Genomic DNA, 550,217 nt, shown 5'->3' on the forward strand with positions numbered 1-550,217 from the left:
GAACAGAGGTGGGAATCGTCCCGGAGCGTCTCATGTGACTGAGCTGAGGAAGACGGGAGAGCATTTCTTAGAATCACTCTTGTTTATAAAAAAGACAAGAAAACAGGCCGGTTTTGACTAGACGGTTTTTGACTGAAGTCTGCACAAAATGCAACCTTTTGCCTTAAAAGAAATTAATAAAGTGGTCCAGCTTAGACATTTAGCCTTAGCAATTATCGGACTTGACATGTTTTTATAGCCTAATGTAGGCTAAGAATTAACTTTAGCGTTCTCCACTTGACATTTTAATGTGTCTTAGGAACCTTTTCAGTTAAGCCCACTTGTTACAATCTAGTCTTCATGTGGAGAGAAAACAAATCATTTCATTGCTGTGGATACCTGAGTGCTGACTTGGTTCATCAGGTCTCTTAAGTCCAGCTGAATGTGCTTGATCCTCTGAGGTAAAGTGGTTCTGGCTGCCTGCACCCCCATCTGCTGGTTCTCCTCCTTCTCCAGCTGTTTTCTCTTCCACTCCAGCTTACTCCAGTAGGCTTGCATGTCCCGGAAAGCAGCGTGCAGCCTGTCCAAGTCCTGAGCAGACAGCAAGAAGCAACCACATGATTACATAACGTAAATGTTGCACAACCACCCCGTCTCGGTGCCTGAAGATCTAAAAGGGGAATTTCACACAAACTTTTGTAGCTTTTATGAGCTGCAAGATCGGATATTTTGACACTGATGTTGTCTCTATTTTTAGCTGAAATCGGGACGGGGAAACACGACAGAATTTCTCGGAGAATACAAAATGTAAATAGAAAATGAGATTCTTGTGAGAAAGACTTGTAAGACTCATACTAACCGTCAGGTTCAGCCACCTGGAGTAGTCTGTGGAAAGTGACGGCAGGTCACTCAACTGCCTGCTCCTGTCCTCAAAGTCTTTATTCCCCAACTGCTGCTCCTTCTATCAAATTAAACAGAACAAGGAAAACAGTTTTGGTACTTCAAGGAAAAATCGGAACCAGAATGTGCACAAGGACTAAGTAACACTTGCGACTCACATATTTGCTCAGCAGCTGCTGCACACGAGTTCTGGTGGACCTTGTCAGGCGAAAGGAGTTGTTGTATTTATTCCTCTGGAGGACAGGAGGCGGAGCAGAGGCCTCCATACAGCTTAGCACACTACAGCAGAGGATGAGGGCATGCAACCAAACGGCCATCTGGTGGACAGAGAACCAGCCGGTTATCGATCATCTCTTGTTTCTGGTATTGCATATGTGTCAAGGTAAGGTCACAGTTCATGCAGGCGAGACGAGAGGCCATTGATACTCTTCATTCACCACTGTCACAAATAATCCCCTCAGATACTTTCTCTCCAATAAAATGGATTCATTGGAGAAATGCAGCAGGAGTGAAATATAAAGTTTCATCATTTAACAATTTATAAGGCTGGTCAGTAAAAATCCTACGTGAATGTCCTGAAACCCAAACATGTCGCCCCAGATTACAGGATTTCCCCCAAAAGCACATCAAGTTCAGTCAATAGGTCTCCTACTTTATTCAGCATTTCTTAATTGAAAAACTGAACAATTCCTCAATTACTGGTTATTTAAATAATGACAAGTGTGTGTGTCTATGTGTGTGTGTCTGCAACAGAGTCTTCTCAATGAATCAATCTGCCTCCAATTCATTCCCAAGTTGACAGTATACCTCCTTCATTACTTAATAACAAGAATTAAACTATATATTTATAGTGATCATGGATGGTCTTACCTTGAGGCTTTGAGAGAGCTGTGACTGCCACTCCAGCAAGATACATTGATGCACTAGTGGGGCGGACAAAGAATATATATACATATTTGCTCATGAGTTCACTTTCAGTTTCAAACTAATCTGGACTTTTTTCATCTTTTCCTCTCTGTCTCTCTCTCACTTTTCTCTCTCTCTCTCTGTGTTACAGCGTTTCGGCATCTTGTGGTTAGGGTTATGATTCATGAGAAGTGAATCATATTGGCACTTATTCTCCTTAAAGAGAATATTTTTTGAACAGTTTAAAATGATCTGGTATCAGGGTGATTGCTCAGATTATGAGAGTCTACCTTTGTGGTTGTGTTATTTCCATCATATGATCCCAATTTCACAAGCATGTTTAAGCACAATGCCCCACCACCCCACTCCGCCCCAACCCACAAAAATGGTGTAAACTCTTTGTCACATATATTTGATTTATCATAAGTTAACAATAATCATGACTGATTTATCCAAAACTATTTGAAAGTATGAATGATGTCTGTAATTTCTGCCATCTTCCATGCAGCGATGACAGCAGAGATGATCACATGGAAAATTTGTGAACGCTAGTAAATCTGGAACTTCTGAAAACTCTGCCTTGGCTTTGTCTTTTCAGGGAATATTTCATGAGTCTCATGAGGCAGAGCAGGTATGACTGAAGAAGTTTCACTGAATTTCACAAAGCAAAACAAGGCTTTAGTTTTTCTTTTCAAACAAACAAACAAACAAAAAAATCATTCTGTAGCTTGCAGTGATATAAAGGATACACACTAAAATATGTTAATTTTTGAAAATTATATATATTTAATTTACAAAAAGAAACAAAACAACAAAATCCCACATATAAACAGTAATGTTTAAATTTTTTCTTTTGCAAATGATATTAAAAAGAACCTCTCCTCGACACACACACACACACACACATTTTCACTTTAAATAGGAATGTTTCAGAAGTTGACTTGATCACAAATTCATGGCTGTATTAGTTTTCATTTGATTTAAAAAAAAAAATGTTCTGGTGTATCACTGCACTTTTACTTTCTCAACAAGAACAAAGCGTGGATTTGTTATCTTTCTAACTCACTGAATTTCTTCACTTCTTATTCACGATCGTTTGTCATCCATCTTAAACACTTTGGTAAAACTAATTGAGAGTGAGATGATTAAATATATTAGTAGTATCAGTATTATTATTAGTGTACATCTTCCTTTCTATATTGCTATGCTATTCCATATCTATACATTTCGAAATGTGACCAGTAAGCAATACCTTATTTGGTAGAATTCATCAAGTTTTTGGTTTAAAGAGAAACAGCTTTCATTATTAGTTAATTGCAGAACTAGAAGCAGGGGGCTTAAAACTGGGGGTGGGGGTGGATTCCCAACAAGGGATGAATCCTTTGCATGTGGGAAGTCATCCAACACAAGGAAGTAAAACAGGGGGATGTTCTACTATCGACTTAACCTAAGTGTCAAATCAATCAAGTTTAGATCAGCTCGTTTTAGCCAGAAAAGGAAGAAAATTTAGTTTTGTACTCTGACCACAACAAGCATGTGTTTTTCTCCTTAAACTAAAGTTACTACATCTGACAGTCTGAGGTCAGAGATACAATTATACATTTTATTATCATGGTCTTTCATTTCATAACCATAGTGTATATATTAAAAGAGCTGCCCTCATTGAAATGATGTCTTGTGACTTTATGGGTCGATTGTTACTGGGACTTAGTTTTGATAAGTTTTTAATTCAGCTTTATATAAATTTGAAACACTGGTTGTAACTTTGAGATGAATGTATGAATGAAAGTCCACAATATATGACTGACATCTGAACCAAACAAGACAAACAATATATTCAACTTTTTTAAATGAATGAATAACCATAAATAAATAGATTTAATGTCATTTTTCCAGTTGCCGTTCGGATATTATCTTGAGGCTAATTTCAGTCAGACATTTACATTTAGAGCACAGCAGATAATGAATTATGGCACCTGGAAATGTTTTCTCAAGTGAAAAACCAAGTCTGAAGTCTTTTAGGACAAGTGAAAGAATCATCAAAGACAAGATGGCATAACAAGTATTTTACAGGGTTTTTTTTTTTCATACACCAAATATTCCAGATCATCATAGTTGTTTCTGAGTATCTTTATGAAATCTTTGTGATTCCTCATCATTAGAAAAAACAACCAGCTGGAGGTTTCCACCTACCTCTTTCCTGTGGCGGTTTCACTTTGGCATAGCCATGGCCGGTTCGAAACAGGTAATGAAATCGTCTCTCTATGCCACAGTACAGCATAGAGTCTATGCTACACTGTGCTGCAGCTACAGCTGACAAGCATAGGTTATGGTAACTGTAGGTATTCATGAGGGTTCAAAGTTCATTCCATCTGCTGAAGCAAGTTGTTCTGTTTCTGATTTACAGTTTATAGCTCACAGTGTTAAAGGTGCTGTAGGCAGGATTCAGCATCTCCGCCATCTTGCTTAGGGTTACCTCAGCAAGATGGCGATTTGACCCATCTAAGATGGCGATTTGAAACCCAGCACAGCCAATCCTGTCCTGTTTTCTCTGACATCACGCCCTTACGCAAGTTAAGCCCCTCCCACAAGAACGTGCGACGAACGCCCCTCGACCAATCACGGTTAGAGCCTCATGGGCTCTTCTGATTGGTCAAAGATACCTGGAGCTGTCGAGATTCCTTTTCAGCTCAGAACAGAGACAGATGGAAACGCTGCGCCCTCGCGGTAGTGCAATTATGCTACACTCCGAAAGGATTATCAATGGATACTCTAACATTTAATCCAAAGAAAACACAGAAAAATTAGCATTGACTAGCAAAATCCTGCCTACAGCACCTTTAACTCGCTGCAACCAGCAGAACAGTCCTGAATGGGCTGCTATTGGTTGTCCGGAGGAAATATGACCTTTTTCTGTATAAAGCATTTTTGCAGAAATTAAAATTTGGTAAGAATTTTATTAAGAAACAGTTAAAAATAAAGAAATAAATAAACCTCTTTATATAACATGTCTGAGCCAGAAACATTAAGCATTGTACAAATTCTCAGCTTCAACTAAGGCAATGTTTAAGAAACAAAAATATAGGTTAATATGTTGAAGATTTAGGTAAAAAATAATTACATTTTGCCTCCTCTGTGTTTGCGACTATGCCTGTGCCAGCTGCAAGAGGAAATTTTCAGTTGTTTAACAGATCAAATTCCAATACAATAAATTTTACAGTGAAAGTGTTTTCTAGTCTTACAGCGGACTTGCAGACAAGTAAGTTGGCTGTAAAATGTATGTGGCATAATGTCTGTGGGTTGAATTGCATTGATCCCATCACAGAACCCTGAGGACCATGGTTTAATTTATAAATAACAGCTGCCATGGACAAAATGTGATCCATCAGAAACTAATAAGAAATGAAAATGCAGAAAAGCTTGTTTCTATAAACCCCATCCTCCAAAAGAGTGTGTCAAGATCACTACAAACATCAAGTGAAAAGACAAAGTCAAATCTGTAAATCTGTTTGCTGTAACTGTAGATGTGAAATAAAATGGATTTTACTGAATGTTTTGTACATTGACACACAGTCACAATCAGGATACTACACTAAGCACGTGTTGAATGGGTTTGAGAGCCACATGGGACTTTTGCCTGATGTTGTTTTGGTGAAAAGCATGATCCTGCAATAAATCTCTATAAAATATAGAATTTGTGAAATACACAGTCATCTGCATGCAAGCCTCAGGAGAAATGACAAAAGGGCAAGACAATAAAAAAAGACAAATCAGGAGATTAATGAGAGTTTGTAAACAAGCTGACTTTCTTTTTTAAAGGAAAGCTGCTGATCTGTTGTTGAATCATCACAATACGGTCAGTAAAAGCAGAAGCAGGTACAGCGAGAAGGGCTTCCCTCATTTGCTTTATCTCCCTTCTCTGTATTCCCCTCAAATGGTCGAGGCAACTCATGGTAAATTTCTGCGTCATCCAGTTGTACTTTCAAGCACCCTCAAGTTTTGTTATGCATTTCCTTCCTGTTTAAAACTTTCAAAGATAACATTTTGATAAATTGCTGAACCTTGGTTCTCCAATTTGGCTTTTGCCTTATTGTAAATGAAGCATTTTTTTTTAAAACCATGTGCTCATTGTTGGGATTTTTTTTAATATTTGGCTTCAACCAGAAACAATTAATTCAACTACATTCAGCCAGAAATCACCACATGAGATTTATACTACACCAACACCTCCTGCTACTTCTACTAACAGCAGTGGAGCATTTGATGAACAGTACTTCAATAATCCAAATTCCCAAATAAATGTTTGCGAACATATTTACAAAAATAGAAAAAATATATTCCAGTTCTATCACAAGTCGTCTTGAAAGCTCCAACACAAGAAGAGCAGTTTGGTGTCTGAGACAGCTGCACAAAGCAAAGTTTGGAGAAAGGCACATTGTGGACCTGGCTGCTGCATTTGGTCTGGTTCAAACTCCCCAGGTTCTGTTTAGCTTGGATCGCTGGAATAACAGAAAGGGTAAGAGTGGATCTTGGGTAGCAGGCCAAATTCACTGCTGACCAAGACTCTTCAGTATGTTACACAACTTAAAAATGAAGATACGACTGGGTTTGGTCTTTGGTGCTTTGCAAAGGTTATGTATTTTTTTATATGTTTTTTCAAATTTTATTTTAAATATACTCACCGAATTGAAAACGGTTCACTCTTGTTAATGTATTATTACTTTGTCTTTATTCCATTAAGATGACAGATCACTGATGACCTTTTTAAACTGTAACACTGAAGCTACTTGATCCTGGTTAAGCTTTAATGTGAAACCCATTACAGTGGACCACACAAGGATAAAAACTTTAGTGTTAGAGACCAGTCTCTTTAAAATAGATTTCTGTTACCACAGTTATTTTTGGTTGTTTTCATGATGCATGAGTTGCAAAATGCATTGTTACATACCCAAGCAAATTCTACCTGCATGTGTAGAGAATAATTTATTTATTTCACATTTGTACTGTGAAATAACTGTTTGAATTACATTCTTTGAGCAAATCCCTCTTACTAGAAAGAGGAAATTGGATCAATGCAAGATGATTGAGTTACACATTCCTAAACTTACATACATTTACATAAAAATCAGGATGTGGGTATTTGGTTTGGTTCTTCTATACGACAGACTAAGAAGTGTGTAAATGTCATCTCAGTGTTGTGCAACGGTGCGTCATCGGTTGTGCTTCCTGGCGTATACATTATGTGTACATCTGTCTGACCATCCCCCGTCTTAACTGTTGCATTGTGGCAATTCAGGAAAAAAATGCCTTTTTTATATATATATATATATATATATATATATATATATATATATATATATATATATATATATATATATATATATATATATATGTATATATATATACATATATATATACATATATATATATACTGGAATGCTAAGAATATATATACATATATATATATGTATATATATTCTTAGCATTCCAGTATAACACAGGATGTTTCAATGGAAAGTGCAGCATGTCCACTTAAAAATGCAACCAAAACATGTTGAGTTGCTGAATGGACAGAAGAGAGACAACTGTGGACAATATGACTCCAATACCAAATACAATAGTCCTGAAACCACATCACTGTATTACATGTAAAACTTTTATCACAACCACATTAGGAGAGAGTTTTGCGTGCTGTTCACCTCATATGAACCACAGGATCCTCCATTGTCTGTCTTGTTTTGGACAATCTGAGGGGTCCTTCTGAGAACATCTGCGAAATCACAAAAAAATAGCCTGAAAAAGGCAAAATCAGGTCACCTCCAGCAGGGATGAAGGCGGATGTGTTTACACAGCTTGGTGTTCAAAGTATTGGGGGTTATTAACCTGGGCCTTTTTTACGCAACAACATGATTTTTATGTGCAGCAGGTCCTATAAAAGCAGCCGAAAACTCAGAGATGACTAGATGCGCTGAAGGCTGTATTTTGCCATCTCTTCCACAAGGCTGTGACTCCCTCCGGACCAGGAAAATGTATGTAGCTGTTACGCTTTTCGTCCTCATGTGCTTGACCGCCACCACCCGTGCGGATCACCATCATCATCCTTGTCGTAAGAATTTTCTACCACATTTTTTTTCAGTTCTGGGTTTGTGATTTACCGCCACACTTCCATTTTCAGTTAGTTTCCAGAATAATGACTTCATCCACATCCTCTTATGTTTCGAGTAATTCTATTAAATATGTTACCTTTCAGATGCTCCCAACATGACAGGACATTTGAGCGTGGTGAGTCTCGTTTTTATTCAAATCGACTCTGCAGATACTTCGACGGCTCTTCAGAAACCGTCTTTTTCATTCTCTGTCAACGTGCACCTTCTTATCGAACCAGATAAACCTCAAGAGTGGTGAGACACGAGCATATGGGACGTTCACTTACGAATCAACGGCCAAGAAACTCCGGTTCAGATCAAACGAGAGCCACCCCACCAACACTTCCATAGGCCTGGATGTGCTGATGTTTTTTGAAGAGGTAACTCATCTCTGATTTTTTTTTTTTTTTTTTTTTTAAATAAAAGGTCACATTAAGTTGTTGGGTGTCTGAACCCGTGTCTGCTTTTTGCAGGGGGTTTTCTATGAGATTGACAGCAAAAATCAGAGCTGTGAGAAAAAAGCCCTGCAGTGCAGCATGCATCCGATGGATATTCCCGATGACGCCAAGTTTTATGGAGCACTAAACGTTGGAAATCCTTCAATCGAAGGGGAGGGATTAAAAGTCAGTGTATGGATAGGAGGATTACTAGGCAAAACAGGTGGGGAGGTTGTCTTCAAATCTATTATGCACATTTTTCTGTGATTCATTTTAACTCACGTGTTTGTGCATTTTCTTGTTCAGGCTCCTACTCCACCTCTGTAACCGTGGGATGTGTGCCGCTCAGCACCATGTACTTCATTGACTCCTCAACGCTTCTTTTCACGTTAGTGATTATTTTAATGTTTATGTCACTCTACCCATATTCCAGTAGTTTCTGAAGTCAATTAGTTGTACATATACAGCTTACAATGAATATCTTTAAGAATAATGATTGTGAAATTTATCTCCCACAGCGCCCTGGACATTGACAATGAGATCAAGGATCCTGATCTCCTCTTGGTGCCTTCCATTTGCCAAGGACTGCCACTGGAGGAGACACCTGAAGGGACAGTACACAGCTTCTACCACGAGTTCATTTAGAGACGGCTTCGGAAGTCAGCAGAATTAAAAACCTATCCGAGCACGACCCACCACAGCGATAGACCTTCTCTCAGCTTTTTCCTTGTGACGCTGCGCTGCATCACATCTGTATCCATCTCATTTCCTACTCAACTATGAAGACATGGCTTTGAATGGATCGCACTGTATACAAACATTCCGGTGTAAAAGATGAAGGTTCAACATGGATTATAGAATTTAGTCATAATCACGAGCAGTTGGCGGCTTTTCAAGTTGGTACTGCTTACAAAACCTGTAAAATATGATTAATGGAACAATAAAATGTCAATGCTGACTAAAGGTCTGTAGTGTTTCATTTTGGCCTATGATGACATTTTTTCTTTTTTTATTTATTTATGGTAATTATAACGAGTGCTGTGTAAGGCAGCAATGACAGCACAGTTTTTAGAAACAAATGGAAGGCTGGACTTTCCACTAAGCAAGATGCAAAACAGCCACATAATAGCTCAACCACTGGCAATGTTGCTCCATATGCTTCACCAACGAGCTTTATCCAACTCAGTGAGCAGGTTCGTCACAGGGGAAACGGAGAGAACCACATGCGCTCACATTCTCATTAATGGGCATTTCAGAGTGATGAATCAATCTCAAACGTATATTTTGTGACTGTGGGTGAAAAATAGAGCTCCTGGAGAATCCCCATGCAAGCATTGGGAGAACATCAAAACTCCACACAGAACGGAGCTCAACTCAAACCAGGGACTGGGTGACAGAGTGCAAACAACTTTGAGGGATCTACATTATAGAGACCAATTTGAATGTGATGAATGGTAGAGTAAAAGTGACCATAAAACAACAAGATGGATGGATAAACTACAAAAGATTCAGCAAGTGAAAATGACAAAATACAAAATAAATGATCAACGAATTAAGTGAAATCAAAGTAACCATTTGTCTGTGAGGGTTTTTACTGACAAAACTATTTTAAAACTGCGATTTTTGTTTTCTGGGGCTGAAGAAGTTGAAGGTGAGCTTATATTTTGTCCAGAAAACACTTGTAATATGGCAATAATATTAAGAATTTGAACTCATAAGTCTGCATGCAGCCACCTTTTAATAATTCTCAATTGGTAATGTGTCGTTATTGTGTCTCCCGGATTCAAATTGGAATCAGAGGTTAGTTTTGTTTACAATTTCATCATTCAGTGTGATCACAACATTTCTACATTCATAGCATAAACTATAAAGTTTTGAGCATTTTTAAAGTTATGAATGTGACAATGTTAGCCTGCTGGGGAAAGCCTCTGAGTTAAATAAATATCCTAATATTTTGAAGTATTTTGTATTTATTTTTCATAACGTATAAACCCAAATGATCAAGAATAAAATTTGTAAAAAGTAAAATATTTCAGTTTATGTGTAATAAATGTTGAAGATATAGTTTTACCATTTCTAATAAATACAATAAAAATTTATTATTTTATTCATAAATCTCGTGGATGTGGCTGCCTCATTCAGTGTCTTGCTCAAGGAAACTTTGATATGTGGAAATCCAGTGTGTATTGTCCGGATTTAATGGCAACCACGGCCACAACTGAGCCATGGTTTCCACTGTGTTACAGTTTCTTTCAGATGGAGCTGCTAATATTGAGGTTGTGTAAATGATCTGTTTCAGCTGGATTATGTTCTCTGTGAGTCTGGTTTATTTACTGGTGTTCGATTAATCTTCTTGTGCAAATGTGCAGCACATACTGTCACAGTTAGGAAAAAAATTGTAAAGCTGAAATTTATTAGAATCCTTCATGAATGTACCTGGAAATACAATTTTAAATAGAAGTAACTCACAAACACGTCACCCAGCACTGCAACTGCACTGACGTTTCATTTGACACTTAAATACATATGTGATTGCATTTTATGACAGATTATTTCGGAAAGTCTTACTTTTCATAGTTTTTCTGAAGATTAAACTAGATTTTCTCTCATGTAGTGATGACAGGAGAGACGAGCCTGAGACAGGATATGGCCCTGTAGCTGCAGTACCCGGAGAAGCCGACAGGTGGTGTGTGTGCGCTACATGCACAACAACGAAAACACATACATTAGCCACCAAGGAGCTTCTTAACGTTAGCTGGCAAATTAAACACTATTTTTCAGGTGTTAAAAAGTGACAGCTCGTGCAGTGAGTTGACAAACGCGCGCACTTTGCAAAGTCCGCGACGTGTGGATTATTTGTTTTCAATCCGTCTTTGAATTAAAACGAGGTAAGTTGTAAAATGGCGGATAGCTAACGTTAACGTAGATACGGCTTCGAGGGGGGAGTGTGGCAACAACAGCTGGGATCGGTTTCATCTCGTGTCACAAACACGGAAGAGATACCGTATTCATTAAATGACAAAGAATGCGATTGTCATGTTTCGTTCGTTATTTCCAGCTGTTGTTACTTATGCTAGTGTGCATAGCCAGTTGCGGCTAACAGTAATGCTACTCAAGCTAGCAGCCGAGTTGATGCCGTAAATCTTTGAAGTGCGTTTCAGCTGTTACGATCGACGCTCGCTATTGATGAATATATGAACGAGTGGCCCTCACTGTTGAGAGCTTTAATGCCTCGCTGGGGTGATATGTCAGTTGGATGAGCTCGCATTAGCCAGGGAGCTGCTTGGCACGTCAGGAGATGAGAGTGGAGAAGAGTCAGCGGCGGCGGCGGCAGCTCGGAGGCATCTCCAGTCCTGTCTGTACTTCCGAAGTATACAACTGCGCCTGTCAGAGGTGTTGTCAGATCAGCTTGTTTCAGATCCGAGCTGTTTACTACCAACTGTGATCTGACGTACCTACCCACGATAATGTCACATCGCCTGTCCGGGAGAGTCATCAGCGTTACACCCTGCGCGTCCTATATAAGGCGCCTCGAAGGCAGGCCTGCTTTAGTCTGTTTACAACCGGGCTATAATCAAGCAGTATTACATATATCAAATTAAACTGTAGGAAAACTCTTACTCAGTGCACAATTTCTTAAAAAAAAAAAAAAGTACGTTTTGGATGATCGACTTGAATGAACTTCAGCCAATGAAAGGTCTTCTACTTCTTCCATGCGTCCCACCATCTCACAAGTTAAACAAGAAGAAACACATCATAAGCTTCATATCTGTGATTGAATGAGAGATCCAACTTATTTACAGTATATTGCACATAATCATAGATGGATAAAAGTCTTTATGGATGTCATTTACGCTTCAGAGGCTTGATTTACACACAAATAAAAAACTAAACTGAATGCGGGAACGTGTGCATTTAGGAAACCTGGTGAATTACAAATCGTCATGGCTTGTATAAGTGATTTAAAAAAAAATGTTCTATACATTATTAAATGTGAAGAAACAAACTATCAGTATGTGAATCTCAGGTGGTGGTCTGTGGCCGAAGGTGTAATGTTATTCAGCAGTATTGCTGTGGATAGGAATCATTTTCTCATCCTCAATGGCAACTTATGCTTTTTATTTAATCATTTATTCTCTAAATCGTCATATGTTTGTTGTTGTACTTAGCATTTTGCTTTGGTATGCTGGGTTGCACAACGCTGTAGTGTTTTCTCATCTCATTGCAGGAAAGTCCCAGTTCAAGTCTGGGTTAGGCCCTGAGGGGGCACTTTGAATGTCCCCGAGTAGATTTTCTCTGGAAAATGTGGTTACTTCCCACAGTCCCCAAAACATGCATTTTGAGGTTAAATTGTGACCATAAATTGCGATTTTGTGTAACTGTCTTGTCTCTCTGTATTTGCCCTGTGATTTGTCCAGGGTGTAACCTGCCTTCACTCACAGTAAGCTGGGATCAGTTCCAGCTCCTTATATCTCTGACGGATAAAGTGTTATAGAAGATGGATGGATAAAGTGTGCTTTTTTTTTTTCTTACCTGTACTTGAAAAGCTAATCTGCTCTCACAGCAGCTGGATCAAACAGAGTGTGAGACATGAACCCAGAACATGACTTAATCGTACACACAGTTTAGCTTCCTATATCATAAGATCTCGTGGTGAGTAAGTGCTCATTTTTATCTCTGAACAGGATCAGTCAGAGATTTATGGTTGCTTCATAAAAGCCAGATACCAGCTGGTCTGTGAGCCACTACTATTGCGTGGATACGTGTGAAACATTTACAAATTCAAAAATGCAGATCACATGTATGATGTGCTGAGGCTCTGCTGAGCAACAAGTGTCTCTGGTGCCTTCAACTGACAGTCTGCCAGTGCAACTATTGAGGAAGAGGAACATGTGAGAAGAAAAGTTTAGTTTTTTAAAGAGCAGGAAAAGGCCAATCCAGATATCCAAGAAGTGGAATCCGACAATCCCAATTACTGGCGATTACATTTCTGTTTCCTTAGTACAACTTTTCGTCATGCTGGAAAATGTGAGGTGTTACTTAAACATTTCTTCACTTTTTCAGTAAGACATGAAAGCCCACAATTCAGTAGTCATCAGTAGAAATGTTCATTAATTACATAATGTTATCAGCCTTTCCAGAAGGTTTATTGATCTGTGAAAGTTCAGCCTTTGAGCTCTGATTCAAGGTGTGAATGCAGCTGCAGAGTGACGGTGGGACCGAGCCTATGAGTTGTGTCTACTGTTTGTGGAGGGAATAAGTTACTGACTGTCATTATTTACTCAGAAACAAGACTGTAGCCAGGCAACAGCTGAGACCCACCTCTGAGTTGTTTAATAAAATATTCAAACAATTCTTGTTTTTTGAGTTTTTTAGCATAAGCATGACCTGTGGGACTCTGTTATTGTTCCAATGACTTCTTGACCTCAGTCACAGGAAATAGCAGATTTTTGTCCTAACATGTGACTTTTATGTGAATTGTCTAATTCAATCAAATTCTCATAACAGAATTGTTTTTCTTCCCTTTTTTGGGGGATGGGGGTGGTATTGGTTGTGCATAAAATCTTATTACCTAAGCATTACATTTGTCATGTCTGGCTAACCTAATAGACAATATCAACTCAGATTGAGAAATTTCTTTGCTCACCTAACACAGTTCCAATTGGCAGAGCATACTAACGCTTGATTGAAATCCAGTGTTTGTTTTTCCTTGAGAGTTCAATCAAATCCTACCCTATTGGGATGTCAGTATATTTTGCATGCTCACGCTCACATGAATGTGTGTGCGTGTGCATTTACATGCTTCTTCACAATTATTCAGATGAGGTATCTTGATAGAGTTCTCAAGCTCTGGATGGTGTGTTCAAGTACTGTGAATTTTCTGACAGCACAAACACAAATTTCCTCTCTGCCATGAAGTGGAATGTGATTTCTCAAACAGTAATGTTAAAAAAAGAGATAATTATTACACTGTTTTAATTGAGTTTTGAATAGAATGATCAGTCATAAACGATTGTCTTGTAATTGGTATGAATCTCTTTTCCTTTGTAGGCGTTGCTGAAGACATCCCTTCCTGTTTGAAGTCCAGAACAGCCGAGGCACACAACTTCCAGCCGAGCCAGAAAATGTTCCAGAAATGATAGCAGCGCAGGATTTGCACACAGAGTTTCAGTTTCCTCCGTAAGTGATGCGTGGCAGAAATCGTGTCTTCAAATCACGTCATGGTCACCCTTTGTTTTGACGGTGGCAGTGACTTTATGCGATGTCTACAGGGAGGCAGAGTCCCAGTTGTCATCAGATACTGACCTTGAGGATCCTGATGGCAAAAATGCAAAATCAGGAAAGGGCACGGTATGTTTAGTAACATTTTCTACACCTCAATTCACTGCTGCTTTACTGCCTACATGTCATTTAATTTTTCACTAAAGAGTATTTAATTCTAGCGTATTGTTTTTATTTCAGGCTTCCAATAATCCATGTGTCCTCATGTGGTAGTTGTACTAATATATTATCTTTTTCTGTCCAACAGGCCGCCAAGAAAGGGAAGAAGGCCTTCGGAGAGAGGGCCAGAGGAGGGGGGGCCGGGAGGGTCCCTGCTTCTGGCTGGGTGAACGGCCACCATCACGAGAATGGGATGGAGAACATGACTCTGTTCGAGATGATTAAAATGGGGAAGAGTGCCACACAGGTTGGTTTACCAACTTTGGTCATGCCTTGTAGTTTACTTTCATTTCCATTCTCGCAATTTCAAACTTTGACAGTATTTTCACAGTTTTGGTACGTGTGGTTCAAATATTTTTGGGTACTTTTCAATACTTGATGGGTAAAATCTGTCATTGGTTTTAGGATAATCTGATTGTTTCTGATAATATAAATTATTGATTTAAAATAAAGGGATTATTGTTTTGATTCAGAGTTTATTGTATGAGCTCATAATGCGGTTAAAGTGTGATTATTTCTTATTCTTCAGTCTGTTGTTGATGACTGGATCGAGGCGTACAAACATGACAGGGACATTGCTCTTTTGGACTTAATCAACTTCTTCATTCAGTGCTCTGGTTGTAAAGGTAAGAGCTTCACATTGTGTGAAAGTATGTGGCATTCCGGGATCCTGAAAGCAAATTGTAAGGCTGAATATTTTTACTGCTACTCCACCTCGCAGGTGCGGTGAGTGGAGAGATGTTCAGGCATATGCAGAACTCTGAAATCATCCGCAAAATGACGGAGGAGTTCGATGAGGTAATGCACACTGGGTTTTAAAATCCATAAGTCTGTGCAGTTATCACATGAAAGCATGAGTTGTTTCTATTACTCAAACCATTAATGGTTAATAATAGCACGAATGAAACGCAATCCTAATTATCTCTGCCCTCATTCCACAGGACAGTGGCGACTATCCATTAACTCTCTCAGGACCACAGTGGAAAAAATTCAGGATAAGCTTTTGCGACTTCATCGCTGTGCTGGTGCGGCAGTGCCAGTACAGCATAATTTACGATGAGTACATGATGGACACGGTCATCTCACTACTCACGGGCCTGTCGGACTCACAGGTCCGGGCATTCAGACACACAAGCACACTGGCAGGTCAGTAGCAGCGCCTCAGTGTTCCCCTCTTTGACGTTACTGTCTGGAAGCCGCTGCTCCCTCAGGCTGTGTGTTGAACTTTTGCTTTTCTCGGTCAGCCATGAAGCTGATGACCGCCTTGGTGAATGTTGCTCTCAACCTGAGCATCAATATGGACAACACACAGAGGCAGTACGAGGCGGAGAGGAACAAAGTGGCGGCAAAAAGGGCCAACGACAGGCTGGAGCTGCTGCTGCAGAAGCGGAAAGAGGTGAGAAGAAAAGTTGGTTTACCTGAGCTATTTTTGAACCGTCTGGTTCTGGGGACTTTTCCGTGGTGAGCTGTTCTCCTAGACAGTGTTTCCCCAAAACCGAAAGTTTGTATTGCCTGTTTTGGCTTTAATCGCTGTAAAAACTCTGAAATGATATTCAGAAGAAGAGCTTGAGGACATTTTGTTGAACTGAAAATAAGTTACATCGATCCAGATTCTTGAAGACATTTTTCATATTGGCTTGTAGAACCCCAGGCAAAAGGATGTTCACTTTATCAGAGTGTACAAAATACATGCTGACACAGGTGTTCATGCAAATATCATGACTCAGTTTAATTTAAACTTGGAAGAAACGAGAGCACTGTTAATTTAACAGGTACTGAAAGGGAACCCCCAACAGAAATTTGAGAACTGAAATGCTCCATGTTCCACCAAGAGGAACTCAAACTGAAGTGATAATGGTGTCCCTCAGTGTTCTCATAACAAGCTTTCAGTTATACTCTGAGTAAGGATCTCATAGCGTATTTTATTCATCGAGCATATTTTGTAAATCTCAAAATACAGTTACAATTTTTACGTTCTTTCTTGATGAAATGGAAATATCAACAAATACTACAAAATTAGTGCTTCCTAATTTCTCTCTGAAAATTACCAAGTCAGTTTTTCAATTTTCGTCCACACCCGTGTTACTTTTATGCAGCATTGGCCCTGTTTGGTGCTGGAATTGATCCCAGATGACTTGGTGCAGGCAGGGTGGCTGTATATCACAGGACAGAGAGACAAGACAGTCACACACTTCCATTCACACAGGAAAGTCATCGATGAATCTTTTTAATCATTCTATAGTTTTTTGGAATGTGGGATTAAAGCGGGGCGCCCAGAGAAAATCCCCGCATGCACTGGGAGAACATGCAGACTCCACACAGAAAGGCCCGGATTAGAATCCACAACCTTTCACGGTATTAAACAGGAGTGTTAATCACTACATTGGCTATAGGTGGCTATAGTGATCAATAATCTCTCCAAAAGTTTATTCTTATCTTATTCGCTCATATTTGGGTTCCATTGTAAAGAAATGAAATGATGGTTGATATGATAATATTTTTTGATTTTTCTTGTTTTCACAATTTAGAACATTGCATCTTTTCTTTCAGCTTCAAGAAAATCAAGATGAAATAGAAAACATGATGAATGCCATTTTCAAAGGAGTGTTCGTCCACAGATATCGGTATGTTCATCCTTCTCTGACTCTCACACTGCATGTTGAGTGGAAGATATTCCTGTCAGGCCTGTAGTCAAACTTCAGGTTTTCCTCCAGAGGCAGGGAGCCGTCAGTATCTATTCATAGCTCTTTGGCGCCCTCTAGTGGGAAGTGTCTGTCAACAACAACATGAGTCTGGGAACTCTGTAGTGAACACCTTTTGAGAAAAAACTAAGTATCTTTCTGCAATTGTAAATGAAGTTTAATGTGAGGTATACATCCAGAGCTGTAAACAATCTTAACTTTTCAGCACACAAATAAAGGGTTGTCACTGATTGTTTAGGAAAACAGCTGGAAATTTCCATTACCGTGAACTAATCAAAATACAGTTTGAATTCAGACAAACTGTATATAATGTGCAGTGACTGATCTGAGGGAATTTCACTTCTTTGGCAGGGATGCAATCGCTGAGATCCGAGCTGTTTGCATTGAGGAGATCGGCACGTGGATGAAGCTCTACAGCGACGCCTTCCTGAACGACAGCTACTTGAAGTATGTTGGCTGGACGATGCATGACAAGGTGAGCAGATACTGCGTCCAAGAGCAGCTGAAAACAAAAGGAAATGCCTCTTTCTTGTTTCTGAGTATCCATCAATGGGGTGGTCCTATTATCTTCTCTGAATCCAGCAAGGCGAGGTGCGGCTGAAGTGCTTGACTGCCCTGCAGGGCCTCTTCTACAACCGAGAGCTCAGCACTCGACTGGAGCTCTTCACGAGTCGTTTCAAGGTGAGCCAGCAGCTGCACAGATTGATTGGATTTCTATTTGCAGCTAGGAACAACAGCAATTTCACTTTTATATTATAATGAGAAATATGACCGCATGTTTAATAGGAAATGTTTCTGAATTTACTTGTGTTTATCTTCTTTTTAATACATTTTCACAACGAGAGAGTATTGTGCTTACATTTGTAATCCTCTGGAGAATATCTGACTCCCTGCTTGATTCTCACTCACAGGATCGCATTGTCTCGATGACTCTGGATAAGGAGTACGATGTTGCAGTGCAAGCCATTAAGCTTCTCACTCTTGTTTTGCAGTACGTGACACCCCTTCTTTTTAAAGTGCTCGCTCTGTGTCTGTTATAGGTGAATCGACGTGTCTTTTGTCACTTAGCCGTTCTGTTTCTGTAACAGGAGTAGTGATGAGGTGCTGACAGCGGAGGACTGTGAGAGTGTGTATCATCTGGTTTACTCGGCACACCGACCCATCGCTGTCTCAGCAGGAGAGTTTCTGTTCAAGAAGTAAGTGTCTTCTTTCATCAAGATGTGTCACTGACCTGCCGTACTTTATGGATTTAATGGTGTAGGACTGACGGCAGCCTTGCCCAGATTATTTATCATATGAACAGACTGTTTGATTCACTTGAGTCTACCTGAGGTAGAGCTGTGTCAAGTAGAGTAGAAGTGTATAATCCATAACGTGAGTGCATTGACACTTGACCTCCCTCAGCCTCAGATTCTTCACTGTTCTCAGGTTTCCATTAAATCGATACAGAAACTTGCATCATTTGGGTAATCCTGATTCTTCTGTATTTAAAAATGTTCAGCCTCAAAGTGCCCAATTTTTGTGTTTAATTGGTGCTTTGATTGATATGATGCAAGCAGTAATTCTAAAAGACTGTATTAAATCTATGTAAATGTGTGAAATTTCATCCAGTTTTATCCGGGGGTCTGCAATGTCCCCCCCCCCCCATTTTCGCCCCTTTATTTGTAATGCTCTATTCTGCTTCTTGAAGGCTGTTCAGCCATCGAGGTCCTGAGGACGAAGGACTTCCCAGGAGAGGCAGGCAGAGCCTTAATGGTAGCCTCATCAAGACTACTGTCTTCTTCTTCTTGGAGAGTGAGGTGCTCAGACTGCTGCATGATGCTGTTTCCATTTCCATTATAATACCCATCAGGACTTCACACATGTAGTTGCTAATTCAAAAACAGCAACAACAAAAAAAAAAAAAACAATCTGAAATTTGCATTAAAATCCTCAAAGATTATTTTTTGTGTCTTGCACCTTGTATTTTGCAGCTTCATGAACATGGAGCCTACCTGGTGGACAGCCTGTGGGAGTGTGGCTCCGAGCTGCTCAAAGACTGGGAGACCATGATCAGTCTGTTGCTGGACGAGCCCGTGCCAGGAGAGGAGGGTAAGGGAAGGCCGCCGAATGTAATTACCTCCTGAGAATTTTTTTTAGACCAGTCATTTTGATAAATAACTGAATTTCTGATTTTTTTTTTTTTTTTTTTTTTTTTTTTCGCTTTTTGTTTTGTTTCTTGGTTGCGTCCGTGCCAGCCCTCACTGACAGGCAGGAGACCGCTCTGGTGGAGATCATGCTCTGTGCCGTCAGGCAGGCTTGTGAATGCCACCCTCCAGTCGGCAGAGGCTCAGGAAAGAGGGTGAGTGTCAGGAAGTCATGCTCGATATCTGGAAATGAACTTCATTCCTTGAGGGATTTCATGTTGTTGTTCTTGTGCTGCATCGAAAAGGTGCTGACTGCCAAAGAGAAGAAAACTCAGCTGGATGACCGGACACGGATCACAGAGATGTTTGCTGTGGCTCTACCTCTGTTGCTGGCGAAGGTGAGTGCGACAGCTAAAGTCACAACTTTTTGAAAAGAAGCCATTTTTTATTCCTTTTAAGAGGTTTCATCCTGAACTACCCAGCCTGATTGCTTTCTCTGTTTTGTCTCAGTACTGCGTTGACATTGATAAAGTCACCAACTTGCTACAAATCCCAAAGTACTTTGATCTCGACATCTACACAACTGGACGGTTAGAGAAGGTTTGTCCCCGTTTCAGCCCATATTCACAAAACCGCAAGGATGAGGTTAACAGTGCGGTTTCCATTTAGCATTTGGATGCCTTGCTGCGACAAATCTGGGAGGTTGTGGATAAGCACACAGACACGGAGGTCCTGGAGGCCTGCTCCACCACCTACCACTATCTCTGCAACGAGGAGTTCACCATCTTCAACCGCGTGGACATCGCTCGATCCCAGCTGCTCGACGAGCTGGTGGACAAGTTCAACAGGCTCCTGGAGGACTTCCTGCAAGAGGTAGGCGCCAGAAGATTCTGCTTTAAACCATGCTCACGTGCGGCCAGGATTTAGCAAGTCTCATCTGTTTGTCCGTCAGGGTGAAGAACCAGACGAGGACGACGCTTACCAGGTTCTGTCGACACTGAAGAAGATCAGCGCTTTCCACAAGTAAAGAACTTCAGTCTGTGCTTAACATTTCAGTCACTACTTATTAAAGAAGGTTGGATAGTTCAAAGTACAGTAACTTCAAGTATTTTCTACTTGCACTATTCTGGTAATTTTTCATGTTAGCTACAATTAATAGCACTCTCATGTTTGATATACATATTTATTTTATCACCAGCAGTAAAAGCATATTAATTTATTTTGTATTTTCTGAATATTAACTAAAATCAGAAAATAGTAAAAGTGTTTTTGGAAATGAAAATGAAGACTCCAAGCAGACGGTCTGTCTTTGCCAGCATCTTTCCCTCAACAAGTGACTTAGGAAGTCACTAAAACTGATTTAGCAATATTTTCATAAATACATATATATTATTCACTTCCAATTGGTTCTGTTTTTCTGCTTCCAGTGCACACGACCTCTCCAAGTGGGATCTCTTCACCAGCAACTACAGGCTACTCAGCACGGGGCTGCAAAACGGGGATATGCCGGAACAGGTGTGCTCATGTCGGGCTTTGGGAATGGGAAAGCCTTGAGATATTTTTTTGAAGAACATTGATCCAAATATAAGACGGCCCTCCCTCAGTACTATTGAAGGACAGGCCAGATTTTCTTAATTTTTATGTGTATTTTCAGTCGCTTAGTTCACAAACCACGTAAAGAATGTCGTTGACTGAACTAATGCAAATTCCTTCTTGTCGTTTAGTCCCACAGTTTCAGTAAGCTAACCACTGCTTGATTCTCTGGCCCTCAGATTGTGATTCACGCGATGCAGTGCACTCACTATATTATCCTGTGGCATCTTGCGAAGGTTTCAGACGGCGCTTCAGTGAAGGTACTGCTCAAATTAACTAATAAGAAAATGAAATTTAATGTGATGGAAATGCCAGTTAATGTGAAAAGTGCATTTGTCAAATGAATACAATAACATTGCTTTCCAACATTGCTTTTCAGGGTGACATGGTGACTTTAAGAAAGCAAATGAGAGCTTTCTGCTTGATGTGTCAACGTTACATCAATACTGTCAACACAGCCGTCAAAGAACAGGTGGGATTAGGATATCTCTTTTATTGCTGTTCTTCATACATGATTTTTATGCAGGTTGCTTGGTATCATCAACAATGCCGATGGGTTGTGTTTGTTGCAGGCCTTCACCATACTGTGTGATCTGCTCCTCATCTTCAGTCACCAAATCATGTCGTCGGGCCGTGAGCAGCTGGAGTCTCTGGTCTACACGCCAGACTCTTCTTTACAGGCAGAGCTGCTCAACTTCATCCTGGATCAAGTTTTCATTGATCAGGATGATGACAGCAACAGCACAGGTTTAAAAATCAATTCCCAGTCTTCACAAGCACCATTCAACAAGTCTCTAATGATTTTTTTTTTTCTTAAATGCATTTTTTGGAACGTTTTGTCTTTCAGATGGACAGCAGGACGATGAAGCCAGCAAAATTGAGGCTCTGCACAAGCGGAGGAACCTTCTTGCCGCCTACTGCAAATTAATCGTATACAATGTTGTGGAAATTGACACTGGAGCAGATATATTTAAACAGTACATGCGGGTAAGTCGAAAACCTTCACCTCAGCTGTCAAATTCAATTGGAATCGCTCATTTTGGTGAAGAAACTTTTTTTGTATTTCGAAACAGTATTACAATGATTATGGAGATATCATTAAGGAAACAATGAGTAAAACAAGACAAATCGACAAAGTGCAATGTGCAAAGACCCTCATCTTGAGCCTGCAGAAGGTAAGACGCTGTTTCCAGATGGAGACTCAGACTAGACGCTGCACATTGAGTGTTTCATTATTCATTGCTTTTATTTTAGTAATTCTAGCTATTCGTACAGTCTTGCCAATCCAGAATGAGTTAGTGTGAGAATCAGATCTTTCACATTTCGTTCTAAAAGTGACATCTTTGTGATCGTCCGTTTCAGTTATTCAATGAGATGTTGTCTGAGCTCGGCCTCAGCTTCGACCGCTCGTCGTCCGCCTTCTGTGGAATCAAGGAGCTCGCTCGACGCTTCTCGCTCACCTTCGGTTTGGATCAATTGAAAACCAGGGAGGCTATAGCCATGCTTCATAAGTAAGTAACTGTCTTGAGTGGACGTTATTGATTCCATCTTCGGATGCCTAACAGTAAGTTTCCAATTTGTGGTTCGTTGTTTGTTTCAGGGATGGGATCGAGTTTGCTTTCAAAGAGCCCAGTCCCCAAGGAGAAGGCAGTCCGCCGCTTAATCTGGCATTTTTAGACATCCTGAGCGAGTTCTCGAGCAAACTGCTTCGACAGGACAAGAGGACGGTGTAAGTTTGAGCCACAGTGTGCTATAAGAGCATGGTTGTGATAAAGAATTTGAAAGCACTCTAACACTGTGATTCTTAACTTCTCCAGTCACATGTACTTGGAGCGATTCATGACATTTCAGATGGCCCTGCAGAGAGAGGACTGCTGGCTGCCCCTCATCTCGTACAGGAATTCCCTCCAGGCTGGCGGAGATGACGACACAATGTCCGTCATCAGTGGGATCAGCAGTCGAGGGTCCTCCGTCAGGAGTAAGAAGTCCAAGCCAGCTGCTGCCAGCAAAAGAAAACTGCCCGAAGGTGAGCAGGTTTCCTTCAGAATTCTTTTGTGTAAACTGAAATGCAGCACGATTTTATCAGCACCAACACAACTGCCAAGTTAGTTTTGTTTACTGATATTTGCCTATGATGCTTAACAGGCATGTTGATGTGTGTCTGTACCTCCTCTTTTAGATTAGATTAGTTATCCTAACTGCGCTCCCTTTGAGCTATCAAATATTTGCTCGACGGTTTGTGAAAGTCGCAGGTGGCTGCCATCGTCATAACAAATAAAGAGGGGCACACACATCCATCCGTGCACTCACTGAACCCCAGCCACTGTCACAAATGTGTTCCTCAAGCAGAAGAGAACAGCTGCAGCAGCAGCGATGCGGCCTGGCTGAACCGGGAGCAGAGCGCCCAGACCCCCATGATGATGCATTCGCCGCACCTCACGTCCACCGTGCTGCGGGACCCAAAGAAGATGAGGCCCGAGGACGGCTACGCAGCCGCGCAGTTCACAATGCCCGTCGAGCAGCAGCATCAGCAACCCATGACTCCCCAGCAGCAGCAGCAGCCACACCAAGAGCACCAGGCTCCCATCGATTACAAGTACATCACTGATCCGAATGCCGAGCCTCATAATAGCAACCTGAACATGTCATGTGTTCCTTTTCTTTGTTCAGTAGCGCAGATTTTGAAATAATTCTCGCACGATCTCACGTCGCAGCACCCAGGTCACTTGGATGATAACGCAGAGACAACAAGCCGAGGCTCGGCAGCAGCAGGAGCGGGTCAGCATGCACTACGCCAAGATGAGGAGCCACATGCAGCAGGCGCTGTGAGACTGTGTTTGCTGTATGATAACGAAGGCTACTCATGTCGATTTGCTGACAGACAACTGATGCGTCGCTCTTGTGTTGTGGACAGTCGCCGAGGCTCCGGGCTCATGGAGGACGATGAGGAGCCCATCATGGAGGACGTGATGATGTCGTCTGAGGACCGGCTGGAAGACATCAACGAGGGCATGGACTTCGATACAATGGACATCGATTTGGTAAATCAGGAAATATTAATATGAATTTTTTCGTCCATAAGAAGAACCCCAAAAGTCATATTTTCAGGGCCTGCAAAAGTATTTTTTTAATTGCCCCAACAATAACACTTTATGTCGAGCCGATGATTAAAATCACAGTAAATGAATGTTTTTGCACAAACTGAAGGAGTATTATTGCTCTCTAGTGGTTTCACCAATTCCAATTTTTCACATCATTACGTTCAAATGATTATATATTATCTGATGGAACGATCAGCATATTTTTTAATGCTGAATCACAACAATCACTTTTTTATGTTACTGTTTAGTGCTATTGTTCTAACCGAGCTGCTTTTGTTTTCCAGCCAGCATCAAAGAACCGCAGGGAGCGAACTGAACTAAAGCCAGACTATTTTGATCCGTCTTCTATCATGGATGATTCGGTAGGATGATTCCACTTATGACACCTGTTGTTTGTGACAAAATATGAAGCTTTATGCAGAGGGCAGAAGTGTTTGTGTCATTGATGTAACTGTTTTGAGTGAAATATCACTGTAATCTGAAAGAAGGAGAGGGAAGGCAGCTGCAAGCTGTTTTCTAGCAGTGAAAGAAAAACGTGATTTGTTTCCGAAGAAAAAACTTAATTTCAGCCTCAATTCCTTCAAAGATTACAAACATGAGCTTCAAAGGTCAATGTTGGAGAGTTTGGTGGGGAAGTGGTTTGGTTATGCACGTAGGAGAACTGTGTAGGAAAACGATGCTGAGAGGGAGAACACGAGGGTGCAGATGATAAGAGAGACACGGGAGAACAGAAGAAAATAACCTGCTGTGTCAAATCCAAAGAGGCTGAAAGACAAAGACACTGAAATTCTTACCTCTAGTCTAGTTCTCTCTTCATCTTGGGCCTTTTCAGAAATCTCACTTGTTACTCCCTGTCTAAAAGATGTAGTTTTTTCCTAATGTTCGGAGGGAAGATGTCTAATTTTATTTTTCTTCTGTTTATCACCAGGTTCTCAATGTGTCGATGTTCTAACATGATTTGGGGAAAAGGACGATGTGGCCTCCAAACCTTCTGGAGATGACGGACTGCTTCCTGTGAAATGGACACCAACGTTTGCCTCTTTAACACTTTGTTGCAACATAGAAGGAGAGCTTGAATTAAGAGTTTTATTCTGCTATTTTGGCACGCCGGACTTTTGTCATACTGCAGGGGAAAAGTTTGTTTTGCTGGATCGGAGTCAGGATCTGTTTGCAGTGGAGCATTTTTTGGGTGTGTGAAAAGTGCCAGGATGGATGTTTTGTGGCTGTTGCATGGTGATCGGACTCTCAAGTGGCAGTAATCCAAGCCAATGTTATAAACCTTTAAACTTTTATATTTAAATCAACTGAAAATGTAAATAAGTAGTGGCCAATATAGAGGAGAAGTGAACAGAACTTTAAGATCACAGGAGGATCGAATCTACAGAGCCTGACAGAAATTCAACTTTTATGAAGCTGTTTTGTTGTTCACACCACATTGGCTCTGATCTTTGTCTCAGACGTTTTAATCTTATAGCCATACTTTTACAAGTTTGTCAGTGGATCAGATCATGGCGAGGTTTCTCAAGGCCACGTACGATTGGAAAGGTGTGAGTGATGTTGCCTTCACCTGCTGTACTAAGCTGTAGATCCTGGCATGGCATGTAGCCATATATATTAAAAAAGAAAAAAAAAACGATAAACCTGTACACAGTGGAGTATAATGTGAACCGGCGTGTCAACCTGTTCAAAGGCCTTGCCACAGATGATATACAGAATTCTGAGATTTCTTTGTGATGGTATTTTTTAGAAACATGCGTTCTGCTTTTATATCTTATAGATGACTTTGATTTATAGACATTTTGTAACGACAATCAAATGTAAATGAATGGTTTCTAATAGTGTTATTTCGCATAGATACTAAAGTAATCCTTTTTAACGGGAACAGTTATGTTACTGTAGATACGGCCAGCTCCGATGTGGTGATCGGACTAATTGATCACTGCGTCTGAAATTATTTTGTAATATCGGGAGCATTCATACGATCGTTCATGAACTCTACACGTAATCTCTCTCATATATGCTGACCAGTTCTTCCCACTGTATACTATCTAATAATATCTATTAACAAAGACATGTCATTATTACTATCTTTAGAAGAAAGGTTTGAGAAAATGGTGGAGAAAGTTGTGTGTCGTTTGTTTTTGTTTTTGTTTCTTTTGGGGGGGGCATTATCGGTTTGGTTTACCACTGTTGCGTGTATAAATATTATAGAGCTATTCTAAATTACAAAGTTTTACAGTACTTTAGTCAACCACGATACTATCAGAATTGTATATTATACAATTACAAAAGTGTAATATATTGTGCATCGGTGCTTATTTTATATCTGCAGTTTCTGGTGTGGACTTTTTGGTCATGGTTAAAGAAAAAGAATGTAACTCTTTAATCCTACTAACAGGGCATATTTGGTTTAGTAATGCATTGTTGCGATATTTCTGTTTATCTATAAGCCTGGTTGGCAAATCGAGATTTTATGGAAGGTGTGTTCATACCGTAGCTAGAAATAAATCCCTCAGATCCTCTGAATGTCACTGTAAAACTAGAGAAACAGACAGCAGCACATTCATAGCTAATCGAGCTAGGCAAATAAGAACAATACATCTTCAAATTGCCTGTATATTTACATAAATCATTTCATCTGGGATCTATTCTGTTTTGCATTGAACTGCTGAAATGTGCATACATCTGTATGTTTATATACATATTTAAATATTTGCATATATTAAATTTTGTGTTTCTATCCCATTTACAAAGTGCCGATTGCATCCTTTATTGTTTGTATTTATGTCTGGAGATGTAACATGAACAGAATAAACCATCTACAACTGTGTGATGATTCCAGTGATGTTGTTAAATCATCCTTTGTGAACAATCTTCTTTAGATGAGGCTATCAACGTTTAAACGAGATGCTCCATTTGACAATAATTACCCTACAGTGTAGTGTCAGAACACTTTGTACTCACACATTATAACACATTTCCTCCACACACTGCTGGTGTTTGGGTGAACTAAAACTAGGTTGAATTTACGATGATCATGATTCCACCGATTTGATTTTAACACATTTTTATATCCCTCCTAAACTCTGTTATTATTTATGTTTTAGTCATGCTGTTTCAGAAATATTTGGTTTCACTAAGATAAAAACTGTAAAAGAATGTTGTTGTTTTTTTAATTGCAAAGTGAAAGATCAAACTGATGTACCAGCACAGTTTCAGTATGAAGACAGCTTGAGACGGAGACACTTGTCTTATCTGTCCCACGCTTAGCAGAGAGCTAGCTCCACATTTGACCCTGTGTGTGCCATGATTAACTAGACATCCGGGCTGTGTGGATGGAAGATGGCGACACTTATCCTCCCTGCTGAATGGTTCAAAAACTGGGAAAAATCAGGAAAACAAGAGTTGTGAGTGCATTTTTAATCCACCCTTATGTTGAACGTTAGGGTTATTTTTCAGCTATTCGCTCATAACGTTAAGTGTGGGGATATTAAGGGGATAATATCCAAATATCAGGCCGGTCTTTCACGAGTGGTTGCGGTAGCTAACAAGCTAGCAAGCTAAAGAAAAAAACAGTTCTAAGTGGTTGGCTAACGCGAAACAAAGGTGATTGTGAATTATATAATCGGGAATATTTCATTTTTCGTAAGACGTGTGCATTATTAAATGAAATTCACACTTGCTAGTTCGCCAGCGCTAGCAGTATATTAGCCCTGCCGTTCATTTGTAAACATAATGGCTATCAAAGCTAAGCTAGTTAGCATCCATGTAGCGCCTAACGCTTTAGCGTCACGTCGTTATAATTCGCTTTCTAAGTCCAACAAATCACATAAACGACGAGCCACCAATACATTTAAACATTCGGTTGACAAGCAGTAGTGCAGAGTAGCATTTGAAGTTAGTCGTGTGAAAAAAAACAATGCGTAGTAATCATGTGGAGGGAAACGAGTCTTGACATTTTGTTAAAGCACATTAGCCGGACCGCTAGCTGCCGCGTCGCTTGGATGTTTTCTTACCAAAGCATGGACGTAGTAAGCGTTAATTATGATCATGAGCGATGTAGACTAATGTAATGCTCTTCCTCCCCAGTAAAACATGACCATGATGGGAGCTATGGTCAATAACTTCGGTGCAACTCTCCGTTTAAGTCACTGACGCTATGTAGCGATTGTTAATTTGCGTATGAAATCGGTTGTATGCAAGTGAGATTAGCTAACAAACGGTCGGAGCTTATAGCTGGTCTGCTGTTTCCACGCGTAATTATGCATTCGTGCTAGCCAGATACCCTTGATTATGAGCATCATTTTGACCCCCAACGTTAACAATGTTCCAGCCACTGTACACCAGCACCTTAGCACATCTGCAGTTTGGTCCTGATTTTTAGTGTTGAGCTGCGACCTGAGAGGGAGAACTTGCTGAGAGTGTCTGTGGTCGTTCAGGCAGAGACACAATAGGTTCAGACTGGGTACGAGCTGTGAGGCCTTCAAATTCCGAGATCGGCCTGCAGGGAGATGCTCAAACTTCAGCTCTGTTTGCCTCTGTTAGTAGCTCAGAGCTACATTCGGTTCAGAGCTACATTCAATGTAGTCCCAAGGAGTTTGGAGTCAATTTATACACTGGAGATGGCATCATGTGCAGTGTCTATCTTTTTTATCTGTCACATTGATTGGTGTCTAACTTCGTGCTAATAAGGTCTACATTATTATTACACAACCAGTGCATTTATGTTGTCACTGATGATGTCTCATTCACATAATTTGCTTTGTAAATGAACTATTTTTACTTCAGATTGTGCTAAGTTGACCTGAAAGCCTAATTATAAGCATCCCAGTCTGATTGTATTTGATTTTAACCACTCTGTCTTCTATAATTTTCCTCCATATGTTGTCATCAGGTAATATTTCAGTCTTTGATATTCCTTCAGCCTGTGTGCCTCTGATCACAAAAGAAGGAAAATGATTCAGAATATTTTTTTTTTGTTCTGAATGGGGTATAATTTCATAGGAATGAGGTTCTTCATACCATTCATTCCAAAAAAATGGCTTTTACAGGCACAGTGTTGTTTGGAGTTACAGTACATATATTAAAATAAAGTTGCAAGACTGTAACTTCAGAATTCAGTGTGTTTGCATAGTTTTGTGCCGCTGTAGAACTGTACAAACCAGTATTTCTGATGTTTATGTGTAATGATTTTGAATATCGTCTTGTTTGTAGCGTTCAACTCTGCAAAGACCTAACAGAGAAAACAGATCATGGGAGTCAAATTCGAGGTGAGTTGAGAATGACCTTACTGTTGTCTCTGTAGGTGCAGTAAAGCCTCCAGGTTCCACAAACGCATCTTTTATTTTTTCATGTTAAATATTTGCCACATTCTGGGGGAACCCCTTGATAATTGTCAGATGTTAAGTTTCTTCACTGCTGTACCGAAGTCCTTCAGCTTTGTGCTTTAGCCTTGTGTCGATTGATTTTCAGATTTTTTTTTGTTTCACAGATTATATCGATTTTAAGTCAGATGTGCATTGTTGACTTGTCTCTGCAGAGATACAGGCTGCCTTGTACGAGCTCTGCCACCAGGTTGTGCAGGGAAACCTGAAGTTGGATCTTGTCGTCGGTGTCCTTGGGGACATGATGGTAAATGAGCTTTGTATTTCGTTTGCTTTTTCCCTCCAAATTAAACGATGGCAACTATTCCAATGCGCTTAAAACCTGACACACTTTTAATTTGTTCTACAATTTTGTCACTCCATGTGATTATTTTTGATGATATTCTTGGGTTTGAGAGCTTGCTGGGATCAGACATAGGTGCAGTTAGAAGATCAGAGCTTTAGTGGTTTTGTAGCTCTTTTTGAAATATAGGAAAGCATTGGCTCTGTAATATATGTGAGGAGGGCAGAAATATCTCTATTCAGCTACTGATAGGGAGAGAATTCAGTGTTGGGATGTTCTTCTTTAAGCAACCATTCATTTTGTTTGTCCATTTTTTGCTTCCAGGACCTCAGAGACGACATGCCATCAGTTTTAGCAGATGTGTTCAGTATACTCGGTAAGTTTCAGTGTTCTCCATAAAAATATGATATGACTGTAGCTTTTCCTGTTCATTGTCAGTCTTGTACATATTATTTGTTGCCTACAGATTTAGAGACTGGTGCACTGGAAGAAAAAAACAAGCGTGACCACTATACACAATTGGTTGGAGCTTGTTTGGTAAGAATGTTGTGGTTTTTGTTTTTTGTTTTTTCCTACTAACAAAATCCATCACTCTGGTGAACCATTTACGCTATGATACAATACAAGCTGACAAGATTTTCCACATCACAATTTAGTTTGAATTAAGCATTTGTGTTTTCCCTTCAGTTTTTTGTCCCTGAGGCCATCCTAAAGGAGAGGCTGGATCCAGAAACCCTCGAGTCCCTCGGACTCATCAAACAAGCCCACCAGTTCAATCAGAAGATTGTAAAAATCAAGACAAAACTTTTGTAAGTACAGATGTGGACATCCACTGATATATATCCATGAGTTGTGCGACCTTCTTTTTATTCGATATGTAACTTTCTCTTCAGTTACAAGCAGCAGAAGTTCAACTTGCTAAGGGAAGAAAATGAGGGCTACGCTAAACTGATCACTGAGCTGGGACAAGACCTGTCAGGCAACATCACCAGCCACATCGTCTTGGAGAGCATCAAATCCCTAATAGGTAACTCATAAGTCTTTTTTTAAAGTCTAGATTTGTCAGTTAAATATTGTATGAGGTTTCATTTTCCAGGGATCTCTAGAAAAGTTAAATGTGTGGAATGTTTTTTTACTAGTTGAATTGACTCTCGTACTTAATGTCAGTATGAGGATATTCAAAAGAGCATCTTGGTATTACATAGCAGCTGATTCCATCACATCCCACGTTTCTGTTTCACTGAAACAAATGGTTGTAATTTGACAAGTCAAAGCAGAAGCTGAGATGTTCTGTTTGTTGTCAAATAACTTTTTTTTTTCCTCAATCAACTGCTCCTTTGCATAGTGATCTCAGAAGTATTGTCACTCAAAATTATGTAAATATGTTGTTTCTTTCCAGCTTTAGTTGTGTTGAATTGATTTTATTGATTTGCTTCTTTGTTGGTCCTGATTAATCATCGGTTCTGTTTGCCAACAGGATGCTTCAACCTAGACCCTAACCGTGTCTTGGACATAATCTTGGAGGTATACGAGAGTCGATCTGACCAAGATGACTTCTTCCTGTCCCTCATCAAATCCTATATGTGTGAGCCTCTCACACTTTGCCACATTTTGGGCTTCAAGTTCAAATTTTACCAGGTAAAAATATCGATGTCTCCACAGTTTGAGCATTCATAAATAGGCTAAACCAATTGATATATTTGATAATGTTTCTTAGTGATGTACTGTGTGCTTTGTAAGTTTAATCCTAACAAATGAACATTTTTACCACCTACTTTCCGTCAGGATGTAATGAATTATTTTTCTTCATTCAGGAACCCAATGAGGAAACCCCCAAGTCACTTTACCACATTGCTGCTGCTTTGCTTCACCATAACTTGATAGAGCTGGAGGATCTCTACATACATGTAAGAAACGGGTCTCCATCATAGTTCAGAATTGGAACTGTGAATCCTTAAAGTCAAAATTACAAGATACTGTTCTCACGGTGGGAATCTTTGTTGCCTTTGTGCTGTTTCCAGCTCATGCCACTAGATGCCGCTATTGTGGAGGAACACAAAAATGAGATCTCGGAGGCCAAGCAGATTGCTCGCAAGCTGGTGATGGTCGTGCTGCCTTCTGACAAGAATGAAGACAAAGAAAAGGAGAAGGACAAGGAAGAGGAAAAGAATGACAAGGTATTGAACCGCTGGTGTGTTTGGTTGCCTTTGTGGAAGTGTGTAACCTCAGTACGCATTTTATTTGCATGGCAGGAATTTCTGCAGCCGGTTTTACATTTCTGTAAAACACAGCTGTTCAGCATGTGGTTTGTTTACGTCTCTGGATCCGATGTTAAAAATGCCAGTGTGAACTGTTTCAGACCAGAGAATCACACCACACAGGTCAACATTGCTTTCCAGGAAAATTGTAAATCTAAGCTCTGTGATCACTATACTGGCACTTTTTTTTATTCCAAAATAGCAGTTACTATGGCAATATTATCAGTCTCATTTGATATGCTAGTTTTCTCACTGAATGAATGGGGATGTTTTTTTTGTTTTTTTTTTTTTAATTGAATGGCAGCTTTGTGTATTTTTCCTCATTTGCCCTTTCAATGAGTGGTGGTGAACTTTGGCATATTTCAATAGCACACAGTCATCCGGTAATTGTTGTTGTTTTGTGCCTAAAGCCACCTGATAACCAGAAGCTCGGACTCCTGGAAGCCCTGCTTAGGATTGGAGACTGGCTCCACGCCCAGAGTATTATGGACCAGATGCCTTCTTTCTACGCTACTTCGCACAAGCCCATTGCACTGGCGCTTTGCCAGCTTGTGCACCTGACTGTGGAGCCTCTCTACAGAAGGTGCTGATTTCCATGTTTCACTGACTGCCCACAATGTGTAATTAGGCCCAAAAGCATGCTCAACTACCTTTAATTTCCCAGTTTGATGTCCTATCCATCCCAACAGTTCATGCTTCAGACGAAAAAACGAGAAGGAAGTCTGACTGTAATTTACTGTCTCTTCAGGGCTGGCGTTCCGAAAGGGGCACGGGGATGTGTAATGCATCCACTGAGAAACAAGCGAGCCCCTCAGCCTGCTGAGAACTTTGAGGACTTGCGCAGGGACATATTCAGCATGCTCGGCTACCTGGGCCCTCACCTCTCCCATGACCCCATCCTTTTCGCCAAGATTGTGCGTTTAGGCAAGGCCTTTATGAAAGAGGTCGGTGAAAACTGGACACTTCATTATGACGCCATCGCTGAAATAATTTAACCTTTGCATAATGCTTTTGTTTTTTGTTTTTTGCTTCTTAGTACCAAAGTGATGGAAACTCTGAGGTCAGAGACAAGATGGTGAGTAAAAGAGTTGCTCAGCAAATCTGTGCATCATTGCTCTAAAATTATTTGTGAAACTTGAGCTTTGTCTCGGTGGTTTAATTCCCCTCAATAACCATGCGATTGTTGTGTGTTGGTTGCAGGAAACACTGTTGAGTTGTTTCCTGAGTGTTGCAGACCAGGTGCTACTACCCTCCCTCAGTCTGATGGAGTGTAATGCTTGCATGTCTGAGGAACTGTGGGGGCTCTTCAAACTCTTTCCCTACTATCACAGGTGAGACACACACACACACACACACACACACACACACACACACACACACACACACACACACGCTCCCCGTGACGCTGTGTAATTGAGTCGTCAGTTAGTAAACCCTCAGGCATCGCTCCAGGATAGTGTTTACTTGCTGGAAAGGGAAGAGAAGCACACACAATTAAACTCAAATCTTCAAACCACACTTGGTTTTGCAGAATGAATTCTGATTTTTTTTATTTTATTTTTATTTTTTTCTCCAAGACAAACCCAAATCCCAAGTGCTACGATAGTTTTATTTTTCAAACATTTGATTGGACATTTTGGCACATGCACACTTGAGTAATGACACTCTGCTTTCCCAAGTGTTGTAACTCATTTCAATTCTGGTTGTTTTGTCATTTTGTCGCAGTTAATAATACAGTTTTCAAGGCACAGAAACAGAACATAGAAACACTTTGAAGTTTAGCTCATTTTATTCCTCAGTAAACTGTGTTGACACTGTCAAGGAAAAGATCTGATGGAAAGTGGAGTCCGCTTGGGACTGAGACTCATTAATTTGTACAGTGGGTTGCTCATTAAACCAAATCCACAGATGCAGCTTGAGATTTTTTAAGAACCATTTAAAAAGTAAGCAAAGCAAATAGGGAAGTAAGTTACGCTGGCAAACATCCACACAGGTAAAGTTTTCACAAAGCCAGACTAGAACGCAGCTGTTTGACTATTCCTGTATGGCTTCGGCTTCACACCGTGACATATTTATGCAGCTTGCTGTGAGAGTTGGGATTTCTACTAACTGTGTTTTTATTTTTTATTTTTTTCCTTTTTATTTGTTCTAACCCGCTAGATTTGCCAGTGTGTAAAAGCGGTGGAAAGACAAAGCTTCAGTTTCACTGCCGTTTCTCTCTTTGTGCTCCCAAAGGTACCGGTTATATGGGCAATGGAAAAATGAGACTTACTCCAGCCATCCGCTGTTGGTTAAAGTCAAAGCTCAGACTGTGGAAAGAGCCAAATATATTATGAAGTAAGTCACTTTGCAGAGCATAATGCAGTTTAATGGTGCAGTCATGTTTTACTGTATTCTGCTGGTTTTTCTTGCTGCTCCACCCAAACACCAAGGCAACCTTTGTGTTGTTACAAGGTCTGTGCTCCCATTGTGTCCATGTGTTCTTTTCTCTCACCGTTATTTAAATTGACAAAAGCATTTCAAGTAAATCTTTCTAATAGGACAGTTTAACATGGACATCTTGAAGATTTAAAACTGAGCTTAGTTTGTTGCAGGAATTATTTCTGCCATTGTGGCAAAAAAAATGATTCTAGACGTCTCTTTTATCTTAAGCTGACAACCATAGCTGTTGTGAAGCTTACAGAAGTGATGGTCTTTGATTACAGCAAAGATTGTGTCTTCTCACGAGTTTCATCTGCTTTTTTCTGTCTTGTGCTTTTCTGTTCTCTTCCTCTCCAGGCGGTTGACCAAAGAGAATGTGAAACAATCTGGAAGGCAGATTGGCAAACTGAGCCATAGCAATCCCACCATCCTCTTTGATTATGTAAGTTTAGTTTTCACTGTGTACTTTCTTGCCACTTGAGTTAGAAACCTTAAAGCATAAGCCAGTTGTGGATTTTATCAGAAAGGACACAGCATTCAGTTTTGTTGTACAGCACTCACTTTAAGGCTGACAAGTTAAGTTTTGGCATCAACCTCATCATCATCTGAATCCCATCTTCAGATATTGTCTGTTGGAGCTGATTTGTTAAGTCTTATTTCTGCTGTTCAGGTTTGATCAGGTTCAGGATGAAGTCAGTCGCTGGTGTTGGTGATGTTTAATGCATGCCCTGTTGTTCTGTGTGTCAGATGCTCTCCCAGATCCAGTGGTACGACAACCTCATCGTTCCAGTGGTGGACTCTTTGAAATACCTCACATCTCTCAACTACGACGTGTTGGCCTGTATCCTGCTATTCTGTTTCTCATTTCATTATGAGGCCTGTGGCCTCCAGTTGCCCCCCCCCCCAAAAAAAAAAAATCCACCTTCTGTGTGTATCTGGGTTGTTCCTCTTGACTCTATCTTCAGATTGCATCATCGAAGCACTTGCCAACCCCGAGAAGGAGAAGATGAAGCATGACGACACCACCATCTCCTCATGGCTTCAGAGTATGTGGCTTCACACTCAGACACATTCATTTGCATGCAAAAGGGGGGGGAATGGCGTTTGATGTTTTAATGAGTGTCTCATGTACACCTGTTCCTCTTATGAACTCAGGCCTGGCAAGTCTGTGTGGAGCCGTGTTCAGAAAGTACCCCATTGAGCTGGCCGGCCTCCTTCAGTATGTCACCAACCAGCTCAAAGCAGGAAAGAGGTAAATAGCTGCATAACGGCTTCAGAGAAACTAAAAGACTGACGGGTTTCCGGAGTTTGTTGTCTTTGAGCATCATTTAGGATGAGTTATCTTTATGTTCTTCTGAAGTCACGCTAATTACGGTGATCATCAACAAAAGGATCTTATGTATTCTTTTTTTTAAATAAGAACAAAATACTGCCATGGAAACGTATCACTGTGAAGACACACACAGTGTGTCAACGACATTTGAAATTATGAAAACAAATGGTGCTAGTTAGACCACATGTAAAGCATGATGTATTGTGCACTTCTTTTAGCCTGTTTTCCTTTGCATCAGAATGTGTTTCTCTTCCTTCAGCTTTGACCTGCTGATCCTGAAGGAGGTGGTGCAGAAAATGGCTGGCATTGAGATTACAGATGAGATGACCTCGGAGCAACTGGAAGCGATGACGGGAGGGGAGCAGCTCAAAGCTGAGGTCTGTGCAGTGTCCTCGACCACAATTCTCACTGTCCCATCGCTCGAGTCGCTGTCATAATGAACTGAACTCGGTTCACAGGGAGGCTACTTTGGGCAGATCAGGAACACAAAAAAGTCATCGCAGCGACTGAAGGACGCTCTGCTCGACCACGAGCTCGCATTGCCACTGTGTCTCCTCATGGCTCAGCAGCGAAACGGCGTGGTGTTCTTGGAGGGAGGAGAGAAACATCTCAAACTTGTTGGCCACCTTTATGACCAGGTAATAATTCACTCAATTTATATTATTTTATCAGGTGAATGATGCCTCTGCATCTGATTTATTTATGAATTTCAAAGTGGAAACTGTTTCATCACGGAATCAGAAAGTTATCCATGCAGAAGTAATGGTTTCCCTTCTTGCAGTGTCATGACACATTGGTGCAGTTTGGTGGCTTTCTGGCCTCCAACCTCAGCACAGAGGATTATATCAAGCGGGTCCCCTCCATCGACATCCTTTGTAACCAGTTCCACACTCCACATGATGCTGCCTTCTTTCTGTCTCGGCCAATGTATGCCCATCAGATTTTGGTAAGTGTGTTCTTCTTAATTTTTTTTCTCTTTGCTGCTTTTTAAAAGCTTTAATCCAGAATAAAGGAACGCGTTAAAGTTGCCGAACAAATTCTTATGAACGATGTGAACTGTGTTTGAGATATTATTTGTATTTGATTCTTACAGCTTTAAAATCTTATAATAATCCTGAAAAGAGTAGAATTTTCAGATAAATGATCAACTGGATGCTTTCTCTCAACAGTCCAAGTACGATGAGCTGAAGAAGGCAGAAAAAGGCAATCGGCAGCAACAGAAGGCACACAAGTATGTGGCAGCCTGTGAACAGGTGATGGCGCCAGTGCACGAGGCTGTGATATCGCTCCACCCAGCCAGGGTCTGGGATGACCTCCGCCCTCAGTTCTACGCCACCTTCTGGTCGCTAACCATGTACGATTTGGCCGTGCCGCAGTCTGCCTACGACCGTGAGGTCAATAAGCTAAAGGCCCAGATCAAAGCCATCGAGGAAAACCCCGAGATAGTGAGTAGTCGGATGATCATCACCAAACACACACACACACACTCTCTCACATGCCTCCATGTAACTGGAAGGTTTTTTTTCAACTGTACGATTCTTCTAAGTCTAAGAGTGTAAAGCAGCGAGAGAATCTGTAGAAGAATTTCTGTGAGAAGGCATGTCATCACCACAGTAATAAGTGAAATATCTCAGGTCTGTAATTGTGGCGTGCCTTGTGATTTCTGTTTATTGCAGCCATTGAATAAGAAAAAGAAGGAGAAGGAACGTTGCACGGCCCTGCAGGAGAAACTCCAAGAGGAGGAGAAGAAGCAGTTGGAGCACGTACAAAGAGTTCTGCACCGGCTCAAACTGGAGAAGGACAACTGGTTGTTGGCCAGTAAGTATCAGTGTTGCCCCAGTTAAGTGTTCATGCCGCCTTTGGCATTTCTGTTTATAGTTGAAAAAAGAATAAAAGGGCTGAAATGTTTGTGACATTTTGTTTTAATACATTTGATAAGCTGAAATGCATAGTTTGGAGATGTTTGACATCATAATATTAACAACAAATACTCTACCTCGTGGTAAAGGGAGACATCTATAGAAATCTCAAGCCAGCACTGTCTAAATGCAGATCGAACGCCCTTTGTTGTTATGCTATTGTTACTAATGGAAATTTGAATGAATCTCCACAGAGTCCACGAAGAATGAGACCATTACAAAGTTCCTGCAGCTCTGTCTGTTCCCTCGCTGCATCTTCTCGTCCATCGATGCCGTGTACTGCGCCCGCTTCGTTGAGCTGGTCCACCAGCAGAAGACACCCAACTTCTGCACCCTGCTGTGCTACGACAGAGTGAGCGTTTTACGTGTTTGCTTAGACCTCACACACGAAAAACTGAAGTGGGATGCCTTATAACTGCTGACATATTCAGATGTTTTTATAAGACTCAGTCCTACAGAACAAAAGTAAATTACGGTTTTAAATTGTGTGCGTTTATTCAACTCTTTTGTTCCTTGTGATATTTACATTACATTAGGCAGTTTAACCCTAACGCTCACTCTTGTGTTGCTCGCCAGGTGTTTTCTGCGACCATTTACACCGTGGCCAGCTGTACGGAGAACGAGTCCCACAGATACGGACGCTTCCTCTGCTGCATGTTGGAGACGGTGACCCGCTGGCACAGTGATCGCGCCATCTATGAGAAGGTGTCCAGTCCTACTTGCTCGCGTTACCCAAAATATCGATTCAGTTCTAACGACTTGTGTGAAAATTACCTGCGTATGAATCTCTCTGTTAAGGATAAGGATAAGGTGCTTTATTGGTCATTATACAGTGAATGTGCAACGAAATTTGTCCTCTGCATTTAACCCATCCATCAATGCTGTTATTGTGTGTTCACAGGAGTGTGTCAATTACCCCGGCTTCCTGACCATCTTCAGAGCCACGGGCTTTGACGGAGGAAACAAAGCAGATCAGCTAGATTATGAGAACTTCAGGCATGTGGTGCATAAATGGCACTACATGCTGACTAAAGTAAGCCGCCCCCATTGTCTTTATATTTTCTTCACAGTTCCTTTTACCTAAATACAACAAAAGCACTGGAGAGTGAGTTTTCATGTTTAATAATTTTTGATTGCTGCTCCAAACAGGCTTCGGTTCACTGCCTGGAAACGGGAGATTACACCCACATCAGGAACATTCTGATTGTGCTCACCAAGATCCTGCCGTGCTACCCGAAGGTCCTGAACCTGGGCCAAGCGCTGGAGTGCCGTGTCCACAAGATCTGCCTTGAGGAGAAGGATAAGAGACCAGATCTCTATGCCTTAGCAATGGGGTAACACAGCATTGTGTGCTGTTCAGCTCTATGAGGAGCATACAGTTAACATCTTTTCTGTGACATGTGGGATTAACATGGAAATGTGGGAACAATTTAGAAAGAATAGTATCTGTTCACACTGACATAATACTTTCCTGTTTTTTTTTTTGTTTTTTTTTTCAGGAAATAGGATTGTTATCATTACACACATTTATATCAATTTGGAAGATATTTTTAGCTGTAGTGTGAATGTGGTTATTACTTAGTTTATTGCATCATGTAACAGTATTCCAACAGTACCACCATTCACAATTTCACAATGTCTGTAAAGCCAGGTAGCCAGCCTGATAGTTTCTGTATTGGAACAAAATCAGGCATTAGTCAAACAATCGCACGAGTGTCCACACTTCTGCGCCTATCAGTCAACAGGTCGGCAGCGTAGAAAGCAAACACAGCATGTTATCAGAGCTCAGTTATGTGTTTTTCTCCCTGTGAACTCTCAGACCTTTGCACTGTGTGACACTCAGAAGTTCTTTTGAGGCTTTGCCCGTGCTTCTTTGCAAACCCTTTATGCGTCTTGCAGTTATTCAGGTCGCTTGAAAAGCCAGAAGGTTCACATGGTTCCAGAGAATGAGTTTCACCACAAGGAACAGCCAGCGCGCACCACGCCTGCCAGTCAGCAGAACGGCCCCGGCAGCACCGGCAAGCCCGCCACCAGCACCAGCAAGATGGAGGAGGGGACATCGGAGGACGGCGGTGAGTGATATTACAATATTACGAACCACCCACTGTGGATAGAGCATGTTGCTTTTATTTATTTTTTAAGCCATGGACATAAAATACAAATCGAGGCCCTAAAATGAAATCGGTGTGGTTTTTAAATCCTCCTGATTGTTGTTTATGCAGACCGGGGAAAGGATAAATCTCAGGGGACTACAAAACCAGTGAACAAAGCCAACAGTGCAGCAGCCAAAGTGACCACCAGCAACGGGAATGGTGCTCTCAACAGGTGCGTTATCCCATAATTCTAACATCTGTTAGAATTATGGTCATAAAACCACTCAAGATTTATTTTTTTTTTTTTTGATGGAGGTTTTTCTAAAAGTTGCCTGCTACTTTTCAGCACCAAAACTGTTAAAGATCGGGACGACAAAGAAAAGAGTGGGAAGGAGAAAAAAGAGAAAAAGGAGAAGACACCAGGCGGCATCTCCGATACAAAGGCAGAGAACAGACGAGAGAAGCAGAGAGATGAGAGAGCAGGGAAGGAGGAGCGAATGCCGCGTGAGGGTAAGGAGAAGACCCCAAAGGCAGATCGGGAAAAGCTGAAGTCAGAGGAGAAGAGCATCAAAGACGACAAGGCCAAAGCCGGAAACGGGGAGCCAATGGAACCGTCCAGGGAGCGTGACGCCATCAAGGAGTCCAAGAGCAAGGAGAAAGGCGACAGGAATGCTATGCCGGGGTCCCTCAAGTCACCAGGCTCGAGATCCGAGTCCGCTGAATCTGAGAGGGGTGAGTCTGAGCGCCGTACGGCTCAGTAAATGCAGCTCCAACACTGAGAACTCATTTTCCCAAACGTGGATAAGTGCAGAACATCTAAATAAGTTCCCCCACTTGTCCTTGCAGATCATAAAAGACGAAAGCTCGACAGCCACTCTTCCCCGTCCCACTCCTCATCTGTAAAGGTTAGTATGGCTTGAGGAAGGCTGTGCCCGTTTCTTCTCTATCTGCCGGAGAGTTCCCTGCCGTTGCACATTCCAGCAGCCCCGAAGATCAAGAGGAGCTGTCCTACACGCAGGCATCGGCGTCTGGAAAAGCCCAACTACCCCCACGCTAGTTGGGAGGAATTCCATGGACATCAGCATATTGTTTTGCAGAATTGGGAGAAACCTCTCAAGGACTTAGCCAAGAAAATATTGTATATATTGAGTATTTTCATATTGAAATATTTACCTATTTTCATAGTAATGGAAGCAGTCAGTGTGCCTTGAGAAGAAAGTTTTTTTTTTTTTTTTTTTTTTTTTTTCCCCCCCCCCCCTTGAGCCTTTCAGTATTCCGTGTGGAGTTTTTGATTTTTTGAGAATAATCACCTGATGTAAAGTGGCTTGCCAACTCAAGAGCTCTTCAAAGGCAAAGATTTTTTTTTTCACTTTTGATTCCTCCCCCCCCCCCTCATCGGGAGCAGTTTCACCACTTGAGGTGGTGCCCAAGATTTTTTATTCCCCCCCCCCCCCCCCCCCCAGTTTTTCAAGCGACAAATATTTTCTGTTTTGAAGCGATGGAAAAGTGTTGTGCTCCTCCCTCAACGTCCCCGGATGCAGCGCAGAGATGGATGGCATCCAGCACGCCCGTCTGCAGCCGGGGCTCTCTGCTGCATCTGAGTCATTGGCGCCTCTTCTGTCCCCACCCGTTAAATCGGCCTGCACGCAGTCTCCACGTCACGCCACGCGTGTCCAGCCAACCCTCCCGGCTCGCCGCAACGCCGTCCTCACGAGCCGCCATCAGCATCTACAGTCACACCTACCTCCTGGCAAGCGTTTTGTGGGAGACCGGCGCCCGCCAGCGTTTCCAGATCGACGGAGGAAACGAATGTTGCCGCTTCCAGTCAGCCAAAAATGCAGAGGGAAAATAAGGCCTGCCCCCACAGAGAGTGAGCGAGAGAGCGGGCGGCGCCTGGATCGTCGGGAGTGTCGCCCAGAGTGTCGGGAGCTTGTGATAGGTGTATAAGTTACCCTTCCACCAGAGAGATAGGCTCCATGTGTCTTATCCATTCCTGAACTGTAAGTGACAGCAACAGTTACGTATGTAGGGCTACAGTCAAGCACATCAGATTTGTCATAAACACACACACACACACACACACACACACACACACGCAAATGCAGCAGAGACAGCACACACATAGGCACATGCATACACATCATTTACAGCACTTGCACTTTAAACATTGAAACACCAGCTGTGCTGTAGGACTTCTCTATTCTGCTGCCTGAAATTACAGACTTGTCTTTAATATTAAGACTAGCAGTTATTTCATACGAGCTCAGGACTTTTCTATTCCAGTATTGACATTCCAGATGTTGAGCCCATGAACTCTCCTCTCTGTAATAACCTTGTCAAAGCCTCAGTCCCTGAAGGTCAGAGACGAAGGGAGAAGTGCGCTGTTGGTCCGGCCAGCCTCGACAACCCCAACCCCACCCCTTCTTCCAACTCTCTACTGCTGTCTGACAACCTCCTCCCAATTCCCCACCCCCTCCCAGCTCATCTGTCATCTCCATTCATCCCTACAGGACAATAGCATCGAACCCAAGGAGTCCACATCCAAGGTTTGAACTGATTCTGCTATTCGCTCTTTTCTCTAACGCTCTTTTCTTTGTTTACGTGAAAGAAAAAAACACATGAAATACTGACTGGAAACAGCTCGCAGTCATACTTTTACAAACTGCAGGTCATTATTTCTTCTTCTTTCGATGCCAAGTTTGTTTTTCTGATTCAGAATGACGGGTTCTGCAGGGACAGGGCAGGAAGTGTTTCATGGTTTTAGCACCACAATAAATTTCAAAAGCAACTATGAAGGCAAGTCACCAAGTCTCTTAAACATTTGTCTGGAATGAGTTGTGAGAATTTGCCCCAGGGTCTCCAACTGTAAGTTAGACACTAAAACTGTCCAGAGCCCAGTGTGTTGGAGTGTTTGCCTCCATAAAAAGCAGTGAAACCTAAATCTCCTCTTCTACCTTGTAAAATGGAAAATACCTCAAATATGATTTTTTTTTTTTTTTTTTTTTTTTTTTAAAGTAAGGAATTGAGCAACAAGGTTGCCACAGTATCATCAGAGGCAATGTGCTGGCTTTAAACCTGTCAAACTTTTGTCTATTTTAGTAAATTCAGGTCAGCCGGCCTGCTTTCATGCACACTGAAAAGCTGATCGTGCGCCAACATGATCCCTTGAATTATCTTATAAGTTCAATATTTAGATCACGGAGGTGAGGACAGTTATCTAACTTAATTCTTTTACCTCTGCACAGGCACTTCTCGGGTGAAGTGGAGAGGAATTTCCTGTTAAACGAAACGGAAACTCTCAGCAGACCCGATGCTAGGACAATAACAGGAAGGCTGTTATTCCACCACTTATGTGCTCCAAAAGATTTCCAATAATAGAATAAAACATGTACAACAGTGATTTTTTTTTTTCAGTGCATGTCAATATATAAGATCCAGTTATCACAGTTTTCTTGTTATATGTGGAGGGAATATAAACAATGTGTGTGTAAATGAGTTCAGTGTGAATTGTTGCGATAGCCCCAGCTTGTAAAGGCTTTCTGTTCAGGTTATTTTAGCGGTTTAATTTTTGTATTTCCAGTGTTAAAAAATGGGACTTGTAGTGTTTTTATAAGATCAGGTGTGAAGAGTCCAGCAAAACAACCCGCTGATGCTGGGAAATGGGTTGAGTCGTGTGAAGTTCGCAGGATGTAAAACCGAAAACATATAAAAACTGCTTATTTTTCTCTACATAACAAATTCTCGCTTGCTTGCTGTCAAGGTTATTCCAGTTAATCCGCAACACGCGGTACATTCAGTAACAAAAATCCTTCACAATAATTCAGGTACAAGCTGAAACGGTATACAAGGTTTTGCGTGAACGCCGGACGGCCGTGAGCCTCGGTGAAGTTTGATCACAGCCATCAGTCACATTTCCGTGTGAAAGTCTTTTTGTTTGTTTATTTTTTTTTTTTTTCATTTGTTTTGAAAGTTCCGGGACAGATCAAAACTGATTTACAGCGAGAACAAACGGGAAAAATGTCTTCATTAGAATTCTCCAACCTTCAAGCTGTTGCCAGTTGCAGACGCCGAATGCGTCCTCTTCGCCTGCTTGTGACACATTCAGCTAAAAGTGAAACGGTCTTATTATACAGGCCCGCGGGGAAATCCTGCCTCCATCAAAAGTGTTTGAATGTTGTTAAAACTGTTTTTCAGGAGGTGTTGACTCAACCGTATCGTCACGGTGTGTCTGATACTGTTGAGGTGAATCATCTCGATCAGTACGAGGTGCATTACGGTGGATGTGTATCCTGATTTCTAGAAGGTTCTGGATGTAATTGTATTCTGTATTTTATATAAGTCATGGTTAATCAGTATAAGAGGAGAGGAAAAAAAACACTTTTCAGCATGCTTTAGTAAGATGAGAGGAAGTTTTGTACATTATCGTTGCAGAAGCATCTTTTTAAGTGGAGTGTCTGCAACGAATGAGGCGTTTACTCCGAGTGATGCTGATTACATCCCAGGATCATCACGAGTTGAACACACTTTACTCTCTTTAGTGGAAAAGGTTGATCCTGGTTCTCCTTCTTTTCTAAAAAGACCTCTAATTTTCTCTCAAACACACTTCCCTCATTAAAGTGGATTATGGCCGCATATTTTTAATAGGCCCATTTTAGACTCTTAGAGGCATAATTTGGTGAACGATAGCCGAGTTTGTGTGTAGGCTGTGGAAATGAGGAGCAGGTGACTCAGTATTTCATCCCCTTCCCTGAGACGTAGCTCTCAAACAATAGAACCTGTAGAAATTAGTCTGAAACAGATTTAGTACGACGGTGATTTATAAGCTTTTTATCACAGTGACAATTACGTGTTCAATAGAGGTGAGATTTTCAGCAGCTTTCCTTTTTTTTTATATATATATATTTTACACATTGATGCAGGAAGACAGGTGGAAGGCGTCTTGTTTAAAACTTCATCTCATCAAACTAAATGATATTAACACTGTGAGGTAAATTTGTCCGTGGCCACTTCAGTCTGTTTGGTTCCCTTTCAGAACAACCAGCCTGAGCATCTGCTAACGGAGCTCTCAGGTCTCCGCTCTCCAGAGCGGACTGGACCTCTGTAGCCGCAAATTGAAACTAAAGAACTTTGCAGTTTTTTTTTTTTTTTTTTTTTTTTTTTTTTTTTGATTGATTGTATTTTCCCCTGACCTTTCTTCATCACCTGCTCAGACGCCTCTCTATGGTTCGCATCGACGGATCACTTCAGCTCGCGCGCCAGCTCTCAATCAACTCTGAGCCACTTCTCTCTCTTTTGTGCGGGAAACAATCAACATTTAGCAGCTCCGCTTACTTGTGAAAGCTTTCAATTTGGCCAGCGAGTTAAGAGCCACTACACAGTTGTTCCTGCATCGGTGAAGATCACTCTAATACCGTGTCTCATATTTTGTGAAGTTTGAGGCAGAGTCGAGGACACACACTGCAGATCGGTACAGTTTCGTCAATGTTTTGCGCTTTTTAGATCAGTACAGTTAAACGGTTACACACGGCAGCGATATCAACCCCTGATATAACCGTTTTGCTTGTTGTTCTCTTCATATGTAATTGTCTTTGCAGCACCACATCACCTACAATTCACTCTCGCGGTCCAAGAGCAGAGAGAGGGAGCTGGACAAGAAAGACTCAGAGATCATACAAGGCCGATCCAAAGAGAAGAAGGAAGAAAAGGATCGCAAAGAGAGGAAAAGAGTCAGTACTCTGAAAGCAAGGCACTCCTGAGAATTACAGCTGTAGGATCTGAGTCTGGACAAATTTGCATTAGTCTGAATAAAAATGTTAAAACTAAAAAGACATGCCACCAGAGTTCAAGTGTATTTTTGCAATCCAGAACACGATATGATGATGCTAAGTCATGTTATCGGCATTTCAGGAACACAACATCAATGATCGAGAGACGAGCCAAGAATCCAAACGCAGGAAGGACGAGAACGGCACCAGTAAGTCCTCCGGCCTCCAGAAATCCCAAGCACTTTCCCCAGAAGGAGAAAACAAAGCTCCAGGTTAATCTTCTCCTTCCAGATTCCTCCAAAAACAGCAAGAGCACAAGTCCTTCCAGTGACTCCCCGCTGTCGGTGGAGAAGGAGAAGAGCAAACGAAAATCATCCAGCAAGGAGAAGATGGAGTCTGTGAAAGCGGAGCGAACGTCCTCCGGGGGGAAAAAGGTGAGTTTCACTCAGCGCCGCCCCAAGTCCGGCTCTTAGCAGAAATGTGAGAAATAATGGGTTCACCTTGTATTTCAGGAGTCCAGACATGACAAAGAAAAGAAAGAGAAGAGGGACAGCAGCGGCGGGAAAGAGGAGAAAAAGCAATATCCTTACATGTAGACAGAGACTGTGTCGCTCGGCGGCAGTGGTTCGCGCTCTACGGTCTGCTCACTGAATCCCATCCAAAGCGGCGGAGGACACCTGCTCTGCGCCAATCCGTCATCCTGAGTTCACTCACTAAAATTTAGTGTCGCCACTTTGTGCCGGGTGCAGCTGCTCGCCGCTCCGAGTCTGTTTTCCATTACGGGGGAAATGACTTCCATTTCTATCCATTGTGTGTCACGAAGCGCACTGGAGATCCAATAAACGCCGCGGCGGATGTCACTCCGCAGCGAGACGCCAGCCAACGGGACCTGCTTGTAAACATAATTAGCACACTAATCCTCATGGTAGAAGTGTGGGACTTGTCTGATTCGAGCATTAAACCGTCGACTCATGTCTGTCCTGGATAAAGACCCTCCCTCTGATCCGGGGAGCCGGGCTGAGGATCCTTCCAGGACAGCTGTAATGTTCCACTTTCAGACAAGTTTTCACATTCTTGTTTTTTTCACCCCCTGGTTAAATGATGCGAGATGTCGATTCGAAGTCTGTACACCAGCTTCCGTTTAATTGATTCGTCATCAGAGTCCGACTGAAGCTGCTCCCAGATGATTTTCCACGTCCTGACAGAGCGCTGGCACGTCGGCGTCTCGCTGGGGTTAATTTTAGCATTTCCCTTAACAGGCACACTCATAAATCCTCTGACAAGCACAGATAATGTGCGTTAATCAGTGAGGGTAAGACCCGTTGGGCCTCCTCAGAACCCGCTCCTGAAAGCAGCCTCGTTCAGTGTCCGACGCGTTCTCGGTCCTCTTTGATCCTCGCGTGCCGCCGCTGCCGCTGCTGCAGAACTGGAGACGCTGTGCTTTTATCTGCGAGACATCTGCACCTCCATCTGTACTCCGTTGTTAACTCCAACTCCGATTTCTTTCTGCCTGGTGTTTTTGTTTTTGTTTTTTTCGCTGTCCTGTAAACTCCCGGCCCCGGTGTTGTAGTTCACCTCACAGACTTTCAAACCTTCACTTAAACCAGCTCGGATGTTTCGGTTCTTTTTTTTTTTTTTTCTTTTTTATTACTGACTATGGACACAATGTGCAGCCATATTCACAGTGTTATTGTTTTTACTACAGAAGAGGTCACTGTATGAAATGATCTCTTGGTAGCATCTGGTCATGGATTCAATACCCCCATGCTTGGAAAATGTGGATTTTTTTTTGTTTTGTTTTGTTTTTTGTACTTGGCCCAGCTTTGCTTTTTTTGCTCATTTTATTAGAGATAACATGCTTTCCATGCTCACTTACCTCAAATCCTTCTGAGATATTTAGATACCTTTTATTTATTTATCTCCGTCTTTTAATCCGAGTCAGACCGTAGATGTAAGTGAGGAAGCGTACAAAGGACCAGTTTGTAAATTGTGTACAATAATAAAGAGTGTAACATGAAATTCACATCATGTTATTTCTGTTTTTTTGTTTTTAAATTGATGTCCCATGCTGTTCTTTTGTGAGCTTTTTTTTTTTCGTTTTGTTTTCTGTTAATCAGGTTTTTACATAATTTATAAAAAAAAAAAAAAAAGTCAATTCAATCTTGATTCAAATGCAAAATTGTAAAGAAAAAAAAATCCTGAAACAATTCTGAGCTCAGTACTCCAAATGGAACTGCTTTGGAAAATGACATTTGGAGATTTTATCTGCTGTACTCAATGAGTGTAAGCTTTTTTTTTTTCCCTTCTTTTCATTTATTTTTTAAGACGAACCCCAATAAATAGTTTTCCTAGTGTGTCACTTTGATACAGTCTCCGACTCTTGTGTGTCTCATTCTCTTCTTGAAATGAAATAAACCATCCCGAAGATGAATATAAACCTGATTTTTATTAAGGAAATGTAATAAAATCCTTTGTACATGACCTCTCCACGGAGGCTCGTCGTGTTCATACATGCAACTCTCGGGGTTGAGGTACTGTTACAAATGAATTGGGGAAAAAAAGAAAGAAACTAAACTCAAACCGGATCACCCGTCGTAACCGAACCAGGGTCCATTTCGAGTTGCAGTTGGCTCAAACTTATCACCGAGTTCACATGCACTTTATCTGGGGAGAAAAAAAGGATGAGAGAGGCTGATAATACTAAACAAATGTAGGCGCTGTAGTTTTTTTTTTTTTTTTTTTTGTTCCGTCTTCAGTTTATAAAAAAAAAAAAAAAAGTTCACCTATACAAACAGACAAATGTTTCATTCGTTGCTCTTTCCTCAATGTAAAGCTCACGTTCTGCACGATGCATAGACACAGAAAGCTCATCACAACCGAAGAAGCTATGGTGTGTTATCGATTTACCAGAAAAGAAATGTTTTTGAATCACAGCTGCAGATACTGCACTTAACATGAGAAACGGCTTCTAAGAGTGTACAAAGTGTAAACCATAAGCTCAGTTTAAACCGCTGGTTACATAAAAAGGGGGGGGGGGGGGGTCGCTGTCCTAGACTCTAGGGTATTTATAACTCTTCTGATTTCAACAATATGGCACTAAGTGATTTAAAAAGCGGACCTCATTTCAGGAGTTCAGAAAAAAGGTTTCCAAACGGTGGCAGTTGAAACCAACGCACTCTCACATGATTGGCCGAACACAAGCGTCTCAGTAAATACAGTCAGGTGTTTGAACGATGTCCGACAGGATCTGAGGTCCACCCGGTCCGACATCCACTTGTTTCTTTTTTTCTTATCTGCCCGTTTCGTTGATGCTTGTCCTAAATATTCCGACACTGAAAATAGTCTTATAATAAAACAAGAAAATGACTTTACGTCACTAAATATAACATTTACCCAACGGAAGATTTCACCACAAAAATATGTCTGTAAAGGATTCAAATGACTTAATAAGAACTTCAAGAGTCTGACTGTAAATAATGGCTTTTTTTTTTCTTCTTCTTCTTCTTCTTCAAAATAGAAAACAACTTAAATTACATCAGTTCATCTAATTGTCGTTTGAAGCGATGTCTTTGCCGACTTTTTTTATGCTCTTTTTTCTTTTTTTTTTCAAGTGAATAAAATTTCAATTGCATTGCCGTGATGCTGAAATGCTCCATAAGGCACTACGAGAGGCAAATCCCATGTTTCCAGAAGCAAAGTGTCCTGTTGCGTCATTGCCCTCTGTTAGTGTGACGGGTTCTTGGGAACCCAGCGTGAGCACTTGTTGAACTTGGAGGCTTATTGTGTCCAAGCTGACGACAAAGGAGGCTTCTGCCTCCGCGGTGCCAACCTCGGGAGTGTCGGGGTCACACGGAGTGGCGGGTTCTATCCGGACGCAGCGGCGGGTTTCAACCCTGCGGAGACATTGGCGGGACGAGATCAGTAGCTGCGCTTGAAGTTTGAACGGGTTTCTGGACGCGCGGAGGCGTACCCACCGTCTAGATCTTAACGCTCTCCGTCCCGTACACGTTGTAGCCTTCACGGTACGTGGCAAAATTCTGGGTGTTGGCGGGAGGGGCCGGCTTAAAGTTCTGGGCATTCTTTGCCAGCTTGAGTCTTTTGGTTTCTTGCCGTGACTTATAGCAGAACTCTATCAGAGCCACGGTCATAGCCAGGCCGAGCCCCCCGACCAGAATATAGAAGACTCCTGCCACGTTGCTCAGGCTTAGAGCACTTGTCTTGTCCTGGGGGAGGTAAAGACCGCCATTAAGACTTCTTTAAAGTGGCGCTTTGAGACTGAGCTCATATACACCCTCACATGTACATCCTGCTGCACTAAAACTACTCAGTAACTAAATGTGTCTACAAAAAAAAAAAAAAAAGCTCTATTATAGTTTCCTAATTTGGCCTAAAAATGATGGATAAATGAAAAATAGAAGAGCTTAAGTGTGTCTATTTGTGATCTACGGAGCTGAGAAGGTGAATGTAGAGAGACTTGCTATCTATCCTGCCCTGCGGTCTCTTTACGAGGCCGCAGTTATGAGGAAGGCGGTCGTGGTCGTACAGGTCTACAGATCAAACCCTCCATTCGCTATCATAGTTCTGCTCAAGTTAACCTAAGAAGAAACACTGCACAATCAAAGTGGCAAGCTGTGGAAGGCGAACTGAACCATTTTGCTGCTATTAAAAGCCAAACAGTAATATTGAAATTCATTTATGTGAGTTTTACCATTTGCATCCAAACCCTGAAGTTAAAAAATGTCATTTTAAAATCTAAAATACTCTGTTGAAGGTGTATATAAACAAAGCGTCTCTTACTCTGACACTCCGTGTACGAGGCCTGACTATTAAATACTTTTTGACCACTTTGTGCTCAAATGGTATTTAAAGGTCAGGTCGGGCTTTGTCAGAATAAGGAGGCCTTCTGGGAAACACAAACAATTTGACATACAAATGAATAAGACCGCCAATAAACTAAATTTCAATAGAAGATTGGGTGAGAAATAGCAGTACAATGGTTTCAATTCAATGATTCAAAAATTTTTTTTATGATGTGTGATCATGCTGCAGTTTTGGAAATTAAAAACTCTACGTACAAAATGAGTTCATGTGATGAATCGATGGCAGACTACAGTATGTGTGAAGTTAAATCTGCTTCACTTATGTGTTGTTCGGAGGGGCAAACAAAGTATCCGGATATGCTGTGTCATGAATGTATGCCTTAAAATGTTTGCATATGAACAGTTAAGTCAAAATGCATTTTGCGGTTTAGTATAAAAAGACCTGCAGCGACTGACCTTACTTCCAGAGTCCTTGGTTCCACATTCACCCTTATCGTACCACCATTTGTTTTTCAGCTTGTCTAAGATGCCTTGTTCACTGAGTTTCAATACTGCAAGGTTTACAGGAGTTCTTCACGTGGGAAATAACATAAATAACATTGTATTATGTTATTTTATGTTATTCAACTGTTCTTTTTTTTTTTTTTTTTCTTTAAAAACTACTTCATACTGTACAAAGCGATAGAGCAGGGTCCTGGCCAACAAATCACAGATAGCAAGCAACACTACAGTATGTATATCAATATGTAAATATGTGACTTTTATGATCCATGACTACCCTAGCATGCCAGACCCCACCTATATCGCTTTGAGTAATCGGCACACACTGATCACAAGAAGAAAGAAAACATTTGAACTTGCAGAGTAAAAGCAGCTGCTGCGTAGCTTTCAAAGAATGAAATAACAAACAGGCAGTAATTGCTCAAGGCACATCATTTTCGCTTTGGGCAGCCTTTTTTTTTTTTTTTTTTTTTAATCATGTTTAGCAAGGTGGATCTAACAGGAACCCTTTCCTGACTAACAAACACAGCAGTCCAATTTCATTAGCCGCCATCAAAGCTAATGTCTCACAAAGTCCCCTCTTTAAACCCGAAGCAGGCTGCGTTTGTGTGGATCAGATAGGAAAAGCAGGTGCTTCAGAAATCATTCAAAAGATGGTGCCGTCGCCCCGATTCACTGGTTTGTCAATCAATCCCTCCCGTCTGTCGCTCTGCAGCTGCACATCAGCCAGATGAAGTTGGGATTTTGGAAAGCCCCGGAGGGCAGGGGTTTGTTTTGTAAAACATTATGCTCCATTCTCTCGACTGCCAGATTCCCAGGCTTGTTTCCTTTCAGAGAATAGATCAGTGTTTGTAATTCAACATCGTCAAATATATTGTATTCACCACTGTGTGTTTTGTATCTCAAGCAAAACACAAACATCTCTCTATCTCTCTTTTTTTTTTTAAAGTTCATCCAAAATCAGATCAGTAAAGTGATGTGAGGCGCAGGTTCTCCAGGCCCAGAATCGATTCCCAGCTCACGTCTACATCAGCGATCACGCCAGTGAGATTTAAAACGTTGTTTTTTTTTTTGCAGTTTATACTTTCCTCACCGTGCAGAGAAACTGTAAAATAAACAACAATAACTCAAGTTTTCACTCAGAAATCTTAAGGAGAGACATCAGCACAGAGGAAAAACTACTTTTAAAAAAAGTAATCTGAACAAAATTATACTTAAACATACAGAGTGATCTGAGTTAGCGTAGGTTTAAAACTGACAACTGATAAAGTGATTTTAAATTAGACAGACTGGAACCTCGATGAGCCGGTTCTGGCCCGCAGGCCTTATGTTTGACCCCGCTGATTTAGCCCCTTTAAAGACAGTCTGGCGTGGTTGATTTAGAAACTGAAGGAGGACGAAGAACAAACCAAAAAAAGGTTTCAAGTGGAGCATTTTCTTCCATTTGACTAAATATTGGCAATTTGTCATAATGAAACATTTTGACAGCATCATATTCATCATAATTAAATTCTTTGATGATTATTACTAATGAGCATTTGGCGACTCGCATCTCAGTTCACACACACACACACACACACACACACACACACACACACACACACACACACACACACACTTCATCCTGTTCAGTCCTCACATAGATAAATTACAGCAGCTTTCACCCAGAGGAAGAGCGCTCTGAAAGTGAAATAATTTCAGTTTCATGCTTCTTTTTTTTCTCCTCAGAGACTAAAAATACGTATAACTGACAAAAAACTGGCTAATTATTCATTCCACCTCCACTGGGATGACCTTTAACGGGAAGTTGTGTGAACTGTTGTGTGTTTGTTGCTGCAGAGTCTGTTGTTTTTGGCCTTCTGAACGAGCTGGTGGTCAGATTAAGACCCTCCAACACACCACCAGGTGGTGACCGTGCACTTTTAATCAAATATTCATGATGTGGGATCCAGGCATCGAGAGGGGGTGAAAATAAATCCGTGTTACCAAGACTTTGTGTTAAATTCAAGATGTAATCAGGGAAGCACAAATCGTCCGGCTGTGGAGGCGAAGCGGCTGAAATTAGTCTGTCGAAGACGTAATAATTCTCTACATTCTCCACATTGTCATTTGCTGACAGACACTGTGAACTCCCTCCTAGGTGAGAGCGTTTTCCGTCTCAGACCAAACACGGAATAAAGAGCTCTCAGACTCACATTTGAAGTGGATTTCTGCGTTTCCGCAACGAACCACTTCAAACAGAAGAATGTGCAGAATGTGTCTGCTGCTCCGTGTCTGAGCCGCAGTGAGATGTGACAGCGGGAAACCAGGCACGTCGCCGCAATTAAACTCAAGTGTTTGCATAGTTAATAAAAATAAAGCAGGGGTGTCAAATATGTGACCGGTGAGCCGAAACGGGCTCTTCAGGGCTTCAGTCTGGCTAACACGACCTTGCAAAGACTACAAAAATTTATTTGAAACAAATAAATGCAGACATATTCATGATGCGGTTAGACCACTTTGCACTAAAACAAAGCAGGATTTTTAGAGTTAAAGGTTATTATCGTATTATTTCACTGCTCCGGAACACTCAAGATCAAATGTTTCCCCTTGAAGTAAAATGAGAAAAGTAAAAAAACTAAAATCAGTTTTCTTCAGTTTGTCTTTTCCCTGTTCAGAGCCAAACTTTGACTCTGAATTCTTTGGAATGGATGAAAACATAGAGGATGGTTTACTTTACCTTGAAACAAGGTATTTAAAAAAAAAAGGTATAATGAGGCAATTTAACTTATTTAAGGAAGAATTTTAAGTTTGTTTGCTGTTTCAGAATGTGGTTCAATTACTACTCTCTTTTTCTTTTAGAACTCACAAAAAAAGCTGCTGTTTAAAACCTGACTAATGTCTGAAGTGTTTTTTTTTTCTTTTCAGTAACAGTTTAAAAGAGATTCGCTTTCTTTTAGTTCAGTGTTGAAGTACAAGATGTGGACACAACATTAAAAACGTGCACGTTCTTTCACGATCCAATACACAACAGAGAGAGCCATAAATCCTTCATCTGGGAGGCTTGATAGTTCAGAGTTCAGTGTGTGTAACATGTCAGCTTTGTGTGTGTGTGTGTGTGTGTGTGTGTGTGTGTGTGTGTGTGTGTGTGTACAAACACTTAATGAATGCTCAGTATCACATTCTAATTTATGCTAATTTTGTTAAAATCAGCTTGTTGCAAGTTTTGAGTTTGCTCTAAACTTTTGTAATTCTTTGTTTTTCTTTTGTACCTTAAGGCACTTGGAATTTCAAGTGTACCTATATGTCTTATACATAAAACATACTCTTCTCAACCGCAATTTATTATACACAATGGATTTTTTTCATATCCTTTGTTCAAATGAGAGCAATGAAACAACACTCCCAGACACATTATGTGATCTAGTTACTTTTTAAAAGCTACTAGCTTCGTAAAGAAAGTTTACGGCTGTATTGGATTGGGCAGGTTCGGTGCGGGTGTCTCTCACATTGTGTCCACTCCCATCAACTTTACCGTTCAGTCTGCAGAACAGGAAGAAAAGAGAGTCTACAAAACATTCAAGATCACAAAACAAACAGCTCATGCAAAACACTGAAAACCGCATCAAATCAGCGATTTTAAACATCGTCTTTTTTCTTTTGTTTTAGTGAGCTTTTTGATGATTAACAGTTGTAGTGATTATCTGTGATATTAATTCATCGATGAAGCCAATCAGCGGGAATATATTTAAAATACAAATGTCATCTTCTCCTCAGTGGTCATTACATACAATATATTTCTTACTTATCATTAAATTACCCACAAATGCATTTCTGAAAGTGAAATAAGGACAAAGAAATGTGGCAGTCAGATACGATACTGTCGTGCCGATCGTCCACTGTGTTTCTTAACCGAGGCCTGCGGGGATCGGGGCAAACAGCCAGCGAGGAGGAGGCGGCGGCGGCGTCTTTGTGTTATCCCCGCGGTGGCGTCCGTGTCCCGCTCAGGGACGGACGACCGCGGTCAATAACAGCAAAGCCGGTGCCCGGCCTCTTCTCTCACAATGTGCCGAGCTGACTTTGAGCCATGATGCAAGCTGAAGAGCAGAGGCAGAGATGGATCCAGAGTCGAGCTCTCATTACGCTCTGGGGTCTGCAACACAACGTCAGGGGCCTCATTCATAGATCAGCGCGTACAGCGGATTTGATTGGAAAAAAATAAATCTTCCAGTTCTTCGAAAATATGAAAAAACATCAAGAAATATTACATGTTTGAGTTTTTTTTTGTTTCAGTTTGACATATAAAGTGAAACTGTGTAACTTTGGGAAGACGACATATTCAGTGAGTTCATCAACTTTTTAAAAGACATTTTAAATAGTATATTTGTGTCTTCAGCTCAGTATTCAATATTCGGATCAGAAAATAAAACATATGAGCGTCTTGAACTTTGCAATTAAAAGCTGCATCTGTGATGCAAAAGCTGCACAGTCTCACTTCCGGGTCTCAGTCACGACTTTACACCAGAAATCCTGCCCAGTGCTTCTGCGCTTCGAATCAAATCCGCCTGTACGAATGGAGCCCCTGGTCGTATCTCACACTGCTACACCTGGGGGGGGTTTCACCGGCTCAGGGTGGCCATGGAAAGACTTTGCCTGGCCTCCAGTGAAGGCCAGCCAAAGGTTACTGTCAGTCTAAAACTCCGGACTTCGGTGAGGAGATGTTGGACAAGAGCAGTTTGGACCGTTAGTGTTTCACTGTCATTAGAATTCTCACGTTTGCCTGCGATGCTTAGTCCCCTCAAGACAACGCTGTTCCCCACGCCTGCCCTAATGACACCCAGGCGGCAGATCGGAGAGTGCTTCTGTCCTTCTAACTTCCTAGACATCCACTTCTCCCTGGCACTGATTTCAAATGCTACATTTGAATAATTGTATTTTGGCCTGTAGTGATAAAAAACGGAGTAAAGAGGTGGTCTCGGTCTTTCATAGCCACGGGCCAAAAAAACTCTACTCTGTCGCGAGATAACCGCGCTGGACCTCAAACTCCTGAGTGAGCTTTGCTTTAACCCTCATCGTTGGGCGTTTTTCCTCCTCTATTAGCCAAGTAAAGGGTTCCCAGTTGATCACAGTTTCCCGATTAAACTAAGAATTGGTAACTGGTGAGGGTGGTTAGCCCCGCGGTTACAGTGAGGACAGCCTTGCCGATTACTCTGTTCTAGGATACCCGACTTTGGTGACATTGAGGCTGACCTTAGAGTCACCTCCCCCGCTGCCGCACTCTCCCTTGTCGTACCACCATTTGTTTTTCAATTTGTCCAAGAGGCCTTGCTCATTCAGTTTTAACACTGCCAGGTTAACAGCATTTCTTGAAACGATAAAACATAACTTGTAAGAAAATGAACAGGTCCGTGAGAAATCTAATATAGAATATTAGTAAAAAATAGTGATAGAGATCAATGGTTCATCATAGGGGAGCACGGGAGGGACAAATTGGTAGAGAATTTCACTGGTGTGGAAGGGTAAGAAGCATTTTTACAGCAAAGAAAATGTTAAATATTAGAGAGGTGGCATGGAGGGTCACATTGCTCGTAACTGAAGTGTGCGGGATGGGGACATTCTGTCATCGCTGAGTTAGAAATAAGAACATCCAGCATGCAGCTTAACATTCATCACAACTGACAGACCAGCATAGGAACTAGCAAATTAATCAAAGAAATACTTCAGTGTTGAATTGGAGGCAATGCAAAAAAGAAAAAAAAAAAAAAAAAGAAAAAAGAAAAAGGGGGTGGGGGGGGGGGGGGGGGGGGCACCACAGAAACCAGGAGGGAGGAGAGGCTCAGGGGAGAGGAGACAAAACGCACAAGGTTGTGGGAGGTGACAGTGTACATCGACATTCAAACAGACACTGGATGTGACTGGTATACCAATAACCTTAAGAGAAAGCAGAAAACAACAGACACAGAGAGCAGATAGACAGGAGCAAAACAACAACAGAAAAAAGAAAAAAAAAATGGCTGAATGTGTCGATTCAATTCAGAGAACTCATAATACTGTTCACTCAGTGATGCACTTTGGAAAAGAAAAGAAGAATTAAGGAGTGAGGAAGAAGAGAGATGATAAAAAGGAAACATCAGGGTAGGTGGAATACTATAACAACATGGAGGATATTGTTATATTATCCCACCCACCTTAATGCAGAGCCTTTAGGTGTGGCCACGCCGTAGCCTTTAGAGTCGAGGTTGCCGCCCACTTTCATGGTGTCGCATGGCTTCCGCTGCTCTATGTACTCGTTCATAGTGGACTCGAGAAGAAAGGCAAACTTGCCCTTCGACTTTCGTACTCGGGAAACCCCGTCTGGTGTTGTCTTGGCAAACACTGAGGGCTCGGCCGATTTCATGTACGACCACATTTTCTCGTAAACTGCTATTTTGGAGCGCTGCATTCCGGGGAAGAGAGAGAAAGAAGAGACACAGTTGAGTTATGCACATCGAAACAGCCACAAAAAAAACATCAATGCAAAGCTGCATTAAAGGAAGAACCGTTAGATGTACATGGAAATATTCATACGGCTCCGTGCTTCGCTGTGGAGGCAGAGCCTGAAGGCTAACAGTGGAGCAACGAAGAGCTTTGAGATCAACAAGGAGCCTCAGGCTTAATTTTCTGGAAATGCAAGGTCCTTCCCACAGTTATTAGCATTTTAATGACCCGCTTCTTCACTTGCAATTAAATCTTCCTCCCATCTGTCCAAATGCTATTTTATGAAAGATGTAACTTTTTTTTTGGTACCAAGAGATGCTAAATGACCAATTTTAGCAGCCTAATGAGTTCAGACACAGATATCATCTTAAACCACTAACTCCAATATTCCCCCACTTCTCCTTGTTTTTGAGCATTTTAACGTTCTTTTGAATAATGAATGTTGCGTATATAAACCATATAAGACATTAAAATGACGGGACACTGTTTTAGCTGATTCATTTTGAGCGAAATGAGTCATTCATGTACTGTAACTTGTGATGGACGTCACCTATGTGATGCATTTCAGCCGTGTCGGCAGTTTCAACGTGCTTCAAACTGCAAGTCACATTCACCCATTCACACACACACACACCAATAGACGATCAGAGCTGAGCTCAATCGGGAGCAGAAGAGGTAACTAACAAAAGGATAAAGCATGCACATTGTAAAACACTCTTTATACGTTTTGCTTGTTGACTGACTTCATATTTTCAGAAAAAAAGAAAAACCTTTATGTCAGTATTTCAATCAAATTCCCAGCAAGAAGGCGAATAAGTATTCATTTCCCAAAATTAAATGAAAACCGCGGCGAATCACAGGGGAGATATCTCCTGCTGCTCCTAAAGGCTCCACATCAGCGTCCCAGCAGGCCGTCTGACTCACTAGCACACCTGCCGTGACCATCAGCTTGTGTAAACTCCCGCGTTTGCGCACAGCGGACACTGACGGCGCTCCCGTGGCCGTTAAAGCGCAGCGCATTTGCCCTTTAATGCAGACAGAAGTGGCGGGCTCTCTGCCAGCAGCCTGAAGTCTGACAACCTGGCAGCTCAGCAGAAGTAAACTGCAGGCCATGTTCGGTATCAATATTAATAGAGAGACATGACCTCGTCCTCCTGCACCTCGGTTCACACTCCCGCCAACAGGTCACAGCTGGCGTAATGATGACTGTGGTTCAATATTTATTTTATAATAGATATATATTTCACCGTGTCGCAGTTTGATTTGCCTCCTCTGTGTTTGTGTGGCTTTTAAATTTATCAAACAGCGCTTTCATAATGACCTGTTGTGCCGCCGCTTGAAGTGTGGAGTGCAGACAAGAGCGTCACATGACGCCAGCAGGTGAAAATGGGCTAATATATTCCACTGCAGGTTCACCTCATTAAAGTGTGAGGACCTCACACACACGCATGATCCGGGGGCCATTTATGGCAAAACTGGAGTAGATCTGGGATGGAGGTGTTTCCTCAAAGAAGATATAGAATAGCTGATGCTTAAAATTGATTTTTATTTATTATTTTAGAAAAGTAAATTCTATGATGAAAAATTTCAGCTTGCTGAAAACACAAGAAATTCACGGCACACAGCCAGAAATGAGAGCATGTTGAGCTGAGTTTAACTGGGTGAGTTTCAGTGTGGAAGTGTGAGCGCTGGCAGCGTCACTTCGCTTTCATTTTAGAAGACATTTCTGTGACGTGCTGATGGAGAAGCTCCATTTGCTGCTGTGGATGTGTGAAATAAATCTCACCCTCCATGGTTAAAAAAAAAAAAAAAGAAATATATCAGAATGTAGGCTATATAGACCAGAAGACGGTGCCTAACATGCATACAAAACGATGTGACCAAAGGGACACGTCAGTCCAAGGTGTGTCCACTAATTAGCCTCACAGGTGTCTACAATCCGGTAATCAGTCAGTGGCTCATATAGAGGGCGACAGGGAGTCACATGAAGTGCACCACACTCAACATGGACCAGAGGAAGCGAAGGAAAGAGCTGTCTCAGGAGATTAGGAAGAAAATTATAGACAAGTATGTTAAAGGTAAAGGCTGTAAGACCGTCTCTGAGCAGTTTCATGTTCCTGTGACTACAATTGCACATATTATTCAGAAATTTAAGATTCATGGGACTGTAGCCAACCTTCCTGGACGTGGCCGCAGGAGGAAAATATACCAGCAGTTTTGTCCACGTCTGTACGACATGAAAGCTCTACAGTTTTTTTGATGAAGAGGAGGTCAGTCTCCTCAGCTTCCTCGTATATAATGTAATATACTATATTTTATGCTGTTCAACATGTCCTTCAGTGGATTTTGGGTGTTTTATATCTGCATAAATCACACCTGCATGTAAGCAGATTTATGGCTGCGTCGGTCCTGGAAGCTAAAGGACACACACTTCAGCTCGTTCCCTGTCTGGTCTCATCTCTCATTTTTCTTTAACAATGAGCTCTGCACAGCTCTTGTTTTATACTGTATTTTTTTTTCTTTTTCCCGGATGACATGAATTCCCCCTAAACCAGTAAACTATTTTTATATATAAGTCATCAGGGATCAGACAAGTATTAATGACTGCGCGGCGTTTTCATCTATCTTCAGGGATTTGGATGATAATAAACAAACCACTGAGTGAAAGAGTTTGCTGGCTCGCTGGCTGTGGAGCTGCTTTTTGTTTTTTTTGCAACGGCAGTGTCTTTAACACATTTGACCTGCTTATGCTGAGACTGACGGCTTCACCTCTGTGGCCCACTCAGCTGCCAGCTGGAGCGGCTACAGACATCCACAGCGCAGCCCCGCTCTGACACTCAGTACGCTGCTAAAAATGGCCAGCAAGAGGCTGATCGCCGGCCACCGGGGAGCAGGAGTACACAGCTGTCTACAATAGAGGGGAAAAATAGAGAGGCTGCATTAAACTGGGCTAATGTGACCTTCTGTGTTCAGATCTGAGGATGGAGAGGGAACTTTGGCGTCGAAACTTTTCATGTTTGTACATGTGACGGACCGCAGACTACATGTTAAAGCTCTTTAATGTTATTGAGAAGGCGACACCATGTGTACGACTGCTGCACGGCGTTTGGAGTTTAAACTATCTGTTCTTGTGCCGCGGCGGCCATGTAAGCTGGTTTTATCCAGATTGTTTGTTCGGTAGCCGTGTGAGTCAGTGCAACATCACATCTGGTCGGTGAAAGTAAATAAAAACATCCGAGTGAACTGACAAACTATGTCAGCCCAACATTGTGCACAGCAGCCACATAAATAATTCACCAGAGATGTAATGGATTGTGGGCTGAGGCTAGTAAGTGAATCATTCTTGACATATGCACGATTTCAGTTCAGCGGAGTGTTCATGTAAACACTCTTAACATGACAATAATAGCTGATGACAGGCCTGACCGTGGTGTGAAAAGAGCCATTCTTTTTCTGGGTTACATGGAGATTCATGCTTGTCAGGAGCAAGCTGGTCATCTGTGTTGAAATCTGTGAAAACTCCTCGTGCTGTCAGACCGACACAGCCACTGACAAATCTCTTCACTGCAGCGGTCGTGGCTCAGCAGAGACACGTCCTTCTGCAAATATTTCTTAATTAATGGCTGGTGTAATGACTGCGAATGGGGATGTGACGAGCCGTTCGTGTCCTCTGGCCAGTGAGAAATGTGGGTTTGTTGCCTGTCATCCTTTCTGGAAATGAACTGGTTTTTCTTTCGGCGACCAGTTTTCTGTCAGCTGCTGACGGAGCCGAGAGTGATTCATGGCCCTGTGTGTGTGTGTGTGTGTGTGTGTCTGTCTGTCACGCTGTCATCTCAAAACAGAGACAACAGGCCAAACAAAGCTTCTGCTGTTTTATTTCTTTCTGGATTCAATATTTAGCGACGCGCCCGGGTAAGTATGTAATTATAACTCATTTACTGCATGCTCACCGTCAGTGGAAACATTAATAAAGCAGCTGAACATAAATATGGGTCGATTAGCACCATCGAAGTTATTAAAGCTAAACATGCTTTAATAAAGTCTGTGTGTACTTTTTCTTCCAATACATGTTTATTCACTTGAACATCACTGTATAAAAGATGAATTACTGAACTGAAACTGATTCAGATCTACATGTTGACAACTGCAGTCTGTGATAATCTGTGGTTTTATTGAAACTGCGTTAATATATTTCTGTTTTTTAAGGCTTGCAGTGCAGTATTAATGTTATGCTAAGCTAAGCTGACTTGCTGAACAAGATCAACACACAGACAGAGAAAGCCGTTTCATTTATCTGATACTGAAAACCAAAACGGACCTCATTCCCCCATTAAGGCCTGCAGCCATAGACAATTTCATTCTTCATAATTTTTAATTTCTAAAAGTCATAAAAATGCATGTAACCCACACAGTTATGCAATGAGCCTAAATATTTTCTTTAAAAGTCTGACTCTATATTATGCGATCTAAAAGGAGGTGACATGACCTAAATGAAGTGATGCCTCCGTCCGGATGATTTCAGTAAGATGTATTTGCGGCTTCTATTAATCATTAGAATTTAATCATCAGATTTCAATAACTGTTGCTGAGAAATGCTCCTCTGCACTGACATTTCCAGCTCGTAGGAAGAAAGACCCGATATTTATCTCTCACAATGAAGTCACTACACGTCTGTCAATTATCTCCTCAGGAGCACCTTTGATAAATCACATCCTGCCAAACACACATAGATTAGAGCGGCTGCAGAGGAGCTGCCTATGGAGCCGCTTTTAACGCGATGATTCACCAGGAAGCCACTAAAATATTCACATGAAAAAAAAAAAAAAAAAAAAAAAAGCACGCCCCGCTGCAGTGTCGGTTCGGTGTTATTGAGGGTGCCGGAGTGCCAATCAACTCCATTTTCATCTTTTCGCTCATTTTAATGTTTGAAAAAAAAAGTCTGGCAGCTCCTATTTCCCCTCTCACGGCACAGTAAACAATTCTTCTACTTGATGTAAATATGGAATTTGGGGGGGGTGAAAAAAGGAAACTTTGTCGGATCGTCCTGATTAACATCACATCTGTTGTCTTGTCCCTCCAGTCATAACAGCGCCGCTCAGACGAGCCTGGTTTGAGTTGTTACACAATGGGAGCAGAGCATCAGCCCAGAATATCTGTCAGCAGCGTGACTTCAGGAGCATCTATTCACCAGTATAAAGGAAATTCTCCCAGGAGTCCTGCCAGATGTGGGACCGAGTCTCTTCAGCTCCTTACACGTTGAATCTTTTCGCTCCCTGAACACGTTTTTCGTTAATTTATGTCATGTTTCAGAGCGCCGTAGAGCAGTGACCTCCTCAACACTGATCACACCAATTGCTCCATCTCACTGCTTTCAGACGTCGGCTCGGTTTGACGCGGCGGCTCCAACCATTCTGCTCGAACGCCTTCACAAATTGGTTGCAGAAACATTGCGCTCGGCCACTTCTTTGCGGAACCATTGCCTCTCAGAGACAAACGCTGGACCCTTTCACATTAGCCTAAACTTTCCACGTTTGTCTTTCATGTGTTTTATGATTTGATTTGACTGACTGTCCTAAGAAGAAAATCCTCTCCCGACAGCGGCAAATAACCAGACGTAACTGACTTTAACATGCGTTTGTGTTGTTGTTTTTTCGAATGGTAGAAGAGATTGTGAGATTTTATAACTCCCTGCGGTCTGACGCTGAGCCTGAAGCCAAAGCCGAAGTGCCTGCCTGATCACCCCCAAGCCTAAGAGAGAGGAGGGCTTGTATTTATCAAATGTCTCGGGCTCACTTGGGGCAATCACACACACACAAAAAAACCCCAGTAGGACTAAAAATAGAAACAGCTCAGAGCTGGACATTGGATGTGAATGACATTTCCATTTCCAAGGAACAGGGCGTTTTCTGAGAGATTGCAGTTTGGTGACACAGGCCAGAAAATTGGAATTATAATGATTTCTTCTTGTTCTTGGACTTTCAAACACACAAACAAGAAGTAGTCCGATAATCAGACAGGACTGTCGCTTCATTTCACGTCGCTCGTTTTAAATCACAGAGATTCAGAGGCTGAAGCAGAACCACGATCACACAGTCTCACACACAGTTACAGCGTTATTAAATGCACAACCCTAACACTACCAGGGCTAATTAAATGTGGAATTATTGGTGATTTTAGGCCTATAGCAATATCGGTTTTTGCTGCAGCACAAATACTTTCAACATGTGGGATTGATGAGAGTATTTGCACTCTTGCTCTGGCAGCAGTTTGGGGAAACTGGAGTTAGAGGTTAATCTGCATATTGGTACATTCACCGTCACTCACGGCTAATCAAAGAGTGCTCTATGTCTCTACTGAGGTCAGAGGTCATACTAGTCTCAGTTTCACAGTTAAATTTATTCTGCTGTCATGGAGCTAAAACAGTTAAACTTTTTAAGAGACAGAAAGGATTTGTAAACTTTTTAAAATTAGTATGTAAAACAAAGGCAAGGCATTCGACTCCTATTTCTTTCTTTTTTTTAATAAAGCACAGAGTAGCAGTTTCATAAATTCAAGCCAATTAATCAAAAATAGTATGCTTTGTCTGATCTCAGGTTTTCCAAAGTGCAATATCATGACAAAAATTTAGTTCTCTGTTTTGTAATTGATTATCTTTCAATTTATTTCTGGCAGGTAATAAATCAGCCCCCCGCAGCAAAGCTCCGGAGGCGCGCTCGGCTTTTTGGTCGGCATGCAGGAGATGTTGCTGTGCGGTGCACGGCGACAGACAGCGGAGACACTCACCCTAAAGAACTCCTTAGTGGAGCCTGAGTCTAACGTCCCATAGGCGATCTCTGTCTGCTTGGCCAGATCCTCAGCGCTCTCGATCGGAGAAACCATCCTCTCCACGGTGAGGAAAGCAGCCAGGTTGGCCGTGTAGGACGAGATGATGATGAGGGTGAAGAACCACCACACTCCTCCGACGATCCGCCCGGACAGAGACCTGCCAGGAGCACATTAAAAACAGCCAGACACCAGAGCGGCGAGCTCAGATTCACTCGTTTGGGGAAGGAAGAAGCGGAATATTCTCCATCATGTTTAATGCATTTGGCACCGCATCAGCCCCCAGGTTTAACTCGGACCTCTCTCTTCACGAAAGTGCCCAGTTAATACATTACGCGACGAGAACTGCAACATATTTCACATCTCAGGTGATCCAACCACATAGTTATCTAAATTAATGTAATGGAAGTATCATTAGGTCTATATAGCAGCCTATACAGCTGAGTAATTCTTTGAAAGCTATAATAAGCCTCATTAACCCAGTATACTGGTATCCACATTTAGTTTTGGAACTAATTCAGGTGAGCATTCATCCCAGATAGCCAAGAGCAGTGAGCTGAGCAGCAGCAGTCTAAATGTAGCAGCCTGCAGACGAATGAAGAATCCTGTTGGACTCATTACAGGCTTCTGCTGCGGTTTTATACCAGTTTAGCTCCTACGTTTCAGGAGTGTCTACACGGTTTTTTTCAACGTGAGAGACATTCAATAGATAGAACAATCTCTATCTAAAATTTCTATTTTTTGGAAGATAGGCATAGCCAGACCGTGAGGTCCACACACTGCATAATATGTTTGTGGGTTACACAATCACGCTGCCAACATGAGTTTTTAAAAAAATGCACTTGTTGCATTTGTTTATTTTATTTGTGCCAAAAACTATAAAACATTTTAAGATAGAGGGTCAAATGAAACCTGACCTCTGACCAGGACTGGGCCTGGGGCTGGACTTTTTACGTGTCTTATATAATCATTCAAAAGCTACAGAGCTGTCCTCCAGACATGCATTCAAATAGATTTTGGAACCAGATGGTTGAAAAGTCTGATCACTCGTTGTCAGAACAATGATCAGTCAGAAGGAAATATTCTGAAGGATTCTGTAACAAGAAATAAGTTACTGATTTCATGCAGGAAACGTGGCTGGTATAGTCGTGTATTTCTTGTGAGTCTGACATTCAGCTGCCGGCATGTTTCACTGTCAGGCAGACCTGTTAGTTTAAAGCTGCTGCCGGAGTGCGACGCTGGGCGCAGACACCTGTGAAGACCCGGTTCAAAATGATCCCACCGCAAAGCGAGGCCACAGAGGACATAACTCAGGAACAGCTCTGCTCCTGAAGTGAGCGTGACGAGCCAAACAGCCTCACATCCTCATCGTGCTCGCTGATCTCCAACGATTCCTCACTGATTTCTTCATTTCTGTGCCTCGCAGTCTAACCCCACAACTCATATTTTTTAAGAACGCGACTTATTCTTGCCCTGCCGCTGCTCCCTAACTTCCACGATCACACATGCACCAAAGGCGCTGCTCTCGCATGAACTCACTTTCCTCATTTCAAACGAGGATCCATTTCATTTGCACTGCATTGCGGATGTACTCATCTGGAGTTCTCTGGCTACAGTAGCAGGGAAATGTAAAGTGAAGCATTTAAATATGCTCCAGTTTTCTGCATGACTTGAGCATAAATTTGCAATCGAATTTGCATTGAAAACATAAGTAGACAAACACGCTGTTTATCCTAATACCGCACAAACGATGATCGTATTTCATGGCTTTATTAAACATGGCCGTTAAACATTCACAGCATTGCAGCGAAACTTAAGCGAACCTCAATTTAATAACTGGTCGAACCTCCTTAGGCAGCAATAACATCGACTAAGTGGTTTTAGTAGCTGCTGATCACAGCTGCACAACAATCAGATGTAATTTTGGCTCATTTTTCCATACAAGTGCTTCGTCGCTGCTTTATTACTGGGATGTTTGCTGTGAGCGGCGCTGTGAGCATCTCTGTTCGATCTCGGATGGATTCGGGTCTGGGCTCTGGATGGACTGCTCCAAAAGATGAATTTTATTATTTTTCCCAAAGTCATTTTGCGGTAGATTTATATCCATCTTTGGGGTCATTGTCCTGCTGCTAACTTCTGTTGAGATACAGCAGGAGCGCAGCGTCTCTCACTATCTCCTCTAGAATAACTTGAATAAATTTGGATGTGATTTTGTAGGTCAGGGGTCATTAAAGTGTGGGAGCATGAACCTCCCAACTTTTTTTACATTGTAAAATATTACTGATAAAGAGTGTTTGGGTCCACGGGCAATATCAAGAATTACACTTTAAATTAATTCAAATTAGATGCTTTCAATTTCAAGTATCTGGTGGTTTCATATATCTAGTGTGCAACTTCTACACTTATGGTTTTACAAATGACCGAAGTGATGCTCTTAGAGGATTTGTCTTCAAAACTGTTTGATAACACTCACTGACAGCACTCATGCACTTTTATTTAACTGAATAAAGGATCTTTGATTTGCTTTTGTTGTCTTGTTGTTCATCATGTGTGCGCATAATTAATCACTCGTCATCAATGACCTGGAAAATCAGCCTTAACCTGCTAAACAGCCACTTTTCCTGCATTCAATGTGTGATGCTTCTTCGATTTTATCTTTGAGCAGCTTTTCAACAACGCTCCAAAGTTGAGCAAGAAAAGACGCCAGAAGCAGGAATCCTTGGAGAAGAGGTCAAACACACCACGGCAGTGACGAGTGAGGACATGAATGAATGGACAGATGAATGAAAGGATGACTGGATGATCACTGAAACGGAAAAAAATGATCACGACACGAAGGCCATGAGATTTTTTTCAGCACAAAATGCATTATATGCGCCAAGTTGATGACCGTAAAATGGGACATGCAGCAAAAACGCGGTAGCCCTCCAAGAGTCATGAGGAACTTATGACGCTACTCTGAATCAAAATGTAATGACCCCGTGCATTTTACAGCCCTCAGCATGGTGGATATAAGTTATTTTGCGGATGCAAGGCATCACTTTCAGCATGCAGCTGCAGGAGAGACGGACGCAGAGAAGATGGAAGGCTTTTTCACTCAGAGCGAGAAATGAAAGGAGAGTGCAGTGAAGTCTGGCATGATGTCGGACGGACAGCAGCGCGAGCAGAGCTCAAAATAGCCTTATATGCACCAGTGCAGGATGAAAATGCATGGACGGGACTATAAAATGCAGAGAGAGGACATGGACATCTGAGAGGTGGTGGAGAATGAACGCAACAACCAACCTTGGTGAGATATCGCATCCTTGCTGCATGAAGGCGCCCAGGGAGAACCACAGGCTATTAAAAATCCCAAAGTCGTTTGGCGGGTCGGGGGGGCTCTGAGGGTCTTTGGCCTCATCGTTCTCGTCCAAATGCCACTCATAAGGACTGAAGCGGCTCACCAGGAAGAGCACCACACTCACGCCGATATAGGCGAAGACTATACACATCCAGATCTCATAGGCCAGAGGGTCCAGGAAGGAAAACACCCCGGGCTTGGACTTTTGAGGCTTCTTAATCATAATGGAGATGCCCAGGCTCATGAAGGGCTTCGAGAAGTCTATCACCTCTTCCCGTACCAGCGTTATAGTTAGCGGAGCCACGGCTATGTCAGCTCTCTGTGAAAATGGGAACAGGCACACAGAGAATTAGTTCCACATGAGAAACCATAAATAATCAGCCAAGCTGTTAAATGTTGATTCGATAAAGGAAATATTGATAAGCCCCCTCCAAACCAAACCAACTCTGCTTGAACTGCATTCATAGAGTAAATAGATCGGAGTTTACTGTATGTCGAATAGAAAAAAACCTGGTAATAAGCCAATATGAAGGAATTTTCCATTTTAAAAGCAGTCACTGAGAATTTGTGCTGGTTAAAGTCTGTGTCTCGATCAAAATCTCCTCTCCATGAATCAAGCAGAGAGGTGGAAGACACAGGTGGAGGAGCTTATGCAAGCAGTTCATGAAAAGTGAATCAGCCTGTTAAATTCACCGCGAGCATATCCTCTGCAATGGCCGACAGCCTCATCAATTACACTTTAGTGACAAACATTCACAGCTACTGGACTAAAAATATGAAATATTTAATGTATGATTCATAATTTAGAAGAAGTTCCTATAAGCACCTCATTCAACCCAGCAGCTCAACAATGGCTACACAAATTTAGAGTTAATATTTAGGAACAAGAAAGATTCCATGAAAGTTGTTCTGGTTGCTACAGAGAGTCATTTTCTCCCCGTTGGAGCTGAGCTGTTGTGAAAGCAGCTGCAGAAACTACAGGTATTCCTGCGCGGAGGCACAGGCTGCATGCAGATCCTTTTACATCCCAGTATGCTGTGCGAGATTTATAACATTATCCATTCAGCAGCCGAGGGCTCATAAAAGATGCAAATCATCTTGTTAAAGCCAGTTCAGCTGTGAGTGAAATCACAAGGCGCATGAAAAAAAACAGTCAGCCTGATTTTACAGTTGGAGAGGAGCTCTTCAAAACTCACTCACAGTCTACTTTGACCAAAGAAACACATTTCAATATCTCAACCTCTACGTCTAAATCTCGCTCCGAGAAACAGTGAATGGATCAGATAAAGTGGGCAATTTCACAACAACTATCATCAACTGTCATGAATCATCTTTACTTGAAGGCAGTGAGTTTTACAGGCTCTCTCTTTTTGAGGTGAAGTAGTACTCCAGTAATACTTACCCCGTAAACTAGTTCACCCACCATCCCGTTCCACGTCTTGGTTTCTGGATCTCTGGCTCCGTATTTCCCATCTGGCACTACCGAGAGCTTATACTTTATCCCCACATGTTTTGCAATTTCAGAAGCTAAATCGACACAGTAGCCTTCATATCTGTCATTCCCATCCATCTGCATATAGTTTTTCTTGTACATCACATACGGAGCTTCCTGTTAATTAGACAAAAATTTGAGTTCACAGAAAAAAAAAAACACAGAGCGTACATTCAACAGCGGCCGGACCCCAAACGGGCCCGGCCCCAAGGCCTTCTTCAGACTCGGGACGGCGGCGTGCACACATGCGGGGATGACAGTCAGACGTAGGGAGTAAACAAAGACCAACAGGGCACAGAGAGAGAATCGACGCCACTTGCACGTTACTGAGGGCGGGGGGCGGAGGGGGCGGGGGGGTGGAATCTGAGAGACTAAAGAAGCGGGCTGAGTGCGCCTACGGGAGAAGCGAAGCGTCTAACGTATATAAAGGAGCTGAAGCGGGACGTGGGGGACCCCCTCATGCTAAACTCATCCGATATCTGAAGCTGTGGAAATGGGCTTTAGGCGGGGCAGGGTGGGATGGGGAGGGAGGGGAGGGAGGGGAGGGGGGTTGCATGTATTTTGCATCAGCGTGGTACTGAGGTTGGGGGGCGGGGGAGGGGGAGGGGGAGGGGGAGCTGAATGGAGTACTTTTCCAGTTCATGAAGTAAACGTCGGTGACAACAGAGAGATTAAAGATGTCAAGACCACGGAGAATAATTTATTCATCTGACAAACACTAACGTCGAAGAGGAGCGTGAGCCACATCAGAAGAGTAGTTTCATGACGAAATAAAGTTTCGCACTGAGTCAATTTCCTTTGTTCCATCGCGGCATCGAATCGTTCACTCGTTTGCGTTGCTTTTATCGTCAGACTAACAGACATCACCTCTGTGGCAAAGAAAGTAGAGTTCAAAATGTAAAACATGTTTTGCCATTAAAGATTAACCAATATCACCTCGAAGGTTATTCAGCAACAGTGTTTCACTTCAACACATGGCACGTACATGTTTTTCAGCTTATTTTGTCTTCAGCAATATAAAAAAAAAATGTGATTCCTTGACGGTTTCACATCTTCAGAGGAGACTGTTGTTGTTTGCCGATGTGATGTTTGTACCGTATCCAACAGTTGAACTCCTTTGTTGTAAAAACTAGAGCTTCTCTTCCACTCTGCACTCATGTACGATGCTGCAAAAAGACAAAATGAAAGAGTCGCACCCCATAATAACAGGGCGGCCTTTCATTGTTTATGGCGTTTGCTTTAATGTAATGGAAAGCAATAAAAACATGAGGTTAATGAGATGACTGTGAAAAATAATAATCGTTGTTTTTAGTCAAAATCAAAAGCATGCCTGATAGACAGTAATGCAATGACACTACTCTTCTGTTTTCCCTCCCTCACTCTGAACACTGCTGTACCTTTCCTCAGTCTGTGACGACCATGAGACACTGAGATGACGATGTATGACTATTACATTCTGAATTTGCCTAACATGCAAACATAATAGGCAAAGTCAGAAGGAAGGAGAAGCCATGGCTTTAAATGTAAGATAAGGCGCACCTTATCTTACATTTAAAAATGGCTGATGACTGCTGACCTGCTTCCTGCAGCCCTGTCACTAACTCAAACCTGAGCTTGCCTCACCTGGAGCATGGGTCTCCCATCCTGATTCAAACTTTTGCACAAATTAGGAGTTAATTTGGAGGGTAAATGATTGTCGCTGTGGACTCTCTGTGCCAGATGTCACCGACTGGATTGCTTCATGAGAGGGAAACGTTTTTACTTACGTATGCACAGAATGTGAATAGGATGATGTTTATGTCTATATCGTTATCATTACCAAAGCCGTTATTGTGACGTCACTACTACAACAGCCCACTGTAATATAAAAAAACCAAAATGCTTTGGCACCCACACGGATACAGTTGAAACACTCTTTGTGAGTCGACTGTTTCAACATGTAGTGAGTGGATGGAAAGCAACTGAAAACAAAATAATTCTACCCTCCCAGGACAGATTGCAACAATGGACACCTTGACCTTGAGTGGCAGAAATCTTATGGTGAAACACTTAAAACCTGTTTGAGAGTGTACCATAATAGTAGTGACCACAATTGTTCGGTTTTCCGCAGAAGAGGACTCGTTGGTGACCTGCTGATCCATTATATAAACAAATTTTTCATACTCATTCCAGTAGCCGATCTGAAAACAACACAGAGATTCAGAGTTAATGCAAGAAGGAGGCAGACGTCTTTACAGAAGAGCTTCCAAGTTGGTGTGTGTTGGACGGCTCTATCTGCACAGCTGGAGACAGTGTTGGTTTTGCTATAAATATGAGATTTAATAGGAAGATTGAAGTGGTGCTTCTCATTTCACCTGGGCTACACTTGAGCAGAGTAGGAGTAATCTATTCCTGGATCAGCAAATGTCCACTTACATAACAAGAAAGCAGCAACAATACAGCACTGGAAGGCCGATAAAATTATGACCAGCGAGACAAAGCTAAACGTCTAAATATGCCATATCTATGAGTGCAGTCCTGTTTCATACAGATCTATCAATACTGCATAAAAAGGAGTCAGTTTAATTTAACACACGCATAAAACCGTGTCTGCTAAAAACCCGAGATGCTTCCAGTTAGCTGCATCATGTTTATTTTTGCCACGCTCAGATATAGCCTGCCATTTCTGGTAGCTCTAACCCACAGTACTCACTCTGTTGTCACTGCAGATTGCCTCACAGTGAGATTGGACGTGGGGGCCGCTCTGATGTATGTTGTGTCGTGAGCTGAGCTATGTGGACATTATGGGGCCGCTCCAGCTTTTGTGAGGATGTCGAGGTTCAAGGACCTACTGTAGCCCGGCCACGGCATTGTGGGTGTTTCATGTCAGTGCGTGTGTGCGTTAAGACGGCGTTGTTTTCGCCTTCGGCCGGCCCAATTATGCAAATCCGAACTCCAGTAGCACAGTGGTTGCATCACATGAAGGCTTAAGTATATGGTAATACACCAGTGCATGAACAGCCAACTTAAAACTGAAAAAAAACACCGGTTGCTTTTTATGACAGAAATCATTCCTATAATGATTTTTAAAAGCATTTAAATACCTTATAATTAACAAGACCTTCCAGCCCCGAGCTAAAGGACAGCTCAGAGTGTATGTTTGTGAACGGAGTTGCTCTGGTAACTGCAGCCTGCAGACTAATAAAGGCATAGACGCGTTTTGTCCTTGGTATTGAAGAAACGGTCCAAATCATTCAGCATCTAAACTAACAAACATTGACAAGTGCTTCTGCTGACAAGTTAACTAGCTAAATGGCTTTTCCAAGCGAGTGCACTTCCTCCCACCGGACGTTTGTTTGCTCGCTGTTTTAGCGAATCAAGGTCCGGGACGAGACGTGTCCACGCTCGTAGGCAAACTGGACGCACTGTGGCTGAATGTTAATGTGTGCGCCGCTGCAGCTCTGAGCAACCGGCTCGTTCCCCATGTTTGTCAAAGGCTTCAAACGCAGTGTGAAATAAAATGCTTTAACTGGCAATGTGACTAATGGGAATCACTTTTATTCTAAATAACTCAGAGAAAAGACATAGGACATTCAGCTTCACAAAGCCGGCCTTCATTTTAGCCAAGTATGCAAGACGAACCAACTTATTATCAACAAGTACTTCATTTCATTGGCTCTATAGTGAAAGTTATCTGTATAAAAGAGGAAAATAAAACAGATTCTCAACAGCACTCACCTGAAGTTGGTACCTATTGATGACTGGCTACAATGTTTTTAAGCCCAATGCTGAAAATTGAGCTGATATTTAAAGTCACATTCAGTTATCTAGTACAGTGGAACCTCTTCTGTCGCTTGATGTCAGTTGTTTTCAACATCAAACTTTAAAGCTGTAGCACCTGGCAGTACTATAATCACGTTTTGAGTCATGTCCTCATTTACATTCCCTAAATTTCAACTTCCATCTGCAGAACTTAGCTGAATCTCATCGGATACGCCACAGATCGGGATCTCAGGGGGAAGTTGAGCTCACATGATTTAGGTGGGATTTGAGAGAGGGGGCAGGGGGGCACCTTCTGTTCGAATCAGTATCAACTCTAATTCATGTTCCACCAACATGCCAAGAAAAAGATAAATCACCGTCACATAACTCCTTAAAACGTACTCATGTTTATATAACCGGTTCCACAACCGACATCATTAGTATCTATATCATTGTGTAATTTGGCTAAGAGCATCTAAATGCACAATAATTACATTGTGTGATGTGTTTGCAGAGCTCTGTGCTCACTTACCTTCCTCGGGCCTCCAGACTTCATCTCATACACATCGATGGTGTAATTAGATCGTCGACCAAATGTGTCAAACTGGATGTTTCCTGTCATACCTTGTACTTGAACCTGCCAGGCAAAAACCAGGGGGAAAAAAATAACATATGTTTCTAACATTGCAGCAAATGCGTGAACCCTGCTTGAAAACACGCAGCAAATGGTCTTGATACTCAGCACCAAATGTTCTTCCTATGCCCTCTGGCTTCCCAGGTGTGATTCCTGTTTTCAGAGATACTTTCAACAGAAAGATGTTTTTTTATGTTCACAGCAGGCTCGATATGTATCTAATGACCGAGGGTGTAGGGAGGAATTTCCCCCTCATAGAGCTTAAACCAAACTCTTCTGTCGAGGTCCATAGGTAGGAATAAGTAAGTCTCAAGCCAGTTAAACACATTTCACCTAAAGTCTGGTTTGTCTTTCTTTATAGTCTGCAAATGTTGTTGCACGTATGGCTCAAAGCTTGCATTATATTGTGAATTTTTCTCAATCCTCTACTTGGTTCTTAACTTTTATTCCTTCCAAAAACATTAAAATAAATAGCAATTCTGGGGAAAGATGCACTGGAGACCCTCACTGGTATAAAGGTGCAACATTACATCCAGTTATGCAATCAAGTCTCTTGCAAAAAGTTGCAAAACTTATGTATACAAAGAAAAACCAACTAGATATGACTTTCTATGCCTAGTGTAGTTTAAACATAAATGGTCTCATATTCAGTAGGTTCCTTCTACAGCTTAATATTAAATATTGACTAAAAGCAGTGGTTGGTTGATTGAAGGCGCAGCATTTGATGACAATGCGGAAGTTTCTAAAGGACTTTCGGTCCACCAATCAAACGAACGGGAACACAGTGAGAGCCCTCCGTCATACCATTTTCAGGGCTCTCTCGATGTCGATGCCTTGGCTCCAGGGCACGGCCGGGTTGGCCAGGCAGTCACCCGCGCTGCCCCTGCGAGACACGTCCACTCGCTGACGTCGAAGATACCGGAAGGCCTCCGCAATCACGAGGATGGCGTCGTGGGTCAGGGCCGACGTGTACTGAGACGCAAGAAACCCGACACAGCATCACACCGCCGCCAAGGCTATTATCTTCCAGGGGCAAAGGGTGCACACGGAGAACAGCGCTCCCAATGGAAAAATGTAAGAAAAACTATGTGATTGACATAAAAATTGCACAATTATGACGACTGGCTCTATTTGTGGCGAAGCAGGTGACAAGTTTCTGAGACGCGTGTCTCACTGAAGAAGATTCAGACCGACATATTTTCTGTGATTACCACTGAGTCAAGACTAAGAGGAGGCGGTGGTGGGAGAGGAGTCTTTGAAGATGTAAAACGCTGCAGCGGTATCGGCAGCTGGGCTTCACTGACCTTCAGCGGAGTGTTTTTGGCTTCTGGAAATTCTCTTTCATCTAGGCGCTCCCACCGCTGCAGGAACTGCTGGACGATGGGGCTGTCTGGGTTGATGATCTGGAAGCCTGTGATGTTGGCTCCACCAGAAAAAACCCTGTCCAGGCTCATGTTGGAAAAACCCTGAGAGCAAAGAGCACAACTCGGTGGTGGGGATCATTAGCAGCGAGGAAAAAAAAAAAAAAAAAAAAACACTTTTAAAAACTGCTTCAGCTTGTTCATCATGAGATTACTTCTTATTTGAGTTGCTACAGTCAGTTGTTTACTCTTTATAAAATGTACTAAGTGAGATATGTTGGACTATACTGAGATAAATCAAGTGTTTCCTCTCTTGGAGATACATTGCGTCACAGAGCAGAACAGTTCTGGGTTGTTTTTTTTTACTGTGTTGTGTTGAGTTGTTTAATCTTGCGCGCTCTCACCAGGTTGGCGAGGATATAGTGGTATCCTCTGCTGTTTTTTCCTGAGGTCACCACCTACAATTTGCAGGAGAAGACACAAAGTGAGTCATGCTCGCTTCTCACAACAGTGAGAACATTTAGAGCGCCGAGATTCAGAAATGACAAAGACCTCCAATTTCAGAACAGTTGCCAGGAAAGAAGAGAAAAAAGGAAGACATTTCAGAGTGACATTTGCAGGGGCAAGAGGGAGCGTGTGAGCGCATTTGTACTTTTTGTGTGTGTTTGTGTATGGCACACACACACACACACACAGACAGACAGGCACGCACGCACGCGCGCACACACACACAGAGTGGGGAGAAACTGTAATGACAGTGCTTGTTCCTTTCCATTAACTTCAACATGTAAAATAAGGTCAAGGCTCCAGCGAACCTCGCTCTCTCTCTGCAGCTGCCCGTGCTCTGCAGTCTGAATCCTCCTTCTCCGGCTGTCTCCGTCACACACTCGACTTAATTAAACCCAAAAATGTTGTACCGCACCTGTCGGAGCCATGAGACGCTGCAAGAGCTGTACTAACGCAAATTTCTTTGAACTTCTTTACCAGCGAAACCTATCTCTCTCTCTCTCTGACTCTATTCTGATTCTCCATTGTACAATATGAAGCTTCAAAAAAGATACTGTGGGGGTGGATACTTGTTTTTTTTTTTCTCCCATCTTTTCACTTTTTACACTCCTCCACAGTTTTGATAAGTATACTCAGCCGCTGAAATCATCTAAATGTTAAACGTCCAGAGTGATAATGATATCACACTGGAGATATTTTATAAAGGGCTCAAATACAGGAGGGAAATTTCACAACTGTACTGAAAAAAAAAAAGGATTCTGGCAGAGTATTTTTAGTCTTACTTTATTTGAGTCTTTATCAGGATTGATTTGAAAGCATAAAGTAATTGTCGAGTCTCCCATCAGTGTTTCTGCCTGCAGTCTGACGACTGAAGCTGTTTCCATCCACACCTGCGCACGTCTCTGTTTACTTAATGTCTCATAATGGTCTCTGGAGAGAAGGTGTCCTTGATGCTCCAAGGCCGGCCCTCTACAGTTCTTATGACTTTCAGCATTTTCCAACAATAAATCCAATTACATTGCTTGGAAATGCAAAATGATTTCATTGTGTTACACAACCTCCCCTCCTCCTCTGGTCCCACATCATGCATTTCCTTCATGAGCACAAATTCCTGGAAGCTGTTCTGCATATTGTCTCCCAAATTGTCCTGAATAGCTTCTCATTTCTCTCTTTATCCATGTAAGAGGGAGCCGCAGTGACCCGAACGCCGCCTAATGAAGCTGCCACGCCTGAAGTGACAGGCGACAACTCCTCTTTGCCACACACTCACAGGAGAGAACCTCACACTCTGGTGTGCATCCAGACGAGAGGCCCGGACATGAAGGGAGTTTAGGGATTCTTTCAGTTTAGTGAGGAGATGCATAGCCAGTAGCAGTACAGTCAAGTCTTAAAGTTGTAAAGAAAAACTGCATTTCATCCCGTCTATATCTCAAAGCGTTGTTGAGCAAAGCGCTGAACCCCCACGTTTCTTCCGGCGGTGCTGCAGCACCTTGAATGGCAGCTTGGCGGTGTGTGAGCGTGTGAATGAAGGGGTGTGTGTGACTGATTATGTAAAGCATGTGGAGACGGCTGAAGTGGTTAATAAAAGCATAAGTCAACTGCTGCGGCAACAAGAAGAGAAGCTGCATAATGACTTCAATTACAAGTGGAGCTTTCCATCACTTCAGTGAGCAGAACGACGGTCGTCCCTCACAGGGACTGGAGTCAGAGGGTGATCGCCCCTTCTGAACCCACCGCCGTCCTTTTTTACATCTGAGACGAGACAAAGCTTCAGTTTCCTCAGCAAATACACACATTTACCTTTTCAAAAAAACACATTACAGAATATTAATTACTGATTCAAACGATCTAAATCTGCAATATAACACTTGTCTCCATATTTTCAATATCATTAATCACCTTGATAACCTTCTACAAATAGAAAAGAAGAAGCACATGACTGATGAGTTGTTCCCAGTCATTCACTGAAAGAAACTCAGAGACTGTTTACAAATACAATGTTCCCCAGTCCTTATTTTTATATGTGGAAACATGAGAAGTAAAGACGTTCCGGTGAAGGATGAGTTCATTTGATCTGCTGTGGGATCTGCTGTCTCTTCGTTTGGCAGGGCTGCTCTAAAAAAGAAAAGCATCTGAGCATAACAAATATTTTTAGGATCCTGATGCTCCAGTTTCACGCTCCCCTGGGATAATCGCTTTTTGTGACTATGTAAAACCACCGGGAACCTGGAAGGGGTCAGGCACTACCGCTGCTGCGAGAACGGCACTTTTATTGTCACAGGACTCAAACCGTCCATTCTGTCAAAATCCATTTCTCACGAAAGAGCCTCTTCAAACAGCTTTGGGAGAAAGAAGACCTGAGGTCTAAAAGCAAGAAGGGACCTGCAGCACCGACTGAACGGCCTCTGAATTTTTAATACTCACTGAATGGAAAGGATATTCTATGTGCCATGGCCTCGCAATCTGTTTCCACACTTCATATTCTCTATTGGCAGGAGTCTAACTGACACATCTGAAACATTAAACACATCTTCAGACGATTTTTATGATGAGAAAACAGCCTGCATGACATGCTATAGAGATATATGCTGGAAATGAAGTGACATGGAGGAACGTTTGTTTCGTAACGGTGGGACAGTAATGAGCTATTAATGATAACTATTAGGATTAAAAAAAAAAAACAGATTGAACGATAACTTGATTTTAAAAGAAGGAAAATATTAAATCAAATAAACTGATTTCTTAGCAACATGTAAAACATTACAGGCAACAGACCAACTAGATCTACAGCAAAGAAATGCTGATTCAAAATACAACTTTAAAGATCATTTATTTTAATTAAAATTGTGTATTTTTCTCTTTGGACATGGTTTCTTCTTTGAGCTAAGCTAATGCCACCAGCTGCTACGTTTCCATAAAAATAAAAATATTACATTAGCTGATCAATGGTTAAAGGAGCAGTAAGACGCTGCCTTATCAGTACAATGTCTTCATGCTAATATGAGCAGTTTTAAACCCTGCAGCTTTGTCTTCCAACCACGGCGGAGCATCACAGTCAAATGAATCACACAAATAAGCCCAGCACACTGCCTTGTCTTAGATCCGCACATTAGTATTCACCTCTCAGTCGAGGACATATTCAGATATGTGGATCCGTCTCGTGGCTCTGTGGAGAAACCACACTGTGACTCCACAACACCGACCCAGGCACTGTGGTTGTTTCAGGTCTCAATTATATTTATTCTTCTCACCTCGGGGCTCCTCCCGTCCGCCTGTCTGCATGAGCAGGTTGGTGCTGTGCTGTGTGAGGCTGGCCCGAGCCGTGCAGGGCTGCACGGCCATCAGACTAAATATTCCCGGGGGAACCGACTCTAATTAAGCAGGCTGGAGCCACAGTCCTGTGCAGAGCTGGACGCCCGCCCAGGAGCCTTCAAGAGGATTTGACTCCCTTCCCACTAATGGAGGCATCTTTTTGTTAGTAATTTGTCATCTGCCTTCTCCGTAAGTAGAACAGGCATCCTGAATTTGATAAGTGTTCTTTCACACCAGTCAGTTAATTGTTGTTAAAGTACTCAAAATGTGACTAAAGTCAAAAATAGAAAATTAAAGATGCGACTGCAAACACGACAGCTCCAAAAACCTCCAGAAACGTTATTTTTTTCCCCTGGTGCACAAATAAATCCATATAGAAAAAATGCATCGTTCTTATCATGCATTAAATTACTTCTCTGCGATATAAACACCTAAAATAGCTCGACTTGGCAGCGTGCAGTTTGACGGTTTAAGCTGCTGGTTCCTGTTTGTAGTAGCCATCAGCGCCACAGTCCTAAACTTCACAGCCTTCTTACTGAATGCCAGCTTCGACAAAATGAAAAGCGCGTATGAAGTTGTAATGTTTCACTCTCCCTGTTGCAAGTTGCACACCTGCCAACTCTCCCACTTGGGCGCGTTTGATATTTTTCATTTGAATTTTGCTTTTAACTCAGACTTCTCCAGGGTCTCCTTTGGATGTCTGGGATGCGAACAGGCCTCTACAAAAACATCCTCTAGAACAGTCGGTTATTTTTCCTTTTTCAGAAGCCATGTTTTCTTTTTTTTTTCACTGTCAGTGGTGAGGAAAAGAAAATGTAGGCTTCGGCACACACGGCTAGCTTGCTCGTGAGGCTTATTTGTCGGCCAAATAGTTCAGCTGGGGCATCACACGCACACATTCACACAAATACTACGTCCACGCTGCTCTTTTGAAGTTTTAGCTTCCACAGTTCATACAGTAAATCTGATACATATCATCAATTTGTTTTAATTTACCCTTCTTACTAATTTTTTTTTATGTCTATCCTGCATCTAAAACTGATTCCCTCAAAAAATACAAGGAAGAAAGCCAAGAAATACTAATCTGCTCCTCCAATTAATTCCTGCTCTTCTTTTCAGCATCTAATCGTCCCTCTTCCAGCGGTAACTCCAAACATACCTTAAATTAATGTTCCCTCACAGATACAGTCCATGGGCAAAGTTGATGTTTTGAACCTATGATGTTCTTTCCATGGATTTGTTTAGACTTGTACCCCTGACATTTCCACACCACATTAATGACCAGTGTAGCAAGAGGCGCAGCTTTTTTCCGAAAATGAAACCAGTAGCCAAGAACATATGGAAATGCTAACGTTGCTGAATTGTTAAGGATGAAAGCAAACAATAAAGAATTAAATTATCTAAATTAAATTCTAATACTCTGTGGGATTGTAATGATAAATACTTGAATCTTGTGCTTCTCTTCATTTCCTCTTCTGTGAAGACAAAACCAGCAGATGTCAAGTCCAGAACTTTCTTGACTCTTGGTGCTCCTGTTTGAATAATCAATGACTTCCTGGTTGTAAACTGGAGGTGAATGGCTGCTTGTTTCTGGCGTCGTGATCTTGACTCAATTAGCATGTCTCCTGTTTGGGTCCATAAAGAGCTCGGGGACATTTCTGCATGGGGTTTGCATGTTCTCCCTGTATGTGAACATTTTCAGTGGTTACTCTGCTTCCCACCTAACATCCAAAAACAAGCATCTGAAGCTTAGCTGGTGTTTCCAAACCGATGCCAGGAGGGAACGTGGGTGTGTGTGTCCTGGTTTGTCTACACCCCGCTACGCCCCGGAGACCTGTCCAGGAGGCAGCACGCCTTCGCCAACAGTCTGCTGGGATCGGCTCCAGCACCCTGCGACCCGGAGCTATATGGAGCGATAAAAGATGGATGGACAGTTTGTGGAGGATACCACACAAGAGGATGTACTGTGCTTTGCACAACCACTTTGGCACACACGTTAGAAAAAGGGGGGGGCGGAGAAAAATTTCAGCTGTCTTCAGCTGCTTGAATATCACCCCAACAACTACATATACAGTCTGTATTTGAAGATTAAAACAAGTATAAAGTCATTTGATGGAGTTTGCAAAACCTGCATTGCTTTCTTCCCTTATTTGTGTATCACTAATCACAATGGCATCACCAGCTGACCCCCTGCAGCTTGCACAAATGTGAATCCTTCAGTGAGTACGCATCCCTCTGTGGCGTGACTGCCGAGAAAACTGCAATCCTCGGTATTATATAACATCCACACATGTAGTCGCTTCCAAATACAGTCTTGTTCCACTATCCTGCTCACTGGGTGTGGAATTCCAGTGCACCTCTGGGTGTTCAGCACTTCTCTTCTTTCCCTCTGTGGCACTCGATGGGAGACTCACTCTGCATGGCTCAATTCCCAAAAGCTGTCTGCCTTTCTACTTTTTCTACTCTGCCTTGCTCTCTCTCTCTCTCTCTCTCTCACTCTTTCTGTGACTCTTTCTCCGCCTGTCTGCCGTACAGGAGGAGGCTGGAGGTGATGGGCCCTCTCTGGGAGCGATAACAAATCCACTGTGCTTCTATTATTGATGAGGAGCCTTAAAGGTGTTTATCGCGCCGTCTTTTCTCGAGGGATGAGCAAGCTGATACTTTTTAAAGGTTGCAAGGGAGCTAGCGGGAGGCCTTAAACACCTCGCAGCGCATTTATCAACAAATAAAAGCCCTAACGACTGACGCCGCCGTGATGACTGGAGTCATTAGCACAAATTGAATGACAGACGTCTGCGTATAAACCCATTGATGAAGCACCCCCTAAATGTGATGGTCTGACTGCAGGTACTAAAGCATTTAATGATGATTTCCATGTTTACTGTCTCGCTGAGGGGCGGAAAAAAAAAAAAGAAAAAAAAAAAAAACATTATGTCCAGAATGCTTGCTTCCTGATGCCTGACTGATCTCAGTTGTGTTTGCTCACTCCTGCCTTTGTGAGAGATCTTCCCTCAGGCTAGGAGGGTAGGCTATTTATAGTAGGCTCATTGTTGTTGCTGTTATGGGACAGTGTGTCCTACTTACACTGGGAGCTGATATTACATTAAAGCAAGTGTTGATGTCACAGCTCGGATGAGGAGCCGCTCTCAGGAGACGCAGACGTGTCTTGCCGCTCGTGAGAATCAGGAGGGACACTTGTTTAACAGATGCTGCCTACGAGGCCACGTCTCACATCGAATCCGCAAACGAAAACCAGATTACGATTGGATTGGCCTGACGCGACACTGGGTGACCACCATTATCTTATTGGATAACTTGAATCCAATATGGAGGCAATTTGAGAACGCCAGTGGGAAAAAAAAAAAAAAAAAAAAAAAAAAAAAGCCCGCCTCTGTTTCAACGTGAAGGGCAGAGAAAAACAAGCTTCTCAGGATTAATGAAAACGTTCAGTGTTGTCACTAAAAATATTCCCCTGCATCAGCGGGAATGAAGACAGATCCGCAGCGAAGGTCAGAGTAAAAGTTGTGAGGCCGGTAATAATGAAGATCATTATGTAGAGGGCACAAGCGTTTATACAGAAATATCTCAGCGAGGAACAGAAGGTTAAGATGTTACACTGATGAATGCTTCAAATGACCACACACACACACACTAACAGTAACAGGAAACACACTCCACTTGTGGAATAAATGTTTTTGCAGCATGTTTCTCTGGTGCGAAAATGTAGCTGCAAAAACCCTCCAAAATTTGGATGGTGAATCAACTTCATTTTATCTTCAAGTTCTTTTTTGCCAGGTTTTTTTTTTTTTTTTTTTTTTTTTTGCATTCGCTGGTAACCATGGAAAATAATCAACACTGATTTTTAGGAACTCTTACCCCAACCAGCAATCCACCCCTGCAAACACTCAGAAATGCAAGCATATTTATTCACTTCTTTGAGTCTTGCATTTGATTTAAACGTGTCCAGCCGAAACGCTTAAGTCAGAGAAAGAATCAGGAAAGTAAAGGCTAAAAAGAAAGATCAGCGATCATCCATCATGATCACTCACCAAGAACCTTTAACTACACACGTTATACACCAACAATGTCTCTCTAGTGATGTTATTTTGTTCTATGTTTACTTTAAAAGAGTAAGAGCTAAAAAAAAAAATATCAAAACCTGCACGACTAAACATTTCTGATGTCTTTGTTTGAACGTCACACCGGTTGCAGGACACGCAGTTGAGTGACGTCCAAAACGCACATCATGTGCCAAAGGCCAGGGCGGTTTGATTTTCAAGAGAAACAGCCAAACAGAAAGGTGGTAAAACAGTTTATATCGCAGACAGTTCCAAGAAAACGAAAGGATAATAGAGACCGGTGGAGACAAACAAACAAAGACGACTCTGCTAATTCAAGCACTCAAGCTTATTTCAAACTTCATTTGCTCGACATAATGCGCTCGACATGTGCAAAGAAAGCCTCTGATCTTCCAAATGAACACTAATGATCCTCTGAGTAAGTAAGCAAATTCCCAGTTAACCTTCGTTTAATACATTTTTGATGATAAAACGTTCTCCACGGTGCAGCCGCAGCGAGCAGCGTGCATTAGCGAACACCGGCAATCTGAATCAAGACTCATGCGGGAAAACTGCAGCTGATGATCACCTAGGAAACAAGAGCGAGGAGGCTGTTTAATTCCTCCACGTGAATTAAAGCCCAGGTGACCTCAAACAACACACAGAAAAACAACAAATAATGAGACTTAATTGAATGTACCTGTCCCACCTGTTTTTATATCATCTCTAAATGAGAGTACTGATCCGAGGCAATCATGCTGCACTCAGAAGCTCAAGAAAAAAAAAAAAAAAAGGAGAGAGGCAAGTAGTGTGGAGCAGACAGTACGTTTCTTGCCTCCAAAACAAAGAAACATGCAGACTCATGTGGCCGGAGGATATATGTAAATGACATCAATAAATGAATATATTGCTCCCTGATATTCAAGGAAGCCAGTTTTGTCTCCAGTGAGTTATTTTTATCGAGCCAGGCCGGCTGAGACGGCAGAGTGTGTGTTTGTGTCGGCTCAGTACCTGCTCCAGTATGGAGTTGATCCTGTCCACCTCGCAGTCGATGAGGAAGCGTTTCTCCTGCCGTCGGTCCATCTCCTCGATGATGCGTCTGTACTCGGTGGGGTCCACGATGTTCCCCACCGAGCGAGCCGTCACCTGCCAGTTATTGGCTACAGCCGACTCCATGATGGCCTGGAGGATTGCAAAACCTGGGGGAGCAGACAGGGAAGAGCTCCATCAGACAACTGTCTTCCTGGATTCGAGAGCAGACAGGCAGGGAGGAATGTGCTCCTAATACAAACCGAAGAGACACAGGCGATAAGGTTTCTCTGGCTTTCTGCAATGCTTAGCAACCTGTTTACTGCCTCAAAAGGAAGAACGGTTCCCAAACTGACAGCGCACTGTTAACATGTTTGAACAATAAAATCCCCTCATAAGCACTGTTTGCTCTTCTGTAATGGCAAAATAAATGAAGGCAGAAAGCAGCAAGTAAACAATGCAGCGCGCCCAGTGTCGAGGTTTTCAAATAAAACAAGCCTCTACTTGGATATCATTCAAACAGGTCCTTAAAACATATTAATGATGAATTACTTTATCAACAGCTGTCATTATCAAATCTGAACCAACATGAAGAATAAGCACAGCTGAAATAATAAGGTTCAAGTTAAAACCTTTTCACAGCCATGTAAGGAATCTCCTTGCTGCTGCTTATTAATAAACCCAGCTGGCTCTGTATGTGCCACTGCGGTCAAGAACAATATTAATGACTCCTCTGAATTAAACCCGAGGATGGCTGCCAAACATTCACCACTGCCGTAAAAGAACAATGAGACAGACAAAGCATGTTTGCAGCTGAAGACATGAAAGAGAGCCAGAGTCCGCAGAGAGGTCCCACATAAGATTATGTCAAAGCCATGGCACTTGTAACAAAGATAAAGGGGTTACAGAGCATAATTAACTATTAACTGAGAAATGACTGAGGGTCCCACGCTGCCGAGGCTGTGCAACAAAGGAGGTCACTCCAGTTATCTCACGTCTGTCTGACCGAGGACTCCGAACCACACATCAGACAGAGATGACACACAACAATGAGACATGTAGCATGTGCGACAGCCGCCGCGGTGAAATGAACAGCTCAAGCTGCAAACCAGAAGGTGCAAAAAGGTCCAACTCGCCATTCGAATGAGTCAACTGACGAGGTATAAACAGCGATTAATGGCCAAAACGTAAAACAGCTGATGAAGGCTGCTTCAAAATTAGCTATGAAGAGACACTAGTGACTGACTGATGAGAAAAAACAGGTTATTTTGTTTGGATTTTTCCATCGTGAGTAAGAGACATAATGGACTCCAGTTAGCTGGGAGAGGATGGATGGATATATCCCCCACATATTACCAAAAAAAAAAACCGAAACAAATCTGGCCACAAGATCAAAATGATCCCTGAGAATGGCTAAAATAAAACCCATGTGGCTCAAAAAAAAAAAAACCCGCTTTAAGGTTTATTGGTTATATTTTGCTGTATAAACACATGTGAATATGAATGGAAAAAAGAGTGAAGGTCAAGCAGGAAATACATCAATAAAGCAAAACAGCACAACAACAAAAAAAAATGCCTCAGAGCCAGAAAATGACAGTTTAGAAATGGACAACAACATTTGCATATTCCCATTATCTGAAGAAGGATAAAGTACGCAGAGCGGTGGGGGGAACGTATGGCAGCAGAAACTCATTACGAGCTGTATTGGGTCATAACTAATGGATTGAGGGGGGGGGGGGGGAAAGGAGCTCTTTAGCACAGAGCCAACATACTACAGCTGACTGCAGCATCACATGCTGCGTTACTCATCTCTGCCTAAAACTGCTGAATCCATGAAATCACAGATATTATTATGGGCGATGAAAAGCCCGGTGTAAAAGGCGCTTATATAAAAGAGAAGTCTGCGACAGAGCTACTCCACTGAGTGCGGGTATTACACAGGCTAAATGAAAACTGGTTTTCATTCTCTATCACAGTCAAGTGATGCACAACCTCCCTGCAGCACAAACCAGACTGAGGAGCAGACTGCTTTACTGTCACGCCTACTTGAGCTCAGATCCCACTCCTGCATGTAGTTTCATTAGGTGGTATAGAAATGTGTTAATGTTGGCCTTCATAAATACTTTAGGCTGAGCTACACCGTCCCCCATGCATTATTTCTAAGGGCACGGGTGTAATATAGAATAAATAGTTGCTTCTCCGTGAGGTTCTTAGACTGCTGCAGATGACCTTCCAATATTAAGTTTCTCTATTTCTTGTATTATTGATGTGTTTTTGCCAATATGCCATAATTTCACAGGCGGTCTCCACTGAAGAATATGTTTTGCACATCATGCCACTTTGAGACTCGACCTTCAATTTGAATAGGAAGATAACTGTGCATCATTTGACACTGGAAGTCACATCTAACAAAGAAGCTAAAGTTTCTGTTTTCAACCAAAGTCTTTAATTATTAACATGATTTTGTGATTCAGATAATAAGAAAGCCGGTCATGGTCAATCTGTGAACTCATAAGGAAAGTCAGAGTCATCAACTAATCTGAAATTTACATTTCTGGATGGTGAAAGGATACATGACGAAATGCATCCCCTGAAAAAAAATCACCTACTAACACCTGGGACAAACATGCAAACTCCATACAGAAAGTTTTTTTATAACAAAATTCACTATTGTTCTCACAAGGTGACAGAGCTAACTACTGCACCGCTATTCTGCTCTCAATCATGAGAAGTGAAGCCAAGTAATCATGGTTGTAGTCTCATTAAAATCTCAGCAACAGATTGCTTGGAGGTATTTTCACACCATGCATGCACTAAAACTCAATCCAGTAATCCAAACGCCAGTCACTGCGGATAAATTCTGATGCATCTCATCAGACAACGTGGTGCGAGAGGACTGAACGTATCTGTATAGTGGGAAAGAAATTGTTAATCAGCCGTAGTTGTGGTTTTCAAAGAGGACAGGCATCCCCAGGGGTCTACAACCAGGCTCAGTAAAAGGAAGAAATTATTAGAAATTATTGTCAAAAGAAGATCAAACAGAATCAACTAAATGTAAGTTCTGGTGAGAGAAACGGTTCCAAGACTCAGTTTGGAGGATTTTACTCTTTTCCCTTAAGTTTCCAGAGATCAGAAACTAATGAACATGAACAGGCGCAGTCAAAAAAGATCTTCATGGCTTGTTTGAAACAAAACATTATGACGTTTTTCAGGAAAGAATTTAGATTCAGACAGTGTAGTACTTTGTTCTTTCTGTAGCATTATAGGGGAAACACATTTATTTCACGTAACATGAGGTTAGCCGACTTGACTTTATCTCATTAATTGCATGAGCTGTCCAGATGTGCTTTACATAATGTATTATAGTCGCATGTTACATATGACGCACGGACATGCAGGTGCTCACACACCAACACAGCTACCTTACAAAGTATTATTGTACCACTGGGAATGTATTGGTGTCATCAAACTCAAAACGAAGTCAGTTTTTTTTTATCATTTTAGAAAACGGTAAATTCTGTTCCATTGAACTTCAAACGTCATTGTAAAACTTGCAAAAATGTTTTATTTTTTTCATTTAGCACAATCAACTACAAACTAATTTATCAGAAAATGAATGAAACAAACTTCTTCATTTTATCATAAAAAGATTGCTTGTCCCACTGAAATCGTTCTTAAGTCATTAGAGATATCTTAAGTTATCTAATTAATAATTTGACATCAAATTAGACAATGTTGTGCTGCAACTCTAAATAATGCAAGCAAACAAACTATAAAAGATATATGAACAGACCCTCAGAGCAAAAATAATCTGTTCTCATTTGGATTTGCAATTTTGTAGAAAGTAGGGCTACAGAAAATAAAATAAAAAAAAAAAACGAGTAAAACTGGGTACATGAGAAACTTCTATTTTTTTTTAAATCCATCAGCTAAAAAGTTGTAGCAGAGGCACATTTGAGTTGATGGACTGGGCTTGATGTGGCGTGGCGTGGCGTGGCGTGGCGTGGCGTGGCGTGGCGTGGCGTGGCGTGGCGTGGCGTGGCGTGGCGTGGCGTGGCGTGGCGTGGCGTGGCGTGGCGTGGCGTGGCGTGGCGTTGCATGGTCTTTATGCTGAAGCTGAAAATTGAGCAGCCCGAACTGCAAATTCCAAAAACGAATGCACATGCGAGTTGGCATGAATCCAATAGTGCTTGTAAGTATTCAGATCACAGCAACTCAGTTGACATGTCCACCCCGTCCCCTCCCCCCCCCCCCCCCCCTCACCCCCCCCTCCCCTCCCCTCGCCTCCCCGGCTGGCGACCTTCAGAGTGAAGTGCTCAGCAGCCGGTACTCAGAGCAGGTATGGCCTTTCAAGACAAGTGGCTCTCGCTGGGCACCGGCACGTTCGCCACTCAGGAGTCTGAAAGAGCTGAAGGAGATCTGCGTTCGCATTTCTGACACTAGGAGAGGGCGAGGCTTTAAAAAGGGGTGTCACGTCCTGAGGCTTTGTGAAAAGTGTGATGATTGATAAGAAGCCGCTGATCTGACCTCAGCCCGGGCCTCGGCTCTGTCATCGTCTAGACTTTATCAGGCCAGACGTGCAGGAACATGTGCTTCTTTATCAGCGCGGAGATATCAAAACAGGCATCCAGGACATTTTATCACTGGAGGCAGGAGGGAAATGAAAAGGCAGAAGCACAGCGTCAGCCCCTCTCCCAGCATCCTGACACATGGCATTGAACACCCTAAGCTGGGATATGCATGACATTTTCAAACGTGTTAGTAGTTGCTTGAGAAATGGGATTTGGGGGATTTACAAATGATTCCCATGAGAGTTTTATATTCGTTCCTTTTTTTTTCACACGAAACTAAGCTGGATATTTCGGATTTAAACACTGGTTGATGTTAAGCCACTGAAGATACTTACAATTAAAGATATGCACAAATAGAAGATAAGTTCATAAGTCCTGAACTTAAGGACTGAACTGAATGTCACATTTAGAATCCTCTAACCCCAATTATCACAATCCAAACTGGAAATCTGAACGCCAGAGGACATGGTAGTCTCCCGGTGAGTGTTAACACTGGTATGATTTATCAGTCGACACGCGAATGATAGACAGAGTTTTGGTTGACTTTGTAAACAGATGGTACATTTTTACAACAGCCAGCAGGCAGGACAACCATCAAGGGCATTTTTACAGAGTCAATTATTCAGTACCGACCTGAAGAAGAATAATAAATATTCAAAATCAGGAGCATATTGTTGGCCAGCTATATATAGCACCGCCTGCCTATTTCGTCTCTCAAACACGTACAATTATTTTACAATGACAACCTTGATGACTTATCAGAAATAGGTATCTGATAAGTGTTATGTGGCGATGCTTAAATTTCAGCATTCAGATCTGCTGATATAAAAGATAACACTTGATGCAGTTCATTGTTCTAGGAATAGAAGAGGCAAAACAGTTTTCTGTAAACAAAACAGAGTTGGTGACGACATTGGCAGGTGAAGAAAGTCACACATCTCGTGTAAACACCAGCCAGGAATTCTCCTCGAAGAGACGATTAGAGACTAAATAGGCATTTTGTCAGATTTATTTATGAAATTAAACATTGAATAGATAAATAATCACAAGCTATGCAAGCCACGCAATTCATTTCATTATCAGGCTCTACTATATGTATCTCTTTCCAACAGATACATCTGTTGGAAAGAGATTCACTATTTCTGTGTTTGAGCTATAGGAAAAAATGTAAGTTTCCAGTCGATCACAACATTATATTACTGGCGCTTTATGACTGTGAAAAACTCCAATAAATTAATCTGCAAAACCGTGCAGGTGGCACTACTGCAGGGAGTACAAGCAGTTGTAAGTCAAAGAATTTCCGAAGGCCATAAAAACAGCATCAAGTCATTTTTACGAGCCTGCCAAGCTGCTCACAACCATATTAATATCTAAACTTGGACATTCAAAGTTGTCTGCGATCAAGACGGCAGATCTTTAAAACGTCCTCAAATCAACCCAGAAAATATCCCAAAATTCTGAGTTCAGAGGACAGGACTATACGAGTCTACACATTCTACGAAAATACCTGTCTAAGCTAGTGCTCTGCAAATTTGACTTGGACTGGACTCCCCTCGCAAATGTACCAACCCAAAAAAGTCGCACACAAGTTAATTGAAAAGTCAAACTTTGACTGGTCTCTTATTAATTAGAACGTCTTCATAATGTGAGCATAGATGTGACACACTGGCTGAGCTGTCGGCACTGCGTGGGTCAGTCTGATGACTGATTCACTTAATAAGTTCGGCTGAAGTTACATCAGTTAGTTAGAAGTCAAATGGTGGAGCTCGAGCACGTGTGCATGCACGCACACACAAATCCACACACCTTAATTTGGTCAGCTTGAATTAATTACTATCATTATTAAGACTGCTGCTCACCCATGACAACACAAAGATTACTAAATATCCACAAATGCACGTTATTGAGCAGTTTTGTTCCGACCCGAGCCACGCTGCCTCTCAACGTCTTAATAACACTACACATCTGTCCTGCCTGTCAATAGATGTTTGTCTCTGAAACACACAGGTCTCCTCCGGTTAAGCTCTCGGAGCTTCATAAATGGAGTCTGTACTTTGGGGACTTGAAATGCACTTTAACTGCTGCAATCACAGTTATTTTTACCACGTTCAAAAAGCTGTTGTTACCAGTAAAAAATAAAGAGACAAAGCCACTTATTTACAACGCAACTGACTACACAGACTTCATTTCAAGAAGCCAAAAAGTCAGCTATGAAGATTGCACAAATTTGTGCCGTAAATACAGAAAACCAAGATGTATCTGCTCATGAATGAACAAAAGGGAGGGAAACCTTGGAGTTTTTGCTGCAGCATATGTCTCCTCCGAAGGTTTCTCTTGTTCCTGCAGTCAAATGGACAGTAGCTCAAAAATGAAATCAGCTTTTAACAGGCTGCTATTCACAGATAAGGAGAGAAGGAAAGCAGTTCTCCTGAAGAGATTGCTGGTGACATAATTGAGGTCTGCAATATGGTTCAAATGCTTCAAAATAATGCAAATTAGCACATGATTTGTGATGCATGAAAAAAAAGAAAAGCATCGCCATCCGGTCAAGCAGCAGACAATCGGTTTGTGTAACACAAGGCGGCCTGATACTACTCCAAATCCTGCAAAAAGCAACACAAAAAAATGTGGTCCAAAAAAGAAGCTGTTACTAATGTCAGATCCTTTTAAGCTTCTGTGCCATATGTGCAGCACTGATACCATGTTCCATACTGTATTTATACCCAGGTCCACACACACAAACTGTTAAACACACTTTACTGTGAAGTTCATCCACAAAATGCACCCAGAAGAATCTCCTCAAAAAAGTCGACAGCAATTGTTTGAGCGAGCAGCACAAAGCAGAACCAGCCTCTATGTGGGATTCTCTTGAATATATAAGCTTAGTAGCCCACACATGCACCCAGGAGATCCGTATTTACTCCTCCGAAAAGCTGTTCTTTGTAGCTCACAGGACCGGTTATATAGAACAAAGCATGACTGGCCTCAACTGTGAACCAACAAAAGCTTCCAGTTCCTTATCGTCATGTAGTCGGCTACGCACGTGTGGATCTGAGCGTCTGATCTCCCTGTCTTGCCCTTTGACCTCTCCACGGTGTGACCTGCCCTCACCCACAGCTGACTGCAGCCCTCAATAAGAAGGAGCAGTTTAAAAGATTGATGGATGGATTCCAGTGAAGCCAAACGTTGGCAGACACACCCACTGGAAAAGAAGAAAATGTTTTATTCTGGTTTTTTCTTTGAATTATGCAAATCTAAATTTGACTGAGACTGTGCAGAGCCCTGGTCACCTCCAGTAATCAACCTCAAGTTGAGAACCACTGATGTCGAAGCAGCAATTCATGTCATTCCTTTGATTATTTTTGGCAATCAAATTAAAGATACAAAAAAAATCCCTAAGGCCTAGATTTTTTTTTAAACATCAGATGGTTTGGCAGATTTTTTGAGGGGAAATGACTAAATCTGAATAAATCTGGGAGAGAAAGATTGGTGCAAAGGGCCTTTCTGGCTCCTGGTTCTGTGTTTGTTCTTTCCCGTCTTGGGCAGCAGCTCACATGACGGCTGAGTGTGGTGTGCAGTCTCAACCGTGACTCAGTAGTCCCTCCCCCTTCTCCGGAGAAGGTGACCTCTTTTAAATTTTCTTGCAGGCATCCTAACAGTGCCATTGTGACGGGAAGCTCGAAGCTAAGCGCCACACCAAAGGGAACTCAGACAAAGCCGTTGAACCTGCTTCAGAGAAAGTCTCATAAAAATCCCGACACTTACATGCAGCTCCACAAAGAAGACTGTTTCCAGTGGGCAATACTAACAGAGCTAGGGAAATTAAAGATTTGAGCTGCCAAATGACAGTAAAAAGACACTTTTGAGTACAATTAGTTCAACAACGCCTACTCCAAATGTAGATAACAGCTCCCTGCTCCAAATGAGCTGAACTGCATAGAGGCCTGCACCCCCACACCTCCCACTCCTGCCAAATCACTGATCACAGCTAATCAAACAAACCATTTCTTATCTAATGGCAACTGCAAAGTTATTGACCGACTGTTGAGCATTGCTCCTCCTGTATCCCCTCATCTGATAACTCATCTTTCATTAAATAATCAATTGAATTTTCATATTAACATGAAAAATACCCTGATCATAGACGGCATTAAGATCAATCAGAAGTGAAATGAATAACTGGTCATCTTTTCATCATGGCACCTGAACATTTTGTGATTATAGATGATGTACTTGAAGCAAAATGTGCAAGGGACACGCTCATTTACAACCACCCCCCTCACTGATGCATGAGGGGCGTGAAGTAGAAGTAAATACTAGTTCTGATAGAAAGAGTAAAATAAACAGTGCATGACAGTCTGTGGCGTTTCCTGATGCATATAATACAAACACAATGCACATGAGGCACAAGCTATCGATGCCACATACGAATAAAAAAAAAAAAAAAAAAAAAAAAAAAACGGTGGCCCCAGTCCAACCAGAAGGACTGAAATCACTGCTGGCTTTTTTCTTATCTTATGAAAAAACACCAACCTGTCTCTGAAGCGCATAAAAATGGCGTTTTCTCTTGGGCAAACAAGGAAGCGCACATCACATCAATCTCTTTCATTATGCAAGAAGACCACTATAGTAATGGCCTTGCGTTATCCTGAAAGCAAGCGTCCTGAAATAGATGAGAGGCATTTGATCAACACAGAAGCACGAGTCGAGGCATAAACAGAACAGCGCCTATGAAAGCAGAGGGGCTCTCTGTTAGTCACCTGGTTTAATGTTTGGTCATGCTGAGTGCTCGGCTTAGAAGAGGACAGATATGACTCCCTGGATCTGACAGAAAAAGGGAGGAGGAGGCTCTAAATGTGATGAAGTACGAAAACATTGGATGCGTCTGACAGCATGTCTGACAGTGCTTGGCCCTCTGTGCCATGCACTGCTTTCTGACATGGGAAAAACACAAAGGCTTTGCTGACTCCTCTGTTCCTCCCCCTCTCTCTTCATCTCCATACAGTTTCATTTCCTTTTCCATTCAATTGGCTACGTGGCTATTTTGTTGTCTGTGAGCAGCTGAGACAACAGCACTGAGCTGCACAGAGCAGAAAATCTTCACTTAAGCCAAAATAAACTTCGTGCTCCTGAACTGCTCACCCCGTTTACTCCCTGAGCCGGCTGGAGTGAGCAGACAATGAGAGTGGGATAAGTGGAATCACATCTGGCTTCAGAGGTATTGATTTCTCATTTTTACTTAAGTAGTGGCATTATGAGTTGAGAAGCAGGGAGGGAAAAAGTGAGTGTCCACTGGATATTGTTATTAGTCACAAATGGAATCATTTAAGTCTGAGGTCAGTCTTGACAACATGCATCGAGGTCACATATCTTTAATAGCATGTTTGAACATTTCCAGATCCTTATTTTAAATATCTGACCCCCTCCGACCCCTCCCATCACACCTGTTTTGTTTCATCAGCTATAATCATTGTTGGTAGATATTCAGAGCCATGGGCGATAAAAAGCATAACTCCTCTCAGACTAGTTAAATGCTTTTAACTTCAAATATTTCATATATCCTTATGCAAAAAATCTGCAACTGGTACTACTTATCTTTTTTTTTTTGCATCAATGCTGATATTGTTAGTTTCATTTTAGCCATTAAACTCACAATACCCAGTTCTAATAATGCTTAAAAGAAGTAATTAATCATTTCATCCTTTAATGATTATTTTTCATCTTAATTTCCTCTTAAACATTAAAAGAGAAAATTATGCAGATAACTAAGACATGTCAAATAAACCTAAAATATTTGTAATTTTTATTCTAAAGGCAGTGAGGTAAGTATGAAGACCATTTGGTTTAATAGAGAAACATGTTTATGACAATAACATTTAAAGTTCCTACTTTACTGATACTTTGTTTGACCTATAACTTAACGCCTAAAGGTTTCCCAGTGAGGTTTCTGGCTCTTGTTGCATTCGCTGCTCCAATCGTCCCTCTGACACCGACTCTCTTCATCTTTACGCTTCAGCTCCTGCCTCCCTCCACTGACTCCATTATATTTATTGGAGTCACTTGAGGTTGGCATAGATCTTATTATTTGGCTCTAGCAGATGAAGCTGTACGACCACATAAGAATTCACATCGACCATTCACTTGGACTATTCTACTGTTGAAATCTAAATTTTGCTACTGTCCTTCAAACAACAGAGATTAACCATTTAATACAACTAGTCACAACTCCAATGCCCGAATAAACATTATGATATTGATTGTTAAAGAATTTATTAAATCAAATGAACATTTTAAAGAAGTTGAATTGAATTCTGAACTGTAGATTTATACTATTTGGCATGTTGGTTTGCTGTTGAATTAAAAAGATATTCAGGGCCACTTCTACAAAAGAGAGCCGTCATCGTCACTTGTCCTTTTCTAACTTTGATAAATGAAAGAAAGTGTTTCCTGTGAAATATGACAGACTGAGTGATTTATGGTGCTGTATGTGACAACTGATGTGTCACGCATTTTCACATTTAACCCTAAAAACCAACATAAAGAGAGACATTGAGAAAGAATGGATGACAAATGAATGAAAAGCACACAAATAGAGCGCACGACATGGAGAGCACACAGAGCTCAGAGGGAGCTGTCCGAGGTGCTGAAATAATGATCTCAACAGTGAGACAGGATGGGGTTTTTTTTTTTCTTTTTTTTTTTTATCCAGCCTTGTTACAGTGGAGTGCTGACTGCTCTAAGCAAATCACCTGAAATATGTGTGAGTGGACGTGGAGTGAAAAGGATCCAAAAATGGTCTTTTATCCACACTTCCATGTTCAGCCTTTCATGCTTGCAGAAAATGACTTTGTGCACATCCCATGGCAGGGGGAGCGTTTTATGCAGTAAATGCTTGCAGAAAACTACGCATAAGGAGATTGTGCACATTTAAGCAAATGACAAAGATTTATTAAGCTGTTTAAAGTAAGATAATGTTTTTCAAAAGGTTGCAACACTTGTGCATTCCCTGTCTTTGCAATGCAAGCCAAGAGATGTATCTTCATAGAAAGCAAGCATGTTTGTAGTGACAAAGTGAAAATAAAATTCAAAAGTCATCCATGCACAGAGGTGAAAGCCACAGATAGAAAGCATACAAATTTCCTTTGAAATATTTTGGCATTACTTACACGCAGTTTTATGGATATAATGGTCTCAGTGCTGCAGTGGCAAAGCAGAAAGTCTGCAGCTTACATGTTGTTTGATGTTGTTTTCAAGCGGCACTGCCTCTGCATGCGTGGATGTGCATGGATCAATTGGTGCCATTTTGGGCGTCTGGCAGAGTCAGGCTCCGTGCTTGATAACAGGGGAGGTTTTGGTTCATGCAGAAACACTCGGAGACAGCCAACGCCTCAGCTGTATCTTCTCAGTGAATGCACAGCGCCCTTTGAGGTTTTCACCAATGAGGTCACCACACACGCACACGCACGCACACACACACACACACACACACACACACACACACACACACACACACACACACACACTTCTGCAGCATCCAAATTGCCTTTTCAAACACACTCTGTCCCCAGTTGTAAATCTAAAGGCAATCTGATTCCCCACAGAGAAACTCAAATTTATTCTACACCCGAGTCAGACGATTCTCAGATGCATAAAGCCAAATAAATGCAGTCTCTCTCTTCTCTCTCTCCAAATAATAAAAAAAACAACAACAAGATGCAAAGAGACTTCTCTGTTTGTGCGAGTTTACAAAATTTGACATACTCCTGTCTAACCTTGGAGGTTGGTTTCATGAAGGGTACTCGTGCTTTCTCATCTGCAGCTCTTTGTTTTCCGAGTGTTTTGATATCTGTCTTACAGAGAAACACCTCTCAGTCACTACTCGGTTGTTCTGTTACATGTGTATCCCCTCTTTTGCCTTTAGTACATTCAGAACTAATAGAGTCCTTGAACAGGGGAAGAAAGCATCCCTCTGGTGTAAATCAGTTCGATTGATGAGTTTCCATCTCAGTCCTAATATTAGGGCCTGGGAGGAAAGCAGCATTGGCCCACAGGGGGGGGGGGCGGGTCAAGGCTGAGTGATATGTGTCCACCTCAAGAGTGAAGCTGCAGTGAGGTGTTCACAAAGTGGAACAGCTGCCTGATGTCGTTCACTCTCTCCCCCCCTCTCCCTCCCATTCTTTGTTAATGAGCCTGTGTGCCTGACTGCTGAGCGCGGCTCTTTAGCTGCGTGCAATTAATCAGATGTTTCCTTGCGGAGACGAAACCAAGCAGACATTCAGCAGTAGTGCAGTGTGATTACACATCAAATGCAAATTCTCCACCGATCCTACTGTCCCCATTCGTTAGAGCGGCGGGCAAACGCAGGAATCGCTGCATTTCAGGTTGTTTGATTGCACTCCTTCATCTCAAGGGCAGCAAGAAGAATTCAGGATCCACTTTGTATTATTGAAAGTTAATGAAACAGAAGGACTGCCATAGACAGTGACTCGATTACACAGTAGGTTATACATGTAGTCAAACACTGCATTTAAATACAGCTTTGAGAAACTTGTACTTTAATTTCAAGTTACTTTAGAGCTGTTTCTACTGCATAAAAATGGCTAGAAGTGATAACTAACAAATATACACTAGTAAGCTATAAAACACAATTGTTGGGCACTGATGCTTTTTTGTGTCTTTAAGTTTTAGATTTCAGACTTCAGCATAATTCATACTACTCAAATTTCAAAATCATATGGTGAGACTGAGTATGCCCATAAACTGAATTAAAATCCAAACCTTTTGATCTGCACTTTTGCAGCCGATAAGTTCTTTTTATTGAGAGACGTATCAAAGTGCTTTATATTTGTTTAGCATTGGAAAATTTTGCTTGAATTTATTATTTGTCTGAGAAACGTAATGTGACAAAACATTCAATGATTAACAAGTAACTGAAGCTTTGAGAAGAGTATTTTGTTTATTTTGACTATTGTTTTTATTATTTGTAAGAGTACCATAATGTCACAGTAGTTGCACTTCAGTTTCCATTTTCTGTGCTCTTTCCATTTCTTCACATTATAGTGGAATATCTTATACTTTTTGTTGACAACACTGAATGATGAGCTACAGTCTTTTGTTTTATCTACTAAAAGAAAGACGTTAAGACTACAACAGTTATGTTTTCATGCAACACTGAAAAGGGTCAGTATTTACAAATTTATTGCTTTAATTGCATTAAAGTATTATTAAAAAACACTGTTGTATTGGTCAAATATCCTAATGTGCATTGAGTAACAACACTGTTGTTATTGAACTTCTCGTCTTAGTGGAAACACCCCGAGGTCATCATACAGAAGACAAAGCCAAAGGTGCAAACTAATGAATGCACAACGTTACTAAAGGATCAAATGAAGAACAAACTGTGCTTCAGTTGATTTTATCTTCTGGGTTATTCATTTCCGCGAGGAAATGCATTGAGGTTTTTTTTCTCCTCTCGTTTCATGTTTCACAGCAGAAGTTGGGCCGTGTTTGCGTTGACATCTTTGTTTTCTTAGAGCCGTACTGTGAAGGTCATTAAGAAACTGCAGCTTCAGGCACTTGAGCAGTGATGCCACCACTGGATGTCGATGATTTCCTTCTTATTTAATATGGGAAACATTCACACACAATTCACTCGAGCTGCATTATTGTGATATCTATGTTTTGTTGATGTATTTTAAGAGAAAAATAACAACATGCATTTCGATTCTGCTAAAATACAGTAAATAAAGACGTATAACTTTTAGTCACTTTGTCTAAGAAATTGTTCTGCTGCAGTTTGGTTCTCTGGTAGTGAAAATGGCATTTTTTTGTGGCCCTCACAATGATCAAGGTTGTCTATTCCTGCTTTATGCTTTACAGACTAGGCAATAAACAGTTATGACATTTTGAGTGATGAAATAAAAAAAAAAGTTAAGACAGCAAGTTTGTGAAAAATAAAAAAGATGGGTAAGAATTTCCTCTTCGCATCTCGGCGGCAAAGCCCAGATGTCTCACATCCAAGAGGCCCTTTCTGCCGGCAGCCATTAGTCTATTTAATGAGAACATTTCATTGCATCGGGGATGCATAGGTGATGCAGCAGATAAACATGGATTTAATGGACCGTGTACGTTAAAGTGAAAATCCTGATTTCCTTTTTTGTCTTCTCCCGGGACTCTGTGGCTCCCTCAGTTTCTCCTTTTATATCACTATTGTTTATCAAGCAATCAATGCTCTGAGTGACACTCTGGCTGCGTAAAACAGCGAGCGACTGCTGTGAATAAGCGGCTGTAAGAAAACAGATTCCTCTCATTGTATAATAATTACCGTGAACGTGTCAGTTGGAATAGTTTAGGTCTGTGCATTCGCGCTGTCAGTGGAAGACATCTCAACATGAAAGGGAAGCTGGAGCCATTTGATGTCTAGAACATTTTAAATCTCGCAAAATTAAAAGTGAAGGTCATGCATGGCAACATTAAATAGTATCTTTGGGCATTTTATTTTCCATTAGAGTCAAAATCTGATTGCAGAGTTACAGTTTTGATGAGTGGTTGTGGCTTCAGGCTATGATAAAAAAAAATAATAAAAAAAAACTCTTTTGGTGTGTGATGAAAGGAAAGTCATGGTCCACTCCTCCAACAATCTGGAGACAGACAGCCGCATAATAACAGTTTTTTTTTCTTGTTTCAGTAATAAGATTCTTTTGCTTTTTGTGTTTTGATAAAAGACTTTGTGTTTTGTTAACAAATGAACATTAAACATATCATTGTAGAATGTCTCTGGCAGCGTATTTCTGTCCTATTGCAGTATAGCGGGGAAAAAAAGCATCCCTCAGGACGCCTCCACTGGTTCCTCTCAGGGCTGAAATGGAGCCCTCTTCCTATAATGAAGATCAAACTGACATTTGGATGAGTGGTAACTCCACTGCTCCAGAACCTTGATGGGGGGAGTGAGATGAGACTTCCAGCCAAAATAGGACGGCTAACTAGCCTCTCAGCAAACACAAGCTGTGCAGCATGTGGGAGTCCATCCTAAAGTACAGTGTTTACACTGTGTCACGCTGTGGAAATGGGACAAGAAATACAGATGGCGGCCCATCAGCCTCCACACAGCAGGTGAGGGGGGCCGTCGCGGTCAGACACAGCTCAAAAGGCCACATCAGGAGGCATTTCCGAGGAGGATGAGGGAGAGGTTATAGACTCTTTAATCATTTTTGTCTGTACCACACCAGACGACCATTATCAACTGCTGCAATCTGCCACCGAGATGCGGCGGCTGGATCAATAAAACTGAGGCTCCCCCTAAAGTGGCAGCAATAACTTCCTACTTGAGGTTGAACGTGGCCCTGAACATGCACATCAGGACTCCGAAAACGTGCTTTTTTTTACGAGCTCTCACAAACATGAATGAATGTGCATTTTTTTTATTTTGAATATGTATTTTTTTCTGAGGATCAGATTCGTTACCAAGCTCTGCATTAGGGCCCTGAAGTGGAGATGCATAAAGAGATCCAGAGGAAGTAAAAAAAATGAGTGCACTTGTCCTAGAAATGCCCTATGTCGGTTTAAAAATACTTGGAATGCATGCTTCTGAACAGCTTGGCACATTTAAGAGCGGCGGCGGCGGCAGCCAGAGAGCATCTCTGCACCATCTAACTTGCTCAAAACGCACGATCTAAAAACATGTTTGGCACGACACCGTACACTATATTCTTATTGCTACAGCAAATCTCCGACCAGCATGTGGTCCACTTCATACAAACAGATTGTTATGCCGTTTCTTAACACCTCCAGATGCTGACCCCCTGAGGACCAGAGCCTGTAAATAGCCGGCCCACAGGAGGGGAGCGCGAGGCCACAAAACACATGCAGAAGTTGGAGGATGATGTGCGCAGTCTTTACATAATCCAATTAGAGCTAAATGATAATCAGAGAGTGCCTGGGATTAGAGACTCAGGCGGCTGCAGCGGTGCTACGACAGCGGATCAGCAGCACCTGTGAATGACTCATTTCTCGGAAGCAAGGAAGTGTTGAGCGCCTCCGTAAGCAGGATTCAGCCGCATAGTGAAGCAATTTAGGATCATTACCGACTTAGATTAAAAAGTATCAAACCACTTAGAATAAGAATTGGGGATAATGGATTTACATATTAAAGGCTGATCATATACACTGTATAATATCAAGCCTGCACGAGCAGGGCTTGGCATGCCAATTACTTTCTCTCCAGAAATAAGCGATGTTGCTCCTCATTCGTTTTCTCCTGAATGTTAACTCGGAATGTTTCGCATGCCAGCAGACTCTCACACACACACGCGCTCTCTCACCTCGGTCGGTGTCGTAAAGGTAGACAAACTTCTCCCACTTATAGTGGTCCAGCAGACTGAGGACTGCCCCCCGCAACCCGGGCCTCATCTGGATGACAAACTGCACGTCGGCGTCGATGGGGAAGCTGGGCGTGATGAAGGAGGTGTGCAGCGCCCCGCAGAAGGAGGTCAGCGTGTTCATGGACTTCCTGTCGTAGAAGCCGAAGATGGCGTAAACTCCACGGGAGAACTGCGAGCAGACTGGAGACAGAAACAAAGAGAAGAATGAGTTCAAGTCAGTAAAGTTTTCCTTTTTTTTTTTTTTTTTTTTTTTTTTTTTTAACAAATCCACTCCCAATTTAAGTTGCATATTATAAGCTGAAACTCCAACGTTCCCCATTAACCAAAAACTTTCACTGAAGACTGAGATGAGACACAATTCATGATGTTATTAATCTTCCTTGTGAAGTGGTGGCTTCATGAATAAATGGGTGCCATGTGGGATCTCTGCCCCCCATGGCCATGGTCTGTTGCCTTGTCGCCCTTCACTTCTCCTTGCTGTAAATGCAACCGCTCGGGTAATCAACTAGAAATAATGGAGAAGTCAGTGGATTGGCCGCAGCTCTTAATGGACAAATACCCTGAAACATGAGCACGCAAATGTTCAGGCACTGGGCTGTGTGGCAGTATAAAAGATTTATGGCAGGCCCCATTGGCCTCCATCTGCACGCCCAGTGGAAATGAGCTGTATTAATAAACACTCAACAGATACTTGCTCTTACAAGGCAATGCCTATTCTATTTTATTTGTGCATAATAATTTCATTAAAAAACATCAAATGGGGGTGAACCAGAGATGCGACCCCCTGCCTGTGTGCGAGGTCGCAAATGTCGGGATGTCCTGATATTTTTGACGTAAATCACGACATTGCTCAAGGAGCACGTTGAGTCACAAATGTTAAATGAGGGTATGAGTGATTTGATTAAATGTGATGCTCTGAAATCCAGCTTGAAATCCATGTTTTCTTCAGAGAGACAGGACAAATCCCGAAGCATAAACCTCAGACGTGGACCGTGTGTTTCTTCCAAGAAAAAAATGACATGTTTTTGAAAATAGAGACTTTACACAAGAAAAGCTGTAACCGCTTGTTGGAAACTGACGGCAAGGTAAAGCTGTGAGACGTCTCTAAATATGCCGTCCTCTTCAACGGATATTGATTTTTCTTCTCAGTGAGCCTCTGTTTTTAGAGGCTAAAACACATTTCTTTGCTGAATGACCCGGTCCACAAAAACATCTTTGATAGCTGGTATACGTGTTTGTGCAGCTACTTGCTTCTCCAAACCGAGGACCGTGTTGAGAGCCACCTACTGCAATGATGACTACTTCACAGAAATACTTAGGATCATCTACCTGTCCACCTGTCATTCATCCCTACTTTATCTAACTGACGTAGGATAGATCCAGGACCGGTCGCTGGACAGGAGAAACACAGAGAGAACAACAACCACACGCACTGGAATGAGTGTAAACCAATAAAATACCAGGCAGCACCCGCACATCAAATAATTCAAACTATTCATATTGCCATTCAGGTGGTGTCAGACTGGAGGCTTCCTGCGCTGCATGCTTTCAAGATCTTGCTGCTCCAACACACCTGAACTGATTTAATGTGAATCAGCGAGCTGTACAGACGGTCTGCTGAAGCAGGGTGACATTAAAAACACGCAGGAAGGACCGTAGTCCTCCCGGACCGGGACTCACCGCTTCTGCTTTAAGGCCTCCGTCCAAATAAAACCCCCCCTCTATTGTTACTTGGCTGCTTATCTTTGCCTTTCAGCAGACTTATAACAGCCAGATTTTCACTTCTTTTCATCATTCATTACTCAAAATGTCAGCCTGGACAATGCCAACAACCCACTGAACAACCTCAGCAGCAACCTTAGCGACGAAGGTAAAAAGTGCAGATGGCTCTATGTGGGCATTCACAAACTATTTAATGCCATTTAGGCGAGGACATCCAGGCAACTTTGAATCTTGGTTTTTATGTATGCAACAGACAAAAAAAAAAAACTAGAGAAAAAAAGCGGAATATGTTCAAATAACGTCAAATTAAATCACCTTTCTTTCAAAGCACATCTTGTTTCTTTTTTAAAAATCAGTGATTTGTGGCTCCATTTGTTCATCAGAATTCACGCTACACAGTGAATCACCAATGACTCATGCATTACGCGTGGTTAAAGGGTGATGGATTTGACCTCCAATAGACCTATGGAGCAGCTTATATACGAGCCGTTTCTTTGTTTTGTGTGCCTCGTCACACAGACCGAGACGCACACGCATGGTGGTAACATGATACAGATTCCCGTCCCATAAACCCTGCGACCCCACCAGCGGTCTAAATCCAGCACTGCACACACGAGGGCGAAGAGGAAAGATGGAGAGGAGTCTCAAATGCTCAGGAAATGTTAAAAGCTTTTATTATTACCTTTTTTTTATTGCTAATATTTCCAGCTAGCATTTGAGAAGGAAATGTTTCACAAGCTGTGAATGGCTATGTTTTAGATAAAAGCACTTTAGATGTGAAGGATTTTTAAAAACGCGAGCGAACATTTCTGACACAATAATTTCACTGCTCTGAGATTTCTTCCTGTGTCATGTTGGAGCTCAGACATGAGTTTTTTTTTTCCTTCTTTTTTCAACATTTGCTTCTGTTCGACTTGACTTTTCCATTAAGGCGAGCGTTCAGTCACCCACATATTCTTGATGACTTGCTTCAGCCATCTCCCTCTCTCTGTTATTTTATCAGAGCTCCTTCCCTCAGCCTTTGACTTCGTTCAGCGCACACACGTCGCATCGGCTGGTGTGTGTCCTGAAAGGCCAGAGTGGCAGCCTCAAAGGCAAAACAAACACCAGCATCCACATAAATATCCGAATCTGTGTGAGGCGATGCTGTGGTCAAGAAAAGAAATGCTCCGGAGGCAAAAGACTGGTGTTTTATATTTAAAGTACATTTTTTTAAATAAAATTCAAGGACTTGTAAACATTTCAATCAAAAGCCCCTGTCACGAGGAGAAAAACACATAGAAAATGCTTCTTCTTGGATTTGATTCACACTTCCTCCTTTTCAGGCCAACATCGTTTAACTCAAAACAAATCCTCCTCAAACAACAGGGTGAGAAATTTCTTCTCAATATTCAGACCATGTAATCCACAGAAAATAGAAGGCCGTCATAAAATTAACACCTCTCAGCTCATCCGACATCATCCAATTCTATTTGCAAAATGGCAGCGATATTTTTTGTTTGTCAAGGTTAAATAGGCAGCCTGTTCTCCTAAAGGACTAATGAAACCATATATTTGGGCTCATGATGCAATAAAAACTAGCCGACTACAGTAAAATATCCCGATCACGGTCAGAAATGAAGACACGCATCATTTACTTTATTACGGGAGGGGATTAGATCTATTTTTCTGCTCTGTGAGTTTCTGTTCAGAATACTAACACGGGCTTTCTATGCATGATTAATATCTCACTGGGAGAGATATCACTTCTCTTCACTCTCTGCTGACTTCTATCTTATTCATCACCAACAAACACCCACTGCGACCTGCCATTGTTGGGAGATATCCTGCTCTATCCGTTTCTCCCTCGTCCTCAAATTCTTTGCTCTTCTTCAGCTCTCGCCGCCACATCCAGCTTAACAGGGAGCTTACAGTGGCTCCAGCAGCGCCCGACACTGTCAGTGTGTCTTTTCAGGGCTTTGTAACGTTGAGGGGCTCTGCTGCAGACAGCTGGAGACGGAGTCCATCAGAACAACCCGCTGATGGATGGATGGACCTGTAAACCTGTAGAGTTTGTGCACAACAGGAGCTGGGACTTCAAGCTGATTTTTTTTTTTTTTTTTTTTTTAAGCAGAATGGAGTTTAAAGTGGGCTGCTGTCCCAGACTGAAAAGTAAACAAATACAGTGAGGAAGTGGAACTTTATTTACAGTTCCAGAAGGACAGAGGACTCGGACTGGTGTGGAGAGATGAACTTGCTTTGAAGAGGAACTAGTTAAAGCACTGAAGTTTGACTTCAATGCTACATTTGCAAAAACCTTAGACAACAGTTTGAGTTTTTTGTGAGGAGAACAAATATCTTGTTTATGAGCACACAGCTGCCTGGCGGGCAGTGATTTATTTTTCTTTTTTTTCTACTGTCTAAGAGCCTGCAGCGATGTTAGAGGACAGCGGTAGCTGCGTTTGTTTTGTTTTTTTTAGAGGGAGAGGGGGCTTTGTTGGTCGTCGTCACATGGGGATACCTGTCGTGCTCCGTCACAAGGTCACATGGTGAATAAGTGAGGAAGGCCGAGGACACAGCACAGCAGGCAGCGGCAGCTTATAATGGATGAGGTCAAAGACAAACTGGAGACAACAAATAACTTTGCTCATGACAACACAAGTTGCTGAGTGGGCGAGCAGACAGTTTGGTTCAGACAGTGTTGGGCCTGTAATAAAAAATAAACTTGATTGCAAAAATCAGATGAGAAGTGATTTCAGCAGGAATTTTGCAAACGGGAGATCTGGAGAACATTCCATTCAAAATCAAACATCATGTCAACAGATATCATTGAAATATGGTTGTGGATTTAAAAAAAAAAATTAAAAATTTAAACCAGTGGTCTCATGTCAGACGGTGAGATTAGTTCATGGATGCAACCGCAGACAGTTTAAGATCATCTTCAGAAAGTCTGAGAAAATTCCCAGTTGCCACCTCACTACACCACACAACTCGTCGGAGCTGCAACTATTTATCAACAGAAACAAACGACGATGCAGTGACCACTTAATCAAAACAGTTTACAGAGGCCAAATGAAGGACCACATCCACAGTTACCTTCTACTTCCTTGTATAAAATGCTGGTTCAACGACATGATTAACATATTTGTTGTCTGAAAGCACCAGTGATGTACAAAGACGACGCACAAGATCACACAGTCTGTAGGAGACTTAACAAGTCGGTCTTGCACTCAGGCAGAGCCTACAGAGGTAGAGGGAGAACATGCAAACAGCACCCAGTAAGATGAGAGTGCTGACCACTTCACCAGGATGCCAGGTTATTTTCAATAATAAGGAATGTTTATATTAATAAAACTGACAAAAATTCTTTCATATCCATGAATTTATGTGGGTTGGGGAGATATAATCACACTAAATGGAAGCCATTAATTTTTATATTGGGTTTTATGTTAACTGTCTGGGCATCTGCATGAAGCAGGAAGAACCTCAAACTGTAAAGCAAGATGATTTATTTCCCTGCCGTGACATGCACACTGTCTCTAATGTGAGTCATTTCACCTGATTATGCTTTATTCTTGTCAAACCAACAATACAAATGTGTTTTATGATGTGTATAATGTTCAGCATTATACTGGAGCTGTGGGGAACGAGAAAAACAATTCACAAAAATGTTGAATCAAAGAAAAGGGGAAAAAAGACAACATCTCCAAAAGACTCAACATCCTCAATTTGTGTTCTAAAGGCAATACTCAACAGGGACAGAAATACAAGGGCTGCACAGACGATGCCAAAAACAGTGCAAATGTGCTGAGTGGCTGGCGAATCCAGTCTTTTCTCACTGAATCAAGTCGGATGATGAGCTGAAGTGCAAACAACCAACATCTTTCCTAAGTTAATGCAGGGGACACGTTTCTTTGCTTTCTGCCAGCAGCAGTGGGGATTTGCCGGCTGTACGGGATGGAGCAGGATTTCTCTGCCTTAGTGACACAGGAGGAAGGTGTTTTGAGCCAAAGTCAATAAAATCTGGAGTCATGTTTCAGCCAGAGTTCAGAAAGTTCATCAATAGCTGACTTTAACCCTCAGTAACCCTGTTCCTGCTTGATATGGAGTCAGTCCTGTATTTACTGAACACGTACAACGATAACACTCTTTAGGTATTTAGATTTAGGGTTTACTTACATATCAGAAGAATTTACAACAGTGCAAAACACATTTCACCTATTAATGTCCAAAGTGTAACAATGCACTGCTCGCTTAAAAGATGCACGATGAGGAAATATGTATGCAGAAAAAGAAAGAAAAGGCTCGACTGTCAGTGATCCTTTTGTCCTTGGAGCTGGTGGCAGGATGAAAGAAGTTATTAAATAGGCACAAATGCAGGCGCATCAAATATCCCTCATACTGGGGGTCATTTCAGTGTAAAACTGCAAGCCGACATCAGCACAGTGGGTCAGCGCGACAGAACTGCGCTCCTGACGACAGAACCACAGCTGTCTGCTTTCAAAGGACAAAATACAAGAGCATTTCATGAGACATCCTGATTAACCTCGATTAATTTCCCCACAAAGACATTACAGGGTTTGACCTTTAGAGATTCAGCAGATGGATATCTCAATCTTTCAACCTTTATTTGACAAAGACAGAACAGACAGCCAAGGATTTGTTCCAAAACATATTTGCAAATATGATTCCCAAATTACATTTTTAGTTTTCACGTGTATTGCACATTATTAGGTCGACACTGCTGGTTCACTGTAATAAACACTAGTTTGTAGCTTTACCTGTATGTAACAGGTTTAACTGTTTGATCCCACTGAAAAGGCTCAACACCTTCTAGATTGCCATGATTTTTTTCAATTCTGTCCTGATCACTTTAGTTACCACATAATGTTTCCTCTGGTGACATCAAGAAATCAATAATTGTTGTTTTTAGAGAGAATTTCTTGAAAAAATAAATTATTCTTTTTCACTGTGTTCTGCAATCCAGTATGTTACACTGAAGCGATAAAAGCATGCTGCAATACCCGCTGGTTCAAAGTTTGTAATATTCTGAATAACTGACATTTCTGGTAATAATAACTCTACTTTGACTACAAATCAAAAAAAGTCTGCAATGAAAATAAACTGCGATGAGGCAAGATATTCAAATTCAAATTCAAATATTTGTCATTTAATACCATGTTAACTGCTGATTAGAAACAGTCAAGGCAAAGCTAAAGTGGTAATCACTTAAAACATTTCACCTCTTAAATAGTTATCATGGGTATTTAGCATGCAGACCTGAGCAGTGAGGTCAATAACTAATAAACTGTGTGTTTTAATATTTTATATTGAACTGAATAATATAAAAAGCAACACATAATTCATAAAGAAATACCATAAAAAAGGATATGTAACTCTAAGAAACTAATTTTTAATAAGCAGTTTTTATTGCGATCAATCAAACTCAATACATTTACCGAATTTAAACAGTTAATTTTTTTGTTGTTGCAACTGCAAGCTACTTATTTGATGGGTAAGACACCAAATGTACAACAATCTGTCATGATTTGATCTAGGTGGGCGGAAGAAACAAAAAAAAAAACATTATAAATATAATAATAATAAAGCTTATTTCGAACATCAAATCAAGGATATACAAGAACAGAAAAACAAAAAAGGTTACATGTACAGTTGCAGTTGATCTAGTTGGGTGGAAGAAATAAAAAAACATTCTAAATATATGTATATATACCATAGGTTTGAGCTTTCTGACGGTGAATCTGGTGGTGTGGCGGTTAATGGGCTGCAATGTTCTGCAGACTTTAGAGAACCTGCGAGGTCAATTTGACCGTAAAATCACTGTAAAGGTTTGTTGTGAGATGAGAGTCTGACTAAAGGCAAAGAGCACACAGTTCAAATGATTTCTGTGTTATGACATTAAAGTGTTCGTATTTTTAGCCACATTACAGTGTGCATTGTTGCGCAATTCGTCTCAGTTGACCAACCACATAGAGAGCACAGGGCATATAGGGACTGAAGGCTGAGTAGGTGTTTCTCCCTGGGCATTGCTGTTGCATGTTGGCTGGAGTTCCCTCTTTCCTACAGATCACAGCCTTAAAAAAAAAAAAAAAAAAAAAAGAAAGAAAAAAAAAAAGAAAAGCACGCATTTTCTTCCAGCGGGTTACCCCCTGCAGATGCTCATTATGTACAAAGAACGGGGCAACGCTCACTGCTTCAGCCCTAATCTGAGGAGTACAACAGGATACGGCCCACATGCTTGAACACGACAGAGAGAAATCTACAGCAGCGATACACTAACATAGCCTGTGGCAACCCGAGTATTATACAGAGGAATACACTTGAATATTTCACTGTACCGCGGTAAAAGTGCTGTTAACACTCCACCTACACAATCTCTGTACATACTGAAAACACATCATCCAAGGACCACTATTACAGGCGGAGTGATACCACACATTCAGTTTGAAAAGGTTAGAATGCCGCAGAAGACACATCAAAAACTGCTTGCAAGAAGTGGAGAATTCTGATTTAATCCATAAAGTAAATCCATTGTATGGGACTCAGATGAACAATAAAACACAACTCTTCTCACTCTCTACAGTATTCCCTCCCTGTTCAGTGTTGTAGAAGTCCATGATAAAAATTTCAGACAAACATGAAGAACAAACTGATGAGTCTTGCACGGTTTTAGTGTTTTGCTTAGTTTTCAAAGCGCAGAAACACTATCTGCTTTATATCGCAGAACGGAGGCTCGTACGACTCTCAAATTTATGAGAGCGTCTCTTCTAAATTATGCACTGCCCCAGTGGCGTCTTTGGTTTCCCTTGCATTATTCTGAGGAGTTCGCAGCTTGCCGTCCTTGAACAATCTCAGGTAACGTTTAATGAATCACAGCAGAGGCTTCGACAGCGGCTACGCAGAAGGACGTTGTGTAAGACTGCAACAACCTACTGCAGCATCGCTGTAGCCTGTCAGGAGTGATCACCGTCGCTCCGTTACATTGCTGACATGTAAGCACATTCTGATGCACAAGATGAAACACTAACTGCACATCTCCAGTGGCCTGGCCCCGAAGCCATTCAGTACGATTCTGCCACTTCACAGCATCACGACCAGCCAGGGGTGAAACGACTCAATGAGAGGAAAACGTGAAATGAGATTCTTCCTTCTGATAGCACTGAGCTTGTTTGTCCGTGTGTGTGTATAGTTGCCTTTTTTTTTGTTTTACGTTGAACTGACAACGTATTTAACATCAGTACTCCTTGCTCAAAAAAAAAAAAAAATTGTAATGCATTTAAGCTGCATGATGGTCCATGAGTCATGTCTTGCCCCACAGCAATTGGACCCTAAAAGCCTTTTTTTTTTTTTTGCAAGCTAACATTCAAACCATCTCGTCATGTCAGTGAAAGTATTGCTTAAAAAAAAAAAAAAAACAGTACTGTGTTCACCTGAAATGACTTCTGAGCAGGATGAAATTATTCCAAAGACGTTACAAAAGCTCTCAACAATCCGCCATGCTTCCCAACGGAAACGCCGTGACAAATCTGGGGATAAGTACTTGTCAGCTTGTCGCAGGTCATCCAAACTGACAGGACTGCGGCTGCAGTAGCAGAAACTCAGTTATTTTTATCAGTGCATCGTGATAAAAGGACATGCTTTTGGGTGAGTGTCTCTTCCCGGTCAAGAGCTTCCAAATTGAGAGAGTCCATTTAAAGCTTTCAAATGCAAAAAAAAAAAAAAAAAAAAACCTTCAAACTATCCAGAAAAAACAGCCAGGCAAAGTTAGTGAATATGATTTTTCATGCAGAACAAGTTGTGATGAGTGAAGCCAAATGTTCATAATGTGACTGTGTCCTCAGTCTCACTGACCCTCCTGCTGGATTATAAACCAGCCTCAGTAAACATCCATTAATTCTATGTGAACACATTCATCACTCTGACTAGAGTATGGATTAAATGTTTTTAATCTATCCTAAACAATTCAGGGCAAACAATTCACCAACCTTGTCTCCAATGCTCATGCATCATTCATGACTTGAATGAGTTCTGGGAGTTATGGTGACTCCAAAGTTGTTTATGTTTTAGTCACACTTTTGTCAGATCCTCCTCTGTGTCTCAGTGAAGTTTGCGTCACACACCTGTTTGTTACTTGTATTTTTTTTTTTTTTGACTCCCCTCCCGCGTCTGTTTGTTCCAATCTATGTCAATGTGTCTCGTGTATAAATATCTTTTTCCCCATGCATCTTTCCAGATTGTTAATGTACTCCACATCTTTGAGATCCTGCATCTTTTTTATCCCTCCTGTTTCTCGGATTACTGAACTCTGCATTTGCTCTGACCGTCTTGGACTTGCCCTTTGGATTCCTCTGCTCTGGACTTTGTTTAATAAACTCTGCTCAACTCTGAATTTGTGTGAGTCTGCTTCTGGGTTCACCATGGCTCTGACAGCTTCAGTCTGGTTGTCTTTCAATTGTAAGTGCAGCAATAATTGTGTAAATAATGCCAAAAGCAAAAATTCCTTTTAAATATCCAACTATTTTAGAAAGCTGTGATGCTGTAAGGATCTAACTAGTAAAATCGGAAGTTTAAAGGATTTCTGAATTGACAAGGGGCAGATATTATAAGCTTTTGCTTCTTTCTGTACCTTTTCATTCATATCTGTGCTGAAGTATGCAGATGCAAGTATGTTGCATTCACTTTTTGTTTTATTTAAATGAATGAAATAAATAAATCAAATCAAATCAAAAAATCAAAAAAAATCTTACTTTTATAAGTGATCTTCTTTACTCTAGAAAACTACCAGCTTCAGGAATGAAGCTGTATGCAACATTATGCCTGATTTCAAAACACTATTATTAAAAAAAGAAATATTTTAACCAAATAAAATGTAGTTTATATGATGGATCTGAGTTTCCAATTTGCCTCAAAGAAATATCCATAATATATCTATATCTATTAATGTTAGCAAGCAAATCAAGAAGTCCCAGCACTCCCAGACCCCGACTATGACTTCAAATCACAATCTGATGACAGAAAAATAGGAAGAAACCGCAGTTGTTATATAAAAAGATGGGTAAGTCGTAATAATGACGGCTGAAGCTCTTTGCTTCTCGGTCTCTTAAAAATTGCAATGTTATCTTTGGTAATAGTAAAGCTATTCCCCTCAACAATGGAAGAATTGTTGATGGTGTATTTGTTGCTTTTGTTAAATATATTCATACTTGCGCTAGATTTGCATACAAACTATGCAAAATACTAAAATGGCCCTTATTTGGATACTTGCGATGAGCTTAAGTGTTCCCCTCATTGCCAACAATGTAAGAAGTAAAAGATGAGAAAGAAGAAGAAAAGTAAAAGGAGGAGGAGGAGGAGATCTGGCTTGGTGGACTGGTCTGATCTGCATCAGTGGGACAGTCCAGTGCCTACACAGTGAAGTGCTCTAACATTAGCCTCTGTCTAAGCAGCATCACACCAGTTGAGTCATAGCAGAGGGAGGATAGGTGGCTATAATAAACACTATAATAAGAAACGCTATGCAATACTGACATTTCATCAAATTAAAGGTTCCTTTAAAATCCATGATGTAGGCTTTCTTGGATTTTTTTTTTTTTTTTTTTTTTATATATAACGCACTGGCATAACTCACCTACATAAAAGGAGATCTCACAATTCACGCGGGGTTTCAAATGAACTGCTATGCATATGAATCGCTGTGAATAAGGCAAAGGCTAAACATGTTTTAGGTAATTATACATTAAATCAATGTTTGCCCGTCATTACAACCAGACGCCATGATGCTGCATGCACTTAGGTGAACTTGTCTCGCATTGTTCAACCGGGCTTTCAGCTCTGCCTCCGCTGTCACTTCCTGCCCCGACCTCAGCCTTAATGGATATAACCTTCCCACGTCTGCGTTTATGCACACAATCAGTTCTGGCCTGTGGCAAGGTGTCACATCAATACATCCTGCAGCTTTACTCCAGCCACAAATTGGTGAGATAATAAACACACAGCACGGTGGAGTCCTCTTCGTCAGAATCAATTCAATCAAGCGACAATGACAGAAAATTGCTGGTTGCAATATATCTCTAAGGGTGTGGATGAAGATTTGTGTCTGTCTGCGTTAACTTTCATGTTTGCAATGCAAGCATCAAAAGTGTGAATTCGCTGTCTCTGGCCAGAAGAAGTTAGGCGAAATCAGCCACATATTAGCAGAGAGGGACAGTGAAAGAGAAAATGAAAGCTTGGTGCGAATTGATTTTTCCATACTGGAGAACAAACTGGAGCCACGCGCGCGCGCACGCACACACACACACACAGTGCAGTTGGATTCTGGCCTTCCACCCATTGATCCACACTGTCGATAACACAGTCATTTGCCATCAGGGATTTGTAACAATCATTATATACTGACCCAGCTGGAGGAGAGCAGTGTTGTCCTGCTTTATTCCGGTCCAGATCCATACGACTGACACAGCAAATGAGCTCTAAGCAAAAAGTAATTACTCTGATCCATTTTTATTCTGTCAATTGTTTATTTTACACTAAAGAGGGAGTTATGCAGACAATCCCAAAGATCACAAGCAGTAAGCAGATTTAAAATCTCAGTCATCTCAACACTTGTTAATATTATCAAAATTGATGATGTGAGCTGCGGGAAAGCACAGCAATGACTAATCTGTGATCCTCGCCAGAATAGAAATGTGTCAAATCATAATCATCACATTCATTTGCTACATCAACACCTGCCAGGCAAGCATTATGCAATCCAGACTACTATAATAAGGATTGTGTAGTTCAGTTCCTTAGTCACAAACTGGCCTGGCAGGTCTGCGTGATGCTTCGCTCACTGGTGGAGAGCGGCGAGCTGAGCTTGCATCGGCTTATCTAACTGAAATTAATCCTCCTGATTATCGCGTTTTCCTCTTATCCTTTAAGAAAACCCTTAAGCTTCTTTCAGAAACAAAGGATTCAGCTTTAGTCCAAGTCGATTCTTGCTACGGACAAACACTTTACAGTTTGTGCTTTAGCCCTGATCTGGACCAGCCAAGCATGTAATATGCAGCTCTTCTTCGGCAGTGACTGCTTAAGTGCCCTTGAGCTGAGCACTGACCCCACAGCTGCTGTAGTGTAATTACTCAGCAGCCGACAGTGCAAGGTTGTAGCCGAGCTGGGCAGCATCAGTGTGTGAGCGTGTGAATGTGTGTAAACCTGCAGCCGCCTCAAACTTCCCCCCCAGGCTGCTACCAGCCAGTTGTTGGGCGAGCGCCGCTACACTTGCTAACAACTACATCACCTCGGCAGCTTTTAGCATTTTTCAGAGGGCTCGAGATGTGTGAGGTACAGTTGTGTTGAAGATCCATCCCCTTTTTTTAGCACTATTCTCACTTCATTAGGTTGCACAGCCTTCTCCACGGCAGCTGACAGAGTTTGGAGAGCCGCAGCTGATCCTCATGTGTAAAGTGTGAAGTGCAGTTGGTGGGAAGAAAGATAACAAATTAATTCTCCAGACAGAACTTGGTGCCCCGCATGGTAGAGGAGAGACCAGCAGACCAATTATGAAGACATCTCGCACTTCTCAGCCCTCCCTATCAAATCCATCATGTTAGGAAACATGACTGCTTGGATCCCCGGCATGTTGCAGCTGATACTGCGGGGTATTCATCCATCACATGCGCAGACAGAAGACACATTGCTGCAAGGAGAACCTCATGTAACAGTGACAATCATTGGCAGAGTGGCTGAAAATCAAACTGCTCAATTATTGTGTCATAGCAGTTCTTGAAAGTGCATATATACAAGAAGATGAGAGAGGACGACTGATGCACATTCAACCGGCAGCCAACACTGAAACACACTCCGCCAGTGACTTCAGTAACCTAAGTGACAGTGCAAACATTACCAGGAAGGAGAAGGGTGGATATGTCAATGCATATTTTGTGGGAATCTGTAAAAAATGTGTATTTCGAATATAATGCAGTCAAATGAATTCACTAGGATGAGTAAAAATGCGAGTCCCTGGCATTTTGGAAGTTGCAGGTTGTATCTGTTCTGAGTTTTTAGTTCCAAAGCAAAACTCTGTAACTGACCCCCAGATTCACTTCTAGGCAAGAGGCTGATCGTTTGCGCCCTGAGTCTGAGTCTGGAGTAAATTTCATTGTGAATGCATGAGAAGTGACTGCTCTGCATTATTTAAAGTTTAAAATACACGTGGTTAGTGGTTAGCGCTCCTGCCTCTCAGTGAGGACTTCCATGGTTCAAGTCTGGGCTTGAGGGCCTTTCTGTATGCAGTTTGCATGTCCTCCCTGTGCATGTCTACATTTTCTCTGGGTAAAACAGCTTTCTGTAGCATTCCAGTGACTCGGAGATTGCCTGGAGGTGTGAATCTGCATGTGTGTACGGTAATTGTTTGTGTGTCTCTGTATTCATCAGCTGGGATTGGCTCCAGCTCCCAGCAGCCTTAAGTTGGATCAGGTAGAATAGAAGATGGATGGATGAATTCATCTGATGTGTTTTGCTCCAGTCTGTTAGTGAAGCAGAATTGACTGCTATGAGGGGAGGAATAATTTTAACCCAGCAGAGATAACAAAATATTTCAGAAGGACATCTAGAGCAGAGGGTGGATGAGAGTAAAGCCCCTCTATTCCACCCAAGCAAATCACTCTCTGCATATGAAGTGGTGGTGACTGCCTCTGCTTTCTTATAATCTTCGTGAAAAGATAATGTTGCATCTATTGCTCAATTTGTGATTCTGTAAATTACTGATATTACCTCTGCAAACTGCAGCTAATTGACAAACAGCAGCTACTTTTTTAGGTTCTGCGTGTTATCCAAACAGGCCGACAATGCAACCAAGACAAAGAAAATATTTCCTCCCCTTGCAATTTGGAGTACTGTTATCATCTAAGTGCTGCTGATAATTTTCTCTGGAGTTAATGAATTACTCTGTTTACAAAGTCCCTGTGTTTGGTGAATTATAGGACATCAAGCTCCATCGGCCAGCTGGTGGATTTTGGAAACCATGACAGACTTCGACTGTCGGGCTCAACGCTTGGCAGGTGTCAGGGGCTTTTTAAAATCATGCATCTTATTTAAACACCAACTTCCACTCATAAACATCTGTGTAAATTTGGGATTAGGCTGCCAATGAGACTATTAAGGAGGGTAATGGTTTTACATCGTCAAGAGTGTGTCTGGGTGTTAGAGCCTATTTAGTTTTTGTTAGCTGATAACTTCAAACACCTCAGCATCACACTGGAGGGGTTTGGATCTGGAACAACTCATCAGCATCTTGAAAAAGCAGTTGATGCAGGGTGTAACTACTCACAGGCGTGCGTAACGGAGAAGCTGTTGGAGGACTCCAGGTTGTCAACGTTGTAATTGAGGTGGAACGGCTTCTCCGTCACATTCTGGTTGGTGTTGTACAGCTGGACAGCAAACCTGAAGGCGCTGTGCTCCTGCACGGTGGAGCGCATGAACAGTCCACCTACAGAGCAGAGAGCCAGACTCTAATTAGTCCATCCGCTGCATGCAGCAATTACAGTATACGACAATTTAGTGATGCACAGTGAGACATAAAGCCAGAGTTTTTAGTTCATTTCAGGAAGCAAGTCCAAAAATGTGTGGGAATTACACAAAGTGCGGCACTGCAGATACACTGGAACAAGCATTTGGACAATTTGGGATCAACTCTATTTTTTACCCAAACGCCCACAGAGAGACGCGCAACATCCCGCAACCTGCTGGGCTTCCAGGAGAACTAAGTTAGCGATAAATTATGCACACAAAAAAAAAAAAATTAAAAAATAAAAGCCGACCTGTGACCATCCGGGACTCGTGTCTTATACATACTGTGCGAACAAAGAAATGCGGTCGGAGTGTTCCGTTCAACTTACCAATGTTGATTTGGTTTGGAAAGCCTGCCAGCGACTCCCCCAAAAAATTCACCAGAGCCAGGACTGTCGCTGCCGCGCGGCGCCACATCTTCCTCCAAGAAGTGAAATCAACTCCTGGTCTGAGAGCAACAGAGGGACAGCAGGAAGAACCATGTACATGGGCTGGTACGGGAAGAAATCCACAAGATGCGGCTGGTCTCTCTCTCTCTCTCTCTCTCTCTCTCTCTCTCTCTCTCTCTCTCTCTCTCTCTCTCTCTCTCTCTCTCTCAGCACCCACGTTGAATTTGTGCCAGCGCAACTGCAGCGCCAGCTCTCTGCTGCTGCTGCTGCTGCTGCTGGAAGCCTTAAAGCCAGTGTTTTATCTCAAAGATGGTGGTGTTGGAGGAGAGAGACAGCAGATCCCCTCACTGTGGATAAACACCGCTGAAATGGGCCAGAGAAAGAGTAAAGGAGGGAGGGAGGGAGGGATGGAGAGAGAGGGAGAGGGAGAGAGAGAGAGAGAGAGAGAGAGAGAGAGAGAGAGAGAGAGAGAGAGAGAGAGGGAGAGAATGGGGGCGTTTATCAAACTTGGTCTGACGTTGAATTATAATAAGAGCAGCCTCCCGTCTTCCTCCTCACGTCACTGCAGAGTTGGTGTGTGAGGGGGTGCAGTCTCTGCTGGGCTGTGGTGTGTGTGTGTGTGTGTGTGTGTGTGTGTGTGTGTGTGTGTGTGTGTGTGTGTGTGTGTGTGTGTGTGTACTGCCTCTGCCTATGCACCACGCACCAACCAGCTGGCAGCCAGTGTGGACCATCACAGTCAGTATGTCATCTGCTGCATGTGCAATGTATATATATATATATATATATATATATATATGTATATATATATATATATATATATATATATATATATATTTATTTTCTCACTGTTCAGAGAGTAGGATAAAAAAGATTTACAAAATGATCGTCACTTCACACTTTGTGTTCAAAATCTAAGCTCAGTTGATGAAGAATGGCCTTTCTGTGTGGATTTAGCATGTTTTTCCCAATGTGTGGGATTTCTTTGGTTACTGCAGTTTCCTTCCACAGTCCAAAAATCTGTGTTTGAAGTTAATTGTTAACTATAAAATGGCTATTGTGTATAAGAGTGACCCGCTTCCTGACTTGATCCTGTAAAGCGGCGACCTGTATATTGTCCAGTAGACCTTCCTTCACCCATTGTCAGCTAGGATTGGCTTCAGCCCCCTTCGATCCTGAATTACATAAGGCGGTATCAGAAAATATTTTCAGGTTTTCTCAGATGTATGTTTGTAAATCATCCTCTGTATTGAATTTGCCAGCGAGATATAAAAATAGGGTGTTTTTCCCTACGAGCACAGCTGAAAAGACATATCAGCATATCGACAATGTGCAATTGACACATGCAACAAGGGCAGCTACTCTGATAAAAGATCTGAGCACAATAAAACATTTTTACAATTGTGCATTCAGCAGCCCCGTTGTGTGTCTGTCAGACTAAAGAACATGCTGTTACAGCTCCAAGGACTCTGACTCACAAGCTACAAAATGTGATAACATGCCGAATTTATGAAATGCTTGTATCTATACTTACATCTGCCTTTTAAACTGCCCGGGTTGCAAACACAGAGACGAAAATTAACAAGGAAAGGATGAGTAAAGACAGACCTTTAAGCTTGTAGAGACTTAGCGTATTTGTATTGTAACGGGGTCCGTCCAATTACAACACCATCAGCATGACAAAACAGTTATTCCCTGCCTCTGCGTCAGACTGCCTTGACAGGAATCAGGGATCAAGAACAAAGCAAAAGAGTGTCACAGATATAGCAGAGTAACATAAGACTCAACACAATCCCCTCACATGCTGATGGCCAGGGAATTTCTGTGACTTCAAACTCGATTAAGTTGATAAGCCCACTCTGAAACTTCCAAGCAGTTTTGCATACAGCTCTATTAAAGCAACCGAGATTGACTTGGATTGAAGTTTGTTGACTTGATGGTATCTATCGCTTGTTTTTATTCCCTCTCATTGAAAACCATACCTCCTTTCACTCGAGTCTGAATCAATACCGTGTCTTGTATGTAGCCTCTTTGCACCATCGGGTTTACGTTCAATAATTCCGACACAGAAAACATCTGAAAGGCAGCATGTTCAGCTTACAGGTGAATTTCATTTCCTTTGTGCGTTTTTTGCAACTTTACTGTTGAATGCAAATTATCTGCAGTGTTTCCTGCAGGGTCTGATTCCAACCCGAGAAATATTGTTATTGAATGCATGTTTTAGGGCAGCCTCTCTTCTGCCTGCCCTGCATTTATTTAATCATTTATCCATTTAGAAACACTAAAGTTAAATTACTTCATTCACTTCGATATTGCTTGCTCACTATCTGTGGCTCTTAGTACTTAGATTAGCTGAGCAATACAATACAAACTGCTGTGTAACCTGTTGGAACATGACAGCTTGCAAGTTATGTGTGTGTGTGTGTGTGTGTGTGTGTGTGTGTGTGTGTGTGTGTGTATTTGAGAAATCATTACAGCTTAGTATTTAGACTGCTGCAAAAACCAGCACAGCAAAACAGGCAGCAGAGTCAGTGCTTATCGATCTGGACTTGATTTAAAGCTCGGGCTATAACCGTAATCTTTCACAGGACACTCCAAGAACAACTGCACTATAATCAAGTTGAATTTCATGAGGCAAACGCTGGATGCCGTGACCTTTTCACAGACGGAAACTGTTCGTAGGCCATTTGTGGATCTGTGCTCCCTCCCACTTGAAAAATTACGCAATTACTCTCAGTCCACTGATTCACAAACTCAGTCTGATGAAATTAAACTGTTGTTTAAAAAAAATGCCTTTACCAGATGTGCTGGCACTTCACCAGCTGAAAAGTAAAAAAAAAAACACTTGTGCTCGCCACACACTGTGACTCACTGTGTGTTAATAAGACACTGCTTCAAATTAACAAAGGAGATGGACTAGTTTAAGGAATCACAGCAAACTCCATGAGGCTTGAATGTTTTAATCATTTGCAGAATGCATCGTCATTCCAACATGTAAAACTGATGTAACAATGTTGAACTGTTGGCCCCCCCATAAGCGGCGAAGTCTGTGACATTGAAGTAATCCCACTTTTGTGCACTGGGCACAAATTCGATTTGGGTTTTTGTTTTTTTTCACAGCTCAATCTGCTTTTCTCCTCCTGGACTGACGACAGACTCGATGCTGGATTTACAAGACTGGGCAAGCTGAGCTCAGCTATTTATCGAAACAAATTCAGTAAATATTCCCACAACGCATAAACATAAATACCATGGCGTCCTGAATATCGTTTTATTTGATGAGTTCAGTTTCGGTGCTTCACATCAGGAAACATACAACAACAGACGCAGTATAATAAAGACAATAAGAGAGGTCAACGAAAACAAGCGAAAACCGTTAAGGCACCGCTAAAAATAGACTGCCAACATATTTTCAAAAGCATCACAACAGAATAAAATCACAAGCTGAAAAATAATTGCAAGACAAGACTTAAAGCTCCAGTTCAGCATACAATGAATATTTGACTTAATGAAGTTCAGTACCAAACAGAATGCTCTCTGCTGGAGCTGTCCTGCAGTTCCCTTGGCGCTCGAATTAAATATTCAGTGCATATAATCTAAAAACAAGCTTTGGTATTATTTTTCTGTCACTAGAGACAGAAACCAAGGTCAGTTCAAATCAACAGGGCGGCCTGGGCAACATATTAGCTATATGATGGTATATTTCATGCCATTTGGATGTTGCAGCCGTTGCAGGTGTGCAGTGATTCTCCTGCTGTGCAGTCGATAGCAGCTTCCCCCAGAACCCCCAGAACGGCCCAGGCAAATATCTGAGTGCACTTCAATAAATTAAGCATTTAGGTGAGCTTCCCACTTATCATTGCACTGCCTCTGCAGTGCACCCTGGGCATGATTTCCACTTTCCTTCATAACGAATGAGATCTGTACAGGGAGCCTCTCACTCTCTGTCTGATACACAACCTCTTCAGCGAGATGTAATTGAGTGTAAATGTCAGCGGCTCTTTCCCAGAACTTCCTATGGAGTTTAAATAAAAATGGCATTTATGAGATGTCGGCCATATGGTCGGCGCAGTTAATGGCACGGGGTTGTTCTGGCTCTGTTCCAGAAGGTTAACAGGGGCAATGTCACACTAAACCGCACACTCCAGCTAGTTACTGAGAATCACCGCGCAGACAAACAGTTTGCAGCGGTTGGAGGTTTTGAAATACGATCAGTCAGCGCCAATTTGTCAGTTTCTCAATGTGACCATGTTTTATGTGTTTTTTATAAAGAGATTGACTTTCATAACCTTCACAACTGTGGACACAGAGTAAACTGGAGGGAACACACGGCAAGAAACAGTGACAAAAGTCTGGAAAACGGATGGGCCTGGAGGAGCATCTGACAACTAATGTGATTAATTGGCAAAAGGTCCTCTCAGATGGAATGGTGAACATCAATCACCCATCTGTGCTAAGCTGCATCTAAGAATTGTGGAGCAGTTTCTAAAAAAAATGTTCCCTCTTTGTAAATTCCCAAACAGTTTTGGAGACCTGAAACAGTTTAGAGAAATCTCTGAGCCAAAGATCAAACCTGGATGCTTGTTATCGTCAGACCTTTGAAGTCTTTCGATCCCTTTGTTTCATCAAAAAATATATTAATAAATAAATACTTGTGGCAGTGCAACCTGACCAAGGCAACACTGATGTGAATATAAGTAGTTTTCATAGTAATTTTCAGTTGAAAGATGGGGAGTGGTTTCTTTTTTTTTTTTTTTTTGTTGCAGCAGATTGTAAACAAAGTGAGAGTTTGTTCGTTCATTGGTCGTCAAAGATTAAAAGTTCGCATCTTTAATCTGTTCGCCTGCTGCTCTCTCGGACGCTTTGCTGATCAGACAGCAGCCCAAATTCGCGGGGGAGTTTTTACGAGTAACTAAACAATAAAAGTAATGCCTTTAAAATCCCTCTCAGATGAAATGATTATATTGTACTTTGTGTTATGGCACCCAAGGTCAGGACTGCAATAAGTGGTCTGAAGCTCCCTAGAAAGGTCAGGAGATAAAAAAGAGCTTGCTACGTGCTATAAAACTCTACGATTAAACCTTTCCTCCTCCTAATGCTGACTGTAAAACGTTGTAATTTATGGCTCGTCGTAGAGTTTTCGGCTCTCCTGAACCTAACAACATGGCATATCTTAAAACACAAGCTGCCATTTTACTGATTTCACTGGAGATCAGATCTCAGCGACTAAATGTGTTTTTCAGATTGTATTGGTTTAGAAAATCCAATAAATAAATAATAGTTAATAAATAATAAATGATTTTCATATAAATTCCAGTTCACTGTACTAAAGCTCCAGAGAAAATGCTTAACCATTGCAGCAGCATGTGTAACCTTTTGCGGCCATGTGTCAAGAGATCAATGCTAACATGCTTACAATAAAGTATTTTCTCTGCGTGAGTGTAGAGTACATTAACATTCCAATAAATTCCAATTTGCACCGAACACAAAATGACCTTGAAAGGAAAATCACAGCTGGAGGTATTGAAGTAACTATGCTAACAAATTGATATTTATGACCCAGTGGTGCTACAAGACGAAAAGCTTACCATCCTAACCCATTCATTATTATTCCTCCAGAAGGGGCACATAACGGTGTTTTGTAGATTCTCTGTCAATCTGTCCAATATACCAGTCTAGACATTTGACTCGGAGGTACAAAGGTGAGCTCCCGTGGTGATGATGAGAGGAAGAGCCGTGGGAGCACGGAGTCATCACAATTCATTTTTCATGGCTCTTGAAGATTCAAACTAAAGTTCACCGCAATCAAACACACGATCCTTGAAATATTACAGCCTGCGATGAGAGCAAGAGAGCAGCCGACATGGATTCAGACTAATCAATGAGGAAACAAGCTTTATGAGAAACAAATCATTCCAAATAAGATATTGGCCAATCTTTTATCACCAACCGTCCTCAACTTGTGGCTGAATCTCTCTGACAATGAGGATACAAACCGGCTTGTCCATCACTGGCCTGAGATGAAGAATCTCTCTCACACACACACAATTCAGAAAATTTGGAGTCTTAGGGCAAAATAGGGTATTGTGAGAAAGCTCACACATGCAGACTCCACACAAACACAGAAATCAAGTAAGAGATTCCCTTGCTGTGACATGAAAGTGCAGTCCACTGCACCAAACGCCCTGTTCACTGCAGTGCTTTAAATCCTGCAGCGCAACAGCAGATTTAGCGACACAAACAAATTCTAGGACACTCTTTAAAGGATTCGCGCAGGTTGCATAATTACCTAAATGGTGGACACACCATGTTAATCACAGTGTTTATGGGCCTAATGAAGAAACTAAAGTGTGTACATGCCACCTGGCAAATTTACTGCAGAGATAATTACCAATCTGTGCACAACTACTCACTCATAGTCATAAATTAAATATGGTAAATGATGTGTAGATGCCTTGCCTGATCTGTCCCTTCAGTCTGGTGGTCTGGCTGTTTTTTGTTTTTTTTTTGGTTTGTTTGTTTTTTTCCTCAGTGGCAAAAGGCAAAAAGATTCATAAACTCAGACTGAACTGTTTCCGATAAATCACTGTACACGCTGTGGTATTTAGGATGATACAGGCTGAAATCTCTATAGACTTTCAGGTAATTAAAAGGAATTTTAAAGTCAGTGTGAAATGGTAGGCGTGTGTCACAAGGTCAAAACAGGATAAATACATCAGCCTCAGGAGTCTTTTACAAGCGCCTGGTAGCAGAATTGTAGATGAAGAGGAGATGATTAAAGCACATCTGAATTATGTAAGTATGAAGTGCATCATAATAATCCTAACAAGATGTGACAACAGCATGAGTAAGAATGATTTTTTTTCCTTCTATTTTCTTTTAATAACCTGGCTAAAATAACCTTCTGTGAAAATCCAGGAGGAGATATTTATTCTCAAGTCAATCACAATAAGGATGTTTTACCAATTTGGGATAATCCATATTTGGACATATAATACCGTAATCTGTAATAGAGAATCAAAAAAAATGCACCTCTTTTTTTTTTCTTTTTAAATGAAATACATGAATACAAATGGAAACACAAAATAAATCAAATTATTGCAATGAAAAAGAGTAATGCCATGGAGACTAATGAGGTGATGATTCAAGGAGTGTCAACTAACTATGCATCACTGCTGAAAATGTAGAGTCTTTCAGATGTAAATATTAAGGATTTATGAGTCAACAGAATAGAATAGAAACTGATCCCAGAGAGAAATTCTTTGCAGCATTGCTCCAGGCAGGCCAGAAAACACAATAAATGAGCTAAAATATCAATAAGATAGCATTAGAACTAAATAAGTCATATTAAATATTAATATATACAAGGCTAAGCACTGATTGGTGGAAGCATAGAAGAATGCAAATAACAAATACTCTTAATAGGAGGAGTTATGAAGTGACTTTATTTGGTACTTTTGTTAAATTTCTTTACCTTTCAGCAGTGGCATATGGTTATGCAGTTATACTCACCTCTTCCAGCCTTATTCCATCCTGTCTCCTCCTCCTTCGCATCGCGTTTGTCCTCCTTTTCTCCATCCATGAACCTCCTCACTGGCCTTCCTCTTCTCCTTTTGCCTGGCAAGTCAATCATCGCCAACCTTTTCTCCATAAACTTGTACTACTGATTGAAAAACGTGCTTCGTGTGTAGGATTTCAAGAATTATAGTAAAACAGGCTACTGTGCACCTGTCTGACTCTAGCACTGATATTTGCTCTCAAGAAGAAAAAAAATAAATGTTGGACATTTTAAGGATTATTATCGTTATTTTTCACTCTAATTTTCTTAACTTTGTATCATCATTGCCAGAAAGTTTAATGTAATTTTTTACACCAATAAATGAAAAGTGTTTTAACAATCTGAAACTTTAATGTTTATGGATTTCAGCTTCCTTTATTACAAGGACAGAAAATTCATTCTTACTCTCCGATCCCTAGATTTTAGATAGGCTATTGATGCCATTAAATAAGTCTTTCATTATGGAAACCGAATGTTTGATTTAGTCACTAACTGACAGATTACTTTTACACACCGTTTTCACAGAAATTACGCCGACACTTTGAGACGATGACATCAGATTAGTATCAATTCCACTATAATTTTTTGGTCTTTTATAAATCGTCATTCATCAACACATCATAAAATCAAAGGTGCATGTTAAATTCTCAAAAATACTTCTATGATATGCATGATACACCTCCAGCAAGATGATCGAACAAAATCCCACAAGCCATATGGACAAATCTAGAAATGGATAATCTAATAAAGACGTCTGTCGGGCATTGCACTGGAAAAACTGTCTGGAATGGATTTATACTCCATCTTCTATGTCCTACTTCTTTATTAACAGCATGATAATTAGCATATCTCTGGAAAGGAGGGACACTGCAGGCCACTGCTTTCAGCAGAGGAATGAATCACAGTGCTTTCTAATCACTGGGCCAATTTTTCCCGGTCAAAAACGTAAAGATATTTATTGTTTGCAGATGGCAGTACGGCTTCAGTGAACTTCTAATTCTTTTCTTCTTGACACAATGAAAAATTGCGATAATTATAATTGAAAAGGGTCTATCTATTCCACTGGGGGGCGAAGTCCACTTGTCCATTACTATATTGAGTATGTAATTAAGCCGTCACTGGGCCATCCCCTCAAAGTGGCGTGGAAAGATAAAGCAGCAAGTGTATCAGAATGACATTTCGCAGAACAGATTGCTCACAAATAGAAAAAAAATAAAAAGAAGAAGTGATGAAAGGAAAGTCTGGAGATCTGGTAATTAGGCGTCCTTATTTGAACAGCATGTTGGTAACCAGAGGGAGCTAAGGTGCTGCAGCACAGATGAATATTGATGCAAATTTGATTAAACATGCCTGCGTCTTTAACAGAGTTCCCCACAGGCAAAGCTCTTACAGAACAAAACAAATTAGCCGGTTATATTTTAATTATCGATGTTCAGTTTTCTAAAACAATCTCTTGCCCTGATGGTGAAATCTCAACAATGAATGCAGTGAACTATGAACAAAACACATGAAGTTATGGATTATATGCTGGCAATTATCATTTAACAGTTGGTTTAGTTCTTATTCTGTTGTTGAACTTTACTGAAAATAAACATGGAGTTAGGATGAGGTTCCAGGTGTAATCCGACTCTTCATGTGCTCATTATCGAGAATTTCCCATTAGTTGCTTCTTAGAAGTAAAGGACAGATACTACTGAGCGTTTTTTAGTCGATTATAATTTGGCTGAATAATTAATAAATGGCTTCAACTAATGCTAACAGTGAGTAGCATAAGGAGAGACAGCAGCTCTGCAACTGTTTCTATATACAACAAAATCAACAAGAGTTTATTTCACGAAGACTGAGCATCCTGTTTTGGTTGGACATTTCCTCTTAGGAGCAGCATTGATTCTAATCTGCACACAAAATACCACAAGAGCGAGTTTTAAGAGAAACTGAAGAACAAGAACTTCTCATTTACTGTATGTACTGGTCTCAACATTTTGTCTTATAGGACTTATGCCAGTCCAAAGAATCAAATGTTATTACTGATTATCAGAGCTAGATTATGGTTCGGTATAATAAAGCATGTTGAATAACCTCTGAAAATCCTGAGAGAGAATGTTTTTGGTTATAGAGGGACAAATGCATGCATGGAGACATACTTGAAAGATATATTTGTCTTATTATTATTATTATTATCATTATTATTATTATCTGAGAGGGGACTTCCAGCACAGTTTATGCCTCTTGAGGCTGAGCCAAGTGTCAACATATGGTTCCACTTCAGTCTTTAACTTTTCATTTTTTGTGAAATATTTTTTCAGCACATATAAATCACATGAATCCCAGGAATTATTTTAGAGCCATATGCACTGAGGTATAACAAAGGCTGAACGGCGGCATTAACACTTCATTCACTGATGCACCTAGTAAACATCATTGACGTCTCACTGCTGAGCGCCAAATTGCACTGATCAGCTCAAAGGGGAAGAGCAATTACAGCTCCAAACAAGGAGGCTGATTGGCACAGGTGGAGGCTCGTCACACACAGATTACAGCATGTTGGCAATTTGTTCTCAACGAGTCGCCGTATGACAAATATCGCTTTTTCTATAAAGATCCGAATATGACAAGCTCTTTTTCCCATTGACCTGAAAGGTTAAAGAGAAAATGAAACTGAGTAATGTGAGGGCTGCACAGAGGCGTATGGTTCGCACACTTGCGTGAGTTCATGCATGAGATTTCTCCTGATGTTTGGGTCCTTTCCACTGTTAAAACATGCATTTGAAGGTAATTGGAGAGCCTGTAAATATGTGCACGTGTGTAATTGTCCCTCTGTGTTTGCACTATAATGGAGTCATCTGTCCACGATGTTCTCTGCCGTTGCCCATGCCACCATGTCCCTAATTTAGATAAATTAGTATAATGGTGAAAACATGGCCCAGTATGCATTATAGTGTGTGGACTTCAAAAAAGGTTTTTTGTCGTTGTTTTCTTCAAAAAAAAAAAAAAAAGTCAATAATGACTAGTAGATAGCAGTAGGCTTTCCTTGTTAGTCGTCTAGTATGATAATATCACCAATTTAGGTTTTTACTTGGAACCACGAGTGCAACATCGTCATGTTTTATGGTGAGTGCCTAAAAGGTCAGTTGTGCAGCCTGCAGCAAAGTAACACCAAAACAAAACTAATAAAATTCTGCCTCATGACAAAAAAAAAACAAAACACCAGCACAGAAAAACTGGTTCAAACCGCGCTGTATTACACAAACTGGACAGTTAAGTTCACTGCACCCTCAAACTATGCCCCACATCTACTGCATATAAATAGGGTTAACTTGGCTGCCTTTTTTTTTTTTTCGCGCTGCGGTGCCGTAGCTGCTGTTCTACCCTGTAGCGTGGCCTGCCACTGCGGCTCACGACCATCACCCCGGCCCTCGCGCAGCATCCAGCTCGGCTGCTCGACACCAATGACTTACTGGATCACATCAAGCTCAGACGCGGCCTCAAGTGTGTTCTGACCTCCGGCCTGCAAGATCCGAAGATATGGACAAGGCAAGTGGAAGATCCTGCGTCAGCCATACTGTTATTTATGAAAGCCTACAATGTGACCTCTATCAGGGAAATGCAGATGTGAAATTATTATCTTTGAATCTAAAAAGAGCTCGATGGAGGTTTTTGCACAAAGTCAAAGGCATCCCTGTATCACGGATATGTCATATTAGAATACTTCAGTAAGGATTCAGTGGTATCATTGACATGTTTCAGGGATTGTTGTAATATATTCCAGTCACCGGCTGCAGCGGAGTTGAATGAGGACTGTTCCCAGGAGGACGCCACTTTGAGGACATCTGGAAGTGTGACAGACTTCGCCGCAGTCTGAGAAACTTTTAGCAACACTTAAAACATGTGAAGCTCCAACTTTGGCTGTGGTCGGCCAGCAGCGCAGAAAATGCTCGCAATGGAGAACACCGAAACAAGGCCTGAAAACTGAAAGCTACTGAGCAAAGCCACAAGCTGTGCACTGTGCCCTATATCCGTGCCCCAAATATTAAATCAACATAATCTCACAGTGTGAGATAGGTTATCTGGACCCTGCATTTGCAGACATTTCTCAGCACGGTGAAATATTCCAGGCACCAGGATAAGCATTAGTTTCTGTATGTTGTGCCATTAATAATTGATCCGTTCAGCAATAATATCATTCATCATTTCTTGAAAATGAAGCTTTACGACTCCGTAAAAGGGCAGAACTTTCCCCTCGAGGAGGAAAGAACCTGCACATTTTTTTTTTTCTTTACTCAGACAAGAAGCGTGGGACTGAGCCGTGACAGACGCTTGATGACAGGCAGGGCCGATGACAACAGATGTTCTGATGAGACATAGTGCACTCTGACAGCACGGGATCTGCCTCAGAACCAGAGGGACCGCATCTGCTGCACAAGGACACAGCAGCGAGCTTCAGTCCATCAATAAAAACACACCTCCCATTAAAAACACCTCGACAACAGGTACACAGTCTGTGGCGTTGGGATCATTAAAATTATATGAGTTTGTATTTCTTTTGTTGTTGGGATTGCAACACTGCTAAATTATTCATCGGTTAAAACTTGTCTGTATGCTGGTCTGACTCTCTCCAAGATATATGTACACTCGGTCAGTCTGTTTATTGTAAAATGTATTTAGGTCACGTTTAAGAGACACAGAACAATTCTGCAGCTTTTTTGTTGTTGTTGGCAACATCTTTTAGAAATACATGCTATTTGTTGCCAAACTACATGATTCGCCTCCTTATCACGTTTACATTTCCACCTTCCATTAAAAATAAACTGAATTTGAAAGAGAGCAATAAACATACAGAGTGAAACTAAATAGAGAAGTCCTATGATTATTAACTATTATGTGTAAGATCCCGCATAGATGTGGCTGCATATGCTGCTCTTTCCTTTGACAATACCGCCCCCTGCTGGCTCTAAAGTGCAGCGCGTGTCTTCTCCATTTCCGCCTCATGTCTGCACTGTTCAATATTATACCTTCAGGATTTTTAGTCGTGCTTCGTGTTTGGGTTTTTACACATACACTGTTCTTATTAACACTAATAACACACTGATTAATGTTTTGAATCATTGTCCGACAGAGAATTTAACATGTCCCGATGGCTAATTTAGTTTTATTGAGATTGTTTCGATAAGAGTACTGGAAAAAAACCCCTCAAAGATCAAAAATAAATCTGATGCATTCCTCCTCTGTTTGCAGGATGAATCACCTCTCCAATAAGCGAGAGCTTCCCTGGAAATTATTAGCGGGAGTGAAAAAGTCAAGGCTTTATTAGTGTTTTCTCTCTGGCTCGTTCTCTGTGATGTGCTCTTACCTAGAGGCTTGCAAGTTTGTGTTGCTGCAAAATTTATTAGCACTCGTGACAACATGACAAATAGCACAATTATCTGGTTCATCATGGTTTTTTATCATCATCAATCCTATGACTGAAAAGTCATTTTAAAATAGACTTCTATAAGAAAGCTTCAGATAGAAAATATTGATTTTTGTTTCTAATATGAAATCTTATAGATCTTACAAGTTGTTCATATTACAGCAGAAACATTCAGCAATCACATTAATACATACTTAAATGTAATATTCTCAGCTCTTTGTATACATCTACCAAACTATCTACCACACAAACACACACAAAATTAATGTATAAAGACAATTTATTAGTGTTGCATCAAATAAATAAGTAAACAGTTGTTCCAAAGAAAGATGGTTGGATGGATGGAACTTTACCTGCTAACTATGCAAAAACCTGTCACCAGCACTAAGAGAACAAACTGACATATTGTAACAGATGAATTAAAAAATAAATTATAACCTTGCCCTGATATTTGTGGTAAGTGGATACATACTGTGCCTGTACCGGGAAGCTATAATTCTTGTTTTATATTTAGCAACATTTTGACCTGAAAGGATTTTCTTGTGTTTGTCTGAGTCTGATTGTTTCCAGTAGCTCTACTTGTTATTCCCCGGAAGCCTCAGTACTGCCCACCTTTTGTACAAATTAAAGATGTGTTGACAGGACTCAGTGACTCATCTGCAGGTATCAGCTGTGCAGACTGCCTGTGGCTGGTCCCACACTGTCACTCCGTCCCTCCTCCTCCGCAGAGTCCTCCGAGCTGTTTACCACTGCAGCACTGAGAGCGTGGAGCTCCTCCAAAACACACAGCAGTCTCTCTGACAGGATGCAGACGGGCCACTGGTCAGATCAGTTGTGTCTGTTTAGGGACTTGAGAAAAAGGAGTGTGACGCACGCAGAGCTGGGCCGTCTCTTACCGTCTGAAGCCTGGTGGTCTTTTGTTCCCGCGGAGCAACTCCTCTCTGGAGGTTTGCGTCGATATTTCCTGAAAGCGGCAAAGTTTTGTGGAGCTGCCGTGTGAGGTCTGGCGAAGTCTCGATGCAGCCCTCTCTGAGCACTCGTGACCTGGAACAGATTCGGGTCATCGAACGCAGAAGCCAAGGATACTTCCACAACCGTATTGCTATTGTACCTTGAGAAGTCTTACCAGCAGTGGATTTTTATCAATCTCTGTGTCCGCTGGGTATATGTTCGCCACGTCCCTCTTTGTGTTCTCTTTCATCTCATCCTGACTCCTTGCTGCCTCTCTCTCGAACTGCCGCAAAGTCCTAACTGTGGGAGACAACAGAGACGGGCCGAGGATCACAGCAAAACGCTGCTATATAATGTATAAACAATCACAGATGAGCAGATACGACTTTATTCCCTTCATGTGAAGCTGCAGTGGGCTGAGGCAACACGGTGCTAATCCTGCTACCTGCTTTGGTGTGCTCCCTCCTGGCTGTGTTGACTTGAACTTCCATCTCTCGCAGCTTCTCAGCACACTGGTCCTCAATCTCAGACACTCGTTCCTTCAGGGCTGAAAGAAAACAAATCCGTCCATCCTCAATACTATATCTCACACGGTGAGAAACACTGAGTCCAGTGTTGTATTTCTATTTACCTTAGGGCTAAACTGAATTTTATTGCACCTGTAAGCACATTTTCATAGAAAGCATCCCAAGCTGTAGATCAGCTAGGTGCAAGTAGCCTGAAGGTCACAGAGAGGGCATTTTTTTATTTCATTTTTAGATAATAGGTAGTGGCGAACATCTTTGTTCCAGAAAAGATAAAGAAATATACAGCAAAGCACTTTAAAATTAGACATTCAAAGAAAATGAAATCAAACTGTGTTGATATGGAGTGTAAATTCTTTAAAAAGTTATAATACATGAACATTAAGCCCAAGATTAAGAGACAATGTGATTAATCAGTTTTAGTTAATTCTCACTTCTCTCACTTTAGTTTGACTTTAGCCAAAGCAGACAGATAGTTGTCAGCAGGAAAAAAAAAAAAAAAAACTTTTCAAACCACAAACTGTATAATAAATGTCCAGCAGCACATGGCAGACGGGCAAATGCTGGCGACTCGTGAAAACAGCGACTCATTCAACAGTGACAGAGCCAGGTTTTCCCCCGGGACCAGGTGGACACAGCACATTTAAACAGAGGGTGAGCGTGAGTGTAACTGAACATAAACACGGCAACAAATGACAGCCAACAGCCATTTAGAATTCTGCAAACAAACGCTATTGTTGCTGTGTGGCTGCTCGGACGGAATGGGAACAAACATTTTCATGTAGACAAATCTATGTATGACCTCTTCCAGCAATTGATGATAAAAATCATCAAAAAAAAAAAAAAAAAAAATCACGGTAAATTCTACACTAATAGGAGGAAAGCTTGAGTAGTGGCAAAGGCAACTGATTTCATTTCAAGTATTTCGTACAGATTTGATGTAAAATCTAGTGTATGATCATTATGCCCGTAAATAAACAAGAGAAATAACTGAAATGGCAACATTCTGTGACCCTGAGAATAGGACATCAAGCCTTTTGAGGAAAAGTAAGGTGCTCGGCTTGAGGTACCCAGAGCCTCACCCTGCTTGCTGAGCGCCTGCTGGCTGAGCATCTCACAGCGGAGTTTCTCCAGGTTGACCTTGCTCTCCTCCAGCTGGTCTCGGATCTGCTGCAGGCTCTGCTCAGCGTCCTCTCGATCGGCTTCGGACTGCTGGAGCTCCAGCCGGCTCTGCTCCAGTTCCTGCTGCTGCTGCTTGACTTTGCTCTCGTCTGTGGCAGACGCGCAAAAAAAAAATCACCTGAAATTACTGGACGGCCTGACACACAGTAAATGACGGGCTGGAGCGTGATAGAAACCGTTAAAGCATCTCACATTGGTGCTTCAGTTCAGCCAGAGCTTTGTCAATGAGCTCTGGGGTTCTTTTGAGCTCCTGGCTGAGTCTGTCTCTCTCCTCACACACCAAGGTGTGCTCGATCTGGAGCTTTCTGAAGTTGGAAAGAAATAAATGTAGGATAGCAGAACAAATTGAGAAATAGAAACTCCAGCAGAGACTAAGAAAAGTCTCAATAAATAAACGAAGCATCCTAAATGTGAGTTTCTACATGCCTCTTGCAGAGTTGCCATAACTCAATATGGTTTTTGATGAAGCACAACAGTAAAATATCAGTACAAATATCCCAACATAGATTTTTTCCATACCCCATAGCCTTATTCCCAGCCTTCAAACGAATGTTACGTGAAAGTGAGGAATCCTCAAACACTACCTGTCAGCAGCCTCAGCCTCTTCTGTCTGTTTACAGGCCTGTTCCACTTTCTGCAGAGCTGCCCTCCTCATAACCAACGCTGTAAAACACACAAACATTGTAATGCCCATTAATTACGAGACATATGCGCCATAAAGCGCTCTCTGCTGTACCTTGGATTGTCTCCACGCGTCTCTGAGCAAAAGTCAGCCTCTGTGTAAAAGTGGAGAGCCTCGTTTTGGCTGCAGCCACTTCTGCCACCTTGTTTTCAAATGTCTGACTGAACCTGATGAAAGACACAGAAAACAAATGTGAGCATTTTGTTTGAATAAAGATTGATATGTTGACATGCAAATCATCAATTTACCTGTGTATTGCCTCAGTCAAAGTTTTACACTCAGCTTCAGCTTTTTGACTCTGTGACCTCAGCTGAGTATTTTCTTTGTCAACCTTAGCCAGGTCTTCTTTAAAAGTCTGGGAAGAAAAAAGAAGCACATTCATGTAGAAGAACATATTACAATATTCTGTTTTATGGAGCTTTTTTAGTGTAATGTTCAGTTTTCGGGCATCTTTTCCCAGCTGTTGTTCCTAAAATCTCGACGGCTGTTAGATCGTAGCAAAGATTTCATGCAGTCAGCATCATCTGCTGTGGTAAAAATGTGGGAGCGTTCATCACTTTCAACAGCAGACCCCAAGTTTATTGTGCATCATCAGAAATTTCAGACAGATGCGTAAATCACATCAGTGGCTCTGGTACAAACCTTCTTTTCGATTCTCTCCAGGTCCAGCTCAGCTATCCTGTCACGCAGACTGTGTTGAAGCACAGTCGAACGGTGCTGCTCCTGCTGGAGCTCCTGCTCTATAGATCTGACCTAAACACCAATCGATAGAAGAAATACCAACAAAGTTTAATAAACACACTGGATTTTATTGCCCTGTCGTAATAATGACTGGTGTAATACTTTTGAAAGAAGATCCTCTTTCTCTCTTCTTAGTTCGATGTCCTTGAAGCGAAGCTGGATGCATAACTTGAAGACTTTTTCTCTCCAGAGTTGAAGCACTTGACATCCTTCACATCCATTTTTCACATGTGGATCTGGTGATATCTAAGAAAATACAAACGAAATATCCAATGACACAAACATCCTTTGGGTTGTTTTTTTTTTTTTTTTGGTGGGGGGGCAATGAAACAGACATGAGAAAATGAATCAGCTGAAGTGAAAATAAATGACACAAGCATAAAAAGTGTTAATGATAACCATAGGTTTCACCAGATATATAAAAAATAAATAAATAAAAATCCTCTGCAGCAAAGTGTTGTAGACATCAGCCAGATCAATACACTAAATGAGGGAAAGGAGGAGATAAGACTCAGGCTGGTATAAAGGCACATTGTGCCTGAACACCTAAATAATTAGACTGTTTTAGGTTGTTTTTTCCCCGCTTAATCAGATAGTTTTCTGTATGCATGTAGAATTCTCCCACACATTGCTATGTAAAGAAAAAACATTCACCTTCTTCATCAGCTTCTCTTCTTGTAGGGCAAGTATTTCATTCAAAGAGTTGAGCCTGACTGTCAGAAGCTCTGTGGTCGTCAGGAGAGCTTCTTTTTCTTTGCTCAGCTTCTACAGAATTAACACAAAAAAAAAAAAATACCCAAACTACAATGAACTACTTTAATATATACATCAGTGGTTGATTTATTCATCATTTCCTGAACTCATTATTATTAGCTCAGAGAACAAACATTTAAAAGTCCAATGCAATTACCCTACAGCAGGCTCATTACAATCAATATGGTATGCATTTTCCCACCTCCACTGCTTTGTTTAATTGTTCCTTCTCCCCTTTCTCTGGGGCAAGCTGGCCGATGTAATTTCTAAGACTGTGCAGGGTGGCAGATTGTGTCTCAAAAGCTCGTCCCATTTGGCTGAAAAATAATCAACATCACCATCAAAAAAAACAAAAAAACCAATGCAGTGAATCTGACTACAAAGTGCTTTAGAAGCTGGAACCTCTTAAGTTTTAGATTGAATGTGGCACCTTAAATGTTCTTTCAGCCCATCTCTCTCTGCAGATACCTCCATCAGAGAGCTTTTTAGCTGCAGCACTTCTGAGGTTATTGATTGAAGTCTCTCCTGTAGTTCTGTGTTTGTTCTTGCTGCTGTATCCAATTCTGCACAATAGGACGCCTTCAACTGTTGCAACAGAAGGAGGGAGAATGAGGAGGATGTAAACAACTGAAACGTTTTAAACATATAAATTAAGACAAAACCTGATTATTCCCTTCAGTAACATTTCCTCCTCATATGCTTCACTTCGAAGGAAAGTCAAAGTGATTCGTCTGACCTTCTTCGGTGTCCCACTCAAGGATCCTTCAGCCTGCCTGCTGGGCTCGTGGATATAACACCATGAGCTTAAGGGAGGTCACCCAAATCTGCAGGGTTTATGTCAGTTTCATCTGCTCTTTGCCTACAACTTTCCCTTTTCAGCCTTCAAATCAATCTTCTGGGATTTATCTATGCTGTTATGACGTCTCTTCTCAGCTTTGCAATTTCATCACTAGTTAATCTCACCAGATGCCACAAACATAAGTAGTAAACAGAGAAACAGATTAAGAGATGAAATTTATCATGAAAACATTGTTACTTCTAAAAGTGACTAAAAGCCAGCATCAAGATTACAGAGTAATACAAAAAGAAAATACAGACTACACACTGCAGAAATGAGTTACAATACAGCAGCAACTCCCAAGTGACTGATGTCTACAGGAGTGTCAAAATGAAATGTTTTGTCAGTAAACATCATTACCTGTGAGCTTATTTTCTCCTTCTGCACACTGCTGAGACTCAGCTCCTCTCTGACTTGGCTGAGTTCAGTCTTAGTGTTAGACAGCTCTTCACACATTACCTCCATCTCATGGCTGTGTCTGTTGTACAAAGGTTACAACACTTTAAGATCACTGAAAATAATTTTCCTAACTTCTGAAATGCCAGGTTACAGACAGAAAATGAAAATAAAATGAATACATTAGTATGAGAATACACCCCACCTGATCAGGGCAGTGTCTTTGTCTCGTATCTCCTCCCTGCACCTCTCTACGGTCTCCTTCAGAGCTTCCACCTGCTCCTTCAACCGTCCAGCTTCAGCCTTACGCTTTTCTGCCTCCATCTGCCACTGTGATTCCAATCTCGACCACTGCTCACTTCTCTGTGTAGCTCTACAACTGGGGGACAAGAACAGCTGATCTGTTCATAATGCCACAAAAGTAACAATCACAGTATTCCAGATCATTTAAAAAAAACATTCTGGATATACCTTGACCTCAGCTCTGACAAGTGATCCGCAGAAGTAGCTCCTCCAAAGTGCTCTCCTTGTAGCATCAGGATCCTCTGATTTTCCTTCTTCAGCTCCAAGATTTCCTGTTGGGCCTGAGAGAGTGCGAGCCATGGATTGGCAGGACCACAATCTGCTGGGAGCACTGATGACACTTCAGGGTTGATCCAGGAGATGGGGGGTGGTGTCACAGGAACTTTAACACTTCTCTGTGCTTGTGTGGAGTGAACCCTCGATGTAAAATGTGAAGGGGGCACAAGGTCTTCAGGAATATTTCCTCCTGAATGAAACACAAAGAGTTATTTGCGTGCATTAGCTATGCTGCAGAACTCACAAGGAAGTCTGGTAATCGGGCACCACTCGATCCTCAATCCGATGATGTTGGAAATATGAGATAACAAGTAATATTTAGTCTAACTCTTGTGAATGAGATGCAGTTTAGATATGCAGCATTGTATTTTTAGAGACAGGGAAAGAAAGTCGTGCAACACTTGTATTCTGACAAAGACAAATGGCACCATGAATGAGTGTAGACATTTTGTTTCTGACAAAGAGAAGAATAGAAATGTGTTGTTGACAATCATGGGTTATCATTAAGGACATGTTTTAGCCATATATTTAGATTCTCAACATTTCAATATAACCACTAAAAAAAGAAAATACATGTAGTATACCACCTACAGGTGTCACATATAAACTGGACATAAACTAAAATACCAAATTAGTTAGCAATTAAAACTAAAAATTAAAGACCTTTAACTATTTTATTTGGAACTAATGTAATGTATATGAAACATGAAAGAATTAGGTGTGTTTAATACCTTTGTTTACTAATTTGTTTGAATTATGTTATCATGAAAACAACTGACATATGTCCATAATGTTCTCAATAGAAGTTACAAAAAATTAATTCCTTGCAATATTTGTCAAACATTACTGTATTTTTTTTAAGCCACTTCACAATATCGAGATCAACCGACAAATCCAGATAGAAGAATGGCGACAAGTAGGAACTTACTTGCTGCAGCAGACTGAGTGAAATCAGTGGGTACAACCAGCCTGGCTTTCCCAAAGTCACGTCTCTCCATGTTTAGCAGATGTCTTATTGTTTTCCACCAAACAGTGAACAGTTTAGAGTACTTCAGCAGCTGCAGTGCAGCTTTTATTCTCCCGCTACTCACGTCAACCCTCCGTTGGCTGAGTTTCGACTTACCGCGGTGACTTCCCGGAGAACTCAGTCTGAGCTAACTATGCTAACATTAGCCACGTTTTATCATATCGGTATAAAACTCGAAAACATACATAGCAGCAAGCCCGCTCAAATATCCAAATTTAAGGACTTGGGTCCATTAAACAGCTTGGTTCACGCAGATGACAACAGCGCGGTGCACCACGGGAGATTGAGGGGAAACCGAGAGAAACCTGTTTATTTTCCCTGAGTGTTGTCTTGCAGGTAGAACCACCCGCCTCCTCCCATTCCCTTTTCCCCTCTTCCTTCCCCTTGCGCCTGCCTTTACAACCCACATAAATCTGGACAGCGCGTTGCCATTCCTTTTACATTATCCAGAATGTTATTTAGAGAAAGATAAAGAATCTCGTACAGAAGTTCCGCTTTCCTGACAGACTAAACTCAGAGAAAAAAATCGTTTTCTAATGTATCCATCTGTTGGTAGAACTATGAAGTTGACTGATGAGGCGTTCTTGATCAGAGATGAGAGGACAGCAGTTCAGAACGGGATCAATGTGTATTTAACATCATCTTCTTTCTTCTGGCAACAGTTAATAGACTATGTGACCATTTTTCTCAATTACTAAGGCTGACAATCTAGTGCTGCAGGGGGCATACAGAATACTAAAACAAATCTGATATAATCATTTCAGACAAACTGGATGTTTGTTAAAATAACAATAAATAAACAAACATTGCTAATTGTGAACGAGGCTGCAAGGTGAACAGTGGTTAGCACTCTCACCTCACATTGTGAGGTCATAGGTTGATATGCTGGCGGAACCTTTCTGTGCGGAGTTTGTATGTTCTCCCTGCGTGTGCATGGATTTCCTCTGGGTACTCTGGGTACGTGTGATGTTAATTAGAGAACCCAAATTGCCTCTAGATAGGAATGTGAGTGTGTGTGGTTGTCTGTCTTGGTGATTGTCCTGTAATGTACCGGCGACTTGTTCAGGGAGTATCCTGCCATCGCCTATAGTTAGCTGGGATCGGCTCCAGCACCCTGCCCCCCTGCACAGGCTAAAGCGATATAGAAGATGGATGGATGAATTCAAAATTTCTGTCTTGGAAAGATTTGTTTTTACATACAGTGTTATTGTGATCAAGGTATTGAGACTTTATGACAGTGATAAAGAAAGTGGGGTTGAAAAAAGATGCACCTAATGATGTGATCATCTGAAACTACACCATCACATACTACTAGAACACTTGGGGTGTCTGACAACCGGTTTTTGCATAATATTGTTTCTCTGGCAGAAGGTCACACTGAGCCGGGTCAGGAGGACATGTTCATATGTTAATTGGTGATAATTAGGTTATGTAATAGAATTTTGGGGTTGTGTTGCATCTATAAATAGGCAACATTCAACTGTAAAACTATCTGCACATTTATAATTTTCACTGGATGTTCAGAAATGTTGACAGACTTTTCTTTGCTCCATTAGTCGTGATCTGGGCACTATATGCGTTCGTATAACCATGCATATAGCTTTAAATACATTTTTGTGGGTTTTTTCCTTTTCCTCTGGTATCTTCAGCAGCTATTTCTGTTTGCTCTTACCTGCAGTATATCCCGTTCTCTGCAGCTGCCATGACCCACTTTCCCCAGGGGTTCATTAAAGTTTTATTTAATCTATTCTATTTATGGTGTATTCAAGGCAACGAAAAGGCAATAATTTGGCCTGGTGACCATAAACACTGAGCTATAGATAGAGAGAAAACAAATATGAAAACAAACTTAAGCAATTCTAAAGGTATTTGCTGCACTACCAAATAACAGATGCATGTTGATACAAGATGATATTGATTTTGGATAAAAGGTGTTTGACGAGCACAGTGGGGGATTATTTGAACCTACTTGTATTATATTCTTACCACATTCCAGACATTGCAGTGGGTTCTGATGATCAAAGCAGAGTGTAAAGAGTGATCAAGAGTTGATACAAATCCAGTCAACAAAGATAGTATTATTTAAAAAAAAAAAAAATGCCCAGAATAAGAAGCAGCACTTTTTCTTTTGAGGATATTTAAAAGCTGATCGAGGAGAACATTCGCTACCTGCAGTGAATGTTCCATACCTGGAAGCTAACGAGACTATTTTGGGATAAGGTAGACAGGAAAGCGGAAATAGTCAATATAAAAAAAGTATAATGTGCAGCATCTCTTCATTATGCTTTGAGCCTGTCCAGGGGTCTCCTCACAGTTGGATGTGTCTGAAAGGCATCCGTATGAGATACACAAACAACCTGAAATGGTTAACTGCTATTTCAAAAAGCGGTGGCGAATGACACTTCTCAAATGTGTTCTCTTCCCAGGTGAACCCAGACATACTTAGAGAGAAGCTCCTTTTAAACACTCATAAGCGCAATGTTGTTGTTTCGACCGCTGCCCACTGCTTGTGACCAAGGACAGTGTCATGAATGAACTTAAAGCACTTTTTTCCACCACTCAACGATACCAGGTAAGCATTTCTCTGCCTCTTCAGAAAGAAACTCAAGGGCCCACCTTGCAGCTTTGTAGAGGCTCTTTGAGAACACCTAAGAGTCTTTATGGCCTCAATAAACTCCATCCAAACCTGTGTTTACCCTTATGAAAAATACTCATCTGCCAGCAAGCTCCTACAGGCATGGATAGGCATGTCTGATGGCCCATGGCCCTGCTCGACACAGGAAAATCAGATTAAAGTGAAATTGTGATGGATGCCTGGCAAACTGACATACATTTCTCTTACTTGCGATAACATAGCACTCTAATTAAAATCACTGATGTAGTTGTGTCAATTTCATACAGAAAGAAACATAATGAACAGATTCGTCTAATTTTAGCCAAAGGACATTGAATATCTTTGCACATTCATGACCACGGAAGCATTTTTTTTTTCAGTCCCAGTTCAGCTGAATCAGACATCACTTGGGGTTCACGTGGAGAAACTGTCCACGGCTGCAAATATGTGGACTGCATAGCTGCTCTTTAATTAAGATATAGTAGTTTTCTAATGAGCTTGTTGCAGTTTTCAGAGAAAATTCAGGGCAGAAATAAAAAGTATCATTGTAGAACCACATTGTACAAGTAAATTTGTATATTCATATCTCCCATTATCTACATGGAACTATATGGTCATTGGTTATATCTGCTTCATTAACCCACCATATCTATTAAATGGAATGCTTCACAAATGTGCACTAATTAGCAATAAATGCAAGCTATTTTTGTTGCTGGAAGAAGTAATTCTTGATAACCCAGCATGGAACACACATCTATGGTTTGCATCTTTCACAGAGAAGAGAAGAAACTATTCTTCAGCTGAGCATCACAGCTACGGCCACTGGGCATTATTAAAAAAGGATATGTGGGAAAGAAATCTCTGCTCTGTCAGCAGCTGCCTGGACTTTGCCTCATTCCTCTTGCAGCATGTTAGTGGTTTGTTGATGGGACAGACTTCGGTGTGACTTTAGTATTTTTACTTCAAGCTCAACTTTAGAGAATAAAGCAACAGAGGAACAAGCTGCAGTTTCTAAATATAATGTGCTTAAATACAACTCAAACACAGTAAGCTGCTGGGTAGAAGAAGTGACAGGAAATACAATAAGCACAATGTTGTTTTTTGCTGAAATGGGAAAGCGAATTTCACCTCTCTGTCCTGGACTAGTTTCCTGCCACCTGTGGTCATTTTGGCTCCCAGCAGGTCACCATTACTGGGACTGAATGGGGAGGTTTTCTACTTGGGTTCCAATGTGCTTGTTAGGCAACTAGACCTGATATTTCCAGGCTGTCTCATCAGGTCAGCGTATTCTTGTTGTAAAGAGATAACAGACATGTGTCAAAAATCTCTTTTGTTTATACTCTGCACTAAAAAACAGATAACAAGTTATGTTTGAGATGCATTACAAAGCCCATGTAGCAATATGTTAAAGGACATTCAGTATTTTGGAAAATAGTTGATGAAAAAATTAGTGCAGAACAGAATTACACAAACATAAACCAGGTAACAAACAAGCAAAAAACAGAGTAAATAGAATAGAATTTCAAATAACACCTGCATCTAACGGGTAAAGACAGGAAAACAGGTAAGCATCATCATGAGACCGTCACAGACCTGCAAACACCAACATAAACCTGCATGGCCCAGCGTCTGACTGACAGACCAAGATAATCCAGCACACAACTGCATGCATCAGAAAAGCCTAGCATCAGAGCAGCATAGACCAGCAACCAAACTGTGCTGTTTTTGCAGTGTTGGGCCACTGAACTGTTCTGTGTGCACGCACATCTTCTCTCCGTGCAGGCCTGCACGCTCCTTAAATTGCCTCACTTTTTTTTTTTTTTTTTTTTTTTAATGCGGTCAAAGGTAAACGGGATTAGCCCCTGCGCCAACTATGCATCCACGGGTGCAGTCCGAGGTTAAGATGGTCACTTAATGGGTTCTAAATTGGAATTCAGTCGGTTTTTTGGATGGTGGATTTAATGCACTGGCGTATCCTGGCGGTTGCCTAGTAACGCGCTGGCAGTGGGCGCCGTAGAGAGATCTCTATGGTGGGCGCTCCATTAAAACCGTTGGCGCTCCTGACCTTGGCGTCGTGAATGCGCAAAGCACACAGACTGTGCGAAGCAGGAGATAAGAGTAGAGATCTGTGTGCTTGATACCGAAACCGGGGGGAAAAATATTCCACACACAACGCCGTTGTCTTGTAGCGTAAGTGACGGGCATGGTATGGAGGATATCTGGAGATGAAGCGCGTTTCAGCCTCTGTAAAAGCAGGTGAGTTAACCTAATGATGCTGTTTTCTCTCTCTCTCGCTCTCTCTTTTTTTTTCCATATGCAAAGGATCTTTGTTCTGATTGATCACTTAGATACGGACCGATTTTTTTTTTGTTTGTTTTATTCAAAGCGATGGTTCGGCGATATTGCACAGTGGGGCATCTCTTTGCACGACATATTTTATTCCGTTTTGTCCAATATTGCACCGTCCTAGACCCAGATTAAACAAGCTTCCAGTCACAACGTGAGGCAGCGCACACACTACAGCAGTTTGTCGATGCTACGTGGGCTGTGGCTTGGTTTTCTCCCTGGGTCTGGATCCTTGCATTAATTTATAAAGCAGTGATCATTATGTTGAGTGCTGCCTACATGTCCTCTGGAAGATGTTTTTTTTTTTTTTTTTTTTCCCCTCACCATCAATCTCTGCTCCTCTTTACTGCACTGCTAAATTAGGAGGGGTTTGGGAGATCCTCTAAAACGGGTTTGATCCACACCAGTCAAATTACAAGGGCATTTGGTGCCCTGTCCTGTCGTCTGACATACAAGACTCCTTTTGAAATGCTTTCATGTTTAGGGCCCCCAGGCTACCAGAAACACAATCGATGGGATGTTGTCCCACAGATTTTCATTAGTGTTGAATCGGTGTTGAAATGATGTAGGTGTTGGGATTGTGATGGTGGGGGTGAAACATGATTATATAGCAATCATTCTAATAGGTCTGCTACTGGGATCAAGTCAGTCAAATGGGAATTAAAGTATTTTGGTCTCAGGAAATGTGGCAGAGCCAGATATTTTCACCCAAAACCACCACTGTGATGCATAAACATCTGGCTGGAGCAAGATCGTCTATTAGTGTAAAATATTATGGCTGTAAAGCATTCTGATTTTTGGATGTATCACTTAGTTACCGGGTTCTGGGCATTTTGCCAGCCTAAATTGCCCAATAACTTGCAGTGTATCAAACTTGACTGAGTGATGTCTCTCTTTTATTACATGGCTCATTTGGTGTAAGCTATAAAGCTTTTATCCACATCTGTCCCATCCCAGACCAGAAGAAGTTGGAAAAAAGCAGTATTCGGCTGCTTTTCAGTATGTGCAGTGATGTCAGTAAAACCAAAAATGCAGTTTTTGTTAGGTGCAGCCCTCAATGTAACCACCTTTGATTTGAAATCAATTAAAGTACAAGTATGATTTGAAGTAAAAATGCAAAAAAAAAAAAACAAAACGTACCAATCGACTGGTGTTATTACCATGCATGTGTGATTTAAAGTGATGTGCCATTCATTTTAAGAATTCATATGATTCCTTTGATCTCCAGAAGCTACAGCGTTGTCTTTTTTTCCAAACCGCCAGAACTGCTTCTCAAACAAGACGCAACTAAGCAAGACTGACTGCTGATATCCACTGTATAGCCTGTTACTGCTAATTTCATAATTTGCCATGATTTCACAGCAGACTTTTTTTTTTTTTTTGAAAAGGAAAGCTTCAAATGGCTCCAAATGATTTATTATCTGTGTCACGTTCAAACCAAAAGATGTGCTCCTGAAAAAAATCAGGTTCTTTATCTTTTCCATTTTAATGTCTCGGGAGCTGTACATCATTGTCTCATAACAGATAGGGGGAGAGAACAAGCCTTGTCCTTTTTTGGCTATGGGGAACCATTCATAACTGTTAATTAATACAGACAAAGCTGCCCTGGGGCAGAGAGCTACAATATTTTCTTTTTTTTTTTTAAAGAGCACTGATAGTGTGAGAGTTGAATCAATCTAATCTGACCCATTGCTTGGAAATAGGCAAACTGTGACGATCTCCATACTGGGTAACACACCACCCCTGCGACGGGAAGAAAAGGCTCTGTTGGTGTTTATGGTGCTGTGACTGTAAACACAATATTGCAGAGAAAGGAAAAAAAAAAAAGCCGAAGCTCCACATCTGTGCTTAATTACTTTCTCATGTTGGAAGAAATCATCCCCTGTCTTACCAGATAAGTTCATCAGATTAAAAATGGAGCTATTTAGCTGTGGTCTTTGACAAAGCTCGGAGCAGTGCTCATCAATAACTCTGATTAGGTTAACAAGCTTCTTTTTGCTTTGTTCATTGACAGGTCAGTGAGAGGCTCATGTTGAGCATATTGTGCTTACTGCCTTTTGAGACTATAAGGAGCAAGTGGGGATGCAGCTTGGATTATAAATTAATCTAAATGAGAGGAAAAAGAGAGCTGGGTTTGTTGTCTGCAGGTCTCCCTGGGTGAGCTTACATTACCGTAGCTGCATGTATGATAGGGGGACGGTGTGTTTTCCTGTTCGCCAAAGCATGCATACTGATAAACCGCTAATTGTCACCTATTGCACAGAGACTCTCGTGACCGCATATGAATTAGAAAACAGATACTGTGTATGCATAGACAATTAAAGATCTTCGCATTAGGCAGTCCACAAAAAGACCAAAACATCCAAATAGGAGGTTGTAAAGTCAGCAGGATTTAATATACGACTTGGACTGTCTCATTCATAATTAGTTGTGCTTTTTTTTTTTATTGTAAAACGTCTTGTCATATGTGAGAAAATAGATGAAAAGCCGAATCATTCCAATTCTCTTTCCATAACAAGCAATTGTTTGCTCAAAGAAGTTAAAATTGTGGTGAAAATAGACTACAACAAATTGAATTCTCAATAAGAAGTGTCAAAGGATTCTTTTTTCCCCTACCTGCAAGCCTTGCTGGAGTCGTTCGGTTTAGCTTGCAATTATGCTCTCCGTGCTCCGTGAAAAGGATTTGGAGCTGGTGGTCCCCTCAGACATGTTTGTTCTGGGGATCTTCAGTGCTTCCATTATGCACCCTCATTTCAGTAGCTGGCAGGGTCGCTTCAACGTACACTGAAAGTCATGGAAAAGAAACAAACACAATCTATCCTTCATTTAGTGTTGTTTCAATAAAAATTAAAAACTGAAATGTCACAAGTTTGAAAAGTTTATTTCCCAGTGAATATGTCATCTTAGAAATTCACTACATTTAAAGATTTCTCCTTTTTTTGCTCGTTTTGTGGCTTTACAGAAGAAAAATGGGTGCCTCGCACCTTTAATGAAGTGCTTTTGCAGCATCACTCGAACATCACAGCAGATGTGTTTTTTCAGATGTGTTATTGCTTCCTCACACTGATATATAAAGATCAGTATTCAGTGATTTGTACCTGTGCGAGCAAGGTATGCAAGCTATGCTCTTTTAAGACATTTTGTCTCAGAAAGGTTACCAGGAAGCTAATATCAAAAGCTATTTCTACCTGAGACATTCCACCCTTCCATACCTGCCGTGCTTTATTGTGAGCGGGGTTGTAGAGAGCTGGAGGCTATCACAGCTGACTGTGGGCAAAAAGCAGCGTTTACCCTCGACAGGTCATCAGTCCATTTCAGGGCTGGAGCCTGAAATGTTGATAAGAGATAATACTTTTATCTGAAGATTGTCAGTTATCAAAGTCTCTCACTGTTTCGGTTTTTTTTGGATGCTTTCTGGACTAATTTCTCAAATCTTCTTCTTTTCTTTCTTTTCAGATTGGTACACACTGCAATGAAAAGTGGAAGAGGGGGCAGTTCATACCTGGCTCAAGTGTATTTGGATTTGATAACTGTCGGATCTAGCGGCGCAGTGAGTGATGTCTGTTTGACACGGTCCTTGCAAAGGGGCTAAACAGACACTACAGTGTGCATTTGTGTTGTGCAAAGGGCACTGTCTTGCCCAGACCATGTGGCTGGCTACGTTTAGAGACCATCTGTTGCCTGCACACCTGCTGCATCAGCAAGAGACTGCAACCATCACCCACTGTGCACTTCTTTGGTGGATATTATGTTCCTGCTGGTCATTGACCAAGTCTACAAGCCAGAAATTCTACCCAACTGTGACCACTCAGTTTGGGAAACTGCGAGGGCTCCGGGTTCCCGTCCCCAGTGAGGTCCTCAGGCCCGTTGATCAGTACCTCGGGGTCCCCTACGCTGCCCCCCCTGTGGGCGAGAAGCGATTCATGCCCCCTGAGCAGCCCTCCTCTTGGTCAGGTGTCAAAAATGCTACCCACTTCATGCCTGTGTGCCCTCAAAACATCCACAACACCGTGCCAGAGATCATGATGCCCATATGGTTCACCTATAACCTGGATACAGTAGCCACATACATTCAGGATCAGAGCGAGGACTGTTTGTATCTAAACATCTACGCTCCGACAGATGATGGTGAGTTGGTGTGGTAAACAGACAGCGGTGACTGTCCGTGTCCACTGATCGTTGTTCCTGTGACCCTGGTGTTGTCTTGTGATCATCATAAGTCATGTGTGTGACCACTGCTCATGACATTGCTGGCACCAAGGGCTGATTTACCATTGAACGCAGTGTCATCGTTGTCTGATATGTTCCCATCACATTGATAAGCAGGAAATTATTCGGTAGCTATGGCAACTGAAGATGTTACCCTGATGTCACTGAAGGGATCTTTTCTATGGGTACACTTGTAAAGGCATGAGGTGTGTGCCTGTGTTCCCACTTAACAGAAATTCAGTGAAATATTGCTGATAGGTGTTTTTAAAAGTCCACCTAAACCAAGCAGTCCACTGTAGCTTCAAAACGGATGAACCAAGCATATTTTTCTGTCACCATTGACCATCAGGGATAATTGCGAAGATTACTCCAAAGGTGTAGTCGAGCTACAATTGCCAGATTTTCATGTTTTTGCCATGTTTATATATTTTATATTCCTGAATCACTGCTTTGTTCAGACAGAATGTCTGTTGGGGGCCAATTAGTGAGGTACAGGAGTCAACTGCCGACCGCATACTGAATCCTTTCCTATTTTTCTAACTAATAGAACTGTGAAATGAACCAGCAAGGGAACATTTTATGAGCCTTCTGTGAATTTGTAGATTAGCGAAACAATTTAATTTCATAGTAATACTGCATGTTTTATAGATCTAGTATAGACAGACAGATTTCTTTCATTCAGATCGCTTCAAAACACCAATTAAACCTGATTCCATTGAATGTATTGCCTTTTTTCACAAGCATTTGGCATAATACAAAACATTCAGCATTCAAAGTTAAATTGTGTTCGGCTGTGTATGGAGCATACCGCTCTTTGACTTGCTCCTCTTTGGTAGCATAGCAACAACAGATAAACAGCCTGCTTGAGAGGTAGCTGTCCAAAATGGTGCAGCCCACATTTTATAAAGCCCCTCGGCCGAGTGAGGCATGCCTATAGGGCTCCTCACCTGGCACACAAACAGGTAAATTAAATTTTACATTTACATTTTTATTTCAGAGCAAAAGGTACTCCCCTTTTCTTCCATACAGTTTATTTCTGAAGACCCTGTCATTGCTTTTTTAATAAGCACCTCAGGCAGTCTGTGACTTTATTGTTTGTTTCGTTGATGCAGAACTTGTACTTGCTCGTAACACTGGGCAGGTTTTTTCTTAAATCAAAATCTCTGTTTTTTTTTTTATACCGTTTAATTTTCGCGGTTTAGTTTCCCAGTGAAAGCAGAGGCGCTTGTTTTGTTTTTGTTTGTTTTTTTCAACTCATTTAGTAATAAATCATGTTCATTTGCATAATAATTTTAAAAAGTGCCCTTCAGCAGTTCACCTGGAGATATGATGTGATGGCTCTAGAAACAAATAAAATTAGCAAAGTCAGTTTTACTAAAGCCTTCAAATTTAATGGCGTGTGTATTTGGAAATGAGTGGACATCTACTTTATTATTATCTCTTACGAATACCTAACAAGAAACAACAGTCTTCATTTCATCAAAAGAGAAATGATTTACACTTATTATTTTGGAATTTGTCATATTACAATTACATCCTCTATCCCCAAAGATTTTACTGAATGTCATTGACTTTTTCTTGGTTTTTCTCCCTTCCGTTTATACCATCATAACTCAGTAAGACATTAAACCAATCATGCTATTTTGAATTCTGTACTTCTTTTTTTTTTTTTTTTCTTATGTGAATCCCAGGGAGCCAACACAGGAAAAAGGGGGCGGCTTTCTCACATGCTGAGACTCATATATCCGAAGGTATTTTCAAGAGCTCGAAGTCTTGATGCATGGACTCTTTCAGTTTCAACATGTTGCTTTCCCAAAGAACTGCCGGGGTTCTTTCTTTTGAGTGGAATGCGGAAAAAGAAATGCTGTTATCTGATTTGTGATTGCGTGCGTTTGCTGTTACTGAATCTCATGTCTTGAAATGAGCTCCGTTGCAGTCCTTTTCAGTAAGTGCTACATCTCTATTGCCATGCACATTGATCCACAGATTGCCTTATCTACTTATCTGTCATACAGTCCCTCCTAAAGAGAGTCATTAGTCAATATAATAAATTGGCCGCAAAACATGAAATATAGATTGTCTATTTCCAAAAAAAAAAAAAAAAAGCATAAAACCGTCATGTTTTTAGCTAGAAGCGACACAAAGCGAGTGAGAGCTCAGTGTTGTGTGTTATATCACTGTGCAAATCTCCACAGTCGAATCAATACATTTTTATGCTTTCCATCTAATCCAGAAAATTTTATATGTTGCGGTACGCTTGATCAAACATATAACTGTTTATTGTATTATTATCCATACACCCTTGTCAGAATGTAATTACCATGCATTTTTTTGATTGTCATTGCAGCTTTCAGACTTCAGGCCTATCACCCCAGCTTGCTTCCAAGCACATTTTCTAAGCAGTCTTTTCCCATACCTCATACTGAACAGTTGGGACATAAAGTTTTAGTAACAGTGCATCGTTAATTCTCAATTTTGTCACAGTTACCCATACAGTTGTTTGCTCAGCATGTGTGTGTGTGTGTGTGTGTGTTGATGTTGCAGATATAAGAGACTCTGAAGCGCGACCCGTGATGGTCTACATCCACGGAGGCTCCTACATGGAGGGCACTGGGAACATGATGGACGGCAGCGTTTTGGCCAGTTACGGAAATGTTGTTGTCGTTACACTCAACTACAGAATTGGCATACTAGGTGATGACACCATCTTTGTGTCGTAACTCTGAATAGGGTATTTAGCCCTGTTACACTTGAGTAAATAAACTGTCTTAATGGTCATTAATTTCCACTTGTACAGCTGGTGTAAGCCTATAAAAGCTGTAGGAACTTCAAAAAATGTGGCAATCAACACTTAAAAACTGTAGCAAAGTGAGGCCATAGTATTCTCACAAAGCTCGATTTGCACGTACGTTTCATCACTAGATAAAAAGTGACATTAATTCTAAGCATGTCTTGTCCTTTTTATGTAAGATCTGTTTTATATCTTGTCCGAAAATGCAAATGATCCTCCCTTAGATGAATTTATCTAATCTGTACACGATTGTCATCCTCTGGTTTCCTTGAAAGTAAAATTATTTAGATACACAAAGGCATTCGGCATTCACAAGGTCAGGAACAGCGAGGTGTTTAGATGAGAGGAGACAAGGCAATAACTAATCGGATCAATTGTGAGAGAGCCGAGGACCTCGGTGTGGGTCTATAAAATCTGTTTAAAGTGGGAGGTTTGTTTATTTATGCATGTTAAATGTTATCAAGCCTCACTGTTGTCAGGGGTACTTTCAGACTTGATGAGCAGGAGCCTGGATCACTTCCTGAGGGGCTCTGATTCTTGGCGACTGTTGCAAGGAGATGACTAAAAAAAAGTGAAGCGCCGTGCGAGAGAGCAAAAGCATATTTACACCTGAGGGGGAACAATGTCAGTTCATTGAGATGCCCTGCTGGGCTACAGCTTTAGATCAAAGCTGGGACATATACCGTAGAGCTCTACTTCAGCACTGGCTCTGTTGTCTCTCTGTATATATCAGGCTTTCTCAGTACTGGGGACCAGGCAGCAAAAGGAAACTATGGGCTCCTGGACCAGATTCAAGCTCTCCGCTGGATAAGTAAAAACATTGGTTACTTTGGAGGAGATCCGGGCCGAATCACAGTTTTTGGATCTGGAATCGGTGCTTCCTGTGTCAGCCTGCTAACTCTGTCCCATCACTCTGAGGGTAAGAACCTGCGAGTCACTATTTTAAAGTTATCCTTGACTTTTACTGGCCTGCATTTAGAAAACTGTGTTGTTACCCAAAGTTCAAGTAGCAATTGATGTAATAATGCATATCTAGTGTCAGTAAGCATGGGGACCAGATATGAGGTTTGATCTTCTCAAGTAAATTAATTTGATCTTTTCAAACAGTATTTTTCAATCATTTTTGAATTTGCTTCATTGTTTCAAGTGTATATCCAAATGGTCTGGCAGGGAGATGAAGTGTTATGATATGAGAGTAGGGTAAAGGGGGTATTTGTTAAGTAAGTGATTGCTTTTGTTCCCCTCTACTCAATCTAATCAGACTAAAAGCTCTGCCTCTTAAAACGTGAGGCTCTTAAATAAGCCTACTGGCATTATAAAGTTTTCATCATGTCTTCAGATTCACCTGTGAACACTAGTTTTTACCATTCCTACTGATTTATATTTCAGTCGCTCAGCGTCAGATTTGTTTTCCTTGTTTACCTGCCTGCAGTGTCCAGAAAATATCTAAAAAAAAAAAAATACCTGTGATCGAGATGCATTTGTCTACTGTCATTGTGAAACCTTGAGGAAAAACAGTTTGGCAAAGACATGGCTGGCATGGGGATGAATCAGAACCTGAAAGCAGTTTGAATTCTTTTCTGTGAAAATTGATGTTTTTCCACAGATACGAAGGCTCTGCTGTAATTGGAAATGACATGTTTCAGATTAAATTCCTTCACAAATTAGCACTATTTACTGATCACAATATTAAAGTCCATTTAGTATCGCTCAATGTAAATTCCATTTAAATCATTTAAAGTTATCTAAAAGAGTGCGGTATCTGATACCAGCTCAAAATCAAATTAGACAAAAGTAAAACACATGTTTTCCTCAGCAAAAATGAAAGATGATGGAACTATTCTTTTGACCGTTTTACTGCCCTGGTTCGTCCGTTGCAGCCAGACAAACCCCAGCAGGGGCAGAAATTGTGAGTTTTCATCAATGCCAGCGAGGCTGCGGCAGCTGTCCTTTGTGAGATTTGTGTTGGATGTCCTATAGCTCGGCTGCAGCAAATGCACAAAGACCTCCGGCTGTCTTTGAAGTAGACTAGCTTGCTGCTGCCCTAAAAAAAAATGAAATAAATGACAGCAAAGGAGGGAGAAAGTGACACTGTCCCTGCACTCTTTTCCCAGTGACTGTTATGCCTTAACTTTGCCAGAATATTTTCTGAGTTGATCCATATCACTTGTCATTTTTAGGTGGTAGATACGAAATCCTTAGAGGCAGAGGTGATGCACTGCATATAAACAATTCAACAGAGCAGTGTGTTTACTGTATCAACATTGAGGGATCAGGGTTACTGCATATTCAGCTCTCTGCACACACCCTCCGCCGCACAGTTGGCATCAGCAGTCTATATGTGTAAGCTACACAGCTTGTTAGACACACAGTATTAACGATTCCACAATTACTGTACGTCCGTGAATAGCTGGTGCAGGGAAAAGCAGACACCTCCTCGCTGAAACAGTGCTGCAAATTGATCATTAGTTTGACGTGCACTCACTGTCATCTGCATAGGGAAACAAGTATGAGGATCAGCAGAGAAAACAAGGAACTTGGGGCATTTTTTTTTTTTTTTTTTTTGTCAGTGTTTTAAATGCAAAAGAAGCCAACTTCCTATTAGCAGTTCATTTCTTCTGCCAGCTGCTTCAATTATTAACCTCTCACCAGCTCAACGAACTGACCTGATCAGTCTTCCTGCTGTTTTGTCTCTATAACTGGCGATCGCAGAACATCGCATGTGGCCTTGCCCTCTTTTATCAACCTGAATTTTGTGTGGCAACAGGCTTTGGATTTAATTATGTACAGCAATTAACTTAAAGTGAATCACATATTTGCTTCGGGTTGCTATAAATAACAACAATGATCCCGAGGGGTTACGCACTATTCTCTGAGCCTTTGTCCTGTCTCTTTTTGTTCTGAAATTGTGTCCGAAGGTCTGTTCCACAGAGCCATCATCCAAAGTGGCTCAGCGCTATCCAGCTGGGCTGTCAACTACCAACCAGTCAAGTACACTCGCATGCTTGCTGAGAGGGTCGGCTGTAACGTGCTGGACACGGTGGACATGGTTTCCTGCCTGCAGAAGAAGAGCGCTAAAGAGCTGGTCGAGCAAGACATCCAGGCAGCTCGATACCGCGTGGCTTTTGGCCCCGTCATCGACGGAGACGTCATCCCGGACGACCCTGAGATATTGATGGAGCAGGGCGAGTTTCTTAACTACGATATAATGCTCGGCGTTAACCAGGGGGAGGGGCTGCGCTTCGTGGAGAACGTCATGGACCTGGAGGACGGCGTGTCCGGCAGCGATTTTGACTTTGCTGTGTCAGACTTTGTGGACAGTTTGTATGGCTACCCAGAAGGGAAGGACACGTTGAGGGAGACGATTAAATTCATGTACACGGACTGGGCCGACAAGGACAACCCGGAGACCAGGAGGAAGACCTTGGTGGCCCTCTTCACCGACCACCAATGGGTGGAGCCCTCGGTGGTGACGGCTGACCTGCACGCCCGCTACGGCTCGCCAACCTACTTCTACGCCTTCTACCACCACTGCCAGAGCCTGATGAAGCCGGTGTGGTCGGACTCGGCGCACGGAGACGAGGTGCCTTACGTGTTTGGCATCCCCATGGTGGGCCCCACAGATCTGTTCCCCTGCAACTTCTCCAGGAACGACATCATGCTCAGCGCGGTGGTCATGACCTACTGGACCAACTTTGCAAAAAGCGGGTGAGTAACAAATTTATGTATGATTTATGGTCATACTTTGGAGTTGCTAAGTTGAACTCAATTACAGGAAAAATGACTTCAAAAAATTATTTTATTTTATTTTTTTTAAGAAAGGATAGTTTCTCAAATAATTAATTCTTTAAATTATATTTATTTTATATCCTAAAAATCTAATCATGTCTAAGATTTGCTTCATATCTCTGTAAGTTATAGCTGGTTCAAAAAAAATTGGGCATTGTTGCATCCAAACATGAACTTGGTTGCTTCTTTCACTCCATACACGATGCCAAATGCTTGAAAACACGACAAATTTCTCATGTGGTTTTCATGCTTCGGTAAAATCACATTTTATGCACATACCAATGTTTCAGCACTCTGGGCAGATTTCCTAAAGGCGAAAAACTGCAAAGTTTCCAGCTCAAATCCCATAAAAGTTTGATAGAAACCATCACTGCATGAGGTTCTGAAGAAGAGAACATGTGATGTGAAGAGGTGGTTAAGAGATGCTCTATGACCCGAATCCACCTTTGCTTGCGAGTTATGATTTCAGGTGGGAGTGACACAGATTTCCAGTACAGAAATACGTGGAGTACACACTGTGCTCACGTTGTGCTGATCAGCAGGGTTTGTGTATAGACTGGTTAGAACTGTTTCTGGTTGCCGGTTTAATTTTTGAGCTTAAGGCTTTTCGTATGTGTGGTTTACATACGTGTTCTCCCTGGTTTCCTTCACAATTCAAAAACGTGCACGTCATCTTGACTGGTGGCTCTGTTGGTGTGTATGTAAGCTCAATAGAAAATGGCTGAATGGATGCACTGATTAGCAGATTAGCAGTGAATGTAAAACTGCCGCTCCTTCTGTCAGCTTAGTATTCCTTTCAGATTTACAGGAGAGAGTGAAAAAATAATTTATCTTCTGTGTATCTATCCCGAGATTCCCTGTGGGCACGTGTGATGTATGTATCTTCAACGACAGAAGACTTTTTCATCTTAATAAAGTTTTTTGCAGTTTTGAGCAGGAGAGTTTATTATCCAAGACAGGCTCCAGTCTGATGTTGACCTGAAATTACACTGAGACTGACTCAGCAGTGGAAAACCCTGCTGTTGAAAGTGCAACAGAGTGAAGCTCCGCAGCTCCTCTTCTGACAGCGTGTTTTGCAATTTGTCAAACAGAGGCAAAGATTTTCTGGGTGTTTTTGAAGATAGGAGACACCTAAGAGAGTTCTGTCGAGGATGTGTAATCTGTTGTTACATCGCTGCACTGTTGAATCCAGTGAATCTTGGTAGATGATGACCCTGGCAGTAGCCACAGGTCACTGTAGGCTGCTGTGTTACTGTGTAGGAATGAGGGAATGCTGAGCCCTTGAGGAAACTTGGTGATATTACATTGTTGCATTTCAAGCTCGTCGTGGTGTGGCAAATGAGAGTGGATTCACCTAAATATAACAAATACTCAAAGCTTTGAATGGTGTTTTCCATTGTGTACATCCTGGAAAAATTGACAACAGATGTGTTTTGTCATTCCGCTCGCTGTTTCTGGGTCATTCATTTGTCTGACGAAACGCGTTCATCAATAAATAAAATTGCATCATTGCAGCAGGATTGTACAGAGAGTTAAGATGTATTGAGTTGAATTGAATTAACTCCACTGCTGGCAGTGTGTGTTATGACTTGAATATTCCTTCTTTTTTTTCATAGGGATCCTAACAAACCGGTGCCACAGGACACCAAGTTCATCCACACCAAGGCCAACCGCTTCGAGGAGGTCGCCTGGTCCAAGTACGACCCTTACGACCAGCTGTACCTGCACATCGGCCTGAAGCCTCGCATCCGTGACCACTACCGCGCCACCAAGGTGGCTTTCTGGAAACACCTGGTGCCCCACCTCTATAACCTCAACGACATGTTCCACTATTCCTCCACCACCACCAAGGTCACGCCACTGGACCCCACCCAGTCCAACGGCAAGCGATCCGGCAGCACCGGCCGTCCTCCCATATCCACCGCCCACATTGACGGGGAGGGAGGCAGAGAGATGGGCCCTCTGATCATGCCTAATCCCAGAGATTACTCCACAGAGCTCAGCGTCACCATCGCCGTCGGGGCGTCGCTGCTCTTCCTCAACGTCCTGGCCTTCGCCGCTTTGTACTACCGCAAGGATAAGCGCAGTCGCCAGGACACGTCGCAGCAGCCCAGCCCCCAGCGCGAGAGCAAAGGCAACAACGCCAGCCACGCCACCACAGTGGACGAGACCCTGTCGTCCCAGCAAAGGAACCCGTGCGAGGCCCTCCACAATCCCCTTCACGTCTCACCGAGCCTGGACTACACGCTCAGCCAGCGCCGCTCCCCGGACGACATCCCTCTGATGACCCCCAATAACATCACTATGATCCCCAACTCGCTCATGGGCCTCTCCAACATGAGCCCATACAGCACCTTTCCTGCCGGCTACAGCTCTGCGGGCCTGCCCAGCACCCACTCCACCACGCGGGTATAGTCCGCCAAGTGACGCAGCTCAGAAGTGTGACGTGCTTAAAACATGGAAATGTAAAGCTGTATTTAGGATGTGTAGGTAAAATAGGATTGAATATGTTCGTTCTGTCGTTTCCAAAGGTGTACAACCACCAACATCCTGCCTTTGCTCTCTCATAATAGAAAGTCTAACTGCAGAGTCATTTTATAATAATCATTTTCAAAGGCAGACCAAAAGAAAAAGTGCATTTCATTTTCCACTTTGGCTTTTTTGGAACTTTACCTAGCAAGAACTTAGTATAATGTTTATACAGTTGGATTTGTATGGGAAGCTTTTTCTTACTCTGTGATATCTATTTTGATCTCGTGGAACTAAGTGACATTACAACTCGTGGTGGACAGAGATGAGATCTGGAAGAGCAGAAAAGCAGTATTATTATTACTCTTATCAAGCTATTTTATACATATTTCTCATGGTGCATTGCTTATTATGAAAATGTATTTTTACTGTAATTACTTTCAAATGCCTTGTACATCGCTTACATAAGGAATTACTGTGGAATCATAACTACAATGGAGCAGAACTTTACTCAGATACTGATCACACGTGGTAAACGTGTTAGTGCAAAATATAGCACCAGTGTGTGCGTGGGTCTGTGTGGGTGTGTGAGCGTGTGGTTGGGTGAAAACTGCAGTACAAAAGTGTAAATTAGGCATTGTTTGAAATTAACCATTCAGTTTTGCATATGTAGTGTTGTTGTAATTTATTGTAGTCTATTTGAGTATCCTTGCTATACTTTTGTTTAATGTGCTCCTGATTTCTTTTTCTTTCTTTTCTTCTTCTTTTTTTTTTATTTGCTTAGTACATTGCAGGGATATAACTTCTGCTTCACTATAAAAAGAGAAATGCTTAAGATGTGTTTTCCTACTCTAACCAACTCATAGTTCTTTTGGCTTGGCTTGTTTGTACAGAATAAACTTAGATCAACATTTTATTTGTTGTTTGTTTATGAATACTGTAAGGTCTTCAGAAAGACGACTGTAATTACATTGTAGTTGTATGTATACCAACTCAAATATTCACATTTTAAAAGGCGTTTGAAGAACCTTACAGAGTACTGCTCCTACCCCAAGTGGTCTGGACCCCATGCATACCGCGTTATAACCGGGGGTCGCGCTTTACTGAATGGACATGATGGACATGAGGCTCTGAGGTTTGATTCCTTCAAAGCGATCATAACATTGTTTAATCTACATGAGCCAACTATTAAAAAGATTTTTGGACCTAAAACTAAGTCTTGTGGGAAATCTTGATTTCTTCACACTGGATGAATAACAAAACAATGACAGATCAATAATTAAAAATCACACAAGCGTGAATCAAGTTTGCTGTGCATGTATCAAGTGTCCACTTTGTGTTCATGTTGGGTTCATGTGAACAGACAATAGGTTCGTGCAATTTGTCCCAAAAGTAAGAAAGAATATGTCACAATATGTTACTATAATGCATAGTTTAGTACCATTTATCACTGATATCACTGCCATTAATTTTGTACAAAATGCTAATATTTAAGTAGAAAACTGAGTTCATGGAAAGGAAAACTATTCTTGTTTATTCTTCATCTCAGTACCATATATCGTTGTGCTCGTGGTGAGTTATATTTCTGTGTCTGTGATGATCATGACTGTGAGCTCCTGCATGTGAGGGGAATTATAATTGGAACATCAGGGAAAAAATATGTTTATCTAATATCAGTTCCCACCATGTAAACTAGTATGTTCATAAAGAATTGATCCAAGAGCATACAGACATGCGATCACCAGTCCTTGTGTTGACTTGACATGAGGAGAAAGTAGTTTCATATAATCCAGTTTAAAGGTGTCGGCTCACCAGGAGAAACTGAAGATATGGACTTTGGACTGGGGAACAGCAACAGCAGGTCGCTGTAGATTCTGAATAACAAACCACGGTCCATAATGTCCCCAGGCCTGTCACAGCAATCTGTAGCTGTGGTGGTTGTCACCTCTTTTAATTACATTCTTAATTTTTATTTAATTTGAAGTAGCAAATACATAGTACCAACACAACAAACCCGTCCGAAACAAGTTCATTTCAATAAAATTAACTTAATGAAATGTAGATATAACCCGACTGTTTCAAGAGCTCAAAAATTGTTTAACCAGTTAGAATTTTGGTTTATGAAAATATTGGTCCGTCCCAGTGATTTACTTCCCTCAAGTGAAGTTTCAATCAGAACAAAAATGCTGACAATGGAGTGATATTTTACAAACTTATGCTGAGTATTTTTTGGAGGATTGGTAATTTTTTTTCCCTTGTAAATCATTCGCAATATTTACAAAAAGGATAACTCTCATAGTTGTTTCCACCTTTCACACCATGTAAAAACATGTAGAATTCTGTCAAGTCTGTCTCTATTGACTAAATAAACTGACATATTTAATCTGTAAATTGATAAGACTGATTACAAACAGAAGGAAAGCTTTGGAACCAAAGCTGTCCTGAGGTAGGAGTCCTAACAGCTACACCACCTTCACCCTGAGGCCTGATTTATTCTGGGATCTACTTTGCTTGGAGACGTGTTTAGCTGTTTTACATGTGTTATCGGGGACCTTAGCGAAGCAGCAAACGTCATGCCACAAATGAGTATTGATCGCCTGCCTCCAAGACTCCCCTCCCACAACAGAGACAGTCCTCTGAAAGTACACTGCATAGAATCTACTTAAATGTGTATATTAGAAAATATTTATGTTTTTTTTTTTTTTATTATTTGTTTAACAGAGCTTCATGGTACCAGGACAAAATAGAAATTCCACCACTTTTCCTGCTTTTCCTTCAGTACATCATAGTGAGAATGAGGATTTTAATCACTGTTTTTATTTTCACTTTCTAAATTCTAAGTTGTTTCAACATCTGTTTTGTAAAAAACCTGCCAGTAAAGAAAAGACTGAGGGATTCTGCGGGTAGGAAGCCAGAAGCCGTGATCTCCTGAAGACCAAGTCTCCTCGCATTCAGGTACTACTTTTAAATAGTATGTTTTAGTCTGTAGTCTGGGGTAATGGAGCTACTTTGAAGAAAAGACATGATTTGGTTGTCACACATATAAAATTTATTGGAAGGTTTAGTCTCCGGATTTTGCCAATACCTACGATTTTCTTCTTTGTCCTTCCATATTCCATTTTATCTAGTTCAATCACAGCCAGCAGGGTACACTGGTCCATCAAAGGGAAAACACAAGAGGACACAACCACACACACTCACACCCACAAGCAATTTAAAGTCATTAATCACATGCCTGTGTGCGGACTGTGTAAAGAAGCTGGAGTACCTGGAGAGAATATGCAAAGACCAGACAGAAAGGCCCAGTCTGGATTCAAAGCCACCATGTTCTTGAGGTGAGAGAGCTGACCAGTCAGTATTCCACCATGCAGCATTTCTCCGTCGTTTCAATAAAACAATAAATACAAATTTGTTGTTAAAGAGGAAGGTGCTCTTTGGGCGGATGTATTTCTCCCGGCGTTTGTTCTTGACTGTTACATTAAATGTTATAAACTTCCAACACAAAGAAATTTTCTTGCCATCTTCCTCTTTCCTTGATATTCACCCTGCTGTTGCCTCTCCACAGTTTATGGGTTCATCTCAACACTAAAATGCATCTGCTGCTTACTGATCCCACAGGTTTCCAGAGACAAAACCGGTGCAGTCCAATACAATCAAGAAAAAGAAAATCAAAGGAGGAAGTAAAAACAACAGGGAGAAAAAAAAAAAACAGTTGGAAAAAATCTTTATGGTGAAGTGAAACAAATAAATGAAGACTTTTACCACTGGAAGTCATTGATATTAAATGTACCTCTGTCTGAGTCTGTCCAATGTGGTTTTTCGCCCTCCAAAGTGCTTGTTTGTTCGTTCGATGGGTGTTTGTTTGCTGTGTTGCACGATAACATGGCCCACATTACGATAACAGAGGATAAGAGATGGCGCAAATATTGTTACAGGGAGTCCTCCTTCCCTGCACAAACATATGCATACGATCATGTTCGGTGCGTAAATATTGACGAGTGTATCCATCACACTGCAAACAACGGATCGTGGTGCTGTATCACATATACAAACTGCATACACAATCACTTACAATGCATTGATATACAATGCAGCAGACATGCATGGTCGCTGTCCATGGTACTGATGTAGGTAGTATTTTCCATTTGATTATGCAAAATATAGGATGATGTATGCTGCTTAACGGCATCTGCACCTCAGTTGAAAGCTTGGAGAGTTATGTATTTGCTTAAAATCAGTTCATGCAGTAACAACTGACTGTTATGGAGTCTTATTAAGTGCCAATAATTTATGATCTAAGCTACTCACATCCTGGGCTCACTATCAGCAACAGCTTTTGTGCAATGCAGTTTATTCATAAATTTCCCTTTTCATGTCACCCAAGCCAGCACGCTTGTAAAACTTGTCCTCCTACCTAATCCCTACGGTTGATTGTCGACATTATTGCTTATTTACGTCCCACCGGTAGAGCAGACAACCATTCTGCACCCTGCTTTACAGTGCACAGGTTAATTAATCCTCTCGCCTGTCACTCCTCTCTCTCTCTCTCTCTCTGTTGCACGGCTTTCGGAGTGATTTCAAAGACGTCATTCCTCTGCACGGTGTAACAAAGCCAGTGTCATTGCTCCTTTCTACATACTAATTACTACATCTGTAATTGCTCTGGGTTTAAGGAGATATAAGGCTGCAGAACAGAAACTTTAACTCAATAATTTCAGGCTCAAACAGGATTGTATTTAAGTGAAATGTTTAAGCTTTCAGGGAGATCTGTTAATTTACTGAAACTGTGCTTTTTGTGTGTTTTAAGTAACAACGGTGATTCATTTCATAGGTCTCAATAATAAAATAATTCACTGCCAGTTTGTGTTTTTGATGGCTTTAAAATGTCCAAACGTAAAAAGAGGATTCTGACTTTCTCCCAGAAAGCGGGATAGCGTGGTGTTTTCTCCAGCTCCACACTGGCTCCTTTGTAGTGAACCCAGCTTTGACATCAACTGGGTCAAACATGAGGGAGGGAGGGAAGGAGGGCAGCAGCTGGACCCGACCGTCAATATCACCCTTGTTAGTCAACTTCATCAATGTCAGTCGCTGGTGTCTCGATGTATATTTCCCTTCTTGTCTGTGCATACCACTTATCGCCGTGTGTTCCTCGACATACTGTTTGGGAGACGCTCCGGTCCACGAGCTGTGTGGGGCTGTTGTCTGACATGTGTGTGCAGACAGGCAACACATGCATGCTGACGAATAACAGATAAGCTATTGACAGCAAGTGAATGCACTTCACAAGCATATATATATGCACATACATTAAAGAATTCTTCGGAATCACAGGACACTTTAGTGAGTTATTTTTGGATGGATCATTGCTCCAGGATAACATTAGATGTTGAAGGTGTGATAGAATTAGGGTAATACTTTTTTTGTGGACTTTATAAGGTGCATATATTTGTTATTTCTTCATTTCAAATAATCTGTTTGCAAAAACTGAGACGTTCTTAATGTATCCCTATGACTGATGGTATTGCCCCAAAATTGAAAAAAACGTATTTTTCATACAGTGAAAATATCTAAAATATCTGAAATATTTGTATAGTGATGTGGGGTCCACTCTCTGTCCCCAGTCCTGAACCCTGGGCTCTATAAATAATGACTGGCAGCTGAAATGGGACTTTGTGACTTTAAGATGTGACTCGGGGAGATGTGGTCTATCTATTGTTGATGAGACAAAAGCGCGAGTCAGATTCATATAGGAGTGGCGGGGAATAACTTCTCATATCCTCATATCACAGTCACAAAGCCACCCAGCAAAACTTCAATAACCTCCCACTTCTTTCTGGACATGGGTGAGTGCAAAGGATCTTTAATAACTCTTATCATTTGTTATTAATGCGACCTTAAAAAATGTGACCTTTAATAACTTACTAATTTCACATTTATTATGTCTTCTTAGCTCTCATGTTGCCTTCATGTGCTGTTGGACAAATTTGCAGCAAATCAATTCTTCTGAGGGCTTTAAATAATTAAAAGCACTTTGCATTGACAGCTCAACTATTATTTTTTGGCACTGATTCACTGTCTGCCTTTGCTTTGGATGAATGATGCAGATTAACATGTGAGAAGGATTTCAGAAGACTGAAGTCACATGGACTCCACCAGGGTTGCTTACTCTCTTCTAACCTCATTTAACCACAATCTGGACAGGAATAGGATTGGCTGAGAGAGATGGGCAGCGATTCTCATCATGCCAGGGCTATGCCAGGTCACTCATGTGAAAGAGGTCAGATACTCCCACATGTGTCTCGGGTTGAATATTAGCAAATATTTGAAGAATTGGTGCAACGAATAATTTCGAGTGACTATTTTTCTCACTAACAAACAACTTGTGTGCAGTTTTTTACACGTTTTCTTTGTGCAATGCTGATTAATTATTTGACATTTCCTGAAAAATGCGTTAATGCTTCTTGCACTGAATAGAAAAGCGAGGCAGAGATAACACATCTCTCTATCACTATAACCACTGCAGCAGCAGCAGGGCACAGCTGAAGTGTGGGCGTCTGCAGGCACTATCATTTTTGGGATTAACAGTCTTCCTGCTGTTGCTATTTATACTTTTGTAGCAGTTTGTTTAACTCACAGCCTCTGTTCCCTGTATCTAAAAAACCTCATTGTATGCGAAAAGCTCTCAAAACAAGATGTTGCTCACATGGAAAGTTCAAGCTCCCAATAATTGCACAACACATATAGGCAAAACAGATTTTCAGTGGGGTTGCTGTTGTTGTTGTGAAGATATTCAAATTTCCTCCCCTCGCCATTATGCTGCCACCCACTCTTTGAACAGTTTGAACCCAGCCCCCATCAGCATTGACACTCAGTGCCATGGTACTAGTCTCAGCCAGCTGTGAATGGAGGATGGCCTGAGGAGTGACATTGCCAGCGGTGTTGACACCGTCCTGGTAACCCCTCCGCCACCACATACTACGTTATGTGTGTGTATTGTGTCGCTAAAGTCTTTGTTTGCTTGACCCTCGCTGCCCTTTGTTCCTCCCTGATCACGGGTAACACAATGGATATTGTATCTGCGGCCACAAAGAGATGCTCTTTCCTCGGGGCCCTGGAGCCAATGTTTCACCACCATCCCTCAGTCGCCCGGTGACGCCTGTGACCGCCGGAGAAAGAGGGTTGGACCAGATTTAGTAAGAGCTGTGCTGTGAGGTGTTGGTACAAGCAGAAGGGTTTTCACATACGGATGAAGTCAGCGCGGAGAGGCTTACTTTACAGTAGCAATACCTTGTAGGCAGCGCCGTACATTACTGCTTGGCACTGGGATCCTTCTTGTTGTGGAGTAAATTCTCAGAAGCAGCAAATGTTTCCAGTCAGGCAGCCTTGGCTTTGCAAAGCCTTAGGTGCTTTCCTCTATCCCAATTCTGGCAATGCATTTATTAACACTTTGGATATTTGCTACCCGCTTCAACAGCGCAGCTTACACTGGAAGAAGTGCATGAGATTGTTGTGAAGTCAGTGGCGGCTGCTTTTCTTTTGGACGCTTTACTGGGAATCGCTGCTTGAACTCTTGTTTTTCTGCTCACTGTTGTTTTTTTTTTGTTGTTTTTATTTTTTTTTTCCGTTGCTTTCTTGCCTGTTTGTGGGATTTTGGTGTATGCGTATGGATTTGCAAGGCCTTTTTCATAGTTCCCCCAGAGGGTGAAAGGATCCCCCACTGTGGCATAGATGTGCTGTGTGGTTATATGTGCGGTGTGTGCCGCCTGTTTGCTCATTTATTATGCCCCCTCAGGTTGTTATGATTGCTGTATCCGGTGCCTTGGGGCAGTGCCCTACCCGTCCCTGGTGGCCACCTTGCTGTGCTATGCTGGCATGGCATTATTTTGTGGCTGTGGGCATGAAGCACTGGCCCAGACCGAAGTCCTCGTCGAGACTTACTTTGCCCGCAACGTTCAGGACTATGTGGTCATGGCCTCTTTGTGAGTGACGCTCCTTTAAATTCTCTTTTGTGTTTGTGTGTGTGTGTATGTGTGCGCATGTGTGTGTTTGCTTAAGATACCACTCAGTAATTGCTTTTTATTGCTGTTTGACTGACTTCTCTCTGTGATTTTCCCAGTATCAAATACTTCCAGTACGTGATCTATGGCCTGGCATCGTTTTTCTTCCTCTATGGTATCCTGCTGCTGGCCGAGGGTTTCTACACCACAAGTGCTGTCAAGCAGACCTTCGGCGAATTCAGGAGTACCCAGTGCGGCCGCTGCCTGAGCCTGACGGTGAGAACAGGGGGAGGAGGGGGACGAGAGAGGGAGGGTGGGAGCAGAGGAAAAGGAGGGGAAATTTGACATCAGGCACCATTGTTTCGACGGTGAATGCTGGTTTGTTTCATCGCCCGATATCTGCATAAACTGCTCTTTGTTTGAGTCGTGTTTGACCAAAATCATGTATTAAAAGCTGATCTTGTAAGCACAGCGTTCGCCGAGCTGAGTGCCTATGCTACGCCTGCATGGTTTCTCAAACCAATGTTTTTTTTTCCCTTCAACAGTTCATCGTAGTGACATACATCTTGGCCTTCATCTGGCTGATTGTGTTCGCCTTCACCGCCATCCCCGTCTTCTTCCTGTTCAACATGGAGCAGACCTGCCACACCATCAACATTCTGGCTGAAACCACCCCCAGCATTAATCAGCATGGCTGGATTTGCATGGATGCCAGACAGTATGGTGTGTTGTTCTTATAATGACTGACCACGCGTCCCTCCTGATGAGAATGTTAATGTGCCCTTGAAAGTGATGAATTAATCACCGGGGAGTGGCTGTGAGGCCAATAGTTGAATTAGTTATGTAATAATAAAGATAATTACATCTTCATCTTCATTTCTTCATTGCCGTTTCGGTGATATGCTGCGTGCATGGAAGAATGTAAATGTTTCATAATGGATCATGATTCAGCAACGGTAAAATATCTGACTTACGTCATGTCTTCGTTTAAGGCCTCCTTCCCTGGAATGCAATGCCAGGCAAGTCCTGTGGAATGACCTTGGCATCGATTTGCAAAACCAGCGAAGTGAGTAGATTCATCAAATATTCCTTTTTGCACAGTTCAGTCTTAACAATCATCATAAAATGCGCTCTGAATTATTAACGGCGGTACGTGGTCATGCATGTGTGAGTGAAATCAGCATTTTTTTGTGACAGAGCGGCACCAACATATCAACGATTGATCGTTGTCCTGGAACATAACTTGTGTTTGTTGTGGTTTTTTTTACAGTTTTACGTCACCTATGACTTGTACATTGCTGCATTTGCTGGCGCTGGAGTTACTCTGCTGGCACTGGTGAGGAGCTACTCTGCCTTTTATACATTCAAGCTCAATTTAAAAAAAAAGAAAAATCAAATGAAAAGATCCAGGAACCCAGAAGCATATATTGTGTTTTTTAAGCATACGAACTATTTTAATTGGCTGGTAGAACAATTGATCTTTTGCAAAATGTTGTTAGGCTGATCAAAGTCATATTTCAACCTTTTGTAGTTGAAAAAAAAAAGGTTCTGCTGTCCCCCTTTAATATTCCCTATGCATTATTGTGTACCACTGTTGGAGCAAAGTGTTTTTCATTATTTTTATTGATGCATAATCAAGTGCACTAAATGATTATTAGATACTTAAGTTAAATCAAATCAGACAAATGATGTGTTCATGCTATTAGAAGAATAATGCTTTTCTCAATAATCAGCACAATTTTTTCTTATATTTTCGTATTTTATCCAATTCATCAGTGTTACATCTAAAGAAAACATAAAGAAGTGTACAATTCTCTTGACATGGTCACATTTGATTGACAACGCATAAAATATCTAGCTGTTAAAAAGTAACTAATAAAGTAGTCTTTCTTACTTTTATTTGAAATGATTGTAATGTTGCTCCATGTATGAATGAAAATTCAGTGCCTGCCCACCCAAGCACATGCAGCATCAGCATATCATGCATGTGCAAATTAATTTTTCACATTTTTCTTCTCTATTCTTCCATGTCTATATCATCGTCTTCCTTTGTAGTTTCTGTACATGGTTGCCACCACCTACAACTATGCAGTCCTGCGGTTCCTGGGCAGGAAAGGCATCCGCTAATTGCAGCACCTCAGCGAACCTCTGTCGTCCTGCTATGAGATGGACAGTCTTCCTGTACAACACCAGTTTCTAGTTCATCCTCTGGGAAACGGCAACTTCCACACCTGGATCACCTGCTATTATTTAGACGTGTGGAATAACAGACAAATGTTCCTCTTCACTGTTTTGCATGAACAACAGACAGAGAGATGAAGATAATTTACACCCGGCAATGAGCTCTGATCTGCCCTTCAAATCCCCCTCTCAGATGATTCTCTTAGCTTTGTTGTTCATTTTCCTTTTGCAGGTTGAGTCTCTCATTTTATCTTTCTCTGTGAGGCTTCATTGGTGCTGATTGTGATGTATGATGTTTCATGAATAATTAAGAACAATGACAGCTTGCTTTGCAAGCCATAACTGCATGCAGAGCATTCAGTGTGTCCTGATGTGCGTATTGGCTCTGAATATGATTTCTGCTGCTGCTCTTTTGCTCCCAATTGTATCAACATTTTGTGAACTAAAGCAAGAGAGGCTGAATGTACCAAAGTTTCGCTTCAAGCTTTCAACTGCATAAAATGTAGTTTGCACTGATGCTCAAGGCATTTTCTTATTAGGTTAAATATGTGGAGCAGGTGCAAACATCGGTATTTGCGTTGGCGTTTCGACTGTACAGAATAACCTGTTTTATGTCACAGAGGATGCTTTGAGATCCACTTTCCAGGTGACTTAAGTTTGCTGTGCAGGTTTGCTACTTGACCCCGTGTGTGCTTTTTGGGAATTAAAGCTAAATAAACCACTTACATCTGAGTTATTTAATTGTGGTTTTATTTTAGGCATATACAGGATGTTGCAAAGAAACCATTTATGCTGATTACAAATTAATACATGTATCTCAAATACTTATTGTTAGTAATTATGTGCTGCAAAATCTTTTCATTACACAGTTTTTAATGCTGATGATATTTTATGTGCAGCATCTCAGGAGTAGGAAACATAAAAAAAAAAAGAAAGAAAGAAAAAAGGAGTACATTTACAGCAACCGCACCAAGCCTCTGGATTAAGATTGCACATTAATCACAGTATGCTTTAGGTGTCCTTTGACAACATGTTAGGCTTCAGATCTTCAGAGGTCCTGCAGCACAGCTGCCACACTGGATCACTTGGCCACGCAAGAACATGGGTTTTAGCAGATCTCCAAGGGCCAGAGCACAAACACCACACTGCAAAAACATATTCGACTTTCAATAAGTATGCAGAGTCAAAGGCAAGTGTTGTATTTCCTAAAGAAGAAGACGCAACAAACCTTCAGACACTCGGGGTGGCATTCCACGAGGGGATCGCTGAGTGAAATCTTCACGTTTCCATCAATTTTTTGGTCACAGAATGAACAAATACCTTTGGCATATCTAAGAGAGAGAGTTTTTTTTTTTTAAATAAAAAGTTAATCTTCTTGCATTTTATGTTGACATTGTACAGTCTTCATTATAATAATAATGTCAAAATACAAAGCACATGGTGTTTAAACTAACCTGTACGTGATCTGTGTGGTTGTCGAGTTTAGTTCCTCTGCAAGTTTTTGAACCTCTTCAGATCTACAAACATTTTTTTTTTTTTTTTATTGTTATTGTTATTGTTTTATTGTTATTAATAATAATAATTCCTTGTTGCAGAAGCGTACTCACATGTTGGTTCCGTTGCTCTGCTGACTCGGTTGTGACTCTTCTGAGAGGGCCGGTTTTTGATCTTCCACTGGTTCAGGAACAGCTTGAGGTTCAGGAATTTCCACATCCAATGCATCTGTCAGTTTAATGGTTTGGTCGACTCCGTTCTCTTGAAGAGCTTCAGCATCTGAGGCATCTGCTGGTTCAAGGGAATCTTTGATGTCCAACTCCACCGCTGCTGGGCTCTCAGGTGTTGGATCAATACTTTGTTCCACAGCTGTGTTCGCAACAGACTGGACTTCACCCTCAACCACTTCAGTCGTGGCCTTTAAAACGGGTTCTGCCGGTGCGACAGACTCCACTTCACACTCTACAGACTCGACATCAGCTGCAGCATCGGGTGGAGCAGGTGGTTCGGCCGCAGCGTTGCATGGAGCAGCCTCTTCCTCTTGAGTCGAGTTAATTACAGCAACGGTTGCCGGTGATGACTCTAACACAACCTCAGCGGCAGCTTCAACAGTTCTCTCTGTAACTGGCTCTGCATGGTGTGTGTCACTGCTGTCCTCTGCAGCAGTTTCAGCATCAGGCGGAGCAGATGGTTCAGATAGTATATCAGGGACTGTTTGCACAGCATTATGTGGAGCAGCCTCTTCTTCTTGTGTAGTTTCACTTACAGCAGGCAGTGGCTCTACCGCGACTTCAGCTGCGGCAATTTCTTCTGTACCTTCTGCTTCTGTTTGACTACAGCCATCCTCTGCAGTTATTTCACTGGCAGGCTGTGAAGGTGATTCAGACACAGATTCCACGATGTCCGGCACTGACTCCACACTGGTTACCACAGAAATCTGTTCTTCTGATGGCGCACTTTTCACATCAATGGCCTCAGTTGATGGTTCCACGATAACCTCAGGTGAAGCAGCAACAATTTCTTCTATGGCCTGTTCTGCGGGAGACTCGTCACAACTTTCCCCTTCACGTTGTGCTGATGTTTCTCCTCCTACGTCCCCTAAATCTGTTTTGCTGAGAGATTCCTCTTGGGACGTGGGTGCAGCGTTGATTTCAGTGACTGCGTTGCCCTCCACTGTGCCATCCACATTTGAGATTTCTCCTGAAGGGTCATCCACATTTGCGACTGCTGTGACGTCGACCTCGCTGTGACCTGCGTTTGATGGGTCAGCTGGTGAATCAGCGTGTTCTTCAGAAGTTGCTCTGGCAAGTAGTTGCTCCGGGGACTCCGCGGGAGGCACCGCTTCTGTATTCCCCTCCACTGAAGAAACCATTTGGATAGAATCTTCCCTAGGAACATCTGCAGGGGCTTCGGCGCCCCCGTCACTGTGCTCCACAGATGACTCGTCACCTGCTGCTTCACCATTTTCTCCCCTGATTTCTACATTTCTTTCTGGATGTGCATCACCATTCAGAGTAGGCTCTTCTGTGGTTTCCTGTGGCCTGTAACAGAGTGTTACTTATTCCCAATGATGCAAAAAAAAAAAAAAAATAGCTTCACAAAAAAATGCACACACTCAGCATGATTAAATTTTAAACCTGAAGAAATAGTCGGTAAAGCGATGTTCTCATGTACTAACTTTATATCAGTCGCAGTCTCCACGGTCGACCCCTCAGGCTCAGACGCTTTGTGAGCAGGAATAATTTCACCATTTGAATGACTGGTTGAGTCACTGAAACAAAGAACCACAGACAACAATGACAATATTTATATTCACACAAAGTGATTTTTAATTATAAACATCTACATCCTAACAAGCAAAACATGATATTGATGATCCTCCCTGAGATTAATAATGTAAACCTTGAGACATGAGGATTTGCATAAAAGTAGTGAGATGCTTCTCCGGCTTGGCAGTTTATTTGGAATTAGAATTCAGCACATACATACCCTTCAGATGGAGCGACCTCTGTCTTTTGATGAGGAGGACTCACTGAAGAATCAATTGATCTGCAGGATAGAAAATTTAAAAAAAAAAAAAACACACACAGTTAGAATCTAACCTTGGCTTTTATGACCTTGCTTCTAATTGCTTCTTAAGTACAAATGAACAGTTTCGTCAGCTTTAACATACTTCATCTTCAAAATAAAATTGAAGCTTGATATTCCATATCAGAATGGTTACCCGTTTTATTTTGCAGGTTATGATGTAAGTGCACATCATAACAACACCTTCCAGCAAGATTGAAACACATATTCCTTTCTATAATGAACTGGCTGTCTATTCACATCATGCACAGAGAATATTGCACAAAAAGCCTGTCGTGCATTATAGGATGAGTTTCATGAGTCAGTGAGTTCAGTGACTGTTGGAGAAAAGCTGACAAATAAAACCTTTGAATGCCAACACCATGTTATCGACACTCTTAATTAATATCAGCGCCCCTATGAAACCTATGAAAACCTAAACCTAAAACTATGAAATATACATGACAGCAACTGACATGTAATAAATTTTGTTGTTGTTTTAGTTTTCTTTTGTATTCTGGTCATATTCTTATCTTATCTGAAACAGAAAAAAATTGCACACTGTCCGCGGGGACAACATATGTATTTGTTCCAATCTTATTTGACTCTTTTAATCGTTAACAAGGTTAAAGATCTCAAATAAAAAGGGGGAAAAAAATCTAGGAAGAAATTTTTATTTCAAGTAAATTAAGCCTATTTGGACAATTTCCCCTGTGCAAGATGTTATATTTAGTGAAATTAGTTTCATTACGCTTTAAATATTTTCATATGGAGACTGTTTTGCTTCCAAGAAAATTCAGATTTAAAAATTTATGTTGTGAAAGTTGGTATTTATTTGGACATAAAAATTTTATGAGCTTGTTGATACTGTATTTTTTTTTTTTACTTAAAGAGTTGCAAATTTGAAAAGAACATAGCTTATGTTTTTGTGCTTTATACCGTTATCCTGAATCCTGCCTCTTTGAAAGTTTAATAACTTATGACGAGCAAGTATGCACAATTATGATTAATAGCAATAATTTAGCAACAATTTACACTAACGGTGAACACTTTCAGAATGTTTTTTTTTTCAGCATTTTAGCATTTTTAGCATTTTTTAATCTGTATTCATGAGACAATGTGCTGTGGTGTTACATATCTAGCCCAGCTGAAATAAAACAGCCGTGGATATGACCCTGCAACCCAAATTAGTCGGACACCTCGATTTGCCCACTTTTATTTTGAACTCTTTTCTCAGTTTTTTTTTTTTTTCTAAATGTCCCAGAGGGTAAAAAAAAAAAAAAAAGACTACATCAGCTGGCATTCCCATTTTTAGCACCAATGCTCTGGAACAGTCTATAACAGGCCTGCGTTGTTGAACCACCATCTTATCTTACATTACATACTTCCATCTCCCATACTACTTTATCCTTTTCAGGATTGTGAGACAGTGGAGCCAATCCCAGCTGATGTGGGTCAAGACAGGGTACACCCTGGACACTTTCTCCGTCAATCACGTAGAGAAACAGACAACTACACACTCCCATTCACACCTCCGATTAACTTGACGTCATCAGTTAACCTCATGGGCTGCACAGTGGTGCAGTATTTAGTGCTCTCGCCTCACAGCGAGATTCAAATGTCAGCTAGATCTTTCTGTGTGGAGTTTTTGTGTTTAATCTGGCTGCTCTGATTCCCTTCAAAAAACATATTCCTAAAGCATGTATGTGAGGTTAACTAGCTCCTAGTGAATGTGTGAATGTGAGTGTGTGTGACTGTTTGCCATGTGATGGATCAACCTCTGACCTCACCCATAGTCTGCAGGGAATGACTCAAGTACCCTGCAGCCCTAAAAGGGCAAAAACTGCATAGAAGATGGCTGGAATTAGCCTTGCAATGCATTTTTTTAAACTATGGGAGGAAAAGTCCATGCATAATTGCTCACACTGAAAAAAAAAAACACAACCTCTTTATGGGGAAACCCCTGCAACCTCGTTTCAATTTGATGTGCTTTTTCATTAATACAGGATGTATAGCGCTTTAAAAAAAATAAAAGTATTATTTATTTATTTTTAATTGGCGCTTCAACTCTCTTATTATGAAAATACCGTCGGGTTATGAAGTATTTCCGGTTCCGGTCTCGGTGAGGAAGCGTTTTCCTGCTAGCCGCAGTCAAGCTTAAAAGTATCTTTAACTTTAAACTCTGAAATATAAAGGCTTCGTGGAGGTTATAGGACAAATACAGTGAGTTTGTTGTCGTGTTGTTGTTTCCACGGGCGGCAGCATGGACTGCGGTTCATGAACGGAAACGTTCTTATCGTGCGAGGATCTTCAGATACCTGTAAGTCTGTCAATGTATTTTATCAGTTTCAGCGATTTTACTATCAAGAGCTAAATCAAAGGTTGTCCTAATCATGAATCGTGAGTATTTCCTGAAGTAATATCAAAACTGATGATGATTTTGTCTTAGGTAAAACAGTAACTATAGCTCACTCGTAAAACCACAACTGACACATGAAGCTTAATACAAGTTGGTCAATGGGAAGCTGCAGACTTCAGCGCTGTTACAAGTGTAAACATGTTTAAATCTTTCGACTGCATAAAATGTTATCTGAACTCTGCTTGATGACCTGAAACCTGCCTAAACACTCCCCAAACGAGTCCAAATCTCAGCTGAATATTCCTCTACACACTGGACAGTCATGTTCATGTGATTGTTCCTGTGCAGTCACAGTGTCAGTCGTTCCCTTAAAACTTCATATAAACTATAAAATGATGATTATGTACAAATCCCCTGATAACGGTTTATTTCTTCTTTTTAATAAAATGATGTTAACTTGTGAGTGCGCTTAGATTTGTAACTTGTCATTTCAATCATGTGTTTAACAAAAATATGAAGACTTGCATGTTATTTTGTGTGACTATATGAACATTGGGAATGCACAACGATGTAGTGGTCAGTACTCCCCTCATCCGCAAGGATGTTTAAGGTTTGGGTTGGACTAAATTGCCCTTAACTGTGAATGTGTGCTGTTGTCTGTCTTTCTGTGTATTTGCTGTGATGGACTGGCGCCTCTGCAGGTTGTACCCTGCCCTAAGGCCACAGTTAATTGGGAGTGGAACCAAACCCAGCTCACAAGGTGAAGGCAGGACACATTGTGGAGAGGTGCCCAGTTTACCACAGAGCACTTGCAGATGGAGAATAAAACACTTCCATTAGCCAAAACAGGTCTTTAGAATGTGGGAGAAAGTGCGTGTTGTCAGGGAAAACCTGCCGTGAGGTAACTGCAATGATTGGGTTGTTTTCGGTGTATTTTGGAAGGTGGATGTTCATTAGATTGAGGTGTGTTGCAGCTGGAAAACATCTAAAACATACAGGACAATGAATCTCCAGTGCACTGCTGACCAAACCTGTTGCACGTCAATGAATTTTCAGGTTGACACAGGTTTGTTTGAGGATAATGAGCCACAGGCCTCTGCAAACAGACCATATGTATATTTTATTAACATCCATAAAAATAGTGAATGAGTTACACTTCAAGTGTGAACACTGCTTTCAGTTCATTATATCCTGTCAGTTGTGGATGATAAATACCGCAAAATTGACTATTTTCTTGTAATATACTTAAAAAAAAAACCATGAAGCTTGGTTAATAAATTCTGCGGTGCAGGTGTGTCACATCTGCATATTGACTTATTGTTACCGTATGTGGTCAGGATGGAGGTAAGGCTCATTTAAATTTAATTTAAATTCCCCTTTGAAAATCAAATGAGGACCCAGCCTCAGCCTTTCATATCAGTCCGCAGCGATAATGAATGCCGGGGCATTGGTTCAGAGAGCACACAGGGCAGAGTGGTTAGCGCCCATCGTGGGTCATTTGTAATAAGATAAAAGTGTGTGTGTTACTTTATTCATTATTTTTGTAGCGTGTATTATCTGCTATATCTGGTTCTGTGTTTTCTTGTGATGCTTAAATGTTTTTAATGTATAATTCGTGCCTGCATTTCTTTTCCAATCCCAGGAAACATGCCGTCAAGAAGTCATCTTGACAAATTTGGGAGGAAGAAGAAGAAAAAATGGACCGACGAGGCCATGGAGCGTGCACTAATAGAGGTGAAGTCAGGAAGATGCACAGTCCGACAGGCTGCTAAAGAGTTTGGAGTCCCGAAATCCTCGCTTGGAGACAGAGTCAGCGGACGGGTGGCTCCGGGGAGCCGCAGCGGCCCCGCTCAACTTATACCGTCAGCCGACGAGGAGCTGTTGGTCGAGTTCTCCCTATACATGTCCAAGCATGGTTTCCCACTCACTAAGCAGCAGCTGGTGTCCTTTGCATCATCGATTTACAAGCGTCAGCACCGCAGGGTGGCATTTTCCAAACTGGGCCAGACCTGGTGGCTCAATTTCAGGAAACGGCAAGAAAAGAATATTACCATTCAGCCGGCGGACAACGTTGTTCGTGGGAGGACAGTATGTGTAAGGAAGGAAGCAGTGGATCAGTTTTTTCACCTGCTGAGCACCATCTTGGACGGGCACGGGCTCAGAGACAAGCCTCGACAAATCTTCAACTGCAATGAGTTGGGCTTTCAGCTGGGCAGGAAGAGGGTGAGCCTCCCAAAATCTGCCAGTCTGGGCTACAAGCCAGCGCCGGGCTCCAGAGACCACATCTCCGTCCTCGCTTGCTTTAACGCAGCCGGAGAAGACATTCCCCCATTTATTATCTACTCAAACGCCTATCCAGGGGGAGTTTGCTACAAGACTCAAGGACCTCCGAGCGCCCTCTATGGGTGGTCAGACTCAGGTTGGATCAACTCGGACCTGTTCAGGAAATGGTTCCTCAAGCACTTCCTCGTGCACGCGCCGAAGGAGCGCCCGCTGCTGCTGATTTTCGACGGCCACAAATCGCCCGTGAACCTGGAGGTGGTGGAATCGGCTCGTAAGGAGGACGTCATCCTTCTCTGCCTCCCCCCTCAGTGCTCACACATCCTGCAGCCGCTGGACGTCGGCCTTTTCGTCGTCCTGAAGCAGCGCTTCGCTTCGCTCATAGGGGAGGGCTGCGCCTCCGACACGCACTTCGCGGTCAGCAAGAAGGAGTTCTCTGGGGTATTTAAAAGCACATATCAGATCGCGCAGGAGGAGGAAGGCGTCCAAATTGTGAAAGACGGCTTTAGGAAATGCGGCATCTACCCGGTGAACCACTTCACCATCAGTGAGACTCATCTGATGCCACTGCACAGCATCAGCGCCGCAGCTGGACCCGCCATGTCCACAGCGGCACCGGGGGGCCACATGGTGGGAGAGCTCACAGCTGCCGGCCCCTCCTCCTGACTCATCACCTGCCCAGGTGTCAGCACCTGTGAGGAGACACTGATTGACTGCATAATTCATGCAAGACCTGAATGAACTCACGCCAGCCCCGCCATGCGATGTAGTAAATGTGTTCACGCTGTTTGACTGCGGTGAGCTCAGTTTGTCTTCGCTCCGGAGGAAAGCATGTGCTCTCCTTAATTAATTGTCGACACTTCGCTCACATTTAGTGAACTGAGTATTATTAAAAGGCTGCACAAAAGATGGAGCTAAAAGACAGATGTTTTATTCTTCCTTGGTGTCCTTGGTTCGTTTCTTGCACGACAGCGCACGTTCAACTGTTTTGACTCGGCTCCAGAAGCACTTGTTGCCGCTGCTCAAGCACAAAGCGTTTCGAGCCATCGAGCAACCAATCCATCTTCAGCGCCGTCTTTTGTTCTTGTTTGACGCCGACTGATGCCTGTTCAGCTCCAGTTTAGTGAATCCCCTTCAGCTAGACATACAGCACAATGGTAAACACTGTGAGCTGCGCTGACACTTCATACCAGTGTGTTTATTTGAAGAAAAGGGTTGAAATTCATGCTGTTTTGGCAAAATTGCAGGAGCTCAATTTCAAGATATGGTGAGGATTGTTTTGGTTCGATCTATGATTTGTGATTTCTCATAAATAAGTTGAAGCCAGAAGTTAAAGACTCTGAGAACAAAGAGTAAATTTATATAAAACTGGCTTTTTCTTTTAAAAAATGTTGTTTGGATCATATCATTTTGCTACAAAATGAGTGTTTTTCTTGGAAAGGGTGAACCTTACTGTGTTATCTCAGGGAGAAATCTAGTATGAATCGAGTATTCAAATAACATTAACATCACAAATGTGTCTTTAGGTTGAATAATTCACATTGTGAGCTGTGACTCGGGCTGCTTTTTGTCGCGGACGTGATAAAGTCAAGTGATGTAACATCGATGCAAGAGGTACGTTGGATAACAATAGCCAGGCGATTGAGAGTAATTACAATAACCATACATTCATCAGAACATCTCCACGGTCTTTATTATGAATAAAACGTGTAATTATTTTTTTAATTGAAAAGCCACTGAGTGCTGTTGTACAGACAACTACAGAAGTGTTCCTGCCTGGATTTCTGTTTGCTCACATGAACGAGATCAGTATTTACCACAGCGTTATCAAGATCACTGGAATTTTCAAACTAGTAAAATATTTACATATACAACGCCGACTATTCATATTTTATAATGTTCATTAGCAAGTTCTTGCTCTAGTTTTTAAGGGCAAATATGCAGGTGTACCCTAAGGGTGGGAAAACTCCAGTAAGTATTCCCATTAAAGCTTGATCAAGCAGCTGAAGTCCCGGTCAGGCTGCACTGTACTGCGGGTCTTTATGAATGCAGCAGCTCTGCCCTGGGCTAAGTTAATGTTTATGTATGTTATTACCACAGATGGTAATTTGTGCCTGAAGCCTGGAATAAATTTTGTTATTATTCACTGACACAACAGTGTCAAAGGACAATTTCGGTTTGAATTGCAGAGCTGCTGCCGCCGCCGCTGCCACCTCCTTCCTCTGATCCGACTGGAATTCAGAAACCCGCAGTCAAACATCACACTTTGATAATCATGGCTAGTATGTGACATATTTTTCTTAATTATAAAAGAGCGTTTTACTCTTGGCTGTCCTCTCGTGATAATCAGTGGAGGAAGATTACAGCCCACCTCAGACGCTGGTTCTCTGAGAAATGAGTTTTTCTTGCACTCTGTTGCTCCTCTGGGGATTGCTGCTTTGTTTGGTGTCTCTTTTTGAGTTGTTACAGCACTTTGGTCAACTATATTAGTTTTTATGGCTGTACCCTCCAACAGTAGCTGGAAGCTGAAGGCAGTTTTTAAGTTCATCCTCACTTGGACTCATCTGTCACACCCTTGTAAACACAATCACCACAATGTCTCCCAGGACGGAGGTATAAAGACTTCATCACTGTACTGATGTATCTGGACTGAACTCCACTCATTTTTCTAAAGATGTTTTCTGTAACAAACACATCTACAATTTTTTACTCCTAATATTCTGAACTTGTACAGATGATGGATTGTCTGTAGAGACATCATAACACGGGGAAGGAGAGTCAGGAAACACATTTATTCAAACTATGTGAAGACCTCAAGGTTTTTACTGCAGCTTTAAAGTAGCTGAACATTTCAGGCTTTTTTATTGACAGCATAGGTAATTTATGATTCCTCGCATGTCTCAGATATTTTAGATCATTGTCTATCTTCCATAAATTTCAGTTGCAGAATTCAACTTAGCTTCATGTCCCTTAAAAGAGGCATCCTGTAGTAAGAAACAACTTTTTCCTTACTTGGTGAAGTGAGGTGGTTTAGTGTCTGCACTTCTTCCTAATGATGCCAAAAATGATTCTAATGAATTCTATTCACTATATGCACTGCATCAGTCTGGGCTGACATTAGAAGAAACTGTGACTTTGCTGTGTAGTTAGAGCTTCATTTGGATGTTAGGAACACTCACCCAAATCTCCGGGCAGCCGACAGGACGTATGATTTCTGTCGATATGGACTGCGTTTCTCCGTGTGGTCCGTCCTGCAAGAAAGACAGATGCTGCTGTGAATGTGCTGCATGTTCGTCAAACCAATCCCCTCTCAAAAAGCCATTAATTATAAGGTTGGACCTCATCTTTTTTTTTTTTTCTTTTGGTGAAGTTTGAAGAGATGCAGCAGTGTTGTAATGCCCTGCACTGTCACGCATTACCAGCACGCATGACAGCTTTAATTACTGGTTTACACAAAAAAAAAAGTTAAAAAAAAAAACTCTCCAGTTTTGAAGTTTCAGCTGAAGTGCAGTGAGTACCCTGCTTTGTCTTGTCCTTCCTCCTCATCGTTTGATTTGAGGATCCAGCTGGCATCGTTCTTCAGTGCAGTCCGCACTCTGGTGGTTCGAAACACCTGATGCCTGTCAACTTCTATACACACACACACACACACACACTCAAAATCATCCCCAAAGTATTTTCCTCACCATTTTTTTTTAATGAAAGAATGAAAACATTGTGTGACTCGCCTTTTGACATGATGCTGCTGTTTTTGCAGATGTTACACCTGTTAGAAAAAATAATAATCACATGACAAGTTAAAATGTGTTTTGTGTCTTTTCTCGCTGTCTCTCTACATTCTTGCCTGTGACTTCAGAGACCTGTTTGTAGGTCCATCATCACAACCTGTAAAACTGCATTCTGCACAGAAAAACAACCCACTTAAAATGTAAAAGTGACATTTAAAGTGTGGTAGATTCGCTGAATACGCCCACCCCGCCTCCCCACATGCTTCCCGTCGAAGCGTTGCAGGGTGTGTTCACATCGGATGTGATCGCTCTGTCAGATGCATTGATCAGATGTTCCAGTTTCAAACTGTTTGAGTGTGTGACGGATGAGCACAGCACAAACTAAATATGTCTAAAATGACCAAATGTTACAAGTATCTCAACCACCATGGCTTCTTTATTCCTGCCAGGGATTTGACTCCCACGTTTCAGAAGGGCTTTGTGACATTCAAATAAATCTCGCAGCTTGGTTAATTCGGCACACAGCCTTGTTATACAGGTGCAGCTAAAAAAAAATTAAATATCTTATGATCTCATGAGAAGCTGTGTTTTTTTTAACTCTCACTCACAAAATGAAGCTACAAATTGAAATTTAAAGGCCTTAAAATATTTCAGTTTATATTTAATCTGCACTCTATAGCTGTTTAACGAACTCAAACTTTTTCAGAAAATTAGCTTTTCTATTGCATTCTAAAACACTGGATGTTCCCATTGAAATTCAGTCACACTCAATTCTGCCTTTTGTTGACTTGTTTCAATGCAATGCTAAAAATGTACACAAACTAAGCTACCAATTTAAAATGCATTCTTTTTTTTACTGCTTTGTTTTGGTCCAAGGAAGCTTGACAAACTGCAAGTTTGAGCAGAAGCGATCCTCCTGGGAAGCAAAAAAGACCCCAACAAAGCATTTTTCTCTCAAGCTGAAGATTGGTTTCTCTGTTTTAGACGACTATAGTAGCTTCTAAGAAGGGTCCCCACTTTTTAGGAAAACTCTGAAACTTTTCCTTGTTAAATGTGATCAGCACACTCAAGATGTTCCATTTCTCCTGGTTAAAGAAAATTGGAGACACTGACTCAGACTTTTCATTATTTATTGTGTTATTAATCAGTCTGGACCAAAATTACTCTGATGAATTTGAAATCTCCGGCACTGATCTGAAGTCTCCAGCCGATGCACTCCTAAAGGATCGCCACATTTTCTTCTAAATTTAAACCTTTATGAAAATTTCATGAGTGTTATGTAATCTTGTTGTCCTACATGCAGTCCACATTCAATATCTGCTCTGCCTCTGCACATTTAAAGCCAATCTGTGTTTACAGTGTTATGTCATCTGACAATGCAAACCTCCTCTGTATTCTCTTCGAGCTCCCATTAACATCTTGACCTGCTCTTAATGCTCTAATCTCTCATGATGAATCTATCTGGAGACGTGCCAGCTCCAATTAACCAGGTCAAATTCATTATGCATAGAAAATTAAGGCAATCCTGACTTTGTAATGAGCCCGCTGACGGTGCACAGTCAGCGGGCATGAAAGCAGAAGCAGTGTGGAGTCCCGTCCTTGTGCCAGATTGTGCTCTCACCTGTTCCAGCTGTGTGTTGTTGGTGCTGTCGGGGCAGAGCGGTGTCAAGCCTCCTCCAGGTCTCTCTTCTCTCACAGGCAGGCAGGTAGTGACACTTTAACCTGAGCCCCCACCCTCTGCCGGGGCAGGTCCCACCCCCTGTGAGCCTGAAGAGCCACACCTGGATGCTGCTACACAGGCTGATCAGGTGTGTGAATGGGTTGCTTTTCATGGCAGATGAGCAGTGGATATGCAGGCACTTTTTTTTTTCTTTCTTTAAAAGGTGTTTCCTCTTTCTGCCAGTGTGATATGTCACATCCCACAAATGTTTCAGTTGGACAGTTTTACAAATAAATGCTCTTTCATGAAAACCAAATGGAATTAAAGAAAAAAAACCTCTTAGAGCTTTTGTTCTTCTTGCTTTTCTGCTCTTTGTGACATTTCAACTTTTTGTTTTATGAAAGTTCAATCACACGTTTTGTTTTTGGCCTGTTTGGCTGAAATTGTCAGCATGAAAGGCTATATTTTCAACTGCATGTGCACCGGCACCAGAAGGAACAATTCCATAAACACACGACGGCAAAAAGAGGAATTAACAAACTGATCTAAAAGGCACATTTGCAGAAAAGCACGAACTGTTGATCAAACTCCATTCATTTCATCCGAAGGTTAGAAGCTAATCTTATAATTGTAATATATTCTTATTTTACATTCTTATCAAATTATTTTCTTCCTTCCTTTTCCTTATTAGTATTGCACAGTTATTACTGCTACATATCGGATGTTATGTAAGTTTGTGTGTTCATTGAACTACCTGTGCTGCCGCAACACAACTATTTCCCACACAGGATCAATAAAGTATATCTGTCTGTCAAAAGTTGTGGGGTCACAGTTACTTTCTGTTTCCAACACAGTCGAGTATAAATATGCCTGAATTGAAACATCTCTTCCACTGAAGACGTTTATCCTTTGCGATCTGTTGGTTTTGACCCAGTTTTTGACTCATAAGAAAAACATTTCTCTGCACTCATTGTTCCAGCTCGTGGGATGTGAAGAATCAAGAGAGACCTGCTCTTAAACTGCTTGGAATTTAATCTACCACCACATCACATATTTTCCATGCGCTTTACTTTATGCTATACACTCTCACACACAGGCCTAAAACTCATGAAATTAAAAGCTAAACTTACCATTTCACTCCTGTTTTTTTTTTTTTTTTTGTCATTTTTTGTCGGTCTAGAAATATAGGAAATTTGTACTTCAGTACAATAATATGTAAATAAAAAGTACTGTTGAAAATACTCAAGTGAATGAAATAAATTAGCTTTCTCAAAAACTGCTCTTTAAGTGTTAGTCACTTTTAATGCACATATGATTGCAAAATCAATAACAGCTGGTTCACTTGTGACGGATATTAAGTTGTGTAAAATCACAATGGCCTGTTTTTCCCTTTAAGAACAAATAATGAATTATTTTGGATGTTAAAAGAATGAACTTACTAGCAACTAAAATCCAAATAAAAGTATCTGAATAGTCATTTGAATTGTGGACCAAAGAAAAAAATATTAATAAAAAAAAGGAAGATTCTGTGGTTTGAACTGTAGTGTAATTGAAATGTATACACATGTAAAAGAATTGCAGACAATAACAGATTATCTCACTGAAACATGACAACATCCTCATTCTGTGAATAGTTTAGTTATCAGGCAGACATTCAGGGTTTTATCATGTCGGCAGATCATTTGTACCTGACAGAGTTGAAATACGGCCCTTTTGAGAGGAATCCGGCAGAACCTCCTCTGTTGGTTTGGAACTTTGAACCACAGCCAATGTGTTCAGTAAGAATTCCTCATATTCCTGCAGCACAGTATCAAAACATGACAACAGGCATTAAAGTGATGAGTGACATGCGCACATAAAATGTAGACAGCCGGTACATTCTGAACTTAACTGTGTTTTTGTAACACATAAATGTGTGTCATGCACATTGAAACTGGTTCGGTGAAAAGGTATGCATAATATATGCATATTTTAATATCGAATCTGACTGTCCTGTAGCTAGTGCAGAGCTGAAAGAAAAATAGGGAAAACATGAATATGGTAATGATTGTGTTTTAATGTATTTTATGTTAGCATAACTTATGTGTGTGCGTGTGCTGTTGGGTAAATTCTGGAATACTGAACAAGTTATTCTCCACTTGAACTTATTTTCATATCACTTGAGAAAGCTGGTCATGGAAAATTGATATCGGGAGACCTCATTTTGAGATGTTTACACACTACGCTCAAACATATCATGCATCAAAAACAGGTATTTACTTTATTTGCCCTAGGCCTTTCTCATTTCTTGTGTGTGATACTCCTGCATCTGCATTACATATCCTCCACACTGTGGAGAAACACACTACACATCGTTGAACATCTGTCAGTCGGGGTTACAATCCAGCCACATGATTTATGACTTCAAATGCAACCTCTCTCTGCTCACTATCACATTGAAATGGCTCCATGGCATGCTCATATAAAAAAGCCCTGGGGGAAGGAGAGAGTCTCTCTCACAGAGAGGTCAAGACAAACTGGTACTGAAAGTACCTGCTGGAACAGTGATCTGGGAAACAGCAGAGGTTGAGCTATGTTGCACCAGCTGATACTTTGTGCCCCCTACCTTCTCCAATACAACACTGCATTCTAACAAAGAACGCGTCACGTTCGTCTTCTCCTCTGATGGATGCATTGGTCGTCTGACAAAACGGGTGAAGTTATATTTAAAAACAAAAAGCTCCAGTTACAGCTATGCAGTATTTTTTTATATATAAATATCTAAATTTCTTCTATTCAATGTTTGCGGTGGATTTTTTTTCTCCGAGTGTCATTGAACGCCTCTTTTCCACAGGCAGATTGATCCCGGATGTGACGTCAGCTGTGGACGGGCCCGTTGTGTGCTAGCTGCTCGGTAAGTGTTCACGGTTGAAAACGTGTTTATAAATTTATATGTTGTTCCGTTACTTTTTTTATCACTTTAATGTGGCTCCTCATAACACGCTGCACCGAATCTCGGTGGTGGAGAATCTGTCTTGGGATGTTTTTTCAACATTACGTCGTTGTTTGACCATGTTAGCTGCTAGCTAAATTAGCCAACAGCCTCGAGTGTGGAGCTGTTTTATGATACAGGATAATTCTAACTTCGTGTCAACATTACATCAAATACTTGATAATAAATAATCAGACGTATGTAGTGTTTATATTTGTTCTGAATTAAACTTGTTTTAAACTGCACAGTAGCATGGCTCGCTATCATCCGTGTTGTGTTACTATGCGGAAAGAAATATACAAAAAATATCTAAACTTATTTTAAGAGTGAAATGAATTTTGAGTCTTTAAGCTTTTAAAGTGCATTAATGATTTTATTACTGACTTACCAATATTGCTAAAATTGCTATTGGTACACGGCGCCACATCTCTCTCCAGGTTGCAGGTAGTTGACGGAGGACGGTAATTTCATTTTTATCCTAATGGCAATGCTCACTCACACATATGTCAGCAATTTCGCCTGATATTGAGCCAAGTCCACAGCTTGCTTCCATTTTCTAAACCATGTTGATGAAGACTTGATATTCACACCTAGTACTTATGCAAGAATTCACTGCCAGCCTTGTCACAGTGCTCTCAGTTTCTCCTACACATGTACTGGATCTTGTGCTTCAGCACACAGTTTTTCAGGGTAAATGTTTTCAAACATTGTGGCCCAGCTGAGGAGGTCTTGTCTTTCTGCACCACAGTTTCCCTCCCAGTTCTTACACAACTCTGCCATCTTCCATCGCAGCCACTCTCAGCTCTTACCCACTTAGTTTTTCTATAGCATTTACCAGCAAGTAAAAATAGGCTCAGACTCAAAATGGAGTTTCACTTATGATTGTATTGTGAACAGGGCTCAACACAGTTCATCAGGAGTTCACCTGTTTGTGGCTCCACTTTGTCCACTCTGCATGATTAAGCTTTAAGAGAATTGCTTTTTGAGTGCTGGCCAGCTGGAACTTATATTTTCCCTTCCCGTGTCTCAGCAAGGCCATCAAAGATGACTACAGCTGCAAGGCCAACGTTTGAGCCGGCAAGAGGAGGAAGGGGTAAAGGAGAAGGTGATCTGAGTGCCCTCTCCAAGCAGTACTCCAGTCGAGATCTTCCAGGTCACACAAAGATCAAGTACAGGTCAGAAGATCATATATTTGCTGAATCGATCCTACTGCATCTCCTGGGCGCTCACTTGGAAAGTGGACTCTTTCAAATGGTCATGTCTTTTTTTCATCTGCAGGCAGCCTACCCAGGATGCCCCCGAGGAGGTGCGTGCCCGTGACTTCCGCAGGGAGTTGGAGGAAAGGGAGCGTGTGGCGGCACGTGACAAGACCAGAGAGAGAGGACCAAGAGGTTGTTCTAGCTGCAGATGTCTTCTGGTCTTTGTTTCTCACCATGTTTCAAAATTTTCTTCAGGTAACACTTGTGAATGACTTTAATTTTCCAGAGCACACCACATCATCATCATCATCTTCATCATCATCTTCAAAAAGACCCAGACTGGATCAGATCCCAGCAGCCAACCTTGATGCTGATGACCCTCTCACTGATGTAAGTGCTCACACTGTGAAATATGCTGGACAATAAGTGGTGATTAACACTGATTAAGCTCTCCTGCTGATGAAGGATTTCATTTTGTTTATAGGATGATGAGGACGAGGACTCGGAAGAGGACAGCGATGACGACGACACTGCGGCTCTTCTGGCAGAACTGGAGAAGATCAAGAAAGAGCGAGCTGAAGAGCAAGAACGCAAGGTAAAGGTTTTAAAATGAGGTGCTCGCATTTCCAGGAACTGACCATCAGAAACACAAAAGCTGTAGGTTCATCTTTGAAGGAAGGCAAGCGTTACATCTGTGATTCATGTTTTTTGTTTAATTTCCAATTTCAGGAGCGCGAGCAAAAGGCAGAGGAGGAGCGAATTCGAATGGAAAACATCTTAAGTGGCAATCCACTGATTAATTTGGCTGGACAGCAGCAACAGATGGCCCAGACTCAGACTACATTCAGGGTCAAAAGAAGGTATTCTACACACAAACACTCAGAAATGTGAACACTGTTTTTATTCTTTGGGGAATATAGCTTGTTTTCACCGCTTTAATCAATTCTAATCCTTCTAGGTGGGATGATGATGTTGTGTTCAAGAACTGCGCCAAAGGCGTAGATGAGGCGCGGAAGGAGAAGCGATTCGTCAACGACACACTACGCTCAGAGTTCCACAAGAAATTTATGGAGAAATATGTAAAATAAATGGCTTCATTATCATTTTATAGGTTGTTTTTTTTTTTTTTTTATCCGATGCTTTTGGCTTCCAGGCTTTTCCCTCTGTCCCTTTCAGTGTTGTACATACAAGTTTGGTGAATTGCATTCTTTGAGTAAAGGCTGTCAAAAATGAATGGCAATATTCAATTGTTCAACATTTCTTTTTGTTTTTCAATAAACTGAATTGCTTCACATGAACTCCCCTTATTCATGCATAAATTGATTTTTATATGAACAGATTATTCCGGCCAAATAATCTGGATTTAAGTGAGCATTACAATATAATTCAACTTTATTCAGAATGAAGCTTTATTCATGTCTCGAAATAAGAAATGAAAATTGTTATCTATCTGATTCAGAGTCTTGGTTAATCCACTGCCATAGATAGCTGTTTCTGTGTATTGGAGAGCTTTTCTTTTCCTGGTAGCAGAACCTGTGACTGAGTAATCCAGAGGTCCTGAAAGTATGGTAGGATGTGCCTCCTGTCAGCCTCACAGCCTAACTGTTGAAATCCTTGTTTTCTTTATTCCATCTCATGATTGCGTTTCGTGATCTAAAATATTCTCAAACTACAGCCAAAAACAACATATCAGGAGACATGAAATGTTTTTCTCTAAAATATGATTAAAAACTGGAAATGCATTTTAGATTCATTGTGTGCAAATTGTAATATTTGAAGCTTTTTTTTTGGTTTTGATTCTGATAATCATTTATTACTTTGATAATATATTATTAATATATAGTAAGATCAGTCTGAAAAGAAAAAGAATTATCCAAAGTTGTGTCCAAAGTTTTTCTATGGATCAAATTATCATTAATCATTATGGCACTGCCATAAAGTGATTAGCAAAGTCACTGCACAGCAGGGATCGGGTTATCCATCCATTTTCTGCCGCTTTATCCCTTTCGGGGTCGCGGGTGGCTGGAGCCGATCCCAGCTGTTGTGGGCGAAGGCAGGGTACACCCTGGACAGTTCGCCAGTCTGTCGCAGGGCTGACATATATAGACAAACAACCATTCACTCACACATTCATACCTAGGGGCAATTTAGGGTGATCAGTTAACCTACCATGCATGTTTTTGGATCGTGGGAGGAAGCCGGAGTACCCGGAGAGAACCCACGCACACATGGGGAGAACATGCAAACTCCACACAGAAAGGCCCCAAGCCCCAGCCGGTATTTGAACCCAGGACCTTCTTGCTGTGAGGCAAGAGCGCTAACCACTGCGCCAGGGATCAGGTTAGTTGAGTTATATTCCTGGTTAGCTAGCATGCTTGAGAGACTTCCTGTGTAGTGCTTGCATGTGAGGTTTGCAGGATTTCTTCTGTTACTCCCTCACGATGTACAAATGTGGTTGTCAGTCTTCTTGTGTCTGACCTCTGATGGAATGATGACCTCTCCAGGGAGTAACCTGCCCTCACCTTCTGTCAAAGGGAAAGACAGATGACGACCAGTCACAATACAATTACAGCAATGTTCTACAAACTATACTGGTATTTAGCCTATAGCCTATACATAGTAAATAAACACACTGTGTATGTTTTTATGCACGTTCAAGCTGTGATTCTAACGTGGTGGGCCAGAGTTTTGTATTCTCCCCATGTGCACATGGGTTTTGTCCCACAGTCCAAAAATATGCGTGCAAGGTCAATTGGCCTTAGCTGTGATCGTGAGTGTGTGTGATTGTCCGTCTCTGAGTTTTCCCTGGGATGGACTGGCTACCTGTCCAGAGTGTATCCTGCCTATTTAGCTGGGATCGGTTCCAGGCAGCACCCTGTGACCCTGCTCAGGATTAAGCAGCGTTCAAGTTGGATGAAAGACAAAAATGTTAGTGTGCTTTGTGCTGTGAATGAAGCACACCAAAACACTCAGTGGAGATCAACTTCACTTCATGTTTGTGCATAAGAACATAGCTGAGTCTGTTATAATGATAATGCAGCTAATTCAGTATGCAGTAGTGTGTCTGCATCCTCATTTGCTCTCGTCAGTTGTTGCTTCTATCCTGCTTCAAATAAAAGTCCTACAAAATCGTTGGGCCCTGAACGCACCGCAGGAACAGCGGTGTCTCGGCACAGCCGCCAGGGGGCGCCCTCTCAACAATCCCCTCCTTGTGACGGGGATCTGGGAGGCTTCTGGGAAAAGATGGCAGCTTCCTTTTGTTTGTGGGGATTTGCGGTAGTCTGAGGGGGGATTTAGAGGCGTTCCTCCGCTGATACTCGGGTCTCCGTCTCGCAGTCGGGGTTGTCCGAGCAGTTGAGCCGGGAGAAGATGGAGAAGAGCGGCAGCGTCGACAGTCTGGGCTCGAAGCGCTCCTCGTCCCGACAGCCGAGTGTTGATTCATTGTCCAGGTAGAGAAACAAACACTCTGATCCACCAGTGTCAAAGCTACACTCTGCTACTAACATAATGTGTACCAGTATTGTTATTTAAATATTTCAGTATCAGTCCATAAGACTCTTAGTTGGATTTGTTTGGCCATGTTATTTCTACAGCAATCTACTATCTATAAGCTAAAATAACTAAAAACCTCTCATTACTGTTGTTCTTTTATGTTATTATTGCATTAAATCATTGCTCAGTGTGTTATTTATGTTCAACAATACCATAGAATATGTCCTATTTAACCACACAAATTAGTTATTAAAAAAAACTGGTTAATATTATTATATGACTCGTTAATGGACTTCTTTACAAACATATATTTTGTATCACAATGCAACAGATTTAGTAGTTCTTCAAGAACTAATTGTTGGATAATAATACAAAAATAACAGTTATGATAAAGCAGTCCATAATAATAATAATGATAAAGCGCGCACACAATGTGCAAGAGAAGAAAAGTTAACTTTTCAAAACTTAATGTCAGTGGGTTGGTTCGTGCTGTGTTTCTGATTTCCCACCTGGCTTTCATAGAAGAAAATCCGTTCACGTCACAAAAATCTGAAGAAAAAAACAAAAGACATTGTCAGTTCTTCATAAGACAAGTCGCAGATAAAACAAAGCTTGTGAAGGTATTATCAACAGATTCTGCTTCTCCACACTGTTTTTGTGGCATGCAAACTATGTACCGTAGGCTAGGAGTAGTAGGAAGTGAGGTGTGCTTATCATAAGCTCTAGTGAAGAGTTAAAATGCTGTCACATTCACTGATGTCACATGTAGAAAAGTAGTTTCCCACTTAGACGTTGTTCAGTTAATGTTTTCTCCTCCTGTTATGTGGAATCTTTTCTATCTTCCAGTTACCCATGAACCCTACATGATTAGGTCTAACGTTGAGGTTGTCACCTGTTTGATAGATTAAGCCGTTGGTATTGACAAGGACAAGGGGAAGTGGCAGTGAGATAGCCCTTATTTATGATCACTGTAAGTCTCATCATAAATCTATCTGTTATTTGGACTGAAATCAAACTGGAGCCTACAGCGATTCACTTCTGCTTTCTAAACTTTCACAGACTGTACTGTTTAATATGGTAATTCAAATGATTCTAAAGTGAAATAATTTCGTCGTCCCCTCCTCTTCATTTTCTCTGTTCTTTGTTGTATGTTTCATCAGTACCTCCACCTCTCGCTCTGACCGCTCTGCCCAGGCCAAACCCACGTCTGCCATGTCCTCTGACTCCATGTCCACCTCTGCAGAGTTTTCTCCTGAGCTCAGGGTTTGTAACCAGCTCACACTTCACTATTACAATAACTCATGATAATAAATTGATCGTTACCCTTTTGACTTTCGGCATCATTCAGGTCAAGCCCAAAGCTCCTGCAAAGGTATGCTGTGTCATGAATTTACATATTCACAAATATGCATGTTTGAAAAATACCTCTGGCTGAGACACTGCACTGCATTTTAAAGTTAATATGTTTGTGATGTTTCCAGAAGATACTCAGAGATTCAGACAAGGAGGAGCCACAACTGCTCCCAAATGAAACCGTGCAGGACAAAGGTATGAGTTTTCTTGACTTCAACTTCTCCTCCAGTCGAAACACTTGGTTAGATGTTGGTCGTCGGAGTGAAACAACGTTGTGTTCTTGTCTCTTTCAGCTGAAGACGTCACCTACTTCTGTCCTTTCACTGGAGCTCTGCGGGGAACAGTGACAGTTACCAACTACAGGCTTTTCTTCAAATGCATGGACAGGGTGTGTTCATGGGACTTTTCTGAAGGCGCTGAATGTACTTTGAGGAATCCATTTGTTTTTTCTGATGTGTCGTTGGTTTCCAGGAGCCCGTGTTTGTGCTGGACCTGCCCCTCGGGGTGGTGAGCCGAGTAGAGAAGATTGGAAGTGCCTCAAGCCGTGGCGACGTGTCATATGGACTTGTTTGCAAAGTGAGCAAGCTATAGAATAACTAACTACTTGTTTGATATTTCCAGGAAATTGGTGTTATATGATGCTTACTGTTAATACAGAGCAGTAAAAGACTCGAAATAATGCAAAGATAACAGATGCTGACCTCTTAAGTCTGACCGTGACCTGCCTCCCTGCAGGATATGCGTAATCTACGCTTTGCACACAAACTCATGGAGGACACACTGAGGAAGTCCATTTTCGAAGTGCTGATGAAATTTGCTTTTCCTGTTTCCAACGGGCTGGTGAGTACTTTTCAGCCTGACGCTGCCGCAATGAGCGGACAGCCAACCGATAACATTCCCTCCCTTTGTCCACAGCAAATCTTTGCCTTTGATTACGGCCAAGTGTTCCCTGAAAATGGATGGAAGGTGTACGACGCTGTCTCCGAGTACAAGAGACAGGTATTTCAGAGGGGACGCACTCCAGATGCTAAATGATAAAGAAAATGTGTTGGAGTGTTGACCGGTGTGCCTTTTGAAGGGAATACCAAATGAAAGCTGGAGGATCACAAAAGTCAACGATCATTTCGAGTTGTGTGACACCTACCCTTCAACGCTGGCGGTGCCTGTCAACATACCGGACGAGGAGCTGAAGAGGGTAGCTGCCTTCAGAGCGAAGGGGAGGATACCTGTGAGTGACAGCGCCTCAGCACGAGTACAGATGTTTTCACAGGACACTTGGTGTTGATGTTTTATGTTTTCCGCTGAGGACAGGTGCTGTCCTGGATCCACCCAGAGAGCCAGGCGACGGTGACTCGCTGCAGTCAGCCTATGGTCGGCGTGAACGGGAAACGCAGCAAAGAGGACGAGAAATACCTGCAGGCCATCATGGACGCCAACGCTCAGTCACACAAGCTTTTTATCTTTGATGCTCGGCCCAGTGTCAACGCCGCTGCCAACAAGGTCTGTTCTCTAAGACAGATTTCAAAAGAAATATACCAAAAAAAAAAAAATACAAACACCAATGAAATATATTTTAAAAGAGTCATAGGATCACATAAAGTCACATAAATTAATATCTCCAGTGGATGTAAACAAGTTATCTTTCACAGATGAAAGGTGGTGGATATGAGAGCGAGGATGCGTATCAAAATGCCGAGCTGGTGTTCTTGGATATTCACAACATCCACGTGATGAGGGAGTCGCTCCGCAAGCTGAAGGACGTGGTCTACCCAAACATCGAGGATTCCCACTGGCTCTCCAACCTGGAGTCCACTCATTGGCTTGAGCATATTAAGGTGAAAACAATGGGACGAGAATGAAACACTCACAGTTCAGCACAATCCCATCTGTGATCTGACGTCCTTGATCTCCTTGGCCTGGTGTTTGCAGCTGATCCTGGCCGGGGCGCTGAGGATCGCAGACAAGGTGGAGTCTGGGAAAACGTCAGTGGTGGTGCACTGCAGCGATGGCTGGGACCGCACGGCTCAGCTCACCTCTCTGTCCATGCTCATGCTGGACGGTTACTACCGCACCATTCGGGGCTTCGAGGTGCTGCTCGAGAAAGAGTGGCTGAGTTTTGGGCATCGCTTCCAGCTGGTAAATAAATTATTTATCATCTTTTATGTATTGCTTAAATCCCAGCAAAAAAATAAAAAATTGATAAGTTTTTCATTTCTGTATCTCCCTCTTTCTTCTGTTTCTGACAGCGTATCGGTCATGGCGATAAAAACCACACCGACGCGGACCGCTCACCTGTCTTCATCCAGTTCGTTGACTGTGTGTGGCAGCTGACTCGACAGGTGAGTGTCCACGGTCGTGAAATGTGAACGTTATGAAATTCTTTCGAGAACATTAATAGAATTGTTTTTCACCGCAGTTTCCCGCCGCCTTCGAGTTCAACGAGTACTTCCTGGTAACCATCCTGGATCACCTGTACAGCTGCCTGTTTGGGACTTTCTTGTGTAACAGTGAGCAGCAGAGGTTGAAAGAAGTGAGGCCATTTTTTTTTTTTTTTTATTTTAAGATTGTGGGGATTTTTTTCAGCGCTTTAATTGAACTCCATGATTGTTACGATCACTATACAGAATTGGAATCAAACCAACAATTTCAGCTCAAGTCTACTGTTTGACCCTACAGGAGATTCCCAAGAGGACAGTGTCACTGTGGTCCTACATTAACAGCCAGCTGGAGGACTTCACCAACCCTCTCTATGTCAACTACTCCAACCACGTGCTGTTCCCCGTAGTCAGCTTGCGCCACCTGGAGCTCTGGGTTGGCTACTACATCCGCTGGAACCCCCGCATGAGGCCTCAGGTATGTCACAAAGCCTGTCTTGTGGTTGTTGCTCCTCCATAGCAGTTGAACCTCATGCAGCTTCTCTCTCTCTCTCTCTCAACAGGAACCTGTTCACCAGCGCTACAAGGAGCTCTTAGCCAAGCGTGCCGAGCTGCAGAAAAGAGTGGACGACTTGCAGCGAGAGGTGACCAACCGCTCGGCCTCCTCCTCCTCCGAGCGCGCGGGCTCACCGACGCGCTCCATCACCCCGGTGCAGACCTTCGTCTGATGCCGCCTGACCCTCGCTGTGGTCACAGAGGCTGAATCTTGTTGGCGATAAAGGTGCCGTTGCAGGACCTGCGTGCCAAACCGCATCTGTTTTTTCCCACAACACTCAATGCTAATGTACTACCGCCAAAAGTCTGAAGGAAAGCTTGCCGTGTTGATCCCGAACAGGTCCGACAGAGTGTGATGACTACAGAAGAGTGTGTCTCTGACTATAGCCATATTGTACACTTTCTCCATGGGGGAGGATCTGTAACCAGAACAGCAAGAGCAGTTCAGCATATCAACCTGCCTGCAATCAGTGTTTTTCCAAGTATACAAAATGTCACTCGGGGTCAATGTTTATGCCTTAAGCTCTTCATAGGAACACTCCCTTCATTCCTTCATCTGAAAACACCACAGCTGAAGTTATTGTGCCGCAACAGCTTAGAGCTTCAGAAAACAAGCACTAAAACCGACTAAATGCTTTAGGATTTGGTAATTTTTGATATTAAAATGTAGCCAAAGGGCTTTAATGTTAGCTTCTTTTGTTTGTACACACGATTGTTCTAGAATTCATTAACAGAGTTTTGGTGTTCTTCACAGACCAATCTTTTTAGGTTTTCATGACCAAATATCTTTTTAAGAACATGTCATGTTACGGCATTCCTTTCACTGAGTGATTTGAGTTTTGTAAGTTTCATTTTTCTAACTAGTTTATTTATTGCCTTTTTTTAGTGTAGATTTGTATTTATAGCTCATGTCAGTTTAGAAATCTCTCCATTCGATATCAATAAGCCACAAAGAATATGCAACACTTCTCACCCAGTAGTTGTTAACTCTAAAAGTTTGCGAGCGTAAGCACTTTTTGCTGATTGTCTTTCAGTCGGCGGCAGAATGTGTGACACCACTGATGATTCGCTCTCTGGGTTTTATGAATCTGTGCCTTGTTCCGAGTGCTTGGGAGAATGACATAAAGATGAGCGTGAACAGTCTGTAATTGTTAACGGTAAATAGACTATTAGTCGTTAGCCTCTTTTTTTCAAAGCTTTGATGAATGCTTGCAATAAACGTGCGAGTCAGCCCGAAGGATTCAGTGTAGCTCATAAAGATGGCGAGATGTGAATGCAGCACCCTTAAGTTCGTCTCTCCAGCTCAGCTATTAGTGTTGCTAAATATAGCTGAACCCTAATGACACTAGCATTAATTGTCTCCGATTATGAGCTTGCCATTAAATGTAAGATAAAAAAAGTGCCTTTTATTAAAAATGAGCAATGTTAAAGGCATGGATTTAAAGTGCGATTGTGGAACAATCTAACTCTGTGAGGGCTCTGAGACATTAGTGCAGCCATAGTATGTCTCTTTCATGTTTAAACTGTAGCTTTAAGATGTCCTTTATTAAATGATTTGGCTTATTACTTCCACCACTTTTGTATTCAATTCATGCATATACCAGTTATATTGAAATATCCTCCCTTTAAAATAGACAGTGTAGAAAGCCACTTGGTTCAAATTAGGTTTGATGCCGTTGTTTGTCACTTATTTAAAACTTGAATTTTGAGAAGCATTTACTGCACGCTACAGTGATGTCAACTGTATTAAAAGATTTAATAAACTGAAACTGCAGTTCACCATTGAGCTTTTCAGTGTATTTTTTCAAAGAAACAAACAATGACTGTGTAGTCATGATTGATTTTAACTGTGACAACACTGGGATGTCGACTGCCATGCATCAACAAGCAGTTAACTTTAAGGACTTGCATAAACTCACAAAGAAGATACAAGAGGAAGAAAGTGATGCTATAGCCACCAGGCTTACCGAAGACAGTTTGATTCAGAGGACAGGAAATGTTTCAGGAAAAGATAAGAGGGGCGAAGCCAGGAGCCCAAAAAGACACATCGGAATCTGGGAAGACTAAAAAGCCGACTGAGGCTGATCTATATATAAATTCAGGATACACACTGGGAAGGAACACATAACTGTATAGTTTTTACAAATTCATCCGGACAGAAAATGGGGCAAATAATGATACAATGGTGTGAAACAAACACAGGAATGATTGTATAAACAATTTTTCCTATTAGATCCCGAAGGGGCTGGTTATAAAACAACAACCAGCTCCATTATTCAAAAGTTGTGAAGCGTGACACTCTCACTTTGCAACTTTAACAAGCATGCAACAGTGCTGTGCTGTTTCTTTTCGACTTCATTTAGAGGAGCTGCAACTGAAGATTTCCAAATCGCAAGAGTTTGATGGTCAGTGACTCTCAGTGTACAATGGTTTCAAGTAGCATTGAATAAAATATAAATCTTAGATGTTCTTCTCCTCCTCCTTTTGTGCTTTGAGAGGCAATCACTTTCACACCCGTCAAATCACTAATTGCTCAAGTCCTCAAATATGTGCTTTGAGGAGAAACTGGAGCCGATACATCAAAAGCCCACACAGAGGAAGAACATGCAAATTCTACACAGAAACACCCTGGGCTTGAATTAGGCACATTCGCACTAGTAAAAACAGTAACCACCCTTTTTGTTGTACAGTTTTCAGTTACCGCTTAATGTACCTGCTCTGATAAATACTGTGATTAATTGCTTTCATGATTATTATTCAAGTACGTCAAAGTACACTCTAAGTATATGTAATCTACAATTTCAGATAAATTTAAAAAATGTATAAATTTACTGAGAAAATGTCATGTTTGATGTTGTTACGAAAAGCAATAAAACAGCTTTTTCCCAAGAGTATTTGCAACAGTGGATGTAATAGTTTGATATGATTTATCAGGTGAGCAGGATTGCTTTTTAGCGTATTTATCAAATAATCCAGCCAACAATAATATATACAGAGAAATAACATTCCAAATAGAAGCAGGATTTTTAAAGATTTTTTTAAAATCCAATTAATCTTCAATGTAATATTTAATTAGTGAAAAACCCAGAAAGTTGATCCAATTTCCCTAAGAGTTCATCATGACTGACTTCTTCAAGTAATGAGTCTAATTTTTCAGTAGAGATTTAAAGAGAATTTCATCAATCATGTTAAGAGACTTATCATCAGGATGCAGAGCTAAAGCTGCACAGATAAAGTCGTGAGATTCCCTCTGAACCAGTGAAAGTTAAAGCGGCACAGGGTGAAGAGGAGCGTGCAGCAGTCATCCGGACACGTGATTGGCTCGTCGGATTTCAAACTCGTGCTCGCGCGGACGGACGTTGTGTCGCGATAGGTTTCCTTTCTTCCTCGGGAGCCGTCGGCCGCTTCCGGTTACATGACGACGGCGTTGATACGAACAGAGAAGGAAAACACAAGGAAAATACCTTTCTTGGCGACAACAGCGGAAACTTCCGAAAAAATAGCCAGATTGTTGTACGCGTAGCGCTCATGTGGCTCAATAACTAACGATTAGCCTCTAGCTAGCGTGGCTGGGTATCGCGTGAGCGGCGAGAGATCAGAGATATTTGGAGTTTATTGTTCTTAGCCTGCTCCCCTCCAGCTAAGCTATTTCTGTGTTGCCCTGCGCTACGTAGCCGAGCCAGCTAACGCTAGCTACCGCTGGATGCCAACGCGGTGTGTGTTCTCAGGGCTCAATTAGCAAGCGGCTAGAAAAAGGACGGACCCGTTAATCCGTTCGGTTTGCAGCTGGACTCCGTTATCCACCTCTAGCTCGGTGACTTTTGAGTTGGGCGAGAATGGCAACGTCGGCTCTGTACGCCTGTACGAAGTGTAACCAGCGGTACCCCTTCGAGGAGCTGTCACAGGGCCAGCAGCTGTGCAAGGTTTGGGAGTGTGTGTGTGTGTGTGTGTGTGAGAGATCGAGGATGAATGTAAACAAGACATCAGACATTCCTGAGATTAAAGAGTGAAAAAGTGCGCTGCTTGTTATTGCCGCCTGGGTGTGATGGTGCGACAACAAGCAGCAGGTTAGACAGGCTCAGATTATGTAACAAGTTGGAATATGACGGTATTAGCGAAATCATGTTTAGATCAGTCCCCCATCACAGTACTGTTTATCAAAATGCTATCTCCACCATACCACCTCGGGTTTACCTTTATAAATTTCCTTGTAATTACATTGATACGAACTGTCAACATTTCCCATACTGCAGCAACGTGTTGCTCCTGTGTACATCTGTAAATGTACTCAGTGTACAGATGGGGAGCAGAGGCAGATGTCACAATATAATCTTTTCTGACATGTCCCAATACGTTACACTTCCCTTATGATCTAGGTTCTTTCAGAATGTTTTAAGTTTCTTTAAAATATTTCAGTTTACATTAGAGAGTTTCTGCAAGATTCACACTGAAGTCCAATACAACCCTACACAGATTTCACTATGTTTAATTATTGGACTAAGCCATCTGAAATAATAATAATAATAATAATAATAATAATAATAATAAAAACACCCACACAACCGAATGAAGGCATAGTAGCTGATTCTGCTTGTACACTAAATAGTGAAGTCTTTGTCTTTCCACAGATGTTGCAATAAAGACATGTTGCAAAAGTTGTGCTGACTCCGATTAAGCCAGAAATCAAGTCTCTGACATGCCCGATCATAAAAACAGCTACATCTTTGCCAAATATTCCCTGCAGACTCTTGTGACCATGCTGACATTTTTTTGTTGTTTTGTTTGGTACGACAGGAGTGTCGCATTGCACACCCAATAGTAAAGTGCACATACTGCCGATCAGAGTTCCAGCAGGAAAGGTATGTTATACATGTCCTCGTTGAGGATTATCCTTTTTTTTTTTTTTTTTTAGTATTTAAATCACTAAAACTTCCGATTGTCTTTTACAGTAAAACTAATACAATCTGCAAGAAATGTGCCCAGAATGTCAAACAGTTTGGAACAGTGAGTACCAGCTTTGTTTATATCCTGAAGCCTTTTAGCTGCAGGTGTATTTGCTCCAGCTTATTTTTTGTGTGTTCTTCAGAGGTTGTTTTGTCTGTTTTTATAGCCCAAACCCTGCCAGTACTGTAACATTATTGCAGCGTTCATCGGGACAAAGTGCCAGCGCTGTACAAACTCAGAGAAGAAATATGGACCTCCACAGACCTGTGAACAGTGCAAACAACAGTGCGCCTTTGACCGCAAGGAAGAGGGGAGGAGGAAGGTAAAAACCTGCTTATGCACGCTGTTTAGATATACAACAAATGTGTAACAGCAAGGCGTTGAGTTGCCGTCTCTCGCCTGCGTCACAGGTGGATGGGAAACTGCTCTGCTGGCTGTGCACGCTGTCTTACCGCCGGGTCCTACAGAAGACGAAGGAGCAGAGGAAGGGCTTCGGTTCTTCCAACTCCTCATCCCTGAATGAAAAAGACCACCACTCCAGATCACACCATCATCATCATCACCACCACCACCAACACAGGCACAGCAGTTCACACCACAAGTATGTTGTGTTGGCTCTTTCTTCTTCGGGCCAGTCAGACTGTTGATTTTATGTGAATTTTAAGCATCTAATAGTGAAAAGTTCTTTTTTTTTTTTTAATGGGGCTGAGATTCATCTTAACTTGCTTGTTTTTCACAGACTAAGTGGGAGTTTGAGTCCTGAGCAGGAGCAGGGACTGTGGAAACAGAGGTAAGAACGTTATTATTTATGCTGCATGTTGCGCCTATGGGAGCATTGTTTTGGCCGAGCTCAAGGTTTAACTATTGCTTCTGTTCCATGCAGCCATAAATCATCCTCAATTCAGAAGGAGACTCCAAAGAAGAAACCAAAACTGGAGATGAAGCCATCTAACGGGGACAGGTACGCTCCATAAGTGGAGAAAATTACTTTTCATTTAGATCACATGGTAAAAGTGATTCCTTTAGCCAGCAATCTACATGCATTTTCTTGTTCATTGATTACCCTACTGAGCACGAGCACAACCTCAATCTCAACCTTTCACCCCATCAGTAGTTCCATTACCCAGTCCATGGACTCTGGAGGAACAGACAACTTTATTCTCATCAGCCAGCTGAAAGAGGAAGTGATGTCACTCAAGAGACTGCTGCAGCAGAGGGATCAGACCATTCTTGAGAAGGACCGAAAGGTAAGTTGAGCAGCTGCTGCCCGAACATCCCTCTTGCTTGTGTTGGACATATCGATTGAGTGATGGATTTCGTGTACAGCTCACAGAGCTCAAAGCAGACTTCCAGTATCAGGAATCCAACATGAGAGTGAAGATGAACCAAATGGAAAAGTCGCATAAAGAGGCTATGGAGCAACAACAGGTGAGATTTACACGTGTGCATGTTATGACTCTCAGAGACACATTACCCAGTGACATACAAATTCTCCATCACATCTACTAAATCCAATAATCTGCATTTTCCAATTGTGTAAGTGCTCAGTTAATCAATTAAATTAGACCGGCAAGAATTAATTGAATGTGTCACACATACACATTAAAAAGCATTGTATTTAATATCAACATCTGTCAGTGGTTCCTCACGATAACAGCAAAACTATTGAAATTATATTGTTAAAAAAAAATACTGGATTTTGTTTGCTAATGGATCAAGAAGAAGCTCCAGAAATTCCACTGTCGTCAATTTGGACACAGGCTTTAAATATGAAATTGTGTATCCGTAGAAATAGAAGAAGTAAAACTTAACATGGAAAAACACAGACTTTTTGTGATCTTGAATATGAAAAAATTAAACTTCACAAACTTTGTATATTTTCATATATTCTGCATCACATATGTGACTGTATGACACATGGATGACTCACTTGTTAGGGATCTATTTGCTCTCTGTTGCTATGGATACAGCTAAGCTGTGTCCTGTGTTAGAGATATTTTTCATTATCAACTTTTTTTATTTAATGAAATTAATTTTAAGCTTGACTCTGTGACTAATGGTCTCTGTATATTTGATGCATGAAGTATTTTTTCATCAGTGAATGGAGACTCATTTCTTTAATATAAATGGTGATCTTGCTGTAGTTCATATTACAGCGAGATTTAAAGTGACTTTCTGAATAAGAGAAAACATTCTTTGACTAAGATTTTACAGATTGCAAATAGTTAAATCAAAATAACCTCAGTTAAGGATTTTAAAGAATTAACTAACCTTCACATATCATGGGAGCCCCTCTTCATACCTAATGTGACTGTGCTATTTGGTCAATATTTTTCTAATTTTGTTCCCATTTTTAGTTTATTTATAGCCTTTGTTATTTATAAGGTTTGAAATGAATCAACTCATCTGATTGCTAACACAGTTTCTCCGTTGTTTCCACAGTCCAAGAACCGGGAGCTGATGAAACAAGTGGCAGCCCTGTCAAAGGGGAAAAAGTTTGACCGGACAGGAAGCTCGCTGCTGCTGCCCTAACAATAGGCCGGCAAGCGGGTAGCAACACAGAGCGGTTTCATTTTGTTAACACTGTGAAAGTCTCCCTCCTGTGTTTCCTCATTGCCATCGACTTTAACTCCTTCCTAATTGGTGAAGCCAGAGACCATGTCGTACATGGAGATCTATAGTCAAAACAAAGAAAAACCTTTTTTTCACTAAATGTCAGCATATTTTACATATTTTATGGCGACTTTTTCCACTGGATCATAGGACGCGGCTTTTGGATGGAGCCCTCATTTTTAACACTGCCGGGCCAAAACAAAAAGCATGGTGTGCATATGTGGACAGCATTTTGTTGACTCAGTGTATCCACCTAATTTTTATGGATGTCATAAATTTTATTTATTCAACTGTATTTCTTAGCCTTTTTTTATTTCCTCACAACATACTGAGAATATCCCTTATTTTTGGGGGGGTTTTCTTCAATAGCAATTAGTTATATTTTTCTAAATGGATGCGATTGTGGAAGACTAGTTCTCCTTAATGGAGACCATGTGCAACTTTACAATGTATGCAAACGTGGGGAGGGTGAGCACTGAGCTGCTGCTCAACAGTAAAGAACTCTCTCAGAAACAATTCATGAACCAACCAATGAACACTTTGTAAGGCTGTCTGACATGAAAGACGCCTCTTGGCTGCCCTCTTTCTCACTGTGTGACAGCTGTAGTGCTTTGCTGTTTCTCTTTAGTGGAACGATTGTAATACTGCATGATTTTACTGCCAGATACCGGATGGCGTTGTGGTCAAACTCCTTTTTTTTCCCCCCTTCCCCATTTTAATTAGGTCTTTTTTTCTTTTCTTTTTTTTTTTTAAGGATCACGTGTAAATGTATTACTGGGGTCAGGCATTGTATTTAAAATATTGCTTGTATCTGTTTTAGTGAGTACAGTATGTGTATGGTAAGGCCAGTTGAAATTAACATGTCTGTAGAAGATGCTTTTTAAAGGAACGCACCTATCACCCTACATTACTGGACTGGTTTCATACTGTGGTGTCCAGGATCACTTTTGTACTTTTTTCCAATCCAAGTGTTTTGAAAATATTAAAAACAAACAAAAAAACTGGCTAAACTGTTATTATATATTTGCTTTTTGACCTCTTATTTTATTTTTTTTAAGGTTTTTTCAGATATTTTAAGAAGCTTATAAGCTGAAATGGTTCTCACTTATTTAAATTTAATTATTTCTAAAATCTTACAATATTACATAAGTTCAGATGTTTTTTTTCCTCCAATTTTTTTTTAACTGCCCATGAATATCTACATTTAATATTTGGAGGAAAGCTTAAAAATTTATACAGTATGTTACTGCTGGAAATTACTGTCAATAAAATTGCATTGATTTATATAATTCCTTCTATACTTTGCTTTTGGTGATACCCATCATATTTAACATCATAGGTGAAATTTTCACTTTTAATGGTAGAATTTCAAAAACAGTTAATTTTGAAGAAAGTAAGTGATTCAAGTCATATTAGCATTTCTCCAAGGACCATTCCAAAGCAACATGTTAGGTTTTCTTTCTCGACTCTTCATAAGAGTGAAGAAAATGTTATTTTTGTTGCAGTGGTTGAAATCAGACTGAATGTACATGCACTCTATTCTCAGTGATATAAAAGTGGGAAATGTAGCACATGTCTACATGTGAGGGTGCTTTTAGCAAGTTCATTCAGTACTTTCATTCATTCATCTTCTATACTGCTTCAAGGTTGCAGCATACTACATGGGGAACTCACTGTTCTATAACAGGATAGACAGAGACAGACTGTCATATGCATTCACATAAACAAGCAATTTTGACTTGCCAAATAACTTAAAGCAGAATTTATTTTTTAATCTGGGAGGAAATCTAGGCAGGTAAATGCTGTTCAAAACAGAGATTTTCTGACTTGAATACCTGAAGTAATTTAACAGTGAGAGCTGAAATTGTTGCCTTCTGGTGATTTCACAAGTTACTTGCAAGACTTCTGAATGGAAGACAAGAAATACCCATTGGAACATGTGTTTGGAGTTCTGTAGTGGTTAGGCTGCCTTTCCTCAAAAACAAGAATGTGCCTGACAACAATCTGGACTGAATTTAAGAATCCTGTAAAACTGTGTTTTGAACAGTATTTTGTGGATAAATAACCATACCAAAATAATTCTTTCACATGGTTAAACCATTTACCTCACCGTGAGAACTGCCCTGGTTTAAATCCACTGGGAGTCATGTTCTCATTGTGCATATGAGGATTATTCTCCACAGATTTCAGTTTTTTTCATACAGATCAAAAACATGCATTAAAGATTGCATTGTGTTGATGTGAATGTGAGTGATTGGTGACCCTGTCTCTGTGTGTTTGCTCTGTGACTGATTGGTGACCTGTCCTGTCCACACTGCTGATAAGGTTATCTTCACCCATCAGCTCCTGCTCCCATCAATTTAGACAAAATAGATGAGAATGCATGAAAATGCATGACTGGACAAGATGTTTGAACAAAATATCATTGGTGCATATGAGTATTCATTACAATGATAGAACGATAACGAAAGAAAAAAATCAATATCAGCAAGGTTAACTACTCCGTTATAGCTACACAGACACAGTAGTACAATTTACCACTTTCCGCAGAGCGCCTGAACGCATCATGATGTCCTTCCGGGTCACTCGAAGCGCCTTCTCGCTTTGACTTAACATTTTCTCTGCGCGAAACAAAACAAAACAGAAAAGTAACGGAATAAACGTGGCTGGTCAGACACTACACTACGCGCAGTGTATGTTAATCTTCAATTGCACGAAGCCAATGTAGATGTAGATGTAGATATCCTCGAAGAATGTTAAACTACGTCCATTTTTAGTCACTTTGATGAGCTAGCATTAGCTAGCTTACCCGTGTTAGCATTGTGCGGTTTATCAAGCTGGCGGAAAAACAGGACAAAATCTGAAGAGGTTTCACGCAAGGTGAGTGACAGCTACCTTAAAAAATATAGGTAGTGTGTGTAGCTTGTGTGGTTGCCAATCACATTTGCTGCCTTCTTATCGTATTGCTGCTAACTTGGCTTCGTCGTTTTCTGCTGTCAAGCGGGCTACACCGACTTCTGTGCAAAATGTAAACAAAAGATGACTTATGTTGATTCAGTGGTCAGAAATAAGGGTCTGAAGTGTGGGAATATATTATCTTGTGAGGGAAGAAGCTAGAAAACAGCAGCTACAAAGTCATAACACAACTGCAGGGCACATATTCAAATACATGTTAATCTTGTTCAAGCTTGTTAAGTACCCAGCTTATTGAGCTTGTTCAGAACATAGTTCAAGTTTTCTGGATGAGCTCATACAACGTGACTATTCATTCATATGATAAATAATCAACTGTAAACCTCTTTTCAGGATGTCAGACTCAGACAGTGATGAGGACCAGGATCGCCCCTTCTCCATTGCCGGCTTCCTCTTTGGAAACATCAATGAGGATGGACAATTGGAAGATGATAGCGTTCTGGACAATGTGAGTGCTTGAAGGAATTTAAAATGGACTTGACTTTAAGGTGTGAAGTTCAAAGTTGACACGATTGTACTTTCTTTTTTAATGGTCTCATCTCTTCTGAAACTTGCCACCCTACCAGGAGTCCAAAAAGCACCTGGCTGGTTTGGGCACTCTGGGCCTGGGGTCACTCATCACAGAGATTACTTCCAATGAGGATGAAGAAAAGGAAGAAAGCAGAGATACGGCTAGTGTGGATGCTGAAGGTGAGGAAGGTTGAAGAAAGGCACTAGGCATGAATGCAACCAGGTGGAAAATGGAGTAACGTTGTGTATGTTGTCAAATACAGGTTGGGTGAAAAGCACAGACGATGCAGTTGATTACTCTGACATCAGTGAGGTGGCTGAGGATGAGACTAAAAAGTACCGCCAGGCCATGGGGAGTTTGCAGCCCAGCAGGAAAACAGGTAATATTTTTATGAATGTCTGCTGTTATATTGAATGTTTGATTGTTGAAATATTTTAGGTAAAGTGCTACTCTACAAAGTTGTAAATTGTCATAACAAGGTTATCTGTAAATAATTTCTTGGCAGTAATAATTCCTGTCCTGGCAAAGAACCCCAAAATGTTGTTTTCAAAAAGAATTTTGTTCATAGTAATTGATATTTTTAACCTGTTTATTCCTAGATGACGAGGATGATTATGATGCCGACTGTGAAGATATTGACTCAAAACTCATGCCTCCTCCACCACCTCCGAGTCTGTCTGCATCTGGCAAAAAAGATGAGCCCTCAACACAGAACACAAATGGTAGGAACATGAATGTATGAAGGGTGTGATTGTTTAAAAAAAATGATGAGTATGAAGAGATTTTTGTAAAAGCTCAGGCTACAAAAATCCGCAAATTCAAATGCACACTTTAACTGTGAGTACTGCTGCTCTGACCTGTCACTGTTCCCTCCGACAGCCGGTGAAGATGGCGATGGCATCATCCTTCCTTCAATTATTGCGCCGTCTTCAACGGCTGACAAGGTTGATTTTAGCAGCTCCTCAGATTCTGAGTCTGAGACGGACCGTCCGTGCCAAGGCTCAGGATCTGGAGGCCCCCCTGATAGGCTCAACCTCCCACTTGCCGGCATCATGCAGAAAGATGCCGCCAAAGCACTGCCAAGTGTCACAGAACTCTTCCCAGAGTTTCGGCCTGGAAAGGTAACACTTTCAATTCAGAAGTTCAATTTATCACCATATCCCAAGTTCATTAAACTTCAAGTTCATCAACTTTTTTTTTTTTTTTTTCTGTTGAAAACTTCTTGCTTTTAGGTTTTAAGATTTTTACGGCTGTTTGGTCCTGGAAAGAACATGCCATCAGTTTGGAGAAGCGCACGCAGGAAGAAGAAGCGGAAACACAGAGACCCTCAGCCTGGGACGCCTCCTCCAGAAGGAGAACCTTCAGAGCAAACTCCGGAGAAGAAGTCTGGGTGGATTTATGAGTATGCACCAGCTCCACCTCCAGAGCAATGTCTCTCTGATGACGAGGTAAATCTCCTAGTGTTATTGATATTATAATATAATATAATGATAACATCAGCTTGCAGTTAGCTGGTGATGAATCCTCATTTAACCTCTATTTTCCATGCTTTTTTCATTCAATCCAGATAACAATGATGGCCCCAGTAGAATCAAAGTTTTCACAGACTTGTGGCGATGGAGACAAGGAGGCAGAGGCTCGGCCTAAAGTAGCAGAGTGGAGATACGGACCAGCACAGCTCTGGTACGACATGCTGGGCGTCCCTGAGGATGGACGTGGTTTCAACTACGGGTTCAAACTCAAGGAAACACCATCCGACGAGCCTCAGAAAGAGGATACACCGAAAGAAACAACACAGACCAGTCAAGAGGTAATATTCTACAGATACCTTGAGTGATGATAGTTTAATAATAGAAGTGATGTTAATGTCATTCTGAATAATATGTGTGCAGGTTCAGGAGGTTGATGACGATGATAACAACAACGAAAGCATCAACAATAAAGATGACAGCGATGCAGACACAGACGGGAGGAATCTAGAGAACGAGGTCTTCTTGATGGTCACCCAGCTGCAGTGGGAGGATGATATCATTTGGAACGGAGAGGATGTAAAACACAAAGGCACCAAAACCCAGCGAGCCAGCCTTGCAGGGTGGCTGCCCTCGAGCATGACTCGCAATGCCAACGCGTACAATGCACAGCAGGGTAAGACGAGAAGGTCCAAATCGCTTTCGACAACTTCCAAAAATTGCAAATGTAGACTGATAATTTAGATATCTTAAATAAATCTAAAGATGTCTTAAATTATACAGGTTTGACAAGAAGCAATTCCCAGCTGGTGCCACCTACACCTCCACCCATGCCCAAAGTTTCTTCAATCTCTGGCTCTAAGCGGGAAAAGACTGGCCATGACAATCACTGTGAGTTTATCCTTTGGAGACAAATAGATGACAGATTCCCCAGATCTTTATGTCCTAAGCACTCTTTCTTTTCTGTGTTTCCTGTGTTTTGCTCCTTTGCAGCATCTCATGAGGATGACTGTCTTTGGTACTCCATTTTCCCCATTGACAATGAAGAGTTGGTGTACGGACGCTGGGAAGATAACATCATCTGGGATGACCAAGAGATGGATCACTTGCTCGCACCGCCAGTTCTCACGCTGGATCCAAATGATGAGAATATTATCCTAGGTATACCCGCAACTCTTTTCTCATTGAGTCGTGCGTTCACGTCTCTTCTGCTGGGTTGTTTTTTTGTTTTTGTTTTTGGAGGCTGGGTGTTTATTGCGTTGAACTGCTGTCTCTTGTAGAAATCCCAGATGAAAAGGAGGAGACGACCTCCCACTCTCCATCAAAAGAGAATAAAAAGGAAACTGCAATCAAGAAGAGTCGCATCCTGCTGGGAAAGACTGGCGTGATAAAAGATGAGCCACAGCAGGTCTGTTGTCTCATTAGTGCAAAAAGAAGCGCTTTTGGTTGTGAAATAACAGTTTATAAAAGATGCTTTCCCAGTGATTTATGCCTCCGAAAAGTAAGATCAAGTATACTGTGTACTGAACCTGACAGGCTGCTCATCTCAAATTCAGCAGCATTCTTATCATTTTGTGCCAGCATTGAATGTAACATTTTACTTTTCATTTAGAATTGAAAAAAAAATAAATAAATCACTTGTACTGACTCTTTTTCTCTTGCCTCAGAACATGTCCCAACCCGAAGTGAAGGACCCTTGGAACCTTTCCAATGACGAGTTCTACTATCCCAAGCAGCAAGGCCTGAGGGGAACCTTTGGTGGCAACATTATTCAGGTGACTTATTAAGATGAAGCTCGCGCCATCAACATGGGATTACTGTGAAATATATCTTCAGTAAACATATCACTGATGGCGAATCTGTTTATTTATTACCCTTTAACAGCACTCCATCCCGGCACTGGAGCTGAGGCAGCCATTCTTCCCCACTCACATGGGCCCCATGAAGCTTCGCCAGTTCCATCGACCGGCCCTGAAGAAGTATTCATTCGGCGCTTTGGCTCAGCCGGGCCCTCACGCCGTCCAGCCGCTGCTCAAACACATAAAGAAGAAGGCAAAGGTGAAGCACTATTCAAACTTCTAACTCCAGGAGACCCACAAAGAAATGCGTTGTGTTTTTCTAAGTTTTTTTTTTTTTTCGAACTTTAAAAGTAATGAATGCTTTATTATTTGTTGTGACAGATGAGAGAGCAGGAGCGCCAGGCGGCAGGAGGAGGAGACATGTTCTTCATGCGAACCCCGCAGGACTTGACAGGCAAAGATGGAGATCTGATCCTGGCAGAGTACAGTGAGGAATACCCTCCCCTGGTCATGCAGGTCGGCATGGCCACCAAGATCAAGAACTACTACAAAAGGGTGAGTTTAATATTAGATGTTTTAACTTGAATATAACACTTCTAATGATCAATTAATCTTTTTTTTTTTTTTTTTATCTCGAAAAGTCAACTGCAGACATAAACACTTAATCTCACATTCCCTCTGGGTTTTGTTTGACCCATTGTTTTGCAATTAATACCATGTTTCACAATTTGTTTTTCTGTGTTTCTCTAACAAAAGACAATTTGTTCTGATGTTGTTTTTTTTTTTCTCCCAAATGAATCTCATAAATGAGCCCACATGCTGTTCTTGAATATTTGTGACAGGGTTACTAGGCAGTATGTCTTTATTTGTTAGGTCATATTTGACTATGGCTCAGTCCTTAAGCCCTCTTAAAAAGCCTCTGGCTGTCTGCGCCAAAGGACAACTGCAACACGTGGAACATTTTATAGGTTTAAAACATCAGCAGATGTCAGTATTTTCAATTTTGCCTGCCTTTATTCTGTGGTTCCATCAACATTTGCCATAAAGTTAAAATAATATAGCCCTTGAACTTATAGTTACATAATAATGATATATCAGAATGGTTTCTTATCTCTCAGTATTTGGTGTGAAATTAACAAGAATTTATACACGTGTGCCAATGAGTGTTGTAGTGCAAATTTAAGCTCACTATCTAATGCACCACATGCCCTCATGTTCTTGATTGCTGGATATTATGCCTGAATTATTGCGGTTTAGAAACCTGGAAAAGATCCTGGAGCGCCCGACTGTAAATACGGAGAGACAGTTTACTGCCACACGTCGCCGTTCCTGGGTTCTCTGCATCCTGGACAGCTTCTTCAGGTCTTTACCTTCGTCAGCCAGATGCCACTTTCAGATCGTGATGATCTTTGAAACATAATACGAAAGGACTGATGTGTGCTTTTCTTGCAGGCGTTTGAAAACAACCTCTTCCGCGCCCCCATCTACCTGCACAAGATGCCCGAGACAGATTTCCTGGTTCTGCGAACGCGTCACGGCTACTACATCAGAGAGCTTGTGGACATTGTTGTTGTCGGTCAGGAGTGCCCGCTGTTTGAAGTTCCAGGGCCAAACTCTAAACGAGCCAACACCCATATCAGAGACTTCCTACAGGTCTGTCAACTTGTCTAATCCCTTCCGTATATTGGAGGTACTGCAATAAATACTGAAATGCCACATATGTATTCTGTAGGTCTTCATCTACCGCTTGTTCTGGAAGAGCAAAGACCGTCCCCGCAGAATCCGCATGGAGGATATCAAGAAAGCTTTTCCCTCCCACTCCGAGAGCAGCATCAGGAAGAGGCTTAAACTATGTGCCGACTTCAAACGCACAGGTAGAATTCTGCACTTGGCTTTGGGTCCACTGTCCAGCAGCCATTATCGAGGATTTGAGTCTGACAGCTGAGTTGTAAAAGGGAAATGTTGAGTTTAAAAAGAAAGTATGTGCTGTTTGAAACTGTGAGCTCAGTGGTGTGTGCCTCAATTGACAGACAGGAATATAAGCAGGAAAAGAGCTTTGTACACCTACGGATTTTACCCTGAAGGTAAGCTGTACTCTAAGGAAAGCACAAGGAGACAGGTTATGATTATTGAATATCACACAGTTCTGTTTATGAACAATGTTTTAAACATGGATAGAAATAGATACATTTTAATAGTATGGTTGTTCTTCACTCTGCATCCTGTGTTTAGAGAAAACATTGCTGGTGAAAAGGTTCCTAAAGTAGCTTCTTTGTGCCAGGAATGGACTCGAACTGGTGGGTGTTGAAGCCCGATTTCAGGCTGCCGACTGAAGAAGAGATCCGAGCCATGGTGTCTCCAGAGCAGTGCTGTTCCTACTACAGCATGCTGGTGGCAGAACAAAGGCTCAAGGTACTGGCTTTATCCTCTTCAAACAAATTTTAGCTACTTTACTGCCGTTTCACCTCGCGTTATTTGACCCCGTTTAGGATGCTGGGTATGGAGAGAAATCCTTCTTTGCGCCAGAGGAGGAGAATGAAGAAGACTTTCAAATGAAGATTGATGATGAGGTATTGACCCAAATGCCCACCTGTGATGCAGTTGCTGATCAGACTCGAGGCGATACGAAAACCTCTGATTCACATCGTGTTGATTTTGTGCCGTAGGTGCGGACCGCTCCGTGGAACACAACACGAGCTTTCATTTCTGCCATGAAAGGGAAGTGCCTGCTGGAGGTGACAGGTGTGGCTGATCCTACTGGCTGTGGAGAGGGATTCTCCTACGTGAAAGTTCCCAACAAGCCCACTCAGACCAAGGTCCGACTTCTTGAAGTCAAATTCTTTCACCTGAACCATATTTTTAGCAGTGGATGAAACCTTTATGTCCGCCCGGTTTTACAGGATGACAAAGAGCCTCAGCCAGTGAAGAAGACAGTGACGGGGACAGACGCTGATCTGAGAAGGCTCTCACTGAAGAATGCAAAACAGCTGCTGCGCAAGTTCGGTGTTCCTGAGGAAGAGGTAAGACCTGAGTGATGTTCTCAGCATGATTCAGGACAGAAGCAAGTTAATGGAGATGTATCTTCAAGAAAAACATTCTTTTTTTTTTTGTGTTTCACATCACAGTTGAATGCTTAAATCTTCAGTCAGGATTGATTTGCTAATGGTGACAAAATAATGTACGTTCCTTTTTTTGCCACGTCTTTCATATTAAGGCGGCTATATGTTTGTCTCTGCGGTAGATCAAGAAGCTCTCCCGTTGGGAGGTCATTGACGTGGTGAGAACCATGTCCACAGAGCAGGCGCGCTCAGGCGAGGGGCCCATGAGCAAGTTTGCCAGAGGCTCTCGCTTCTCTGTCGCTGAGCACCAGGAGCGCTACAAGGAGGAATGCCAGAGGATCTTTGATCTGCAGAACAAGTGAGGCCCTCATTCACTGTCATATATATCATTCTGAAGGTATCGCTCTCTGAGCTCTGTGAGACATTTCTTTGTGTTTTTTTTCCCCCAACACAGAGTGCTGGAATCCACCGAGGTGCTGTCCACAGACACAGACAGCAGCTCAGCAGAGGACAGTGACTTTGAGGAGATGGGGAAGAACATCGAGAACATGCTCCAGAACAAGAAGACCAGCTCCCAGTTGTCCCGAGAGAGGGAGGAGCAGGAGCGGAAGGAGCTGCAGAGGATGCTGATGGGTGAGGAGAGCGATCGGGACAACAAAGGACGCAAGGAGCGGCGCAAAGGCTTGTGTAAGTCTGACTTAATCAGGAAAATGGCTTCAATTGGAACCAGATGGTGTTTTTGAAATGTCACGAACTCTGATCTTTGCTACTTTGCTTTCACCCCTCTTGCAGCAAGTTCCCTGTCCACGGGCTCCCACAAAGACGACGACACGTCCTCCGTCACCAGCCTGAACTCCTCAGCCACCGGGCGGCGACTCAAGATCTATCGCACCTTCAGGGATGAGGACGGGAAGGAATATGTTCGCTGTGAAACGGTGCGGAAAGCATCCGTCATCGACGCCTACACCAGGATCAGAACAACCAAGGATGATGAATTCATGTGAGTTTCTGTGATTAGTCCATTTTTTATTTATTCTGCATTGATTGGACTGTTTGTTCCTCAGAATTCATAGTTTTGTGACCCCACTGTCTTCTCATTTGTTTCTTAAAAGTAAAACATCATCCCAAATGAATCTGTGGATTTAAAATTACCTCTCTTTGTGGTTGCAGCCGAAAGTTCGCCCTCTTCGATGAGCAGCACAGGGAGGAGATGAGGAAGGAGCGCCGGCGTATTCAAGAGCAGCTGAGGAGACTGAAGAGAAACCAAGAGAAGGACAAGATCAAGGGACCCCCAGAGAAGAAGGCCAAGAAGGTCAAAGAGAGACCAGACCTCAAGGTAAAAGTAAGCTTGCCCGATTTAGTACTTTTTTTTTCATTTTTTTTTCCCAAATCAGCTTTATAGTGCCCAGCTAAATGCAAAACCATCCTCCAACTTGTTTGCATTTAGTTATTGGCGTGTTCCTTAATGTTTGCCTCTTTTCCAAAGCTGAAGTGCGGCGCTTGTGGTGCCATCGGACACATGAGGACCAACAAGTTCTGCCCGCTGTACTACCAAACCAACGCACCCCCCTCCAACCCGGTGGCCATGACAGAAGAGCAGGAGGAGGAGCTGGAGAAAACCGTCATCCACAACGACAACGAGGAGCTCATCAAGGTGGAGGGCACCAAGATCGTGCTGGGAAAACAACTCATCGAAAGGTAACTTGTCTCTGCATCAAAATCTGCTGATTCTGAGAAAGGTTCAGTGAGTAGAAGGTGTTTAGAGTCATACCAACTTTCCTGCTGCAGTGCCGATGAGGTGAGAAGAAAGTCTTTGGTGCTCAAGTTCCCCAAACAGCAGCTGCCACCAAAGAAGAAGAGACGCGTCGGCAGCGCCGTCCACTGTGACTACCTGAATGTGAGAACTCTTCTACAGCTTCTTGTATCATATTGCAAAGCGAGAATCTCCCCACACGATGTTTTACACCATTTTTGTTTTAATCATGACAGAAACCACACAAGGCCATTCATCGCAGACGCACAGACCCCATGGTGACCCTGTCCTCCGTGCTGGAAAGCATCATCAATGACATGCGAGATCACCCCAATGTAAGACCCCTCAGTCACACACTCTGCCGCTGCAAATGTCTGTCTTTCCTTCTTTCCTGTGTTCCAGGCTCAATTCAACACTGTTTTATCCCCTTCTATGCAGACATACCCGTTTCACACACCGGTCAACGCCAAGGTCGTGAAGGACTACTACAAGATCATCTCCCGCCCCATGGACCTGCAGACGCTTCGGGAAAATGTCCGAAAGAGGATGTACCCATCGAGGGAGGAGTTCCGTGAAGCAGTGGAGCTGATAGTCAAAAACAGCGCCACCTACAATGGTATAACTGTCAGTTTGTTTGAGAGACCAGCAGAACTCGCGCAAGTCCTGATTCCAGGATTTGATTAACATTTCAGTCTCAACCCGCCTGCCTCTGTTTATATGTTACCAGGTGCAAAACATCCAATAACACAAGTTGCCCAGTCCATGCTGGACCTGTGTGATACTAAACTCAAAGAGGTCAGTTTTTGTCTCTTTTGATGCTTTTGTACGCTTTATTTGTTCGAATGATAAATCACAGAACGAGCTTTTCTGTCGTTGGAGCCATTAAATCTGTGTGCCTGCTTGAGCAGAAGGAGGACAGGCTGGTGAGGCTGGAGAAAGCCATAAACCCCCTGCTGGATGACGACGATCAGGTGGCGTTCTCCTTCATCCTGGACAACATTGTGACCCAGAAGATGATGATCGTTCCTGAGGTGAGTAACTCACTTATGTCGGTGAGAAAATGATCAGTGAGGACTCTGGTGTTGATCCGCTCCACATCACTCTGTCTGCTTATCCGTAGTCGTGGCCGTTTCACCATCCTGTCAACAAAAAGTTTGTGCCGGATTATTATAAGGTCATCGTGAACCCCATGGACCTGGAGACCATTCGCTCGGTGAGAAGCTGATGATAAGCTCTGGTCATGGCAATTCAATCATTCAGTTTAGCAGCATTACTAAGAAACCCGTCAAACTGGATGTGCCTTTCAACAGAACATCTCCAAACATAAATACCAGAACCGAGAGACCTTCCTGGCAGATGTCAGTGTCATCCATGCCAACAGCATCAAGTACAACGGTAAACTTTTTTTCAGTTTTTGTTCTTGTTTTTGGCTCGGTGTTACTGTGACATCTGCATTTAATGAATAAACATCCAAATCCAGAAATGTGTGATATGAACTTGCGTGTCTTTAACAGGGATAGACAGTCCTTACACCAAGACGGCCATGGAGATCATCAATGTGTGCAAGCAGACTTTAGCAGAGGTGAGCGCCATGTGGTTTTTAGCTGTCAGTTTTAAGTATTATGTGTTTATTCATCATCGTATGCAGCAGGTTTTCATTAATTATTATCCAATTAAAAAGCTTAAAATAAAGTGACATTTATTTTATAATATTTCAGTTTTGTCAAATGAAAGTTTATCGTTCCTTTTATGGACACAGTGTTTGAGTTGCGTTGGAATAGTGCAATTTCTTAAAATTGATGTAAGATGAAATAAACCAAAAAAGTTGGCAGTAATACATATTCTGGTAAAATCCATCTTCAAAGTTAGGAATTAGAAGTTTTACAGAATACTTTGACTTGTAAAGATTGATCCTGCATGCATTGTATTTGTCATTCTACAGATTCCTTTAGGTTGTATTGATTTATATCCAACATAATCATCTGATATTCTGCCTTCAAAGCAAAATTTTGATGAGCCGAGGTATTAGGTTGTTTTTCATCTTGTTTGCGTGTTTCCAGTACGACGAGCACTTGACTCAGTTGGAGAAGGACATCTCGACTGCTAAAGAAGCGGCTCTGGATGCGGCGGACCTGGAGAGTCTTGACCCAATGACACCCGGGCCTTACACACCCCAGGTAAAGAGCATCCGGGACCCCAGCATGGCCAGTTGTCCTGGAAGCCGTAGCTACCTCCTTAAATGCTTCCTCTTCATATCTCCTAGTGCCCTTTTTGGCCTTTCGTAGTTCGTCTGTTGTTCTTTGTGCTAAGCCTTCCCTTCCTGACCTTTACATTTTATCTGTCTAGTATCTTCAGTGTAGTGTCTTTTCCTTTCCAACCTGTTTCTCTCCTGCCGTCTTGTCCCGTCCGTCGCTCTGTCGGTCCAGCCTGCTGATCTGTTTGACAGCGGGCCTTCAGGGAGTCTGCCCAGAGAGCCCAGCGGCCTTTTCTCTGAGGGACCTCTAGTGGTTGCTCCAGAGAAGAGAGGGGGGCAGGTATGGAGAGAGACTGAAATGAGGCTTTCACCCACATGCCACCTCTCCTCAAACTATCCCCAGCCCATCCTGCTTCATCAGACACTCCTGTTTATAGTTAATCCCGTCAAGTTGTCTGTTGCACGAAAACACGCTTTGTTATCTTTTTACAAGTCTGATATTTTCCTCTGTTAATCAGGGACGCCACGGTCGGAGACCCGGAGAAGAGGAGTCGGATGTGGACATCGAAGGCTTTGAGGAGGAAGACGATGGCAAACCCAAGACTCCTGCTCCTGTAAGATAATCTGATTGTGTGAATATATAGGTCTGTGCTTTGCCCGCTCAGTGTGTCTTCTGTATTTATCTCCTGTTAGGAGTTCATATATCGATCATTGGGAATGATTTATTATCATTATTATTGACTCACCCCTCTCATGACCTTTTTTTTTTTCACTTCCTTTGTAATATGCTCACAGGCAGAGGATGCAGAAGATCTGGAGGACGATGATGACGAAGAGGACATGTTGCTGCCCCCTCGGAGGCGCCTGCACGAGCACGAGGAGGAGGAAGAGGATGAAGAGGAGGAGGGAGACGACGGGAGATCCAGCCGTCCAGCTCAGGCCAGCGTTCTGTATCAGGACCTGCTCATGTCCGACGGGGAGGACGATGCCAGCGAGGAGGAGGGGGACAACCCTTTCTCCTGTAAGTCTCGAAGGAGCATTTCCTGCCCGTTTTGTGTTTTTCATCACCGTCTCTTCATTTGCTGCTCTCTGTAAAATGATCATGACCCCTGCTGCGTCCCGTCCAGCCATCCAGCTGTCAGAGAGCGGCAGTGACTCTGACAGAGACATCGACGTGCGACCGCCGCCTCCACGGAGAACTCAGGAGACGGCCCGCATGGGCATGGAGCAGGACGAGAGCATGATGTCGTACGAAGGTGACGGGCCCGATGAGGTGCACATGGAGGACAGCAACGTCAGGTACAGCAAGTTTTTTTCATATTCAATAAATATTGTCTTAAGTTTTTGGATTCTTGTCTGAATTGATGTTTCCGTACTTGAAAATCGGATCGTGAACCTGTGAACTCCTGTCCCGTCTCAGCTACGGCAGCTACGAGGAGACGGAAAGCCGGAGCCAGATGCAGCCTTCCAACATGGGAAACGGGGAGGAGTACGGCATCAGCGAAGAGGAGGAGGAGGACGAAGAAGATGAAGCTCGGAGGAGAGGCCCGGCTGTGCTCTCCCAAGTTCAGCTCAGTGAAGACGAGGAGAGCGAAGAGTTCAGGTCCATCGGGGGAGACAGTGACATGGACTCCGACAATTAAATCCCTTTTTTTATTTTGAGTTTGATTCTTATTTCCTCGAGCGATCCCGCGAAAACACTGTTTTTAATCCAAGTTTTAAAACTGAGAAAAATGTGACTTTTTCCTCAGGTGAATATGTACTGTCCTCATTTTGTAAATGAACCTTAATGTTTATAGTTTTCTCTTAAAGCTCTGTTGTATGTCAGAGATAAAAAAAAGACAGCATGTTGTATATTTACATTTGCTTTTTACATGTCAAATAAATATTGATTTCCATCATGCAGCTTAACGTGGCAGTGTGTGTCTGCTTGTTTTGTAGTCCCACATTTAATTCGGGTCACAATTGCTTGAGCAGATGTATTTCTACCTACTGTCAGCTTTAAAATAAACAGTGACGTGGAACACCTTTTCTAGAAGAATGTAGTTTCAATTCTCTTTGCGTGTGTGTTTATGGTGTATGATGGAGCGACAACTGTAATTATTAATGCCTGCTCCGGTTAGGTTAAGGTATAAATCATGATAGAGAGGAGAGCATAACCTGTTGGCTTCTCAGCAAAAGCAGTGATCTGTAAGAGGTGGAGCGAGTGATTGGCCACTAAAAATAGTTTATCTTAGAACAAGTGTAAATAAATTGTGCTGGCTTAGTTATTCAGTTCATTGTGTTAATTGATATAATGACGTTTCACAGTATTTCTTTTCTGTGTAGTGTAAACTCTGCTGCTGCTGCTGTCAATAAGTGGACTCAAGATCAACCACATTAAAGCATGTGAACCGGCTGAGATCACTGTAGCTAAGTATAGTCTTCTGACAACACTTGAACGCATTTCACTGAATCTTTTTCCTCATACATGAGTATTGAACTGTGACTGCTCTATAAATGTGTTGTGGTTCATGTCACTGATCTTATTCAGATGCAGAAGGAACACAAGATCAAACAAAACAACCAAGCAACTTGTTGGTTGAATTCCACAGCCAGCAGTGTAAACTGCATTACGCCTCGTGACTGATTGCACAAGTACTGGAGATGGTTTTTGAGGGCGAATTTAGATTGTTTTTACTGCTTTGTTTAACTTTAATGAAATGGTGATGACTCAGTGGAAGGAAATAACACTTAAATGAAGCAGCAACTGCAAACATCAAACTCTGGTACCGATGGTTTCGACGTTTCCGATTGAAGTCACCAGTGCACGATGGCAAGCGAAGACTTCCTGTTATGACAATTCTGCAGGAAACTGCTGATACTGTGGAGATACAGACACCTGCACTAAAGTGAAGTTTGACGGTAGTTCCACATTTATATCAGCTGTGAAATCTTTGTGAATAAAGGCATTGTTGTGTATTAGATGACTCATGTTGAGAGCTTGGGTCATACAACTATATTGCACTGTTGAGAAGTCCAATAATGGTGGAACCTGATGGTTTGGAGATTATTATCAACAGCAAATTTGTGCAGTTGCATGAATTTGACAATGAATTTGTACCACAGCATGCATTTCAAACAGGTGAATGGGCTCTCTTGTGGTTCTGTTAGATTTCACTTACAGCACTGAAAGCCTCATTGTGTTTTTCGCCCACAAGTTACATAATTGGGAGATGACCCAGATCTCAGCATAATTAACACAAAGAACTCATACAATGCGCTAACTCGGAGAAATGTAAAGATTTTACTGCAGACACTAAAGTTAAAGCATCTTTGAACAGTTACACAGGTGCATAAACCCTATATATATATTGTTTTGATTTATTTCATCAATATCTATGTTGTGTCTCAACTTTTACTTTGCAGAATAATGAGGAAGTCTTTCATCGGTGAACAGACGGCAAATTTCGAGGCCAAGCAGCGGTGGTCACCCTCTCTGGTGAGGCGAAAACACGCCCGGGAGCAGGCAGGTACCCCTTCGCAGTGTGAGGGATCCTGCAGGGGCTGAGCGACTGAGACCTCTGCAGCCTCTTTATGGCTGCTGCACGGAGTGACGAGTCCTTCTTCAAACGCTGTGAGTTGCTGGAGATCACAGGTGGGGAAGGGATTGGCGCAGCCCAGCCATCGGAGCCCATTCTGGTAGAAGACGCACCTAGAAAACAGTGTTTTAAGTTAACTGATCTGATGCGTTTAAAGATTAACCTTGATCTTAAAAAAACACAAGAAATGCACTCAAACCTGAGGATGGAGATGTGAAGTGGGTGGCAGGGAAGCAGTCATCATTGTTGTCTAAACTTCGGCTGTTCCTGACAGCCTGCAGGGACCTGAGGCTGGTCCGCAGAGGCGATTTCCTCTCTGATGATGCTCCTGTAAAATCAGTGGCATCAGGTCAGAATACTTTGTTTCTATGTAGGATATATTCATTTAATTTAAATAGAATGTGTTTAAAAGCTTTGAACTTCTATTTCGGAGTAACAAACATGTAAGATAATCTAAAACTTGTAAAGAATATACCTGAAACTAGAGTTTTTAGAAAAAGAAAGGTATTTTTTCTATGAGACAAAGACATTCACTGAAGAAAATCTCAATATGGTTGTGGTGAAACTAAAGCAGTTTAATTTATACCCCACCCCTTGTGTACTTCATTATTTCCATACCAGTCATCAATCATAATCCTTCATTCAACATGCTGAGTGCTCTGAAGTAGGAAAAGTCAGACAATGACTGAGAACACACCTTGATTCTGGGCAAGTTTAAGCAGCTTGAATTGGGTAACTTGCTGCCGAAGTCTGGCCAGTCTGGGACTCTGACAGCCCTGTTTCAGTGGTAATGTTGGTGACTGACATGGAGAGGAGCTCAGTGATTTTAGACCGGGCTGAAAGCCAAGGGAAGAGGAAGCCCTCATTTTGTTTGCGGTGATGAAATCATCTGAATTTTCAGCTCCATTGTTAAAACAGGATGAAAACGTTGATGGGGACTCTGGCCTTCTTGTAGATGAAGCAGTGGGAGGCAAGGGAGCGTAGTCCTGTCTCAAACCTGAAAAAAATAAAGCCCAAAATGATTTCAATCCAAGTTTCAACCGTTATGAACTGAAAATGCTCTTCTGGACCTACTGGCTTCCTGTATTCGAGCCATGATGTGCACATCAGTGATGTCCTTCAGTCTGTAGCTTGTTGAATCATGGGAGCTATTCAGCTCATCGCCATCTGTAGTGAATGAAACAAGACATGTTAAGATAGAACAAGCCTTTGGAAATGTGAGTGGACTACAGTGTGTGTTTCTATTCACAATCATCATGTGAGAGCTCCTCTGATCTGAAATCAGTGTGATTCAAAGCTTTTCAAGAACCATTCAGTAGCAGAGATAACAGAGACTCCTCACTATTATATTGCTCCTGTTATTTTTTTACTCACACTGACCTGAAAGCTATCTAAAATAAATGAATAAACCAGCAGGACTGCAAAGGTTGCCTTGACATTAATTTGCTCCTAAAGTTTAGTTTTCCACATGATGAATAATGATTATGTTTGTTTAATAAAGTGCGAGAGTCGTCACCTGAGAGCCATTTCCATAAAACTATGCTCCTGAGTCTGTTATGAAGACATTACCTAAACGGCCAGAGGTGGGGTGTGTGGAGTTGTCCGACATGTCCGAAGAGGAGCCCAGGGGGACATCGGCAGCCTGGTGATAAACTGCAGGTTGTCTGTAGACGTGACGTCTTGATTCTGGAGAGAACAGAGTATGAATGAAGTAAAAACATAATTTAATAACTTCTAATCTATTTTTTTCCCTGGCAGCCTTTTCATATTGCCTCCAGACTCTCACTGTGTGATGTGCAATTTCGAGTCTGCTCAAACATACTTTCTGACACCTCCCAAGGTTGTAAATCTTTGCTAATCTTCGTGAGAATATTCTCTCTTATCCAAAATGTTTGCAGAGCACCGAGCGAGTTGGAGCTGCTTGCTTACTTTGATCCAGCGTATTCAGAAGTGCATGACGTGCAGCCTCCACCTCCGGGCTGGGGTTATCCAGGACGTGTCGGCACCATTTCAGAGCAGACTCCTTCTCCTCTACAGACTTCCTGGGAAGCTCATAGAGCCTGCAGAGAATAATAGGAAAACAGTTCTCCTGCTTTACCTTCAGTAGGCTTTGTTTACATTTACCTTTCTCCTGTAAAACAATTAGACCAAAATCTAATCTGACACATTTAAATACTGGTCTGACTTAGTCTAAGTGATTCAAATAGACTATATTTCTGAAGGTTTAAATAGGCACAATCGATAAAAAGAATCAAACACATCTGCATAACATTCTGTAGGCCTTCAGACCATACCAGCTCTCCTCATCATGCACGTCATCCTCTACATCCAGGATATCCACCATGTCCAGAGCAGACTCCTCACTGTCCCAGAGGTCTTTCTCACTGTCGTAGTTGAACAACATCCTTTTTGTGCCGCAGCGCGGTGAAGATGGATTACACCCAGACTTCAGGTTATCCAGTCTTATACGGGCTTCCATTGCAAATGAGTGACCGCTACAGGTCGGAACCCTTGCAGGTTCTGCATCTGTCCAGATGTTGCAGTATGGCTCTGAATCGTCCTCCGGCCTCATGTAGCTGCCGTTCAGCTCACTGCAATGATCAAACTCCGTCGCTGGCTGACAGTATGGACTCCAGTCACTCTTCATTTGGTCTCTGAGTTCCATTTTCTCACATCTTCAGCTGTCCGCTCTTGAATTGGCTTTCATGCCTCCATGATGAGAATATTAGCTGCTGCCTGACCAGATTCTAACAAACCAACGCTGAATCTCAGTTCTTGATGAATCCAGTTCTTCAAACGGTGCAACAGCGGTTATTCCTATGTCTTCACGGAGCAACCTGTACCTTCCATTGACCCAGATCCACTGAGTGGGTATGTTAAGTGCAGACACGCAACAGATTGGATGGATTTAGAGAAGCATCATGAGCTTATGTGGATTAAAGAGTCCACAAGTTGCTGCTAAAAGAAAAAGGACACACTCGGTGTCTTGCCACTGAGACTAACTGTTTGCTCAGTATGCTTTGTTGTTTTCAAACTTTTCACATCAGATTATGGTTTGTCTGTTAGTAAGAGTTGATCATTTGAGAAAACATGCAGTCACCCCTATGTGGCCACTACTGTTGGACTAAACCAGTTTAGGTCAAGTTAAGTCATGTCATGACATCGAGAGCTGTTGTGTATGGAGTTACGGGTTTTCTTCGGCTCTCATAACACTGCTAAATGTCTCAGATATGACTGACTCAAAGTGAGACGTGCAGAGCACAGTGAGCAGATACTCTATCTCTTTCCGTTCTGCATGCAGAGGCAGATTAACGCCGTCATTTAGAGCTTCCCTTTCAGCCATGTGACACCTGAAATCCTCCTTCCATTTCCCTCCACACCCCCGAGAATAAATTCAACAATTGTTTTTTTCTTAGGCAGTTTATAACGAATTTACATTATGCAGGATTTTTTAAACTTTCTTTTAGAAGCCGTCACATTCCTAGAATCTCATTATATTTGACAAAATTGAAGAAGATAGTGTTTTCTGGGCCTTTAGTCTTTTAAAACAGTTCATTTTGCATTCTTGAGAATTTCAAGAAAAATGCTTTGCTCCGAAAAATTTAAGAAACTGTTTCTTTTTTGAAAAAAGAAGAAATGTTGCATTGCACCATCAGAGTTGCAAATGATGGTTCATAAATTGAATTTGGGCAGATCAAGTTTAGTGGGATCCCCTTTCTTTCAAGCTCACTGTTGTGAATCAACTGTCGAATTGTTTTTGTCCCAAAATGTTTATCATCCTGCTGTACACATCTAAAGTCAGGAGGTTTATTCAGCAAATATTAGATGTTAATACTGCACCGCAAGAGTGTAAACGAACTCAAATATAGCAAATTAATTAAAAAACGCTTATTCTTTTCTTTTTTAATATAGGGTAAATAGTAAAGAGACCAACAGAAAAATAAACTTTACATAATATAATGTAATGTATAGTTACGTTTAGGCCTTTAAAGTATTTACAAGGGAGAAAAGAATCATGCTTTGCGGTAAGATGAGCCTCACTCAGTTTGACCCAAATTATGAAGCTACAACCTGACATTGTCCTGAAGTTACATACCCGTGGATTAGTGCTGTGCGTCATAGTTAGAAAGTTTATTCAGGGACTTTAAATCAATTTAGTTCACACTCCAGCTCAAAATAAACTGTTCTGACTATGTTCACATTTGTGGAGTTTGTAAGGTGCCAATTATAGTTACTTAGTGATTTATGTATGCTTCAATTAAGTTTAGTGCAGGAATTAAAAAGACTGATAAGTGATGTGAGTCATTGTGAGTTTTTACATAAACACATGGAAGTGTTCTCTCTTGTTATTGGTAAATGGATAAAGCTTTACTGGGGCACGTGCAGCTTCTGAGTCAGTGTTTTGGTGGTTAATGGAGGAAAGGAGGAGGAGGAGGAGGAGGAGGAGTGCTGTCCTGGAGCTCGGCGCTGCACCTGCGCCCTGCCTCCTCCCTTCCCTCCTGCGTCCTGCGTCCTCCACCTCGCCGCCCACCGGCGCTGCTTCCTCCTCGATGTCTCCCCGCCGCTGACTCCTCCTCGGTGCGCCTCCGAGCACCGACGCCGCGCTGCGATGCGGAGCAGCGGCCGTGGGAACGAGCAGTGAGCTTCCACCTGCGTCTTTTTTTTATTTCTTTCTGGGGGGGAAATGCAGGACCGAGGCGGCAAAGCGGCCCCGGGGAGCCCCGCCGGAGCCGGAGAAGCGGCGGCGGCCGCCGGAGCGCAGGTAGGAGCGGAGCTTTGTTATGTTCCTCCTCGGTCTAACCCTCCTCTGTGCGGCTCTAAAAAAAAAAAAAGAAAACACACTAAAACCACTTTTACCGACTGTTTAACGGCACATGTCGGCGTACAGGAAAGTTTGGAGGGGACAGTCAGACCTGTTTGTCCGCATTGCTCCGAGGCTTTTCTGAAGATAAACCCTGGCGCTCGTTCCACAGTCCTGTTTACACTAACTTTTCCTCGACTTTCTACCTCCCAGGTAAAGATAAATATGTAGATAGAGACTCAGGTGGAGCCTGTTTTCTCAGCAACGGGATGAAGGAGGTGGAAACAAAGGAGCAGAGTGATCCTGATCTCCTGCAGGTGGACTGAGTAATGTCTACTTGACACAAAATAACTTCCTGAGTGATCAGGGCTGTGTTGTTTGGTTTTATTCAGTGGCTGTAAATCGCCCATAGTTGTGGACAGCTCTGTCACCTCACACTGAAAGGATCCCCTGTTCGAGGTGCATCCCTCCTTCAGCTGGGACCCTGCAGCCCTGAGCTCCTGGATGAATTCTGAGTTCATGTATGGAAAGATGCAGATTTATTTAGTACTGTATTCATGTAACCATCCTGTGAAAGGTCAGACCTTCAGTTTAGTTTTGTTGTCAGAAATCACATGAGCGATTCTATTAGTATGATTACACCTTAAAGTTTTACTTAATAAATAAGTAATCATAACAAAATCAAGCCTAAATCTCCTCTCACCCCATCCTATCATGACTTCACACTGTCTGTCCCAATAAAGATCAAATAGACCATTTACAAACTTATATGTATGCGTCTTTCAGCTGACTGATATTCAGAAAATGCTATTTTATTTGACATGTTTCTATATTCTACCTTTTTCGGCTGTCATTTTTTCCTCCTAAGTGTTTTTAGTCCCAAAGAGTGTTGTTCACCCTAATTGTTGGAATTCTGGAATTCCTCAGCACTGTGCTTGAGTATTTTTGTTTTGTATAAAATCATTTACTTCATCACCTCATAATGAAAAATAATAATGTTTGGTTGGCGAATCGAGACTTTCTGAGACACTACGTTGGTTAAAATGGTTATATAGATATAGAATTTGCTGTGACAGGGTGCTGGTGCCATTCCCTGCAGACTATGGGTGGAGGCAGGATACACCCTGTGCAGGTCGCAAACACTGAGAGACAGTCTCACACACACACTCTTCTCTGCAGGTAATGCAGAGTTATTAGCCTCAGGAGCATTTTTAAGACTGTGGGAGGAAACCATAGTGCATAAAGTCCTCACATACAATAAATGCAAACTCACAAACACCCTTAAGCGCTTCCACACTGGGAAGCCAAATGGAGACATTAATTCATCCTGTGAGGCCAACATGCTCACCTCTACAACAGCGCGTTACAGTGTGCTGCTCTTAGCCTTTGACTCGAAACACAATATTGATTTTATTGATCAAAAACATCATCCTTCGAATGTTTTTTGGGAAAAATTATCTGGATAATTTATTGAATCTGTAGTAGTGATGATGATGATGATGATGAGCTTTCATCCTTTAATCGGTTCTTGCTCTCGTCAGACTCAGTTACTCCATAATTCTCATAGTGATACACTTCAATTGTGACACAAACCATTTTGTCTCTGTGCCACCTCATATTTACATGTTGACATTTAGTGTGTTCTCTACATGCAAACTGCAAAAACACCCGGACAGGGCGTCTTCAAGACGGTAAATAGACTTATACTTAAAAATTATAGTTCTATTAAAACTATCAATCCATCCATCCATCTTCCTGTGCACGTTCACAGGAGTGTATTCACTACATGTGTAATAGTGATACATAATGATGACTTCAACGCTTAAAGCAGAAGTCATGTTATCTTCCTCAAACTTCCTCGACCTGACATTAAAAGCAGTTCCCTTCTTGTTAAGCAGTAGATGACCTGCAGCGTTGAAGAGGAACATGCAGTCTGGAGTCTCCTCATGCAAAACGTGTTTATTTGAACTGCACTGAGCTGCAGCCAGGGAAATACGTTTTGAGCATAACAGATAAAATGTCACATTTCTAATGATCGCTGTGTTAAAGATTCTTTGTCATTTCTGTTTCCTTTATTTTTTTTAGAATTCAGTACATATGAATGGGCATACTGTCACTCAGAATGGCCACGCCCCAACAACAGCAGCAACAACAACCACTTCACCGACACAGCAGATCGATTCCCGAGCTCCGAATCCTGGAACTGCTTCGACCGCTGTCCCACGGGAGCAGTGGGGCGGAAAGTATGAGTTCCTTCTCTCCTGCATAGGATACTGCGTGGGACTGGGCAACGTGTGGCGGTTCCCCTACCTTTGTTACCGCAACGGTGGAGGTGAGCAGCGCACGAGCCCGTTCCACTGTCGCATCAAATGCTTTTAACGCCTGTGTGTGCCTCTGTAATGATTTGTTCCAGTCGTTTATGCGGGAGGCACTCTGTGCCCTGCCCTGGGGCGTGAGCTGTCCTCCTGATCATGCCGACTTATTTGATGCACTCGGTCCAGAGCTCTGCACAGCAACCATGAACTACAACACAAAGCGTGTCCTGATCCTCTAAGAGTAGATGTGTTTACCCTTGATCACACACCAGACATGTGGTCTGCCTTTGTAATCCAGCCTTTCTGTACATTACATCCTCTATGTGAAATCAGACGTGTTGGAGCTTGACGGGGCCGCCACCTCCTGTAAATAGCAGCTGCAGTAGTGGAGGCTCGCCTGCCTCTACAGGCCGTGTTCACGCATACAGCAAGTCATTGCAATTATTGCCCCAGCAGCTTATCCCTCTTTTGAACTGGCATGTTTGTGATCGACACAGGCGTCTTTCTCATCCCATACTTCATCATGCTCCTCGTGACGGGGGTCCCTCTCTTCCTCATGGAGCTGAGTCTGGGGCAGTACGGCGCGGCCGGTCCCATCACTGTGTGGAAATGCTGCCCTCTGCTAAAAGGTGATGACCTCCACTGAATCATTAGATGTTTCACTGCAGTTCTGTATTATCAGTGAAATTCAAATAGTTTCACTCCACACGTGTCTCATGCACTCGTCTGTTTGCTTTCTGTAGGTATTGGGATTGGGATGCTCTGTGTTTCCATGTTGGTGTGCCTCTACTACAATGTCATCATTGCGTGGACATTTTACTACCTGGGCAGCTCGTTGCAGAGCCCTCTGCCCTGGTCATGTGACCATGTGGCCAACGCAGCTATCTGCGGCAACGGCACCTCTGGAAATAGCTCCGCTGGTAAACCTCTCAGCCCCACAGAAATCTTCTGGAAGTAAGTACTGAGCTTGCACGGGACATTTTAAATGCTGATTTATCAAGACCATTTGAAAAACAAAAAAATACATATTTTTTTGCTATTACTAAAATACAATTACTATTATATCGTGAGGAGTCTGGAGAGTGAAATTGGACTGTTTGGAAACATTTGCATTTCAACTTGGAGTACCTTCCTTTGTATTTCTTTGATGACAGGTTTATTAGATTGCTAAACAAGGCGTGTACACATTCAACTTTCAAACACTTGCCCTTCACAATGAATGTTCACTTATAGATTCTTGGCTGTGCCTTCAGAGATGAACTAAAATGCACCAGAGTGTGTAACCCTCTCGTCATGCAGCATCAGTCTGTCAAGCCTGTCGGGATGTTTCACAGCAGCTAAACAATGATGTGACTGATCATTAAAATCAATTGAACACACCTGTTCGACTGGTAGAGAGCAGCGCTTGTTATTCATGAGCTTTATAACCTTTTTAGCCAAATAATTTTGGGAGGCGTGAAGGCTTTTGACTGGTAATACTTTTTGAAATAACATTATATTGCACATTATGACATGTTATACATTCTGTAAAATTTAAAAAAATGCTTTAATATAGGTCATTTAAGGCCAGTGATTGTTCGAGTTCTATTGTATTGGAGCACTTTGATTAGGGAACTATGGCCTGTCAGAGAGTGAGTGCTATCACATCACAAACCCGACAGCCGTGCCCTGTTTGACTGCATTAAAGGCGTGTTCAGGTATGTAATCCAGGTGTGACTTGTCACCCTCTCAGCGAGCGTGTGCTGGGTGTAGTGCACAGCGAGGGTCTGCACGACCCGGGTCCCGTCCGGTGGTCCTTGGCCCTGTGCCTCCTGGTCGCCTGGGTCATCATTTTCCTGTGCATGCTCAAGGGCATCCGCAGTTCTGGCAAGGTGAGTCTGCACACTGTCCATTTTGTCTGCTTCCCAGAAAGAAAAAAACAAAAAACAAAAAAAGGCATACACACTCACGTGCATATACAGTCCCTTCCCTGCTGTATTCTGTTGACCGACCGTGTGGCTGTGTGTTTTCAGGTGGTTTATGTAACGGCGACCTTCCCGTACTTTGTGCTCATCGTATTGATCATCAGGGGTGCCACACTGGAGGGCTCGCTTCAGGGCGTTGCTTTCTACCTCACACCAGACTGGGGCCGGTTAGCTAATGCGCAGGTACTTCTGAAGAAAGACGAGTCTGCAAATGTGGTGCCTTTTAAAAATAACCGCAAGCACTTTAAAGTATGTCCCCGTCTGGAACAATGCAGGTGTGGAACGACGCGGCCTCGCAGATCTTCTACTCGCTGGGTATTGGAGTTGGAGGGCTGCTCTCTATGGCCTCTTACAATAAGTTTGATAACAATGTCATCAGGTGAGCGGAGGCTCTCTTGCTCTGTTTGATCAGTTTTCACCATTTGAAGCGCTCCGCTGTCCTGAATACGGCTCCTTTGATTCCAGAGACACTCTGGTCATCACCACAGGAAACTGTTGCACCAGCTTCTTTGCGGGATTTGCTATATTCTCAATCCTGGGTCACATGGCGTGGCGGAAAGGAGTGCCTGTTGGGGAGGTGGCAGACACAGGTACTGCTTTAATGAGTAATGCTGCAGATCATAAAGACTCGGTAAAACAATGTGATGTTTGATTTCGGCATAATTAGTAAACACTTGAAAGCAGAGTGGTGTGTGTGGTGTGTAGAATTTATCAACATTTTATTCACCACATTGTACCAAGCGTAACAGAGCCTTATCGTGTCGATATCCAAAGCTGTTAGTCCAGAGAAGTAATTCTTTCTTTTATGACATTTACACAGCTGGATGCTGGGAAAATCCCATTTCCAAGTTTACAATGTTAACATGATCAGAAGAAATAAGGAACCGTTCCTCCTCCAGCAGTGCTGCTTTTTTATTGCTTTCAAGGTGTATAAAAAGGAACAAACAAGCTGAGTATCACTTAATTAAACCAGTTGGGAAGTTACAATTGATTTTTCAAATTATATTTATGCACATTCGCGTTTCATTTTTATTTTGTGCTATTTAGATTATTAAAAATCAGTGTCACTGTCGCTATAAAGATGCAAGTGGTCACAGGGAATGTCATTTAAGCCCCATAGGCTTAATAATATGAAAATATATAATGATTTCTCCATCTTCTCTGCCACTTATATCGTATAATCTAAATAATAATCATAATATCAAATTGTATTTGTGCCAAAAGCAAGCCCCTTTCTTCACTTTCACCAAAACGGCCACCCTGTTGAGTGAAATCTGACCTGCTGCTACAAGAAGCTTTTCAAAACCTCACACTTTCGTGATTGGACGCTCTTAGTTTGACTGGATTTCAGATACATTTTCTGCACATACACACAAATTACCTAACAGCACACAATAAGCCCAGAGGTACAAGATTCAGCACTGTGGAAAGAATTCTTCTTTTTAACAAGGACAATTGTCATTATTGCTGTCATTTTATTTATTAGTTTTTTTTCTTTTACTTATATTTATTTGCTTCCAGGTCCTGGATTGGCTTTTGTCGCTTACCCAGAAGCACTTGCTCTGCTGCCAGGCTCGGTGTTCTGGTCCATTATGTTCTTCGTCATGCTTTTTATGCTTGGTGTGGATACACTGGTACGACCACCGTCCAGACAAACATATGAACACAAACTGGGAGCTCTGAGTTGACCTTTGAACATCTTGTCCTTTTTTTTTTTTTTTTTTTGTCTCCCAGTTCGGGAACATGGAGGGCATCACTACGGCCGTGCTGGACGAGTTTCCACATCTCAGAGCCAACACGCTGCACAAGTCCATGTTTCTGGGAGCTCTGTGTTTTGGTTTCTACCTGATGGGCCTCCTGTTGGTGACCGATGTAAGTGCGTTGGAGCTGAGTGAGGAGGCTCTGTGTGCTTGTTCTCTGTGCTCACGCTCATCCATCCCATCCCGTCTGCCTTTTTTGTAGGGGGGAATTTACTGGTTCACTCTCATTGACTCCTTCAGCACTAGTTTTGGCCTCATCATCATCACCCTCTTCATGTGCCTTGGCATCTCCTTCTTCTATGGTATCCCATCTCACTCCCTTTGATTTACTCTCCCATAATCACATCATTTGTTGTGCAGTTACAATCCTCAAGACCCAGAATGATTCTTCCACTTTCAATAATGACTGAATGTTTTCATACTATTGTGATTTATGTATCAGTAATGCATTTTTGATTCATGTTCCTATTTGAATTACTGATATTTTTCAGTAACAGGGTTTTTTAATCAGCTTTTTTGTCTTCATGTAACTGTCCATATCAGGAGTGAACCAGTTTTGTCAGGACATTATTGACATGATCAGCCACTGCCCTCGCTGGTGCACCAAAGTGCTGCTTTACTTCAAAGCATGCTGGGTTTTCTTCACTCCCTTTCTTTTGTTGGTGAGTATCACAATGCCCTGTGCAAACAAGGAATATTTACCTCAGGAGAAGTGTTTCTTTCTCTTGATATTATCATAAAAAGGTTTCCACAATCTGTGTTGAATTTTCCTCTTAACTCAAGTTAATTTTCAACACTTTAGCGACTGTGATTTTCTTTTTTATAAAATCTAAGAAAAGTCTGGGAGTTTTCTGCTTGGGTATTTTGGGCTCTTAATGTGTTTGCATGTTATCACTGAGCATACATCGGTTTTCTCTGGGTACACCAATCTAATCCTAAACTCCTAAAATTGTGTTTGAGGGTTTTTGGTCATTCCAAATGTATTATAGATATGAGAATGTGTGTGATTCCTTGTCTCTCTGCCTTCACTCATAGTTCGCTCGAACTTCTTGCAACATTGAGTTGGAGTTAAGTCACAGCAGACTCGCAGCATTTCTACTGTTTATTACTTACATGATCCACATTATTTCACTATCTCTGTTATGTCTGTTTGCAATTCTTGTTAATTGCTTGAAGTGTTGGGATGAAACATCGCGCTGTCCTTGTTAAAAATACACTTTTATATTTCACAAAAAAAAAAAAAACTACCAAAGAAACAAAAATAACTTCACTCATGCGATATCTGCTGTGACTAACTGTGCGGCGGTATTGACCCTGCCAGTTGAATAATTAAAAAGCAGGAACTGTCATTCAATCTGAGTTGCTCCTGTGGCGTTTCTATGCTGCCCTTCTCATTGTCTCCTCTTCTGTCGCCATTGGACTTGAAATCAGCATCGGCTCACTGTGTGCTTCTCCTTTTGTGCCCGCAGTTCATCCTGTCCTATATCTTCATTGAGATGTACAACACGTCACTCCATTACGGCTCCTATGTGTATCCTCGATGGGGGAAGGCGTTGGGTGTGTGTATGGGCGCGACCTGCTGCCTACAAATCCTCATCTGGGCCATTGTAGCCATCAGCAAAGAAACCGGAACACTGAAAGACGTCAGTATCACCGCCGTGTCGGTCTGTCACTGTGCGCTCGGGTTACGCCTCTGCAGTGGTCACACTGACAGCGCGGCTCACACTCAGTCAGTAGATGAAATGAAATCACCTCTGCGGAGATGTGACCGTCTCTAGCTTTTTTTTTTTCCCCCTCTTTTTTTTCTTTCAGCGTTTCCAGAAAGCAATCCGACCCCTGAATTCCTGGAGGGCAAATACCTCAAACTCCAGCAGGAGGGTAGAGGAGCACATGGAGCCAGAGAGAGTGGAGGGCCCGTTCACGGTCACGCTCACTGATATGGACTACAACGCCATGACATGGGAGGAGGGCAGCCAGGCGTAACGGCACGTGGAGCTGAGAGGATCGCACAACAACGAGCGAGCCTCAGTGGCAAGAAACAGAAGAATTTATTTTGTTATCCGCCCCCAGCGAGGCTCTGGTGGCTGTCCTGCAGGGCAGTGTGGTTTTGTTAATGACTTTATTTATACTATTATAGGTCATTTTTTTTAAAAAAAAAAAGATATATTTTGTAGAATACAAAGTTACAGAAGTAAAGATTGGACTGTGTCCATTTTTACGTTGATGCCTATTTATTGACATTGTATCATGGTACAATGAAAGTTCACTGACAGTGGCCAACAGCACCCAAACAACTTTCTCAACCTTATGGTCAAACAAGATGGAGAAAGCCGGATGTTTTTGCTCCACTGCCCTCAATATCATGTGGTGAAGGTGACGCAGCTCCACTGCGTCAGGAAGACTTTTATTTCTTCTTGAAAAGTGAATCATTGCTAATTTTTAATTCTAGAATAAATGCATTAAAGAATTGAAGTTGCCAAACAAGCTGTTTTTAAGTATTTTGTGTAAGAGTACACCCAAATACCTTGTTGGATTTTAAATGAGGCACGCCACAGAAATTTAGCAATACTATTGTGAACATGCTTTTAATGTTGAACATATGAAAATATTCAGACTACCATGCAAGCACAATATAAGATATGAGAGACAACTTAAGTCTCTGACAGCAAAAGACAAACGTTATTTAGATAAAAGAAGTCAGTTCACACGCTTTGCTGGAAGCTGGAGTTGATAGTTCCTCAGCAGATAAGGTCATCATTGTATTTTTTGTACGGAAATGAAGATGGCATAATGGTTTTTACCGTAACATTTACCTGTTTTTCTTTTCAGTGTTACCTATTTGGAAAATTTAGATGTTTACATCAGTGTGATTTTACCAGTGATGAGAAACTTTAAACATGTATGAAAGTATAAAATGAAGCATTAAAAATAGGAATGCATTACGTATAGACACACCAGGGGTCTGGGTGTAATCTGGTTGGTGATAATTTAGATTTTGCCTTTTCCAAAACCACGTAAGTGTTTACAGGACCTGTGACTGGCTTCTTTCCTCTTTTTTTTTTTTTTTTTTTTTTTTTTTAGTTCAACTTCATCTGAAGGATCCAACCTAATATTACTTACATATATTAGATTGGGGCCACAAATTGTCAAATTCATACGATCTGCAAAACTTTTTCTGTCCAAAATGATGCATAGAGCCGTGCAGAAGGACTGACTGAGTGAGATACCTTTGTAATCTAACCAGAGATGGCACCAAATGCCTTGTGAGGCGAACATGTAATATCATGGGAACAGCAACAAGAATATGGTTGACACTTATTGGTGGGCACACCTGTGTCGTCCAAGCCGCTCAAATAAGACACTGGTTCAGTTTGGATCACTCCATGATCTATTTCACCTTCCCCATGTCTGTTTTTGTGGAGATGATATACTGGCCAAGTCAGGGAAAAACCCCAGGCTTGTGTAAAAATACTCTTATCTATTGTACAACAAGGTAGCTGGTGCCAAGCGGAGGTACCTGAGTCCTGTGAATCACAGCATTATGTGAGAGTCCGTGCACAATGTCTGTTTATTCCAAAGAAAGATTCTGTAATATATTCTGTATTTGCTGCTCCTGTCATCTGGCACAAACAGTTTGATTTTCCCATCTTGTTGATTTGTCCCTCGTAGTTGTATCTTTTTGCATGATGAGGAGGAGCCTGTCAGGCACAGAGGATATCATGAACGAGGATCCTGAACAACTTGTTCTGCTCTATTGTTCACTGCTTCTCCATTTAACTGGAGTGGATGTTATAAAGTAATCCCCAAAATATGCTATTCGCTACTAAAGAATGATTTTTTTTCTAGTAATCCACAGTACTCAAAAGTTAGGCCAGTGGAACTTGTATAGCTCTAGCATCATTACAATGTAGCAGAGGCAAGAATGACCTTTGCCCCCTGGAAGACTGGTACACCTTGAGTCAAACTACTCATCACCTCTACATATAATTATTCTCAGACATCAGTCCATTGCCAGATTAGCCTCTCTCCTTTGGTAGAGTTGCTCGTTATTTGATTTCAGTACCCCCCTCTAAAAACTTCTGCTCTTTCCAATTTCTTTCACAAGCGTTTTCTTACTCCTGTTTTTCTTGTCTTTTAGTTCAGAGCCTTTTCCAAGTGTTAAGCCGTCTTTTTTTTTTGCTTGAACCACATTTCTAGTATTCTAACCACCATGTATCGATTCATCCATCTTTGTTTTATCCAAAAGGGGTTGTGGGGATGCATAGTCTGAGTCTTTACAGTACATCAAATTATTTACATTTATAAAACGATTAGAGTTTAGATTTATGGTGATCACATTGATCTTTGATTTGGCAACTTGCCTCTAAACATCTAAGATGTTTAGCATTCACAGAAACGTATTTTAATAGAGTTCTTGTAATCATATGTTTGACTGACGTTTGAAAACAAAACATGTTATACATACATTATGCCTCTAGAGGGCAATAGTTACACATAGAAGAGTAGACAGAGTAGAGTAGAGTCACCATTTTATGGTAATAAACCAACCCAGTGCGTGATCAGAATGACAGCGTGAATGGTAATGGTTTAAGGGATTACCAGTTACCGGGTGTATACAAGTAGAAAAACATGTATTACCGTTGAGAATATTTTATCTTTGCATGAAACAGCATGTGTAAAAGCACCAATGCAAATCAAACACAGGCACGCTGAAAAAAAAAACAAATTGAATGACCAAAGGTACGTTTTTCGTTACCGCCTGTGTGTAATTTCAGAAGAACCCGCAGAAAGGCTAAATTTGAGCTCCGAACTCCTCACATTTTGGCGGCATAAATGCAAATGAACGGATGTTACGTAGCTCCTTTCCCGCGTTTTCCACTCAGGATTTTGGGTTCGTTCGTTTTTCTTGTCGCGTGATTTGTCATCCCGTTATCGGTATACTGCAACAATGGGTTAGCGACGTAGAAGAGGTTATCTAGCAGATATCCAATGCAAACGTCCGCAATTTTTGTCTGAAACAGATATATGTGAGCATTAGGAACCCAGCGGCCACGCTCGTATCGACTGGGTTGCGGTACAAAACGTGTCGGAACCGCGTCACCCGCACGCCGCCGCGCCCTTCAGGAATAGAAAACGAGCATCCACTGCAGCCCGGTTGAGGAAGTCGGTGGGATTCTGTTGTATTGTTGTCTCAGCACTCGTGCAGTGGGATTTAAACTCCGAAAACATATTTTTTAAATCGTTCGAGACTCCGCTTCGTTTTTATTGATTTAACTAGGCTGCTGGGCGACGGGACACCAAGATGCCACCTAAAAAACGCCACTCTGGGACGAGCCAGAGCAAAGAGCCGAAGCCCGGTGCTGAAAGTGTGTCTGCAGACAAGAAGGACAGTCCAGAGTTATCTGTGAAAAAGTAAGAAAAGTCGTGTTGCCTCTCCCGAACCGAAGTCACTTATCAGCGTGATGCAAACCCGATTTTTACTGACTTACATTTAACATCGTAGCCTCACATTTAACCTGTTTGTCGACCCATGTTATTCCTGCTAACTAGCATCTGTGGCCGTAGGGCGAAATAATCACTGAGGCCTGAATTTAGAGCTTTAAATTCACGATTTCTGTTTGTGTTATCTCTCACCAGGGTGTAACAGTCAAGTCTTGGTCGTAACATGAACTGTAACACCGTTATAATGTCAGATAGACACCCTGTCCGGTCACCGGCCCCGTTAAGCTAACTGTTGTCATCCACCCAGCATGCAGTCTGTTGTGCTTCATGGCTGTTGCTGTTTTGCCGTGCAGACACAGAGATAAGGATGCGGCGTTCGTGGCTCTCTGCAAGAGCCTTCGTGTGACGGATCCGGTGTGTGATCGAGCCTGGACGCTGTGGAAAGCTGTGCAGGAGTCTATGGATGATGTGACTGTATGTATTTAAATGACTTTACACGTGTATTGTTTTTCGCCCTCTCTACTGGACACTGTTGGAGGTATTTGTCATGAACACTGCTCAGCGTTGTGTTCATAAACATGTCCTTACATCTTTATGTTGGTGCTTTTTGTAGTTTTATTGAAATGACATGATAAAAGATACATCCAAATCATATCTAACAGTATTATCCACATAGGCTTGTAGCAATACTTACAACATTTACATGCTTTAACTCATTTAAATACTTGGGCAGTAAACATTTCCATCCCATTTAGAATATTTAAATTCTAATCCCAGAGACGACCAGGACACACGCCATTTCCTTTTTGTATTCTGTGACTATTATGAACAAGATCAGATGTGTGAGTTCCCAAACGTGGTTACCTTCAAACGTGAGCTGTGTGCCGTTGGAGTCGGATTTTAGCTGAAAATTAGTGACAAAGCTGTTAAGTAAAATCTCTCTAATGTTTTTGGTTTCAGGACAGTCAGAAAAGGCTGTGGGGCGCCTGTCTGTTTGTGTCTGTGATCGACATGGACGTTTCCTGCTTCACCCTGACTCAAGTCCTGAAAGCCGTCAGTCTGGAGTAAGTACTGTTACTGAACTCAGTTCATTATAGCCGCCATCTTGGTGATATGTTACCGATATAGCTGGTGCAAGTGCTGAGATGCAGCTGTGGTGGCTTTCCTTAGAAGTAGAAAACTGTTTTGCAATGTGGGTTTTCTATTAGGAGTGTTTGTCATAATGTTTAAAATTAAAATCCAGCTGTATGTGTCACTTGTGTGACAGAAATCAGGAAACCAAACAACTGTTTACTGGAATCGATGACGCTGATTGACAGTTTTGTTCCTGTTTTTCTTGCTGATAGAGAAATAATATTTCTCTTTGCAGTGTGACACAGTTCATGAGCGTGGTGAGGAAGTTGGACGTGAACCTAGATACTATTAGCACCAAGGTGACCTCAGCTCTGACGCGACTTGAGAAGAAGTATGAGGTGATGCTCGCTCTGTACCAGAGGTTTGAAAAGTGAGTCAACACAGTCTATCAACAGAATGTGAGATTTGTAAAACTGCTAATGGCAAAGTTGTAATTGATTATTTCAATTGTTTTATTTTAGGATGTGCAAGAACATCTTTGTTTTGACTTCTGATGGCAAGTAAGTTTGAGATTGATCTGTGAGGGAGGTGTGTTTGTCTTTTGATTGGTAATGATTGAAAGATGTGCTGGTGTATTTATCATGTTTCACTCTCTCGTGTTTAAGGGAAAGGGAAACTTTGCGGACATGCTGGACGATGTTCCTCTTGGCTAAAGGTAGGTTTAAGTGTACGAACAACGTCAGAACAGGCAGGATGGAGCTGATAACACGCTTCGTGAAAACACATTTCAGTTGTTCCGTCGTCCTCTTTTCATTTTTCCTTTCTCCGTTGTGCGCCGCTGTAACGATCGGATTTATCGGAAAATGTTTCTGGTTACAGTTCTGTTGTTTGTCATGTGGCGTCTGTAGGAAGGGCCCTGCAGATGGAGGATGACCTGGTCATATCGTTCCAGTTGTTGCTTTGCACGCTGGAGTTGTTCATCAAGCGCTGCTCTCCAGAACTTTTGCAGCCTCTTTACAGTAAGCTTATTGTCTTTTAGAGACTTTTAAATCAAAGATTCTCTTCTGGTAGTAACAATGATCATGTTAGAAATGGTAAAGTGTATTAAAAGCAAATCTCAATGGTTCACAGAGATTTTGATTTGCATTCTTTCAGAATCGGCCATCAGCAAAGTTCAGAGTCCCCCCACACGGATATCTCGTCGTAACCAGAGCAAAGCCAAACCCCGAGCTCCGGACCCCGAGGTGGACGTGCAGCTCCTCGAAACCCTCTGCAAAGAGAACGAATGCAACGCTGAGGAGGTCTGCCTGGTCTTCTTATGGTCCTCATACACACACAAGCTCCCTCGGCTTCTTTGCGTCTCATGTAATCTCCTTCAATTTCATTTCCAGGTGAAGAACGTTTATCACACCAGCTTCACGGCGTTTCTCGACTCCATGGATCTCTCAAGATCCTGGGATTTTCCTCAGGTAGGCCCGATCGTCACGTCATCTGCCGCATTGTTTGATCACTGTTTCCACTGGTTATCTCTTCCTGCTTTGCTTCTGCCTCATGTTTGTTTTCACGTACACAGTGTCAGGAAACTGTGTATTCAAGCCACAGATCCTTTGTAGTGTGTGGCGGTGATCTATTGGAGGGGCAGGTATTAAAACAATGGAGACCAGGTGCTGCTGTTTGCTGAGGCTGACACTGTGAATTGCGCTGGGCACGTTTATCTTATTGTGGACAGATGGTGTGCGTTATTCATCTAACTGACTTATGTAAATAATTTGCAAGTCTCACCTTATTGGTTTTAAATTGAGGGTCTGCATCATGTGGAAAAAGTCATAAATCAGTGAAGGGCTCAGACCATTAAAAGAGAACAGCTTCTCAGTCCTGGACTGTGAGATATCAGGCACAATTTTAGGAATTTTACAATATATTGTGCAGCCTGACCTCTGAATCTTTCACAAATGATGGATGTGTTAAATGGCATAAGTGCAAATATAATGTCACATTTTAAAATATGAATACATTTATGTTTTTCTTCCGTGCCGCTGCTGTAGATCTGAGCAGACAGGCGATGCCAGTGAACTTCAAATGAAATCTTGTGTTCAGACCTGTACGTCAGATGGAGCCGGCCTCTGATTAGACTCTGCCTGTGATGTTTCACCGCAGGTGAACGTCGCAGACCAGCAGTACGAAGAGCACTACCTCAAGAGCAGAGACATCGACGGACGGCTGTTTTTCGATGGAGACGAAACCGTCTTTGCTCCAAAAGTCCAGATGTAATTAGTCTCCTTCGTCGTTCAGCATTCTGGTGTCAATTCATTGAAATGCTTTTCAGGAGGAGTGCTGAATAATCCCTCCTGCGTTCAGATCCCAGGTGGAGAGAACGCCGAAGAAGAACCCGTCGGACGAAGAGGGTTCGCTCGTCCCTCCTCAGACGCCCATCAGGTCAGCAGCAGCCTGTCGCACGTCGTTTTTCATCAAGTTAATCCAGAGACTGAGACTGGAACCCCGTTTAGCTGTGTTTCTACAGCCTAGAAGATCCTGTTGAAGTTTGAGTGAATTTACACATTTCACATCCAGTTTGGAAAAATGCCATGTCTGCACCGTGACGTTTAAATGTCTGGTGTGGTTCGGCGTGAGAGGTGTTGTCTGAAAGTGTGTCAGGATTCGGGGGTGAATGTGGTTGAGATACGTGTAAACCTGTATCTTGTCAGAGAGACTCAGAAAGTGATAAGAACAGTGTTGAAATTTTAGTCATTTTGTAAACACATACGCATAAATCAATAGATGCGAAGAAATCATGAAATGCAGCACATGAAATAAATGAAAGAGTCTGGAGCAATCAGAGGTGGGGTTCGGCTTAAACATTTATCAGACAGACCCTTATTCAGTTATCCAAAGAATAAAGAAGCAAAACAAACAAAGAATGAAATAATTTTGCAAACAAGTACATGAAAGATCTGAAGAGTTTAACCGTTGTCGTTCTGGTCATATAAGAACATTTCAGTCATAACCAAAAGATGCACCAGATTACAAACTGACGTAATTTAAAGAGAAGGTCCTACATCAGGATGTTGTTTTAATTCAGAGTATAGCTGCTGGATTTCACCCCAGCTTTTGCAGCTAAAACACTCCAGTTTTTTTTCATTATTCAATATGCCAGACACAAAGTGTTATTAAATGAATGAATAAATAAACGTCTTCATATTGGAGTTTGGAGTTGTTCAGTTAAATTCTGTTTTAAAAAAACAACTTTTTTTTTTTTTGTGCCCAAGTGGCAAATTTAAGGCACATTAAGGAGACAGTCTTCTTATTGACGGACTTGTTTCCTCTAAATCTCCTCAGAGCTGCCATGACCTCCATCCAGATGCTGAGAGGCGACCTCACGTCTACCGGCGACCAGCCGTCCACCACCCTGGCAACATATTTCAAAGTGAGTCTCCAGAAAAGCCAGCGGGGGTTTCCCACCGACGCTCAGATCAACCTAACATGATATATTCCTGCTGCTTCTCTCCTCCCGTCTTCAGCAATGCACCGTGGACCCGACGCAGGACGTGCGGAAGCGCTTGGAGGCGCACGGTCAGGCTTTCAGCCAAAGATTCGGTCAGGCGGTCGGCCCGCACTGTGTGGTGTACGGCCGGGAGGTGAGAGCTCCGCGTTCCAGAACTGAAGCAGGATCAGTGGCGGCAAGATTTCATTTATGAACAAGGTTGATATATTTTTTCTTTTCCATCTTTCAGAGATTTTCCCTCGGTGTCAGAAAGTATTACCAAGTAATGGAGGCCATGCTTAAATCGGTACAGTTATTCACTCCTCTTGCTTTCTTCTTTTAATTTATTTTTCTAAAGTAGTTTTAAAAGTCATCTCTCCTGATATTCACTCTTTTTTTTTTCCTATCTAATAGGAGGAGAAGCGACTGTCGGTGCAAAATTTCAGGTATTTTTATTTTCCAATTCCACAGAGATGAGTCCTTTCCCTCAGTTGAACATTGGAAGTTCACTCATGCTTTCTTTATTGTTAACATGCTCTGAATCATGTGGTTTCCCCTCCAGTAAACTCCTCAATGACTCCACATTCCACACGTCGCTGTTGGCCTGCGCTCTGGAGGTGGTCATGGCGGCATATGGAGGTAAACCCCACAAACACTGTGAGAAATGTTATAATGTGACGGGTTGTAATGAGGTTTGCTCCGTGCGGACAGTGAGCAGTTTCAAAAACGGAGGCTACAACCCCGGAGGGGGCGAAGCAGCCGACAGGGACGTGTGTTTCCCCTGGATCCTCGACGTGTTCGACCTCGCCGCTTTCGACTTCTACAAGGTCATCGAGAGCTTCATCAAGGCCGACCCCACTCTGAGCAAAAACATCATCAAGCACCTGGAGACCTGCGAGAACCTCATCATGGAGAGGATCGCGTGGAGGACGGTCAGTTTGCCTGCAATTCCCACATAAACTGACATGCAGAATATAATCCAAATATTTTTACAAGTCCAGAAGAAGAAAAACAGACATTTACACTTAAATTAAGGCGACTTTACATATTGTTACATGCATACTCATCTCACTTTTTTCTTTATTTCACAAACACAATTAGCATATGTTGAAAAACATATTTCAACAATCTCAGCTTTTCTTTTTTATTTGGTGATCGTCTGAGCGCAGATCTTATTCCCATGGTTGCAATTAGTTGTATTAATTAATCAAACCCGTCTGGGATCCTCTTGAAGAGCCAGGTGCTCTGGCACCTTTGATTCACTGCTGTTACGCAGCGGGGAGGAAGGAGTTTCTCTCGAGGAACTGAGGAAGTCTCACAGTGACAGCCACCGCTGTGAGGACGGCTGCGAAGGCTTAAAGAGAAATCTGTGAAGTCTGATATGAAAGAGAGCAAATTGCAGCTGAGGCTTTTTATTACGCCGATTTTCAAGCCTAACAGTCACTGGCGAACAAATGACTGCAGGTATATTTGCTAATTTGCAGATTTCTGGTCTACTGAAGGGATTTTTAGTTCTTTTTTGGTCCTCCTGTGATCAGTGTGAGTCACTGGCTGCCGCTGCCTCCGCCGCTGGGCGTCTCCCTGTGCACCAGGCTGCTGGAGAAGTAGTAGACGAGCGGGTTGAGGCAGCAGTTGAAGCTGGCCAGGGAGAGCACGACGGGGTGCGCGGCCTTGGTGAGCCTGGCCAGGCCGCAGTGGGGCAGCAGCTCCACGTGCGTGAGCGTGTACCCCAGCAGGTTGACGTGGTAGGGCAGGAAGCACAGCAAGAAGACGGCCAGCACCCAGTAGATGACCGTCAGCGTGCGCCGGCGGCCGCGGCGGCAGCGGCGGCGCCTCGGCCGGCGCAGCACCCGCAGCACCCTGCAGTAGCTGTAGAGCAGCAGCAGCGCCGGCAGCAGGAACGCCGCCAGCACCAGGCCCAGCACGGCCAGGATGACGGCGCGGTGGCGGCGCTCGGACGGGTCCAGCAGGCACGGCTCGCTCGGACGGGCGGCCGCCGAGCGCAGCAGAGGCAGGCCCACGCCGAGCCCCAGCACCACGCACCAGATCCCGCCGCTCACCGCCCGGGCCACGCGCAGCCGGCGCGCCGCCGACGCCAGCGGTCGCACCACCGCACAGTAGCGGTCCACCGCGATGCACACCAGGAAGAAGATGCCCCCGTACAGACTGATGTATTTGACGACGAAGGTGACCTGGCAGTACGCCGCGCCGGGGGTCCAGCCGGACGCCCGGGCCCTCTGGTGGTAGTAGTAGATCCTCAGAGGCAGAGAGATCACGAAGAACAAGTCGACGGCCGACAGGCTGGCCATGTAAACCGCCGTGCTGTTCATGGCGCCGGGGGAGACGCACAGCCGGCGCACGGCCAGGCCATTGGTGGCCAGCCCCAGCAGGAAGATGACGCTGTAGGACACCTGGTAGAAGGTGAAGCGGTAGCTCGTGTCCACGGTGCAGTTGGACAGAAGCGAAACTGGTTTGGCGGTCAGATCCGTCACGTTCAGCAGCTCCATGTCTCTAAAACTACTCCCACAACTTTCACTGTGAGGCTCGCATATCTGCAGAAAGGAAGCACGTGATGAAAGAAAGTTTCATGACTTGAGTTTCAGTATTCCTCACAACGTTACACTTTCCCTCAGTACATTTGAACACAAATATCTGGAGTTTTCTCCTCATTACTTTGTACAAATTGGCTCTTAACTCCCGTTTAATCTGAAGCTGTTTCAAATCAGAAGTTACCAATACTGAAACTGCAGAAACCAGAACTTTAGGACTCATTGAGTAACAATACTTCACAAACAAAATAAAATACAAATGAATAAAAGTTATTCATTCTGATAATCAGTATTAAAAAAAAAACAATACTTCTAATTGGGAAATAGGTAAAAAGTAAAGATAATGTGCATCAACAGAGTTCATAATTTTTTTTTTTTTATTGGATGAATCTATACTTTTACTTTCGACCAAGCCTTTTCAGAGGCGTCGTGTTCTCGCGCTGACGTAAATAGTGTGAGTACTCATAGTATTTGTCACGTCAGAACATGACCGGGAGCAAATTGGATTTCAATCAGAGCTTCCTGTTCTCATAAAGAATGCAAACATTACGTTTCATTACAAGGTAAAGCTAAAGAAACACCCCACAATATCATTTTATTAACATTTCGAATCCACCTTTACTGCAGCTCATAAACAGGAGTTTTGTTTAATTTCACCAAGATGTTAATTTACCAAAGTTTATTGCTTATAAAAAGTAAATATCCTGTCAAATATGCTTCAGTCACTTTTGAGGTGGAACTTAATCTAAATGTGCGTAATTATAGTTTGATAGATTCATTGTCCTGACTGGGATTTTCCCTTCTGTTGACACAAAACACTCATATATCACTGTAAATTAAAAAAAAAAGTAGCTGAGCTCCCGCTGTTGCTCGCGATTATATTTTAGTGCTAATCCTCAATTCCCTGTATATCAATGGTTCTTTCATAATGCAGCCATAAATGTGTGAAATTAATCTCAAAAATAAGCTTTAACTGTATTTGCTTACTGTGTAGTCAGTGACTTATTCATTTGCATTCATTAAATTCCTTGAGAGCAAATATCTAATTCAAACAGTGCTATTATTCCAATGTTATTGCTCCAATTTTTATCAATTTTTTTTAATTTTTTTTTTATCAAGCCTGTCGTAATCTATTACGTAACGACTGCTTAAAACACAGCATGTGTAATCACAGTATCACTATGGATAAAACTTGACTCACCTTTTATCAGGATCAGTATAACGCCCGTCTGAAGGTACCGATAGTCAGGATCCATTGATGGCGCACACAGGTCACGGCCACGCTCCCTCGCCGTCTCCCGCCCCGTCCACCCTCCTCCTCTCCTTATCCTGCCCCGCACGCTGTCGCTGCCCATTTTAAATGGGGTTTTATGTTTAGGGAGCGTTAAAAATTCAGATGTCACGGTTAGTTTGAGGACCGGCGGATGTTGACCAGCTTTTCTTTCACCTCGGGCCCATTAAAGCCGCCCGGGATTGTTTCATTACCTGGACGGCGGGAGTCGCGTTTACGACTTCTTGTTGAAAACGAGCAGCGGTGATTGGGGTTGATCATTAACGACGCGCCCGGGCCGACGGACAGAGCCATCGCGGTGCATTGCAGGAATGGATTTTATCATGCCGTTGATGTTGTAACTTTATATTCAGGCTTGGGACGCGAGCCCTCAGGAGAAGAAAAGTTAACCTGCAGTAGATTTCCGCCCATGATAACGTTTTCATTCCTCAGTCAAAAATCAAGCTGCGCTTTTTTAATATGCATGCACACTTTACACAAATACGATTCACCTCACATCAGATTATTGAATGCACACCGCTGTGACAGTTCAGCTTTGGGCGGCCGCTTTTGTTTTTCATCACCGAACAAAGTTACAACACAGCGTGTGACGAAAAAGCGATGTGCAGTTTATTTATGATCCGCAGAATCCGGCTCAGGTAAGTTTTTCGGAGGAAGAACTGGTCAAATGCCAAAATACTTTCCAGCCTCTGTGCTCGATTTTGTCAACGTTCTTCTCCAGCTGGAGGCGTGTTGTTGCTCGCCTGCTTTGCTTTTGAACAGCCCGTCTCACCGTCGCGGCTGTGGCTGTGGCGGCGGCGGCGGCGGCGGTGATGAGTCCTCCCCTGTCAGGGCAGACCCTCAGGCAAACCTCTTCAGAGGAATGCAGCAGTGCTCCGTCTTGCAGCCGCGGCTTCCACGAGAAGAATTTTATCTTGCGTTCGCTGAGCAAAGGCTTTCAGCTTTTTTCAGCCTTGCAGAGATTCTCAGTACAGAATGTTTTCGTCTGCAACTTTCAATGAAGCTAATGTCTGCTTCCCGACTTACTCAGGAGTTATCAGTTTATTGTTAAAATGGCAGCATGCGCCCTCTCAAACTTCAGTTTTGTTTTCAGCTGTGTATTTTGAGAACACCATGTCTGTTCCAGTCTACATTAGCAGGACCAGATCAACCTTCAGTTGCATGAGTTGGATGTTTGTTTCACAGTCGCTTTAGGGTTCATGAATATTTGGACGTTGATAAAGTTTTAGTATTTTGACTCTGTCATAAAGTTTTACATTTTTTGCTATGGTCTGAGGGTGTTTGCATACAAATCTGGTGAAATGTGTTACAAGACATTGCATAAGTACCAGCTACACTTTGTTTTTAGATGCAAAAAAAATATTAGAAAATGACTCAGCTGACCCACGACCATGTTTGTTTAATTACCCAATTGTTTCCCTTACAATAAATAAGGTCAATAAAAATAATAGTAATTATGCTTTATTAGTTTCTGTAATTAGTTCTGGTCCCATTAAAAAGATTTAAGGCACATATAAACAGTTTTGGTAATTTGTTTACCTAGTCTGGATGTAAATATCCACAGGTCAAAGCTGAAAGTTTTCACATGAAACACATTAGAATTGTTTGTCTTCAAACCCAAAGTGACGTGTCCAGAGCGTCAGCGTTTTTTAGTTCCGGTGCAGGGATGGACATGCTTTCATGTTTTCCACCTATTCAGACTCGTCTGATGAAAGACTTTTGTCAGCAACAGTGCAGCACTGCTTTTTTTTATTCACCACGCCTGTAGTTCATACATTTGTATAAAAAGCAAACAAAAAAAGGAAACTCAATCGCCGTTCATTTAACCAAGCATAGTGCCTGCTTCTGTATTGTTTGTGCTTGTATGACTAATTGGTCTATACAAATAATTTGGGTACACCCAATTAAAAAAAAAAAGGCTCATTTTAAACTAGCACCCTGTCTGAACCAAAGACTTCACAACAAATCGAACAGGCAGTGAAATTCTTATTCAAATGTTTAATTCTCTCGAGAAATACAGGTAATGCGTTCTTATAAAATGTTTCTATGGAGACAAAAATCACGAATCAGTTTGGAAAAGCACATCAAAGTACATGAAACGGCTGTAATACTGGTTCAGGCTGGTGACAGTAACACACACACGCAGCACCGCCTGTCTTTTCACGAGGAAGAGTAAGTTCTACCTTGCGTTGCCACCCCGATGAAGGGGTTTTTATGCCGCCACACACCAGCGTCGGAACGCTTCCTCTTAAGTCTTGGCGTGTCCAGCAGCTGGGAGTGACTCCTTAGCAACCGCTTTGTTTGTGTTGGTTCTCGGCCACTCTGCCTCCGCCTGTGATTCAGATCGAGTTCCGGGCCGGGACTCGCCGATTTATCCAGCGTTCAGACGGTGGACTCGCTGTCAAACACCTTCTCTCGCAGAGTCCTCAGGGTCCTGAGCGTCGAGGACGGGCTGCTCTGCGAGCTGTCCCCTTGCAGTCTGTCCAGCAGCTTGGCGCCGTTGTACCACACTTTGGACTTCCGCTTGACGGAGCTCTGAATGGTCTCCGACGTGAAGTAGTAGATGACCGGGTCGAAGCAGCAGTTGGTCACCGCGATGCACAGGGCGATCGGGTAGATGGTCCTGACCACGTCCTCTGCGTAGCAGCCCTTCAGGACTTTGGAGCGCACCATGGCGTAGAACATCAGGTTGACGTTGTAGGGGATGAAACAGAAGCAGAAGATGATCAGGTGCACCAGGATCATCCGCAGAATCTTCTTTTTATTGAGGCTCCCGCCGCGGGTGAGCGTCTGGGGTTTCCTCAGGGTCCGCAGCACCATGATGGAGCAGAAGACGTTGACCATCAGCGGGATGATAAAGCCCACCGTCTCGATGAACACCACCACTTTGGACAGCTCTGACTTCCACTGCTTCTTTGAGTAGTTCTCAAAGCAGAAGTGTGTGGAGGAGTTAGTGTTGTTGGGCGACGTGGTGTCCAGGAGAAACCCCGTGGGAATGCTTCCAGACAGAACCATCACCCACACCATGCAGCAGGCCACCTTGGCGTTCCTCTTAGTGCGGATCGTCTGGGAGCGGAACGGGTGCACGATGGCCAGGAAGCGGTCGACGCTGATGCAGGTGAGGAAGAGGATGCTGCCGTACATGTTGGTGTAGAAGAGCGCCACGGAGATCTTGCAGAGCACGCTCCCGAACAGCCAGTCGCGCCGGACAAAGTACACGATCCGGAACGGCAGGCTGAGGACGAAGAGGGAGTCCGAGACGACCAGGTTGATCATGTAGGTCGTGGTCTCGTTCCTCATCTTCAGCGTGCAGCTGAAGATGTACACCGCCACCATGTTGAAGATGAAGCCCACCACAAACACCAGGCTGAACACCGCGCTGTACAGAGGGTACTTGAAGTCATCGCTCTTATCGCACGGGTACTGGGCAGTGCTGTTAGACATCTTGAGACGAGGCAGTAGAGACGTTCATGCGGAAAACGTCCACAGTTGTGAGTTCAGCTTGTTAATTCCACCAGCAGGGCTGAAGTCTCACCAGCTACATACTGCTGGGAATGAAAGCAACTTAAAACAGCTCAGAAAACGGCTTTGTCAGCATATAAAATCCTTCACGTGCGTTGCCTTGGTTGAATTCTGTCCAGCTCATCCTGCCATCCTCATTTACGTGAAGTTCTCAGCGGCTCCAGCTTCGCTCGGCAGAAGAAGAGTCTTTCTCCTGAGAGGAAGGCGTCACGTGGTTCCTCCGCTCCTGTTGTTCTCCTCCAGCTGCCGATCGTTACTCTGCTCCCGCTCGCCGGCAAACCTGAAGCCTCGCAGCAGCCTGGAAGTCTGACGCCCCGACTCAAAGAATTCACTGGACTGTTGAGAGCCGGGGGAGGAGCCTCGGCCGGGGCCAAAGTCCTCCCACTGCCACTCCGGATTTGAATATTGAGACATCACATTTTAATATTCACCTCTGTGCTTTCATGTCTGCCAGAGTCGATTCAGATTTGAGAGTATCTCACCCCTTCAAGATTTATTAATCAACCATTTTCTGTATGGTTTGTCATCAGTATTTCACTGTTTTCGTTTCACGTCACCAGATGTTATTGAAGCGACCGCAGGACAAGTACACTTTTGAAACGTGTCGGTTGCGTCAGCGGGGTGTGACAAGTGTGTCATGAGGAATGTGCTGAAGGCTTGTTTATACCTGCACACACTGCTGAGTGGGAAACCACACCTCCACACACACACACGCGCACACACACACACACACACACACACACACACACACACACACACACACACACACACACACACACACACACTCATCCGGTGAGCTCGCCTCTGGGTTCAGTCTAAACCTATGTGTTGATAATCACGTGCACCCTCAGCGGCTTGTTTGTGCAAAATTAAAAAAAGAAATTAACTCTGAGCGTCTCCACCGATTAAAAGAGTTGTAAAAAAAATTTGTGAAGGTTATTATTTTATGTGCGGCGTGTGTTTTAAAGGTTTTCTCATCCTGTAAGGACTGTAAGTCCTTCACTTGTTGGTCAGAAAGGCATTTCAAACATAAGAAGATACAAATTTAAAAAAATTAAACTGATAAACTAGGAATAGAAAAACAAAAAACAAATGAAAGCCTCATAATGCAGCGATAGGTTAGTTGATTGTTTATTAACACCCCAAAACAACGTCAGCTTGCTTATTTACTGGACCTCCTTTTGGCTTCCTCTCTAGAAGAAAAGGCTGAGGATCGATTACAGTACTGATCAGCAGCCAGATGGAGGCAGTGCTGGTAATTTTCTTTGATTTAAAAAGCTAATTTGAAAAAAAAGAAAAAAGAAAAGGGCATTGTTGTTTGTTTTACAGTTTTAAGAAAAGTGACAGATTCATAAACAATCCATTCATAAAGTAGGATCTTTTATCTGTAATTTCTCACCTCGGCTGCCAATAAATGGTATCTCTCCTGCACTGATGTGTATCTCGGTGTGAAGATACTGTCGAGATTTACACGTGTCACGTGTGAGAGCATGCTTGAGATACTGAGTCCTGCATATGTTTAGATTTTCATATAAATTAGCACAATGTGTTCTCGTTTTCATTTCTAAGTTATTGTGTTTCATCTGTAATTCCTGACGGCGGGGAGGATTCTCTCGTTGTGACATAAACACTGAGCGCCGGTGTTTCCGTGTCTGCAGGGCTCGCCGCTGTTCGAGCTGCTGAAGCAGGAGCACGAGGGCGGGGCGGCGGAGCAGGTGGAGACCCCGGCCAGTTTCAGCCAGCCGCTGCAGCACAACCACACGGCGGCCGACCTGTAAGTCCGTCTGTCCGCCACTCTCCAGTAAAATCCGCTGATTTCTAGACCCCGTCACGCTTCTCTACGTGGTTGTGAAATAACCTGAGTCATCGAACGTAATCTGATTGGTACTTTCCAGGACTTCCACTCCTCACTGGTCCTTCCACGTTATGGAAATTTTAAGGCATGGTATTGATGGCGTAATACACTCGTCCTTCTGCCTTCGCAGATATCTGTCCCCCATGCACCCGGGCGTCCGCGCGTCGCCTCCGGAGTCTCCGGCCACGCCGGCCACGCCGGCCACGCCCAGCTCCCAGGCTTCCTTCCAGGCTTCCTCCCAGGCTTCCTCCCAGGCTTCCTCTCAGGCTGCCAGCCTCACTCCACGACTCCCCAAGTCCAACTCCCTCAGCCTCTTCTATAAAAAACGTGAGCTGTTTTTCGAGTGGATGCGGTCTTGAGATGAGTGATCAAACAAAAGCTTTTCTCTGACGTCTCGACTGTAAAGTGAAAGAAAAGTCAAACTTTGTTGGTTTCATTTTAAGTCAGTTGCATAATATTGAATCTGACTCATTTATTTCCAGGAAATCAATCCTGAATACATAATTACTACAATAGAAACAAATATAACAGTTGTTGGTGCCCTCTTGAGCCTTTTGGTTATGATGATTTTAAGTTTCATAGGTTTAAAGAAGAGGAAAGAAATGAGGTTACATATATTTCTTTGCATTGTGCTGCAGTCCTTCGTATTTCCCGCTGTTCATCCTGCTTTCGCTTTATCGCTCTGGGTTTTTTTTTTTTCCCCTCACTGCAGTGTACCGCCTGGCCTACACCCGGCTGAAGACCCTCTGCTCCTACCTGCTGTCCCCCCATCCTGAACTGGAGCCCATAATCTGGACCCTGTTCCAGCACACCCTGCAGCACGAGTACGAGCTGATGAGAGACCGTCACCTCGACCAGGTAACTTCAGCCTGAACCGTCTTCATCCTTTACTCCTGTTTCCATGCTTCGTTTTTTTTTTCTTTTTCTTTTTCTGTTTTTAACCAAACTCTTCGCTCCCACAGCTGATGATGTCGGCCATGTACGCCATCTGCAAAGTGAAGAGTGTTGACCTGCGCTTCAAGACCATCGTCACGTCTTATAAGAACATGTCCAACACCAGCCAGGAGGTGGCGCCGCCTTTTCAAAGAGTCCTCATATTTTATGCCGTTGTGTATAAACTCCACGTTTAATTGTGCCTCCGTGACTCTTCTTCGCAGACCTTCAAGCATGTGTTGATCACCGACGGCCACTATGACTCCATCATTGTTTTCTACAACCAAGTGTTCATGCAGAAGCTGAAAACCAACATCCTGCAATATGCGTCCACCAGAGTGAGACCCGGCTTCGGTTTAATCTTACGCCATCAGAGAAATGTGCACAATCCGTCTAACTGTTGTTGTTTTCCCAGCCGCCGACACTCTCTCCGATTCCACAAATACCGCGCAGCCCCTACAAGTTCCCCAACTCCCCTCTGCGCGTGCCGGGGAGCAACAACGTGTACATCTCCCCGATGAAAAGCCCCCGCATGTCTCCGGGCATCATGACCCCGCGCTCCAGGTCAGCCCGCCGTCTTCATGCTCGGCTGAAGTTTTCCCTTTCAGCCGGCCTGCGAACCGGCCCCCTTCATCAATATATTTTTGGGATTTTGGAAATAATTCAGATTATTGCTTGCTGGATTTTCGTTGTGAGTCCCTCCCTTGTTAAACGACAAACCTCAAACTGATTTTGGCCCTTTGCAGAATGCTGGTGTCGATCGGCGAATCCTTCGGGGTGAGTTCCTCTATGATCAGCTCCGTTTCAGCCGTTTCCATCTGCGGCGTCTGTTGTGTTTTTCTCATTCAGAGTATTTTTTTTCCTTCTCGTGCAGCAGTCCAACCGCTTTGAGAGGATCAACCAGATGGTCAACAGCAGCGAGCGCTCCTTCAAGAGGACCCTGGATCTCGGCTCCACTCCAAAACCCCTCAAGAGGTTACGCTTTGATGTGGACGGGCAAGACGAAGCCGACGGCAGGTTGGTTACAGCTCCCGCCTGGAACTGCAGCACTGCAGCTGCTGACTCAAGTGTTGTGTATCAAAAAACATATCCTTAAATGTTAGAATTAGGGAATAGGGATTTAACAGGTGCTTTTCTCAGAGGCAAAACTCTAACATCGTTTCTTATTTCAAAAATATTGTAACAGAACATTACAATATAAATACAATAGAAATATTGAACCATAAGTAACACACAGGTTCAAAGGATAAGTTTTTTTTTTTTTTGTATTCACATATTTAAGCCACACTGACTGTACACATTTACCACACCATCATTGGATCACATGTGGAGTCATTTGGGCCTATATGACCAGGATGAACAGTTAAAGAGATTGTAAATGTTCATTCACAGCATGCACGGCACCCCCTAGTGGTGTGGCATGAAAACTCCATATTTTTCAACATGCTGTTGAAACACTGTTGCACATTGTAGTGTAAACAGGGCCGAATTTGTTATAAATGAACCTTTTTCCTTTTTCTTGATCGTCTTGTTATAAACGGCAAAATATAATTCTGATGCAGCAACAAAGCTCATGAGTACATGGAAGCAGCACCTTGACTGAGTAGCCAGCTTTCTCTTCACGTGATCGCTTTTTATTCAGTCGCTTTTGCTGCATTACATGCTTTGGAAAAAATAAAACGGTGCAATAATAAAATAAAGAGCACAACTTCAATAAAAAGTTCACCTTATATTTTCTGTCCTGCAGTAAATCTGGAGGAGACTCCACACTCATTCAGAAGCTTGCAGAGATGAGTAAGTGACCACAGATCGATGCGTTTCGTCTCGGCCTCTCGGTGGTTTTGCCCCCAGCCGGGTGGATTTTGGATGCAGCTCCTCATTCCAGATCTGTGTTCTGTGTTCGTCTCCCCCTCGCAGGCTCCACCCGGAGTCGCATGCAGGAGCAGAAGATGAAGGAGGACGCCGAATCAAAGAAGGATGAACTCTAAAACCTGCTGAACTGACCTGCACTGTTTGCTTTTGTTTTCTTAAAGGTCACACACAAAGTGAAGCCGAGCTTTTCTGTACATTTAGCCTGATTTTAGTTTGTATTTAACTTTGAGGATTTATATGTGAATAGAGAGGACATCCTCCTCTTTTTTTTGTTTTTTTGAGACTTTATCTGGGTGTTTTTACTAAATGATTGACATTTCATTTGGATTTAATTAGGGAGAAGATGTTTGCTTTTAAGAATGTTCATTTAAATCGCATAAGAAATAATAGTTTGTTTATTTTTGCAGAAAGAACTGCAAACACACAGCTGGTCCTTGCGTTCTATAACTGACAGAAGTTTTGCTGCCATCAGGAATTTTTTTTTAAACTGTCGCTACAGATTTTTGACATTTCAAATGTCTCCATCATGATGCAACATTTTAAATGTTAAATCATGATTACACCCTGCGAACGGGAGTAAATGTCATTTGCGGAGATGGGCTCTCCATGAGGAACAGTAACGCTTTTTTATGCTTTTTTTTTTTTTAAGCAACATCTTCTGAAAGTTTCGTTCATGCGAGAAAAACTTGAACTGTTGAACGTTGCTCAGAGGAAAGTCGTGTGCATGATTTCTACACATCCAAAGTATGTGCAGTTTACAGGAAGTGCTGAGCTTGAATCATGAGTCAATAAGGTCAGTTTTGGTGTGATCCTAAATTAGTGCAAAGCTTCTTCTCATGTCGCAAAACTTAATTAATATTTTGATACACTCGCTCACGTTATCGGGGGATTTTTGGAAGCAGGAACAATGTTTTGAAGAAAAAAAATAAGTAAATGAACAGGAAATTTCTACTTTAACTTCACTTCAGTGTAAAATATCACTTAAAGAGTTTTGAAAGTAATGCACATATTTCCTAAGAACATTTTTTTTTTGTACTTTATTGTGTAAAGTTTACCACACGTAGGTTTTTCGACGGTCATGACTCCAGTGGCGGGTTTCTTTTGGTGCGCAGTAGCCAAAGCGAGCGTTCAGTTATCGCCCACCGATCAAAGGTAAAGAAGAGGTTCAGTGTGTTTTCTGGCTTTGTTACAGGTTTGTTTTTATCTCACCGCCCAGTGTGTGGCGTCACAGAGCTGTCATTACTGTAGATCTGCTGGTTTGATAGACTTGGATTTTCACCCGGAGAAAAATAGTTTGTGGTTGTTTTAGGCCGTTTATATTGTTCCCTCTAACTGATGAAGAGGCTGTCTTACTTTAAAAAGAAAATCACTCATTGACTGAAATAAATGACACTTGACACCATTTTCTTTTTCTCCCTTTTTTTCATTAGGACATTTTTCAACTTTGAATAAGATTTAGCACTGGGAAACTTGTTTTGATGGCATGCTCATATGACGGACGAGGTGTTCGTCACACTGCAGTGTTAAATGTTTGTGCTCATTTGTGCTGCACTTCCTGTTTCCAGCAGGCGACGCCGCGGCCCACGGTGGTTGTCGTCATGCGGCCGTGACGAGAACCCGACTCTGACGCAGCGTGCAAAAGTTTGAGGTCGATATTTACTCTGCCCTTCCTTCCTCATGGCCAACATCAAACTTTTCAAGTGCGTTTAGGACCTCAGACGTGTTTGCTTTTTCATTTTTTTCTGTGCAATTTTTCTGCAATTCTAAAGATGACAACAGAAGGAGAAAGCCAGTCTCCTCAGCAGAGCAAACCCGTTGATAATAGAGGCAAACTTGGTTTTTCTTTAAAATAAACTTAAAAGAAATCTCCAGCCTTTGTAATTTGAAATGACATTTACATCGTTTTACTTTAAAGCAAAGACTGAGCGCATCTGAAAATGTCACAATAAAAACAGATTCACTCTATTGCATAATCCGTACTTAACAGTCCTATTGCAAACTTTTCAAATAAGTTCACCAAAGATTTTTTTTTTTTTATCTCTCTCATCTTGCCAAACATGGTTAAAAACGTGTATTTTTCCTCCAAATGGATTAGAGTCGCCACATGTTGGCAAAGAAGCATAATAAAACGAATGTTTCCTAATAGAAGAGAGAGAGTAAAGAAAGAATAGCTGCAGCTGAGACACTGTCAGGAGAACGAAGTGTTCAAAGCAAGATGAAAATAAACCTCGCAAACAGTTTTAGGATAAAAATAAAACTGTGTACCTATTTATAACTTGGCAAAAAAAAAAAAAAAATGGATTTCCACAAAAAGGACGGCATGGACAGAGAGAAGAGGGAAATAATGAGTGAATGAGTAAATCCTTCACTTGCTGCTCCTTGTTTTTCCCCCACTGCTGTGAATTCCTTCCAGCTCCTCCGGGGGGAAACGATGACAGCTGCTGCCTGTTCACTAACAGCTACCTTAATTGTACCGTGGTGCTGTTTCCAATGGAGAGACCAGAATTAATTCCTGTTTGAAGGCAGAAACAGTTTGGCCCGGGCCCAGCCGAGCGTGAAACACTTTTGAGCCGGTTACATTTTAATTGGCCTCTCCCCCTTGAGGCGTTCAAGTGTGTTATTGAGTGTGTGGATGCTGATCTGTCCATGTAGTCATCCGGTAGCACATGATCGCAGGACACCAGAGCGCTCGGCTCGTCTCTCTCCGAGGCCGATTGTGCGAGTCTGCTGGTATCGCTTGTGTTCATCTCCGAAGCTCAAAGTAGCAGGAAGAAAAAAAAAAAATCAATTTCATGCTTCCCAAGAATGTGATTGTGCCTTCACTTTAGGATCTCTGCTGAAAGTTGCGTTCGTCATCTTCTAGGATGGAAAACCTCACGGTGAGTCGACTTCTGGGATTTGTCAAACCACCTGTGCTTTTAGCTGCTGTATCTGTGAAATGATCTGATTTATCTGTAATGTCACAGTAAATGTGTGCAGTTATACTGATTTCGATTACTTTGATCCTTTCACCGCTTTCTTAGTTCTTACAATTGCCGAAGCTTATATTTTCCCTCTGTGAGTTTCTTTTTTCATACATCCGATTGTAGTTTTGATGAAAATCAGTAAGCAGGCTGACGTTCCGTCCCGTCTCTCAGCCTGAACAGTGGCGCGAGATCATGAACAAGAAGATGCGTTTCCCCCCGGAGCTCATCAACGCCATCCGCGAGGGGAAACTGGAGCTTATGTGCGGGCTGCTGAAGACCGGGGACGGCATCGTCCGCCAGCTGGACGAATCGGAGGACCGCCAGTGGAGGGAGGCCCTCAACCTCTCCATCCGCCTGGGCAACGAGGACGCCATGGACGCCCTCCTGCAGGGCGTCAAGTTTGACTTCCGGCAGATTCACGAGGCGCTGCTCGTCGCCGTGGACACCAACCGGCTGCTGGTGGTGAAGCTCCTGATGGACCGCCTGGATCAGGAGAAGGTCAGCAAGATGGACGTGCGGTCCTTCTCTCAGGCCATGTTTGACCGCTCCATTGACAATTCTCAGTTCGCCCCCGGGGTGACCCCGCTGACCTTAGCCTGCCAGAAAGACCTGTACGACATCGTCACCATGTTCATCCAAAAAGGCCACAACATCCCGTGGCCGCACAAGATCTCCTGCGCCTGCCTGGACTGCCGCAACAGCCGGCAGTACGACCTCCTCAAGTTCTCCTTGTCTCGCATCAACACCTACCGCGGCATCGCCAGCCGGGCGTACCTCTCCATCACCTCCGACGACGCCATGTTCAGGGCTTTCTGTCTCAGCAGAGAGCTCCACAAGCTGTCCGAGAAGGAGCCGGAGTTCAAGGTCTGACGAGATTCGGCCACGTCCCGAGCCGCTCGTTCTGCTGCGCCGTGGCTTCTCCTCTCAGCTGCAGTGTCTCTGTCCTCCAGCCGCAGTACCTGAGCCTGGAGCTGCTCTGTCAGGAGTTTGCCGTTGAGCTGCTGGGGATGTGCCGCAACCAGAGCGAGGTGACCACCATCCTCAACAGCTACGGGGACGAGAGTCAGGACGCCCTGGACGAGCAGGCCTTTGAGGAGGGGATCCCAAACCTGTCACGTCTGAGGCTCGCTGTCAACTTCAAGCAGAAGCAGGTAGCCGGGCGCGGAGAATACTGTATAAGATATATAAGTACGACTACTAATGTGTATTTCTCTTTCTATTTTTTTTTTCTGTGTTTGCTTTAGTTTGTTGCGCACCCAATCTGCCAGCAGGTTTTATCCTCAATCTGGTGTGGGAACCTGGCAGGCTGGAGAGACAGCAGGAAAACCTGGAAGGTGTTTGTCTCCGTGGGAATCTTTCTCACCATGCCGCTTCTCTGCCTCGTCTACTGGATCGCACCAAAGTCAAAGGTCACAGCTCAATCTTCTCCTATTGATCAGGACTAATAACTGACTTGTAAAAGCTAAACGGGGCTGTCACTGACTGAATGTAAGTTAGCTGTGACAAGGCTTTTTATTTCCAGGTGGGGAAGCTGGTGAAGACCCCGGTGATCAAGTTCCTGCTTCACTCTGCATCCTATCTGTGGTTTCTCATCACGCTTCTTGGAGAATCGATCGCCATGGAGGTGTATCGAGATGAATTTGCATCCCGTAACCAGAACATCCTGCACAGCTCCTTCCACATGGTGTGGGTGGTTGGTAAATTCCGTTTAATTGTTTGGGGTTTTTTTGTAATTCAGAAAGAGAAAACACTGCGTTTCATGGAGGAGCAGTGGTTTACACTGACACCTCACAGCAAGAATATTCTTTCTTGAAATATACAGGTGGGTGTGGTGATTGAAACATCATGTTTCTTCTAAAGAGCTATAAATGAATTAAAAGTACCGTAGAAGTGCTTTGTGCTCTTGTTTTTTTTTTCCAGGTGCTAGATAAAATTCACTGTCATGGAGCATTATTCATGAAAAAATGTACATGTACTCAAATAGCTTTTTGAAAAATATTTATTGAGCCAATAATCTCATGGATATTCAGATAAATTTATCAGATTATGAAAAGACTGTAATCTGGTTTCATACTCTGCTTCCGCTCTCAGGATTCTTCTGGTATGAGTGTAAGGAGGTGTGGATCGAGGGGCTGAGGAGTTATTTCCGGGACAAGTGGAACTGCTTGGATATGATGGTGCTCAGCATGTACCTGGCGTCCTTCACATTGCGAGTGCTCATCATGCTTAAAGGTTACATCCTCTGCCACGATCAGGACGTCACCGAGGAGTGCATCTACTTCACTCAGACTGGTGAGAAAATGACGGCTGATCACTGCAGTTAAATCTCTGATATTCACCCAGTCTCTGATTATATGAAACTGCTCCCGCAGTGCGTGAGGACTGGCATCAGGAGGACCCTCAGCTGATCGCAGAGCTGCTGTTTGCAGTGACCAGCATGCTGAGCTTCACGAGGCTGGCGTACATCCTGCCGGCACACGAGACGATGGGAACTCTGCAAATCTCCATAGGAAAGATGATTAACGATATGGTGAGGTAATAGCTCATCCGCGTCTGCAGCCTTCAGCATCGATCCCTGCCTTGGGGGCAATGCCAGGCACGGTGCCACACCAGGCGAACGACAATCTCTTTGTTTCCTTTTTTAGATTCATGTTCATCCTGATGATCATCGGCACTGCCTTCCTCTGTGGCATCAACAACGTCTACGCTCCTTATGTCATCTCTCCGCATCTTGGCAGGTAAGAATGTGGGGACTTTAAAATAGTCATGCAAATGTGGAGACCATAAGAGTTGCTGCTTTAAGGCTCCTCCACCAGCTGCTCTGGATCAACTGCTTATATAATCCCCCAAAACTGTTGGTCCTCCAAAAATCAAACTGGGTACAAGTAGAATGAAGATGTAAATGGGAGTTAATATGTCCTGGGAGAAGTTGGTGTTAAAATACATGATAATTGGTCTTGGCTGATTAAATGTTTAGGCGTCCTGTTCCGCACAAAAGTCTTTACAAACATCTAACTTATCTAACCTTTAAATACACAGTGCATGAATGTATTTAAAGCCTCCTTTTGAGTAACACCGTCTGCCACTCGACTGCAGGTTTAACGAGACCTTCAACTTCCTCTTTTGGACCATGTTCGGCGTGGCCAACCAGGACTACGTTGACATGCCCCAGTTCATGCTGGCGGAGCTGGTTGGGAGGATCCTGTACGGCATCTTCACTCTGGTCATCGTCATTGTGCTCCTCAACATGCTCATTGCTATGATCACCAACTCCTTCCAGAAAATCCAGGTAAGGCGTCGCCTTTGTGTCGGACGTGCGAGAACAGCAGGAACGTCTGGGTGACGTGCGCTGAGCTGTGATTGTGACTTCAGGACGACGCGGACGTGGAGTGGAAATTTGCCCGGTCCAAACTGTACCTGAGTTACTTCAGAGAGGGCCTCACCATGCCTGTGCCGTTCAACATCATTCCTTCACCAAAGGCCATCTTTTATATCTTGAGGTGAGCTGCAAACCATCATTTTCAGGCTCTGAAAGAAATACAGTGATGGATATTGATTCATTTCAAATGTCTTCTTAGGGGTATCTTCAGGCGACTCTGCTGCTGCTGCACGTGTCCGTCTGAGCAAAAATATCCTCCTATAGCCTCGATGGTAAGAGTGTGTTCAGTGCTTAAGTTTTATTACATAATGAGAAGAGTTCAACTCCAGCAAAATGTGTTTTCTGTCATCTGCATGTGGATAAAGCCCCAGGATAAGGGATCTGAGGACAACCAGATCCCGTACCGGCAGCAGGTGATCAAAGCGCTGGTGCAGCGCTACATCGAGTCCGCTCGCAGGGAGTTTGAGGAGACCAGGAGGAAAGGTAAGCTCAAAAGAACTCCATCATTACTGCACTCCCGCTGCACAGTAATACACTGAAAAGCACTTAAGCACAAAATAACTTTTCCCAAAATGTCACATTTCCTTACATATCAGGCTTTCCAGAGTGTCTGACTCCCTCTCCAGCATGAAGTCTTTGATAAAATTCTTTAACGCTGTGAAGTAACCGGCGTGTTTTCCTCCCCCAGACATCGGCAATCGGGTCACTGAGCTGAGCAAAGCGGTCGGCAGGATGCACAGCGAGATGAAGGTCGTCCAGCAGCTTCTGATGGACAAGGGACACACGTCAAACGACGCGCTGACCAAAGATGGCTCCTCCGTACTGGGGAAATACATCATTGGCGCCAAGAACAACTTCAGAGGTTTTGCCAGCAGAGGAGATGACAGGAATGCATCGCTTCAAGTGACAGTGCACCAAGGCCAGGAGGAGGTGAAAGAAGAAAAGGCCGATTCAGATGAACAGCAGGAGACAGACGCACAACAGAATCAGGGGGGCGAGTGTGGAGCGGAGGGGCCAAAGGAGGACAAAGACTGTGAGGTGGTGAAAATGGAGGAAGGCAGAGCTGGAGCTGAGTCAGAGCAAAAGAAGGAAACTGATCAGAAAGAGCAGGCGGAAGAAGATAGAAATCAAAATGGTGACAATATAGTAAAAGAAAAACTGACACAAGCAACTATTATCGGTAATGTGGATAAAGAGGAGACAGCTGTGGCTGGACAGGATGAAGCAGGAAAAAGAAATGAAAAGAAGATGAAGAAAGGGGCTGCAGAAATCACCGAACAGCAAGACTGCAACAAAGTCAGCTCTGAAAAGATAGACGCAAAGAAAATAGTGAAGAAACTCAATAACATAGAGTCAGGAGAAAAAGAAGCGGAGCCGAGATGGATGAAGGGTAGAAAGTTTGAGAAAAACGTAGCAGAGAAGTGTCAGATTAAGGAAGAAACCAAAAAAACAGGAAACAAGAAGACGATTCCCTCCCCGACAGGAAGTAGCACCTCCCAGGACACCGGCTTCGGCTCCCAAGAGGGCGACGGATCGATTGACGGTGTGCAAGTGAGGCCTTAACCCTCATTAAAGGACAGCACTCCGTCCCTTAATTAAATGAGGAAACAGCACTTATAGCCTACTTACACTGAGATACTGGCTTGTCTTTGGCCCTTGAACATCTCGCAGTTAAAGATCATGCAGGGGGGCAGCGAGGACAAGTGAAGTTTGTAAGCAGGATTTGCTCTGAGTGAACATTTCTACTCATAGCTCAGTTGATTACACTAATCTATGAGTTTCCTGAAGTTATATTGTGACGTTAAATCCAAAATAACAGCTTGTGTGGGATGTGGACGATGATTTTAGGCTTTAAACATGCAACAAATTGGAAACTAAAGGTTCACATTTTGCTAAGTGAGTTCTTGTTTTGTAAATTAGGTAAAGGTAATTTTAGCACTACAAAATTTTCACTTGCCAAATGTAATAACTGGAAATATTGTCAATACTGGACGTAACCACACAAGCTGTTCATCCATTTCTAGTCCCATAGCATCACAGGGAAGCATCACATGTCCATCTTTATTATTGAAATCGTCACAGAGTTTATTTTGACTTTCTTTGCTGTATCCCTGTACAAACATCTCAAACTATTTACAATAAGGGATTTTTTTTGTCTTCTCTTGGCATTAACGAGTAATTTCTTGGCCTCCAGCTGACAATTTACCTTATAAGATAAACCAGCCACCCAGTGGAAGGGAGGATATACTACAGAAAAGCAACCTGTTGATCACAGGGCCAAAACAAAGAGACAAGTAATAACCCTCCAACACACAATTTTCAGTCAGAAGTTACTCTGACAAGCTGGTGTTTCAAACCAATGCTCACACCAGTGTTCCGGTCAATCAGCAAGTGACAAAACTTAACTGTCAAATAGGTTTTGCACGTCAGTGAAAACTAGAAGACGCTTTCTAGAAGGTAGGACAACCAAAACTACATGTTTGTTTGTTTTTTATTATTATTGTGAATACATCTGCTTTTGTATGTTAGGGAGAGAGAGTGTGTCAGCAAGTGTTTGGCTTCTAGCAAGTCAGAGATCTGAGAATCTGCAGACCTTGTTGAAGAAAACCTCAGGGAGCTCCAGTGGAGAAATGATGGACACGATGGATTTAAAGTACTCCGTAAAAGTCAGTGTCTCTGCTGAATTCAGGAAATCAGTAAGGTTCCTTTATCAGTTGATTACAGTTAATGAGTTACACAGTAGATTCTGCGTTCAATACCAGCTTTCCATGTATGAAAAAAACACACCTTGAGTTCACTTCAAGTTCGAAAATACAACATAATAAAAAAATGAAATTGCACTTGTTTCCGTCTTTGAGTAGCATGGATAGAAGTTGTTATGAACTCACTGAGGTTGGGAGTGTTTGATTCCATCTCTGAGGCGGCTGATGTGTGTCTGTTGCTACAGTGTCACAGTGCAGGTCTCAGCTTGCTTCACACACATCGTTCTCCCGAGGCTTCATGCATGAGCAAAGCACTTCATTAATTCAACACCTGCACTTTTCCCACAGGCGCACTACATCCACACTCCTCTGCAAGTTTTCTTTAAAAACAAGCCTCACCAGTCTCATTCCTACAATATATGTCTCATTTTAACTTAATGCTGAGGTGTTCTGAGTCCTTATCTGGTGGCGCCTGCTCAGTAAGTTTATTCACAGGCAAAATGAGCTGTTTTATTGGGAGTCAGCCAGTCATCTCTAAATATATCCCAAGTGACAAAACAGCCTGTTTGTTTCCTCATAGCACATAATAAGATGCCCATTGTCACTTTATCTGGTTATTTCAACTTATACTCGTAATACAAATATTCATCCTTTGAGAGGCGAATAGAAATATATCTCAAAGTGGGTGATTAATTAATTTAGGATTTTTTTCCCTTTCTATAATGCTGAACAGTTGTAGCTACCCTGTTCTTTGTTTTGTCTGATTACGTTGAATCCAAACAGAATAACATATATATACGACTCAAGAATCACAAGACTTATTTAAGACCATCGTGCAACATTTTTAATGTTCTGCAGGAAATTCATTGTGACACACATTCAAAAAAGCAATTCATTGAAACCCATTCAAGCTATACAAAACTGTGTATGTAAACACTCCCTGATGAAAATAGTTAAAAAATAATGCTGCAACAAACAATTGTGATTGAGCTTAAAAAAAATGCAATACAATCCCTCATGATCCTATACAAATAAAAAAGCACCTTGTTTCCAAAACCTTTTTTTTTATTTTCTTTTTTAAAATAGGAGCTGGCGATAGTGGAGGTATGACTCAGGAGCCGCACATCAAACAGTCGTCTCTGTTAGCTAAGGAACACACCATGGCTGCCGTGTTCCGCTCTTTGGTTTCATCCTCCTCGGCGCTCTTGGCCGACTGAGCCTCCTTTAATTTCTCCTTGTTCAGGGTGAACTGAATGGGGTTGGCAGCGGGCTTCGTCCGCAGGTAGTACATGCCAGTTTTCAGGCCCTGCGGGAGAAAACTGGGTTGATTATCTTTCTCTGGACACGTGTTCCTCCTGCTTCAACCCCGGATGCCTCAAACCTACCAGCTTCCAGCCGTAGAAGTGCATGCTTGTCAGTTTGCCGTAGTTTGGCTCGGCGATGTGAATGTTTAGGGACTGGCTCTGGTCGATGTAGGCGCCGCGGTCTGCTGCCATTTTCAGCACCGTTTTCTGGGAGATTTCCCACACGGTTTTGTACAGCTGCTTTACCTCATTGGGGATCCCTTTAATGTCCTGAGGAGACAGCGTGCATGTGTTTGACATGTTTACATAAAAGAATAAAACCCAGGAATATTCATCGTAGCAGTACTGCATAAATAAATCAGCCCTGATTTTATTGGGACTCTGTACCTGGATAGACCCGTTGTGTGCAATCAGCTGGTTCTTCATTTCCTCGTTCCACAGCCCTTTCTCTGTGAGGTCCTTCAGGAGGTGAGGATTCACAATCTGTAGCAAAAAGAGCGAAAACCTCAATAGAAAACCTTCCTCGATAGACGGATGACGTCAGACACACAAAACGGTGTTCAGTGCCGACCTGGAACTCTCCCGAGAGCACCCTGCGGGTGTAGATGTTGCTGGTGTATGCCTCAATGGACTCGTTGTTGCCCAGGATCTGGGCCGTGGAAGCAGTGGGCATGGGGGCCAGAAGCAGACTGTTCCTCACGCCATGCCTGAGGACACGGGCGACACACAACAGGAGCTGAATCAGGAAAGAACAGCCGCTTCTGCATACAATGAACGTGACGTGAGATGACAACAATGAGGAAGACGTTCAGGTGGAAATTACTTGGCAATTTTTGCCTTCAGTGCGCTCCAGTCCCACAGATCTGTCGGGGTTTTTTCCCACATGTCGTACTGAAGGATCTGAAAAACACAACACATCCGTTAACATCTGAGCCCAAGCAGCTGAACTGAACTGTACCTCCGGGTGGCGTTAAGATGTAAAAGCTACTCACCCCCTTGCTGACGGGGGAGCCGGCGTAGGTTTCATAAGCGCCCAGCTCAGCTGCCAGCTCGCAACTGGCCTCCAGCGCCGCAAAGTAGATGGTCTCAAAGATCTGAATGTTGAGTAACTGGGCCTCTGGGCTTTCAAACGGATAACGCATGAGGATAAAGGCATCAGCCAGACCCTGGACTCCGATCCCAATGGGCCTGTGACGCTTGTTAGACCTCTCAGCCTGTTGAGCAGAACAGAGGATTAGTGAACAGAGACGTCTTACCGCCAGTTGTCTGGTCAACATAGACAAGAAGTGAGAGCTCATACCTCCACCACTGGGTAGTAATTAATGTCAATGATCTTGTTCAAGTTTCTGACAATGACTTTGGTGACGGATGCCAGCTTTTTGAAGTCGAAGGTCTTTTCTGGAGTAACGTACATGTTGAGGGCAATGGATGCCAGATTACACACGGCAACCTGCAGAAAGAATCGGCAAAAATAGGAATTAAGCACAGACCAATAAAAGTAAATAGTAACGGAGATAAAATATCCTGGGCTCACCTCATCTTTGCTCGTGTACTCCACAATCTCGGTGCACAGATTGCTGGACTTGATGGTGCCCAGATTTTGCTGGTTGCTCTTCTTGTTGCAGGCGTCCTTGTAGAGGATGTACGGTGTGCCGGTCTCCGTCTGTGACTCGATGATGGCGTACCACAGCTGCTGGGCCTTCACCACACGCCGGGATCGGCCCTCTTTCTCATATCTGAACATCAGCAAGTCCAAGGAAGATAGTTAGCACCAAGAAACAAGTCTTTGCTTTAAGAATAACGGTTTGGAGTCGTGAGCTTACTGCGTGTAGAGTTTCTCAAACTCCTCCCCCCAACAGTCCTCTAACCCAGGACATTCACTGGGACACATCAGAGACCACTCCTGCAGCAACGAGAGAGGATGGCGTTCACGGTAAGTGTATCTGAAGTCAACTGCGAAACTTAAAGGGGATGGCATGTTGCGACATTGCCGTTAATTTTCACCTGATTGCTTTCCACTCGTTTCATGAAGAGGTCTGGGATCCACATGGCGAAGAACAGGTCTCTGGCCCTCTGCTCTTCTTTACCCGTGTTCTTCTTCAGCTCCAAAAAGTCAAACACATCAGCATGCCATGGCTCCAGGTACACAGCGAAGGCCCCAGGTCTCTGTAAAAGCCAATGCAGAGAGCAAAGTGAGCAATGACAGTAATGAAGCACATGTATCCTGTAATTACAAACCTGAATCCTTTCAGACTTCATCTCATCTTTACCTTGTTGCCACCCTGGTCAACGTAACGTGCTGTGTTGTTGTACACTCGAAGCATAGGAACGAGCCCATTGGATCTGCCATTAGTCTGAAAAACACGATGAGTGAGACCAAAAAGCATTAAAAAAAACATGCAAAATAAAGGATGCATGTCTCTGCTTTATCATTATTTTTTAGTTTAATGTGAATTTTTCTCACCCCAGCAATATAACTTCCTGTAGCTCGGATGCAACTAACAGCAAGTCCAATACCACCAGCTGATTTGGAGATGAGTGCACAGTGCTTCAGAGTGTCATAAATGCCCTCGATGCTGTCGTCCTTCATGGTAAGCAAGAAACAGCTGAAAAAAAAAAAAAAAAAAATCACAACAGATGGTATGAAGAAGATCAAGACTCACAAGTGACCGGACCAGATTATAGTTTATACCCAGTTTAATAGTCCTCACCTGGACAGCTGGGGTCTGTTGGTGCCAGCGTTGAAAAGCGTTGGTGAGGCGTGGGTGAACCACTTCTCTGACAGCAAATTGTAAGTCTCAATGGCGGCGTCAATGTCTCGTTTATGAATCCCCACTGCCACTCTCATGAGCATGTGCTGAGGCCGCTCAGCAACTGCAGATGTTAAAAAAAAAAACAAAAAAAAACATGAACTAAAACCAGTCTGACAGAGTCTGCCTTAATTCAAAGCATGCTTCTCAGGGTAGTTATAGGAGATATTACTCTCACCTTTGCCATTAATCTTCAGCAAATATGAGCGCTCAAGAGTCTGTTAGAGCAAAACGACACATTAGATGAGAAATCCTTGAATCTGTGAGATATCAAAAATTAAACTAAAAAGACAATTACCTTAAAGCCGAAGAAGTTATAAGAGAAGTCTCTGTCGTAAATGATGGCTGAATTGAGACGCTGCAACAATAAAGGATATGTTATATGAAGTGTATATAAAATTACAATCAACTCAAAACAGACAGAAATCATATTTAAATGCAACTCACAGCCTTGTTTTCGAGGACAATGTCCAGCGTCTCTCTGGAAATCATCGGAGAGTGTTGTTTGTTTAACGGGTTGATGTAGCTGTACAAGTCTTCCATCACATCTGCACACGCAAAAATGAGAAGAAGCTCAATATCAGCACAGACGACTGAACATATCGACAACACTAAATCAATGATTGTTACATGGTTGTCAGACTTGTACTCACCACTGAATACTTTCTTGGTCTCCTTGTGCAGATTGGACACAGCGATCCGTGCTGCCAGGATTGCATAGTCGGGATGCTTAGTGGTGAGCGTGGCTGCAGTCTCTGCAGCGAGGACGTCCAGCTCCACGGTGGTGACTCCACTGTACAGACCCTGGATCACTTTCATGGTAATCTGAGCCTATAGAAACAGAGATAAATGGTGACACGTGTCAGATTATCACTGGAGTGGCATCTGCAAACAGCATCACATAACCACCTGGTGCTTCTTGGTTCCTGTCTTTCTCTTGGCGGTTTGAACTTACCGGGTCCACAAAGTCAGAATTGAGTCCATAGCAAAGCTTCTGGATTCGTGATGTGATCTTATCAAAGGTAACGGCCTCCTGACGTCCGTCTGGAAAGACAAACGTGATCAGCCATCAACTCTTTCAATTGTCTTATAACTTCATTTTCATGGGCAATAATCTGATTCATAATTAATGCCTACATTTTTGTGTTTAAAATAATTCTGCAAAGCCTGAAACACGATAATAAAATCTATTGTACTGTGTTCTATAATACATCTAAAAGCATAACTGTTCGGGACACATCATCAATACAGTAATAAAAGCACTGAAGCAGTTATTGCATCATAAAAAAATAAGAGCACCCTCTTTCTTTGTGCCATTTTTGCAGATGGAAAATCATTTGTCAAACAAAATCCTTTCTTTGTAGATAATTTATACATGGAAATTATTTTAATTATATTTGCAAAGCACAGAAAGAAGTGCCAGAGAGATAAAAAAAAAAGATAAAATAAAAAAGATTAAATTCTGAACTTCAAGACTTGGTTGAGAAAATTACATTTTATGTTGTTTTAGACATTGCAGACAAAACATTGCAATGAAGTCTGACCTCTCATCCTTTGTCTTGTCATGTCTTTGTTTGGTGTCTCAATAGAAACAATCCACACAAAGACACAAAAAGAACTTAATAGCATTATAAACAGACGAACTTTTAAAAAAAAAAGTCAATGATAACCGTTCATAGCGCTAGCCCTTATCACACTTTTTAATCCTTTCTCAGTTTTCTATGGTTGCACACATCCAGAGTCGTATCTGCATCCTCCAGCAGTGACTTCTGTGACAACAAAGATCATAAAGTCGGAGAACATACCTCGTTTAATCACGTGCATGTTGATGAAAAACAGCGGGTTTCTTCTCACGGCAGCTTGTGGAGATGTCTTCTCAGCTGGACACTGGAAGCAAGGATGTCGTTACAGAAGATTGCTACCCCGAGGAAAACACAGAACCGCAGTTGAATCTCGAACTGAGCGCGCCAACAAGTCACAAACCAGTTACACTGCAGCGTGTCAGCGGAACAGCCAATCAGAGGAGACTCTGAGACCTCTCAGCCAATCACGGCCCGGCCCTCTTCCCCACCTGTCAATATCCGCTCCTCTTTTCCGAGTTGAAACTGGCGGGAGGTTTGAAACTTGTTGTAACATGTCTTTGTTGTTTCAGATGCAGAACTGGTTTATCTTGGATTATTATCTACACACATACATTTTGCTAATGTTATGAATACGGGGTCACACGTACACATACATAACACATACAATTTTATTAAAGGTGACCAAACAGCTCATCTGAGTATGTCAGATCTAAGGTCTATGGACCAAAACTGGCTTGCAGAGGGGTCTAATATAGCCACTGGATTGATGTAGGAAAAGAGGGTGGGAAAAAACTACAACTTTATTCATAAAAAGTCATTTGGCATTGCAGTGTTGCAAGATTAAATGTTATAATGCAACACAGTCTCAGAGCTGAACAGCAGATTGTAATAACACAGCAGATATGTAGACAATGAGGTAATGACAGGTAACTATTGTAACAATTTAAAGGTTATCATGGCAGCATTTTATAAGTCTGGCCTAAGTAAAATCAAATTAGGCTGTTTGTGGCCCCTAAAAAAGTTTGACTCCCACGTCTTTCCTGCAGCCTGAAGTTCTGAGGAGGAATGTTGTTTGTGCATGTGTGGTAAATGGTAGATCGGAGTATTTTAAAAAAGTTGATTTATGGATATACTTTATTCACACATTTGGGGTACCAGATGGACGGATACAATACAGAAGAGACTCCTCCCTGCACAGCACATCTGACAAGGCCACAGTTTGACAGTTTGACCTACATTTCCCGGGGTTTTATGTTGAAAGAGCTGCTGTGGCGTGAACCGGAAGTGAGCGTCCCAGCTCCGTCTCTCCTCCAGCTAATGCTAATGGCCCCGGAACGGTAATAAAGCTGCACTCCGAAGATGGCCGGGGTGTTTGAGGTGGAGGTTGATGGTGTGGACCACGACCACGGACTGGAGCACCACGATGAAGCGAACCAGGTGAGGCTGCTGGGCCGCAGGGCGGCGACGTGACGGATTAGGACAGGTGGACGTGGTTATCCGCGGAGGTGTTAGCTGTCAGCAGAGCTGCTACACACCGACTTTAGCCTGTCGTCAGCAGCTAGCAACCGGGCACCATATGGTTCCTCTGAGAAGTGTGTTTATAAAGTGTATTTATTTTACAAACGGAACATTTGAACTCAATTTTTAACTGGGAGTTTAAGCTGAAAGTGACCTGAGAGTCTGAACCGTCATCTAGCAATGCTACACTGGCTAGCTTGAGTTGAATTCATCCAGCTAAGTTGCTAACGTTTTAGTTTGTGACACTAAATGTGCATTTGGCAGCTCTCTTCCCACCCTAACATTTGTGCTGCAACATAAGTATGTTTGATATATTGTAACTTCAGCTCAAAAAATACAGATGATGTGGCTGTTAGGGTCAAAGGGCTTGGTACCAGCGCAGAGGATGCAGTTGAAGTGCTTCCTCTGAGATTTCAAAGCTGTGCTCCACTCTGACACACACACACACACACACACACACACACACACACACACACACACACACACACACACACACACACTGCTCAAACACCACAGGCTTCTCTGTGATTTCATCTGTGATCACTCCTATGCAGCTTACAATGAATAAATACACTTAACAATGCTGAATCAACTTATTGAGTCTGCGTCTGTAATTCTCATAATTGTAACTACTACTTATGAGATCTGAAAAAGCTATCTGAGCTATAGAGTTTTGTGCCCATGCACCAGCTATTATTGTGGCAACTAGGACTTCAGTATGGCTGTCCAATCGCAGATAAGATTTACCAGACTGTGACGTATGTATAACATACACAACCAAAGGCGCTCAGTAATATTTATTATCTGATGGATCTTGAAAGTTGAAGTTATGTCAGAAACAAGAGCAGAAGGTCTCACTCATTTGATGTTTCTGATAACTACAGACAGGCAATTAAAGAAAAAAAGTGTGCAAGTTACTTAGATATTTAACAGATATAGTGATATCACTTAAAGTGTATACTGTGATTGTGTCCTGGTTGTTCTCATCTTTCTTTCTTAATAATGAGAAGGAACGTGTCTTAACTTCCATAACAGAGATGTTGCAACAGGACCACTTTCCAGCATAGGGCAACCAAAAGGACATACATTGGTTAGCAAGAAACATTTAGCATAAATGTGAATTGTAAGAGACAGAGAATCACAAACTGCCTTCACACAATGTTCCTGCACCTGGCTGCTGCTGCTGCTTTATCTTTCGGCTGCTCCCTTTGCCCCAGCTGATCATCTTTCCTCATCTCATCCTCCTCCCATCATGCCTCCTGCTCTCTCACAAACTGTCTCCGTGTCCTTTTCCTTCCTAAGCTGTTTGGAAAGTAAAGCCTAATTATGGAGTTAGGTGGGATTGGGTTCTTTTAGGTAATTACATAGAAACGAGAGAAGAGCCTCATCTGATCGTCAGTCTGGGTTAAAGATTTTTTTTTTTTTTTTTTTTTTGGTTTGTTTATGCATTCACATAAGTATTACAGGTGGCAGTGGTATTTGTTTTGGTTGTGTAAAAAGGCATTAATTTAATTGTTTTACTTTACAGTTTGACGTGTCCAAGCTTTCACCAGAAGAAAAGTGGAGGTGAGTGAATTAATTTTTTATTCTAAATGCTTATGCTCTGGTTAATGTCTGTATTTATTAATCAAACTGTTACACCTTACTTGCAAGTTGATACAAGGAGGCAGCATCCACAGTCACACACTGCATTGAATTTCAACTTACATTCCACCCAATATGCATGTCTCTGGACTGGAAGAAAACCCACACTTCCACATGAAAATATTCCACAAGCCCAGAATTATACTGTGTTTGGCAGAGCTACTGCACCGTGCAGAACCATGCAGCTTGTGGTACACAGTCACACTGCTTTAATATGCACCAACACAAAGTGTGTCTCTGCACTACTTCCTCCTAGCTGTTTATATACAACTGTTCTTTCCACAGGGTGGAGCATGCAAGGATGCACGCCAAACACAAAGGCCACGAGGCCATGCACGCAGAGATGGTGCTGATCCTCATTGTCACCCTGGTCGTCGCCCAGCTCGTCCTGGTGCAGTGGAAGCAGAGACATGCAAAGTCATACAATGTAAGAAACGGCGGTTCTGCATGGAAACTTTGAAAACCCACATATTTAAGAAAGAAGGCTTGCTTTGATCGTGAACATGTGGTCTCGACTGATCCAAAATATAAAATAGTGATCTGAATATGCATAGTGTAGCTTTTGAGTTTCCTGAGTGGTGACGTCCGATCTCAAGTTTCCTGCTGGCTGCTAACATGTGTCCTCTGCTGTCTTGTAGCTGGTGACTCTGTTCCAGATGTGGGTAGTTCCTCTCTACTTTACCACCAAACTTCACTGGTGGAGGTTCCTGACCACATGGTTTATCTTCTCTGTCGTCACAGCCTACATCTCCTACCGTGCCACTCGCAAGCCACTGGCCTGCACCACGCCAAGGTGAAGCCGCCGTGCGCTCATGAATGAGTCTTGCGGGGGAAGATTTGATCTAGTTTGATTCTGATCAATTCTCACTCATTTGTATTTCTACAGATTGGTGTATAAGTGGTTCCTTCTTCTGTACAAGATAAGCTATGCCACGGGAATCGTTGGCTACACTGTTGTCATGTTTACACTTTTTGGTATTAACCTAATATTCAGGTACGTATCGAGACGTTAAAGTAGTTGACTGGTCAATTACCAGGTATTTCATGCAGGGCCTTCTCCGTCCAGGATAAAGCCGGAGGATGCCATGGACTTTGGCGTGTCACTGCTGTTTTACGGGCTTTATTACGGGGTCCTGGGAAGGGACTTCGCAGAGATGTGTGCAGATTTTATGGCTTCAACTGTTGGGGTATGCAGTCTACACACTCTCGGTCTCTTTGCACAGACTAAAGCTGTAAAATCTGACCAACTGGTCTTTCTTCCTCCCCAGTATTACAGTGCATCCGGCATGCCCACCAAGCACCTCTCTGACAACATCTGTGCTGTGTGCGGCCAGCCCATCCTTGTAGATGTCAGCGAGGAAGGCATTATTGAGAACACGTACAGGTTATCATGCAACCATGTGTATCCTTCTCATTACACCAGCAAATGAAACTTTATCAGTAAAAGAGAAGTTCAGGCTCATTATTGCACAGTCGTGGGTTTGTTTCGGAACTACAGGGAGTATTTGGTCAGCGGTCCAAAGAGGAAATGACAGCAGACTTGACCTTTGTCAGATTAATTTCTCTTCTTTGAATTCCTGTTAGTTCCCTGATGGCGATGACCTTCAGCCAATGTGGGCTGCCTCTGTTGTTTCTTTGGGTGAACATTGTTTAAACTGTTGTTCACAGTATGTCAGTCGACGTGCAAAATCTGCACACTAAATTTGCTGTATTTGCCATTATTTTCACTTTGGATAATGATCAGATTGCAGCCTTCCAACCAAAAGCAGTCACATCTCACACAGTGTATCAAATGTATCAACAAACATCTGCACATTTATTATTAATGTATGACATTAGTCCCAAAGATCTAATATTGGGAGGGTTTTATTGATTATGTTTTAAGCACACAAATATAGATTTAACATTTAACGCAAGTGCCTCACTGAAAAGTTCAATGCATATCGACATTTTTTTTTTTAGTTTCTTGGCTTCTGAATAAATTACACTGAATGGTGAATTATTGATTGACGTACAAGCTCAGGAAGTTTTAATGTTTTAGCAATAATGTGCCTCCTCAGATGTATTTTGGAGCCTTAACTCCACATCCAGGTTCCACGAGTTCTGCATAAGAGGCTGGTGCATCGTGGGGAAGAAGCAGATGTGCCCGTACTGCAGAGAGAAGGTGGACCTGAAGAGGATGTTCAGCAACCCGTATCCTTTATTCGGTCATTTTTAAAGTGTCTGTCTTTGATTTCTGGAACCATTGAGGAAAAAATGCTCAACTTCTGCAAAAATACATCTCTCTCTCTCTTTCTCTCTCTGAAGAAGAGATGATCATAATGTTATGACTGAACAGTGAGAAGGATAATGAAGTGTCTGGATGACAGTTTGGGAATGTACCCAGAGTGAGCTCTAAAAGCACAATCTAGAAACTCATACCTGCGGAATCCCAGAAGTCTGACATTTTTCTGGTAACAGCGGTCACGTAAGCAGCAAGATTGCGGGAAAATGCTTAAGGCACCTCATTCTGTACTATTTAAAAGAGGAGATGAAACAGTGTTATCTTATGAACCATGTTCCTCTTCCTTTTTTGTGGTTTTGGAAGCCATACGTCTGACCGCTGGGGTATCTCCATGTCTAAAAAAAGAAGAACCACCTGATTTCATTATCAATCTGATGTGTTATACAGCTCATGTATCCATATATTAAAATGCTTTTCCTTAACTAACTATTCCTCAGCTGGGAAAGGCCGCATGTCATGTACGGACAACTTTTAGACTGGCTTCGGTACTTGGTGGCCTGGCAGCCCGTAATTATTGGATTTGTGCAAGGCATCAACTACGTGCTGGGTTTGGAGTGACGCACAACCGTATGTCTGAACTGGGCATGCACGCCATGCAGAGAAGATATGCACTGGCTCAAGAGACTGAGGGCCTAATATTAAAACTAAAATCGTCAATAAAAAAAAAAAAAAGTGTCTATACTTTTTGTACATATTTATAGGCACATATCTGTATTTACAGTTTCTCTGAACTTTATTAGTAATCAGAAATTCGGATGTCAGCTTTCCAGGATTTGCTTCACACCAACCGTCATGATCGGATTGTGCATCTTACGGCCTAGTGAAACGGTTCTCAAAACGTTTAGCGAGAGGTACTTTTTACCAACGTCGATAAGTGTTTGCTAATACTCGGGTGAAAGGATCATGCTGGAGTTCGAGCAGTGGGGACGAACACTGATGTTTGCTCGCTGTGCCTCCTAAATCGTAAGAGCTCTACTTCCTCTGGAGCCATTTTTCAACTGATATATTTTGTATTATTGCTTTTCTGTTCGACAATAGGTTTTTTTTTTTTTTTCTTTCTCCAGTGTCATGAGTTTTGCAAGGGCTTACAGTCATGGTCACAATCATCCTGATTATTTAAATTAAGAAAGGAAAAAAATTAGGAGAGGATACCTTCTGCAGTGTTTTAGCAGTTTGGCTGTTAAAATAGCGGAATGTCTCCAAAGAAACACCCTCATAAAGTAATTTATCTAAAACCAGATAAAAGTATCCCAGAATGATCCTTTAACTCTGTGTGAGTGCTGATGGTGCCAGGCTTGTTTTCGTGTGATCTGGTGTCTGTTCTTTTGTTGTTTCGGGTGGTGGGGGGGGGATTCTAGGCCAGAAGTTGCTGCAGAGCGATGGTTGGTTGTATTTTGCAGGTCTTGGTTGCAGCGAATGCAAAACAAAGACACTTCTAACGACAGTTTCTTGTCCTTTTCACCTCTACCAGCTCAAGCAGTTAAGAAACTGTACAACAAGGTTAACATTTTATTTTCTTGTCAAGGTTTTGATGGATATCATTGAATAAATGTCACCTGATTCATATTGTGTGCTTCGTCTGTGCGTCTCCACCTTGTTTGATCTAAAAATGACATTTAACGCAACTGGAACGAGAACTGTGCGACTGAAATTATGCAACATTAATTGTTCACAAGTGTCTTCTTTTCTGGAGCACACAAGGTAAACAGTTTCGGAGGAAATCCCCGTGTGTCGAGTAAGCAAAGGGGGAAGTGGATTACGTGTATATAGTAACGTGAGCCGGCTCGGCGGCAGAGATCTCTTGCAGGAGGAATCATGAGGCTGCAGGCTGTTGTCAATGGTAAGAACACATCTCGATGCCAGTGTTGTTCTGCTGCGTTAATATGTGGAAAATTAAAGCATTTGGTTTCTGTCACAGCTTTGGGTTCTCTGTGTCTGCTGCTTGCAGATGGATTTCCAGGTAAAGAATAGTTAATTTTCATGTAATCTTTGTGTGTGTGTGTGTGTGTTTGTGTTTGTGCTAACACAAGTTGGTTCTTCAGTCGAGGAGGATTTTCCAGAAATCATCGGGTCAAAACGCGTCCAGATCAAAGTCCGTCCAGGTGAGACAGCTCACAGGGTGATTTTTACTCCAGGTGACGGCGCAAGAAAACTTTTGCAATAAACCATTTTAAATTGGTCTTGCAGTGAGTGTGTGTCTGGCCGTGTTTTCCCTCACAGGTGAGGAGTTGATGCTTCACTGTGACGCATTCACAAACTGTGCTGAAGACGAGGCTGTGATCTACTGGCTCGTCAATGACTCGTTCCCCGAAGACGCGCCAAGCGCCGACAGAATAATAGAATCCAAAGAGTGAGTTTCTCTTTTCTTTTTGTGGGCTATTTTCTGCATCCTTTGATTTGTGCTCATTATTTCTGTCTGGGTTCAGACATGCGAGTGGTTGAGCTGTGGATGATTGTCTGCTTTAGACGCACCTTTGAGGACGGTGCAATCGTTCAGAGGAGTTTGCTGCTGAAGAACGTCACAGCGGAGGACCTCAAATCCACCTTCAAATGTGTTGTGACAAATGCTGTGGGGACGGCCCAGAAGAAAATAACGCTACACGCAACCACTCGGAATTGTGCTAGCGGCTGACAGAAATCATTAAGTTGTATTTGTGTTTCAAGCAAAGTATTTTTATGTTAGATGTGAATGTATTATATGCTGTACTGATGACTGATCAGTGGAAGGATCAAAACTAATCTTTTTAATCAACTTTTACATGAATCTTAAATGTAATATTGTATTAACAGTGAGTTCTTTACATTCTTGCCATTAAATACCAGATATGTGAAAAATGTCGTTTCAGTAAATGATTGCAATTTACGGTTTATTTTTCAACTGCACTGAAATATATCACCATGAGATAACAATAATTTGATCACTTCTTACACAAACTCAAGCTTGAAGAATAAAAAAAAAAGCTATAAATTAAAATGGTTGATTCCGACACTTATCAGACATTCAGAAAGAAACAATTTGTCACTGCTTGTAAATGATGGAAGATGAACTACAAAAAAAACCTAATATGTTTACATGTATCAAAAATAATCCCAGCATCCCATCTAATTATTCTTTGATTACAAATGCAAAATAGTGTGTTTTGTTTATTCTGAAATCAAGATTTGCAGGACTAGTGTAAATTCACTTGTGGAGGAAGCAATATCGCAACAAAATCTCAAAACAGAATTGTTCAGAAACTTTTTTTTTCTTGTAGTCCATCACTTCAAATCACGTCGTCGTGTTTTGTTGGTTGTTTGGTTCTCTTCATCTTGGTTTACCGTTAGATGTTTCAGCAGATGGGTCGCACACGCCCAGCTCCTCCAGACAGTGCTCCAAGTTTCTCATCCTGTCTGGATGCTGACCGTCCCTCATCCTCTTCCTGATGAGCGCTGCGGCGTCGCTGGTGGCGGATGCACACTGTGACGTGTTGCAGATGGGAGCCAGGAGCTCCAGGTTCTCTCTGGCCGACATCCCAAACAGGAATCTCAGGAAAAAGTCCATTTTGGCATCCTCGCACTTAAGGTTCCTTTCCAAGGCGCTCTTGTACAGTTCCATTATCTTTGATCCCTTGAAGATGCCTTTCAATGTGCTTTTGAGTTGACGCTCAAAAATCATCTTGCCCTGGTTGGTGAAGGAGAGGAACACATACAGAGCAGCTATGTACTCCTGCATGGTGGGGTGGATGAAGCTGAAGGCTTTCTCTCGGTACAGGATCATCGGCTTTATGTAGAACTCGGTTCCGAAGCCACTGTAATCCACTACCTCCCTGTCACTGACCCCGTGCTGCTCCCACTCGTAGCTCTTGTCGAGGAGGAAGGCGCCCTTCTCCAGCATGGTGAAGGCCATTTTCCCAGTGTCCATGAGAAAGTCCCTTTCTTCGTCTGCAGTGCGACCTGGAGCTCTGAAGGAGCGAAGCTGTCGCATAAGCAGCAGCATCAGCTTGGTGTACATGTTGGTGAGGCTCTTGGGCAGCTCGGCCTGGCTCCCCTGCTCCGTGAATGCGCGCTGGCACTCGTCGGCGATGAGCGAGCAGAACAAGGGCAGGTGGCACATGATGTGGAAAGTCTTCAAAGATTTCACGTGTGAAATGACTCGGGCGGCCTGTGCCTCGTCCTTGAACCTTTTAGTGAAGTACTCGTCCTTCTGTGGCTCGCTGAAACCTTGCAGCTGTACCTCCCAGCAGTGCACGTCGTACGGGATGGTGCGCTTCACCTGCGACCGGGTCGTGACCAGAATCAGGCCGTGGAAGAGAATCCTCCCTCTCAGCAGGTTGACCACGATCACATTCAGCGATGTGGGGTCTGGGTAGGCTCCATATAATTCGGTGTTAAAAAAGTCAATCTTGCCACTGAATTCATCCAAACCATCAAATACCCACATTACTTTGCAGTCCTCCTTTGAAATATCCTCAAATTTGAGTTTTGTGGTTGGTGGGTACAGCTCATTAATGATGCTCAGCAGAGAGACTTTCCCCTCTGCGAATTTTTTGAGTTCTCTGAATGTAAGCGGAAACAAGAAAGTCACGTGTTGGTGAGATCGTCCGTGGCTCCAGTCGAGGATTAATCTTTGCACCAGCATAGACTTTCCCGATCCGGCCATACCGGTGACTAACACAAACTGCAGATCGTAACGGTCCACATTTTCAGGGGCGTGAATGTCGTTCAGCGTGATCAGCTTGGGCTCTGATTTGTTGGTGCTCAGCTTTGGGATAGTCGCGACCTCGTGTTCAATATTAGGACCAAAGTCAGTTTTGCTATAAATGCGGGGGTCAGTGTAGATTTCATCGAAGGGCCTCTTCTCTCCTCCGACGTCGGCCTCGGCATATTTTTCCTTCAGAATTTCACGCAACTCATAACGCACTTGATCTGACGGGAAAAAAAGAAAAGAAATAAACACACGTGAACAAATATAAATTAGGATGTATAATCGATGAGGTTATATTTGCAATAACGCAGCTGGAAGGCACGCTGTGGAGTACTCACTTCTGACGCACTCCAACCAGAGGCTGTCGACTGCCGCAGTCAGTTTCAACTCGGCCAGAACGGTTTTGGTGATCTGGAGAGATGCCTCGAGGCTGTAACACTCGAGCAGCCGGTCGACGAGGTTCACCAGGTCCACGTGTTCAGGCGAAGCGTAGAACAACTCTGGGAAATGCCCCCACAGCTTTGTCTTGAAGTCCCTCAGCTCCCAGCGGGCCAGCTTCTTCAGGGTGTCAGAAATTAACTGATGCCAAAAGACAGAACAAAGTCAGTGCTGAACTTTCTGTGTGCGCTACGACCTGAAGAAATTTTATTTGCACACAAACAAACAAAAGATGAACTGACTTTGAAAGTGAATTCCACATTCAAGGATGGATGAGCAAACTCATTCCCTTTGAGCATGTCACTTATGTCTGTAGTCTGTGATTCATCCTCTTTAACCTTGTCTGCATCCTCCTCCTGCACTTTGGTCCTGTTGAGGCACATGTAGATGTTACAGTGTGTTTTAATCACTGATCAGTTATTGAGTCGCACAGCAGCATGCTTGCAGCAGCTTGAAACTGTATTTCTTACTTGGGAGTTCGCTTTTCACAGTCATCACTGTCAAAGGAGTAGCAGCTCGAGTATGAATCGGTTCTGGTCAGCTGGACCCTGAGAAAACAAAACGGGAAAGTTTCACCTACGGAGGCGAGATTTCATGTTTGCGTCCAGCTCCTGGTTTACGCTTCTCTGAGCAGCGGTGTCTCCACTGTACCCGGTGTAGGATTTGTTGTCATCGTCCATTGTGTTTGTGCCGTCACTCGCCATTGACTTGTAGCTCTGAGCTGGAGTCAGGGCCTGCTCCACGTGATGCCTGGGAGGAAGAAAACAAGGATGCGTTGCTCAGAGGACAAAAAACAATCAGGTGTGATAAAACTGCTGATGCTAAAATTCTTTTTTGACTCAACAGAGTGAGAAAGGGAGATGCAGGATGAAAACGAGAAAGATGTCCCAGTACCAGTTGCTGGTATCCATTGGACCTGGCCCGAGGTCAAGAGAAGGTCTTCTTTCAGGGATGTAGTAGAGGTCCTCATCCTCATTAGCCAGAATCGGGCCTCGGCCGGAAACGGCTTCTCCGGGGGAGGAGCCACTTAATGACACGCTCATTGCTTCTTCGGGGTCGTCCATTGTTTCACAGAGAGGGTTTGTCAATGATGGAGACACTGAAGAGGGTTACTTTTCATCGTCAGTTTATAGTCTCAACATAGCGACGCCTCTGGTCCTTTAGAGTAACAGAAAATAAGACATTTGTTCCATTTGTAGACAAAGATGATCAAATTTAAGGTAAAAAAAAAAAAGGCTGTTAAATATAAAATTGTAAATTTTATACCTTGAGGAATGTTTTAAAAGTAAATACTATACATGTAAACTCAAATATCTGCAACTGACAATGCAACTGAATACATTAAAAAGCTGATATTAATAATTAGGACTTCATGACAGCCGCTAAACATACAATATGCAATAACACTGTGACAATGATATGACCTGTAATACATACAAAAAATGTGGAGCAGTTTGTTAAATCTGTCATTAATAACACATTTTTTTGTGAATACATGTTAAAAGTCAGTGATTCTGAATTGCATAGTGGATTTAAACATTTTATTGGAGTTCAGTCAGACCTTTGTTATATTTACACTGTGCATGCTGATATCGCAACAACTAGCCATCTGTGATATAATGTGCAGCCTTAATACTATCCCTTTTTTCAATATTAATTTTAATATTAACTATTTACAAATCATAAGAGTGAAAGTAGTTCTACTCAAGTTCAATCTTATTTTTTACTTTTTCCACCCAAGTAAAACTGTTCAGGCTTGCTGTATTTCCTGTGTTTCCATGAGGTAAAAATTAATTTGATGGACTTAAAAGACTGAAATAAATGTTCTCTACTTAACTGATTAACCTCAGAGACAGTTGCACACATCTATAGAACATTCTTTTGAACAGATTTAAGCAATATTGCACCTGTAAAATCTTGATCCATGACTGCTTGACTGATACTGGATATACTTTTAAGGCCCAAATCAAGATGATGGCAGTCTGTGTTGCAAGATTTGCAAATGAACTCATCTTTGCTGCTTTGTTATTAAATATGAGCTCAAACTTAATTTAAAATATCCTGTTGAAGTATGAAGATTTTAAATAATAAATATGAGAAAGGAGTAAAAAAAAAAAAAAAAAAGCTTTCATTGAGTTAAACATGTGTCAAATCCCTCATTTACATTTATTCATCCCCCTTACTATCAATTTGCTTTGATGGTGTCATGATCTTGCTCCTGAATAGCCGTATAGTATTTTAATACGTGTTCTATGAACGTGCTTTTTCTTACGTTCCTTATCATCTTGATGACATAATGAACACTTTAACACTGTTTCAAACAGGCTATAATAGAATAATAACTAGGGTAGAGAAAAATGCAACGGTTTGACCAAAATTAAAATTATTGCTAACTTAGGCTCTACTGGTTTTAATTTCCCAGAATGCTCGATGAAATGAGGAATATTTATTCCCGTGTTTGAACCTGAAGTGTTCTGGACGCCATGATGACGACATATGATAAGATGTGAGAAATGTGACTAAATGGCACCAATGATGTGGCAAAACTTGGGAAATAACTGCTTTGAGTAGCATTTGTAATATTCTAAACAAGGATTCTTAAAGTTTTAAAACAATTTTGAAGATTTTAGGATAACTTTGGGTGGCCTTTGGAGTCTCAGAAGTACAGATGGGTTGTGCAGCGTCGAGAAGTCTCCGATCAGGAAAAACCGCCAGTTTAAGTTATTAAAAATATCCAGTACGCTCTCCTGGTAATATGAAATTATATGTATATACACTGGTTCCTGTTTGAAGACATATGCTTGAAGTGGTCTGTGACTTACCGACAGCTCTGGATCCAGGAAGTATTTTCTTCTTCTTCTTCACTTGTTCCTCACAATGTGAGACGCACAAATCATCTCTGAGGCGGAGCTGCCCCCTACAGGCCAGAGCAGAGAACAACATGCAGTCTGTTTAGTGCTGCTGCTGTTCTGCTGACAGGGGAGGATGAGCAACAATGGAACAGGAAGGACTATCATTATTTATCCTGCATATAATCACATTCCCAGCGGATGAATTTCAGAGCTGTTGGCCTTTAATTTTAGAATAGAAATGTATCAAGTCGATTTAGTACATCCATCCTTCTCTATCCTGTGCAGAGGCCTGGGTCACCTTGGGCAGGTTACCTGTCCATCACAGGACAACTAGACAATTTGGTACATGATGATTTACCCACACAAACACGTTTTTATTTATTTATTTTTTTTATTTTTTTTTTTTTGCTGTAAAACAACATCGTCATCTAAGCCAATAAAGATCCCCTCAGGGTTGTTCAGGCCCCACAAATGTAGAGTATTTCTTGTTTTCAGGCTCCACAGAAAAAGAAAAAAAAATCCACTTGCACACAGACACAATGTCTATGACTTACTTTTACTACCGATACTTCTACAGTTTAAAATCAATTATAGTGACAACTTGCCTCACCCTCCCCTGAACTGAGCATAATTTACTTTGACATAGTGCAGCTAATGCAGCAATCATACAGGGTTTGTTTTAATTAGACCGTGTTTGACAAGTGTGAACAGAACTTTAATTAGATATTAAAACAATATGTTTCCAAAAAAATTGTAATGGGGATTAGCTTTGGCTCTCAAAGGAGGCTAGATCTTCAGGAATTCACTAAGTGAACAGATTGATAAATTACCTTGCAGCACACATTTCCACACATATTTGAGACACATGCAGATACAGAGAGGGAACATACTCTGCACAAACTGACCAAGACAATTCAACCATGCCTTGCTGAAAGGCCACAATACTAGTCACTACACCACTGTGCCATGCAGCATCATTGCGCAATAGGTGAAATATTACATAAAATCAAGTCATCGGCAGCAATTTTTCCGCATAAATATCACACAGCCACACTTGACAATGCACAGCTATAAGCCTTTTTCTTGGATGACATTTTGAAATGTCAGCGAGAAGCTCTGGCGTTAATAATAAAGCTAACAATGAAGGCTGAATTCCATTTAGCTGCTTTTGGCTTTTCATCCTTGTACTGGGCTTACTGGATCACTGCTGCTCTGCTTTCGTAGTGTCATCTTTACTGTTTCTGAAGGGGCCCTTTCTATGTTTTTTTTTTTTTTTTTTTTTTTTTTAAATCTGGATTCTTCTCAAACACATCTGACTGAAATGGACCAGTCAATATCAGGCTTTGAAGAGATTTCATTTGAAACGCGCTTGAACCAGTGTCCCCACAGGCTCAGAAATGCAGCTCTACAGGCATGCACTATGCTTAAAAAGCCATCATTTATTCATTGCATGCTTCAGTACTGTGTAGAGATATAGTATTTAAAAGCAACAGTATGGCATGAAACTTCAAATTGAACCAAAAAAATAATAATATGGGACATTACTTGTGGAAAAACCAGTGAAAAAATTGGTCTAGATAAGGCAAATCAATGACCAAAAGTCTAATGCTAAAAAGAGGTTGCCCAACTATAGACTGATTCAACTAATAATACAATTATTCAAATGATCTTATTGCGACTGGAGAATCAGTGTTTTTAATTCCATTTCTTTCCAAGCTTTTTTTGTCCCAACCTCCACGGTCTCCGATGCAACAAGACTATCAGCAGCTTATTGGAGACTTGCCTGCTACGCAGCAAACATAACCTTGTGCGGCGAGTCCAAAATCTCTTTCTGATGAGAATCGAGCTGCAGAAGTCTGCTAAGTAAACTAATTTCTTCCTAACTTTACACACCAGATTTTAAAACTTAGTGCGGTTAATTGTTGAAGTTAGACTGTTCAATGAAAGTGTCGTGGATTGAACCCAACGGACATGTAGGAGATTTCTGTTCTCTGAGATCAGTAATCAAACATTGACATACAAGATTTCTAAACTTCTTCTTCAGTTTGTGTGCAAGTAATGAAGATTTGATTAAAGTCTTTACTCTTTTTTTTTTTTTTTTAGTAAAATTGAATAAACAGCATTATGAGACAAAACAGAGAACCTGCAGCACACTGACTGTGTATTGCCGCCAATGAATCTGACTGAATCAATTTTAAAGGTGATGATCCAATCACAGACCACAAACACCTGGTGGGTGAAACTTCTATTCATAACTAATTTATGGCATCCCCAAACAATACACAATACACCATGCTCTTATATAAGGTTGGTGCTGAATCTGTGCACGAACTGCAATCCCCTTCTGGCAAAGTATGATTCATAAAAGTGAAAAAAAAAAGCAGTGCAGCAAATATAAGCTGTTAGCAGTCTGGTTATTAGGCTTCACATCCATCTCTGTATTTATTTATGATTATTGATCATGCTGAATGTCAGTGCTTACCCGGTTGGGGTTTAATCTGCTGCTGTACCCCCAGTCATCTTACTGACAGGCAAGAATGTTTTTCCCATGAATATTTGTAAGAACTGTTATTCTTTCACTTTTTAATTTTGTTTTAACTAGACCCACTGAGATCAATATTCCTTGAGCATCACACAGTGTTGTACTGATTAGCACTCTTGCCTCATGGTGAGAATTTGACACTAGATAATTGTTTGGAGTCTTCTTTTTTTGGCAACTTCTCTTCATGCCCGCCTGGATTTTTATGAATACTCTGGTTTTCATTCAGTCCAAATAGATGCATTTGCAGCTAATGGTGACTTCAAATTGCCTACGTGTTTCTTGAAAACTGGAAGTTAAGTGATTTTTTTTTAAATGATAAGAGGGATTAAAAGAATAAGACTAGTGTTGATAAACCTGCAAATTTAATAGCATGCCCTTAGTCTTAAATACATTTTTTTTTTTTTATTCAGTCTGTGATGTGAATGTCCTCTCAGTGTATGTTGACTCACACCCTGAAGCTGTTTACAGCCTGGCACATGTCAGCATCCTGTCTGCTTGTTGAGTCGTTTCCACTACACTGAGCTTTGTGTGATGGAGGCGTGAGCAGCGACAAAGACCGCGGCTGTATGAGGGCTGACTAGTGCCCCAAGGGCTGAGGGAGCACAGGAGGAGGACTCATTGTTGGAAAATCCATTGTGTTGAACAGGTTTATTATTTATTGGCTTGCGTTGTTGTCACAATATTGCTGCATTCAGAAGAATAAATGTGTCTTTTTTTTTGGAAGCAGCAGACGGTATCTGCCATCCGTGCTGCCTGACGTGTGTGAAAACATATTTGAGATTCATGCGTGTGCTTGTGCCCTGTGGGTGAAATCATTCACAAAAGAAATTGACAAAAGCCTGCCATTGCTCTGAGCACCGCTGCATGTTAAATCCACACTGTGGGAGGAGAGCAAGTGAAGGGCTGTGTTTCAATTGTAGTCCTTCACAGGGTGAATCAGTTAGGCGAATAATATGGATGAAAAACAAACAATTAAAGTAACAGCTGGTGCACAGGTATTAACTACATTGCAAGACTCTGCTGTGGGTCCTTTTCCGCTTGCTTCTAGGTAATTACTTGCACAATATCATCACTGGACAGCGAGGTTCAGTGATAAAAGACAGAGTTGACAGTGTTATTGTCTGTACTGTGCAAGCTATACTGAAAATTTGTACTTAATTAGTTCTATGAAAATGACAGGTGCTATTATTTTCAGTAAAACCAATACTAATTTCACCAGTATGGACTAAAACTTTTGTGTAACAGAAAGGGACCATACAGCATGTTATTTTAAGCAATGTCTCTGAAATGACATTAAGACACTGCCTCCTCTTTCTTATTCCTCATAATCCATAAGAAGTATTTCCAGAGGCAATAAAGCTCCACATATGACTGTTCTTGTGATTTGCAATCACATGCATGCATCTCAGCATCCCAGCAGCTCATGATGAAGCTGCATGAGTTATTTATACAGTATAAAGTTTGTACATTAACATGCAGGAGAAGAAGTAGGACTCAGAAACAGAGAGCTGGTCCAGTACATATCATCTGTTTTGAAATGCATGTGTTCACTTAAAATCAATGATGATATGTGATTTTGCATATTTGCATATTTCCGGCAAATGTCTGTAAAGTATTCCAGAGATGTGTCTCCATTCAGGAAGGCAAATAATGAAAAACAGGCAAGCAAATCGCCATACAAGAAATGGCAAAAAGAAAACTGCAGTACAAAACAACAAGTATCTGACAAACTCAGAGATCATTCATATACACAGCAGGAGCCAACTAGACAGCTGTTAACAATGGGGCTCTTCAGCCCAGGTGAGAAGCACGCACTAATGTACCTGGTTTGGTTCAATACCTTGACTATAACTAGACAGTAAACTAAAGGCAGGATTACGTGAAACATCTCAGACTCCATTTACACAGCAGTGGTCTTCAAGTTGAAACAGAAAACCATTGTTGCATTTTAAGGTTTACAGTTACCCATAATAGCAATCCAACATCACTGCATGACCATTCCAATGTCTGTGTACTTAACATTTTTTTTATTTTTGGGTGTATTATTGTCTGCCTCTGTGTGTGTGCAGTCCATTATAAAAATAAACAACAGCACCCATTAGTGGCTCTACAATACTTATCAGTTTTCAGCATTCACTGTATAAAACCATCCTTTTCAACACATTGCAGTATAAAAGTGAAACGTTTGCAGAACGAAAATGCAAAAATTATGCGTTTCCACTTGAGACCTTGTGTAAGCGAGGCCTGATGCTTCTAAACATGCATTTCTTCTAAACACGTAATAATCTGGACACGTACAGTTTGAAAAAAGACATGGATTTTATGTGGAAAAAAGTAAAAAAAAATAGAAAAAAAAAACCGTCAGATAACTCAACAACAAACCGATAATTAAAGGTTTAAAAAAAAAAGAAGAAGAAGAAGCTCCCGCTCCCCTGGGCTGCTCCTCCGTGGCACGGATCGCCCCTCATACATGCTCGCTCTGAGGACAAGTGACTCCATGTCTGAGAGAGAGGGAGGATGCTCGGCTCGGCTCGGCTCGGCTCGGCTCGGATCGGCTCGGCTCGGCTCCGAGCGGAGCCACTGAGCCAGCCTCAGCCTCAGCCTCAGCCTTCAGCCTGCTCACTCTCCAGCATGCAGTGACAGTCCGCGCCTTCTGCTCCCCTCTGCAAGGTGCTGGGATGTATTTCGGAAGAAGGGTCGGCCAGCAGCGACCCTCCAGCACCGCGTCCGCTGAATAACAATTAAAAAAAAAAAAACAGGCGCTCGCTGAAGCAGAGCTGAGGAATGTGTTCCAGTGTGCAGGTGTCACACTTCACCCAGCGACATTTTGGACCTCTCGGACCTACGTCGGTTTGTTAGTAAACACCCAAACGCAGCACAGGAGATTCCCGTTGTTGTTTTTTTTTTTCTTCCTTTCTTTTAATTTGACACCTTGTTTCCTTCCCCTCCTACATTTCGCGCGGGGAGTTGTCTTGTTGGGAGTGTTTTTCTTTTGTCAAGCGTCAAGACAAACTTCTGCCATGGCTCTGGTGATGGAGCCTGTGAGCAAGTGGAGCTCCGCTCAAGTGGTGGACTGGATGAAAGGTAGGCTCCGGGCACTGTGCATGTCCGATCCGATTTAGAGGGAAAAAAAACCCTGCCGTGTTTCGATGATTTAAACGCTGCTTTCCTCGTGCATTTCAACACACGCTGCCTGGAGATGCCAGAGGAGAACAAAACACCTGCTGAGCCTCGGCTCTCCCTCTGGCTTCTCCAGCCTTTTTTTTTTTTCTTTTTCTTTTCCCATTTGCCGCCCTAAATCGTCTGATCGATAACCTCCAGCAGTTTGTGTGGAGACGACCTGCCCTTTCACAGACAGTCGTGATCTGCAGGAGCACGACACATGCAAATCCTCCAGAAACGGGTTCAAACCCTCTTTTGTGTCCTGCGATGGTCATTGTTAACGCAGGAGGATGGAGGAGAGACGAGATCCGGCAGTTACACTCCGATGATCACCCCTACTGGATCTCAGATCAGAATGAGAAACTGTTTAAATTGTCGACCACATAATATACATATACATATATATATTTATATATGAAAAGATCCATCATGGCTGTACAGTGTAAGGGGCTGTGCAGCCATCTGTGAGATGCTGATCCAGATGCTCCAAGTCAATAAGAAGTCACGGCTGACTTACAGAAAAAAACACTGTATCAGACTGGATCCAGTTTAAAAACCTCATAATATGCAGAAACCTGAAGAACATTACAGAGAGATTCAGTTCATTAACATTTATACAAGTGCACCTTATGTGAATCAGTGCTTCCCATTAATTTCTAGGAAACCTCTTGCAAAATAATGAACTTCACAGCTCATTTCCTTAAAATAAATAGATAAATAAATATAAAAGGATATTTCCCCTGAACTGTTGTGGTTTACACTCTTTCCTTATGGGCAAGAATATCCTGGGTTTGATTTGAGGATTGTGGAGTTTGTATTCTTCCTGTGTGTGGGTTTTTCTCCAACTACTCCAATTTCCTCCCACAATCTGTCTAAAGGCATCAAGTGAATTAGAGTCTCAAATGGATGTTTGGAATAAATGAAAAACTGCAAGGAGATGGAAATATAGAGGCACAGTCTATAAACAAGACTGAATACCTCAACACATTCTCTCTCATCAGGATACTGTGTCTGTAAAATGTGAGAATACAATTTGACCCAAAAAAAATTGTGGATTCAGTAAAAAAAAAAAACAAAATATCATTCAGAAGATTTAGTGTTTAAGTTGTTCCTTCAAGACATTTGTGTGCTTATTCGGTCTCCAAACATCTCTGAATGCCCTCAAACAGCTGTGCAGGATTTGCACAATCCTTTCAAGGCAGAGATTCCTCATTAGCTAAGCAGCTTTCTGTTTGCGTTACAAAGTTTTTACCCCAAGCGACGGGGAAATGTCGAACTGGGTAGGAGGGTGTTATCCTGGTCTGCCTATTTGTCTTTTAGCGCTGGACTTGTCTCAGTCAGTGATGTGTGTTGTTTTGCTGAGCCACGTGCTCACGTGTCAGGCCCCGGCCCCTCGGATGAAACATCACCATCCATACATCTTTACCGCCTCAACACACACACACGCACACACACGCACACACACACTGAAATAATTCCCAGCCTTTAGGTCTTTTTTCTGCTGGCTCAGATATATTGTGATCAGGAGGATCAAACCTCCCTTAATGTCTGCTGTGTAATACAAATCTTTCTTATCAGATCTTATCTGATGCTGCCGCTGCCGCCGCCTCAGACGGGGCGTTTCGGTGACTCTGCAGCCTCAGTAAATACACAAAGTAGCTTTTGTTGGAGATCTCAGCGAACAAATGTCACAGACGGACGGTGAGATGCTGAGACGGTCAGAGACAGAATGACCACAGCAGTTTGAGTAACGTCTCGGGCGATCTGTGAATAAGCCGGGAGCACAAGTACAAAACGAGAGCGCGAGAAGAAGAGGCTGGATGTGAGCGAGGACTCCTCAGTGTCCCACATCTGACAAGTGGGGCAGGGATGGTTCTTGCGCCCAGAGCCCAGTAATGATTATTTAAAGTGAGGGACAGAGTGGTACTGGGAGACACAGAGGCAGAGGAGACGGTTGAGCAGCAGGAGGAGGAGGAAGAGGAGGAGGAGGGGTGGTCTCGTTCTTGTCTCCCTTCCATTCTCAGGGCCCGAGGACTGGCAGCGTTTTGTCGTTCGCATTCACAGGTTCCATTATTAGCATACCGCTCGGCGGTGTCACTGGAGGCCAAACAGGGGCACCCCGTGACCTTCCCACAGTCCCGCTCTCCACCCCCTCCAGTGAGCTGTGTGAGCCACAGGCTCCATTCCCAGCTGTGTCAAAGCCGCTTCCAAGAAGAGGTCCTCATCACAAAGGAGGAGAGATTTCGGGCTTTGACTGAAGATTTTGTTCATGACGTAACAAGTGAATGTTGTCTCCACGAACACATAACACACGTGCATCTCGCTGCTGGATTGTTTTCGTGATTCGCCCAGGTCTACAGAGCCTCGGACCGAATGTAGGCTTAGGATAATCTCTCTTCTCCCCCCTGACAACATGCATTAGCATAATTCTTGTTTTGTGAGGTATATCAGTTTTTGATGCTCTCAGTCACTTTCTCCTTGTCTGACACACAGGAACAGCCAGTGACATGGCAGATCGATGCTATACTGTATACCAGCGCTGACAGCTTCAAATAACTCCCTTTACTGACATTACCAGAAGATTATCTGAAATAGAAATCAGTACGTGACAGGGCTGTGCTTTTAATTTCTCCTGTGTGGATGATAATCTGGCCCCCAACATGAAATAGACGGGGAAATTGATGTAGCGGAGATTAGTCCGTGCAATCAGTGAATTATGCTCCATGCAGAAAATGATTTCTGTCATACCCAGCTCCTTTCTTAATAGAGAAGGAGAAAAAAAAGCAGAATTGTTCAAAGAGCTAACACATTTCAGCTTATTAGCCTTGTTTTTTGTGACGCAAACTTTTAATTACACCAATAAACTTAGAAGAAAATGCTACCTTATGGTTCCTTATGTCAACTCATTATTTTAATTCTCATACCATCAAAGTCAGCAGATTGCCAAATAAGAGCGATGAGGAGCATCACAGCCTCCCCTCACTTATTTCTTTACTTTATCCTTCGGTCAAGGAGAAATCCCTGCCAAAAACCCGCTTCGTGGTTCCTATGGCAACACGGGGAATACTTCATTGACATAATGAGTCTCAATTAACTTGGTAAAGAGGCTGATTAGTTAAGCTCCTAAATGTTATGCAAAACCGCGAAACTCCCTATGTTTCTCCTCCAGCGTGGCGCTGCCAGCTGAACCCGATGTGAATGCCTGATCAGGTTTAGGTTCGGCTCTGAGTCACATGTATATGATTGGCCCGCGGCGATGAAAAGACAAGACGAGGAAGGGGCTGTGTGTGAGAGAGAGAGAGAAAAATAAGGACATAGAGAACGGAAACAGGCTCTGTGTATAGAAAACGCCACACAAAAGCAATCCTCCTTGTGGAAGCCGCTAAAGGGATAGCCTGTTAGCATGCCGAGCACTCTGTGTCGTCGATCGGCTGTGATCTATGGATGTAAACAGAGGTATTAGGTTTTCTGCTAGTTAATGTGTTTGCTTGGTGCGAAAGTGAATTAAACTGAGGGTAATAAGATTTTTGAGTCTGAAGAGGCTGATGCAGAAATACCCTTCAATTCATCATTTATTTACTGAGCAAAGTTTGTTTCTTGTCTATAGTTCCGATCGTCTAATCTGCAGCAAAGTTCATGTCACAAGGGATGAGTTCAGCACTCCAGTAAAGGAATTAAATTTCAATTTAAAATACTTGATTTTATGTGTCAAAGAGTTTTAAGTTTTGTCTGAATGGTTGCAGTGCTGTGTTCAGATTGAATTCTTGATTTAATGCTCATGCCATCAGCATGACACTATGACCTGATATTTAATGGCAGAACAGCCCATGGATTCAACCAGACTCATTTAAATGCTGTAACGTACAAGGTGGGGGCTCCGCATCCCCGCGTGCATCATAAAGCGTTGGCCACCCATGACCCCGTAGCTGGTTCACTTCTTTTTTCCTTCCTCGGATCATTGAAGTGTAAAACGCTTATTATCTTTTTATCGTGGCAGCTGTTAGTGGGTGGGATATATTAGACAGCAAGTGAACATTGTGTCCTCAGTTGATTTATTAAAATCAGGAAAAACTGAGATGGAGGACTTGTGATGGCGAAATGACTGGATGAGAGCGTCTTCGTAACTTGAGCTCTTTGAGGTGCGCCCATCCGCAGAGGTCACGATCCAAAGGTTCAAAGGTTCGACGAAGAAAAATAAAGTAGTGAAGCAGCTGACTGGCTGCGGCTCATTGCATATGGATCTGCTAAAGGAGTCTTCATCACTTCTGGTTTATTTTAAAAGGTACAAGAGTAATTACTACCTTGATAGTGTCCTATTAGAAATCCCTTTTAAATGTTGTTCCAGACAGGAAGTGCAGAATCAGTAGGTTAGTTTCAGTCTGCTGCTCCTCATTAACTGTTTCTCCAAAAGGCTTCCCACCTGCTACAGCGGTGAATTATCTAAAACAAGCGGAGCAGCTGAGCTGCGTTGCCGTTTTTCTTTCGCTGAAGGCTTTTTTTTTTCTCCTTTGAAGCTGAAAATGCTCCTCTGCTCTGCTGATGATTGGGGGATGTGTCAATTTTTTTTTTTTTTTTTTTTTTTTGTCTGACAGGCTGTTTCACACCTAAACACAGCAACATGCAACCTGTGCTCACACTTTGGAGCTTTACAGCACATATTCTGGCAAGGAAAAAAAAAAATCAAGCCCTTTATGCAAATGAAAGCTTTGCAAGCTGGTGAAAAAAAAATGCAATGCTGCCTCCAAAATGAATTTTTTTTAACTTGTCAGGCCGTACTGAACGTTTATCTTGTTGTTCTGTGTGGTTCCCTCAGGCCTGGACGACTGCCTGCAGCAGTACATCAAGACCTTTGAGAAGGAGAAAGTCGGAGGCGACCAGCTTCTGCGCATCACCCACCAGGAGCTGGAGGATTTGGGAGTGTCCAGAATTGGCCACCAGGAGCTGATCCTGGAGGCTGTGGACCTGCTCTGCGCTCTGGTGAGTCCGCGCATCCCACGTCGTCTTCCCACCGCTCTGCATCACCTCAAAGACTCACATCGAACTCCTGTGTTTTGTCAGAGCAGCGCATGCCGTGGGACTCAACTTTAAAACAACTTAGCAAGTCTTTGCAGAGTTACTAATCTGGCCAGACTGTCCTCCACAGGCAAATCTCACCACCATCATTAGTGCCGTCATGGATTACAGCCTCAGCTTCAACTGATTTCTGCTCCCAGCCTCAGAGATCCAAGTTTTGTGTGTGTCAGCACGGTTTGACTGCTGTTCTGCTGATGTGGCTGATGTGCCGCTGTAGCATATTTATTCGGTTAGCAACACTCATTTGCTCTGACCTGTGTTACCTGGATATTTACAACATGACAGTGCAAAAATTGACGACGGTCAGTTGGTGCCGGGAGCCTCTGCACCCAGTGGCTCCTCATGGCAGCTGTGGAGCAGACAGATTCTGGCTTTATCGGCTTCATAAGACGTTTTCACTCATGAGAATGTTAAGAACTGGATTCAGAACTAAATACGCGAATTTGTAAAAAATACACTCCCTTTTTTCATAAATGAGACTTTCCAGGTACTGTCTTTCTTTGCAAGGTTTAACTGTGTAGATCGCTGCATCTAAAAAATGTGAAAACTCTGAAAATTTTCTGTTTTTAATGTATTTATTAAATTGACTTTGAGGTCATAAAATTCAAAAACACAGTGTCTGAAGATATGAGAATATTTAATGACATTGAATATGTCCCGTAACTGTATTAAGGAATTAGTGTGTGTGTTCTGTGTGGGAGGTAACTGTCAAAACAATGAACTTTTTCATTGAGCTTCCTTTTTTCAGTCTGTGTCCTGTACAGTGAGAAGAAATAACTCTGAAAAATGAGTTTTTCTTGTGAATTTTAACCGTTTTTCCTTTTGTTTTTGCTGGTGTTGCCCCGTTGTTTCTGATCACTGTCAGCTCATTTATACATCATTCGATTTAAGGAAGTTCAAAGTTCATGCAATTCAATCTGGAAAGGCATTTAGCTATTCATTTTATGGTTTCATCTTTAGACTGCTTTGCACGATATGTTCCATGATTAGTTTTGTTCTTAAACTTGAAAAATGTTTGTTAAAGATGGCCTGTTCCACCTAAATTAAGGCAATATTTAGAAATACTTTTATTGTTTCATCTGTAACTGCACTGGCTATGCTGTCAATTTGATGTTTTTCAACTCTTAAATTTATTATTGATTAAGAAGTAACAACTTTCTTTGTATTCTGGGGTTTGCGTGTTCACCTGTAGAACACAATCCAACCATTCTTGTATTTATAGATGGGGCTCTTGAAGCAAAATCAGTTAAATTGAAAGAATATTGATGGAAAACATGGTAAAATATGCAGTGGAAATTAAGTCGGAACAGTGTGAAAGCGAGCTGAAAATGAGCGTGTGTTCGCCCCAGAGTGCTATAGAGAAACGAGATGGAGATTTAGTCCACCGAGGTCACAGATGCAATCTGAATCTAAAGTCCTCTCATCGTGCGCAGCGGCGCAGGGGGGCTTGCTCCAGCCCCAAAGCTCCTTACGTAACTGGGATTTAGTTTTAAGTCTCTCAGGCACTGCTGTATTAAATATGATTAGTGGCCCTCCTGCTGCGATCTCCCCTCCCAAGAAATTCTGATGTGAGAAACGCCCACAGGGCCGGCACGTGCGCTTCAGCGTACAGGCTGGGGACGAAGCCTTCTGCCGTCCCCACACATGCAGGGCGACAGCTGGTTCCTCGCATGTTCGTCATATGTGCAGCGTGTCTGTTGTGCGGCGAGGTGCTCCGGCCTCTCCTGCCGAGACAGCAGCGGCGGCGGCGGCAGCTCCGTGCCGCCGGAATTCTTGGAGAGCGTCGCGATCAGAGCAAACACTGACAAACTGGTCAAACATGGTGAATTTGCTTTTCCTCTCTCCCGACTAGAATTATGGGCTGGAGACGGAGAATCTGAAGACGCTCTCGCATAAGCTCAGCGCGTCTGCCAAGAACTTGCAGAACTTCATCACGGGGCGGCGGCGCAGCGGCCATTACGACGGGCGAGCCACGCGCAAGCTCCCCAACGACTTTCTCACTTCTGTGGTGGACCTGATCGCTGCTGCCAAGAGCCTGCTGGCATGGCTGGACAGGTGAGACCTGCAAAGAGGTGCACCTGTAAGAAGCACTGGAAAACAATAACAGCTGCATTTTAAAGTGCACAAACATTGATATATTGATAGAGTTTTTAATTAAAATACAGAGTTTACTTAAAAAAAAACACAAGATTTCCACTATAGAAAGAGATTTTTATATTCTTGCATTCATCAAAAATAACTTGGAATTGAACGAACGCATAAAAACGGAATTAGTCTCGTTCATCCGGCACAATGCAAAGGATCATGTATTATGTTTAAAGGCTTCGAGTATTTCTTTTTGCCAGAAACGACCAGATTTGTGGTTTTGTATAGAATCCATGACCAATCAGCTGACAAGAAAAGATGAGTAAAGGCCTTATATAAGTCGATTTTGACAGGGTGGCCAAAAAGACGCTGTAAGTCTATTTATATGTCTCTTTATCCTTTGCTTCTCTGAAGGAGTGTGTGTGTGTGTGTGTGTGTGTGTGTGTGTGTGTGTGTGTGTGTGTGTGTGTGTGCGCGCCTGCTGCCTGGATCTGTTTGATGAATCTGGAAGTTCAAAGCAGACAACATTCAACAGAAATAAGAAAGTGATTATCTTTCTCTGTTTCCCATGTGACTCACTTTTTGTTTCCACAGCTTCTATTCTAATTCAGATTTATTCCCCTGTTTTTCATGTCCTTTTAAAATGCATTATTATTGATTAAATAAAACAAAATATCTGTGTCTGACTGACAATTATAAAAAGCAACAAACAGAACAAACACACAGATCTGATCTAACTCTGACAGCACAGCCACATACCGGTGGTCTGAATGGAGATGTATTTTAATGTTTGTGTGTTGAAGTTTTAGGGACATTTCTGGCAGAAGATTTACTTTAGAGTCTTCTAAAGTGAAATAAAAATGTCCATCACATATGGAAATATAAATAAATCCTGTTTTTGCAGAGGAGTAAAAATAGGAAAAGTCGTCGCATCGTTGAAGTTGTAGGTCAGTGTAAATTTCATGGCTCAAATTATGTTCAAATTGTTAGTGGACAAGACACAGTGGTGCAAATTTACGTATTTGAAAAGTGTCCGTGTGTATGCGTACGTGCGTGCATGTGCTTGCACACTGCGCCACATGACTGTGTGAGATTGAAAATAATCCCACAAATTGACCAGTGATTCAGTCTCAAATGAAGAATGACCTAATGGTTCATTCCAGGTGCTCCTTTTTTTTCAGGTCTCCCTTCGCCGCGGTGGCAGATTACTCCGTCACACGAAACAACGTGATCCAGCTGTGTCTGGAGCTCACGACTATTGTACAACAGGTAAAAACAAATGGCATGATGATGCGGGATGTAACTCAAGTCCAGCAAAAGATTAGATTATTTAGATGCCAGTGTGTGGCAGGCATCAGCATTCCCTTCACTTAGTTACTGCACTGATTTAGAAAACTACCAGTGCGGGCTGAACTGAAGACCTCATGACTTGGTTTTACCTTTGCAATTATTCTTCATTGCAAAGATAAAACTGTATGTAATCAAAGCTTGAATGCATATGTAGATACTTAGAAAGCTGAGGACGCATCGCACTGAATCAAACGCATAAAGCTTTTCTCGTATTTGATTTTGCTGTCGGGATATTTGTCCTTGTACGCGGGCTTGGTAATGGTGACAAGTCTGTCCTGTGTGACTCTGAAAGATCACGAAATAACGAGAGAAGTGATGCTTAATAGCTTTTAGTCTCTGTGGAGGATCATGTTTATATGAAGGTGAGAGAAAATTTAAAGTGGGAAAAAAAAAAAGAGAGGTGGGAGTGAAACAGGGTGAAAGGCAAAGAGTTGAAGGCTGAGAGAGAAGAAGACTGGCAGCACTAAAGACAGAAAGAGAGAGAGAGAGAGAGAGAGAGAGACATGCCTCCGCAGTGGTGATTCATTTGTTTTGTGTTTGTGCATGCCTGTGTGGGAGTGTTGGGGGTTATAGGTGCCAAGCTGCTCGTTTTTTTTTGTTTTTTTTTCTTATATCCACCTACAGCAGAAATGCCAATAATAACTCCATTTTTGACAAATTCTCTGGAGGTAACAGTGCTCTCTGAATCTTTCCCAGGACTGCTCTGTGTACGAAACAGAAAACAAGATCCTGCATGTGGTGAGCTCCTGACTCGATTCCTTAAAAGTGAAAACAACATTAAGCCCAGTGTGCGCAGTTGAAGCTTGTTTTCACCCATAATGTTCCCTCTGTAGTGTAAAACGCTGTCTGGCGTGTGCGACCACATTATCAATCTGTCTTCGGATCCCATGGTGTCCCAGTCTGCACACTTGGAGGTGGTGCAGCTCGCCAACATCAAATCCACTGAAGGCTTGGTAAGACAGTCCCACAGTGATATAAACATCATGAACATTTGAAATCAAAGGCAGAAAAGCAGTGAACTGATACGGAGCACCAAGCACAAATTGCTGGAAGTGATTTATCTGTTGCAAACATCGCAGTGCCAGAGACCACGGCACACATCCAGAGTGGAGTCATGAATTAAGGGGTCAGATATGTTCGGGCACAGTATTAGGGATGTGGTCATAATATGACTTATTGATGTATTTATTTATTTATATAAATATTTAAAGTAATTAAGGCAAAATCTGTTTAAGAACTCATCATGATTGGATTGTAACAAATGACTGGTAATGATGGAGACGACAGAGGAATGAGAAAATCGTCTACGGTGGTCTGAGTCAGCCGTAACCCTGAGCTTTAAGAATTAGGAAGGTTTTAAACCTGATCTTAAAGGGAGACAGTGTTCGTGTCCACAACTGAATCTTAGAGCTTCAATTCAACCAAACCACTGCAACGGTACATGACAGATTTGTAATTTTCTTTAATCTTGAAAATGGCTTCATCCAATATAAAATATGAGGATGTTAAACTGTTTTCCAGGTTTGATGAAATGAACACAGGATAAAGCCCCCCCCCCAAAAAAAAGAAAGTAAAGTACGATTTCTAATACCATTCCATGATGGTGAAAACTACTAATTACCAAATTATAACAGCATGAGCCATGGCAGCATATTTCCTCTGACTCAGATCGGCATGTGTGAATTATACTGCAGCATGCCTCATTCACTGCTCCATATACGTTTCTTTTTTTCATTGAATTCACACAGTACTAACTTTGCCTGATCTGTTTTTTTTCCGATGGTGCTGAAAGCTTTTAGAAAAAAACAATTTTTATACTTCAAACTCACCTCTGCATGAGTTTTTTGAAAAACACACACAAGTGAAATATTACAAAAATAGAAATTTGCTTATTCAGCTTGAAAATAATTGTTGTTTTACTGCCGACTCCTGACATTTCAGACTTAACCCCACAGCATGGAGTAGATAAATTGAATTTCTTTCAAGGATCTCCAGGCGATCGAGAATCTCAGCATAAATCAGCAGAAGCTTCACTCTGCAGCGGCGATGTATCTGTTTCTTGGGGCCAATTCCTTCATTGTCCGAAGAATCAAGTACATTGTGTAATTTTTAAAAAGGCACTTCGAACCTCAGTTTTGGCCTGAATTCATATTTTCTAACAAAAAGCATCTTTCGGTAGATCATAAAGCTCCAAACTGAGCTCAGCGTCGCTTTCCCAAAAGTGGGTTTTGCTGAGCTGGTGGGCATGTGAGTCAGCTGACGAAATGCAACATGAAAAGTAAATATTTGTCATGCTGGGATAAATGAACAAAAGAAAAACCTGTTTAAAATGTGCAAAATGTATATGCGGGTTTATTTGTAGGACAAGTGCAGATAATGTTGGAGTAGCACAAAATAATTTTCTGCTTTTGACTGGGCACCCATTAGGAGTTTGCTGGACTCCATCTTTGCGGTGACCTACACTCAGACACAAGCGCCCTGCTGGGGGCCACAATAAGAGCCCCACCCCCCACACAAACGCCAGCAATGAGCAATGGAAGTTCTCTCATCCGTTCAGTAAAACCTGAGCACAACAGTGGGCCAAGTGGCCTAAAAATAAACCTCTTCCTCTCATCTTGAAGACTGGCATGCTGCTTCTGTGTGTGTGTGTGTGTGTGTGTGTGTGTGTGTGGGTGCGGGTGTGTGTGAGAGAGACACAGTATTCTGGGAGTACTCATGCATATCAGTGTGTGAGTATCTGTTTGTTTTCTGCTTTTACCACTCCAACCCCTGAGTTGTGTTTTGAGTGGAGTAATCCTCCATGTTTGATTCATTCTGCTCGGAGCAGACTTGTCTGGGACTCGTTTCGTAAGATGAATTCAGACTTTGTCACCGCCACGCTCATGTGGTAATTTATGGCTCCCCTCTGCTCTATTAAAATTTGTCCTTGACGAAACCGAGAAGAGTTGAGATAAATCCAGATTTCCAGTCAGTTAGCACTGCAAGCAGATTAAATCTAGATGTTTTTGCATTTGTTCGCGATTGGCAACAAATGTAGACAAAATGGCTTCGATCTGTCCTGTGAATGACTGGGTGACTGAGCCGAGATGCTGTGAGTTTGTGCTGTGTAACTAATATGAAAATGTCCTTTAATTGCAATAATTGATTTTTTTTTTTTTTTCCCCATTGTGCTCCCTCAGGGCATGTATATCAAATCAACGTACGATGGCCTGCATGTAATCACTGGAACCACCGAAGGGGTAAGTACACGAGCCTCCTTGAGTTCGCTCTTCATTCCCTCGCAGTGCCATTTGTCAGCCGGGCTGTGCCACTTCCAGACACTATATCACAGTAATCTCCATCTCTCATCAGTCTCTGGCTGACCGCTGTAAGAAGATCCATGCCGGAGATGAAGTCATTCAGGTTAATCATCAGACGGTGGTAAGGCCATGTTTTTTTCACCTCTTTAGTTTTTTTTTTTTTTGCGTGTGTGTGTTTTTTGTGTTTACTGTCTCAATTTGCATATTTATGATTTCTATGTGCATTTCATTTGCATTTTCAGATTGTTTATGCAAATGTCTGTTCAAATCCTTCATACTTGTTTCGTACACAAAGAAACCCCCTGCCACAGAATGTGTGTATTGTGTGAATGTATATGCATTCATGTATATGCACATCTGTAGTTCAGCGCATCCGCAGCGAGCTCGTCTAAGTAGCTGACTGTAGCCGTCTCATGCAGGCAGTATTTGAGGACTTGGAAATGCGACTGTGGACGGATTTGTTGCTTTGCCTATTAGTCGAACGGCCTGTTGAAAGCAGATCAAGTGGTGGCTTCTGGAATCGGCTGGATTTCTGTCTTAGTTTCGACATCATTTGCAGATCGCGTCTTATTTATTCTTAGTCGACAGCTGAAAGCAGAGGAAGGAGGCATTATAAAGGACAAGTCATTAAGTTTCTTTATCCGGGCTCCTGGGAATGCGGCGATTCGTTATTCTCATATTAATATAGGTGTCTATCTGAAGACCTCTCATCATTATCAGCTGTGTTTGGCTTCAGCCTGGACACTAACCAGCCAAAATAATTGTCCCTCCACTGTTTTTCCTTCGTCAGACATAACTACTCCAAGTGCCTGTTGCAGAGGTGTGCATAGCATGGTATAAATTCAACAGAAATGAAAGGGAAAAATCTTCCCATGGTGCAGCATTTAAATATAGCTCCCATTGTTTAAAATAATTGCTACTTGTGCGTGCAACAGCAAGACGTATGATAATTACACAGTTCCAGTCAGGTTCATTTCAGTCAGTCAGCTCACCCACTGAATGCAGCCATTTTTATGGAGAACCAGTTGAAGTGCACAGTTGATTTGGGTGTCAGGGCTCTTTTATTTCACCGAGGCATTCTCGGTTTTAAAGGCTGCCAAGCCGAGAGCACGGAGGTGTCAGTGCGAGCTGCTCATGGGGAACCAAGAGAAACACACCGGATCCAAACAGACCTGCTCAGGGCAGATACTTCAGCCTGTCACGGCGGTCTAATTAATGATCCTAATGAGGGTTCAGCGGGCGCTGTGCATGCACAACACTGAGAAGTCTGAATGGAATTTACAGTTTGATTCACTTCCGCTCCTCAGAGTTTGTGATCAGGTTTAAGAAAACTAAAGGTTTTAGTTGCGCTGCGTGCGCAGGGAAACATGCAAACTCCAGGAAGAAAGGCCCCTGGGCCTGCAGTCAGACGAGGATCTTTTTGGTCTGAAACACGAGCGCTTTACCATCGCACAGCTCGCTCTCCGAATTTAATTTGGACGAACATGGAGGGGAATTAGTTAAAATGTTCCAAGCACAGGATGTTGCTTCTTTGATACATAATGTTCACGTGTGGTAAGGAAGTGGGACACAGGTGTTCTCGGACGGATGCAGAGGATGTAGCTGTGAAAGAGAGATGTCCTGCTGTGGCTCTCGCTGAGTGAACAGCAGCTGAGTGAGTTTGACAGCTTAAGTAGGCGACGGCAATATGTAAACACAGTTGACGTGTCCGCCGATCCAAAACTGCACTGTCACTCATAAAGAGTGGCATGACAAGCTTGAGAGCTGCTGTTAATAAATTTAATTTACTGTGGCTCTCGGTGTACTGCAAAGCCGTGATGGTCAGTTGTTTATGAGCGTCCCTTCGGGGGATCTGAGGAACCTTCGGAGAGACCGCATTGAACTGGATGTGTCTGTCGCGGCCCAGATTAGCAGCGACATCCCCTTTCACGGGGATATGAGACGACCCAACACAAAGGGAAGCTCTGAACGGTCGAGGAAGGAATAAATGAGCTCAGTAGGACCTCAAGGTTTGAAGAACATGACCAGGGGAAAAAAAACCAAAAAAAAACCGACATGCTTGAAACGATTCAGGGATTTATAATTGAGGCAGCTGGGAGTCGTCCTCCACGGAGACACAGACCAAAGTTCAGTGGCTTTGAGCATCTCTCGCCTTGTGAAAGAGACGGGAATGACTACAGGGGCAAACAAGTTAAGAAAAGGCTGGAGTGGAGAGAGAGCTACAGTGAGACAGGCTCTGAAAACATCCATAAACACAATAGCAAAGAGCACATTCAGAGATGGTTTTTGTGTTGTTGAACTCTGGGGTATGGTGCCAGGCTAAATTGGTCGTGCAGGAAAGACCAATAATTGGTGAAGACTTTAAAAACATAAGAAACTTTAGAGGAATGTTAACATAGTGGACTTTACCAGAGTCCTTGAAGGCAGATGAAACAAAAAGGAGGAACTGCAGAACTGATGCTTTTTAGGAAACATTTGCAAGAACACTTAATTGCTAAGGCTTATTTATACCTTCAAAAAAAAAAAGAAAAGCTGAAGATTGGGGTTCTGTTCTTACATCCACACTTGTTTTATGGCCAGATACAGCAAAACATTTCTTTTAATTCATACAATAAAGCAAGCAGCCTTAGAATGCTTCAGCCTGTCTGTTTAATGGGTTTTCTCTTTGAGAGAGATTTCTGCGTCGTGTCTGTCAAGGTGAAAAATTGCTTGGGAAGGAGCAAAGTGATTGCCAGGTCAGAGCCTGAAAAAATGCGCCTGATCTCAGATTGCCTGGGAAACTGCCGACGCACTGTATGTGCTGAAATCCATTGCAATCAGCCAGGCTCGAGAGGAGTTTTCTCCCACAAACTGGACCTGGCATATCTGGTGCAGCAGCGGACAGTGTTTCTCTGGGAGGGATGGGTTTTTTTTTTTTTTTTTTTTTTTTCCACCAAATGTCATTGAAACTGGGTTAAAGAGTATTTACAAGGCATGCAGCTGTTCACAACATACAACATCAGGCCTCCCCGCCACACGACAGGAGGTGTAGGAGATACCCCGGGGCATCCATCTTCGCATTTAACATTCTCATCAGCATTAATCTGAGAGACGGCAGGCTGTGCAACCCTCGTCGAACATGAGAAAAAAAAACCCCACACGTAGTCGAATCAAGCGAAGCGAAATTGAGCCCTGGCCTCTGAATGTGTTTTTGGTCTGAAAGTCTCAGCTTATTGTTTTGTGCAGTCATGCAGATGCCTGTGTGTGTTCAGGAAACCCTTATCGTGCTATTCTCGTTTGCAAGGTGGGCTGGCAGCTGAAGAACCTGGTGAATTTGTTGCGTGGGGACCCCGCAGGTGTCACCCTGACACTTAAGAAACGCCCACAGAGCACGCTCACATCAACCCCTGCTCTGCTCAAAAACATGAGATGGAAACCATTAGCTCTGCAAGTATGATGACTGCTTTCATGCTCCATAGACATGTTGATTCATCCCTGTTTCTGTGTAATTATATGTGTTATTTGTATGTGCCTATCTCTGTACCCTTGCCCTGAATTGCACGTTAAATGAAACTACTACAAATTTTCAGTAAGTTTAAAATCCACCTTTTAAATGCTAAATTCTTCCGTGTTGCCCTTGCACCCAGTTGCTCTGAAGGTTCGACTATCATTCATTCAAACGCTAACGTTTTAGCCCTAAGTGGCATCTGTTGTCCTACTTCAGCCAAACCAATTACATGACTCGGATCGTGTGCACGAGCCAGCATGGGTGGAAATGAGAGGCATGTGTGTTAAAGTAGTTCAGCCTTTCTTTGAGTCCCATTCCAGAGAAAATGTTTTCTCCCCCCCGAGGCCCAGAAGCGCAGTCCCGCTCAGCCTCCTCTCCCATCACGTCCTCTCGCTCTTCTCTTTCACCTAAATCGAATCTGCTCTCCTGCTGTCGTTTTTAGAAATAGATGAGAGAGAGCGGCAGAACGTAGAAAGCGTAATGTTTTCTCTTCTAATATGTGAGTAAAAATTAAGAGTGTCTCGACGGGCTCTCGAGTTACTGTAGAGGACATTGTGCTGTTGAGGCGGAGCAGAAACTCGCAGTGTTAGGATGCAGCACACTGAGCACTCGCTAATAAGTCTCTGACGCTGGTTTGCTGTGAGTTACGCATCATATTAGCAGACTTTAAGCAATGACTAAACAGTTGGAAAAAAAAGTTGCTTTGGAAATTCTGGTCATTCCAGTTGAGTTATTGACCTTAGAGTTCCTTCTTTAAACACAATAAATGTAAGTAAATGATTGTGTTCTTAGCACAGCTATATTAAGTGTGTGTTTTGTGTTTGAACTATCCCCGTACGGTGGGTTAAATACGCAATATCAGCTGTGAAAAGATTTCCTTGAACTCAGTGAGGGGGATTATTAGTCCCACACTGCAACCTGTCCTCCCAGAACTGGAGCGTCAGAAGCGTGCAGCACGCTGCTCATTTCACGGTCGAGACGGATGAGCGGTCCCCGACTGGCTAAACTGCTGTGAACTTCCCAATTTCCGTTGTGTCAAACCCTGTAACTGTTTCTCTCTCTCCCTCTCCTCCTCTCTGTCTGCCTGTCTCTCTGCCTTTCGCACACGCTCACACATCCACATGCACTCGCTTACACACAGCCCATCTTCCCTCAGAGCCCCAGCAGCAGCGTCGCGACGCCCACCAGCACTCTGAGCACTCCGTCCAGGCGGAGTAGCTGCGCCCTGCAGGACCTCTTCATCCCCCCTCCTCCAGCGGAGCCCTACACCCCCAGGTGAAAACACACAAAGGTCACACGTAGTCCCTCATTTACCAAATATAAGAGGTATCCTGTTCAGTTTTTGACCACTGGTGGCACCATAGAGCAATATTTTTAGATGTGAGGTTTTCCACTTTTTTCCTCTCATCAGCATTCACATGGAGACATGAGGGGTTTGAAAAATGCAATAAAACTGCATCAAACTTATGTAAAGCACAAACAGCTTCTTTGTTGATCCTTTATTTTAGATCCATAAAATATTTTGTTATTGTAGGGTACTTGTTAAAAATGCAGAAATGTATGTCAGGCTGAGGAAGGAAACATAATGGGAGTTGGTTCTGCTGACAACAAATCTGTTGTTTAATCTTAAAGCTAAGCAATATTTTCAAAATAGGATGCTATAAGAGAACATGGAGGTCCAAGGAGAGAAATTTACAACCTTTGTAAATAGGTTATCAAAAGCATTTTTTATCCTCACTTATGTAGTTTACAGTATATAACTTAAAGAACTTTCAAAATGAAAATAACACAATTGTGTTTTGCTGTATTTACCAAAACTGCGGTTGATTTTGTATTCTTGAAATTTAACAGCTATAATTAAAAACCTGTCAGTGCTTTATTAGTGTTTTTAGCTGTTTTAGTCATTAAGCTCTTTCAACATGACTCTCGTTTGCTAATTTATCTTCACCTATCAGACAGACAGGTAAAAACAGCACCTCTGGCAGGTTAAGTAAATGAGTCAGTCCACTTCGAAAGAAGATCTTTTTTTTTCTGAATTTTTTTTTATTTTTGTTTTATTTCAGTTGTTTGTTACTGAGGAAATTTACTCACTATCTGTTTAAAGCTGATTACAGTGGTTAGTAAGATTGGCTGAGATACTCACAAAGACAGTTTCCCTCCTGTTTTTGGCAGTTAGCAGGTGTTAGGCTGAGCCCTGGATTTATTCATGGGGAACTTACCGAGCAGCGGTGCTGGAAACTCAGTGTTTAATTGACAAACTATTTAGCTCTTCTTCTATTGAAGTGTCACATTTGTCACCTTAAACTGAAAGATGGAAGTGCTAAGACTGTGCCACGAAATTAAAGATGATTAAAAGAAATATGCACATAATTTAGAAAATTACAATCGAGATGCTGAAGAGACAACAGCCCCAGTAGTACTGCACTAGATTACAGATATACATGAGAGTTTTGTGTAAATATAGGTTAAAAATTGAATAATGATATATAATTGCATAAGTGATTTGTTAATTTAATAAACTACATTTTATTGTCATTATTTCTATCTACGGTTCAGTTTTAATTAACCTTAAAATTGAAATTTTTTTAAACATATCACATAATTAGACAATAATTAGTTTGAAACTATTGTAGTGATGGATTTTAAACATGTTTCATATTCCAAAGCTGTGATTAATGGTCATTTTTTTCTTCTACTAAACGTGTCCTCACTTGTCTGCTTGCCTCCCCCAGAGGAATCAGAGAATGTAAACGGTTGGAAAAGAGATTAAGAAGCAAATCGCTGCTCCTTCACGTGTTTTCGTTGCTTTGTCATTTCCGTTAAGCCCAAACCTTCACTGACATTAAAATGATTCTCCGTTACCAAAGAGACGACAAGGGGAACCTGCCAGAGGACGATCCTCAGTCGGAGGCGCATGTCGCCGAAGGATCCGAGTCTCCAAACTCGTACCTCGACCAGGAGTGTCGGAGGCGATTTCCTCTGGTGGAGGAGGATTCTATACTCTACTGCTACGAGTACGACCAGAACCAGGAGGTGTCGTCGGTTCGCCGAGGGAGCACTCCCACCTATGGTAAGGCTTCGGCTCGGTCTGAAGACGCGCTGCTGTAACGGCGAGACCTGAGGACTCAGAGCCGGCGTGACGTCTTAAACGTCTGTACGTTTAAGACATCTGCAGCCGTTTTGATGTAACCGAGCGTGTGTGGGCAGCGGTGCGATATTGACGATCCCCGCGCCTCCTTCCTCCAGGCAGGCTCAGGCCCATCTCCATGCCAGTGGAATACAACTGGGTGGGAGACAACGAAGACCTGGCCAAGCTGAAGAGAGAGAGCCGGCGAGGTGAGTGGGAAGTAGTGATAAAGACAGGGAGGCAGCCCTGGTGAGTGGGCGGATTCCTTATAATATCCTCACCCTCTCGGATCTTAGAGCCATGAAGTACAAGGATGAGCTGGCCTGTCAAAACTGATAACATGCTCGATATCAGCCCCTGCTTCTATCTCCTCCATATGTTCATAATCTACCAACTGCTCCTTTCTTCTTCTTTTTTTTTTTTCCCTCCTTCATCCCTGTTTCCAGGTTTCTCCCTCCCTCGCTCTCGGCTCTGCCGCTTCTCCATGTTTGGTTATAAAAAGTACACCGTTGCCAGAGCAACGGTGTACTTTTGACAACACTAGCAACACAGTGCAACGGTGACCTGAGATTTTCACATTTTGTTGGTGGCTGCTGAGCTAGGTGGTAAAAGGAGTGGGAGGAGACTGAGTCTCTGTATTTCAATCTCAAAGAAAGACTTGCGAGTGATGTGTTTGTTTCCTCTGGGGATGTTACTGATGTGCTGCTCCCTTTGGGCTTTTCAGAAAAAAAAAAGTTGACGGTGCTATATTTATCTACAGGAGACGGTGTTTCGGAGGGTTTGAGGGCTTCCTGCCTGACAACCATTTCTTCTGTAGATGTTATAATACCTTTTTGCAGTAGGAGTCTTTTGAAATGTCATCTTCGGCTGATCACAGACAGATAACACCGATAAGACTCGATTCATGTTTTTTTTTTTTAATATGAGATTAAAGGTTTAGATGGTAAAAGCAGCTTTAGGTCGCTAACAGGATATCAACTGCTCTGCATGTTTTTCAAGTCAATGTATACAAATAATTCTACGTCACGTGCTTTCCGTCGCTGCTGCTGTGTCCATGCAGAGAATTCACTGCTGCGCTTTGCGAGCGAGGACAAGCCCGGCGGGGAGGACTTCCTGCTGGGCCGCAGCCTGAGTCAGAACAGGAGGAAGGCCGACCGAGGAGGCAGCCCCACCCACTACACGCTCGTCCCCGCCCTGCAGATGGAAGTGTCCCTGTCCACGTCCAGCTCCGACTCGGCATCTCTGTATCATGTCAGTCTCGCAAGCAACAGATTTATTTAAAGTTTTCAGTGTCCCTGTAACGCTTTGTTTTTTCTAGCAGGTGTTTGAGCGATCTTCACTATTGTCGAGGTCTAAAAAGAAGAGCAAAGGTGGGATCATTTATTTTGAAAGTTCTACTTTAAGTACTTGCATACACTGGAATGCAAGCAGGTGCTTCTGGGGTTTTTTGACCTCCCCTCTATTGCTCCGGTCTGCAGGTGGAAGCCCTCTGTCTTCAATCAGCAAGCGGCGGATTTCCTGCCGAGACCTGGGTCAGGGGGACTGTCAGGGCTGGCTGTGGAAGAAGAAGGATGCTAAAACCTATTTTTCACAGAAGTGGAAGAAGTATTGGTTCATCCTGAAAGACACGTGCCTGTACTGGTACATGAATGAAGAGGTGAACATGGGGACCTCAGTAAAATGAGAAAGGTTTTTATGTTTTGACTTTTGATTTGACTCTGCTTTTTGCTCCCCTCCAGGATGAAAAGGCAGAGGGTTTTGTCAGCCTCCCAGAGTTCAAGATAGATCGTGCCACTGAATGCAGAAGGAAGTTGTAAGTTTTGATGTTGTGTTTTGAATACCCCAGCTGATGATGAGTGAAGGGACAGTCTAGTCTGGACAGATCACACACACTCATATTCATATCCACAGGCAACTTAGAGACACAAAGTCACGTAACACACATGTTTTTGTAGAGTGGGACAAAACTGGATAAATTAGACACTCGGGGAGAACTTGCAAAGATATGCTTTCGAACCTGGACTCAAACTGGGGATATTGCTGTGAGATGAATACAGAAATTATAAAACACAACAGAACATCTTGGAATTGTGTTCATTCTCAGAATCAGACCAACTTCACTAAATACACTCAAAATATAAAGCTGTGTTGATGACTCATGCTGTGAGATTTACTTCTAAAAGAAAACTTTTTTGGGCTATTTGGGGTCATGATTTAGTGAAAATCAACAAAATTTGCTGAGATGTTTTGTTTACGACTGTATGTTGAGCAGTTTAGGAGAATAATAAGAGCCTGTTACTGCCTGTCAAATGATACGCACTTTAAAACCAGCAGGATTTTGGTATTCTGACAATGAAACAAACAGGACGGTTTTCTCAAAAATAACACTTGAAACCCGAAATCATTAGAATAAAAAAGCTGAAGCCACAGCAGGTGTGCAAATAAATAAATACAGAAAAACTGATGTGTCACCAAGTGCAATATTGTCAGGAAATAAATCTCTTAAACCGTCAATAAACCAATATTATAACAAAAGAGAGTGTTTACATAATATTTTATCTGTAATATGTTAATTAATTCTCAGACCACTGTGTTGTTGTTGTTTTTGTCCCTGGGGCGGTTTCTGGAGAGAGGGTTGTAACTCTGCTGCGATAAGCCGGGAGGATTTAACACACTCGATAAGTGGGACGCTGAGCAAAGGCACCATTTAAAGGAATTGGTTTAAAGATAAAAATGTGCAGGAAAACATGACACATCATAATGTTTGTGGAGAACTAGACAATTAGGAGTTTCACGTTTTCCGGCTTAAACACCGAACAGCAGTTTAGCACAAATTATTAGACGATACAGTGAAGGAATGGCGCGAAAACAGGATGATTACCTTCTGTTGCTGCACCACGGTGGATTGAAAGCCAATGAATGTTTGTTTTCTTGACAGAATTTGCTTCTTTTTTTTTTTTTTTAATTAAGTTAATCTGGTTGAAGATTGATATGAATTTAAATTAACATTTAAATTGGCATTGTGATGGATTGACAACCTGTCCGGGGTTGTTACGCACAATCCTGGACTGTATAAAGCTGAACGCAGGGTGAACCAATGGGTGGTTTAAATTCTGAAGAAAAAAAAAAATCATCCTTTTGTCATATCACAACAGTCTTGGTATTTTAAAACGTTTAACATAAAGATCCTGGGCTATTGCGAACTCACAGAGGACAACTGAGTATAAAAAATTTTGAGTTTTTCATTGTGCTTTAGAATTGTGACTTACCTGCAATTACCTATATGGATAATGTCCCTGGTTTTTTTTGTGTTGAGGACTGTGATTACAGATTGATGGACTCACGTTTGACAAAGCCTATAATTTGCAGAAGAAGAGCAGCGCACCTTGCAGGGCAAACAGTTTTTGTGTCAGAGTTGCCGTATTTATAATCGAGTGTCAGTTCATCTTGACCGTCCGCCGCATTCATATGTTAATCCGCGCCGTACGTCCCCATTCTTGCGCTAACATATGATTAAATTGGTTTTCTTTTCAGCGCTTTCAAGGCTTGCCACCCGAAGATAAAGACCTTCTACTTTGCTGCAGAAAATGTAGACGACATGTCCCGGTGAGTTAATGCGGCTTTGATAGCCTCGCTGCAAACTCCCCCAGTCCCACGTTTAAACCCCCCCACAGTCCAGAGATTGAACCCCCCCCCGCCGCCTCCCTAACTCCCTCGCTGGACTGCCCACTCACTAAACAGAGTAGTTTTGTAAGGTGATTGGTCAAAATGTGACACACATACACGCGGACAGTTGCGCAAAGTGTTTTACTGGATGTGGAACTGCTGTGCGTCACGGCTGCTACTCTCCCCCGCAGGTGGCTGAGTCGTCTTAGTATGGCGGTGGCAGGCTACTCGGAGCAGGAGAAAATGCGCCAGGACCAAGGTGAGATTAGTCACAATCTGTTAGCGGTGGTAAAAAGAAAAAGCAAATCCGCATCTGCTACTGGTCCACAGTTACATACGAGGAGTTATGCAAGCCGAGGGACGTCATGCTGTTACTTTCAGACTCGACATCTTCAGTTTCCTCTTATACGTGTTGCTCACAGGCAGCTCGATGCTGCAGGTTTGTTGGTTTAAACCCCGAAACCTTCAGATGAGATCGACCCATCAGCATGATGAGTGGTTTAATACGTGTTCTGTCTCTTCGATCAACTCTTCTGTTTGCTGCTTTTTGCTCCTCTGAAGTGAGACGTGACCTGAAGGCAGAATATGAATGCTGCAGAGGATGGAGGGATCTCCCCTCTGGTCACAATATTCCAATTTTAATGAAGGTAGAGATAATAATAAAAAAAAAAGCTCTTTCTCACAGCAATTAAAGCTACTTCACCAGCAGGCTTTTAGAAACACTTCAAATAAATGTGCTTTAAAATCAAAGTTAAAAAACGCTGCATCCTCTTTTTCCCACAACTTTTCTCAACTCCCAAAATTTGTTTATCATTACTTTTGGCAATTTTTTATATATTAAAATTATATTGCACAAAATTAACTGCAACCAACTCGCAGTTAAATAATAAATCTGTATGTTTTGAATAGAAATAAAATCTATTTTAGGTGGTGTTTTTTGAAGATTAAAAATCGAGTGCATCCTTGGAAATTGGTTACATTTGTAGTTCTGTCCAATAGCTTATTTAATCAATTTAAATTTGTCTTGTTTGGGTTACAAGTGTGGATTCCTGGGAAACGTATCCAATGAAACATCTTCCTTTCTGAATTTTTTTCTGTCCTACACTGTTGGAATAACCTCTCATAATGAAATCTGCCAAAATATTTGCTGGAGAAATCATAGAATATTCCTGTTTAAAAGGCAAAGCACACAAATGTTGAAAATATATAACTGATGGATGGATGCAAACGTTGCCTCGGGCGTTATCGCCTCAACATCAGTTCAGGTGTGTACTGGTAAATTCTTTATTTGCTGCTGAAGTTAATCTGCTTTATGTCTTCTCGGTACTGTTGACTTTTCACTTCCACATCTTCAGAGTCGACCGCTGGTTGTTCGTTAAACCCGTTAGAGTCAGAGCATCTGTAGGAAAGTAAACCGGGGATCGAACAGCTTGAGCATGGTTCCACTGGATGACACTGTGTGGGGTGAAGTAGGAAGTGATGTGCACACTTCAGCGAGAAGATCTTATTCCTCCATCAGAGGCAGAGGCGCCACTTCCATCTCACATCACTTTTAACTCTCCCTGCTAATTTTAGGGTTGTAATTGCGTGCCGATTTTCATCTTTTTTGGGTTTTCTTTAGCGTCTTACTTCCAGGAAATGATGCAGCTCCTCCTTTTAGCTTTAAAGGGAGCTTACGTATGAAGCTCGCCGAGGTGGGCGGGTGAGAGAACGGCTCGTCGCTGTTTAACAAGAGCGAGGGGCTTCTTCTTTTAGAGATGAGCTGCAATATTCCATCTGTAACACCTTCAGTAAGCCTCACAGGAAGTTCCTCTCGATTATGGCATCAACACACTCGTCCTTAGCGGAATCTTATCAAAGTTGGCCCTTTAACGTCACTCCTCCACCTCAGCGGCGCCGCTGCCGTCGTCCCTCCTTCAGAACACTTCCTCCTCCCTTCACAAGCATTACGACGTATTTTCTCATTGCAGATTACTGGAGTGAGAGCGATCACGAGGAGATGGAGATGGCCTCCATGCCGAAGCAGGACAGCCCGCCCCCGCCTTATGACACCTACCCCAGAGCAGCCTCAGTGAGTCCGCCAGCCCGCCGTGCAGCTCTCCTCCCATGATGCAGGGAAACATTCATACATGAAACCTTCCCTACTGCCTGCTGGGCTTAATTACTGTCAGGAAGTTCTATATTTTAATAAAAGGCGAATTGTTTGTGCTAGCAATCTCAGTTGGGCTTGTCCATGTCACACATATCGTTATTGAACCTGTTAGCAGGGTTGATGACGGACCACATGCTGCTCTTGTTTCAGGTGAGCCCTTACCTGGAGCCAAAACGCGGCCACCTCTCCTCTTCGGACACGTTCCAGTCCCGCTCCTCTCACGAGGACTTCCACTCCGAGCCTCAGGAAAGCAGCGGCAACAACGGCGTCTCCTCCGGGCAGAAGACGAGCGGCCACCGAAACTCGTGGCACGACCAGATGGAGGGCAACTCCAGGATGCACTACCTGCAGACGTTCCCCGTGGAGGACTCCCTGCTGACGGAGGACCGAGACCAGCTGGCCATGGAGTACCGCAGGCAGTCCACCCTGCCGGCGCAGCGCAGCCTGCTGCAGGAGCAGTACCGGGCCCTGCCGCTGCCGCTCCGGGCCAGCATCGACTCGGAGGCGGGGGGGAAACCCCGCAGCTTCACTCTCCCCCGGGACAGCGGGCTGCACGCCATCCTGGCCGCCACCGCCGCCGCCGCCGACCAGAGGGAGCCGCAGCACTACCAGCTGGACCGGCCCAGAGACACAGGTCACACTCTGAACTTTCACCAAGCAAAAAACAAAAAAATACACTCCAGGAAAAAGATAAAAACTCCTCTGTTTCATCACATTTTAACGTTCAGAATTCTTAAAATCAGCCCAGCATGGAAAAAAAAAAGTGATTTCTGAGAAAAGTGTGCAAACAGATCAGGATGTGATGGATGTTTGTGTAAAATATTCTCCAGGCAATATCTGGTTACACAAAACAAATTATTGGTGTCTTTTAAAAACAATTTCTTGAATCGTTGACTTGTGAAATTGGTCTATTTAAATCAGTACATGTTTTAAGAGTTCATTAAAACTATTGCGGCTTGTTTCTAGTCATTTTAACTTCATCTTAGTTTTAGTACTTCATTAAGATAAAAACACATTTCTTTTTGAGAACTTTTCGACCTTTCATTCCATTTAACCAGTGATATGAATCATTTTATCTTCTTGAAAAACCTTTGAGGCGGTTCACACGCACTACAAGCAAACAAGTGCTTTATTTTAACCAAGTCTAAAAGGATTTTGGTGCCAGAAGGTGTGCAGTTGATCAACATTTACAGATCTCACAATGTTCTGCTTCTTCTTATTAATCAAATCTGTTGTTAAAGGTGCATTAAACAGTTTTTCAACTTTAAAAATACTTATTTTCCACCATAAATATGTTACACATTTTTAATGATGTGTACAATGTGCCCTGACATATTCATTACAAGTACCTCTAACAGCGCTAAATTGTCACTTGAACGTTGCAGTGCCGGTCCGGCACCGGCATTTTTTGGGGGAGAATTTGAGAGGAATGACGTAATGCGCGCTCCGGCTGGCCTGATTTAGTTAGGTTTCCGCCATTACTCCGCCAGATGCTTAGTGAGCAACAACTGAGCAGGATCTTCCAGAAAGTAAGAAAAGACTGGCTTCCAGCACTGCCACAGCTCCAGCACAGACTCCACCAGGTAAAAGAAACTTACATTTTACTCGAGCGCTGCTCAAAGAGCAAGGAAGGAGTTCCCCTCTTCTGTGCACGCCAGCCACAGGCACGAGTGTTTCACTAAGCTGCAAGGCCTGCAGGGGGCGCTGTTTCGCATAAAACGTGCAAACTCCTTAATGCACCTTTAATGTGCGTTATGATCTGTTAATGTGTGCTATGGTGTGTTATGGTGTACTTTGTCACCCTCACTAACTGCTGCAGGTCCTTCCTGTTTTAATCTGTACAGTACAAGTAAAGCAAGGATCTTCATTTCTAAAAAAAAAAAAACAAAAAAAAACATACTAGTTATGTGGCATCTTTAAATAGGGAATGTTCTCTAATGCACGGTTTCTTACCCCTGGTCCTCGAGGCCCAGTGTCCTGCATGTTATGCCTCTCTCCCAGCTGGAACACACCTGATTGCATTGAGAGCTAATTACTGGGCTGCTTGTAAAGAAGCCCAGTAATTAGCTCGCATTGCAATCAGGTGTGTTCCAACTGGAAGAGAGGTAAAACATGCAGGACACTTTGTCTCGAGGACCAGGGTTAAGAAACCCTGTGAGTCTAATGTGTTTAGAAACAAAATGTTGACATTTGATATAAACTCCGTTTACACAGCACAAAAACCTGAGTCACAATGATGCATTTGGAAATAGTATGTGTCTAATAGACAAGAACATTGATATTTTGACCATAAATGCGTCCGAAATTACCATGTATTGCGCCCAAAAATACTTTGGACTCTATCTATTCGTTTTCAGTCGTTTTAAATATGATCGAGATGGATTGTAGATCAGATTAACACATCTTGAACATGACAGGTGGAGCTGCTCCGGCTAATCTGATGGAATCGTCGGCGGCGCACAAAAAAAGCTGCGGGAGGCTTTCAAAGAAGATCAAAGACTCTCCCATTAACGGCGTTCTGAAATCCCACAGCCGTGTGCGGACCTCTCCGCCTCAGTCGGCTGCATCCGCGTCAGTTTTTGCTTTTGTTTTGTTGTTTTTATTCCGCGAGGGGCTGAACCGGCGCGTTCGTTTGTCATCGGTTATTTAATTTAAGCTGCTAACAGGCAGTTAGAGCCAGCAAATGTCAGAGGTTGAATACTCGCTATTATTGCATTATTGGACGGGAATTGAAGCCGGCCCATTTTCCGTCCCTCTCTCGGGCCTCCCGGGCAGTTGTCTGAGTGAGATGAAATTTAGTGTCTTATTTGATACTGATTTATGTTGGCAGTTCACTCCCTTCCTCTCTCTCTCTCTCACACGTTCTTTCTCCCTCTTTTTCTGTCTCTCTCGATCGAGATGTCGTGGCGCCTCTGGGCGGTGTTTGGAAGGTGAAGCGAGGAGGAATCCTTTCAGTCCATGTTAATGTTGAATTCTGAACAGGATAAAGAAGCCAGCCCGAGGGTCCTTTCTTCCTGTCCTCATTTATCCATTGCTCTCCGCCGTTTGTTCTCTTCACCACTTCCTGTAAAGATGAGAGAGAGAGAGAGAGAGAGAGAGAGAGACGCAGAACAAGCGGACAAACAAAGCGTGATACATTTCAGAGCAGAGCCCCAAAGCTGTAGACATGCTGTCCAAAATACAAAATAGACAACTGACAGAATGACGGCTCCGGCGTAGTGTCAGTGGTGTCCCAACAGAGGGCAGTGCATGAAAACAAGACATGAGGCATGATGGGAGTTCATTAGACTATTCAATGATTTTACAAAAAAAACAACAACAAAAAAAAAAAATTCAGGATATGTAGCACAAAGTATTATACATTTAATAAAAGTTCATCATAGCATGCTGTGAAGAAGACCAAACATATATATTAATGAGAAAGCAGAGATACAGCCAGCCAATAAATGACCATGCAAATACAATTTGCTGTAACTGATAAAAAAATTAATCATTTTAAATTAGGAATTAAATTAGGAATAGGAAAAATTGACAGAACAATAAAGGTTTTCATGTCTTCAAAGTGATCATTTGAAGATTTATTTATCTTAGATAAAATTAAAAGTCTTTTTAATTTTCACCAGGATTTTTGCTTTGTTCTTACTGTTTGAATTTGGAAACTTGTCCGTCCATTCATCTTTTTTTACGTACTGTGTTTACCGTACTTTCCAGCTCATAGCTGGGGACAGGACTGAGCCAACTGTGTATTTAACATGCTGCTTTGTCTTAACAAATTAAGCGATTATATGACTTTCTAATTGTGGCTTTTTTCCATCAGTCATCAATGTTTGTTTTTCTTTATTCCCTCATTATATCTTTAGCAGTGGGATGAAATCCTCTCTTGGTTTCCAGTTTCAGAGCAGGTTCTTTCAAGTAAAAAAAAAAAAAAACCTTACCGCTCGTTATTTGAAGTTATTCTCACAGTCAAATGAATGTGTGAGATTCGATACAGGCTTGGGAATATACTTTTTTCCTCACTTTTTGAGTCTCAAAACAACAAATGTTTATGGGCTGAAACCGATTCACATCCATTAATTCGCTAAACGCAAACATGGAAACTTTTTTTTTAAAAATCAAAGTAACTAACTCAGCAGCCACGCTCTTTCCAGAAAAATGTCCCCAGTACTTGATACGATCAACCGGCCACACTCAGTCCTTCGACCAGCCACTTGTGTTTGTTCGCCAGCCATCTTGTTCTGGGCAGGTAGCGCTTCTATTACTGGGTGTGTGGGCGGCAGGAGGCTGCCTACACGTTCACACGGTGGCGTGTCCAGAGATTCACAGCTAAAACTGTTTTCCTGAAGCTTGTCTCTCTGAACTGCGTTACTGCAGCTGAAAAAGAAAAGCACATAGACTCTAGAGCACGTCTCTATTTTCTTGTTATTCACTTCCATTTTTTGAGAAATCTGGGATCTATAAGACGATAGAAAGCATTTTCTTCTTCATTTAGTCTTGGATCTGCCATAACGGATGCATTTAGTAAATCATTTCAAATCATTGTTTTACGTTTTTAGTTAATCTCTCCACATGCTGAAGATAAAACCAGTTCTAAAAAGCTTTGCTATAATAATGCAATACATTGTTTGACAATCTACTTTTATTTTTCTATCAAAAATTATGGAAATAAGCATTTTATTTTCTTTATTTACTCATTTCTAGATTTCTCCAGAGCAGATCGCACAGCAATAATTAATCATCATCAATATTTTTTTCTTTTGGAAGTGTGTATCCATACCAGACACAACAAACGCATGCTGCACTGGTGCGACTAGAGCCCTGCAGACACGCATCTGCGAACATCCACCAGCCAACCGTGAGGAGAGACAGGACATAATTAACATGCCCGACACGCCTGTCCCACACTGGAATAACTGCTGGCTCGGGGTTTATTTTAATGTAAAGTGTTGTTTTCCTTGTTTTCAGGTCACGGACGAGACTGCAGGATGCAGACGGACTCTCTGGTGGATTTGTACCGGGCTCTGGAGCAGACTAACCTGTCCACCTCTGCCGAGCACAGATCAGCCAGCCGCCTTGAGTACAAGCGCTCGTTCGTCCGCAGGGTCAACGATCCCCTGCTGAACGACAAGCTTCACCGCCTGCGGGTGCTGCACAGCTCGCTCAAGGTACGCCGCCACGTTTGACCCTTTGTTTTGTCCCCCGGATGCGCTGCGGCCTGCTAACCGACACTCCGGTCACTTACAGAACGTCCCTCTTCAAGACACCAACCGGTCGCTGGGATTTTTGGGGTAGGATCGGTTTTGATGACGTCTCGAACGCGTCGCCTCTGCCTGTGCCTCACGCCGCCGGCAGGCCCCCCGCCCCCCCCCCCACTGCAGGAGACAAAAGGCACCAAAAATCTCTTCTTACCTACTCCTTTAAGCACTCCTCCATCTCCCCTCACCGTGCAGGAGCACAAAGACGTGACGTCCCTCTTTGCCCCGTCTCTCGTGGGCTGCAGGCAGGAACAACGCCTGGCTCGATAAAATAACCTACAGGCTCACAGGGTGTAGAGAGAAGGAAAAAAAAATAAAGCACTTTGTTTTTCCGTGTCAAAGATTTGTCGAAGAGCTTTTTAAAAGCGCCGCTCACATGCATGGCCACCTTTCCTCGCTTCTGTTGAATCGTTTTTTTGAACATTATGCTGGAGTTGTGTACAGCCGCTTATCGGAGGCGTTTTGAATGTACACAACATTTTGTTATGCATGTAAGACTCCTGGGTACGTTTGGTCTCAGAGTGTACAGGGTGTTAAGCATATATTTACATATATATATTTAATATTACATCGCGGCAACAGTGACTACACAATGTTTTTGGGGTACTTATACAAATTGTAAATCAAGTGCTGTGCCTCAGTGATAGTGAATGTACATTGTACTTTTTCAAGACAGATGAAGAGAAGATATAGAAAGCAAGCTACTCCTCAAAGCAGAGGCACACAAATATAAAGGCTTGGCAATAATGAACTAGTATTGTAAATTACAAAGGAAAGATGAGAATAGTTGTCTATTTTTGTATGCATGCTGTCTCCCTGATTGTTTGTAAAACCGTTTTGTATTTTTCAGTGCGTTTTCGCTCCGGAGAAAACTCGGCGTCATATTCTGCTCCCTCTCCCCCCCCCCCCACCCCACCCCCCCCCCCACCCCTAAACACACATGCAAACAAACCACGATAGTGTATTTTTAATTCTTCTTATAGAAACTGCCCAACAAAATTACGTGACTTTTTTTTTTTTTTGAAGTGTTCACCATAAAAAAGAGAAATAGCTGTATTTATTAAGTGTTTAATGTGCAAGCATGCTTTGACTAATAACACATTACCATGCCATTTGAATTTGACTCACATTGCACACCTGTGCCATATTGTAGCTCCATTACTTTTTTTTTTTTTTTTTAAATTAAATAAAGTCTGGTATGGGCACATGGAAGAGCCACTGTTATGTTCTTTTGTCATGATACACGCTTTGCAATCCTATCATAAACATCACTACATGCATATATACATATTATATATATATAATGTACATAATAAGAGGGGAAGATTATTATAACCATCTCTCAGTATAACGTAGTCCAGTTCAATAGCAATCCAATTGGGGTTATAAATAACACATTCAAATCAACAACTGATAAAAACAGTTATTTTTCAGTTAAAAAAAAAGGCACTCGGAAATGAAAGCTTTGAATTTATTGCCATATGTCATCTGGGATTTCACTGAACAATGGATACATGAAGGTTCTCTTCCTGATAGTTACATGAGGAGTTTGCAGCTGCCCGTCACACATTGTCTGTTCCATCCTGTGACGGCTGCACCACTTTTCTCTTCAAACTCAGTTACATCCTATACTTAACTTGAGCTTTGTTTCCATCTTGCTCAATAAACTAAAGACAAACCAGATTTTAAATTAGAGGGCGCAAAGCTTTTTGAATTTCCAGTTATTCACATTTGCAAATATTACAAAAAAAAGCAAAGCTGCAAGTCAGTTAAAATAAAGCAATAAAGGAACAAACTTTTGAATCCAGTATTATCGTGGTTTTACCACACAGCAGTATCAAAGTGTACATATTACTGACAGTATATTACAAAGTTCAGATAAATAAACAGTCATGAGGTCAAAAGGCCAAAAAGAACAGCAGGTAACTGAGTCACAGCACTAGAATATGGATTATTGTTAGATAACTGTTAAAAAATGTCCATCGTTGATGTTGTCACTTGCATTTGAAACTTGCATGAATACAATACAGAGAAAACATGTTTTTTCTGCTGAAACTTATCTATACTTCAGATTTATAGCACATTAACTGAAATAGTTCCATTATTTGCTTTATTCTTCATAATCACAGCTTAAAGAAGGGCATTGTTATTATAATCAATCAGTTTTTTTATCCTTTGTCAATCAATAAAACAAGAACAGAGAGAGAAAAATGAGAAGTTAATGCCATTCCTCTAATATGATGTTGTGTTAAGTGAGGAAAAAAGTGACTGAGTCTCATGATGAATACAGCTGGTCGGGGTTCAGTTTGAATAATGTGAGCAGGAGAAACGGCCTCATGCACTTAACAACATCATGAACATGAAATGCAGAATTATTTCACATTTCTCGCCTACTTTGTTTGCACTTGCCTGCTTTTTCTGCTGAAAAGCCTGAGGAGCCGCAGCCGGATGAGCTCGATGCCTAAACCATAGATGATGGGATTGAGCAGCGGCGGGAATATTAAGAAGTAAAGAGACATGAACAGCTTGGTCTGGTAAGACATGTGACTGCTGTCGAATCGGCCCTGCGCTATTTCAAAGAAGCATCCGAAAGAGTAGTTGACTATTGACAGCAGGTGCGGGGTGCAGGTCCGAAGGGCTTTGAATTTGGATTCACTGAACGACGTGATGCATATCCTCAAGATGTGGCCGTACGAGTAAAAAATCATGATGAGCTGCGGCCCTGTGTACAGGACCACAGACACCAGCCCCACTGTGTTGGCGATCGTGGTGTCCGCGCACGCCAGCCTCACCAGCAGGTAGTTGAGGCAGTACAGTTTCTCTACGGTTCTCCTGCAGTACGGCAGCTGCACAGTGACGCCGAAAACAATGAGAAAAGCCAGCAAAGGGTAAAACCACATCAAAACGACAAGCTTAACAAGCCTCTCCGTCATGATTCTGTGATAAGACAGTGGATGGCAAATGGCCACGTAGCGGTCGTAGCTCATCGCCGCCAGGATGGTGAACTCAATGATGGCGTAAGTGTGTATGGCATAGACCTGCACCTGGCAGAACGGCACAGATATTTTGTGTGAGTGCGACAGCATGCTGGCCAGCACGCCGGGCAGCAGGGCCGTGCCGCCGTACACGCCGTTCAAAGCCAGGTTACACAGCAGCCCGTACATCGGCTCATGCAGGGTTTTTTCACGATAAATCACCCCGATCAAAACGACGTTCTCCACGACGATGCTCATGTATATGAAGAAGAAGACGCAGAAGTACAGTGACTTCAGGTCCTCCATTCCAGAGAATTCAGACAGGTAGAAAGAGTTCCCTTTAGTCAAGTTTTTCATGTTGACACGGGGTCAGTCCAGAGAGAGAAGTGCAGTCCCCCCTCATCGGACTCGGACTCCACTGCAGCGGCGCTCGTGTTACACTTTTACATTTACTCCTCTGTGGACGGAGTCATGTGATACACTCCAGTGAACTCACGAGGGGCCAGAACATATATGTTATCAGAAAGATCTAATTATAATTTCTCATTTTTCATTTGTTATGTTCATTTTTCACTGAATATTTCTGAAGACGATATATCATCTGCACAAAACATGAAGACACAAAAGATGGAGCACATTTGGAGTACATTTTCTAAAAAGTGTCATGAAAAGTAGCACATTATCCTGTCTGTTGAAGTCCAATGATGAACTGGCATTAAAAGCTGCTGCAATGTGGATCGTCGTGAGTTCATAAAGTATTTTATTATTCATATTGGCATAAAAACTGATCTTTAAAGATTATACAGAATTTTATTCTGGTAGTTTTTGCTTCACTTTCCATTAAAGTTCCATTCCAGTTCAACATGCCAACATGTTTTAATTCAGGCCATGAAGTTATTTCAGTTTTAACATTTGGAAGGAAAAAAAATTGATTTCTTTGCACTTACATTTAAAATTTGAGGTGAAAACCTTATTTTTCTTTGATTATTAATAATCTTATATGAGGACTTGTTCATGCAAGTTGACCTCAGTGTATTTCTTCATCCTGAAGCGTCTTATCTGTTGGATTTCAGTTAGATTTTGGCAGGGATCGACTCCAGCTCTCCACCAGCTTAGTCTGGATTAGGCCTGTAAAGGAGATGGATGGATATAGTCGTTTATAATCTGAGCAGTCAGTGGGATTAATTCAGAACAGTCTCTCTGATTGTTCGCTGTCACAGTACACTCAGGACTTTTTCCTGAAAAAAATATTAAAAAATCTGAATTTCCTGAGTCCCATTGCTGTGGCTACGTTTATTTTAGCCCTTGTTAACAGAATAGTTGCCAGATTTAAACTGAATATTGTCAGAATTAAATAAAGATTTAAACTTGTGTAATTATTTTGTCAAATAATTTCTGAAAACATTGTAGATGTGCTGGTAAACATGGTTTCCTGTGTTTACACTGCTTTAAACTCCGAGGGTCATTTATTCTCCAGGTACTATTGGCAGGTTTGCTATGGTCTCATTATGTGGCTGGAAATAATTACTTCCAATGGGATGGAAAGTAATGACCACTAATGAGTGTTTGTCCGCTGAGCTCATGTTATTTCTCATAAACTCTAAAATGAATACAAGACATAAAACAGTTTTGATTCAATGTGATACTGCAAACTTGCAATATTTATTTAAAGGTACAACAATGTACATTTTTTCAGTTTTCTTCTTGAATTGACTCTAAAATTTTCATAATTACCTCAACTGTGTCTCAACTACAGTGCAACTTTCCTTCCCCCAATAATACCCAAACTAATACATTATTTAATTGGAACTTTTGTCTTATGATTGTTCTTGAAATGCAAAACAATTAAAGTGCTGCTTACAGTAAAAGGATAAATTCTGGATTAAAGAACAGCTCCTTTGGCCTCAGAAACCTCAAATGTGTCTAGTAGCTGCTGATCCGGCCCGCGCGACCTTCAGGAGTATTTATCCATTTTTCTTTCCATGTCTGCGTCAGCTCAGCCGGACTCATAAGATGTTATCAACTCTGAGCTTATTCTCAACTTCTCTGTCGGATTCAGGTCTGTGCTCTGACTGCACTGATGATCACCTTTACCTTCACCTTCACCTTTGTTCTGTCAAAATTATATACATGTACCCATCTCACAGTGTCAAAACTCATTCTTATAAGCTTCAACAAAGCTCCAGCTATATTAACATTCATTTACAGGATCCAATACAGGATGTATTGGAGCTGATTCCATCATACTTTCACATTCACAAGTACATACACAAGTTTATTTTGCTCGAATTCGTTACTTTGTCATGACTGCTTATACGTCGACTCATTCACACTGCAGCGCCATTAATGTCTCCATTCATGTTTCGTCTCATTCACTTCTTCATAACCTGAGAAATTAACGTGCCACAGAAAGGTCGACTAAACCGTCCTGAAGAGTTTATCCACATTTCCAATCTGAATATTTTTTACCCACTTCACACATTCCGGTCCAACTCGACTTTTTATCTGATGAAAAGCAGCAAAAATGGAAAGAAATGAGGCATTTTTCACTGTTGTTTTTTTTTTTTTCTTTTTACATTTTGGCAGCATCTACTTTGGTATGATCCCAAAGTAAAATAAATCATTTAATCTTCTCTGAGTCCTCCAGAGCTGGAAGCTCCTGATTTATCCTCTTAATGCAGCATTACAGGAGCCAGATGATTTAATGAAGCTGCATGACTCAACCAGACCCTCTTCACATACTGACGGTATGTGCTGGAGTTTTTTTTCTTCCCCTTTGCATTGCTCTCTTTCAGCCTTTTATAGGACACTCAGTACAATATTTGAAAGTGAAACTGATACATTTTAGCCAAGACTTTTTAAAGTCTCAGTAGTACAACAAATAACACCAACAGATTTCATATAATTCGTGTGTTTATCTTTCCTTCCTTGAGTTTTAATTTTTTTTTCTTATAATAAATATCATTGTAGAGTTTGTTTGATCAAAAAAGGTGAGAATTTGTACTGTTCAGAATATTTATTTTCAAACCCCACCTCACTAAATAATGACAACTGAATCATCAGGAAAAAATGTTTTCAATGCACCGGATGTTTCTGACCAAGCAGAATTCGATATACAGATATAAAGCAAAGCCAGGATTTCACCTGGTGAGTATCATCTGTAGTCGTCCTGTTGAAATGACGACAAAAAGATTCAAAACAACCGTTCGCACTGAACAGGTCTTTATTGCATTTTCTTAAACATTGGATACATGATGTTTGTATCTTGCAGTGAAAAAAAGACATTTAATTTCCAAATGAAAGTAGCAACATATTTTTATGAATAAAAAATGACAGCCTTATACTTAAATGATGGCAAGACAGAGTGGCTAATGTTGAATAAACAGGTGGCCTTGTGGGATTAACCGCTGTTTAATACAATTTGAAAAGAGAACAAGAGAGGTTGTCTTCCTCACTTTCCTACAACAGTACCTAAACTGCCAACTCTTTTGGGCAGAATCGTGTATTTGAAGAACAGTTTCAGGATATAAACTCTTACTAACTGAATGCCAAGTCCATACATCACTGGATTAGAAATGGCCGGCATGATGACAAAGTACAAGGACAGAAAGCTCCGCGTCTCAACAGATACATGAGTCATGTTAAGCCTTGTCTGGACAATTTCAAAACAAGAGCCGATGGAATAATTCAGCAAAGAAAATAAGTGAGGGATGCAAGTTTTAAGTGCTTTGATTTGAGCTTCTTTTGTCAACTTACTGCACACTTTAGCAATTTTCGCATAAGATAAAATAATCATCACCAGCTGGGGGACGACAAAAAGAGGAAGAATGGAAAGTCCCGCTATGCTTATGTACGATGCAGTAGAGCATGCGTTTTTGACCAGTTCCATATTCACACAGTATAATTTAGGTATCACTTTTCCACAGAAGCGCAGCTGTAAGGTCAACGAGTAAAAACATCCAAACACAATGAGTGAGTACAGACCTGCCAGTGCAATAAGCTTGCATATTTTGGATTTTGACATGTTGGTGTGGTAATGAAGAGGGTAACAGATGGCAACATATCGGTCATATCCCATAAGAGCCAAAATACAGAACTCCCCACCTGCATATGTGTGCAGGAAATAGACCTGAGCAGAGCACCACTTCGCACTGACTTCATGCGTTTCGGATATCAGCAGAGCCATAATGGCGGGCAGCAGAGCGGTGCTGCCGTACATTTCATTGACGGATAACATGCAAGCAAACACATTCATGGGGTGATGCAGCTCTGGGTTCATGTGTACGACAGAAATGAGCAATGAATTCAAAACGACAGCGGCCAGATACAGCAGAAAGAAGACGCAAAACATGCCGTGCTTGTACTTGTCCATGGACTCATACGCAGTCAGTTTGAATGCCGTCACTGATGTCGTGTTGTCCATATTTCACATTTACACTGTGGAAGAGAAAAGAAGGCATTTCAGAACAATTTCACACAATGAATGCTTTGTTTTGTTTTTTTCTAAATATAATACACATAGAAAGGAAAAGTAATAGAACCATACCAATGGAAAATATCTTTTTTAAACTTTTATGTATGTTTTATCACAGGGTTACTTTTTGAATCAGGGTCAATGGTGCAATAAAGCATTTAAATCTCAGTTGAAGACAGCTTACTGACATATCTCATGCATGGAAAAACTGTTGTACCTGAACGTCCTCCGTTCTTTGCAGCAAAATGTGCTGCAGAAGTTTGTGCAGCCTTTTAACATAGCTCTGGGTGGGCTAGTGTTGTGCTGATGTCCCTTGTTTCCATGACTACCAAACCACCTCGCGTCTCCGAGTCCGTGCATTCAGTCCCCCGCTTTTACTGATATTGTTAAAGACGAACATCATTGTAGAAAGCAGGTGCTAAGTGACTGAAGGCCTCCAGACCAAACAGCGTGATGCTCATGCTGTTCGGTTTAAGCTCATGCTGCTCTCAACCTGAACTGGTTTCACCAGATGTTTGTGTGCTGGATCGGGTTTAGGCCTCAGGCTCATGCAGGGGACGCAGAGGTACACATGAGGGCACCGCAGTAACCATGAACATTTCAACACGACATGTTTCTGATGTGCATGTGCATTCTGGGTGTCTGATACAAGTTAGAGCGAGGACATTATATGAATACTGAAACTGTGACTCCAAGATACAGAGACGAGACGACTTCAAGAAAAAGCATTTTATCACTCAGTGGCCTCGTTATTATGGATCTAATGCAGTCTCGCCTCATAACTTAGCAAATTAATACCTTTAAATGGCCTCATGCCAAACTGAACAACGTGATCTCTGCAAGCAGAATTAATGGATGAGTTGTTTCATCCAGTCAGACTGAATCGTCTAAGAGTACTTCATGAAGTGGCTAAGGCGTGGCTGCTGCATCTTGTTGCACATGTATTAAGGACAAAGGTTCCCCAACAGTTGAGGAATGATGTTTTGCATGTTTTGCAAAGATTCTATTATCATTAATATTATTATTTTATTTTTCTGGAATAGAAGCCATTCGACCATATTAAGCCAATGGTCCATCATGAGGGGAAATGACCTGGTTCCCAAATCCACAGTACAAAACCAACATGCTCTGTTGTTAAGAAAAGGCAGAGCAATTAAAGTTCTAATAAACTGGATTCAATGATTTGTTATAATTCCCAGAGAGCAGTGCATCGTAGTTCAAAATACACATTTTTCTGTAATTTTACTCTCATTTAGAAGTCAGACTTTTGTGTCTAACATCTTCAAGTTTGTGTTATAGCATTTCTGCTGTCCAGATCTCCAGCTATTCGGAAAAAAAAAATACTTACACACAAAAAAAAGATAGGCACATTAGTGGTCATTAGTCCATTTTGTTTTTCCCTTTCCTCTAGAAAGCAATTAGATGCAGCCGTCTCCCTCCAGGTGAAGCCTCTTCGGACAGCACCTGGAGAATAAACTCCACTGCTGAGAGGGAAACAATAATGACTTCCCTTTGGAAAACACTGATGCAACACTGTGTCAACATGTTGCATCTGAACGGGTCATGACCTTTAAAGATAGCGCAACACATAGATGCAACTTGTTATCAGTTTCTTCATCTCATCTCTGAGTTTTGTCAATATGCACATTTCCATTGACAGCAAAATGGTTAAGAGCATTTAATAAGAAGTGAATAAAAATAAAAGTAAAAACCCATCAATTAATTTCCCAGAGAGATGGGAAGGTTGGCCATATATTCTCTTAACTTTCATGACAAAAACCAGAGCTGCCTGAAACATAACATTGAAAAATATGTGACCATTTGTTTAAAACCATCAAAGAAATCCAATTCAACTTTTTACTATAAAAAAATAGCATTTTATTTAATGTGTTACTTGGTGTTTGTTCTTTTGACTGTTGCATTGGATTCACAGTCTGACACATCGAGATAAGATCGCCTCGAATAGTAAAACTTAACCTGGTCAAACTTTAAATGCATCAGAGAAGAGTTTGCCTGAGTTTAGTTTCCCTGAGACACAGAGTGAGTCACATTAAATCGCAGTGTAAGACGCTGCAGGACAGACCGGGACTGGCTTTGTCATTCAGTTTATGAGCAAACACAGATTATTCTAACTGTTGAATCAGACAAATTAATAAGTGAACTAATACACCAAGAAGAAATAACATCATGTAAGTCCATTGATTATGCTTCATATGCCTTTTTCTTTTTCTTTTTTTTTTACGCTGCCAAGTTAAGCTTTAAAAACCTTCTAAGAAATATTTGAGAGTAAAATTTTAGATTGCTCCACATATTCTTTCTTAGAAACTTCTCTTTGATGTGCTGGTGGAAAGAAAAAAGAATTTAGTGCTAAGTTAAATCCTGTGATCTTTAATTTTTACAGTGATGGACTCGGATAAGGGAGTGCACGGGAAAACTCTCTCTCTCTCTCAGAAAGTCAATCCTATAGGAATGTGCATGTGTTTTAAATCAGACAGGAAAAAAGAGGCGCTTTTCTTGGCAGTGATTGTCTCTTTTCTCAAGTTTGGTCATGAGTTGGGCGCCATGATGTGATTTTCTTAAATGAAATTAAGAAAGCCATGCTCTCCTAAAGATGCTGATAATTCTATAATTTCGAACGCAATGACCTGAATGCTGCTGCAAATTATCCTCACTCCACCCTCCTGGCTAAAAACACACAGACCTGTCTCTAAGCTTCAGTTTTGGAGCAACACCACCAGAAGCAAGAATGTTTTGCTGTCGTTTGGCTGTTTTGACCCTTTTGGTTGTCTTACTTTTTAACGGTAAGTCTTGAGATTCTTTAACTTTTTGCGGGATTACAAGCCTTGTTTTTAACTCTTTCAGACGTGGTGAATGGTTGTGGTTAAATGTGTCGTCCATCTGTTGCAGTAGTTGAAAATGAGGCTGCGTCCTTCCCCTGGTCTTGTCCCAGTCTGAATGGAGTGTGTAGAAAGGTTTGCCTCCCAACAGAACTCTTCTTCGGACCTCTGGGTTGTGGCAAAGGTTTCCTGTGAGTGTTAATGTCTGTTTTCAGTATGTGAATGCCCTTACTCATCCACTATTTTAAACTTATGTGCATACACATCTATCTTTTGTGCATCCTTAGGTGCTGCGTGTCTCATTTCCTCTGAGGAATGCTCAGTTGATCTCCCACTGCATCCCAACAGACATGATGGACGACTCGCAATGCAACAGGAGATGAAGCACATCAGAAACACTGACGCGGGAGATCTTATCTGCAATGTTACATGCTCTAACTCGAGCATGTAACATTGCAGACCTTCTCTTTTAAAATGGACTGCTTGTTGTTTTTGGTTGAACCTAATACATTTCAAACTTTGGAATTCTCAAAGAGTGCCTGTTTTTTTTCCTTGTGTGAATCATCAGTATGAAGCTCATTCATCTACATGTCTCCACGATGACTACTTACGAGTTTTGTTCATTTAATAAAACTAAATTCTAGAAATGTCTTTCTGTGGGTAAATAATTTTGATGCATCTCATGTTGGAAACAAAGAAGCTGCTTGAAGTGCAAGATGCACAGGCCGCATGCCTAATAAATTGTCATAAAGCAAAAGTATGCTTTCTTTATCTATATTGATCACGTTTGAAAATAAATTCCTAAAATATTTGCGGTCAATTATTTCCAGCCTTTTGCTTACTCAGATTCCACTTGAATATGCAGCTCTATTTGTTTGGTTGCTCTTTTCCAACAAATGGAATGTTTTCTGAAGGGGGTGAACACAAAGTCACTGTGTTGGAATTTCAACAATGAAAGAAATAAACAAAACTCTCTATTTTCAAGAATGCCAGACTCTGCAGAGTGTGGGAATCTTTTAGGACTGGTCTGTAAACTTCTGCTGGATACTTATAAGCCTGAAGTGGCTTCCAATGACATCCGACAAATAGGAGGGATAAATGTGAAAAAAGGAATTTCCTCAAGGGGGATTAATAAAGCATGGTTAGCTAGTTTTGGTTCATTTCAATTGCATCCTTTTTGAATTAACATGAACCAGAACCACTGCCTACTGTTACAGTGTAACTCTCAGAAGATAAATTTGAACTCCCAAAGGTAAGCACATCCATCCCATCTGTGTTTTCGATGTAGGTTTTTATCCAAGTCAAGATCACGGGCCGGTACTATCAGGACTAACAATGTGTGGAAAGCAGAGTTCACTCTGCACAGGCCAACAGATAATGGTGCAGCCATTTCAGAGAAAGAGAGAGAATTTCACTCACTTTCACACCTACGGTTAATTTGGAGACACCAATTAACCTAACAAGCGTATCTTTGGATTGTGGGAAACCAGTGTCCCTATAAAGCAGCAGTGCTAACCTCTAATTACCGTATCATGCACTGCAAGGTCAGGAATGTCGAAACAAATCAGACAATAAGAACACATCCATTCACAGCCATTGAGGTGGCTTGAAGTTTAGGTATTTTGCACCACAGCACTCAGTTCCCTTTCAAGATCTATGAGGGTTTTGATTTATATATTTCATTTATCTTAAACAGAATCCGCAGGTTGTGTGTTTAGATGATTATATTACACCCCTGAAATGTTGTGATAGCAAATTTTCAACACACAACTCTTAGTTTCAATATTTATGATTTCAATTGGAATTACAGAGCAATGCTTATTGTTACCATCAAACACAAGCATACAGTATATATGCAGTTTATCAATAGTACACAGACACATTTGCTGCTCGTTTTTTTCTGCCATGTTACTTTTTCCCAAGCTCTGATGACATTCTGATGATGTTCTCAAAAAGACAAGAGCCTGCTTCTGCGAGATTATTGAAATTGCTATGGGATAAGAAAATATAGTTGTTTCTAAATGTATCCTGTGGGGGTCATGTTTTTTTTAAAATGAGAGTAGATCTAAAACTGAAAGGTACATGACAATATTGCTTGTTGCAGAGAAATCATTGATGCAACAGTGAAAGCTTCCTAATTGCTGGTGAAATTTAAGTCAAACATGTTGTGAGTTTTTTGAGGGGGATTTTGGGGGGTTTTGTTTTTTTTTTTTTTGTTTTTTTTGGAAGGGGGTCTAACCCAGATGATATCACTTGAACTTTTTGTTGTGGCTTAAATAAAAAAAGTTTGACTCCCTTGGTCAGGGATGACACACACAGCCAACATAGACCTCATAACAGAGTCACCACAGGAGCGGGCGTCTCAGATTATTTCAGTAGGGATTAATAGTTCTGACATTTGGTGGAAGAGGGTTTACTCCACAGGCTCCATGACTCCAATTACAAGAGAGGAATCAGTGTGAGGTAGCATCACAGCCATTTCTCAGAAATGCTACTGCCTTTCAAGATCGTTTTATGTGGCAACCTGCTGAAATAGATCAAAACTGAAACTTTATTATTGTTCTAAAATATTCTTTGAAAAATTTACTAGAGAGAGCTACATTTTCTTAAATATTTTATCCAGCAGCGGTCTGCCATCTGAAGCAGCATCGTTTTGGTCAGCCGACTGAAATTACTAGTAACTTTCACTATACACACTTAAATGTAAGTCTCTGAGAAAAACACTATATGATTTTAAGAAACAGAACTTCAAATTGCAATCTTGCAAGTACTTATATCTTTGCATAAGCCTATTAAAACTTCTCCAAATATGGGTATAATAACGTTCCTTCACTAACACTTGAAAAATTGAAGTGGTCGTGTATGCCACAGCGACAGGGAGTATAGATGTGGCATATTTCAAACATATTCTGCCTCGAACCTTGTACTGGAGCATGCGGAATTAAAGAAAATCATAATTCCACAGTGGATTACCAGTGTGAAAGGCCGTATTGTGTGGTCTAACAGTGCACTATATATTTCAACCACTTGAGGGCAGTCGTTAAAAGGAGATGGCATAATAACCAAGGGCCAGCGAGTTCTCTGTCTGTTTGATATGTTGGACTGTGATGGATGGTGTGGCACTAAAGCTCTGGCTGCCTGCCCTGCACTCTTTCTGAGATTGTATTTAATGTTAATTCCCTCGTCCTCACTGGATTTGACAACAGGGCGTTTTCCCCATGCTGCTGTGCATACTGGCTGATTGGAATCATGCCATGGGAATGTGGTGAAACTGGTCTTTCATCTTTATGAGACAGTCTTCATGTGACCTCTTTACTTTAAACTGGCTTTATGTACACATAGTAACTGGTTGTTACCTGAAATTTCCACTGAAACCTTAGATTTTGTGTGTGTGTGTGTGTGTGTGTGTGTGTGTGTGTGTGTGTGTGTGTGTGTGTGTGTGTGTGTGTGTGTGTGTGTGTGTGTGTGAGAATTAAAACATGCACTGCGGTGTTCCCCTCTCTGCTGTTTGCCCTTCTGGCCGCTGGTGGCGCTGTGACGCCGACCTGCCACTGAGTCCATTTGCAGAGGTGGATACGAAGAAGAGGCTGGTCACAGAACCAATAACAACAACATTAGCAGGAGCAAGCTAACGGAACTCGGGGAGAACTTGGCGTTTTTGCGATCGTGTTTTCTTCTCGTAGGACATTAGTTTTTAATCTCTGGCTGCCAGTTTGTTGTAAAACGGTATATTGGACGACATGAACGATACATAGCGATCTGTCACCAAGACATTGTGGTCTGTTATCTAACATCTGCTAACACTAGCTAAACGACAGCTAACGTCAAGTTAATCCTTCCCGTCTTTGACGCTTTTTTAGTTCAGTTGTTTAAATGTTGAGGAATTAACTTAAGGGAAGAGAAGTGAAAAGAGAAGGGAAGTATTGTCAGACGGTGCATGTGAGAAAAAAAAACCCTAGCGGGGGGAACTACTGGAATTATCAGACCTTCGCGGATATTAAGGTATGTCCACCATGATAACACTGGCGACTGACACAGTTTCATGCACGTTTTTTACCCAGTTAAATTGATATGAAATCGTTCGCAGACTAGTGGCTCAATCCACCTTGATCTTGTAAATCTTGGGGGCTGAAATTAAGTTACTGTGTGGTGATGAGGAAACAGAGTTGCGACACAAGCAACACAATAGCAGATTGTTTTTTGTTTGTCGGAACAGCCACAACAATTTCTCCAACAGTATTTTTTACTGCGCGTCAATCAAAAGTGGGATAGGGGATCGAGTTAATAGTTAACTGTAATCTCACATACTGAACTTGTCGACAGGCCTTGTGTCAATATCTGACTGTTTAATTGTTAAACGTTTCTTTATGATGTAGTTAGTACACCTGGTTGTAGATTTTTTTTTAGGTCACTGATCACAGCACACTGACCTCTAGTGTGAGTTTAATCACACTTTGAGCCAAACCTAAAAAGAAACTTATGAAAAACAGGGAAGTGATAGATGCATATCCAGATATGAGCAATGCAAGTTCCAGTTTACCAGTTCAATTTTTTTAGTCTTTGTTTAGTCCGTTTTGAAAAGGAGAAGAAAAAAAATGCTTAGGCAGTAAAACTTGCACATTTTACTCAACTCATCTCAGTCACATGCAGGGATTTTTATTGTATTTAAAATAATTTTTGCAACTTGAAAAGCTTTGTTTTTTGAACCAGTTTTTAAATGATGTCAAATTTACTGTAGCAAAAAGGTTGATATTAAGGTTGATAAAAGATAATTTATAGATTTAACGTATGTAGCGATGTTGAACATGTTATATATAATAGTATTGAATATGAATGTGAAATTTATTTCACTGAGCCTATGGAGTCAAAGTTTTAAATGCTATCGATTTGGAAATCTATCCATAAAGATCTGAGGCATACAGGGAAATCTTAGTCATCTACAAGTAATTTTCTTCCTGGAGCTGTGCTGTTTGTTAAATGAATGACTAGCGACAAGCCAATACTGTAAACTTATCGCACAGTACACTGAATGTCTTTGTTATTGTTTTGCAAAGTGTTGAGACTTTTAGCTTTTCTGTCACCATATATTCAGTGGTTATTCATATTCAGTGAGTCTCAGTTAACACTTGGGTGTAATCAAACTGCAGCAGAAGTTTCAGTTGAAAACTCAAAACGTTTTTCACTGTGATTGTGTCTTCATAACTCTTGATCATGATGTGTTGTCGTCTATTTTTTGTCAGTGCATCTGTCATCGACCAAGGATGGCACATCCGGATGTGTGGTGGGTAGGAGCTCGGCTGAGTGTCCTTACACTGGTTCTCTGCAGTGTATTTGTCCCCTCACCCACAGATGCTTATATATATGCTGTAAGTAAGACTGGATGTGATAAATCTAAGTACTTTTTCGTCTATAACTGTGACCCCCTAACTGTTTCTTGACCTCAGTCGTTCTTACAGTTTTCACATATTGTTTAACAGCATTACAGCAATATGACTTCCATGCTATTTGAGGACCTACCAGCTTTGTTTGGATCTCCAGTTCCCAAGGACGGATTAATGGTGAGAGTAGAGCAATGAGTGCCAACAGTGGAAAATCATCTATCATATTTCTCATAAATAATTCTTTTCATTGCAAAAGGGAGTGTTGGTGGTGTCCCGTCCTCAAAATGCCTGCACACCCATCGACCCTCCTCCCCCACTGCCGCCATCCTTTGATGCGAACACCACCAAATTTATTGCTCTCATCAGACGCTTTGACTGCAATTTTGATATCAAGGTCGGTGGTGTTTGACACAGAATATTTGCTACAGTTTCTGATTCAGTCTCCACTCACGTGAAGAACTGCTTTCAGATTTTGCACGCACAACAAGCTGGATTTGATGCTGCAATCGTTCACAACATGTATTCGGACACTCTGCTTAATATGAACTACAGCAACGGTAATTCTTTATTAAATAAGTACAGATTCAAGATCAGTCTCAGTACTTCAAAATTAATCCATCACTCACATTATTTTTTTTTTCTCAGACACCATAGCAGAGGAGATTGAGATCCCTTCTGTATTTACAAGCTTCCATGCTGCACAAGTTCTTCGAAGATTCCTAATTCCTGAAAAAGGGTAAGAGGAGGGGGAAAAAAAATCATCTGTTTAGGATTACATATGTATTGAAATGAAATCTAACCTTTATCAGTCAGCATCACATTTATACAAATGAACTCATGCTGACTTATTTTTTTTCAACTCTATCCATTACTTCTCCTTTTTGACCCACAGGGCTTATGTCATCCTCAAGCCGGAGTTTGCTTTTCCATTGTCATACTACCTTATTCCTTTTACTGGAGTAGTTGGCATGATTATTCTTGTGATGTGTATCATCTTGGTAAGTGTGTGTGTTCATTAAATAATAAAATTTCAGTTAACAGTTGACCTATATTTATTCACAAAATATTGTATCCTTATCTTGGTATTTTCTGAATGTCACTCAGGTTTTCTGTCATCAGTAACATTTTTTTGGGTTGCACAGATAATTCGATGTGTACAGTATCGAAAAAGGCTGAGGAAGAATCGTTTGTCCAAGGAACAACTCAAGAAGATTCCTACACACAGGTTCACCAAAGGTGAGGAGATATTAGTGTTTTGTTGTAATGAATATGTGAGTGATACTTCCCCCCCCTGTTGACACAAATCCCAGCTGCAACATTAGGGACAACCAGATCTGAAACACGCACTCTGGTTTATGTTGCAACAATGATTAGTTGTGATGATGGCTGTAAAGAAAGAGAAGAAACAAATTGACACTTCTTACTTTGATATATGGGGGAAAAGAACCAGCTTCAATGCTTGAATGTACTTTACAGAACTAATGCTTTTTGACCTTGTGAAGCCTTTCTTTGTTTTTTTCTATTTCATTCGAAAATGTCAATGACTTATTTTCTGATCCCTTGTTCTTTGTCTCTCAGGTGATGATTATGACGTCTGCGCCATCTGTCTGGATGAGTATGAGGAAGGAGACAAACTCCGAGTTTTGCCTTGTTCTCATGGTAAATATGTTTGATGCTGTAATATAAGGCGATCCATAATGTTCAGTCATTATATATACTGAATATCAGTCAAATGTTATTGCTCATCAGGTGCGACCTGCAAATCATCAAAGGCTGCAAATACAAACATAATTTGTAACTATTTTCTATATGATGTTTGGCATGACTGAGCCACACTGCTGTCGTTTTCTGCAATAATTCCTTTTACCTTTGAAAACATGTCCGTTCACTCTGGTCTTGTGTGAGTTTCAGCAAAGCGTGCCCCGGCCCTGAATTGTCTTGTCCGATAATTGAAATTCTTTTTGCATTCCAGCTTACCACTGCAAATGTGTCGACCCGTGGCTCACGCAGACCAAGAAGACGTGCCCCGTGTGCAAGCAGCGCGTCACCCGCAACAACCCCGAGCACTCCGAGTCCGAGTCCGAGGAGGAGACCGGCGGGCGCGAAGAGGAGGAAGGAACCGAGGGCGACGCAGACTCGGAGCGCACGCCCCTGCTTCGGCCCTCCAACCCGGGGTCCCCGCTGGGGAGCCCCACGGCATATTCGGCCACCACCACCACCGCCCAGTGCCTCGCCTCCCCCGCCCACTGCGACTCGCCCATCATCGGCTACGAAGGCTACTACTCCCCGCAGGAGACGGACTCAGATAGCGACGACGACACAGGGGAGGACAGGCACGACACCGAGGATGACACCGCTCAGCTCATCGGGCGGGATCGAGTAGAGATCTGATGGCTGGCATCACAGCCACAATGAGATTACCTAGTTTTAACTAAAAAATAAAAATAAAAAGGGTCTTTCTCTCATCGGGTGTGCCGCACAATGTTACTTTGAAATGCTTTCAGATTTGTGGTTAGCAAGGCATGTAGGAAACCTGCCACGTTTGTTGATTGTAACAGAATCTTTTCGCAGCCAACCAGATGAGATGTACTTTTAAGTGTCAAACCACTGCAGCACTCGCAGTGATGAGTTTAACCAAAATCAGTCCACTTCAACACACTCACCTTACTCCACTACCCTTGTCTGCAGACTCAGTTTTTTGCATGTTGTAATTTTTAGTTCGATCATGCCACCTAACGATCATGTCGTCCAAAAGGAAATGTCTTTGAAGAAAGAGTGTGACGTCTGTAGATGAAACCTGTGTAGCCAAATCCATCATCCTTAACATGGATTGCCAGCGTTTGCTGCATGTAGTGCAGATTGAATGCTTTATGTTGTCTTAAAAGTTATTTTCAGCAAGTTGAAGGATTTTTTTCATTTTTGATCACTTTAGTTCTCTTTGACTAAGTTTTACCTTTCTTTTAAAAAACATTTTTTTCCAACCTAAACAGTGACTTTCACTAGTAGAATATCACAATTAACTCTCTGCTGCTTTTACAGTGTCACTGGTAAGAACAATATTTGTAGCTTTATCCAGTTTGTCAAATTGAGCAGACTCAGGTCATAGCAAACAAAAAAAAAGAAAAATTAAAAGATAAACAAAATAACTGATCAGTTGAGATGTAAATGAATAATTTAGTGAGGAAATAATTGATTATTGTCTTGTCTCTTCTTTTGCTTCTTTTCCCAAATCTGTAAAATGTAGTTTTGTTCAACATTCAACTGATTTTGTTTAGATTTTTTTTTGTTTTGTTCTGTTGATTTGTATATGTTAATCATTGATAAGAATATGATGAAATGTGGGACCTTGGTTGTGGATTTCGGATAAAGGAGCATTGCCTTACATTGGCTCTCAAGTACATGTCTGTGTTAAATGTTTGGAATTCGAAGGGACGAGACTGACACTCCTCTCCCCCCGTCTTGTTGAGCTGAATTTGAACGATCAGTGTGCAGGATTGAGGGGGATCTACTGGCATCGGTGGAGTCTCTTATGTCAAAATATGGTTGTGTTTATTATATGTTCATCTGAAAAAACTTTGTGTTTTTGTTGCCTTAGGTCTTCTTCCATGGGGCCTGGTGTTTTGCAATGCCATTTTTTTCCCCCTTTCGTTATTAGACTTGATTTGTTGTAGCACCTTTTGCACAGTATTAGTGCAGTTTAGAGGGCAGTTGTCCAAAATAGAAGAATCAGACATGAACTTTTAAAGTCAACCTTTCATGTTTATGTGAGTTTTTGCAGATGGTTGAGTTTCTGTTGTAAATGAGGAAGCAGCGAGTGAGGAGGGTGGCGTTTTGCCCAGGAGGAGAGGGCCTCACATCCTGCACACTGGTCCTCTTAATGCTGAGAGTGAGTAAACTTTTATCCTGTTCCCTGTTCTCATGCTTTGCTCTGTAAAAGCAAGTAACCAGTCCCGTGTTCGTGCAGTTTTGCGTATCGTCACTGATTGCCAGTGTAGTTATTCTCGATTTGCACCTAAAAATGTTGGACAAGCTTAGAGAGAAGCTTACAGTTTGTTCCTCCACAACTAAAACCGATCTGCGTGGGCTGAGCAGTGCGTAACTGTTTGAGTTGCTTGCCCCGAATAAATGCACACTTTTATCTACACTAACTTTTGCTTGTGGAAGGACAAATCCGTCTTTATTCGCTGCTCACCTACATGGGGTCATACAGATGCCGCCAGTGTTTCCTCTGTAGTCTCTTTGCAGTCCACCGCCACAGTCTGCACTATTGACATCAGAATGAGAAGTTCTGTTTTCTGCTGTACATCCTCAGCCTCAGCTTTAAGTTTATCTGCACAGTGCTTGTGATGACAGAGGAAACACTGCATGCTATATATATATAAACTTCTGTCCAATGTTTTATTTTTTTTGTTTTTTGTGATGAAATGCATTTTTAACATTGGAGAGTCAACAGGGCTGTAAAATTCTCACATTCCACCTTTATATTTTACTGCTGATTGACTGAAAAAGCTCCACACTGTTAAGATTCGATTGGGACTTGTCGGCAATAATCTGTATTGTAAAATAGAACAACAGTTTTCCTATTTACAATATGCTATCTTTTGTACTGTACCTTTTTCCTGCTTCCTATGTCTCACTTTCAGAGACTGTTGACAAAAGCAAATGAGAAAAATATAATCCCAGATTTTTTTTTTTCTTTTTTCGACTTTCGTTTAGACTGTGCCTAGATTATCACACTTAAATATTAAATGTACCGTGTCAAGTGTAATTTTCATGTTTAAAGCAGAATTGAGAATCGGTAGGGCGTGTAAACAAGTCTTTCGAAAGATGCATTTAATGTAAGATCTGTGGAAAAATAAATGACTTTGAAAACTTGATGAGTCACAGTTTGATTACAGGTTCAATTCATTGTTTTTGGAAAACATGCAAACTCCAGACGTTTTTCTCTGAAGCCAAGAATCAAACCAGAGATATTCTTGTCGAGAGTGTCAACCACTAAATCACTGTCAAGCTGTTTTTAATAGAAGTCCGCTACATTTAATGCTTCGTAACACATTGACTAAAACCCTACGGAGTGCTTTAACACCCATAAAAGAATAAGTAACACACAGTTGAAACCAGTGTAAAAGGTTTATGTGAAAGTTCATAAGAGGAAACGTATATTGACATTCAAGCTGCAGACAATTTGAAGAAAATGCTGAATGAAAAACATATTGATATAGAAATCAATGAAAGGATTCAATGCAGAAAATACACATGAAGTAAATGCATAGACTCCAAACTCTTTTGGCAAATAGATTAAAAACGATAAGTAAATCACAGGGAAAAAGTAGAGGCAATTATTTGCAGTTCTCACAAATGACTAATTAAATTGAAAACATAGAAAGCGTTCGTGTCATATAACCCTTTGTGAGCTTCAATTAATACATCTTATTTTCGAGCAGGGTTCTCCATTTGTTTTTGCTCAAATCTCTCCATGACAAAAAATTGAGTTGCAGCTTTAGGTATTCATGGTTCTGTCTGTTTATAGTTATTAAATCTATTTGCTTCTATCATGTCTTTGATAACTTTTCATGAAGCACTTTACAATATACTTCAAGAATGAATGGTGCTTTTTATAAGAAGTCATCCGTCCATCCATCCCTCCAGCCATTTTTTACACCCCACAGTTCACATGCCCAGGAGGAACATGGAAACTCAACATGTGAACGCAGGATATTGTATTCTATTTGCTATTCTCATGGCTGCGAGCTACAAAACAGATTTTGATAATCTAATTCGATAATGACTTCTTTATTTCTGTCCATATCAAGAACTTATTTATACTTGTGGACCTCACTTCATCTCAGAAAATGTTCTTTTATTTGCATTGATGGTTGCGGATGCTATTGACGTACTGAGTGCGTGGACGCCCTGCTGAATTGAATAACCACTATGTCGATTATGACTCACACTGTATGTCTTCGTATGTGTCGGACAGTGCATCAGATGTGTGTGCTCGGTTTGCTTGTGTTCACATGCTTGACACATCTGCATCATGACCTGACAGTCAAATGTGAAGCTGAGTGTCTACTTTAATTAAACTTAGTTTGATATATTGGTCTAGATGGAGCAGGATGCTATTAATATTTACAGAGCGATATGCATAACCCCTGCTCTTATGCATAAAGGTCATTCATTAAGACTTCTCATATTCAATGAATTCAGTTCTTTAATCCTTTTCAGTTTGACCATTTCATGCACCTTTAATGATGTCACCTGCTGTTTTGAAGAAAAGACCAGTCAAATGTGAGATGAATAAACCTTTCAATACGGCAAACACAGGTAGCTATGCATAGGTTAGCCTCTGGCTGTATTATATCATGTGTGAGACTAAAGGCTTGTGTGTTCCTTTGACACTGGTCCTTATGCGCTTCACGGCACAGCAAACCAACGTCAGTCATAAAGATCTAATCATTGCAAGAGTTATCAGACTTGTATTTAGTGTCCTGCAATCAGGAAGCACACATTTAGGAACTTTCTGTGGATTTCAGCCATAACAAAAGATGCCTTCATACTCTTTTTTTCTGAGATCCTCTGTCTTTCTGTACTTGACTGTAAATGTATGTGTGCTGCTGGATTCCAGAATGATTGTCCAAGATCACCGCGAGGTAAAGTGCATTCTTCTTCATTTGATCGATGTTGTTATTGTTGCTGTTATTAAAATCACAGAAACATTTTATTGTCATTTTCATACAGAATTCATCCCTTAAATGTGATTTGGCATTCTTTTTTTTAATTTTTATTTTTATTTTTTGGTAAATCTATTAAAAAAGGCATTTCTAAGTATATATATATATATATATATATATATATATATATATATATATATATATATATATATATATATATATATATATATGATGAATGTAGGATATCTGAAACAGATTGATCGTCAACAGTTTGGCTCTGCATGTAAAATAATGTATTGCTCCTTCCCCTTCTCTGGAAATCAGATTCAGTTCATTCTTTGTTGTGAAGCCATAAATCAAAACAATAAATAAATGACTCATTATATGTGAGGAAATCCAAAAGTGAAGCATGCTCAGTCCCTGCAATAAAACATATGTGAATTTTGCTTTTGATCAGTTCACTATTGAAGTAGTGATGCCTGCCTGAGGGCATCCACATTCATCCACATTCATGCATGACACATAAAAGTCTCCTTTTTCAGTGAATGTGACTATAAATAGTGTATTTTTCTGCACACTGACTCTCTTATTTTATTCCAACTGTCTATCATGTACTGCAATTTGACAGCCCTGAATTTATTAATGACATCATTATGATGAATGGAGAACAGAAGTAACAGTGTTTTCCTGTGTCGGTTCATGAATCTCCAGGGTTTTGTGGATCGTCTTCACCCTGACATCTCCTCCACTCCTATGGAAACTCATAGTGGACCTAGAGAAGCTTTTGATGACCAGCGTGACTTGCTACAAATGGAATCTGCACTTTTTCCAGTGAATGGAGAGCAAGATATCCATGTGTGGCCGCGTACCGTTGTGGATTACATGAGGCACCAGTTAAAGTTCAGAGCAAGGACAAAGAAAAGCATGAAAAAAGCATATATTCGCCGGTTTACTGTTCAATAACAGTGTACAAAAAAAGTAATTATGAAATATTCTATATTAAACTATCGCTTGAGTATGAAATATTTTTTGATCTGACTGTTATTCTTTTCATTTGCTTGTGAAAACCATTTACCAGCTGTAGTTAGAGGAAATCATTAGGGTATCAATAAGTTAATGTATCAGCAGTCCTCAGGTGTTCAGGAAGTTTGTTATACAAGTGATGAGCATTGGAAATAAATACTGCTACACCTTATTTGCTTTTGAGACTGGGAACATTTAGTAAACCCAGTTCCTGAGAACCTCAGGGGTCTTAATGTTTCATAATCTACAAGTAAATCTGAGATGTATTTAGACTCAAAACCACTCACATTATAGGCAAGAATAAGTCTGATTTTGAAGTCTATCCTTTGACAAACAGACAGCCAGTGCAAAGATTACTTTGATTAATAAGTAATCAGATGACAGACTGCAGAATCATTACAACAGGTTAAAAAAAAAAAGACAGAAAAAACGTAATGTGCAGAAAATGATGCATCAGACTTCTGGAATATTTCAATCCAAACATTTAACATTGTTATTTTAAAATAATAGTGGTACATTTAATTTGAATATTATTCGCTATTATCCATTAGAGCAGACAATAAACTGACAAACAGAATTGTTTCTTGTACTCTGACAGTGAGGCTCCGTAGGAAACCTGCAGGGGGAATTTGTTGCTGACACTCCTCACCAAAAGGTGGCGGTAGTGCTGCCATTCGTTTCGTCATGTGACTGCTCAGAATCGTCCAGAAGAAGAAGATCACGGGGAAAGCGAGCAAACGAGCGCGAGTATTGTTCTTCTGAGTACTTTACAAGGTAGTTTATGTTATTTTTGAAGTCTAGAGGTTGAGTTTATACTGATGTGACTTTATTTACTCTGGGATTTTGAACAACACTGCTTGGTGGCCCTGAATTAGCTGAAATGTTGTCTTTCGGTTAACGTAGCTCATGTAGCTAGCATGTAAGCTAACGTTAGCTTCTTGACAATGACATCGTTAAATGATTTCCATCATTTGTTTAAAGTCGCAGAATCATTTCCTCGTTCATTTATAATGTAAAATTCTTTGATTTGGAAGCACAAGGTTATACGCTTTCTTTCACGCTTGTGCTCACAAAGACCAAACTCGTGGCAATTTGCGCCTGCCAGTGAGACCTTCAAGTCATTATCCGTAACTCTTTTCCTCCGTAATGAATGAAGCACGACGGAAAATCTCATAACCGATCGTTTATGATCCCCTTGTCGTTATAATAACGCTATGACACCAGTGTTCTTCACTATGAGTTCACAGCCAGGTTTATCCATCCAGTTCATATATATTACCGTCTCTCGTTCTCTCTTTGAAGATGGGAGACAGCGATGATGAGTACGACCGCAGGAGAAGAGACAAATTCAGACGAGAGAGAAGTGATTATGACCGTTCAAGAGAAAGAGAGGATCGACGCAGAGATGACTGGAACGACCGGTGAGAAACAGTGATCTGTCTCATCTGATGCAACTGTCGACAACCAACTGGCTAAATGCAGAAAACCCTCAATCTGATTTATCGTTTGGTAAATATTTTTCTTGTCTTTTCCATAACCCAGGGAGTGGGACAGGGGCAGAGACCGCCGCAGTAGAGGAGAGTACCGGGATTATGACCGAGGACGAAGGGAGAGGTTCACTCCACCCAGACATGACATGAGTCCTCAGCAGAAACGCATGAGAAGAGACTGGTAAGAGAAACTGCTACAGTTTCACAGTATTTACTGATTGTATCTTTGTTAGTTGAAGAGCTTTAACACTTTTTTTTCCATTTAACTTCATAAGGGATGACCATGGTGGAGACCCATACCGTGGTGGATATGACCTGGGATATGGTGGTGGTGGTGGAGGTCCCAGCTATGGTCCACCGCAGCACTGGGGTCATCCTGACCTGCACCTCATGCAGCCTCATCATGGAATACCAATTCAAGCCAGGTGAATCATTAAGCTCCAGTTTTAAAGATACATTTAGTTTTTCATGTCTGAAAGAATTGTAACTGTGGATTATATATATATGGTAGTAGTCTCCGTGACTACCATCAAAAATTAAATTGTTACAAGCCGATGTGTTTTGGATTCACACCACAGAAAATTGTCTCTTAACACCAAACAAAATTGGTATGTTGAAGTGATTCCTGAAAATCTATATACAATCCAGTATGTAAAATATACAAGAACAAGCATAATGCTTGAACATAGTTGTACATTTTTTATGATCAAAATGTCAAATTCTTCCAGCTGGATTTGCAAACTAGGTTACCGTAACAATCATGGACACACAGGATGAACTGTTTTACTAGTAGAAACAAACTGGTAGATAATTGATGGAGTTAATGGGTTCGCATTTCTGAATTTCTGTTGTCTTTGATGATAGTTACTTTCACTCACTGGTTTTCAACATGAGACGTTGATCTGATTGGATCTTTTTTCTTGTTCTGTTGTTCAGTCTTACCACCTACAATCTCATGACATATTTTCAAAATGTTTTCTAGTCCATACAGATCGTTATGCACATTTTATCTTATTTTTAGGCTTGGCAACATCCATGACATGGATCTAGGTCCTCCTCCTCCAATCATGAAGAGCTTTAAGGAGTTTCTGCTGTCCCTGGACGATTCTGTGGATGAGACTGAAGCTGTCAAACGCTACAATGAGTACAAGATTGACTTCCGCCGACAACAGATGCAGGACTTCTTTTTGGCTCATAAAGATGAAGAGTGGTACGACCTCCGTTGACTTTTTTACCTGAGCTGTAATCAATAGTAGTTATAGTTTCTCCGTATGAAGTAGTATTTGTTTTCTTTTATCCTCTTTATCTCAGATTTTTAGCTCAAAATTTGTCCTAGTTTGTTTAACATTTCATGATGCTGCTTTTAAAAGTAACTGATAATATGAATCTGTTACACTAAACCTGGTCCTACAGTGGGTTTTTTTCTTAACAGTCATAATACATTCAAATGGTACATTGGCACCAAATGTATATGTTTTTACAAACGTGATAAAATAAGATTAAGACTTTTCTATACCTCAAAGTGCTTGACCTAAAAGAAAAAAAAAAGCAGAATAATTTGAAAACATGAAAACCAGTGAAGTATATTAAGGTAATTCCACCCACAAACTAGGACCAGGAACTTAAATGATAGCTTTTGTTACAGTGAATAAATAAGAACATCAACCCTCTGTTGAAAAACTTGACAAAGCTCTAAAAACTCTGCAGCACCATATTTGCTGACTTGCTGAATTTAAGTAAATGTTTTTTCTTGCTTGGACTGAAAACTGTTTGGGGGGGTGGATTTTCTTATTTGACATTGCACAAGATTCACAGTTGTGTTGTGTTTGTTAATGCTTATTGCACTTATTTCACAGGTGTCATGCAAAATTGTTATGATTTGAAATAACCCATTTTTCCTCCCTTGATTTTCACTACCACGACGACGATTTTTTTCAGGACGTGAAAAAGTGGAGCTCATCCGCAGGAATCGGTCTTAGATAGCAAGGGCATGCACTGCGCACAATGCAGTTGCTCTTAGACACTCAGTACCAGGAATTTTAGATAGACAGCCAACTAGTCTTCCACACGTGGAGTTTTTTTTTTCCTTCTTTTTTTACGGTTTTATTTTTATGTTTGGATCAAACCGAATTTGTGTGCATACAGACACACCATTGGGGTTGAAGTGGAGCGCATTTTCACAGAAGAAATCCCCCTTCTCTGTATTTATTTGTTATTAAACTGGCTGAAGAAAAGGTAACTGTAGTCCACTCAATGACAAACATCTTTTATGACATTCTGAATATGTGAATGCTTAATTTGAAGACCTCTGTTGTGTTTTCTCTTTAGTTTGGTGAGGTACTCTCAAACTTCCTAATTTTGTGCAACAGTTAGTTACTGTGACCACAGTCCTGACACGCATACAACACATGAAGGCTAGGCTTCACAGAGCACACAATTCAGTCTGCACTCAGTCAGTTACACTCATTTAATTTGACATGTTCAACATTGAGCATAGATTCAAAAAAATGAAAAAAAGATTCCAATCTATCAAATTTGTCTTTGCAACTGTTAAGACTTGAAATGTGAAATGGATATATAATACGTTCTCTAACTTTTGCAACCCGTTCATCCCAACCCCCTTCATTCCCTCCCCACTCTTTTGTGGACCCCTCAACTCTGGACGCAGGTTCAGATCCAAGTACCACCCCGACGAGGCCAGCCGGCTCAAAGCAGAGGCCCAGAGTGCCCTGCACAATCGCCTGAATGTCTTTACGTTCCTGATGGAGAACAGCTGGTTCGATAATGTCTCTCTGGACATTGAACAGACCCCGGCCATCATCAAGGTTCTCGATGCAGGTACGATCTGGGAAGTTGGACAAATACTTGTGTTCCTTTCACCATTCTAGTCATTAAGCAGTAGTTGCCTGAACCACGCATCCTCTTTGTTTACTTGGTAGCTGTGATCAAAATGGAAGGTGGTACGGATCACGATCTCCGCATATTGGACATGCCGTCCGAAGAGGAGGAAGAGAAGGAGAAGTCCGCTGCTCTTTCAGGGGTCGGCGAACCTCCCAAGAGGGAAGACCTCAAAGCCTCTGGTGGCGACCGCAAGCCCTCCGTTGAGAAAGACAAAAACGAGAAGGTACGCTTGGTTTTGTTAAGCGCCGTTTGAATCTTGTGGTGCGTGACGCTGAGGTCGGTGAACTGTGCCACAGGAGGACGGCGACTCGACCAGCACAGAAAAGGCTGCGACCGCAGAGGGCGAAGACGTGAAAGAGGAGGCAGAGAAAGAAGCTGTCAAAGAAGAAATGCCTGAGCCTAAAAAAGTTGGTGCTACTTCTGTGATTGAAATGATTTGCTAACAAGTGATGCATATTCACCAACAGCCTTGATTGTTCTTTTTTCTTTTTTTTTTCTTCATCTTCTCTCATTAGCCAAGAAGAAAAAGGAAGCGTAGTGGAGACAGTGATGATGAAGCCAGCGCCTCAGAGAGCGACTCTGACTCAGATTCTGACTCCAACTGCTCCGACAAACCTGCGAAAAAGGAAGAGGTGGAAGACAAGGATGAGGATGAAGATGAGGGAGAAGGTGAGAACTCTTATTCATGACAAACTGTTTTCATTTTAAGAATGATTCTAACTGGCGTGCATGTCCCCAGAAATCCTTATCTGCAGACGTTGTTGTCACACCACATTTTTGTTCTCTGATGTCGCAGAGGAGAAACCAAAGGAGAACTCTGAGGAGGAGAAGAAAGAAGAAAAGAAACCAAAGGACGATTCTCCGAGACCACGGCCTCTCCACAGGACTTGCTCTCTGTTCATGCGGAGTATTGCTCCCACGATTTCCAAGGCCGAAATCATTGCAGTGAGTGGAACTCTCAAGGAGTTGTCCTTAAATCTGTTGTCTGCACAGACTGAAGTCCTCATATGTTTTTGTCTTCTTCTTTTTTTCTCTCAGTTGTGTCGTCGATACCCTGGATTTTTGCGAGTTTGTTTATCTGACCCTCATCCAGAGCGCAGGTTGGCTGAATTCACTAATATTTTTGAATCTGCCACTCTGACCAAACACACGATTTCATGATGAAACTTGTGCTTGATCAGGTTTTTCAGACGTTGCTGGGTGACATTTGACCGAAGCACCAACATCAAAGAGGTTTGCTGGAACCTTCAAAACATTCGAGTGAGTGTCGACACTGTTAAATCTCTATTTTCAGTTTTTTTTTTTTTTTGTTTTGTTTCATTTAATATTTATAATTTAGGCAACAGGATATTTGTTATTTAATATTCCGTAGATAAAAATCACTCACAACAAAAATTGTAGCCTGTTCGCAATAAACTCTTTATTGTTAGACTGTTGCTGAATCCTGGCTGTGCTGAGAAGTGTTGGTGTGGGAGCATCAGACGGGCCTTTTCTTTTTACTATTTCTGTAATCTCCTAAATCGTAGCAGAGGCCATTACCAGCGTGTTTTACTCTCAACTCTCCACAGCTACGAGACTGTGAACTGGCACCGGGGGTGAACAGAGACCTGGCTCGCCGGGTGCGTAACGTTAATGGTATCACTCAGCACAAGCAGGTGCTCCGCAACGACATCAAGCTGGCTGCCAAGCTCATTCATGCCCTGGATGAAAAAGGCGACCTGTGGAGCATCAAGTCGCAGGAAGATGGGCAGAACACCGAGGTATTTTTTACTCGCTTATGTGCGCGTCCACAGTTTGACTGGTTGTCATCGATTGATTTCCTCAACCCTGATGTTCTCATTTATGTGTGTTTTATTCTCCCCGAAGTTGCCGGCTCAGAACCCCATCCTGAAGAATATCACGGATTACCTGATTGAGGAGGTGAGTGCAGAGGAGGAGGAGCTGCTTGGCTCTGGGAGTGGAATAGACCCCGAGGAGAGCGTCAAGGAGGGACACCCCACTGAGACGACAGTGGAGAGGGATGACAAACTAGCCAAGGTCAGAAGTGCTCTCAGTTTTCTGCTGGAATATATTCACATTCCCCTTGGCACTGACTCTCATTTAAAGAAAACATTTTGCATTTTCAAACTTTGTTGTGTTTTTAACTTGGGCTCCACGTTTCTCTGTTGGTTTCAGGTTTTGGACCGTCTGGTCTTGTACCTGCGTATCGTGCACTCCATTGACTACTACAACACTTGCGAATATCCAAGTGAGGATGAAATGCCCAACCGCTGTGGCATGATCCACGTGCGTGGACCCATTCCTCCGAACCGCATCACACACGGAGAAGGTCAGCTCAAATCGTCGATTCGTGTTCCCTCGTGTCTTTACATACTGGATTTAAAAAGCATCAAAAATGTTTTGTAGTTTGTCGCTCCTGTTTTAAATCATCCTTTCTTTTCTTTGTTAAAACAGTTCAGCAATGGCAGAAGATGATGGAGGAGAAGTTGTTGCCTTTGTTTAGTTTAAAGGAAGTCCTTTCTGAGGACGAGGCGGGGAAGATGGGCCGCAAGGATCCAGAAGAGGAGGTTGAGAAGTTTGTGTCCGCCAACACTCAAGAGCTGGGAAAGGACAAATGGCTCTGCCCTTTGAGCGGCAAGAAATTTAAGGTGAGCACATGCCGACAGCGTTGTAATGGTTTTGTTCTTTGGATGAACATCATCTATAATCTATATTTCAAATGGGTTTCAAGGGACCAGAATTCGTTCGAAAGCACATCCTGAACAAACATGGCGACAAGATTGAAGAGGTGAAAAAGGAGGTGGCGTTTTTTAACAATTTCCTCATGGATGCGAAGAGACCGTCACTGCCAGAGATGAAAATCCCTCCACTCACTGGACCCGGTCAAGGTCAGGACCTTCCTGTCTCATCAACAACAGATAAAGTGACGACAGAATGATTAGATTATGTGCTGCAATGATTAACAGGGGAAATAGTGAAGTGATATTCGTTTGTGTGGTTTGATTTGTCCTCTAGGTTTGCTTTCTCCTACCATGCCTTTTCCCCCTCAAGTTCCCCAGGGTCCAATGGGCTTTGGCCAACCACGCCCTCCACTGATGGGCTACGGTGGTATGTTCTGATACTCAGAGAAGCTTTGTATTCATAATGGGGGGAAAAAAAAAAATCTTAACACTTCTCTTCGTATCTCCGATCTTTTAATCTCAACCTGTCTTGGTCAGCTGGGCCTTCTTATCCCCCCAACCAATACGGAGGAGGCCGAGGAAACTACGACAGCTTCCGGGGACAAGGTGGCTATCTGGGAAAGCCACGCAACATCAGGTGAGACCACTGTACGTGTAGTTCTTACTTTGCCATTGGTATTCTCTGTTTTCTGTTGCTGTAGAAAGTCAAAGCTCAATTTTAAAGAACTTCTTTGTCTTTGTTTCTCCTCTGACCTTTGACCTTGCCAGAATGTCACGAGGGGATCCACGCAACATCATTGAATATCGCGACTTGGATGCTCCGGATGATATGGACTTCTTTTAGCTTCACTTCATCCTTATTCTCTCGACCAGTATTGTGTTTCACTTGCTTTTTCTGAGTAGCTATATTGTTTCTTCTCATCAAGTATTGGGATTTGTTGTAATCGTTGTGAAACTAGGACAAAATTTGCGTACTGCTGTAAACTGGGTCCTCAAAGTTGTAATGAAATTACATTGATGTAATAAATGAACTATTCAATTAATAGTTGTGTGTGTGACTTCAGACCAGGCGGCTCGGTCAAATGATACCGAGGCGATCGGAATTAAAGAGCAAGACAGTGAAGAGGAAATCTACTCAGGAAGCTCATCAGATGGCGTGAGCTTCTTGGGTTTCATGGGTTTCTCCAGCCACAGTCCAAAAGCATCCATTTCAGTTTAATAAGTCTCTAAATGACCTGTAGGTGTAAATAGGCTGCATGTCATTGTCTTAGATTTCTCTGTGATGGACTGCCCTGTCCAGAGTGTGTTCTGCTTTTTACCCGCAGCTGAGAATAGTTCAATAAAAAAGATGGATGAATGAACATACAGATTAAAAGTGGCCAGTAAAGTTTATACATTATAATTTATTCAAGACTTCAACAAGCAAATGCAGAATAAACATGTTGATAGTTTCAGTTCTCTAAATCTCTTGCTAATACTGGAGATTCAAACGAATGTTTAGCTGTAAATTAACACTGAGAGGCATTTGTTATCAGAACTCCCACATAATACTTAAACTCATGCTAATCATACAATACTGTTAAAGCTTATAGCTGGAGCAGAGAAACCGATAACATTAATGTACAGTTGGGGATCAGGCACCTCACATGAAGCCAGCATGATGAGTCTTGTTTTAAAGTCTAAATGATCTCAAGCCTGTGACTTTCAGAAAGTCCACAGCTGACTTTTTGTTCTTGGAATAAATTGGAAAGACCCTCCATATAAAGTCCGTGATAGTGGTCCACCTCCTCCTCGGTAGGCGTGATACGCAGAGGAACTGCAATCGGATTTCCCACTGTGAACAGTTGACAGTGCAATGAAAGTGAGTTAACTCCATTTAATTAGCACCACTGTTCATTGAAGGGACTCATAAAGTACCTACCAACAATAGTGACTGGATGCCTGTAGGGCATGATTAAAAAGTGCTCTCCAACAAACACACATGGGCTGAAACCCATGATCTTTTTGATCAAGTCCTGCAACTTGCGGCCAAAACTGCCCTCGGAGAAAGTCACCTGCTGAAAGAGATCATTCTCTCCGAATGAGTAAACAGGAACAAGATCAGCCCTGTGGATTATCATAAAGAGACTGTTTTAGTCCATCTAGCAGTGAGTACAGGAGCCTTCACTGATCCGTTGTTTCACATGGTCTCTGTTTTCTCACCCGTACTGAAGCGCCAGTCTCACAAATCCTTTTCTGTTCCTCACCACCACCGTGTTGACCCCAGGTGAGGATGCCAGAGACTCTGCTGCTCCCCCAACCACAATCACCACCGCATTTCCTTTGCCGCTCTTGGAGAGAAGGTGTTCGAGGCTTGCTTTGCTGACTGGAAGAAGACCTTATCAGACAGCAAAGAGAGGGTTTGTCGAAAGGCAAGAACCAAACAAACAGTAAATTTAAATATGCATTTTTAGTTGAATGAAGGTATCCTCACATGGACCGCAGCTGGGTCAATGATCTTAAAAGGTTTTAAATCAAATTTGTTCTGATGCTAGTTATGAAAATGCATGTTTGACATAATCATGACTGCTGCCCCAAGTGGTTTCTTACCATCTTCCATTTCCAGTCTAACAAAGAAAAATTGCCTTTTCAACTCTTTTTTTTTTAAATCCCTGACACTCAAACTCTCAAAGGTTTGAATGGTAGATAATGGCTTCTGCAGTGTCATCAATAATCTGCTGGTTCTGAGCCAGAAGAGGCCTTCAATCAATGATAACCTAATGTAAAAGGCTTATCAGACTAAAAGAGAGAATAGTTCAGTGATGTTGTTGAACATGCTGTAAATACCTGCACCCATTATGTATTCCCTCATGAGCGGGATCCTGAAAAGTCCTGCCAGGATAGCCAGGCGGCATCGCAGCCCAGGAAACAGCTCGGCAAAGCCGCAGCTCTTGGTGCTGAAGGCGCTGAAGGCTCCACAGCTCATGATGCCGTGTGGATGACAGCCAAGGACGTAGTTTTTGTTTGGGTTCAGCTCGGCTGTCTTCACCAACTGGGCAGAGAAAAGTGACACAAGAGGATTAACATAATTGATCGCTGTCGGTCGCAGCTGTTAATCATAAAACCAAACCCTGTTGCTTTGTAATTTGTCTGATTGAGTGAAAGATTAACAGGAGATATTTATGTTAGCTGCTTCTTGCATTTATCTGACATGAAGAGTTGTTCAAAGTGCTCTGATTAAAGGCCTTCAAACCAATATGCTAATTACAGAGTCTTTCATCTACCAGATGCATGGCCTTGTCTGTCTCACAAAAAAACATCTCAATAGGTTATATCAGGATGAATCCATTTTTGACACAGTTTAATTTATGTACCTTTTGGTAAAAGTGAGACTGAAGCATTCTGAAGAGTTTGGAAATAATTAATTGTAAACTAAACATTTTGTTTCTTATTTATTGGAACAAATGAGGCCTTGTTCTGTCTCTTTATCAGCCCGATCAAAAACCGATCACAAGTAGTGTTAATGTATTACAGACATTATTTAACCAAGACCAGAGTATTGGATGGATGTGAAATGCAAGGAAAGAGGAATGTTAGGAAAATGTGAAAGTTTAACTCACTTTGACAGGAAAATAGTCCCTGAAGTGATCCCATGTCTTCCAGTTCCTCACAATATGTATTTTTCTGCCCCCTGATGGACACAACAAACTTCTCAAAAACACATGGTGGAAATTCTTTGTTGATGTTAGGATGAACAATAAATAGAAAAAAAAATATGAAGATTGGTCCACAAATGACAAATTATGCTTGTGTTTGCAATCCAGAAGTGTCAGACACGATTCTCAGGATTTTGTGAATGATGTGTTGTGCCTCACCTCTTTCAGGGGTGTCCCAGTCCAGCACCAGCCAAACGAAGTACAGTGCAGACAGCGGCCACAGAGAGGTAAACATGAGATACACCATCAGGATACTGCAAGTGAGCCCTGCGGTTGGACATTAACAGCACCGTGTTAAACTACAGAGTTCGCATGTTAAATAATCTTTTGTCTGAGCTCAGAGAGGGATGGTACAAGTGTGGTGGGATCTTACCGAAGAAGAGAAAAGTTAGCACCCAATGCAGAACACTTAGTGTCTCCAGAAAATGCTTCCTCTGGGTTTTTTCTTTTGTCATTTTGTTTTCAATCTGGAGGCCACACCAGCAGTTTACATTAGTTGTCAGTGAAGCTCATGGAAATATAGATAATACATTACATGAATGCAGAGATGACAGAGACTGTTAAAGACAACAATGGATGGTCTGATAGATGAATTTGCCATACAGAACTGATTGCTGTGCTGATCAGCTCCTCTGCTTGTACTTCTTAATCTTCCTTCAGGGAAGGAAGCGACTTGAAAGCATGCAAGGCATGCAGCTGCCTGATCAAATGACTTACTTATGAATGAGCTCACAGGCAAACGCACAAAGACCGTTAATTTGCACACAAAGACAGCTCTTGTCAGTCAAAGCCGGACAACCACAAAACCAACATTGTCTGTGAATGATTAAGAACATAAAACAACCACTTTATGGTCAAACACATAAGCATAAAATATAATACATTACCTTCGAAGTTTATTCTGACGTGAGCGTGAATGGATGCAGGATCTCAGGTTATTCACAGTTCAGCGTGACGCACTTTGGCCAGATCACGTAAAGCCACTGATAACAAATCCACTCCCCTGATACTTTGACACACACGTTTTGTCAGAGATAAACAAAGCACCATTCTATAGCTGGAAACTCTGTATTCTGACGGTTGGCGTACAACGTCTGCATGATGACTCACTGTATGTATGTACTGTATAGTGTGAGTTGTTGGACAGGATGTATGAATCACTACGGTTTCGTTGATTTTATCTGATGTCGGATGTTTGTTATGTAAAGAAGAAAATGAATATTTATTTTTCTCAGTATTTCTTGAAAATATTTTACTATACAGAAGTTTCAGGAGGTGAAGGGGTTCTATCTGAAGAGCCATTGGAAATCATTGATTATATGATAGTTTGGTTTTGATGTGCTTGTCGTCCTCCCAAAAAGTTTGCATAACTCTGTCATTTATTAGAAGGACCTTGCTCTCCAGTAATATAATGTTTTAAAATCCAAAGATGAAAGATGTCATTATTATATGGCTCCATCTATACACAGCATTACAAAATATAACTCCAGGTGCTGGTAAAGACCTTTTTCTTCTTCCGTAGTTTTCAAAACTCCCGTCTTGGAATTACTAAGCTGTACAGCAGCCAGAGGATTTTTCCCCTCTGTGGGGAAGTGAGGAAAGTCCCCCTCGAACAGCAGTTGGATCACATGAGCCAGTCTTACAGTTGATCATTAATTTTGTGAAACAGCATTTGTTTGGGCTCAAACAGCTGCTGGTGTGGATCAGCACTAAGGTCATACAGGATGTGCTCTAATTGACTTTGGCCAACATTAAACTGAAATGTGAACTTCGGATTCATCGGGCTGCAGAGCTCCGCTTGTGGTCGTGGCAGTGAGTCCAAAGATTCAATATGATTAGAGAGCTGTGTTTCTCTGAAGACAGCCCTCCATGTGGACTCACCTGCTATGTCTTCCCCTGTAGACTTTAGGGGGCGTGTCAGCCTCACAGAGGCCATGTGTAGGTACTTGATCACGTGACACCTCACATATTTTTACCCATCTTATCAGGAAAATGGATGAAATTCTGATTATTATAACTGTGGGACGTATAATCCCGCATTTAATATTTTCTCCAAGGCTTTAATTGGTATGATTTTGCCGTTTGTTCACCATTCATACAAACTGCCATACATTTGAAGGCTTAGCCTACTTTATGGCGCTGAGCAGCGGGTTTATGAACAGCTTATTTTATTCTTAATAGTGTTTTATCCTCATTACATCACGGTGACGCTTCCATATACCACTACTTTGTGTATTTATTTATTTATTTTTTTGTGAGATAAACACAGTCAAGGCTCACTGTGGATTTTTGGGAAAATAACATTTCCTACTTTGAGGAGAGTCCAGGATATTTAATGAGTGCGCTGCTTTAACATGAGCAGAATCTGTGGACTGATTCATAACAGCCTCCCATCGCAGTTGGACTCAACGACACCTCAGATGTCTTTTTGTTTTTTTTATTTTTATTTTTTTTTATTTCCCTTGAAAAACAACCAGTGGTCTGCTCTCAGGAAGTACTGTATGAATATTAATATGGATGCAAATGCACGGTGAGGATGCCCAGCGCCTGAACCGCCACCGCGCGCGCTCCGATCTGCGCATTCTTGTTTTGACGTCTCTGTTTTTTTTTTTTCCTCCCTTCCTCCTCTCGCCTGAGCCGAAAGCATGTTTATCTTGCGGAGGTCGTCTCGGAGGCTGTTTTTTGAAACGCACAAGGATGATGCTGGTGTTTTTTTTTCTTCCTTTCTTTCTTTTTCTTTTTGCAGATGAACGTTTTGTAACGTCGCATTGAATTGCATCATGGTTTTCAATCAGATCTCACGCCGGCCAGTCCTCAGCCAGCCTCGGTAGTACAGTGCGCTGTTTATCATAAAAATGGAAGACCTTTCACGTCAAGCAAAGGCGTCAGTCCGGTGATATGCGTTTGAATATTTGATCCTGCGGTACCACGTCAATTGACACATCTGGGAAAGGATTTTTTTCCCCCCCTCCTCAGCCCCTTCCTGTCTACCAAGACAGCTGTGTCATCAACAACCGGCGTGGTTTTGTTGTTGTCTGATTTTTACGAGGTCTGGGCAACTGGAGCGGGCTGTCGGCGTAGTCTGCATCTGCGCCAGCCACCGGCTACACACTCACCAAGGTAGGCATTGCACCTTGCTTCAATATTGTGTGTTTTTTTTTCTTCTTCTTTCAGCTCCATAAATCGGCGCGTCAGACGCGTGCACGACGGCGAGCAGCTGTCACGGTCAAAACGCACCGTCCGTGTTAATTAGCGGAGGAAAACATGGTGCTGTATTGCGCAGGGACGTCGGGCCTAATGGCATTTTTTTTTTTACGCCTCGTTTTTTAGAGGAATGTTGAGGGTGACAGCGAGCCGCCGTGTGTTCAGCAGCCAAATTATTCAACCTTGAAGGCTCGCAGCCCGCGTCTGTGCGCGCGAGGCCCCGCGTTAAAGCCCCAAAACACAAAAGCGAGGTAAACACGACGAGGTCGCCGCGCGGCGTCCCCCACAAGCCCGCGTTTAAGTTCAGTCGTGACGAGCCCCTATAAATATTTCACTGAAAAACAAGCCCCCCCATCAGCTGACTGCTGATGCCGGAGCATGCACGGCGTTATTCATCACACATGCACGGCAACAGCCGGGGACCGGCGGGATGTCAGCGCTAATCTGCATGGCCATGATGGAAAACATCTGCATCTTTACGATTAATAAGTGTCCGTCAATACAGCGGGGTGGTGTATGTGTTTATATATGTATGTGTGTGTGAATGGGAGGTATTACTCTGATTGTGAATCTACGGGTGACGTGCGGTGTGTGTGTGTGCTGGTGTGTGTTTGCGCATCCAGGTGAGGATGTGTTGGCGCGTCTTTGAGGTGCGGGAGAGGCAGGCGTCTGGATGAAGGGAGCCACATCCTCACATCTTTCATTTGTTCTTTTTTTTTGGTTTTTTTCTTTAAAAGTGCTCCGGTGCGATTCATACCAGACGAGTTGCTCGTGCTTTATTTATTTATTATTTTTCTGAGGCGATTGGAAAGCGTCGAGGAGTCGTGAAGTAAACGTGGATTTAAGGCTAGTCAGCACTGTTTCCCCCCCTTTTTTTCCGGGCGTGACAGCCACTCCAAATGAGCATCACTCCCACTGAGAGATCTCCAGTTCACACCCCACTATATAGAAAAAGAAGAGGAAAAAAAAACAGTGAAATAACATTTAATATCCTTATTGGAGCTGTGCTTTCTGTGTGGATTCATTTTGTTTTTGTACATTTCCTGAGAAAATCATCTTTTTTTTTAATAAACTGAATTTTCAGAAAAATATATCTGTGGGCTATATGTCACTAAATTCTCACTATACGTGTTTAAAATGACACTGCAGTGAGGACAATACTACAAGCCTCCATAATGAGTGTGGAGAGAATATGATGTGTCTGTAACGATGCCTCCACAGCATGCTGGATGCTTTTCCTCCCATTCCACATCGCGATGGACACTAATTACCTGACAGTCTCAGTTGACCTTGGGGTTGAATATAGCAATAATGTTTATAGGTTTAATCTGAAAAATCACGCTTTCGTCTAATGGCTGAGCGGGATCTGATGTGTGAACGTCGCCGTCGCTGTTTGGGCTTAACCGCTCCTGGGTGTGGAGGAGAGCAGGGATGGGAGAGAGCAGCTGTGACTTTGGGGTCATTGAGTGCATCCTGTTAGCTACACACATACTGTGCGGTGTGTCTTGAATGCAGAAGGAAATAGGGCTCACGCCACCTGTCACAGGCTCTGGTGGTGTCCTGGTGATCCCCAGATTCAGTCCAGAAATGTGATCAAATCATGAAGCAGCAGGTTTCTGCTGCAGCTCGGTCAGTGTGTGCGGCGCCGTGTGAAAGTAGGAAGTGACATGGAATAAATGGAGGATGTTTCATTCAGACTCTCCAGCTTTAAACAGCTTATCCCACTGAATCAAAATGAGATTTAAAATGCTAAATATTGAGTTATTGAGCACAGCTTTTTTAATTGACATTGACTAATCAAACAAATAGAATGAAGTTGATGGTGCTTTCAAATAAAAGACATGGTTCAATGGCTTTTGACGGTGAATCAGATGATTTAGTTGCTGATTATGAGGGGGAAAAAAACCTATATGCAAGACTGCACGCTCCACATATGGAGGGTGATGGGGGTCCACACACGGCCAGAGAGGAGGTCACTGATGGATGTGAGATAGACTTGGCAGACGCTGACATTTTAAGCCCATTTCTCTCGTCAAGTGGATACCCTTGTCTGGATGAGCACTAATGGACTTTTTTCTTTTTTCTTTTTTCTGTGGATGTCCTGGAACACCCAAACAGATTGTTACCCTGGAGTTTGAGCAGCGGCAGGTCAATAGGTTAGTAAAAATAGTACAAACGTCTACTACTATTACTGGCCTGGAGGTTTTCTGCAATAAGCATAGAGGCCGTGGTGATCAGCTGAGTCCTCCATGAGTCGGGGAGAGCACTGTTTTTTTTTTTTCCTTCATCTGTGGGCTCACCATCTTGATTCTCTCAGCTCTGTCAGAGAGATGTGGCATCAGAAATGACAAAGGCAGGGTGTTTCTGCTGCAGCGTGTGACCAATGTGAATCGCTGCAGTCGGTCAAAGGAAAAAAACAAAACAGACGCTCAAACTGTCCTCATGGCTTTGATAACAGCCTGTTTTCACCTCAGCTTTAGATTTCAGTTGAATATGTTCACCATTTCATCCTCCTTTACTTTTTCTTCACTTCTTTTCTACTGAAAATATATAAAATAACTATTATATTTGAGTGGATTACTTTATTTGTTGATTAGTAAATTGACAAAGAAAAATTATAGTTCCACTAATTTTGTTAATGGTTTCTTTTTCCTCTCATTATTGAAGTTTCAGGAGTGAAATACTGAGATAGATTTTCATGTTCCAGCTTCTTGATTGGGAGACTGCTGCTGTTCATCCCGCTGAACCACCAAGTGAAATGTTTTTCATGATTTTTCAGACAAACAATCAGCATAATACCAGCTGCAACAAATATCAGTCAAGCATTTTTGTACTCGGTTCGGTGCAGTGTATGCAGTTGTTTCAGTTCACCTCTCTTTGTCAAGATGACTGGTTTACGTTTCACAGTCTATTGGTACCAGAGTATATCTGTGTTTGTCCTTGACACGACAGGGAATGCTGGTTATCACATTCTGAATACATGAATTTAAACTATGTGATGCTCTTTTCTTGCTTAGTATATAAATCCCTGATTCACAGGTTGTGTTATAGATAAATTGATTGAATACAGTCTTTCTTTTTTTAAAATATTATAAGGACAAGACTTAAACTGCTGCACATTTCAGTTTATAAAAAGTACTACAATCGAAATAGCCTTAGTAAAGTTGATATTTGGTTTTTGATTCATGGAATTGATAATATTTCATTGTAGTGGCTCATAGCATTTAATCTCTCAGATTAAATAAAAAAGAACATTTGAGACTGGGATCATTCAAGGCTATAAAATCCTCTTTTTTAGTCTCTTAGATTACTGACGGAACATCCCATGCTTTGTGTGCCTTTTGCAAGGAATTTGTAGTTTGAGAGAACAGAACGTTGCAAAAAGATTTACTGTTTTTCACCAACTTTACATCCCTCTGTCAGTATCCACAGGAGATAATTCTGTTGTTTTATACAACCAAGACACTGCTGATTTCAACTATGAAAGATCAAATTTGAGTAAGTCAAGTAAAGAGGCTGTTATATGTTACTTGTACTTATGTTAATTATATGTGTTTTGACATTATCCTCAGCTACCTTTACTCCATATCACATGTGTGTGTGTGTGTGTATATATTTATATATATATAAAACCTCATGTTTTTGTTGACCAGGCTCATTTTGAACACACTGGAGTCAGTCACAGTGTAGAGTTATAAATAGGTTGATGAAAGGTAAGGGCTCTCTCTGGTGGCTTCTTGATTAAAGGGCATGCCATTTACTAGAGATGTCCTGGTTACAAATACAGCTCGGACATTGTTAGATGCCTCCCTCCTTTGTCTACTGTTCAGTAATAGAAAAGGGGGGAAAAAGCTAAATTGAATCTCATTAGAGTTCATGTTCCTCTCTTCTTTGGAAAAAGATTTCATTAGGCCAGACAGACTTTCCCTTTCTTATGTATGTGTGTATATATATATATATATATATATATATATATATATATATATATATATATATATATATATATATATATATATATATATAAAAGCAGTAAATGCAGGCTCTGAAGGGGGGAAAAAAAAGTAAAAATGGGCAAACATCCCCTCATCCCCTCTGTACCCACTAAGAGCCGGCGAGGAGGAGGGATTACTCTGCTCTACAAATGACCACTGACTCCTCGGAGCTCCCTCTGCAGCCGCGTTTTAGGAGGTTGTTGCTCCCTGAGTGCTCCTCACATTAAAAGCTCATACGCGTCTGTTCCTCGCCTGACCAGACGATGGCTCGGATGCATGTGTTCAAATTAGCTAATGAAATTTTAAATTAAATGCTCCTTTTAAAAGCTTTCTTTCTGGATTGTAAGTATCTTACAGCAGCCCATTCTCACTGCAGTGTGTAGTCAAGAGTAATGATGTGTGGTAATGATTTCCTTGAGGCAACTCATCTTTGTTCATTTCCCCTCTGTTTTCTTCTCATTAAACCTTTCAAAGTCATTTGCATGGTACTATGCAAAATAAATAAAGTTGAGATCCAACAGTTACTCCTCTCTTGTTGGCTCTGAGGTCTCAGTCTCAAACTATGTTAACCACCTTCTAATTAAGTACCTCACACTCCAATAATCCGCCAGTCCATAGATTAGATTAAACATTTTTGAAATTTGTGATGTTTATATGTTTGTTTTGATGTTCCACGAGGTCATTTCACTGTCATCATGTGAGAACAGTGACTGTCACGATCTGAAATTGTAGTAGAGGAACATTGTTGTTTTCTGCCCGCCCCATAAATTATACATGTTTAGGCATGCATAAATGGACCAAAGTGATCCAGATTGTTGAGTTAATGTCCCTGCTCTCATTAATGTGCCACGTTTATGCTGAGACCTTCAAAAGACCTTGAATAATGTTTACTAAATCACCGAGAAGGAGTCCCATGTTAATCATAGCCATGGTGTGTTGCAAACAACGAAAAGAAGAGTCGCAAATGTTCCACAAACACCGTTGCCCCATCTTGTCCTTGTGTTGTGTAAATACATTGGACTGAATTTGATGGGGAAACATAATAGTCGTCGAAGTATCTCGCAGTGATAATTTATTGTCTGCGACATTGCTAAAGGTCACGGTAAACCAGCCAAAAAAAAAAAAAAAAAAAACCTCAGAGAACAGCAACAGTGTGTGAAATAGGTGATTGTACACAGCGACTTCAGAAATGCAAATCTGAAGTGCAGTATGACTTAAGTATGCTCGGTAAATGTCAGAGCAATCTTCCTTTGTGCTGAAAAGGCTGCTTGGTTAGCTGGCAGAGGAAGGAGCTCCAGCTCACTGATTTAACACAAACACACTGAAGGGCTGAAAAGCTCCAAGTGCGTTGTAGACCAAGATGATTTCAAAGATACAAAGGTACATATGAAATAATGAAAATCATATTTTAAATGTAGCTTCAATGTATTTTTGATTTTTCACACATAAAATGAAATATTCCGTAATGTTCAGTTTACTTTATAATACTTTTAAGTCACTAAAATAAAAAAAAACACAGCTGATCAAAACATTTATTTAGAACTTTTTTTTAAAGCAAAAGTTAACATTTTCACAATGTAACAGAAATATTTTAAGCTTTTTAATTAATTTATCATCATAGGTATTAAGTTTTGTTTGAGTTGAATGTACAGATATGCTTTTCAACTGTTCATTTATTGTCTGCAGTTATTGGCCGTTCACCCGTGCAGTTTGAAAACATCGCCCCCGAGAACAACACTTTATCGTCGTCGACAGCAATTGTGCTGTGACACCTGATATTGCAGAGGCCAGGATGCACAAATGCTGCGTTCTACTTTCTGGATGCATCTGTCTCATAGTCGTTTTGTAAAAATCAGTGTTAGTTTCCCCCTTTGGGGCTTTTTTGGCCACGTTTTCAACCCAACCACAGGAGTACTGTGTAAGAAAACACTGGCTGGAGCAGGCACCCTGCAGTGTGTAATCTGCCATCACCTGCCATTTGCCCCAGTTAGTGCCTTTTCATTTCATTACTGTCAGTGCGCTGAATAGCAGCATGGACGAGAATGGGAATTGCTCAAGTGAGACCCCAAGCTGAAAAACCTGCCACTCAAAGTGTATGTCCAATAAAGCTGTACATTTTATTGCTTCTCTTGCTTCCCGGCTCTCAGGGCAGACCATTAAAATGCTCTTAGATGTGTTTGACTTGATTAGCTGCAACTTTTTTGAAGTATCGGATGTGATTTTCCGTATGTTCACCGGGGAATCCGAGGAGAGCGGGCGGGGTGGTCCGCACGCTTCACAGCTTTTAACTTTTCCGTGTCAAGTCTTTTTATATTTGCGAAACTTACATTTGTATGCTAAACTCTGAGTGTCTGGGGGGAAAAAAAAGAAAAAGAAAATCCCTTCTGCACGGTCATGTTGGAGAACACTGTGGGGTGCAAATAAACGGGCCATAAGAGACATGATCAGTATGTAATGAGATGAATGAGTGGGAGAGCTGTGTGTGTGTGTGTGTGTGTGTGTGTGTGTGGGCATGTGTGTGAAGCCTACGCCATGACTCGCTTATCGGCTGATTGTGAGCAAGAGGTGTAGGCTGATTCGAATGTTGGACCACCACTTGTTGTCTACCTGGCTCTGCTAATCACACCAACGCTGCTGCTGCTGCTTCGTCTTTCAATCAACAGAAAAGCAGCACGGCGAAGTGACGGTTGTTCAAACATGATCAGTATTTAGGACATGGAGAACTTTTTTTTTGCATGTATGTGGTTTTTGAATGCGTTAGTTTATCTGACTTCTGCCCTGCGACCGAGCCTTTCTGAGGCGGATTCAGTCTGCATGCAGCAGCTCTGGGACGGTGTGAGTGACGCTCACTCTGAACTGCTGTGAGGCAAATCATATGTCTGGCTTACAGTGATGTTCAGCTGATCCCCGCTTCGCTTTGGGCTATTGGACTTCGCTAATTGTTGCTGAATAGTTTATGAGGTTTTTCATGTTGGGGTAGGGACAGTCGACGGCGCTGCAGGCTATTCTGCTTTGGTCTGTTTTTGTAGGTGAACCAAACAAATGTACAGGCTGTTCTGTAAACGCGGATCTCCGTTTAATGGGGCAGCGTGGCATCAGCAGTTTTATCAGCCTCAATCTTTCTCATGCTCGTTTAAAAGAATTTGTACAGACATATAAAACATGACTTTAAACAGAATAAACAGTCGGGCGGGCAATAAAATGCAGGGTAATCCACATCTAAAATAAGTCAGATCTTGGTTAGGAAGGATGCTGGCTCAGTGAAGCGTGTGCAGCTGCAGAGTGGAGCTCTTCCCCTCGCGCTCAAGCGCCAGCATTAAGGAGTTTTTCAATTCTTCCTCATCTCCCTGCAGTGCTATACCTCACAGTCTGGGGTTTCAGCAGCCAGATGAAAAGAACAAACAAAACAGAGACTGTATCGCTCTATATGATTTGATCCCTCCGCAAACTCGACAAAAAACGAGTCTGTAGTCTGTCTCGGAGGCACCCCGGCGATTTTGCGCTCTTTCGTCGTGCTACGTTCAGTGACAGCGCTCATGCTGCTCACATTCTGAGCATCCCAACGCATGGCTTTCTTCCAATTTCACTGTTCAGCCTTCGTTTCCTCGTCTTGTTTTTGCTCCACGTGCCGTTCCCGAGGCAAAGTCTACCCTGAATGCATCTTTTCTTCTGCAATCCGATGCAGCGCTTCCATATGATTATGAGCGTTTTCTCTGAAGAACACACACCAAATGAAAATCTGTTTAGCGCCACAGAAGGGCTCGTGAATCCATAAGCTGTTAAGTGTTCATGTATGCTAAGCGCAGTGGGTCACCTTGGTTACTGCAGATTCAAGCAGAAGATGATGAAGGCAAGGACAAGCCGGGGTAGTGAGTGGAGATGGGGAGGTCATCGACTTTGTGGCTCTTTTTTTGACCAGAGAAAGACTTACTAGAAAATTTGTTTTTGCTTTTTTTTTTTTTTTTTTTTTTTTTAAATTATCTTTATTATTTATTTAGTTACAGGTTGGAGATAACTGCTGCTGTTTATATTTTAATTTATTCATGATCCTGGCACTGTAGGGATGTTGCGTTAACGCATGCACACGCTGAAAATAATGCACTCATTTGCCGGCAGGAAAGGTGTAGAGCCGAGACGCACGAGCACAGTTGAAAGTTTGTTGTGGCTCAAGGCTGTGTCCTGGTATCGCAGGGCACGGAGGATCAGGGAAAGCTTTTTGTAAGATATTTTTGGTAGCAGTCCATGAAAGATTTAGTGGTAGCTCAATTTGTACGACGCTGAAGAGGAGAATCCGAAGTGTGCGAAGCATGCAGTGTATGTGCGTTTAGGTGAGTGGCTTTGGGCCTTTTCCTGTTATCTTGTTTTTGTGTTTTAAACATGTTTCATTGTTTGTGTTTTTCCCTCTGTTACTTCAAGTGCAAAACATAAGAAAGAGGTCACAAAAATTCCTCTGCGCCTCTCATGTGCCTTCCATCCCTTGCTTGGAACGATGCATCTTCCTCCGCCTCTTCCTCCTCCTCCTCCTCCTCCTCTTGTCCATTCTCATCAGCCACAGGCATCTCACTGCACAATGCAATATTGTAGAGAATTCGGTGCACAACAGCAGTGCATGGAGGGAGGCTGAGGCATGCTCAAGAGCCTTGCATAACCCTGAGGTGAAAACTGTGACTTCTGCTTTAGCGATGCACAATGAGAGGAATTGTTGGAATCATCTTCATTTCCTTCATCTGCAGACACAGGATATGCCTGAATTCTGTATTCACACTTTGAGGCTGGTCAGCTGATCAGAATGTCACGTCAACTGATTCCAGCAGATCTAGGCCTTAGGAAATTAGCAGGGTGAGTAAAACTACAGAAAGCATTAGTCTGATTTCTTGGATGGTCGAGCACACTGCAGTGTGAGGAGCCTCGCCGAGGCGGTATTTACCTAAGGTGATGGTTTTTTTTGTTTGTTTTTAAAGGAGGGTTAGATTGGTTTTTCCTGCGCTCCAGCCATTGAGTTAAAGTCCATAAAGCAAGAGGTGCTCCCGAAAATGTTGTCTGGCCCTCAGGTCAGCCTGGAACAGTGGAGGAATTACATTTTGGAAGGAAGAAATGCCCCTGAATGGGAGAAAGCAGACATCTGGCTGCACACATTGCACATGTAAAACTTTTATTGACGGAACCTTAAGAAACAGAGCCACCCATTTAATAATAAATCCATGCACGCAATGCTTATTGAATGAATATGATTGATATTTTATAAAGGTCAGCTCAGAGCTTTAAGCGGAGGAGAGCTGCTCAAGGCTCGGAACAGATACACTGAGCTCTAAAATGTTTGACTGTGACATTGTTTTCCGGTTCAGATGTGTTGAAGGTGGCCACATCAGAGCAGCTCCGCTGAAGTTGACTGGGTGTGATGGAGCATAAATTATCTCGCCAACCAAATGTTTAGAACAGCGTTTCCCTTTGTAAGTCGTGCTTCTGTAAACAAAACGTGTGAGGAATCTGGCCATTAATATTTTGTGAGCTTCTCTGTCCGTGTAAAGATAATGTTAATTTTGGGAAAATGATCTAGTCTTTGTCACTTTGTCGAGCACCATTTCCTCAGTTTGTTTAATGGTGGTTTTGCTCGAATAAAACTTAATTCATGACATTGTGTGCAGTCTTGAAAGTGTAGTCTTCTTCCTCTTTAGTGGGAATCAACATTGAAATTAATTGAAATTAATTTCTTTTAATGAAATAATTTTTTCCAAGAGGTGAGTGAAATGTGAATGTAGTGCTAATATAGTAAAAAAAAAAACTATAGTGGATAATATTAACAGCAATAAGGACAAATGGCATAACTATCAGGCGTATATTATTATTGGCATGAGGTGATCTTTCAGAGTTCTTTAACTTGAATACTTCTAATGTTTTTTCTTGTCTACATCCCGGCAATTTATCAATAACAAAAACGTTTGGTGTGAAATCCTTAAAGTACGACATCAACCAAAAATTTGCCGCTCAGTGTGAGGCTCCATGTGCAGTGTGTGATCTTGATGTTTACAGCGCGAGTTTCACTCTCGATGTGTGAGATTTGGCAGGCCCGCTTCACTTGGAGTCTAAAGTACATTTATTTGATGTGTTTTTTCTGTATTTGTCTGCCGTTGGAGTAGCTTCAGTCGCTGTTAGAGGGAGAAGCATTTGACGGACCCACAGATTAATTTTCATTCAGGGGAAGAGGAGATGCCCTGACCAGAAGGGGGCATAGATCCCCCACCCCTCCTTCAAATCACACTGCACTCACAGTGTCACCCAGAGCTTTACTCCAGATGTGATACAGTAATGTATGTGTCTGAAAGAAAACCGAAGGAAATGTTAGGGTTTCATTGAGTTTATGGAAAATGGGATTATGGGTACCGTATATATGGTTCCGATACATTTCTTAGTCCTGACTCTTGATAATCAGGAGCAAAAAATCAAATCCTCGTTGCTGTATGCCAGCAGTACTCGGTCTAACATCGTCAGTTTACACTCATTTCTCCCAATCAAATTTAAGTCACAGTGACATCCCGTATTGACATGATTTGAGCTGAAAGGAGTAATAAGCCTGTTTGCTTGAGAAAAGCCAGATGTGGTTTCTTGTAGTTTCTGTTTTGTCTCCATTCTGAGTGTAAACGGCAGGTGAAATTTTTCTCCTAATTTACATTGGTGATAGCCGCCGTGATGAGAACTGTAGCCATGTGCATGCGAGTTTGATTCTCCACAAATGGCCTGCTTGCTTCTCATAATCAGACTTGCAGCCGAGGCGCGAGCAGACTTTTAAGTGACAGAAAAAATAATTCTAATCTGCTTAGAAATATTCAGGAGCATTTATAAAAAGAGTGTCGTGTTATTCCTCTGAGTATATTAGTCAGATTTCTTTGCATGGCTGAGTAGCAGCCCTGCAGAGGCCGTGCGGCTCAGCGGATGAGGGGTTGCAAATGGATACAGATGCCGCACACCGTATATACGACACGTATGATGCGCTGATAACGGAGGGCCAGGTACAAATGAAGCTGCGGCGAAGTTTAACCCCGGGATCATCACCTATGATGAGGCTGACGTTCTGCTTTGTGCATATTCAGTGCTTAAGGAAGAGATGCATGCTGACAGTGTTGCTAGGAGACCACACACAGCGACTAGTGTGCGAGGCTTGATTTCGCCTCCCTCCCCCATTCTTGTAGTCTGGCTGCCTTTCACTGTTTCTCTATCCTCGCTCCCTCGCACTTGCCTCCATTTGCTTATTCCCTCCACTCTCATATTCCCGGTCTCCATCAGTCTGTCTTTCCGCCCAATCACATCTATCTTCTTCCCAGGTTGATCTCTCAGTGGCTCTTTATTCATTGGCCTCCATCATTTTTCACCTTGCCCCCCCCCCCCCCCACCCACACCCACCCAGCCATCTCTTTCCCCCGCTGCCTTGGTCTCTCCTCCTCTCGGCCCGTGTGCATTTCAAGCTGCTCATTCTTCTCCCGAACGCTTCGCTGTGCCCCCGTTCACCGCCTCCTCTCTCTCTCTCTCTCTCTCTCTCTCTCTCTCTCTCTCTCTCTCTCTCTCTCTCTCTCTCTCTCTCTCTCTCTCTCTCTCCCTCTCCCTGTTTGTGTCTCTGGCGGAGCTGCAGCGCTGTGTCTGGCTCCAGCGCTGTGACTGTGGGGTCAGCATACTGTACGGTGGACAGAAATCACTGTGCTATTCAGGGTAAACCAAATCAGCTGGAGCATGAGCACACTGGAGTGTGTTTTCACAACATGCACACCAAATCGATTATGAAAACGTGCCGTGTGGATCTGTTAGCCGGGAAAATCCAGTTTTTTCTTTTACTTATTGTCACATACTGCTTTACAGTGATGGGAATATCTACATCTTTCAACATAACAGTGAGATAAAAGATAATTACTTGACTACATGACATTATGTCTGTTTAGACACCCACAAAATGCAAATAAATAAATGTACTGTAAGATTATTGAATGCATATTTTGAGTCTGCTTAGGAGAAACGTTGCCCTTTTGGCCAGTGCTCTGAGGTGTCCCTCCACTCTGCAGTGTTTGTGCCTCACTCACAGCAAGGTGCATCCACACTAGCGGACCACTTGCTGAGGTGGAGGCTGGAGGGCAGAGGGCTGCAGCACGAAGCCTTCCAGAAGTGTTAAATTCACTGGCCGCAATCGAGGAGAGACATTTCTAACAATATTGAAAACGTATCGTCCAATCAAATTTTTGGGCTTTGCGGTTTTTCACTCACCAGTTTTGAAGCTCAATACTCATTTTTCCAGTCAACATTAATGATTCTTCCTCCATAAATTCCTTCAGTATCCCACTTTCAGATTTGCTGCTGAGGATTTGCAATTACCGCTTCACATCCTGTGTGTATGTGTGCTCCGCATGTGTGTGCGCGTGCGTGCGTGCGTGTGTGTGTGTGCGTGCATGTGATGTGTTTGCTTATGTGCATGAATGAGTAGTTTGCAGTGTTGCATGCAGATCGAGTCATGAATCATGGCTCCATCTGCCTCCTGGTTCTAATGAGGAATTCAAGCAACCTCTGACCCTCCAGATGCTTCCAAAGCAACTCGCTAAATACTTTCAATTTATTTGAGCTTTAAAGCAACTGAGGGGTTGATCACGGCCACCACGTCTCTTGCAAATAATGTTTGTGCCAAAGTTCCTTCAGACAAACCGTGCCTGCAGATGTAATATTTGTTTCTTTATATGTTTTCCTTGTTTTTGTCTCGGCTAATTGTATACCACTGATCGTAATAAGGAAATTGCAGGGCCGCCTGCTCAGCTGCCAGATCCTCGAAACCAAACCTACAGCTCCATTTAAACAAAAGCCCAAGCTACAGTTGCAGCTCCCTAACCTAATTAACATTGAGTCAGCAAGCATGGCAGCAGCAGTGGTCGAGGTTGTGGTCAGGGTTGTGGGATACAGGAATAGCAGGAGCCACGCTGACACAGTGGATGACACACTGGGCCATGACAAAAGAATCACACGCAGTTACACAGATCATCACGCCGTCCGGCCCAGGTGGCAGCGCCTGCTGCTCCCACTGTGCGGTTTTTGTCTACGTAGTAAGATGCAGTTGAGATTTTGAGCTAACGGTGAGGATTATGCACGGCTGGTGGTAAATGTGCTTTAAGTCGTCATGAATATCTACAGAATTAGGAGAGCTAGTTCGCTGCTAGAGAATGTAAATGTGATGTATTTTTTATGTCCTTTTTCATGCTGCTCGCATACTTAGTCAAAAGAGCACAAAAGCATAATTTAGAGCTCATTAAACTGGATTCCTGTGTAATTTCATGGTTGCATGTTGTGACAGCACAACCGTGATTTTGAAAAATACGGAAGTAGAAACACAATTCCTTCCATTGTATTTTCTTTCTACAATTACTTTCTGCATTTGCAGTATATGAATCAAGAACATTACTAACAGCAGCATTTGCAAGTACATCTAATGCATGGCCAGTAAAGCTCATGATTTCACCGACAGCGTTGTTCGGTCGAACAGACTGATGCCAGCAGCACCGAGTGGAACCCTTCAGCATCCGCCACCAAAACACACAGCGAATCTGTTTATGATGGAAAAACACTAGCATCATGCATCAGCTGACAGCTGCGCTTGTCTTAGCCAATTGCACTGCACATTCTGCAACATGAAAACACTGCTGGACTCTGGGATATCTGCCCCACAACAAGCCTGACTTCTCATGGGGTGAGCGTGAGTCGGAAGCTGTGCATGCGCTACATATGACAAACCGCATTACTGTCTGGTTCGCAGACAGGCTTAGATAGGCCATCGCAGGGCCTCCAGCCAAAGATGCTCCGCAGCTGAGTTACCATGCTTACTCAAATATTCATAACTGGATAATGAAAGTATAAATAGTTTTCATGTGATACTCTGGAGGTTGGGGTAAACAAAGCTGCGGCGTCCCTCGCCGTGCGTCCCTGCGTCGGGAGCGACGGCTGCCATTTGGAGCAGTGGGCAGGACTGTTTGTTGTGACACAATGAGCATAAAAGAGACGGCTTCCTTAAAGTTTTGTCTTCCAAATTGGATTTAATTATTTGAATTTCACAGTGCACTGCACATCACAAAGCAATCATTGTCAATCCTGTCAGCGGCACGCGGGCCGGGAAGTTGTTGGAACATGTTTTTAAATGATTAATGCGCTCAAACATTGCTCTTGTTTCTTTTTATTTAGAGGAGGCCCGCCTGTGACACACGTCCCCCTCATCCCGGGTGTTCTTCTATACCATGAGCTCTGGCTCTGCCCAGGATGTGGCAGTCGAGCATTTCCTGCGTGACATAGAGAGGAGAAGCAAGCGGCTACACTGCGCTGTGATAGGCTGCGAGGAGGAGCGACCCCGCAGCGACATGAACCTGCTGTATCGTAAGAGCCGTTTGGACTGGAGGCAGAAAGACCAAGAGGGAAGTAAAAAGAGGTGAGTGGATCCGCAAACCGGAGCTCTGCAATATGTGGGATTATCACGGGGTTCAGTTCAGGCAGGAAAATAAACCTCTTAGCCAGTGTGAACGAGTTTAATTTTAAAATCTTAATTCCGAGCACAGTTCATGGAGTCACAGGGGCTTGCCTGAAAAACCTCTGACAAATTTGCATCGCAGCACAGCATAATGAAGTTAATGTGTACTGTAGATGAGGCAAGCTCCTGTAATGTCAGCTTAAGTTACAGAGCGAGATGGCCCAAAACACCTGAAAACTGTGTTTCCGCTGCAGTTTTGCATAATATGCAATGATTTAGTCTGTTTCCACTTTTCAGGTGAAATAAAACCACTTTTTGCATTTTGAGCCAAGTATCCTTAAGCAATACCAGAATGACTTTACCATGAAAAACAGTTCTGAGATACAGTCACTTAATATATACAGATATACCTCACAAACACGCCTTCATGTCATTCAGATCAGAACCTGTAGCTCCTTAGCTTTAATGCAGTATGTATAAACAGTGGGAAGTGTAGATTTTGCAGATCTGAGGTTCTTATCTCCTTTTTTTTTTTTTTTTTTTTTTTTTTTGCAACCTTCATACTTTTTCTTAGCTATCAAATCTGAATGTTTCTTCTGCTGCTTCCTGCCAGCGCCGTCTCAGTAGGATTGAGGGGTTGTTGCTAAACGCAGTATGTGTTCAGGGCTCTAATTTCTCCACCGCTACAACACAGCTAACTGCTGATGCATCAGGTCCGGCTCCTGGGCTTTGGACGTCTTCCAGCAGAAGTGAAAAGTAATCACAATAAATCACAACACAGGGCCCGTGTGCCGGTCTTGTAAATAATATTAATAGTGATAATGCTAATGATCATTAGGCCTTGTGTAAACATTTCTGCTGCTTCAACATGCAATACATTAAGATTTATTTCATTGGCTCAACTATTATAAAAGACAAATGGATTCAAGTACTTATGGAGGAGGGGCAAAACAGGTGCCATCAACACAAGGCTGACACCACATTCTCGCGACAGTGATGGTTTTAAAAGCATGCGCATCGCAGTAAGTGACTAATGTGTGTGTGTGTGTGTGTGTGTGTGTACCGCTCCAATGTGACTCAACTATAATTCACAAAAGTCCACACTGTGTTTGAGGCTACTTTCGGTGCAGAGAAGAGGGATAGATAATGATTCAGTTTGTTTAGAAGTGTCGTCCAGTGCTTTATGAGTCACGGCAATAATTGGAGGCCCTCGTGTTGGCAGCGAAGATCAACGTCGTGGCGGCATCAAGCCGCTGTAGGTGTGGGGCAGCAAGTGGGACAGCGGAACAAGATGAGCGATGGAAGCCAGAAACGAGCGGGGCCAGAGCAGCAGAGGTGGGAAGCAGGACGTGACCAGCCCGTGATTACGAACAAAGCGGGGTAAAGTCAGGGATAAGACCGCTCTGGGATTAAAAAGGGTGAAAAGAACAAATGGACTTCGAGGCGGGATGACACACAAGGGTTCTGCAGAGCCGGTGGCGATGAGAAAAAAAAAACAGGAAATGTGGAGGGACAAAGGAGGCAGTATGAAGGGCGCTGGTGGACACGTTAAGATCTTGAGCCCTCAGGAGAGACATTTATAAACCAGACACGGATGTGGTGAAATGGTGAGTGACTAACAGTAAATAGGTGCGTCTCAATACAAGTTTTAAAATTAGAAACAGATTCTTGTGGCACCGTCGTAAAATAAGAGACATTTCCTAGAGGTGATGACTAGAGAAGGAAAACGTTTTCACATAAGGTTTTTCTTTAGTCTCGAACCAAACTATGATGCCGGTGTGAATGAGCTGTCAGTAGGTGCAGCCCGGCGCCTTTCATGTTAATGCAGATGGATGAGGGGCTGTAAAAGTCTGGTAATTGCCTTAAAACTTAAGTAACAACTTGGTTAATGAGATGAATACAAGGCAAATATGTAGAAGAAAATGCTTCAAGCTTAAAGAGGATATAATCCATGTGGTTAGAGACTATTTAATGAAAGGATAACTTATTTGACAGTTGTTGCTTCAAGAGTCATCTTGAAGTGTGTCACATGCCAGCAGCCAGTACTTTACTAAACATACTGGAATCAGTAAACAAAGTGTTTCATTGCTTTGAGTTTAACCAAGAGGCTGCTTCACTCCTTGCAGAATTTTCCTCCAGTACCAAAAGAATCAGATCACAGCGTATAACCATGCTGGAGACAACCCATAACTTAAGGCAATCAATTAAAGTGTCGTGCATTGTGTCAGATATGTCAGTGAGGTCCAACAGAATGAGGACAGCTACACGCTCAATGTCAGCGTTCAACCTTAACCCAGCTGAAACTCCACCGGAGACTCCTGCCCGCTCTGATTCGCCCTCCAGCAGGTTGGGTGGCTTCATGTATTTACCGATTTCTTTTTTGACTCATTCAGCTGTTTAAACGTAACCCAGTCTTAAACTTTGCCCCAAAAAAAGGTAAATTAAAAATGGGATTATAGCTGCTCGAGGCAGAATTATCTAAACTGGTTTTCTTGAGTGAAAGCTTTATCGCCACAGTCTTAAAAGCTTGTGGGAATATCTGGCACTCTGAGGATAAAGTGTTGTTCAAGAGTCTGACCAAAGATAAACCCACGAAAGGTGCTGTGCAAAAGGCTGCAGAGGAGCAGCACATCTCTGCACATGCTTTGATTGGTACAGGCAAGCAGCTCTCCTTTTTCCTCTTTTTGCTGCTTTCCATATTTAATATTTATCTGGGAGTGATGCTAAAAGCAAAAAAAATAAAAAAATAAAAATCACTTTAGTTTTTTTTCACATCCTGTGACATTTGATAGATGTGATCTGGAGCTTCTTCAAATTTATACTGACAAATACAGTTCACTACTTTGGATTGATCAGACTCCTGTTAGATCACTGTAGTAGTTACCAGGAGAATTCATGTTCCTGAATCTAAAAGGTTTCATTGAACTCATATGTATTTGCATATCAGATCCAGCAGCATCACGAGACCTCGAGCTGGATGTAGCAGAAGAGATGGTAGATGGATGGAGATTTGCATATTGTCAGACTTAGAAGAGCTGTAGGACAGATGTTTTTTTTTTTCTTCTTCTTTTATGTCATTTAGAGCAAAAGTGGGCTAGAAGTTCTGATTGCGTTGAGTTTTAATAGAAATCTAAATCTGTGGGTCCCAGCCTGTTCTCTGTGGTCAACTTGGGGAATGCGAAAGATCACAGGGTTATGGATGGGGCTGTCAGCTCTGAGCTCATCTGAAAATTATTGTTACACATATAAAAAACAACAACATCATAATATAGCAATTCCTAGACTGCAGACCTGGGAAACTGATCATTGCTTTTATTCTGCTGCTTTTGCTTGTTGTGAGAGTGGGTGCGTCCGTCAGCTCTGATCTAAACCGAGCAGCTCCCGGCTATAGCGTCATGTTTACCCAGCATATATGAGCGTGGTATTGATATTCTCATTTAACCCCTCTTTCGCTGATGGGCTCAGTGCGAAGAGGTGGGAGTCCTGCTCCTTCTTGAACGGCAAAGTCTTTGGTCTTGTTTGAAGCTGTTGGGAGCTTCTAAGAGATAAGAAGCAAACAGCAATTTAAGCGGCTACGAGGAGCAGTTCAGCCTCTGTTCTGGGCTAAATATGGCCCTGCAGTATCTATGTCAATTGTGAGGAGTCACTGGTACATCTCCACAGGCTTCCAAGGGCACAAACATTATTGTACAGATGCAAGCATGCTGTGTCTCTACACCATACCCATAAACACACATGCGTAGGCAGGTTTGCACACACACACATGCACACACGCGCGTGCGCGCATGCACACACGGGCTCACACATGTGTAAATGGGAGCTTCTGTGTTGGCTATGATGAGCGGCCTCAGTGCTCCTTCTGCTGCTCGCTACAGTGAATACAAATTGTAAGCTCCAGTTGACTTCTTCTGTGCTTCGCTGCCTCACTGGGGTTGCCACTGATCTAAAAGCACCGCGTGACCCATCGTCATATGTCGCCCATATGTGGAAGGATGAATCATTTATGCACAGAGCAATTGTGCAATTTACCTCTTTTAATCATTGAAACAATTTCTTGCTATCTAAAACGCTACAGATAAAAATATGACTATACAGATCTCCCGTTTTTTTTCTTCTCATATAGCAAAAACACAAAATGTTCATGGTATATTTAACACTAGTGTTTGTTTTCTTGCCATTCAGTGCAACAGCTTCACTGTAGTCCTGGTAATAATGAAAAATCTGTAGTTGAGGAAAGTAAATGTGGTTCTCAGTGCAGGTAGGCTGGAAGGCCAGGGTCTTATCTCATGCTGCTGTAAGACCCCCTTGAGAGGAAGCCACAGAATTGCTGTACATGTCTCTGAGAAACAAGCCAAAGGACATCACAAGCCATTTTAAAGACATTTACGGACCTGAGCAGGATGTAAAAACAGTTTTTGTCGATAATTTTACCTTTCCATCTTATTTAAGGTTTTGTGATATTCATGTCATGCCTTTCTTTCTTTTTCTTCTTTTTTTTTTTTTTTCTGGCAGGCCAGGATCTTATTTTCATTTAGTTAAATTCAATTCTCATATGCAAAAATCCACTGCATCTGATCTGTGTGAAATAAGATGTATGTAATGTTTTTACACGCAGACCAAATACGGCGTACAAAAGAGCCCGTGCAGCTGGAGCGGCTGCTCGGTGTGATAAAACGCTGCAGTGTTTTGTGGGATTTTTCTCTTTGTCAGTTTTATTTATTGTTGTGGGAGCTTGTGTCATTGATGATTTCAAAGCAGAAACTATCAAAAAACCAGAAAAATCACAACTGTTCCCATGGTAACAGATGAAATGCTTCTGGCAGTCCTGAGAGCGGCGTACAGATGTGGGCTGAGGATACAAACGTGAAAAATAAGGGAATTCCAGCAACGCGCTGTACACCACTACTTTGCTCTTGACAAGGGAATTGATTTCCTAATTGAATGTGTTTGAGGCCGAAGCAGATGTGGAGTAATTCAGATGGAAAGATATGCGTATGCGAAAGATGGAGGAGCCTCCAGGGCTTTCCCTTTGCAGCAAAAGCCCTGCAGGCATTTCTTTTTCTTTTTTTTTTTTTTTTCATTTTTGCAAAGATGTTTGAAGACCAAAGAGAGCACGAGGAAAGGGGGAGGTCAATATAAATGGTAGTACATGAATGTTTTCTTGCTTGTCTATGATTATTTCATGCCTCAATATTTAGTTTCACACCTTCCTGACTCCATTCCTAATTTGCAGCTCCACTCAGAACGACCCGTCAGCTACCGTCGGCAAAGTCAGAGACTTGGCTTCTTTCCGACGGCATTTCCGGATGGGCTTCATGACCATGCCTGCCTCCCAGGACCTGTCCCCTCACTCCTGTGCCTCTGCCATGGCGCCGCGCTCGCAGTCCTGCCACGCTGTCGGCGCCGGTGACACAAGTCTGGAGAATGGAGATTACTCCGACACCCAGTCCCAGCACTGCGGCCGCTGCCCCCCGGCCAAACCCAAGCGCCACCCCAGCACTCGCCTCAGCTCCTCATCCGCAGACAGCAGAGGACCCCCAGAGACGCCGCCTCCCCCTCCGCCCGGTCACTCGCAGTCCAAACACTCAGAGAAGAAAAACGGTAAGAAACGTGAACTCTGACCTTTGTGTGTCCATCACATCGTTGCTAACATAACGGCCTAATACGATCCAGAGAGAATTTCTCCAGGATGAAGTGATTACATTTTAGTGGTCATATTTCGAGATCACGGTGACCTCATGTATTTCTGAGAGCAAAACTCTGAGAACAGACTTGGGGGAAGTTGTTTGAATTCTGGCTCATGTTTCCTTAAGTAAAAGACAGAAGGACTAAATTTTAAAAACCAAAAGTCAAGGTCACAACGGCCTCGTGATTTTTCCTGAATATTATCCAAACACTGTGTTAATGTCTCCTCAGATTCAACACAGCCTCACTGCTTCGTGACAAAAGTCACTGTGACCTCTCATGTGCTCCGTTTTAGTGAAAGCAAAAAGGCGGAAAGCAGCAGCCAATGAGTTTCTTCACCAGTGTTCCCATGAATCTGATGGTGCTCCACAAACACAATCTCTCCATGACCTGATGGATGAATATTATTGTCTGCTGCAACTTCATACTTAAAAGACGATCTGTATTCCAGTCCCTGATGGTTTTTATTTAATTCAGAACAACAAATGAAGACAAATCTCACGACTTTTTTTGCCATTTGTGTCGCTTTGTCAACAAATTTCTTTCTGTGTTTTTCACCATATTTTCATTGTTTCTTTGATACTTCATTTTTGGATATTAAGCCTTTCTTGTACATTTTTTTTTATTTTAAAAGAAAGGGAGTCTAAGGGTATATTTTGGCAAATCTTTTTGCTCCATTTTCACCCATATTGTAACTCTGTCCTTAGTCATCTGTAATATAAGTGCTCAAAATTGTGGTTCCTCATTAACAGTTCATGAAGTCAATTCAACCCCCCACTTTGTTTTTGGTAGAAATGCATGTTCTGTATTTGATTCTTGCTTTTTTCGCTATATAAATGTTGAAATGTTTTTGAGCAGTCTGAAGGTGGACAACTTTTCTGTTCCGTCCTACAGCCATGAAGAAGTCTGACTCTGGAGACATTGGCTCGAAGAAGGTGCCTCCTCTGAAACCCAAGAGAAGTCCCAGCACCCAGCTTTCCCTGGACCCTCTTCCTTCACGTGTGCCTCCATCTGCCACATCGCTGCCATTTCAGGCTGCAGACTCTCAGATTCAGACGGGAGACGGGGACGACGAGCCGGTCTATATCGAAATGGTGGGCCAGGTGTTCACCAGGGATAGCCAGACGGCCACGCCCCATCCGGTCACGCCTGTGGCCACGACGCCAGACTCTGATTCAGACCAGAGCGAGGCGATCTACGAAGAGATGAAATACCCACAGCAGGAGGACCGAGAGTCCCATCGACACCTCCCTGCCAAACACGAGAAAATGAAATCCTCTAAACACTTCCATGTCACCCCCTCCTCGTCCAGCAGCTCTTCCTCGCTCCCGCGCCCCTCCTCCTCCTCCCCGTCCTACTCCAAACCAAAAGCAACTGTGTCAATCTCTCATTCATCTCCGCTGCCGTCCTCTGCCTCCTCCACCCCGGTTCCCCAAGCCCTCTCTGCCAGTCCGCACACACCGCGAGCTCCCACTCCTTATCTGCTGCAAGGGAATAAATCTGAGCCCGAGTCCAACACCAAGATCCCCGCCCCTTTCCCAAACCTTCTACAGCACCGGCCGCCGCTGCTCGCCTTTCCTCAGCCTGCGGCAGCCTCCAGCGGGGTCGGGGTGCAGAACAAGGCATCGGCTTCATCTAAAATGGGAACTCAGACAGCGAGCGTGACGACTCAAGCTAGCAGCTCCTCCTCGGCTTCTTCTAACCTCGTTGCGGCGCTGACGGGCTCCAAGGAGTCATCGGGGGGAAGCGGAACGCAGCAGGACAAACACAGCAGGGATTCCCAGCTGGGTCCTGCCCCTGGACTGAGAGCCAGGAGTCACTCCACGCCGCTGCCTCCCTCGTCAAAATCCACCTCGCCGTTCTCCCATCACCATCACCACCCCCACCACCGCCCCTCGCACTACCATCACTACCGCAAGCCGGAAAGAGGGGACTCCCCCGCTCCGACCAAGAGCGGCTCGCAGACGTCAAACCAGGCCACAGTCCAGACGCAGACCTCCAGTTCAGGCAAGGAAGGAAAGTCTGTCAGCTTCCTGTTGAAATCTGACAAAGCCGACAGGGATAAGGACAGGGAAAAGGACAGGGAAAAGGACCGAGATAGAGACAGAGATAGGGGCAGGGACAGAGACAGAGAGCGAGACCGAGACAAGGACAAAGACAAGGACAGTCATCGAGAAAGGGATCGAGATAGAGATAAGGAAAGGGACAGAGACAGAGACAGAGACAGAGAAAGGGATCGGGACAGGGATGGAGGGCCACACTCCTTGCAGATGGAAATCACGACTTCAAGCAGCCAAACACCTCAAAGCAGCACCAGCTCCACTCCTACACCGTCATCCTCATCCCAGCGTCCTCATTCTCGCCCCCATCTCCGCTCTCACACCCCGCACGGCCTGCCAGCCTATAAGCCTCCCTCGTCGGACAGCCCCCTGCTGTGGACCTACCCCTCCGGCGGCTTTCGGAGGCCGCCGGCTTACGAGAGCTTGAGAGGCGGCTCTCAGACTCCATCTCTGCAGCAGCCCTCAAGTCTGACCGGCGTCGGCGAGGGGGCCTCCAAAAGCAACGGAGGGTCTGCGTCCGTCCAGTCGAAAGTTGGCTTCATGCCTTGGGACAGCAGTGCCAGCTTAGCCGCAGATGACGGGTCTTACTGGCCTATGCAGAGGAAATTATCCTTTAGCCATGGGAGCAGAGAGACAGAAAGTAAGTCGGCGACCTTTTTTTTTTTTTTCTTTCTTTTTACAAATACCCACAAAACAGCACTAAATCTGTTTAAATTCTTAAACCGTTCGTTCTGTTCCTTGCTCTTGTGCTTCAGAGGATGAGGGGCGGGCGTGGAACGGCAGTGCCGATGCCCTGTTAAGGATGGATAAAGAGGACTTTGGGATGGGGTCACGAGGAGGCCACTCAGGCATTCCAGTCCACTTCAGTGGTGCCACCAGCAGGGCTCTCGGTCACAGCGAGTCTTTGGCCGGAGTTGATAGCAGCTCAGGATTCAGAGCTCTGCCCAGAGTGGGGATGCCTCTTCCCTGCCAGACTTTTCCTGCCTGTCGCAATGGAGGTAGGCAAACATGCGGCGGCCATAATCTGTTTGTCTGCTGCTAACCACAACATCCTATTTAAAAAGAAACTATGGCAATGGATTTTCATGGGGATTCTTCTGCTGGCTCTTTGTGGCGTTGCTTCTTAACTCAAACCGCTTACTTGTTTTTGTCCTTGTAGAACATCAAATAAGTCTTTAACCCTCCCAAGAATTGAAGAAAAGATAAGCTCTGATCACAGTTCTGTTTGATGGGAGGAGAGGGAGCCCTTCTCCTCTTCGCTGATCGTCACAGATCGAGCCAACAAAAGAGGAGGTCCATAAACGGACTCAGAAAAACAATCATGTGTTCTGGCATAAAGAAGTTTTTCTAATTTAAAGTGTGAAAAGCCTGGTTTGAAACACTGAGTTATAGAGCATAAAATAAAGGATAAGCGCAGCCTATGTCACTAGTAAGCCTTTCATTCGGGTCGTTTCACAGGCAGCAGTCAGAAAGATCAGCTCCATCCAGTTCTGAAAGTCTGATCTGTCTTCTTCTGTTCATCCTTTTCTCATTTTATTGTCGACATTTTTAAAAATGAATATCCATCATTCTGTTATTTTGGTCAAGTACAGATAAACAATGTTCGTAAAAGAAATCCAAAAAGATTCATCATCTTTTGTTACATATACCAGTAATTCATATTGGCTTAGCAGCTTTAAATATAATCAGCACACAATGTGCAGACACACCGTCTCAACTCTCAAGTGAAGCGAGACAGTCTGCACAGTCTGCTAAAATGAAGTTTCCTTTCGCTGTTCTCATTAGCAGACAGCCAGTGTAATGTTTGTTTCCTTACAGAAGTGGGGCGGCTGGGCCGCTCCTCCTCTGCTGCTGGAGTGAGACAGGTGGGTGGAGGAGACGTCCAGAGACAGAGCAGTCTACCAGCACGAGAAGCCCTGAATCAGGTGAGTATCGAAAACCCAGCCTCATCATCATCAGCCGACTCCATTAACTTTGTACATGGCGGATTTGCAAGTAGACATTAATATTGTTCTTATTATTACCCTCCATTCTGCTGGAGACAGGCTCCTGCAGGTCTATTTTTAGCCGGTGATTTGCCCACTGAGCAGAATAAGGTCCTACGCTGTTGCTCTAGAAAAAAGGTATTTGACGTAGGTTAACGTACAGTGTGGAAATGACAAACAATTTTGGATTAAAGAACATTCTGTTCTGTTCAGAAGTGATCTGCAGTCTTCTAGCAGAACATTTGCCCAGTTTCTGGCTCCATGGCAAGTGCTGACGCAGTTTGACTATGCTGCAGAGACTGTCTGCAAGCGTCTGGTTGACCCTCCCTCCAAGAGTAATAGATGCAGCACCGCTGCAGCCTGGTGGCTGTCCGTGGGAACTGCAGCGTTTTTTCAACACGTGCCAGAGTTGACATTCATTGCTTCTCGTGCTCCAGTGATCATGCAAAGTTTGACATTTCATTCCTGTTGTATTATAAAAGACTACAAAGGTTCACTAACTTGACTCTCCCCTGTGTGTTCAGCTGCACGGTCTGGCCCAGCCTCAAGCGTCCTGCAGTCCCAGCGTGTCTCGGCAGCAGCAGCAGCTCCAGCTCCACCAGCAGCAGCTGCAGCTGAAGCAGCAGCTCCAGCAGCTTCAACAGCAGCACCACCTACAGCTGCAGTTCCAGCAGCTCGCCCAGCTGGCGCAGGGACAGCCTCCTGTCAGCGGGGGCAATACGGCGTCCACAATGCAGACCCAGAGAGACGGCAAGCTGCTGGAAGTCATTGAGCGTAAACGCTGCCTGTGCAAAGAGATCAAGGCCCACAGGCGCCCCGACAAAAGCCTGTGCAAGCAGGACAGCATGCCCATCCTCCCTAGCTGGAGACGGACACCTGAGCCTCGTAAGACTGGCACGCCACCCTGCCAGAGGCCGCAGGCTGTCGTGTGGGACACTGCTATCTGAGAGGGTAAGACAGGCCAGTGAGCAAAGCACCTGAAGAGAGACAAAATAACGCAGATGAGTTGGAGAGGGCTGAATAATTAAAATAATTAAAAATGGATGAGGTAACTTGAAAAATCCTGAATATGATTGTGGTGACATAATAGCCACAGAGAGACGGTGGACAAAGACAGAAACAGTCACTTGCGCTCTCGTTGTGTGAAGAATGGACCTATGGACAGTAATGACGGTTACTGGAGACTTTCAACTTTTTGGTATCAAAAGCTTATAAAGAAGTAAAAAAAAAAAAAAAAAAGAAGTATTACAATCACACTAAATGAATTTCTTATCCGATTTATTTGTATCTGCTCTGTGCTATGTGCTACACTGACGCGTTCCAATTGCCAATGATTTTTGCCACAAAACACCAGTATTACAGCTACAAAAAGAAGACACCGACGAAATAATGACGGAATGGGTCGTTTTCTGAGATTGGTGTTGCCAAATTTCTTCCTGACTACTTGAGACATAAAGGAATCATGTATTTTCTCCCACACAGTTATCCAGCATTCATAGAAACTACTCTGTGGATGAGAAAAGGCTCATAGATAAGTTATTGAAGTGTTTTTTGAAAATCGTGAATGTATATGAGATGTCTTGGTATCAATAGATTGTCATTGTGGATGCAAATAATCATCACCGAGGAGTAAAAGCTACCTACTGTATCCGTTTGCATATTTGTAATGTAAATCTATTTACTTTCTCAAAGTCTCTGCAATTTTATAGCAATATGCTCCCGAAGCTGGAGCAACATAATTAAAAACTTGTGTCAACTAGCCTAACATACATATCTAAGACTTGAATAAGTCATATTTACTGTGTCATTCTCTGCATGTCATGATAGACATACAGTATTGTAAAAAAAAAGGAAAAAAAAGAAAGATATATGTGTAGAGATGATCATGTCAGACTTTTACATACAGCAGATCTCCACTATGATAACATGTCGTACAAAAAGAAGAGTATGTTTTTTTTTTGAGGGGGGGTGTAGGGAGGGATGGGAGGGAAGGTCTAATAACAAGAAGCGGTGCAACAGTTGGCACATACTGTGCAGTCCAGCCAAATATCGATACAGATCAATGGTACAAAACCTTCATCACTCATGCTTATCCACAGTTGCACATTAGTGATTGTTGCACCACAAAGAAAAAAAACAACAAAAAAAAAAAACAAGCACTGACACCCATCAACACAGACTGTGCAATACGGTGCAACTGATGAGACTGTGAGTATTGATCACCTCAAACAGAATGCTGGAACAATCTGCACAAAGCATTGCTTAGGAGAAATTTAAACCCTTATGTACTGTAAATAAATATGTACAACTGTATTGAAAATGTAGCAATTATTTCCATTTTCATACTTGTAATCAATACATATTATGTAGCATATACTGTATAAACATAACTTTGTTCACTTGTTTTTTCTAGAAGAATTAAGTACTTTATCTGCTGCAGCCAGTCCATGCATTACTCATAGTTCTACTAATAAATAGTCAGCCCTCTAAAGAAAGGCACAGTCCAACAGTCATTTATTTAAATTTATGCAAGACTCCCTTTAAGCTGTGTTCTTGTTTTATTTATGCCCTTTTTCTACATTAATTTTTATTTGTGTACAGATTTCAATGGCTCGTTGTCTTGACATTTTTGAATACTTTGCTGCTATCTTGAACTACTGGTGTTGTTCATTCAACTCCATGGTGTTAACCATGAGAAACATTATTAATATAGTGGTTATTGTTACATATTTGTTTTCTTTTCTGAAAGCCACGTGAAATGGAGTTTGTACCTTGAAGAGTAAGCCCTTCTGTGATAGTATTGAGGCGCTTGAATGTCTTTTGGTTGTTGTTGTTTTACAATAGTTAGCACCAAATTGTACAGTACTGTACACCCAGTGAAAAGAAGACCTATTTAAATATCTGCGAGTCACAGCTTGGCCTTTATTTATTAATTAATTTATTTTTTGTTTGTTTGTTCATTTATTTCTTTATTTCCACCTGCTCGTGTTTGAGGGTCACGGTTGTTCCGAGCTTAGAGTCCATTTTCGAACAGGTCAGGTTGGAGGAAGTGGGCAAGTGCAATGCATGCAGAGATTCCTTACACTGAATTACCCCAATGATACTATTGTGCCCAGTTTAATTTCCCCAAGTAATCAAGTTTCCACAGACTGATATGGACCCCTAGGTATCATTTCCAAAATAGTTTACAGAAGCTGTTGGTTTTGTGTGTCTTCTAAAACAGTGGCCATTATATGAGTGCCATACTATATTGATATGGTAAGATACGGTGTACCTTGGAAATCACTGTAGTGCTATATTTGCATTGATATTGTCATTGAAAATAAATTTTATATAATGAACTTTACACAACAAACACGATTGTTGAACGTTTTTTTTTATGCCACGTGTTGTTTTAAAGGGGGAGCCGGTGAGGAAGTGGACACCATGTTCCCACTGCACTCCTGCAGAAGCGGCTGCAGTACTTTTTTTTCTCCGGGTGAGGGCGCTGCTCTCACCACACCGTCGGATGTTGCTCTGACAGGAGCAGCACAGTCATCACTTTAATGTTAGCACAAACGTATAAAGTGGCATCAGAGTAACTTATTATAGACTTTATTTATAATACAAGAAAGGCTCCGAATTTCAAACTGGATGTTTTAAATTGTTGGAGCAATTAATGCAATCAGTGCTGTTCATAGGTGTAAAATAATATATTTTTTTCTGAGATGCATTCCACACCAATCAAACATGTGAATGCATGCAGTCAAAATGTATTTATTTGTTGTGATAAAATACAGGATATAATCTTCGTGCAGCAGTCTGTAAATATCATGATATTTGCAAGAAAAATTCTATCACGCATCCCCAAGTGGCCAATAAATCCACCTCTGAGTAAGACGGACAGTTTAGGGTCCGTGAGGGAATATCAGATGGGTATTTTGTTGATTTTTCTTGGGATACATGACGTTTTGTAGCCAATAAAGGAACGGCCCTGTTCCTCCAGCTGATTGGCTCTGAGGCCTGTCAGTCACGCGCCGGCACCGGGATCCGTGCATCTGATTGGACAGGCGAGAGGGGGGGGGGGTTATAGTGGCGGGGGGCAGCAGGCGGCAGCTCTGCCGGGGATGGAGCATCGGGTCGGGGAGGGCTGCGCGGAAGGCGTTCCTGTGTGTGTATGTGTGGAGGGAGGCGGGGGGAGTGCTTTACCGCAGTATCACTACATTTCTGCACCACTCATCAAAACTCTGCGGCATGCAGACAAGAGCTGGGGGGGAGGGCACTTACTAGGTCTGTTCTGAGCGCAGGACCGCTTCCTCTCCTGGTAGCCTATCAGTTCTTCTTCAACAGACAGGCTGGAACAGTGTATTTTTTTTTCTTAATTAATTTCTATTCATTGGTGCAGTTTCAGTAGTTAATTTGTCGGTCTCCTCCCACCAGAGCTCTCTCCACCTCTCTCTCTCTCCCTCTCTCTCTCGCTCTCTTTGCCTGTCCCTGCTGTCTGGGGGATTGTCTTTTAGCCGGCTCTCATTGCAGCACTTATCTGAGGTTTGGCTGTCCCAACTTTTATGAGAAAATGGCCAAGGATGGAGAAAAAGGCGAGTGGAAGGAGTATATATGGAACCCGAGGACGCGGGAGTTTCTGGGCAGAACGGCGAGCAGCTGGGGTAAGTGTGCCGTCCAGCTTACAGCAATGCAGCAAACACTGTAACAGGTCTCTGTCGGAGTGACTGAAGGCTGCCCTGGAGCCGCACTGCTCTCAAATGAAGTGTGTGACAGGAATTATGTGGAGTTTCTGTGTCTGAAGTTGCTGGAGTTGCTGTGTTTCCCCCCGCCAGGTAATGAGATAATCAGTCGCTGTCCACCAGGCTGGTGCTGAAATCTGACTGCGGCACCGCTCCCGTGCAAGCCGGCACATTTTCCCTCTCACACCCTCCTGTCTACTTCCTTTATTTATTAATTTACGGCAATGCTTTCCCTGCGCATTGCGCTCAGCATCAGGGTGGAGGCATATGGTCCTCTCTTACGTTTGAATCAGCCGGATTACAGCAGCACTGCTGAAACAGGTTTCCCTCTGTTGCAAAGTGCACATCCTCTCTGCTGAGGAGTGCTGCACTGAGCATGATTTCTGCTGCAGAAGGGACTTTTTTTTTTTTTTCCAGGAAAGTGGCTTGCAGAAGTTATGCAGGGATGCCTGTAGCTTTGTCAGAGGTGCATGCAACATGATGTCATTCAATTTCAGAGCTTCCTTCCCATCGGTTCTGTGTAGAAACATCCGGACACTGCCTATATTCAACGCTGTGTACTGCCTCCCCTCATTTTCTTCCTCTTATTTTCTGTGCCACTCAAAGACCCTGCAACTATTTCAAAGATTCATGAATCGACAGGGCACATATGGCTCCGTTCTAATGACATTGGAGCATTTTAATCTGGGTAAAGCCGAGAGCCAAATGCTATTTGTATCACCTCCAACCCGGCCCCTCCTAGTGTGTGTAAATCAGTGGGGGATTTAATCCTAATGACTTCATTGGCTAGTGAGGGAGGTATCAATTGAGTGCATTCTAGCAAAGTGAATTACTTCCAGGAACTTAGGTAATTTTTAATTCTTCACATCTGAGGATGTGAGCGCAGGATGAGCTCTCAGTGTTGGTGGTGAGCTGAAAGTGACTCTGCTTCTAGTAGCATTTCGGTGACAATGTTTCATCAATGGGTGCAGAACCAGCCATTCGTGCCAAGTTGGGAATCATTGACTGTAGCTTCCTTTGCTTGAATCCTTCCACCGTGTACAGCTTAATCCAGCTCAGGGTGCTCCAGGTGCCTTAAGGTCTGGTGGCCTTTTTAAGCCGTGCTCTCTAAGGCTTGTTAATTAGGCTATTTTTGTAGCCAGCCACTACATGTAGGTCTGCTAAACTTGGCATTTCAACGCAACTCTTCCACTCCTTCCAACGCTGAACATATCGTGCCTCCACTTTCACTTATTTGCAACATGGCTGCATTTCCTACCATCTAATCCACTTTCCTACATTTGATGCTCTCTTCCGAAGAAGAGGCGTGTTTAGGTTTTCCATCCTTTTAAAAGGCAAATTGGCTGTTCACACTCTTGATCATGGTGCATTATGTCTGTTCAGAGCATTAGATCAAAGGCCTCTCTGAGGATGAAACACAGAGCACGTTTTAGTGTGTTCCGCTTTGTTTAAAGAGCTGTAATGATATGGAAATAGCCTTGATAAAATGGAGCAGTCCTGCAATTTTGATGTTACATTGCCACCAGCTGACACCAACAGAACATGCTCAAACCACTACCTCTACTTAAAATAGGACTAATTAGGTGTTATGAACCTCCTACTTCCAAAAACAACAAAAGGACATTACTGCAACATGGGAAAATATCCAGGAAGGGCTGATAAGGAGCAAACTCATGATGCTTCTATGCTTTCATTTGATGTTAATGAAAGGTTCAAAAGAAAAGATCTACAGCTCAAACTCATTCATTCTTTCTCCAGACTGTTTCATTCTGTGGTTCAGAGATATGCTTGATCGTCACCAATCTACAAAGCAATTAAATAACATGTCTTCTCATTTAAATTGTGAAAGGAAAAAGCAACTCCTGCTCTTATTGCTGAAGAAAAGACAGTATAATGAAACTTCCCTGACTGGTCTTTTTATCCTTTGCTATCAACTCGCTGTCTGCGCACAAAACTGGAGTGAAAGAGAGATGCCTCGCTGTCCATCATCAGCGTGGCCTGAGAGGGCAGACTGTGAACCTAACACCCACTTTGCCAGGGGGAAAGCCACCCTGACTGCACACTCCATCCTCTTGTGTGTGCACATGTGCACTCCCGTCGTCTCCCCTGGGTGGTGTCATATTTGTGCTTCACACAACATCTCCCCGGATGACTCTTCAACACTCTGTTTTGTCACAGCCTGTCTCTCATGTCTCTCGCTCTGCAGCGCCTGCAGCCTCGTCCACGGCCCGAAGCCCGACTCTCTGTATATTTAATAACTCAGCTTGTGACTTTTCCATGCCGCAGACACGGTCGTCTCAGTCATCTCGCTCACTCATTCATTTATTTGAGTTCGAGATCCCAATAGTTCTGGCAGCAACTTTCTAATTGCCCCCTGTGTAGCAGTTTCCTGTTGACATTTTGTGATTGATTCCTGTGTGGGGAGGCAGATGTAACCCTGAGCCCGCTGACAGAGGGAATGAGCTCCTCGCTGGGGGCCATCCAGCAGAGGCGCAGGGTCAGGACACTCAGCTGCTACTCAGCGGCTGGCCTCAGGTGTTGATGCTTAAAATGAGGGAATGTGTCAGGGAAGACACCCTTTGTGTGTGTCCTGTTATAGATGGGGGGAAAGTTTCTAAGAGGGACGGATCCAAACAGCTGCCAGTTGCAATACAGAAGCATCACATAATCTGACTTTGGTTTTATACCTTTAGAAAGGAAAGATGTTGGGCTCTGTCCAGTTACTCTGTAATCTCCTGACTCTGTGGCTCAGTCTCCTGGGGGGCTTCATCTGCCATCTCACTATGTGCTCCTCTATCATCTACCCCTCTGTTAAAAGGGAATCTCTATGATGAAGTTAGTCCCTCTTTTATCTAATCCTGGTTCAATTCACCCTGTTTCAAGTTTGCAGACACCCCACGGCACTTCTGTGCGCGGTGAATGTGAGCAAATGAAGAATTTACATGCAGTTAATGTGTTCAAAATTAAATGATAAAGCATTTTCAGATGGCTGCGTGATGGACGCTGTTCAAAGCTTCAAAAGGGTGGCAGTTCACGCGATTTCAGAAAAGAGAGGCAGATGTTGCAGATGGGCTGAACCTCTGGTTTAATGAGGATTAACTGAATTCCTGTGAGCACGTTAGGCCACAAAGTGACACAACGCAACATTAGCAAGATTAATTGACACTGAAGCATTGTCATTTCACATGATTCACCTGTTTAAAATTTGCCTCAGTGTTCAAAACATGCACAAAGGTAATTAGAAAATGGACTAATTGAAGTTGCACATGTCACTCTAATGTAGTCCTCATACATTATTCAGAGCACTTTGCTTTGCACGGATCGCTAGTTCAACAAGTGAGACAAAGAGCCCTGAATCATTGTTTTTTTTTTTTTTGTGATACACTATAAAAATTTGAAAGCTTGGTCTGCACTCAGTACCTGCCAAGACATATAAAAGGACAGATTATTAGGTTATAGGCAGGCATGGCGCAAAAGACAGAACCACAGAGTTAATTTGTGTACATATTGCTGACCTTTCTCTACGTTCTGCTGCATTGGCTGACTAAATTTGATCATGGAAGGAGCTCTGCTCACATGGCTCTGTCCAGTAATACATGTTCTTTTTCATATCAGATATTCTGTTTGAAATATCATCTTACTTTTTTGCATTCACATAGCTTATGGTCATTTATACTCAAAGCAGAAACAAAATATTATATAATGAGTGGGCGTGTAGCGGTTTATTAATCACATGAAGGCATTTATAACAGAATATTTTTAATAATTTGTTGTAAAACAGATAATGATTTTGGGGGTTTGTGTTGGCTTTTTACGGTTGGGCCAAGTCTTTGAAATGTGAAGCAATCAGAATTTACGCCACAGTACTTTTTCTATCATATTTTTCCCCTTAAAAATAAATTTGAAAGTTTGAATGTGCAATGTGGAGTGACATGGTAAACTTGATTTAATGATGATTATTTTGGAGGAATTAAACTTCAAGCATGTGAAATCTGTCACAAAGCATAAAGTGTGAAAATAACTGAGAAAGTACTGCATTAGACTTAATGTTAGTTTGTTCAACCAAAACCCTAAAAATCATGTTTTATCACAATAATGATGTTCTGTAATTCATGCATTATTCACAAATCATGTGTTTCTAATGTGATATATTACCTGTGCATTCTCAAATTTATTGCATACAGTCGTTGAACTCCTCTCTTCTCTTTCTCCACAGGCCTGATCCTCCTCTTTTATTTAATTTTCTACATCTTCCTGGCCGGATTGTTTGCTCTCACCATGTATGTCATGCTGCAGACTCTCGATGACCACAAACCCACCTGGCAGGACAGGCTCTCCATACCAGGTACGGTCACGGTGAAAGTACGTCACACAGGTCACGGCGGTGTGTGTGCGCAGTGTCACGAGCCGGGCCTCTTTGTTCCTCACAGGCATGGTGATTAAACCCAACGCAGACGAAGCCTTTGAGATTGTCTATAATACCCAGGACACCGAGAGCTGGGACATGTTCGCTCAGGCTCTGGACAAGTTCCTGTCACGTAAGTCTGGCTCCGTTCTCCCCTTGTACAGTGACTCCAGAAGCTTACTGCTGTGGATTACCCAACTGTCCAGAATGAATTGTTTCTACCTAATAAAGAGATAATTCCTTTACAGTGAGCGGATAGGAGATTGAATTGCATCAGGGGGTTTTAGTTGAGTCATAAACCCGTACAAATAAAATAACCCCCCGCCCGCCCCCCTCCTCCTCTCTGCCCCTCCCCCGCAGCGTACAACGACTCCGTCCAGGCCCAGAAGAACTACGAGTGCACCCCCGACCAGTACTTCGAGCAGGAGGACAGTGGCGACGTGAAGAACAACCCCAAGCGCTCATGCCAGTTCAACCGCACCGTACTCGAGGACTGCTCCGGGATCCATGACCGTTACTATGGATACCGGGACGGCAAGCCATGCATCATCATCAAGCTGAATCGGGTATGAAAGAGAAAAGAGGAAAGGGAAAAGGATGGTGTTGCTAGGAGACATGGAGTGACTGATATGATGAAACTGTTTGGGAATGAGGAAAAGATCTCAATAAAACGACACAACAATGATGCCGCCGGCTAATAAATCCATCACTGACTTTCTTTTTTTTTCAAATATCCTCTAAATGTTTAAAAGGTTTTTGCAGAACACCGTGTGTTTTAAATCGATATTGAGACGTGTGCCTCTCTCTCTCTCTCTCCGCAGGTGATTGGGATGCTGCCAGGAAAAGATGGGCAGCCTCCGTTTGTCACCTGCGGTCCAAAGGTAATCCCTTTTTGTCTTTCACAATGACAGGCTTAACGCAGCCCTTTCATAGCTTTTGTTCCTCACTCTCATCTGCAATATGCCGCCTATCGCTCACCTCCTTTCTCCGCTAATGCATGTCTTTGTATTGACTCAGTCATCACATCTGTGTTGCGTTCTGCCCTGCCTCTCCCACCAACTATTCATACTGCTGTACTCTTCTTTTGTCCCCTATTGTGTTGCATTAATTTGTCCACTCTCAGAGGTACAAAGTTGGCAAAGATCAATGGGTAAGAGCAGGAAGGAGCCTGCGTGTTGTAGTGTAGCTTAGTCTGAACTGAATGTGCGTGAACAGTAGTGAAACCAGTGGTTACCCAGTATAGATTTGAAATCGGGTTGAAAGTTTGAATTAGATAGAGTGCCAACACAAACAGCAGCGATGTAGCCAGAGCTGTAGATTAACGAGAAAAACCCCTTCCTCACTCACCTGTATGAAGTGATCATTTGTGCTTTCTGCCCTTTTCAGAAAGAAGACACTGATAAAATTGGGGAGTTGGCCTACTTCCCTCCCAACGGCACGTTCAACCTCATGTACTACCCATACTATGGCAAGAAAGCTCAGGTAAGGCTGTGTTTTTAACCTTATTGTAAACTGAAGAACATAAATATCAATATTTTGTCAATTATTCAACAAATACTATTAGTTAATGACCAAGGACACATTATTGCCTCCTGGGTTGAGACCTTCCTCTGGGCCTGTTTGCAGGTGAACTACTCTCAACCTTTGGTTGCCGTCAAGTTCCTTAACATAACTGCCAATCAGGACGTCAACATCGAGTGCAAGATCAACGCCAACAACATTCCCGCCGGAAACGAAAGAGACAAGTTTGCTGGGCGAGTGTCTTTCAAGCTGAGGATCAACACTAAAAACTAGGTTGACCTTTTCACCTCCCCCCTCTGAAAACTACATTCTTCATTCTCTGCAACATTGCACATACACAGAAAGCAAATCGCAGTATTCGCACCCTTTGTAGGATTTGTTTACAACACCTCCGCATTTCGGGGAGGCATTGCTTGTCCAGATGAAGAGTTGAAGCGATGAGGCGAGAATTGAGGGGTGGTAATCCTGTCATTATTTCTGTCTGTGAGCAGTCAGACAAATTATTTTCTGTAAATTAGTTTGAGGTGACGTCTATTTATACATGCATGACAAACTAGGGGATATAAAGGATGTGAACATGTGTTTCCAGAAGTTTGCAAGGATCAGCAACATTACCACTGTACTGCTGCTCCCCTCCTGCTGCCTCCCTAAAGAGTATCCCTCTATCTATGAATATACACAAATTACATTGCAAAATGTGTATATCTTCAGTATTTATACGGTACCATAACCTTATATCAGTACGTCTATTTTGTTGCACTTATAAAAGAAATTATCCGACAAACGTATATCTTGATGGATGGATGCAGAGATGAAGCCATTTGCATGTGTGTATCGTCCTTAATGTGCTTCGAGGGCAGGAGGATCCCTCGAGTCCCCCCCCCACACACCCCCACCCCAACCCAACCCCCCACCCCAACCCTGCTCAGTTCGAAATAAGGTTATGTTAAAAAGACTGACCACCAGGAGGGACCACACTCCAATCTTTATTCGACACACACTGCTGGTGTGTTTTTTAAAACCAAGATACAGTAAGAAAAAAAAAAAAAAAGGAAAATAAAAAGTGAGGTAGACAGTAGAGGTTGCGAGGAGCGAGGCGTGCAGGAGTGTGTGTGTGTGTGTGTGAGTTTGTGTGTGTGTGCCTGTGTTCCATTTTCAGGGTCCCATTTCATATTGTAGGTCGGGAAGTTGCATGCAATGTGCAATATTCATTAAGTGGCATAGATGATCACTTCTAGCATCCATTCATCGGTTGACCTTTATTAGATATCGATTATTTTTGCATCGTTTGATATTCACAGAGGTTGTTTGACCTCAGACGGTACATTTTTGGGTGCTGGGAGCAGTCATATCAACACTGCTGATTCTAAATGAAACATGAAAACAAACATCATATGAGGTTAGTAAAAATAACAAAAGTCTTGTTTAAACCTCTAAATCTTTAATACCAGCAGAAGGATGAAAAAGTGAATGGTGTTGGCTTCAAACGAGAGGTATTTACCCAACCGACCCTCTGAATATCATATGAAACCACAGTCCCTGTCCGAGTGTATTAATTTATTCCTAACTTTAAAGCAAGAGCTCTTGTGTTTCAGATTTTGAATAACTTAAACATACATATTTAGAGAGTTTTTTTGAGAATTTCTTGAGTGTGTTACATCTATTTCATTTGTAATGGGAATAGATGTCATTGTCATATTTTATATTGTTTTGCACTCAAAGTGTGCTTTTCCATTTTTTTTTTTTTGAGCTAAGTTGATTTAAATAATGTATATAAAGTTTTGAAAGAGGAGGAGGAAGACGCTTAAAGTTTGTTTTTGTTCCCTTTGTTGATGTCATTATGATCTCATTGTCATCTTCTTAAGTATTCATCCAGGGTATGAAAAAAGTATATAGTTTACATCTTTTAGACACAGCACAGTTTTGATGTATGCGCCAGTAAGAAATGGAGAAAGTGGAAATTTAGAAAAGATGTGTATGAAATATTTCCTGATTTTGTTGTTGTCAGTCAGAAGGAAAGGCCATCATGCCAACTACACAACCAATATGAAGCTCTACATCATGTCTGAGTTTGGCGCGGGAGTTTGTAGACCGAACCTGAAATCACTGGGATGCAAAGTCACGCGTACCGTATCTGAAAGAGACGACTGCAGACACTGGCCGGATGAATCTGTGGAGTCACACTGTCTAACTCAGGCACTTTGCATTGGCACGGCCGCAGACCTGTGCAGCAGTTTGGATGCTGCTGTGTCACTGCAGCAAATGTGGAACACGAGCATCTGTTCACTCACATTAACGTCTGACTCGACTTCGCCGCTCAACTTTTCCTCAGTGCTTTGAGTTTCTCGGCATGCCTGCAGATCTCTCACGGCAGACTAAATAGGGTATCATTATTTTATTCACACTTGAAAATGAAAAGAAAGGGATGATTTGGTTTAAGTGATTACTAAATCTGCATCTGAGAGGGCATTTCTAATTGAAAGGTGTGCTTAAACACTCATCTTTCTTTTCACGTTTTTGTTCGCTCCCTGTGTTTCTCCTCTAGCATTCCTGCAACACTTACTTAATTTCACTGTAATCTCTTAATCTGTTCAACTAATCCAGAGCAGGCACGCTGAACTTCTTTACCCCGACTTTGCTGCTCCTCCTCCTTGAGTCAAACGGGAGGTTTGCGTCTCCAAAAGCTGATGGGAAAAGAAAAGGGTTCTCTCATTCCTTTTATTTGCATTAAAATTGGGCTCGGATAAAATGTTCAGATTTCATCAATTAATCACCGTTTCACCTTTGTGCATGTGAAAAAAAAAAAAAACCTCTTCAACCAAAGATGTCCATGACAGGTTAAATTGTATTTACTTGCGCTGCACTGACACATCTTCAGCTGCAGATCTGAGTAAGGATCTTACGCAGAGACACTGTGGGATCCAGCAGGAGAGCTTAAGAGCCTGTGTTACTCAAAGGCCTCCTCTTATATAATAGTAATACGCACAAAAGGAACGTTTCACTACAACAGAACAGTGCCTCCTGGTGGACAGACAGTGTTGTTCCCCAGTGTCACAGAATGTTATTCCTATTATCTCCATTTATCCGTTTTTGCTGTGATAATTTGGAGATTTCCTCAAGAAGCAATATATTTTTTTTCGTGTGTGGCTGTAAGATTATGCATTGGAAAGGCTGTAACAAAATCAGAGCAACATGTATGATGATATGACAAAAGAAAGATAAGGAACCGGCTGGGCTCTTGAGCAAGTGTGTACTATTATGAATGGAAAAAAAAAAAAGAATGGCTTTGTTTATAAAAAGAGTATTTTGTTGTATTGAGGAGATAATGTATAAGCTTGGATTGTATCATGGGATGTTCCTGGATTGTTTCCTTTAATTTATCAAATGGAAAATGTCGACGGTTTTTTTTTTTTGTTTTAAAGTTTTTGTCAACATTTCAGTCTGTTAAAAATGAGCTTGTGAAGCTTAAACCTATTCTTCCAACAGGATTTTAGCTCCAAAAAAAACTTAAAAATGTGACTATAAGGAGACCCAGTGCAAATATTCTGCTGGTTGGGTTTTAGATAAATGATGAAATAAACAAATGTCAGCCCATTTAATGTAAACTATGCTATTGCAAGGTGGAAGGAAAGTTAGACAGAAAGAAAATCCTGAAATCCATTCAACTACCGGTACTTCCCCCCCCCCCCAAATGGATAAATACTCTGGATCTTTATTTTTTGCTCTTAATGTATGTATATTTTTGCTCATGTTTACTGCAAACCAAGATAGAGAAATGAATAAATGTCATTTAAGGGAACTCAAACTCCATTTTGCCTCTGATTCTCAGTCATGACTCCTTCAGTGGTGCGTTGATGGATTAGAAAGATGTTCGTAACTCGTGAGGCGAGTTCAGCGGCCCATGAAGCAAGTGTGGACCTTTTCCACCGCGAACCAGACGGCGACCAAATATGGTGCAACCTTTGTCTGTAACGAAGGAGGAAGTGGTGGTGGTGTCAAAAGTGGCGTCAGGTGGTTATAATCTTATGTAATCTCATTCCCCATAATCCTCACAACACACAGCCCTCTCAGTGGACGCCAGTCTTTACAGACATGCGTGACAAGTGAAGCGAGTAAAGAAACCCACAAAACGAAGGAGATTTCTGTGCGAAACAGGAAATTTGTTCAAATATCTGCTTTTATTTTTGGACAGTTTAAAAATAGTCATGACAGATGGACATTATGGAATTTTCATCCACCCACACATCACAGGTTGAAATGGCCTAACTTAGGTTTCATAGTTAACACAGAGTGACAACTCATACATTTTTAAGCCACGATATAACAAAAAAAAAAAAACCCTTGTGATTATTATTCCTATTTATTTATTTGACGTCAGTCCGGTCTGCCACTAACAGCCTCACAAGATTACAAATGAAGTGTACTTCCGCTTGCTGACCTTCACCCTACTCCTGTCTCCTACGCACTCCTTGTCGTCATGCTCTATCCTTATCTCTCTTTCCTTCACCCTCTCCCCCTCACAAAGGGGGAGTGCAGAGTAGGAAAAGTGAGAGCCGGGATTACGCAGCATTACAGGCTTTTGTGGGTTTAAAATAGTTTGATCGAAAGCAGCACAGGTGACTGATACTCGCCTGAGCTATCGTCTCCGTTACACACAAGCGCTTCGGGACTGCAGAGTGAAAATCCAACAGTGCGGCTCTTTATTTATGGGCTATAAAGTTATCAGCGGGACTAAAAATTGATGTGAGACATGTCTATGCTGTATATCAATCAGGGGGGGATAACAGTATTTTTACACAGAAGTACTAAATGTTATCATCACCTGATGTGCTTTGGGACTTTAAAAAAAAACGACAAAACAAAACAACCAAAATCCCAGATGTAGTCTTACAACCAAAGAAACTTAAGCATGGGAGGAATCATTCACTGTAAGAAATCCAATCCCACTTTGTGTGCAGGTCCCAGGGAGCAGAATAAATCCACCACAAAGTCAGTGAAGGAAAGATTAGTCTGCAGCGGTGAGCTGCAGCCTCTGCTGGTTGGCTGGTGGCATTACATCCACACAGGAATCCAACCATCTTTTAGTGTTGCAGGGAGATGGAGCAGACTCCAACAAACATTGGCCAGAAATCGGGCTGCACCCTGGACACATCGAGTCTGTCACGGGGACAAACTCTGTCAGAGACACATTCACACCTACAGTCAGTTTAGACACACTAATTCATGTCTTTGGACATAATGCTCACCGCTCGACCACTGCGAGACCCACGAGTGTCAAGTGGACTTTAAAAAAATACAGCTGTCTCAGGTTTGGACAAAACATTTTCCATACGTCTTTGTCCATTTCAGTCCTACAGATGGAGGCATCATACAACCTGGAGAGGTCATCAGTCCATCACAGGACAAACACTGAGAGACAGATAGTCACACACACTCACATTAACACCAACAGGCAGATTAGGCTCACCAGTCAGCCTCACGTGTGTGTTTTTGGCCTGTGGGAGGAAACCAGAGCACCTGGAGGAAACGACCCCCCACCACACACACACACACACACACACACATACACCGAGGGAACATGCACACACAACTTCCCAGCAGCTTTTATAAGTGTTACAGTTGTCTCAGTTTTGGACCAGAAAGTGTGAAACATGATGAACCTATTTTTTTTCTCTTTTACAACATATATTTAATGAATCTGAGCAATAAATAAAACTTTCCATTATCAGAAAAATTCACAAGTTGACACTTTACTAAAACATTTTTGAAAACTGAACATTTTTCTTCAGTTAGCACCTTTTGATTTTTTTTTGTTGTTGTTGTTGTTGTTGAAAAAATTCAATACTTAGAATAGATTGGTCCCATGGAGATTTCAGGGCTACAAGGAAGCTCGACCTAACTGGTTAATGAGGTAACGAATTAAATCTCCAAGCATTAACTACTCTTTAAAAAAGCTGTTAAGTTCAATATATAAAATAAAATAAAAAATTACATATTGTTGGGACCCAATGCAAAAAAAAAAAAAAAAAAAAAAAAAAGGAAAAAAAAAAAGAAAAAAAAGAAACATTTGACGTATACAAAATTGCTACCCCGGTGCCGTGCACTCCAAGGGAGGTGATTGTATTCATGCTCCTTCATCCACCTGATTAAGATATTCATATTCACAGCTTAAATACATTATCAGCTGCCTTGCTACACCTCGAGCTTTATCTCAGAAGCTCTCGTGAGGAATGTCTGAGGTAAAACACTAACTTTTTTGTGATGGCTGATTGTTACCGCGGCACTTTGGTGAGAGGGGGAAACATGGCGACCTGTAAGCTTTGATAGAAAAATATGAGTCTACTCCAGTTTCCTTGAAAAGGTTACACTTTTGTAGAAGGACGCGACAGTCGAACACGTGACGTCGAGGATAAAGTAAGTGCAAAACAAAGAAATGCCAACAGAGGCTGGATGTTTGACTCCATTTTCTTAAGGCAAGTCCAGCATGCCGTGTTCTTCCAGGGCTTGCTCCGTCCTGTTGTAAACCACCCCGATGGCCTGAACCACCCTGCCCAGCACCAGGCTCAGCTCATCCTGGTTCTGCACGCACACCAGCCTGAAGAAGAAGCCCCTCTCCGGCATGGCGATGAAGGCCAGCTCGGCGGCTCTGCGCACCAGCCAGGAGTGGTGGTGGGCCAGCGTGGCCTGGTAAGCTTCCCGGCACAGCTCGGAGGGGCTCCTCAGGCGGCCGGCCACTGGGACCTCCGCCAGCTTCTGCAGGAAGAGCTTGAGCCACAGCAGAGCGCGGTGCAGACGCAGGAGAGTGCGGCATCCGGAATCTGTCTGGTGATGGAAGTCCACCAGGCCGCTGTTCAGCTCCGCCCTTATCATGGAGCGCACAGAGTGGTAAGCATCGGTGTGCTGCGACGCCTCGAGATCATTCTTTGCGTCCGCCTCTTTGCTCACAGAGTTTATTGAGTTTACATCTGGGCCCAGCACTGCTTCAAGGTTCTCCCCTGCCAACTGTGCCAGCTGGCGGATAATAGTGGTCTTACTTTCGATTTCTTGGGATATCAGTCTCACCACTGAGCCCAGGGAGTCCATGAACCTGCGGGAGTACCATAAAACATGAATCATCTTTCAGGAGTTCAATCTCAACGGTAAACTCATAAATGACGTCATTCTGTCTCGGTCTTACTTCACGAGCTCGTCCCAGCTGGACAGATAAGGCTGCAGCAGCACGTCCGAGGTGGAGTACTGCGCCGCCAGCAGGTGGGAGAGCAGCAGCGACGCCTGGAAGTTCTGACCGTGACACACCCCCGGGACGTACGGCCCCTTGGAGCCATCGGCCACGCTGCTGTTGGACAGCTGGTGGAACTGAAGGCGGAGGGGGTGGTGGGGGGGGATGGGGAGTGCGTGAATGAGGGCAATCAACACCAGGGCACAAAAGGAGGAGAGAAAAGCAAATGAGATTCATTCAATTTGCCCATCTGCTTTTCAGAATCATCCCCTGAACGTGTGCCGGAGATGTAACTGTTTTTCCACAGTGCTTGTGCTCTTACCCTATTTATCTGGTTATACCCCTTTAAACAGGAATCCCAGTGGTAATCCAAACCTCCTTCTGCAAAAAGAAAAAAAAAAGAAAAAAAAAAAGCCAACAGTTAGTTTGTGTATAGATTTATTTATATGTTTTGCTCTATTTTAGATCTCTATTAAGGCTGGATGGAAATATTCTAAGCTGCTGAATGCTTCACTGCGTATACGAAATCAATGTGCAGAAGTACAGAAGATTATTTTAGCATCAACTGACTGAGATCACAAAGGTGTGAGTTTTAAATCTGAACCTCAACTAAATCAGTCAGTCTTTAATTGTAAAGAAATTTTCAGTTCAACGTAATTCACAGGGCATTAAAGGATTGTCAGACAACTGAAAAAGAAAGTATACACACACACACACACACACACACACACACACACACACACACACACATACACACACACACACACGCACACAAATAAATCATATAACACTTTGGTAATATAAGTTTAGATGATAACTCTCCTCATAGAGTGACTCTGATTTGAAACCATAAAAAAAAAATAAACACGTCACAATAGCCGCTCAAACCTAACTGACAGCAGTCGCAGCGTGATTCATCAGGAAGCTCAGTCATCTGACAGCTCGGCTCCATGCAGCTGATTATGAAGGGGCTGACTCCTTATTTCCTAATTAGGGCACGTTTCAGGGTCAGGTTTATAGCCTTGTATCAATAAAAGCCATCTGGATTCAGCAAATAGCTTTCTCCTGACAACTAATTAAGCACAATGTTGCTTTTTAATCCGTTTCAAGCTTATTCCAGCTTGTGACACAGCGAACCCAGTGATCCTAATTGACGTCCTCGGCACACGTCATGTGCACATGCCTCAGTACAAAACATTCATACAGACACACATTCTGTTAACAGGATCCATCACAGTTTTAAATCATCAATTTTTCTAAATATAAATGATCTCCCAGCAGATCTTTCAGTAAACAGAACCATACTGGGAGATATCTTGTTCAGCCGTGTTACGCCTGACAGGCGTCAAACTTTTTGAGACCTCGTGGCGTTTCTTCAGACGTCTCTGTGGGGTCTCCAGTCCCCCGAGTGAAACTATCACGCAAACACATGTTACAAGTCACCCTGCTGAGACCCAGGAACAGTCGGCTCACACAGCGTGGCTGGTGAACCACCAGACTTCACGTTTGAATTCCACACTGTACACGCTGTCCAGCAGCTGGCAGAAATGTAACTCCAACTTGAAGCTGACCTGCTGGAGATGAAGCCAAATTTGTCTAGATGGATGTGAAGTCTCTGAGAGCCAAAGTTAAATTTAGGTTTCTTAGCAGAGTTAGAATGAAGATGTAGAGGCGGTCGTTCATGCTTCCATCTGGCTGCTCGCACCAGCAATTTAATCCAAAGCAGAGAACAAGATCACATGTTCCGAGGCTCAACTGTTCGAGAAATTATTACTTTAAAGAACGTTTAAGCATGTGGTAACAATTACCAGCCTTCTTGATGACTTCCAGGAATTTGTTTCTGTTCTGTTTAGTGGAAAAAAGAAGAGGCGGCTTTCCTTTAAAAGCCAAAAAGTGTTGGGAGGCATGAAGTCTAAGTTTTCACATGACTTTATTTGACCCCGAGACGCACAAAAGAAATCTGTGCTTTGAGAGTTTACGTGAGGACAACCGATCCTCTGATGTGACCGACAGGTGAAAATGAACCCTGACAGCATCGTCGAACTCCCCAAAAGAAGTATATCAGCGATGTTACTCCAAAGCTTTAAAACTAAACAGAAAGTGGCGCGACCACCATGCTGGATTCTGCGCCATGTGACACATTCCTGATCTGGAGCGAAAGCATTCCTAACAAGGGAGGGATTGTATAGATTAATAGCAGAACACAGAAACCACATACACACGAGGGAAATACTCACGTAGCCAGAGTGAGCCGAGGAACAGCAGCAGGACTAAGATAGCTGCTGCAGCCTTGCTCTTTACACCCATACTGAAGTCCAGTTTGGGGTCTGCCGGTCCACCTTCGCTCCTTCTCTCAGTCTTTTATCTTTTAATTCCTCTGTGTCTCACATGAGTCCTTGTCCCCTTGCACTGGCTGTCACCACGATTACTCCCGACCAGACCCCAGCCTGTGACCCCCTCCTGTCCTTTCAAATCCTTCATACTCCTCCCTACAACCTCAAATGAAAAGTTCTCTCCACCATTGTACCTCTGTCAATGTTTAACGCTGTCTGCGAGCAGCTGGTTTCCCTCGTCACGCAGTCCAACCCTGCTGCTGCTCTCAGTTTTTCTCTGGGAGTCTTGTACTCGCGTCTTGCCTCTATCTTCCTTTGTTTCTCACTGATTTTGGAGCTGCCCTGTTTCTTATTGTGTTGCTCAATCTGAGAGTCCAGAGATCAGCTGAGCGCTGCCTCGAGCTGATAAAGCAGAGCCAATCCAGCCTGCGCGCCAACAACCTCCTCCCTCAAGATTCATCTTCTACATATGCGCTATATTCCCGGTCAGCTCGAGTAAACACTTGCTCCCTCGCCTCACCCACCACCTCCCTGCCTGTCTGCCTCCTCCCTCCTCTCGCTCTCTCTCTCGCTCTCTCTCTCTCTCATTCACTCAGTGCTGAGAGCGCGGCACATGGCGCACTGCCTACTCACAAAACCCAAAAAAACGTGTCGGTTTATGAGAGGTTAACAAGGAAATGTAATTGCTGTGTTAAGGTCATGACAGCTCAGGGTAAACATCTGGATAGACCAACAAAATCTCCCTGTGGAGGCTGAGCTGATACAGATGTGATACCAAATCTGTGTTTGTCAATGAATAACAAAGCCTCACCGGGCTCATGCTCGATAGCAAAAAAAAAAAAAGTCTATTCAAGCTAATCTTTTTCAAGATATGACTAAGATTACTGACTACCTGGGGAAGCGAAAAAATAGTTTTGAGGAACAAAAAACCTTGATTATTATACCTTAAAAAGACCACATTCTTATACCTTTTCCTGCATGTAAAAACCCATCGCTCATCAATGGAAATATAATAATAACAATAATCAAAATTTCAGTTTTAAGGCATAAAAAGGAAAAAAAAAAAAAAAAAAGGGGGGGTGGCTGTTGCTCATGAAGGGTGTTCCCGTGATTATCACCACTGATAATTTGGTTTCTATCAGTAGATTTGCAGCGGCTGCTCTGGGGGGTGGGCGGTGGAGGTGGGGCTGGGGGTGAATGGACATTGAACTCCACACTCAAGCCAAACCACATGTGTCCTTGTGAAGAGGAATTCAACAATAGTATTAATTCTGCAGAGGAGCAGGGGAGAGAAAAGGGGGGGGTGGGGGGAGCAGGCGCATTCATTACTGGGAGGGGGCTGGTCGGTCAAGGGGCTTTCATTCTGTGTAACCAATGGATGATCCCACGTGAAACAGGCAGCGCCTGACGACAGGAGTCTGAGCGTCTGGGAGAAAGCAGACCAGAAAACCTGAACTGTTTGACTCTGCATGCTGATGTGCTCCGATTTAACGTTATAAAGCGTTAACGCACAGTAACAATTACCACAATACAGTCCACCGCTGCGTGCTACAAGATAATGCACGGCTTGAACGCACAGTATGTCAGTGCAATGAGCGCATGGATGCATGGAGGTTGTGTAAAACAGAAAGAAGGCATTTTTTTTTTCCTGTAGATAACCACATTGACGCTTCAAAAAAAAAAACAACAAAAAAACAAAAAAAACACTGCATGTGGGAAGTCAAACATTTAACCACAGCAGCAGGACAAATGACAGCGCAGGGAGTTCGGTTAGGTTTTCATGAAGGAAAATGCCTCTGGCATGAAGTACAAAGTTAAACAGAGCAGACATTTGTTGAGCTGGCTGATTGAACAGTGCCTTCTATTCAAAAGAAAAACAAGAGAAAAAAGCATCAGGATTAGGGATTTTTGTGAGTTTAGCACTTAATGGCTTATGAGCTGATGTTTAACAGAAGTTAAGAATTATTATTATCACTATTATTATTATTATTATTATTATTATTATTATTATTATTATTATTACATTTATTTGGTTGGTTGGTTGCTGTTGTTGTCAAGTCAGAAAGAAAATGGCATTTCTAGATCCAGTTTTTCTCAGTCACTTTGGTACATTTCTCACATCACTATAAACATTCACGCAACAGTTTTCGTTCACCCTTTACAACATTTCGTTTTTCATTCCTTCCAACAAACTGCAAATGCTGTTTGGACATGCGTCAACTGCTTTGATACCGCTCGCTGCTGTTTTCTAACATTATCATTTGCTCATGTCGTATCAGTCCAAATGAACTCTACTTGTGATTGCAAAATTGTCATTCTCTATAAAACTGATAGTCTTCGTTTCATTGCCTGAGTCAGGACACACAAAAATGTTGAAATAGTTAAATAAATAGTCAAAATCTGCCAAGCAGAGTCCTGCAGGGGGTGGATTCACCAGTCCAGGAGAAACTGTTCTCGCTGCATTGCAAGAGTTGACATCTGCTGTGATGCAGGTGAAAATATGTGTCCAGACAGACGGAACGTCTGGATGTACATGACTGATTTACAGTTTGTTGTAGGCTCAATTCTATTATTTACTGCAAAATTGTTTACGACTGTGCACAGCTCTACGCAAAGGGAGTTTATGTTTGCTGTAAATAAGGGTGTTTTTTTTTCTTTTGCATGTTGCTGTGAACAAATTAGAATTGCAAAGAGCATAAAGATGTGAAACATACATATTCAATATCATTGTCTCAGTTACCTCACTATATACAATAATAATGTGTCATTTTACCATAGTTTTCAAATGGCTGTGTAAATAGAAAGTGTTGCTGTTATTAAGATTTTCACGTCTTACCAAGATGTGACTTTTTTTTGGCATTTACACCAAGAGTAAACTGTCATAATGAAAACATGATGGAGCCGTTTGACAATGTTTGTGTCAGGACTTTTCATTTTAATGACACTGACATTTCATTAACATGGAAACTTGCTTTTGAGGAATGGACTTTCAATTTTGAGCAAGTGACACACTTTTGCAGACTGTAAGGTTTAGCGGTTTGCACCAATTGTTTTGAGAAATGCAAGAACTGGTGTGCAAATGTAAAGACTGATGTGAGGAATGAACCGAAGCCATTGAGAAAAACTGTAAAGAGGTACCAAGTGGCGTTAAACACATAATCATACAGGTATGCTGCTAAATACAATGTGCAGTCTGAGATGCATACTGACTTCAGCTGGGAGGCACAGTACACAGCACTTATCAAGAATATTGTCACTGCATGTTGCAGTCGCACAAACTCTACAAAGGATTAAATTCCTGATTTGCTGAATGTAGATATAGTGATAGCACTGACTGCCAGATGAATGGGACACTGATGATTTTGTGTTCGTTTGTTTTAGTTTGTGTAGTTTTCAAAAGAGCTTCCAGGCCCATGCAGCAGGGGGTCGCCTTTTTCTAGCATCTTTTATACCTTTTTTCTTTTGAAAGAAATCATGATCAATGGAAATAATAAGAGGATGAAAGCCACAAGATTTACAAAATTGTTCCTATTTAATGCATTTGCAAAGTGATTCAAGCTCTATCTTACCTGGCCTGCTCAGTTGCAGTAATCTCTGGCATCCTAAAGTATGCAAACAAAATATACCTCCCATAAGTTCATCACTGTAAGTTAGCAGTAATTGTTGCTTGTGGGCAGAGGGACATTCTTAGATTTTGAGCTGGATGCTTCAGTCCTTCTTGTATCTCAGAGCCTTGAGTGTGAGACACATAATCCTGCTTCAGGAGGCTCCAGTTACCTTAAAGAAGCTCATCTCTCTTTCCCTCTATATATATTTAGAAGTACATCACATACTGCGCAACTCACATGGCACATTCCAAAAATCAGTCTGTTGCCCTTGTCACGGCAGAGAGACACGACTGATAATACTCTCAGCACTGTTTATAAAAACAAAGTGAGTCTCTGAATTGAAGCTCGGTTAGTAAATCATCCTGACAGAAGCTGAAAAAAAAAAAAAATTGTCTGACTTATCTTGAAGCAGATCCGAATCCCTGTGTCCGTCTATGTAATAGTTTTATGAGCACTGTCTGCCTCCAGCCCTCTAACCCCTGTGAGTCTCGGCTGAAGCTCTGGAGTTGAAATACTGTATGTCTGCACTATATATTACTCTGGACACATAGCAGAGGGACAACAGGCCTGCGCAGTTCGTCATCCGTTCACCTCCCTGCACCCACAGCGAGTTCCTTCTGCAGTAAACGCGCTGTTAAAATCATTCTATATTGTAGGGATGTCCGTGTTTGAAAACACAGGTTTTAACTCCTACATACACTATCACGGTAAACTCTTAAGACATATCCATCATAACAGTATTGTCCTTGTTTGCTACCTAATGTTATATCCACTGTCTAATGATCCTGATGATTATTGTGGCTGACTGAAGTGTGACTTGAAGTTCTGGTTTAGTGCTTCCAGCTGCCGTGTAATCTGAGCCACGGACAGCGACAGCCGGAGTGGGCAACAGCCAGGGTGCTTGCAAAGGGGGATTTAGGGCTCTTCCTCTCTGTCTTTACTCTCGCCGTCTTTCTCTCTCTTTCCCAGACTTTATATTTAAAAATAGTGCAGTGCAGTTCAGTGGAGAGGTCCGGGAACATGTCGGCTCCGCGCAGTTCTCAGATACTTTTTGGAATAATTGTTCTTGGGACTTTAACGAGTCTGGGTGAGTGGCGCAGTTGGAAACTTCTGACACATCCTCACTTACTGGGACCTTCTTATCTGTCAAAATGATTTCTGAATTGCTTGTGCCGGTCATGCAGAGGAGCAACGTTCAAAGAAAACAGATCTAAGATCTAATGACAACATACTAAAACCTGTGCACTCATCTGATGAATGTCTTTTTTGGATGATTTACTTTTTTTTTCCTGTGAATTACTTGTCTGCAAAAAAGTCTAAAATATATATGGATCATTATTACTTATTGATAATTACTAGTGACAGTGCCTGCTGCATGTTGGAGGGTTTTCTTTGACCAAAATGCACAAGTATACATTCCAAACATAATGAGTGTTCTGCTGTAACATTTTGACAATATTTAATGCAACTATATGAACACTAAGTCAGTCATCATCAGAAAAGCGGTGAGTCTTTTGTTGACAGCAACAGAACCACAGTCAGTAAAATTTCTTGGCTTGACACAGATGGCATTTTGCCATGAGAGGGTAACAGTAAACTGTAAAGTTGCAGAGGAAGCAGTGAAGGCCTGCACATGCTGGATGTTTGATATGATTACAGTTTACCTCCACCTTTGTGTGTCAATGTCACAGATACATAAATCTATATCTGGACAAAGTACATCATCTATAAAACCAGGTTGCCTCATTGAAATCACTACAATTCATTTGATATCATCAAATAGGGTGAAACAATCATTTTGTTTACATGTAGTCAAAAACAAAGCGGTCGGTCTGGTTGTGACTGGTTCTGTTTGATTACACTATGTTAGTTCTGGATGTCAAAACAAAGTCTCAAAATGAAGCACGCGTTGTCCAGGCAGCTGATGGTGGTATGGGTGGAAAGGCCGCCAGTCTGGCACCCAGTTCTGATAGAAACCAGACTGTAGTTATCTGCAAGGTTGTATTGACACGATATTTTGTCCTGAGCGTCACGTGTAGTCAACAGTCTCGTCAGGTGCTCTTGGAGTTTGTGTTCTTTCAAAAAGAAACTATAATTGTTTTATAGTCACATAATTTGCATATTTGTGTCACATGTTCTCAATGAAAACAACGTTCATTAGATGACAATCAGTTAATGTTTAGGTAATGGTGAATCCAGGAGTGATATTATCTCATGTCTTCATGTTTCCAGATTGGGCAGCAGGAAAGCTGTCAAAACATCATGCTAGAGACTGAAAAAAAGAGCACAGAAATACAAAACTGGAATAATTTGAAATATTAGCTTACATTGACCAGATGTGACTGGTAGCTTGTAGTTTTATAGACACTCTGAAATGATCTTCTAGAGATGTGTGCACTGGAGATACGGTCAGTTGGGGTGAGCTTGGCTTGCTTTTTCCTCAGTAATCAAAAGGGATGTTGTAATGTTTATCTTGATGGTCATGTTGACCATGATACTGCTTGTTTTATGGTCACCCCGTAAAGGGTCAGTTAGTCAAAGTGCAAAAAAAAAAAACCACGACTGAAACTAATCACGAACTGAAGAAGAAACATTTATTCCTGTGCATTTTAATGATTTAACATAGCTGCGTGCTCATCTGGAGGCTCTGCCTTTGGTTTTTCATTATCAAGGTCCTCTGTCTGAGGAGGCTTAAGTGTCCTCTGCAGGAAGTGATGAGGTCAGAACACTAATACCAACATTAAGTGTACTTTGTACCCACACACCAATGCAACTGAACCATGTGAGCTGACCGAACTGCATTTACAAGTACAACGAAACCAACGCAACCCACCTAACTCTCTCTAAATGTCAGCATCAGTCATATCAATGTGGTAAAAATCCCATAAAATACATACAAGGAAGCCACAAAGACAATACATGCTGCCCCAACTGTAGTAAAGTACAAAGTTTAGTGTATACTTTCTGAACAATTGGCACACTTGAAAGGTCAGGTTTATAATTGCTGTTTGCTCCAGCTCATTAGATCAATCCTAATAATTAAAAACTGACAAAGCACTGAGACATGTCAGCACTGTCACTCCAGTGCCAACTACGCAAACTGTCCCATGGGTGAATTACAGCTCTGAGCTATGTGACATATTTGTGCCTGATTGGACCAGCCAGGCAAAGGAATGAGTCTCACCCGAGGGACGACATCTTTACTGCTTCATAGTATACGGTACTGTCACCATTTTCGCAGAACGGTGATATTGATGATTATTGTAGATGACCTGAGAGTGACTTGAAGTCCTTGTTTAGAGTTTCCCAGCTGCTGTGTAATCTGAGCTATGGCTAAAGACAGCTGGGGGGGGGGGGAAGAGGCAAGGGGTCTGAAATAACCTCTGTCTTGCTCTCTTTAGTTCCTCTTGAATTTTACTCAGAATATGTGGTGCAGTTAAGGACTACAATGCTTTGTTATGGAAGGGATTTAATACACTTTGAAATTCTGGTGATGGGTTATTTTCCTCAACTTCTGATGGACCTGGAAGAGTTAGAAAATACTTTTCGTTAAGTTTGTAGCTCTCCAGCATTTCAATATCCCCCTCCTCCAGTTCATGATATTGATCAGATTATCATTTTCTCTATGCCCCCCTCCATCTCTCCTCTTTTTCTCCAAACAGTCGAAAGCAATGAAGAATCGATCCTCATCAGAGACTTGTTCAAAAGCTACAACAAGAATATTCGCCCAGTGGTTCACCCTGAAGACAAAGTGACGGTTCACATCATGCTGACCCTCACCAACCTGATCTCACTGGTGAGCTCTTCTTCTTCCTCCCCATTAGATTACCGATTACCGATCAGCACAGTTCAAATTCTTACCTCAGTAATTCACATATCCCACAGAATGAAAAGGAGGAGACTCTTACCACCAATGTATGGCTTGAGATTGTGAGTTTTTCGCTCTGCGCGTGCACGCGACGGTATTTTATTCAGACAGCTTTGAGTAGAATTATCATTTCTCACTCGGGGAATCCACATGTAAAGCTCATGTTTTTAATGCCACTGCTGGCCTTTCTCATCAAATATCACCTACAGCAATGGTCTGACCCCCGCCTTGCCTGGAACACAAGTGACTACTTTGGCATTGATATAATCCGTGTCCCATGCACCACTGTTTGGCTCCCTGACATAGTTCTTGAAAACAAGTAAGGTTCAAACAAGCAAAAGAGTCACAACCTGACTCAAATGTGGCGGTAACTTTGCGTTGTTTTCTCTGTCTGCAGCATTGATGGCAAGTTTGATGTGGCCTACTATGCCAACGTGCTGATCACATACGATGGTTGGATGTACTGGCTTCCTCCTGCTATCTATCGCAGTACTTGTGCCATCGAAATCACCTATTTCCCATTTGATTATCAAAACTGCACGCTAGTGTTCAGGTGTAGTATAATTCATCCATTTTTTTTAAAATAAATTATAGCTTTCATTCTAAATTCATTTACTTATCTCTACAACTGCAATCCCAGATCGCAGACGTACAGTGCAAATGAAGTGGATCTCATCTTGAATGCGGACGAAGGCCAGACAATTGAGTGGGTGTACATCGACCCTGCGGCTTTTACTGGTATTTTTTTTGGCATCCGTGTGCAATTCTAACTTTCTAAAGACTTAATTCCCATCTGATTTATTATGTCTTCACTCTTCAGAGAATGGTGAGTGGGCCATTGTTCACCGTCCTGGCAGGAAAATGATCAACAAAAAGTATTCCCCAGATGACCTCGAGTATCAGGAGATCGTATACAACCTGATCATCCAAAGAAAGCCCCTCTTTTACGTCATTAACATTGTACTGCCTTGCTCCCTCATCTCTTCGCTGGTTGTATTGGCCTACTTCCTGCCTGCACAAGGTTAGAGGAGAAGAATGTTTGTATTTCTTTAGCTGTTATTACAGAAATGTTCAGATCTGCTGTCTCTAAGACTCTTGTATTCTCACAGCTGGAGGACAGAAATTGACAGTGTCCATCTCTGTCTTGCTGGCCCAGACTGTCTTCCTCTTTCTTATTGCTCAGAAGGTTCCTGAGACCTCTCTGTCTGTCCCTCTTATTGGCAAGTGAGTCAATGTGTCCTCTCTGAAGACGTCTGCTCTGTGATCTTTTCCTCCGTCCTGTCCAGTGCTAATCTCTAATATCTTCCTCAGGTATCTAATCTTTGTTATGAGTGTCACCACACTTATTGCGACAAATCAGATTGTGGTGCTGAACTTCTCGCTGCGCAGTCCCAGCACTCACACCATGTCCAATACTATTAAACACGTAAGTCCACCTCTATGCCTCTGACTTAGGCATATCAGAAGAGTTCAGTCTTTGTGAACTAACTTTTGTGATTTCTTTCTTCTCGTAGTTGTTTCTCGAAATGATACCTCGCTTCTTAGGCATGTCCCCGCTGGTGGATGACAGCGAGGAGACGACAGAGGTCAACGGGGTGAGGGAGCGGCGGCGAAGCTCCTTCGGCCTCATGCAGAGAGCCGAGGAATATGTGCTGAAACAACCTCGCAGTGAAATGCTGTTCGACAAACAGAGAGAGAGGCACGGCCTCACGCGTTCTATTGGTGAGTCATGCCTTGTAAAAACTTTGGCACGGCATTGCACTTGTCATGGATCCTTAAATTGTGTATTAAAATTGTAAGCTATACTTGTCAAATACTAACTGTGTCTCCTTTCCCTTAGTGGACAGTATTGATGTCAGCAGCACAGCCAACCTGTATAAGAGTTTAGCTCAAGCTGCACCCGAGATCAAGCAATGTGTGGATGCCTGCAACTTCATCGCTGAGAGTACGAGACAACAAAATGACATTGGATCAGTGAGTGTTGCTTCATGTCTCTTTTTTGCTTGGATGACTATAATTGTCACATTTACTTGACTGTTAAAGATGTTAACAGCGTATTTCCTTTCCGTCCACATCAAGGAAATTGAAAGCTGGGTACTGATCGGGAAGATGATTGACAAGGTGTGTTTCTGGGCTGCCATTCTTCTCTTCATCATTGGAACAGTATGGATCTTCCTCACAGGACACTTTAACAGAGCTCCAGAATTTCCATTTCCTGGACAGAATAAAAAGTATTCTCCGAGTTAAACAAAAGAGAATACTTGTTGAAACATTTCCAAGGTTCTTCACTGTGCCTCATGCTGTCTATAATAGTGAGCAGTGTAGCTCAGTCATTCCCAGGCTTAAAGTCAGGGCTGAGTTGAGTCTTTGTAGCAGCAGGGCTTTAATGACAACAAATCTCTTTGTGTTCATTATAATGCCCGGACTTGTGATCAGCACTTGCCAGGCATTTGAAGGTTTTTCAGTCATACTTGCAACTTGGTTTAAGGTTTGCCAGCTTGGTATAAATTAATTGTACTTATTAGACCAGATGATGTTTTAAATAATCTTTAGAACAAATGCTGTCATAATTCTCATAACAACAAAACATTGTTGTTGTTGTTGTTTTGTTTTGTTTTTTATTTCATGGTTTAAAAAACGGTGAGTTTAGGCGATTCCAGTTTTAAGATCAAGGTTAAAAATAATGAATGAATTCTCTACCATAGAGTACAGATTGCTGTGCAAAGAATTTCAAATCAAAACTAGCAATTACACCTTTAAAAATACTCATAATCTGAAAAAAGCATTTATTTACATGTTATGTGTTGAGGTTTACCACCTGTCATGGACTTGTGAGACTCTGTGTATTTCACTGGACGGCAGTTCCTGCTCAAGTCTGTGTATATGCCTCCCTGCATGTTCTATGTCTTACGTTAAACAAACCAACTTAACATGAGCCAGCCATGTTTCGATCAAAGCCTAGTCTTCTTACTATGACTTTTTTATTGGGGAGTCGTGTTTGCGATAGATTGTGTGGTAGGATATTGCCTTGGTATCATTATGCCATTTCTTTATTTTCAATAAACACTTGATTTTGTTCAGCATGACTTCTTTAGTCATTTCAGAGAGTGAGCTCTGTCAAATTTCATACACGTCAATGCAGCCTGTTTGCAATGTGAGTATCAAACACGTGTCATGAGTCAAACTGGGAAACAGATATCTCCAAAAACAAAATAGGTTAAATATAACAGTGCCCATGTTCTTTAAGCAGGAAAAGAAACAATATGTAGTTGGGATAAAATGTATGTCCTTGTACTTAACAAACTGATTATATTTTCAAGGTTTTCATTTTCTTCAAAGTTATTCAAATAGGTATAATATGAAATATTGTCAACCCCTTGTCACACCATTGAAGTGGCTGGGATTTAGCTCCTCCATGTGGGGAAAAGCTCCGCTACACTGACTTGAGCTAAATAAAACAATCCCATGTGATTCACTGCAGTATGTACAATAAATCATGTCCACGTAGTGTTAGTAAGAGGAAGGCAAAACAAATCACTAGTAAAGGAAAAACAAGCTCAAACATATGGCGTCTTTTTTTAAGGATAACCCTCTCTAATTAAAACAATAAATCACTCTCCATCTATGGCACATGACTCAACATGCATATACTCACCTTAATGCAGGCAATCGTTTCCATATCAGTTATGAGTAGTTTTCTATTCATTACTTTCAGTTTACCACAACAATTCAAGCGCCACTCCAACATGAAATGATGAAACACTATCGCCCTGTTCAACTCAGTCCTCACTACCTGTCTTTTCCTTTCCTGTGACTCCCCCCAATGTTCAAACACAGAACTGCACCAACAAGAAATATATATATATATATATATATATATATATATATATATATATATATATATATATATATATATATATATATATATATATATATATATATATATTATTGCCCCGATAAGTAATTATTGTCCCGTGTGAATAAAGTTTCAAATTATCTTTTTTTTATTATTATATTGGCATACTGAGGAATAAGATCAGTAGACACACGAGATGTTAAATACTGTAAATGTTGTAGAAATGTTGTACAAATACACACACATATAATTACACATCAAAGCGGTGCAGTGATTAGTACTATTGCCTCACAGCAAGAATGTTATAGGTTCAAGTACCGGCCACGTATGTGGGGTTTGCATGTTCTCCCCATATATGTGTGAGTTTCCTCCGAGAACTGACTTTCTCCCATGGTCCAAAAAACATGCATGACAGGTTAATTGGCAATCATAAATTGCACCAAGGTGTGCTGTGAATGTGAGTGTGCATTGTGTCTGGCCCTGTGACAGACAAGGTGAACTGTTCAGGGTGTGCTCTGCCCTTGCCCAAAGCAGCTGGGATTGACTCTTGCCCCCCAAGAACAAGTGGTAGGAGTGTAAAGTGCTTTGGTGACCGCTCAAACAGTGTAAAATCGCAATATAAGTGAAATCCATCTACCCTCTGGACTTCATGAGATTTTTTGTTTGTTAAAAAGCAAAACAACAAAAATAAGTCAATTGTCACCATGCAAGGCACTTTAATCACCACATTTGAAATAGGAAGTTGCTGAGTACATCCACAACTTGAATTAATTTAGGCTTACCTGCATTTTTATAATCAGACTGTTCCACCAGTGACATCCTTGAAGTAGTCCCATGCCATACAATGTCCACCTTGTTTTGCCATCTGGAAAAAAATAAGAAATCATATGCATTAGTTAAAAATAACATTATAAAACCGTTTTGATATGTAGGCCATTTGGAAACTTACTGGGACGTTAAGCATTAAAGTTGTTTAAAGAACAACTAAAGTAAATTGTACTGTAGAACAAGCATGTCTTTTACACCCCTGCATTGAGTGATGATTAATTTTTGAAAACACTTGACCTTTAAAAGGGATACTTTAAGTGAAATAAAAGTGTAAGGCTTGAGTTATGTGTGAATCACTGTAAAAATCCCAGAACAAATGTGCAGCTGATACACTGTAGTTGTATTTTCTATCAGAGTGTGAAAACGCAGCTAAGACTGAGCTTGACGTTCACGGTGTGAGAACTCCTGCTGGAGCGTGGGGGTAAATGTGAAGTGACGGGTGTGGTTTTAAAGTGTTTTTACTGTCGCCGAATCACTGGCACGCTAACAATCACACTGAGTTCAATCGTACGCTGGACAGACAGCTATTGTGCATCCGTCGACTGTATGTAGCGGCAGTCTGAGTATATCAGACATGCTGTACTATTTTTCAGTGATTACTCTTCGGGCTGTTTAAACTTCAAACTTAGAGTTTGAAGGCTTTTGTTAGCGGAAGTGAGCGACGCATGTACTTCCGGCACGTACATTCTTCAAAGATAAATATTTTTTCCGCTTTATAGTCTATAAAGAGGACTATTAAAGTCCACACGTTTACGTTTTAAAAAAAAAACAGTTTTGTTTCTGGATACATACAGCAAGTGTGACTTTATTTACAATCGTCTAAGGATCCACATTTCCAAAAAAGTACCTGTAATTTGAAATATCCGACCGGAAGTGGTGTGTTATCTCACGTCGCTCACGTTATGGTTAAAAATGATCCCCGTGTCTGTTCAGACTTCAGCCCGAACTCTCCTTTGCATCTATCAACATTCCAGTGTGTTTTCCCAGCTGACGTCCAGTCCGGACTTGTCCTGCCTGTGTTTATGCTTTGGTTCATTTCCATCCTATGAATTCCTCAAACCCTTTTTTCCCCTGCATATATAAATAAAGTGACTGGTTTATGCACAAGCGCCAATGCAGTTTTCTTATTTTAAGCGATCGAAACACATGCCAGGCTTTTCTCTCCCGAGGCACACATAAAGAGCTGCAGATATCCTTTCCACATGTTCGGCTTCCTCTGTGTCGCCAGTGGGAGGGACTAGAGCGTGCATCACCTACAGGGAACAGGCTTGAACTCTCCTCTGAAACACTGACGGGAATATGATGAAACTGAACTTTTAGCCGGTGTTATTTCTCCTTTTTGGATGTCCTGTGTGTGGAATAGCTGTGCGGGTGCCGAGCCGAGGCTGTAACCGGACACACGGTGAGTATCTCCGTCTTGTTTTCGGGCCCAGGTTGGGTTGTTTTCTCTTTGCTGTCGCAGTGTTGCCGGCTGAAGTGTGTCCAGATGCAGACTTCACCCCACCGAGCCGCGACAGTACTAATAAATACCCCGCACGACGTCCGTATGATGTCCGTGTGCCGGCGTCGCTGTCATTTTTCGCGTGTTATTTTTAAACAGATGTCTCGTTTGCGTGAGGAATGTGGCGCTCTAGGAAAGCAGGGAATGGGTGGAGACGACAAAACTTAGCCTTCAGCATTTTTTTTAAGTCTGCACAGCGATGGAAACGGAGTGATCCGGAGTGTTAACGCTGTGTGTCACACACTCCCATCACAGCACAGATCAAGAGGCAACTCCTGCTTCCCACAAAGCTTCTGATTCATGGCTGCAGTGTCCTCAGAAGAGGCAGAAGCAGGCAGAAGTTTTTAGTGACCCCTGTCAAGTTCCTGTTGGACGACTTGACTCAGCACTGCTGTTTCAGTCTTAGTGGGGAATTTATGACAAATACTTATTTCTGTCATTTACACTCACCTTCAACGCCTATTGTCTTTTTGCTGTATTGGTGTGTAAAAGTATATGAAAGCAGTCTCGTGAATGATGCAAAATATGTCAGGAACCCATGTGGAGAACATGCAAACTCCATACAAACTCCAAATATTTGAACCCATGGCTTCTCACTTTGAGGGGAGCAAACTGACCTCTGCATCTGTTACTCCCAATAAAGGCAGTGTGCTTCACCTGACAACACATAAAACACAATATGTCTTTTTTCAATGATCTACAGAAACCATCTGTCCATTCATCTTCCATACCTCCTGTGTTCTCTTTACAGTCAGTGGAAGCTGGAGCCAGTCTAAGCTGGCATTGGGTGAAAGTCATGGCGGATGTCTCGTCAGTCGTTCACAGGGCAACATGCACACAGACAATGGCTCTCTCACATACGGTGAATTTAGAGAGACACTGATTCAACTATTGTGCATGACTTTAGATTGTGGAAGGAAACTGTCATGCGTGGAGAAAACTGCTTATTGCAGAGGTTTTATCAAAGCCACAGGGTAAAGTCTGGGTGGCTGTCCTCAAGCCGAAACACTGAAATATACTTGATTCCTTTATTGAGGAAAGGGATGAAATATTTCTACTGTTTAAGAGGTATTGGGTTCAGCATCTTGCATTCGTTTTTACTTTTCACTTAGATCTAGATCAGATCAAACAAGGAGCATTTAATAAAAAAAAACAAAACAAGGGTTCACAAAGCTTGTTTTGTCAGTGTAATGATTTAATCAAACTTAACATAACTTTAAAGAAATATCACTTGCCATCCTCAGAAATAACCTACCGGTATAACCTTCTTTATGTCTTAGAGTGATAATATGCTTAATGTAGAATCATGAAGGAAATGATGTTGGCTAGAGGTTGCTTTGGGAAAAAAATGAGAAAATAATCCTTTACCCAACATGCTAACAAGCCACTGTAATCCTCCTTGTAACAGAACTGCCTTTAACAAGCTGAACAGCTTTACTAATCTGTTGCCAGTTGAATTTTGAAGTTGTGCATTGTCCCAGGAGCTCTGTCGCTACTAACCACACCCAGTTATGGTGACAGCATATATATCATCATTCTCGGACCTGAAACTCAAATGAGCGTGGGTCAGCAGTGAAAACAAGGCTCTCAGTATGCGGAAAGTTTTGCTTTGAAGCGCTGATGTGTTTCGCTTTTTTGTGATTAAGTGATACCTTTCAATAACTCAGCTGGCGTAAGTTGTTATTTGTATAAACATGAGATTCTCCCCTTGAAAACTGGTCTTGCCTGTGCGTTTCCTATTGCCCCTATGTGTCTGGATGTTTTGAGCTTTCTTTGCATCGTATCAGCCAGGTATTGATTTTCTGATATAATCAGTAGGAGACCCAAATTTAGAAAACTACCAGTCTAATAAACTTGATAAAGGATTACATCTCTAATGGCTGTAGGGACTAAGAATCACTGAGCCAGTTGTGCTTTTGAGAGATTGAAACAAATTCAACATTCAGAAACTGTGAAAATCAGTTGCCACTGATACGAGGATTTCTGGTCATGTGATTGCTTGTTGTGGAAAACTGCGGTGGGCTGGCTTTCAGTATCACTCTTTCCTTTCAGCCATTCTGGCTCAACTTGTAGATGATCTGAAGTCGGTGCTGTGTTGCACAAACGTAACCCGAGTAAATCAAGTCAATAAAGTTTCACTCCCAACTTGGAAAAATAGAGAAAATCCTGTTAACTTGACGACTTCCTAAACAGACATTATCACTCTTCCTGTGTTTATGTGAACAGTGATTCAGGTTTGGTTTTCTTGCACTCTGCCGAGCGACAAGTATGAGCAAGCTTTTCATCTGGCAGGAAATGCTGAACCGTGGAGAGAAAAAAAAGTTACTCCCAGTCTTTGCAATGTGCAAACGGAAGAGTATTACATGTATGTTTTTAGCAAACAGCTGGAAGTCACTTTAAAGAACAGGAAATACTAGTGTTAAATTATGTAGCCAAATCTATAGTTATTACAAGAAACAAAAAAGCTTCTAGAAAAAATGTGGACAGGCTCTACTTCAAAAGTTATTTTCATTCTCTGGCATAGCAGCGGCCTGAGAAAAATATGGGGAATGCAGAAGAGACATCTGGAGTTAAAGTGCTCCTCCACTGGAGTGTTTTAGCACTGAGGTGGAGGGGAGACCTGGGGTGTGTGGTCACCTTCGGTGCGTTGTAGAAATAGAGGAGAGGTGTTTCATTACCGCTGCCGTCTCTCAGTTGCCCTTCAAATGTTCAGATGCTGCCAATAGCCTGTGGCTCAAACAGTCCAGGTGAAGTTCCCACCCTGGGCTCAGTGTCACTGCTCTCTTTTACGACTTTTTACTTGTCGGGCTTTTGTGTAGCTTCCATGACATAAACCAAGAAGAGAGGAAACTCTAGTCAACTGAAAGATTTTTTTCTTGTCGCATCTATACCATATGGTTAGAGATATGGTTAGCCTCAACTGCATTTCATACACTCTGACGCCCGCTCTTGCGCACACACACACACCGCCTCCCCTTCCTTGTTTCCAGGGAAACATTAAACCATTCGTAAATATCTACTCACGCAGTACAAAAGACTTTGTACACACCTATTTTCCGCCACACAAGTGTCGTCCTAAATTTCTCATATTGCAGTATTGGTGACCTGATAGTAAACGAGTCGTCTTGTCATTCTTCTTTTTATTTGTTTGCTGGCAAGCAGTAAAATAGTTCAGTGAATGGAACTGTTGCTGCTACTGCTACACATTCTCCATGAAGTCATTCAGCTCAAAGTGCCTGTACATAGTCCGACAATAACTCTGTAATGTGGTTTACTCGTGCATGCTCATGCGCACCAGTGAGAATGTGGTGCATCTGAAACTCTTTTCTTTTTTGCCTTTGCAGGTGGTTAGGTTACACTTGCTCAGGACAGCACGATGGCCTCTGCAGAAATCACGATTGAGCCAATTATTGAGAGTTCAGCGGCTCACAACGTGGACAGGAGGCGCTTCATGCACGATATCCACGACCTGGGTTCAGATGAGCTGGACGGGCTGATGTCGAACAGTGGTAAGAAATAATCTACCGCACAATTTGCAAGATTTCCATAATCGGTGTCAAATATTTGTCATTAAAATGCTGTAACCCTGTGAACTGCAGAAGGCCGGCCTTTCCTTGTCGTGCATCATCTTCCTGAAATCAAAGAGTTCGGCGTCCCCTACCTCATGCCCAGCACACCTATCACATGCAGAGTGGACAACACAGAGAAATACACTACTCGATCAAAGGTACATTTAATGAGATTTTTTTTTTTTGAATTTACAAATTATTGTTTAAAGTTTTTTTTTTAAATAGTTTTTCTTGACAGTCTCCTTAAAGACAGAAATACCCACTTATGAACAGTTCCCAGCACTTCCTCTCTCCTTGATATCAGTCATCCTTTTGAAGCTACAGCAAAGTACTCCTTGACATTATACCTGAATACTCATCCATTGTAAAAACAACAAAACAATTGGAGACACGAAGCTGATGTTTCGCATCCTAACAGCCTGAAGTAGGTGCTGCTGTGGTGACTCACTGCTGCGTTTGAGCCCACAGGCTTGGATGTTTTATATACAGGTACAGAGGCAGACCGCCAGCGACACTGTGTCAGTTGTTAACTCTTGTGTTAAAGCAGCGTTAGATCAAGAGCGCAGAATCCTCTGGAGAAATCTGTGATCTTACTGAACACTTTGTTTCAATTATCTGGAGCAAACAGTCACAATCTTATAGTTCTGGGCTTCCTTCTTTTTTTCTATGTTTGCACCACACGTAAACAAATTCCTCGTATAGGCTACTATACTTGGCAATAAACCTATTTCTGATTCTGATGTGGATTATAAAGGGAAAGCTCATGTGTAGCTGTGTAGAAACAGTTTAGAAACGGAGACGCACCACTTTTATTGTGCAAAGTGACTCACTTAAAAAAGGCACAGACTGGAGTGAAACAGCAGAGGTGTGTTTGACTCACTGGGTTTGCATGCTATTTCCATATTTCAGTCTCCAGATGCTTTGATTTGTTTGGAAATGAAAGCAAAGAGAGTTGGAAACTGGAAATTGTTTTAGTGTGATTATGTTTAAAATTCACATCGAGGAGGTACTGAGTTAGTTTCAGCCTTGATCTCCAGCGAATGGGTTTATAACAGAACAAAAAGAAAAATCAAAAGTATGAATGAAAATAATATCTAGGGTCAGAAATGTCACATTAACTTTGAAACAGCAATTAAATGAAACCTATAATATTACCAAGTCAAATTTAAGTTAATAAAGACTGAATGTATACATTTCTTTCATGAGATTAAATACATCAGCTTTGTGTTTCCGGATGTAAATCATCTCACTTGAGTACATCGTCCCTCCAGGTCCGTGTGGGAACCCTTTACACCGTGCAGCTCACACATGGCCACTTCCACTGGACAGTGAAGAGAAAGTACAAACACTTTCAGGAGCTTCACCGAGACCTTTACAAGCATAAGATGATGATTCACCTGCTGCCTCTGGGAAGGTCGGTGTGTTTATCATAATCATCTCGGAGTGAGACGCCGCTCCGCTCTCTGCTCGGGCCCGCTTTGAATTTCTCTGGTCGGGCGTCGTGAGTGAAGGTTTTGAATATCCAAATGTCTCTTCAAAGATTTGCAAAGGACAGGCATATGCTGAGAAACATGTCGGAGGAGATGCCCAGCCTGCACGGGACCGAGCGCACCAGAAGGACCTCCAGCAAAATGGTACCGGACAGCTCACACGGTTTCATGCAGATGCTGGATTTCCCACAAACGGTTCTTCACGTTCACAGCCGGGGACACATTTAGAATCACCAATGTGATTATGTTGTCTTCTAATTTAGAAATACCTTGAGGAGTACCTGAATGGTCTGCTGGAGAACACGTTCTGTCGAAATGACCACGCCATGGTAAAAAGCTTCAAAACAAACACACACACGTGCAGATACAAAGTTAATGTCATGCAGGATGAAAACATTCTGCTATTTTATGTTTTCCAGCTGGAGTTCCTCTCAGTCGGCGCTCTCTCCTTCATCACTGATCTCGGACCAAAGGGCCTGTAAGCAAAACTTTTATGTTGAGAGAAATATACCTGTCGGATGAAAGCTCACTGTATTCTATGTGTGGCTTTGCCTCAGGGAGGGGCCCATCATCAAGAGGTCGGGGGGTCACCGGATCCAGGGCTTGAACTGCATCGGGCATCATCAGGTCTGTTTCCGCTGGTCGCGGCGGTGGCTGGTCGTCAAAGACTCCTTCCTGATGTACATGAACCGGGACAACGGCAACATCAACTTCGTGCTGCTGTTCGACCCGGAGTTCAAAGTGAAGGTGGGCCGTGCCTACACGGACACCACTCATGGAGTCTGCATCGAGAACTTCACCCGGTAAGCTGCTTTCGTGTCAACGTATGTGCTGATTTATCTCTGAGGATTTGTGCTTGTGACATTTCCCTGGCCTGTTTTTGCTTTTCATTAGGAGTCTGATCATCAAGTGCAGCAGCTATCGACAGACTCACTGGTGGAGTCATGAAATCAACCGGCTGGCGGACTCCTGCGACTTTCTCAAAGTGCAGCGCTTCAATGGATTCGCTCCACCGCGGGAGAACACGCTCACCAAGTGGTGGGTTGTTGAGTCTGTGTGATATTCCCACGAGCCTCGGATGTGAGCCCTCTTTTAACCTGTGTTATTACTGATCTGGTCTACAGGTATGTGAACGGACGTGGCTATTTTGCAGACCTGGCTGATGCTCTTGAACAGGCCAAGGAGGAAATATTCATCACAGACTGGTGGTGAGTGTCAAATTAGGTTTTAATTTCGGGATTAGCTAAACAACAAGATGAAATATAAATAGATTGGTTTTCTCTTAGGCTGAGCCCGGAGGTTCACCTAAAAAGACCAGCGACTAATAACTACTGGCGTCTGGATGAGATCCTCCATCGCAAAGCTGTAAGTATTTAACCTGTTTTGTTGTTTGATTTTAGAAAGGAGATAGGTGACTTTATGAAAGCATGCACAATCTATAAATTCAAACTTTTCTCCAGAAACAAGGAGTCAAAGTGTGCATCCTCCTGTACAAAGAGGTGGAGTTGGCCCTGGGCATCAATAGTGACCACAGCAAGAGGACGCTCATGAACATGCACCCAAACATCAAGGTCTGTTCCTTCTTGAGCTGCGGCACAATTACTGCTGTTGTAAGAGGCTTCGTCCCACATCTTCACTTCGCCCTCTGATCCATCAGGTCATGCGGCATCCGGACCACGTGTCGTCGGTGGTGTTCCTGTGGGCTCACCATGAAAAGATGGTGGCCATTGACCAAACGGTGGCCTTCGTGGGAGGGATTGACCTGGCCTTTGGAAGATGGGACGACAACAAGTACCGCTTAACTGATCTGGGGACGGACAAGCCTGACGAGCCGCCGGAGGATCTGAAAAAAGAGGAAATAGATGTACGAATATGTTGTGTCTAGTTTGATGATTTCTCGCGACTGAGGATGAATAGACTTGGCGTGAGCCAGATCAGATCCTAATGAATGACTCTGATCAACAGGGAAATGGTGTTGCTGATGGCTTGAAACATTCTGAGCCAGATGAGGAAGCAGAGCAAGCGGAGCAGGACCCAAAAGACCTGAAGAGTAACACTAAGCTGTGGCTCGGCAAAGATTACAGCAACTTTATCAGGAAGGACTGGGTCCAACTGGACAAACCGTTTGAGGGTGGGTTATCTAAATCTCTTTTGGTATCCCACTGAGTCTGGAAACAGTGAGATGAGAAGGTGTTTTTTTTTTTTCTCTCTCTTTTTAAATCGTTTTCAGATAACATCGATCGCACTCAAGTTCCTCGCATGCCGTGGCGTGATCTGTCTGCAGCTATGCATGGCAAAGCTGCCAGAGATGTGGCCCGCCACTTCATCCAGCGCTGGAACTTCACCAAGGTCAGACACGAGCAGAAGCGTCCTCAAAGCTAATCAGAGTAGGAAAGTTTAAATAAAGTCTGAGACTCGGATTGCCTTGGCTCAATTGTGTACTGTAAAATCTCCTGATGACTGTATGTCTCACCTTTATAAATTAATAAAATTTCAGAGGAGAGCTTGATACAAAAATGCCTTTTCTTCTTCAGATCTTCAAAGTCAAGTACAAGGATGACTTCTACCCTTACCTTCTTCCCAAGTCTCACTCCACTGCCGACTCACTGCCAGTCATCGTGCCTGGGTCCAAGAAGGCAAAAGTGCAGGTATTTATTCACAGAGTAAAAAGATGCATCACAAAAACATTTCCCGATCAATCTCCTCATGAAACTGTGAAATATGCAGATAAGTACATATAAAGTAAAACGCTTAATGCTTTTTTATTTTAGTTATTTATAGTTTTGCATATGAATCATGAAAATCAAAATATATCATCTAGTAAAAAAATGTAAATATTTCTCCCATTTTTTTAAATCAAAGGTAAAATGCACAAAAAAAAAATGCTGGACACTTTTTGGTTGCATTTGAGTTTGAGTGCAGAAATACCTCACAAAACTATGTGCCCTCATTAATATTTTCATTTTTGTGCTGCACAACACTGTAACATAATATAGTAAATAGGCTTTGAATGCTTTTACTGTAATTTCACTAATATATTCTTAATAGATAATCTTCAAAACTCGCTTCTGTACATGTAAACTGAGACTGGCAGATTTTGTTGTCTCTATACTGTTTAGGTATTTGGATGTTCATTTTTTTCTGTCTTTCTTTGGTTTTTTTATCTTTGTTTTTTACATGTTTAAAATAAAGTTTCCACTTTTTGTAATATTTAAACAAGAAAACAAACTGGGACTAAAATCTCCTCTTTCAGTGGATCACACATTGAACTCACAAGACTTGCCAGCTGCAGTTCTCCAGCTAACACAGAGCTTTTCAGCCTTGTGACATACATTAAGCATTCTATACAAAGACTCCATTAAAAGCTCCACTGGGTTTTTTTTTTTTTCTTTATTCAAATGCACATTCAGCAGAGCAGCAAACCTCCCATTTGTCAAGCAGGAAATTAAAGCACATAGTCAGAAAGCTCATTAGGTGTATAAGTTTTCCATTTAAAAAGCCAATTCACAACCACCTCCATATTAACTCAGAAAAGCAGTTTTAATCATTGTCATGGTTGGGAACTAACAGGATCGGTGCCAAGAAGTTTGCCGGGCCCTGCTAACTCCTCTGCTGAATCTCGCATTGTGTGCCGCCAGGTCAGATCCAACAGGAAATCAGATGAATGTCTTTACAACAAAGAGACCCTGTTCTGGCTTTGGAAATGCAAGCCACTGTGTGTGTGTGTGTGTGTGTGTGTGTGTGTGTGTGCGTGTGTGTGTATTTATTTATTTTTTTTTTAGGGGTTTTTTGCTACGGCAGATGGCAGAACAAAAGTGAATCCCGTAGAACCAAATTACTTCCAACATATTTATCCTCTTCAGTAAAGCCAGAGAAAACAAATGCATCGCCAAGGATGAAGCCAGATTACAAGTGGAAGCATCTTATTTGCAACAGGCTTTAAGGACGGCGAGCCCCAGATTAGGAGACTCACATTAACAGCAAAAGTGGCATATTGAACTACGCTGTGCTGTCCCGACTCTCTCGCTAAAAGCAAAAGGCATGTCTCATCTATTGCTAGTTAGATTAAAGAACGTCTCATTCGCTTCTGCTGTAGGTTTATTCCATTTGTAACATTAACCTTTCCCCTTCGTCGTGCGGCGGCGCTCTGATCGGGCTGCGTCGGCGCTTTATTCAGGTTTCAGGCTCAGAGACTCGGTTTACTCATTGTGTATTGAAGGTTTGACAGGTGCGCTCGCTCTCTACATGTCAGCGATGCTCCCAAACAAAGCATCTAATTACACTGAATAAAAAAGCAGGATGATTTATTTATTAGGTAGGAGTTCCAGTAAAAGCAAAAGAAACCTGTCTTGATTTTAGCTCTCATATTTGGGAAATATAGTTACAGTCTTGATTGCTCTGAAAAGTGATGGAAAAACATAAGCTGTGTATTGATTGAGTGAAATGATTGTTTTGTTTTGTTTTGTTTTTCTCTCAGGTGTTGCGCTCTGCTGATCGATGGTCAACTGGCAGCTGCGAGAACTCCATCCTGAATGCCTACATCAACACCATTGAGAACAGCGAGCATTACATCTACATTGAGGTAAAACATAGACGTATTTTGCAGACAGTGGTTCACCTCATGGCAAATTCTAACATTCTTGTCTAAAATATTCATATTTAACAATCAACGTCCTTGTTAAATTATTAAAAGTATATTTTTTTGCATAACTGAAATATATTAACTATTTTTTTGTTGCATTTGTGTGAAAGCATTGTCATTTCCTTTAATTGAATTCTGCCTTCTTGGAGCCGGTGCTATTCAACATTCATTTCACCTTGCTGAGAGAGTCTATTGCCAACAGTCTGATCATTCATGAGTCTGAATGCAGTTTAATCCCCTTTTGCCAGCTTCCTACCTGCTTAGGTCCTCGCCTCACACTGTGCTGCCATCTGCCTTCTCTCTGCCCTCAGAACCAGTTCTTTATCAGCTGCTCCGATGCGAAGACCGTCCATAATGGGATCGGCGATGCCATTGTGAATCGAATCCTGCGGGCGCACAGGTCTGCCTCGACAGGCCTGCCTTTTCTGTCGACCGTGACTCATGCTTGAGTCCTCGTGTGAAGCACCGTTACATGATATTTGTATACAAAAATGGGATCTATTCGAACAGGGGATATCAAGGACGTATTGGTTTAGCTGTGACACACAATTAACAGAAATGAGAGCTTGTGCGTCCATGTAGGCTCAGAGACGACGTTTGACGTTTACACTGTGTCGTATCGCAGAGAGCAGAAGAAGTACAGGGTGTTTGTGGTGATTCCCCTGCTCCCTGGATTTGAGGGAGACATCAGCGCAGGCGGTGGGACTGCCATCCAGGCCATTCTGCACTTCACTTACAGGTGAAAGCCTTTTCTTTCAATTTTGCACTCAGGGCCACAGACTAGAGCGAGCACTTTATTACTTAGCAGCAGCCACGGGAATAACATCTCCACTTTGTTTGGCATCCAGTCATGTTTCAAGTTATGAAGACTTATAGCTGAATTTTGGATTTTACACAATCTGTCAGCTTATACTTGGATATACATCCTTAATTATGTTTCTTCAAGTATTTTGATAGCTAGTCAATTTTTCAGATCCCCAGTACAGATTGTAAATGTAGTCCTAATGGATCCTTAGATTTATGCTTGAGGTTTGACTCTCAACCATCCTCCAGATGGATCAAGTCTGTAAGCTTTCATTGTGACAGAAGTGGTTTTTTTTTTTCATCTATAGATGGCTTGTAGCAATAAACATAATAGCAAAATTATCAAAAAAAAACAACAACTGAGTTTTGAAGTGCTTTTCTGACACTGAGGTGTACAGAATATAGAATATTATCTTTTCTGAATTCATCATGTGAATAATTTTAGAATCGTGATGTGATGCTGCTGTAAAACAGAAACAGAACAGCTTATTTAATGCCAGGACACACACACACACACACACACACTGCTAGTTCATTATTTGGAAGATTTATTATTTCATTGCTGCCATGTGCTGTGTAAAATGCCTGAATTTATTTTTTTCTTCAATGTACTAGAACCATGTGCCGCGGAGAGCACTCCATCCTGTCACGGCTTCATGAAGGTAGAGAGTTTTATTTTTTTTCCTCCTCCCTGCCTTCTAAAAATCCACCCGAGAGCACAGCGTACTATCAATTTCCTCTTTAACACTTTCAGCCTTGACTTCTTTTCACATTCATATTGAGAGTCTTTATTGAAATTGGTTTATATTTGTATTAGAAAGTCTTCCTCTTCCGTTTCTCGTGATCTGCCCTGCAGTGAAGGACCAGTGGACGGAGTACATCACCTTCTGCGGCCTGAGAACTCATTCCCAGCTCTGCGAGTCGCTGGTCTCGGAGCTCATCTACGTGCACAGCAAGACCCTGATCGCCGATGACCGCTGCTATATCATTGGTGGGTCGTTCAAAGATACTGATATGATATATAGCCGTTTCCAGCTGATTATGGATGAAGTCAGGATACACTCGATGCTTTTGTTTGAGCTTTTTTTTTTTTTTTTTTGCAACTATACCTTGATTTTTGGAAGATTTATAGTTTGCATACTCATTGAGCTGAATAGCATTATATTTGGCATGGTTGTTCATATTTTCCAGGTTTAACATATTGATGCAACAGGCAAATATAACTTTTTTTTTTTTTTTTCTAATCCAGAGTGCATGGGCCCACACTTATTTTATGGATTTGCAGAATATGAACTCTTTCACAATGTAAAATCCATGTTAAGCTACTTTATTCTGTTTAGTATGCTTTTTAGAGTAAAACTTTTGTAAACTAATTAGATAGAAAGAGGCAGGAGAAAAACTAAAAAGCAGCAGTCATTCTAAATATAACCAATATCGCACTTTGTTTTTTTTCTTCTTTTTCGTAGTGATTTAATGTGTCGAGTCCTGATTTGATGAGAATCGTGCCTTTGAAAGCCCAGATTGTAAACGCTTTTACTCTCTGCTTGTGTTCCAGGCTCCGCCAACATCAATGACCGCAGCATGCTGGGCAGCCGAGATAGTGAGTTGGCCGTGTTTGTAGAGGATGAAGAGCGCGTCCCATCCGTCATGGGAGGGGAGGAATACGAGGCGGGGCCGCTCACACTCGCTCTACGCAAAGAGTGTTTCAGGTCAGGGAAAAAAATTTTAAAAAAGAAACTTACGCTTGAATGATTATTAGACATATTGGAGGTTTAAAAGTGTGAGTCCAACTGCTTTTTCTGATATAACATTAAGAGTATTGGAGATTTCTATTTAAGGAGTTTTGGCTGCCTATAAATATATTTCTGGTTTTAACAGTTTAATTCTAGATAAATGTGACTGAAGCTTTTTATTGCAAGAAATCTGTTGTGTTAAAGAGTTATTTAATTATTTTCCCTGCTCTATCAGTGTTCTCGTTGGAGCTGCCTCAGACCCCAGCATCAATGTTGACGATCCGATCAGTGATGAGTTCTTCTTCCTTACCTGGAACGAAGCGGCGAAACAGAACGCCAAAATTTATGATAAGGTATCGCTCAGTTCATTATCGACTTGTGTCAGGAGCCAGCTACCTTTCTCTTCTGTTTTCTGATTGGTTCCTCTGCTGTGCGTTCAGGTGTTCAAATGCCTTCCCTACAACGGCGCCCACAACATGCGAGAGGTGAAGGAGTACAGCGGCGCGGCTCGCCTGTGCAACACAGACCCCGACCAGGCGAAAGAGGAGCTGAAGTCCATCCGGGGGCTGCTGGTCCACTTCCCCCTGAAGTTCCTGTGTGAGGAGAACCTGCTGCCTCCGCTCAACACTAAAGAAGGCATGGCCCCTGTAGGGCTGTGGACATAAGCACACTGCGTCAGACCGCTACACACATTCCTCCTTGTAGTTTTAGTTCAGATGAAGTTCAGCACAGTACACTAAAACGCTAGAGCGGTTCCAGCACCAGCACTTGAGAGATGACGAAGGCATCGCCTTACGCATTTTACTAGTGAGAAGATAGCTGATAATTTTTAGATTTCATTGTCGATTAACTGTGGGCCAGTGAGAGCACAACCACTAAAATGCAAACTGTATGCCACCCGTGACTGTAAGCGCTTCATAACTTTTTCAGTGCAATCCGAACTTCCGGCCTGTCAGTGATGCAAAGCACACGCCAATGAATGTATGACTCAAGAATGGATCGCAAGATTGCACTGGAAATCAAGCATCTCACATGATCTGGGAACATAGTGTACATTTATTACAGCAAGATTTTTAGGTGGGTGGGTTAATCTCTCGCTCTCTCTCTGTCTCTCTCTTTCTCTCTCTCTCTCACACACTCTCCCTCCGAGGCTTCACCTCTCACTGCAGTGCCGGAAAATCTGTCAGAACATTTGTGGTTGTTATGGTGACGGATATAAAGAGATGACTGGATTGTGGCTGAAATAAAAACTGGGATAGGGCAGAAAAGGAGAGGGCTGATGAGAGGGATACCGTACTAAATCAGGCCTGTGTACCGGAAATTAGACGGTAATATGTTGATGGGCGGATCGGCGGATTCTGTGGGGGCAGAGTCATTTCGCCATGTTCGGGATGAATGATCAGGTGGAGGAGTGGGAGAGGGAGAAAGCAAACGATGACGAGATAATTGAAGAGCGCTAGGTTGAGTTACTGTTAATTGTTGCAGTTTTTAAAATAACCATGACAGCAGAGTGAATTATTGTGTCTCCGTGCTGTCACCGCTTCCAGAACAGAATATTCCACTTCAACATTGCACTTCTCGGTTTCCATGTTATGTCCAGGTGCCCTGATGTGCATCTTGCATGTCGAGCCTATATTTTGTTGTAGCCGTCTGTTTAGGCTCGATACATTGAGCCCTTACACTCCAGAGCTTTGACGTCATGTGTCCTTTACGTCCTCCACTGACTTCTGAGATTTCCATTCTGGGATTCCATCAGGCTACAGTTAGAATTCAACTTAAAAGAAAGACATGATGTGAGTCGTTTTTTTGGAAATGCTCATTCCTTTTACTGAGCCATGAGTAGTTACTACTGTTGAGCAACACGGACGTGTCTTGCACTGGACATGATGGTGAATATAGGCAGATAAGCTCTCTGTTTCGACAACGTCTTAAATCATTCATTAAGTATCTGTTGGCCTTTTTTTTTTTTTTTTTTTTTTGTAAAGAGAAACAGGACTTGGGCTGCATGGGTGGAGAATAACTTTCACAGTCTGAGGCAAAACAATGCAATCTGTTGTAACACCTGTGTGATAAAGAAGACGGATGGATGGGCATGTGTGAAAGCTGCACCTGTATCTCAGGGTTTTAGAGAGCAGGCAACATGTACAGTGTATGAACGAGACCTTTGTGTTCTTAGCCCTGCAGTGGTGTGTTTACCACACTTTGTAATACATGTAAAACCGCTGTCCAATGTTTTCTTTTCAAACACCCAGTGAACAGTTGACCCAGAATGCTGAAATCTACTTAACATGACCGTAAACAACCTGCTAATCCAAAACAGAGGAAATTTGTAGAGCCTATAGAGTTATGAAATAGCGTGGACTTTAGAGTAAGCGTTTAACCCCCAGCACAGACCAACAGCACTATCGATGTGGTCTCAGTGCAAATGTGACCTTTTTCCCATGAAGCACTTCTCATAGATGAGACGCAAAGAACCTGTGTGGAGCAGCGGTGCTTTGCTGGCCTTGACAGCTGTTCAGATTTTCTTTTAAAATACAATAAGAGCCACTATTTACATTGGAAACTGGGTGTCTGCAAGTATCTCTCCTAGAGTACAAAATTGCCTTAAGTGGTATTCTTTGTTGTAATGTAGATTCTGCAAAAATGTGTACTAAGAAGTGACCTTATACTGTTTGTATCGTTAATATTTTTGGACTAATAGCCAGCATTACCAATATATTTTCTATGTATTGCCAGTGGAACATTTTGTACTTATTCCTAACAGTCAACATGTGAAACCCTTGTGTATGCAGATTTGTAGATCTAGATTTCTAAAAAGACTTACTTGTTTATGGGCTACTAACAGAAATATACAAATATTCTAACTTAATGATATGTTACTTTTCTAATTTCTTCAATAAAGTTGTTTTTATATGAAACTGAAGTGAAAATCTACTAAAAAAAATGTTTGTCATGTTTTTAAATGGATCAAAAACTTATAACACTAAGAAATAAATATCATCTATACATTCAAATGAAATATTGCCTGTCTGTTGATATACAGTATTTATTAAATCATTTGGTTGATGTGCTGTGAAGAGATTTCAGTCATATCCATTGATGTCGGTCTATTTTTTTGAATGTTATGCAAACAAAAAAAAACCTCCATGTGGATAATACTGTCTCTGAGGAATCACCATCAGAATGCAGAGTGCAAGGTGATTTCCATACAGCCAAGAGTTTTTTTTTTACCTCCGTCTTTGCAAATACTTGTTAAACTTTTCGGAAAGTGAATCATACATTATTTACAATTATTCAACAGTTGAAGGTAAGTAAGTTAACAGGAATATGACTGGCAATGGCAAAAATAAAGCTGTCTGATGGCATCCCAGCAAAGCCAAGAAGAGAAAAATAAGTGAGCTTCAGTTGCCTTGGTAAGCTCTCCAACTTCATGAGACAATCATCTCCGGGAGATCATGATGGCAAATCTGTCTAAAAACTTTTATTATTGCGTTTTCATCAGAAATTAAGCTTCTAATTCTCTTCTATGTGTCCTCAGAATTGATTTTCTGATGGATTTGGTTTGTAAACAACTTCTGTTTATGAAAAAGAAAATCTGAAGTATTTTTTCATGTCGATTTTATAGACCTGATCTGACCTGTAGATGTCGATTTTGTAGACCTGCTTCATTTAACTTAGGATCGTGGGAAGCAGATAACAGCTGCAGGGCAAACAGAAACACAGTCACACATACACTTACACTCATGGACAATCCAGAGTTACCTATTAACCAAACAAGAGGGTCTGAATTCTGCACAGCAATGGATTTTAAAGTGTGCAACAGTCCTCACTGGGATTTAGAGATTTCATGAGGAAAAAAATGAGTGGATGTAGGGCAGATGTGAATTTATTGTAAATATGATGAAGACCAACCAAAATAATAAATCACTTTTTGTGCTTTTGTACAGTATGTGCATTTTTTGGTGTGGCTGTAGCTGCAACGCCCAGATATTCTATAGCACATGTGCAAGTGATAATTAACATGCCTTCAAAAAGAGCAAACAAAATATCACAAGTGTTTATGAAAGGTAACTTCTGTTTCTGATTTTGTAAGAGTAGCAGCTTTCTCTGTTATTCGATCAAATGAACTACTTAATTTGTTAATTCATTAGATCTTCAGCTGCCCAGAAACATGCGACATGATCCTTGAAAGCCAAACTTCAGACTGAAATCCCAAATGGCCTCATTGGGGTTGACATTATTTCTGTCCCTATTGACAAAACTCTCCCCCAAAGTCACCAGGTATGTGAGATATACAACTAGAAGACCTGGGATCTGTGGACTGATGGACTGAGGGTTATTATTCTGCTCTGTATTGCTGCTTTCAAGAGGCTGACTGATATTCACTCCGTCTGCATGGAGCAACATAATGCATGAATGTAGAACATGCAAATCACACCCAGAAAGGTGCCAAGCACTCCAGACCATGCAGCCTAATCATTGTTCTCCCTGAACTGTAGAATGATGTGTTTTTTCACTGAGTATTAAAGGTTCTGTGAGGCTGCAGGGCTCTGGGGCCACTGCAGGACAGAGATGTGAGGGTGACCTCAGCTGCTCACAGCAGACAGCCAGCTGTGTAGGTGGAAGTCCACTGTAATTTCAGAGGTAATTTGTCCCTGCCGAAGCTCCGTAAGCCACCGAGAAGCAGAAAACACTTGAGGAGTGTGTCTGTCTGTGGATGTGTGTGTTGTGTAGCCAGTACGGCCCCGCAAGACTACATGAAGGCAGGCTGGGAGTGGGAGGGAGGACTCGAGAAGCAAAACATGGCGAAATAACAAGTTTGGCCGTGATCCGCAGTTAGAAAGTGCACCGTGCCTTGCAGCGTTCGGACTACGTTTTACAAGTTTCGTCAGATTTGGACGCCGGAATAACGAAAAGCGACGCTTAACTTTGAAGCGTCGAGTGCTCCGGTTTACAAGTATTACGGCGGCGTCGGCGAAAGCGTAGTGCCCGTCTGTCTGCCCGCCCGAGCCCGTGTTTTCCCCCGGAAGGTTGGCGGTGCTGGGCGCGACTGTCAACTCAGGAAAATGGATGAAGAAGGAAAGTTTATTCAGGAAAAGATTGTTTAGCCCGCTAGCCTAGCCGCGTTAGCTCCGCCGTTGACGCGAGACGGACCGCGCGCGCACCTGACGCGGTGTTCGGAGGGCTGCTCGCTCCGCCGCAAATTGAGGGATATTTAAGTCGTATTAACAAGTTTGGCAACTGCGGCGCCACTGCAAGGCGTATTTTAAAAGAGGTATCCGTTTAATTCTCCCCTCGGTGCTGTTCGCTGGGGATATTCCGGGCTCGGCATGACAGCCTGACAGTCGGTTCTTCGGTTCTGGTGCGGTGCGGACGGACCCGGACGCCATCACACCAGACGTTGCGTTCTCCTTAAAAAAAACAAACGCTGAGACACTCGTGATTTTTTTTAATATACTTTGTCAGCGGAGCTGCTAGTGTTACAGCAGCACGTCAAACATTTTTTCTCAGTTTTTCCTCCTTCCTGCGACGTGCTTTATTAAATCAGAGACAATTAGCTGGGATGTTGTTGAGCAGCGGAGACGCGGCGTCTTGTCAAAATGAAAGCAGCAAGGTGTTCAACAACAGTGGAGGTGCGCCGCAGCTAAAACCTGCCAGTTGTTAGATTTCTCCCGATGGCTGGCTGACGACGACGTTCGCAGTTTGATGAAATCTCCTGTATTAGGCTGAGAGACTGCGGCCGATATTTCTGTAAAAACAACTGCGGAGAACATTGTGGCTGTCGGCCGGAGTTGAGGCGAGCTAGCTGGGTGCGTCTGTAGCTCAATCTGCGATGTATCTGCTCCTCTGAGTCTTGCAACAGCTTCGCTGGACTCGACCACCACCTTGCTGCATTTTTTTTCCCGGATCGATTGCCAAAGGGGGGCACTTTATTCTTCCCCTTTCTAAAAGTACTTCTTGTTAAATAAGTGGCTAACTTGTTAGCTTCTAAGTTTGGCCAGCTATGTCTGAAAACGCCCCCACACGAAGCCTGGACGACATAGACCTCGCCGCTCTCAGGGTGAGTATTGGTATTATTATTATTACAAAATATGCAGCTGCATGTAATTTATGCAGATTTGTGCCAGACGGACTCATTAGATGCTATAACAGCTCGTCTCTGACACGAGCACCACCGTTTAACACCCACGCAACAAAGTTGAGGTGAGAGAAACACTCCTTGGCCTTGTGTGTTTACAGTTTCACATGTCCATCAGACACACAAAGGACCAAGATGTCAGCATTTTGTCTTGAATCTGATGGTTAAAAACCCCTTCCGCTTTTGTTTCCTGAGCTGTCACTTGATTTCACATCTTTTTGTTTTAATATTCCACACAGAAAGATCATGTTCACTATCTTGGTCCATTTAATAATATATTGTTTTTGATACTGTACATGCAGCTGTCATTTATAGCCTGGTTATTATTATTATTATTATATATATATATATATATATATATATATATATATATATATATATATATATATAAAACTGATCAAGTTCAATGGCATCTCCTAATACCCTGCTTATTGGGGTTTTGGCTTTATCCAGTCAACATCCAGGTGTTGTCACTGAGAAGATGCTAGAAGTGCTTCAGCAAGGAATTTAAACCCTCTCCTCTTATGTAGAGTTTATGGTTAGTTATGAGGTTTCTCTTTTCTTTTAGTTATAATGGAGGTGAGCCAACAGGTGTGTATTGCAGTGTACCAATGACACACCCATTTCAGCAATCCAAACAAGACCTTATTAATGCTTGAGATGAATCACAGCTTCCTCTTCCATGCCAAGCCATGGATTTTAAATATGGGTCTTGTTTTTATTTCATATTAGGTCAACTCTTGTGTTGTGTTGACGGAATGAAAAATTTACTGAATGTCACTGCTCCAACACAGGGAAGTCCTGATTCGGGTCTATCAGGGGTGATTTATTGCTGCATGAATGAAATCAATGCATTATCAAAGTGAAGTTGCTGAGGTAATCACTGGTGTGTGAAATTAGGTGTTAATTAAAACTAAGGATGTTTTTTTGCTATTTTATCTTGTATAAATTTGCAGGTGCTTCTGAATCAAAAAAATGTGAAAATCTATTGTTTTGTCAATTATTAGCGCATTGGCGTAAACAAACAATTTTACCATTGAAAAAGTAGTTATTATGCCCCCGATGAAGAACTGAAATATTGTCACATTTTAAGTTACAGTATTTTACTTAAAACTAAAAAAATAATGGTTTGTTTGATTAAAATTGAGAAATAATGGAAACCAATTAGCTTCACCTTACATTGTTTTCTAGATAGCAGGAATCTGAAGTGTAAATAAGTTCACTTTAGCTCTGTTTCAATGAAAATCTGCTCAGCGATAACTACCCTGCTAATCCATGAAGTATTAAAACAGTGTGAATTGTAAGCTAAGAAAAGTAATCATTACAATTGCTTTAAGTCACACACATACTGTGTTTATCCTTAAGCTATTACAAATGTGTTAAATGTATTTTCTTTATTTGTTTTGAGTATTTTCAATTTAGTGTTGTTTACTAGCTAGCATTATTTTCTTCGTTGTCGCATTGCAGCACAATTAAAGTGTGAAACTATTGGCAAAACATCACCCACGTGTGTTTGCAGTTTGTGCTGGAGAAAACTACTCTATGAAAGCAAAACATGGAGTTTTCAAAGTTCTCCTGTTAAAAAAATAATTGAAAAAAATCAGCGGGTCACATACAGCATTTGTGAGAAATGCGACTTGGTGAAGAAGTTGCCTAACGTTATGTAACAACAGTTTGATGTCTCATCAACACTGGATTTTGCTGCCAATCTGAGTACAGGGAAAAGTCAAGCCACAGCCAAAACGATGTTGATTACAGGTGACATAATTTCCATATCGACGCCTTCTGAGTTAAGGCCAAAGTCAGTGATTCTCAAACTTTTCGGTGTTCGTGTTAGTGCACACCACCTGAGACAATATGGAGCGCTCAAAATAAAACCATTACAGCTGACCTGAGCATGTCGGTATGTATTACTTTTGTACTTAATGTGAATTTCATATGCTGCAGTTTTTTTCATTCTGTTTTGATAATTCTATGAATTTTCTTCAAAAAATGGGAAGTTCGAACTATTTAGTTTAGGTTTTGTTATTTTACCCTCATAGTGTAATGTTGTGTCAGGCTGACAATTTCAGCAATTTCCTTTAGGATAATTCACAGCGTAGTGTTATTTTTAAGTTTGGTTAAGTTCTTTGATTTCATACACTGAATGCTGCTGAACAACAGCTTTCTGAAAATAAAGCCCACTAAGTTTAGTTGCATTAGAATAGTCTCAACTTTCTCTGCATGTGTGAGAAACACTTGCTCTAACGTCTACAAATGGTTTGGGTTTTAATAGGTTATGGCGAACGAACGCCACTCCCAAACTGACGGAACTAAACTTGAATGGAAATGGTGAACCGAATTTGTCTTGTCACGTTATTGTTACTTCAGATTGTAATTATTACTTCACATACCTTCCAGTCTAAAAGTGCTTCCCCACAAAATTGCTGTGGGCAGATTTTCGGGGTGTCTCAGTTGCGAATTTTGACGATCATAGCTGCTGTGTAACCTCAGATGGGGTCACTCATTTTTTTTTTTTCTTTTTTTTTGGAAGCTTATCACAGCTTGGCATTTTGGTTAGTTGATTGCATCTCTTTCAGAGTTCCCAATCATTATATCAAGCTTTCTTATTACTATGCTATCATTATATTCGCATAAAGTATCAGAGTTGTATTTCTATGCTTTAAGCAGGGATAGTTCTTCTAGAATGTCCTTATGGTTTCACTACTGTTTTGACTTTTTTTTTTTTTTTTGCAGTCTTTGCAGACAGTTTGTTCGTCTCTGTGTGCTCCTGTTCATACTTAACTGTACATTTCCCCTTCTATTGCCTCATTCCTCTCATCCCACTCCGTGCTGGATGTGGGTGAAGCTACCACCTCTGCCTTGCCACCCACGCTGTCATTACATTATTCCCTTCCATACCATTTTTCTATGGCTTCCTCTTTTACGTCATGGCTCCTTGTCTTTTTTTTATTCCTGTGCATAACATGCTTCAAAACCTTCATGGTGTATTTATGCCATTTCATGAGCTGTGTGCATTTACATCCGATATGTGGTCAGTTTTACAGCCGCAGCTTTCCTAAGTATATATATTTGCTGTTTTCCACTTAAATTCTTTGTCCTAGAGGAAAATATTTTCCTCCTTGTTGAATGCAGAAAAGCCATCATTGGAAATGGATGAAAGCAGGATAGGTCATGGTGTACACTCTAAACCCAAAGCAGCAGTCTCACCACCCACACATCTTCTTAAAGCCATATTGAAATTGCATGAAAGTGGAGCTGCTTGTCATTTTCCCTTGTCTCTTGGGGGAGGGGGTTGCATAATTGAGTCGACGCAACCTACTCCTCATTATTAGTGTCAACGAAATACGTGTTCGTGGCACAGAAATACTAAATGAACAAATCAAGAAAAGGCTGGAGTTGTGTCCATGCTGTCAGAATTCGTGTGTGTAACCTAATATCAATATCAAGAGAATCTGTGTGTCTGCTTCTTCCATGTGAAGTTTTGTGGGTGGTTTTGAGTGGGCAGTGAGGAAGATTGGGCTTAACTGTTCAGCATGGAAATGTAATGCTGGATTTAAATTGGCTTTAGTGGTTCTGATGAATGATTTCAGAGCCGTGTGTGTGTGTGTGTGTGTGTGTGTGTGTATATGACAGTACTCCTGATGGAGCTCACAGATCTGCGACTTTACTCACTGAAAAGTTGAACAATCTGAAATTCTGACTGAACATCACCTTAAATAATCTCGGCCTGCCGAGTGCTGCAGCAGTGTTTGTTTTCAGACTTGTTCTGTTTTAGCTTTTGTGCAAATATAACTGCAGGCTCACCGCAGCAGCTACTAGAACAGGTGCGGTTTGTAGTATTTTGGTATATAAAGGTGAGACTTCACCGAAGAAACATGAGTGTTACAGCATGAAATATAACCTCCATGTAGGGTCGGCATTGAAGTGTAAATGTGGAGGCTCCACCGAAGAACAAAGTGAGCGTCACCCACTGAAAAACCAAAATAAATACGGTGTGCTGTCATTGTAATTATGCATATTCACCAGTCGGAAGGAACCCTAACTGAATTGGTGATGAGTTTATTGAACGTCTTTTTCATTATGGAGATTTCTTCTACATTAAAGGTTGAATTAATGCAGCTAGCCCTGGCACAAATGATGAGTGTCCTGTTTTGACTGACTCTGAACCGTCCACATGTTGCATAACAAATGAACCTGCTGCTGTCTCCCATAGGATCCAGCAGGGATCTTTGAGCTGGTCGAGGTTGTCGGCAATGGGACATACGGACAGGTGTACAAGGTGAGCCGTGACACCGATCAGTTCTGAGGAAAAACTGTTTTCTTCTGATTAGTGCAGCATCTTATATTCTAAATTATGACACTGCTAAGTCAGATTCTTTGGTAAATGTTCTGTAGCGATGTTAATTTATTAGATTCTAGTCGATTTAGCATATTGCTATGTCAGTAAAAAATTTCTGCTGTCAGGCTGATAACTATGAAGTGTATTGACAAAGGAGATAAGAGTCTCAAGTGGAGGAAAATGTAAAATGAGAAGAGCAAAGTGATGCGAAAAAGCAATTAGTCTCAGTTTAATGAGTGAAAATGAAAGCGTTCCGGAAACATCCGGGTTTGTGGATATTTTTAAACTTTGCTGGTAGCTGGAGTGACGAGCCTGCTTGTCCCTAAATCAGGGCCGTCACGTGAAGACTGGCCAGCTGGCTGCCATCAAGGTGATGGATGTTACAGAGGAGGAAGAGGAAGAGATCAAAGCAGAGATTAACATGCTGAAAAAATACAGCCACCATCGCAACATCGCCACGTACTACGGTGCCTTTGTCAAGAAGAGTCCACCAGGACATGACGACCAGCTTTGGGTCAGTCTACCTTCCGTTCCTGCTCTCAAGACTTTACGAGAGAATGCAGCTCATTGATGTGGCTAAGAAGTTTGTGTTTTATCGTGCGTAGTTGGTGATGGAGTTCTGCGGGGCAGGATCGGTGACAGACCTGGTGAAAAACACAAAAGGCAGCTCTCTGAAGGAGGACTGGATTGCTTACATCTGCAGAGAGATCCTGAGGGTGAGAAGTCATTACAGCACCAGAGAAAACAGGCTTGCAACTATCTGTTGACCAATGTCGACTGTTTTTTTTTTTTTTTGTGGACAGGGTCTTTCTCACCTCCATGCTCACAAAGTAATCCACAGAGACATTAAGGGCCAGAATGTGCTGCTAACAGAGAATGCAGAAGTTAAACTTGGTAAGTCAAATCTTTGAAAAATTGCATGCCTAAAATAAATCCACTGTATTGTATGCTTTATGCTTCATACCCCTTCTGGTTCACTTTTTTTTTTCTACAGTTGATTTTGGGGTGAGTGCCCAGCTGGACAGGACTGTCGGTCGTAGAAACACTTTCATCGGCACGCCCTACTGGATGGCGCCAGAGGTTATTGCCTGTGACGAGAACCCCGACTCCACCTATGATTACAGGGTAACAGAATCAGCACTTTATGTGCATGAATAGTGCAGTGGGAACATGAATAGTACACTGACTACCCCCCCGGTGTATTTCACAGAGTGATATCTGGTCTTTGGGGATCACAGCCATTGAGATGGCGGAGGGAGCTCCTCGTAAGTATCTGCACTTTACGTACCTGTTCCACCGGTTTGCCGTTGACTCATGCACTTTCGTGCGCTCGGTATCGGGTCGTTTCTCACCGTTCCGCAGCCCATTCTGAAAGACCTCATGAATGAGTCCGTCTTGCATGTGCGCCATGCCTGTCTGTGCCTTCAGATGGACAGCTGACTCACTGTAATCAAGGTAGTGTAGTCGTGAGCTGGCAGTTGGCCTGTGGAGGCTGTTTGTGCAGATCTCTGTGGTGTGGTTTGCAGGAAGATCTGTCTGCCTGCAGATTTGGTGTGAAACCAAAGAAAATTACACAAGTGCTAAAACGTTTGGTAAATAATGTCTGAACCGGGAGCTTATCGGGCTTTATCTGCGTTTGACCAGTCGCTCATTTGCACCACAGAAAGTGATGCACATGCAGTTTGAGACTAGAATATAGTTTTCTTGCCGTTGAATCTTTAAGGCTTTTTTTGTAATCATGATTAAGTGACATTGAACTCCCATGACATGATAATGAAGACAGTCCTAGAAGTCCAAATCAACATTCAGTCTGTACAGCAGCTAGAATACTGTAAGTTTAACTCTAATTTGACATATTTATAGGAAGCTAATTGAAGACTTTTGCATTGAAAATTGCATGTTCGACCCAATTTACACAACTCTCAGACAAATAAAGGACATTCAGATTTTGGATATTTCAGTATGAACTGAATTCATCCTGATTTCATCTTCATGGTGGACAAACATCTGGTTTGTTGAGATTGCAGCTTCTACTACTCTGTATCACAGAACCTCAATGACGTGAGGGTGCTGTGTCTCAACAGACAATAAATCAATCTCTAAATGACATGAGGTGTTGTTGTCAAGCTATAATTGATGCTCAAGGCAAGTTCTTGAAACATCGACATTCTTTGTTGTGGTATATCCATCACTGTTGTTGGCTTTTGTTTCAATATATTGAGATGGAGAAAGTCCCGTTCCATCTTTTTACTTAAATATCCTACTTTCATAATCAGGCATCACTGTGAAATAAACATTTTACGTTTTCCATGAGTGTCACCCGAAAGCCAAATATCCCAAACTTTTTGTGAGTTGTGTGTTTCTCCAAACAAGGTATCGTACCTTTAATTCTCATATGGGAGCTTTTTCTTTCCATGGTCGCTCATGTTTGCTCATGTGGATCTGTTGGTTTTTCTCAGTGAAAGTGTCTAGAAATGACTATTTTATAGAAATAAAGCTGAATTGAATTGAATATGACTGGAGAGCATCGTTAAACATTACAGTGTGGAGTACACTTTACCATTGAAACTAAATTTCCACTACTGCCACACATAAAAACCTCCTGAAATCCTTTTTTTCCTTCTTCCTCCACATCGCCAATGGCAACTGCATGAAGCTCCTACAGACTCAGTTGCTGCTGCTGTGAATGACATAAGGGATGCAGGCCAACTGTCGAGCTGGTGTTGATGTACCGTTATAAATTATGCAGTGTGTGCTTACTCACTCCCTCAGTCTGATTACTGAAATATGTTTTCTACTTTAAAAACTTGCAATATTCCTTCGGATGAGACTGTGGCACCGATGTTTTAACCATTTGTCAGTGGACTTATTTGTTGATGAAAAGAAAGCATGAATGAATATGAAGTGAAAGGTTTCTTAATGTTTCAGGGTTTTGTAATTGCATTACATTAAGATTTTCTGAACTTCATGAGGTCACATAACAGATGTTTATGTGCAGTATTGATAAAAAGTTTGCTTATTTAATAAACACATTCCTTTTAATTTGTGGTGGAACATGCAAGTTGTTAAATTTAAAGATGTTTCTACTTACTACTAAAAGTACGAGTTGTCTGTACAGAGACTGAAAGGTAATCATTTGTCACAGCCTTTTTGAACAGTCTGTACAGTTTATTAGTTGAGAGCCTAAAGAAACTAAAGTTCACTCCGCGTACCTGATAAATAATTTAACGAGACCGCGGTATAACTCCGTGAACTAAATCCTGTAATCCAACAGGTTATTTATGGAACTGGCAATAACCTATCAGTGGGTGATCCATTCCTTTTCTTAAATGGATGCATGTTATACGAGGCACACGTGTGTATAACCGATTCCCTCAATGGCTAATGTGGCACTTAAAATGCCGCGCAGAAAATTACCCTCTCGCCTTTGGCAGTCTCAGTCACGTTGCATATGTCCAAAAGACTGTGTTACAAAAGCCTATTTACTGTGAGACTCTGAAGCTAACCAGTCAGGTTTAGCTACCTACCTACGCTGGGAACACAATGACTCACAGTCCTTGCTCTTACATTCAGTGTAACAATAAGCCCGAGGCACCAGGAAAGATTGGATAACAGCAGCTCTAACCATGTTTCAGGATACAAGAAACATGTAATGGTGGCTGGTATTGTTATAAACCACCCTGTGTGGAATACGTTTTCACTGATGTGCAGTTTTGGTCCTGTGGCTCTCTGCATCTGATTATCATCATGTCCTTTATTTCTGCAGCCTTGTGTGACATGCATCCAATGAGGGCCCTGTTTCTGATTCCCAGGAATCCTCCTCCAAAACTTAAGTCTAAAAAATGGTAAGTCAACACCTGCACTGTTTCCACTTCCTGCAGTGCTGTAAGCCACTTTCCCTGTTGACTTTCTTTATTATTCGTTTTTAATTGTAACACATTATTTGTCATTATGAAATCTATAAACTTATGGACATATTTGTAGTGTGAGTTAACAGTAGTGGTAAGAAGCTGCCTCACTAGACAATAGTCACAACCAGATGACTCCTTTACATGAAGTGTAGTTTACCCAGCTGTATACGATAGTGTTAGAATCAGCAAGACAGACTGCAAAAATAATAATGAAGCGCACAATTAGATAAGATATGCTTCAGGGACATGTGAGGTGGAACTGTGATTTAATGAAAGAAAGTTTGAAATGTCACTGAATTATAATGTGAAAACAGGTTAAGAACTTTAAAGGTAATATCAGATTGACTTTCTGCTCTCGTCTTTTCCTTACTACCTACTATGACTGCTTTTTGTGGAGTCCCACAACATCAGGCAGCGTCTGTGCTTCTACTTTACAATTGTAATATAATTTCTGCAAGTCAATGTGCTAATCATGCAAACGAATAAAGCCACACTTAAAGCGTTGCTCCTCTTCATAAAGGATCAGGTGAATAGGAATTGAAGATGATTAGCACTCCAACTTCTTGAACCCGAGCAACATTATTGACCTCATGCCAATGGTATTTACTGCACTATTGTAATGCATCGACATGTACTTCAGAGCCGGCATGTTCTGCTCACATTGAGTTTACTAAGATCAGAAGTATTTCCTCAGTCTCCTTATATACCATTGTTTACTCGTTTGTAGCGTCTCGTAGCTTCTCTGCCAGTTGACTCATTTTTGCCAGTAGAGCTAAATGGGTCAGTACAGAAACTAGTTTTTTTGAAATTGTCACAGAAAACAGACTATGAACTAAAGGCTTTAATTATTCTTCTTCACACTTGTATAACATATCTTGTTGTTTGAAGAAGAAAAAAACAGAAAAAGTGTGAAAGTTGCTAAGATACACTTTGTTCCACTTGAATCCGTGCTTTTATATCAACAGTTTGGACTATAATGGCCCTGTTGTTCAGTGTGCCGTGCCTCCATGCCCTCCTGCCTTCTCTGTTTGTCTCTCTACCTCTCTCTCCCTCTCTCTCTATATTGAACTTTCTCATGCTGGAACATACCCTTCTTCCCAGGTCCAAGAAATTTATTGACTTTATCGAAGGCTGCCTTGTGAAGACGTATCCCAGCCGGCCATCCACGGAGCAGCTGCTCAAACACTCCTTCATCAGGGACCAGCCCACCGAGCGGCAGGTCCGAATTCAGCTCAAAGATCACATTGATCGGACACGCAAGAAGAGGGGGGAGAAAGGTAAGTGAGATGCATTGAGCTCTGAAGAGTGCAGCACATTTTTAAAGTGGACCGCAAGTCGGTGGAGCACAATATTCAACAACAATGTTTTGACTTCTCTTCTTTTCCGATTTTCCTTGTAGAAGAGACGGAGTACGAATACAGCGGCAGCGATGAAGAGGATGAAAATCGTGGCGATGACAGAGAGTCAAGGTACTTGCTAGTTGTCAGATTCATACAAATTGGGAGAAGTTGACTCGAAGGAAGTGTGTAATTTGTCCTTTCTCATCTTTTGTTTTTGTTTAATTTTGGGTTTTAGTTCAATACTTAACGTTCCCGGCGAGTCCACCCTGAGACGTGACTTCCAGCGTCTGCAGCAGGAGAACAAAGAGCGCTCTGAGGCTCACAAGAGGCAGCAGGCCCAGTTGGCGGCTCAGCGCCGAGACCCCGAGGAACACAAGAGACAACTGTTGCATGACCGACAGAAACGCATTGAAGAGCAGAAGGAACAGCGGCGCAGACTTGAAGAGGTGAGAGATGCTTTTTCAAGGAAAGTTTGGTAATGTTGTAAATGTTTTTTAAAGAAAGTTAGATTTCATTCTAGTCATACATGTTACCCAGAAATAGCTTTTCTACAGTGCAAAAGTACTGAATTTAGAAAATGCTGGATTTCCATTCTTGATCCACTCCTTGAGAAAGTCGACCGACGTCTTGATTTCCTAAGACTGCTGGATTCATCCTTTCCTACCGCACTTTGTCCTTCCAATGAACTTTCCATGAATCTGTTTGGATCCAGCTCTCTGAACATCCCGTCATTTCAGCAATGTTCTCCTGTGGTTTATCCTCCTTGTAAAGGATGTCACACATCTGTCGACTCAGCAGTTCTTCTTGTTTTTCCTGTAGTGTGTGATGAATGTGACTAAGAGTCTCAGCAGTGAGACTGTGCAAATAGTGATTTATGTTAAATTTAAAAATGAAGGACTTGCAACAGCTGTTTTGAAAGCGTTGCCACTTTCCTTGCTTATTTCTGTTATTGCTATTGAGATCAGTCCTAGTCTTTGATATTCTTATTGGTTCAATATTTTATCTCCATACCTATCACGTGTTCTTTTCACATATTCTGACTTTGTTTTATTTTCTCTTTCAACCAAATCACATCCTCAGACTTTCAGAAATTTAAATGGCCCAAAAAAAGAAATTGGTAAAAAACCAAAGAAAGCAACCAGCAAATAAATTAACAGGTCAATAAACGGCGTGTGAAAAGAAGAAACACTTCATGCTCATTCCATACTGCCTGGTAAACACCGTTAGTTTGACCGCTGAATGAACTGCTTCATGGCCTGAGCTCCCTGTCAGATCTGTTCCACAGTCTGACTCCACATATTAAAAACAAAATGTTTTTAAAGTTGTGTGTGTACACAGATGTTTGAAATTTAGCTCTTTCCTTGATCCCGCTCTATTTTAAACAAACAGTTTTTGGATGTTCTCTGCAATAAATTATTCGATGCTTTGAAATGATTTTTGCAGTTTCAAAATAAACCAAATCAGTGAATTTTAATGTTTTTTTTCCAGTGAGAATCGTGGATTATTGTGATGTCTGTAACCGGGTTTGCGAACCATGCCTATGGCCCTTTTTCTCGGTGTGCTTCATGTTTTGTTTTTATCTCATTCCAATTGATCCTGACATCAGGAACAAAACATACTTTGTACTTTCTGATTTCAGAATTGACCTTACCTTTGTGTTGTAATTGCAAAGCTGTGATATAAATGTATTTTTAACCCAGAGAAACTCAAAAACAAAAGTATGTTTTCTAAAATTGCTTTTTCCCTCAAGCCACTTAAACTACTTCATGTTGCTCTATTGATCCAGTACTTTTATTAGTGTTCTGTTCTTTGTTATAAGTGCGCAGCTTTTGTGCTTGGCTATTTGTTGTTTTCCTCATATTACTCAATATATATTAGTAAACAAGCTGTTTTGTTTTCAGGAAGTTTGTGAAATGCCAGGGTAACTTGGGTTGCAGTCTAGTCTTGGAGGAATATGAATATAGAAATGACAGAATTGTTCGAGCGACGTGAGATACTTAAGATCTGTTTTGTTTCACAGCAAAATTTCTTACTTGTCTTCATGATCACTTTAACCGAGCCCTTAAAATTGTATACGTTAACTAACTTATCTGTAACTTATGAGAACCAGTACATTATATTTGTGTCTATCCACCAGTTATAAAGTAGCTCACCAAGAAATCAGATATAATTAACGATAGCATGTAGAAACCCAGGACAATGATTACATGCTGATGACGGCAAATTTAGATTTCCCTTTCCTTCACCATTTAAACTTATGTTTCTTTCAGCAAAATTTCTGCTGGTACTTTGTCTGTACCGCATACCAGAGCACATATTGTTTAAATACTCTGGCAGCTGATGTAAGATTTTGCAGTATAAGTCCCATGTGTACGGATTACACATATCTACATGTCATCTTCTTTTCCCAGCATCTGAACTTGCTCTGATGTTGACATATTGTACAGAGTTTATGTCATGGAGCGTGAGGCATTGTGTGTGTGAGTGTGAAAAGGCTGCATCTGTTGCTAATGTCTCTGGCAGACATACCTGCATAATCTGGCTAAATGATGGGCTGCTGCTCACTAAGTGTCGGCTCCTCTGGAATCTATGAGGAGTTATGTGGGATTGCAATGAGCCACAGATAATTGCACTCCTATTGCTTTTGTTGCTGTTGTGCAGTACTGGTGAAGTCATTGACTGCAGTAACGTTGCACCACCCTAATCTTTCTCCACCTACTAGTCTGCCTTATTTAGCACTTTGGTCCGACAACATTAGAATGGACAGGATGATTTTGTCTCACTGCAAAATCTGCTTTAGGCGGCCAGTAATAAAGTTAAAAGGAAAAAAAAAACAGGAACAAGCAAACAGTGTCTTTGTATCTAAATCAGGGCAACTCATTGATTGGGATGCAATAGGTTTGTGTTTATTTTTCAGAATGACTCACAGCCTTTATTCTGTGCCCCGCACTACTGCTCCTTTTCTTTTCTTTTTTCTTTTTTTTTTTGCATTTGTTTAGCACTTTTGAAAGGAGACTTGCCGTATAAGCGGCCTGATTCCTCTGTGCCGCTACAGCCTCTGTGCTCATTTCTCTTTTCCCTGTCACCCTTCTCTCCCAGCAACAGAGAAAAGAGCGAGAGATGGTGAGGCAGCAAGAAAAAGGTCCCCATCGGAGACTTGACGATATGAGACGGGAGGAAGATAGAAGGCTGGCAGAGAGGGAGCAGGTAACCAACCACGGGAGACGTGGCGTCGCACTCACCCAATCAGTGTGGAGTGTGGGTGTGTCCTTCAGCAACACTGTGCAAGTTGCGCTGGTGGTGAAATTCCATGAGTGGGTTGCCATAGCAGCAAGAGTCTAAATTAGTGTATTTACTCAGAGATGAGTTTTCTGTGGGTGAGCTCTCTTCGTCTCTTATGCTGCGTTTCCAGTCTACCTTCAGTAATGCAGGAGTCTGGCATAGAGCTCGGTCACCTTGTAGCGCTAACCGTGGGTTTAATGTCAGTCTGGTACCTTACAAGAGGATCTGTGCTCTGCAAAAATTGCTATTACTTAGCAATTCATCACAGTATCGGTGCAATGCTTAAAATAATAATGTGACAAGTTGATTGTTCTCCCATTGACCTCCATGCTGATTAATTATAAACAAAAGTAAAAATTTTTGCATATTAAAATTTAGAATAATGGATTTTGATTTACACAACATGCATTTCCTCAGGCTGAAAAGATGTTGCATAACCGTTTATCTGCTCCTGCCATCTCTGCATCCTCTCCATCAGCTTTCCTTCTCTCCTGTATCACCTCTTTGCTGATCCTCTATTTTTCTCTTTACTTTCCTCAGGAGTTTATCAGGCACAAGTTAGAAGAAGAGCAGCGACAGCTAGAAATCCTTCAGCAGCAGTTGCTTCAGGAGCAGGCGCTTCTTATGGTATCTAGATGTTCCTACTCCTTCATCATGCCATGTTTTCACTGCACAGGTTTTCACGTCCACCTCTTGGTTATTAAACCAGTAACACAAGACAGGAATCAAACAGCAGTGACCCAGATTTGTGCGCCAGTTTTAGACAGTTTTCAGCAAATAAGTGTATCTTGCTCGTATTGATGGGTAGAATTGCCACACTCCTGGCATCTTTGTTTTAGCTTTGTCCTGCGGAGCGTAGGAGTTGCTGTCATCAGGATTGAACTCTTTGTTCCTGTTTTGTAGAGGGAGAGCTAACCCAGTTCTATCTGCAAGACACAGTTGATCTTTTTTCACCATATCAGCACACATAATTTCTCTGTGCATGCATATTGCATGCCTCTTGTGCCCATACCACAGTTTTAAAGGTTCGGGGTATAGTTGGCACAAATGATTTGTGCTACAAAGGATCAGGAGCAGCGCTGTGTGCCTGCAGGGGGAAATAACTGTGCTTCGACATCAGCCTTATTTGCAGCACTCTCTTGGAGCTTGGAACTGGTTTCTCCAAAAGCATCCATGTTTTTGATGATCCATATTTGGCCATTTCTTTTTGAATTCTGAAGTTGTAATCTCAATAACAGATGTAAAGGAAAAGTGTAAATTGGGAAGATTTTGGCTCTTCACATTTTCAATCTGCTATGATCTTCTTGGCATTATGTTTGCCGATTGTCTCAAATAAACTAGGATCTGGTGAGCTTACGAAAAGTCAACATTGATACTTGTCAGACGTATTTAGGAAAGAGCTGAGCTGCTGTTCTACAAGACTTTACATGTGTGTTTAATATTGTGGGACTATGTATGTAGATTATAGATGGTATTGTAAAACAAAGCACGTTTTCTGAATAGCATTTGTCTATGTTTTATTATAAAGCAATGACAACTACCTTAGAAATGATAAAGGTAAAGATCACGTTCCTCTTGCCAGTGTAACTTTAATGTCATCGTCGTTCACTGTTGTGAGTATAGTCTTTAAATCAACCTGGATTCTGTTTGAGACAGATGGTTAATTATGACGCGACTTTATGGCTGAGTGGCTTCGTAGCTTTGAAAAATCAATACAAAATGTGCTGAAGAGGAGTGAATGATTAGCATCATAAATGCAGAGACCAGCTGGTAATATATCAGTGTGAAGGTATGAAGATTTGCATTGTGATGAGTCAGGTTTGAAAATCTTATCTCAACATCCCCAAACCTTGATTCCTCTTGTTTTCATGTGAATATAAAGGCATCTAAAGCCTCAGACCCATTCCTCCAACCCACAGTGAAAAGCCAATAAGTCAACTGACTCAGTTTTCCACTGTTTGATATACAGCACAAAAAGGTTTAGTACAGACATGATCGATATCCGTCTTCATGTGGGCTGATAATTGACTGCCATCCCATAATAAGAGTGCAAAAATGTGATAAAGCTCACAGCATTTATTATCTTAGTGGTTGACAGCAGCACTGGGCAGCTGATAAAACACCTGCCCGGCCGTCCAAGTGAAAACAAACTTTGTGTTTACTGTTGGTTTAGTTATTACCTGCCTGAACTGTGTGTTGAATCCAGCCTGATGCAAGCACAATCTTGACTGCGTTGTTTTTCTTTACTTAGGAGTATAAGCGCAAACAGCTTGAGGAGCAGCGGCAGTCGGAGCGCTTGCAGAGACAGCTGCAGCAGGAGCATGCCTACCTGGTTTCTCTGCAGCAGCAGCAGCAGCAGGATAAGAAGCCCCAGCATTATCATTACAACAAAAATCTGGAACCCAACAACAAGCCGACTTGGGCCCGTGAGGTAACAGCGTAGCCATCTTTTGAAGCATCACAAGACAAACTTTAGTTTCTGTGTGTGATACAGTGAATGTGTCCCCCTCCGTTTACTCCAGGTGGAGGAGCGAAGTAAGATGAACAGACAAGGCTCGCCCAAAATCTGCACCACCGTCTCCGATACTGCCATCCAGTCTCGCTCGGACTCGATCAGCCAGTCTGGAGTGGTCCAGTCTGCACAGACCCCACCAATGCAAAGACCAGTTGAACCCCAAGGGGGCCAGGGCAAGGTTCGTGTTTCCTGAGCTTTAAAGATGTTTTTGTTAACGTTGTGCAAAAACGGCAGAAAATACAGCTGCCAAAGCCTTTCTGTCGCTAATTCTTCAGCTGCTTTACTCTCAGTTCCTCGCTTTACTTTATTTATGCCTTCTTCCTCTTCTTTTGTCTCCTTCCTCATTCCATCCATTTATTGTCATGTTGTTAACAAAACTAAATTGAAATGCAAACAATCTTGCGTCCTTCCCGCCTTGGGTCTGCTTCTGGGCTACCTTGCGCACCCCTCCTTCCTCTCGGCTGCTCCTCCTGCCTCCTGGCGTGCTGCCGCTGTCCCCTGCAGTTCCAGATGGCTCACTTGGTTCCACTGAAGCCTTACGCCGCTCCCGTCCCTCGCTCTCAGTCCCTGTGTGACCAGCCCACTAAGAACATGTCCGCCTTCCCCACCCAGGACCCCTCCCTCACACCCACACCCCGCCCCATCCACTCTAGAGAGCTGGTGCGGCAAAATTCAGACCCAACTTCTGAAACGCCGGGACCGCAGGGCCTCCAGATGCGAGAGGACCGCGGGCCCTGGATCCGCTTGCCAGATGTTGAACTCCCACCCAAGGTAAAGTCCAGTGGCCGGCTTTGACTCAGCAGCGTGTGAAGCACTTTTAGTGGTTCTAACACTGGGGGAGTTCATCCAGCTGCTGGAATTCAAATGCATTTTGAACTACCTGATCCTTGATCTGAAGGTCTTTGTTGTACTTTTCGCTCCACATTAGTATCTTTACAAACTGTTGCTGTACAGAAGAACATCATTTACCTTTTTCCAGATTCCCCAGAGGACAGCTTCTATTGCCACAGCTCTCAACACCAACCTGACCTCTGGTATCCGGCATCCAGTGAGAGCCAGGTACTAAAGAGAGCCAAACACTTCGATGAGATGCGTCCTTACATTACTGCCTTGGAGAAAAAAATAGTGGTAAATAGTAATGACAGCTTGAGGATAACAGACTTGTTTCCATATGGCAGTAATCCAGATCTGAGCCGCAATGATCGCTGGGAGAGAGGAGACAGCATGAGCGTCATATCCAATCTGCCCCAGACGGGTTCTCTAGAGAGACACCGCATCCTGAGTGAGTGGCTTGCCTTCCTCATGGTGTTTCTCAGCACACTGTCTTTGCAGTAAGCCATCACTACTACTTTACAACATGCCCATTTTTCAGGTTCCTCCAAAATGGATTCGCCTATGTTGTCTCAAGATAGTCGACATAAACCAGGGGAGTCTCGAACTTCCTCCCGCCCTGGTCGCCCTGCTGTAAGTGGTTTTCGTGGCCTTTCTCCCTCTCTTCAACACTAAATACAACATTACTGAAGTGGTGTTTGCCACAGTTAAAATTTAAGCACTGATGTGGCTTTACGTATTTGTTGGTTCATTATAGATGCATTTCTTTTGTAAATGATCTTAAAATGTAAGGATCTACACACGTTAATGTGACACTTCAGGCATTTCTGCTATTCCTCCTCATGTTTCTCTCCTTCTCAAATCCCTGTGCTTGACTTAACCTCAAAATGTGCAGAGTTACAAGAGAGCTATAGGGGAGGTTAGTATCACTGTGTCTTCCTGTGTTGTGCCGAGCTTGATGTTAATGCATGGGTTTGCATTTGATGTCCGTGTAGTGATATTTAGTCAATAGCATGCTTTACACTCTTTGCTTGTCAAGCAAATCATGTTTTGTCACTGAGCAAAGTGTCATTTTTAATTACCGAGCCATATGCTTGCTGTTCTTGAGTTCCGTCATGGTTCCTCAATGTCACATTTAGGAAATCCAGCTGTGTTTGAATATTTTAAAGTGTGTTGTTCTGTGTGTGTGTGCAGGACCATGGCCTCTATGCTAAGGAGCGTGCTGAGGAGCCACCGAGGCCCCCGGTAAAGGCCAACGATTACTCCTCCTCTTCAGAGAGCAGCGAGAGCAGCGAAGAAAGTGAGAGCGGCGAGGGGCCCGAGGAGGAAGAAAGCCCCACAGACCGGTATAACAGACATCATTACTGATAAGTCAACAAACACAAAGCGACTTTCTCCTCGGTATTTTCCATGATTAAACTTGCGGTGCTGTCTCATCTTGCCCCCACCCCTCCCCTTTTGGTTTCAGTCACAGGGACGCAGACACTGATTCAGTCAACACCATGGTGGTACATGAAGATGAGGGCGAGGGAGGAGAGGGAGAACAAGCTGGAGGCTATGGGGATCAGACCATGCTGGTGCAGAGAGTGAGTCATCTGTATATGTAATTTTGTTCAAAATGCATCGTGGTTTCCAAAAGGAATCGGCACAAAACATGACACAGAATATTATGAAGCCGAGGGACGAGGGCTCTTTGTGTGTGTGGTGCATGTGTGTTTATGTGTAATCAGCAAATAAAGGAGACATTGTGTTATCGGAACTGTTTTTTTCCTGCGGAAGGAGTAAATATCTCTAATGGCATACACATGTGAGATAGCTAAAAACATCAGTAATGACAGATTCAACAAACACTCATTTAACGCCAAAAAACCTTTTATTGTCGATGCGACACTCTCACTCTCACCGGTGTCCATTAGGCACTCGGACAGAAATGAATCAGCAGCGGCGCAGATGCGATAATGTCTAAAATTTTCTCTCGCCGAACTGCGGCAACCTGTTTAATGTGTTTCATATCATTAAATTTAGTTTGCTTAATTACTTGTATATGACTTGAGCAGTGATGTTGCTATTGTGACCAGAGCTTGTTTGAAAGGAGATTTTTTTTTACCATCATCCATCTTTTTTCCTGCATGCTCTATATGGGGTCATGGTCGCAATATGGAGAGCCAATATCCTAGACTTCACTGTCCTCCTCAAATTCTTCCAGCTTCTGGGGGACCTCCTTCAGACCACCCGAGAGATTTTATCTCTCCAGCGGGTCCTGAGCCGACCCCGGGCCTCCTCCCACTTGGCTGTGCCTGGTTGATTTCTAATAGGAGGTGACCAGAGGGCGTCCTAATCAGATGCCTGAACCACCTCAGCTGGCTCCACTCAGTGCAGTCCGGCCTCGAGTGTTTCCTGTGTGGTCGAGAACAGAGAGGCCCGCCACTCTGCCGAGGCCGTCTTTATCTGTGATCAGATTGTTTTCAGTCATAAGTGAGGGTGGATCTGTAGATTGACTGGTAAACGGAGAGCTTTGCCTTTCCAGCTCGGCTCGATCTCGACCACAGCAGTCCATTACAGCCAGCGCATTACTGTGGCCGCTTGCCTGAACCAATGGGACTTACCTGGTTAAAAAAAGAGAGAACTGCAACATTTGCAGCTATTTCTGTTATGTGCTGCATGCTTATCATCACAAGTGGCGACATGACTCATTGTTAGGAAGCAGTAATTAAGACAAACAGGTTTTTTTCCCCCCCGACATGCCATTTTTGTTGCTCAGTATGATTTCCTGCAAAATAACTGCATAAAAACATTTTTTAGAGAAACTTAGTCGCAATATTTGCAGAAAAACTAGGACTAATAAAGAACTAATAAAACAACTGCATCGAGTCTGATACAATACCTACCGATTCCCTTGCTGTTATTAAGACAAGATTAAGTTTTTAAAGTTTTATATATTTTTTTTTAGGTTTTGCTCTTAGCAAGAGATTTATGCTGCAAATTAACCTGAATCTAAATATAACCCACCGTTATGTAATACGATCGTCTGTGTTTTTGTTTCACCTGAAAGACCCCAGAGAAGCGGAGCCACAATGGATACACAAATTTGCCAGATGTGGTGCAGCCCTCCCACTCCCCCACCGACTCAGCCACTCACTCGTCTCCCGGGAAGGACTCCGTTTATGACGTAAGTTTCACTGATGCTAAGTATATCAGTCCTGAATTTCTGGTTTATTTATATATGTTCCATATATGCCACCATGTCAACAGTCAGTGCATCACTGTAATTAGTTGAGTCTGAAGGCCTGTTTTTTTGTCCTGATAGATTTAGAAAATATAATTTTTGACCTCTTGGTCGATTTAAAGCATGTCGATTGTCAAATTCATGCATCTTCTCCGCTTTTCTAGTATCAATCCCGAGGTTTGGTCAAAGCATCCGGCAAGTCTTCCTTTACCACTTTTGTGGATCTGGGCATGTACCAGTCACCAGGAAGTACAGGAGACAACATGTCTCTCAGCGGTGAGTCGGAGGTCCTCAACATTTACATTTTGAAGCTTTTCAATGTTTTATTATTTGACATTATTTCTCATTTTGTTAAAATATTGGGGATTTGATCCAGGCAACAATAACTTAAAGGAAGGCTGTTTGCTAAAAGCCCGTTACTGTCCCTACACAGGCTCCAGGTTTGAGCAGCTGAAGATGGAGGTGAGGAAAGGCTCCATGGTGAATGTCAATCCCACCAACACACGCCCCCCCACTGACACGCCCGAGATCCGCAAGTACAAGAAGAGGTTCAACTCCGAGATCCTGTGCGCCGCGCTTTGGGGTGAGAACAGACCCAGGACTTGACCCCTCCATGAAGTAATTGTGGTGCATCTTGTGGGAAAAGGCTTGTGTTGGAGCCATTAGAGAGAAATCCTTCAAAACAAAGGATTTGACTTGAATGGAAAATCATAAGGAAAGAGGAAAAACACCTTACTTTGAAATTTGGAGATCATTGAGATTTAGTGTTCCTTGTATTTTTGTTGTCATAGTGTGGCATTGATAAATTTCCATGGGGGAATAGATGTGTCTACTTCAATCATCAAAGCAGTAAGATAAAAAAAAAAAAAAAAGATCAATGAACATCTTGATTTGCCAAAAGGATCGCTGGGATCTAGAACTGCACTGTTGTGTTTGCTGTGAAAAGATTTTTTTCGTCTTTTCAAAAAAAAAAGAAAAAAGATTTAGGTGGTAGCTTTTTCTCACAAGATACAAAGTTGAACAGACACAGGTTTATCAGAAATGTATTTTTGGAGGTCAGACGGTATCTCTTGTGACTTACAAAAACCCGTGTGTGTCTCCAGGTGTGAACCTGTTGGTTGGCACCGAGAACGGCTTGAAGCTGCTGGACCGCAGCGGCCAGGGCAAAGTTTACCCCCTCATCAACTCCCGCCGATTCCAACAGATGGACGTCCTGGAGGGGCTCAACCTGCTCATCACCATATCAGGTGATAACCGTGGCTCGCCGCTGACTGGCTCCTCGCTACACGCGGTTAAAGCTCTTTGAGCTATTTGTGCTTTTGGCACAAGACCACTCTTTTTAATTGCGGTCCAAACCCCGGCTGCCAAATTGTGCTGATATTTTCATAGTAATAATTTTGCCTGCACTCTGACTCTGCACGAGGAACATGCAGCACCTCTCTCAGGTCCCTTTGTCCCCTTCTCTGCATATCTAAGTGTTTTGTTTTGGCAGGACTCGCTACACAAGTTTGTTTGTGATTTATATATAATGATGGGTAACAGACCTGTGAGCAAGGCAGTGTGTTTCATTTTTCTTAAATTACTTTTCAAGGGATTTCTGAACACTGCATTGACAATTTTTGTGTTGTTCTTTTGTTATGTTATTAGTAAACTCAGTAACCTATTTTATTTTATGCTGTGTGCACGTTTTGAACATGTTTTAATCTCACGTGAATCCTTTATTGTAGAGTAATCTGTAATAATTAACCTCTGTTTGTCCTCTAGGCAAGAAAAACAAGGTGCGGGTGTACTACCTGGCATGGCTGAGGAATAAGATCCTCCACAATGACCCCGAGGTGGAGAAGAAGCAGGGCTGGACCACCGTGGGGGAGATGGAGGGGTGCGTGCACTACAAAGTGGGTGAGTGACAGACGAGAGCTTTTTTTATTACCTCCGTCTATTCCCCTCCAGATAAATTCAGACAAAGGCATTTGGCCGAGTAAATAATTAATTTCAAGTGTCTAATGTCAGACGGCCTTGTGGTTGTTCTGCCCAGTGAAATATGAGAGGATTAAGTTCCTGGTGATTGCTCTGAAGAATGCAGTGGAAGTGTACGCCTGGGCACCCAAGCCTTATCACAAATTCATGGCCTTCAAGGTAAGTGTCCCGCTCGCCGCGAGATCCATAGAGCCAGATGAGCGTTCTTAGACGATGATATTCTCACGCTCGCTTTCCGCTTCCAAACCCCCTTCGATCTCTGTCACACCAGTCGTTTGCAGACCTGCCGCACAGGCCTGTGCTGGTTGACCTGACGGTGGAGGAAGGGCAGAGGTTGAAAGTCATCTACGGCTCATGCGCAGGCTTCCACGCCATCGACGTGGACTCCGGGAACAACTACGACATTTACATCCCCGTCCATGTAAATATTCCAGCCGTCAAACTGCAGCTGTTTCTTTTCTTTTTTTGATCCGTCTAAAGCCTCCGAGTGTTTTCTTTTTATCTCCGACAGATCCAGAGCCACGTCACCCCGCATGCAATCGTGTTCCTGCCCAGTTCAGACGGCATGGAGATGCTGCTGTGCTATGAGGACGAGGGCGTTTACGTCAACACTTACGGCCGCATCATCAAGGACGTGGTCCTGCAGTGGGGCGAGATGCCCACATCCGTCGGTACGGGTCAAATCGAACAGCGTGGACGTGCATTTCATCCAGCGTACGACCCAGACTTTTGCTGACGTGACACTTTGCTCTGCAGCTCACATCTGCTCCAATCAGATCATGGGCTGGGGAGAAAAGGCCATCGAGATCCGCTCGGTAGAGACGGGCCACTTGGACGGTGTGTTCATGCACAAAAGAGCCCAGCGACTGAAGTTCCTTTGTGAGAGAAACGACAAGGTAAGAATAAAAACGCCTGCGTATTTACAATGATGTCGCAGAGGTTCATGACACAAGCGTTCTTGTTTAGAGTTGGAAAAAATAAAACTGAACTCTCTTATGTTGTTGTGGAATATGAAGCTGGTCCCAGCAGCTGGTTTTCTCAGCAAAGCCAAAGTTTTTCAAGTTGTACCAGTTAACATGGGAAGTATGTGTTGGACTGCTGTGTCAGTGTGACAGCGCCTCCACTTCTTTATAACTTAACTGGCATTATTATTAAAGGCATCATTTGGAGGAGATGGTTTCAGTGCAGGGCATTTCGAAGCTCAGCTGATCAGCTTTTAGGAGTAGAGAGTGTTTCTTTTCTGGCCCCGTAGGATCACGAGTCAGGAGTGATCTGTAGTATTATTTGTTTAAAAGTAACAAACACGCGTGTTTCTGTGCTTGTGCCGTCCCTCAGGTGTTCTTCGCGTCCGTGCGGTCTGGAGGCAGCAGCCAGGTGTACTTCATGACCTTGAACAGAAACTGCATCATGAACTGGTGAAGGAACAGCTGCTCCGGTCAGTGTGAGGAACCCAGCAGGGTTCCGCGGAGGAGCCGCAGCCCAGATATTATCGCGCTTTCGCATGCACACAAATGTGAACATCACTCTCTCTCTCTCTCTCCAGCTCACACACACGCAAACACTCATGCTCTGTAAACAACACACACACACACACAATCACACACACACACACACACACACACACACACACACACACACTCCAACCTACACTCCTTAAGATGCAGTTTCGGTCGAGGCCCCCTGGTTACACTCTCTTCTTGGAATCATTATGAAAAGTTGATGAAGAGCTTCAAATGTTAATACCATCTATGGATTTGTACTGTATATACTCCGGGCTTGATTTCCTTTATTCGGTGGACTTGTGTTCAGTCGTAACTGTTTAGTTCCTAATCGTGAAGTACGTTAACATTCCTTGATGGTTCTTCAGTACATTTCGGAGAAGGCGTTATTTACCAATACTGTGTGTCCAGATGAAGCTGTAAATAGATAGCTCCTCAGTTCAGAATCATTTCCATTCCTCCTCTACAGTCGCTGCTCGAAGGCGACGTCAAGACAATAAAATGCTGGAGCACGTGTGCGCATCGACGCTCGTGAGCCCCAATTGTTCAGGGGCTCCTAAGGTTTCAGAGAGGCTCGAAGAAGGCTTTAGTACTTCAACATTACAAAGGTACATCAAGGGCAAAGTAGCTATTTTTAAATAGTTTTCAACATTTAGAGTAGACATACCAGAAGACTTCCTTTTTGTATTTTTTTCTTCTTTTTTTTTTTTTGCCTGAGTGACTTTTCACATTGCAACTCCTAATCATAGCAAGCAAGCCTCAAAAACCTGGAAGCAAAATACATTTTTGGTTTTTTTAATATCAAAAGAAAACGTCGGATCAATCTACAGTGATCGACATGATTGAAATCTCTTGCTTTGCTTTTTTTTTTTTTTTTTTTTTTTTTTTTTAATAGTTAAGGTGAAACCATTATTTTTGTCTCATCAGGCTTGTATCTAAACTTTGTTTTCATGGATTTACAAAATACACAAATTTGATATTTATCTGTAGTGACTCTGTATTGGTATTAGCCTATTGGTATTCTTAATTTTACTGTAATTATATTGCCATTATATTTCAATATACACTAATCTTGTGGAGTCTTTAATGAAGGGAGTGTGTGTCTCTGGTCGGTCGTGTCGGGGAGCGGAGAGAGTGGGTGTGAGATCTGTCGGCGAAGCAGGATGTTGGAAATCGTGTGGGGGGGGGGGAGGGTGTGCTGCCCTTATTTTACAGTAAACTACTCCGCTGTATTATATTTTAGTCCTTCAGAACATTTTGCTAGCGTGGATCTTTCTGTGAGAAGCACTCGTCCAGGAAATTGCGGTCGAAGAGCTCCCTGTGTGGTGGAGTTCGCGTCTGTCTCGGGCCAGTGGGACTTGGATTTAATATGTGGGGTCTCCGCATCGCCGCGGGAGTCTCCTTCACATCAGGCACTTTGGAGAACACGGCTGGAACTCACGAGACTTAATATATTTTATATCTTTGCATTCTGCCAAAGTTCACCGTATATTTTGCAAACAGGGGTTTTGAACGAGGCCAAAGGGAGAGCAGATAATCTACAGACGTTTAAGAGGAGACCGGATCGCTGCAGATTCCGGCAGATCACTAACCAGGGTTTTCCTTTGAAATCCAAAACCTCAGCTGACTCACTCAACTGCCAAAATATGGCAGAACTTATTCTCTCTTGCATGGACTTGTTGGGGGGGGAAAAAAACTAAACAAAACATCCTTTTGACCCAACAAATGTCCTTATAAATACATGGTTAAAATAGAGCGTCTCGACTTTTTTGTTTGTTTGGCTGCCAGCGTGAAGAAGTTTGGGAAAATATGAAAGGAATCCTGGTTGGTGATCTTTGCCAGAGTCTGCGAGCGATTGCCCTTTAAACTTAGAAGATATATTTTCTACAGTCGAAGAGAAAGCTATCAGAAATGTAGTTTATGTTCAGGGCAGAAAGCATTTAATCAAAAAGCTATATATATAGAGAGAACGCTACTTTTATGAGACAATTATAAAAACAAAATAGAAAAGGGTATAGAGAGCACTTTCACAGAAGAAAACATTTGCAAATGTGTGAAGTGTGAAGCATATAAGCCATTGAAACAGAAGACAGTTGTTTGTACTGAAATATCTGTTATGTGCCATGACCTACACTTCAAAGTACTCGATTACAATCCGCCGGGAGCTTTGGCACACATGCTTTTTATGGTCAAATCCTTATTTTGTATCAATCTACCATGTTTACAGTTTTTAGCAGTGCCTTGGAGTCGGGAAGGTGAGAGTTTTGAGGAAGGGTTGTAATCCCCCGTGCGCCCCCACCCCCGCCACCCCCCCCCACTATGTGTGTCTCTTACTTGAAATCCCAGGAAGAAGAAGAAGAGGCACAACCATATCTGCTCCCTTAATTTTCCTTGTGCCAGTTAAGTGCACTTAAGTCGAATCAAGAAAATCCCTCCGAAGGACTTGAAATGCTTTCTTGGCACCACTTGTAAACAATAACCTGAACTGACCGGGAGACGATCATTCGCTCAGATAGTTGCAATAACCGACGAGTTAATACGTGTCCAAGTAATCCGGTGTAACGTGTGTAAAGATATCCTCGCAGTGGGAGCCAGCATAGAGAAAAGCCATGTGTATGAAGCATGTTTGTAGAGACAACTTAGTTATTGTGCACATGTCCAATGAAAGTGTGCGTCCGTGTGTGTGTGTGTGTGTGTGCGTGGGTGCGTATGTGAGTGTATGTGTGTCCAGACAAATGTAGGTTGATGCTGCGATGATGAGATCAGTGCTTATTCTTTAATGATGTTGATTGTGTAATCTCGTCGTGGGGAACGTAGCTTGACGTATTCTGAGAAGCCTGTTTTATAAAATATGTAAATTAATCTATATTGAGAAATAAAAGTGAATGTACATCTACATGAAAGAATTGTATTTATATAAAAGTGTGTATCACTCTATTAATCGAAGCACAATGCATTTTAAGGCAGAGCTATAATCACAAGTGACGGAGAGGCGGATTACTTTCTTCTCTCTCACTTTGATCGGTCGTCCGGCTCGTCGGCGCGAAACCGGTCCGAGTAGTCGTTGGGTTGAGCGGGTAGTCGGCCGAGGCGGCTGTGTGCGCGCGTGTCGAATACAGCAGCGTCTCCGTTGTGTGTCTCAGTACATATTGGAACCTTAGCAAAGAGCCGCGGCTGTGTTTGGCCTCCGGTGTGAATCGGCCGTAGTTTGATTTCCTCAGGTGACGACGGCGATCGTCATGAAGGCGGACGTGTGCGGATATCCGGAGCCTCGCGGTCGTAGTCAAGAGTTGTAAGCAAATCAAATTGTTAAATCTATAGAAGAAGTCAAGCACGTATTTGAAAGCTTTAGATTTCTGTGTATGAAGTACAAAGAGGGAATCCAGACGACGATTCCACTGATTTTACACATCAGAAGTGTGAAGTCTCGGGGCGGAGGGGGTTTTGCGTTCTCTGAAGCTGCTGCTGCAGACTTTCTGCTTTAGATGGCACTACACATCATTTATTTGAACATTACCAAGTAAACATCCTACAAACAACTCAATACTTATCACTTCTACATCTCTGAGGATGTGAAATCAGGCCACTGCGAAACGAAATGTGTTGGAAATACCCGTCAGTGGTCTGTTTTCCACTTCGGTGTATGAATTCAGTGGAGTGCTCCTGTGAAATCTGACATCTGGCTGTGCTTTACAAGCTTACTTCATACGCAGATAAAAGATATGTAAACCCAAAGCACACTAGAGGTACTTATATCATAGAAATATGCAAAGATTATATTTAGGCTGTTGCATGTAAAAAAGCAAAGCTGCCATCTTAATTATAGTTTTTTTTTTTTTATTATCTATAAAGGTCCTGTGTGCAGATTGGAGAGTGATTAGTAGAAGTCATTTTAAAAAATTTGAGCCTCAATTAAATTCCACGTACTCTGTAATCACACTAATAAATCAAAGTGGAATTAAAATGTTAATGAAATTAAGAGACGTATTTGTAGTATATCCTTGTAATTAGATTGATTTTTCATATTTTAGCCCTCTGAGGAGTAAGGATGAAGTTTTTGTGGCCCTCAAAATGATCAAAAGTCATGATTGGTGTATTAAAAACTCAATCGGTATGACCAGAGATGGATTTGACTGCAATATGAACCTTCACCGCTAGATGGCTCCAAATCTCACTCACTGGACCTTTTCAAATTCTTTTTTTTTTAAACTTGATTCAGGAAACCTTTGCAAGTTACAATAGATAACCAGATTCAACCAAGCTGCCAGACAGTTGGACTAAAAACAATCTTGAAAGAATCACTTGCAGATAATTACCTTCTAGTTGGCAGAAATGTGTCTAATGACCGGAGGTTTGAATGAACAAGAGAGTCAGAGTGGTTGATTTTTTTCCCCTTAAAGCATCTTAAAATGTCAAAGTGCTTCTTCCGTTTTGTGCCAGTGGGCATAAAGAGAGCTGGACTCCCCAGCTCCTCCACCTTCAGGACGATTCGGCGGGCCTGATGAGGTGCAGGTCCTCGTCCTGACAGGGCGGGGCGTTTCTCCTTTCTAAGCAATACAAGCAGTTGAACAAATCAAACCCCCTGACGGCGGTCGTCCTCGGCGTGACTCGCAGGTAGAGACGCTTCAGTGGCCTTCGGCGGGTTGAACGTCAGCCGGTTCGTGCGGGACAGAAATCCTCTGTACTCAGAAGAAATGAGCGCGTCTTTCGATCCGTTTGACTCGATCACCTGCTTTGATGCCTTTATGAACGCTTACATACCGATGAATGGAGGCTTGGCTATTCTCTAATGGGGGGGGGGGAGGGCTCCTCTGTCTTAGCTTCTATTTCTAATCAATATCGTCTGAACGGATCAGCAGCTGTAGCGGGAAGTGAGGCACATGAAGCTTTGGGGACGTTTGGACGGAGCTACAATATCTGTTGCTCTTTTTCAATAACTTTTTTTTTTTTAATTTTCAAGACATCTCTGCAATGTTTTAGTGTGCGCGCGTGTCTGTGTTACTTGTGAGAGGTTAACTTCAGATTGTATTTCATAGACAGATAAAACTTTAAACTTTCAAAAAGATTGTGTTGAATGATTTCATGTCTTAATACAGATTGTTTGAAAAATAAAATAACTTGATCTCATGCCACTCTGGGTTGATTGTCTTTCTTTGAACGTGTGCATTGAAAAAGCAGCTACTGGATGAGCTGCAGCGCCCCCTGGTGGATGATGAAGGTGAAACACTGCAGTCTAGGGTACACAACATCCTCTGACATCTGGATTCCACATGAAGCAGGGCCTAAATCATGAATTTATCTTGAATGCCACTGAAAAGTTACTAAATGATCACTGATCTCACTGCTGCCACCTAATGCGCACATGTGGGATTACATAACATTTGACTTTACAAGACTGACCTAACTTTGCTTATTTTTTCCTTTGAAGGGAAAATGAATTCGTCCACATGGATGGGTTTATATATTTTCACTGCTTGAACTGACTAATTGGAAATGACTAAACCACATAACGGCTTGTAACACAAGAGGTTTATATTTCTGGTTAGAAAACTTAAAATGTCAGTGCAAACTCTGCTCCGCTCACAAATACCAAGCTTTCTGACCGTTTTTTTTTTTTTACCGACCACTGTGGACTTTGAGCCTGTCAACTTTTCATCCCCCCACTTGACTACTGGACCCTAAACGGGCAATGATTGACCACGAACCTTTAAACAAAGCAGCATAACTGAGGGAATCCACATTTGTGCTTAAATGTTCCTCAGTAGTTAAAAAACCGAACGGTTTCTCTCAGCAAATGGGTAAAAATGTCGACGTGAGGAACCACACTTCAAAAACACCACAATAGCTGGCAGGAGAGGCTATTATTTATTAATATTATATACAATTATACCACAGTATTGTCCAGTTAATACAGTGACAGAGTCAAAGTATGAATTCTGGCTCCTGCCTCTTAACAAGTGTCTTATAATGCTTCTTATCTTCCCGTCTTCTTAATCTCGGATCTTTTGGAGTTCATTTAACTGTATCAGGATTCTCTGTTAATAAGTGTATCTGAGGCACACAGGGAGAACATGAATAAAATAAGAGCCAAAGAGCAAAAAAAAAAAAAAAAAAAAAAAAAGCAAAATAAAGGCTTAGAACAAACGTACTGAATGTGGGGATACATCTCTATAAAAAACAGTGACTACATGACATAATGAACCACATGTCAGTGAGGGTGTAGGTTTGTTTTTTGTGTGTGTGTTGTTTTTTTTTTCTTCTTCTCAGTGTTAATGGACTCACATGATTCTTCCTTCACATTACCGTAGCAGAGATAAGTATGGTACTGGGACAAAAATAGAGAAAAAAAAAAAAGTCTGAAGTGCGTTTTGGACTTCATTGTAAACAAAGACAGAATTGTCCAATAATGTCCTCTCCTCGGCTTAACTTGAGGAGCAGTGTCTCTTAGGAAAAGCGGTGTGTGTGTGAATGAGCATGTCAGATGTGTTAAAAGGCTTCAGGTAACAGTGGTATTTATGTGTGGGGCTGTTTTTTTCTTCTTCTTTTTTTCTTTAAGCAGCTGGAGATTCAACTGTATTTGGTCACATTGTACAGTATGTGTGTGTGTGTGTGTGTGTGTGTGTGTGTAGCCTTGCTGCTGTGCACCTAAATGAGCAGTAGGTAGTGTGGGTGCATGTAGCGTGTGTGTGTGTGTGTGTAAAAACTCATACCTAAGTCATATATATTATGTACAGTGCGATGCTGCGTTGTGTGTGTTGACTCGTACATACAGTGTGAATACAGGGTGCAAACCGTGGGAGCGGCGTCTGTCTTCTGGATGTGTGTGTGTGTGTGTGTGTGTGTGTGTGTGTGTGTGTTTCATGTGCATGGCTCAGTTCCAGATCTTCAGGAAGCTGTCCCAGGACCCGGTGCACACCGCCATGCCGTCGTCCGTCACGCCCAGACAGCTCACACGATTGTCATGGCCGGCCAGGACTCCTACAGGAGCGAGAGGCAGAAACAAAAGACGGCTTGTTGGTGTGGAATGTTTCCGCCTGCAGCCAGCGCTGGAACTCGGCGAGAGCCAGACCGCAAGAGACTCTCTGCTGGGATTAGTGTGCTACACAAGTATACATGTTTTATTTATCTTTAGAGAGAAAAATAAAAGAATCTGTTTCCTTGCAGAACTTGTGATTGTCACCGATTCTGCATATTTTCAGCCATGTGGATCGTTTGGCGTTCTAAGACTCGGAGCGACGCGCGCGTTCCTCCACCTGCTCTGTCTCCCTTCATGGCGTCCCAGATGTTGCAGTTGAAGTCGTCGTAGCCGGCCAGCAGCAGGCGGCCCGAGCGCGAGAACGCCACCGACGTGATGCCGCAGATGATGTTGTCATGGCAATAGATGCTGAGCTCCTGGTCCGCGCGCAGGTCGAACAGCCTGCAGGTGGCGTCGTCGGAGCCCGTGGCGAAGGCGCTGCCGTTGGGAAAGAACTGAAAAGGAATCGCGGGGAAGGCGGATGAGTACCGAACAGTTTGGGTGGTTTTCTGTTGTCCGGGGCGAATAAGAAACTCACGCAGATGGCGTTGATGTCCGACTCGTGCCCCGTGAAGGTCTGCCGGCACATGCTGTCCCTGATGTCCCACAGTTTGACCGACGCGTCGCACGCCCCCGACACGAAGGTGCGCAGGTCGGGCGACAGGGACAGGCTCATGACGTCGCCGGAGTGGCCCGAGAACACGGTGGTCTGCTGACTCGTCTCGATGTCCCACAGTGCACTGGGGCGGAGGAGTGGAGGGAGAGTTATCCTGGAGACCATCAGCCGTGCGGACGGGCGTGTTTCGCTTTGCGTGACTCACCATGTGGTGTCTCCTGAACTGGTGATGATTTGATTGTCATCAATGAAACGGCAACATGACAGGTAACCTGAGCGAGAAGCGAAGACAGGTTCCCACTTAGAATTTCGATTAATTTAAAGCTAAATGAAGAAATCTGCTCACGGTATTGACAAACTAAAAGTATTAATTATGTAAGATCTGATAAGCGGCGGCAGCAGAGCCACTGCAGCGTCACAAATCCGAGTCTCACAGATGGGCGCTGATGTCTCGGCTCATTACGACTGTGTTACCCCGCGATTAATTAACCACGTAAATGAAATCCTCATTGTTTAGAGGTTTGGGAGCGGCGTGCTCTCCCAGGAGGCGGGCGGCCGGCGCGTCTGGAATGCCTCATCAGTCGGCAGCGCCAACGGAGAGCGCGACGTCGCCTCACCTGTGTGGCCAGGTAGCTCCCTGCTGACCCGGACGTTGCCCTCGCGCGTCTTCAAGCAGTAGATGGAGCAGATGTTGTCGAGGCCGCCGCAGGCCACGTAGTTCCCAGAGGGGGCGTACGCGCACGTCATGACCCAGGAGGAGCGCAGGGGGATGGCGTGTATCTGAGAAGGGGAAGGTTTTCGGAGTGAACAGCAGAGTCAATTAAAGGCAACGGAGCAGAAAAACAGGTCAGTGTGAGCACTAAAATCTGATGCCTGAGTAAATTTAATAAAAAAAAAAAAAATCACTGCAAATGTTATAAATGTTACTGTCAAACATCTGGGAGAGGACCAATGTCTACTTTCAGTCCCAGTTGTGACGGGATGTTTTTATTCTGGCTGAATTTACCTTGTTAGTGGTGTAGCTGTCCCAGATGATCAGCTTCCCATCTTGAGAGGCGCTCACCAAAAGTCTACTGACGTGTAAAAAAAAAAAACAAAGAAAATACCATCAAAGCACCCTGACCGAGAATAAACGCTCAGACGTAATATTTCTGAGCACTTCCACATTTTAACTGTTAGTGATTGATGCTGAAAGTCCTGCTGAGTGAATGACAACTGCTCCACATAATAAAAACACACAAGTATGCATTTTCAGAACATCTCTGGGGTGTTTCGTCCCTCCTTGCTCTCACTTCCAGGAGAAGATCTGAAGCATGTCTTAGTCAAAAAGGTCCTCCAGTGTGGACAGCGATGGCACGCTTTGAGAAAACACTCTTGTTATAGACCTACCTGGAGTCCGAGCCCCAGTGCATGGCGTAGATCTTGGCGAGGTGACCGCGGAGCGTACGTCTCGTTCGCATCTGAATACGACCCACGGGATCCAACCCCGCAGTTATCTGAGCAAATGTAACCAAAAAAAATGTAATTCTGATCCTGATTAAGTTACTTGAGAAACAATCTGGCAGCGATCAGATAGTGTGGACATCATTAGTGACGGTGGAACAGATTTACTGTCACATGTTTTATATTTTACCACTTGACCTCTCACCTGTGTCAGGGTTGAATCTCCACATGCTTTCCTGGCATCCTAATCAAATCAAATGAGGGACAGGAGAAAAAAAAAAAAACCCATGACACAACAAGTATGAATTATTTTTGGGTTCAAGTTTGCAACTGTACATTAATTGCTTTCCACTCACTCTGATCTGGTTCCTCAGCTGCTCGGCCTCCTGACGAAGCTGCTCCAGCTCGCTCATTTTGAACTGATCCGGGCCGTCACCTGTTGGTCGGAGCACAGTTTTAACTGTCCGATTTACACAGATCATCTGAAATGTAGTAAAATGCTTTGCGATGTACATTATGAAACCTTGCTGAGATCACTTGTTCATAATCCAGTAATCCAGGGTCAGCTTTCATCAAAAATGGATCAATTAGGCAAAATTATTTACTTAGAACACAGTTTGACCCTGATTTATCAGGATAAATAATAAATTATAAGCACCAATTTTAATCCGGAAGGTTTACTGAACGCACCGTGAGGAAAAGACCTTGTAATCTGGTCGTCGCTGTGCAACACGGCCGGTTTAACTGAGGATAATAATCTGTAATAACTAAGCTGCTATGGAGCAGCCGGTGGATATTGACTTAACGCCGCCTTTAAAGCTGCGGACACAGGTTGGTCAAACTTCACACTGATGCTCCTGGTCTTCATTTGCGTTCGTGAGGAGATTTAGACCTCTTCACGGCGAGCACGCATACAGTACGCATGGCAAAGGAAGCGCAATTAGCTACAGTAGGCCAGCGCTCCCTGGAGGGACCTGCGACCAGATGGATCACACGGCACTAATGGAAGCCAAAAGGGCTGCGGCGTGGGCCTTATTCTCCTGGCACAGCTGCTCATTTAGCCAATGAGGAGAAGAAAAGCTGAGGGTGGGAGGGGTGTGGATGGGTCCAGCCAGATGCTCTGGGTGCACGTGAGCGTCAAGCCGAAAGACAAGTGAGCGGCGTTCACGTTGAAATCATGTCAGCTTCTGCCGAAGAGAAAAGGGAGGCCCGTTTCACTCAGACTCCACCTGCAGCTTCTCTGTGGCCTGACAGCAAAGGAGAGGCTCCATCACTCCTGAGATAAAAAGAATAATTCACTCACACTCGGTCCAAATTGAAAGCAAAGACTATACAGCCCGACAAGAGGGAACCTCCCATCCCGTTCAAGGCAGAAAACACTTGCGTTACAGACGGATCCTGACAGATGAGAACCAAAACTGAGCCTGGCTTGACAAAAGTGTGATTAACCATCTGGCAAAGGAAATAAAGAGTAACGCAGGAAGCAAAACCATCCATCCAGTCGTCAGTTAACCGAACATTCAGGTGACTGTGGGAGGAATCCAAGCACATGGAGAACATGCACCTCCACACCTAAAATCTTGCCCTGTATTTGAAACCCATACGTTTCTCACTGTGAGAGCTAACCACTGCTCCACAGCGGATCACCAGCTCAGTGACTATCATCAGCTCTTGTGTTTGCAACTAAAGTAAGTTCGATTCACCAATCAACCTCAGGCACATGTTTCTGGACTGTAGGAGGAAGCTGTAACATGGCTCAGTGCTCTCAGAGGAAGAACATGCAAATTGAGCACAGAAAGGCGCAGCTCAGACTGAAATCCGGGTGTGAACCACTACAGAGATGGGAGAGAAAACATGACAGTTACAGCTCCTTCAATTCACACACCGAACATGTTGAGAATGCACAAACTGGAACACGCATGCGCGAATCTAAACACAATTTGAGATACGCACATACAAATGTGAGTATGCACAATTCCAAGAGAAAACATAAATCCAATTACGCACGCCCACAGCATGCTGCTACTATATAACACACACTCGCCAGCCAGTGAGTCCACGGTTTATAATACAGGGAGGGGGGGGGGGGGGCAGAGATTTGAGTGGGTGGCCCCACCCCTTCGGATGCACATCTGATGTGGACCTACACCGCGGCATGGCTCCATCTGCGCCCCGACCGGAGCGGAGCGCACAGCCCGCTGCGTGTGCGCCTGCAGGAGGAAACCTTCATGTCAGAGGATGTGCAGCGGCTGTGTGCATGTGTAGGCCTGAAATAACATCCGCAGCACAAAAAAAAAAAAAAAAAAAAAAAAAAAAAAACGCGTGGACGAGATAACTCGAGCGCACTACACAAGAGGTTTTCTTTTATTCCACCGGCTGCCGCATATTTATTTCTATTTTTTTAAGAAAAAAATCCAGCTCTGAATGATAAGAGGGGGCTGGCCCCGCTAATGCGAGCTACATCACATATTGATCAGCACAGTCATGAAGGCCTTGACCACATCTCGTCTCCCACACTGCGCTCCCGGAACGCGCCTCGCAGCCGCAGTGAATGTGGCGAAACCTGGAGAAAAGGCGGCACGGCATCAGCCCGGCCTGCCGCTGCTGCCGGGGAGAGAAAGGGTGGCTACCTGTTAATTCTCACGACGATCTGGATGGTTTTTTTCCCCCCTGACGTTCAAAAAAAAAAAAAAAGAAAAAAAAAGAAAAGAAAAAAAAAACTGAACTGAAAGCAAACGGTCCACAGAAATCCCGTGGAGGGTTTCACTAAATGTCCTTTTCGCGCATTCAAATGGAAGTTGGGAGGAAATCCACTCAAAGTTCTGTGTGTCACGACCAGGCTCAAATCCGTCAGTAAACAGGCAAAAGGTGGAGGAGGAGGAGGGCTACACACATTTCCATTTCTCTGCTGTACTGGAGCCTCCTGGAAAAGGATGAAATCAGCCCGCTGCTGCGCTCTCGCTGTCCTCTACCTCTCCCAAAACGCGTCTCCTCGCTTTTTCACGCCCGGCAAGTTAACAGAACCATCTTTGTCCGGCAGACACGGCTCGGCCCCAGCAGCTCCGTCCCCGGCCCGCATCAAGGATCGTCCATTAAACACCGTTCAGCCCGTTTTACTCCGAGTCTTCGTGACGTGATCCTCGTTTCCTTCCTCTCGGTGGTTTCCTCCTCCTCCTCCTCCTCCTCCTCCTCCTCCTCCTCCTCCTCCGACACTTCATCAGGACGGCCGCCTCCGAGCGGCCGACAAATCACTCAGTAAAATCTGCAAAGTGCACCATGCAGAAGGAGAGTGGCATGATGGAAATACAGCTTTCATGGAGGATTCCCCTCTGGTGTAACAACAGCAGGCCCTCTTGAGCAGTTTCACACTGTTCCTGTTCTGTTTTTGGTTTTTTTTTTTCTTTATTCAGAGAGAGTGTGTGTGCAGGGGATCACGCGCTGTGCGCTCGCAGGAGGATCCTCAAATCCGAGTATGAACCATGCTTCACCGCACCCATCTCTTAAATACCAGTAAATCTAGGTTTCGCAGAATCTCTCTCTTTAGGAAATTTAGCCACATTCACGGACCAACAACGAACACCTACAAAGAGCACTAAATTCCACTCACTCTATATATCACCACTCAGTGAGCATCCAGGGAGTGAGAATCAAGAAGCAAAAAGGTGAAATATGATATCCCACTGTCAGTAAAAAGTGAAAGTGTTAAAGTGTTTGCTGCGACCTCACAGCAAAATACAGCTGGGTTATTTCTGTGAGACGTTTGCATGTTCTCCTTCTGCATGCCTCAAATCACTAGTCTCCAATGCAGAACATCTTTGTCAGATTAACTGGAGACACTGAATGGTATAAATGTATGTTGCTGGAAGGATTCTGGGTTGGATTATACGAGGGGCTGCCCTGTCCTTGACCCGGTGTCAGCTGGGATTAATTCAAGATAAGATTTAACCTAACCTTGATAAAACAGCTAAGTCTACCCCCTTCGTTTTGTCATTGAGGGCCACAGGCAGTCATTTCAATTTATGATTTTAAACTTGAGTTTTTATGATTTCTATAACATTTCTACAGGATTTTGAACCTAAGTCCAGTAAACTAACAGTTTTAAGATTTCAACAAAGCAGTCATTTGGGAGGATTATTTTTAGTGTGTGGATGATTAGCTGCGGTGAATATCCCTGGTTCAAGTCTGGATGTCGGTGCACCTCTGTATGGAGGTTGCATGTACATTCGTGCATGTATGCGTGTGTATGTCTGTGCATGTGTGTGGGCTCTTAGGGCACAGAAAGAAGCAACCCGGGGAGGCTGACCATCTCAATGAGAATACGATGGAATCCATTTATCTACAGGCCACTCTGTGTCACTTTGTGCCAGTGGTTCTGAAGAATTATAGTAAAGTATCTCTAAAAAGTATAAAAAGTCTACTTTTCCTGACATCATTTCCACCTTCAGAAATGGCATGAACATAACTGTAAAATGCTTGTGGATCTGGACCTTTATTCTGGTTGACACTTTTGAACTTCAAAAGTGACAAGAAGAGGAACTCATTTCACCACTGTGATCTTTGAAGGTCCTCAAACAGGGAAGACATGGGAATGACGATGGCTCAAGAAGAGGTCCACAAGCATCTGTGATGTTTGCCTCTGGTAGCCTGTCCAGAGCACCCTGCCCTCACACACTGTCAGCCTGTGATGCTGACTTTGATATACACCCATAAACATCTTCCCATTTACATATCAATCCTGGTATTATTGTAATCTCTGTTTCCCTGGAAGAGAGTGAATGTAAACTGCAAATGGTGAGCCCTGCTGCACTGTAGTTAACATATTTTAATATTTTTCTTCTCTTCAGTTTGAAGCCCTGCACCTTTCAGACTGAAAGCTCTGCCATGCTGATCCTGTCAGTGTTTATTGAAGTTATCTTTGTCCCACAGCGACCCCTGCAGGACGGAAACTGAAATCCACCTCACGACTACAGTCAGTTGAAGTTTACATCTGGATGTGCACACAGCTCGTGCACGCGCTGGTTCTTGTGATGCATGCATGGCTTAATCTGCAACACTTGTGTACTTAGGTGGAGTTTACCCGTAAACGCACCCACGCGTCACGTTTAACTGGTTTGCACGTTGGGGGCGTGGCTACTTTTTTGACAAGCGGTACCTTTGCTCATTGCTCATATATTTGCGGCGTTTCGGCCCTCCTCCTCGCCGGTCACATGGGCCGCCCGCCCGCCTCTGCTCTCCCGTGACACTTTTGAACAAATAACAGTAACCGGGGGAGCGAGGCGTGCCATGGCTGAGGTGTTGTTGTCCGGCAGGACGTCTCCCACGGCAGCATCCACGTCTCGGGGCAGTCCAGCCCAGCTGTCCGCCGCCCCCGCGCCGGCCCGCTGCAGCGGGACTCTTTAAAGCGAGCCCCGGCTGGTAGCAGGAAGTGGAGGAACCGAGGAGAGGTAAGCTCAGCTCGGCTCGGCTCAGCTCAGATGCGGCGGTGCTCGGCGCTCCAAACCCCGGGGGAGAGCAGGCGTGAGAGGGCGGGCGCGTCCCGGCGCCAACATCCTGGATGTTGCACTTGGGAGTGTTTTTACGGCTCGGTCCGGGGTGGAGAAACACGCCTAAACGCACCTCGTTCACACCGAGACATGTTTTATTTACACGCGCTGTCAGACTTCAAACACGCCGAAGTTTTGGTGACGCAGCCGCGTCACCCTCACGCGACGTATATGTGACGGAAGCGGTGATTTATTTTAAAGTCCGTGTTTGCAAAGGGAGGTCTGCGGACCCAAAGAGGGACTTCGGAAGAGCATCCCAGCGAGTGTCAGCGTGAAGAACAATACAGGAACTGAGCCTCTGCTGAACTGATACAGATCAGTGTGTTCTGAACTTCCCTGTTAAAAGTCATGAGAAAGTCCACTGACTGGAGGGTTTGATGATTTATCCGACATCTACTAAATACTTGAACAATTAACAATTATTCAGTGAGATCATGCCTTCAGATTCATGACTAATCAATTAAGAGGGACCGAGCTGCAAACACAGTGAAAATCTTAAGTTGGGGACACAATGTGAAATCCTGTGAGTGGACATGAAACTGATAAATATTGATCATGTGTACTATACAGTGCTTAGGTCTTAAGCTGGTGTGTGGGAATAGTTTTATTCGTAAATTGTAAAGAGAAAGCGGGGGGAAAACCAGTATTTGTTGTCAGGATGGATACTTTTTAAATTCTATTCCTACAATCAAATTCTTATTTGCTTATACAATTTGTCAAGGTCATGTGTGTTTTACTCTCAAGTGTAAAATCCCATATCATCATCCCTCTTCTAAGTGATCCATATAATGGTCAGATCTATTTCCTCCTTGTCATTTTTGTCAATAAAAACTTGCATTTCTTCTTTACAGTGAATGTTGCTCTTAATAGACACTGTGTGTCTGTTTGGAGTTGTTTTCCCCTGCTGCTATGACAGGATGGACAACAGTCCAGAATTTAAAGAGCTCTCATTAAATGTTTTTAAAAGACACATTTAATGTTATTTGCTCAAACAAATTTGTCAAGGGTTCATAAATCTCTGTGTCATTTGTTGGCTAATCTGCTGATTGGTTTCCAGTTTTTAATTTTAATAATGCAACTTTTAAAACAACAGTGTCACATCTGAGCACAGCGTCCTATGGTTTCTATTTTTGCATCAGAAATGAAAGCTGATGTCAAGATGCTTGATGACTGATTGCTTGAGGTCTGACAGTCGGATGAGTGGCAAAATCTACATAGAAAATAATCAGTGAGTGGCTGTAACCTGAAAACAACTCGGAGGTTGTGCTCCATGTTTAAACTTGTTCTGTTAAGTAAAACCTTTCGTCGTGCGACTATTGTAGCTGACCAAACAGGTCATGTAGAAAGTTTCATTTGTGCCTGTGATGAAAACTGTTCTTGAAGAAAAAACAATCTATAAAGGCAATCACTCAACAATGGAGGCCGCTGGAGAGGCATGCTGCTCAGCTGAGACGTTTGCTCTCTAGTTTGAGTTCCGTGCAAAAACAGACAAGCAACTGTGAATCAGCTGACTGCAAATACCAACCTGGGGTGTGATCATGACCTTTAATTAAAAAAAGAAGCGGGTCAAACACAGACAGAAGCTGGAAATCGTGTCTGTCAATCACTGTCTGGTGTAATATCTCAATTTTTTTTTTTTTAATGAATTGTCTTATGTAATGTAATGTAATGGCTTTAGAGCCAGATAATTTCAGTGGCTAAAAAGTCGTACAACTGTTTCAAGTAAATAAATTATGAGACTTCAAGTCCTCATAAGAGAGTGCAGAACATGTGCCGCTGTGCACGTGATGTCCCTGTTTTCAGGAAGCACTAGAATTGGTGATAGCAATATCACTGTGGTTTTAGAAACTGGGGTTTCGCCACGTATGCGCACTTTTTTAGACGTTACTTTTAAATTGACGTCTTGGTTGCCACTTTTGCTGCGCTGCCCAGTTCATCCCACCCACTCACTGCTGAACTGATGAAACTTAATCCATATCGTTCATTTCACTGGTCATAATGTTATGGCTGATGCGTACGTCTCTCTTTCACAGTGCTAACAAAAGAATCCGAGGCTCCCCTCAGCAGCCATGTCGAACGAACGCACCCCTCTGATCACCTCGGGGGTGTGCGGTCTGACTGTGACCGCCGTGGCGTGCGGCGCGGCAGCAGACCACACCCCGGAGCCCCCCCCCGACTCGGCAAGCCCAGCCCCGCCCCGGAAGCTGAACACCTTCTTCGGAGTGATGGTGCCGACCGTCCTCTCCATGTTCAGCATCGTGCTGTTTCTGAGAACAGGTCTGTGTGCGAGAGCTGCTGCTCCGGAGTGTGAACTCTCTCTCTCTCTCTCTCTCTTTCTCTGACATAAACTGAGTCATTGTGCTGTGGTGACTAACAGCCATGTGATGTCTCTTTGCAGGGTTCGTGGTTGGTCATGCAGGGCTCGTGCAGGGTCTCTTGATGGTGATCGTAGCGTACACCATCATATCTCTGACAATACTGTCCATCTGTGCCATTTCCACCAACGGGGCCATACAGGGCGGAGGCGCCTACTGTATCCTTGCAGACTGAACCAGTAGTTTTGAAAATGTGTGATCTGTGTGAAGGCTGAGTAATCCCTCCAGAAGTTTCAAGTGGGTTCATTCAAACATCAGCCCCTAACCAGGTTTAACCAGACATGATAAGTCGATCTTTGGGTCCCGAGTTTGGAGGAAGCATTGGTTTGATGTTCTTCCTGGCCAAAGTGTGTGCGTGTGGAGAGTACGTTCTCGGTCTGGTGGAGGCCATACTTGATGTTTTTGGGTCAGATCCTGGTAGGTTTAGCTCTTCTTTTTTTTTTTTTTAATTCTCTTGCTTTCTCGTGATCTGTTGAGCCACCTCGTGATCACATGTCTCATCCATGACTCTTTTCCCTCTGTTTTAGAGTCTTCTGTGTCTGAGGGCGTGCACGTGCTTCCTCAGGGTTACTGGTACACGGTGCTGTACTCCTCGGTGATCCTTCTGCTGTGTCTGCTCGTGTGTTTGGTGGGCTCGCACATCTACTCCCGCACCGCCTTCGCCATCCTGCTGGTGGTCACCGTGTCCCTGCTGTCCGTCGTCATCAGCACGGTGGCCGTCAAGCCTCTGGACTTCGTCATCACCCACCAGGGGCCTGGCAACCAGACGCTGCGCTACAACGCCAGCTACACGGGTTTCAATGCAACCACACTGAGGAACAATTTGGGCTGTGAGTGTCGAGAAAATGCAGAATGGATACCAGGAAGGACGTACATTTCTATTTACAACCAAAGCTACTCAACTCTTGTATATGTCAAAGTGCTCACTGTTCTTTTTTTCTCTCCAGCTGGTTACTCTCTGGACTACAGCACCAACTCGGTCATGTCCTTTGCCACGGTGTTTGCCGTCATGTTCACCAGCTGCACTGGGATCATGGCCGGAGCCAACATGTCAGGTTAGAGCTCTCACGTTTCACCTCTCGAGGCACTGCAGATGCCGTGGCAGAGCTATCTTTATATTAATAATTTTGTAGTATTGCTTACTATTTCCTCTTTCTGTACTACTTAAAGGGGAAGTTTCAAAGTTTTTTTTTTCTTTTTTACTTTTCAGTTCCTTGTGTTGAGAGTTCATTCAAAATGTTAAAAAGGTTTTGTGCATTTTTTCTTTTACACCACCACACCTCTTGATATTTGTTTTTTTTTTTTTTTCTCCTCTCTCAAGGGGAGCTGCAGACTCCCAGTATTTCCATTCCTAAAGGCACCATCGTAGCCGTCTTTTACACCTTCACCGTCTACGTCCTTCTTTTCATCTTGGTCAGCGCCACCTGTGAACGGTCAGCACAGAAACGTATTCTTGATATGAACATCTGTTTTAAATTTTGGGTGAAATAACACTCATCAGTAAAGCTGTTAATCCTGACATGTAGCATCAAAGATTAAAATATTTTAGATCCGGTGTTTCTTTCACTGTTCGCAGATATTATTGATAGCGCTTTGTGTTTCTTGCAGGACTCTGCTGATTCAGGATTATGGCTTCTTCCAGCGGATCAACATCTGGCCGCCGTTCGTCACCATTGGGATCTGCTGTGCCTCGCTGTCCGCTGCCATGTGCGCCATGATCGGCGCTTCCCGCATCCTCCACGCCCTGGCAGTGGATCACCTCTTTGGTAGGGCTCAGTTGTTTTCACCGGGCCTTCTCTGGACGCAGGATAACAGACGTCTTGTTTTCCCCGCAGGTTTGCCGCTTGCGCCCGCCGCCGTCACGTCCAAGTCGGGGAATCCGTGGGTGTCGGTGTTGTACACCTGGGGTCTGGCGCAGGTGAGCCCCTGCAGCAGGTTGCAGTGATGCGTCCGTTTGGTCTGCAGCTGGTCTCCTGACCTGTGCTCTGCGGTGTGTTCGTGTGTGCGTTTCAGTGTGTGGTGTTTGCCGGGCAGCTGAACTCCGTAGCGAGTCTGGTGACCGTTTTCTACCTGCTTGCCTACGCCGCCGTGGACCTGGCCTGTTTGGCCCTGGAGTGGGCGTCGGCGCCAAATTTCAGGTGATAAAAGAAGAACGACGATGATGGAAATAAAATCAGCCATCGGTGTAGATTTTCTGAGCTCTGTCAGCAGTAATGAAAGGTTTTTCAAAGGAAATGGAGTGAAAGTGAGATGAAAAATAGTTATTTTAAACTGGATGTGAGCAGAATGACTGATAATATTTGGTTTTCAAATATGACACTGGGCTGCTTCCTTACATTTTATATTTTTTAAGTTAAGATACTGTTTAAACTCGTTTGGACAAAAGGAGTTCAGTTTTTTTTCCAAATGTCATTACTTTAGTTCTTCAGTGATAAAATACAATTGGCTGCCCAGTCAGTCTTGAAACAAATGTTACTGCAGGGTCGGTAATTTCAGGGTTTAATTTATGACCCTTAACATTCCCGGATGTCTTTATTCCTCTGTTGTTGACTTTCAGTGGCAAAGTGAAAGGATGTGACCAGGAAGCAGGGAAAACTCAAGATAAAATAAAGGAAACACTGCTCAGGGTCTCTCAGTTCATGAACTATGTGATAGTAGTGTAGTTTATTGGTTTGTCAGTATTTTTATTCTGATATTTTCCAACTCTTTTGACTCAATTTGCCAATACTGATATTTATATCTGGATTTGATTTCATTGAGGGGTAAAGACACTTAAGTTCGAATGGTCCACTGAAAACTGCACAAGTAAAATTCTTCTAATTGCACAATGTCACAAGGCAAATCAACCTCAGATTTGTTTAAAATAACCGTGTTGTTTATTTTTTGTCAAACAACTGCAGGATTCATCATATCCAAAGAAGCTTTATTCGCTTCTTGTCAATTATCAGTCAAGTCAGCCAGTGGTTTGGGTCTGGTGTGGCAAATTTGCCAGAAAGCATCGAGTATATTAAAGTGTGTCATGCAGTTAAGATATTTATTTTAAGCTCATTACATTATTTAATTTAATTGCAGATCACTGGTCCATATTGTTCTGTATTTTCTGGGTAACAGTGTTACTCGTGGCCGTTCTCGGGTTTTTCTCGTCTCCAGCAGCCTCACTGCTTTGTCTCTCTGTGCTTTTCCCCAGGCCGACCTTCCAGCTCTTCTCCTGGCACACCTGCCTGCTGGGGATCCTCAGCTGCCTGGTCATGATGTTCGTCATTAACCCCGTGTACTCCTCGGGCAGCATCGTCCTCCTGCTGCTGCTGCTGCTCTTCCTCCACTACCGATCGCCCACCAGCAGCTGGGGCTACATCAGCCAGGCGCTCATTTTCCACCAGGTATCGAGACGCAGTCCACAGACAAGCCCAGCGAACGTAACGTCCGTCAGCAGTGCCGTTTTCTTCTGTCCGCAGGTGCGCAAGTACCTGCTGATGCTGGACGTGAGGAAAGACCACGTCAAGTTCTGGCGGCCGCAGGTGCTGCTGATGGTGGCCAACCCGCGCTCGTCCTGCCAGCTCATCCTGTTTGTGAACCAGCTGAAGAAGGGCGGACTGTATGTGCTGGGTCACGTGCAGCTAGGAGATCTGGGTAATTCTCACAGGGTGGTCTGCTGTGGCCATCTGCAGCTAATGGGATTAATCTTATCTTTAGATCATTTTCCATCGAGGCCTGAAACTAGACTCTCTTCAAAATGACCCCGTTAAGGTCCCACCTCCATCTACTGCGGGCAATATGAAGTTATGAAACATAGCAAAGACTCAAATTAAAAAGGGTCAACACCTCCTCCCAGAGCATTAAGTTCAAATATGTAATCATCTGACTGCAACTGTTTGGCTGGATTGTAGCTGTTATGAATCTACATGTCGACATGATGATCTTTCAGTCGTGGACCAAACAGTAATCATTATTATTGCATCCCAGCTCTGACGGTTCAGTTTCCAGGCCGCTCCTTCAGTACCACCATGTGAAGTTTGGCCCTGGTGGCTTTCACTTTCCATCTGCTGCTGCCTGTGCATTATTGATAGGAGACTTTGTTTTTATCCTCAGACACAGAGAAGGTTATCCAGTCATCTGTAAGTAATATCAGACACATCTAGCCTGGTTTAGAGAGCATATTCTCTCCCAACTGTAAGGCTATACTTTAGGCTGGTTGGTGTGATGAACCGTAATGATCCTTAAAGATACACAAACATGATCTGGTGCTCTTTCAACGCTGAGGCAGTCTCCCTCTTGTGGTCAGTTCGATGTATTGCAGTTGAGGTGACAACATGCGTTTACTGTAGCAGCAGAACTGTGACTGGGAAAGCTTTGACTCACCTCTACTGGAATAATTTCAGCTCATGTTGCATGCCGTTTTACCCTTATAGCTAATTACACTTAAGAAGGAGAAGTTTGGACTACTTTTACATGAGCTGACAGATGTTGTGGCTATTTTCTGCCACACAGATGTTCAACGTTCTCACAAACACAAAGTACAATTCTTTAAATGATTGACCCTGCTGCTCAACAGCTCCACTCAAAAAGCTTTTTTTTTTTTTTAATTTTTTCCTCCCTCACTAAAATTATTCCCACCATCTGCCATGTGTTCCTCCTATTTCAGAGATGACTTGAAACTATTAAATTTTTCATCCAGTTTTATTCAGAGCCACCTCATTCCTCCGTACATTTAAATCAAGCACAGAGGAGAAAAAAAAACAATTCAACCCAAGTGGACATAAATTAAATGAGGATAAATATATTAATCGTACCTTTTATCTGAATGACAATACTCTTTTTCTGCCATGTGGTTCACCTGAAGTGCTCCAGTTTCCCAGCGTTGCTGCAGTGGACTGCGCCGTCCTGTGGTATCAGTATTTGTGTCCCTGTGCTGCAGACTCCCTGCCGTCGGACCCGGTCCAGCAGCAGTATAACTTCTGGCTGAGCCTGGTGGATAAGCTGGGGGTGAAGGCCTTCGTGGACCTGACGCTGTCTCCCTCAGTCAGGCAGGGAACACAGCATCTGCTGCGGATCACGGGCCTCGGTGAGCGCTTCGCTTTCTCACATTTTGCATTAATTCGATATATATATTGTTATTATATTCTTATATATGCACATGATGGAGCTTGTCTTTTTTTTTTTTTTTTGTCTCTCACCACCAGGTGGCATGAAGCCCAACACACTGATCTTAGGATTTTATGACAGCTGCACTCCTGAGGACTTCTTCCTGCAGGACACGGCGTTCTGTGACTCATCGTTAAAAAAAGCCAGCGAGGATGAATATAACTTTGGGGTGGATCTGCCCTCTTTGCAGGCCCACTTCCCCCCCGTCCGACACGTGGAGAGTCCCCGCTGGCTCACGCCGGAGGAGTACGTGGGGATCATCTCTGACGCCATTAAAATGAACAAGAACGTGTGCCTGGGAAGATACTTCTTCCAGCTGCAGGGGGAAGACAAAGTCAGCGCGGTGGACGGGTCGGAGCGGACGATCGACGTGTGGCCTCTCAACCTGCTGCAGCCGGGCAGCCGCGACTACGAGGACGTGTGCAGCCTCTTCCTGCTGCAGATGGCCTGCGTGCTCAACATGTCCAGCAAGTGGCGCCACGCCAAGATGAGAATCTTCCTCAACGTGGAGACGGAGTCCAGCGACCAGGGCTGGGTGGTGAACGAGGAGACGTTCCGAGAGCTGCTGAAGAAGCTGCGGATCCGGGCCTCCATCAAGATCGTGCCGTGGGACTCGGTGGTGGAGCACCACGACGCGACCCGGCCGGCGGAGGGGGACGCCGCCGGGGCGGCGCCGGCTCTGTCCGAGGACTTCCTGTCCGCGGTGAACTGCATGCTGACGGAGAACAGCTCCCAGGCGGCCGTCCGCTTCCTGTATCTGCCCCGGCCTCCGGCCCTCCACAGCCAGGCGCAGCAGTACCTGGCCCAGCTGGAGGCCGTGACCAGCGGCTTGGGGCCGACGCTCCTGATTCACGGCGTCACCCCGGTCACATGCACCGACCTCTGAGCGTATGCCGTCAGCCGCTCCCTCCACCTTGTGTCATCTGATGCTACGCAAGCACCACAATTATCTTTTGTGTTTATGTAGAATCAAATGAATGCTGAGGTACAGTATTTTTTTGATTTCTCTTGCTGCAGTTTTTTTTTGTTTGTTTTTTGCTCTTTTACTGACACCGTTCTGTGCCACTTTGAGTTTTGTGCAGTTGAACAGGATACTTGAACTTACTTGGTGTTTAAGCTAAGAAGTGCTTCAACAGATTAGAGTCGGACTTTACGCCAGCGTTACCTCTTTTTGTGCTGCATCTTTTGGTTAACCTTTCACCTCAGTGGAAATGGGTCAAGCAACTGCACAGCTTAGGGCATTGAGCACAAAGATGTAAAAACGTCTACCTGTGGTTTCGGGGTTTGGGGTGATGTGCACCAAAGAAAAGTGAATTTTCTCCTTCGTGTTCTAGTGTCATAATTGTTCTTTTTCATGTGTTGGTATGCTTCACTGCTTGCTCTTCTTTTTTTTTTTTCTTCTCTCACATTTGTGCTGGTTGCTGGACCAAGACAAGAGACTTTATGTTTATGACCTGATTTGAGTACAAATATTTCATTGTTGTGCACTTACACAAACATTTGTTTGTTTTTTTTGCTGTTAACTGCGTCTTTCAGTTCTACATAAAGGGAGCTGTTTTGCAGATTTGAGCTCAGTGATGAGCATCCTGCACTGCAGTAGCTTGTGTTAATTAAAAGAGAACTACACTGAGGTTTTTTTTTTTATGTTTGTTATGTAACACAGACTGTGTAGATGCACCAGACAAGTTAATGTAGCAAACCCAGAGGTACCAGATATATTACTGTGAGCATGCAGAATCTGTTTCAGAGAATGTCGGAACTAACACAGGAACACCAGTCTCATTTTGGATTGTGTTTTCGATTATGCACCTCCTGCGTACCGCAACCCCAATCTAGATCCAGAAAATATACAGTTATGGATGAACTGATGTATGACGACAATATCACTGCGCTGTTCTGTTTTCTTTGTCGTTTTTGAATAATGTTGTTGAAAACACATGAAGGCCTATAAGGCAACACTTGGATCCCTTTCAGACCAGTTGAAAGGTGCGGGGTTTGACATGATCCCCACTATTTACAAGCTTTGTTCAGGTAATCGGGATGTATTTGATTGATTTTGGGTCCTGAAAATAATGGCTAAATGGATTTTATGGAGCATTACAGGATGCAAATGTCACTGCAGGTCACGTTCGCACTCCACAGCTGCTTGTTAGAGGGTTCAATATACTGAATGCCACATGTCCTGTTATTATCTCTAAAGCTGTTACACTCTTACAATCCTGTATTAAAAAAAAAGGACATCACATTAATAAAACGATTGTGCTGATTCATCTGTCAACTGTTGATAACAAACACCAAAAAGAGAAATTAATGTCAACTGTCGAGGTCACTTTTGTTAATCTGAACTGGAATAAAAACCAATATATGACGATTCACTTTTTTTTTTTTCTTAAGTTTAATGTTAAAAGCATGCGTGTACACAAATGTTCACATTCAAGAGTTTTTGCATGATTCACAAACAGCTCCAACAAACATTGTATCGATAATGTCGGCAAAAATCTTCTCAAGTCGCAAAATCCCCAGTTTTCGGTGTGCGTGTTGTCAAAATGTCACTCTCACAGTCTGGATTTTTTTTGCTGGCACTTAAACTACAACTACACAGTTACTTTTGTTGTTTCATCTGATGGAACAAACTGACGCCGCCCATCTGATAAAGACAAACATTCATGTCATTCATACTTAAAGTAGGCTGAGCATGTTTCCTGACAGCCCCTCCTTTTCCACTGACGCTTCTCCTCTCTTTATTTCAGCTGTTCTACAAACTTCGAGTTTATCTGTTTCTTGACAAAGTAAGTCGACAAGCGAAGCCAGTCCGGCAGGAACAATGCGAGAGCCACGTTCTGCAGGGAGAGTTGGGAAAAGGGAGACGTTAGAATATCTCAGAGGAGGGTTTTTGCTCAGATCATCGTCTGCCACGTCTTCTGACCTGCAGCGCGTGTGACAGGCAGCCGTTGGTGTAGCTGGACTGACCCACGGTGTTCAGGGCCTCGCGGGCGAAGGCTGAGGCGCTCTTCACACAGCAGTTGACCTTTATGTTGTGGGTCATGTTGGTGGACACCAAGGAGGGGGCCACGCACTGTGGAAACATCAGCTGAGGTTAAACAGCTGGGGCTGCAGCGGGTTGTTTTTGTTCAACAAATGTACATTTCGTGAAAAATCTGCCCGATGCAAGCCCATACAGGTATGTGTCAGTTACATAAGATAAAAGGTCAAACGCTCTGTTGAAGTAAATATGACCTTTAAGTCTTTAGGTGGCTAGTCCTTTAGTAAACTTTGGTAAGCTCTGAACACTGTGTGGGTCAGTTGTTGTAATAATTTGACGTTAGAGGAAGATGCTCCGTGACTTTGATGATCTGGATGTTCATGTTTCTTGAAATAACAAACTAAGTTGGATGAAATATGGAAAATGTCTAATTAAATTTCATGTGTTTTTTTTGTTTTTTTTACCTCTTATTGGTTTTTTTCAACCAAACTTGACTTGTGACCACTGACACTGATTCAGATTAAAAAAAAAAATCCTGTAATTTATTTACAATTACTTCAATTTTTAAAGCTTATAATTCAAGTATTTGGATTCATAGTTACATTTTCTAAATCAAAACCAGGGTTGTCAGAGAGCGCAGAAAATCCCTCCAATAATAACAGAGGAGCATGAATTGACGCTCAGAAACCAATAATGTAATTACAGACAATAAATAATGATTTTATCCATTTCAATGTAATAAAGTCAATAACTTAATAACTTCACAAGATAATCAACAGTGTCAACGTCAATAGCGTTGATGTTAAGGAATTTTTAAATGTCACTTCAATACTGTGAAAACATCAATAATTACAAATACTAATTAATTACATTGTGGCGTTCCTCAAGGCTCCATCCTTGGACCTCTTTCATTTTTCATCTACACGCTGCCTCTGGTTCAGATCATGGAACGTTACAGCATCTATCATATTTATGCAGACGATACGCAGCGCTATATGTTAGTTTCAGTGAATGGCCACGGCCCTTTCTACCTGCTGAGTGAATGCATAAATTAATGACTGGATGTGTTAGAATCTTCTACAACTTAACCGGGAGGAAAAAAAACAAACATATTTATGTTTATGTTATTGTAATGGAATGTTTCTGTGTCTCCTGTCTGTTTGTCTTGGTTATCACTTCCACGTTTACACTTCTCCGAGCGTCAGAGTGCTTTATACTCTACCTGAATAGTGACTCCTTTTGACTTGTACTCAGCTTGCAGACACCGAGAGAAAAATATCACAAAGGCCTGAAATGAAGACAAAGAAGCTCACATCACAAAAGACGCATGGGCCGTCGGCCTGACAGACGGTGAGCATCGGGAGGTCGTGTGTCGGGCTGTGAATGTGCGAGAGTGATCTGAAACGTAGAAAGTACCTTCGTGGCGGAATAAAGACTCAGCAAAGGCTGTGGGCGCACACCAGTTATAGATGAGAGATTAATGATCAACCCTGTTTTTCTGGGGATCAAAACAGAGACAGATATCTACATTTATCATATGGTTTCTTTCTCTTATCGCCACTTTGAAAGTTGCTGCATGTGCCATGTGTACCTTGCAACCATGTCTGGAAGAACCAGTCTGGTCATCTGAGGTAAACAGAGAGAAGAGATTATCCACCACTTTCTTTAAACAAAGTGTAAAAAAACAGCAAATATATATTCTTTAGTTCAAACTATTAAAACTAGTCTAACCTGGGTGACAGACATCATGTTGCAGTTCAAAACCTGAGTGATTCTCTGTTTGGGACACAGAGGAGAAAAAAAAAAAAAACATGATGAGAGATCAGAGACAAACATGACCTAAAATGACCTGAACCAGTAACAATACATCAACCGTTAAGTTGATAAGACAACAATCACCTTTGCTGCATCTGGTCCACAATCCAGAAAATAGGCAAAGTGCTCGTTGTACATCATTCCCACGTTGTTGACTTCATCATGGAGACACAAAACAGGAAGAAATGTCAAAAAGCTAATTTTGTGGGTTCACATATGACTCTGTTACTGAAAAGTATTTTTGTTCAGCTACAGTCAGCCTTTTGATGAGATAATTTAGCAGTTGAATTCTCTGGAAAAGTGTCATAAAACTGTCTGTACATAACAAAAATAACACATGAATCGATTTTCAAACCCTGTCATCCCTAAAGTCATTTCAGTCATCCGTAACTTATTACGTTTCAACCAAACTCATGCTTATACAACAAAAACTGAGGAAGAATATGTTCTGATTAGCTTTGTGAGGTGGTGCCGCACCCTCTGCTCTTTGAAAACATCGGAATTAACTCTTAAACATGTAGATGTACCAAAAGAAGGAGCTATATTGTTTTAGGCCAAATGCCAACTTCGAGGAATTGTGCAATATTCCCGACAGTGAGACTGAATCACCTCCTCCACACAGCTCCTCTGGTCTTTTGATTCTCACATCAAAGATAATGAAACACACACGGTCCTTTGTATATGTTCTAAAACACATTGTCCCATTACCCAGAATTCCAATCTCCAGGTCTCGCAGTGCATCCGCTATGGCAGGGTAGATGCTGTCCCCTTCTGCGAAGTCCGCTTGGATGATACGAGTCTTTCGTCCAAACTTATTCTCTAATAAGAGACAAAGAATAGTGTGAGTTCCGCTGAAACACGGCGGCTGAACACCTTCACGGCTTCTTCACTCGACTCACCGATCTCTTTGGCCACTCTCTGAAGCTTGAGATCGGATCTGCTTACCAAAACAACATCCAGACCTCTCCGTGCCAGCTGGAAGGAGACATGTTGACAAACAGGTTTTGTGACAGCCACAATCAAAGTTTATTCTGCGCGGGGCGAAATCTGACACTCTCGGCCTGAAACAGGTCAAATCTGGACATGGAGTACTCAGAGGTCTCGCTGTCGGGGGATGTACTCGCCTCTTCAGCGTACGCTTTACCGATACCAGATGTGGCGCCGGTGACAACTGCAGGAAAAAAACCAACACACACAGATTATAGATGAAACAAGTTACGGTCAGAGATGAAAACATCTCCACACTTGATCCATCATCGGGGGACGGCAGGAGAACCTTTCATGCAATGAACACTTTATAGAGTAAAGAACCAGATGTGGTCCTATCCAGCTGTTTCTTGTTTCCTGAAAACTTGCCATTACAAGTTGTTAACGGTAACGGGGCACATCGCATTTCTGATTGAAAACTATTTTTCGCTTCTGGTAACATTTAGTGATCAGGATGGAACAACAGGAATGCGAAAGCTTTTCTAAGAATCCCAGAGAGAGATTTAAAGGCCTATAAAAGTGTTAACGATGCTTCGCCCTGTAAAAGCACAATACAAGCATACCGCTCCTCCGGAAGATTTTGATCCGGTTATTGAGGGCTTTAATTAATTTAAGCCGGTTACAGAAATGATGCCAAAACTTGTATTTTCTTCTCCCGAATGAAAAATCAGCCCCTAGTTTTGTGTTTTGTGATTTCGGATCAGCAGCACTGTGCGAGTTATTTAAAACCATTAAAAGAAAAGCCACTAATTACTTTGCTACCTGACCAGTTGACAAATCATTAATGCAGCTGCAGTGTTGGAACTGTATGTGCCAGTTTGATGAGGTGAGCCGCCCAATAAATTCAGCTGACGTTACATCAGTTGGTTATGTAAACCGAGTTACTTTTTAAAAAGTCCGGTATGCAGTCAGAGAAAGAGACACAATTTTGGGTACTGATGCAAAAACTTGGCTTAACCGTTTCTCTTGTAATGAATGAATGAATGAATGAATAACGACAGCAAAAGCTTAAAGTACAGCAGACAGAGCTTAGAAATACAAGCCAACATTTTTTAGGACTCAAACACATCACAGCTTTGGCTGAATATAACATTGCGCAACAAGCGAGACAGCAGCTTCACAACAGTTTTCATGAATGGCAGAAGTAACGCGCTCATAAAAATTTGCTGTATTGTATTGACATCATTCATTTAATATCAGTTGCTAAAGCATCACTGCCAGAGTTTATAATAATGTTGTTCCCAAAACTGCTAATCACTTACATTTTTACAGTTTTAACACAGTGACCACATGCTGTATATGTTGATTCGTTGAAACTGTCCACTTTGCAGGAAATCTTCAAAAGTAATAATAAGAATTTTCAAATCGACTGATTTATAAATGCAAACAAGGTCAGAGATAATTGTGAAATGTGTCTTTTTGGAGATGAACTCCGCTCCTCTCTGTAGATCTACAGAAAGGAGTGGTGTGCAGCTCCACACAGAAGTTATTAGTAAAGCAAACAGTCAGAGGGAAAAAGACACACACACACACACACACACACACACACAAAGTTAACACAAATAAGAGAACAGGATTTTAGAGAACATCATGCTGCTCCTCACTCTACCTGCCCATTTTCCATAGGTCCTCAGATCCACCTGCCAGTGCTCTGATAGAATGAACTCGCTGTACAAACACCAACATTTCCATAAGAGTCTCAGCAGGCAGAAAGAGACAGTGAAGCCCCCAACAGTGGCCAGCAGATCATGAAGTGACATCTCGCTGCAGGGCTTCTGGCTAGAGAGGGTTTCCTCGTCGCAGCACACACAGAAATATGCCAAAGGTGTTCACCCAACATTTTATACTACAGGAACTCAAAAAACCCTTTCAGGCACTAAGCTCCTCCCACGTTGCTCCACCCCTGACTGTGTGCTGCTGTTGTGAGGGTGACAGGCAATAAACATTGCTCAGTACAAAGAGATTTATGAGAATCTGCTCAAAAGCCACAGAATGGAAAGGTAAACGGTGTAAATTAAAGCTGCCGATGCAGGCATAAAGACACGCTTAAAAATCTTGCTCTGAATCTTGTTCAGTCGAGTCCCTCCTGTTGGATAAACTTCCTTTTCTTCAACTGTGTGCAGACCTGTCCAGACAAGAAACTCAAGATGAATTCCTGCTTCAGTCCAGTGACGAGTCACCAGAGGTCACGCAGTGAAATAACCTGTCCTAATTCTGAGGGGAGCTCCCTCATCTAATCTCGAAAGCCCAAAACAAAGCTTTGAGTCATCGAGCGGCTGCACCAAAGATAAGGAGCAGTGCTGCAGGCGTGCATGTGTGACAAGTGATAAGTTTCTGATGCAGTCACAATCTGGACAGTTCTCGTGTCAGCAGAAACAGTCCTGCCCATCTGTGTTAAAATTCCTCATCTGGACACTGATAAAGAGCAGAAACCGTCGATTGAATATCAGAGCGATAGTCCACAAGTGGCACACACACACACGTGATCCAAGTGATGAGACGGAGCTGCTTATCATGGGGAGGATAGAGATTTTTCTGTTTATCCGATAAGTCACTGTGTTTTTAGAGCTGAATCAATGAGCTCAGCTGCTCTCTTGTTGTGAAACAATCATGATCTTTCATTTCATTTCCTTATTCTGAACACTACAATGAATCAGTGAGGAATAGAAATCAACATTCTTCTTACGATGCTGCTTAAAATAATGCCAATATTTGTGTCATTGTAACTTGCATCATGGGGTTTTTCTGGTTTTTTAGGCCAGATAACCATCCTGACGCAATCGTCATTCCAACTCAGAGCTCCTCAAACTAAAGGTCAACACTTAACCTGATGTCGTTATTCATTACTTTGTATTACCATCTGTATTTTATTATTTGTTTTGTTATTATTTCACTGGTCTGATGCAATTAAGAGCTGCTAATGGGCAGCTTGTTTCAATGAATAAAAAAAATAACTAATGGTGTTGAACATTAATATATTCATATGAAAATATATCAGGAGGCAACAAATGAACCAGAGATTTTTTTTTTTTTTTTTTTGGTGTTTGAGAGAATCTGCAAATACTCGAAAGACATTCCAAAGAAATGATGTGTAATGCCAAAGCAAACCAGCCTGAAGAGCAATTATTTACTGGCACCGAGTCTGCAACAGGATCTTGGAGCCTCCCATTTCCAACGATGGCGGAAGGCAGGAACCAAGAACAAAAGGAGCATGATCCTGGAGGAAGTAGGGAAGCTGCAAAAAGAAGGACGAAGATCAAAGAAGATCTATGGAGATTACGGTCTTTCCGTATCTCCTTCCTATTGCAGTCCGTGTATGACACATCTCCAGCTCCAGAAAAGCCTACACAAATGGGTCGTGAGAGAGGAGAGGGGGTAGAGGGGCGGTGTGACGCATATCCTGTCAGGGTGTAAAATAGCACTCGCCATACGGGGGGTACAGGTGACGCCATGGCGAGAGGCGCCCGGGACACTGACACTCTGGAGAGATGCATGAAATGTGATCGGAAGAAAAACGACAAATCTCTCACAGCGCTGCAGGCTGGAGAGGATGGAAAGCACGGCTGACCCCAGAGGAGGTCAGCTGTAGGGGGTTCCCTCCCCCAGAATCAGGGAAGCAGAGAAAGAGCCTCTTGTTGGTTTTGGAACAGGAGAGAGGAGCTAAGCTGGAAGCCAGGAGATTTGGACCTGATGATCAGCGGATACCGCCTGACAGCATCTTTTGTAATGCTATGTGACAAGCAGTGCTTATGTATGGGTTTTGCATTGTAAAGTGGCTCTGGGTTTAAAAACAGTGTGATTTCACTTGTGATGGAAATTTTGGGTGTAGCTGTCCTTGTATTGTAATGCGACTTTAAGTAGACCTAAAGTCCTTGGCAGATGGCCCCCCTGGCCTTCTGACACTAAGCAGACCCACAGGGGGGGGGTTCTTTCTTGTTTGTCCTGTTATATGTTAAACAGATGTGCCTGCCCCTGACCGGGTGTAATCTCCAGAAGGTATCTGTGGTTTGTGTGCTATTCTTCTAAGATGCATCGCCAGCCACAGGGGGCTGAAGTGGGCTGGGGTGTTGGGGTTTCTGTTCCTTTATCCCTTCATATGTTAAATATATGTCTCCTCCTGACTGAGTGCAGCCTCTAAGTTTTTCCCCATTGGTTTGGCTCATTTCTTCAGACCGAAATTACTTTTTCAAAACTCCAATTATCATTTGGCAAAACGGTCTTTCAGCTCAGCTCAACACCACAGTTCACTTGCAAAAGCTCATATCTCTCCCAAAACTGTTCACTCGTGTTTCAAAGTGACATGTCATTCAGTCAGTGCCACCGAAATGCAAAGATCCTTCTCTCTCTCTCTCTCTCTTTTGGCTCCTTTCTCAAGACACACCGGAATCTCAATTCTCTTGGTTTCCTTGTCAAAAGCAACCTGGACGGTTCAGCAAAACCACATGGTCCACCTGTCAGAGATCAGATGTCTTCCAAAACAGTTCAGTCAGGTGGCAAAACATTTCTTTCTCAAACAAATGGTCAATGCCCTCAAAATGCTTTGTCCTTTTGACACTGTGTGAGCACTACAAGTCGAAATGTTTAGAAGTTTTGACATTAAGGGCAGAGGAATATTGAAACATCCCTCATCTACCTTTCTGTCTGCATCCAATCCTTCATTCACAATGGTTCCTGTGATAGTTTTTTTCTTCATTTTTTTGGGTTGTTTAGCTAACAGAATACATATTGTATAAGAAAATGAAGAAAAAAAAAAGCATTTTACAGTAAGAAGAACCTTCAAGGAAGCTGTTAGAATTTTTAGTCGCACACAAAGTAACTTCCATCCATCGGAGTTCAATATACTGTAAAATAAACACAAAGAAACAAAAATTAAAGGGAAATTGTATGTAGCCCACAGTGCTGTAAATGAAGCTGGGGTTTCACAGCTCACTTCTTCACTGGCCCCCTCCTCACCCCCCTCACCCCCCTCACCCCCCTCACTGTCCTCCTCACTCTCATGCAAACAGACTCATGTCTGGTATTCGCGTATTGAAGTGTGTTATCGGCTATTTTTGACAGTTGAGCAGATGATTTTGCAGGTGGTGACTGACACAATGAAATGATGCCGATATGTTTTGGAGAGAACAACCACTGCACATCCATATAATATAACCTTTTTTACTTCTACATCCAAAACTCTTCAAAGAAATGTAATGAGTTGAAGCAACACAGTGGTGAACATTCACCTGTTACCTATTTGAATACATTCTTCAGTCTTACATCCACCCACATTTCTTGAACAGCCAATAAGCGGGTAGAGAGAGGAGAAATGTTATGTAAGAAGACAAGGATGATCAATAGATAAGCTTTTCCACAGGAGATAGGAGAAGTATTTGGATGATTTTACATGTTGGAGCAGGGGTCAAACATGTGGCCGATAGGCCACAACTGACCTGCAAGATGGTGTAGCGAAGTGTAAAAGTAACAAAGACCGTAATTAAATACGTTTTAATAACAGCAGCTGTTTGTCTCTTGTTGGTTCACAGATTAGTGAGAATATCAGACATCATCTGAACTCAGAACTGAACAGGAAAGGGCTTCGCATTAAAGAAGGAAAAATGACAGGACTGAACTGGTGATTTAAAGGGCTTTTTGTTGTAATTTTACTGGTCTGGTGCAAGTGACGGCCTATAGCATGCACCACCAGGGGGCGCTCCATCACACCGACTGGACAGCTGGATGTGGCTGTTGGGCAGAGAATCCCTGACTCCATGTGGAAACCTGCTCTGCTGCAGCTGCTCCATAACTAGTGGTAAAATGAACACGTTCGTTATTGTGTCATTTATGTCTACAGTTCATAATGTTGCATGTTGTGAAAGTAAAATAATATATATAAAGGTTTTTTTTAAATTTTTTTGTTCTGTTATAAGTTGTTATACGCTTTAATTTCTCCTCTATATGCAGATTGCTACCAGGAACACGCAGCTTCATGCTGACTCCAGAGTTTACAGCAGAGATGGAGAGGCCTCCTGTTGACTCACAGATTTTAAATAACAACCACTCAGACACCTTTCAGGGACGTTTCCCAGCTCTGCTCTTCAGCTCGGACTCCGAGGTCCTGGAAAAGCCGGGTGATGTCAGTGTGGGAGGCTGCCAGATGAATTCACCTGCTCGATTAAGTCGGGTCACACAGGAGGCAAATGTCTAAGCTTTTTCGTTGCTCCTCCCTCAGTCCTTTCCGAGTATTTACTTAAGGGAGTACATTTAATTCCAAGACCGACGTCCTTATAAACTGTCAAACAGCAGATTTGCCAGCCATGTGACTGAGTACATGCCAGTGTCACGGCGCCAGGTTTACCCAGACCTTTAAGGCATTTTCACTGGCAGGCTGACTTTACTGACGAAGTAACTCAGATGTCTTAATTACAGAACTGCCGATATGTGTATGAGAGGATTTGTGTTTGAGGGTACAAACTCTCACCCCAAAGCTTTTCTTTTGAACTTCAGGTGTAGTGTTAGCCGGCGCATTAGGAGATGCTGATGCCCTCCTGTCAGCGCTGTGATGTGCTGCGGCCTGTGCAGTAGGCCAAGCTGATTCCTCCCTCGACTGGCCCTGCTGTGTGTCTGACCTTGCTTCAGAGTGATCTCTGTCAGTGCCGTTAGCCATGTCACTAAGAGGCTTGCAGGCACCGGATCAGTTTAGCACAGCCTCACCTGACTAATCTGATTACTTCAGCGAGGACGCTATCAATGTGCAGGGAAGGATGAAGAAGAACAAACATATCCTGACACTTTTATATGTATGAGAAAACCTTGATATCCGTTGAGTCAGAAATGTGATTTGAGGGCATCTTTGTTTTTAACCTTTTTTTTTTTCTTTTCTTTTGATGTCGTTTCTTAAAAGCCTCATCTCTCTTCTCGCAGAGGCTTAATTTCCAGCTGTAGTACTGCGGTGAACTGTGCATGCTGCCAGGTCAAAAGAGCAACAGCAGACTTCCAGTGGCTTACCACAGATAACAGACAAGATATTTTCGGCCCTCTGCACAGCTCACACAGATCTTTTGGATGTATTAGCATCGCTCCGACATCTGTGTTAGGTGATTGGTTGACTCTTGACCTGTGATTACTGTCGGGGGGGGGGGGGGGGGGGGGGGGGGGCAGGAAGCCTCAAATAATGCAAACAGGAGAAAAGTAGCCTTCACGGCGATTGTTAATTGAAATGGTTAAATGGCAGCAGGAAGCAGTAGTTTCACTGGTATGAGGACAGATTTGTTTGTTTTGCTTCGCTGCATTCCATGTAAGAAGCCTGGAGAGCCGCAGAGCCGTGAGTGGAGGTCTCTGAGGGATTTTGAGATGCAGCAGCAGGGTTATATGAGGCTGCAGGCACAAAGGCCTTTCCTTTAGCACTGCACTGGAGATGGAGGCGATCACATGCATAAGTTAGATTATCCATCAGTGATAAATGTGGTATGGTGGTGTACGCTTTACTTCTGAGACACACACACACACACACACGCACACACATTTATTTGGTTTGTTAGTAAGTTAGTTGCTTCGTCAGTTGTTTGACCTTTATTTTTGCAGACAGTTGCTTAAGATCAAATGATCTCAGTTACGAGGAAGGCCTGGCCAAAATGGCAGGAGGACAAACAAAGGATGATGGACGAACAAAAAAAAGAGAAGCTCCCAGAGAGAGGATGGGGGGATGGAGAGGGCAGGATGGAGCAGAGAAGGAGGTAACAGGGGATCCCAGGGAAGGAAATAAAGACAAGACCACAACACACTATCTATATGTCTGTCTGTCTGTCTGTCTGTCTATCTGTCTGTCTGTCTATCTGTCTGTCTGTCTGTCTGTCTGTCTGCCTGTCTGTCTGTCTGTATGGATGGATAGATGGGTGTCTGCCATATAAGTGCAGACCCTTCTATCCCATTATTCCAGCTAAGCTCATGAAAGCTTAGTTTTCTCACACAGGTGATCTCCCCTCTGCATGCAAAAAAGATGCAGAGAATGTGTTTCTACTTTCACCTTCGTTGTCAGCTCCCGCAGCCCTCCCTCCTCCTGCACACACTCTTTCCACACTAGTATGGATTAAAAGCTAAAGAGGGTTGAGAAGTCAAAGCTTGCCAGTCCTTCCCACTCTCCCCTACCTGATGCCTCTCCCCTGCTCTCTGCCAATCTATTTTTTACCAATCCAAACTCCAGATCAGGCTTGTGTCCTGTTGCTCGGTGGTTTGGGGTGGGTCCCAGTCCAAAACGGCGACAGTAGGAACTGAAGAAGACAAACCTGCTGGAAATGTAGAGGGGTTTTCATTTTGGATGGGGTCTTTTGGGAACTGGAATGTGAAAGGAGATGTTTTCATTTTTTATCTTCTAAGCTTCGAATGACATTTGGATTACTTATGGTATTTTTTCACAAAAAGAACCCTTCGGGAGCGGATCCTCTGACGTTCTTCAGTATTCTTAATCCACTTGGGAGTCTGGATGGTGCTACTCAGCGACAAGCTTCAACCCTGACATGGCTCCTATGTAGACTAACAACTCCAGGTCAGAATGTCTTTTTTTCCTATTTCATGTTTTCTATTTGTTTAAATGGTGTTTTCTCTCATGAGGGATCTTATTTTCGTAGCTCAGATAATTGTGTTGCTTGCACTGTTCATGTATATTTGCAGGAGGTTCTACTGATGAGACTACTGGAACATCAAGGATTGTCTGTCTTAGATTCACCACAGAAGCTACTTATTGTTCAATTTTATAACTTTTAAACAGAGTTGAATGGAACATTTGACCCATTTTTAGAGGCATATTACAGGAGGGATAGTCCGGGGTTCCTCTTAACCTATTAGCACCTGATAAGCCACTGTCAGTGTAAGTCACTTTAGGAAGCTTGTAACTTGCTGCTCACCTGATTTTCTTTCAGCTCACAGGACAAGCCGGGAAAACCTTTTCTATTTTACTTTGACCTGTTCAAATGCAATTTTTGAAACGCTGAAAGTTGCAGGAACTTATATCTGAGTCTTCATCCACACAGGCCCGTCAAATTCAGTCCATGAAAAAACTCTGCCTGTCTTGAAATGTCTTTTTCAGTTCTGAAGTTTCGATGATAATCGCAGATTCTTGCACACTTTTTTCAGTCATATTCACTTGATGGCAGGAGACACTTTCAGCATTTCTGCCATGGACAAAAGTTTCTTTATTAACCCTTGAAAACTGGCTTTTTTGTTGTTCTTATTGTCAGTGCTATTCATACAAACACAATAGTAGAATCATTTTTTTCAATAATTTGTCTGCAATTTATCAGCTGACCAGCATGACATCGAAAACTCTTCAGCAAATTTCCTCTCAAAATCACAATCGAATAGGAAAAACGGAAAAATGACTCAGTGACTGTGATCTCTGTGAAACTGTTAAAAGCTCAGACCTGGATAGGCCTCTGAGTCATGCTGCCATGCGTGGAACCACCTGCCTTTCTTTCAAGAAAATTTAACGCAGCTTATGCACTCGAATAAATGGGTTACACTGTCTTAACTGATCATTATTAATATTTGTGGGGTTTTTTTGTCCATCTTAGGTCACTGTTCATTTGCAATATTGTGACTTCTTAGCTTCAGCTGCTAGCTTTCATTCCTCCTCTGCAGGCAGGTGTTCAAGCCTCTTCTGTCTGTGCTGATACCTCTTAGGAGGGAGGTTGCTTTTTGAAAAAGTACACCTGAGGACAGACTTAACAGAGAAGCATCTGTCTGGTACAAACAAGGTTTTAAAAGATTTGAAGTGTTTGCCACAAAAGACCACAGATTGTGAATTCCCCAGGTTAGGTCACAACGTAAACGTCTTCTCAAAATTTATGAAAGCTGTTGTTTCAGTTTTATTGTATTCAGTCCATATTCCATTTACAATTTAAAATTCAAAAAAGTTCTCTGTCTTTTTCAAGGATCCTACTTCAGCAAATCCATGAAACTGTCCACTATCGTACAAGAAACCCTTTTTAATACGGAGACATTTCCAGCCGTTGATGCAAATTTAGAATTAGGATGATGGGGTTTGGCCAGGATACCAGGAATGACCGACAGAGAAGATCTCCAGAGATTGGCGTTAGAAAGTAGATACTAAGTCCAGATAGAGACATCAGGCCAGATTTAGCTCCACGTTACCTGGCATTCGATATAAACGCCATGGCCTTGGCTAATCAGCTTGTTACTCACACGTTATTAATTCTCTGAGGAAAAGCACAGCGAGTCTGGGCGCCCTGTCCTTGACAGGACAGATGGATGCTGATGAGATTCAACATCACACACTGTTCAGCAAAACAGCTCACTGAGATGTGAGTTCAGGTCAAGAACCATGTTTGTTTCTTCAGTTGGACCACATCACCGAAGAAATAAGCACAGTTCACATTAAAACCTTTTTCTCCAAATTGTCTAATTCATTGTTCTTGTTTTCTGGATGCAGTGATGGCTTGGGGTCACGTTGTTGACTGTCCAGCTTCCGACTAGAGGCCTGAAGAGTGCCAAAGGAGACAGTCCCTTTGAAGAAGACTCTGTCAATCCCATACAAATCACCATAAACTCTCCACTTGCCTTGCGCTTCTGAAGCTGCAGAATAGCTGTGTGAAAGAAATGGCAAGTCACAGAGACCCTCGTCTGCACAACCTCTCCTACCACCCGCGATGGGAGCACAGCTCGATAAAAGTGAAGAGAAAAAGACATATACGGACAGTAGCCAGAAGCAGTTTCAAAGGAAGTAGTCATTTTGAGTCATTATCAGCATCACCGTCGTCACGATTATTATCATCAAAACCACAGCTGCCATCATTACCTGTAAAACACACCAGGAGCTGGTGTAGGAGCTGGTTTCTTCTGCCCTTACTCATACTCTCACTATTTCCCTGTCATACCTGGGCAACCACTTTCAAGGTGGCCCTTGTTGGACCATGGACCTGTGACCTCTTATACTCCAAAGCCCTCCCTGACTTGGCTGCACGACTCGCCACCACTCGCATAAACAAGGATCCCTACCTCAACAAAGGCTACTGGTACGACTACACACTCATCAGCGAGGACTGCAAGGCATCTCGCGCCCTTGCTCGCTTTGCTGAGCTGGAGGGTTATGGTGCTGCTTTCCTCGGCCCAGCCAACCCGGGCTACTGCTCCTCAGCGGCTTTGTACACAAAAGAGTGGGATGCTGGGATTCTCTCCTGGGGCTGCCTCAAGCCTGACATCAAGAAAGGGGGGATGTACCCCACTTTCCTGAGACCGCTTCCACTGTCCTCCCATGTGCTTTTCACGGTGCTGAGATACTTTCGGTGGGCTCATGTGGCCATAATCTCAGAGGAGACGGACCTGTGGGAGGCCACGGGACAGGAGTTGGCCTCCTCACTGCGGGCCCTGGGCTTGCCTGTCACCCCTGTTGTCACAATGGAGACAAACAAGGACGGACCTCGCAGAGCTCTGACGAGAGTAAGAGAAACGGATCGGGTCAGAGGTGAGTCTCACTTGTGTAAGACCAAAAAAAAAAGGATTGGATAAAATAACAACTCTTCATTTCATCTGAATCTTTCATCTTGTTTTTCTACAGTGATCATCATGTGCATGCCGTCCGTCCTGATTGGTGGACAAGCACAGTACCAGCTTCTGACTACAGCCTTGGCCATGCGCATGATCGACCGCGGCTATGTCTTCATTCCCTACGACACACTTCTGTACTCACTACCCTACAAGGACGCCCCGTATTACATGCTGGGCAATGACACAAAGCTGCGCAAAGCCTACGACGGGGTCCTCACCATCACCATGGACTCTGGAGAACGCAACTTTTACGAGGCCTTCAAAGATGCTCAGGACAGCTATGAAATACGCAGCAGCACTCCACCAGAGCAGGTGAGGCTTTGATTAAGATGACAAACCAAACAAGAGTAAGAAAGCATGAATTTGAAAGCATTTTTGCTGTCTCCTCCATTAGGTCTCTCCGTTCTTTGGCACCATCTACAACATGCTGTACTACACAGCCATGGCAGCCGAGCAGGCCCGAGCGAACGGAGGCCGCTGGGTAACGGGTCAGATCCTGGGCAGCAGCGAGGGTGGCTTCGATTTTGAAGGATTCAATCAGCACCTGAGGGCTGGAAAGAACGGGGAAGGGATGCAGGCGAACTACGTGGTCCTGGACTACAGCGGCATGGGTCATTATCTCTACTCCACCCATGTTCTTCAGGCTACCCATACAGATGGAAAGACAGGGGGCCTGAAATATCTGGGCCGCTCGGTCCATTTTGCAGGCAGCACTCCTTACAAAGACTCCAGCTGCTGGTTTAGCCCCTACTTTGCCTGTACTGCAGGTGAGCAGGCTGCTGTGAGGGAAATTCATCTGTGTTGATGTAATGTATACTGCTTTTGTCAAACTCCTTTTGTCTTTGTGCTTTTCTCTTCTCTTCTCAAAGGCCTGGATTCAGTTACAACATTCTTTCTCTTCCTTGTGTTCATTTCTTTGACTGGATGCGGAGTGAACATCCTGATGCGTTTCAAGTAAGAAAAACAAAACGCTGAAAGGAAAAAAGATATGTTTGTGTAATATTCAGGTCATTATATGAATGTTTCTGATCCTCTATCTGTTCAGGAAAGGTGGAAGAGTAGGCCTTGGCTTCGGAGGCAGTGGTTCCAATGGTGGGTCTTCAAAAGTAGTCCTGACCCTGGATGACCTGGTCTTCATCAATACTCAAGTCAGCAAACGGGTCAGTTCTGAGTTGACTCTATAACCGGAGCTTGATGTTGTAGTTTTTTGTTTCTGCCTCCACCTCACAGTAAATTTGTGATATACCGAGGTCGTGTACATGTCTGCTGTAAGCTGACCTATCTTCTTTGTACTCTGTGTGTGTGAGCAGAAGCTAAATGATGAAAGTATGATGAAAAGCCAGGTGGATGTGAAGACGCCGCACCACTCCGTGTCTGGTCGCAGCTACTTGGCTTCCACACCGGACAGCTCCAATGTTGCTGTGTTTGAGGTGAGGTCAATCTGACACAAAACGTCCAATAACATTCTGTTGTTTGACGTTACTGTTGATTTCACAGATAGTTTCTGTGTTGTTTTCACTCTAGGGCGACTGGGTTTGGTTGAAGAAAAGTCCCAGTGGAAGTGTATCTGGTATCAACAGCAGCACAGAGTGCATCTTCGTCAAGGTGAATAAAATCCTACAGAAATGAGAGAAGAATATTTTTCATTTTATTTTCTCTTAGACTTTTTTTTTTCCTGAGTGGAAACTGATTACTGACAATGGAAACAAATTAATATTCACTGAGCCAAAATCAAAAGAACTGGCTCCATTAGAGCTGATTAGATAACTGTATCAAGCTGAGAGATTTTCCTGACGCAGCTTCAATGTTTCCAATGTCTTTTCTTCAGCTCAGAGACATGAGGCATGAGAATCTCAACCTCTTCCTGGGGATGTTCTTCGACTCCGGCATCTTTGGCATTGTGACCGAGCATTGCTCTCGAGGTAGCTTGGAGGATTTGCTCAACAATGAAGATGTACGTCTTGACTGGATGTTTAAGTCTTCCTTGTTAATGGATCTGATTCGGGTAAGGAAGATAAAATTTTGGGAATGTTTGTTTGATTTTTCCTACTTTCTATGTCGTTCTAATCACACAAACTTTTTTATAACAATCCATCATCAGGGGATGAAGTATCTGCATCATCGCGAAATCATCCACGGACGACTCAAGTCCCGTAACTGTGTGGTCGACGGGCGCTTTGTGCTGAAAGTGACAGACTATGGATTCAATGAAATAATGATTTCACAAAACATTGACTCTGACGAGGAGAAGCCCGAAGGTGAGTCCAAGTGTGAATTTGTTTGTGAGTTTGTCTTATTTCTAGAGTCATATTGACACAGTTTTTCCTATCTGAAGACTTGCTCTGGACGGCTCCTGAGATGCTGCGAAGCTCATCTCTGAGGAGGAGGGGCACGTTCCCCGGTGATGTCTACAGCTTTGCGATCGTCACGCAGGAGGTCATCTCTCGCTCTGCGCCTTTCTGCATGCTGGACATGCCTCCGAAGGGTGAGCGACACGGCACCTGTAGCCGTAAAAGATGACGACCACGAAACACTGCAAAGTATTCACATTGCACCGAAGTGAAACAATATTAGACATCATGCCTAAAACCTTCTGCCTCTTTTGACAGAGATTGTCGGCAAAATCAAAGAGCCTCCCCCCTTGTGTCGGCCCGTCGTATCTGTGGACCAGGCTCCGCTGGATGTGATACAGGTCATGAAGCAGGCATGGAGTGAAGAGCCAGACAAAAGGCCAACCTTTGAGGAAATATTCAAACAGGTAAAAACACTCATTATCATTACGCATCAAATTGTAGGTGGTTATGCAACGATCCCCGCTCACCTCCTTGTGTTTGATAGTTTAAGAGCATCACTAAAGGGAAAAAGACCAACATCATCGACTCCATGCTGCGGATGTTGGAGCAGTACTCCTCCAACCTGGAGGATCTGATCAGGGAGAGGACGGAGGAGCTGGAAGTGGAAAGACAGAAGACGGATGCCCTCGTGGCCCAGATGTTGCCCAAGTGAGTGTCTGATGAGGATGGTGAGCAGTGGAAGTCCTGTGTGTGTGTGTGTGTGTGTGTGTGTGTGTGTGTGTGTGTGTGTGTGTGTGTGTCTGCCTGCAAGCACAAACACAACTTCTGTCCCACATTAGACTGAAAATATTGTCTTTTGATCTCATGGAGGTCAAAAGTTCAGCATTTGTCTGCTCCCTAAAGTTCAGCAGCTGTGGAAATGTTTCATACTCAAGCAACAAGATGCATGTGCACACACAAAAAATTCTTTTAATTTTTTTTGCTTATTTCAAAGATTCACTTTTTTTTCCCTTACGTAACTCCATGTAACGAAATCTGAAATAGAAAAAAACCCAGCTACATGAAATTAATCAGCACTGCTTGACTGGATTTTCATCCCTGTAATTTATAACTTTCTGTTTATTCTGGAGGGCAAGGCCACTGAAACTGTAACTGATGTATAGGTATCTCTGAAAATGTCAGTAGATGTGACGGGTTCGCTGCTTGTCTTTGCTCATGAAACATGGTGTGACTTCTCAGACTACTTTAGCTGGATAGACGTCATAATCAGAACTTTTCTTCTACTAATCAAACATTGTTTGAGCAATCTATGCTCTAAATGTCACTGGGATCATTTCTTATCTCAGTACGAGGCAATGCAGTCATAAATGAGCTGAGGGCTTTAGAAAACTCAGTCACTTTTTTTTTCTTAAAACTAATTGGAGAAAAGAGTCACTTCTTCATGGCCTAAATCGGTTGCAGATGTTGCTTTCAGTTACTTGAGTTGTTGTAGTGGCCAGTTTTTTTTTTGTATTTTTTTTTTGTCATCATCTCAAAGTGTCATTGTGTTTGTCTTTCAGGTCCGTGGCTCAGGCGCTGAAGACCGGCAAGCCCGTGAAACCAGAGCATTTCAGCGAGGTCACGCTTTACTTTAGCGATATTGTGGGTTTCACCACTATTTCAGCTCTGAGTGAGCCCATCGAGGTGGTCGACCTGCTCAATGACCTCTACACACTCTTTGATGCTATCATTGGGCTGCACGATGTCTACAAGGTGAGTGTCGGCACATTTTAGACCTATCAACTCAGAAAAGCTTCATCAAATGCCCTTCATCTGCTTGTTGCTTTGTTTTTGACCTTACTGTTAGGATTAACATTTTTTTCAACATCTCAAGTCCGTTATAGCCTATTTATTATTTATTATGTTTTTTTTCAAACCATGAACAATGTTTCCACATATCAACATTAATCAAAATTTAGAGGGAAGAACTCTAAATAACTGTAAAACTATAATGTTTTTTAAAATACTGAAAGTTTTGCTGAATCCTGGAACCCGGTTATAATCGTCTCTCTGTTACTTTGTAATTGTAAATGTTTCTTCTGAATTCTCAGTGTGTCTAATACAGGCATATTCATTCATTTATGTGCAAGTTGTGACAGTTATTCATCATGTAAAGGATTTTCTGTTATATTCTTATTACATTTCCATACCACACTTGTTAGCTGAGCGTGAATCAGCTGCTGTGACAGTTCTATAACTACGGTCATGCAGAATGCACAGATCTCTGTTTCTTTGGTACTCAGGTGGAGACCATTGGAGACGCCTACATGGTCGCCTCGGGAGTCCCCACCAGAAACGGCTGCCGCCACGCCGCGGAGATGGCCAACATGTCTCTGGACATTCTCCACTGCATCGGCACCTTCAAGATGAGGCACATGCCTGAGCTCAAAGTTAGGATTCGCATTGGCCTGCACTCTGGTGAGTAAGACGTGCACCGTTTCTTTGCTGTTGATGGCGAATGTTGAATTTTCACTGTAATGAACACAAAAGTGTAAAGGACATCCGAAGTTTATTTCACAGTTGATAAAAGTTAATTTGTTGTAGAGGGGAGAAAAAGGAGTACAGGAGACCAAGCTGATGAAGCAAGGATGTATTTTTACCTCCCTTATCCTTGTCTGGAACTTATTCCTGGAATGGTGAAACACTATCCACTTAGAGCGCCGTCATCCAATTAACTCACGTCATACTTTGGATTCCCAGAGAACACTTTTCTGTGAACTTCGTTGTGCGTGATTGAAGGATTCCGACCGTTTGATGATATGTGCAGAGATTAGGTTGCCCCCCTGGAAAGAGGGTCATCAAAAAGTGACCACAAAGCCTTTCAGTTTTCATGATTTTTGTACAGACGGGTGAAAATTTCATACGGAATGATTTACAAGCCATGACTGACAGAAACAACCTGTGTGTGTGTGGTTTGTGTGTGTGTGTGTGTGTTTTACAGGCCCAGTTGTAGCAGGAGTAGTGGGCCTCACGATGCCTAGGTACTGCCTGTTTGGAGACACTGTAAACACAGCATCTCGAATGGAGTCCACAGGGTTGCGTGAGTATCTCATCAGTCGTCGCATGAAACAAGAAGAGTTTTTCTTTTTTCCTTCTTCTTCCTCTTCTTCCTGTCCGTCTTCCTCTTTTTTTTTAATTGGCACGGCTGGATGGACAGGTGTATGGCAGTTTGTGTGCATGCTGCTTGAGGCTAAACAGGGCTTTAAAGAGAGCAGTCCTCACTAATCCTTTAAGAGTCTCAGCAGAATTAGAGGGCAATTTGAAGTTACAGAATATATTCCGTCAATTACTAGCCTCAGTTACCCTCTGCACGATGCATGCATTTAAAACCGCTGAAAATCACAGTGCACTGCAGTATGGTAGAATCTTGTGATTAAAAATAAATATCTTCCACATGTTTAAGCTCCTCTGATGGTCTCACCGTAATAAAGGCAAAAAAAAAATAACTGTTCAATGCTCTTTGTTTAGTCAGATGCGCCACATCTAAAACAGCTACTGTGCACTCAGGCATGATTACTTTGCATTTTCATTATAAAAAAGGCAAAGCAGTGAGGTGTAATCTACTGCCACCATGTGGCTGAACAGCAAAGTGACAGGCTTAGCTCTGAGTGGTCTCTCGGGTGCACTAGGTTCAGGGATCAGGACAGAAGCTGCTTTTATGAACCAAAGGTGACACTTTCCCTGTGTCTGCACAGCTTACAGAATCCATGTCAACCAAAGCACAGTTGATGTCCTCAACGATATGAAGTTAGGATACAAAATTCAAGTCAGAGGCATGACAGAGTTGAAGGTAAGTCTTTTCTCTTTTTTTTCAGATAAATTCCAACCAAAACCTGCATACTATACACACATGAGATGTACTGTCCCACCTGGTTATCAACACCTTAAATTAATTCTTTTTTTTTTTTTTTTTTTTTTGTAATTTAAGGGTAAAGGAATTGAGAACACTTACTGGTTGGTGGGTAGAGATGATTTCAACAAGCCTCTGCCAATTCCTCCAGACCTTCAAGGGTAAGAGAATTACTCAGGTTTAGTTTTAGATTATTGGAGTTGAACTCAGTTTCTTCAAATCACCCAAACCAAACAGCTGTATTGTTGGGGTCTGGTCTGGTCCAATGTAAATGAAAACCTGCATTCTTTCCAACAGGGGAAGCAATCATGGCATCGCCTTAGAGGAGATCCCTGTTGATAGAAGACAAAAATTCCTGGATCGGCAGAAGAAGATGGGCTAGATGTGATCTGCCACGATGAAATTCATTCACGGGTGATATATTACACGCAGGGAACATGTGTGAATGAAGGGCTGAACATGCAACATCCAACAGCAACTATAATTGGAGCGACGCTCAAAATGAAATCCTCCACCAGTGACATGGGAATTCACACCTCTAAGATTTGTCAAAATGGTTTCTATACATCCCCCCCCCCCCCCCCCCCCCCCCCCCCCCACATATTAGAATTCTCTTTGTTTATTGTCTTAGCACTTCAGTGTTGCAGTAAAGCCGACCCATGGACGCTAATATGAGCCAAGCACAGACAAATGCATTTACTCAAGAATGGACAAAAACTGCTGCAAAAAATGTGTTGTTGCAGAAAACAGCCAGAAACTGTGGGTTTTGATAAAAGTGTCAATGAAATTGACTGGCATCATGAGAGATGCAGGTGTGCTTCATGTACTGTATGTAATAGTTCTGAATTTTGTTCATCTTAGAGCAATTGGTGAGATTTTATCAGGAGCGGAAGCTGTGACTGATCGAATATTCATTCCAGGAGAGACAACGTGAGACTCATTTTAGACTTCTTCTCTTTAATATCAGCAATAATTTTTTTCATTTTTACAGTCATTTCAGCTGGAGAGCACTGGATAGGTCAGGCAGATCGAGATCGCTAGTGAGGGATTTTGTTTTAGTAGTAATACTATTATGCATTCATAATGGATCAAGGTATGTCATACAAACACTCCAAATATGTCAACCAAAGAGTCTGACCAGTTTTGTTTTATACTTGTTTAATTTTTAAAAGTTTAGTTTTAAATCAAGCACATTTTCTTTTTGACTGCTGTGTCTTTGAACCCTTATTACATTACTGCAAAACATCTGTTTGAGTCCATCGGACTGAAACACCTGCTTTCCTTCTCATTTACCATTTCAGTGAAGAGCGAATTTAGCTTAGATTTTGTTTTATACCACTTCTATTTTTAAAGTACAGATTATAAAGTAAATAGGGGCCAAAATATCTGCAAAACTGGAAAAAAAAAATTTCAATGATCCCAATATTTACACATCATTCTTTCAAAGTGGTTTGACTGAATGGATGTTGCTCTTCAGAAGGCTGACTTGTGGTGAGCATCAGCAGTGTGATTCACCCCCTAATGATGTTACGATTTTACATATGCATTTTAATGACGCGTGCATTTCTTTGAAGATGTACGCCACATGCAAAAGACCCAAAGAATTCCAACAATGCACGTTCAGTATCGTCTCATTCGCAGTACATGTGGCCCATTACTGCAAACATGCGGCATGCATGAATGACTGTACTGTGTGTTGAGGAGGGTCCTAACGGGACGGCAGCAGGGAGACCTTATTTAATACAGTATGTATGTTCTGCTCTGATGCACAGACTCGTCGAGTCAATTGACTGAAATGATCATCTCCAATAATGTGCTTCAGCTGATTGAGCCTTTTTACGTGTATCGCCATCTTCAAGGGGAAAACGTTTGTCTGAGTTTTTCAGCCATTATCTTCTGTCTGGGCTCTCGAGGGCTGAAACAGCAGCAGCAGCTGAAGGTCCTCTGAGAATAAATGTTCACCTCCTATGCCCACCCTCACCCCCAAGGGATGCGAGTAATTTTGAAGCACATATGGGGGAAGCGTATGTCAAAAAAAAAAAAAAAGAAAAAAAAGAAAAAAGGGAGAATGAAGTCTTTTGAGTCACTCCTTTTTGGCTTGGGGATGTGTACAGATTGTAAATGTGTACATAGTTAGTTTGTCTGTGTGTCCTACAGGGTTAGGGATTTTTTTTTTCTGTGGGTTTTTGTGTGTGTGCTTGCGTTCCCTAAACCCCTGGCACAAAAGGAGATATCAACAAAACACAAGGGTTTAATCACAGTGCATTGTCAAAGCGAGCAACCACATTGTTCCTCACTCTCTGCTGGTTTGCTAATTGTCTGCTCGAGCACAGATACTGAAGCAGCAATAGGCAGACCGTTTCTGGGTGTGATTTTCCTCTGGAAAGTCCTTGGTCCTGCTGACCACTTCTAAACTTACACTAAATCGGTGTATGCACCTAAAAAAAGCAAAAACAAAAAAGAAAAAGAAAAAAAAAACAGCTTTGCATCTGATGTCTTGATTACTAGGTTGCTTGTGGTGTGCGCTCTCACACCATTAAATGTTTAGCAGCAGCGCTGGCTTTTCAAGCACGACTAACACACTGACGGGAGAGGACACGCAGGGTGCTGAATCAAGATGAACAACGTGGAATAGCGGTCTGAATGCTTCTTTTTTTGATGGGTATCTAAGAACAAAATGAGTAATTTCACTGTACGGGTAGGACCTACTGTTCATAGAGTTTTAATCAATTGCCAAATAGATAGATCTCATCAAAATTGAATGGACTGCATTGTTCATTTTGAAAGTGATCTCAATGTGTTTCTGTAAATAAATGATGGTTATAGTGAAAAAAAAAACCGTGTCTTTGTGTATTTGTCACACTCTCTATCCAGGAAAAAAAAAAAAAATCTCTGGGGACTCAGAGTGCACATCAGGGAATTTGTGGGTTCAGTTAAGGCCAAGAAAACTCATTGTAAATCACAAGTCAGCTGTTTAAATTAAATTCCATCCATCCACCGTTGATGCTGCTGTGTCCAAATTAGGGTCGTGTTCGGCTGCAGCTTATTTCAACTCTGAGTGTGTGAAAGGATTTATACTATGAACGGGAAGCACACCATGTTTAGGTTGGGACATTTTCATAAATAGATTCGATTGAGAAGGGATCTAAACAGAGGGAAGAGTGAGCTGAACATGAAGGTATTTTATAGTATCAGAAGAAGAAGAAACTGGGTGGAAGTCTTCGCTCGGTTCTTCATCGTAAGGCTCTGAGTCAAAGATGCTAACAAGCTTTGAGTTGGTTTTATGTACTTGGGCTGGTGTGACTCTGCTTTATTCTGTAGTGGAACAATCCAATGAAAATGTAAGGATGGCTTTACATAATGCAACTTCTGTGAAACACCATCACACATCCTAAACATACTGAAGTATTTATTTATATATTTATGGTGTTTAAGCGCTGATTTTGCTGAAATCCACCAAGATGGCGTTTTTAAGGTGACATTGCGAAATGATTAAAATGTTTTCGCATCCAAATCAGAACACAGGCACATCGTGCCTGCACTGCTACAGCAGGAATCATCCCTGAGGACAATGTCAGCTCAAATGCAGTTCTTCTCTCTGCCACTAACAGGGGTTGCCATGAGGACAATCTGATCACTTTGACAGGTTGCTATGCCAAACCTTTTTTGGCACTTTGGTGGTGCAATCACACCCCTCTGATTTAACCACAGACTGCATCATAGACACTGTGACAGACTCTTCTTTTCAGCATGCTTCATTGTGCATGATGATAAATGGGGTTGATATGAGATCTTCTTAAGTGGATATTCTCTGTGTGTGTGTTTCATAATGTCAGCAACTATAAAATCATAAAAAAGCATTTCAGTCCTTATTAAAAGACTGATCATTAGCACATTGTGTGCTCCAGACAATGCAGGTCTCATCCACAGGGTTTGTTGCTACAGACAGGTAGTCCTGTGAAACAACACGGCATTTCATTTAACATGCTGCAGGATATAGTCTTCCTCTAAGTGTATTTGAATTGTTCATGAAATGAATTACATTTACTAAATGGTATCACAACGCCAGCCCCGGATTTCTTGCCCCTGGATTTGGCAGAAAACAATTTGTTCACTACTAAATTACGTGACACAGTTTTTCTCCCCCCCTCAGACAAGTACTGCATGTTCCTGAATCCCCCAAAAAAAGCTTGCTCTGATCACCACGTGCTCAGTTTGCACGCATGGCTATTGTGCATTATTTCAAGTATGCATGCACTTAAAAACTGCATCCAGACGAACTGTAGTATCCCCATGATGTGGTGAGATACAGCTGCATAAACCTCTCAGACAGCATGTTCTGCAGTTGTTTTCCTCCTCTCTTTGTACAGTCAGCGCGCGCTGAAATCCTCCAGATTAAAAAAACAGCTCAATAAGAGAATGCAAAGTGTCCGATCGCCTGCATGATCACGAACCAAGTGTTCCCGAACTGAACACTGTGTTCCACCGCGCACCTCATCAGCCCTGAAGCCCCCCTGGCATTTGACTGGCACCTCCAAGCCGGTGCCAGTCTCCCAGAAGCCCCGTCAAGCGAGCCAGCGCGAGGCCGGAGGAGACCGGAAGCTCAGCACGCCGCCTTTCACAATAAGACAGGGTTTGTGACCTTGATGTGTGGACACTGCTGAGGTCAGGACAACATAACTGTTACTCAGGATGGGCTTTGGAAGGGAAATTCAATTTTAATAATTTGATTGGTTGTCATATTGTGTCAGAATGCAAGAAATGATGGGATATTCTCAGGTTTTTCCTATCCTATTTTTTTTTTTTTTTACATTTGTTTGATACATTGAAAATAAATAAATAAACAAAAAAGGTTGATATCTTACTATTTCAGAGCACTTGAACTGGCTTTCTTGAATCTCTGCATGACGTCTATTTCAAGATGCACAGTGTTGGAATATTAAACACTGCACACAGTGAAAATACCCACCGATTCATTCATCTTCTATGCCGCTCATATCCTGTCCTGATCCCAGCTGACAATGAGCATGAGCAGGATACACCCTGGACAAGGCACCAGTCCATTAAAGGGCAAAGACAGCCACACACACTCACACTCACACTTAAAGGAAATGTAGGCTCACCAGTTAATCTCAGAAAACTGGAGCGCTGGAGGAAACCCACACAGACACAGGGAGGACATGCAAACTCCACAAACAAATCCCAGGCTGGTATTTAAACCAATGACCTTCTTGTTGTACGGTGAGAATATATCATGTTCAATTCCAGGCCTTTCAGTCCAAGGTTGTTATTTTTTAATTTTATTATTTCTTTCCCAGGACCAGGGCTTCATTAAAAATATTAGCTTTACAATAGAAAACAACTATACAAATGTGTGAAATGTGGATGGTTATGAATATTTGAAAGAAACACTCTATAATCCGACAGAATGACATTAACTTATGAGAATCACATTGAGAGCGAGCGTCCTTCTTTTATTTTGGAGGTCCCCACCGGAAGCCGCGCTGTCCTCGCGTGCAGCCTGACAGCGGAGCCTCAGACGGGCTGTGGGCACCCTCAGACAGGTGGAGGAAACGTCCTCGAGCAGCTGAACCGCACCGCGCTCGGACCGGAGGACTGGGCTGGGCTGCGCGGCGGCGGAGGCTGTGCACGCTCCGTGCGCGGCGGACCCCCCCCCCCCCACCCCCCTCCCCCTGCAGCTGCAGCAGCTGGATTCACAACATGAGACCACATCCAAAACATGCCGCGGCCGCCGCTTTCCCCATCCTGAGCCGTCGCACACACGCTGGACACTTGAATGTGGACGCGGGGAGGAAGACGAGGGATGTAGCCGCAATGGATAAATGAGGAGCCGCACATGGACTTGAGCTTTTCCCTCTGTAGATTCCGGTGTGAGAAGATTCGCCCTCCCTGTTCTTGGCCATGGAGAACCAGGCAGTCGAGCCGCAGAACTATGAAGATGTACAGAAGAGCGGCTATCTCCGCAAGCATAAATCAATGCACCGGCGCTTCTTCGTGCTGAGGGCGGCCTCGGAGCACGGTCCCGCTCGGCTGGAGTATTACGAGAACGAGAAGAAATTCCGCAGTAAATCACCTGTGCCCAAGAAAGTCCTGAACCTGGAGACTTGCTTCAACATCAACAAGCGCGCAGATTCCAAGAACAAGCACATGATCGTCCTCTACACCCGCAGCGAGAGCTTTGCCATCGCAGCAGACAGCGAGGAGATCCAGAACGAGTGGTACCAAGCCATGTTGGACCTCCAGTGCAACTGTAAGACACGAGGAGTGGGATGCAGTTCCCGCTGTCTGTCTCCGCATCGGGCCCATCCTGCCCGAGGCTGTTTGTTCTCCACACACTATTTGGCTCAGCCATTTCTGATTGTTCACTGCATATCACTGTCTCCTAATTGTTGTAACATTTTTTTTCATGCGCGTCTGTTTTGGGGCATTTTATTTTATTTTTTTTGAATATAGCGACGCTATTTAGATTGTGCGTGTTTTTTTTTTAAATGTTATTTTTTTTAACCCAGGAGGCAGGTGGATCCGACTGATCGGGGTAGACCAGCACGCTATGGGCGGCATGTGCTGTTTGTGCAGCACATTTCCAATAAGCGCTGCTTTATTACAGTTATAAACCAGCGGATCATTTTCTGCAGGGAGGAAAAAAAAATGTTTTTTTTTTTTTTTGTGTGTGTGTGTGTGTGCAGTTTATGGCTCATACATGTGATCGTATGTGTTAATTGCATCTTGTGGCTGAAATGCAGGCAGCGTGATACGGCAGGGTGTTTTTGCATGGCGCAGTGGGCATATAGCAACCATCCTCGGGATGCATCATATAGTAGTAGCCTATCGCGGTGCACTCCGCTGGAGCCCGTGTTTTTGTTTTTCTGCACAGCTCTGCCTGCCGCTCGCCTAACCTACATTCGCGTTGCACGGTGCTGCTGCTGCTGCTGCTGCTGGGAGGAGATGGCATCGTCAGTGCGCTCTCGCTGGAAATTGTGTTTCTGTTGGTTATCCTCGTGTTTACGTTGTTATCCTTATGCTGGAGCCCAGCACCCCCACCGACCCACCCTCCTCCTCCTCCTCCTCCTCCTCATCCTCATCCTCACCCTCCTCCTCCCTGTTATCCTTTGCATTTCAGTGATGGGCTTGCCCAGCTCCGGCGTGTTGTTGTGGAACCCTGAGCAGATTCACATGAGAGTACGGACCCCCATTTTGTTCAGAGTACACTGCTCAGGGATAAAATACTGTCCTCAGTCTACCGCCATGTAATTTTAATGTTTGCCGCTTCACAATGTGGCCTGCTAATAGAGCTTGAAGCGCATTAGTGCATTATAATGATTGGTGTGGTGGCCATTGCTAATATATTAGATGTGTTTAAACGGATGCAAAGCAGTGAAATAGCAAGTAATTAAGTAAAGATAAACATGACAAGTGTAAGGAGGGAAAAAATGCAATTTGCACAAAAGTGATTTATAAAGCATGCTGCTTTTCAGTGGATGCATTTATATCTGTTTGGATTTAAATAATTATGAGCAATAGATTTAACCCTTCATTGACACAGTTACCATATTTATTTTGAAACTTATTATTGCACATTTATGACAATCATATAAATGCATAATTAAATTTGCATTGCTGCTGTTATAGCCCTGTTTCTCGAGCAAAGCATCCTTTTTCATTTTGCCAGGTCACCTGATTGAGTGATTTGAACTGGAAATATTAATAATCTATGAAAAGCATGAGAAAGCATGGGATACATAAAACTAGTTTCCATAAATATGTCAGTGCTTTCAGTTGGTCATATTTAGGGTATTAAGTGCAATTGATGCAATAGAACAGTGTTACGTACTATTGTGTTAAATAAAGTTTAACAGGGGTCCAGTGAAAAATGTATTAAATTTACAAACTTTGAACATATATATGGTGATTGTGTTGATTTTTGGTCAGTTTGGTTCTTTCAAACATGTTTTATCACGTTTAAATGGATTACAATAATGTTTCACGTTTCACATTGAAGTGAAAACATTGAAATAGTCCAAGTCAACTCTTTGGACTGTGTTATTTTGATTAATACCATATAGGGTTAAAGGGATTTTGATGAGCTGAATGCAGCAGGTCTGTTTGGCACAGTTCGGTGTCCTGCTTGTAGTTATGACAAGAGACACCAAATATCAGCTGTCAGTGCATGCCGTCTTCCTTTAGTTTCGAATAGTGTTTCATCACTTTCATAAACTGATCTCCAAGAGACTCTTTTTTTCAAAAAACTGAACCAAACATGAATATTTGATATTTGTAAGTTAGGCTTAATAATATGCCCAGTCACACTTTTGACAGATGTTGTTATGCTGCTATAGGAGTAAAACATTATGGTATAACTACTGTTTGATCTAAAGATATAAACTGTTTTACCAGAAGTGGCCAGTATTATCAGGAACTGACCGGGATTAAAAAAAAAAAACAACCTTTTAGTCAAAAAGTGAGAATTACTTTAGAAGGGTGTTGATTTTAGGTAACCTCCAGAGGGGGGTCATGTTTATATTATTATTCTGTGTGTTTAATAATTTTGCATCTTCATTTTTTCTTCTCTGTTTTTGCTTTCCAGGCAAAACCCCGGAGGACTACGGCAGTAGTGGAGAGTGTAGCTCTCCGTCTCCTGTTCCGACCTTCAAGGAAGTGTGGCAGGTCAAGGTGTGGCCCAAAGGCCTCGGACATGCCAGGAACTTGGTGGGCATCTACCGGCTGTGCCTAACTGACAAGACCGTCAACTTTGTCAAACTCAACTCCGATGTGGCTGCTGTGGTGCTGCAGCTGATGAATGTCCGCAGGTGCGGACACTCAGAGAACTTTTTCTTCATCGAGGTGGGCCGCTCAGCAATAACGGGCCCCGGAGAGTTCTGGATGCAGGTGGACGACTCGGTGGTGGCCCAGAACATGCACGAGACCCTGCTGGAGGCCATGAAGGCCCTGAGCGAGGAGTTTCGTCAGCGCAGTAAGTCTCAGTCCGTTGGAACGTCGTGCGGAGGCGGCACCGCTTCAAACCCCATCAGTGTCCCGAGCCGTCGCCATCACCCAAACCTGCCACCGAGTCAAGTGGGCTTCTCCAGGCGAGCGCGTACCGAGACCCCGGGAGGTAGCAGCACGAGCACTTCACCCACGTCACGCCACGGGTTCCCGAGGGCGCGCACGGCCAGCATCGGAGCCAGGTCGGAGGAGGGCGGAGCCAGTGCCAAAGGGACGTGGGCGAGCTCCAGTCCGAGTCTCAACGGATCCTGTTCCACCACACCAACGTTGAGGCCCAAGCCCACCAGGGCCCCAACCCCTGCCAAGATTACCCTCAGCCTTGCACGTTACACACCAAACCCTGCTCCCTCTCCCGCACCAAGTCTGTCCTCCAGCTCTGGTCATGGATCGGAGTGTGGCCTGGTGGGGGCAGCAGTGGGCAGCATGACAATCTGCTCCTACCCCCGTGTTTCTCAGAGAGTCTCCGTTTCTGGTTCGCCGAGCGACTACGGATCTTCGGACGAGTACGGCTCCAGTCCCGGCGAACACTCTCTGCTCATACCCAGTCTGTCTGGTCATCACGCACACGGGGATGGCTCCTCGAGCTACATAGTCATGGGACAGCGAGAGGGCCTCCTCGGTTCTCATCACCGCTCCAAAGGCAGACGGATTCTCCGTCGCTCATCCAGTCGAGAGTCTGAAGCAGAGCGTAGACTTTTAAGCAAGAGGGCTTCACTACCTTTGGCGTCCCAAGAACGACTGATCCCACATAGAAAAGATGAAAACGATGAGGACGATGAAGAATATGCCATCATGTCACAGACTGCTAGCAGAGACAGAGCTGACTTGCACCACGGCTCGGTTGGGGGCGGGCAGCTTGATGCAGAGAAAAGGAAGAGGGCTGAAAAAAGCAGAGGAGAAGTGAACACGGGAGCGGCTGTGGATAGCGGCTATATGTCAATGTTGCCTGGAGTGACATCCCCTCCTGTTTCTCTCTCTCTTTCGATCGGTATCTCTGACACCGGCGCCAAACCCGGGGCAGATGACGAGTATATGGCCATGACTCCCAGCAACAGCGTGTCCCCTCCTCAGCACATCCGTCAGCCCAGCTCGGAGGGCTACATGGTCATGTCTCCCAACAGCAGCAGCGCCACGGACCTGCACGGACTGGGCATGTGGGAGAGCCGGGCCGGCATGGAGAGCAGGGCGGCCAGCGACTACATGAACATCTCGCCCGTCAGCAGCCGCTCCGCCTGCAGCACGCCGCCGTCCCACCCTGAGCAGCATCAACTACAACCAAAAATGTTCAATTCTTACTTCTCCCTACCCCGAGCTTATCAACATACTCTGTACACTCGCTTTGAGGAGGACTTGAATAAAGGGGAGGGAAAAAAAGACGGCAGCGGGCATGACAGCGCCGGGAGGGGAGGGGGAGTGGGATACAGCAAGAGGAATAAAATTGCAGTGGGCCCGGCAGGAGGCTGCCAGCTCTCCATGTCTTCCTCTTCTTTCTCCTCCAGCTCAGCAAGCAGCGAAAGCCTGGAAGACAAGTCCATATCAGCTGGGAGAGGGTTAAGTTTACTGAGAGCTGGAGCAGAACACAAGAGTGCAGGGACTTGTACGAAAGATGGCCGTCACCACCAAAAACGTGCGTCCAGCAGTAAAAGTCCAAAGCAGCAGAGGAGAGGACGCCCCCTCAGTGTGTCGTCGGACATCGCCAAGGCAAACACCCTGCCCAGGGTGAAGGAGAATCTGCCACCGTCGCAGAATGTCGGCGAGTACGTCAGCATCGTTTTCAAGGATGACAATAAATACGAGGGCGGCCGCGGCGCGCGGTCTGAACGTGGACAATCCGTGATCCATGGAACACTTCGACCCTTGAATCAGCCACTCATCTGCCATGATAATCCCGCCAACCTTCCCCGCAGCTTCTCCGCGCCATTGTCCACCTCGTCGGAGTACGTCAGCATGGATTTAGGGAAATCCTCGACACCCCTGACTCATGTCAGAAGCACATTCAACACCCCGCAGGGCTCACCAGCTGTTGTCCCCAAAAACCGACAAGAACACGGCTCGTCGTCTCCGCTGGCGGCAGAGAGAATCTCCGGGTACAGAAGTAAAGGAAAGATGGCGGCAATGGCAACAGATGTCCCGACACCATTTGCAGACAGCAGCGGTTCAGACCCCAGCATTTCAGCACGACCTGCCATCCGCTCCGGGCAGCAGATAACCATGGAGTCAGAGAGCGCTTTGAGTTTTTCCCCAGTGAAGTCCTTCCAATCTCCCGATCGCAGCGGCAGACTGGTCCGAGGTGACCAGGCGGGACGCCTGGGCCATCGCTCAGAGACATTCAGCTCACCCCCGTCTCTACCACGCCACGCATCCTCTTCTACCTCCCTCTTCCCAGAGGGCAGCCAGGCAGCAAGCCATCGGCATGGGTTGGACTGCTCACTGTGGGAGAGCGGGCAGGCAGCTAGTTTGTCAGCCACACCTCCACCACAAGCCTCCACCTCATCTGCTGAACAAGGCCTTAACTATATTGACCTTGACTTGGCCATTAAGGAGAGTCCTCAAGCTGGAGTGGAGCATACCTCTCCAGCCTACAACATTGGAGGGAGCGCTATGGGTAGCAGTGCTGGCTCCAGCCTCAACACTTATGCCAGTATTGATTTCTATAAGTCCGAAGAACTGAGAGCACACCAGAACAGTAGAAAAGACGGTCAAGGTAAGCCTTTTGAAAATCTCACCTTCAATATCGAACAAAGAAACGAATAGTGGCGCATTTTGTGTCTGGAATATTTCAAAGTGTTCTTGTGGAATGGGAAACACATGTTTGTGAGGATTATTGCTGTCAGTATGCCACAGATATCAGGTTATTTGTGTCCGTTCTGGCCTGAAACAAGGACATAGTGTATTTGACGGCACACTAAAGAAGAACAATGTCAGCATATAAGTGACTGACACAGCAGTTGCAATGCAGTCAATTGCTTTGCCCCCCAAATAAGATTCCATTAGGAAATAAACCCTGTCTGTTGACAGCCAGATTTCTCTTCTGTCACTCTTAAAAGACTTGATATTTCTAATTATTCATTTTGAACAATTGGAAAAAAAAAAACAGTGAAATGTAACTAAACAGATGATCTAACTCTCGGTAATAATCGTCTACCTGGTTGTAAACTTGCGATGTGATCTGCATAATCCACAGACAAACCTCACGTCTGGGTCTTAGTCATTCCTTCTCCTTCATCCTTCACCGATGTGTGTACCTTGGCTTCAAGCTGGTGGGCAGCACTATGTTTCCAGTCTGTGGGCTGTCTGTAGAGTCTCTTATTATCACAAGTGGGTGTTGAGAGAGCAGAGCCAATTGATTTGTCTGCTGGTAATGAGCCATTTCACATAAACGGAGGTAGAGGGGACAGAGCACAGGCCAGGTGTTTGTGTTTGTGTGTGGGTGTGTTGTTGGCTCAAGGTTTTCACATGGCGGCTTTGAGGTTTCCCTTACACTGCACAGATGACTATTATTGATTGGTTAACGTTTGTGGCTGAGGTTCGCTTCTGAAGGAGCCACATTAGAGTGCAGAGGAGAGCCTTTTATTTCTGCATGTTGATAAATAAAAGCAGTGGGTAACGCTGCCTATACACGTTTCATTCTTCAAAGCAGCGCTGCATTGGCATTTTTAATGCATTTAATTCAGTTTATGAATGTTCACACAGAATCACATTAACTGCCTCCTTGTTTGTCTTAAGGATGGTTTATTTACGTATTTAACGCGCATAGCAAGGGGGGAAAACAGAGGGTTATCATTGTGTAAATTACTCTTCGGTGCTATTTTTCAGCCTGTGATTCATGATTGAATATACCGATTCTCCCTTGCTACAGACCCACTCCCTGCTTTAATTAATTGTAGCCATTTTGTAATAATTAAGCTCAATTCATGAAGGCTGTATAGGAAGGGCGGAGGCTGCATCGCAACCTCAAACAAATAGGCTTGGCTTTCAAATAGTCCAATCAGCGCGCAAATTTTTTATTTTTTTTTCCGATATCACATTACTCCACCTGTGCGAAATTACTTTTTAATTAGATTTTCAAATTAAATGTTTATCATGATTTTGTAATAAGATTAAGATGATATTTGCGCTGTGTGATTGTGTTTTAATTGCTGCGTTGCCACAGTGGCAACATTAGCAAATGTAAGCGTATGCGATCGCAGCCGAAGACACTTTAACTTGAAGAACGCCCAAAGTGAACCAGTTTATCGTCTGAGCAAGACGCGCTTTAATTCTGCTGCATTAATTAAAGGAATTTGTTTGTGTTAGGTTTGCAAATTGCTTAAATGAGTTACAAAAATTCTTTATTAGCAGACATCACTCTAGTTAGGCCTTTCTAGTCACTTTTATTCCGAGTGCAGTAAAAAAAAAAAAAAAAAAAAAAAAAAAAAACCACTGTAAACACAGACAAAGTGTCGAGGAGGCAGACGATCATTTGACTCCCTCAGTGGATGGGCCAAGCAGCTAGACTGACTCACTGTGATTTATCACCAGTCTGCTCCCAGCAGCCCACGATAAGGTATTAGCGATCTGTCCAGTGGATTATTCTTTATTTAGTGAGACAACTCTCTGTAAGAGAATGAAAATCCATATGTTTGTGTGTTGCTGCCTCTGACTTTATTTTCACTGATGAAAAGCAGAGGTAGTTTCACAGGGACTTTGCGCTTGAAGTGTTTGTGTGCCTTTAAAAGCCCAAACTAGATGAAGAAAAGACCTGTCTGAAATGTATGAGCTTCATTCCTGCTTACTGTTGCTTCTCTCGTTCCCAGACTGTTGATCTCCGTCTTCGTCTTGGATCCGAGCGCGGCGCCGGCGCGACAGCTCCACGCTCAGCCGGCCAGGGGACGGTTGGCAGCCCGATCCGTTGCCACGACAGACGACAGAACTGGACACCGGAATCCGAACAACACTGAAACACTGGAAAACTCATCCCCATTGCGTCTGCTGTTTTCTGTCGACCAAACGTGTGCCAAACACACACACACACACACACACACACACACACATACACACACGCGCACACACAAAGACACAGGGTAAGGAAAAGGTTTGGTGTATGTTTTGGTATGGTGTCATTTTAAACACAAATGACGTTTGATGGTGGGTTCACCTCACGTGGATGAAGGCTGACGGTCTGATCTGTGAACATGTGACTCCGCAGGAGGTCACGATGCTGAACTGCCTGCTCTTTCTATGTATATTATTCCAACATTATTATCACGACACTCATATTTTAATAAAAGTTTCAGGGAATCACACACATGGCAAATGTTCCATGTGTGTGCATCTTAATTTTAAGAGACATTTGTGATTGGTGCATGAGCCACACTACTAAAGTCTTGTAACTCAAGGCTGGAAATGGCAGCTGCAGCTACTGACACGTTTTCTCTGCTGAATTTGAGGTGTTAATTATCGAGTCCCGTGGTTTCCGTTTTTGTATGATAATTTATGCCAAATCGTCCTTTGTCCATGTGAGTTAAACGATCATCAGATGTCATTTCGACTCAATCTGGGAAGGGATCTACAGTCTGGCAGAGGTTTTCATACACAAGCACACCCTGCCCCTAAACACATGTTTGATTTCTTCAAGACAGTTGACCAAAAATGTGTTCACACTGACTGACCGCAGTTCTCAAGCTACCAAAGAGCTTCAAAATGCACTTAATTATTTTGTTATGATGGGGTTAAAATTGATCAAATTGGCAATCAAAGTGTGTTAGGTGAGTGAGATAGCGATGAAGCTACGCTTTAGTTTTTCAGAAAGGGAGAATTTTATTATTGTGACTATCCAACAGATCCTATGCAAACATTGTGGGATTCATAAGAGGCTAAAAATATCCTGAAAATTCTCTTAATATCCAGCTTAGGTATTATACATGCAACCATTTCAATCCAGTTAAGAGTGACAGGGACTGGAGGTGACCCCAGAAAGCCAGAACACACTTCTCCAGTCCATCACAGACAATCACCCACACATGCACACTTTAGAGATACTACCTAGCATAAAATGCATGTTGCTATATTGTAGAGGAAAGTTGGCGTACCCCAAAAAAACATACATCCGCAAAGGGGGAACATGCAAACTCCACACAGACAGGCAAGAACAGCATTACCTCAACATGTCCCGCCATGGCAAGCATTTCTTTCACCAAAGATGCAGTTAAAAGTCAGTAGTGTGTAGAGTAGCTGCTGGACTCATAATTTCATTATAATGCGTCAAATATTTTTGGCATCCAAAACCTAAGAGACTATCGGTTACACAAACGCTCCTGGAAAACAATAAAAACAGATCTGCATCAGTTTTGGGACATAAATACTAAAAATCCAGAGATTTCAAGCAGTCGTTCCGTGAAAGTGATTGATGCCACGGAGATGCTGCAGAGAACCATCCACCCTGATACACAACAAAGCGTTTATTAACCAGTCACAGTATGAGGCGTCACTTTAAAATGGTCCAATTAACAAAAAAAAAAAAATTCCCTGCTATGCATGTAAACAACCCAATGAAATTAGAGTCAGACATGCATAAGCACGATAAATCGTGTGTGTGTTTTAATGTCCTCAGCATGTTGTGCTGTAGGGACCTGATAAGAGAAGAAGTCTATAGAGTCCATATGCACTGCATGATTTGTTTGCAGTAACCTATAATAATGAGCAAACATTGAGAAAGATTTTCTTTGGTAGCCTTACTTTATGTATTTACAGAGCAGTTCCTGAGTACTGCAATCTGTCCCCCGTGCAACCCCGCATTTCCATTTAATGACAATATATGAGCCGAGGCTGACACATGACTGTCAAATCAATTTCATGATGCCTGAGTCACACAGCCAGGCCTGTTGCGAGGCGGTGGAAACAAGCCGAAGAACAGCAAAGACCAGAGAGAAAAGGAACATTTGATCAAAATTAAATCAGTCCGACGAAAAAAAATAAATAAATAAAGCTTAAAAATCCTCCAGACTGTTGCATTTTATAAATAATAGTGTCTTTTTAGCAGTTTGGATTAAAAAACACCCAAAAAGGAATTCACATTAGTGCATTTTGAATCAGTTTGTGGCACAAACTCATCAAAAAAAAGGGTCAATGTGTAAATACTTCTTGGCAACTGTGCTTTACTCTTATATCTGTATATTATGCTACAGTATGTACTATAGTGCTCAAGTAGTCTTTTAGGAACTGTAGTACATACTGTAGTTCGTTTTCCTCATTTGCATCACAATTCACAATTCTAATATAAAGTGACACATTACAATGGTATATGAAATATACAGTATACATATAATGATTAATACTATATAGCCTAGATATCTATATACTCTTTTATAAAGTGCCTCATTTTTGATTGTAGCTGTTTTTACACAGGTAATCTTAAAATGGGTTTGAAAATGGAAAAAAAAAAAGGTGTTGTTTCTCTCCTGAGTCTAAATTGTGCATCATGTTGATCTGCAGAAGACCAACCGGACACTTGTAACTCGCTGTCATCCAGCCGTGATCAAATTGCCTTACTGTGTTTATCAGACAACGTGGAAATGATCTCATATGATTTTGTTGCAGTGCCTAACACTTCAGCCACAATGTAAGCACACACACACACACACACACACACACACACACACACACACACACACACACACACGCAAACACACACAAACAAACACACACACACACAAACAAACCCGCCATCACTCCTCTATGGCTTTGTCAAGCTGCAGTTTGGCCCAAAAAGAACGAAAAACAAAATAACAAACCAAATCTTTGAAGAAAAAAAAAAAAAAAAAAAGAAAACCTATCTCTTCATCTCTCTTTTTTTTTTTTTGGTAGTTCCTGGTTTCACACCCTGGGAAGGGTCCATACCGGCCCCCCGTTGCAGATCAGCCAAATGAAAACAACTAAAGAAGTATTTCACATCAGGAATCATGATCTCTTACAGTGGTCAGAGTGTATAAACCTTTGAGCCAAACATGATTTTTGATTATTGGCTTTAGTTTACTTACAGCTTTCAGAAAAAAAAGAAAATGTGAAGTTATCATAAGAAAGATGGAATTGATAACACTTTTTGAGTTGTGTGGCAGTGGAGCATCACTGTAGTGTAAGTCTTCCCTCAGTCCCGGTTTCAGCTTCAGTTGAGCGTGACGAAAACCATCTGACCGACTTTGCATTTGTTTACTGTGCTTTATTCCTCTGGTTATTGTTTCTTTTTTTCTGTTTAGCGACACAATACACCCCACAGTGTGAGCGGACCGAGTTCCCGGTTGGTGTGAGCAGGACTACTTCTCTTTCATCTCTCTGTTCTTCGGCATTAGATTTGGTCTGAACTCTGAGGCGGCGCTCATCACCTTCTCAGTCACTACATTAACAACACTCTGCTGCTGTCAAACACATCGCCAAAAATATGACGTCTGAGAACAATTCAAAGATCTGATTAAAAAAAAAACACACTTTTTTTCACATGACAGTCACTGGGCAAAAAAAAAAAAGTTTTCAGATTTATTTTTTATTGTTTTATAGTTTTTTTTTTTTTTTTAAAAAAGCAGTGTTTTTCTGGCTATAATGTGACTTGGCGTTTATGACTGGTTGCGTACCGTATCCAGAGCCACTGATGGCAGGTTTGGCCAATGTTGTGACATTTGTGATACTGTACATTGAATCAGGGCGAACTGGTAGCAAACCTGAAAAAAAAAAAAAAAAAAAAAAAAAAAAGTGTCCACTGCTTAAGGTGTTTGCTTCCGGGCTCTGGCTGTCTGTATACAGGGTACAAGCGAAGAAGGCTTTCTTGGTGTATTTTGACTCTGGTAGCTTTTCCCACATTTAGAGTGATTTTTTTTTTAAATCTTTTTTTTTTACTTTTCACAAGGCCTGTGCTCATCGGCCAAAAACAATTGTGACGATCTGCTGCTTAACTGCACTTGCACGCTTGTTTCCATAGACAAAACAAATGTGTGACCTTTTTAGTGTGCGCGTATTTTTACCAACAAGACACTCCTCACTGACTGACCCAGCACCTCAACCCACATCTGGAAGGACACAAGTGCCTGGCTGTGATCACTAGTGTCTGCTCATCTTAAGTTTTCTCCACACATACGCAGAGAGTCGAGTCTTCCACACTTTTCTTTAGCGCTCACTCAGAGCTGCGGGCGACACGCGGCTGACATTTCTTCTGTGAAGTCTCCGGTGCCAAAGTTTTACGTGTGAATGGTGATTTCTGAGCATCCCAGCTGAGATCTGTAACCCCACGAAGGGGTGAGCGACCTCTGTCACCACGCCAACATAGTGTTCAACTTTAAAACAGTCTGTTTTTACAATCCTATACGGCACTTATCGGCCCGTTTTTAAGCCTGTGCGTTTAAAAAAAAAAAAAAAGGTTAAAAATGTGTAACGAGTAAGCACTTATTCATCTTCTTCTACCAGTGAGAACTTTAATGAATCCATACAAATGGTTCCATTTTTATAAATTGTGTTACTCTTTTTGCTGAATCGATCTTTTCTAATCTCCTTGTTATTCCTTATTCTAATTGGGGGATTACGGAGATTCTCTGACTGCACCTCATAATCTGGAGTCCAGGCAGATGTAACAGTTGGTAGCAAAGCCCCTCGGAGAGTCTGAGAACGGTTTCAGGAGAACACATCAACATTGCACATCCAAAACGACGCCGGTCGGCGTTTCCATTCTTATCACAAGCGGCGGTGTTGCGAAAGCGCTTCGATCGGCGATCAGAGTGATGGAAGACTTGTGTGGTTGGATCCGTTTTAACCGCACGCTGTTGAAAAATGGGCCACGCAAAGTGCTCAAGAGAATCTAGGTGTGGGAAATGATACTGTATGTACAATCAGGATAGCAATTATAATTACAATGAAAAGAGCATTGTATGTATTTTAAAGTTATTGATACTACTTTGATAATGATGTAAAATGTAAAAAGGCTGAACAGGAACTAGAGGTATGTAAAGTTATACTGTGTATAGAGGAGTTTGCTCCGGGGGAGGGGCGGGCATGGGGAGGACATCCTGTTCATGGCAAAATTGTTTAAAACAGAATATTGATGATTCTTGTCTGTGATGTAGACAACGTCAATGTTTTTCTTTTGTTTTTGATAAAAGGCAAAGTGATATGAAAAAAAAAAAAACCCCTGTGTTTTCTTTTGATTTGATTGTGATAAAAGTCAGAACAGACCTCATCGTACAGCGAAGTGAGTCTAGACTGCTGTAAGCCATCAGAAGTCTGAGTTTTAGAGGATAAGCCCGCTGACAGGGGGTATGTTTATTTAATCCCAGCCTACTCTGCTGAAACAGATGGTATTTTGGCAGCATTTAAGTTCAGAGGTAAATAACAACTATCATATTTTACCAGCAAAATTCCACGTGAAATCACCAATATATGAGGGTGAAGACCAGGAAATTATTAGAAATACTACAAAGAGAACAATAACACTCCCATCACAGCTTCAACCATACAACAACCCCCAGTTTTCAAGAATCAAATGCTCGCGAAGCATTTCTTAGAAATCTTAACCTTCAAAATTCGATTTGAAAAAAAGTTATTTGAAGCTGCTAAGGCATTGTTTTTTTTCTAGTTTGTTTGAACCATGATCAAAAGACAGAACCCAGACCCACCCTTTGATAACCACTTATCAAAAAAAACAAAACAAAAGGATAGATGTAGTTAACTGATACATTCTCAAATTCAGCAGCTTGAAAATGTCATCATGGAGAATCTAATGTATTAAATGTGAAGGGACAAAGACCATTTAATCTTTGCTGGCCACTTTATTTTAGAGGATCCATGACCCTGTTGGAACCAGTGCAATAACTGTAATCAAATATATTTGACCTGATATTTAAATTGATCTGAAAGGACCTTGTATTAATAAAAGTTGCTGCAGGCAATTTTAAGAAAATCAAACCTTAACATTTTAGAAATGTTTGGAATATGTTTGATGCATCTTTGAAAAATATATTTTGTAAGTGTCTACTTCCATGATCAGATCACACAGTATCTTATGTGATAAGATATTTAAGCCTTGATCCAAAGTTAAACTCAACCTTTAACCTGTTCAAGCCAATCTTAAGTTAGGTCAATATTAACACTGGTCTTCACAGGAAAATAGTAAAATCATTAACTATCATTAATGGAATCAACCCTGGAATAACACAAATAATCACCTCTACTCTTATCTTCCCTTTTCTTCAGGGGCCTTCCTGTGCAGACTTTGCATGTTACTCAACATGTTGCATGTTACGTCTTGGTAATCAGTCACTGTTGGTGCAACTTGATCACTATTGCTTTCCTCACCTTCTGCAGGTTCATTATGAACACATGTTGCCATCAGGTTCTCAGGTCCTTTCACTGTAACTCACTGTAAATCTGTGAAGCTGAAATACATGCTTGCATGGAAATATTCCAGTATCAGAGCAGCTCCACACTGGACGAGCGCGCAAAGCAAAAAAAAAAAAAAAAAAAAAAAAAAATAGAAAGAAAGAAAGAAAGACGACAATAAGAATTTGAAATGATAAAACCCCACAACACGACTTATCTTTAAGATACTGACTAAGCAATATTGGAAATTGTAAATATTTACTGTGTTTATAGTGTCTATCTAGGTCTGGACCAGTGGTGGTTAGGAGGTAACGGAGTTCAAATTCTTCATCATTTGCGACTTGTGTGAAACAAATTGTGCAATGAAAAAGCAGAACACTAGAGGGGGCTAGTGTCTCTCTTCACTCGGATGAGAGTTCATTCTCTGAGGCACAGAAGAAACTGAACCGGATGCTGTCCTGTTGCCATGCGGCTGCTGCTTCCTCACACAGCTCGTTAAACAAGAAGAGCACTCACACCCTAACATATGTGTACGACTGTACTTCAGTGCTGTCACGTGTCGCTGTGTGCCCCAAGCACTCCGCCTTTGACTCAAAATAGTCACATTGAGCGCGCGTTGCGCGAGGGCCACAGAATCCAGGTCGGAGTGGTACCTCTGTATCTCCTCCTCTGTCGCGGCTTCTCCTCCGGACCGTGGTTTTCCCTGATGGCTGATGGATTCACAGATCAATGAGTCCAGAGAGCTGTCGCTGCCGCTGCCGCTGACCAGATAGCATCGAGATAAACCCTGCATGTGTGCTCCGCTGCCGTGAGGCTAACATGCTGTCCGGACCATGCTAGCTGCCGCGAGCGCTCCTCCGGGTTGTTTCTGTGCGGAGGCCCGTTGTCTCGTGAAGGTTCGTACCGGGTTGTTTACGGTGTGTTTACCTCACGAGGTCAGCTTGTTGCGACATTGTTGGATAGCTGTGACTTTGAGTGTCACCTCCGAAAACTAAACACGCTTTTATTTCTGATAATTTTCTACTGTCATATTTTTTTAAAGAAAGAGAAAGATGCTATTATCAAAGAGCAACACTTTGTTTTCTGACGTTAACCTTAAAACAACATTCAGCAGGACGGTTAAGCTGGGAGTGTCCTCTGGGGGGCGCCAGACAGCTGCAGCTGATGTAAAAACAGAAAGCTGTTGCACATTTTAGCAAAAGAAAGACTATTAAATAAGCTTTTAATTCAAAATTACAAGTGAGACAGCTGACAGTGACAGACTATAAAGACATACAGCTCTGTGTCTTTAAAAAACACCTACATGGAAGCATATCTGCAGTGAAGAGTCACTCCAGTATCTGAGTGAAGAAATCCTGCTCTTTATGGTTCAGCAGTGGGAGAAACAATTGTGCAATATTGAGATAAGTGTAAAAAAGCCATTACCTTTTAGTCTAGAGATCAGAAATCACAATGCTACTTATCACAAATACTTTGCTATCCTTTTGCACACTTGACATTTGTGTTGTCTGACAGTTATGATTTTCAGTTTCTTATCCCCTTGCTTTGTAGTAAACATCAGTAAATTTGCCCCAAACCCTGAGCTTAAGCTTTAAATAACAGCTGTCACATATAAGGACAGGCTTGATTGTTTTGACCTTTATATCCCAGCTGCTTCTTCCATTTCTCTTTCTATAGTAAATTACAGACTTGTCAGTGTAAAACTCACTAATGATGGATTATATATTTTATGTATTTACAGTAAAAACAATCCCTTAATAAGACATGCAGTTTATTTGTTTGCATAACCAGGTTGCTGAGTGAAGGACAACTTTGTTCTGTTGAGCATGGCTCCACACCCGGTGGTTCAGGCCATCATCGATCTCTCCGCTGGAGCAGTCGGTAATTACAATGTCTATTAAAATCTTCAAACATACAGAACGGCTTCATTTCTGTTGAGCGTTCAGGGCGGTTTCTGCTCCGCCGGTCAGCTCACCGTGTGTGTCTGACAGGGCAGGATTTTGTGATGACTCTCGTGTTTTTCCAACTCATTTCTTTGTGCTTCTGTTTATATTGCTCGTTGAGGCGCAATCACTTGCAAAGCTCTCAATGATTTTTATCTGTTTTAACAGCTTGTAGCTTTGCTCTGAGCAATGTTTGATGTTCCTGGTGTGTGTGTTTGTGTTCGATCCTTCCTGCCGCTGACGGTTGTGCCGCTGTCGTCCTCCCAGGAGGAGCCGCCTGCGTCTTCAGCGGGCAGCCGCTGGACACGGCCAAGGTCAAGATGCAGACCTTCCCCAAGATGTACCGAGGTTTCATCCACTGCGTCGTGTCCACGTACCGGCAGGTGGGCCTGCGCGGGCTCTACCAGGGCACCACGCCGGCTCTGATGGCCAACATCGCGGAGAACTCGGTGCTCTTCATGAGCTACGGCTTCTGCCAGCAGGTCATCCGCATCTCGGCCGGCCTGCACAGCGAGGCCGTGCTCAGGTACGGCGGGGGAGACGCGAGCCCGGCCGCTCCCCCTGTTGACACAAAGCCAATACTGAGGATGCACAAGCTGCCTGATTGACCTTCCCTTTCCTGTTAGTGACATGCAGAAGGCCTGCGCCGGCTCGGTGGCGTCCATCTTCTCCTCGCTGGTTCTCTGTCCCACTGAGCTCGTCAAGTGTCGACTGCAAGCCATGTATGAAATGGAGGCGTCGGGAAAGATCGCAAAGAGCCACAAGTGAGTCAGGTTTGATACAATATATAATTTCACTTAACAACAAATATAGCAGCTGAATGCTGCACGGATTGAATGTGATGTGAACTATCTCACCTGCATTAAGCTAAAGATGTTTGCATTATTTTATTTTGTTTCTATCATGTGGTGTTCGAACCGCTCGGTCCCTTCTCTGTCCGAAGCACCGTTTGGTCGGTGGTGAAGTCCATCATGAGGAACGAGGGTCCGCAGGGCTTCTTCCAGGGCCTGACCACCACCATCGCCAGAGAAGTGCCTGGTTACTTCTGCTTCTTCGGTGCCTACGAGCTCTGCCGCACGGCGTTCTCAGATTACATGAAATGTGACAAGGATGACATCGGTACGGGAAAATATTCCACACACTCCCCTGACGGTGTAGTAGTCATACAAAGGGGAATCGAACGCAGTGGTGTTTGATTAATTGTGATCTTTTCCACGTGTGCTGAAGGCGTTGCTGCGATCGTGTTCAGCGGCGGCTTCGGGGGCGCCTGCTTGTGGCTGGTGGTCTATCCCATGGATTGCGTCAAATCTCGGATCCAGGTCATGTCTATGACGGGCAGACAGGCGGGGTTTTTCAAAACCTTCATGACCATCGCTCGTACTGAAGGTAGGAAAGAAGGGTGGTGGGCGGGGCTACAGAGGGGTGCTTTTTCTTTTTGCACTTCAATCGCAATCATTAAAAAAATGAAAAAGCCATGAAATACTACATGCGTTTTTGATTTTCTTGATTTGGAACCTAAAATAATAAAGAATAAAACAGATGTATGTTTTCTTTTTCCTTTTGTGTTTTGTGTTTAGGCACTCGGGCACTTTATTCGGGACTCACCCCCACCATGGTCCGCACTTTCCCTGCTAACGGAGCGCTCTTCCTGGGTTACGAAGTCAGCCGGAAGCTCATGATGAAGCAGTTTGATGATTAAGCTATTTTTCACACACAACACGAACGGAAGGCACAGTAAAATGAGAGTAGTGTTACAGCCGTATAACCTCATACGTAGGATTTGGCCTCGCCAACTCCTGCCTTGTTTAAAAACTCGACTGAAACTGCCACAAACATTGCTTTTTGTTTTTTTTGGGATTCTGTTTTTTGTTTCAACACTCCCAAAAAAATGTCTTGCCTGGAACCCGTAACGTGAGGAAAAGATATTGGTATCGCAGCGTTTAGAAAAAGACTCCAAGGCGCCGTGACACAACAACGGTTTCAAGTGAAAATGGGAAACTTCCATTGCGTTGTGGGCGTCAGTGTTTGCAGCGTACTTTTCGCTGCATGCATACATACCATCGGTGGTTTCTATTAAATAAAAACATCACACTATAGTGACCTCGCATGAAAACCGCACCAAAAACGTAAAAATGATGCATTTTCACTTGAAACGTGGTGTGTGTGTACGCAGCCTTAGACATGTGGGTCAATTTTATTTTAGAGGCCAAAATACAGCCGAATTTATCTGAAAGGAATCAATCTAGTGATACGACTGAATAATAACATTTACATTTAATAACACTCAGTGTTTAGTGTGAAGAAGTGAATTCTAATAAATGCCAGCATTAATTCTAATATGTCTTTACAAGGCCTGAACAACTAACTTTTTTCATTATTATTTTAATAATATAAGTACTATCCAGCATTATGGTTAACAGTTTACTGTTATTGGAAAACTGAAGTTTTCAGCCAGCAGGCCTCAGCGGACCTCAGGCTGGCCCACAAGCCACGTGTTTGACACTCCTGCTCTAAATGAGGAACTGTAAAGACAATTTCACATCTTGTCTACCTCATAAAAGTTTTATCCTCACACGTTTCTTTTCCGCAGCCAGTCGTGAGGGTTTTTGATGGCCCACTGAAGTTATTTTGGGAAATCATTGACACTGCATAAAGTGATGCCTTGTGTTGTAATTACTGCACCTTGGTTCTGGGTCATGTGTTTGTTATACAATAACAAAACCCGTATTTCTGCCAAAAAACGGGCTTAAGCATTTGCTGTTTTATCACCTCGAACAGCTTTAGTTTTCAAAAGGCTGAAGTCTTTGTAGTATTTAAAGGAAATGTCAGACTCGACCAGCGAGTCTTTTTTGATTTGAGACACTCTGTTTTTTTTTTCTCTCATTATACAGACGTGTTTTTATTTCCATTTTATATTCCACTCCTGCTGTGCTCTTCTCTCTCGGCCCAGCATTTGCCTTTTAAATCACTGAGTTTTTTTGCCACTTTTGTTATTTTCAATGAGCAAATGTCAACCGCCATTTGCATAATTCCACGTGCCCGTGATTTTTGATCATCTAGAACTACGATCATGTTCTTTTTTCTCAGACAAACGCTAACAATTTATATAGATATCGATCCCGTAGTGATATTATCAGGAATAAAAATGTTGATCAATGACAGCTTGAGTCTGGACTTTATTTTTTTACAGACGCAGTGACATTGACTAAAACACAAAAAAAAAATATTACAATTATACAAAGTACAAATCCAGCTGCTGTGTTTAAAACTGAAAATCTACTTGGCAACAGTTATAAAATAATCTGTCTTTCTAGAGCTTTTGTGATTACTGTGATGGTAAAAAAAAAAAAAGGTATAAAAATGTTTGGTAAATTTAAAGTGGACAGAAACAGTATCCTCAGTCTTCCAGCAGGGAGCGCTGTATACCTCAGAAACTCACAGGACCTGAAAGGGAAAAACACCCAAAACAAACAAAGGTGAGGTCAGGACACTGAGCTGAGACGCATGTTCAGGCTGGAATGAATGACGAGAAATGATGCCTACAAATCAGATATGAAAGATGTTAAAGGATTAAATGTAAAGTTAATGTCATAAAATCAAAATAATAAACTGAGGGTGTGACTGCTGCAGACCTCTGAACCTCTATAAGCTGCTTTTGTTTCGTCTCACCTCCTTCTTGTTGCACGTCCCGCACAGACATCCAAAGAGGCCGTTGATCATCTGAGTGGCGCACAGGATGACCTGCAGGCCGCTGACGGCCAGCAGGGTGGCGAACAGCCCGATGTGGAACTCCACGATGTTGTTGGGCGCCGTGCACGTCGGCCACCACGTTTTGTCGTTCAGGTAGCTGCTGTCTCTGTACGCACGGAGGGGGTGTGTTTGTTGAATAACCAGGAGTTTTCACCTCATGGGTGCACTGGCTTCCTTTGCCTCACCTGTCTTTGAAAGGCGTGGTCCACACCAGCAGCACTTTGCACAGGGGGCCGTTTTTCAAGGCCACTGCTGCCACGATCAGGCTGTACAGAGCGCCGGCCACACCCACTGCAGCAAACAGAATGGACAGCAGCATCTGCAGGGGATAATCGAACAGAGATTAGCCATTTATCTTCCTGCTGATAAAGAGGTGGTGCGATCGATGTTTTATGCGATGTCCAAATAAGGATTTTAATAGTTCATTTCCCCTTATCGCTCTTTGCTGCACTGTACTTCAGCAGGCTGAGCCGAACGATACGGAAGAAATGTTGCTTACCGTTTTAAATTAAATGAGGATTGGAAAGTGTGGGACTGTTTTATGTCATTTTCAACACACAAACAAGATTAGAAATAATTCCGTTAGTCACTCTCGTTGTTCTAGAAATGGTTTGAAGTCGGGGCGTCTTCTTCCCCTGGTTTTACTGAGCCGTTGTTGTCTAATTTCGATGCAGTTGGTAGGTCAAGTCACCAAACTGTGAGGTTGAAAGTTCAATCATCCATCTCACACTGTCAATCTGCCAAAGTTCCGCGGAACAAGACAATGGACCCCAAATAGCTTCCAGTGAAGTGTGTGTGGGAGGCTTGGAGTGACTCACAGTGTAAAGAGCTCTGAGACGACTGAAGGGAAGTCCAATTACAGACTAATTCTATTAGTATTACAGTGTCAACAGCTGCAGGTTACATGCAAATAAGAACAGTTTTACTTTCTATTTTCTATGGATGCCCTCTTGCACTTAAAAAAAACCCTGCTAAAAGGATTATATCTATAATCGTACTGTTATTGAATTAATAAATGACTCATTTACCAGCAGGGGTGAGAGTTCACTCATAATCAGCTGAATGCTTGTGTCTGAAGCGCCTGATTGGCCTTCATGAATGAAGAATGTTCCTCTTTTCTGAAGCGAATGACGCATCTGAGCGTCAGAAACTCCTTCTCTGAGTTCTCATTCGTCTTATCTATGTGAATTGTTGGCGTGCACTGGACGAGGTTTACAGATGCATGCAGGGTATTTATCTTTAACAATTGCAGTAGTTGGGGCAAAAATGTTCCTGTGTTGGTTCGTTGTGTCCCGTCGCCATAAACATTGACATTTTTTACAAGGTGAGCAGATAGTCTTCGCTGTTGATCATTGACTCTGAACCCCGTCCTTCTCTCCGATCGACCGGCGGAAGCGTTTTGTTGCGCTCACCCCACAGCGGTTTCCACAGCATCCCTGCTTTCCTGTCAGGTGGATGTACAGGGCCGGCAGCAGAACCTACGGCAGAACGCACAACCACGTCATTCTAAACAAAATATAGAAAGTTTGGGTAACACTGCAGAAATCAAATGAAGAGAGAATGAGCCAAACACATGGGAGGGCTGCTTCAGTGAGCTGTAGGTATGTCTCTCATATGAGTGACATACAAGAACAAAACAAACGCTTAATGCAGGTGAAGTGGAACTTTTATGTTGGTTAAACAACCAAAGCTTTTGTGTTCAGATAGTGAGTGTTTTCCCAAAGCTTTACGGAGGTTTTCAGGCTGGTATTTACAGCTTCTCTTAGTCCAGAGACCCACCCTTCAAGATCAGAGAGGAGAAAACTCACCAGTATGCCTCCCCCGACCAGGCCGCCCATGTATTTCACCTCCTCCGTGATGTGTCCATCCTGGGCATACTTGACGTCCCCATCAGGGAAGAAGAGCACAATGTTACAGATGATGGATATAACCGCCAGCGGGTATAAAGTGGAGGCGATGCAGCTCGAGCATTTCCCAGTACACATGTTGCCGGAGAGAGAGAGAGAGAGAGAGAGAGAGAACACTAGGAAGTGTCTGCCAAAGCCGGGGCTCAGCGAAGTTCACCACACCGCCGTTTTTTCTGTTCTGAAAGGGAGGCTGCACTTCCTACTAAACCAAAGAGAGGGTTTTTTTTTTTTTTTTTTTTTTGCTATGGGAACGAAAACTAAACAGTCAGAGATTTCATGTGGGAGGAGTGATGACGAGCCGATAACATAAGCAAACAGAGGTCGGGATAGGCTGCAGAGGCTGAGGTAGACGTGCCTCATTCTTCTCATTCTTGGAAAGACAACACTCGTTCTGTTGAGTTAATTGGAGGCAATGTGGAGATGCACATGCTTTTCGCTTAAAGACGCGATTTAATTTAGGCTGTCTGAGTTGGACACTCTGCTGTTAGACTAGTCAAGACTTTCCACTAATGCTCACTTCTTGCCTCTTGATGTGGTGTATTGTATCAGTTGTTTTTGTGTTGCTTTATAACATTAGGTTCTCCCTCACGGTGCTGAGTGGGAGACAGGGTGTGTGTCTGTGACTCACAGTATCCCGGCGATACAGTGTGACCACTCGATCGCCTGACCACTGGACTTTGGACCGCCAGCAGAGCTCGAAACGCAGAGAGAGAACAGTGTGTCACTGACATTTCATCCAAAACACTGACGCCTGGTCCCCTCGCGGGCCTGCGACACAGACCAATCCCCCAGCATTCCTCTGTTCCTCTGGTGAGCCATTCAATGCAGAGGCCGTTCCATCCCGTCAGTGTGGAAAATACTTTTTTGTGCAGCAAAATGCAAAAAAAGTCAGAAAAGGATGTGATTCCCAGACCATGGCACGTCTCTAAGGAACGCCGAGGGCGCGGCAGAGTGACTCATCGTGGGAACGGTTCTGACGAGGAACCTGTTTCCTCCCTCACCTGATGTGAGGTTCATGGAAAGTCAAGGATTACATCTGTTTACTTAGGACTACTTTTTGTTTTCTCTGCTTAGTAAATTCAGATGTGTAATTGAATTTGTGCTGAATTGTGTTTTGGGGGAAGAGACAACCTCACTTTCAATCTGCTAGTGAAGTCCTGTGCATTTTCAGTAAATCTCCCAGCGGTTTTGTAAGTTAAAAAGTTAATAATTAAAACTAATATCTGACAGTTGGAAGAAAAGTCAAAGTTCTGAAGAAATTCAAGTCTTTTTTTCTGTCTGTGGTGCAGCTGGTAGAGCAGGTTGTCTTCCAGATGTTGACAACTCGACTCCCCTTCTGAGTGTCTTTGGGCAAGACACAGCGGGACCCGAATTCTTGTTGCGCAGGTCCCTCCCATGGCAGCCGTTGCTACTGAAACGAATATGATTATTCATGTCGACGGTTCTCCTTCAGGCTTCTTTGGATCGTTATCGTGTTAGAAATATGCGTCTTTTCCCCCCCGAGCTCTGGAGAGTCTGGAAGTCGCAGCGTCCAGCAGCATTTCGGTGGAGCCACAGGCATGTGTGGTGTAAAGACCAACTCATGCAGTTTCATGTAATTACACACCCTCATGCTGGTGGCATTTGCTGTGGCCGGCCTGGTCGAGTCTGCAGCACTTTCCAATCTGTTTTTCAGAGCTGATTTTTCCAGGAAACTCCAGCTTCACTTTTCCCTGGTAAACGCTCACTGGGCTCTCACAATCACATTTCCGTCTGGTATTTGTTCGTAACAAGGTGAAAACACAATCAAACAAACTGAGAACACTGGGATCATTCTAAAACGATGTTAATTTAATTGAATTAATTGAAGAAGGAGAAGATGTGAAGATTTAAAGTGTCACCAGATAAGCGAAACAGTATTAAACTGACATACAGTCATTTTCAGAAGCATAACATTCCAGTGGATTTATGTTGTTCAGTTGCTTGAAGAGTGTTGAAAATCAAACCCAATAACAGTTCTTTTTTACGTGAGTTTATTTCACATCAAATTTTTAGCATGCATTTATTCAAATATTGTTTGTGCAGTGAGGAAAAATACTGGAGCAGTTTATGCATTCATGTTTTCAGCTTCTCAGCTCAACATCAGGAGTTTGAAAGCACTTTTTATGCAGAAAGCAGGAGAGAATCAGAAGGCTTCTCATGACCGAGAACTTATGTCTCCTGAAAAACAAAACAAAAAAGTGATGTTGAGATATTTTCAGACTGCAAAGTGCAGACTTCATTTCACCTTTTCGTTGCTGCAGACACCACACAAGCATCCGGCGAGGCCGTTGATCATCTGAATGGCGCAGAGCGCCCCCTGCAGGCTGCTGGCTGCAAGCAGCGTCAGGAAGAGCCCGGTGTTGAACTGCACCACCCTGCTGGGCTCTGTGCAGGCAGCCCACGAGGTGTGGTTGGTCAGGTAGGTGGAGTTGTAACTGCACGATGGAGGAGGAATCGTGAGTGATAAGAACGTTTTACTGCTTCTGTTAACGAGTATAATCATCAGGAGAGAGCTGCTCCTGCATGGCACCTGTTCAGGAAAGGCCTCGTCCATCCGTCCTCATCGGTTTTGCATAGGGGCCCGTTAGTCAAGCCAAGGATGGCCACGACGAAACTGTAGCCGGCCCCCAACACACCCACCGCGGCAGCGGCGATGGAAAAGAACATCTGGCAAAGTGAAATGACATTTAAAGGTCAAACAATTCTGATTGCACTTTCAGATATGAAGCACATCATGATATCAGGCTCTATTTTATTTTTCTATCAGCGACAACAATCTCCAAAGAGATCTGTGAAGTTATAGATGAATCATTCACACCTAAGGCTCACATTTTATGATTGTAAGTGACAGTCCAGTCTGTTTTCAGTGGAATTGTTTTAAGTATTATGGCCTGAGTCAGGAGTTTCACTTGGTGCCGGTGCAGGTGTAGCAGGTAATACTGCACCGTCAGGTGTGAGGAGGAGAGTGCACAGTTTTTACTGCACATGTCCAAACACTGCTAACAGGCTGTGAGGCTAGTACAGACAGTGATGTAAGGGTAAATTGAAATAAATCGAAATTGCTTTTTTGTGTCTGACATGATATAATTGGTTTTGAAGACATTAAGACATTGCAATAAGTCTTCTGCTCTCATCCTGACCAATAGGAGAACTGTGGCACTCCAGATGACTTTGTGATATCTTATCTCAGAGGCACCCGGACGCTGTTGCAGCACGGTTCTCTTTTTTAAGTTGTGTGACTCTTGAACGGACTCTTTACCAATAAGCAGTTTATTTGGTTTAGTAGTTGTTGAACTGTGTCCTGAGGATCTGAATTCACTCTTGAGCGACTCACCCCAAAGCGATTTCCGCAGCATTGTCCTTCTCCAGTCAAGTGGATGTAAAGTGCTGGGATCAGTACCTGTGAGGAATGACAATATAAAATGTGATCCAAACTGTTTGACATTGCAGGAGTCAGCGTTTAAGAAACTTTGTTTTTAAGTTTCAACCCAGCTTCAGCAAGAGTTTGCAGAAGCAGCTTTGGGACCAACAGAAGAAGCGTCTCACCAGAAACCCCCCGCCGAAGAGTCCCCCCATGTAGGTCACCTCCGCGGTGAGGTGATGCTCTCTGGCGTACTTGACGTCCCAGCCGGGAAAGAACAGGACGATGTTGCAGATGATGGAGAGAAGCACCAGCGGGTACAGAGAGACGGCGACGCAGCGGGAGCATTTTCCTGTACACATGTCTTCAGGCCGAGGATCAACAAACTGCTGCAGTCTCGCTTCTTTGGAGACGTTTAGCTCAGAGTCTTCCTGTTTTCAGAGAAGAAGTTCCACCTAAACCCGACCAGAAATGACTAATGCATTTTGCTCTGGCGGCAGAGTGTCTGTCACGTCTGTATCTATACATGCTCTCTAAGTCTAAACTTGTATTAATTCTATAATGTATATCACTGAATATGGCAAAAATAGGTATTAGTGTTTCTTATTATGAAAAATATGAAGTAGATATTATTTCCATTTACCCATCTCAGTGTCCAGCACAACTTTAATGAACTGATATTTTGAATTTAAAAGGAAAAAAGACAGAAATTATCAAATATGGTCAACTGCAATTTAAATGTTTCAACATGGTACTTCAATCAGTCCATTAGCTTTTTATTTTCTTCTCTCACATCTACAAAATATAAAGCCTGCAGGCCGCACAGATTATACTCACTGTCAAGTCTGTTGACAGACCTGCTGATTATCTACTGCGATACCAGAAACATTGTTCAACTTTTCCCTCTGACCCTGAACCCACAGACTTCTCACTCTCTCTCTTTGTTCACTTTCACACTTTCATAAAGGAAGGATGAGATGTGTGACCAAGGTGTTCAAGCTTTATTTTTAACATTGTGCAACTGTTGTAATAATCAAATTACTTCATTTATGAACGTGATCATTCTATTGTTATTCAGAGTATGAATATTGACAAATTTCCAGTTCCTTTGTTTTCTCTCGCTGCATCTTTCTGAAACTGGAAGCATGTCCCACTTCCTGTCCACACGCCATTTGATGCCATCACTGTAACTGTATATTGATCTATGATCTACTGATCATGAGGGCCGGACTGTGATCACACATGTAATCTACATGGAAATTGATCTGCAGAGTGAGAAGGTCAAACCATAATGAAAGAGAGAGAGACTATTAATTATTTTAGATTAAAAAAGAATCCAGATTATCTGAATGTATTGTTTACCGAGTGTGATGAGAACAATGTTAGGCTGTAAAATTGAGGTAACAACTAAAACTGCAACTAACTGACTTAAATGTTTTATTTTTCCTGGACGGATCCAAATAATATTATCATTCAATCAAGAATTACTACTATTATCATTTACTCAGACTGTTTAAGTTCATGAACTTTTTGGATAGATTATAATCAATACCTGTAATAATGGCTTCTTTAAATAATTAACAGAAAGAGTATTTGGTTTAATTTAGGCCTGAGACTCTTATCTCAAAGGTTCGACGTTCAGCTCGACTGTAAACATTTGGGGGAGTTTGAGCCTCCTCCCACTGTTCCTGCCCACAGTCCACAGTGCCCACTCCTCCTGCTCCGCTTGTTCCTGCCTGCAGGTTGACCCCTCCTCCCTGTTCCTGCCTGCAGGTTGACCCCTCCTCCCTGTTCCTGCCTGCAGCTGACCCACCATGGCCGCGTCTCAGGTCAGAGACTTCCTCGTTACCTATTTAATGCCGGAAAAATGCTACGACGAGATCTTCGTCCGCTTCCACTTCCACGGTGAGGAAGCAGCTCCTCTGTGCACACATCTGGAAACACTTCCAGATGTGCAAACATGGAGGGGGGCGGGGGCAACGTGTTTTCAACCCCTTCACCAAAAGCAAACTGTGATCTCTTGGAAAACTTTTGCTTAAAGCTTGGCTTGTTTTGTTTTCATGCGGTCTCCTCTTTTCTCTTTCTCCTGTGGTTTTGGTGTCTGTGATGTTTTACAGTGCCTTGTCTAAAGTTTGCACTGAACAGAATTGTCAGCTTTTGGATCATTTTGGACACATTCCTGGGTAAGACTGAAAAAAAAAAAAAAATACTTGATTTAGTCAGCAAACGCTGTAAAACAAAACCCCGAAACATGCTTCTTCTTTATGAAAGGGGTCTTTGTATTTTATCACTTCCCTCCCTGACAACCCTGAAACCTCTCCTCGTCTCCTCTTCTGTCTCTGCAGCTCAGCTGCCTCAGCTGCTGAAGATATTATGGAGAGGAAGTGCAGAAGGCATCAGCCTCTTCTCAGTGCTGCTACAGCTTTATGCGTTCTCATGTCCTGTTGTTTACGCCGTGGCCCACAATTTCCCGCTCTTGTAAGTGATTAATGTATTTATAATCAGCAGAGTGGATCGGCTCTAAAGCATCAGTGTGATCAACACGTCGACCTTTACCCTCTGATAAGATACTCAAACATCATGCGAGCATTGTTGATTCACACTCTTAATGTTGCTTATGACACTGTTGTTTTATAACCTATAGCCTGGGAGAAACGGATTCAGTTTAACGGGTTAGGGTTCAGTTTTAAGGGCCATTCCTGCATGTACCAGTAGAGGAAGCCCCACAGTCAAGATTCAATGACCTATTAAATCAAGATTTGTGTGTATACATTCTGACATCTGCATGCTGAAAAAAATAAACATTTCTGTGAAAATGTTCAACTTCTCAACATGTTAATCCACCCAGGGGTTTTTAACGGAGAGTATGCACATCAAGCTCTGTTCAACTTAAAGAAAACAATTCCAACTTCATCCAAATGCTGCAGTTAAAGCAGCTACTGCATGAATTTTAAACGGAACTCTATTTAATACGTTTTATTTTTTCATGAGAAAAAAACTAGAGAAATGTATTTAATTATCTTTAAGTCAGAATGAATACATTTTATATATTTTCCTGGAACGCTCGCTTACAATTTGGCCCACAGGTAGAAAAACATACTTTAAGCAGACCAGAGTTTCCACTCTTGCTGTGGAATGCTGGTATTTCTTCTTGTCATACGTGTGGGCCTCTGTGTGTTTCACTCCCAACAGTGCATGGGCGGAACGAGTCCTCATGTTGGTTCAGACTGCTGCGATAGTCCTCCTCATCCTGTACCATCGTGGTGAAACCCTCAAAGGTCAACACCTGAGTATCCTCACATTTCAGCAATGCACACTGCAAGTCGTGTTTACTCTTTCAAGCTGATACTGGTATAATGTTTTCCTGCATTATACAGTAAAATCTAATGAGAAAAATACAGAGACAACTCCTCACTTTATGCTCGACCTCTACCAATGAGGTCTTGTGGTTATTGATGTCAGCCATGTTTCCTGCCAGGCCTAATTTAACATAACATCACACATGCTCACACACACTGAAAACCCACACACATCCTGAGAGACTTAAGGTCAAAGTGTTCCTGCAGCGCCACCTTGTGGTGATTATTCTTAAAGTTTGAAGTGATAAATGCAAATATTCTATATTCTGATCCTGTAAAACACCATGAGGAATATTTTCATGCTTCTAATGTTTTATGCTCATGTTGTTTTTTCTACGTCTTGCAGGGTTGCTGCTCCTGGTAGGTTTTGGCGGCGTGATGTTCCTCCTCAGCTCTTATGCACCTGCAGCCATCGTCTCTGCCATGCATGACTCCAGCTTGGCAGCATTAATCGCAAGCAAGGTGGCAACTCCCAGGATCACAAGCCGTTTCGCCTCCTAACATGTGAGAAGGGTGAAAATCTGACTCTGACTTGTTGTTTCCAGGCTCTTCAGGCTCTAACGAACCACCGTAACGGCCACACCGGTCAGCTTTCCACCGTGTCGGTGTTCCTGTCGTGTGCAGGGTCTCTGGGAGTCGCCTTCGTTTCTCTGCAGGTAAACTGACACTAACCACACACAAAATAAAACCTGAGCAATGCACAATAACAAATCATCTTGAATACATTTATCAACTCGTTCTTTTCTCTTCCAGGACTCTATTTACTCCGTCACCAGCCTGTCACTCACACTGTCTGCCTCTCTCAGCTGTGTGCTCCTGGCTCAGGTCATCTGCAGCAGCAGCAGCTTCGCCACAGATGCAAAGAAGAAAGAGTAGAGGTCGATCAGGAAGCCATCATGTTACATGAAAATGAGCTGGAACCTGTCAAAATACCCAGCGATATTAAAACTTTTAACATGTTTACATACTATTAAATAACAAGCGAATGTTTGAATGAGTTTTCAAAATCACTGCGTTTGTAAATACTACTTTAATATCCATTTATTCTGTCAATGTAAAACTAAGCAGTAAAGAGACCTTTGATGCTCTATAGTAGAGATGTAGGTCAGGAGTACTTCAGTCCAGGGAGAAGTGGTTTCATTCTCAGGTTTGATTGTTCTGTTAATATTGATCCAGCTGTGTCAGTCTGAACGCTATGAATGAGATCTAACTCACTGAGTAAACTTTAAAGCCATCGAGGCCTGAAAATGGCTCTGAATGAGGTCAAGGAGCAGGTAGGAGCTGGACGTTATCCCCTCCTCCGCTGGTGGATTTGTTTGTGACGCATCAGTGTCGGGTCGGATCGGGTCAACCGTTTCCACAGCTGATTGTGGATTTTGTTCATAATGATACTTTGATTTCTTTTAGTTACAGGATAACTGGGACATTCATGTGTGTGTATGTGTGCGGATTCACCGGTGTGTGTGTGTGAGGTGTCACGCGTTTGCTTTCTAAAAAAGATTCTCACAAGTTCACGGTTCACGGATTTTTCCAGCAACAGCTTGTTTCCTGTAAACATTTACAGCTGGAAGCTGAAGAGTGTTCACACAATTCACATCAGCTCCAAATATTTCCAGTAAGCACGAACACAGTGTCCAGTGTTACGCATTAACACCTTAACCTGTCGCGTTCAAGTGGATTCTCTATTCATATCTTCGAGGTTTCTTTTTGGATCTGCAGCGCATCGTCTTTCTGATGTTAATTATTTGAATACACTGGCGCGTGTGTGTGTATTCTGCGTCGTGACTCGGTTTAATTCAGTTCACTGCTAGTTGTTTTGATCGTGAGGCGAACACGCCTGAGGCTCGGTCATCATGGCTCAGCTAGCATTACACACACACACACACACCAAACTGTGACCACAGCTAACCCATCTCAGCCTCTGTATGAATTTTTTTTTTTGTGTGTGTGTGTGTGTGTGAAAACAAACATAAAATATTGAAACCTAAATTCTTGCTCTGGTGTGAAAATTCATCACCTATTTTCAAAGGTTTTCTGGTCAGACATTAACCTGCTCAGCCGCAGAAAAAAAGAAAAGGCGAGTGAGAAACACAATGACCTTCAGTAACACGTTTTAATCGTTTCTTTTCCCTTCATGTCCACGGCACACGTGTTCAGAACAAATGACAGGAAGTGCACGCTCAAACACATTCAGGAAATATATTGTTCTGCACGTAACATTCATCATTACTGCTTCACACACAGAAGGGCCGTGAGGCTGGGAGGGAAACAACTGCAAACGAAGCAAGCGAGTTCTCCTCTTTTCACTAAAGTCAGGTTCAGTAAGAACTGGGCAGGGGCGTCAGTCCAAACCCGTTTGATCAGGTTTCACATGGGTGTGTGGTGAAAAGGCAGCCGTTAAGAGCAGTTTCAAGATAAATTTTGGCACAAAGTGTTTAGAAGTCACTTCAAACGCCATCTGGAGGACTTTCACAGCCTCGTACGTAAAAGGGAGGATTATTCCACGACATGTCTACCACAGTTCGAAACTTACAGTAATCTCATCCACTTTGACCAAATTTACTCAATGTAATCCAAACTAAGTTCACTTTGATGATACAGATCCTTTGAGAAATCAATCACAGTGTTTCTAGTAACAACGGAGACAATTACAACAGAAAAAAACGATTTCATTACAAACATTAAAAATGACTACCTGATTGTGTTGGAATATTCTATTTATAAAGGAAATTAAAACTATTTTTCTTCTTCTTTGGGCACTTTTGGTTCAGAGTTTCCCCAGAGGATCGTCTTCTTCCAACACTCTCCTCCTCTATGTCTTCATGTAACACTGTTTTTTTTTCTTTTTCTGCATCCTGAACCTCCTCGCTGGCCGGGATGCCAGAGGCCCAAACTTTAGAGGAAATAAACTCAAGTAACATTCTTCTTCTTGGGAGTGTTGTGGGAGTGAAATGGAGCAGTATACAGTACATTTATCATGTCTGAAGACAAAAGCAGTGTGCTGTCACATAGAGAGTTCATGACCTCTTATTTAATCCTGCACTTCATCAAGGAGGCACCAACACGAGAAAGAAATTTTACATTAGAGTCCAAAAGATTTCATTTTTAATGAGCGGACTGTTTTAGCTGCACGATTGGAATCAGAAAGCAAACTTTGTTTGTTGCCTTTTATGGGCTTAATATGATAAAACAGTAATGTCTGTTCGAATGCTTCCTCTTTACGTCCAATTCGTTACAACTTTAAGTCATAAACTTGGCTCGACAGAATTTGATTTATTACATTCTCATTTTGGATCACAGGGCTCGATGTGCTAAAATACCTTTTTCTGTGTGGAATAATGGAAAAAAAATTCTTTTCACAATGCAAAAGGCAAAGCTTTGCATGTTGTGGCCACCGATGAATGACGGTGTGAAGATGTCGTGACCCTGAGTAAAGGTCAGCCGGAGAGCACATTGTGTTTCGAAACAGCTGAGTAGTCAGAGGCAGGCGGAAGCAGTGGCGCCGCCAGAGTACAGGACGCCTCCAGACAGCCGAGAGTCACGTTTACAGTCACAGGCCTCAACACTGAGGTTAAACTTCCAGTGAATTCACACTAGTTTCACATTAGTTTTTGACAAATGCTGTTTTTATACAAACACCTTTTACTTCTTTAATGCTTTCTGCTACAGGATGAATTACTAGTGCGGCTATAAAAGGACAAATTTTCACTCAACAATAAAATACTATGTTAACACTTTCACTTCAATGGAGAGAGATACTTAGTTAAAAATCAGTACAGCCTTTTTCTTGATCTCTCCTGAAAGATTTGAAACCAGAAAGCATGACAGTGAAGAGAAACAGAACTAACAGACAGAGTGAAAGAAGTGGGGCAGTTTCCCTCATCCCTGTCAAACTCCCACATTCTGTTTAGGCGGTTTCTCTGATAACGTTTTGCTTTGAACATGAGGCCCACAAAAAGTCTCAGAAACACAGTTCTTCCTCTGCTGCAAACATTAAAGTAGAAACTTAACTAGCATTGTAGTTTATAACTGCTGTTTGGCTTGTTTATACCTATACAAGTATGTCCATGGTAAAAAAAAAAAAACCCTATATTTATCTGATTCGTTTTACACACGCATCTATCAGGTATCTTAGGAAATGTTCAGCTCATCGCTGTTGAATTTTTCCTCACTGCTGACCTGTGATCTGTTAAAAATTATTCAGTTCGAGCTTCCAAACGAAAAATCACATGTGATTTCTTCAAAAACTAGAAAAAAACTGATCATTTTAAATGACACGGAATGGCAGAAACAAAGAGTGCGGGTGCTCTAAAAGAGGATGTTTGATGTTTTGATGTGACAGCACACTGTACGCCTCGAGACAAATTCAAGTGCACGAACGGTGAATCCTCTGAATGGAGCTCTGACTGCCACGCGTTTCCTTCCTGGAGTGTAAAATGCTGCTTCGCCTCTTTCCCCGTCAGTATCAGAGGAGTTCGGTGTCTTCTTCAGCTCATTAAATGAGGACTAATTTAACCCATGCGCTCAAAAGGTAATGACGTACCCTCGTCCCTGGTGTTATCTGACCTGCCGGTACAATTTGCGCAGTTCGTCCCAGAAGAACAAGGACAGGATGGTATGTGGACCGAGTCGGAAATAAGAGGCTCCCAAGCCTTTGTAGAGTCCCGCCAGGCTCTCCTTCTTCAGAGTCTGAGAAAAGCAGTCAGTGAAGCCTTTGTAAAGTTGCCCCTAAGAGATAAAAGATTGCTTTTTAGTTTCTTACTGAGCTGAACAGATATGTAACTTTGAACCTTTGTTTTAAAATATGACTATTTGATGTGTTTTGTCCAGTGGTTGATGTAATTTTAATCACAGAAACAAGGAGATGAAGTTGGTGAGAGAAGACAGTAGATTTCACCAATGTGGAATGTTGATGTGCTGTGAGTTTCCTCACCTTGCCCAGATGATCCACCGGTTGGTTGTAGAGCCGCGTGCTCACCACGTCGAAGGGCGTCATGCAAAGCACCACGACCACGCTGCTGATCATGCCGGCGGTCAGAGCCACCAGCCAGCTGTCCCGCGGGAACACCTGGGAAAAAAAAAACCAAACCATGTTCACAACCAAGCGGAGAAAAACTCCTGTGTGCAGGACGAGCCATCAGATAATTAATGCTCTAATAACAGAAGAGAAATGGAAGGAATTTGGTGTAAAAATATGCTGGCATTTCGTTGAGTTATTTGGCAATGATCAAGTAAAACAATGAACAAAACAATTTGACAGGGAGGAAAACCGAGGAAACTCTTGAACAGGAATACAAACCGTCAGAAATCTGAACACTGTGACAACAGTATCAGGTGTTCGAAGTTTACTTAGCTTTGGTCTAAATGAACCCGTTTTACACTAGAGCTTCATCAGCAACATACAGCCTGGAAGCTAAATCCAAGAGTTATGTAAGCGTCATGGCTTCAGCCAGGGGGCCACAAAAAGGTGTCAAGTTTCTATTCCAGAGGCGAGCGATGCAGACTGCTTTGTCAGGACCACAATGACGCTTTTGGAAAGCGTAAACTGCTACTGACTACAAATTATCTCTACCCAAGACTGTTTTCAGGAGTTTAGAGCGGTGACAGAGTACTCATTCCCCCGATCCTGCAGATTATAAGGTTAAGATTGTATCTTTATAGTGTTTTTTTTTTTTTAATGGACTTTTATTTTGTGACAACAGTTTTGATGGTTATCCTGCCTGTCATTCATTAGCAAATGAACTGCAAATATTTTTGTCCCACTTTGACTTTGTGAAGATGTTTAATATGCTGCTGCTGCTGAATTAATTATTAACATCACATAAAAAATATCCTAGGAAGGCACTTAGTGTTTTATCTTATGCTTACTATAAGGAAACTGAAGCTGATTCAGTTCCTGGCGCTCAGCGCAGCACAGCGGCTCTGCGAGAGGATAGGCAGACCCTCCAAACAGGAATGTTTATTCCTGAACAGTGCAGTCATGCGGAAAACATGTACACACACAGGAAGGACTCAAACTCCCACTAAGGGCCTTCTCCCAACACATCGCACTGGATTTACATAACTCTGGCGTCAACGCCAAACCTGCAGGTCAATGACGAGCTCCTTGGAGGAGGAGAAGGTGGAGAGCTGAGTGGCCGACCCCACGCTGACCCTGGGCACGGCAGCACTGGAGCCCCTCCACAGTCCCAGAATGCCGTGCTCCATGTAGATGGCTCTCAGAGCATGAACCATCCCCTGTCAGGAAGAGGAGGAGGAGGAGGAGCAGGGATTAGAAAACTGCTGATGCTCTCCACTCACATCCACTGCACACAGTGAAGGGGGGTCATCGTGTCACCTGGTGTTTGTACTGATGCCCAACAGCAATAGTGGAGGTAGACTGACTCTGCAGATGAGTCTTCACCTGTCAACACAGACAAGCTGTCAATGACACTCATCTGGTCAAAAGAAAACACGACCCGGGATGAAATGAACCCAGGCACTGACCAGATACACCGGGCTTCCCATCACAGCTCCCACCACTCCAGCCACGGCCCCTGCCACGGTGGTTTTGACCGCGCTGACCCTTCCGTCGGTGTGGATGTAGCCAGAGGTCTCGATGATGGCGTACGAGCCCAGCCGGACTCCATTCATACAGAACTGGTAGCACAAGCCGGGCACGAGTCCCTTCTGCAGCCCCGCCAGTCCGTCCACTTTAGCGATGGTGTAGAAGGCGTGGAAGACGTTCCGGTAGTAGACCTGGTAGGAGCCTCGGCTCTTCAGCTCTCCCTGCAGCTGCATCCGCGTCTTGACGACCTCCAGCGGGTTGGTGAACAGACACGCTCCGCACGCCGCGACGCCGCTCAGCACGAAGTCCATCTCGACCCGCGCGGCTGCCGGAGGACAGATGTCAGACCCGCCGCCGGCCCTCCAGACCCTTCATGCCCGGAGGATTTTAGCCCTGCCACGTTTCCCCCGAACACTGAAGTATTGTACTGTCACACACGCCGCGGTTTTGGCAAAGAGGTGCGCGGACATGTGAGCATTTCACGGGCTCCTCGTAAACTCGGAATTTCGACACACAACATGGTAAATAAGACTTGCTTACATCCTTTTATTTTCTCTATGACCACAGAAACATTTGAGGACAAACTTTGAGTTGCTTGTGTGCTTGTCCGTTTTATTTTTTTCGTGTGCCACATTTATCTGCATTGTCAATTTTATACGAAAAAAAAGAACATTTTTTTCTGAAAAGGCGAAATATTTTCTAAATATTTCCGGAAAAAACAGAGTTAAATTGTACATAGAGAATGCAAACATTATACTCAGATCATATAGAACAAGTTTTACAATTACCTTTACTTCTTTTAAGGACTATTTATTTTTAAACGTATATTGTGCATGTACCCTGAACGTCTCACGACAGGGGCTGGACCACAGCGTACGTGCTGACGTTTGACGTTCGTCTTCTCAGCCAATGAGAATCCTTCTTCGTGTGTGTGCGTGTTAGTGCGCGCGCGCGTGAGATCATGTTGAGGATGATTTTTCTGAACATTTCGTAGTTGGAGAGAAATAGGTGGATTCATTTTAACGACAACACAATCAGCATTTGAAAGTGAAAGACAACAATTAACTGTTCAACCACCTCTCACATAATAGCAGAACATCCAGTATATATTTTCACACAATGCTAAACTCTCAAATCGAATTGTTTGGCTCTTTTAGTGCAGTTACACAGTAAATACACATTCATTACACTTTACTACAAAGGTTAAATGTCTGCACTTAACAGCTAAACTTGTTGCTCTGATTAGGGGATTTGTCAATTGAAGCTATGAGTCCACACGATGAGTAAAACCTATTTTCTTGTGCCATTTAATTGATTTAAGATGTTGGCAAACAGCCAGTAAATCATAATTAAAGGCTGTGAAACTCAGATGTGTTTAACTGTAATTAAATCCACCTTAAGTATAAACAGTGAACGTGATCACAGGCATTTCAAAATCTCAAACTTGAGAGCAAATTTCACTGAAGGTTTTTATTTTTTATTTACAATCAACTAAACAGGAAATAAAAAAAAACATGAAGTAATGTAATGGGAGCACGATGGAATTGTAGTAATAAAATGGTATACAGGTTAAAACAAACCTGGTAAATACAGGATACAGATGTTTTTGCAGAGGATTAAAAGTGGATTCATACTATCTGCAGCTCTGAATTGACGTCACATGTGAGAGCTCATTGGTTGTGTTCATGCAGGTATTTTTTTTTCTCTCCCATCTTGTCTTGGTGGGTGGGTTTGTTCTTTGTCACTGAGCTGGATTAGACTTGAAAGTAAAATCTGTTTCACCTCTACCCCTTTTTTAAATTGGATTGGTGCTCAGGGTCTTTAAAACGGCTTCAGCATGATGCAAAGACAGGAAATGGGCTTGAACAGGCTTAAATGAGATATCATTTTTTTTTATTTGGTGCAGCCTCTTTTAAATCTGTTTCTCTAAAATTCCTTAGTTCTTTCAAAGAATAATTTAATATAAAACTCAATGTACAAAAATGCATTCACCGGAGCTTATCATTCAGTGCATTGATCATTGTATATTTTAACCTTAACATCATTACTTAAAAAGCTTTTATTGCATTGGGAGCTGAAAGGTAAAGGTAATAATCTACTTTTTGATGACTGTCAAAGAGTGTTGTGTCTGTCGTAGTTTTCTGTGTCACATTATCAGATTCAGAGATATGAAGTATGAGTTCAAAGTTTGGGATAAAACGTAATAGAAACAACTAATATTATTTTCAGTGTGTTTTGACAGTAGCAAGACTATTTTCTTCCATACTTGATCATCAATGTGATTTCATTTTTGGCTACTTGAATGATGCATATTGAGTTGGTTACCTGCTCACTAGTAATCACTGCTGCTGCTGAGTTACACTAATAGCTTCTGCCAAGTTGCTCAGTCCAGTAAAGTCAGGGTCTAATCCTCCCCAGCTAATGAACTGGCAAGTAGGATTTCAGGTATGAAGAGAACCCTGACCTGAACCCACAACACACCACGTCATCGGACGAGAAGTGAGGAGCCAGCCTGTCCAAGGCGCTCACTGGACTCGGGTGCCTGGTTGATGGAAGAAACATTTGTAAATAAGAGGGAAAGTGGTAGGGCTGGTGCTGTCCTGTGGGAATTCATTTATTTACTTCAGCTCTTGATTTGACTCTCTGCAACAGAAGGAAAGTTTGGTAAGTACTGCTTTATGTCTAGTCTTTTTAAAGAAATCTTGAGAAATATATTTATATATAATAATGATCCTAAAAATTCTGTTAAGTTTTACCATACATTTTACACAGTACCTCTCTTTCAACAGGTGCTAAATTCTTTTCATATTCCAGAAGTATTTCATCAAAGACATCATGCAACAAAATGTCAACGTCTACCAGTGCTACTTTCCCTTTTGCATCTATTTTATAATATTTACTGTTTCTTAGACAACTGTCTTACAGATAGGTAACTTGCTTGGCTTCGGTGCTCCATTTGTTTAAGTACATTTAGTTTGAGATATAGGTTAATTAACAAGGAGGTCAATTATCTGCATGTTAAGCTCTGGTGTCAACAGTCAGTGTTAATTGGATTGAGGAAAGTCAGGGCAGCCTGCAGCCAGCAGTGTACCGCATGTGCCAGGTCAGCACAAAGTAGCTTTTATACATGAAATATATACACACAAGTCCAGTGGTCACTTCAGTTTACTTGTCTGAAATTGTAGTATTTTCTGCATCAGGGCTTAACGTGCGGTGTTTCACTCCCTGTGATAAAATATACTTTGATAATCATCTTCAACAAGTACAGAATGTGATAGCCTGCAGTCATAATGCAGTCAGTCCAAAGTAAATCATGGATTTTTTTTTCCTGCAGTTTGTTGTAACTCACAAGGCTGAGGAAGTGAACAAGCCTGAATGGCCAAATTGGAGCTAATACTCTGTTTCCTGGTGCAGCATCGTCCCAAATCCCCATCCCAATCCTCCCTGCATGAAGTGTGTGCACATGCAAGCCTCATTTGAAGCACCTGAAATGAAAATGAAAAAAAAAAAAGGCCTTTTCATAAATATTTTGAACAGCAGGGTGCAGCATATTCCAACATTATTCTTACTCACCAGCTGAGTGTCTGTCCTGAAGGAGTTCAAGCTTTAGTTTCAGTATAAGGACAGATTAAGTGGATACTGTGAACCACATGTGTTTGTTTGTCATCCTAAATTACTGCAGCCGTATTAAACTGTAAGAACAGACCGCATCAGCTGGCTTTGTTGAAGATATTGTGAAGCCAAATGCAAGTAGAAAAAAGAGAAAGCCAACAATTCCTCTAACTGTGTGTGAATGAAACAGTCAGCAGCTGATCAGGAGAAAAAGGAACAAAGACAGAGAACATAAAAAATGTTAAAAGCGTGACGATAAAGTCAGCTGGTTTACATCTTGAACAAGGAATCTCCTCTTCATATGTTTGCCACTTGTGAATAACCCAGTTACAACAGTTTAAAAAACTTTAGTCTCTAAAAATAAACTTCAATGGAGATGGTGACTAAATAATGGACTGAAAACACTTTGGTTCAACCCTGCAAATAAACTCAAACGGCTGCAGTAGATTAAACCTGCGAAACCTTTGGTGGGAACATTTCTGACAATTTTCCTCAGAGAAATGCTTCAACCTCATCATTTGATCCGGATCTAATGTTTTAACTCATATCTGGATATTTATTTAGTATTTCCTCTGCATAGTTAATGTACAACTAAGGTTTTATGTATGTATTCTTTATCAGTAGCTCCTTCTTCACTACGTTTTATGGTGATCTCACAACTCTCTTGAATTGCATATTGTAAAGCGTCAAACTGAGATGTTAACCAGCTTTCGTGATCCTTTAAGCCGCTGCGGTCACTCCAGGCTTTGTTTTCTTTAGCTCACTGAGTATTGTGCAGGGTGCCCTTGGAGTGGGATTTGTGAGTTATTGGCTAAAATGAATAATTCATGATAGAGCCTCCATATTGCAAAGACAGACCTAAACTCAGAAAACAAAAGGTTTATATACTTTTCTCGTCAATGAGACAAATGACCTGTTTGATTAAACTGAGTATCCTGCAAAAAGACAAAAAATGTGACCAAAAGTTAAAAAAAAAAAAAAAAAAAAACTGTCATGAGTCAGATCAGAGGAAAGTTGGAAGACAGAAACAGTCTGAGAATATGTGTGAGAGACAGGAGGCACAGGATTCCTTGTCTAGAATAAATAAGACAAGCGGTAATTTATTGTAGAAAGTAATTGTATAAAGTAAGTCACCATATGACTGAGTGTGATCTAATGCAAGTGCAGTCATATTATTTTAGATTATAAGTCAAACATTTAGATTTACTTTAATGATCAATTTATCTTCATAAAAGAATACACATTTTATGTTGTGCATTAAAAACATCTGTTAGATACGGCCTAATCAATAGTTACCATGATACAATTCTTTCAAATGTAATAAATTTTCATTTGAGTTGGTTACTTGTTTATCTGACAGGGACAGACCTCATCAATGAACTGAAGAAAGCAAAAATAAGCCACAACCTAAACTTATTCTGAAATTAACTGAGAAATTACAATTTAATAGACTGATTCAACACACACCAAACAAAAACCCAAACATGCATCACAGAAATGGAAAGAAATAAACAAAGTATCAACTCAATACATAAAACACAAGTCACCAATCCAGAACCATCACTGCTTGAGATGGTTCTGGACTGAAGTCAAAGTGTATCTGAATAGAATATGGATAAATTCTATGAATGTGCTAAACGAAAAACATTTCTCAGCAGTCTGATAGGTGTTTTTGTGTGTGTGTGCCAGGTAAAGGCGGCGAGATGGACATCGGTGGCTTGGAGACCGTTGTGGCGAACTCTGCCTATGTGTCTGCCCGTGGCAGCGTGGATGGGTCTGCAGCGGCCGCCATGCGCGACAAGAAGATGCGCGCCCGGCTGAAACTCCCACACATCAGAGACTGTGAGCACATGAAGACCACGGTGGACTCGGCCTTTGACAGCATGTGCGTCAAGCAGCCGATCGGCAAGCGCCTCTTCCGCCAGTATCTGGGAAGCGACGCCAACCATAAAAACGCCGGCGAGCTGTGGAAGGACATTGGCGACTACAACACATGTCAAGAGAAGGACAGAGTGCAGAAGGCCCAGAAAATGGTCAATAAGTACTATGAGTCCGCTTCAAAGGATTTTTGCAAATTCCTTGACGAGAAAGCCGTCAGTCGAGTGAAAGAAGACTTCAAGAACGTCCGCGGTGATGTGTTTAAAGAGAGCGAACAGCTGCTGCTCCAACACCTGGAGAAGACAGCCTTGGAAGGCTTCAAGAACAGCATGTACTTCCTGCGCTACGTTCAGTTCAAATGGCTGGAGAGCCAGCCTGTGGACGAGGAGTGGTTCATGGACTTCAGGGTCCTGGGGAAAGGAGGCTTCGGGGAAGTGTTTGCTTGTCAAGCAAAAGCAACGGGCAAAATGTACGCCAACAAGAAGCTGGACAAGAAGAGGCTGAAGAAACGCAAAGGCTACGAGGTAAAGCACTGACGGGTTATCTGATTCCATCCATGAGCATTCGTATTGTCAACCAAGTCAGTCAGGTGGACTGAAAATGAGCATCAGCAGGAAACAACAAAGCAAGACTGAGAGAGGAGTTCCCGACATGTGCAGGGGTTTAGCTCTAACAACAGCTCAATGCAAAGAAGCTTGAGACCCTATTAAAGACCTCACAAAGAAGCTCAGAGTCCCATACAGAAACAGTGCGCTCAACTAAAGCCCATTGCTTCTAAAAGCGTCGGTGGATAATGAACTTTAGTTCTGCTGGGAGCAGCACTACAATGCAAGTCAGAAGGCTGAAGATCGCACAGGCTAACGACCGTCCGCAGTGATTTCTAAATAGTTCTCTGATCTATCCTAAAAAAAAATAAAAGCCAGACAGCAAGACCTGAAATGACCAAATCTCTCACTAATCGAGTTCTTACTTGTCTTTAGGGAGCAATTGTGGAGAAGCGCATCCTCGCCAAAGTTCACAGTCGCTTCATCGTGACGCTGGCTTATGCCTTCCAGACCAAGACCGACCTCTGCCTGGTCATGACCATCATGAATGGAGGAGACCTCAGGTGCTCTCAAACACCAGCCATACAGAACAATCCAGACTGAATGTGTTGCAAAGACGTGTCAGTTACTAGTTTCTGGCATTAAAATCATCAAATGCAGAATAACATCCTTTCCTCCTCACCCACAGGTAATCCAATAACATGCTCCCTTTTCTCACAGGTTTCACCTGTACAATGTGGATGAAAAGAATCCTGGCTTTAGTGAGGTGCGAGCGTGTTTCTATACAGCTCAGATTGTGTGCGGCCTGGAGCACCTTCACCAGCACAGGATCATCTATCGAGATCTGAAGCCCGAGAACGTGCTGCTCGATGACGCAGGTGAGACGCATGATCTGACTGAATCAAATGATATTTCGTCTCTAGATGCTTGGATCGGCGGGTTTTTAAAACTTGAAGCTTCATTGAGTCTGATGCAGCAACAAAGTAATCTGGGAGGGAGAGGGAAAGGGGGGTGCCTTTTCCAAGATTGCCATGAGGAAACCTGGACAAAATGGTCATTTTTGGTTCAATATCCAGATGCAACTGTTGTAATCGAAGCTGTTTTCACTCAGGTCACGTCCGTCTGTCTGATTTGGGTCTGGCTGTCGAACTTCCACCAGGAAAAGACAAAACAAAAGGATATGCTGGTACTCCCGGTAAGTGATCGAGTTAAAAAATAAATACATCAACAGGCAAATAAACCATATAAGAGTTAAAACTGACAAGGAGGGGATCTCATGAACAAAGAACACCTTCTTTCCAGGTGAACATCAATGTATAAAACTTCCGTACACTCTTGTCAAGTATGTCTTGTCTGTGATTCTTCTGTCCATGAACACAGGTTTCATGGCTCCAGAGTTGCTCCAGAAAAAGGAGTATGACTACTCAGTGGATTACTTCACTCTGGGAGTCACCCTGTTCGAAATGGTCGGTGCCAAAGGGCCCTTCAGAGTACGAGGAGAGAAGGTACAGTACACATAACCTTACTTCACCTGTTTGCCTTTGTTGAGTGTCATTTCTCAGTTGCCACATCGCAACAATATATCACGGTCGTTCACCAGGTGGAGAACAGCGAAGTGACGCGCAGGATCTTAAACGACGCGGTGGCTTACACGCCGGCCTTCAGCAACGACTGCAAAGACATTTGTGAAGGCCTGATGATGAAGGAGCCGGAGAAGCGTCTGGGATTCAAAAATAACGAGTGCGCAGAGCTCAAGAATCAGCCCTTCTTCAAAGACATCAACTGGGGCCGTCTGGAAGCAGGTGATGCACAAATGTACTCACAAAAAAATCACTTCAACTTAAACACACAAATATGACAAAAAAAAATGACAGGAAAAAAAAAAACTTGTAGGCCTTAATATTCCATAATTGCCACTCATACTTGTGTACATTGGGAGGCGACTCTCCATCTGTGCTGCAGTCAGATACTTTGTTGATTTACATACAAATTGAATGTCCAGAAAATATTAAAAAGGCTCAGTTAAATTGCTGGTGGCAACAGGTTCTAGTTATAAAGAATGAATGAAAGTCTCAACAGCAGTTGTACATTTAACATGAGCAAAAAAGATTGCATTATGGCTGCAGGGAGAGCATCCGATGATCACAGAACAAAGTACACTTCAACATATAAAACAACCTTAGATTTTCAGCAGCAATAAAAGGCAAATAAACTGCTGAAGCCATCACTCGAGCCCCTTGTTTTACTTTCTCACTGTTAGGTAAGGATTTTATTGGAGTTGGACTGAAGCTAGCAAATCTGTCTTCAGGCGAACAGAAGAATATTTAAATTAAACAGGTCAAATAAGGACCAGAGCAAAAGCACCCGTCAGGGCATTTGGTTGCTTTTACCAATCCATTTTTGGACATTTCACTGTGCTTTGCACCAGAAGGTATCATTAAAATTGATTTTATGTTGAGATTGTAGTCATTTTATGTATAGATATTTTCATCACGCATCTCTGCGCCATCACAGTCCCTCGATAACCCTCCAATATTGTCACTGCAAAAGGACAGCCACATTCTTTCAGAAGAAAACATCACACAATTTGTTTTTGAAATAGAGGACAAGACGTACTTGTCTTGCTGACATTTCTTTGGTGACCTCCTTCCTGTGTGCTTCTTCCAAAGGTATGCTGCCTCCGCCGTTTGTCCCTGATCCTAAAATGGTCTACGCCAAAGACATCGATGATGTGGGAGCCTTCAGCACGATCAAAGGCGTTGTCATAGACAACACAGACACAGCGTTCTACAATGACTTTGCATCCGGCAACGTCCCGATCCCCTGGCAGGAGGAGATGGTTGAGACAGGAGTGTTTGGAGAGATGAACCTCTGGGGAGAAAACGGAAAGCTTCCCAATGATCTCGACCCAAACTATGTGGAAGCCAAAAGTGGAGGATGTGTTCTGCTCTGAATTAAAGTTGGAGACAGGTCGGCAGAAGAAATGATACTATATTAGCACACTTAGACTTGGTGAGTGTTAATTTGGTGCCGCTCACTCCTAATCAGTTGTATATTCACAAAATTACAATGTATTTTATGCACCTATAATATGATATCTGAAGCAAATTTATTGTAACTATACAGCTTAATAAATACAAGCAATTTGATGGAACTAAAGTGTAAAAATTACCACACTGATGCTGTCTGTTGTAATCCTAATGCAGGTCTGCATGTTTTGTTTAGTGATGAATGAGAAAGTACTGAAACAGTTTTTGTAAATAAATCATATGCAAAATTTCCGAACCAAAGAAAAGCCACTGCATTGACAGTACAATGTTATGTAATTACTTTCTTTCATTTTATGTGAATTTTATTCTCTAATATCAGCATGTATGATTTAACAGTAGCATTAAAGGAAAAATGTATCTGTATAGTTCAAAGCAATTAATAAAATCTTGCAAACCTGAAATATGTCCAAATCCTTTTTTTCAAAATTTATGGTTTGTTTGAGGTTTCATGCTTAAAATGTGCTATATATGACACATATCCATTCATCCATTTTAAAATGCCTATCAGGGAACAGGCCGTAGGAGATGCGCAGACATCCCTGTCCCTTGACACTTCCTCTTCTGGGAGGATTCCGAGGCACTCAAAGGTCAGCCAAGATACATAGTCCCTGTCCTAAGTCTTCTTCAGAGTCTCTTTCAGAGTGTCTGCAGACAGAGCAGCTATTCCCAACGTTGATATTTTCTGTACTAGGGCAAGATGGCGGCGCGCACTGGTGCAGCGGCTTGGAGCTCCCGACTACTTAGCAGCTTTTTTGTTTTTGTGTATGTTTCAAACTTAATCGCGCAAGCACACAGTGAACGTTTATATTATGGTCGGGCGGAGTTGCTCAAAATCCGAAACAATCATCAGAGCCTCACTCTAGAGGACCTCAACTCCATTCCACCGGAGCTACAGCGTCCCGAACCCAGCGGGATAGATATCTTTGATATCCTGAGACGGCGGAGGGAAAGAAAACAAAAACAGCGCATGAGAGCCGGCGTACAAGCTAGGCTACGTGCTAACCCCGACAGACCAGCCTTACCGAGCCTCTTCCTTTCCAATGCCTTGTCAACAAACTGGACGAGAATTGACTGAGGACAACGTCCCGCGGCATGGAAAGCTGTGTGATGATAATAACAGAGACCTGGCTGGGCAACACCGTTCCCGACACAGCCATCGAGCTAGTAGGCCGCTCCGTCTATCAAGCCGACAGGACCGCTGACTCCGGCAAACTCAGAGGTGGGGGAGTGTGCAATTACATTAATAACTCCTGGTGCACATCTGCGGACATAATTAAGACGCACTGCTGTCCTGATATTGAGTATCTGGCTTTGAAATGTAGGCCTTTCTATCTCCCAAGAGAGATTTATGCCATTTTAATTGTGGCTGTTTACATCGCACCACGGGCTAATGCTAAGCTAGCACTGGAGCAGCTACATGATGTCATCAGTAGCCAGCTGAATGCACATCCAGAGGAGGCTGTGATCGTGGCAGGAGACTTTAATCACGTTGAACTGAAGACTGTGCTGCCTAAATTACATACCAATGTGCATTTTCCAACCAGCGAGGACAACATTCTTGATCAGGTTTATACCAACATCCCTGGAGCATACAGGGGTGCTCCATCTCCACACTTGGGACTATCTGATCATATTTCTCTGCATATGATTCCAGCCTACAGACCCCTGAACTGTAGAACAAAACCAGCTGTCAAAACTATCCAAGTCTGGAATGATGAATCAACTTCAAAGCTACAGGACTGTTTTGAAAGCACGGACTGGGAGTTGTTCAATCAGGATACAGACTTGGAGGAATACACCACCTCCGTTCTAGCCTACATAGCCTTCTGCACAGATAATGTGTTAACCACCAAAACCATCAGAGTATTCCCCAACCAGAAGCCATGGCTGAATAATGATGTGAGGGCTCTGCTCCGGGCACGGGACGCTGCCTTTAAATCAGGAGATAGGTTGGCCTACAGTCATTCCCGCAGAGAGCTGAAGAGGGGCATCAGAGGCCAAGTGCAAATACCAGCAGGCCATTGAGGGCCACTTTAAGACCATTGACTCACACAGCATGTGGAGAGGTATTAAAGCCATAACTGACTATAAGGGCAGCACACCACCGACCAGCAGTGACGCCACGCTCCCAGATGCCCTGAATGCATTATTTGCACGTTTTGACACTTCCTCCACAGGTGTACCAGCCTCACCCATAACACCAATCAACCAGATGTCCACCCAAGTCCTGCAACAACATGAGGTCAGGTCAACAATGAAGAACATCAACATCACCAAGGCAGCAGGACTAGATGGGGTGCCGGGCCGAGCCCTGAAGGCATGTGCAGACCAGCCTGTCTGAAGTCCACTATCATAGTGCCCGTGCCGAAGAAACAGGCAGTGAACTGTCTGAATGACTACCGTCCCTGTTGCCCTGACTCCAATAATAATGACGTGCTTCGAGAGGCTGGTCCTGCGTTACATCAAGGACATCATTCCTGCTGATCTGGACAGCCACCAGTTTGCTTACAGAGCAAACAGATCAACAGAGGACGCCATCTCAATAGCACTGCACACGGCTCTGACCCACCTGGAGGGTCCCAACACCTACATCAGAATGCTATTTGTTGACTTTACATCAGCATTAAACACCATCTCCCCCAATAAACTGATAACCAAGCTTGGCCATCTGGGACTGGACACCACACTCTGTTCCTGGATCCACAGCTTCCTGACCGGCAGACCACAGAGTGTCAGAGTTGGAGAGGTGATATTACATCACCAGTGATCTCACATAGACCGTCAACACCTCCCACCTGGTGAAGAAGGCTCAACAGAGACTCTTCTTTCTGCGGAGACTGAGAAAGGCCATGCTCCCCTCGCAGCTTCTCATCAACTTCTATAGGAGCACGGTTGAGAGCATCCTGTGCTACTGCAGCACGGTGTGGTTTTCCAGCTGCTCCGCTGGAAACAGAAGGGACCTGGCTCGGGTGGTAAAAACTGCACAGCGGATCGTGGGTGCACAGCTTCCCACTCTGGACTCTATCTATGTTAGCCAGCTGAGGAAAAAGGCCAGCAGCATCGCCAGAGATCCCACACATCCTGGTCATTGACTATTCGCCCCTCTCCCATCAGGGAAAAGGTTCCGGACATTAAAAACAAAAACCAGCAGACTGAAGAACAGCTTTTTCCCAAGAGCTGTGGCCGCCATCACACCCCACACCCATCACCCCACCACTCAGACATCCCCCCCTTCCGACTCATCTGTGCAATAAGAATCTTACTAAACACGGGACTACTTTAGCAGGACTGACCACTTTATTATGTTTGTATATAGTACTTTGATGCTTCTTTATTACTGTGATATATTTTTGTGAGAATACTTCTTATTTATTTTTATTCTAATCTGCACTGCTGCAAATTGTCGAGTTTTCCAGACAAGTTTTGTTGTACACTGACACAATGACAATAAAGTCTCTTATCTTATCTTGTCTTATCTTATCTCTTATCTTTCCAACGAGACATGCCCGCAATACCTCTCCAGGAAGACATCCAGAAGGCATCCTAAACAGATGCCTGAGCCGCCTCAGCTGGCCCCTCTTGATGTGGAGGAGTAGCGGCTCTACTCCAAGCTCCTTCCTGCTGACTGAGCCCCTCACTCTATCTCTAAGGGAGCGCCCAGCCACCCTATGGAGGAAGCTGATTTCATCCGCTTGTCAATCTAACGCTCCATCCTTCCCCAACTCAAGAACAAAACCCCAAGATACTTACAACTCCTCTACTTGAGCCAGGGTCTCTCTGCCAACCTGGAGAGGGCAGACCACCTTCTTCTGGTCGAGCACCATGGCCTTGAATTTGGAGGTGCTGATACTCATCCCCACAGTCAGCTATAAACCGCCCCAGTGCTTGCTGTAGGTCCAGGTTCGATGAAGCCAACAGGACAACATCATCTGCAAAATGCAGAGACAAAATCCTGTGGTCCCCGAACCGGACCGCCTCCGGGCCCTGGCTGCACTTCAATCCCTAAAAATTCTGAACAGAACCGGCCACAGGGCACCTCGAGGGACGCAGTTGAACATCCTCTCCAAATCCATAAAACACATGTTGGGCGAGCTCCAACAAACCTTCGACCACCCTATGGAGGGTATAGAGCTGGTCCAGCGTTCCATGACCTGGACAAAAACTGCATTGTTCTTCCTGAATCCAAGATACGACTAGGGGTCAAATCATCCTCTACACTAGCCTGGAATAAACTTTCTCTGGGAGGCTGAGGAGTGTGATCCTCCAGTAGTTGGAGCACACCACCCCGGTGTGCCAATCCACAGGCACTGTCCCCGACTGTCTCAGACAATACCTGCACATCCAAAGACTTAAGGTACTCAGGGCGAATCTCAAGCTTACCAACCACCTCGGTGAGTTTGGCTTAGGTGATGGATGAGTCCACCTCTGAGACCCCAGCCTCTGCTTGCTCCACAGAGGACGTGGCGACGGGATTGAGGAGGTCCTCAAAGTATAACATCCCAAGTCAAGGTCAGGAGCTCCCCACTTCGACCGTTAACAGGGTTGGTGGAGACCTGCACTCCCCTCCTGAGGCGCAGGACGGTTTGCCAGAACTTCTCCAAGCCCGACGGATAGTCTGTCTCCAGAGACTCTGCAAACTCCTCCCAGACACTCGGGCTGCAGTTTGCTTGCCCTGCTGGTACCCGTCAGTTGCTTTGGGAGTCCCGCTAGCCAGCGAGACTTGATAGGACTCCTTCTTCAGCTTGACGGTTTCCCTTACTTCCGGTGTCCACCACCAGGTTTGGGGTTTGCCGCCATGGCAGGCACCACAGACCTTATGACCACAGTTCTAAGCAGCTGCTTCAACAATAGAGGTTGAGAACACGGTCCACTCGGACTCAAAGTTCGACTACATATAATATGACATGACTTAAATGTCATTTCAGAATAAATAGTATAATAGTCCTCAATCATTACTAAAACCAATATCACAACTGTGTAATTGCTTGAGTGTCAGCTGAGCAAACCAGCACACATTTCAGATTTAACATATTTAAATATAGTAAATAATACAAAAGATCAACCTTTGAAACTGCAGTGATTCTTTTTTGATATTTATCTTGTGTACAAAGAAAGTCTGTCACATGAAGCACACAGCAGGACAACAGAAAGTCTTCCTCAAGTTACAGAAAGAACCGTCCAAAGACAGAGAATGTTAAGATGGGAGTCATACACAGATAATGCTCCAAGGCTGGGCTCAGAAATGGAGAGCCCCCCCCCCCCCCCCCCCCCCCCCGATTAAGGAGGCAGCAGTACCAGGTACGACTCCCTATAGGATTAAATAGACACATGTGAGGAGACAGATAAAGAAAGCAGTTTCCAACAGTAAACTCGAAATACAAAAGGTTAGTTA

At 42.5% G+C, this 550,217-nt stretch overlaps 46 protein-coding genes and 1 long non-coding RNA gene across 85 annotated transcripts; 30 read left to right on the plus strand and 17 right to left on the minus strand.

Moving 5' to 3' along the window:
* Positions 1–7,797: 7,797 nt before the first annotated feature.
* epd (ependymin) lies at positions 7,798–9,326 on the plus strand. Its single transcript, XM_030100309.1, has 6 exons — positions 7,798–7,891; positions 8,036–8,076; positions 8,183–8,311; positions 8,405–8,591; positions 8,675–8,756; positions 8,887–9,326. Exons 1-6 carry the CDS (start codon positions 7,813–7,815, stop codon positions 9,011–9,013), a joined length of 645 nt encoding a protein of 214 aa, XP_029956169.1. The 5' UTR covers positions 7,798–7,812; the 3' UTR covers positions 9,014–9,326.
* Positions 9,327–11,066: 1,740 nt separating this feature from the next.
* Positions 11,067–27,161, plus strand: LOC115394964 (cohesin subunit SA-2-like). Of its 2 annotated transcripts, none has more exons than XM_030100301.1 (34): positions 11,067–11,256; positions 14,420–14,548; positions 14,641–14,719; positions 14,898–15,056; positions 15,339–15,435; positions 15,531–15,607; positions 15,751–15,955; positions 16,054–16,205; positions 17,360–17,433; positions 17,863–17,986; positions 18,094–18,192; positions 18,423–18,502; positions 18,600–18,707; positions 19,202–19,310; positions 19,485–19,602; positions 19,749–19,852; positions 19,943–20,035; positions 20,148–20,237; positions 20,307–20,510; positions 20,590–20,660; positions 21,065–21,152; positions 21,410–21,490; positions 21,610–21,702; positions 21,803–21,977; positions 22,078–22,217; positions 22,304–22,405; positions 22,593–22,741; positions 22,831–22,959; positions 23,048–23,256; positions 23,577–23,826; positions 23,945–24,055; positions 24,145–24,271; positions 24,616–24,693; positions 25,260–27,161. In XM_030100301.1, the coding sequence occupies exons 2-34, from the start codon at positions 14,505–14,507 to the stop codon at positions 25,281–25,283; spliced, it is 3,843 nt and encodes a 1,280-aa protein (XP_029956161.1). In that variant the 5' UTR covers positions 11,067–11,256; positions 14,420–14,504; the 3' UTR covers positions 25,284–27,161. The 2 variants fall into 2 exon arrangements, with proteins under 2 accessions (XP_029956161.1, XP_029956162.1); XM_030100302.1 differs by having other exon boundaries at positions 23,580–23,826.
* Positions 27,162–27,613: 452 nt separating this feature from the next.
* On the plus strand, positions 27,614–48,152 carry thoc2 (THO complex 2). Its single transcript, XM_030100300.1, has 37 exons — positions 27,614–27,738; positions 29,546–29,601; positions 29,871–29,962; positions 30,323–30,374; positions 30,465–30,535; positions 30,686–30,807; positions 30,892–31,025; positions 31,476–31,636; positions 31,813–31,905; positions 32,020–32,175; positions 32,667–32,839; positions 33,005–33,200; positions 33,293–33,331; positions 33,457–33,587; positions 34,492–34,593; positions 35,035–35,119; positions 35,425–35,518; positions 35,643–35,723; positions 35,833–35,929; positions 36,270–36,387; positions 36,469–36,648; positions 36,792–36,956; positions 37,180–37,455; positions 37,687–37,828; positions 38,124–38,281; positions 38,506–38,634; positions 38,831–38,962; positions 39,079–39,263; positions 39,829–40,001; positions 40,152–40,254; positions 40,369–40,754; positions 40,869–40,927; positions 42,533–42,568; positions 45,617–45,748; positions 45,930–45,996; positions 46,079–46,221; positions 46,300–48,152. The coding sequence occupies exons 1-37, from the start codon at positions 27,674–27,676 to the stop codon at positions 46,381–46,383; spliced, it is 4,668 nt and encodes a 1,555-aa protein (XP_029956160.1). The 5' UTR covers positions 27,614–27,673; the 3' UTR covers positions 46,384–48,152.
* Positions 43,232–116,760, minus strand: LOC115394967 (glutamate receptor 3). Of its 7 annotated transcripts, XM_030100308.1 has the most exons (17): positions 116,680–116,746; positions 116,411–116,645; positions 115,843–116,001; positions 100,752–100,991; positions 83,843–84,030; positions 75,359–75,412; positions 74,898–75,059; positions 74,398–74,565; positions 73,492–73,596; positions 71,291–71,398; positions 69,129–69,335; positions 67,672–68,045; positions 64,348–64,546; positions 57,276–57,523; positions 51,064–51,178; positions 49,762–50,010; positions 49,289–49,680 (listed from the first exon to the last, which is right to left on the minus strand). In XM_030100308.1, exons 2-16 carry the CDS (start codon positions 116,496–116,498, stop codon positions 49,765–49,767), a joined length of 2,661 nt encoding a protein of 886 aa, XP_029956168.1. In that variant the 5' UTR covers positions 116,499–116,645; positions 116,680–116,746; the 3' UTR covers positions 49,289–49,680; positions 49,762–49,764. The 7 variants fall into 7 exon arrangements, 5 of the variants coding, with proteins under 5 accessions (XP_029956168.1, XP_029956166.1, XP_029956167.1 ...); XR_003932211.1 differs by lacking the exons at positions 49,289–49,680; positions 49,762–50,010; positions 51,064–51,178; positions 116,680–116,746 and adding exons at positions 43,232–43,243; positions 52,364–52,369; positions 56,231–56,452 and having other exon boundaries at positions 116,411–116,604; XM_030100306.1 differs by having other exon boundaries at positions 116,411–116,760.
* Positions 116,761–129,502: 12,742 nt separating this feature from the next.
* cchcr1 (coiled-coil alpha-helical rod protein 1) lies at positions 129,503–144,785 on the minus strand. 3 transcript variants are annotated; one of them, XM_030100461.1, is made up of 18 exons: positions 144,685–144,785; positions 135,974–136,271; positions 135,708–135,881; positions 135,467–135,584; positions 134,699–134,853; positions 134,471–134,585; positions 134,170–134,280; positions 133,618–133,761; positions 133,417–133,527; positions 133,023–133,129; positions 132,829–132,941; positions 132,677–132,755; positions 132,285–132,397; positions 131,993–132,181; positions 130,832–130,933; positions 130,562–130,686; positions 130,332–130,479; positions 129,503–130,232 (listed from the first exon to the last, which is right to left on the minus strand). In XM_030100461.1, exons 2-18 carry the CDS (start codon positions 136,036–136,038, stop codon positions 130,102–130,104), a joined length of 2,100 nt encoding a protein of 699 aa, XP_029956321.1. In that variant the 5' UTR covers positions 136,039–136,271; positions 144,685–144,785; the 3' UTR covers positions 129,503–130,101. The 3 variants fall into 3 exon arrangements, with proteins under 3 accessions (XP_029956321.1, XP_029956319.1, XP_029956320.1); XM_030100459.1 differs by lacking the exon at positions 144,685–144,785 and adding an exon at positions 137,010–137,364; XM_030100460.1 differs by lacking the exon at positions 144,685–144,785 and adding an exon at positions 137,010–137,364 and having other exon boundaries at positions 129,503–130,254.
* Positions 141,720–155,479, plus strand: nlgn3b (neuroligin 3b). Of its 2 annotated transcripts, XM_030100457.1 has the most exons (7): positions 141,720–141,978; positions 145,525–146,196; positions 147,969–148,028; positions 148,822–148,971; positions 149,802–149,987; positions 151,987–152,776; positions 154,474–155,479. In XM_030100457.1, exons 2-7 carry the CDS (start codon positions 145,716–145,718, stop codon positions 155,270–155,272), a joined length of 2,466 nt encoding a protein of 821 aa, XP_029956317.1. In that variant the 5' UTR covers positions 141,720–141,978; positions 145,525–145,715; the 3' UTR covers positions 155,273–155,479. The 2 variants fall into 2 exon arrangements, with proteins under 2 accessions (XP_029956317.1, XP_029956318.1); XM_030100458.1 differs by lacking the exon at positions 147,969–148,028.
* A 5,583-nt stretch (positions 155,480–161,062) lies between these two features.
* On the plus strand, positions 161,063–166,020 carry plp1b (proteolipid protein 1b). Of its 2 annotated transcripts, none has more exons than XM_030101777.1 (7): positions 161,063–161,169; positions 163,119–163,305; positions 163,443–163,599; positions 163,869–164,046; positions 164,316–164,389; positions 164,594–164,659; positions 165,379–166,020. In XM_030101777.1, exons 1-7 carry the CDS (start codon positions 161,166–161,168, stop codon positions 165,448–165,450), a joined length of 738 nt encoding a protein of 245 aa, XP_029957637.1. In that variant the 5' UTR covers positions 161,063–161,165; the 3' UTR covers positions 165,451–166,020. The 2 variants fall into 2 exon arrangements, with proteins under 2 accessions (XP_029957637.1, XP_029957636.1); XM_030101776.1 differs by lacking the exon at positions 161,063–161,169 and adding an exon at positions 162,546–162,729.
* Positions 166,021–166,107: 87 nt separating this feature from the next.
* On the minus strand, positions 166,108–179,164 carry LOC115396030 (zinc finger protein 185). Its single transcript, XM_030101770.1, has 10 exons — positions 179,054–179,164; positions 177,433–177,470; positions 177,223–177,334; positions 176,884–176,955; positions 168,988–169,047; positions 168,677–168,769; positions 167,112–168,539; positions 166,959–167,021; positions 166,733–166,835; positions 166,108–166,649 (listed from the first exon to the last, which is right to left on the minus strand). The coding sequence occupies exons 2-10, from the start codon at positions 177,440–177,442 to the stop codon at positions 166,545–166,547; spliced, it is 2,046 nt and encodes a 681-aa protein (XP_029957630.1). The 5' UTR covers positions 177,443–177,470; positions 179,054–179,164; the 3' UTR covers positions 166,108–166,544.
* On the plus strand, positions 171,233–177,228 carry LOC115396032 (tigger transposable element-derived protein 6-like). The gene is made up of 2 exons (XM_030101773.1): positions 171,233–171,385; positions 173,067–177,228. Exon 2 carries the CDS (start codon positions 173,072–173,074, stop codon positions 174,368–174,370), a length of 1,299 nt encoding a protein of 432 aa, XP_029957633.1. The 5' UTR covers positions 171,233–171,385; positions 173,067–173,071; the 3' UTR covers positions 174,371–177,228.
* A 2,761-nt stretch (positions 179,165–181,925) lies between the features above and the next one.
* cwc15 (CWC15 spliceosome associated protein) lies at positions 181,926–184,912 on the plus strand. The gene is made up of 7 exons (XM_030101778.1): positions 181,926–181,985; positions 183,094–183,238; positions 183,342–183,454; positions 183,549–183,652; positions 183,747–183,857; positions 183,992–184,122; positions 184,221–184,912. The coding sequence occupies exons 2-7, from the start codon at positions 183,108–183,110 to the stop codon at positions 184,348–184,350; spliced, it is 720 nt and encodes a 239-aa protein (XP_029957638.1). The 5' UTR covers positions 181,926–181,985; positions 183,094–183,107; the 3' UTR covers positions 184,351–184,912.
* Positions 184,913–186,473: 1,561 nt separating this feature from the next.
* Positions 186,474–192,832, plus strand: mtmr2 (myotubularin related protein 2). Of its 2 annotated transcripts, none has more exons than XM_030101771.1 (16): positions 186,474–186,711; positions 187,915–188,017; positions 188,103–188,126; positions 188,236–188,302; positions 188,401–188,495; positions 188,579–188,683; positions 188,843–188,947; positions 189,023–189,106; positions 189,186–189,335; positions 189,419–189,607; positions 189,757–189,942; positions 190,037–190,243; positions 190,354–190,446; positions 190,524–190,637; positions 190,784–190,960; positions 191,046–192,832. In XM_030101771.1, the coding sequence occupies exons 1-16, from the start codon at positions 186,632–186,634 to the stop codon at positions 191,208–191,210; spliced, it is 1,944 nt and encodes a 647-aa protein (XP_029957631.1). In that variant the 5' UTR covers positions 186,474–186,631; the 3' UTR covers positions 191,211–192,832. The 2 variants fall into 2 exon arrangements, with proteins under 2 accessions (XP_029957631.1, XP_029957632.1); XM_030101772.1 differs by having other exon boundaries at positions 188,239–188,302.
* Positions 192,833–194,428: 1,596 nt separating this feature from the next.
* fam76b (family with sequence similarity 76 member B) lies at positions 194,429–199,610 on the plus strand. 2 transcript variants are annotated; one of them, XM_030101775.1, is made up of 10 exons: positions 194,432–194,960; positions 195,832–195,896; positions 195,987–196,041; positions 196,148–196,303; positions 196,392–196,582; positions 196,721–196,771; positions 196,865–196,942; positions 197,093–197,228; positions 197,308–197,409; positions 198,424–199,610. In XM_030101775.1, the coding sequence occupies exons 1-10, from the start codon at positions 194,874–194,876 to the stop codon at positions 198,511–198,513; spliced, it is 1,011 nt and encodes a 336-aa protein (XP_029957635.1). In that variant the 5' UTR covers positions 194,432–194,873; the 3' UTR covers positions 198,514–199,610. The 2 variants fall into 2 exon arrangements, with proteins under 2 accessions (XP_029957634.1, XP_029957635.1); XM_030101774.1 differs by having other exon boundaries at positions 194,429–194,960; positions 195,832–196,041.
* A 1,569-nt stretch (positions 199,611–201,179) lies between these two features.
* taf1 (TAF1 RNA polymerase II, TATA box binding protein (TBP)-associated factor) lies at positions 201,180–214,225 on the plus strand. Of its 4 annotated transcripts, none has more exons than XM_030100712.1 (41): positions 201,180–201,474; positions 201,901–202,015; positions 202,134–202,257; positions 202,341–202,457; positions 202,678–202,800; positions 202,958–203,199; positions 203,311–203,526; positions 203,646–203,888; positions 203,971–204,223; positions 204,331–204,438; positions 204,541–204,708; positions 204,828–204,955; positions 205,215–205,322; positions 205,432–205,605; positions 205,728–205,901; positions 206,604–206,708; positions 206,799–206,999; positions 207,079–207,220; positions 207,628–207,758; positions 207,836–207,916; positions 208,013–208,162; positions 208,247–208,366; positions 208,588–208,763; positions 208,860–209,092; positions 209,198–209,405; positions 209,576–209,747; positions 209,892–210,103; positions 210,194–210,302; positions 210,395–210,493; positions 210,597–210,774; positions 210,886–210,953; positions 211,067–211,189; positions 211,279–211,371; positions 211,469–211,553; positions 211,673–211,740; positions 212,219–212,335; positions 212,585–212,692; positions 212,871–212,966; positions 213,148–213,373; positions 213,480–213,651; positions 213,773–214,225. In XM_030100712.1, the coding sequence occupies exons 2-41, from the start codon at positions 201,902–201,904 to the stop codon at positions 213,993–213,995; spliced, it is 5,988 nt and encodes a 1,995-aa protein (XP_029956572.1). In that variant the 5' UTR covers positions 201,180–201,474; position 201,901; the 3' UTR covers positions 213,996–214,225. The 4 variants fall into 4 exon arrangements, with proteins under 4 accessions (XP_029956572.1, XP_029956573.1, XP_029956574.1 ...); XM_030100713.1 differs by having other exon boundaries at positions 209,576–209,741; XM_030100714.1 differs by lacking the exon at positions 212,585–212,692.
* Positions 214,226–217,470: 3,245 nt separating this feature from the next.
* LOC115395685 (SLAIN motif-containing protein 2-like) lies at positions 217,471–218,598 on the minus strand. Its single transcript, XM_030101318.1, has 3 exons — positions 218,228–218,598; positions 217,863–217,993; positions 217,471–217,619 (listed from the first exon to the last, which is right to left on the minus strand). Exons 1-3 carry the CDS (start codon positions 218,596–218,598, stop codon positions 217,471–217,473), a joined length of 651 nt encoding a protein of 216 aa, XP_029957178.1.
* Positions 218,599–220,445: 1,847 nt separating this feature from the next.
* Positions 220,446–229,714, plus strand: slc6a7 (solute carrier family 6 member 7). The gene is made up of 14 exons (XM_030101697.1): positions 220,446–220,695; positions 222,820–223,066; positions 223,547–223,678; positions 223,793–224,003; positions 224,782–224,920; positions 225,062–225,196; positions 225,289–225,392; positions 225,479–225,603; positions 226,535–226,647; positions 226,748–226,885; positions 226,976–227,075; positions 227,317–227,435; positions 228,243–228,416; positions 228,586–229,714. Exons 1-14 carry the CDS (start codon positions 220,618–220,620, stop codon positions 228,754–228,756), a joined length of 1,986 nt encoding a protein of 661 aa, XP_029957557.1. The 5' UTR covers positions 220,446–220,617; the 3' UTR covers positions 228,757–229,714.
* A 2,223-nt stretch (positions 229,715–231,937) lies between these two features.
* rb1 (retinoblastoma 1) lies at positions 231,938–250,184 on the plus strand. Of its 2 annotated transcripts, none has more exons than XM_030101160.1 (27): positions 231,938–232,185; positions 232,569–232,689; positions 233,176–233,279; positions 233,585–233,719; positions 233,811–233,849; positions 233,955–234,004; positions 234,198–234,308; positions 234,445–234,590; positions 234,681–234,758; positions 235,447–235,556; positions 235,648–235,725; positions 236,626–236,713; positions 236,808–236,924; positions 237,021–237,077; positions 237,185–237,216; positions 237,333–237,409; positions 237,482–237,702; positions 245,791–245,906; positions 246,118–246,314; positions 246,700–246,845; positions 246,950–247,054; positions 247,145–247,258; positions 247,336–247,484; positions 247,667–247,697; positions 247,795–247,937; positions 248,668–248,714; positions 248,838–250,184. In XM_030101160.1, the coding sequence occupies exons 1-27, from the start codon at positions 232,076–232,078 to the stop codon at positions 248,906–248,908; spliced, it is 2,793 nt and encodes a 930-aa protein (XP_029957020.1). In that variant the 5' UTR covers positions 231,938–232,075; the 3' UTR covers positions 248,909–250,184. The 2 variants fall into 2 exon arrangements, with proteins under 2 accessions (XP_029957020.1, XP_029957021.1); XM_030101161.1 differs by having other exon boundaries at positions 247,798–247,937.
* Positions 237,926–239,299, minus strand: LOC115395571 (lysophosphatidic acid receptor 6). The gene has a single exon (XM_030101163.1). It carries the CDS (start codon positions 239,275–239,277, stop codon positions 238,315–238,317), a length of 963 nt encoding a protein of 320 aa, XP_029957023.1. The 5' UTR covers positions 239,278–239,299; the 3' UTR covers positions 237,926–238,314.
* lpar6b (lysophosphatidic acid receptor 6b) lies at positions 242,561–244,458 on the minus strand. Its single transcript, XM_030101162.1, has one exon. The coding sequence runs from the start codon at positions 244,052–244,054 to the stop codon at positions 242,993–242,995; it is 1,062 nt and encodes a 353-aa protein (XP_029957022.1). The 5' UTR covers positions 244,055–244,458; the 3' UTR covers positions 242,561–242,992.
* A 1,472-nt stretch (positions 250,185–251,656) lies between the features above and the next one.
* LOC115395597 (short transient receptor potential channel 2-like) lies at positions 251,657–256,700 on the plus strand. The gene is made up of 13 exons (XM_030101208.1): positions 251,657–251,671; positions 251,930–252,622; positions 252,709–252,909; positions 253,003–253,167; positions 253,281–253,455; positions 253,850–254,050; positions 254,131–254,293; positions 254,404–254,496; positions 254,855–255,047; positions 255,131–255,258; positions 255,337–255,409; positions 255,503–255,620; positions 255,826–256,700. Exons 1-13 carry the CDS (start codon positions 251,657–251,659, stop codon positions 256,698–256,700), a joined length of 3,093 nt encoding a protein of 1,030 aa, XP_029957068.1.
* Positions 256,701–258,678: 1,978 nt separating this feature from the next.
* Positions 258,679–263,892, minus strand: LOC115395274 (ribonucleoside-diphosphate reductase large subunit-like). Its single transcript, XM_030100739.1, has 19 exons — positions 263,759–263,892; positions 262,909–262,997; positions 262,607–262,784; positions 262,401–262,501; positions 262,252–262,311; positions 262,132–262,171; positions 261,855–262,017; positions 261,608–261,749; positions 261,414–261,497; positions 261,148–261,309; positions 260,967–261,046; positions 260,678–260,879; positions 260,444–260,593; positions 260,136–260,357; positions 259,967–260,043; positions 259,715–259,850; positions 259,531–259,626; positions 259,225–259,413; positions 258,679–259,145 (listed from the first exon to the last, which is right to left on the minus strand). The coding sequence occupies exons 1-19, from the start codon at positions 263,775–263,777 to the stop codon at positions 258,951–258,953; spliced, it is 2,385 nt and encodes a 794-aa protein (XP_029956599.1). The 5' UTR covers positions 263,778–263,892; the 3' UTR covers positions 258,679–258,950.
* A 923-nt stretch (positions 263,893–264,815) lies between these two features.
* rnf121 (ring finger protein 121) lies at positions 264,816–269,682 on the plus strand. The gene is made up of 9 exons (XM_030101136.1): positions 264,816–264,973; positions 266,583–266,620; positions 266,984–267,125; positions 267,337–267,491; positions 267,585–267,692; positions 267,765–267,885; positions 267,967–268,100; positions 268,790–268,891; positions 269,420–269,682. Exons 1-9 carry the CDS (start codon positions 264,896–264,898, stop codon positions 269,538–269,540), a joined length of 999 nt encoding a protein of 332 aa, XP_029956996.1. The 5' UTR covers positions 264,816–264,895; the 3' UTR covers positions 269,541–269,682.
* Positions 269,683–270,677: 995 nt separating this feature from the next.
* LOC115395556 (interleukin-1 receptor accessory protein-like) lies at positions 270,678–271,817 on the plus strand. 2 transcript variants are annotated; one of them, XM_030101138.1, is made up of 5 exons: positions 270,678–270,822; positions 270,901–270,942; positions 271,025–271,084; positions 271,203–271,332; positions 271,449–271,817. In XM_030101138.1, exons 1-5 carry the CDS (start codon positions 270,798–270,800, stop codon positions 271,612–271,614), a joined length of 423 nt encoding a protein of 140 aa, XP_029956998.1. In that variant the 5' UTR covers positions 270,678–270,797; the 3' UTR covers positions 271,615–271,817. The 2 variants fall into 2 exon arrangements, with proteins under 2 accessions (XP_029956998.1, XP_029956997.1); XM_030101137.1 differs by having other exon boundaries at positions 270,678–270,942.
* On the minus strand, positions 271,781–276,976 carry nlrc3l1 (NLR family, CARD domain containing 3-like 1). Its single transcript, XM_030101135.1, has 7 exons — positions 276,927–276,976; positions 274,999–275,262; positions 274,756–274,854; positions 274,575–274,652; positions 274,347–274,473; positions 274,005–274,245; positions 271,781–273,887 (listed from the first exon to the last, which is right to left on the minus strand). Exons 2-7 carry the CDS (start codon positions 275,166–275,168, stop codon positions 272,287–272,289), a joined length of 2,316 nt encoding a protein of 771 aa, XP_029956995.1. The 5' UTR covers positions 275,169–275,262; positions 276,927–276,976; the 3' UTR covers positions 271,781–272,286.
* A 5,456-nt stretch (positions 276,977–282,432) lies between these two features.
* LOC115395165 (connector enhancer of kinase suppressor of ras 2-like) lies at positions 282,433–312,288 on the plus strand. Of its 7 annotated transcripts, none has more exons than XM_030100575.1 (22): positions 282,433–282,582; positions 287,474–287,637; positions 289,586–289,788; positions 290,982–291,087; positions 291,865–291,906; positions 292,002–292,121; positions 294,348–294,407; positions 294,520–294,588; positions 297,751–297,897; positions 299,096–299,229; positions 300,822–301,024; positions 301,201–301,290; positions 302,142–302,332; positions 302,403–302,451; positions 302,560–302,738; positions 302,821–302,894; positions 304,616–304,687; positions 304,939–305,006; positions 306,718–306,818; positions 307,050–307,533; positions 311,862–312,061; positions 312,141–312,288. In XM_030100575.1, the coding sequence occupies exons 1-22, from the start codon at positions 282,519–282,521 to the stop codon at positions 312,186–312,188; spliced, it is 2,868 nt and encodes a 955-aa protein (XP_029956435.1). In that variant the 5' UTR covers positions 282,433–282,518; the 3' UTR covers positions 312,189–312,288. The 7 variants fall into 7 exon arrangements, with proteins under 7 accessions (XP_029956435.1, XP_029956436.1, XP_029956437.1 ...); XM_030100576.1 differs by having other exon boundaries at positions 299,111–299,229; XM_030100577.1 differs by having other exon boundaries at positions 291,000–291,087.
* Positions 312,289–314,541: 2,253 nt separating this feature from the next.
* LOC115395686 (olfactory receptor 52L1-like) lies at positions 314,542–315,483 on the minus strand. The gene has a single exon (XM_030101319.1). It carries the CDS (start codon positions 315,481–315,483, stop codon positions 314,542–314,544), a length of 942 nt encoding a protein of 313 aa, XP_029957179.1.
* Positions 315,484–318,577: 3,094 nt separating this feature from the next.
* On the minus strand, positions 318,578–319,565 carry LOC115395688 (olfactory receptor 52K1-like). Its single transcript, XM_030101320.1, has one exon. The coding sequence runs from the start codon at positions 319,547–319,549 to the stop codon at positions 318,578–318,580; it is 972 nt and encodes a 323-aa protein (XP_029957180.1). The 5' UTR covers positions 319,550–319,565.
* Positions 319,566–326,020: 6,455 nt separating this feature from the next.
* On the plus strand, positions 326,021–330,928 carry rnf167 (ring finger protein 167). Its single transcript, XM_030101180.1, has 10 exons — positions 326,021–326,439; positions 327,678–327,803; positions 327,915–327,995; positions 328,075–328,212; positions 328,288–328,375; positions 328,464–328,554; positions 328,711–328,816; positions 328,961–329,054; positions 329,397–329,477; positions 329,791–330,928. Exons 2-10 carry the CDS (start codon positions 327,699–327,701, stop codon positions 330,207–330,209), a joined length of 1,203 nt encoding a protein of 400 aa, XP_029957040.1. The 5' UTR covers positions 326,021–326,439; positions 327,678–327,698; the 3' UTR covers positions 330,210–330,928.
* A 5,269-nt stretch (positions 330,929–336,197) lies between these two features.
* On the plus strand, positions 336,198–343,627 carry srrt (serrate RNA effector molecule homolog (Arabidopsis)). 2 transcript variants are annotated; one of them, XM_030100491.1, is made up of 20 exons: positions 336,198–336,286; positions 336,815–336,933; positions 337,055–337,183; positions 337,278–337,427; positions 338,024–338,212; positions 339,671–339,840; positions 339,942–340,126; positions 340,200–340,310; positions 340,419–340,572; positions 340,700–340,848; positions 340,942–341,003; positions 341,085–341,163; positions 341,472–341,663; positions 341,770–341,940; positions 342,079–342,232; positions 342,358–342,551; positions 342,635–342,791; positions 342,919–343,011; positions 343,122–343,232; positions 343,353–343,627. In XM_030100491.1, the coding sequence occupies exons 2-19, from the start codon at positions 336,815–336,817 to the stop codon at positions 343,223–343,225; spliced, it is 2,562 nt and encodes an 853-aa protein (XP_029956351.1). In that variant the 5' UTR covers positions 336,198–336,286; the 3' UTR covers positions 343,226–343,232; positions 343,353–343,627. The 2 variants fall into 2 exon arrangements, with proteins under 2 accessions (XP_029956351.1, XP_029956350.1); XM_030100490.1 differs by having other exon boundaries at positions 343,122–343,221.
* Positions 343,628–344,263: 636 nt separating this feature from the next.
* On the minus strand, positions 344,264–346,734 carry mogat3b (monoacylglycerol O-acyltransferase 3b). Its single transcript, XM_030100495.1, has 7 exons — positions 346,653–346,734; positions 346,439–346,546; positions 346,184–346,254; positions 345,411–345,615; positions 344,787–344,961; positions 344,506–344,690; positions 344,264–344,418 (listed from the first exon to the last, which is right to left on the minus strand). The coding sequence occupies exons 1-7, from the start codon at positions 346,732–346,734 to the stop codon at positions 344,264–344,266; spliced, it is 981 nt and encodes a 326-aa protein (XP_029956355.1).
* Positions 346,735–349,246: 2,512 nt separating this feature from the next.
* On the plus strand, positions 349,247–375,535 carry nyap1 (neuronal tyrosine phosphorylated phosphoinositide-3-kinase adaptor 1). Of its 3 annotated transcripts, none has more exons than XM_030100486.1 (8): positions 349,247–349,399; positions 363,678–363,916; positions 369,189–369,556; positions 370,535–371,787; positions 371,842–372,340; positions 372,456–372,698; positions 373,519–373,625; positions 374,210–375,535. In XM_030100486.1, the coding sequence occupies exons 2-8, from the start codon at positions 363,729–363,731 to the stop codon at positions 374,630–374,632; spliced, it is 3,081 nt and encodes a 1,026-aa protein (XP_029956346.1). In that variant the 5' UTR covers positions 349,247–349,399; positions 363,678–363,728; the 3' UTR covers positions 374,633–375,535. The 3 variants fall into 3 exon arrangements, with proteins under 3 accessions (XP_029956346.1, XP_029956347.1, XP_029956345.1); XM_030100487.1 differs by having other exon boundaries at positions 370,535–371,772; positions 371,845–372,340; XM_030100485.1 differs by having other exon boundaries at positions 363,676–363,916; positions 370,535–372,340.
* A 2,632-nt stretch (positions 375,536–378,167) lies between these two features.
* atp1b2b (ATPase Na+/K+ transporting subunit beta 2b) lies at positions 378,168–385,139 on the plus strand. Of its 2 annotated transcripts, XM_030100493.1 has the most exons (8): positions 378,168–378,331; positions 382,626–382,754; positions 382,840–382,947; positions 383,175–383,380; positions 383,636–383,695; positions 383,938–383,964; positions 384,201–384,296; positions 384,441–385,139. In XM_030100493.1, exons 1-8 carry the CDS (start codon positions 378,241–378,243, stop codon positions 384,606–384,608), a joined length of 885 nt encoding a protein of 294 aa, XP_029956353.1. In that variant the 5' UTR covers positions 378,168–378,240; the 3' UTR covers positions 384,609–385,139. The 2 variants fall into 2 exon arrangements, with proteins under 2 accessions (XP_029956353.1, XP_029956354.1); XM_030100494.1 differs by lacking the exon at positions 383,938–383,964.
* A 5,256-nt stretch (positions 385,140–390,395) lies between these two features.
* On the minus strand, positions 390,396–394,366 carry gltpd2b (glycolipid transfer protein domain containing 2b). The gene is made up of 4 exons (XM_030100492.1): positions 393,792–394,366; positions 391,877–391,935; positions 391,513–391,691; positions 390,396–391,422 (listed from the first exon to the last, which is right to left on the minus strand). The coding sequence occupies exons 1-4, from the start codon at positions 393,859–393,861 to the stop codon at positions 390,804–390,806; spliced, it is 927 nt and encodes a 308-aa protein (XP_029956352.1). The 5' UTR covers positions 393,862–394,366; the 3' UTR covers positions 390,396–390,803.
* A 6,236-nt stretch (positions 394,367–400,602) lies between these two features.
* chrne (cholinergic receptor, nicotinic, epsilon) lies at positions 400,603–404,418 on the plus strand. Its single transcript, XM_030101321.1, has 12 exons — positions 400,603–400,606; positions 401,158–401,291; positions 401,381–401,425; positions 401,573–401,682; positions 401,761–401,916; positions 402,004–402,101; positions 402,184–402,384; positions 402,473–402,587; positions 402,675–402,789; positions 402,878–403,085; positions 403,204–403,337; positions 403,443–404,418. The coding sequence occupies exons 1-12, from the start codon at positions 400,603–400,605 to the stop codon at positions 403,608–403,610; spliced, it is 1,488 nt and encodes a 495-aa protein (XP_029957181.1). The 3' UTR covers positions 403,611–404,418.
* A 2,787-nt stretch (positions 404,419–407,205) lies between these two features.
* pld2 (phospholipase D2) lies at positions 407,206–422,604 on the plus strand. 2 transcript variants are annotated; one of them, XM_030100488.1, is made up of 24 exons: positions 407,206–407,449; positions 410,893–411,057; positions 411,148–411,275; positions 412,389–412,531; positions 412,658–412,751; positions 412,871–412,936; positions 413,027–413,085; positions 413,165–413,410; positions 413,502–413,645; positions 413,732–413,815; positions 413,894–413,972; positions 414,068–414,178; positions 414,265–414,471; positions 414,573–414,738; positions 414,838–414,956; positions 415,142–415,255; positions 417,085–417,189; positions 417,561–417,649; positions 417,875–417,988; positions 418,669–418,715; positions 418,910–419,044; positions 419,609–419,762; positions 420,022–420,139; positions 420,227–420,451. In XM_030100488.1, the coding sequence occupies exons 2-24, from the start codon at positions 410,925–410,927 to the stop codon at positions 420,449–420,451; spliced, it is 2,880 nt and encodes a 959-aa protein (XP_029956348.1). In that variant the 5' UTR covers positions 407,206–407,449; positions 410,893–410,924. The 2 variants fall into 2 exon arrangements, with proteins under 2 accessions (XP_029956348.1, XP_029956349.1); XM_030100489.1 differs by lacking the exon at positions 407,206–407,449 and having other exon boundaries at positions 410,925–411,057; positions 420,227–422,604.
* A 1,886-nt stretch (positions 422,605–424,490) lies between these two features.
* On the plus strand, positions 424,491–452,643 carry mink1 (misshapen-like kinase 1). Of its 5 annotated transcripts, none has more exons than XM_030100480.1 (32): positions 424,491–425,847; positions 430,142–430,207; positions 430,599–430,781; positions 430,873–430,983; positions 431,071–431,161; positions 431,262–431,392; positions 431,478–431,532; positions 434,034–434,112; positions 435,280–435,455; positions 435,578–435,647; positions 435,754–435,964; positions 438,618–438,725; positions 439,341–439,427; positions 441,052–441,231; positions 441,323–441,493; positions 441,820–442,086; positions 442,295–442,374; positions 442,494–442,597; positions 442,688–442,779; positions 443,042–443,065; positions 443,341–443,492; positions 443,615–443,732; positions 445,199–445,315; positions 445,537–445,648; positions 445,806–445,955; positions 446,476–446,619; positions 447,137–447,271; positions 447,408–447,508; positions 447,621–447,770; positions 447,861–448,020; positions 448,106–448,245; positions 448,685–452,643. In XM_030100480.1, the coding sequence occupies exons 1-32, from the start codon at positions 425,791–425,793 to the stop codon at positions 448,766–448,768; spliced, it is 3,906 nt and encodes a 1,301-aa protein (XP_029956340.1). In that variant the 5' UTR covers positions 424,491–425,790; the 3' UTR covers positions 448,769–452,643. The 5 variants fall into 5 exon arrangements, with proteins under 5 accessions (XP_029956340.1, XP_029956343.1, XP_029956341.1 ...); XM_030100483.1 differs by having other exon boundaries at positions 441,928–442,086; XM_030100481.1 differs by lacking the exon at positions 443,042–443,065.
* Positions 452,644–455,094: 2,451 nt separating this feature from the next.
* Positions 455,095–461,094, minus strand: gnb2 (guanine nucleotide binding protein (G protein), beta polypeptide 2). 3 transcript variants are annotated; one of them, XR_003932227.1, is made up of 11 exons: positions 460,553–461,094; positions 458,279–458,358; positions 458,128–458,166; positions 457,869–457,975; positions 457,486–457,552; positions 457,097–457,259; positions 456,685–456,751; positions 456,402–456,603; positions 456,102–456,318; positions 455,668–455,826; positions 455,095–455,473 (listed from the first exon to the last, which is right to left on the minus strand). XR_003932227.1 is itself a non-coding variant. In XM_030100400.1 (11 exons), the coding sequence occupies exons 2-10, from the start codon at positions 458,333–458,335 to the stop codon at positions 455,720–455,722; spliced, it is 1,026 nt and encodes a 341-aa protein (XP_029956260.1). In that variant the 5' UTR covers positions 458,336–458,358; positions 460,553–461,094; the 3' UTR covers positions 455,095–455,476; positions 455,679–455,719. The 3 variants fall into 3 exon arrangements, 2 of the variants coding, with proteins under 2 accessions (XP_029956260.1, XP_029956259.1); XM_030100400.1 differs by having other exon boundaries at positions 455,095–455,476; positions 455,679–455,826; XM_030100399.1 differs by lacking the exon at positions 455,095–455,473 and having other exon boundaries at positions 455,578–455,826.
* A 2,045-nt stretch (positions 461,095–463,139) lies between these two features.
* Positions 463,140–473,351, plus strand: slc12a9 (solute carrier family 12 member 9). Of its 2 annotated transcripts, XM_030100397.1 has the most exons (14): positions 463,140–463,366; positions 465,499–465,742; positions 465,864–465,998; positions 466,120–466,257; positions 466,368–466,670; positions 466,788–466,895; positions 467,162–467,273; positions 467,449–467,606; positions 467,676–467,758; positions 467,854–467,978; positions 469,028–469,220; positions 469,296–469,470; positions 470,756–470,902; positions 471,021–471,868. In XM_030100397.1, the coding sequence occupies exons 2-14, from the start codon at positions 465,535–465,537 to the stop codon at positions 471,866–471,868; spliced, it is 2,733 nt and encodes a 910-aa protein (XP_029956257.1). In that variant the 5' UTR covers positions 463,140–463,366; positions 465,499–465,534. The 2 variants fall into 2 exon arrangements, with proteins under 2 accessions (XP_029956257.1, XP_029956258.1); XM_030100398.1 differs by lacking the exon at positions 463,140–463,366 and having other exon boundaries at positions 465,535–465,742; positions 471,021–473,351.
* Positions 473,352–473,358: 7 nt separating this feature from the next.
* Positions 473,359–478,601, minus strand: hsd20b2 (hydroxysteroid (20-beta) dehydrogenase 2). The gene is made up of 11 exons (XM_030100401.1): positions 478,377–478,601; positions 476,905–476,951; positions 476,680–476,755; positions 476,489–476,599; positions 475,865–475,935; positions 475,697–475,741; positions 475,557–475,591; positions 475,382–475,463; positions 475,188–475,253; positions 473,909–474,058; positions 473,359–473,822 (listed from the first exon to the last, which is right to left on the minus strand). The coding sequence occupies exons 1-11, from the start codon at positions 478,525–478,527 to the stop codon at positions 473,724–473,726; spliced, it is 933 nt and encodes a 310-aa protein (XP_029956261.1). The 5' UTR covers positions 478,528–478,601; the 3' UTR covers positions 473,359–473,723.
* An 8,661-nt stretch (positions 478,602–487,262) lies between these two features.
* Positions 487,263–494,945, plus strand: gucy2d (guanylate cyclase 2D, retinal). Its single transcript, XM_030101563.1, has 18 exons — positions 487,263–488,225; positions 488,319–488,620; positions 488,703–489,075; positions 489,178–489,262; positions 489,354–489,468; positions 489,619–489,738; positions 489,833–489,913; positions 490,137–490,313; positions 490,410–490,566; positions 490,644–490,793; positions 490,918–491,066; positions 491,147–491,310; positions 492,162–492,354; positions 492,885–493,059; positions 493,583–493,681; positions 494,337–494,431; positions 494,570–494,652; positions 494,789–494,945. Exons 1-18 carry the CDS (start codon positions 487,361–487,363, stop codon positions 494,871–494,873), a joined length of 3,468 nt encoding a protein of 1,155 aa, XP_029957423.1. The 5' UTR covers positions 487,263–487,360; the 3' UTR covers positions 494,874–494,945.
* A 5,240-nt stretch (positions 494,946–500,185) lies between these two features.
* On the plus strand, positions 500,186–508,348 carry LOC115395136 (insulin receptor substrate 1-B). Its single transcript, XM_030100532.1, has 3 exons — positions 500,186–500,762; positions 503,097–506,219; positions 508,312–508,348. Exons 1-3 carry the CDS (start codon positions 500,414–500,416, stop codon positions 508,317–508,319), a joined length of 3,480 nt encoding a protein of 1,159 aa, XP_029956392.1. The 5' UTR covers positions 500,186–500,413; the 3' UTR covers positions 508,320–508,348.
* Positions 508,349–508,378: 30 nt separating this feature from the next.
* Positions 508,379–524,692, plus strand: LOC115395141 (uncharacterized). Its single transcript, XR_003932247.1, has 3 exons — positions 508,379–508,784; positions 523,690–523,693; positions 524,683–524,692. It is a non-coding gene; the product is annotated as an uncharacterized LOC115395141 (long non-coding RNA).
* On the plus strand, positions 515,471–520,415 carry slc25a15b (solute carrier family 25 member 15b). The gene is made up of 7 exons (XM_030100533.1): positions 515,471–515,748; positions 516,644–516,733; positions 517,063–517,321; positions 517,422–517,559; positions 517,739–517,914; positions 518,023–518,181; positions 518,373–520,415. The coding sequence occupies exons 2-7, from the start codon at positions 516,679–516,681 to the stop codon at positions 518,492–518,494; spliced, it is 909 nt and encodes a 302-aa protein (XP_029956393.1). The 5' UTR covers positions 515,471–515,748; positions 516,644–516,678; the 3' UTR covers positions 518,495–520,415.
* tm4sf21a (transmembrane 4 L six family member 21a) lies at positions 519,954–522,670 on the minus strand. The gene is made up of 5 exons (XM_030100535.1): positions 522,354–522,670; positions 521,958–522,023; positions 520,731–520,864; positions 520,465–520,651; positions 519,954–520,239 (listed from the first exon to the last, which is right to left on the minus strand). Exons 1-5 carry the CDS (start codon positions 522,528–522,530, stop codon positions 520,231–520,233), a joined length of 573 nt encoding a protein of 190 aa, XP_029956395.1. The 5' UTR covers positions 522,531–522,670; the 3' UTR covers positions 519,954–520,230.
* Positions 524,291–526,254, minus strand: LOC115395139 (transmembrane 4 L6 family member 1-like). Its single transcript, XM_030100534.1, has 5 exons — positions 526,020–526,254; positions 525,808–525,873; positions 525,004–525,140; positions 524,719–524,908; positions 524,291–524,651 (listed from the first exon to the last, which is right to left on the minus strand). Exons 1-5 carry the CDS (start codon positions 526,194–526,196, stop codon positions 524,643–524,645), a joined length of 579 nt encoding a protein of 192 aa, XP_029956394.1. The 5' UTR covers positions 526,197–526,254; the 3' UTR covers positions 524,291–524,642.
* A 1,378-nt stretch (positions 526,255–527,632) lies between these two features.
* Positions 527,633–531,128, plus strand: LOC115395605 (mannose-P-dolichol utilization defect 1 protein-like). Of its 2 annotated transcripts, XM_030101216.1 has the most exons (7): positions 527,633–527,739; positions 527,952–528,017; positions 528,180–528,312; positions 529,027–529,112; positions 529,540–529,655; positions 529,739–529,849; positions 529,947–531,128. In XM_030101216.1, exons 1-7 carry the CDS (start codon positions 527,649–527,651, stop codon positions 530,067–530,069), a joined length of 726 nt encoding a protein of 241 aa, XP_029957076.1. In that variant the 5' UTR covers positions 527,633–527,648; the 3' UTR covers positions 530,070–531,128. The 2 variants fall into 2 exon arrangements, with proteins under 2 accessions (XP_029957076.1, XP_029957079.1); XM_030101219.1 differs by lacking the exon at positions 527,952–528,017.
* A 168-nt stretch (positions 531,129–531,296) lies between these two features.
* Positions 531,297–536,199, minus strand: slc25a35 (solute carrier family 25 member 35). The gene is made up of 5 exons (XM_030101539.1): positions 535,680–536,199; positions 535,531–535,596; positions 535,278–535,430; positions 534,127–534,261; positions 531,297–533,921 (listed from the first exon to the last, which is right to left on the minus strand). Exons 1-5 carry the CDS (start codon positions 536,049–536,051, stop codon positions 533,751–533,753), a joined length of 897 nt encoding a protein of 298 aa, XP_029957399.1. The 5' UTR covers positions 536,052–536,199; the 3' UTR covers positions 531,297–533,750.
* On the plus strand, positions 536,148–544,804 carry grk1b (G protein-coupled receptor kinase 1 b). Of its 2 annotated transcripts, XM_030101537.1 has the most exons (8): positions 536,148–536,261; positions 541,042–541,754; positions 542,211–542,338; positions 542,496–542,653; positions 542,887–542,970; positions 543,156–543,280; positions 543,376–543,577; positions 544,445–544,728. In XM_030101537.1, exons 2-8 carry the CDS (start codon positions 541,056–541,058, stop codon positions 544,726–544,728), a joined length of 1,680 nt encoding a protein of 559 aa, XP_029957397.1. In that variant the 5' UTR covers positions 536,148–536,261; positions 541,042–541,055. The 2 variants fall into 2 exon arrangements, with proteins under 2 accessions (XP_029957397.1, XP_029957398.1); XM_030101538.1 differs by lacking the exon at positions 536,148–536,261 and having other exon boundaries at positions 541,056–541,754; positions 544,445–544,804.
* Positions 544,805–550,217: the final 5,413 nt, after the last annotated feature.

The sequence above is a fragment of the Salarias fasciatus genome, chromosome 10 (genome assembly GCF_902148845.1).
Source record: "Salarias fasciatus chromosome 10, fSalaFa1.1, whole genome shotgun sequence".
NCBI lineage: Eukaryota > Metazoa > Chordata > Actinopteri > Blenniiformes > Blenniidae > Salarias > Salarias fasciatus.

Excerpts from the sequence above, each read along its gene's own strand:
- tm4sf21a (XM_030100535.1), bottom strand. The coding sequence starts at position 522,530 with ATGTGTACTGGGAAATGCTCGAGCTGCATCGCCTCCACTTTATACCCG. Across the intron at positions 522,024-522,353 it reads TGGTCGGGGGAGGCATACTG|GTTCTGCTGCCGGCCCTGTA; the intron begins GTGAGTTTTCTC and ends GTTCTGCCGTAG. Across the intron at positions 520,865-521,957 it reads GCTGTGGAAACCGCTGTGGG|ATGCTGCTGTCCATTCTGTT; the intron begins GTGAGCGCAACA and ends TATCCCCTGCAG.
- LOC115395139 (XM_030100534.1), bottom strand. The coding sequence starts at position 526,196 with ATGTGTACAGGAAAATGCTCCCGCTGCGTCGCCGTCTCTCTGTACCCG. Across the intron at positions 525,874-526,019 it reads TCTTCGGCGGGGGGTTTCTG|GTACTGATCCCAGCACTTTA; the intron begins GTGAGACGCTTC and ends CATTCCTCACAG. Across the intron at positions 524,909-525,003 it reads ACGAGGCCTTTCCTGAACAG|TTACAACTCCACCTACCTGA; the intron begins GTGCCATGCAGG and ends TCCATCGTGCAG.
- LOC115395605 (XM_030101216.1), top strand. The coding sequence starts at position 527,649 with ATGGCCGCGTCTCAGGTCAGAGACTTCCTCGTTACCTATTTAATGCCG. Across the intron at positions 529,656-529,738 it reads CAGCATTAATCGCAAGCAAG|GCTCTTCAGGCTCTAACGAA; the intron begins GTGGCAACTCCC and ends TGTTGTTTCCAG. Across the intron at positions 529,850-529,946 it reads TCGCCTTCGTTTCTCTGCAG|GACTCTATTTACTCCGTCAC; the intron begins GTAAACTGACAC and ends TTTCTCTTCCAG.
- mtmr2 (XM_030101771.1), top strand. The coding sequence starts at position 186,632 with ATGGAGAAGAGCGGCAGCGTCGACAGTCTGGGCTCGAAGCGCTCCTCG. Across the intron at positions 189,336-189,418 it reads GAGCGAAGGGGAGGATACCT|GTGCTGTCCTGGATCCACCC; the intron begins GTGAGTGACAGC and ends CGCTGAGGACAG. Across the intron at positions 190,638-190,783 it reads AGCAGCAGAGGTTGAAAGAA|GAGATTCCCAAGAGGACAGT; the intron begins GTGAGGCCATTT and ends TTGACCCTACAG.
- taf1 (XM_030100712.1), top strand. The coding sequence starts at position 201,902 with ATGTCAGACTCAGACAGTGATGAGGACCAGGATCGCCCCTTCTCCATT. Across the intron at positions 202,016-202,133 it reads ATGATAGCGTTCTGGACAAT|GAGTCCAAAAAGCACCTGGC; the intron begins GTGAGTGCTTGA and ends CCACCCTACCAG. Across the intron at positions 210,303-210,394 it reads TCCACTGTGACTACCTGAAT|AAACCACACAAGGCCATTCA; the intron begins GTGAGAACTCTT and ends TAATCATGACAG.
- LOC115395556 (XM_030101137.1), top strand. The coding sequence starts at position 270,798 with ATGAGGCTGCAGGCTGTTGTCAATGGTAAGAACACATCTCGATGCCAG. Across the intron at positions 271,085-271,202 it reads CCAGATCAAAGTCCGTCCAG|GTGAGGAGTTGATGCTTCAC; the intron begins GTGAGACAGCTC and ends TTTCCCTCACAG. Across the intron at positions 271,333-271,448 it reads AGAATAATAGAATCCAAAGA|ACGCACCTTTGAGGACGGTG; the intron begins GTGAGTTTCTCT and ends TGTCTGCTTTAG.
- thoc2 (XM_030100300.1), top strand. The coding sequence starts at position 27,674 with ATGGCGACACTTATCCTCCCTGCTGAATGGTTCAAAAACTGGGAAAAA. Across the intron at positions 31,637-31,812 it reads TCAAGTTCAAATTTTACCAG|GAACCCAATGAGGAAACCCC; the intron begins GTAAAAATATCG and ends TTCTTCATTCAG. Across the intron at positions 36,388-36,468 it reads GGGAGCAGCTCAAAGCTGAG|GGAGGCTACTTTGGGCAGAT; the intron begins GTCTGTGCAGTG and ends CTCGGTTCACAG.
- LOC115395136 (XM_030100532.1), top strand. The coding sequence starts at position 500,414 with ATGGAGAACCAGGCAGTCGAGCCGCAGAACTATGAAGATGTACAGAAG. Across the intron at positions 500,763-503,096 it reads GTTGGACCTCCAGTGCAACT|GCAAAACCCCGGAGGACTAC; the intron begins GTAAGACACGAG and ends TTTGCTTTCCAG.
- LOC115395571 (XM_030101163.1), bottom strand. The coding sequence starts at position 239,277 with ATGGAGCTGCTGAACGTGACGGATCTGACCGCCAAACCAGTTTCGCTT.
- LOC115394964 (XM_030100301.1), top strand. The coding sequence starts at position 14,505 with ATGATAGCAGCGCAGGATTTGCACACAGAGTTTCAGTTTCCTCC. Across the intron at positions 15,057-15,338 it reads TGGGGAAGAGTGCCACACAG|TCTGTTGTTGATGACTGGAT; the intron begins GTTGGTTTACCA and ends CTTATTCTTCAG. Across the intron at positions 21,978-22,077 it reads TGATGACAGCAACAGCACAG|ATGGACAGCAGGACGATGAA; the intron begins GTTTAAAAATCA and ends TTTGTCTTTCAG.
- LOC115395165 (XM_030100575.1), top strand. The coding sequence starts at position 282,519 with ATGGCTCTGGTGATGGAGCCTGTGAGCAAGTGGAGCTCCGCTCAAGTG. Across the intron at positions 302,333-302,402 it reads ACTCGGCATCTCTGTATCAT|GTGTTTGAGCGATCTTCACT; the intron begins GTCAGTCTCGCA and ends TTTTTCTAGCAG. Across the intron at positions 306,819-307,049 it reads CCTACCCCAGAGCAGCCTCA|GTGAGCCCTTACCTGGAGCC; the intron begins GTGAGTCCGCCA and ends CTCTTGTTTCAG.
- fam76b (XM_030101774.1), top strand. The coding sequence starts at position 194,874 with ATGGCAACGTCGGCTCTGTACGCCTGTACGAAGTGTAACCAGCGGTAC. Across the intron at positions 196,583-196,720 it reads CACAGCAGTTCACACCACAA|ACTAAGTGGGAGTTTGAGTC; the intron begins GTATGTTGTGTT and ends TGTTTTTCACAG. Across the intron at positions 197,410-198,423 it reads AGGCTATGGAGCAACAACAG|TCCAAGAACCGGGAGCTGAT; the intron begins GTGAGATTTACA and ends TTGTTTCCACAG.
- rnf121 (XM_030101136.1), top strand. The coding sequence starts at position 264,896 with ATGGCCGGGGTGTTTGAGGTGGAGGTTGATGGTGTGGACCACGACCAC. Across the intron at positions 267,126-267,336 it reads GACATGCAAAGTCATACAAT|CTGGTGACTCTGTTCCAGAT; the intron begins GTAAGAAACGGC and ends GCTGTCTTGTAG. Across the intron at positions 268,101-268,789 it reads AGGTTATCATGCAACCATGT|GTTCCACGAGTTCTGCATAA; the intron begins GTATCCTTCTCA and ends CTCCACATCCAG.
- pld2 (XM_030100488.1), top strand. The coding sequence starts at position 410,925 with ATGGCCTCTGCAGAAATCACGATTGAGCCAATTATTGAGAGTTCAGCG. Across the intron at positions 411,058-411,147 it reads CGGGCTGATGTCGAACAGTG|AAGGCCGGCCTTTCCTTGTC; the intron begins GTAAGAAATAAT and ends TGTGAACTGCAG. Across the intron at positions 412,532-412,657 it reads CACCTGCTGCCTCTGGGAAG|ATTTGCAAAGGACAGGCATA; the intron begins GTCGGTGTGTTT and ends GTCTCTTCAAAG.
- LOC115396030 (XM_030101770.1), bottom strand. Across the intron at positions 168,770-168,987 it reads GAGGTCGCTCCATCTGAAGG|TGACTCAACCAGTCATTCAA; the intron begins GTATGTATGTGC and ends TCTTTGTTTCAG. Across the intron at positions 166,650-166,732 it reads GCCACCCCGAGTGTCTGAAG|TGTGGTGTTTGTGCTCTGGC; the intron begins GTTTGTTGCGTC and ends ATGTTTTTGCAG.
- nlrc3l1 (XM_030101135.1), bottom strand. The coding sequence starts at position 275,168 with ATGGACGACCCCGAAGAAGCAATGAGCGTGTCATTAAGTGGCTCCTCC. Across the intron at positions 274,855-274,998 it reads CCAATGGATACCAGCAACTG|GCATCACGTGGAGCAGGCCC; the intron begins GTACTGGGACAT and ends TCTTCCTCCCAG. Across the intron at positions 274,474-274,574 it reads TGTGAAAAGCGAACTCCCAA|GACCAAAGTGCAGGAGGAGG; the intron begins GTAAGAAATACA and ends GTGCCTCAACAG.
- atp1b2b (XM_030100493.1), top strand. The coding sequence starts at position 378,241 with ATGGCCAAGGATGGAGAAAAAGGCGAGTGGAAGGAGTATATATGGAAC. Across the intron at positions 382,755-382,839 it reads GGACAGGCTCTCCATACCAG|GCATGGTGATTAAACCCAAC; the intron begins GTACGGTCACGG and ends TGTTCCTCACAG. Across the intron at positions 383,965-384,200 it reads AAGTTGGCAAAGATCAATGG|AAAGAAGACACTGATAAAAT; the intron begins GTAAGAGCAGGA and ends TGCCCTTTTCAG.
- mogat3b (XM_030100495.1), bottom strand. The coding sequence starts at position 346,734 with ATGACAAAAGAAAAAACCCAGAGGAAGCATTTTCTGGAGACACTAAGT. Across the intron at positions 344,691-344,786 it reads AGACTGGCGCTTCAGTACGG|GGCTGATCTTGTTCCTGTTT; the intron begins GTGAGAAAACAG and ends GATAATCCACAG. Across the intron at positions 344,419-344,505 it reads GCATCCAGTCACTATTGTTG|TGGGAAATCCGATTGCAGTT; the intron begins GTAGGTACTTTA and ends AACTGTTCACAG.
- slc6a7 (XM_030101697.1), top strand. The coding sequence starts at position 220,618 with ATGCAGGACCGAGGCGGCAAAGCGGCCCCGGGGAGCCCCGCCGGAGCC. Across the intron at positions 223,679-223,792 it reads ATGCTGCCCTCTGCTAAAAG|GTATTGGGATTGGGATGCTC; the intron begins GTGATGACCTCC and ends TGCTTTCTGTAG. Across the intron at positions 224,921-225,061 it reads GCATCCGCAGTTCTGGCAAG|GTGGTTTATGTAACGGCGAC; the intron begins GTGAGTCTGCAC and ends GTGTGTTTTCAG.
- LOC115395274 (XM_030100739.1), bottom strand. Across the intron at positions 262,172-262,251 it reads ATAACTTCTTCGGCTTTAAG|ACTCTTGAGCGCTCATATTT; the intron begins GTAATTGTCTTT and ends TTGCTCTAACAG. Across the intron at positions 260,044-260,135 it reads GCTCCCCCGTCAGCAAGGGG|ATCCTTCAGTACGACATGTG; the intron begins GTGAGTAGCTTT and ends TGTGTTTTTCAG.
- LOC115394967 (XM_030100306.1), bottom strand. The coding sequence starts at position 116,498 with ATGTGGCGCCGCGCGGCAGCGACAGTCCTGGCTCTGGTGAATTTTTTG. Across the intron at positions 100,992-115,842 it reads CTTCTCCGTTACGCACGCCT|TCTGCTCGCAGTTCTCCCGT; the intron begins GTGAGTAGTTAC and ends TTCTGTCTCCAG. Across the intron at positions 75,413-83,842 it reads TCAACTCCATACTGGAGCAG|GTGGTGACCTCAGGAAAAAA; the intron begins GTACTGAGCCGA and ends TGCAAATTGTAG.
- gltpd2b (XM_030100492.1), bottom strand. The coding sequence starts at position 393,861 with ATGGGTGTAAAGAGCAAGGCTGCAGCAGCTATCTTAGTCCTGCTGCTG. Across the intron at positions 391,936-393,791 it reads CCTCGGCTCACTCTGGCTAC|AAGGAGGTTTGGATTACCAC; the intron begins GTGAGTATTTCC and ends TTCTTTTTGCAG. Across the intron at positions 391,423-391,512 it reads AGCTGGGACGAGCTCGTGAA|GTTCATGGACTCCCTGGGCT; the intron begins GTAAGACCGAGA and ends GTACTCCCGCAG.
- LOC115395686 (XM_030101319.1), bottom strand. The coding sequence starts at position 315,483 with ATGAAAAACTTGACTAAAGGGAACTCTTTCTACCTGTCTGAATTCTCT.
- rnf167 (XM_030101180.1), top strand. The coding sequence starts at position 327,699 with ATGGCACATCCGGATGTGTGGTGGGTAGGAGCTCGGCTGAGTGTCCTT. Across the intron at positions 328,376-328,463 it reads TAATATGAACTACAGCAACG|ACACCATAGCAGAGGAGATT; the intron begins GTAATTCTTTAT and ends TTTTTTTCTCAG. Across the intron at positions 329,055-329,396 it reads TACACACAGGTTCACCAAAG|GTGATGATTATGACGTCTGC; the intron begins GTGAGGAGATAT and ends TTTGTCTCTCAG.
- nyap1 (XM_030100485.1), top strand. The coding sequence starts at position 363,729 with ATGAGCTCTGGCTCTGCCCAGGATGTGGCAGTCGAGCATTTCCTGCGT. Across the intron at positions 363,917-369,188 it reads CAAGAGGGAAGTAAAAAGAG|CTCCACTCAGAACGACCCGT; the intron begins GTGAGTGGATCC and ends CCTAATTTGCAG. Across the intron at positions 369,557-370,534 it reads ACACTCAGAGAAGAAAAACG|CCATGAAGAAGTCTGACTCT; the intron begins GTAAGAAACGTG and ends TCCGTCCTACAG.
- hsd20b2 (XM_030100401.1), bottom strand. The coding sequence starts at position 478,527 with ATGTCACTTCATGATCTGCTGGCCACTGTTGGGGGCTTCACTGTCTCT. Across the intron at positions 475,742-475,864 it reads GTGGACCAGATGCAGCAAAG|AGAATCACTCAGGTTTTGAA; the intron begins GTGATTGTTGTC and ends TGTCCCAAACAG. Across the intron at positions 473,823-473,908 it reads GCCTGTCACACGCGCTGCAG|AACGTGGCTCTCGCATTGTT; the intron begins GTCAGAAGACGT and ends CTCTCCCTGCAG.
- grk1b (XM_030101537.1), top strand. The coding sequence starts at position 541,056 with ATGGACATCGGTGGCTTGGAGACCGTTGTGGCGAACTCTGCCTATGTG. Across the intron at positions 542,654-542,886 it reads CGTGCTGCTCGATGACGCAG|GTCACGTCCGTCTGTCTGAT; the intron begins GTGAGACGCATG and ends GTTTTCACTCAG. Across the intron at positions 542,971-543,155 it reads AGGATATGCTGGTACTCCCG|GTTTCATGGCTCCAGAGTTG; the intron begins GTAAGTGATCGA and ends CCATGAACACAG.
- lpar6b (XM_030101162.1), bottom strand. The coding sequence starts at position 244,054 with ATGTCTAACAGCACTGCCCAGTACCCGTGCGATAAGAGCGATGACTTC.
- srrt (XM_030100490.1), top strand. The coding sequence starts at position 336,815 with ATGGGAGACAGCGATGATGAGTACGACCGCAGGAGAAGAGACAAATTC. Across the intron at positions 341,004-341,084 it reads GACCCTCATCCAGAGCGCAG|GTTTTTCAGACGTTGCTGGG; the intron begins GTTGGCTGAATT and ends GTGCTTGATCAG. Across the intron at positions 343,222-343,352 it reads GGAAAGCCACGCAACATCAG|AATGTCACGAGGGGATCCAC; the intron begins GTGAGACCACTG and ends TGACCTTGCCAG.
- LOC115396032 (XM_030101773.1), top strand. The coding sequence starts at position 173,072 with ATGCCGTCAAGAAGTCATCTTGACAAATTTGGGAGGAAGAAGAAGAAA.
- slc25a15b (XM_030100533.1), top strand. The coding sequence starts at position 516,679 with ATGGCTCCACACCCGGTGGTTCAGGCCATCATCGATCTCTCCGCTGGA. Across the intron at positions 517,322-517,421 it reads CACAGCGAGGCCGTGCTCAG|TGACATGCAGAAGGCCTGCG; the intron begins GTACGGCGGGGG and ends CTTTCCTGTTAG. Across the intron at positions 518,182-518,372 it reads GACCATCGCTCGTACTGAAG|GCACTCGGGCACTTTATTCG; the intron begins GTAGGAAAGAAG and ends TTTTGTGTTTAG.
- mink1 (XM_030100480.1), top strand. The coding sequence starts at position 425,791 with ATGTCTGAAAACGCCCCCACACGAAGCCTGGACGACATAGACCTCGCC. Across the intron at positions 430,208-430,598 it reads CATACGGACAGGTGTACAAG|GGCCGTCACGTGAAGACTGG; the intron begins GTGAGCCGTGAC and ends TCCCTAAATCAG. Across the intron at positions 445,956-446,475 it reads CCTGTGCGCCGCGCTTTGGG|GTGTGAACCTGTTGGTTGGC; the intron begins GTGAGAACAGAC and ends GTGTGTCTCCAG.
- cwc15 (XM_030101778.1), top strand. The coding sequence starts at position 183,108 with ATGACTACAGCTGCAAGGCCAACGTTTGAGCCGGCAAGAGGAGGAAGG. Across the intron at positions 183,239-183,341 it reads CACACAAAGATCAAGTACAG|GCAGCCTACCCAGGATGCCC; the intron begins GTCAGAAGATCA and ends TTTCATCTGCAG. Across the intron at positions 183,653-183,746 it reads CTGATGACCCTCTCACTGAT|GATGATGAGGACGAGGACTC; the intron begins GTAAGTGCTCAC and ends TTTTGTTTATAG.
- rb1 (XM_030101160.1), top strand. The coding sequence starts at position 232,076 with ATGCCACCTAAAAAACGCCACTCTGGGACGAGCCAGAGCAAAGAGCCG. Across the intron at positions 232,186-232,568 it reads CCAGAGTTATCTGTGAAAAA|ACACAGAGATAAGGATGCGG; the intron begins GTAAGAAAAGTC and ends TTTGCCGTGCAG. Across the intron at positions 233,280-233,584 it reads CTGAAAGCCGTCAGTCTGGA|TGTGACACAGTTCATGAGCG; the intron begins GTAAGTACTGTT and ends TTCTCTTTGCAG.
- slc25a35 (XM_030101539.1), bottom strand. The coding sequence starts at position 536,051 with ATGGACTTCGTGCTGAGCGGCGTCGCGGCGTGCGGAGCGTGTCTGTTC. Across the intron at positions 535,597-535,679 it reads TGGGAAGCCCGGTGTATCTG|GTGAAGACTCATCTGCAGAG; the intron begins GTCAGTGCCTGG and ends CTGTGTTGACAG. Across the intron at positions 533,922-534,126 it reads CGGTGGATCATCTGGGCAAG|GGGCAACTTTACAAAGGCTT; the intron begins GTGAGGAAACTC and ends TTTATCTCTTAG.
- LOC115395685 (XM_030101318.1), bottom strand. The coding sequence starts at position 218,598 with ATGGAACTCAGAGACCAAATGAAGAGTGACTGGAGTCCATACTGTCAG. Across the intron at positions 217,994-218,227 it reads GTGCATGATGAGGAGAGCTG|GCTCTATGAGCTTCCCAGGA; the intron begins GTATGGTCTGAA and ends TATTCTCTGCAG. Across the intron at positions 217,620-217,862 it reads TCTGAATACGCTGGATCAAA|AATCAAGACGTCACGTCTAC; the intron begins GTAAGCAAGCAG and ends TGTTCTCTCCAG.
- gnb2 (XM_030100400.1), bottom strand. The coding sequence starts at position 458,335 with ATGAGCGAGCTGGAGCAGCTTCGTCAGGAGGCCGAGCAGCTGAGGAAC. Across the intron at positions 457,260-457,485 it reads ACAGCTACACCACTAACAAG|ATACACGCCATCCCCCTGCG; the intron begins GTAAATTCAGCC and ends TCCCCTTCTCAG. Across the intron at positions 456,604-456,684 it reads AGTTCAGGAGACACCACATG|TGCACTGTGGGACATCGAGA; the intron begins GTGAGTCACGCA and ends CCTCCGCCCCAG.
- epd (XM_030100309.1), top strand. The coding sequence starts at position 7,813 with ATGTATGTAGCTGTTACGCTTTTCGTCCTCATGTGCTTGACCGCCACC. Across the intron at positions 7,892-8,035 it reads TCACCATCATCATCCTTGTC|ATGCTCCCAACATGACAGGA; the intron begins GTAAGAATTTTC and ends GTTACCTTTCAG. Across the intron at positions 8,757-8,886 it reads TCCTCAACGCTTCTTTTCAC|CGCCCTGGACATTGACAATG; the intron begins GTTAGTGATTAT and ends TATCTCCCACAG.
- nlgn3b (XM_030100457.1), top strand. The coding sequence starts at position 145,716 with ATGTGGCTGGCTACGTTTAGAGACCATCTGTTGCCTGCACACCTGCTG. Across the intron at positions 148,972-149,801 it reads CTACAGAATTGGCATACTAG|GCTTTCTCAGTACTGGGGAC; the intron begins GTGATGACACCA and ends TGTATATATCAG. Across the intron at positions 152,777-154,473 it reads ACCAACTTTGCAAAAAGCGG|GGATCCTAACAAACCGGTGC; the intron begins GTGAGTAACAAA and ends TTTTTTTCATAG.
- plp1b (XM_030101776.1), top strand. The coding sequence starts at position 162,690 with ATGTTTCCAGTCAGGCAGCCTTGGCTTTGCAAAGCCTTAG. Across the intron at positions 163,306-163,442 it reads TATGTGGTCATGGCCTCTTT|TATCAAATACTTCCAGTACG; the intron begins GTGAGTGACGCT and ends TGATTTTCCCAG. Across the intron at positions 164,047-164,315 it reads CATGGATGCCAGACAGTATG|GCCTCCTTCCCTGGAATGCA; the intron begins GTGTGTTGTTCT and ends TCTTCGTTTAAG.
- cchcr1 (XM_030100459.1), bottom strand. The coding sequence starts at position 137,079 with ATGGAGAGACGTGACTTTGGGAAAGCCAGGCTGGTTGTACCCACTGAT. Across the intron at positions 133,130-133,416 it reads TGGAGAGAATCGAAAAGAAG|ACTTTTAAAGAAGACCTGGC; the intron begins GTTTGTACCAGA and ends TTTTCTTCCCAG. Across the intron at positions 132,756-132,828 it reads ACGCGTGGAGACAATCCAAG|CGTTGGTTATGAGGAGGGCA; the intron begins GTACAGCAGAGA and ends TGTGTTTTACAG.
- LOC115395688 (XM_030101320.1), bottom strand. The coding sequence starts at position 319,549 with ATGGACAACACGACATCAGTGACGGCATTCAAACTGACTGCGTATGAG.
- chrne (XM_030101321.1), top strand. Across the intron at positions 402,102-402,183 it reads CGACCCTGCGGCTTTTACTG|AGAATGGTGAGTGGGCCATT; the intron begins GTATTTTTTTTG and ends TTCACTCTTCAG. Across the intron at positions 402,385-402,472 it reads CTACTTCCTGCCTGCACAAG|CTGGAGGACAGAAATTGACA; the intron begins GTTAGAGGAGAA and ends GTATTCTCACAG.
- gucy2d (XM_030101563.1), top strand. The coding sequence starts at position 487,361 with ATGGCAAGTCACAGAGACCCTCGTCTGCACAACCTCTCCTACCACCCG. Across the intron at positions 490,567-490,643 it reads TGACGAGGAGAAGCCCGAAG|ACTTGCTCTGGACGGCTCCT; the intron begins GTGAGTCCAAGT and ends TCCTATCTGAAG. Across the intron at positions 493,682-494,336 it reads AATGGAGTCCACAGGGTTGC|CTTACAGAATCCATGTCAAC; the intron begins GTGAGTATCTCA and ends GTGTCTGCACAG.
- slc12a9 (XM_030100397.1), top strand. The coding sequence starts at position 465,535 with ATGTCGAACGAACGCACCCCTCTGATCACCTCGGGGGTGTGCGGTCTG. Across the intron at positions 467,979-469,027 it reads GCGTCGGCGCCAAATTTCAG|GCCGACCTTCCAGCTCTTCT; the intron begins GTGATAAAAGAA and ends GCTTTTCCCCAG. Across the intron at positions 469,471-470,755 it reads CGTGCAGCTAGGAGATCTGG|ACTCCCTGCCGTCGGACCCG; the intron begins GTAATTCTCACA and ends CCTGTGCTGCAG.
- LOC115395597 (XM_030101208.1), top strand. Across the intron at positions 254,497-254,854 it reads ATCTCTCCGCATCTTGGCAG|GTTTAACGAGACCTTCAACT; the intron begins GTAAGAATGTGG and ends ACTCGACTGCAG. Across the intron at positions 255,048-255,130 it reads ACTCCTTCCAGAAAATCCAG|GACGACGCGGACGTGGAGTG; the intron begins GTAAGGCGTCGC and ends TTGTGACTTCAG.